Source organism: Thalassophryne amazonica, chromosome 13 (genome assembly GCF_902500255.1).
Source record: "Thalassophryne amazonica chromosome 13, fThaAma1.1, whole genome shotgun sequence".
Lineage (NCBI taxonomy): Eukaryota > Metazoa > Chordata > Actinopteri > Batrachoidiformes > Batrachoididae > Thalassophryne > Thalassophryne amazonica.
This window is the reverse complement of record NC_047115.1, coordinates 40875011-41451726: the sequence shown is the minus strand read 5'-3', so window position 1 is coordinate 41451726 and position 576716 is coordinate 40875011. Positions and strand designations below refer to the sequence as shown.

Below are 576716 nucleotides of genomic sequence, written 5' to 3'. Positions count from 1 at the left end.
CGTTCCGAAGCAGCCCCGCCTTCCCCACGCTCCAGAGCCAGAACGCTCCGTGTGACGACAGCTCCCCTTGCTGACGAAGCTATGGACACGAGCAGGACCAAAATAAGATCAGAAAACAGACAGAGGAGGCTGGCCCGCGGAGAGTGCTTTTTCTGCGGCTCTAATGAGCATTTGCAGAAACAATGCCCCAAGCGGTTAAACACCAACGCTCACCCTTAGAGATTGGGCTAAGGGTGAGCCATAACACACACACGGGTAATGCACGAAAATCCGCACGAATCCCAGTTGTGATCCTCTGTGGGGATTTAACCCTTCAAGCCCCAGCACTAATCGACACGGGGTCAGAAGGGAATCTGCTTGATAGCAGATGGGCTAAAGAAGTAGGGCTCCCTCTAGTGGCCCTTCCTTCACCAGTGAGGGTACGGGCACTAGATGGCACCCTCCTTCCACTAATAACACACCAGACACAGCCCTTAACACTGGTTGTGTCTGGAAACCACAGGGAGGAGATTTTGTTCTTCCTAACACCTTCTACCTCCAGAGTTATTTTGGGCTATCCATGGATTAGTAAGCACAATCCCCGGATCAATTGGCCATCTGGGGTTGTTGCTCAATGGAGTGAAACCTGCCACCGGGAGTGTTTAAGATCCTCGGTCCTACCCGGTGTGACTGCTAAAGAGGAGGTTCGAGTCCCTCCCGATCTCACGGTGGTGCCAGCTGAGTACCACGATCTTGCTGACGTTTTCAGCAAAGATCTGGCACTCACGCTTCCCCCGCATCGACCGTATGATTGTGCCATTGATTTGATTCCGGGCGCTGAGTTTCTGTCCAGCAAACTGTACAACCTCTCACGCCCCGAACGCGAATCGATGGAGACCTACATCCGGGACTCTTTAGCTGCCGGGTTGATCCGGAACTCTTCCTCCCCGTTAGGTGCTGGTTTCTTTTTTGTGGGCAAGAAGGACGGGAGACTCCGTCCATGCATTGATTTTAGAGGGCTGAACGAGATCACGGTTCGCAACCGATACCCGTTGCCCCTATTGGATTCAGTGTTCACACCCCTGCATGGAGCCAAAATTTTCACGAAATTGGATCTTAGGAATGCGTATCACCTGGTTCGGATCCGGAAGGGAGACGAATGGAAGATGGCATTTATCACTCCGTTAGGTCACTTTGAGTACCTGGTCATGCAGTTCGGCCTCACTAATGACCCCGCGACGTTCCAAGCATTGGTAAATGATGTCTTGCGGGATTTCCTGCATCAGTTCGTCTTCGTATACCTAGACGATATCCTGAGACTCATGTGCAGCATGTACGTCAGGTCCTGCAGCGGTTGTTGGAGAACCGGCTGTTTAAGGGCGAGAAGTGCGAGTTCCACCGTACTTCTTTGTCCTTCCTGGGGTTCATCATCTCCTCCAACTCCGTCGCCCCCGATCCGGCCAAGGTAGCGGCGGTGAGAGATTGGCCCCAACCGGCAAGCCGTAGGAAGCTGCAACAGTTCCTCGGCTTCGCTAATTTCTGTCGGAGGTTTATCAAGGGCTATAGTCAGGTTGTTGGTCCCCTTACAGCCCTGACCTCCACAAAAGTTTCCTTCACCTGGTCGGATTGGTGCGAAGCCGCGTTTAGGGAGTTGAAACGCCGGTTCTCTACTGCGCCAGTTTTGGTGCAGCCCGATCCTAGCCGCCAGTTTGTTGTGGAAGTAGATGCCTCTGACTCAGGGATAGGAGCCGTGCTGTCCCAGAGCGGGGAGTCCGATAAGGTCCTCCACCCCTGTGCCTATTTCTCCCGCAGGTTGTCCCCGGCAGAGTGGAATTATGACGTCGGCAATCGGGAGCTCCTGGCGGTGAAGGAGGCCCTGGAGGAGTGGAGACACTTGTTGGAGGGAGCTGTGGTTCCATTCATGGTTTTCACTGACCATTGGAACCTGGAGTATATTCGGACCGCTAAGCGTCTGAACCCCAGGCGAGCCCGTTGGTCTCTATTTTTTGGACGTTTTGACTTCAGGATCACCTATCGCCCTGGGACCAAAAACCAGCGGTCAGATGCACTGTCCCGGGTGCATGAAGAAGAAGTCAAGACGGAGCTGTCGGATCCACCAGAAAACATCATCCCGGAGTCCACTGTCATCGCCACACTGATGTGGGACGTGGAGAACATCGTCAGGGAGGCCCTGACGCGTCACCCGGACCCCGACGGTGGACCACCTAACCGTTTGTACGTCCCACCAGATGCTAGGACTGCAGTTTTGGACTTCTGTCATGGTTCTAAGCTCACCTGCCATCCAGGGGTGCGAAGGACCGTGGCAGTTGTCCGGCAGCGGTTCTGGTGGGCATCTTTGGAAGCCGACGTCCGGGAGTATGTCCGGGCCTGTACCACCTGTGCCAGGGGCAAGGCAGTCCACCAGCCGGAGAAAGGACTCCTCCAGCTGTTGCCAGTGCCTCATCGCCCCTGGTCCCACATCAGCCGGGTCTCCCTGTGTCCCAGGGTATGACAACCATCCTGACGATAGTGGACCGATTCTCCAAGGCGGCCCACTTCGTGGCCCTCCCGAAGCTCCCGACGGCCCAGGAAACTGCAGACCTCCTGGTCCACCACGTCATACGTCTGCATGGTATCCCTGCGAACATCGTCTCGGATCGTGGTCCCCAGTTCTCCTCGCAAGTCTGGAGGAGTTTCTGTAGGGAACTGGGGGCCACCGTGAGCCTTTCGTCCGGGTACCACCCACAGACCAACGGACAAGCAGAGCGGGCTAATCAAGAGCTGGAACAGGCCCTGCGGTGTATGACCTCCGCGCACCTGACGGCCTGGAGTCAACATCTGGCCTGGATCGAGTACGCTCATAACAGTCAAGTTTCATCTGCTACTGGCCTCTCCCCATTTGAAGCATGTTGGGGGGGCCCCCATTGTTTCCGGCTGCGGAGGGAGAGGTCGGGGTTCCCTCGGTCCAGGCCCACCTCAGGAGGTGCCATCGGGTGTGGTGGACAGCCCGCTCTGCCCTGCTGAAAGCCCGGACGAGGGCGAAGAGCCATGCAGACCGCCGACGCGCCCCGGCCTCAGAATATCAGCCCGGGCAGGAGGTCTGGCTGTCAACAAAGAACATTCCCCTCAACACGGAGTCACAAAAGCTGATGGACAGATATATTGGACCATTTAGGATCACCAAATTCATCAGTCCAGCCGCGGTGAAGCTGAAACTCCCAGCTTCACTGCGGATCCATCCTGTTTTTCATGTCTACAAAATTAAACCATACCACACCTCGGACCTTTGCACCCCGGACCTGCGCCTCCTCCTGCCCGCATCATCGACGGCGAGCCTGCGTGGACTGTCTGCAGGCTCCTGGATGTTCGCCGGAGGGGTCGGGGTCTCCAATATCTGGTGGACTGGGAGGGTTACGGACCTGAAGAACGCTCCTGGGTGAAGAAGAGCTTCATCTTGGACCCGGCCCGCCCATTGAGGGGGCAGTCCTGTTGTGTGGGCCGCCCGAAGAGGAGGTACTGCTGGCCAACTCAGAGGGCGCCCTGCCTGTTGTCGGGTTTCAGGCACCAGAGGGCGCAGTCACCACCCAGGAGCCAGGACTAACAGCTGTCAGAAATTATCTCATCACCATCCCATCCCATAAAAGACTGGAGGAGACACCACATTTCTGCCGAAATATCAGCTTACCTCTCAGGTAAACTCTCAGCCGTTTGACTGTGCCGTACGCACATGATCTCTTTTTCTGAGTGTTTGCAGGAGTTTCTGTAGCTGCTTTCAGCTGGGTGCTGAGTTTTGTGGTCCGTGTAGGAGTAACGTTCTTCACCCCTCACGCCAAAACGGATAAGTAGCTCTCAGGCTCTGCACAACTGTGTACTGTGTTTGAGGTGGAGGTGTTTTTTCCCACCTGGAGAAAAACTGCTTACTGGGTGTCCACACACCCACCCTTAACCTGTTTTTGTTCCTGCCGGCAGTACCGGATCTGACAGCTGGAAGCAGAGGCCACCTGGGGACTTGAGACTTGGCGGCTTCAGTATACTGCAGGTCTTCGTTGGCGGCGGAACCTGGTGGGCCCCGGCTCTTCTCTGGATAGGCGTCTCCTACCCTCGGGCCTGCCCACACGTCACTCATTGTATCTTGTGATTGACTGTCTAAAAACAGTATTTGACCTGTTGTGCACTTTTGCTGCAATAAATTGTATTTATTGGATTATCTATTGACCGTTCATTTGCGACCCCTGTTGTGGGTCCGTGCATTACACTTTCCCCAACACTTAGCTTCATAGTGGAGTAGAGCAGAGAAGGATTTTCTTTCATCAAAACAGATCAAATCCAGGCTTGGATCTCAGATGTACCTTCTGGCAATTTGTAGCTAAACTTTCAGGTCTTCTTTTTAAGAAAATCCTCCTCTATACCACTTCATCATGAAGCTGGATAACTGGTGATACAAAATGCAAAGCTTGCACTGTGCACAATTTCTCCAATCACAGCCACGTAAGACTATAACTTCTGCTGGATTGCCTGGGTGTCTTGGTGGCTTTCCTCACTCTTCTCCTTCTTGCACATTCACTCAGTTTTTGAGAACTGTCTACTCCATGCAGATGTACCATAGAGTGCCATATTGTTCGTATTTCTTTGTAATTGATGTAAATAAGGTCCAAAACATATTCAGTGGCAGCTTCACCACCAGAGAGCCTCGTCCACAAACCACCACAAAAGACTCCAAGCTGTCACTGATGTTAGTTGGGGATCACAGCCCAGAGACTGTCTGTAACACTGGGATCACTGTGACCTTTACCTTCCATATCTTCTTTAGGTCTTCCTTCAGCGCCTGCTATCTGATGACGGGTTGGCTTGAGTCCTTTTACTTATGTATTTATTCTGTTTTATAACCTCTGCCATTTCATCTGTTGGGACTCTGGGAGTCGGGTCCAGGAATTGACTGTGCCCAATCGTGGCAGTTCGGTGAGCTCAGTGAAGTCAGATATCAGGGTGGGTAGCTTAAATTAACTTATATGAGATGCCCTCTATTCCTCTGTCTCTGGACTGTGGAGAGCTTCATGTCCAAACCCTTGATATGTCCAACCAAGCGGTACCACTTCACTTACATGACACACACACACACACACACAGTCTCCCACCTGCCAACTGACAAACTGTCTGCTGCATTTCATCCCTAACACAACCTCCCTCGCTCTCTCGTGCACACAGGTGATGTTGGCAGGATGCTAGAAGCCTATAAGGAAAACTCTCCCCGCAATTATTCTGAGGGTACTGAGATACAGTGTGTGTGTGAGGGACCATGTGTGCTTGCATGGACGACGTTCTGCTTCTCACTCGGCCATCATTAGAGATCCACTCAGCTGAAATACTTCCCCATGGAGCAAAAAAACAAAACACAACAAATGCAGCTGATATAGAATGAGATTTTGCTGTGATAAAAGGCAAAATGCGTTTGTTTCCGTGGCAGACGGTAAACCAGCTGATAACTCTTGGCTTGTTGTGATCCACTCATCTATCGCTCTCCACAGACAGTTTTACCAGCTTCATGTGGATAAACCTCAAGCATTTTATGGCATCTGGATCTGCAGGCAGTAATCTCAGTCTGCCACTGAGTGCAGCAGTGCACGAGTGCATCGTCCCGTCACATCACTGTGAGAAGAGGCCGATACGAGGAAAAACCACAGGAGACGCTTCAACATTAACAGTGCATCCGATCAGCAGCAAGTGTGGGATTTTTGTTGCATTTGTACAGTAGATTGTTGAGCAGGAGGCAAACACTTCCAAAATAAAATACTTTATATTTACAGTCGGAATCATAAGTGTTTGGAACCACTGCACCAGTGTTTGTGCTTTTGCCTCTGTACGCCACCACAATGGAGCTGAAAGAAAATACTAAAGATGTTCTTGTAGTCAAGTGTTTCTTAAACTTTTTCAGACCAGGAACCACTTAACCAAACAATAAATAAATAAATCTTGATAGATATTTGTAACTACCCAAATATCCCAAAACACTGATTATATACAAGCTGAGTTAATCATGAAAATAACACATTCGCTACTATCCATTAGACTTTGGAGTCATTTTAAAACAGAATATGGAACACTTTTCAGTTCAAATATGATATCGATTTAAAATGTAATATTTTAAGTTTTTTGTCAATTTTACTACGGGTCACTATGGGTCATTCACAGACCACCAGTGGTCCACAGACCACTCTTTGAGAAGGCTGTTGCAGCGTAAACTTTCATCTTTATTTCAAGGGGGTTTAACAGAATTATTGCATTAATGTTTAAGAATTACAGCCGTTTTAATGAGAAGTCCCTCCATCTTCAGAGGCTATAAGTAACTGGACAAACTAAATATCATGATTATTCTGAATAAAAATCATCTCTCACAGCCTGTTTCTTTAGAGAAGTCAACGGATGGACACATGAACAATTTTAAATAAATGAATACACCTGCTTTTAATTTGCATCAGTCATGAAGAAATATAAACAGTACAGCATGTTGTGCTATAATATATCTAAAAATGTGAAAACCACATGATGAAACTGGATAACTTGTGAAAACAAGCAAAAGTTGCACTACACAATTTCACCAATTAAAGGCAACGGAGCTGATAAGATCTTCAGGGTTGTTTGTCATTCTGGTGGCTTTCCTTATTAGTCTTATTCTTGCACAGTCATCTAGTTTTTGGGAACTGCCACCTCCTGACAGATTCACCATACTTTTAGTACTTCTAACTAGAGCCCGACCGATATATCGGCCAGCCGATATTATTGGCTGATATAAGCCCCTTTTCAAAGTACTCACTATTGGCCGAAATTTTGCGATTAGAACGCCGATAATTTCTCATAAACAGAACAGTTACTGAAATGATGTTTGTGTCGGCAATGTAAAATGTCCTTGCACCGTTTGTCCCATAGATGGAGCTCTGACTCCATTCAGCTGAGAGCTGCTTACACCCCTGCTTAAATGTGTTCATCACCGGCCCTCATAGTTCGCCATCACACTGCACTGATCAGCTGACAAAAGCATACAAGTAAGTTTATAAGGGTGTTGTTCGTACTAACTTTGCGATTACATTCACCCCACATTTCTCCCGTTTCAGTTCATTCATTGCGTCGGTCACACTTTTTATTAAGCCCACGTTGTGTAGACCTTATTTCTAGTATGAAAAACTCTTGTTTACTGCTAAGAGGTTGGAACATTCAGATTCAGTGGTCATCCGGAAGGGTTCTGAGAATTATTGCCGTTTGCCATTAAACCTCTGGGGTCAATGCCATCATATACGACGGCTGGGACCAAGGCTTTATTAAATTATAAATAACTTTTTAATGATATGAGATAGAAACTTACGTTTGTTTTTTTTTGTTTTTTTGCTGAAAAGTTAACTCCGCGGACTTTTTGATCCACTGTCGGCCATCTTGGTACTCCTCATAGAAGATGTGTGATGACGTGCGCAATGTGAGTATCCAATCGGAATTGGTTTCTCCGTCACATGGTTTTCCAAAATCCAATCGTATGGCAGATTTACCTCACGTGATATGGCAAAGATCATTTTCAGGAGTGATATCTTACTAGTTGGCCCGTTTGAATAGAACCCCTAACTGCTCCAATTCTATTTTGCATTTTTGAACTTGAAAATTCTTCTCTGTTATAAAGTTAATCAATATGAGGACAAAGCTTCAGCTTTTAGCTCATACCTTTTTGTTAAGGGTCCAAAAAAGAACATTTTATTCATTTAAAAAAAAAATCGGCTGATTTATTGGAAAATCAGCCGATTTATTGATTATCTGCATTTTTTTTCATACAAATATCGTTATCGGCATCGGCCTCAAAACATCCATATTGGTCTGGCTCTACTTCTAACCGAAGTAAATGAAGTCCAAGACATAATCAGTGTCTTGGAAATGTTCATGTGTCCATCCCCTGACATCTCTGAAGAAGACTTAATGTAAACATAATGGTTATATGTGTCATACTAAAAGGTGGATTTATTTATTCATGCAATCATTCTGGTTTTTAGATTTTTATTTCTTTGTATTCATGATATAGCGATTGCTTTTTCAGTGTGTTAACGAGCCTAATTTTAGAAATTTTAATTTAAAAAGCCTGATTTTTTTTTTTTTTTATGTCATAAAATTCAAACATGTAAAACCAAGTGTGCACAAACGTCTTCACATCACTGTAATATGTATATTCATTCATTTTCTGTCTCTCATCTGGGTTCAGGTCACTTATTGTATGGCCTTGCCTTACAGTATAAGGCGCCTTGGGGCAACTGTTTGTTGTGATTTGGCGCCATATAAATAAAATTGATTTGATTTGTGGCAAAACAGCTCACCGACACTTCCCTATCCTTGACCAAGTTCACACCAAAGTCGCTTTACTTATCTTTTGCCCTGAACAATAACCTTATTATCTGATTACCTTGTGTCTGTGAACACTGTTTGCCTTATAAATAAATAACGCACAGATAATTTCATTTTTCTTCTGAGTAAAAAGATGACCCCCTACAACATTTAGAAATGGAGCCTAGATGTAATTAAATATACTTGTCCTCCTTTTAATATAACAAAAACCTTTGCACATTACTCTACTTATAATGATATTCAGTCACAATGCTCAGGAGTAGCAGATTTTGTGCATTTTTTGCCGTCTTTAAATCTGACTTCTAACAGTGATATCTTACTGACGTCTGTCTTAAGGTGCACAAATGTAAAATGTCCTATGAATGTCTTGACGTGGGCTTGTGTAACGTGTATTTATGAGCTCGTGTGGGAGGTAAATGGCTCTGTACGTGCTGAAAATAACCAGCCTGATGGGTTGTACATCTGGTACCAAACATGTGTGCTGCTGAGAGGCGTGGGGTAAACGTACGCCAATGAAAGCCTTCTTGCTTTTGCTTTTTGACCCGTTCTGTGCAGCCTCGGCATACCTATGGAGCCACCAGTATGGAAGGTAACGTAATGACTACCACTCTTGTGACAGAGCTGCCTAATATCCTACTGTACACTTATAATGTTCCTCTGTATTCCAGTGCGCAACGATACACAAGGGAAAGCCGGTGATTGCAAAAACACACACAGTACATGAACGCCTTTTTGTCTTTCTTTCCCATTGTATCTCATTTGTAGCTTTGTGCATGCCGGGACGAGTCTTTCTAAGGTTGATTTGCAATTATTAAGGTTTATTTGCCTTCTTCAGTGACATGAGTGACCTAAGTCAGACCCAGTCCAGCGGGAAACCTGTTTTGCTATAATGAGGAACCTGGGCCTGGCTCATTTTCAACCACATTAGCTGCAGCTCAGGCTCATATTGTGCTTGAGGGGAAAAGGTTCTTTAACGCAAGTGGTGAGCATAGTTAACCATATGGCGACAGTGTTTGGAATGACGGGCGCAGCGTTCAGACATCACAACGCTGACTACTTGGAAAAAATTATATTGGTGTCTTCGCTTCACCTTGAAAGCTTGTTTACTGTCCGAGTGTTTTTTTGCAGAAGACGCCATTAGAGCAGCTATTAATTAGTGTCACTCTGAATTAACGTAGGATGGTTATTCACACGTCCTTGGCTCATTGCCCAAAAGAACAACACATGCAACAACTGGTACACTGTAAGATTTAAAGGGTAGATTATTAAACAGATTAACTAGAATAACCAGATTAAAATGTTTTTATTCATGCAGACATTTTTGTAAAGCTTTTTCTTCCACTTGCTGTAAAAAAATGGATTGTCTTACACGCTATCCAGCTTTACTCTGGCGCCTCTTGTTCTGGTTGCCTGCCAAATCCAAAAAGACAGGAAGCGCATTAAGAGATTTGCCTGGAAGGATGCTGATGATGATCTTTTCTTTGAGAAAAAGCTAAATCAGTCCCTGTTTAAAATCATTCCATATTTTTCCACACAAGAATCATTCAGTAATTAAAAGTGAAATATTTATAGATGCAGGAAAAATATAAATACCACGTGGTGACTTTGTTTAAAACAAACAAACAAAAAAGCCCTTATTTACTTGAGGATAAACAGAACTAGACACTGATCACCGACAGTTCTGTTCAGTCAAGCCATCAGTTAACTCTTCATACCCTATGAGCATTGATGTGCAATTTCTGTTCTGCATTTCATATCAAAAATTGAAGCCTTATTCAGTCTGAACATGATAAGGATCTATTTGCTTTGTACCAAATTGGGCGTAGTCTCGTTTGAGGGTGGGCGATAAAGGGGTTAAATGAAAGAGCATATTATGCAAAAATTGTACTTCCAGGGACAGCCCCATATCATTATTCACATTAAATCTCACTAAAACTTAGCGACACAACCTCTCCATTTATCTCGTCTTCCCTTTGCCACTGGGTCTGAAAAAAATTGCACTGCTTCAGAGATTGCAAGCCGAAAACAAAACCGTACACCATCTTTCCGTGTGAAGTGCTGCTGTGTTTGTGTTGCGCCACTGAGAAGCTGTCCCCAGAAGGGATCAAACCCATGATATCACGCAAGAGTTCAAACGAGACTGCACTGCACCATTGACTTGAATACATCTTAAAATTTCAGGAAATGAGTTGATACCAAGTTTAGACAGTCCTTCGTCAACAGTAATTTTTATTTGTTACTTATTTATTGGTTATTTATTTATGGATTTTGGATGCCCCCTGTTATTTGGGGTCACCACGGTGCATCAGGTACAGCTCTGCCTTGGGATTTGCATTTTTACACCGGATGACTGTCCTGATACAAATCCAGCTCCACTTGAAGAAAACTGCTCAGCGCTTCCTGGTGTTTTCATGCTGTCTCCTTGGCAACTTCAACTCAGGACCTACTCTGCTCCTCTCCTGACACCTAACTCAGATCAGGTGTACTGAGAGTGGTATGGCTGGGTTCCTGCAATGATCCTGAGAACACATAAATATTTTGGCAAACCAAAACATTCTATTCAAGTTATACATTTTCCATAATGTTTATTTCAGGAAACACAAGCCAGCTCCTTGAGATTCACTTTTGTGATGGTGGTAAATATGTAAACTGCATATGCAGAAGGTTTTGGAATTGTTCAAAAAGTGCAATATAACGAAAAAACCAAAACAAAAAACAAAATATGGATGGGAAATAATTGCTTGTTGCCATGGCTATACACAAGCCTGTAAACAGACATGACCGTTGTTAGTCTAGAATTATGGAAAAGGATTTCAGAATTTAACACCCCTACCAGAAGGGGACAATCACCAAGAAGCTAATAAATGTATTAGTATAATAAAAAAACAAGTTATGTTTGTGCTTGAAGCTATGCATAAAATATCATGTTTGGGCTTGTTTTGTGCTGCAAAAGGACAAGCTTTCCCTAGATAACACTATAAAAGATCATAAATGGTACCCCCAAGGTGCTAGGGCCACCCGGGCCCCCCCTGTTTTATGGGTTAAATAGAATGGTTTCAGCAGTGGATTTGAATCTTGTTCATACTATCCGATGTGTCCTTGGACAAGACACTTCAACTGCATTGTCTCAGTCCACTCAGCTGTTAAAAAGAGTACTAACCTTGGCTGAAGAAGTAATGTGAGGCATCATGGTAAAGCACTTTGAGTACACTGCTAGATGGAACAGCACTACAAAAATCTCTTCTTTTCACCCAGTAGTACAGTGTGCAAAGTTTAAAATTAATTCCAGAACAGTTAAAGAAAGGCCCTGGCGATCAAAAACAAAACAAACTATAGTCAGAGCAGTTATTTCCAAACTGACATCTCCACAAAGTGTACAGCTACAACTCGCCCAGAAAATCAACAGTCAAGGACAACATCCAAGGAAATCCAGATACTCTGTGAAAAATGTCATTGTTCATGATGTCACTGTCAGACATGAGGGCGGGGGATGACATCAGTGGGAGAATGACGAGGAGAATACCCTTGCTCACTCAAAAGAACATTAACGGTCATCTGATGTGTGTATGTGATTATAGACTACATCAAATATGCACCACCTTATGCCCATAATATCCCTGAGAACCTCTTGGGGGTTTGTTCAGTATGAGAAATCCTATAATATTACACTTTAAACCAAAGCAGTGGAAAGAAATAGATTTTTGAGCTGCTCTGTTGGGCTATATAAGTTTTTAAATGTATCTAGTGGTAAACAATACAAAACATGTATATGAAATATAATCAAATGTTAGTCATTGCAATAAATGCAGACCCTAGATAACTATAATTCAGCATTTAGCTTCCAGTAATGACTTGTAAATTACTGAATGCTGCTTCTCTCCTGATAGCTTATCTGTGAGCCACTCGGGAGCCGAACTTCCTTCCCTCTGGGGCTGTGATTATAACGAGTGAATGCCAGTAGTAACCTTGGAAAAATAATTGGGTTATTTTCATTGTATGCCAAAGAAAGTGAATTGTAATGATGCTCCTCAACTCACATTTACTTCCATTATTTTCACTTACTTCACATATTAATCAAAATAATACACACACGTGCACACAGAGAAAAGTGTTATAGAAGGAGAGAATAAAGGACTTCCACAGACAGTTTTTCAGACTTGAGCACTTGAGATCTTTATTCATCGAAAATATTTTATAAATCTGTCCATTCAGTACTGAGGAAATAAATGAGACTAGTAGTTGTCCGGTGTTTAACATGTGCTATATATAATTCCACTCCTGAGTTGGTTAAATGGACACATATAAACCACAAGAGCACTCAGTAGTGTGCATACCTTCCCTAAAGCCCCTTAAACTTAAGATCCAAACCATATGAGAGTTCATCTTCCACTCAAGTGGACAATCCTCTCTCAAATATATTTTTGTCTGCCAGATTTGGATCATTATGTGGATCTGGACTAAATTACACATACAGTATGGCTTGACAATCATGAGATCCTGAATACTCAACACTGATGTTGATTAATAAACTTTGATCCAGAAGGATGAACTTTTATCTTTCATTAGTGGACTTTAAGTCTGATTACTAATTTTTTCAACCTGCTCCTGAACATTGATAATCGCAGCTCACCTTTGATCCGTGATCACATATATTTGATTGGATCTTGAATCATGAACTTCAATCTGATCACTAAACTTTGATCCATATTTTGATCCATGTAGAAGAACCTTAATTGGGTTCACTGAACTTTAATATGCTGTTTGAGTCTGAATGCTTCTGAATTTTGATCCTACTTGGCCTTTGATAGCAGTTGGTCACCTTTGATCCATAATCACATTTCTTTGAGCCTGATCACTGGACTTTGGACCATGACATGTGAGTGTTATTTTTGGATTATAATTCTGTTCCTGTCCTTTGATAGCAATTGCTCATACACACAAACAGATAGCTTTGATACTAATCACTGAACTTTGATCCTGATGTTTGCATCTGAGTGCTGAATAGACTTATGAGTGTAATGCTCATCGTTGATCTGGTCACTGACTTTGATCCTGATCATTAAACTTGATTCTGATTACAGTAGATCCTGTAATCAGGATGACAGAGCTGGATCTTTCCCTTGATGAGGGCGCATCACAAATTTAATTGGCTCTTACTTGACCCGTGCCCTCTCCTTCACCCAGTTTTATTAAATTGGATTTTTTTTTTTGTTTAAAGTTTTGTGTTTATTTGTTTTAATCTGCTCACAATCAATCAGACCAACAGAGCTGGTGATCACATAACGTCCTTCCCTATATCACTTCTCCATCTTCAGTTATTCTGTGCAGGGTGGAGCTGCTACCTGTGAGTAAAGGGTGAGCCCCCACTATATGCACCAGTGGATAGAGAACAGTGCGTGAAGGGCTTATCCAATGTTGGCAAATGATTACCACCCACCTCTCTACAAAACATCACACCGTAGAAATTGTGATGAAGAAGGAGCCACAATTTTCCCATTTTGACAATGTATCAGCGCGTCACTATTCTCTTATTTCAACATTTTCCTCTTGGTCACACAATTCAGACCTTTTATGGCAGCTCGGCCCCGTCCATTAAACTGACGGGTAAAGCACCACAGGGGGCTGAGACGCTTTAATGTATAGCAGGATAAACACTGCCAATTCAAAAATCCATATCTGAGACAGCTCGTCAGAGACATTTTGTCATGTGTAGCTGGAATACAGAGACGTGCTTGAATGCGGTTCACACAAGGCAGCGTGTGACCAGAACATGAATACACATGGGTGAAACAGGAAGCAGCTTCATATGCACAGACAGACGATGCATTCTCCCAGCCCCCCCCCCCCCCCCCCCCCGTGGCACCAGTGGTGACACTTTGATGCGGTGAATTATGTACAATACGTGTTGAATGTCCACTACAACACCAAAATTTGCGAAACATTGGTTTAGCTGTTTGTTGCTGTACTCATTCTGGGTCCTTTGGCTGAGTTTGACCAAACTTGATATATAGATGATGATTAACCCCAGAATTCTCCTGAATGGGTTTGGACTAGTGCTATGATATTTCAATGCATAACCAGCGTGGAGAATGATGTGTATTCTCTTTAGCCACAATTACTTCAAGGGGACAATGTGCTTAGGGGAGGTGATGGTCTAGTGGTTAAGGTGTTGGGCTTGAGTCCAGAAGATCATGGGTTCAAATCCCCGCCTGACTGGAAAATCACTAAGGGCCCTTGGGCAAGGCCTTTAATCCCCTATTGCTCCCGGTGTGTAGTGAGCGCCTTGTATGGCAGCACTCTGACATCGGGTGAATGTGAGGCATAATTGTAAAGCGCTTTGAGTGTCTGATGCAGATGGAAAAGCGCTATATAAATGCAGTCCATTTACTTCAGCCGCACAGTTTCCATAAATGATACAAACATCATTACCAGCCAAATTCACATACGCAATGATTCATTAACAATATCTGACTAGATGATTTTCACAATAATTGCACCTGGTGTGTACATTTGTACAAACTATGACCATGAAAATGGTTCTTAGCCACTTTTAGCTACACAGTGTTTCTCTGAGGATTTGGCTACATGGTTAATGGGTAGCACAAAAGTAGGATTTGTTTTGCTCATTAGGGCCAAATGACAATTTCAAATTGCTACTCAAAGTCCATGAAATATTGCACAAACATGTAAGTGGGTTCTGGAATTGCTCAGGTGACATCATTCCTGGGTCATGTCTGCTTCTAGATTCGCTGGTCTTCTCCTCCAGGTCTTTTTGCTATTTTTTACCAAACCTGGTATGTCAGTAAAAGTTAACCCAGAATTTGACTTAAATAATTAATTTTTGTGCTTGCATGGTCAGTCAGAGGTCACTTATTTGGGTGAAGGTCAAGATCAGTGGAGTCAAATGTGAGTTTTCTCTATCCCTTGCTGTTTTCATGCTTACAGGTTCCATTAACAAAGCTTTATAAAATGTCTCATACACACTCGCTCTCAGGTTTCAAGATTCAGTATCTACTCAGGGATCAAACCACCAACCTTCTGCTGTACCTAAGCTGCAGCCACCTTGTAACCATATAATCTATATCCTGAGTACTGTTGTGAAAGTGTAGTGACACGGACCCACAACAGGGGGCGGTAATGAACGGACAATGGATTAAGCCAAAAAGTAACAATTGTAAAAGGTATATTAAGACTGATTTTGCACAATACAATATGGGCCCCTTTAAGTAACACAGTGATAAAGCATGTTTCAGTGACTTTAAAAACATGGCTCATAGACCTACTGGTGATAATAACTTCCACAGCGCATATCAACACCTAGAAGCATCTCTTCTAATTTATATGAGCATTATTCATTCAGGATATGATTTAAGAGCAACCATTCAGGGCGACACTGAGACTATTTTCCTCATGTCGTTGTTGGATTATTTTGTCTCTCTTTCATATTCACAAATAGAAAACCATATACACTCGGAAGTGTTAGAGCTTAGAAAACTTTGAAGTGTCCTGTCCCGTTTCCTTTCAGATGGAAATGAGGGGTGAATGTGGCACTTGTTAAAATTTGGAGTACAAAATGGGTCATCACATGCACAGTAACACAGACCAAAGAATACACGGTACATTACAAAATGTATGTCTTTGTAGGTGTACCGTCTGTCTGCTACATGACAAGACAAAAGCAGTTGCTGCTGATCCCTCAGCAATAACATGACCCTAATATCCTGATTAAATACAACCTGACTTACTTATGAATTTTAGGAGACCACCAAGATATAAGTACAGTTGTGCTCAAAAGTTTACATACCCTGGCAGAATTTTTGCTTTTTTGGCTATTTTTAAGAGAATATGAATGACAACACAAAACGTTTTTTTTTTCATTCATGGTTAGTAGTTGGGTGAAGCCATTTATTGTCAAACAACTGTGTTTCCTCTTTTTAAATCAAAGTGACAAGAGAACTACCTAAATGACCCTGATCCAAAGTTTACATCCCCCTGTTCTTAAAACTGTGTATTGCCCCTTTAACATCAATGACAGCTTGGAGTCTTTTGTCGTAGTTGTGGACGAGGGTCTCTGATGGTAAAGCTGCCACTGAATATGTCTTGGACTTTATTTACAAAGAAATACAAACAGTATGGCACTCTAGGGTAAATCTGCATGGAGTAGACAGTTATGGGCTTAGAACTTATGGGCTTATGTGGCTGTGACTGGAGAAATTGTGCACAGTGCAAGCTTTGCATTTTGCATCACTACTCTTAGTATTGTGTGGGCCGCCCGAAGAGGAGGTACTGCTGGCCAACGCCAGAGGGCGCCCTGCCTGTTGTCAGGTTTCAGGCACCAGAGGGCGCAGTCACCACCCAGGAGCCAGGACTAACAGCTGTCAGAAATCATCTCAGCACCATCCCATCCCATAAAAGACTAGAGTAGACACCACATCTCTGCCGAGATATCAGCTTACCTCTCAGGTAAACTCTCAGCCGTTTGACTGTGCCGTACGCACATGATCTCTTTTTCTGAGTGTTTGCAGGAGTTTCTGTAGCTGCTTTCAGCTGGGTGCTGAGTTTTGTGGTCCGTGTAGGTGACGTTCTTCACCCCCTCACGCCAAAATGGATAAGTAGCTCTCAGGCTCTGCACAACTGTGTACTGTGTTTGAGGTGGAGGTGTTTTTTCCCACCTGGAGAAAAACTGCTTACTGGGTGTCCACACCCGTTCAACGGACCCCCCCATCCCTTGAAGCATACATAAGTCCCCCGGAGCCATACGGAGGTTGTGTAGAGACGTGCGCGGACTTCTTAATGCAGTGCTCGCTCGTCTTCGCTCAGCGTCCAGTAATGTACGCGTCAGACTCCAGCAGGGTGGCTTATGTTGTCAATTTGCTTCAAGGTAAGGCACGCGCCTGGGCTACGGCGCTTTGGGAGCAGAATTCACGGCTCCTAACGACATACACTGGGTTCGTGCAGGAATTCAGACAAGTGTTTGATCACCCTAATTGAGGCAAATCTGCTTCCACTCTGCTGCTGTCCATTCGACAGGGGTGTTGGAGCGCTGTAGAGTATGCAGTTGGCCGCGAGAGCCGGCTGGAATACGGTAGCGCTCCGCGCCGCCTTCATAAATGGACTGTCTTCGGTCCTGAAGGAGCACCTGGTGGGTAGAGACGAGCCGCAGGATTTAGACGGGCTTATTGATTTAGTCATACGTTTAGACAATCGATTGGAAGAACGTCGACGGGAGTGAGATGAAGGACGTGGCCGGGCATGCGCCGCCCCTCTCCCTTCCCGTTCCGAAGCAGCCCCGCCTTCCCCACGTCCAGAGCCAGAACGCTCCGTGTGACGACAGCTCCCCTTGCTGACGAAGCTATGGACACGAGCAGGACCAAAATAAGATCAGAAAACAGACAGAGGAGGCTGGCCCGCGGAGAGTGCTTTTTCTGCGGCTCTAATGAGCATTTGCAGAAACAATGCCCCAAGCGGTTAAACACCAACGCTCACCCTTAGAGATTGGGCTAAGGGTGAGCCATAACACACACACGGGTAATGCACGAAAATCCGCACGAATCCCAGTTGTGATCCTCTGTGGGGATTTAACCCTTCAAGCCCCAGCACTAATCGACACGGGGTCAGAAGGGAATCTGCTTGATAGCAGATGGGCTAAAGAAGTAGGGCTCCCTCTAGTGGCCCTTCCTTCACCAGTGAGGGTACGGGCACTAGATGGCACCCTCCTTCCACTAATAACACACCGACACAGCCTTAACACTGGTTGTGTCTGGAAACCACAGGGAGGAGATTTTGTTCTTCCTAACACCTTCTACCTCCAGAGTTATTTTGGGCTATCCATGGATTAGTAAGCACAATCCCCGGATCAATTGGCCATCTGGGGTTGTTGCTCAATGGAGTGAAACCTGCCACCGGGAGTGTTTAAGATCCTCGGTCCTACCGGTGTGACTGCTAAAGAGGAGGTTCGAGTCCCTCCCGATCTCACGGTGGTGCCAGCTGAGTACCACGATCTTGCTGACGTTTTCAGCAAAGATCTGGCACTCACGCTTCCCCCGCATCGACCGTATGATTGTGCCATTGATTTGATTCCGGGCGCTGAGTTTCTGTCCAGCAAACTGTACAACCTCTCACGCCCCGAACGAATCGATGGAGACCTACATCCGGGACTCTTTAGCTGCCGGGTTGATCCGGAACTCTTCCTCCCCGTTAGGTGCTGGTTTCTTTTTTGTGGGCAAGAAGGACGGAGACTCCGTCCATGCATTGATTTTAGAGGGCTGAACGAGATCACGGTTCGCAACCGATACCCGTTGCCCCTATTGGATTCAGTGTTCACACCCCTGCATGGAGCCAAAATTTTCACGAAATTGGATCTTAGGAATGCGTATCACCTGGTTCGGATCCGGAAGACGAATGGAAGATGGCATTTATCACTCCGTTAGGTCACTTTGAGTACCTGGTCATGCAGTTCGGCCTCACTAATGACCCCGCGACGTTCCAAGCATGGTAAATGACGTCTTGCGGGATTTCCTGCATCAGTTTCGTCTTCGTATACCTAGACGATATCCTGAGACTCATGTGGCAGCATGTACGTCAGGTCCTGCAGCGGTGTTGGAGAACCGGCTGTTTAAGGGCGAGAAGTGCGAGTTCCACCGATACTTCTTTGTCCTTCCTGGGGTTCATCATCTCCTCCAACTCCGTCGCCCCCGATCCGGCCAAGGTAGCGGCGGTGAGAGATTGGCCCCAACCGGACAAGCCGTAGGAAGCTGCAACAGTTCCTCGGCTTCGCTAATTTCTGTCGGAGGTTTATCAGGGCATAGTCAGGTTGTTGGTCCCCTTACAGCCCTGACCTCCACAAAAGTTTCCTTCACCTGGTCGGATTGGTGCGAAGCCGCGTTTAGGGAGTTGAAACGCCCGGTTCTCTACCTGCGCCAGTTTTGGTGCAGCCCGATCCTAGCCGCCAGTTTGTTGTGGAAGTAGATGCCTCTGACTCAGGGATAGGAGCCGTGCTGTCCCAGAGCGGGATGATTCCGATAAGGTCCTCCACCCCTGTGCCTATTTCTCCCGCAGGTTTGTCCCCGGCAGAGTGGAATTATGACGTCGGCAATCGGGAGCTCCTGGCGTGAAGGAGGCCCTGGAGGAGTGGAGACACTTGTTGGAGGGAGCTGTGGTTCCATTCATGGTTTTCACTGACCATTGGAACCTGGAGTATATTCGGACCGCTAAGCGTCTGAACCCCAGGCGAGCCCGTTGGTCTCTATTTTTGGACGTTTGACTTCAGGATCACCTATCGCCCTGGGACCAAAAACCAGCGGTCAGATGCACTGTCCCGGGTGCATGAAGAAGAAGTCAAGACGGAGCTGTCGGATCCACCAGAAAACATCATCCCGGAGTCCACTGTCATCGCCACACTGATGTGGGACGTGGAGAACATCGTCAGGGAGGCCCTGACGCGTCACCCGGACCCCGACGGTGGACCACCTAACCGTTTGTACGTCCCACCAGATGCTAGGACTGCAGTTTTGGACTTCTGTCATGGTTCTAAGCTCACCTGCCATCCAGGGGTGCGAAGGACCGTGGCAGTTGTCCGGCAGCGGTTCTGGTGGGCATCTTTGGAAGCCGACGTCCGGGAGTATGTCCGGGCCTGTACACCTGTGCCAGGGCAAGGCAGTCCACCAGCCGGAGAAAGGACTCCTCCAGCTGTTGCCAGTGCCTCATCGCCCCTGGTCCCACATCAGCCGGGTCTCCCTGTGTCCCAGGGTATGACAACCATCCTGACGATAGTGGACCGATTCTCCAAGGCGGCCCACTTCGTGGCCCTCCCGAAGCTCCCGACGGCCCAGGAAACTGCAGACCTCCTGGTCCACCACGTCATACGTCTGCATGGTATCCCTGCGAACATCGTCTCGGATCGTGGTCCCCAGTTCTCCTCGCAAGTCTGGAGGAGTTTCTGTAGGGAACTGGGGGCCACCGTGAGCCTTTCGTCCGGGTACCACCCACAGACCAACGGACAAGCAGAGCGGGCTAATCAAGAGCTGGAACAGGCCCTGCGGTGTATGACCTCCGCGCACCTGACGGCCTGGAGTCAACATCTGGCCTGGATCGAGTACGCTCATAACAGTCAAGTTCATCTGCTACTGGCCTCTCCCCATTTGAAGCATGTTGGGGGGGCCCCCATTGTTTCCGGCTGCGGAGGGAGAGGTCGGGGTTCCCTCGGTCCAGCCCACCTCAGGAGGTGCCATCGGGTGTGGTGGACAGCCCGCTCTGCCCTGCTGAAAGCCCGGACGAGGGCGAAGAGCCATGCAGACCGCCGACGCGCCCCGGCCTCAGAATATCAGCCCGGGCAGGAGGTCTGGCTGTCAACAAAGAACATTCCCCTCAACACGGAGTCACAAAAGCTGATGGACAGATATATTGGACCATTAGGATCACCAAATTCATCAGTCCAGCCGCGGTGAAGCTGAAACTCCCAGCTTCACTGCGGATCCATCCTGTTTTTCATGTCTACAAAATTAAACCATACCACACCTCGGACCTTTGCACCCCGGACCTGCGCCTCCTCCTGCCCGCATCATCGACGGCGAGCCTGCGTGGACTGTCTGCAGGCTCCTGGATGTTCGCCGGAGGGGTCGGGGTCTCCAATATCTGGTGGACTGGGAGGGTTACGGACCTGAAGAACGCTCCTGGGTGAAGAAGAGCTTCATCTTGGACCCGGCCCGCCCATTGAGGGGGCAGTCCTGTTGTGTGGGCCGCCCGAAGAGGAGGTACTGCTGGCCAACTCAGAGGGCGCCCTGCCTGTTGTCGGGTTTCAGGCACCAGAGGGCGCAGTCACCACCCAGGAGCCAGGACTAACAGCTGTCAGAAATTATCTCATCACCATCCCATCCCATAAAAGACTGGAGGAGACACCACATTTGCTGCCGAAATATCAGCTTACCTCTCAGGTAAACTCTCAGCCGTTTGACTGTGCCGTACGCACATGATCTCTTTTTCTGAGTGTTTGCAGGAGTTTCTGTAGCTGCTTTCAGCTGGGTGCTGAGTTTTGTGGTCCGTGTAGGAGTAACGTTCTTCACCCCTCACGCCAAAACGGATAAGTAGCTCTCAGGCTCTGCACAACTGTGTACTGTGTTTGAGGTGGAGGTGTTTTTTCCCACCTGGAGAAAACTGCTTACTGGTGTCCACACACCCACCCTTAACCTGTTTTTGTTCCTGCCGGCAGTACCGGATCTGACAGCTGGAAGCAGAGGCCACCTGGGGACTTGAGACTTGGCGGCTTCAGTATACTGCAGGTCTTCGTTGGCGGCGGAACCTGGTGGGCCCCGGCTCTTCTCTGGATAGGCGTCTCCTACCCTCGGGCCTGCCCACACGTCACTCATTGTATCTTGTGATTGACTGTCTAAAAACAGTATTTGACCTGTTGTGCACTTTTGCTGCAATAAATTGTATTTATTGGATTATCTATTGACCGTTCATTTGCGACCCCTGTTGTGGGTCCGTGCATTACACTTTCCCCAACACTTAGCTTCATAGTGGAGTAGAGCAGAGAAGGATTTTCTTTCATCAAAACAGATCAAATCCAGGCTTGGATCTCAGATGTACCTTCTGGCAATTTGTAGCTAAACTTTCAGGTCTTCTTTTTAAGAAAATCCTCCTCTATACCACTTCATCATGAAGCTGGATAACTGGTGATACAAAATGCAAAGCTTGCACTGTGCACAATTTCTCCAATCACAGCCACGTAAGACTATAACTTCTGCTGGATTGCCTGGGTGTCTTGGTGGCTTTCCTCACTCTTCTCCTTCTTGCACATTCACTCAGTTTTGAGAACTGTCTACTCCATGCAGATGTACCATAGAGTGCCATATTGTTCGTATTTCTTTGTAATTGATGTAAATAAGGTCCAAAACATATTCAGTGGCAGCTTCACCACCAGAGAGCCTCGTCCACAAACCACCACAAAAGACTCCAAGCTGTCACTGATGTTAGTTGGGGATCACAGCCCAGAGACTGTCTGTAACACTGGGATCACTGTGACCTTTACCTTCCATATCTTCTTTAGGTCTTCCTTCAGCGCCTGCTATCTGATGACGGGTTGGCTTGAGTCCTTTTACTTATGTATTTATTCTGTTTTATAACCTCTGCCATTTCATCTGTTGGGACTCTGGGAGTCGGGTCCAGGAATTGACTGTGCCCAATCGTGGCAGTTCGGTGAGCTCAGTGAAGTCAGATATCAGGGTGGGTAGCTTAAATTAACTTATATGAGATGCCCTCTATTCCTCTGTCTCTGGACTGTGGAGAGCTTCATGTCCAAACCCTTGATATGTCCAACCAAGCGGTACCACTTCACTTACATGACACACACACACACACACACACAGTCTCCCACCTGCCAACTGACAAACTGTCTGCTGCATTTCATCCCTAACACAACCTCCCTCGCTCTCTCGTGCACACAGGTGATGTTGGCAGGATGCTAGAAGCCTATAAGGAAAACTCTCCCCGCAATTATTCTGAGGGTACTGAGATACAGTGTGTGTGTGAGGGACCATGTGTGCTTGCATGGACGACGTTCTGCTTCTCACTCGGCCATCATTAGAGATCCACTCAGCTGAAATACTTCCCCATGGAGCAAAAAAAACAAAACACAACAAATGCAGCTGATATAGAATGAGATTTTGCTGTGATAAAAGGCAAAATGCGTTTGTTTCCGTGGCAGACGGTAAACCAGCTGATAACTCTTGGCTTGTTGTGATCCACTCATCTATCGCTCTCCACAGACAGTTTTACCAGCTTCATGTGGATAAACCTCAAGCATTTTATGGCATCTGGATCTGCAGGCAGTAATCTCAGTCTGCCACTGAGTGCAGCAGTGCACGAGTGCATCGTCCCGTCACATCACTGTGAGAAGAGGCCGATACGAGGAAAAACCACAGGAGACGCTTCAACATTAACAGTGCATCCGATCAGCAGCAAGTGTGGGATTTTTGTTGCATTTGTACAGTAGATTGTTGAGCAGGAGGCAAACACTTCCAAAATAAAATACTTTATATTTACAGTCGGAATCATAAGTGTTTGGAACCACTGCACCAGTGTTTGTGCTTTTGCCTCTGTACGCCACCACAATGGAGCTGAAAGAAAATACTAAAGATGTTCTTGTAGTCAAGTGTTTCTTAAACTTTTTCAGACCAGGAACCACTTAACCAAACAATAAATAAATAAAATCTTGATAGATATTTGTAACTACCCAAATATCCCAAAACACTGATTTATATACAAGCTGAGTTAATCATGAAAATAACACATTCGCTACTATCCATTAGACTTTGGAGTCATTTTAAAACAGAATATGGAACACTTTTCAGTTCAAATATGATATCGATTTAAAATGTAATATTTTAAGTTTTTTGTCAATTTTACTACGGGTCACTATGGGTCATTCACAGACCACCAGTGGTCCACAGACCACTCTTTGAGAAAGGCTGTTGCAGCGTAAACTTTCATCTTTATTTCAAGGGGGGTTTAACAGAATTATTGCATTAATGTTTAAGAATTACAGCCGTTTTAATGAGAAGTCCCTCCATCTTCAGAGGCTATAAGTAACTGGACAAACTAAATATCATGATTATTCTGAATAAAAATCATCTCTCACAGCCTGTTTCTTTAGAGAAGTCAACGGATGGACACATGAACAATTTTAAATAAATGAATACACCTGCTTTTAATTTGCATCAGTCATGAAGAAATATAAACAGTACAGCATGTTGTGCTATAATATATCTAAAAATGTGAAAACCACATGATGAAACTGGATAACTTGTGAAAACAAGCAAAAGTTGCACTACACAATTTCACCAATTAAAGGCAACGGAGCTGATAAGATCTTCAGGGTTGTTTGTCATTCTGGTGGCTTTCCTTATTAGTCTTATTCTTGCACAGTCATCTAGTTTTTGGGAACTGCCACCTCCTGACAGATTCACCATACTTTTAGTACTTCTAACTAGAGCCCGACCGATATATCGGCCAGCCGATATTATTGGCTGATATAAGCCCCTTTTCAAAGTACTCACTATTGGCCGAAATTTTGCCGATAGAACGCCGATAATTTCTCATAAACAGAACAGTTACTGAAATGATGTTTGTGTCGGCAATGTAAAATGTCCTTGCACCGTTTGTCCCATAGATGGAGCTCTGACTCCATTCAGCTGAGAGCTGCTTACACCCCTGCTTAAATGTGTTCATCACCGGCCCTCATAGTTCGCCATCACACTGCACTGATCAGCTGACAAAAGCATACAAGTAAGTTTATAAGGGTGTTGTTCGTAATAACTTTGCGATTACATTCACCCCACATTTCTCCCGTTTCAGTTCATTCATTGCGTCGGTCACACTTTTTATTAAGCCCACGTTGTGTAGACCTTATTTCTAGTATGAAAAACTCTTGTTTACTGCTAAGAGGTTGGAACATTCAGATTCAGTGGTCATCCGGAAGGGTTCTGAGAATTATTGCCGTTTGCCATTAAACCTCTGGGGTCAATGCCATCATATACGACGGCTGGGACCAAGCTTTATTAAATTATAAATAACTTTTTAATGATATGAGATAGAAACTTACGTTTGTTTTTTTTGTTTTTTTTGCTGAAAAGTTAACTCCGCGGACTTTTGATCCACTGTCGGCCATCTTGGTACTCCTCATAGAAGATGTGTGATGACGTGCGCAATGTGAGTATCCAATCGGAATTGGTTCTCCGTCACATGGTTTTCCAAAATCCAATCGTATGGCAGATTTACCTCACGTGATATGGCAAAGATCATTTTCAGGAGTGATATCTTACTAGTTGGCCCGTTTGAATAGAACCCCTAACTGCTCCAATTCTATTTTTGCATTTTTTGAACTTGAAAATTCTTCTCTGTTATAAAGTTAATCAATATGAGGACAAAGCTTCAGCTTTTAGCTCATACCTTTTTGTTAAGGGTCCAAAAAAGAACATTTTATTCATTTAAAAAAAAAATCGGCTGATTTATTGGAAAATCAGCCGATTTATTGATTATCTGCATTTTTTTTCATCCAAATATCGTTATCGGCATCGGCCTCAAAAAATCCATATTGGTCTGGCTCTACTTCTAACCGAAGTAAATGAAGTCCAAGACATAATCAGTGTCTTGGAAATGTTCATGTGTCCATCCCCTGACATCTCTGAAGAAGACTTAATGTAAACATAATGGTTTATATGTGTCATACTAAAAGGTGGATTTATTTATTCATGCAATCATTCTGGTTTTTAGATTTTTATTTCTTTGTATTCATGATATAGCGATTGCTTTTCAGTGTGTTTAACGAGCCTAATTTTAGAAATTTTAATTTAAAAAGCCTGATTTTTTTTTTTTTATGTCATAAAAATTCAAACATGTAAAACCAAGTGTGCACAAACGTCTTCACATCACTGTAATATGTATATTCATTCATTTTCTGTCTCTCATCTGGGTTCAGGTCACTTATTGTATGGCCTTGCCTTACAGTATAAGGCGCCTTGGGGCAACTGTTTGTTGTGATTTGGCGCCATATAAATAAAATTGATTTGATTTGTGGCAAAACAGCTCACCGACACTTCCCTATCCTTGACCAAGTTCACACCAAAGTCGCTTTACTTATCTTTTGCCCTGAACAATAACCTTAATTATCTGATTACCTTGTGTCTGTGAACACTGTTTGCCTTATAAATAAATAACGCACAGATAATTTCATTTTTCTTCTGAGTAAAAAGATGACCCCCTACAACATTTAGAAATGGAGCCTAGATGTAATTAAATATACTTGTCCTCCTTTTAATATAACAAAAACCTTTGCACATTACTCTACTTATAATGATATTCAGTCACAATGCTCAGGAGTAGCAGATTTTGTGCATTTTTTGCCGTCTTTAAATCTGACTTCTAACAGTGATATCTTACTGACGTCTGTCTTAAGGTGCACAAATGTAAAATGTCCTATGAATGTCTTGACGTGGGCTTGTGTAACGTGTATTTATGAGCTCGTGTGGGAGGTAAATGGCTCTGTAAGTGCTGAAAATAACCAGCCTGATGGGTTTGTACATCTGGTACCAAACATGTGTGCTGCTGAGAGGCGTGGGGTAAACGTACGCCAATGAAAGCCTTCTTGCTTTTGCTTTTTGACCCGTTCTGTGCAGCCTCGGCATACCTATGGAGCCACAGTATGGAAGGTAACGTAATGACTACCACTCTTGTGACAGAGCTGCCTAATATCCTACTGTACACTTATAATGTTCCTCTGTATTCCAGTGCGCAACGATACACAAGGGAAAGCCGTGATTGCAAAAACACACACAGTACATGAACGCCTTTTTGTCTTTCTTTCCCATTGTATCTCATTTGTAGCTTTGTGCATGCCGGGACGAGTCTTTCTAAGGTTGATTTTGCAATTATTAAGGTTTATTTGCCTTCTTTCAGTGACATGAGTGACCTAAGTCAGACCCAGTCCAGCGGGAAACCTGTTTTGCTATAATGAGGAACCTGGGCCTGGCTCATTTTCACCACATTAGCTGCAGCTCAGGCTCATATTGTGCTTGAGGGGAAAAGGTTCTTTAACGCAAGTGGTGAGCATAGTTAACCATATGGCGACAGTGTTTGGAATGACGGGCGCAGCGTTCAGACATCACAACGCTGACTACTTGGAAAAAATTATATTGGTGTCTTCGCTTCACCTTGAAAGCTTGTTTACTGTCCCGAGTGTTTTTTTGCAGAAGACGCCATTAGAGCAGCTATTAATTAGTGTCACTCTGAATTAACGTAGGATGTTATTCACACGTCCTTGGCTCATTGCCCAAAAGAACAACACATGCAACAACTGGTACACTGTAAGATTTAAAGGGTAGATTATTAAACAGATTAACTAGAATAACCAGATTAAAATGTTTTTATTCATGCAGACATTTTGTAAAGCTTTTTCTTCCACTTGCTGTAAAAAAATGGATTGTCTTACACGCTATCCAGCTTTACTCTGGCGCCTCTTGTTTCTGGTTGCCTGCCAAATCCAAAAAGACAGGAAGCGCATTAAGAGATTTGCCTGGAAGGATGCTGATGATGATCTTTTCTTTGAGAAAAAGCTAAAATCAGTCCCTGTTAAAATCATTCCATATTTTTCCACACAAGAATCATTCAGTAATTAAAAGTGAAATATTTATAGATGCAGGAAAAATATAAATACCACGTGGTGACTTTGTTTAAAACAAACAAACAAAAAAGCCCTTTATTTACTTGAGGATAAACAGAACTAGACACTGATCACCGACAGTTCTGTTCAGTCAAGCCATCAGTTAACTCTTCATACCCTATGAGCATTGATGTGCAATTTCTGTCTGAATTTCATATCAAAAATTGAAGCCTTATTCAGTCTGAACAGATAAGGATCTATTTGCTTTGTACCAATTGGGCGTAGTCTCGTTTGAGGGTGGGCGATAAAGGGGTTAAATGAAAGAGCATATTATGCAAAAATTGTACTTCCAGGGACAGCCCCATTATCATTATTCACATTAAATCTCACTAAAACTTAGCGACACAACCTCTCCCATTTATCTCGTCTTCCCTTTGCCACTGGGTCTGAAAAAAATTGCACTGCTTCAGAGATTGCAGCCGAAAACAAAACCGTACACCATCTTTCCGTGTGAAGTGATGCTGTGTTTGTGTTGCGCACTGAGAAGCTGTCCCCAGAAGGGATCAAATCCCATGATATCACGCAAGAGTTCAAACGAGACTGCACTGCACCATTGACTTGAATACATCTTAAAATTTCAGGAAAATGAGTTGATACCAAGTTTAGACAGTCCTTCGTTCAACAGTAATTTTTATTTGTACTTATTTTATTGTTTATTTATTTATGGATTTTGGATGCCCCCTGTTATTTGGGGTCACCACGGTGCATCAGGTACAGCTCTGCCTTGGGATTTGGCATTTTTACACCGGATGACTGTCCTGCTACAAATCCAGCTCCACTTGAAGAAAACTGCTCAGCGCTCCTGGTGTTTTCATGCTGTCTCCTTGGCAACTTCAACTCAGGACCTACTCTGCTCCTCTCCTGACACCTAACTCAGATCAGGTGTACTGAGAGTGGTATGGCTGGGTTCCTGCAATGATCCTGAGAACACATAAATATTTTGGCAAACAAAACATTCTATTTCAAGTTATACATTTTCCATAATGTTTATTTCAGGAACACAAGCCAGCTCCTTGGATTCACTTTTGTGATGGTGGTAAATATGTAAACTGCATATGCAGAAGGTTTTGGAATTGTTCAAAAAGTGCAATATAACGAAAAAAACAAAAACAAAAAACAAAATATGGATGGGAAATAATTGCTTGTTGCCATGGCTATACAAAAGCCTGTCAAACAGACATGACCGTTGTTAGTCTAGAATTATGGAAAAGGATTTCAGAATTTAACACCCTACCAGAAGGGACATCACCAAGAAGCTAATAAATGTATTAGTATAATAAAAAAACAAGTTATGTTTGTGCTTGAAAGCTATGCATAAAATATCATGTTTGGGCTTGTTTTGTGCTGCAAAAGGACAGCTTTCCCTAGATAACACTATAAAAGATCATAAATGGTACCCCCAAGGTGCTAGGGCCACCCTGGGCCACCCCTGTTTTATGGGTTAAATAGAATGGTTTCAGCAGTGGATTTGAATCTTGTTCATACTATCCGATTGTGTCCTTGGACAAGACACTTCAACTGCATTGTCTCAGTCCACTCAGCTGTTAAAAAGAGTACTAACCTTGGCTGAAGAAGTAAATGTGAGGCATCATTGTAAAGCACTTTGAGTACCTGCTAGATGGAACAGCACTACAAAAATCTCTTCTTTTTCACCCAGTAGTACAGTGTGCAAAGTTTAAAATTAATTCCAGAACAGTTAAAGAAAGGCCCTGGCGATCAAAAAACAAAACAAACTATAGTCAGAGCAGTTATTTCCAAACTGACATCTCCACAAAGTGTACAGCTACAACTCGCCCAGAAAATCAACAGTCAAGGACAACATCCAAGGAAATCCAGATACTCTGTGAAAAATGTCATTGTTCATGATGTCACTGTCAGACATGAGGGCGGGGGATGACATCAGTGGGAGAATGACGAGGAGAATACCCTTGCTCACTCAAAAGAACATTAACGGTCATCTGATGTGTGTATGTGATTATAGACTACATCAAATATGCACCACCTTATGCCCATAATATCCCTGAGAACCTCTTGGGGGTTTGTTCAGTATGAGAAATCCTATAATATTACACTTTAAACCAAAGCAGTGGAAAGAAATAGATTTTTGAGCTGCTCTGTTGGGCTATATAAGTTTTTAAATGTATCTAGTGGTAAACAATACAAAACATGTATATGAAATATAATCAAATGTTAGTCATTGCAATAAATGCAGACCCTAGATAACTATAATTCAGCATTTAGCTTCCAGTAATGACTTGTAAATTACTGAACTGCTGCTTCTCCTCCTGATAGCTTATCTGTGAGCCACTCGGGAGCCGAACTTCCTTCACTCTGGGGCTGTGATTATAACGAGTGAATGCCAGTAGTAACCTTGGAAAATAATTGGGTTATTTTTCATTGTATGCCAAAGAAAGTGAATTGTAATGATGCTCCTCAACTCACAATTTACTTCCATTATTTTCACTTACTTCACATATTAATCAAAACATAATACACACACGTGCACACAGAGAAAAGTGTTATAGCAAGGAGAGAAATAAAGGACTTCCACAGACAGTTTTTCAGACTTGAGCACTTGAGATCTTTATTCATCGAAAATATTTTATAAATCTGTCCATTCAGTACTGAGGAAATAAATGAGACTAGTAGTTGTCCGGTGTTTTAACATGTGCTATATATAATTCCACTCCTGAGTTGGTTAAATGGAACATATAAACCTACAAGAGCACTCAGTAGTGTGCATACCTTCCCTAAAGCCCCTTAAACTTAAGATCCAAACCATATGAGAGTTCATCTTCCACTCAAGTGGACCAATCCTCTCTCAAAATATATTTTTGTCTGCCAGATTTGGATCATTATGTGGATCTGGACTAAATTACACATACAGTATGGCTTGACAATCATGAGATCCTGAATACTCAACACTGATGTTGATTAATAAACTTTGATCCAGAAGGATGAACTTTTATCTTTCATTAGTGGACTTTAAGTCTGATTACTAATTTTTTCAACCTGCTCCTGAACATTGATAATCGCAGCTCACCTTTGATCCGTGATCACATATATTTGATTGGATCTTGAATCATGATACTTCAATCTGATCACTAAACTTTGATCCATATTTTTGATCCATGTAGAAGAACCTTAATTGGGTTCACTGAACTTTAATATTGCTGTTTGAGTCTGAATGCTTCTGAATTTTGATCCTACTACTGGCCTTTGATAGCAGTTGGTCACCTTTGATCCATAATCACATTTCTTTGAGCCTGATCACTGGACTTTGACCATGACATGTGAGTGTTATTTTTGGATTATAATTCTGTTCCTGTCCTTTGATAGCAATTGCTCATACACACAAACAGATAGCTTTGATACTAATCACTGAACTTTGATCCTGATGTTTGCATCTGAGTGCTGAATATTGACTTATGAGTGTAATTGCTCATCGTTGATCTGGTCACTGAACTTTGATCCTGATCATTAAACTTTGATTCTGATTACAGTAGATCCTGTAATCAGGATGACAGAGCTGGATCTTTCCCTTGATTGAGAGGCGCATCAAAATTTAATTGGCTCTTACTTGACCCGTGCCCCTCTCCTTCACCCAGTTTTATTAAATTGGATTTTTTTTTTTGTTTAAAGTTTTGTGTTTATTTGTTTAATCCTGCTCACAATCAATCAGACCAACAGAAGCTGGTGATCACATAACGTCCCTTCCCTATATCACTTCTCCATCTTCAGTTATTCTGTGCATGGGTGGAGCTGCTACCTGTGAGTAAAGGGTGAGCTCCTCCCACTATATGCACCAGTGGATAGAGAACAGTGCGTGAAGGGCTTATCCAATGTTGGCAAATGATTACACACCCACCTCTCTACAAAACATCACACCGTAGAAATTGTGATGAATGAAGGAGCCACAATTTTCCCATTTTGACAATGTATCAGCGCGTCACTATTTCTCTTATTTCAACATTTCTCCTCTTGGTCACACAATTCAGACCTTTTATGGCAGCTCGGCCCCGTCCATTAAACTGACGGGTAAAGCACCACAGGGGGCTGAGACAGCTTTATATGTATAGCAGGGATAAACACTGCCAATTTCAGGAAACATCCATATCTGAGACAGCTCGTCAGAGACATTTTGTCATGTGTAGCTGGAATACAGAGACGTGCTTGAATGCGGTTCACACAAGGCAGCGTGTGACCAGAACATGAATACACATGGGTGAAACAGGAAGCAGCTTCATATGCACAGACAGACGATGCATTCTAAGCCCCCCCCCCCCCCCCCCCCCCCCGTGGCACCAGTGGTGACACTTTGATGCGGTGAATTATGTACAATACGTGTTGAATGTCCACTACAACACCAAAATTTGCGAAACATTGGTTTAGCTGTTTGTTGCTGTACTCATTCTGGGTCCTTTGGCTGAGTTTGACCAAACTTGATATATAGATGATGATTAACCCCAGAATTCTCCTGAATGGGTTTGGACTAGTGCTATGATATTTCAATGCATAACCAGCGTGGAGAAATGATGTGTATTCTCTTTAGCCACAATTACTTCAAGGGGACAATGTGCTTAGGGGAGGTGATGGTCTAGTGGTTAAGGTGTTGGGCTTGAGTCCAGAAGATCATGGGTTCAAATCCCCGCCTGACTGGAAAATCACTAAGGGCCCTTGGGCAAGGCCTTTAATCCCCTATTGCTCCCGGTGTGTAGTGAGCGCCTTGTATGGCAGCACTCTGACATCGGGGTGAATGTGAGGCATAATTGTAAAGCGCTTTGAGTGTCTGATGCAGATGGAAAAGCGCTATATAAATGCAGTCCATTTACTTCAGCCGCACAGTTTCCATAAATGATACAAACATCATTACCAGCCAAATTCACATACGCAATGATTCATTAACAATATCTGACTAGATGATTTTCACAATAATTGCACCTGGTGTGTACATTTGTACAAACTATGACCATGAAAATGGTTCTTAGCCACTTTTAGCTACACAGTGTTTCTCTGAGGATTTGGCTACATGGTTAATGGGTAGCACAAAAGTAGGATTTGTTTTGCTCATTAGGGCCAAATGACAATTTCAAATTGCTACTCAAAGTCCATGAAATATTGCACAAACATGTAAGTGGGTTCTGGAATTGCTCAGGTGACATCATTCCTGGGTCATGTCTGCTTCTAGATTCGCTGGTCTTCTCCTCCAGGTCTTTTTGCTATTTTTTACCAAACCTGGTATGTCAGTAAAAGTTAACCCAGAATTTGACTTAAATAATTAATTTTTGTGCTTGCATGGTCAGTCAGAGGTCACTTATTTGGGTGAAGGTCAAGATCAGTGGAGTCAAATGTGAGTTTTCTCTATCCCTTGCTGTTTTCATGCTTACAGGTTCCATTAACAAAGCTTTATAAAAATGTCTCATACACACTCGCTCTCAGGTTTCAAGATTCAGTATCTACTCAGGGATCAAACCACCAACCTTCTGCTGTACCTAAGCTGCAGCCACCTTGTAACCATATAATCTATATCCTGAGTACTGTTGTGAAAGTGTAGTGACACGGACCCACAACAGGGGGCGGTAATGAACGGACAATGGATTAAGCCAAAAAGTAACAATTTAATGTTGTGAATTGCACAACGGAATACAGACAATTGCAGTTGAGGAGTACAGTCAATCATACACAAGGTGACGTGTGGGCAGGCTCGACGATAGAAGACGTCTGTCCAGAGAAGAGCCGGATCCCACACGGCTTCCACCGCCAACGGATCTGAAGAACACTGGAGCCGCCAAGTCCTGGGTCCCAGGTGGCCACCGTCTCCAGCTGTCAGACCTGGTACTGCTGGCAGAAACAGAAACAGTTAATGGTGGGTGTGTGGATACACACCCAGTAATCTCTCCATACTCAGTTCCTCCGGGAGGGAGAACCTCCACCTCCAGAAACAGAAACACCCGTGCAGCTCCTGTCAGTCACTTCCCCGGAAGGAGTGGGAGGCGAAGACGTCGCCACTCCCACTATTCGCCAATCCAGCTACAGACTGTATCCACAGGATGAACGGCTGCACACAGAACAATATTTAGTCTTGGAAATTTACAGCAGAGAAGGTTACCTGAGTGGTAGCTGATTTCTCGGCGGGGAGGTGGAGTTGCAGTCCGGCTTTTGATAGTAGAATGAGTGACAGCTGGTGCTGTTGATGAGTGACAGCTGTCTCTGTTGCTCCGACGCCCTCTCGTGCTTGAAGCCCGCACTTCAAGCAGGGCGCCCTCTGGTGGTGGTGGGCCAGCAGTACCTCCTCTTCAGCGGCCCACACAACAAGTACTGCATCACTTACATATCGCATGTTCAGTATGTGATGTGCAGTATTCCCCAGCTCGCTCTCTAATATTCATTAATTCACTCCATTATTAAATTGCCTGGGATAATTATGAAAGTAATTTGATGTAATTAGATCCCTGTAAATGTCTCATGCATTCCTCCACTATAAACACTATTGGGAATAAACTGTGATGTTGTAGGTTGACTCACAGAAAACTGACAGAATAGAAGGACAAACACACAGCCACAAACACACTTAGATCTCCAGTGCAGAGTGGTGCCGTGTGCACTGTGTTAACAATCTTGATGAAGCAATAAATATCCATCAACCTGATGGTGGAAAAAAATGCTACACGACTCCACAAGTTGCTTTTGTTTCCTGGAAGAACATCAAACAATACAGGTTTGAAAGAAATGGTAAATGGAATGCATCCATATAGCGCTTTTCCATCTGCATCAGGCCCTCAATGCACTTTACAATGATGCCTCACATTCACACAAACACACTCACCCCTAAAGACCACCTGAAAGTGCAGTGTTTGTGTATGACAAACAGAACAACATATTCCTGTTCTCCATCAAATACTTTTGTGTTACACAGAGACGTAAAATCATAGCACAAAAACAACCAGCCAACCCCCCCCCCCCCCCCCCCCCCAAAGAAAAAAAACAACAAAACAAAACAAATGAGGTTATGGTCTAATAATATTTTATCAACACCTGCACTGATTACGTAAAAACTTGTCTCATGTACTAGTGAAATACTGCAGTTTATTCATGTAACTAAAATATTGATTTTCCCTGATATCTGTTTTTTGTAATTCTTTTTCAGACAATGTACTTCTTTTAGTGAAATGATGAAGGAAAGATATCTACAAGTGACTTTGTAAATTTATAAAAACTCATATTTAGTCAATCCTATATTTTAAGTAATTTATTTACTGCAGTCTACAGTCTATTGTGTTCCATATGTGATCAGCACCATGGACAGCTCACCTAAACAAGCTATGCAAGTGGTGTTTGTGTGTGTTTTCTTTTTCCCCTTCTGAACAGCACCACTTGCATGTTTTTGGATGTGGGAGGAAGTCAGAGCACCCAGAGGGAGCCCACTCAAACACGGGGAGAACATGCAAACTCCACACAGAAAGGACCAGATGGGCTCTAACAGTGCTACACATATATTAATAAACTAGAAGCACTCGGAGAACGCAAACCTCCGCCAAGGCCATAGGGTCACTGACGTCAAATGGATTACCATTTGGCAAAGAGACTCATTCCACGTCGTTTCACGCATCTGCCATCATGTTTCGGATTCAGTGCTTAACCCTCTGGGGTCCAAGGGCATTTTTTGGACAGTTCACTCGCCTGGAATAAATGTTTTATTATTGCTGTTAACAGCTCTCCCTGCATCCCACAATCAAGTTTTATGTGTCTTTTTTCAGGACAACCTGTACTTTCAAAATATATATGCTATAGTTGTGTTTTTCTTAATAACATTTACATTTACTCTGATGGACTACCCAGCAGTAGGGAATAAGTTTCATTACACTAGAAGTCTTTCAGAAAGCGCTGTAACTAGGTTTAAGGATATGATTCCTTCTTTATGTTCTCTAATGCCATATAACAACACAGTGCAGAGTAGCTACCTAAACTCTGTAAGGGAGATAGAGTATCTCGTCAATAGTTTTACATCCTCATTGAAGACAACTTTGGATGCTGTAGCTCCTCTGAAAAAGAGAGCTTTAAATCAGAAGTGTCTGACTCCGTGGTATAACTCTCAAACTTGTAGCTTAAAGCAGATAACCCGTAAGTTGGAGAGGAAATGGCGTCTCACTAATTTAGAAGATCTTCACTTAGCCTGGAAAAAGAGTCTGTTGCTCTATAAAAAAGCCCTCCGTAAAGCTAGGACATCTTTCTACTCATCACTAATTGAAGAAAATAAGAACAACCCCAGGTTTCTTTTCAGCACTGTAGCCAGGCTGACAAAGAGTCAGAGCTCTATTGAGCTGAGTATTCCATTAACTTTAACTAGTAATGACTTCATGACTTTCTTTGCTAACAAAATTTTAACTATTAGAGAAAAAATTACTCATAACCATCCCAAAGACGTATCGTTATCTTTGGCTGCTTTCAGTGATGCCGGTATTTGGTTAGACTCTTTCTCTCCGATTGTTCTGTCTGAGTTATTTTCATTAGTTACTTTATCCAAACCATCAACATGTTTATTAGACCCCATTCCTACCAGGCTGCTCAAGGAAGCCCTACCATTATTTAATGCTTCGATCTTAAATATGATCAATCTATCTTTGTTAGTTGGCTATGTACCACAGGCTTTTAAGGTGGCAGTAATTAAACCATTACTTAAAAAGCCATCACTTGACCCAGCTATCTTAGCTAATTATAGGCCAATCTCCAACCTTCCTTTTCTCTCAAAAATTCTTGAAAGGGTAGTTGTAAAACAGCTAACTGATCATCTGCAGAGGAATGGTCTATTTGAAGAGTTTCAGTCAGGTTTTAGAATTCATCATAGTACAGAAACAGCATTAGTGAAGGTTACAAATGATCTTCTTATGGCCTCGGACAGTGGACTCATCTCTGTGCTTGTTCTGTTAGACCTCAGTGCTGCTTTTGATACTGTTGACCATAAAATTTTATTACAGAGATTAGAGCATGCCATAGGTATTAAAGGCACTGCGCTGCGGTGGTTTGAATCATATTTGTCTAATAGATTACAATTTGTTCATGTAAATGGGGAATCTTCTTCACAGACTAAAGTTAATTATGGAGTTCCACAAGGTTCTGTGCTAGGACCAATTTTATTCACTTTATATATGCTTCCCTTAGGCAGTATTATTAGACGGTATTGCTTAAATTTTCATTGTTACGCAGATGATACCCAGCTTTATCTATCCATGAAGCCAGAGGACACACACCAATTAGCTAAACTGCAGGATTGTCTTACAGACATAAAGACATGGATGACCTCTAATTTCCTGCTTTTAAACTCAGATAAAACTGAAGTTATTGTACTTGGCCCCACAAATCTTAGAAACATGGTGTCTAACCAGATCCTTACTCTGGATGGCATTACCCTGACCTCTAGTAATACTGTGAGAAATCTTGTAGTCATTTTTGATCAGGATATGTCATTCAAAGCGCATATTAAACAAATTTGTAGGACTGCTTTTTTGCATTTACGCAATATCTCTAAAATCAGAAAGGTCTTGTCTCAGAGTGATGCTGAAAAACTAATTCATGCATTTATTTCCTCTAGGCTGGACTATTGTAATTCATTATTATCAGGTTGTCCTAAAAGTTCCCTAAAAAGCCTTCAGTTAATTCAAAATGCTGCAGCTAGAGTACTGACGGGGACTAGAAGGAGAGAGCATATTTCACCCATATTGGCCTCACTTCATTGGCTTCCTGTTAATTCTAGAATAGAATTTAAAATTCTTCTTCTTACTTATAAGGTTTTGAATAATCAGGTCCCATCTTATCTTAGGGACCTCGTAGTACCATATCACCCCAATAGAGCGCTTCGCTCTCAGACTGCAGGCTTACTTGTAGTTCCTAGGGTTTGTAAGAGTAGAATGGGAGGCAGAGCCTTCAGCTTTCAGGCTCCTCTCCTGTGGAACCAGCTCCCAATTCAGATCAGGGAGGCAGACACCCTCTCTACTTTTAAGATTAGGCTTAAAACTTTCCTTTTTGCTAAAGCTTATAGTTAGGGCTGGATCAGGTGACCCTGAACCATCCCTTAGTTATGCTGCTATAGACGTAGACTGCTGGGGGGTTCCCATGATGCACTGTTTCTTTCTCTTTTTGCTCTGTATGCACCACTCTGCATTTAATCATTAGTGATCGATCTCTGCTCCCCTCCACAGCATGTCTTTTTCCTGGTTCTCTCCCTCAGCCCCAACCAGTCCCAGCAGAAGACTGCCCCTCCCTGAGCCTGGTTCTGCTGGAGGTTTCTTCCTGTTAAAAGGGAGTTTTTCCTTCCCACTGTAGCCAAGTGCTTGCTCACAGGGGGTCGTTTTGACCGTTGGGGTTTTACATCATTATTGTATGGCCTTGCCTTACAATATAAAGTGCCTTGGGGCAACTGTTTGTTGTGATTTGGCGCTATATAAAAAAAAAATTGATTGAATTGAATTGATTTTATAAGTGTAATAAAGGTTTACAATCAGAAATAAGAAAGGAAAAAGTAAAGCGGAAATAACTTTCCACACACATTTATTCAAAACACACAGCAAACTATAATAAACTAGTAACATATCACTCCTAAAAACAATCGTTGGTGTGTCACGTGAGGTGAATTTGCCCTACGATTGGATTTTGGAAAACCATGTTATGGTGAACCAATTCCGATTGGACACTCACATTACTCACGTCATCACACAGCTTCTGTGAGGAGTACAAAGATGGTGGACGGAGGCTCGAAAGTCCGCGGCATTAACTTTTCAGCAAAATAAGTAAGTTTCCATCTCATATCATTAAAAAGTTATTTATAATTTAGTAAAGCTTGGTCTCAGCCGTCGTATACAACGGCGTCGGCCCCAGAGGGTTAAACCCTTAGATCTTCAGAAAATGTATTTATAAAGAAAACTGCATGAACTACACAAGTTTTTTTATTTTCTAATAACAAGTTTATTCAATGAGGAGAAACAAATGCTACATTATTGTTGTGTTGTAACTTCATTTTTGTTCAGCCTTTGTGACCCGTCTTCATGAAGTTAGATGCAAAAATGTTGAAATTGGCCCTATCCTGCAATGATAAAGAATCCTTAAAAAAAATTACTGGCTCCGGATCGTGTTCCGGATCATTACCAAAATTGAATGACTTCTAAGTTAGGCCAAGATACACCCCTGGTAAAAATTTAATTGAAATCTGTTGAGGATTTTTTGAGTAATCCTGCTAACAAGCCAACCAACAAACAAACAAACAAACAAACAAACGGACGTGACCGAAAACATAACCTCCATGGTGGAAGTAATAATTTAATTCATGTATTTATATAGCACTTTCAGGCAAGCATAAATAAATAAAAATTGTAATTTCTGTACACAAAAAACAAACATCAAGATAAAGCAAATTAATTCTGGAAGAAAAAGTGAAAAATTAGCACCTGTTCCAAACCTCTTATGAAACCAAACATAGGAAATCCCTTCGGCTGCTTCCTTGCTTTCACTTGCAAATCCGAGGTGGATCTGCATGTTGATTTGACACAGGTTTTACACCGGATGCCCTTCCTGATAAGACTCCACATGACATGGAGAAATGTGACAGAGGTGGGATTTGAACCGGGAAGAAAATAATGTGCAACCACAAACTACAATAATTATAAGCAATACAAAATAAATGTTTTTAAAGTGTGCCTTTAAATATGAATTTTAGAATTGCTTGCGCAAAAAAAAAAAAAAGTCATGAAAAATGGCCATTTCAAAAACCTTTTGAAAATGTTTTCTTATCCACACGAAGAACTTCATTTAAATATGTCAACTCATTTCCCTTTTCCCATGACCTCTGTACAGATTTGGTCCCTTCTCAAGAACATTTTCTGGATGAAGATATTACAAACTATTTCTCAGTAATTTTTTTTTTTTTTTTAAACACAGCTGTTTGGAAACATCTTACTACCTCCTCTAAGGAGGTAATGTTTTCAGTGCTATTTTTCTGTTGGCACGATTATTAAAAAAACCTGCCAAACCAATGTCAGGGCATTGGTCAAGAAACCATTAACTTTTGGAGTGGATCTGATTTGGGGGGAGAACCCAAGACATTTTTTTTTCTCTCCACTTTCTTTAACATTGCAGGATCAGAGAAGCTGGTTTTCTCACTTATACTGGTTGACCATATTGCACAAAAAACCATACAAGTTTGATCATTTTATCGTGTTCACTCCATCATAAATCAATATTATGTCTGCATCCTCACAGAATACGTGGTCTGTCCATAAATTAACGGTCCTTTTTATTTTTTTTAAAAACTATATGGATTTCATTCATATGTTTTTACGTCAGACATGCTTGAACCCTCGTGCGCATGCGTGAGTTTTTCCACGCCTGTCGGTGACGTCATTCGCCTGTGAGCACGCCTTGTGGAAGGAGTGGTCCCGTCCCCTCATCGGATTTTCATTGTCTGGAAATGGCGGAATGAGAAGGACTTTTTTTCCATCAGAATTTTTTCAGAAGCTGTTAGAGACTGGCACCTAGAAACCATTCGAAAAATTTATCTGGCTTTCAGTGAAAATTTTACGGGCTTCACAGAGAATAAGGACTTTAACTACAGCTTTAAGGACCCCTTTAAGGACAGTCGGTGCGCCGCGCTGCGAGCTGCGACGATGCGGCACAAACCACTGGATCATTTCTAAGCTGATGGCTCTGTGGATACGAGACCGTCGTGTGCTCTTTCTCTGGTTATCACAAGACCAGGACATCAGCCATTTTCCGGCAGATTTCACTTTTAACAAGAGATTTTGTCATGGAAAGCCGCGCGGAGGCTTCGCGCGTCACGACCGATTCGCTGATGAAGCAAGACAAAGGAACACCTCCGTTTCAGAGTGTTAGAGGACAGGTTGGGACATGTCTATCTCGGCTTTCAGTGCTTACCAGTCGAGTGAGTATAAAAGAACTGGTGGAGAGTTGGACATGTCCCAACTTGTCCTCTAACACTCCGAAACGGAGGTGTTCCTTTGTCTTGCTTCATCAGCGAATCGGTCGTGACGCGCGAAGCCTCCGCGCGGCTTTCCATGACAAAATCTCTTGTTAAAAGTGAAATCTGCCGGAAAATGGCTGATGTCCAGGTCTTGTGATAACCAGAGAAAGAGCACACGACGGTCTCGTATCCACAGAGCCATCAGCTTAGAAATGATCCAGTGGTTTGTGCCGCATCGTCGCAGCTCGCAGCGCGGCGCACCGACTGTCCTTAAAGGGGTCCTTAAAGCTGTAGTTAAAGTCCTTATTCTCTGTGAAGCCCGTAAAATTTTCACTGAAAGCCAGATAAATTTTTCGAATGGTTTCTAGGTGCCAGTCTCTAACAGCTTCTGAAAAAATTCTGATGGAAAAAAAGTCCTTTTCATTCTGCCATTTCCAGACAATGAAAATCCGACGAGGGGGCGGGACCACTCCTTCCACAAGGCGTGCTCACAGGCGAATGACGTCACCGACAGGCGTGGAAAAACTCACGCATGCACATGAGGGTTCAAGCATGTCTGACGTAAAAACATATGAATGAAATCCATATATTTTTTGAAAAAATAAAAAGGTACGATTCTTTATGGACAGACCTCGTATGTAATAAATAAATAAATAAATAGGTTTCTAGCCCAATTTACACTGACTCAGTATTAAGTGCAGAAGTCAGCTTCTGTGCCCTTCTCGAGACACTATCTCTTAGTATTAAATGAAGCTTAAAACAAGAGCGACAAGATTTCTGATGTCCACCAATCCGGATTTGGATCACCTCCAAAATTTTATGGGTTCTCCCATGGCCTAATTTGTATCTTTGGTGAAAATTTCATCAAAATCCGTGCAGTAGTTTTGATGTAATCCTGCAAACAGACAAGTAAATGGTAAATGCTGATGATTTTATTACGTCCTTTTACCCACCCCCCAGATTTGTCTTTACGAACCCTGCAGCGAAAACATGTACTTAAGTCTTTGGCAAAGGTATGATCTCTCAGAACACTTCTACTTTTCTTTTGGGAAGCTATTGCATGTAATATTGCAATAATTACCACTGCCAGTTTGTCTTCAAGATGACCCAATATTCAGCCGCACTCAAGAAATGATAACTTTTGTTGTAAAATCATTAGTTTAATTGGCTCGATTGATGTAATTATTCAAAAGCCTGTTCCTTGTTTTATCATAATTACTGATTTATCTGTGATTTATTCACCAAATGACAGTGTTTTAATGTCACAGTCCAGGACTGTTTTGTACTTGCTGAATATCTTCTGGGGTAAAGTATGGCTTGAGAGCTTTGAGAATTGCTTTTATTGGAGCTTTTAAAAATTGTGACTGAAATGCACATTGCTTCTCAAAATTGTTCTTAAATTGGTCAATTAGGGCCACCTTTGAGCGTCATATGGTTTTGTGAATGATGTCCCCACTCATGACTATTTCATGTGCTCTTATTTGGTTTCATGAATAATACAAACAATGTCATAAGTCTGTGAGGTTGGCACCCAGAGAGAGAATGAGAGAGAATTTAGTTTGTTCACCAGGAATGAGAGCAACACAGTTAGGGCAAACAAGGGGACACACTTCATTTCTGCAGCTATGGCAACAATTTATTGATAGCAAACATTACAAAGGATGCAGATATTTAAATGTACTGTAGCGTAACATGAGATCTCGATCAAATTATACGGTGTTGGACGGAATTATGGACTCTTAACTATTGAGGGGGAAAGAATCACTGCAGGAATTCGATAGAACATTTGCACAAAGAGGAGTGGGGAACAAACCGTTCTGGCCTGGCTCTAATCTCTAGAAGGGTCTCATTTAAAACAGTTTTTATGAAAAAGCCTCCAGCTGAACCCAGACCTGCCACACACACACACACACACACACACACACACACACACACACACACACACACACACACACACACACACACACACACACACACACACACACACACACACACACATATATATATATACACACACACACACATCTGGAATGTACTCACAGTGCTTCATTTTTTCCACATTTTGTTATGCTACAGCCTTATTCCAAAATTGAGTAAATTAATCTCCCCCCCCCCCAAAAAAAAATTGTACTCACAACACCACATAATGACAACTTTAATTTTTTTTATTTTTGCAAATATATTAAAAAAACTAAAGAAATCCACACCCTTCATACCCTAAATTAATTATATTCTTTGAAATTAAGTTACTAAATTTAACACAAGTGTTATTCTGATTTAATGACTTAATTTCAAAGGAATTTAATTCATTCAGGTGTTACCAATTGACACAGTTCAGTTAAGTTGGTTCAAGTATTTTCTTTTTTCAGTGTAACTCCCAGTCAGTCCAAAAAGGTGTAGAAGGGTGGAGCTTAGGCAAGACTGGCTTTATCTGGGTGGGACAAATAACACTGGAACATACCAACTTGTCTGTAAGTTTCCAAGCTCGCTAATGCTAACAAGCATTAAGATGGGTTTAGGTAATTCATTTATGTGTTTTTCTGTGCCTTGGTGGTGGCTTTAATAACAATGGATTTATAAGCTTTTAGTAGAGCCAGCATCCTCTTTTACACCGTGGTGTGCTGGGGGGACAGCACATCCAAGAAGAACACATCCAGGCTGAGAGACAACTGAGAGCCTACACAGAAACATCCAGGCTGGACAAATTGATCAGGCAGGCTGACTCTGTATTTGGCATAAAGCTGGACTCTCTGGTGACAGTGGCAGAGAAGAGGACACTGGACAAAGTGCTGGACATTATGGGCGATGCCAGTCATCAGCAACCAGAGGAGCCTTTTCAGCCACAGACTGCTCCTTCCCAAGTAGAGGACCAACAGACTGAAAAACTCCTTTGTCCCTCAGGCCATCATACTGTACAACTCCTCACTCAGGGGGAGGAGGAGTAACAGGAAGACAGAGGACAGGAAGGAGAGGAACAGTAGTAGCCAGTAAACCAGTATTGATCAGTATGTCTGGTATTTATATTTGCAAGCTTTTTTTTTTTTTTTTTTTTTTTACTTTCACTTTTGAGACTGTGTGCTTAGTACCCTGTGTGTTGCTATACAATGCTAACACCGCTCGTTTGGCACTATTCGGTGGGACCAAGGCTTTAGAAAATGCATGGCCATTCACACTCTCATCACGAAAACAGTCACCAGACAATCACTGTCGTTCTGGATGTAAAATATATCTATTCTTTATTCTGATCACATGGGGGCCGGACAGTGGGGTCTGAGCGCATACAGCACGGGGAGGTGCAGCACATCACACAGAGACACGTTGGTCTGGGCACTGAATGGACAGGGTGGCGTGTCTAAGAGCAGACACGCCACCCTGTACTTGCTGTTGTGATCTGTGCTCATGGACATCCCAACTGGAGAACACCTACTGTGTTTAGAAAGACATGAACTTACAACATTACTCCGTGAGGCGCATGTCTCTGCCTGCCATCCTCACATGGAAATACATAAAAACATATAACTCCTTTGCAATGGGCTGGAGAGCACACACAGTGCACACATTGACAGGCTGTTCCAGCTGGAATGGACCATCAGTACATGTGGACATGCAGCAGGCAATCTGAATGTCACGTCTGTCTGACTGGATACACATGTCCTGTGAGCGGCGTGCTGCAGGACCATATGACAAGCCAACAGTGTGACAAATACGCCATTTTCAGTCACGTATTAGCAGAAATACACTGTAACAAACGCCGTTTGGTCAGTTATCACAGTGCTTTTTTCTCTTTTTTAAAAAAAAATTACATTTATGTGCTTGTTTTTAGCCATTTCACGCTCTTGTTATAAGACAGTAATTGTAGCGCAGTAGTAAAGGTTCCGTCTGGTAATCAGAGCTTACAGGTTCGAATCCTGTGAGCGGCATTTATGTTTTTATTTAACCAGGGTTATTTACCTGTGGGATTCTGCATTGCATCCCCTTTTATGTATTATTTATATCAACCCAGTGATATTCACTAATTATACAGCTGGTTTTATTTTATTTTTCTCCACATCAGCGGTGCAATGTGGTGAACCACATCTCAACTGCTTGCGCTGTGTTCCTGCTTACACGACACTGTCGCACCGGGATTGTGCACGCCTTCCCGTCAACTCGATGTTTTTGTGGTTCGCTCATACGAGCTGTTCCGCCGTGATTTGCCCTGATTTGTACTTATTCGTACTATGTGTGAAGGGGCCCTAAGATTTGACCAAAAATGAGTTTTTTGGTACACTGTCCTTCAACCACTGTGTTCAAATTTAGGTACCTTTGTTGGCAAGAATAGGCTTACTGACCTTGACTTCACAGACGATAAGTGATCTTGGGAAATCACTACTGACCCTAATTGCTGCACTTGAATATCACAATGTCTAGGTTTGTGATTGTCTTGAATCAAGACTAAGATCCAGGCTTTCAGTGACTTCCTGGAATCTGTATGCAGTGAAAGTGTTGAAACTGTAGAGACTTTTCCTTGTCTCCACAGTTCATTTGCCTCAGTTTTTTTGCCTCTGAGATCAAAAGACTCACGAGAAGGACTCAAAAAAATTCTAATGTCCCTGGAGGTGGTTGGCAATGCCTATGTCTTTGTAGGAGAATCAATGTCCAAGTCTTTGAGTGGTGGTCCTGTCTTTCTGTCTAATTTTGACACTTTGATACTAACCAGTGAACTAAGTCAATGCCTGGATGTCTGAGGTCTCTTCGGAATAATGATGGAAAGACTGCATTAACTGAACAGTTACTTAGGGGGACTAAAATGAGGAGTATCAAGTGCAGGGTGAGGGAACATTGGCTATGATATTTTGGAGATGTTATGATCCAGCACACAGGTGTCTCAGTGTTGTAGGACCCTAGCAGCTGAAGAAGAGCCAGAATTCACCTGGCCAGACAGATTTTTATTTTTGAGAGGTGGCGGTGGACTGATCGTCTGGGTGGTTTCCATCCAGGATCCAAGTGGTTCATTTGTGTTTGTGACACAGCAATGTATCAGGGCATGCTCCCTGACCTGTCCTCAAATTTTACCTTAACCTCACAGAAAGCAGATGAATACAAAATCTTTTGCATGTAGCTGATTTTACTAATCATCCTCAACAGTACATATAGCCAGTACTATTCTCTAGCTGTAACCACGTCAGCCCAGTTCCTAGTTTATTTAATTTTTCTTTCTCACTTTAGGCAATTTATTTTAAACTTCCGCGTCGAGCAGCACCCTGAAGGTCATCAGACAACAACAGCTTCAGCATGAAGTCGTGCTTTCCTGGTTTCCATGAAAACCACCTCGGATAGTTTTTGTAATGTTTGAAAGCTTAGTTGTTGAAACCCATCTATTCATGTCTCTGACAGTTAAGATGCGCAAGAATTGTGGGAGGAAAGACTGAGGTGTTCGATCCCTTTCCCTGAATATCGACTTGTTTATGCCTTGTGTGTATGCCTGAGTTGAATCCTATGTGACAACATCTTGAATACCCACTTTTGCTCAGGGCAACAAAGCAGATTATGTCATGCACATTCATTAGCGGTCTCACCAGAGCAGCTGCTTTTTGCACTGTGTTGCATTGACTGTTCTCAGCAGATCCAAGATAACTGCCTGCCCGTCTGTATCCATTTCCTCTATTCCTTTGTGTCTATTATTGCAGCACAGTACATCCTGAACTCTACATTTTGTTTACTGCTGTTATTAAGTGTATTTGTGTGTTTTGGAGAAAATGTATAATTTGAATTAAATATTTAAATGTTCCTTTATGGGTTTCAAAAGGTCCAAAAAGCCAAAGGTGCTATTATGTTTCTGCAAAATTAGTGGTCACTTAAATATTAACATCTTCAAGATTTAAGAACATTATGCGCCTGAAAAGATTAAATTGTGAAAAGAAATGAGTGGAAAAATTTCTGAATATTTTTGTCTTTGCCTGTTTGGGTTGTTCCACTTTAGAAAAAAAAGTTTACACTGGATTAAAAAAATGGAACAGAACAAAGACAAAAACTGGCCTCATCAAGTTTTATTGTGATAGATATATATATATATATATATATATATATATATATATATATATATATAAAAAATATAAATGCACAACCTATTACATGCACAACTGTGCAATACTTTTTCCATATCTGTACATACTTATACTCACTATATTCTATTTTTCATGTAATCTGTTCACAACAGTACTCATGCACCTACCAGCAAACATCGCAGTATACTTTTGTCACCATTCTTTAATGTAAATATTTTTCTTTTTCTTTACTACTGTATGACTCTTGCTGCTGCAACAAGTGATTCCTGCTGTGGGATCAATAAATTTTATCTTGGATATAAATAAAAGTCAACAAATCTGAGGTGGATTTGCATGTTGAATTGGCACAGGTTTTACACCAAATGCAACTCCACAGTATATGGAGGATGGGATTTGAACTGGGAACCTTCTGCACTGGAAACCAGCACATTAGCTACTAGGCCATGGATGGATGAACGGCAGCATTGCACCTCTTTGTTTCAGTGTCTGATGTAGGTTGTTTTTTTTCCATTTGAATCTGTAGCTTCATCCAGAAATCTTGTGTGTCGTATGGCAACACACAGTAGTGCAACATGCTAGCGACCCATTATTTTACAGAGCAGACAGATGGAGATTTAGTTTATTTAGGTGCAAGTTCACAGCCACGTGCACTCACATAAACACACTTTGGATGTCTTGGATTCATGAGTTTGTATTGATTCAGTTGTGGATGTGATCATATCTCACAATAGGAGTTATTCAATTATTTTTTCCCCATTGTGCACTTATTTTCTCACTGAGATGCTGCTTTACTGTAATGGTGGCACTGTGGACCATTTGACCTCTGACACTGAGCTCAGACTGTAGGGTTGTAATTGGTGGTTTAATTGGATTGTTCAGTACCTTTTTATATTTGATTGCGTCTTTGTTTTCTCACAATAACAGACCTGAATAATAGTTAAAGTAAGCATAACTTTTTCCACGCCAGCACATTTCCTGCTGTTATATCTGCTATCTAAGAGGATAAATCCCATAGTTTTGTTGCTGGCAGTTAAACCCCTGTCTGGTGCTTGTTGTTCTGCATGCATTTACCTGTAACAGTCCCCCAAAGCAAGAGCAGCTCTGTGCTGAGAGAGAGGATTTGTGTAAAAGGGGGGACAATCAGTCAGGGTTCTCAGTCTGGAAGGAAGGAAGACAAATGATACAGACACAGCACCATACTGAAGATGTTTAATTTGGAATAATTTTCACTGAGATGGCCTCCTTCAAGCTTACTAAAGGACAAGGTTTTTATTTATTTATTTATTTATTTTTTGCAGCAAATTGTTGAAAAGAAAATGAGTATCAAACGAACTCTAGATTACTACAAATCCCATTTCCCCAAGCTTTATAGCTGCATATTGTTATTAATGTATATCTACATTTGGCAAAACCTACAAAAAAAAAAAAAAAAGACATGACAAAAAAGTATATACAACAAAGAAGGATAAAATGACTAACTAAAATCTGTAGTAAGAAGGACAGGTGGATTCAGTGTGGAGGTGAGGTTACATCACAACCCGGTCTCACATTTTTTTTTTTGTACCCCCTCACAAAAAACAGTTTTTAATTTTGCTATTTATAATCTTCCCCTTCTCCTAACTCCAACCATAGCACAAGTGTTTACCCTCCCCAAATGTTAACCATGACCCCCAGACCCCTCCCCTTTCACCCCACATTTTGTGCCCCCGTTACAAAATGAATTTGTGCGCCTGTTACGAAAAATGGCCCATTTTTGTCATGAATCCATAGATTAATGTACTTTTCGTAAGCCAGTCCCACCAACTGCCGTGAGACTGGGTTGTACATCAAGAATTGGATCTGAGCTGTTTCTTGTTTGCAGTGTTGATGGCCAAATCAAACAGGAGTCTTCATGGAGGATGATATTTGCAGATGACATGATCTGTCGTGACAGTTGAAAGCAGATTTGAATGAGCCTGGAGAGGTGGAGGTATGCACTGGAAAGGAGGGGAATGAAAATGTACATGTGTGTGAATGTGAAGGATGACATTGGAATGGTGAAGTTGCAAGGATGCAAGGTGATGGAGAATACTTGTGGTTAACTGTCCAAAGTAATGGAAAGCGTGGTGAAGATGTGAAGAAGAGAGTGCAGGCAGGGTGGAGTAGGCGGATAAAGGTGGCAGGAGTGATTTGGAGTAGAAGGGGAGGTCTCCTGGTCATGGGCTTTGGTGGCTGGGGTGGGATCCGGGCTGGGGGGTAAGTTGGGGGGGGTTTGGGGGGCACTGTTGGCTGCGCTGAGGAGCCTGGCTGTCTGGGGGCCTTGTGCTCTTCCTGGCCCCAGGGTCGGGCCTCGCCTCTTGTCTGGGAGATGGGCCCCGCCCTCGTGTGGCTCGGTGGCCCCTACCTTGTGCTTTGGATTTGGTTGCGGTGGCTCCTTTGCTTCCTGTCCTTGCCGCTGCTCGCTCCCGCCCTCGGGGGTCGTGACTCGCGTGGTGTGGTTCTGGGGCTCCCCTTGTTGGTGGGCCCATGCTAGCACCCTGTGTGCTTCCCTCGGGTTTGCTCCCTGTGCTGTTGGGCCGCTCCCCTGTTGGTTTGCTGTGCTGCCCGGTGGCATGGGGGCTGCCTTTCCTGGCCCCCGTGCCCTTCCTCTGCCCCTTTTCTCCTGGTTCCCCCAGGGCCCTGTGTCCTGGACCCACTTCTGTTGTCGCTCGCGGCTGGCCGCGTGGCTTCTGACGTGCCAGAGTGTCCATGTCATATGGTAAGGTTCTGTATTCTTGTCTTGGCCCAACACACCAGCCACAGTAGTGATCGGATATTTAGCTGTGATCTGGGTCTCTGTGTGTGGATGGTTGTGTGTTTGTGGCCGTCACCACAGTTCAGTTTTTGGGTGCTCTTAAGAGGATTAACACTACGGTGTTCTGGATTAGGGTATGGATGCTCACTAATTAGACAACAGACTGTTGCTGTCATTGTTTGTTCATGTGTGGTTGTTTGTCATGGTATGTCGTATGGTTGGGGCCCCGTCTCCTCGGTGTCTCACGTCACAGTTATTGTCTTCACCACTTGTGTCTCGTTCTTGTCTGTCTTTGTGTTGTTTTGGTGGTCGGCCCTTCGTGATAGAATCTGTCGGTTGGCTCTGAGTAGGATGTTGTAGGCTGATCGGGAAGGGCGGATGGGGGTCGGACACACCACATTCACTCATGCACTACATACCTTCTGTCTTGCAAGAATAAATTGCATATATGCGTATTAATGTTCATAAATGGTTCTGCCAGTGTGGCATTTACCATTACTATATATGTAGACAGGGGAAAAGAAAAAAAAAGAATAGAAGGGTATCTGGAAGAGTGAAAGGGAAAATTTACAAGACAGTCATGAGACCAGCTGTGCTTTATGGCTTTTGAAAAAGTGATGTGACAAAGGAAGATGTAGAGGACAGTATAAGATTGAGATAGATGATCTGTTGCGGTAACCTTTAACCACAGCAGCCAAAACGAGAGCTGGTTACCTAAATATTTTAGCGTTTTGTTTTTTTTAATCTGAGAATGCTTAAATGTAATGCCATCTTATTTATTTAGTTTTTTATTTAAACCATTTACTGACACTCCTTATTGATGTGATAAGCTTTTACGTTTGGGTATGCCATTCTGGTGGATAGTCCTCAAAAATGCCCATTGGTCATAACCAGTTAATAAACAGGGTTTCAGAGTGTGTATGCCAAACACCAATGTCTACAAAACGTCTGTTAACATGTTGTAGATGGTAAAACACAGACTCAATTTTATTATTTTTTCAGATTTTTATTCCATAAAAATGGTAAGAGTAAACACAGTGTCATTCATTTTCTGTACCCCTTTATTCTAATTAAGGCACCAATCCCTGTAGTCACTGGGTACACCCTGTCACCATGCTGCCCAGATTCTTACATTTAATATGCAAGTGTCCACACTGTTTTATTCCATTTTCCGTAATGATTATTTACTTTGAGAAGACACGGGATGATGCTAGTCCCACCCGCTGGTGAGGCAGGGGGTACGAAAAAAAAAAAAAAAACTGGTTTAACGAGTAGCACAACAAGGTAATACTATACATTGTATTCCAAAGCAGATGGCCACCCCACTAAATCTGGTCTGCTTCAGGTTGCTTCCTATATTTAAAAAAAAACACGTGAGGTAGTTTTTCCTTATCACTGTCACCAATGTACTTGCTCATGGGGTGTGAAAGGTGTAAGCCTTGCTCTTGTGCAGTGCCTCAGGGTGGTTTAAACTGTGATATGGTTGTTGTTTGTCTTCCAGCTGCTCCCATTTGTTCAGGGTTGCCACAGCAGAGCCAGCACAGGTCCGCATTGGGATTTGGCACAAGTTTTACTCCAGATTTACCTGGAGAAACACACACACACAGCTCCCTAGTCTTTTGAAGAGGTCCTCCATTCAAATACTAACCAAAAACCACTTGTGAGATCAGACAGGCAGAGGCTCACACAGAACAGACTGGCTGTGATATGGTGATGTACAAATAAACTGAATTGACAAATAATGTAAAAATACACAAAATGCATCATAAATATGAAAATCATAACTTGCACTGTCCCAGTCAAAAATAGTAGTATGATAGAGTTTCAGTAGTGTGTAAATACACATTCACATGACCAATTTAAGAAGCGAGGCTTTACTTTTCCTTTCACCAGAAAATAAAGCAACAGGTTTTTGAAAATAGATGCTGCAGAGGCCGAGTACGGGACCTTGTGTTCCCTCAGCGGGTGGCTGTGGACTTTGTGTATTTCATGCCTAATTACCCTTCTGACATGAACGGACAGGTGCTCTTAGAATGATGTCCACTAAAGCAAACATTGCTACACACTTCATAAATATGAAAACTAAACACGCACGCTTTGATCTGGACATGTGAGGTGCAGTGACATCTGTCTCTTATGGCTTTCTGCCACAGAGAGCGTCATCTGCACTGGACCAAATGTGTCCATTTACCATGTTACAGTACAGCTTATTTGATTAGATTTCCTTTGAAGTTACAGAACATATGCATGTGTTCATTTACACCAAAATTAATTTTGTTTGACTGTAGAAGCATTTTAAAGTTGAATTAAAAATATAAAAATCCCAATTAAAGAAATGCATGTGCTGTAATTTGTAGTTGGTATTTTTTTATTTTTTTGCTGTAGGGAAGCTTTCTTTTCTGTGTTCTGCTTCATGGGTGCACACTGCCATCTGTGAAGCTGGTAGGTTCAGTGCCTTGCTCAAGGGTGCTTCAGCTTGGCAGATGCTTGCTAACATATGAGTGGCACTTGAGACTTTTGAAGGCCTGCAGCCTGGCCTGTGTTTATTATGGACACATGCTGTCCACTGTCTCTGTGGGGTTTGTTCAGTGCAGATGGGCATTAGAGTAATACTCCTAAAGTGCCTCTGTTCAGAAATAAAAACATTCAATCACATAAATGACATGAATTGTTAGCCAAAAAAACAAAACAAAAAACAAAATCTGAGGGATAACAGATGAACTACAGCTTCTGTTTACTGTGTTTATTCCATATGCATGATGAAGTCTCCAGTCAGACCTTTTTAATGATCATATCAGGAGTCGTGCATTTCATTTCATCTACTATTTACCATTATATGGGGAGTAAAGTTTAAATTTGATGAACACACCTTTTGTGATTTATATGCCAGATCCACATAAAAATTAATACTTAAAAATAACACTCTGCTCTATTGCCACTAAGTTGTTTTTTTTTAAGGACAACTGGTCAAAGATCAAGTAAAATCTGATCCCAAAAGCTGATTCAGTCATCTGTTCAATCAACACAACAGTATGGCTGAAACAGCTGTGCAGTTAACAGGGCGATTATGTATAAACTTGAAAAACCCTCATTTACATAATGAGCATTTTTTGTTTTTATTCAAATGGTGGTCACAACATTTTTCTTCATGTTTTCGCTTCTTTGACGATGGGGATTCATGCTTCATTCCCTTTTGTTTTGATTCTTCACTTCACATAAAGGAGGGTTCAGTCATTACCATTTTTATCAGAGAAATTATTTTTTATTTTCTTTGCAACATGTTGTATTTGGCAGTTTGGCTCTGTTCTGGGTCCTTACTGGCTTTTCATTTGCATATGTAGAAAGGAAGAGCAGCAAAACAAACCAGAGGATAGAGTTGACAACAAACGTGACAATGTCAGACTCAGCATTCAGGGAGGGAACTTTTTCAAAATGCAAAAGATGGCATAAGTATGTCTTTTAGGCTACTGTATCAACATGGCGGCCTCCATGACGGAGGGCCACTCCTATGTAGATCTCAATCTAAACTTATGAAAATTCATTAGACATCAGGGTTATATTAATTTTATATATTTTGTTTGCTTTTAAACACTGACTTACGTTGTAAATGTGGTACACAAACATGCTAAATGGACTGCATTTATATAATGCTTTACAGTGATGCCTCATATTCACCCAGTCACACACACACCAATGTGAGGGTGTTGCCATGCGAGGTGCTCACTACACACCAGAAGCAATTTGGGGATTAAGGAGTTTGCCCAAAAGCTCTGAGCGATTCAAACCAAAGAACATCTGGTCACAAGCCCAACGCTTGAACTGCTTGACCATCACCTCCCCACATTGATCATGGTACAAAAGTATTTGTATTTGAAAATATTTAAATACATTTTTCTGAGTATTTGTATTTGTATTTTCTGATTTTGAATTCAAAGTATTTGTATTTCAAATACATCGCCGATCCCCAGTATTTCCAAATACTTTTACAAATACTTTTTCAAATACTTTTCAAACTTGGGAATCTCTGTGACACCGTGTTGAATATAGATTATGATAGTTTGATTATTGCCTGTGATATTATAATAGTGAATTTGTGATAAAACATTCAATCCTTTACTTATCAATAGTATTTGGTCATGCTATTTTCACAATAAATTGTCACCGGTTTATCAGTTTTTGTGTTGATTTGTTGTTTATAGTTCATAGAAAGTATTTGTATTTGAAATACTCAAAATATAAAGTATTTGTATTTGGAATTTGAAAATCTAAAGTATTTGTATTTAAATACAATGCAAAGTATTTGACCCCATGTCTGCACTGCACCATGCCACATTAAGACATTCTTATGGGGTTACAAACAAAAATATTTTAAAGGAAACCTGCTAACAGAAATATCAATTCTGTAATAGTCTGTCACAATTTTTTTTTTTTTTTTTTTTTTTTTTTTTATATTTGAGTGTAAATGCTAAACATGCTGAGTAGCTGTTAGGATTCAGTTCAAAATATAAGCCTTAAATCTACATCTACTCAGAGAGGATTGGAGCCCCACATGCAAAAATACTTCAAGAACCAAACAGGAAGAGACATGTTGGTGCCAGATAAGAAAAAGTACCCTCTCTCAGCAAAGTGCTATGTTGCTATGACTACACACCTACAGCTCTTTATTTATGAAAGTAATTTCATTTGCAAATGAAACCGCCGCCACTGACGATAATCTTGAGAGGGTCAGAAACAGCTCTTGCAGTATGCTTTTGGTTAATGTTGTGTATATTTTATACATGTGAAGATGACATTCTATCTGATGGTGCATGCTCTAGTTGGATTCATGTCTGCGAGTGCATGGGCGGACCTGCATGTGGGAGAGAGAGAGAGACAGAGAGAGAGAGAGATCAGTCTGTAGGTGGAGGTTAAATTCTGTGTTTAAATGCAACAGTCGGAAAGAGAGCGATACAGACAGAAATGGAAACGACGAGGCCAAATCCTCTTCATGTTCTCATGATGAGCGTTTGGCCAATTAACAGTCTGTAATCCCACATAACCCCACATGGACGTACATTTTTATTTCCTCTGAGGAAAAACTGGATATAATAAATATGCCACTGCAGCAGATGTTATTTCAGCATAAAATAGAAGAATAGCAATTAGGGACATATTTTTGCAAGAAGTTGGCTCAAGAGATACAAAACCAAAAGAACAGATTAGGGAAGCAGATGGAGGAAAGCACCACTGAGGAAAGATGTGGATGAAGAGCGGAAAAAAATGGATGAAGAGCAGATCAAAGAACAAGGTGCTCCGAGGGGAGTGGGTGTAGGAGGAGGTGTAAATCCGGCTGAATGGGTAGAAAGAGGTGCTGTAGGTGGCTGGAACACACATCTACCCTACTTCAGGTGTGATAGCTGTGTGGGAGGTGTGTTTTATGAAATAACACATCTAGTCTTGAGAGATGTGCGATGAAAGAGTGAATAAGCACTTTTTACCAGATGGCCATCAGGTATTGCAAAGACTTTCCGTCTGTCTGTCTGTCCGTCTGCCCGTGCCCAGTGTAGAGAGCTCCAGTTGCCAAAGAATAAGTGATTTTGTGAATTCAGTGTATAGTTTGGGGTTATTCCACTTGATAACAAAACCAACCAGAATCACATCGCAAAGTGCAACGGTAATCGACAATATATTTACAAATAGAACAGATGAAATTATCAGGAATGGGATCTTGATGACAGATGTTAGTGATCATTTACCAGTCTTTTCAATATTTAAATATAAAAATAGGTACAAGAAAAAAACTGTTATAAACTTTAAAAGAGACAAGTCAGTAAAAGCCTTAGAGGCATTAAAATATGATCTTAAAAATCAAAATTGGGAAGAAGTTTATGTCAGTGATGTTAATGTAGCATATAACTCATTTATGAAAATATTGATGAAATCATATAATAAAAACTGTAAATTAATAGAAATTAGTAAGAAAAGAGTAAATAAACCATGGCTGACAAAGGGAATAAAAAATGCTTGTGCAAAGAAAAACTATTTATACAGGTGCTTTTTAAAAATGCAAACAAAGGAAACAGAAAACAGATACAAAAAATATAAAAATAAACTATTGACAATAATTAGGAAACAAAAAAAAAGATTATTATAGTGAACAATTAAATAAGAACAAAGATAATATGAGGGCAACATGGGGAATTATAAAAAGTGTGATTGAAAGTGATGGAGCGAAAGCAACTTTTCCAAATTACTTTGTCAAAGAAAATAAAGAGATATATGACATAAAAGAAGTGGCAAATGGGTTTAATGATTATTTTTCAAATGTAGGATCAAGTCTGGTGGGAAATAAACCAATAGTAGAAGATAAATTACATACACTTGTAAATACGGTCAATAGTATTTTCCTGGACAATGTGGAAAAAGATGAAATAAGAAATATTGTAAAAAACTGTGTAAGCAAAAGATCAACTGACCATGAAGATTTAGACATGATGACTGTAAAAAGTATAATAGAAACTGTTATTGAACCATTTACTTATATTTGCAATCTGTCTCTGTCAACAGGGATTTTTCCAGATGAAATGAAAATTGCCAAGGTAGTCCCATTATATAAAAATGGAGACAAACATAAATTCTCTAATTACAGGCCAGTATCATTGCTTCCACAGTTTTCTAAAATTATGGAAAAAGTTTTTGTGACAAGGTTGGATAAATTCACTGAGAAACATCATATTTTAAATAATGCTCAGTATGGATTCAGAACAAAACATTCGACAGCTATGGCAATTATGGAATTAATAGAGAAAATATCAACAACAATAGAAAATAAGGATTATTTTGTAAGTATTTTATTGACTTGAAAAAAGCTTTTGATGTTATTGACCACTCAAGATTGCTTCACAAGTTACAACAATATGGAATAAGAGGTATTGCACATCAGTGGGTAAAAAGCTACTTAGAAAACAGAAAACAGTTTGTTCAGATAAATAATATCAAATCAGAATTGTGTAATATTGCTTATGGAGTACCACAAGGATCAGTACTTGGACCCAAACTGTTTATTTTGTATATCAATGATTTTGTGAATGTATCTAATGTGCTTGGTAGTGTTGTATGGCTGGGGGGCCTGGCTGCCTTTTTGTTTCTGTCTTTTGTTTTTCCTTCCAGGTGGCTTGCATTTGGGACTGAGTGGCTGTGTTGCTGAGGTTATCAGGACCTCACCATGATCACCTGCGGCTCGTCAGGACTCACAGCTGAGGTGCATCTATATGGATTGGAACATGGTGGCATTTAAGACTGGAGTATACAGTGTGTATTTGCCAGAGACTCGACCTTGTGACCAGACGGGTGAGATCGTCGTCTCGGGAGCCATCTCATCATCAGTGGATGCAGAGAACGTCCAGGGTTTGATGCACGGTCTGTGAAAGAGGAGGGGGTGAGGTCTCACGCTCGTCAGCACACTTCCTGAGGTACGTTAGATTTTGTGACTAACATTTATACAGTCAGTAAATGTGGTGTCCCTCACACCTTTATTATATTGAGCTGTATGTTAGTCATGTATCGGCTTCCACTGCAGTGGAGTTTTGTGAACTGGATGTTCCATGCCTGCAGGTTGGGAAGCTGATTAGTAATCAAGCCAGGAAGTGTTTGCTGTTTGTACACCTTTAAGTGTTCTCTCTGTGTGTAGAGTGTGGACTCACATAATGGTTCCTTCTTTCACAGACTCGGTTTGTTGCGGCCACCTGGGGGGTGTCGGCGGGGTCCTTGGGTCCGAACAGCTTCTGGCTCCGGACCGTTAGCGCTGCTGGGAGCGCACCACGCCAGACCGCACTTTCTTTTGTTATTTTTTGTATCACTGTTATGTATTAAATTCAGTTAGCCTTTGTACCGTGCTCTGCTTATTTCATACTGGGTCCTTCAAACGCTGGTCGGTTCTCCGAGCTGCGTCCGACACATAACAGGTAGCATTGTATTTGCTGATGATACAACGCTGTTTTACTCTGGATCAGATATACAGGAAGTAGCACAAGTGATAAAAACAGAATTGGAAAAGGTTAAGCATTGGTTTGATATAAACAGACTGTCACTAAATATTAATAAGACAAATTTCATATTGTTTAATGACAGAGCAAAAAAAAAAATAACGTGTCATTACAAATAGATGGAATGGATATACAAAGGGTAAAAGAAATGAAATTTTAGGAGTCATAATTGATGAAGATCTTACATGGAAGTCACACATAAATTACATAAAAGGAAAAATAGCGAAAGCCATTGCTGTTTTGCATAAAGTAAAATATTCATTAATAGTTATGGTTTATTAACATTGTACAATTCATTGATTTTCCCATATTTAACTTATTGTGTAGAAATCTGGGGATCAACATATACAACTTATATACAACCTTTGTTTATTCTGCAGAAAAGGGCTTTAAGGGTGATTAGCAACATTGGTTTTAGAGATCCATCTAATCCATTGTTCATTAAGTACAGGGTACTTAAATTTCGTGATTTGGTCGATTTGAAAATATTACAAACAATGTACCAAGCAATAAAAATACTTTACCAACAAACATTCAAAATATGTTTGAGAAAAGAGTAAGTAGTTATAAACTGAAAGGAATAGAAGTCTTTAGAAAACCAAGATACAGAACCAGAGTAAAAGAACGGAGTATTGCAGTAAATGGTGTAAAATTATGGAACAATCTCAACAAAGAAATTAAAGAATTAAGCTTGCTTAAATTATTTAAAAAACGTATTCAACTAGATGTATTAAGTAAGTATGAAACTATAAAATAAGTTAGTGGGCTGTAAGGAAGTTAAAAAAAATGTAATTTGTTAATAATGTATAAAATGTTTTAAGTTTAAAAATGTAACCTGTCAGAGATGTAATCTATTTAATAATGGTCATAATTATGAAATAAGTCAGTGGTATGTGACAAGTTAAAGAAATACAATCTGTTAAATAATGTTGAAAAATGACACTGGATATTGAAAGATTGTATTGTAAAAAGGGGCAGAAAATATAAGACTTGTTCTTCTCTCTGCTCCTTTTCATTCTGGTAATGGAGATGCTTTATTTCTGCTTTTCTGTTTTTTGTTTTTTTCTTTTAAATGGGAAAAAAAAAAAAAAAAAAAAAAAAAAAGTCCAATCCTGTTACTGCCAGAGTCTTCACAGGGAACATTCTTGGGTTACAGAGCTTGGACAAGTTCAAAGATGGCTAACCTTGACCTATTTTAAGAGGTAAAAATGTCACATTCTGTTTCATTCTGTTCCTTTTTTTGAGGGGCAGGGTTGACAGCCACTCAGAATAGAGTGGCACCATGATGTCAGTGGCTTGTCTAGCTAGTTGCAAACTCCATGTTGTTTGTGTGTAAATATAACCTCTTTGTCATATATAATGTAAAAGCTAGTGAGAAACAAATGCATCTAAAACTGAAAATGCTGTTTTTGTAATCTCATAACATCTCTGGAGTGATTTACAATAGGGAGGGGTGTTATTTCAAAAAAAATTGGAAATCTATAAATGTTTGCATGGAATATGGAAATATACACGGAATAAACCACAGCAGGATAAATTTTGGGTCATTTGGTTCCAAAAACCCATATGGACGGAGCATTTGAAAATTTTAAGTAAGTCATGTGTCGTATATGTGCTGTTGACATAGAAAACCACTCTGTTGCTTATAATTAGTTCATTGTGGCCATGTCATCCTTTACATGTGATGATTATAATCAACTGATGTTCCTGAAATAAAAAATACATAGATTTTGTTTTACAATTGATCGGAACATATGTATTGACATTAGTTTTTTTTGTCAATTACTCTTAAAAAACAAAAAAAAAACAACAACAAAAAAAACACCAGATAGGCTTATTGTTACTGTAGAAGTTGAATATAAACTTGGGATCAAGAAACATTTGGAGCCAAATTTCAAGTCTCTATGTGCAGTGGTTCTCAAAATATGACATTTTTGTCGATATTTTTGAACCCAATATCTTCACTGGCTCCGTCCATATGGGTTTTTGGAACCAAATGACCCAAAACTATCCTGCTATGGTTTATTCCGTGTATATTTCCATATTCCATGCAAACATTTATAGATTTCCAAATTTTTTTGAAATAACACCCCACCCTATTTACAAGACATTTCGTGGCTTTCAGCGTGCATGCTATCTTCCGTTCTTGTCAAAAGCTCACGTATGCGCACACGCACGCCTTCCACATACAGATACACTTCTGATGGTTGAGTCCAGGAAGTCATTAAAAGCTTGAATCCAGGACAGTCTCAAACCTAGACAGTCTGATTCCCCACTCAGCTTCTTGAGAGCTACAATTAGAATATCCGCAAAGATCACAGCATTGTTCACAAAGTCAAAGTCCGAAACCTTTTCCTGGCCAACAAAAGCACCAAAGTCATTGGTTTCCACAACCCTACTCAGCATCCAGTCCACGCAAGCATGGAACAGTGTAGAAAGTGAGAACACACCCCTGACGAACACCAGTTTTCCCTGAGAAAATCTGAGGCTCAGCACTCACAGTATCTGTGTATAGGGTGGCTATGATGTCCAGTAACTTCTTGGGGTTCCCAGAAATTCTCAGGATGTCCCAGAGAGCAGACCAATCAACTGAAACAAACTGAGAAAATCAACATATGCTTCAAAGAACTACCGATATTAATTAAACATCTGCACATTAAAGAATCTTTTGCACACATAAACACAAAGGCTTTGTGATATTGCAATCTTGGTTTAGGAAGTTAGAACATGAGTTTACAGTTTGATTTTACTTGTATGATTGTATATTTTTGGACCAGGGTATTGCATGAAAATTCAATAAGGTATATCTTCTGTTATGTATTATACATTCCAAATCTAAGGTGGAACTCTACTAGTGTATACTAAGGTACTCCTAAATATTAAAAAAAAGATGAAGAAAGAAGAAGGGACAGAGCCATGATACTTGATATGATACTTTGTATGTCCATGCCCCATCTATTTTTGATGTCTTCCTTTGATACACAATCCCAATTCCAATGAAGTTGTGACGTTGTGTGAAATGTAAATAAAAACAGAATACAATGATTTGCAAATCCTCTTCAACTTATATTCAATTGAATACACCACAAAGACAAGATATTTAATGTTAAGTTACTGGATGCAGGTGCAAGGTACTTCTTTATCCACATCTAATATACATGGAAGTATATTTTATTGATTTATTGTTGTTGTTGTTGTCCATTCGGCTGCTCCCATTTTTTTTTTGGGGGGGGGTCGCCACACTGGTATTTGGCACAAGTTTTTTGCCGGATGCCTTTCCTGATGCAGCTCCAGTGTTACCTAGAGAAATACATGGTAAAAGTAAAACAATGCACACAGCAGAACAGACATGCAGCGTGCACAGATGCATGTATAGATGTAGATAGACCTTTTGTTTAATTACATGGAAGATTGAGATAATAATTCCTCATGTTGTGGAAGATGCATAGGGCTGGATTTGGCTCCAGGGCCTACTTTTTGTATTACACATTTGATTATTTTTAAAGGTTATATCATTACTAGACTTCCAAATATGTTCCGACGTGCCCTCGGGTTCAAATTGGAAACTGTGGCTGCATCATCAGGGTACCACTGACATTGTTATGCACATTTCACAAACAAGTCAATCATTTGTGCAGCTTCTTGACATCATCAGAAACGAACAGAGCAAACCCTCCTCGTCCAGTGCAACTACATCCGCTTCAGAATGTAGAGGGTCAGCAGTTCTGTCTCCACCACTTCTGGTCGCTTAGTATGCATACTTCCTGCCTCCTGTATTTTTTGCAGCTAACGAACACACAGCACATCCAAGAAGGGGAAGTGTGTTGTTGACAAACTATGATGTGCAAGAGCATTGCAGCAGCACATCTCGTCACCAGACTCAGTCGGCTTCTTGATGAGCTCAAATGTCATTGGATGATGGATCCCCTGGTTCCTCCAGAGGTCATGCTATAAGTCAGTTGCTCTTGTAAGAAATACAAATGCAACACCAGGGGTCTGTTCTTGCAAACACAAAGATGTTTCTCGCACAGAACTGTCTGGATGCTTTGACTGAGAACTCTGCGCACACAGAATTAGAACAGACCATCCTTTATGATGTGGGCAGTGAGCTGTCACACTCAGAAGAAGGTCACAAGGCCAAAATAGTTGCCACTAATTTTTCTCCTACAGTTATGAAGGCCGATTGAGAAGTTTTGAGCCTGTAGGGCGTGGTTCTTAGCTTTTGCATTCTGAGAAATCAACATTTCTCAAGAATGTGTGAAGTTTTGACTCACTGGGTGAGAAATGTTGAGAAATGTTGGTTTTTCAGAATGCAAAAGATGGAGAATCACATCCTACTTTTTCTGTGCCAGGCTCAAAACTTCAATCACCCCTTGTATAGCTATCAGAAAACATCATGTACTAATAACTTAAAATTTAGCGGTGAAAATATCAAATGATTTACTTGGAAAACACCTAGAATATTTTTACACCAGTCTGAGTTGTGCCCTTGGTGTCAACCAGCATCTGCATATCAAATGTTTCCCCCTCACATGTTTTCTTTTTCTTTGCCCAGATTTAGCTGGTGTAATTTTTATTTAACCAGGTTAGTCCCACTGAGATCAAGATCTCTTTTGCAAGAGAGACCTGGCAATTCTAAAGTTTCCAATTCACCTAACTTGCATGTCTTTTAAATGTGGGAGGAAAGCGGAGCACCCAGCGGGAACCAACATCAGCATGGTGAGAACATACAAACTCCATACAGAAAGGCCACAGGTGGGAATTGATCCCATGATCTTCTTGTTGTGTGGCAACAGTGCTAACCACTAAGCCACGGTGCTGCCAAAAATTTTCTCCTGATTTATCAATAACCCATAACCCTTGACTGGAGTAAGGGGGTATAGAAAAGGGATGGATTTATCATTAAGAAGTAGCCTTCCTTCAGTGAGTGAATGTGGTTTCATCTCCTCTACAGAAAGAAACCTTTCATTGAACCATGTCTTCTCTTAGTGATATCAGTGACAGTGCCCTCATTAATCCCAGAAATTATTGATGATCATAAATGTTCAAAAACAAATGGTATTTTTTTTGCAGTATGGTCAAACAAACAAACACATTTCAGACTAAAAATTGCTACAAACTGCTGATGGAAAAACTCAGTCCATGTACACTTCAGTTAACGGGCAAAGAAAGTCATGTGTGTCACAAAGTGAACATTTCAAAAGAACTTGCTCTTCTTTGTATATAAAATGTGTGATCAAGAATCAATTTAAGCAGATTGTTAAAAAGAAGTAGTTGTAAGAAGCTGGAAACTAAATGTGAGCTCTGAAGGAAAATCTGAAAAGGCTGCGCAAATAAATTGTCAGCATCATACAATGCTGGAGGGACCTTGGAGCACAGAGGACTAAAAAAATGAGTTATCCACTTCGTAAATTTTCTTTTTACCTGCTGGGAGTTTTATATATTTTACATTCCAGCCTCAAAACCGACCAGATTTACTGAAATCATGACTGAAATCTGCCATCAGCACTCTCTGTGGAGGCTGCGATGTTTAGTTTGTTGGGGTGATCACATTTTTTTTCTTCATTGGGTGGTAAAAGCAGTACATCATTTATTAAGCTGATAGTGCAATGCATTTTTGGGGTGATTTCCGCTTGGCCCTTTTATTATTTTAATTCCATTTTGTAAATAAATTGCAGGAATTTACAAAGCCCAACAGGCAGATTTGAATTAAACATCTGTAAAAATAAGTAATTGGTTTTTAATTGTCAGATGTGTGCCATGAAAACTGCTTTCTGAGGAAGATAATCAGGGACATGTCCACGCTTGTATATGGTGTTGAAATTTGATGAGCTACAAGAATTATTTATTGTATTTGAGTTACGGTCTGCAAAAGCTGGCTGGGATTCATTCACTCACTCACTCACTTATTCATATTTTTGCTGTTGAAGGCTTTTGGAATTGAAGAGACTAAACAGCAGTATGAAAAACGTTTGGCTTTTTGACTTTTTTTTCACGATGTCACCTCTTTTTTTATTGAAGAATTTAGGCTTTTCTATATTAACAATTTTAAAATTATGTGCTTTAAACTCATAACAAAAACAAATCTCTAGGACATAATATAAATAAACAATACCAAATCCAACATAATGGAATGCATAATTACAATAAGGTACATAACTATTTGAGCAGTAACACACACAGATTTTGTAATTTTGCCTCTGTCTACACAATAGAGTTGAAATGAAACAATCAAGATAAGTTGTAGTGTAGACTTTGATTTAATTGAAGGGGTTAAACAATATTATATTAACCATTTTAGGAAATACAGCAATTTTTGTACATGGTTTCCCCGGTTAATTGAACCATAGTACAATCAGTTTTCTTTTTTTTTTTTTTTTTGGACTGACAGAATCAAGTTGTTGTAGTGTAAACGTTCAGTTCTAAACCAAGGGTTTAATAAAATATAGAGCGAAGACAAAATTCCCCAGCTCTCCCCCTGTGAAGGCCAGGACTGCTGCATCAAAATTGCTGCCAGCTGTCAGCCCCGCCTCCATCCCAGCATCCACCTGTGGGCTCTGACTGTGGAAATAATTTGTATATCTCATCATCACTCCTCAGTATCACATGTAATAATCTGCAGGGAGTGATGAGGTCGGAGTCGAGACGCCAAACTCAAACTGTGTGCTGCTGCAATAAAGATAATAAAATGTGAATTGTCTGACTGAAATCACATTAACCACATAGGAATCACAGCAATTTGCATACAGAGAGCCCATAAGTAATTGGACAAGATAAATATAAGGCTTATTGTTAATAGTAAGGATCACTTTTATAGCTCGTTTCCTTGATACATTGGAGGACAGATACATGATCTTCCTTCTTTTAAATAATTTCTTTCTGTATTTAAAAGCTTGATACTAAAAGATGGTATATTTATTGGTTGTCTATGCTATTCTTCACCCTTCCTCCCTGCTGAAAAATTGTCTAAGGAAAAAGAAAACATAAAACACTACAAAAGACAATGTGACCCATTTCAAATCTTGATTTAGACGCATTTTTCATAAATCTTCATGGATATTTCATGAAGCAAACAGTTCAAAGAGGTGCTCTCTCTCTCTCTCTGAGTGTGTGTGTGTGTGTGTGTGTGTGTGTGTGTGGTGGAAGTGGGAATGCAGTGCATGCATGAGTTATGAACTAGAACAGACATTTTTCCCCAAAGATCCCAAAAGTGTCAAAATGGAAAACTTGCTCAAACAAAACAAAAACCACTTTATGATACTAGGTTTTATAAGCATTTGTATATAGACTTGAATTCATGCATATGTACACAGAACACATACATCTTCTAACAGATACAGATGTGGGCATAAGATGACATACGATTTCAGTTAAAATTTGTGAATCAGTTTTCTCCCTCTACATGCATTTGATTTTACCAAACAATATGTGTTAAGTCCCTCCGACCTGATCCCAGATCAGCAGTTGTGTGTGTGTGTGTGTGTAAGTCTGCCAGAATGTCTACTCTATTCCTATATAAAATAATTTAAAAATAACAGTAATATTTGTTCACTGTCACATTTTTCAACAGTTTACCTACAGTACATTAAGATGACTGTTCCATTAAATAGTAATGCCTAAAGGCCCCTTCACACATAGTACGATGTTTGGACGACGTTTGGACAAATACGGTGAAACAGTGCGAAACAGTTCAAATTTGCACATAATTAAAAAAAGAAAAGATAAACACATACCACCCACTGGATGCAAACCCATACCTTCCAAAAGCTCTGATTACCAGTCAGCAACTTTACCACTGAGCCACGGACTGTTCTTTGAAAACTGTGGGAATCTGCCTCATATCAGGAAGGACATGCAAGTATTACAAATAAATAAATAAATAAATAAAAAATAAATAAATCGCATACCATAGGGTCATTCTGTGTGAAATCAGATTTTCCAAAATCTTCCTGGGTCACTGACTCTGATTCTCATGCTTTTTTTTTTTTTTTTTTTACAAGTACTCACATATGTCTGATGAACACATGCAAAATATTTCTACTTAATTCCAAGTAGTTTTTTTTTTTATATAATTTTTTAAATCAATATGTAGGTACTTACAAAAAAAAAAAAAAATCATGAGAATCCGAGTTGGTGATCTGGGAAGCACCTGATGATTTCACACGTAATGAGCCCATATAAAAACACCGCATTAATCAAGTGAGCAATACAAATATGATCTGTCTGTTCCTCTATAGATGGCCCATAGTGTGCCTCATGTCAGAAAGGACATGGAAGTATTACAAAAAAAAAAAAAAAATTAATCGCACACCATAGGGTCATTCTGTGTGAAATCATGAGATTTTCCAAAATCTTCCAGGGTCACCGACTCAGATTCTCATGTTTTTTTTTTTTTTTATACAACCCCTGGCAAAAATTATGGAATCACCGGCCTCGGAGGATGTTCATTCAGTTTAATTTTGTAGAAACAAAGCAGATCACAGACATGACACAACTAAAGTCATTTCAAATGGCAACTTTCTGGCTTTAAGAAACACTATAAGAAATCAGGAAAAAGAATTGTGGCAATCAGTAATGGTTACTTTTTTAGAATCACTCAATTCTGAGGAAAAAATTATGGAATCATGAAAAACAAAAGAACGCTCCAACACATCACTAGTATTTTGTTGCACCACCTCTGGCTTTTATAACAGCTTGCAGTCTCTGAGGCATGGACTTAATGAGTGACAAATAGTACTCTTCATCAATCTGGCTCCAACTTTCTCTGATTGTTGTTGCCAGATCAGCTTTGCAGGTTGGAGCCTTGTCATGGACCATTTTCTTCAACTTCCACCAAAGATTTTCAATTGGATTAAGATCCGGACTATTTGCAGGCCATGACATTGACCCTATGTGTCTTTTTGCAAGGAATGTTTTCACAGTTTTTGCTCTATGGCAAGATGCATTATCATCTTGAAAAATAATTTCATCATCCCCAAACCTCCTTTCAATTGATGGGATAAGAAAAGTGTCCAAAATATCAACATAAACTTGTGCAATTATTGATGATGTAATGACAGCCATCTCCCCAGTGCCTTTACCTGACATGCAGCCCCATATCATCAATGACTGTGGAAATTTACATGTTCTCTTCAGGCAGTCATCTTTATAAATCTCATTGGAACGGCACCAAACAAAAGTTCCAGCATCATCACCTTGCCCAATGCAGATTCGAGATTCATCACTGAATATGACTTTCATCCAGTCATCCACAGTCCACGATTGCTTTTCCTTAGCCCATTGTAACCTTGTTTTTTTCTGTTTAGGTGTTAATGATGGCTTTCGTTTAGCTTTTCTGTATGTAAATCCCATTTCCTTTAGGCGGTTTCTTACAGTTTGGTCAGAGACGTTGACTCCAGTTTCCTCCCATTCGTTCATTTGTTTTGTTGTGCATTTTCGATTTTTGAGACATATTGCTTTAAGTTTTCTGTCTTGACGCTTTGATGTCTTCCTTGGTCTACCAGTATGTTTGCCTTTAACAACGTTCCCATGTTTGTATTTGGTCCAGAGTTTAGACACAGCTGACTGTGAACAACCAACATCTTTTGCAACATTGCGTGATGATTTACCCTCTTTTAAGAGTTTGATAATCCTCTCCTTTGTTTCAATTGACATCTCTCATGTTCGAGCCATGATTTATGTCTGTCCACTTGGTGCAACAGCTCTCCAAGGTGTGATCACTCCTTTTTTAGATGCAGACTAACGAGCAGATCTAATTTGATGCAGGTGTTAGTTTTGGGGATGAAAATTTACAGGGTGATTCTATAATTTATTCCTCAGAATTGAGTGAGTCCATATTTTTTTTCCCTCTGCTTGGTCTAAAAAAGTAACTGTTACTGACTGCCACAATTTTTTTTTTCTTGATTTCTTATGGTGTTTCTTAAAGCCAGAAAGTTGCCATTTGAAATGACTTTAGTTTTGTGTCATGTCTGTGATCTGCTTTTTTTCTACAAAATTAAACAACTGAATGAACATCCTCCGAGGCCGGTGATTCCATAATTTTTGCCAGGGGTTGTACAAGTACCCACATATGTCTGAACACATAGAAAATATTTCTGCTTAATTCCAAGTAGTATTTTTTTACAGTATGGTCAAACAAACAAATAAATTTCAGACTAAACTGCTATAACCTGCTGATGGAAAAACTCAGTCCATGTACACTTCAGTTAACAGGTAAAGAAAGTCGTGTGTCACAAAGTGAACATTTCAAAAAGAACTTGCTCTTCTTTGTATATAAAATGTGTGATCAAGAATTTATTTAAGCAGATTGTTAAAAAGAAGTAGTTGTAAGAAGCTGGAAACTAAATGTGAGCTCTGAAAGAAAATCTGAAAAGGCTGCGCAAATAAATTGTCAACATCTTACAATGCTGGAGGAACCTTGGAGCACAGAGAACTAAAAAAGTGAGTTATCCACTTCCTAAATTTTCTTTTTACCTGCAAGGAGTTTTACATATTTTACATTCCAGCCTCAAAACCAACCAGATTTACTGGAATCATGACTGAAATCTGCCATCAGCACTGCAGTGTTCTCGGGGTGATCACGTTTTTTTTTTCTTCATTCATTGGGTGGTAAAGGCAATACATCATTTATTAAGCTGATAGTGCAATGCATTTTGGGGTGATTTCTGCTTGGCCCTTTTATTATTTTAATTGCATTTACTAAATAAATCACAGGAAATTACAAAGCCCAACAGGCAGATTTGAATTAAAAATAAGTCACTGGTTTTTAATTGTCAGATGTTTGCCACAGAAACGGCTTTCTGAACAAGATAATCAGGGACATGTCCACCACGCCTGTATATGGTGTTGAAATTTGGTGAGCTACAAGAATTATTTATTGTATTTGAGTTACGGTCTACAAAAGCTGGCTGGGATTCACTCTCTGTCTAGCTCTCCACAATTTCTCTGACACTTACTGGACTGGTAAGCATTGAAAGCCAAGTTAGGCATGTCCAAACTTGTCCTCTGACACGCCGAAACGGAGGCGTTCTTTGTCTCGCTCATCAAGCGAATCGGTCGTGATGTGCGAAGCCTCCGCGCGGCGTTCCACGACAAAATCTCTGGGTAAAAGTGAAATCTGCCAGAAAATGGCTGATGTCCAGCTCTTGTGATTACCTGAGAAAGAGCACACGACGTCTCGTATCCACAGAGCTATCCGTTTAGAAATGATACGGTGTTTTGTGCCGCGTTGTCGCGTATATGGGATATTACATGGGCAAAGCAAAGTTGCGTTATCAATTCATCTGGCGCATAAAAATTCACAAGATCCAAAAGGTCTTGTCCTTGTTATGTAATGTTATTTTAATTTGGTTGACTTACAATATGATGACATTTATTATTTTTGAGTTACTGTTGAGACAACGTGGTTGTGATGAACTGACTCACTCACCCACTCAGCATTTTTGTTGACCAACACCTAAGTCATTACCAGTGGAGGGTATTTATGTAGTACACAAAAAAGCAGACAACTAATAATAATATACAACAGCAATAATATAATTTCACAAATGTATGAAAATAAGGTTTTGTAGGTGATGTAACCCCTGTGACTGTGGATTGATTTTACTGCAGCTTTTCATATCTAATGTAATATAACTGGTGTTTCCTGCAGACTTAAGTGTGAGAATAGGAGCCTAACTGCCACAGCAAATATAGAGGAGCATCAATTTTTCAGCATTCTTCATGCAAATTGAATGAAGCTTGACAAAGAATAAAAGTACATACTGCTATTGCTTCCTTTCTTTCTTTTTGATGGCTTTTACATTGCAGGGATGTGGTTTACTTGAGGCCAAAACAAGAGACCCACCACTCTGTTGGCATTTTCTCACCATGTCCTTGCTGTTTTGATTTAGTCCCAGGTTGTTTTGTCTCCAGTCATTTCACCAGGACTTTTGTTCTATTTAATTTTCTAACTGTAAGGCTGCAACATGTAAACACAATATAACATGTAAAATATTGCATTAAATACAAATCCGGTCAGCTCACTTAAGTGCAGGTGCAGGGAACTGCTGCCGAAGTGTCAGCAACAATGAAAGTTATAAAAGATACAAACAATAAATGAAATCTCCTCTGATTTGGACTCTGGAAGCGCATGAAAGTTTAAAATAGATGCTGTTTGTTATGGAACAGGAGCACCCCCCCCCAAAAAAGAGCATAAAATTGTCTTTTTTTTTTTTATTTTCAAGTGCAAAGTGTATTCAACTCCAGAGTCTGATGTATGCATTCCATTTGAAGGAAAAACATCTTTTTCCTCTTCTGCTCTGCTTGTGTAATCTTACATGAATCTGAGCTGCAAAGAGGCATTTTGTCAAACACAGATTCTTCTTTGCCTTGTCCTCTGGCAGTGACGTTGATCCTCTTATCAACAAACGCTCGAGCTTTTTCCTCTCATGCATCCTACTATCTGTTACATCTCACTATTTGTACATAAGCCATGCAGCCGCAGTCATTGTTTGAATGCAAATGAGTGTTGAGGAGCACAGTCTGTATCTTGAAGGTGGATCAGGTCTGTCAAATTCTTCCAGTGTACAAAGACACAATAGATGAGATGCTGAATTCAGCAATATAAACAAATAAAATTTGGAACATTTCATCATGTTCTTTTTTTCTGTCAACACAATAACTCAAGATCATACATGTTACTGACTCAGTTTTAACACACGTTGCAACTAAACGTAGATGACGTGATTAGTTTTGAGGGAAATTCTGCACATAGATGTGCTTACTATTGAGGAAAATAATCTTTCAAGGACCACTATATGTCAGTAGTAGTGAACAGTCCAGGGTGTACTCCACTTCTCAATCACTGACTGCTGGGATAGGCTCCAACCCCCCCCATGACCCTTAACTGGGTTCAGAAAATGAAAGGATGGATGTATATTCTTGCCACTGCTAATCAATGGAAACTTCATTTTGATATATTGGGTACCTCGTGGAGAAAATGTATTGATGTCAGTATACCTTTTATGTGCATCTTAATGGGGTAAGGAAATACTGGTAATAGTCCTGAGGCCTCTTGGTGCTGATGTTTATGATGCATTCCATTTGTACTCAGGCTGTAATTTCATAGTACTGCCCCCCAAGAAGGCCCCCGATGTTGCAGTTGTAATTGCACATCTTGAACTGTTATGATTTCAAAGGTGTTGAACCTCAAAATGCAGACAGTGACCAGCAGAAGTATAAAGTAAGGAGTTTATTTTACCGTGAAGAAGATGAAAATATGAGTCCAACACTGGGGAACAATCCAGATGAGCAGGAACAAAGGAGGAATAGGCAGCAGCACCAGGACAAGGGAAGATGATCAAACATAGAACTAACTACTACCAACAGGGCCAGACGAACCGGAATAACCCAGCAAAGTGACAGCAGAACAGTGAGAAAATTAAAATAGTGACATGTGACAAGCAGACGTGTGACAGGTGAGGGGATTGTGATGACAGGACCATGCCTACAAACACACACAGGGACTGACAGAGAGGCAGAGTGAAACATCAAACTACAAAGAACCCTGGCGTGAATAGCACTTAACCCTCTGGGCTCTGAGGGCATTTTTTTTGGACAGTTCACTCGCCTGGCTTAAATGTTTTATTATTGCTGTTAAAACAAATCATAAATAATTCCCAAACTTAAGGGGAAGAAAAACTGAGAACAAAATCAAGGAACAATGGCTGAAAACTAAAGTGGAACTCAAGAAATGCTAAAGTATGAAATAAAGGAAAAGACAACTAATCAACAGGACATAAGACATGGACAGGGGACAGACCACAACACAGACAAACTCTGTATGTGTACTCTGACTTCACAATCCAACATGGCTGCTCCCAGCAGCAACATTAAAGCTGTACTTTTTTAAAAGCGCTTCTGTCTTTTTTGTGTGCACATAGTACTGCTCTACCACTGTCTGTAATTTAATTAATTTCATTTATATATCTCCAAATCACAACAAAGCTGCCTCAAGGAGGTGCTTCACACAAGTAAGGTTTAACCTTACCAACCCTTAGAGCAAGTACACAGGTGACAGTGGCAAGGAAAACCTCCCTCTGATGATTTGAGGAAGAAACCTCAAGCAGACCAGACTCAAAGGGGTGACCCTCTGCTTGGGCCATGCTACCAACACACTTGACAATACAAATATACAGGGAATATTTGTAGATATGGTGATGTGGTATGCTTATGAAATAATGCGTAATGTGTTGTTTATCAAGTCGTGTCGCTAATAAAATAATGCGAGTACACGTCACTTTCTGTGAAGTGGTGAATCCACCCGATGGCCACCTGATGAAAACACGCTCGGGCTATATTGCTTGTCTATTGAAATCAGCTGGTTTTGCTTTTGTCTGTAGCTTGCTTCTAATAGCCAGCTAACATCTGTCATTACTGGAAACTTTTAGATTTATACACCAAGCTGACCTGAACTGAACCATTTTACATTAAATTCACATTATTGGCAAACTGATAGCTACCAGAGGGCGCTGGGGTAAAGTCTGCAGCAACCCATATTGGCTAACTCGTTAGCTGTCATAAAAAACGACTGTACACTGTGCTACAAACTGAGCAGGAAATGAAAACAGTAATGTAACTTCTACTTCATGTGCTCTCTTCTATAAGATCTCTTTGGTGGACCATTATTTTTGGAGCACTGTATACTCCAAAATGTTGGAGGCGTCTAACTTATTTTCCGACTTGTGGTGTTGTGTGGAAAATGGAATGCATTTAAGTTTGGTGTGATGTAATTCCCAGTTATGATGTAAATGGAACACAGCATTACCTCAAGGGGTGCCACACTAATAATTTAGGCCACAAGTAGGTGTACAAACTGATGACGATGTGATTGTGATGTAGGTCAGGGCCAGTTGTGTGACATCAGCATCACTCATCTGGTGTGGGTGGGCCCGAGTGGCCATGAGCAACTTTGAAGTGTTGAGAAAATTTGTCACATTTACACCACTGAGACAAATCATGTACATCTCTTTGCAACTTGAAGTGAGAGTGTAACCGGTTACAGTAGTAGAGACTTGTACTCTACTGTTGCTGGAAGCTGCATGATAGCTAGCAGTGACCTTGAGGATGCCACATCATCAACAACAGTGATGGAGGAGTTGTCACAAAATGGCCTAAAGTGGTATAATGACATGACTGGTTTGCACTCTTTCTGCAACATCTGGAAATACCTGATGTGGAGAAATTACCACTATGTGTCAGGGTTTTTGGCTTTTGCCATCTGCCCCCACAATGACAATTAGTGATGAATTTGAATTTCTGCTGCAATGATATTTGCTCTTTGTTAGATTTCTGCACGAAATAATGAAACATATTTTTTTTCTTTTACAGTAGTTCTGACTATATCTTATCTGTGCTTAACCCTCAGAAGTTCACGCTCACATCTTGTGGAGTAGATGGTGCTTTATATTTTATACCTAACAGCCTGGATGTGTTGATTACAAGTATATTGGTACAGCGACCTTACTACCCTCAACGCTCTAATAAGGTCTTGGGCCACACCCCTGAAATTGGGCAAGTCACTACCACCTAGGGTGGAAAAAGGTACCACCATAATTTACTTGGTATATAGCCCAAGTTAATATTTATATACAGTATGATAGGTAGGCCAGGGTGGTAACTATAGCCAGGTAGAGGTCAATGAAGGATTACACAAAGCATCAAAATTAGAAAATACTCCCATCATATTTAGAAGTATACCCCATAGGTAATAAGTCTCTAATTTTGGTTTAAAAAAAAGTGGTTGTAAATTGTTGGTTGAGTTAACAGTGTTCTAAAAAGTAACAGCTTGCACCATCTGTCAATCTTAGTTATGTTACTGGGTAGCATGTCTGTCATATGGTCCACAATCCAGTGCACATTGACCATGTTTGATCATTACTTTGGAGATCAAACATTCAACACAGTCAAAACTATTCCATTTATTAATCCTATGAGGTCAACCAAAAATACGCATCACTTTATACCAAAACTGGACCAGTTTTAACGTTGGGCAAAATGAAACTGAAATTTGTCATCATTTTTGCAGACTATACTTTTTTGGAATCTCTATAATCAGACTGAGTGTGAAGCGGCTGGGATGAGGATCAGCACCTCTAAATCTGAGGCCGTGGTTCTCAGCAGGAAACCGATGGATTGCCTACTAAGGAATGTGGTCTTGCCCCAAGTGAAGAAGGAGTTCAAGTACCTCGGGGTCTTGTTCACGAGTGAGGGGGCAATGGCTGGAGAATCGGCGCAGCAGGGACGGTGTTTCATTCGCTCTACCATACTGTTGTGATGAAAAGTGAGGTGAGCCAAAAGTCAAAGCTCTCGATCTACTGGTCAGTCTTTGTTCCTACTCTCACTTATGGTCATGAGGGCTGGGTCATGACTGAAAGAACTAGATGGCGAGTACAAGTGGCTGAAATGGGCTTCCTTAAGAGGATGGCTGGTGTCTCCCTTAGAGATAGGGTGAGAAGCTCGGTCATTCATGGGGAGCTTGGAGTAGAGCAGCTGCTCCTTCACGTGGAAAGGAGCCAGCTGAGGTGGTTCAGGCATCTGGTAAGGATGCCCCCTGGGCACCTCATAGGGAGGTGTTCCAGGTACATCCATCTAGGAAGAGACCCCGGGGAAGACCCAGGAGTAGGTGGAGAGATTATATCTCTAAACTGGCCTGGAATGCCATGGGATCCCCAGTCAGAGGTAGTGAATATGGCCCGGAAAGGGAAGTCTGGGGTCCCCTGCTGGGGGTCCCCTGCTGCCCCCAAATTATCACTGATTGTGGATGTTGTGCCTCTCCACTCTTCCTCCAGACTCTCAGATCTTGATTTACAAATGAGATTTAAAATTTTACTTTCATCCGGACACATCTGTGCATGGTGGCTTTTGATGCCTAGACTTCATCCTCAGTCTACTGCTTGTGAAGCTCCCCCAAGTTCTTCTATCACCTTAACAATCCTCTCAAGGTTGTAGTCATCCCTCTTGTTTGTTCATCTTTACCTACCACACTTTTCCTTTCCAGTCATCTTTCCATGAATATGCTTTGATGCAGCACTTTGTGAACAGCAGCACTTTCAGTAATGACCTTCTGTGGCTCACCTTACTTGTGGAGGGTGTCAGTGACTGTCTTCTAGCCAACTCTCACATCTTCCCCTTGATTGCAATTGTGTGTATGGAACCAAATTGAGAGATTCACAGTATCTGTACGGCATAAACAGTGACTTGAATTGACATATTCAAATATTTTAAGGCAAGTTGGTGCATTTTTCATATTTTGAACCCTGTGTAATCCTTAATTGATCTCTACCTTGCTACAGCTACCACCGTGGGATTGATATCATACTTTTCCCAAGTTCTTATAGATAGATAAATGACCAAAATTCCCTATCAATGTTGTGCTACCCTGGGTGGTAGTGACCAACCTACCTGGCCCACAAATGAAATAAGCTCAATCTGTCCTATATAGCAAACATTTCATTATTGAAATGAGATACATGCAGCCATCAGCATCCTGACAGGATGTTATGTTATTGTTGAATTTTCCATCATTAGTATTTAAAAATACCACATAGAGGTGCAAGCATTACAAAGCAGGATGAGAAATGACAGTACAAGGGAGAAAAGGAGGAAATGATGAGTGAGAGAGGGAAATGACAAGGAAAACTGAAACATGCCATGAGGAACCAATGCCAGTCTCAGAGGTAGCTGGCTAATTAATCTCTCCGCTGGAGCCAAATGTCAAAATACTGAAGCATCGGAAAGGAAGGAGAGTGGCAGAGTGGAAGGCAGATGAGGGCAACACATCAATAGGGACAGCTGAATCTCCAGACATAATGAGGAAGACATCACTTAGAAATATCAATCAATGGAGATCACAGCATTTGTGCTCACATGACAAGATAAAGGATAAAGGTAAAACTGCTGTTATTTCTACTGTGGAGGGTTGTAGACTGTTTGTGATGAGCAAAGGAAGAGTGAAGAATTTAGCCTTGCATGTGCACAAACCAGGTTTTTGCTTTAACCTGACCATATGACCTATTTGACGATTTTGTTTAAAAAGTTTGCCAAATTGTTTTAGTAATATGATACGGCTGTTGAAAAATAAGATTAGCCTATAGACACCTGAACTTCACTGCTTATGCCACCATGTTGCTCCACCACACAATGGAACCACCTTGAGTTCACAATTGGAGCAACCCAGGAAGACAAATGGTTCAAGATTCCTTTGTCATTTGCATGTTTCACATGAAAACAGAATTTGTCCTCGGGACCAGTGGCGTGTCCTCAGCGGCTCAAAACCTCTCAATAACCCCTGGTACCAATAGCTTTAGGTCACTGGTTACCATCCAACCATACAGTAAGACAGGAAGCACCAGGATCGTAAACACTTGGACCTTAGTCCTCATACAGAGGTATCAGCATCACCAAGCACTTCTGACTTTGAGACAGAAAGACACATGGCGTCATGTGTATCAGGTGGGATGGTCAGGAATGGTAGGACACAAATGCACAGCTCAAACAAACAGCTGATTTTTCAAAGGCTTTACTGAAGTGGACAGCAGTGGTCAGTACACGAGTAGGCAGTCCAACAAAAACAGCAGTACAAAAATCATCAGGCAATATTGCGTGGTCAAGGCAACAGGCAGGAGGTCAGGTACACACTATGAGGCAGGCAGGAATACGAACGCAGGTACAGAGCTGGAATGAAGGCACAAGGCACGACAAACTGGCAAGGGACAAAACCACCCAGTGAGCTTATATAACCCCAGGTGGTAATCAATAAATCAGGAACAGGTGTGCATGGAAAGCACCAGATGTAGGGCATGGCCAGAGAAAGAGAGAGAAACACCCATCACCAAGAACCAAGAGTGAGAGACGAGAGAAACAGAGACAGACAGACCCAAGCAGAAAAATCCCAACATGAGCATAAACAAACCAAAACCCCGATAATACAAAACTAACAAAACTCAAACCCTGACAATGTGATTGTTGGACAAAGGACTTGGAGACAGGAATGTGACTGCTGAGATATGTGAATCTCTCTGTGTCTTTGTCACCTTTAATGGCATACAGATACACATCTGTCAGAGCCCAGGAAGTCACTGAATGCTTGGATCCAAAAGCCAGTCCATCTTGATCAAAGACAATCATAAACTCAGACACTCTGACTGTAATTATATTTCATGAGCCCAAATCCAATTTTGACTTATTCTGTTCCACTTTAGGGGACTAAACAAAACTTACACTGTAGTTGTTTCTCCTCTGTGAGATCAGTAAAGTCTATCTATCTCTATCTCTATATACCTACCTCTATCTATCTTATAGTCGGTCATAGATAATCCAAACTATACCTTTTTGGAATCCTTATGATCAGAAAAACCCCCAAAAACAAACATGTAATATATTTTCAATATGATTTGAGCATTTTTAAAATGTTAACCCCTATGTAATCCTTCAGTGGTTGTTAGCTCCCACCCTTGGACATTGACTGGATGTGTTGTTTAGTACCACTAAGTGGTACCAAAAATCTGCTTGCCTTATGGACTATTAACAGAAATATGTATTTCTGTTAATTCCAAAATGGAGCATTGAGAATCATAAACATAACAATATTAGGATTTATTGCATGTCTGTTGTGTTGAATTGCAATAGATTTTTACAGGTGCTCATGCTGTTTGCCATAAACTGTAATATCCAGAAAGGCAGAGCAGAGAGACTATAAATAGAATCATACGACAGCAGAAGAGAAAATGTAAAAGTCTCAGCTCTTGTCTTGTCCTGTGAAGCGTTCGAATGTCTTCAGCTCTCTTTCTACCAAACGTCTCACCCTCTCCACATCCTTTCCTCTCGATGGGCACGTTGTCTCTTTTGCTGTCTCTCTGAGAAACACATTTGTGGCGATCAGAGTGCACGGAGTCATCCATCTCTAGGGAGAGGGTGTAAAGGCAGGTAAACAACAGAGAATACAAAATCGATTTATTTCGAGGCCTGTAGCGTACACACAGTTGTGCCATAACAAACAGAACTAATCTTGCTGCTGTGGCTGGGAGGAAGTAACACTCGAGTGGAACTTTGATTGGGTCACTGACTGGTCCACAGTTGGTCTCTTGACAGTGTGCTAAGGAAATTGTTGATATTCTTGCAGAGAACCTGAAAGAAAACAGCCAGTCGGTGTGTGCGAATGCTGTGTATTATATGCAAAGACCATTTGTGCTTTGATCGCGTTTGGAAAAAGCGCTGACAAATTGCATTTCGTCTGCAAATAGCACAAAGACATTTTTTCTAATTACTCAAGGCTATCACTGTAGATTGTGCTACATGCATAATGCACACCTACACACAAAGAGAAGAAAACAGCCAGAGCTGGGAGCAGGCTATCACTCCGTTCCATCAGCTGTAATGGCTTTTCACAAACACCATCACATGCTGAGCGTGTCCGCGCGAACACCGTCACACCTGAAAGGGTTCATTCTGATGCTGCTGTTTTTTTTGGCTGTGAATGAGTTCCATCTTTCAGAACTTGAATTATTCAAAACAAAATCCAAAAACCTTCAGATCAAAAGAGGGCACGGGAGAATGTCATCCGCTGATGCTCATACATGGAGTGCCGCCGGAGCCAGAGCTGTCCACATGACAAACGAGACTGGAAAAGATGTGCAGCCAGACTACAGAGAGGGAAGCCCCACACTTGCCATCCTGCCACCACACACTCCTCACGCCTCTGTGCTTGTGTACTTCCTGTGGTGTTTAAGAGTTGAGAAAACACTTCTGCACCACAGGTGAGCCCCACCTGTTACAGCTCAGCCAGAACCATGCTTGCCAGACTTTTAAATGAGAAATAAGTCACCATTGATCCTGATGTGTGATCCTGGTTACCTTTAATCTGGATCACTGTGCTGTGACCCCAAAGACTGATTATTCACTACAATGATGTAACAGGTTATGTGCTCAAAGGTACAATTAGGACCAAAGGAATCTGGAATACAAATCAAAGCCAACCAACCTACCGCTCCACCCATCCATCTATCCATTTTCTGAACCCACGTATTCCAGTGGCCACATACTATAGTAGATGGGTCAGTAATAATCTCTGCACCTACAGTGCATCCAGAGAGTATTCACAGCGCTTCACTGTTTCCACATTTTATGTTACAACCTTATTTCAAAATGGAGTAAATTAATTTTTCCATCGAAATTCTGCTCACAACACCCCTTTTAATAAAGAGTGGCTTCAGTCTGGTCACTCTACCATACAGGCCAGATTGGTGGATTGCTGCAGAGATGGTTGTCCTTCTGGAAGGTTCTCCTGTCTCCACAGAGGAATGCTGAAGCTCTGACAGAGTGACCATCAGGTTCTTAGTCACGTCCCTGACTAAGGTCCTTCTCCACCAATCACTCAGTTTAGACAGGCAGTCAGTTCCAGGAAGAGTCCTGGTAGATCTGAACTTCCATTTATGGATGATGGAGGCCACTGTGCTCATTGGGACCTTCAAAGCAGCAGAAATGTTTCTGTGTGCCTTGACACAATCGGAGGTCTACAGACAATTTCTTTGACTTCATGCATGGTTTTTACATCTGTTGGTAGCATTTTGAGAGCAGCAGCAGTGGTTACACTGACTCGAGTGACATGCTGTATCTTATGGAACCTCTAATCTGGTGTTGAACCTAGACCAGGAGAAATAGGACATCACAACACACTGAAAGCAGCAATGATCAGAAATGGTGTCTGAGTGGCATGTTGTGCTGTGAAATTCCATGCTGCCACTGTCCATATGCGAGTAAATTGGAATAATTTTCACAGAGAAAATGACCAGTATAGAAGTGGAATGAAAGGATGTGTTTGACAATAAAATAATAGATGTCTTTTATCTACTACAGGCAAGCAACAAATTGAACTAAATTGAAATGACATCAAATTGCATATTCGTGTTTTAACTCTGTGCTGGACCTTCTTCTTTGCTCTGCCTTCCCTTTGTCATTTCCACAAATGTGTTTTTTGTAAAATGCACCTTTGATTGTTCTTCTGGGACTCCGGATCTACAAGATCCTTTGCACAATTATGTCACTCTGTTCATCTAATTAAGACAAACACCTCTGTCTAAACCAACATGGGTGTTGTTGGTTTTTATGTTATATGAACCTAAATCTAACATGTAGCTTCTACGATATAAAATCAAGTTTTATGGGTGAACACATGCAAATCATGTTGTTTTAACATAACATGCAAACTTAAAATCGAACTTTCTCAGTGAACATAATAAAATTATGGAAAGTATTTCCACCCAAGTAAAATGCATGAACGTAGCCGGAAACAATTTTGATGAGTGTCCTAAATAGAAATTTGTTGGGTCAACATGATGAATTTGCGTTACTGTTACTTAATTACTATGGTTCCAACCAACTAGATTTGGAAGGGTAAATGTAACAAAATAAAACTGTAAGTCCCTTTAGCTAGTGGCTTGTTTGCACTTGGGGTCACTACAGCAAATCCAAGGTGGATCTGCATAAATTGTGCTGATCCAACACAGCAAAGTTAAGTTGACATGTAACTGTTCCATTTTGAAAGTAGTTGTAACTACCCTAATAAATTAAGTAATTCATAATCATATCAAACAAGTTTGAATGGCCAAAGGAAATTACAACAGTGTGTTACATTTACCTTTACAGGGCAGGGGTGGTGGCCAAGTGGTTAGTGCACTTGTTTTCAGTACAGAAGGTTTCCAGTTTAACCCCCTCCCCTGCCACACCACTCCAAGTAATGTTGAGTTGTCAGGAAGGCCATCTGGCATAAAACCTGTGCTAATTAAAGATGCAGATACACTTCAGATTTGCTGCGAGCCTGCAACCCCGAGCCCCGAAGGGACCTACTTTTTAATTTTGTTACATTTAGCCTTACAAATCTAGTTGGCCTGAACCATGGTAATTGAGTAAGAGTAACACAAATTCATCAAGTTGGCCCAACAAATTTAGATTTAGGTCACTCAGCAAAATAATTTTTGGCTACATTAATGCATTTTACTTGGGTGGAAATATGTTTACATAAGCTTATTGTGTTCACTGAGCAAGTTTTTTTTGTGTAAAATGACCTTTTATCTTCATGGAAAGCTGTTAAATTGCTACATCAGAATATGCTGATGTGAAACAATGAACCACATGTGTCCTTCAACATAGGTGGTTCTAGCGTCAGGTTTGTGGGGGCTGTAACCTCCCCTCCCCAGTGATTTTTGGCAGCCCCACCATACAGTGCATTATGTCACCAACATTCACATTTTCACCACACCATTCACATTGCACACCGTATTTATTTATTTCCATTCCTCTGTTTGCAGCAGTACAGTGGCTTAGTGGTTTGCACAGTGGTTCACATGAACTTCCTGCATGGTTACTACAAATTCAGCCAACCTGCCACTAAATGTTCATGACTGCAACCGACCCAAATCCTCCCAGTACACCCACACGCACCTTCTGGAGCTGTCAGTGGTGGCAGATCAATGTTCAAATAAATAGAACAAATTAAATTTAGCTCTTACATGGAAGCCATGCAATAATAGGTTTCTGATGATGAACATTATGACAGATCATCTACTCCTGTAACATGACTATCACGTTAATAATATCTCATTAAATTTCACTGTCTCGGGTACTTTTGCAGCTGACGCCAGTGGCACAGCACTGAGGCTTTGTCAAGAAAGGCAACATGTGGAGTCACTTCACTGGTTATGTAAGCTAACGATAGCTTCCATGGAGTGAGTAATTTAAGTTGGTGGATCAACACATGTGGTGTTCTTGCACTTTAAACCCTGTGCTCTAAGACGAAGGACTCTGCAACATTTATATTCATAAATGTATGTTTAGGCCCCCCCCCCCCCCCCCCCCCAAAAAGATAGATGGATAGAAAATTTATATCAAAATGTAATGAGTTGGGAATAACAATGTGTTGCAAAAAACACATGTCAAAAATACTTCTCCTTTGTCCCGCAAGATCAAATTTATTAGTTTTTTAAATTATAATAATTTTTTAAATTATAATATATTTGTTGTGGGCTGGGGTGTTTGGCTGGCTTGGTTTTTGTTTTCTGTTTCTCCCACCAGGTGGTATGCATTCAGGACTGAGTGGCTGAGCATTAGGACCTCACCCTGAACACCTGAGGCTTGTTTTTCACATGCAGGTCATCAGGACTCACAGCTGTGGTGTATTTTGTCTTGATTAGAGATTGCTGCATTTAAACCTTGAATGCACAGTGCGTGATTGCCAGAGACTCGACCTTGTGAGCAGACGTGTGAGATCGACGTCAGGAGAACAATCTCACCATCACGGACGCAGAGACCGCTCCAGGTTTGACGCCACAGTCTGTGAAGGAGGATTGGGTGAGGTCTCACGCTCTTCAGCACACTTCCTGAGGTAATTCAGTTTTTGGTGACTTTTATGAAGTAATGACAGTGGATTTGGTGTCTCTCACACCTTGTGTTAGTGAGCTGTCATGTTATGCTAATTGTCTAATCAGCTTCTGCTGCAGTGGAGATTTGAACTGAGTTGTTCCGTGCCTGCAGGGTAAGAAGCTGATGTATAGATTTAAGCCAGGAAGTGTTTGCTGATTGCGTGCACCTTTGAGTTGTGTCTCTCTGTGTGGAGTTGGACTCACCTCATGTTTTCTTTCTTCACAGACTTGGTTTGTCGCGGCCACCTGGGGGGTGTCGGCGGGGTCCCTGGGTCCGAACTGCTGTGGCTCCGGACCGTTTGCGCTGTTGAGAGCGCGCCGTGTTTCCACCTCACCAGACCGCGGACTTTTTAGTTGTTTAGCAATACACACTGTTATGTTTATTAAATTCTGTTATCTTTTGAACCGTGCTCTGCTTATTTTATGCTGGGTCCTTTCAAACGCTGGGTCGGTGCTCCGACCGCGTCCGAAACATAACAATATTGGGATCAGGTTCTGGTAACATACCCTGGTGCCACACGTCACAGCATCCATCACGCCATCGAGCCACTTTGAGTTCTGGATGGCAACCACCAAGGCAGATTATTTATCTCCACCTCTCAAACGTAACCATCTATCTGCCACAGCCAGGTGAAATGTGGCCGTCTTGTTGCCCTTCTCCAGCTGCTGTGGTCCTCAAAACTGATGAACCCGCATGCTGGGTCATGCTCAGAGAAACTTATCAGATGAGCTAATATTTTTTCACAGTGCAAGTGATACTCCTCATCTGAGTCTCCCTAAGGCAGTGTTCATTTTAAGGCATTCCATTGATACCCAAGGAGACCCAGCAGAAAAGACATTTAGTCTTCACCTTAGGTCACTGGTTGGGGTCCACATTTCACAACCAGTAAGACAAGAAGCACCAGGAACCTAAAGATTTGAACCTTTGTTGTCCTGCAAAGGGAACCAGCATCACCAAACCCCTCTGTTCAGTGACCTCATGCCCTCCCCATGAGTCTCTCAATGTCAAAGGAGCCAGAGACATGAATATCATTGCCACAATAAGTGGCTCTTTTAAGGCCCCTTCACACACAGTGCGAATACGTACAACTCAGGGTGAATCACAGCTGGAAGAGCTCGCATGAGCGAACCACAAAACATCGTGTCAACGGGCACAATGCCAGTGCGATGGTTCCTGCACGCAACAGTGTCTTTCGAGCAGCTGCTCGCACTGTGTTCCATGGGAAGAGGTGCACCAGATCGCGTCGCTGAGGAAAATAAAAGCAGCTGTATAATCAGTGAATATCACTGGGTTGATATAAATAATACATAAAAGGGGTTGCAATACAGAAGCCCGCGGTTAAATAACCCTGGTTTAAAAAAAAAAACTCATGGGATTTGAACCAGCACACTCTGATTACCAAATGGAAATTTTACCACTGTACTACAATCACTGTCTTATAACAGGAGTGTGAAATGGCTAAAATCAACAAGTAGATAAACATATTTTCTAAAAAAAAAATGCTGTGATAACTGATCAAATGGTGTTTGGTACGGTGTATTTCTCCTGATATGTGACTGAAAGTGGCGTATTTGTCACACTGCTGGTTTCTCGTGGTCCTGCAGCGTGCTGCTCACGGCCCTCACTGCCCGACACGCGTATCCTGTCAGACGTAACATTCAGATCGCCTACTGCGTGTCCAAACGGACTGATGGTTTTTATGTATTTCCATACAAGCACACACACACGTGTGTTTCCATCAAAACACGGGTCGTGTGCTGCAGCTGTGATCTCCAGGACCGGAGCTGTCTCAACAGTTGTGGGCAGCCAGCCACACCCCCTGTCCTGTCAGCACACAGACCAAGATGTCACTCTGGGATCAGATGAGTGATGCCTTGCCTGCTGGGGGGGGGGGGGGGTACGCGAACCACATGTACACGTGTTGGGGGGAGAGTGCATGAAACACACACGTGTTGTGGGGGAAGCCGACACTCTGGCACGCCACATGTGCAACTTCACAGTTGTAGGGGCACTTCCACAAATTTCACTGCCAGCTCGACAATGATTGTTTGCTGGCTGTTGACCAGTTGTCCACAGCTGCTAATGAAGTAACTGTATAAAATAACTAAAATGTAATTGTAAAAAGTCAATAATAAAGTAACTTTTCAAAGTTACTGTCGCAACACTGACGGGGGCATAACCGTATGTGCATGTTCTGAGTTTCATGACTACTGGAAGTAAATGCAAATTTTTCAACCACTCATGACCACATGTTACATATATGGATAAGTACAGTGCGGGTAAAATATAAGTGATATGATCACGTTCCATTTGGAATCGAGCTAATCCCATTAGTGCACAGTGTGATAAGTGTAGCTAAACCCCAGCATGATTGCTGCGATTTCAGCTTCAGCAACAATAATTAAAGACGATTACTGTGTAGTCACACAGGCAAGATCCTCTCATCCTTTATATCAAGACAAGAGTCCAAGGTTTGCTTCCCTTATTGAATCCTCTCGATAACACAGTAAGACAAAGCAACAGTGAGATTACTTTCATGTTCAGTTCTCTCTATGTCTTTCATGGAAAATGTTTCTTTTGTTGTTGTCTGTTTGTGCAAGCTTGGACAAAAACATTCTGTGTTCCATCCTTTTCTCTGTCATTTGTACAGCTTTTCTTGGCTCCCATCCTGCCTGTGTTGGCTCCATTCTTTTATTGCCTTATACCATATTTATTTTTCTCTAGTTTTTCTGAAGCCAGTGTCAGAAGGTACACAGAATCCCATCTGCCTTCTTGTTTTCCTTTTAATTTCAGTTCGGAGATGACAAATTTGAAAGGCGCTATATGACATCTTCCAGTTTATTCTGTATATTTTTTTCTCCAGCTAAAGGTAAGACAAAGAGTAGAGGTCACAATCCAACAGCTGACAGCTGCAACAAACAACATAATAGATCACATATAGATGACTTAAAAGTGGATTAAAGAGAGAAGAATGAAATTAATTATCACAGTTTAGGTTCACGTCCAGTGGCTGTACAGCGCTGTAAAAACAAACAAACTGGTAGCTGTGGTTGCCAGAATAATTCTTTGGTAATACACAAATTCTAAATATTTTTTACAGAAAATACTGTAAATTTTACAATATAAAGTCGTTGTAATTTGCAAGGGATAAAAAGGTGAATGGCATTTAGGAAGCCATGAATCAGGGATATTCTTTTTGGTAAGTACATTAACTGCTTGTGCCACCATTCAGTCAGAAAGCTGTCTGAACATGTCATGAACTGCACAATCTGTTGTATCCTATTGTGTGTGTGTATGTATGTATGTATATATATATATATATATATATATATATATATATATATATAGCCTGTTAAATTCTAAATCCACATCATCTCACAGTGACAATATGTTAATATGGCAATGATATACAATCCATTATATTTTCAGAATAGCTTATGTTGTGTTCAAGACTGCCCAAAACCCATTCACTGCATGAACATGTGGAACCCATTTCAAACCTTCTGTGGTGACCCTGATCAAAATAGTACTTGTAGTAAAATGGCAAAATGCCATTGAATAGGATTCCATATATAATAAGTAACAACTGCAATAATCTAATGTTAATTTGGAAAAACAAACAAACAAAAAAGCTCTGGATTTATTGGTTTAAAATGTAGTCTTTATTTTTTCTTTTTTTGTAAATTGCAACAGCTTTGTATCGTAAAAATTACATGTTCTTCTGTAAAGGTATTTATGTATTTTTATTGTTTTTGTTTTTCTTTCTTTCTTGCTTTCTTTTTTTTTTTTACAGAATTATCCGGGCAAAAGCAGCTGCCCATTTTTTATATATTTTTTTTCTGCTCATGACTCTTATGCTCCAAAACTTGCATATTCCATTGCAAACAACAGCAAGATGAACCTCATTCACACAGATACTTTGTAAGGTAATGTGTCCACTGCAACTTCACTTCGTATGTAGTCTTCAACACTTATCCAGTTTGTTCACTCACAATAGTGCAAACATAAAATACCACAGGAATAACACAATTAACAGGTTTCCCATAAATCTTAACCCTCTAATCCCAGGGCACTTCCTCTGGGGCTTCATGTACAAAGACTTGCATGGATTTCCTACTTAAACATGGTGTACGCTAAAACCCAGAAACTGGCATAAGCACAAAAACATCCAGCTGTATCTGTATAAAGTGTGCGTACGCATGGATCCAAGCATGTTATGTTTGTACATCCCACTTAACGTTGAACTGAGTGCACAAGATGTACAAAGCTCCTCCCTTGCCACACACCTATTTAAATATGCAAATCTATGAAAATAGGCCCTGGGAGCTGGGATTTCCCCCTCTGTGAGATCAGTCAACAATTATACAGTGTGAGAGCTATAGATGACTGGAAAAGACATAGTTACATGCAGGGATAGTTTATTTGGTACTCTGTCAAACGGAACAAACATGAAATTGGAAAAATGTTAGTGGGAGCATGTGTATGAAGCCGTAAACGCAGTGAGGTCAATGCAGACACACATACTGAAGTTAAAAAAGTGAGGTGTGGCATGGCTGACAGTGTGACATTCACAACTTTACACACATGTTTATTGACAAATACTGAACACAGGGAGACAATCAGGGACCTGTTAAAAATCTGCAGCTTTAGTTTCACCATCAAGTAAAAGAAAATTTAATTAATAATAATAATAACTAAAACATATTTGAATGCCCAAATTTGCCCCTGCTGGTTTCATTCAGAACAACTCACTGAATAAACTATTTCCACACTAAGAAGCCACCCATCGCGCACCGTGCCAGTCCCTAACCTGTTCCCAACCCAGTACATTTGCGTATCACATGATTTGAACTTTGATGGAATAAAAATGCTTCCTATTAACACAAACAAATTTATCATGTGATGACGCCTTTATAGCAATATGTGTGGAGTTAATTGCTCCAGTTACATTAGGGAAACCGGCTCTAAGTGCAAACTGCACTTTAATGTTGAAATGTGATGTACCTGGATGACATTCGGATGACTGCATGGCACGGCTCAAGGTTGACTGGCACACTCCTGACAGATCAGCCAGCTCCCGCTGGCATGCCCCTGTTGCCAGGAAGTTCAGCATGGTCAGCACCTGTGTGGGCACACACGACCCCTGGCTCCTCACTGTATTGTGCTCTGGGCTGGCCGCAGTTCTACGCACAACACCGGTAACATTGGCCTTGGTACACAAAATTAGCTTATGAGCCAATTATTGTCATTTGCAACTAAATCCTCACATTCCCTGAAAATATGCTCACCTTGGATTGCACCATTTGCAAGGTCCTCTGATAACGCTAATGCAACCATTGTTAATGCCATTTTCTTCATCGCTTTGCGCATGCTTTTATATCCACCCATGTAATTGCAAACACGTGAGTGTGTTAATTGTTCATAAGTGTGTCTCTGGTGTGCACATCGCTCTGATGACTTCTTGTTTTCACACTATTAATGGTTCCAGCATCACCTCCACATATCGGCAATGGAACAATAGCTGTGGAAATGTGTGAACACCAACCATGATTTTTGTTTGGTGCACTGCACATTTCCACGGTCATTTCACTTTTGAAACATCTGAATGTTAGCGTTAAGATGGACGTACCACATGTTTTTTTTTTTTTAGGCATATGCAGCCTTTGTACATGAGGCCTCTGATCTCTACATAGTTCCCATCTGAGGCGCCAGTCATTCTCAGCGACCCCATCACCCAGCACATAGACACTTCATCATGTTTCATGGTCATCCCCACACGTCATCATCCCTAAATGTCATCACAGTTAGGGTTAGAATGATCAGAATTCAAATTACACCCAACCCACAAATAGATTTTTAAAAAATTTTCAAAGAGGGTTAAAGTCTCCCTTAAAATGAAGAGGCCATGGCAGGCATACTCATTCGAACAATGAACAATCATATTTGTCCATGGGTGCAAAGTGCACTAATGTTTGCTGACACTCACAGCTGGTTTTAAGTGCTGCATTGGCAACTGTGGACACTTTTTGTACCTCCATCAACCATCCCCGCATGTAATTTGGCCTTTATGGTTGTTTGCACATTAGATTGTTCACTTTTTGCTAAATGCCAGGATTAGCTCTCTCACCATGGTCCTCAAGGCTATAAAAAGTTCTGCCAAATTGAAACACATAACCATTTGCTCCTTAAATGGAATCTCAGATTGAAATACAATGATCAAAAGTGAGAATGAAGTGGCATCCATATCCCACAAAACTTGGAAAAACAATGCTGTGGTTTTTTGATGAATTTTAATAAATGGATCCCCTTTTGCCAGGAAATAAAGGCCAGAGAAAGTCGGTGTGGGTGTATGTTATCGAAAGGCCAGTGAGCACATTTAGTGTGGAAATGCCATGTGTAAATGACGTTCCCACGTGATTCTATACCTCTGCCAGGTCATTTTCACTCTGAGAGAAAGGACAGGAAATTAGCCCTCAACTCCCATCATTGCAGTGGGAGCTGGCAGAATGGTCACATGAATACGTGGCTTGACAGCTTGGTGGATTGTCCCCACGAGCTGCCAGACAGCCCAGAGGTATTGGATTTAATAGGATAATTGCATGAACAGGTGCAAATGTTTCCTTTAGATGTGCTTGCTTAAACCAGAACAAGTAAAATTGTTATTCTGTCATTTGAAAGCAGTGTTTTAATGGAGATTTATAGATGAAACCTTTAATGTCTGAGTGTTCAGTTGCATTATGATAAATTTGGTTTTCTAGACTATGCGAAAGATGTTAAATTAAATAGGTACTCGTCCATTATTGTTTAGGGGCAACTTCAGTTCACGCAGGAGTGTAAGTTCTCTGTTATTAACCAAAGAGTTGGTGGGCCTTAACTGTGCTTGCCCCCATTAAAGTGTCCTTGGCCAAGACACTGAATTCCAATTTACTCATAGTTTGACATGGTACCCCTAAGGTTAGAGATATGTGCTTGGAACCAGAAGGTTGATCTGGTGACCTAATAGAAATGTACAAAATTTTACATGGTTTTGAGGCAGTCGACCCCAGTACTTTACTAGACAAAGGTACAATGGCCTTAGAGGTCATGAACTCACTGTTGAGGTGAAAAGATCACATCTTAATATTAGGAAGTTTAGTTTTAGTAATAGATTTGTATGTTTGCCTCCCTGAGCACATAGTACTCTCACCCGATGTAAATTCCTTCAAAAACAATTATGACAGATATTATACGACCTCAATCTAAATGTTATTTGAATGTTATTTCAATTCTAAGATTATTTGAGGCTCGATGTGTGCTTCTATTTAATTTCTTAATCATAACAATGTCATTGATGTGATTTTAAATCTAATGTTCTTACAAGTGTTAAATTTTGTATCACTTTAATGTACTGATGTGTGCTTTTATTATACTTTGTATATGCCTATTTATACACATAATAAAATGAATTATGAATTCTGAGTTGTAGGTTGGATGTATGTTCACAGTTGACCACAAAAACATGAAATATCTTGGGTTTGTACTGTGTGCAATGAAATAAACATAAAAATGAATGTCTATCTATCTATCTATCTATCTATCTATCTATCTATCTATCTATCTATCTATCTATCTATCTATCTATCTATCTATCTATCTATCTATCTGTCTATCTGTCTATCTGTCTGTCTGTCTGTCTATCTATCTATCTACTCAACAAAAATATAAACGCAACAGTTTTGGTTTTGCTCCCATTTTGTATGAGATGAACTCAAAGATCTAAAACTTTTTCCACATACACAATATCACCATTTCCCTCAAATATTGTTCACAAACCAGTCTAAATCTGTGATAGTGAGCACTTCTCCTTTGCTGAGATAATCCATCCCACCTCACAGGTGTGCCATACCAAGATGCTGATTAGACACCATGATTAGTGCACAGGTGTGCCTTAGACTACCCACAATAAAAGGCCACTCTGAAAGGTGCAGTTTTATCACACAGCAGATTTGAGGGAGCGTGCAATTGGCATGCTGACAGCAGGAATGTCAACCAGAGCTGTTGCTCGTGTATTGAAAGTTCATTTCTCTACCATAAGCCGTCTCCAAAGGCGTTTCAGAGAATTTGGCAGTACATCCAACCAGCCTCACAACCGCAGACCACGTGTAACCACACCAGCCCAGGACCTCCACATCCAGCATGTTCACCTCCAAGATCGTCTGAGACCAGCCACTCGGACAGCTGCTGGAACAATCGGTTTGCATAACCAAAGAATTTCTGCACAAACTGTCAGAAATCGTCTCAAGGAAGCTCATCTGCATGCTCGTCGTCCTCATCAGGGTCTCGACCTGACTCCAGTTCGTCGTCGTAACCGACTTGAGTGGGCAAATGCTCACATTCGCTGGCGTTTGGCACGTTGGAGAGGTGTTCTCTTCACGGATGATGCGAAGGAGATGTGTTGCACTGCATGAGGCAAATGGTGGTCACACCAGATACTGACTGGTACCCCCCCCCCCCCCCAATAAAACAAAACTGCACCTTTCAGAGTGGCCTTTTATTGTGGGTAGTCTGAGTTGGTGTTGTATTTGGAAATTAATAATCACTTAAGTGCATCTATGAATGAGCACTGCAGCACTAAGGCTACACTGATTGGAAATGGAGGTGGTCTGTGCAGCCAATCTCTTTTCTTTTTGTCTTTTTTTTTTTGCTGTTATGATGAGCTCCATATGCGAGTCAAAAAACCCTGTTAAATAATTTCCTTATAGGTGTAACCTTCTATAAAGTCACTTGCACATTAAGACATGACACTCAAGGAAATGGAGAGATTTGTGGCCAAAGAACATCTACAAGAGTGAAGGGGAAAGTTTACAAGACCATAGTGAGACCAGTTATGTTGTACGGCTTAGAGATGGTGGCACTAACAAAGAGACAGGAGGCAGAGCTGGAGGTGGCAGAGCTGAAGAAGTTGCGATTTTCTTTGGGAGTGATGAGGATGGACAGGATTAGGAATGAATGCATAAGAGGGACAGCTCAGATGGGATGGTTTGGAGACAAAGTTAGAGAGGTGAGGTTGAGATGGTTTGGACATGTGCAGAGGAGGGACACAGGGTATATAGAGAGAAGGATGCTGAGGATGGAGCCACCAAGCAGAAGGAGAAGAGAGATGCCAAAGAGGAGGTTTACAGATCAGGTGAGGGGGACATGCAGGTGGTTGGTGTGACAGAGGAAGATACAGAGGACAGGATGAGATGGAAACGATTGATCTGCTGTGGCGACCCCAAACAGGAGCAGCCGAAAAAAGAAGACTCAAGGAAACTGTTGAGCTGTGATTCTGTTGTGTGAACCAGCTGACTTTTGCTCTTGCATATGTTTGTTTTGACTGTTAAACACAGTTAAAAAAAAAAGTAAAACATTTAAAATCTTTGATTTGGGAAGTTTTTCATTCAGCATTTAATTTTGACGCAGCAGATTTGAAAAATGATAACAGTCCAGGTTAAACACGTGCACAAATAAGTTAATAACTAACAGTGCAAAACCAGTAATTGTCATATAATGCTGTCACAGTGCAAAAAGTGCAGAATACCATGATATATTAATTTTAGATCACATCACCCACCTCTAGCTCATGGCTATTACTTATGATCATGTAGATGGTACTTGAATTGTTTTGACAGTAAAGTCATGTAATGTACCAGGAAGAGGAATGAGTCGCAGTGCATTGTTCCCGTTGCGGGTATTACGCTGACATAAACAGTCTGAACAGTGGTGCATGCTGGGTATGGAAGACTTAAAAAAAAAAAAATGAAATCCCTTGGAAGATTAGAGACTTTTTTCTCTTCTTCTGTAGAAATCTGAGCTCCGTTTAACCAAATCGTCCTAAAGCTGTGATCGTCATGCTGTTGTAAGTCTAACATTATTGTAACCTTAAGATGCCTTTTGGCCTGTGCCAATGCTGAAGCAGGAGCCTCAACAGACTGCAGATTTGTCTCTTTCTGTATTTCACAGACCAGTGACCAACCACCACTTTCATCTATGAAAGCAGCTGCTCTGCTCCCTTTTTCCATTCCACTGTTCCTCACAGAAAACATCCTCTCCATGCAAATTAACCCTCTACCATAGAGCTTGTTGCATCCCTGCAGAGCTTTTCTGAAGAGGATGGGAAGCCGCCACGCTGCTGGAGGTAAAGGGAGTGGAGAGGGAAGAGAGAAAATGTAAAGTATATATGTAATGTATATATTGTGTGTATATTTCAGCATCTTTTTTTTTTTTCAAAAGAGAGTTCAGTACTGAAGAGACGCCCTCGGCAGCAGAAGAATAATCCGTGTAAATGGATGCCAAGCTTGTGTTGAAAAGAGATACAAGGCACATTTTTTTTTCTCCTCCCACTGTGCTTTTAAAGCTTGTCTTGCATGAAATATACAAGTCACCTCTGCCTCTCTTGTGTTCTCTCCTTTTTCATTTGTCTGCCTATGACCCTGGAACCTCATGTTTTGCTTCTTTGTGTGTCCTTACACAATCTTTTCGGCTCCTGCCTTCCAATTTCTGTTTCTGCCCTCCTGTTCCCTATCACAATTCTCTTTCCTTTGCTCATTCTTATTCTCCTCTGCCTCTTTGCTGTCAGTGTCAGACGTAGGGTCAGTGCCCACGGGAGTGCTGTCCGGCTTAAGATAAAACTAACTCAATTAGGAGGTCTTGCCTCCCTGTATTTGTATTGTGCCTTTTTTTGGGGGGGGGGGGTCTCTTGTTTGGGTTGTATTGTTATACAGGGAATGAGGTTATTACCTATAAATTCATCGAGGACTTGAATTTTAATAGTAATGAAGAATTTAAAATCTTGCAGGGGGATGAATGGGGCAAAAGTGCAAAACCTTGAAATGGAAAAGGGTTTAATTTAACACTTATAATTCCAGAAGTAGCTGGTGTTGTTAAGAATCACTTACATCTTGATGAAAGACATGCTTTAATCTTCTGAACATACTTGTCACCTCTTATTTTTTCCCAGTTATTTGACTATTCACTGAAATATTCTCACAGCACACCCAGACGAGTGGCTTAATTTCCATTGTTAGCAAGGATCTTGATTTCATGGACAATGCTGTGATCTTTGTGGAATCAAGGGATCTTTGCGGAATCAATATTGACGCAACAGGGATACTCAACTTGTCACAGATTGACGTTTTGCTTCAAAATGTGATGACTTGGCACCCTCAAGACTGCATTGATTTGCCCAAACAAAGAAGCAGTAAAGGTCATCATCATAGACAACCAACAGTTCTGGAAGTACCCTAGACTCCAATGTCTTTCACCTCAGATCATTACTGGTGATCTTCCAGAGGCACCATGTATTGTACCAAAGATATGCAATCATTGCCCGAGCTAATTTTCTTGTGCCTTTATTCACCTGCAAAGCTAGTGACAGCATGAAGCCAATACCATCAATGTCATGACTCCCTATGGCTTGTCTTAGAGCCATCTCTTGTCTGCAGCATCTTAAAAATAATGTATTGGCAGCATACCTTATTTTATTTAAAATTTGCATTTAAATTTGCCACTACTGAACATGGCCCCATCTTGAATTTCCATTTTCTCAGATTTAATTGTTCTGCATTTTTTTTTGTTTTGTCTTAACAAGGAAATGAAGCTCATGTTCTTGAGGACATTATTGTAGTTTTTTCATCTTAAGGTCTATCCTTGATGTTTTTGTATCTTTGCAACCTACGCATACCTTTTAAAGAATATCTTTCAGTCACGGCCATGGCTCTACTCCATTTCTGCATACTGTTTGAGTTTGACTTTAAGCTTCACGTCAAGCAGGGAAGGAGCTGTGTACTTCCATCAGACACAGCCAGGGAATTAATCTACAAACCTTCGTGCCGGATTTCAGGGTAGATTAGAGAATTTCATCCTTTGATCTGCTTATTTGCCATTTCTCTGCAGACTACGTACCCTCTACAGAGGTAGAGGGTATGTAGTATTTCAGTAACATTAACAGTAGAAGTTCAGTCTTTGTAGTGCATTAGACCGATCCTATGTTGATTACTATAAACCTCCACAGTATGTGTCATCCTGACAGTAGCCACCTCATACACATTCTTTCAGTCACCTCAGACCACCAGGTAAATTCATGTTTTAGTGTGACAGATAACAAAATATTCCCAGTGAATCTTTAAAATGGTGGTACAAACACCAAATTTGACAGAAGTATTCTTTTGAAAAATACTCATAACAGTCAAATTTTCAAAACAGCAACCATTTTCCAAGATGAGGGAATTCTAACTAGAGTAATAAATATGCACAGAGTTGCCCAATATTGATAATCCTAACATTAAGTTATATGTTTTAACTATGTAGAAACCAAATTTCAAATTCCACAAGGCAGTTCTTCACTCAGCCACTATTACTTCAGCATGCCAAGCATGCTGCCTACCAGTATGTAGACCTGGATTTGATTCTCAGTCAGAGTACCTGTCCATGTCCTCAGACAAGGTACTGCAGTCCAACCAGCTGTAAATGCACACCAGCTTTTGCTGGAGAAGTAATCTTTGATGGACTGGCTTGCTATTCATGAGGAGTTCTAAACTCTCATAGGTTTCTTGCTATGATATATGTGCTTAAACACTAGACCGATGGCCTCATGTCTTGTATAAGACTTACTACTTCATTGTCAAAAACCTACTTTTGGACAAAAAGACTATCCACACTGGTCCACACGGTGGGATTCTGTGCAATTCAATTACCAGAATGGCAGCCATTTTTTTTCATCTTTTGTTTCATTTTGAAAATTTAAGTGGCCCATGGTCTTTTTAAAAGGAATAGTATTAGAATTATATATAGAATATAATTGTAAGGTATATCTTTTAAAACAAATGTGGTGCTTGTACTGCCATTTAAAAAAAAAAGCTTAGATACCTGCTGCACTACTGGGAGAGCTACTTTGGTATGTGTGGGCTTTGGTATGACTGCTGCCCAACAATACACCTCAGATCTTTGAAGTGACTATTTAGTGAAATCCAGTATAATTATTGATATGCATCTACATTTGGCTACAGTTGCAACAATTACAATGATGAGAAGCTCATATGTTTGGTTTAACTTCAAATTACACAGCTAACTCGCAATTAAGTTTAAATATCTTGATTGAGGGAACTATTTAATGCATTTTTTGATCATTTAATTGATCTTATGTTAAAGTCTGACATCCTTTGTTTTTTGTCTTGTTTTTATGTATGTATGTGTGTTTTATATATATATATATATATATATATATAAAATACATTCAGTTTGATCCCTGCGATCGACTGGCATCCTGCTCGGTGTGTATCCTGCCTCATGCCTCTATGACTGCTGGGGTAGGCTCCAGCCCACTGTGACCCTTAATTGCAGTAAGATAGTGTAGAAAATGGGTGCATGAGTTATACCTGGGTGGACTGATGAGATGTAAATAAAGTGTCTTGTCCAAGGACACATTCAGGTAGTCTGAAGCAGTCATCGGTATTCAATCACCCATCTACAGTACATATTGGTAGTCCATCTCATATCCCATGCAGTCACCTGCTTTGACACATATGTCTAATGTTTATTAGATGTGTGAATTCCTGTGTATGAATGTCTGCCTGAACTTGATCCACATGTTGGACAGGTTCACAGGCACATTCAGTGTGTAAACATACTGTATGTTTTGTGTACACATCAATGGACATTTAAGGATTTTATATCTAAATACCTGTTAGATATTCTGTGTGTCTGAGCAAATCTCAAATCCCCAGAAAATAACTCTGTGCAGGTCTGATTTACTTATGGAGTAGATTCATCTTTTGGATGGTGCATTTGTTCCTCTGCCAAGGGCGCGGTGCACGCTCTTGGCATTGTCCCATGCAAATGTAATGACTGTGCATGTGTAAAATGTCAATGTGTTCCCTGACTGTAATTGCGTGGATATCAGGATACAGCCGCTCAGCCTGGCTTGTCTCGAGTTTGAACCCGACTCGTCGATAGACACTAAAAATAGAAACGGCAAGTCGTATTCCAGCGACTACCGCACTTAAATCAAGGCGTTAAACCCTCGGGAGTTTTCTATAAGTATTCACAATGACTCCTGAGTTGTTGGATATTTCAAAAGGCTTTTAAACATTTACCTTCCATAATAATGCTTGCATGTGTGTGTTTGTGCGCGTGTGCGTGTTATTTTGCAGCAGTCATTTGTTTGCGTAGGGGTTTTTTTCTGACATGTTTCTTATGCTGTCAAAGCATATTGTGGCTGAGTGATAACTTGTCATCCCAAGCGTTGAGCTTTGCTCGCTCCCTCCTCACGCCACTGCTGTTGGCATTCTGTCGCTCCTCCAGTCTTTTTTTCTTTCTCAGCCACTCTTTCTATTTTCTTGCTTGAAGGGTGACATTGGGGTTTGTTCATTATTCGTTTTATTTTCCCTCAAGGTATTCAGCCGGAGATGGTCCTGCTTCTGTTTTTTGAGCAGGTAATAGGAAGGGTCAAGAGGTTGTGCTAATGATGACAGCTTCCTCCACATGGACAACACATATTAGGGACTGAAAAAACTACCTGATGTTTTTCTTAGTTTGGTGCATCATGGATATTGCGCACAGTGTGGATTGATAGCAATTGTACTAGTATTATATTATAGCAGTATACTGTCATCTTCTTGACGTTAGGTTATCTCAGCAGTGATATTTTCATGTTTCTGGGTTCTCAGCCTTCGAGATCAGTAGACGCCTGGATACAGCTTATGCAGGCACGAGGTGGCTGGACAGAGGTGTTTGGGGAGGCCCATATCTTTGCTGGAAAATGACGGTCCAAGTCTTGAGGTTCCTGGTGCTTCCTGTCTTACTCTATGGTTTGTTGAGACGTGAATGCTAACCAGTGACCTCAAGCATGATGAGATGTCTTTGGTTCTATGTCTCTGGGCATGGTTCAGCACACGGGGGCCTGAGTGCTGAGGATTCAGTGGCTGGAGAAGACCAAGAGCATGCCCGCACCTCATCTGGCTGCTGAGGCAGACAGGTGGTTACTTTCAAGAGGTGGAATTAGAGCTGCCAACCATTTCACATTCAGCAGGATTTACCCCCATGTCCCACATGAGTGTGTGTGTGATGCCCATTAGTCCTGCAGTTGTGTGGGTCTGGGCATGCCCCTAGACCGCCCCCGTTACACTCTGCGCTGTTGCCACTCGCGGCCGCGCGTGGGTGTCCCGCATTGGTAACGTCAAATTTTGGCAGATATGTGGAGATGGGTTTGTTTTCTGTCTGGGTGATCCAGGACCCAGGGTAGATCCATGACATTCTCCCAGACTTGTCGTTTGATTCCTGTCCAATCATTTGTTTGCTTGATTGTTTGATTCATGTTTTTAGGCATTTTTTTTTATTCAAGTGGATTAGTATTCCTGTAGCTCCTAAATTACCACTGGTTGTGCCTGCTTAATGTAAAATGAAAAGAGCACTAGTTTTATTTGTACCATCAGACATGCAGTAATAACCTGCACCTGAGGCATCAATGTGGTAATTGTGGCTTTCAGCCCTCAACTCACCAAGTGGTCTTGTACAAATCCCTCCCTCATGGCTGTTTTGGCTAAAAATACATTGGAATCACATTACTTGCTGTATGTGGGAGAGTTTGCCTGAAATTAATTAAAGGAATATTGACTTAACACAGCCAACAGCAAAAACAGAATACCACTGTCGTGGAGTCGTGAGTTGGACGACACCATCTGTGCCAGCTGCCTGCCAGGTCAACGTCACACCAGGTGACGAGAGAGGCGTCTGCAGTGATCTCCTTCCTGACTGATGGTGCCTCTGATGCCGTGTGACATCTTTGTATGTCTGCTCGGGGGAACTGTCAGTATCTGTGTTTGAACAGCTCCATTCAGAGATTTGCTTAAGGTTGAACTTAGGCAGCACTGTGCTAATGATTTGAACAAACTGATGCTTGGAGAAATAAAGAGCACGTAAATTATGCTGTAGCAGTCAAACCACTGAATCTGTGCAGCACCTGTAGCTGTCATGTCCTTTGTTATATTGTATTTTCCCGATTAGACACTAGACTTTGCATGGAATATTCATTGCTGGTGCTGGAGCACACCTGGTGCACAGCTCAGCTCCTGTATGAATCTGTCTGCACTGACACTCTCAGGAACAGGAGAAAATAATGCCAATTGCCATCATTTTCTGAAACAGACTCCATTATTTTCTTGTTTTATTGCTGTGTTCCAGATTAAGTGGGAAGTCAGTTTTTCTCAGTTGAAAATTTCAGTAGGTAAAAGTTTTTAAATGCCTGAAAAGCATTTAAATCTATACTGACATAGTGCTGACCACTTTTGTGATGTGCAATGAGAGTAGGGAGGTCGAGGCAAGTCCAGAGAGGTGGAGATGCTCTCTGGAGAGAAAGGGAATGAAATTCAGTACAGCATGTGTGCAAGTGAGAGGGATGGTGCTCGAATGACATGGCTGCAATGAGTGTAAGTGGCTAAGGTGAATGACTTTAAATATGAGGCATCCAATGTTCAAAGTAATGAAGAGTATGGTAGAGAGGTGGAGCAGCAGGTGCAGGCAGAAGTGCGTTGGTTTTTGCAACCCCACACTTGTGGGGACACTTAGAAAATGTATGGCCATTTGTGCTGTAGCATAAAAACAATCAGCAGATGATCAGTTTCAACCTGGATTTGAAATTTATCTAAGTGCCAAGCGAGCGGTGTTAGATGTTTGTGTGTATCACCTGGAATTTGGCCGACACCTGCTGCGAGAAGGTTCGATGGCCTCTCACAGTGCACACTCTGTCTTTCAGCCGCTGGTGTGTGCAAATACTGTAGCAAGAGGTGTACAAGGCATTGGATGCAGCGCCGATTTTACACGGCTTGCATACGATTCCTGCTTCATGCGCAAATGGACCACATTTGTACAAGGTGTGAAGGGCCCTCAAGAATGTGTGAAGTTTTGACTGACTGGGTACAATGTTGAGGAATGTTGCTTTCTCAAAATGCAAAAGATAGAGAACCATGTCCTACTTTTTCTGGGTCAGGCTTAAAACATCTCATTTGCCCCTCATATCTTCTCAAATTATTACCTCCACCAATGATGTTGGGCGGAGGTTATGTTTTTATCTCTGTTTGTTTGTCTGTTGGTGAACAGCCTGGAACTCACACCTTTTAATATATCATTATGAAATTTCATATTCTGATGGGCAAGAATTGATTCAATTTTCAAGGTCTCAGGTCAAATGTCAAAGTCAGGAAAAATCTTGGAAAATTGGAAAAAATCCCTGTCCTTTAACATTGAACAAATTTTCAAATATTCATAACTCTGTAAAAAAAAAAAAAAAAAGAAAGATTGAATTTCTTTCATATTATGTAGGATGGTATCCTTTATGGACTAACAAAGTTGGATACAGATCGGATCCAGATTACAGATTTTTTTGTGGCCATTTCAGTTTAACATTGAAAACTCCATTTAATCTATATTTTACATTATATCTTAATCAAACATGTCCCAATCACTTTCATATTTGAAAGTGAGATGCAGACTGGCACTCACTATTGCCTGACTAAGTTTCATCTGGGTCTGATCTGGACTGTGGATGTTGTGGGCATTTGAATTAAATATTGATAAACCCATTTGCTGTACATTTTGCATTATATCTCAATCAAAAGTGCCTCAATCACTCATTTTTCTTTTATGGATTTAACTACACTAACAAAACTAGATGGCGATTCCAATTTTATGCCTGTTTGTCTACCTTCCAGTTATCAGTTGGAAACGAAGTGCCTAAAAGCAATGGCAAATTGAGCACAGCAAAGATAACCAATGTTCTGTGAAAATGATCTGAAAAAGAACTCGCAAACTAAAAAACAAACAAAAAACAACAAAACAAAAACCTGACAACACCACAAAAAAAATAAATAAAACTTTGATTCAAGGGCATGAACTAAATACATACTCCTGACATTTTGTCACATCTAATTTAGCTTATTAAAAGCCACTTTGACCAGGACTTTGATCTTTTAAGTTTTTTCCAAGGTAAAAATTTGTGGAAGTGGAAACTCCTGTTGGCGGTGGTTTGCGCTCTACAAACCAAGTCTTGAAATTTGTTCAGTACTTTGAGTTATCCTGTCAAACAGACAAATTCTGGTGAAAAAAATTACCTTTTTGACAGAGCTAATAATGCCAATGAAAAATAATGCTGATAAAATAATAAATAAATAAATAAACAAATAACTGCACGAGTCAAATATCTGTAAATCAGTGTTCTTGCAGAAGTTTATTTTTTCATGAAGACATCACTGTTTAAGCATCTACACCCACTAATTAAACCCAGCCACATATTGTTTAAACATACAAAGCTGTAAAAAAACAAACAAAAACTTTCATTCATGATGTTTTTCATTCAGTGTTTAACTTTCAAAGGAGGAAAAATTTTAAATGAGTCATAATCAAATAAGATCATTCTTAAAGGGGTCATATTAAACAGGAAAGAAAGAACTTCCCTCTTGCGTTGCTTCTCCTCCCAATGGGACGGTTGAGTGGAATACTGATGGGATTCTGTATAAAGTTAAACAAAGCAGGTACCAGGAAATGAAAATGAAATTATTGCAGGCAAAGAAAGATCAGACAGCTTATCAACTGTACTTTTAATATCTTATGTGTGTTCTTTACATGACATGCATAACAAACATACATTCATGTAGACACAGTAAGTGTGCTTCCTGACATTTCAGGAAAGATGGTAACCTTGAGACTGAAGTGTGTTTGCATTCACACATTGGATGAGGAAGCTATTTTCATTCCCTTGTGCTGATCAGGGACACATTTTGCATAAATTAAGTGCTGTGATGACACTACTTACTAATGATATCGACCGTGCAGCCTGAATGCCAGTCTTAAATAGAACTGAGTGCAGATACAAAAGCTTTAGAGATGGAAGGCACAAAAATTACATAACTATTTGGTCTTTGACTCAACTGACAACAGGAAAATTTGCATGTTGACTATTTACAAAAGCAGGGATAATTTTGCCTTGCTCAGACATTTGAATAAAGGGAATAAAGTGCAAGAAAGACTGAAGGACTGGTGGCAGGTTATTGGCCACCAGTCGTTTTTGGACTGCATGTAACTCATACATGCTTTAATTATAGTTAAACCCATAGACATTATATATGTAGATGCCTCATGACTTGCTGCAAAGTAATCCAGTGTCGCCACCATATTGGATGGGTCCATTCACAGTAGACTCCCACCAGAGTCAACCGGAGTAAATGAAGAGTGGGCAAATATACCGGCCGCTCTGATACGCCAGCTCCAACAGGCAGCGGCAGTCCATGTGGTGTCTATGTATATAATGTTTATAATGGTTAAACCTCCAGATATCTATCAAATGATAATTCTTTGCTAGAGTCTTCTAAATTAACAAAGTTTTGCTCGATATTGAAATATTGCACAAATAGTTATAGCAACAGGTTTCCGAGGCATTGGAGGCAGCTACGATTTTACACGTATTGCATACGATTCCTGCTTCATGCGTAATTCGGCCACAGTAGAGAAGCTTGGATCTTCGACTGGACTGGGTTGCTTAACGAGAGGACGTTTCGCTTCAAATCGCAGAAGCTTCCTCAGCTAAAATTCTTGCTCTGGAAGTCTGACTTCTGTCTGACTCTTGTAGAGACGAATGAACAGAAGCTAACAAAAGCTGGAGTTTTAAACCTAACCAGACCCTTCCTACTGAGAGGCAGACTGCTATAGGCTAGTGACTAAACAATAGCTCTAATTAGCAACTATTGTGCTCTAGTTAGCACTCTCCTAATGACAGGGCAGCTGTCCCTCTAATGATGGGATGGATGCCTTTCTTGATGGCTCCCTTGATGACTCTCCTGATGATGTGAATGACTCATTACCATGAACAAAAGACAAAACTCCTTTGACCTGAGTACCCCATTGTAAACAGGGGATAAAGCGTGTCTCAGACCCCCTCCCCGGTTAAGGCTGGGTTTCAAACGTTTCACAAAGAATGCCTCCTTGACCCCTCTCTCAAACCATTTCTTCTCTCTGGCTAATATTTTAACTTCCTTGTCCTCAAACGTGTGGTTAGTGTCTTTAAGGTGGAGATGAACCTATGTAGCGTTCGTTACAGTTTTCCTGACATCTGATAGAATACACTACATTGCTCTGTTTGTAACTAGGGATCATGTCCTTAGGGTGAACTAATTTCTGTCTCAAGGTGTTAATCGGTTTAAAGTAAACTGGGATTTTGTGCTGTCTGGAGATCCTCTAGTTTTTCCCCTACTCCTGCTAAATAAGGGAGAGACACTCCTCTTCTTCTTGTCTCCGTCTCCTGTCTATCTGGTCTCTTTGTTCTCTGGGACTTCTGCACTTTGTCCAGGGACCATTGTGGGTACCCACATACTGTGAGGGCTTTCCGGACACGTTGTTGTTCTTTAGCCCTTCCCTCTGCAGTTGTGGGCACCTGTAGGGCTCTGTGTTGAAGCGTCCTGATTGTTTAGTCACTAGCCTATAGCAGTCTGCCTCTCACTAGGAGGGGTCTGGTTTGGTTTAAAACTCCAGCTTTTGTTGGCTTCTGTTCATTAGTCTCTACAAGAGTCAGACAGAAGTCAGACTTCCAGAGCAAGAATTTTAGCTGAGGAAGCTTCTGCGATTTGAAGCGAAACGTCCTCGCGTCAAGCAACCCAGTCCAGTCGAAGATTCAAGCTTCTCTACTATGGAAACCACCTGGACAGCTGAGAGCCTACACAGAAATAATTCGGCATCCTTCATACTATGTGTGAAGGGGCCCTTATGAAACTTTAGATACACAGAGGTTATGGCTGTGAGTATGTAAACCAAGATCCCTGGGACATACATGCACAAACAATGTGCTATTAAACTGAAGCATGCATTCACCTTTGCAGGTGAGGAACTGATCCAGCTCTGACTAGACTGAACGAAACACCAACCTGACCTTGATCTCTCTGTTCAGCTAAGAGTACAATAGGCAAGTGAAAATTTTTTTTCAATGATGTCTTAGTGTGGTTGTGGGACTTGAATGTTATCTTTTGACCAAAGGCAATGAATGGATATTTTTGATTCTATGTCCCTTTAGTGTAACTGTTGGTACTGCTCGAATAACTTTGTGTCAAATGAAAGGTACTTAGGGAAACTCAGAAACTGAGAAGTATTGTATCACTTGCATGATGAGTTAATATCAGCTATAACATTTGGACCATATGGTGCGTTCCTCAGGACACATGCTTGTGGAACAGAGAGAGACTGATGGACACTATTGAAAGAGTGGAAATCAGGCTTTAAGCAAAGCAGAGACCATGTGTGCAAAATTATGTGGTGACTTAGGTTTAATCAGTCCAATACTGATCAGTCCAAAAAATGCCGTAATCTGGCATCTCTGCTCAAGGAGTTTTGTCTCTGTTAGCCGTCTACACTGCTGCATCACTGCAGCTGCATCACTTCCTGATGTCCCAATTCATCATGCGAAAGAGGTTCGCAGAATGTGCCTGCGATATTCCCTCAAATTAGTGGCGTTTAAAGGAATTTGCGTTAATGCATTATCGCGTTAACTTTGGTGACCCTAGTGTCTATGCAGACTTGAAGATTATTTCCAATGATCTGATGAGTGCACCCATAAAAAAGGAAAACCTTCTGCCCAAAAGTTCAAAGCGGTAAACAGATTTCCTTCAGTATAAAGTACAATGTAATTTAAATTTTCTGAAAATGAAGACAACCACACCATGAGAACAGTCACGTGTTTATCTCTGTTTCTTTCCAGGTTTTGTTTTTTTTTTTGTTTTTTTAAGGTTCCATTCTTGGTGGTGGTTCCATTAAATGTTGCATTGACCTCTGTTTGACCTCTTTATCTGTTACTTGCTTTTCCACCCTGGAAGCCGTGTGTGTGTGTGTGTGTGTGTGTATGTGTTCAATTCTAAGGTAGAACTTCACTAGTGTAGAAGAGTAGAATAAAGTAAAGTAGAGCCACTTAAGTACCTGGTCTTGAGAACCAGGGCTGGTAGGTTGAAAAGCTTTTTTATCCCATGGGAACTCTCCCTACCCACCCAAGTGGCTCAAGAAATTGGACATCATGTATATAAGTGATATTTACACAATAAGGGTAATAAACAACATATACAAGAAATATAATTACTGCATAATATTATAGGAGTTAGCTTCTAAAACCTAAATATTCATACAGGAGAAGATTGTAGCATACGTATACCTAGTCTGTAGACTAGTAGTAAAATTAAATTATAGCTAGTAGACTAAGCTATAAATATGGTTATTTTATTATAGAAACAGAAGCTATGATGTAATATGTTTTAGGCATCTATCTAAAGTTCACCCTGCTAGCTTACTATAGGAAGGCAAAATACATATTCTATATGCTATCTAATGGAAACCCCAAACTTAGATACTGTATGTTGAGATCTATTAAAGAACCCATAAACTGAAGAATCATTACAAATCTACACCATGTAAAACAAATAAAGTAAATCACGAAAATAAGCTAGATGAGCTATCATTAAATTAGCCGTTAAGTCAACCGTACCTTGCTAGCCAACAAGCCACTTGCTAGCCACTGAAGACTTGTGGACATGTACACGTGCACAAGTTTTCAGTGCTTATCTGCTCCAACATATCTACTCTGAGCAGCAGCATGCATGTTTTTTGCTTTTCCAAGACCCCTTTGCTCCGGTGATCAAGTTAATTTTTGAGCCACTTTTGTACAAAGTTAATAAAAAAGACACCAATGCTGATGACTTTAACTATTCAGCATCACTGTGTAGCTTTCTTGGCCTGTCGAGAGGGAAAACATCTGCCTAGATTAACGGTAAGAGTGCTTTCTGGCAACAATGTGAGTCAAACAGTGGCTAATCCTTGCGCCATAGCCGTTAGCTAGATGGCCATTTATGGTTGGTTTGGCTCGTGTGCCCTGCTGCCGTCTCCTTCTTAATCTGCAGGCACGAGACGAGACGATTCATCATCCCTCACAATAAACACAAATAAGCCACCCGAGCTGAACCCGAACGCCTTAAAAATGCCTTTGTGTTTTTCTTTGCTGTGCCTCTGCCTATGTTTGGAAATGTGCAATATGTGTGCATGTGAGCACGCATACACAAAATGGTAATATTCCCCAGCGTGATATGCAGAATGGAAATTAAAGTCTGGTGTGATGCCTTCCACAATAAGCAAACCCTTCATTTTGACAGATTATGAACTAGACATTATCTCCCATTAAGCACCTCCGCATTACTTATTCAACAGCCTCAGGGGGCATATTCTACATATACAACTGCAAAAAGAGGAAACAAACCTCCTAGCGCAACACCATATCTGTTTGATACACCATTTAGATTTGACATTTATGGGAACAAGCTCTGAAAGATGATAAAGGTCTTTGTGCAGCTTGGTGTGGCTACACTTTCAGCTAATGTAGTGTAGATTTTTTTGTAACTACCGTTCACTTCATTCCTTCCTGTGACGCTATCACAGCACACTGATCGCTCAGCCGCTTTATCCATGGTCAGGGTAATTAGATTGATGGTAGGCTTTACGAGAGAGAAAGAGACAGAGCAGCAGACCGATTTGTGAAGAGCATCCTGATTTAAAAAAAAAAAAAGACTCTTAAAAGCATCATGAGAGAGAGTGAGCGAGAGACAGAGAGGGGTTATCATTGCTTCCCTCTTTACCAGACCCGTGTCAGTGGCACGACTCTTGCTACAGAATGAAAGTGATCATCCTATGATATTGACGCGACCGCTCATTTTAGCCTACAGGCTGGGACGGTTACAGCCCAGCAGACTCTGTCCATCTGTCTGCACGGTGCATCAGCACTTTTCCTATTTGCTCTCTCCATCATACTCTGCATCCACCCGCCAGCCTCTGTTTTCCATCTGTCTCCTTTAGTAGATTTTTTTCCCCGACTCCAGCGCATAAACCTGTCTGCTTACCTCGACTAAGCCGACCCAGGAGATCAATCAAAGGGTGATTTTATGGGCCTTTCACCTTCTGATGGCTATTTAGCTGTCCTGGACCAAGCTGAGACTATTTGTTATTGTAAGTGTTTGTCCAACACATTTAGACCGTTTGATTTGATGGTACGCTGATGAAAAACAATGTCTGTTTATGGAAGGTTATGACAATTCATTGCACCCTGCAGATCAATGATGTATCATGGAAATGGGAGGGGAAATACGACTGTTGTGAGAAGATTCTGACAGAGATGAAAGATGTGATGAGATGTTTAAAAAGGGGGATTCATCAATATGTCTCAAATAGAAAATCCAGAGAAAAAGGTTTAAAGATGATAGACATAACACCTTCCCTCACCTCATCCTTTGGCTATATTTTACTTTCATAGGAGCATCAACAACTTTAAACAGATTGCGCTTTGTTTCTGCCAACACTTTGAAGAGGGTGAAAGTGTGCTTCTTTTTTTCTTATAGAACAGGAAAAACAACAGGAAAACAGTGGTTGGAGACCTCAGCAACCCAAATTAGCACACCCATGCACAATCATCTTGCTATCTGATGGAACCATGAATACCTGAAATGAGCAAATCAAAGATGGCGACCAGGTCTGTGGCCACTCGCAGTCAGTTGCCCAGTCAGATGGTGATAAAACAGCCATAAGATGGAGTCGCCTGCCTGCTGTGGACGGCAAGCAGTGCCGGGCATAGCTAACCAAAAAGTTAGCTTTGATAACCACTAATCAGCTAACTGAAAAGTTAGCATTTATGACACTAAACCGATAAACCACAAAAAAATTTAGCAGAGGCTACTGCTAACCGCTAACTTCCAGTAGATGGGTCAAAATGCATAGAACGCTACTGGATGGCAGTGTGAATGATGCCCGGTTATCTCGAAACGCATTTCCAGGTGGTCACCACAAGTCTTTGCAAAAACGCATTTCCAAAACTTAACAGAATTTTCAGTTTTGGAAATGCGTTTTTTTTAACAAATGGAAAAAAATGACATATTTTATAAATACACATTTACTTGTAAAAACCAACACACGTCAACTTGTGTGTTGGTTTTAACATATAACAAATCAACCAATCAGTGATTGGAGGCTCAGTTTACCCATAATGCATTTTGGCATCTGTGTGTGTTCATGTTCAAAACTTCAGAATTAGTGCATTATTTTAAAATTAAAAGATATGTGTTATATTTTCACTTTGTACAAATGACAGACTTGATATTAATGTAGATAAACTATCTCTTCTCTCTCTCTGCTGTTCCTCCTCTGGATCGCAGCTCGGAAAGGGGTCACAGGTGTCTGGTCCTGGCTGGGCTTTTCATCACGCTACATCATTGTTTTCCCTTTTCCTTTTTCTTATTTTAACAATAAATATTGGTTATTGTTTTTATAAACCCTGGTGCTCTCGTGTGTGCCTCAGTAGTTTTGTTGCGGCTTGTGAGCTGAGTCGTAACACTATGTAAAAAAAAAAAAAAAATGTTATCGGACTAAATTAGCGGAACTAAATTTAGCGGAAGCTAATCAGTCCACTGATGGTTTTTGAAGTTAGCTGAAAAGCTAATCTGCTAACAAAAAAGTTAGCTTTGCCAATTAGCAGCTAGCGGATTAGCGAAATTGTGCCCAACACTGGAGGCAAGCTGGCAATTACATGCAATCTGTCTACAATCATATGGCAAATGACTGTGATGAATTGCGGAGCAGTGTAAATCTGTTGTCTGTGGCAAATCTGTTACATTCTTCATGTAACCATTGAACCATTGGCTTGAGGGTATTTATTCTGGATCTCAATGCCAGCCCCCACCTCACATGATGGCTCTCCAGAAGGAAGAGAAGAATGTGGGTTGGGTGGGCCAAGTAATAAAAACAAAAATAATAATAATAAAGCATTCTGAGTAACTTTAGGTAGGTCATGGGTGGAAGAAATAAATATAATAAAATATCTTATGCGCGTGATCAGACATGTACTGCATCCAGTTCATTATTGCAATCACATTGCACCCTATGAATGTCCACATTCTCACGACATCTGTTCTGTCCTTATCGATACATGCTGCTGAAGATTTCATGTGTCCGCATACAGGTTGAACAATAAACTAGTCAGAAAAACAGCTCTTCAGCCAAAGGTGCTGATCTATATTTCAACACCCTCAAAATATGTTCCGTGTATGTATGCTGGAGTGCATGCACATATACATGTTCTTTATTTGGGAGCCAACACTATTTTCAGTGACCAGCAAATTTGATTTGCAAACTGTCTGTCTGTCTGTGTCACTGTCTGGCAGCTTCAGTTAATCAGCCACTGAGGATTACAATAATTGTAAGGATGATTAGGTGGGTGGATGACTTGTATAGTAGTGGGTTTGGGTGACGTTAAATCTGATCCATGTATAACTCATACATGTATGGTTTGCAATGGGTCATAGGCTGTCTCCAATCAATTGCAACATGAGAGTGTCCGAGTTTATACACTGAGTATACACTCAGCTGAGTCAGATCGCTGTCGTTTGGGGACATTGCACCTTCTACCAGATAACTTGTGCAATCACCTTACTGCATGTTCAACATCAGTGTGACCAGGTGGTCACCACAAGTCTTTGCAATTTCTCATTGGCAGCGACGTGATTTACTTCATTCAGCAGGTGACCACAAATTTTCCAAGCCATAAAGACACTGCTGTCACATTTTTACTCTAGTGTGAATGAGCACTAGAGAAGTGAGGATGGACTGGTTGTCTGCCTGAATGGATGCCATTTGGAACCTGGGTTGGTTCTGTGATGTGGTAGATGTGGTACCAGTATGCTCCCAGAGGTGACTTGACATTCTTCAGATCTTCTTCTACATTGTTGTTCAGGTTGATCTACCTCATGGTAGCATATCACCCACGGAGACATTGACACTCATTATTTGGACATTAAACATGCCAGTTCTTGTTATCTCCTTAAAACCGTAACAGCCCATAGACAAGCCCAACACACTGGCAGTAATGTCCATGATGTTTTATCACTGACATTTCTCAACAAAATAGAAATATATGAATATCCGCAGGTCTATTCTTAAGAACCACATTCCACAATCCACTTAACCTGGCAGTGATATTCATGGCTCATATTCTGCCTTTGAAATCAAGAGACACCTGGGAATGTCATGCTCCTGCCCATGATGAGCTCCTGTCTTTAGTTGTGGGCTCTCATTGGCCTAGGTTCTGAATCTTCAGTATTTTTATTCATGTCATAGTCCTGCTTTGGTTTTGATTAGTTTTGTTTTATTCATTCTCTGTGTATCTTTTACTTGCCACATATATAGTTTTGCTTTATTGTTTATTGTTTGCTTTCACTCTTGGTCCCTTATGTTGCTTTAGTCTTAGTTTAATTCTGTTTATCACATTAATTGTATTATGCCTTAGTCACAGGTTTTGGTTATTATTTATCTTCAAGTGTTTCTTATTTGATTATTTTCCGTTTGTTATCCATTGCATTCTCTGTTTTTCTGTTAGTTTGTTTTATTCATTACATTATTCTGTAGTTTCTGATTTTGTCGTTCTGTTCATTTACGTATTTTCGATGTAGTCTTAGTTTATGTTGTCAACTTATCAGTTATTGCATTTACTTTTATACTTTTATCAGTATCAGTTCTGTTCTAGTTTTGATTATCATCATTAACCTTCTTGTTTTCCGCTTTTAGATTAGTCTTGCCCCTTTTAGTTTTGTTCACGTTAATTATGGTTTGTCTTGAGCATGTCATGTTTTGCACAGTTAGTTTTTCCTGTCACTTATTTATCTTGCCCCAGTTCACTTTGCTTTTCTCACTGCACGCTCTTGCACGTACCTTTGTTTTTGCCGGCCAATCGTAGGGCAGATTCACCTCACTTGACACACCAAAGATTGTTTTTAGGAGTGATGTGTTACTAGTTTATTATAGTTTGCTGTGTGTTTTGAATAAATGTGTGGAAAATTATTTTCACTTTACTTTTTCCTTTCTTATTTCTGATTGTAAACCTTTATTACACTTATAAAACACAACTATAGCATATATATTTTGAAAGTACAGGTTGTCCTGAAAAAAAAAAGAGACAGAAAACTTGATTGTGGGATGCAGGGAGAGCTGTTAACAGCAATAATAAAACATTTATGCCAGGTGAGTGAAGTGTCCAAAAATGCCCGCAGACCCCAGAGGGTAAACCACTGAATCTGAAACATGACGGTAGATGTGTGAAACAACGTGGAATAAGTCTCTTTGCCAAAGGGTATTCCATGTGATGTCAGCGACCCTATGGCCTTGGCGGGGCGCTCTCTTAGTGCTTCTAGTTGACTATGCCTCAGCCTCTCGTCTGCTACCACTGCCACGTTGCTGGACAACACGTGTTCTGACCCCCCACTTGTTGTGCTCATTAAACCTCTTTTTGAATTCCATCAGTCATGTGAGTTTGCAGTTGTGTCCATACAGTTTGTGCCATGCCTGATAGGGAAGAGCTTATGGAGTCAAGAGGTTGCTGGACAGAGGTGTGTGGTGAAGGTCCAAGTCTTTCAGGTCCTGGTGCTTGGTGTCTGAATGTGTGGTTGTGAGGCTTGGACACAAACAGTCTTAAGGCAATGAGTGGATTTATTTGGTACTAGTTCTCTTTGGATGATCTTTGGGTAGCACTGGAATGACTTTGTGTCAAATAAGGAGACTCAGATAAGGAGAATGTCTTGCATTGTGAGAGAACATGCGTTGCAACATTTTGGCCATGTGGTGCAATTCTCTGGGCATGATCCAGCACATGATTCAGTGTTGAGGAACACAGTGGCTGGAGAAGGCCAAGGAGATGCACACATTTCACCTGGCTATGGTAGGTAAATGTTTCTTAGGGAAGTGGGGATGGACTAATTACCTCTTCTGGTGGTTGTCTTGGACACCAGTCTGTACTTTCTGACTTGACTTTATTTTCTTGGTCTTACGTTTTGACCAATATTATGTTGATGAAAAGATGCAACATATGGCCCTTTTGAATGTGCAGGAGGAGCTGCACAGACTTGCACCCTTATGATGGGAAGAATAGGGGATGTGGCGTTACCACTCATCCTACGACCATTAAATGCTGATGGAAAAATTGCTTTGAAAATCAATGTTTATGCTCCCTGCAAGCATTGAAAAGTGATTATCAAATGAGTTCTCCAAGTGTGTACATTGGGCTTGAATTTCACTTGTGTTCTCATCTGGGATGACTGAATTGAGAACAATACAATCAGGTACTCAGTGAGCAAATCAATTTGAGGTTGGCGGTTTGTCGGCTAAATAAGAGCCTGTTGCTTCATTACACACTGCTTTTATTACTGCAGAGTATGTGAGGCACGTGTATGGATGAGTGGCTCCATAAGCACACACAGTGATTTGAGAGGGGTGTGCATGCACAATGACATTATCATAACTCATAAATATTCAGTTTTATCGTTGCAGAGGAATGCCACTAGACATAAAGAGCCTATTGCATGATGGTGATGACTTGCATTCGAAAAAGAAAAATAGCAAATGGTTGATTTGTGTAAACACCTTTTTTTTATTCTTTTTTCATTAACAATCACAGAGGGCACCTCCAGTTTATACACTTGCATTTGATTTTGTGTGTGTGTGTGTTTGAGACTTGTCTACCTTTTGAGTGGGATGACTCCGCTGTCTGGATGGAGAGAGGAGAGGGCACGCCTGGGACAATTACTGCAAAGAACTGTGACAAGAATGAAATAAAGCTCGCAAAATGGGAATAAACAAACACAATAACAACTAAAACAATAAAGAAAGATATGAAAACAAAGGAAAATATGAAAATGGAGAATGAAATAAGTAAGCTGGAGATTTATGCGCACACTCATGACTAATTCATGCAGGTTTTTATTCTGCCTGGTTTTATATCCCGAGGGCCATTAAACAGAAACAGAGGTACCCCTGATGGCCACCAGACCTAGTCTAGGAAAATTAAAGAAACTTAAAAAAAAAACAAAAAAAACAGCACATTTTAAGCCACCTGAAGCTGCATATAATGTATGTTAAGATAAAACAAGTACTTGTTCTTAAATTGCATCATGCAACTTGATAAAATTATGAGAATGATAAGATTATTCCCTAAAACAAGTCCAAACATGTCCAAGAGGCAGACAGGTATATGGTATATTACATTAACAAAGTTGCTTTTTCTGTTGATCTGGAGTGTTAAGTTCTTTCATCACGATGAGATCTCCAAAAAGAATTGGACAGGAAATGGACATCAAAGTTTAGATGTTGTATTGTCAAGATTTGTTTCACCGATACGGAGTTATCTCAGCGCTGGGATCTTGAACCGGTCGCATGCAAACACCTGGAACAAAGAACCCAGATTTCCTTTCTACACTACCTTTTGTTGCGTCAGCCTAAGCCACACCCATATGGGCGGTCCTTAACCTGGCTTGCATCAGTGTCTATGTGGGGTGGCTGCAACGTGAGGTGAAAATAGGCGGGCGTCTGTCCGTGTTGCGTTCATGGTTGTTATGTAAAAATCTTAGTGTGTTTATGTCTGTAATGTAGTGTCACACAATAAACAGAGTGTTCCATCATGCTGATTGGTTTTATCAGTTAAACATCTCTAAAAAGATCAGATGGTTTTATCAATTAGACAGTTGTAAAAAGATCAGATAATTTTACCAAATACAAGGACATTTTTGCATCAGCCATTTTGAAAAGCAGTAAGGTTAAGATCAGATAGTTACAAGGACATTTTGGATGTGCGGCAACCATTTTGTGTTATGCATCATGGAACACTCTTACAGGAGCATCAAAATTAACTAGATTTTTCTAATGGTGACAGCACAAATTGAAACCCATATACAGAGAATGACATGGAAGCAGGAAGTTGGGTAAAAACAACTTCACAGTATCAAAAAGGGCAAGAAGGCAAACTCCAGAAGACCAAACATGAAGGGGTCTTAATACAGCGATACACAGTTCTACCAAGGCAGAACTGTCTGACTTCTAACTGAAATGTATGCTGGGTATAAATGGCTAATCCGGTTGTTAAGCTCTGACGTAACGCATCACATGATAAATCTGTTTCCGGGTCCAAAGACCTGCAAGTTTACAATTAGTTACATCTGTTTGATCCTTTTAAGGATCTACATTTTAAGTTTAGTTTGTGTTTACAGTGTACGCAAACTTCCGTCCCTCCGTTCTCCGCCTCCAACGCCGTTAACCGCATTCGCCTGTTTCTAAAGTAAGAACACGTGATAAAACTTTTTTCATTGACTTTATATATTTTATTATGCACAGGTAAAATATACATGTCTGTTTGTTAATAAAAAAATTTATTTATTACAATAAACAGGACGTTAAAGTGCAAACTTCACTTCCCCCCGAATGACATGAACAGGAAGCGATTGCAGCTCACAGCAACTCCCATTGAAAATAATGGAGAAACAACCTGAGCTTCTGGCATTTTTACATAAAACAAATGCAATAACAACATCTACTGTATAAACCCAGTTAATATATCCAGGAGAGTTTTAGGCACAATATATAGAGTTTTATGTTGCGATGTTAATGCTGTTGTCCGTGTGCAGCGGTTTAAGTGCCGCCTGATCAGAGCGTCTCAGAGCAGTTCTCAGTGTTAATGACAGTGCGCCTTTTTTTGTTTGGACCCGGATGTTGAAAATCACATGATGCGTATTTAACACTTAACAACCGGATAGTTCCTGACTACTTATCGAAGGTTTTATTGTTATCATCATTAGTTAAGTTGACTGTACACCACAGGATGATGCAGTATGAATGTGTTACTTCAAGATCATAAAGAAATGTACATGTATGAAACTTCAATTTTAATTCATTTATTTTCATTTATATAGCGCCAAATCACAACAAGGTTGCCTCAAGGCGCTTCACACAAGTAAGGTCTAACCTTACCAACACCCAGAGCAACAGTGGTAAGGAAAAACTCCCTCTGAGGAAGAAACCTCAAGCAGACCAGACTCAAAGGGGTGACCCTCTGCTTGGGCCATACTACAGACATAAATTACAAAACAATTCACAAAACGAACATACTACTGCATGAGGAATATCAGTTTGTGAGATGAAACCGCATTGCTCCAGTTCAAGTATGTTCAAATCTTCAGCAGTGAGAGTAGTGCTGTATTTCCTGTATTACACCATAATATGTATTGCGTGGTATACTAAGAGACAATTGCGTGTGTGTGCCTCTCCTGGCACACATATACGTTGACATATGGGGAGTGACATAGGAGTACTTTAGTAGAAGTAGTCAAGGGGAAAGACACTTTTGTGCTGCAAAACTGAGCCAAACTTGACACATATCTACAGGGAGTGACAAGATGTTGAACACTTTAGTAGTAGTTAAAGTAGACCTGCACTGAAATAAATGCAGTCAGATCTTTGGACCAAAAAATGACTTATATTTACACATAAGATCCTTCTGAATGTAGTAAAGTAAATCTGCAAGCCCAGATCTGCAGATCTGTCATTCAACAGAGAAATCTTAGTTTAAAAATGACAAATTTACAGCCAAAATTTAGCCCTCCGCAAAACTGTCAGCACATCCGGGACGCTGCCAAGACGTCAGAGAGAAGACACTATCCCAGCATGCATTGTGTGCACCAACTGTAGTTTGTGGATTTACATCAGTTTGCATCTCTTACAAAAGCACCTTTTTATTGTCTTATAGAGGGTTTTCATGTGACGTATTGGTCACGTCATTTTGTGTCCAGTGGCCATTTTGGATTGCAATGTGGTGGCCGCTGTGATTACACTTCGTGCATTTGGCGAACAACTGCAGAAGTTTCAACGTCGGTGTGAAGAAGCCTCACGGCACCGTGGCGCTGTGAGAGATCCGCCACTAACAGAAATCCACTGCTCTCAGAATTTTATTTTATTTTATTCTGCAATAAAATTATATAACAATACATAAAAATACCGCAGAGGATAACACAAGAACGCTTCCAATACGGATGCTTATTTACATTGTGGTCCTCGAGCACCGAGCTGCTGCTCTTCCAGCGCCTGGTGAGAGAAATCGCTCAGGAGTTCAAGATCGACCTCCGCTGTCTTGTGGTACGTTTGGTGAGTATACATTTCTTTTATTGCTTGAAAATGATTTTTGGGGACTTTTTCCATACGCCCATTTGATTGAGTGGTGTTGCATTGAAAATGTACTGTCTTTAGCCTCCGGTGTTACCGTCGCGGGGTACGGATGTGGGACCTGCAAAGAATTAAAGTCATTAAAAAGATATAAACCTCTGTCAGTGGCCACGGAGCTCTCGATTACCGAGACCGTGCTGCGCTGCAGATTTTGCCGCAAGAAGTCTGTCCTTGCGGGCAACAGGTGTTACTGGCCGCTCCGCATCAAAACAGAGAAGAACGGAGAAGAACGTCGCCCGCTGTTGTGTCGCCGCTGATCTGAGCATGCAGAGCTGTATCTCGCATTCATTGTAGCTTACTTTTTGGATGTTGAAATCAGGATGTGTATAACAGTAACATTACTAACAGATAAAATCAATTTCAATGCGGGATCGGACTGAAGGCTTTTTTTTTTTTTGATTGGACTGAAGGCGTAAGTGCGTCGTCTTCTCCCTGACGTCATGGAAATGACCCGGATGTACAAACTGTTTTCACGGAGGCTAAATTTTAGCTGCAATTTTGTCATTTTAAAACAAAGATTTCTCCGCTGAATTACAAATTTGGGCTTACAGATTTACTTTACTGCATTCATAAGGGTCTTATAAATACATATCAGCTATTTCGTTCTGAGATCTGACCACATTTATTTCAATGCAGGTCTACTTTAAGGAGAAAGACACTTTTGTGCTGCATCGTCACTGGCAAGTGTGTTAAAAGGTTGATGTCATACTTTTCTATTCTCTTCTTTTTCCTTTGAACTTTGTGCCTCTTCATTTTTGCTAATAGTAGTAGCAGCAGCTGTCTCTTCTTGAGGCAGCTTTAGTTGATCCTTACAGTTCTCTGGAATCTGTGATAAGTGGGAGGTGAGAGTTTTACTGGTGAAGTTGAAGTTTTCATTTCAGTCTGTGAATCATACCCATCCTGGGGCAGGTATTTGGCTAGTTACATATTAAAACACACACACACACACACACACACACACACACACACACACACACACACACACACACACACACACACACACACACACACACACACACACACACACTTGACCCGAGCATACAAGAAAAGAAAGAAAGTGTTGTGTCTGCTTCTGACTGCCTGTTTGTGCCTTTTGTTTGTTTTGTGTTCTGTCCTGTTTGTTTCCTTTGGTTTTCACTGTGTGTATGTGTGTCTGCTACCTGGTCTTTCATACTTATGGGTCCCTTTGGTGTTGTCCTCTGTTTATTGTCTTTGTGGTTCGTCCTCATCTTCTGTCCTCTGTTTATTGTCTTTGTGGGTTCTGTCTTCGTGTCTCTGGGTATGCTGTGGGTTATCAAGTGTTGTTCCTCTGTTTAACATTGTGTTCACTTTGTAGTTTCATGTTAGTTTTCTGCTTTTATTTCCTGAGGTAGTTTTGGTTATTAGTCCACCAAGGACGTAATAAAATCATCAGCATTTATTTTTTTTTTTTTTTGTCTGTCTGTGTAGCAGGATTACATCAAAACTACTGCACAGATTTTCACCACAGATAGATTTTGGGCCATGGAAGGCTCTATTAAATTTGGAGGTGATCCAGATCTGGATTTTGGATCAAGATTTCAATTACTATAGGCTTTGAAGGATTACATCAAAACTACTTCATGGATTCTCACCAAATTTGCACCACAGGTAGATATTAGACCATGGAAGACTCTGCTGTATTTTGGAGCTGATCCAGATTGGCAGCCATCAGAAATCTTGGATTGCTCTTGTTTGTTTTTTGTTTTAGTCATATATCGTTGCCTCTTTATTTATGCTCAGTATGTCATTTTTTTTTTCACTGTTGCATCTTGTTCAGTTTTGTTCTACTTCACTTTAGATGTCTAAGTTTTGATCACCTTTTGTTGTCAGTAGTCAGTCACTTGACCTTTGACCCTGCCATACCTGTCCTCCATTTTGGTCATCAGTTTGAGTTGGTATTTAAGTAGCACCTGGTTCTCTATTCATTTGCTGGTTCCTTGCATTTGTCTCTCTGCTCACGTTGTTCATGCTGCTCCTGGTTTGTGTAAGTACCTTGACCCTGGTTGTACCCTTCTTTTGTGGCTGAAGTTAGTTGCTCCTGTTTGGAGCCGGTTTTCCACGTTACCTGTTTGGACTGATTATCACTTTGGGAACATTAAAACACTTTGTTTTTGCAACTACCCCCTTTGTGTATTTGCTGCTTGCAAACTGGGTTTATTTTTCAGTCTGCTAAAACCATAACAGAAAGAAAAAACTTAATGACACACTCACTGATGGCCAAGAATTTGTGTGAAATAAAGATGCATACTCATATTTTGGTTGTTGAAACGCCAAAGGAGAGTAGCTGGAATTTAAAGCTTCATGCCTTGTTTGGCATTTTCAACTGGAGGTTGGATTTGGAGGGCTCTCTGTTGGGACTGTTTACACAGAGACTGCTACCTGCTGCTTTGGACTTGAACTAACAGTCTTTTTCAAGACTTTTTTACTTTTTTTACTTTTTAATTTTTTTTACTTTTACTGTGCTCCAACGCCTAAGGAAGACCTCTAACGGTCGAAACATCGCGACGGAGCACTTTTATCAGCTAACTTTCATTAGCGTTGGCAGGCTAACTAGCTTGCTAACGCTTTCGTTTTAATTTATTTTTATTTTTATTTTATTTTAGCACCGTTGTCGTGTGTTGCCTGTGCTGCTTCATGGCCTGTTTGGTGCCTTGATTGGGGCACTCCTTCTGCTGAATCACCTCTGGATTATTTGCACATTATTCACTTTGTGTGTTTTTGGGAATCCGCTAGCTTAGCGTAGCTACTAGCTCTTAGCTGATTTAGCATGGCGGCTTCTCCTGTCTCTCCCGCACTTTTCTGCTCTGGGTGTGAAATGTTTAGTTATTCCTCGGCCTCCTTTAGCAGTAACGGTACTTGTAATAAGTGCAGCTTATTCGTAGCTTTGGAGGCCAGGCTGGGCGAAGTGGAGGCTCGGCTCCGCACCGTGGAAAATTCTACAGCTAGCCAGGCCCCTGTAGTCGGTGCGGACCAAGGTAGCTTAGCCGCCGTTAGTTCCCCCCTGGCAGATCCCGAGCAGTCGGGAAAGCAGGCTGACTGGGTGACTGTGAGGAGGAAGCGTAGCCCTAAACAGAAGCCCCGTGTACACCGTCAACCCGTTCACATCTCTAACCGTTTTTCCCCACTCGACGACACACCTGCCGAGGATCAAACTCTGGTTATTGGCGACTCTGTTTTGAGAAATGTGAAGTTAGCGACACCAGCAACCATTGTCAATTGTCTTCCGGGGGCCAGAGCAGGCGACATCGAAGGACATTTGAAATTGCTGGCTAAGGCTAAGCGTAAATTTGGTAAGATTGTAATTCACGTCGGCAGTAATGACACTCGGTTACGCCAATCGGAGGTCACTAAAATTAACATTAAATCGGTGTGTAACTTTGCAAAAACAATGTCGGACTCTGTTGTTTTCTCTGGGCCCCTCCCCAATCAGACCGGGAGTGACATGTTTAGCCGCATGTTCTCCTTGAATTGCTGGCTGTCTGAGTGGTGTCCAAAAAATGAGGTGGGCTTCATTGATAATTGGCAAAGCTTCTGGGGAAAACCTGGTCTTGTTAGGAGAGACGGCATCCATCCCACTTTAGAGGGAGCAGCTCTCATTTCTAGAAATCTGGCCAATTTTTTTGGATCCTCCAAACTGTGACTGTCTAGCGTTGGGACCAGGAGGCAGAGCTGTGGTCTTATACACCTCTCTGCAGCTTCTCTCCCCCTGCCATCCCCTTATTACCCCATCCCCGTAGAGACGGTGCCTGCTCCCAGACCACCAATAACTAGCAAAAATCTATTTAAGCATAAAAATTCAAAAAGAAAAAATAATATAGCACCTTCAATTGCACCACAGACTAAAACAGTTAAATGTGGTCTATTAAACATTAGGTCTCTTTCTTCTAAGTCCCTGTTGGTAAATGATATAATAATTGATCAACGTATTGATTTATTCTGCCTAACAGAAACTTGGTTACAGCAGGATGAATATGTTAGTTTAAATGAGTCAACACCCCCGAGTCACACTAACTGTCAGAATGCTCGTAGCACGGGCTGGGGCGGAGGATTAGCAGCAATCTTCCATTCCAGCTTATTAATTAATCAAAAACCTAGACAGAGCTTTAATTCATTTGAAAGCTTGTCTCTTAGTCTTGTCCATCCAAATTGGAAGTCCCAAAAACCAGTTTTATTTGTTATTATCTATCGTCCACCTGGTCGTTACTGTGAGTTTCTCTGTGAATTTTCAGACCTTTTGTCTGACTTAGTGCTTAGCTCAGATAAGATAATTATAGTGGGCGATTTTAACATCCACACAGATGCTGAGAATGACAGCCTCAACACTGCATTTAATCTATTATTAGACTCTATCGGCTTTGCTCAAAAAGTAAATGAGTCCACCCACCACTTTAATCATATTTTGGATCTTGTTCTGACTTATGGTATGGAAATAGAGGACTTAACAGTATTCCCTGAAAACTCCCTTCTGTCTGATCATTTTTTAATAACATTTACCCTGATGGACTACCCTGCAGTGGGGAATAAGTTTCATTACACTAGAAGTCTTTCAGAAAGCGCTGTAACTAGGTTTAAGGATATGATTCCTTCTTTATGTTCTCTAATGTCATATACCAACACAGAGCAGAGTAGCTACCTAAACTCTGTAAGGGAGCTAGAGTATCTCGTCAATAGTTTTACATCCTCATTGAAGACACCTTTGGATGCTGTAGCTCCTCTGAAAAAGAGAGCTTTAAATCAGAAGTGTCTGACTCCGTGGTATAACTCACAAACTCGTAGCTTAAAGCAGATAACCCGTAAGTTGGAGAGGAAATGGCGTCTCACTAATTTAGAAGATCTTCACTTAGCCTGGAAAAAGAGTTTGTTGCTCTATAAGAAAGCCCTCCGTGAAGCTAGGACATCTTTCTACTCATCACTAATTGAAGAAAATAAGAACAACCCCAGGTTTCTTTTCAGCACTGTAGCCAGGCTGACAAAGAGTCAGAGCTCTATTGAGCTGAGTATTCCATTAACTTTAACTAGTGATGACTTCATGACTTTCTTTGCTAACAAAATTTTGACTATTAGAGAAAAAATTACTCATAACCATCCCAAAGATGTATCGTTATCTTTGGCTGCTTTCAGTGATGCCGGTATTTGGTTAGACTCTTTTGTTCTGTCTGAGTTATTTTCATTAGTTACTTCATCCAAACCATCAACATGCTTATTAGACCCCATTCCTGCCAGGCTGCTCAAGGAAGTCCTACCATTATTTTATGCGTCAATCTTAAATATGATCAATCTATCTTTGTTAGTTGGTTATGTACCACAGGCCTTTAAGGTGGCAGTAATTAAACCATTACTTAAAAAGCCATCACTTGACCCAGCTATCTTAGCTAATTATAGGCCAATCTCCAACCTTCCTTTTCTCTCAAAGATTCTTGAGAGGGTAGTTGTAAAACAGCTAACTGATCACCTGCAGAGGAATGGTCTATTTGAAGAGTTTCAGTCAGGTTTTAGAATTCATCATAGTACAGAAACAGCATTAGTGAAGGTTACAAATGATCTTCTTATGGCTTCGGACAGTGGACTTATCTCTGTGCTTGTTCTGTTGGACCTCAGTGCTGCTTTTGATACTGTTGACCATAAAATTTTATTACAGAGATTAGAGCATGTCATAGGTATTAAAGGCACTGCGCTGCGGTGGTTTGAATCATATTTGTCTAATAGATTACAGTTTGTTCATGTAAATGGGGAATCTTCTTCACAGACTAAAGTTAATTATGGAGTTCCACAAGGTTCTGTGCTAGGACCAATTTTATTCACTTTATACATGCTTCCCTTAGGCAGTATTATTAGACGGTATTGCTTAAATTTTCATTGTTACGCAGATGATACCCAGCTTTATCTATCCACGAAGCCAGAGGATACACACCAATTAGCTAAACTGCAGGATTGTCTTACAGACATAAAGACATGGATGACCTCTAATTTCCTGCTTTTAAACTCAGATAAAACTGAAGTTATTGTACTTGGCCCCACAAATCTTAGAAGCATGGTGTCTAACCAGATCGTTACTCTGGATGGCATTTCCCTGATCTCTAGTAATACTGTGAGAAATCTTGGAGTTATTTTTGATCAGGATATGTCATTCAAAGCGCATATTAAACAAATATGTAGGACTGCCTTTTTGCATTTACGCAATATCTCTAAAATCAGAAAGGTCTTGTCTCAGAGTGATGCTGAAAAACTAATTCATGCATTTATTTCCTCTAGGCTGGACTATTGTAATTCATTATTATCAGGTTGTCCTAAAAGTTCCCTAAAAAGCCTTCAGTTGGTTCAGAATGCTGCAGCTAGAGTACTGACGGGGACTAGCAGGAGAGAGCATATCTCACCCGTGTTGGCCTCTCTTCATTGGCTTCCTGTTAATTCTAGAATAGAATTTAAAATTCTTCTTCTTACTTATAAGGTTTTGAATAATCAGGTCCCATCCTATCTTAGGGACCTCGTAGTACCATATTACCCCATTAGAGCGCTTCGCTCTCAGACTGCGGGCTTACTTGTAGTTCCTAGGGTTTGTAAGAGTAGAATGGGAGGCAGAGCCTTCAGCTTTCAGGCTCCTCTCCTGTGGAACCAGCTCCCAATTCAGATCAGGGAGACAGATACCCTCTCTACTTTTAAGATTAGGCTTAAAACTTTCCTTTTCGCTAAGGCTTATAGTTAGGGCTGGATCGGGTGACCCTGGACCATCCCTTGGTTATGTTGCTTTAGACGTAGACTGTGGGGGGGTTCCCATGATGCACTGTTTCTTTCTTTTTTTGCTCCGTATGCATCACTCTGCATTTAATCATTAGTGATCGATCTCTGCCCCCCTTCTCGGCATGTCTTTTTCCTGGTTCTTTCCCTCAGCCCCAACCAGTCTCAGCAGAAGACTGCCCCTCCCTGAGCCTGGTTCTGCTGGAGGTTTCTTCCTGTTAAAAGGGAGTTTTTCCTTCCCACTGTGGCCAAGTGCTTGCTCATAGGGGGTCGTTTTGACCGTTGGGGTTTTTCATGGTTATTGTATGGCCTTGCCTTGCAATATGGAGCGCCTTGGGGCAACTGTTTGTTGTGATTTGGCGCTATATAAGAAAAAAGTTGATTGATTGATGCCTTGAAAGGTGCTACACACCTGCAGAGCCTTGGAGTGGCCATGGGAAAGAATAAATAGGTAAAACCATATAGCACTCTTATACATGAAACTGCATAAGCACATGTGCACATGTGATAATTAAATATTATTGGCTGCACAAAAAGCCAAGTCACTGGAACAGGTGAGGTTCAGGCTGACATGCACGTTTCTTTCTGACTGAGCAAAATCTGTTGAGTTCAAATATATTTTTTATCCATGTAAACATTCCATAATGTCTCTTACACAGGTTGTTCATTCATTTTCAATACCCATTTTTCAACTAAGAGTCACAGGGGAGCTGAGGCCTATCCAACGGTCATTGGGCAAGAGGCGGGGTACACTCTGTACAGGCCACCACTCTATCACAAGGTCACACATAGACAATCACATTCAGGCCTACACTCACACCTCCAGTCAATTTGAAGTTAACAGTTCATCTAATCCTGCACATCTCTGGATGTGCGAGGGAGCCAGCGCACACAGACAGAACCTACGCAAACATGTGGAAAGCATGCAAAATCCACACAGAAAGGACCAGGTGGGAAGCAACCCCAGGACTTTCTCCCTGTGAGGCAACAGTGCTAACCAGTAAGCCACCATGGTGCCCAGGTTGTTGTTTTCTATCTCAGATCTCTGTGCACAGTCAACTTGGTACGTCATGGACAGAATCAAATCAGAAAAGCCTTTATTCACCAGTGTGAGAAATAGTTGCATCTTATGCACACACTGCAGCATTTTGAGTGCTCACAATAGATGTCCTCATTCCATATTTATTTCTCTGTCACTCAAGCCCTGCATGGACCACAGATGGGACAACTTGTCCATTGTGGCACAGCTCCTCCTTCTCCTTCAGTGCACGGGTAAAGGGTTACTGTGTTCTTGTACAAAACACTTCTGCATTACAACAGTGTTGCATTGTGTTATCGTACAGTGTATGGCCCGCTTTGGTTAAGTTGGTAAAACATAAATTATGGCAGAAGCTTACCAAAGAAGGTCACCTTAGAGTGAGATTAATACATACATATTGATCAACAGAACTCATGGGTCAGAGGAGTGTGGGTTTTCTTTTTTAAAACCAGGTTCAAGGTAAGGCTGCAACAGTAGTATCTTATCGTCTCGGTCACACTCTTGCTACACATGAGAAATCGGTCAAGGATGGCAAAGTTATTAACACTGCGTTAGTCGAGGCTGCAGTGATGCACTCTTTGGTGACTGAGAATATAACATACATCACGGATGTTCAATTATCCTGAAATACCATTAGACTGTGATGCTTGGGAACTGCAGAGTATGTGCAGGAGACAGTAAAGGACATTGACACGGGAGTGGTTTTTCTCTGCAGTTTGAGTCCACTGATATATGACACAATTAACTGTTTCATCAAGATATCTTTTAGAGATGTAAGCACGAATGAAAAGCTACTCAACAGTTTGCTGTTAAAAAAAACTGCTCACACTTTATATCAAGGTCCTGGTAATAAACATTTGTAAACTGTAATAAGGACTTTATTACTAATTAACTAATGCTTATTACAAGAACCTTAATGCCAAACTGGAGGCAAAACTATTGTCCATGCTTTCATTGAATTTGTTGCCTAGTGCTAATTGTCCTTGTTGAACTCACAATTGATGGTTGTCAGCTGATGGCCCGCTGCTCTCATGGGTTCATTGCACTGTGCACACCAAATGACTTTTTCCCGAACTTTCCTTATTATTTTTGTATGATTTACCACAAAGCATTGTGTGGGAACATTGTAAACATGAAAAAGGAGATGGATGTCACAATGAAGATTGTGTGTTCTCTTTCAGACAGGAGTCTACACAGGTTATTCCTCACCTGGAGGCCTGCTGTTACACAGAAATTAAATGTAGAATATTAAGCAGAGGTACATTTTTGCAAGGATTTACTGAATTGTTACCTGAAATCGAAGCTTTTCTGAAGCTTTCAAATCATGCATAATATACACAGCTGGGGGACTCAAAGATGCTTTTTGGATAAAGCATTGCTGACGGATCTAACTGACCTGCTCAGTGAATTCAATATGAAGCCACAGGATAAGGATAAATATGTAATGACATGATCAACTCTGTCAACATATTCAAAAACGAGATAAAATTGTAAAAGCAGCAATGCTATGACCTGCAGAACTTTCCTTGCAGGCAGGCAGAACCTTAATGTCAGGGTGATAACACTGACACACATTATAAAGAACAAGTTCAGAGAATCTTCTCAGAATCTGAAGAGTGTTTTACTGACTTTACGACCATTTAGCCTGTTTTTAATTTGGCTCAACTATTGATGTAGATTGCATGACTTCAAAAGTAGTATCAACATTAAACCTGGCTAATTCTGCTCTTAAGAATGAGATTCTTTCTGCAAAATGACATTGGGATCTAATCCATGGGAACAACAGCATGATTGGATAGTTCTGAAACTTGTATTGTTGGAAGAAAAGTATCCCCCCTCAGGAGATGTCTTTAACTTGACAGCACATTTTGGATTTTTTTTTTCCTCTCAGATGAAAGTCATCAAGTCAAACTACAGATGTAATGTACACAGTCAAAGCACAATACAGCAACCGAAGGAGTTTTGCTTTGCTCTCATCAATTCAACTACTGACAACATCCTAGGTCTACCATTAAGACTCGGGGAAACAAGAAACAGTCAAAGACTTAATCCATAGTGATACTGTACAGAATGTCAGAACAGTCTTTGTGGGAGGTCGCACTCATGATGGTGAAGGTCCCACTCATTGATCTTGAATCCTGCCATTGGAAGAAGGCAAGGGTGGAGCCTACCCCAGTTGTCAGACATGGACCAGCTGATGTGTGTGTGTGCGTATATATATATATATATATATATATATATATATATATATATATATATATATATATATACACTCAACAAAAATATAAACGCAACACTTTTGGTTTTGCTCCCATTTTGTATGAGATGAACTCAAAGATCTAAAACTTTTTCCACATACACAATATCACCATTTCCCTCAAATATTGTTCACAAACCAGTCTAAATCTGTGATAGTGAGCACTTCTCCTTTGCTGAGATAATCCATCCCACCTCGCAGGTGTGCCATATCAAGATGCTGATTAGACACCATGATTAGTGCACAGGTGTGCCTTAGACTGTCCACAATAAAAGGCCACTCTGAAAGGTGCAGTTTTGTTTTATTGGGGGGGATACCAGTCAGTATCTGGTGTGACCACCATTTGCCTCATGCAGTGCAACACATCTCCTTCGCATAGAGTTGATCAGGTTGTCAATTGTGGCCTGTGGAATGTTGGTCCACTCCTCTTCAATGGCTGTGCAAAGTTGCTGGATATTGGCAGGAACTGGTACACGCTGTCGTATACGCCCGTCCAGAGCATCCCAAACATGCTCAATGAGTGACATGTCCGGTGAGTATGCCGGCCATGCAAGAACTGGGACATTTTCAGCTTCCAAGAATTGTGTACAGATCCTTGCAACATGGGGCCGTGCATTATCCTGCTGCAACATGAGGTGATGTACTTGGATGTATGGCACAACAATGGGCCTCAGGATCTCGTCACGGTATCTCTGTGCATTCAAAATGCCATCAATAAAATGCACCTGTGTTCTTCGTCCATAACAGACGCCTGTCCATAACATAAACCCACCACCACCATGGGCCACTCAATCCACAACATTGACATCAGAAAACCTCTCACCCACACGACGCCACACACGCTGTCTGCCATCTGCCCTGAACAGTGTGAACCGGGATTCATCCGTGAAGAGAACACCTCTCCAACGTGCAAAACGCCAGCGAATGTGAGCATTTGCCCACTCAAGTTGGTTATGACGATGAACTGGAGTCAGGTCGAGACCCCGATGAGGACGACGAGCATGGTAGAGAAATGAACATTCAATACACGAGCAACAGCGCTGGTTGACATTCCTGCTGTCAGCATGCCAATTGCACGCTCCCTCAAATCTTGCAACATCTGTGGCATTGTGCTGTGTGATAAAACTGCACCTTTCGGAGAGGCCTTTTATTGTGGGCAGTCTAAGGCACACCTGTGCACTAATCATGGTGTCTAATCAGCATCTTGGTATGGCACACCTGTGAGGTGGGATGGATTATCTCAGCAAAGGAGAAGTGCTCACTATCACAGATTTAGACTAGTTTGTGAACAATATTTGAGGGAAATGGTGATATTGTGTATGTGGAAAACGTTTTAGATCTTTGAGTTCATCTCATACAAAATGAGAGCAAAACCAAAAGTGTTGCGTTTATATTTTTGTTGAGTGTATATATATATATATATATATATATATATATATATATATATATATATATATATATATATATATATATATATGTATGTATATATGTATATATATATATGTATGTATATATGTATATATATATATGTATGTATATATGTATCAGAGGTGGTTTCTCTAAGACTGCAAGGGAAGCTCGGCTTGCCCTAAAATGTCAAAAAATTAAATGTTCAAATATGTACAGTTATCATTTCATTGACTACAAATGCGTTACAATACATTCATCTTGAAGACAGGTTCGTTCAGAATCAGCTACTTATCACAAATGGATTGACACTATTTTGTTAACTTCTCATAAATCTGTCTCTCATACGGTCTGGTCAGTGCATTTTCCTGTAGAAGCCAAGTATCTTTTCACTTAAATGGAACTGCCTGGAAAGGTTTTTTTCATTGCATTTCGTGGCAACGGTCATTGGAAAAAGCCACGATTTTGTCCCGCCCCTGGACACTCCCGTATGCTGAATGTCTCTGGGGGCGAATAGAGCTGTGGGCGGGCCTGGACGCTGGAGTTCTGCACAATGATTAGATGATCAGTTGAAAGGCTGAATGCTGTTTTGATTGACAGCTAGGAATGTGAGAATTAGTTTGCAAATCTTTGCATATTTATGCATTTTTAAATTTATGCCAAAGTGTTTTGGGTGCGCTATAAATCAGTATGTTTTAAAGGCACACAGAGAAGCACACTGGATTAGACGTTATGCGCGAAGATCTTGGTTAGTTCTTCAGTAAGTGTTTAAACCTTTAACATCATCACATTTTTCAGTAGAATGCAGTAGATATCAATATGCTCTACCAAACCGTTGGGTTGACTGTTAAAGGGTTAAAAGTCATTGCATGTTAACATCCCAGTTTGCAACACAACATCAAAGTATTCATGATTATAAGTCTATCCGGGCATATGTGGTAATAGTTAGTGGTTTCTGATGTATTTTATTCATGAAAATTAGTGACGGAGACACCAAAGAGTTTTGAACCACAGAATCAATATGAAGCAATGGATCAGTGTTTTGAAGCTTTGATACAATTATATATGGTGACATCTGCTTGCCAATCTTTAAAATTACATTTGCATGGAACAATGTCAGGAAACAGGCTCTGTTATGTACAGTAGTGCTCAGAATAATAGTAGTGCTATGTGACTAAAAAGATTAATCCAGGTTTTGAGTATATTTCTTATTGTTACATGGGAAACAAGGTACCAGTAGATTCTCACAAATCCAACAAGACCAAGCATTCATGATATGCACACTCTTAAGGCTATGAAATTGGGCTATTAGTAAAAAAAAGTAGAAAAGGGGATGTTCACAATAATAGTAGTGTGGCATTCAGTCAGTGAGTTTGTCAATTTTGTGGAACAAACAGGTGTGAATTAGGTGTCCCCTATTTAAGGATGAAGCCAGCACCTGTTGAACATGCTGTGTAGTTTGATTAAAAAGTTGATTGGAGAGGGGAAAACTTATACACAGGTGCAAAAAATTATAGGCTGTTCATCTATAATGTTCTCCAATGCTTTAAAATGGACAAAAAAAAAACAGAGATGCGTGGAAGAAAACGGAAAACAACCATCAAAACGGATAGAAGAATAACCAGAATGGCAAAGGCTCACCCATTGATCAGCTCCAGGATGATCAAAGACAATGTGGAGTTACCTGTAAGTGCTGTGACAGTTAGAAGGCGCTTGTGTGAAGCTAATTTATTTGCAAGAATCCACCGCAAAGTCCCTCTGTTAAATAAAAGACGTGCAGAAGAGGTTACAATTTGCCAAAGAACACATCAACTGGCCTAAAGAGAAATAGAGGAATATTTTGTGGACTGATGAGAGTAAAATTGTTGTTTTTGGGTCCAAGGGCCGCAGACAGTTTGTGAGACGACCCCCAAACTCTGAAGTCAAGCCACAGTTCACAGTGAAGACAGTGAAGCATGGTGGTGCAAGCATCATGATATGGGCATGTTTCTCCGCATGTTTCTCCGCATTCTGAGGGACTCCTCCTATCCTGCACACAGTTTGTTTCAGCCCCTCCCCTCAGGCAGGCGGCTCATTCAGAGCAGAACTACCAGGCTCAGAAAGGGCTTCTTCCCTGAGGCTGTCAGACTGTTGAACTCAAGCCGTGCTCCATAGAACTTACATCACATATGTCTTGCACTAAAAACGTGCAATAATTTCCTGTGTGCAATATACGTGCAATGCTGGTTTTTACTAAATTCCCAGTGCAATATTATAGTCTACTTGCTGTTCACACTTATACTTGGTATTAAACATAGCTAATTTCAGCTTTTGTTTCATTTTAATAGTTTATATTTTTATCTATAGTCTTTAGAAGGCTTTTTAAAAATAACCGGGACCTGAGTACTAATTTCGTACCATTAACATAAAGTTCCTTGAATTTTACATATTTGAAATTACATATAAATAAACTGACTATATATATATATATATATATATATATATATATAAATAGATGGAGTGACATTCAGTTTTCTGGGTCCTCAGCCCAGGAGATGGCAAGATGCCTGTGAAGACATGTTTGGCTATGCCAGTACCTTTGCAGAAAAATGAAGGGCCAGTCCTTGTGCTTCCTGTCTTACTGTATGGTTGTCAGACATAGACACGAACCAGTGATCCAAGTTAATGATTGGATGTCTTTGGTACCAGGTCTCTTTGGAGGATCATTATGTTTTGCTGGGATTACTTTATACAAAATTAAAAGTTACTTAGGGAGACTCAAGTGAGTTGTACCACTTGTGTTGTGAGGAAACCTCAGCTACGTCATTTTGCCCATGTGGAGCATTTTGCTTGGTGTAATCCAGCAAAAAGGTGTCCCAGGACCCCAGAAAGTGCAAAAGGCCAAAGAGGTCAATGTTTCACCTGGTTGCAACAGATAGATGTCAATTTTAAGAGGTGGGAATGGACCGGTTCTCTGCTTGGGCGGTTGACATCTACGTGGCACCAGAACATGCTGTCAAACCTGTCCAGAGCTCAAAGCACCAATCCATAATGATGGATGCCACTTGCACCCTGCCTAAGGCTTGCAACCTGCTCCTATTGTCCTGACTATGAGAAAATATCTGCTTCCTCTCAATGCCTGCAGTCCCACTAAATCAGAAAAATACATTTGTTTCCACTTCTGCAGCTTTAACTACCTTGTGTTGTGTCTGGATGAGTTTCATTTTAATAAAATATTCTTGCTCAAGAATGTCTTAATGCGACGATGTCTGTTTTTAGAAACTTTATAGACTTTTTGTGAGTGTTGACACATCTTGCATTTAAGAAAGCCTGAGCAGTTCTGCAAAGTGAATTCAGGAAGTGCTAATATAGCATGAGCAGCAAAATGTTAAAGAAAAAAAAAAAATTCAAATTCCATACAGCTGCAAGATACACATGCATTAATGATTCCAGTTTCAGGGCAGGAGCAATAAATTCATCATGTTTATTTATGTTTCAGTTGGGTTTTTTCCATGCCGGGTTTGTTCAGTATATACTGCACATACAGTGCATCCGGAAAGTATTCACAGCACTTCATGTTTTCCACATTTTGTTGTGTTTCAGCCTCATTGCAAAATTATGTGAATTCATTTTTCCTTAAATTCTACTCACAGTACTCATAATGACATGATTTTTTTAAACATTTTTGTAAATTTAATAAAAATAAAAACTAAGATATCACATGTACATAAGTATTCACACCCTTTGTTCAATACTTCGTTGATGCACCTTTTGGCATCAGTTACAGCCTCAAGGCTACTTGAATATGATGCCACAAGCTTGGTGCACCTGTCTTTGGGCAGTTTTGCCCATTCCTCACATTCACAGAGTTGTCCAGAAGCCACTTATTTAATATCTTGGCTGTGTGCTTCTATTCATTGCCCTGCTGAAAGATGAACGTCACCCCAATCTGAGGTCAAGAGCACTCTGGAGCAGGTTTTCATCCAGGATGTCTCTGTCTATTGCTGCATTCACCTTTCCCTCAATCCTGACTAGTCTCCCAGTTCCTGCCACTGAAAAACATCCCCACAGCATGATGCTGCCACCACCATGCTTCACTGTAGGGATGGTGCCTGGTTTCCTCCAAACATGACACCTGGCAGTCACACCAAAGAGTCCAATCTTTGTCTCAAAAGACCAGACAATTTTGTTTCTCATGGTCTGAGAGTCCTTCAGGTGCCTTTTGGTGAACTCCACGTGGGCTGCCATGTGCCTTTTACTAAGGAATGGCTTCTGTCTGGCCATTCTACCATACAGGCCTGATTGGTGTAGTGCTGCAGAGATGGCTGTCCTTCTGTAAGGTCAACCAGGAAACATTTCACAGACCTGTGGAAACAGGCTGTGAATACTTATGTACGTGTGATTTCTTATTATTTTTTTAATTATTATTTTTAATAAATTTGCAAAAAAAAAATTCACATTGTCATTATGGGGTATTGTGTATAGAATTTAGAGGAAAAATGATTTTAGTCCATTTTGGAATAAGGCTGTAACATAAAAAATGTGGGAAAAGTGAAGTGCTGTAAATACTTTTGGGATGTACTGTACGGGCTGTGCTGCCATCTCATGCTTTTGGCCATAAGGACGGATGTGTCTGGAAAAATAAAGATTCGGAGACAAAAGAGAAACAGTGCATGATGGTGATGGGGAGACAGAGCACACGGACAGTTTGGGATTGGGTCGCATCGTGGTTGATGGGAACAAAAAGAACTGATAATAGCAGTTGGGATGAAATGGGATTAAGTAGCTAAGAGAAAAAGAGATGAAGAAGAGATATATTTCCTTAAACGTTCAAAGATTAGTGGCGTTCAGTGGACAGAACGAAGCTGTTATTAGAACTGTATATAACAGTCACAAAATGCATTTTAAGACTATAAGAGCGCATAATGTAATTAAAAGGATAAGTGAACACGACAATAACTAGTAACTTGGAATTAAAATACTTTTTAGAAAAGTTCTATATTTGGGCGTAAAACTAGTGTTTTGTTACCAAACAAAGAAATTTCCTATATATTTTTCCCATCATTGTGTGACCAAGGTGCTCTCAGCAGCTTTGTGCTGTCTGTTGCCAGTTTGGATGAATTATGTAATGAAATGTCATTGCGATATTTCAATTGATTTTTTTTTAATGCTGCTTCACAAGATTTTTTCCCCCCTCCAGGGCTTCTAAAATATCATCAATGACGACTTTTTCAAAGTTAATGTTTCTAACTTAATCTTCTCTGCTGAAAGAATCTGTCCTGAGCTCTTTAACCCTGAGTGTCTCAGTTCTACACAGTTTATTTGTTACAGTGTCAAGGAAAAAAAAAAAAAAATCAGTTCCAAGAAAGAGCACACATCCCCGCTGACTTTTACACAATTTATAGTTTCATAGCATAAATGAATGAATTAAAAATTACATCTTTGTATATTTTTATTATTCTATAGTCTATAAATGTTATGCAAATTGAGACCAAACCAAAGAAATAAAAGGTTGTGCTGGAAAGCATTTGAAATCATTTACAAACCACATATTGATGTCCCACTTTGAATTTCTTTCTCTCAGTTTGCAGTTAATATCTTCAGAACATCATCTCTATTTTCCGAGCAGTTTGGTTACTACGTTTAACTCTAATTTTCAAATTTGTTTTTCTGAAGTGGGAAAGTAAGTTTATCTAATCAAAAATATTAGTTGGCAAGACGTTCTAAAATGTAGAATTGTTACTTAATATGAGAGTTTTTTTCTAAAGACAAAAAGTAAGTTGTAGTAGTAATAATAATAATAATGAAATGGGTTGGCAGGATTGTTACAAAATACAAAAAATCAGAGTTGGGGTAAAAAAAACAAAACAAAACCTTTTGCATTAAGTTGGCGTGAAATTTTGAGTTTTACAAAAATTTCAGTTTAGCAGCCGTGCTGCTTCTGATCCCTTCAGATAACAGAAGTGAACTACGGTCAGTCCTGATTCATACTTGGCTGGGAAAGCGCTTGGAAAGACCAAGTAGATGCTTGTGGTTTCCATGTAGAACTGGAGTTGCGTCAAGAAGGGTATCCGACGTAAAACTTGTGCCAAATCCCAATGCAGATCTGTACTGGGTCTGTTGTGGCGACCCTGAGAAAATGGGAAGAGTTGAAAGACAACAACCAACTTTTTTTTTTTTTTTTTTTTTTTGGCAGTGTCGTATGGAGCATCAGCATTTGTTATTGCATCACTGACAGTTTGGGAGTGAAAGAAAGTGACAGATTCCACATCAGTCATTGCCGTGGTGATGGCTTGTAGAAGAGAAATGTTCAAACAAGGTCATCATTTGCTGATGATGATTGATTCAGCTTCTGTCGAACAGTCTTCACACATGCAACACAAATAGTTGTCCAAATTTATTATATGAGACACGTCACACTACCAGGAAGCTGGCACACACGCAAATAATAAGTACAAGTAGTTGTTTTTTTAAATTCAGTATTGACCCAATAGTGGCTTTGTACCAGACATAATGGAGGCTTTGTTGGTGGACAGTTCCTTCTTCACGTTGTTTTTTGGAGATCAGTTCTTCCTGTGTGTTGCTGTCACCATCTCATTTCTTGACACTTTCTGGCTTCAACCTGCTGTTAAAAGCTGTTCTTTACTGTAATCACCTCTTTTTGGGTAGAATCCTTCTGCTCCACCAGCTCACTCATTAAGTCCGCTTGAGTTTTTCTTTCTTCTTTGAAGCTGTCCTTCCGGCAGGCAGCTCTTCCAGGATCTCCTCGGTGAGAGCGTTGGCCTTGTTACAGCTTTCACTGAGAGCTTCTTTGTGAGCAGGGACAAAATGTCCAGGTATGCCTCCATTTTTGCGCTGGGACATGCACATCCTCTTATTCAGATGCAGAGACTGAGGAATGCATTTACTCTCCTTCTGTATCTGGCCGAATCTTGACTTTTTTGTGTCCTCTCATGCTGGTGGAGAGGGCAGCACGGTGTCTGTTGCCTCACAGCAAGAAAATCATAAGATCACTTCCCACCTGGTGCATGTGCTTGTCTTTCTATATGTGGCCCTGTGACAAACTGGCATGCTGTTAAGAGTGTACCCCACTTCATGCCCCAAGGTCTTCTGGGATAGGCTCCAGCCCACCCCTGACCCTGCCATGACCCGTGACACTGCCATGAAGACTGCAGTCTAGTAAATGGCAGTCTTCATGGCAGTGTGAGCAGCCACACATTCGCTAAAAGTGTTGAAGGACTTAACAAACAGAATTTTCAGTTTTCAAATTGCCTTTTTTTTTTACAAATAAAAAAAATGACACATTTACAAATAGATTTATTTGTAAAACCCACCACACGTTTCAGTAACTGTGTTATACCGACCAGCCAACCACTGACGTCAGGAAACTAATGTACCCATAATGCAATGCGGCATGTGTGTATAAATGCTAACACCTTAAAAATGAATGCATTACTTTAAAACTAAAACATATAGCTGGTACTTTCACATTGTAAAATGACAGACATGATGTTAATTTCAATAACTTGTGCCCAAAAAGGCAGGATTCACTCAGAGGCAGACGTTGGTACACAGAAAGGCAGGACAAAATTAGCAGCAGTATCCAAATCATAAGACAAACCCGAGGTAAAAAAACAAACAAACAAACAAACAAAAAAAAAACAGGCAAAAGGTTAAAAAAAACATGGCATGGCAATAACAACAGGCAAGGACAATGAGAAGGCTGGTAGCGATGACACAAAGGTACAACGAACTGGCAAAGACAATGGGAAAAGCAGAGGGCTTAAATAACAGGTGGTGATGAGGGAAAAATGAGACACAGGTGTGTGAGAACACTCAGTAAAAGAGGCATGTCAAATGGAAGGAAAAACACCCCCAGACCCAAACCCCAGACACAAGACAAGAGGATATGGTGCACCTTTTTAGATGTGTTCCTGGTCCAAAACACTTGAATCAAATGGCTGAATTACATCCACAGTATGCAGTCAAGTTCTCCAGAGTGCTGCTAATGACCTCATTAATCGACTCATTAATTTGACAAAAGGCAAAACAAAGAAAAAAAGTAAAGGGCACTTTGTTTTGCTTTTTAGAATAAACAAACAGTAATCATCTGTAGTACTCAAATGACATTACAAAGGATTTCTACTGTCACAGAATAAAGCCAGTTATAATCTGTTCCACTCAAATTACATCACAAAGTCAAAGTTGCAGTCAGTTTCTCATTGAGCTTTTCCATCGGCAATGTGAACAAAGAAACATCAGAAAAACTTAATTTAGAAACTTTTGCGAACTGTTAGCAACAATGAGCTTGGAGGCCAAGATGCAACAGTCTAATTGGGCCGTGAAGAATCGATCCAGCCCTGCAGCTGTATCTTCAGAAGGCTGCAAGATCATTGCAACACGGGTATCAGGCACAGTCGAGTGGTTCAATTTTAAGGAAGGATATGGTTTTATTAAGAGGAGCGACACACAAGAGGACATTTTTTTCATTATACTGCCGCCTGAAGAAAAAAATCCCCGCAAATACCTCAGCAGTGTGGGAGACAGAGTAACGGTGGAATTTGATATTGTGAATGGAAGGAAAGGACCACAGACAACTAATGTCCCCGTCCAGGACAGTAAGTACAACCCCTTTACTGAGTGCACACGGGTTAAATGTCCTTTCTTGTAATAATATGGACCTTGTATTTGTGTTTTTAGATCTGAAAACAGCAGAAGTTGTCTCTAAAACTCATGAGGATGAGTTAATCGACCTGAGAGAGGAGGAAGCATGTCTGAGGAAGGAACCGGAGGCCGTGAAGAATCACTTCTACAAAGAACTGTCGGATCTGAAGAAGCATTACAGCAAAGACCTGAAAGACAAAGAAGAATACCAGAAGAAACTGGATGTCCAGATGGCCACCAGCAGAAGACGGCAGGAAGAGCAAGAAGGCAAATTCATTAAGGAGCTGGAAGAACAGAAGGTCACCTTTGAAAAAGAGAAAAGGTCCAGGAGACAGAATCATTGGTTTTATGTTTTCAGTGGACTTTGTGTGGCTATTGGGTTCTTTTCAGTGAAGTGTCTAACAAAGTAACAGAGACTTGATTGAGGGACGGCTGGAATATTGAAAAAAAAAATATTTTTTTTTTAAGTGATGGACTGATGGACTACCCAGCAGTGGGGAATAAGTTTCATTACACTAGAAGTCTTTCAGAAAGCGCTGTAACTAGGTTTAAGGATATGATTCCTTCTTTATTTTCTCTAATGCCATATACCAACACAGTGCAGAGTAGCTACCTAAACTCGGTAAGTGAGATAGAGTATCTCGTCGATAGTTTTACATCCTCATTGAAGACAACTTTGGATGCTGTAGCTCCTCTGAAAAAGAGAGCTTTAAATCAGAAGTGCCTGACTCTGTGGTATAACTCACAAACTCGCAGCTTAAAGCAGATAACCCGTAAGTTGGAGAGGAAATGGCATCTCACTAATTTAGAAGATCTTCACTTAGCCTGGAAAAAGAGTCTGTTGCTCTATAAAAAAAAGCCCTCCGTAAAGCTAGGACATCTTACTACTCATCACTAATTGAAGAAAATAAGAACAACCCCAGGTTTCTTTTCAGCACTGTAGCCAGGCTGACAAAGAGTCAGAGCTCTATTGAGCCGAGTATTCCTTTAACTTTAACTAGTAATGACTTCATGACTTTCTTTGCTAATAAAATTTTAACTATTAGAGAAAAAATTACTCATAACCATCCCAAAGACGTATCGTTATCTTTGGCTGCTTTCGGTGATGCCGGTATTTGGTTAGACTCTTTCTCTCAGATTGTTCTGTCTGAGTTATTTTCATTAGTTTCTTCATCCAAACCATCAACATGTCTATTAGACCCCATTCCTACCAGGCTGCTCAAGGAAGCCCTACCATTATTTAATGCTTCGATCTTAAATATGATCAATCTATCTTTATTAGTTGGCTATGTATCACAGGCTTTTAAGGTGGCAGTAATTAAACCATTACTTAAAAAGCCATCACTTGACCCAGCTATCTTAGCTAATTATAGGCCACTCTCCAACCTTCCTTTTCTCTCAAAAATTCTTGAAAGGGTAGTTGTAAAACAGCTAACTGATCATCTGCAGAGGAATGGTCTATTTGAAGAGTTTCAGTCAGGTTTTAGAATTCATCATAGTACAGAAACAGCATTAGTGAAGGTTACAAATGATCTTCTTATGGCCTCAGACAGTGGACTCATCTCTGTGCTTGTTCTGTTAGACCTCAGTGCTGCTTTTGATACTGTTGACCATAAAATTTTATTACAGAGATTAGAGCATGCCATAGGTATTAAAGGCACTGCGCTGCGGTGGTTTGAATCATATTTATCTAATAGATTACAATTTGTTCATGTAAATGGGGAATCTTCTTCACAGACTAAGGTTAATTATGGAGTTCCACAAGGTTCTGTGCTAGGACCAATTTTATTCACTTTATACATGCTTCCCTTAGGCAGTATTATTAGACGGCATTGCTTAAATTTTCATTGTTACGCAGATGATACCCAGCTTTATCTATCCATGAAGCCAGAGGGGACACACCAATTAGCTAAACTGCAGGATTGTCTTACAGACATAAAGACATGGATGACCTCTAATTTCCTGCTTTTAAACTCAGATAAAACTGAAGTTATTGTACTTGGCCCCACAAATCTTAGAAACATGGTGTCTAACCAGATCCTTACTCTGGATGGCATTGCCCTGACCTCTAGTAATACTGTGAGAAATCTTGGAGTCATTTTTGATCAGGATATGTCATTCAAAGCGCATATTAAACAAATATGTAGGACTGCTTTTTTGCATTTACGCAATATCTCTAAAATTAGAAAGGTCTTGTCTCAGAGTGATGCTGAAAAACTAATTCATGCATTTATTTCCTCTAGGCTGGACTATTGTAATTCATTATTATCAGGTTGTCCTAAAAGTTCCCTGAAAAGCCTTCAGTTAATTCAAAATGCTGCAGCTAGAGTACTAACGGGGACTAGAAGGAGAGAGCATATCTCACCCATATTGGCCTCTCTTCATTGGCTTCCTGTTAATTCTAGAATAGAATTTAAAATTCTTCTTCTTACTTATAAGGTTTTGAATAATCAGGTCCCATCTTATCTTAGGGACCTCATAGTACCATATCACCCCAATAGAGCGCTTCGCTCTCAGACTGCAGGCTTACTTGTAGTTCCTAGGGTTTGTAAGAGTAGAATGGGAGGCAGAGCCTTCAGCTTTCAGGCTCCTGTCCTGTGGAACCAGCTCCCAATTCAGATCAGGGAGACAGACACCCTCTCTACTTTTAAGATTAGGCTTAAAACTTTCCTTTTTGCTAAAGCTTATATAGTTAGGGCTGGATCAGGTGACCCTGAACCATCCCTTAGTTATGCTGCTATAGACTTAGACTGCTGGGGGGTTCCCATGATGCACTGAGTGTTTCTTTCTCTTTTTGCTCTGTATGCACCACTCTGCATTTAATCATTAGTGATTGATCTCTGCTCCCCTCCACAGCATGTCTTTTTCCTGGTTCTCTCCCTCAGCCCCAACCAGTCCCAGCAGAAGACTGCCCCTCCCTGAGCCTGGTTCTGCTAGAGGTTTCTTCCTGTTAAAAGGGAGTTTTTCCTTCCCACTGTCGCCAAGTGCTTGCTCACAGGGGGTCGTTTTGACCGTTGGGGTTTTTACGTAATTATTGTATGGCCTTGCCTTACAATATAAAGCGCCTTGGGGCAACTGTTTGTTGTGATATGGCGCTATATAAATAAAATTGATTGATTGATTGATTGAAGACTTTTCACTGAAATATTTATAAATAAATATAAACGTGTACAACATGCTCCTGTTCATCTTTACAGATATGTGTGTGGGAAAAGGATTATTTTGTCTTTTGAAATTAAAGTTCCCATTGACCCATGATGAAGAAAATTATACTATCATATATAAATTCTTGACTGTATGAAACATGTTTCAGTACTGCAAACACACGTCAAAGAAGTAACAAACTGTGATCAAATGATAACTCAGTCTGTACTGATGAAGTTGCTGGATAGTCAAACATGGATCCATAAATATTTGATTATTGGCGGTTACATCCATTTCCGGTGAAGAGTTTAGAATTACATTTTTGAGGCTCTGTATTTGACACTACAGCTAGCAGCTCTCCTGCCATGATTAGAGGACACACACTCGCATATTGACACAGTAATGTGTGCACACCTTAGTTTAGGGATCCCAGAGCTTTGTGCTATTAATATTCATTTGGAGTTTTCCTCGTGAGCTTTGCCAAGGACAGATTGCAGTGGAAGCCAGAGGATATATGTCAAAAGTTGGAGTCTTTCTTTTCCTCTCCTCCTCTCCTCCTCTCCTGCTTTCTATCAATTACTGTACTTTCAAACAGCTCCTATAATCCAAGGGCATAGCCTTCATGTCAGAGTGTCTGATTTTTTTGAGTAGGTGTGAATAATCCTGTTAAAAATGCTGCTAAGAGTGCGATTGACAGCGAATTCAAACTTAATTTGCATTTTATAACTTATGCTCCTCGAGAGCTTGGTTTTAACACTGAATTTCAAGCTTATTGACTCGCATGCAATTATGCAGTATGAGTCTATGTAATGAATGAACCGTCTGTCATCGTTGTTATGCGCGTGGACCTTACGCCAACATTTTTTCCAGGCACTACAGTTTCATTAAGTGTGGACGTAGAGATTCTATATGCAGCAGCATCTTTTGTCTAGATGATTACTAGATGATGCAGTATTATCCTATACCCATGTGTATTTTGGGGGTAAAAACCTGATTTTGACAAAAAACCTTGACATTGCTGATAACTTTAATATTTTTATGTAATACAGTTGACATACAGAAGCATTTCTGTTGCTTTGAAGGTCCCATTGAGCACAGTGGCCTCCATCATCCATAAATGGAAGAAGTTCAGATCCACCAAGACTTCCTAGAGCTGGCCGCCTATCTGAACTGAGTGATCGGAGGAGAAGGGCCTCAGTCACAGGGAGGTGACCAAGAACCCACTGGTCTTAGTAAAAGGCACATGGCAGCTCCCTTGGAGTTTGTCAGAAGGCACCTGAAGGACTCTCAAACCATGAGAAACAAAATTCTCTGGTCTGATGAGAAAAAGATTGAACTCTCTGGTGTGGATGCCAGACGTCATGTTTGGAGGAAACCAGGCACCATCCCTACAGTGAAGCATGGTGGTGGCAGTATCATTCTGTGGGGATGTTTTTTGTTGGCAGGAACTGGGAGACTACTCAGGATTGAAGGAAATATGAATACAGCAGTGTACAGAGCCATCCTGGATGAAAACCTGCTCCATAGCTCTCTTGACCTCAGACTGGGGCAACAGTTCATCTTTCAGCAGAACAATGACCCTAAAGCCTGGTTCACACGACAGGATTTTAAAATTATGTTTAGGTTTCCAAACCCTGAGAGACCACACACGTGAAGCTCATAGAGCTAACAGGTTTGGTTATCCAGTGTGTGGTGTGAAGCCACACGGTAAGGACAACACCACCACACAGAAACAGATTTCACACACGAACATTCCCAAGTCATACAGGAAATCTCGCAAAATCTCTCGACATTAAACGTGACTTCAGAGTAAACAAACGGAGATACTTTGTGGACTATTTAAAACAGAGGGGAAAAAACAATACAAAAAAGAAAAGGCATTCTTTAAAGGAGTGGAGACAGGGCGACCACCGGAATTTCTGGTAAGTCAGAACAGCTGTTTTGATTTTATTTTCCGCTCCGTCCGTCCGTCACATTGCTTTCTGATTGGCTGCGCGTAACATTCAGCAGGCTGCGTGTTCATGTGTGGTCGGAGGACGCAACACACACTGCGATATCGGGCCAAGACAATCCAACATGTTGAATATCCCCGATTAGCGCTCCTGACGTCCTTCTGAGCAGATCAGAGCGCTCTTAACACACCACACATGGCAGGAATATCTGATAAGATTATCATCATGATTGTCGGGGCGTCCTTAAGATTGTCGGAAGGGAAAGATCGGGTCTGATATCGGCCTAATTATCCTGACGTGTGAACTAGGCCTAAGCACACAGCCAAGCTATCAAAAGAGTGGCTTCAGGACAACTCCAGCCAGAACCCAGACCTGAATCTGATTGAACATTTCTGTAGAGATCTGAAAATGAATAAATAATGAAATAAATAAGTGAAATAAATATGAATTGTAATTTTTTAAGGCAGTGCTTGCCTTCCTGCTGGCACTATGTTTTGTTCTGCAGTATAATAAAGTTGTCTATGGGTCACTGCACAGAAATGATGCAGAAATATGTAGAAATTTTGACCTCGCTGCTCACCTCACGCTCACACACAGCCTCGCCATCAATGACTTGCCGATTCTCTTTACCTATAACTCACTAAATCCCTTCTAACGTGGCGTGACTCGATCCCTGGACCGTCCCCATCTTTCATTTTAGCACGCTCCTCCTTGCTTTCATTTAGAATGCACCTCTCCCCAGTCTTCTTTCATTTACCACACACAGAAATCAAATCACTGTCCAATCGTCCATATCTGTGAAATATTTTGTTGGTATTAGATTACAGAGAAAGCAGCCTTGTGGTTATTGTTGGCCTCCCACTGTTTACTGACTACATGCGGTGTTCGAATGAGGCCAAGCACAAGGAGCAGTCAACGCTTAATGACATCAGCTCACCTCATTTTGTTTTTTCTATTTGTTTGTTTTTGTTGTTTTTTTTTTTTTTAGCCTACCGGTTTATGTGCTCACAGGTGTCATTGGATCCACACACTGACTCTTGTTTCATCCAACTTGCAAAGCCAAAAATAGCAAAAAAGAACAGTGTGTCACTCTGTAATGAAACTGTCACCATTAAGCGTATTAATTCTTCATGGCATAGATTCAAGAAAGTGCTGGAAATATTCCATGAAGACTCTAGTTCAATTCAGTTTATTTCAATTTTAATTGTAAGTGATCAGGAGTGAGGTGAACAGAATGAGAAGAAAGGGAACAAAACTGGTACTAACAAGGACTATTAGCAGAACTTCTCTCTCTCTTACTCTCTCTTTCTCACACACACACACACACACACACACACACACACACACACACACACACACACACACACACACACACACACACACACACACATATATATACACTCAACAAAAATATAAACGCAACACTTTTGGTTTTGCTCCCATTTTGTATGAGATGAACTCAAAGATCTAAAACTTTTTCCACATACACAATATCACCATTTCTCTCAAACATTGTTCACAAACCAGTCTAAATCTGTGATAGTGAGCACTTCTCCTTTGCTGAGATAATCCATCCCACCTCACAGGTGTGCCATACCAAGATGCTGATTAGACACCATGATTAGTGCACAGGTGTGCCTTAGACTGCCCACAATAAAAGGCCACTCTGAAAGGTGCAGTTTTATCACACAGCACAATGCCACAGATGTCGCAAGATTTGAGGGAGCGTGCAATTGGCATGCTGACAGCAGGAATGTCAACCAGAGCTGTTGCTCGTGTATTGAATGTTCATGTCTCTACCATAAGCCGTCTCCAAAGTCGTTTCAGAGAATTTGGCAGTACATCCAACCAGCCTCACAACCGCAGACCACATGTAACCACACCAGCCCAGGACCTCCACATCCAGCATGTTCACCTCCAAGATCGTCTGAGACCAGCCACTCGGACAGCTGCTGGAACAATCGGTTTGCATAACCAAAGAATTTCTGCACAAACTGTCAGAAACCATCTCAGGGAAGCTCATCTGCATGCTCGTCGTCCTCATCGGGGTCTTGACCTGACTCCAGTTCGTCGTCGTAACCGACATGAGTGGGCAAATGCTCACATTCGCTGGCGTTTGGCATGTTGGAGAGGTGTTCTCTTCACGGATGATGCGAAGGAGATGTGTTGCACTGCATGAGGCAAATGGTGGTCACACCAGATACTGACTGGTATCCCCCCCCCAATAAAACAAAACTGCACCTTTCAGAGTGGCCTTTTATTGTGGGCAGTCTAAGGCACACCTGTGCACTAATCATGGTGTCTAATCAGCATCTTGATATGGCACACCTGTGAGGTGGGATGGATTATCTCAGCAAAGGAGAAGTGCTCACTATCACAGATTTAGACTGGTTTGTGAACAATATTTGAGGGAAATGGTGATATTGTGTATGTGGAAAAAGTTTTAGATCTTTGAGTTCATCTCATACAAAATGGGAGCAAAACCAAAAGCGTTGCGTTTATATTTTTGTTGAGTGTATATATATACTCAACAAAAATATAAACGCAACACTTTTGGTTTTGCTCCCATTTTGTATGAGATGAACTCAAAGATCTAAAACTTTTTCCACATACACAATATCACCATTTCCCGCAAATATTGTTCACAAACCAGTCTAAATCTGTGATAGTGAGCACTTCTCCTTTGCTGAGATAATCCATCCCACCTCACAGGTGTGCCATATCAAGATGCTGATTAGACACCATGATTAGTGCACAGGTGTGCCTTAGACTGCCCACAATAAAAGGCCACTCTGAAAGGTGCAGTTTTGTTTTATTGGGGGGGGGATACCAGTCAGTATCTGGTGTGACCACCATTTGCCTCATGCAGTGCAACACATCTCCTTCGCATAGAGTTGATCAGGTTGTCAATTGTGGCCTGTGGAATGTTGGTCCACTCCTCTTCAATGGCTGTGCGAAGTTGCTGGATATTGGCAGGAACTGGTACACGCTGTCATATACGCCGGTCCAGAGCATCCCAAACATGTTCAATGGGTGACATGTCCGGTGAGTATGCCGGCCATGCAAGAACTGGGACATTTTCAGCTTCCAAGAACTGTGTACAGATCCTTGCAACATGGGCCGTGCATTATCCTGGTGCAACATGAGGTGATGTTCTTGGATGTATGGCACAACAGTGGGCCTCAGGATCTCGTCACGGTATCTCTGTGCATTCAAAATGCCATCAATAAAATGCACCTGTGTTCTTCGTCCATAACAGACGCCTGCCCATACCATAACCCCACCGCCACCATGGGCCACTCGATCCACAACATTGACATCAGAAAACAGCTCACCCACACGACGCCACACACGCTGTCTGCCATCTGCCCTGAACAGTGTGAACCGGGATTCATCCGTGAAGAGAACACCTCTCCAACGTGCCAAACGCCAGCGAATGTGAGCATTTGCCCACTCAAGTCGGTTACGACGACGAACTGGAGTCAGGTCGAGACCCCGATGAGGAAGACGAGCATGCAGATGAGCTTCCCTGAGACGGTTTCTGACAGTTTGTGCAGAAATGTTTTGGTTATGCAAACCGATTGTTTCAGCAGCTGTCCGAGTGGCTGGTCTCAGACGATCTTGGAGGTGAACATGCTGGATGTGGAGGTCCTGGGCTGGTGTGGTTACACGTGGTCTGCGGTTGTGAGGCTGGTTGGATGTACTGCCAAATTCTCTGAAACGCCTTTGGAGACAGCTTATGGTAGAGAAATGAACATTCAATACACGAGCAACAGCTCTGGTTGACATTCCTGCTGTCAGCATGCCAATTGCACGCTCCCTCAAATCTTGTGACATCTGTGGCATTGTGCTGTGTGATAAAACTGCACCTTTCAGAGTGGCCTTTTATTGTGGGCAGTCTAAGGCACACCTGTGCACTAATCATGGTGTCTAATCAGCATCTTGATATGGCACACCTGTGAGGTGGGATGGATTATCTCAGCAAACGAGAAGTGCTCACTATCACAGATTTAGACTGGTTTGTGAACAATATTTATGGGAAATGGTGATATTGTGTATGTGGAAAAAGTTTTAGATCTTTGAGTTCATCTCATACAAAATGAGAGCAAAACCAAAAGTGTTGCGTTTATATTTTTGTTGAGTATATATATATATATATATATATATATATATATATATATATATATATATATATAATATAAAAGATTCAAGAATTTTTATTTACCATTTGTGCATAAACCAAACAATTGAGGCACATAGAAATTCTTGTGCGGGGCTCTCTTGGAGTCAGTTTTAAAAAAGAAACACAAGGGAAGGCTCTTAATTCACTACACACAAAAAAAGAAGAACTATTAAAGTAGAAATAGCTAAAGAGATAATAAGAACAACAATAATAGTGCCGAAGGGAAAAGTTATCTGGGGATATTGTAGATGTCAGAGAGGTATATCGGGCGTTTCACGCTGCACGCTTTGTCTAGTTTGATGTGATATGGGGGGTGGAGGGGGGATTTCTATGTTGCTATCTGGCTTTTCGAGGCCCAACAACTCTACCATTTGCCATCATGGATTTGCTACAGGAAAACAGTTTTAGCGCTTGTTTTGCTGAGAAGAAACGCTAAAACGTTCTCCTGCAGTGAGTGCAGGTTGAGGGAACAGCTCAGAGACTTTAGACTTGTGAAGGAGCACTGGTTTCATGACGACCACTTCCAGGTCGTCTGAGCAGGGAGCAGTTTGACCAGCTGCTGGGAAGGGTTGGGCCTCAGATCTCCAGGATCCAGACAAATTTCAGATCAGATCAATTACTCCAGCAGAATATCTGGGAGTTTGTCTGAGGTGGTTATGAAATTTTAAAAGGTTTTTAGCATAATGGCAAACGCTTGTGTTTCTGTTTGGGCTAACATTAGCATGCAAGCTACACACGCTACCTTGAGCCAAGTTGTGCTCCAAATATTTTGTGTTTGTCTTTAATTCTGGGACTCCTTTGTTTGCACCATTTGTTTAGATTTGTAAATATTTAATAGGCTGTAACCTATTTGAAAATAGCACAGCTGTTGGCTTGATTGGAGATTTTGCATTAGTAGTTTCTTTTAAAGAACAAAACTGGCCAAAATGGGCCACTTTTTTTTGTGAAAGCAATGTTACAATGAAGTTTAAAAAATAAAACTAGGTTATAGTAAATAATTCTCTGCAGACTAAACACTAACCAAATACTGAAACTATATGTCTGAAAATACTGGTGGAAAAAACTTAAAGATAAGTCTTTGTAGGAACAATACATTCTTGTGGGTAGTTTCATTCCAATTCAGTAAACCATGATTTATAAAATATGCCGTAGGGCCCTTTCACACATAAGACGAAAGACGCAGAAACCGGAAGAAAATCCTCAAACCAAAAATGAAATGGGGAACCACAAAACATTCCACCTGCTGTTGGGAGGAATGCACAGTTGAACAGGCATGCATGATACCGTGGTGACGGTTTTGTGCATGCTTGTGTTCGCACACATGAACAGTGCAAGCACGTGCAAAGTCGCGCACACAACAGTGGAGGGAAAAATTAATAAAATACCACCATTTATAATACTTAGTTCCTGTTATAAAGAGTAGATTTATCCTCTGCCTAGATGTACACCACGAAGTAATGAAATGACATGGATCACTGTTCTCTCTTTCATGTTTTACATGAACTACCAGATGTCCTTAAGTGGCCCAGCCAGAGCCCAGACCTGAACCTGATTGAACATCTCTGGAGAGATCGGAAAATGGCTGTACACTGATGCTCCTCATCCAATATGATGGAGCAAAAGAAATGGTCAAAACTGCCCAAAGATAGGTGCACCAAGCTTGTGGCATCATATTAAGGAAGACTTAACTCTGTAATTGCTGCCAAAGGTGCATCAACAAAGTACTGACTAAAGGGTGTGAATACTTACGTACATGTGATTGCTTATTTTTATTCTGAATAAATTTGCAAAAATTTCAAAAAATGTTTCTCATGTTGTCACTATGGGGTGTTGTGAGTGGAATTTTGAGGGGTAAAAAGGAAGCGCTGTGAATACAACTATATATACATACACACACACATACATGTCATTTGGACTAAACTTCCTTCCATGGACTAAATATACACGCAGCACTGTCAGAAGAGAGCAGAGGGAGTCATCAGACTCACTGCACCCAGCTTACTCTGCTCAGACACAAACACTGCACATATACAACCTCAGACACAGCAAAACAGACAGTATCATTAACCACAAACCCGATTTCTCAACAGTTTTTCCCCCTTCCTCTATAAGACTGATGGCTAAACAAAAATGCTGAACATGTGCAATAACTCCACACTACCTCAATTTACTTTTCATGTGCAACAGGTTGTGAATATCTGTATAAGTCACCTGTGTAATTTTTCTGTGTAAACGTTGTGCTGCCTTAAGGGCCCTTCACACTGCACACGTTGAGGGCATTAAACACGTCACGCATCGATCTAAAACCCATTATTTTCAATGAGAAGCGACGTGAGCTAGTGCGATGCCCCACCAGGAGCGCGCATTGCCACTTGTTGTTAGGCCGCCATGGTCAAAGTTCAACCCAATCCAACTTTCACCGCTATGCGTCATGACATAGCTTCGTGCTGTCCAATACAAACGAGGCATCAGGCCAAAACAATGAAGAGGACAGAGTGCAGAAATGTATCACAGAACTGTTAATTTATACACAGCAGTTTTTTTTAACCTCAAGATTAATTTCTGATTACTGTACATTTTTAAGTTTAAAAAAAAGCTTTCTTATGTGACAAAAAAAGAGATTCTTTAGAAATCTTTATTCATCTGTAAATTAAAACTATAACTTACCTGTTTCAGATGAAATGATTTCTTGAACCTTGGACATTTATTTTTATACAAATAAAATGGCATGAAAAGTCATAAACATTTTTAAGTCTGGTAGATTATTTCATTCATATCTGCATTTCAACCAGGAAAAAAGACAACATAAATAATATAAATATTTATTATATACACAACAGGAGATGATGTAACTGACTGCAGTGCTTCTGTTAATTAGGATTTCTAAATGTGACATAAACCTCATGATGAAATCATTTTTTTAATTTAGTCATTTCAACATTTAATTACATCCTCAATGATTATGTGATTACTTTTAATGTAATCAGGACAGAGTAATTATTAAAATATGAATTTGATTATTCTAGTGATTGTGAATGCTTTGAAATTATGCACAACAGGACCGGGGCATCTTCTACCCGTGCAAATGTCTTTTTGACTGAAATTTGGCTTCATCGACATGTTTAATGATGAATTCATTTAATGTCAAAATATAAAAGGAAACAGCTGTTTCAAATAATAAAATAGTTGCTCTTTAAAGAGCCTTTGTTTGATTTAGAAGCGCAGTTGGTTTTCAGAGGCTCATTCAGGAAAGGTGATGTAACACAGTGGTAAACATACCACTGTCCCAGCTCTTTTTAAATGTGTTGCAGGCATCCATTTCAAAATGAGCAAATATTTGCACAAAAACAATAAAGTTTATCAGTTTGAACATTAAATATCTTATCGTTGTGGTCATCCTGAAGCCACTCCTGTGTGTACTTATGATCATTGTCCTGCTGAAAGATGAACCATCACCCCAGTCTGAGGTCAAGAGCGCTCTGGGGCAGGTTTCATCCAGGATGTCTCTGTACATTACTGCATTCATCTTTCCCTCAATCCTGACTAGTCTCTGAGTTCCTGCCACTGAAAAACATCCCCACAGCATGATGCTGCCCCCACCATGCTTCACTGTAGGGATGGTGCCTGGTTTCCTCCAAACATGATGGGTGGCATTCATGCCAAAGAGTTCAATCTTTGTCTCATCAGACCAGAGAATTTTTCTCATGGTCTGCCAGTCCTTCAGTTGCCTTTTGGCAAACGCCAAGCTGGCTGCCATGTGCCTTTTACTAAGGAGTAGCTTCCGTCTGGCCACTCTACCATACATAGTCCAGTCAGGTTATTCAATTTAAGGCTTCAACCTTGCAAAAAAAACAAAACAACAACAACAAAAAAAAACAACAACAAAAAAAGTAGGATTCTCCTCTGATATATCCCAGGAAGCATATGGTAAAATAGGTGTTCTTTTCAATAATGGTGATATTGAATTAGCTTAATTATGATTACACAATTAGCTGATATTCAAAAAAGCACCAATTTCAGCTTCTAGTATTTCTAACACGACAGGTGAATTTGGATAGCATTTCGGTTCGTCTTTTGATGACCGATACAGGATTTCCAGTTGTTTGACTGGTTCCTGAGATGTTCATACCTAATTAACATAAATTAACATTTTGGGCCCTTCTACTCTTTGTGTTATTCTCTATTTTTAGCATGGTTCCTGGAGTATATCAGAGGAGAACCCCACATATTTTTTTCTTTTGCAAATGACTGGATTAATAGGCCTGATTGGTAGATTGCTGCAAAGATGAATGCCCTTTTGGAAGGTTTTCCTCTCTCTAGAGAGGAATACTGGTGCTCTGACAGAGTGACCACTGGGTTTTGGGTCACCTCCCTGACTAATGCCCTTCTCCCCAATCCCTCAGTTTAGAAACGCAGCCAGCTCTAGGAAGACCCCTGGTGGATCCGATCTTGTTCCCTTCATGGATGATGGAGGCCACTGTGCTCATTGGGACCTTCAAAGCAGCAGAAATGTTTCTGTACTCTTCCCCAGGTTTGTACCTCAAGACAGTTCTGTCTGGAGGTCTACAGACAATTCGTTTGACTTAATGCTTGGTTTGTGCCCTGACAAGTGCTGTCAACTGTAGGACCTTGTATGTAGACAGGTGTGTGCCTCTCCAAATCATGTCCAGTCAACTGAATTTATCCCAGGTGGACTCCAGTGAAGCTGTAGAAACATCTCAAGAATGATCAGTGGAGACAGGATCCTCCTGAGCTTCATTTTAAGCTTCATGGCAAAGGCTGTGAATACTTATGTACATGCAATTTCTTAGTTTTTCTATTTTTGCTAAATTTGCAAAAATCTAAAAAAAAAAAAAAAAAAGAAAAAAAAAAAAAAAGAAAATCCACATTGTCATTATGGGGTATTGTCTATAATTTTGAGAAAGAAAATGAATTTCATCCATTTTGGAATCAGGCTGTAACATAACAAAATGTGGAAAAAGTGAAGCTCTGTGAATACTTTCCAGATACACTGTCTGTTATGTCTATGTATGTATGTATGTACAGTCGTATAAAGGTTTGGGCACCCCTGATGATTTCCACGAGTTTCCTTTATAAATCATTGGTTGTTTGGATCAGAAATTTCAGTTAAATATACCATATAGCAGACAAACAGTGATATTTGATAAGTGAAATGAAGTTTATAGGATTTACAGAGAGTGTGTAATAATTCTTTAAACAAAATTAGGCAGGTGCATAAATTTGGGCACCCCAACAGAAAAAATACATCAATATTTAGTAGATCCTCCTTTTGCAGAAATAACAGCCTCTAAATGCTTCCTATAGCTGCCAGTGAGAGTCTGGATTCTGGTTGAAGGTATTTTGGACCATTCTTCTTCACAAAACATCTCCAGTTCAGTCAGGTTTGCTGGTTTCTGAGCATGGACAGCCCGCTTAAAATCACACTACAGATTTTCAATAATATTCAGGTCTGGGGATTGACATGGCCATTCCAGAATATAGTACTTGTTCCTCTGCATGAATGCCTGTAGAGTTTGAGCAGTGTTTAGGGTCGTTGTCTTGTTGAAAGATCCAGCCTCTACGCAACTTCAACTTTGTCACTGATTCATGAACGTTGTTCTCAAGAATCTGCTGATATTGACTGGAATCCATGTGACCCTCAACTTTAACAAGATTCCCAGTACCTGCACTGGCCACACAACTCCACAGCATGATGGAACCACCTCCAAATTTTACTGTAGGTAGCAAGCGTTTTTCTTGGAATGCCGTGTTCTCTTTCTGCCATGCATACCACCCCTTGTTATGTCCAAACAACTCAATTTTAGTTTCATCAGTCCATAGCACCTTCTTCCAAAATGAATCTTTAGCATACCTCAAGTAACTCTGTTTGTGGTGTGTATGCAGAAAAGGTTTCCTAGAGGAAGCCTTTATTGCAGATATCCTAGAGGAAGCCTGTACTGCAGAGCTGCAATACAGCATCATACAAATTCTCTTTGTGCAAGTGCGCTGTCGCGTTGAATGATGCACAGAGACACTATCTGGAGCAAGATCATGTTGGATGTCTTTGGCGCAGGTCTGTGGGTTGACTATGACTGTTCTCACCATCCTTCACTTCAGCTTATCTGAGATTTTTCTTGGCCTGCCACTTTGAGCCTTAACTAGTACTGTGCCTATGGTCTTCCATTTCCTCACTATGTTCCTCACAGTGGAAACTGACAGCTGAATTCTCTGAGATAGCTCTTTGTATCCTTCCCCTAAACCATGATGTTGAACAATCTTTTTCAGGTCATTTGAGAGTTGTTTAGAGGCTCCCATGTTGCCACTCATTAGAAGAGATGCAAAGAGGGGAAACATTTGCAAATGGCCACCTTAAATACCCTTTCTCATGATTGGATTCACCTGTGTAAGGAGGTCAAGGGTCAGTGAGCTTACCAATTCGATGTTCCAATAATTAGTGCTAAATGTATTCACATCAATAAAATGACAAGGGTGCACAAATTTATGCACCTGTCTAATTTTGTTTAAATAATTATTGCACACTTTCTGGAAATACTAGAAACTTAATTTCACTTGTCAAATATCAGTGTGTACACCTGCTATATGATATATTTAACTGAAATTTCTGATCCAGACAACCAATGATTTATAAAAGAAAATCATGAAAATGATCAGGGGTGCCCAAACGCATACAACTGTATATATATATATATATATATATATATATATATATATATACACGGGGGGTGATAGTCTAGTGTTTTGGGCTTGAGACAAGAGGATCCTCGGTTCACATCCCAGCCTGACTGGAAAATCACTAAGGGCCCTTGGGCAAGGTCCTTAATCCCAGAGTTGCTCCCGATGTGTAGTGAGTGCCTTGTATGGCAACATCCTCACATCGGGGTGAATGTGAGGCATTATTGTAAAGTGCATTGTGTCTGATGCAGATGGACAAGCGCTATATAAATGCAGTCCATTTACCATTTATATGTGTGTACGTATGTATGTATGATCTGACTAAAGCCTGGTTCACACGACAGGATTTTAAAATGATCTTTAGGTTTCCAAAACCTGAGAGACCACACACGTGAAGATAAAAAATCATGGATCTAACAGGTTTGGTTGTACAATGTGTGGTGTTCAGCCACACAGTAAGGACAACAACACACAGATTTCACACACGGACACTCACAGTTCAGACAGGAAATCTCGCAAAATCTCTTGATTAAACGTGACCTCAGAGTAAACAAACGGAGGTACTTTGTGGACTATTTAAAACAGAGGGGAAAAAACGATACACAAAGAAAAAGAAAAGGTGTTCTTTAAAGGAGTGGAGACAGCACGACCACCGGACTTTCTGGTAAGTCAGAACAGCCGTTTTGATTTTATTTTCTGCTCCGTGTGTTCGTCACCTCGCTTTCTGATTGGCTGAACGTCATTCAGCAGGCTGCGTACTTGTTTTGGTTGGAGGACACAACACACACTGCAATATCGGGCCAAGAAAATCTAACATGTTGAATATCCCCGATTTGCGATCGCAGTGCTCCTGACATCCTTTCGAGCAGATCAGAGTGCTCTTAACACACCACACACGGCAGGAATATCTGATAAGATTATCTTTAACGTAATCATGATTGTCGGGGTGTCCTTATATTATCGGAAGGGGAAGATCGGTTCCGATATCGGCCTAATTATCCTGCTGTGTGAACCCGGCCTAACTCAGGTTGGCAAAGCATTTAGTTAAGTGATTTAGTGCGCTTGATTTGCCTTGTTCTGTACGAGTTTAACTAATTTGATCCAACTTCATTATAAAGTTTTTCTGTTATTAGATTGCCAAATGATTTCATTTAAGTTATTTTAACTTCATTTCACACCCACTGCAATCAGAAATGTGCAAATTTTCTTATGCTTCTAACTGAGAAAAATATTTCAACATGATAGAGGGGCATAAGAAAATTATGTTATTTGGTCATGTTGTGATCATGTGCAACCAATTTACATTTTTAAATGTCAATCCAACAAATGTTTCCATTCACCTTCTTTTCCAGTGTAATTATTTGAGATGTAGAACCTCTCTGTGCTATTGTTACTCTGACTGACGTGAATATTAAAGAAGAATCTCTCGTTCGCTCTCTCTCTCTCTCTCTCTCTCTCTCTCTCTCCTGAAATTTCTTTGCCTGCGCGCGTCGCGCAGCCACTTCGCAGCAGGAGCGCGTTTGGTTCACTGAGCTGCTGTGCGCGCACAGAAACACACAGAAGCAAATGTGGCTCTTTTCTGTCCGTTCCAAACCAAGTATGACTCGTTAACGGTGAAGTTCGATCCATCCTCCGCCAGGCGAGTCATTCTTTTCACGCGCACCAAGACATAAGCTGGTTCCTGCCACAGTTGCACATTCCTGCGCGCACACGGGCGGTAAAATGAAGACGAAAAACCGCGACCAAAGCTTGTCGGACTCCAGAGAACTGGACGGATCCTACGACCAGCTGACGGGTGAGTAGTGGTCGCGCGTGGATGTGTCTGTGGAAAAGCTGTGAGAGCGCGCGGAGTTCCGAACTTCAGGTGGCTTCTGTTGGCACAACGTGTGCGTCATCCATCGAACCCCCTGAAGAAAAAGAACTAAAATACCCTCACGGGGACATCAGTCGGATTTGGATTGTAATTTTAAAGTAAGGTCATCTTTTCTGCTTTAGTTTTTGAGCTTTTTAAAAAAATCGTGTGGGACATTTAGAGCTTTTTCATGAGGGGGTGATGAGTTAAAATCATTTTATTAAAGTTATATTGTGTTTCATGTTTTAATGGCAATACTTATATGTATGTATGTGTTGTTGTGTAAGGTTGTTGTGTGATGCAGAGCTAAATTGTTATTTTGCTGAGCCTGGATCAGTTATGGGAGACCACTGATGCAGCTGCTTTGATCCTTTTATTGAGGGCTCTTCTTATCTGATGTCCAGTCATCATGCTGTCAGTATTTTCATATATTTTTCAGTTTGCATCAAATCATCACGCATTTTAAAGTGTATTAACAACAAATACAATGATTTGTTAAATTAGTCTGAAGTTCAGTTTGAATGTGTCTGCAGGACTGCTGCTGTTATTGTCTTTCTCATAGGATCTGCTGCTTAATTCTGAGTAATCAAATCATTATCAAGTCTACATCATCCTCAATGTCCGGGACAAAATATTAACTTGCTGCCTGAGATATCACACCCACAGGCACGTGTCACTCTAACAAGATAATCAACTTACTCGCTTTAACTTTCAGTAGTCGCAATGTAATGGTTGATCAGTGTATCACTCGTGTTTAACGCTTGTGTGGGGTCATGTTTTTATGACTCAGCCAGTGTTCACAGGTCAGATAAATCAGCATATAACAATTTATCAGAATCACAATCAGAAACAGCTTTAGAGGGCAAGTATGCCAACACATACAATGAATTTGACTGTGGTTGCACATCATAAACTGCATAAGGATGTGGTCCAGAATAGTTCTAAATAAAATGACTGCAGTTTGGACCATTCAGTATGATGGTGTGGTAATAGTGTGTAGCTGTAGATACCATGTACAGAATGCATTTTACAAAGTGTAAAAGATGTGTAAACAGAATAAAGTGCAATTAATTATAACATACAGCTTCAACCGCTTTTTCTGGATCAGGCCGTGGAGGCAACAGCTCCAGCAGGGGACTTCTATTTCCCACATTGACCACCTCTGACTGGGGGATCCCAAGGTATTTCCAGGCCAGTGTGGAGATATAATCTTTCCGCCTCGTCCTGGTTCTTCCCCAGGGTTTTCTCCCAGATGGACGTGCATGGAACACCTTCCTAGGGAGACGCGGACATCATTAACAGATACCGAATCACCTCAGCTTGATCCTCTTGATGCAAAGGAGCAGTGGCTCTACTCTGAGCTCCTCATGAATGACTGAGCTTCTCACCCCATCTCTAAGGGAGACACCAGCCACCCTCCTAAGGAAGCCCATTTTGGCCGTTTGTACCTGCAATTTAGTTCTTTCACTCATGACCCAACCCACATCACCATAGGTGAGAGTTGGAACAAAAGACTAGTCGATTGAGAACTTTGCCTTTTGGCTCAGCTCCCTTTTTGTAACAACAGTACAGCAGAGCGAATATAATACCATCCCTGCTGCACCAGTTCTGATGATGGTAGATCACAGAAACCTGAAACACACACAGTTTAGGGTAGGTGATGGTATAGTGGTTAAAGAGTTGGGCTTGAGACGAGAGGAACCTAGGTAGGTGATGGTATAGTGGTTAAAGAGTTGGGCTTGAGACGAGAGGAACCTCGGGTCAAATCCCAGCCTGACCGGAAAATCACTTTGCAAGGTCCTTAATCCCCTAGTTGTGTGTGTAGTGGGCGCCTTGCATGACAGCAGCCTGACATCGGGGTAAATGTGAGGCGTTGATGTGTAAAGTGCTTTGAGCGTCTGGAAAAGTGCTATATAAATGCAGCCCATTTACCATTTACAGCTATTTAGAATGGTTAAGGACTGTCATCGCCACAGTCCTGAATGTGTTCAGCTCCAGATTGTTCTGACCAAACCAGACTTGTATGCAGACTTGTCCACATCTCGGGTGAGGCCGATTATTGTAGGATCATGTGTAAACTTCAGGAGTATAATAGAGGGGTCTCTCGAATGATGCTGAATGTCCAAGTTCTGGATGTAAATTTTCTGAGCCTCACCTCCTGTCCATCAGGAAGTTAGTGACCTACTGACAGATGGGGACTGGGTTAGTTTGGAGTAGAGGATTTCAGGGATAGTGGTGTTGAATGCAGAGCTGAAGTCCACAAACAAGATCCTAACGTATGTCCCTGCAGAGTCGAGGTGTTCCAGGATGTGATGCAACGCTATGATGACTGCATCCTCGACTGACCTGTTTGCCCTATGGGTGAATCTAGCAGGGGTCCTGTGAGGACCTTGAGGCGGCTCAGGACCAGTCTTTAAAATGATTTCATGACCATGGATGTCAGAGCAACAGACCTGTAGTCATTTCATCCTGAGATGGAGGATTTCTTTGTGCAAAAATACTCCATCTACAATATAGACAACATATTCGGTTAATATTTACTATTTATCTCTGGTAGATCCCATTTATGAATAAAAATTGGTAATTGTTTTTGTGATAAAATGTAATTAAAAAAAACTAAATTAGAATCAAGATTATGGGTGGGGGACAAAACAAATTCAAATCAAACAAGATTTTTCATAATTATTGATGTTTATTTCTTTGTATGCTGAAATTAAAACTTTTGTTGGGAAGGTGTCGTGACACGGACCCACAACAGGGGGCGTTAATGAACGGACAATGGATAAGCCAAAAAGTAACAATTTAATGTTGTGAAGCGCACAACGAATTACAGACAATAACAATAGTGCGGAATGTCAATCATACACAAGGTGGCGTGTGGCAGGCTCGAAGATAGAAGACGTCTGGTGATAGAAGAGCCGGAACCCACACAGCTTCCACCACCAACGGATCTGAAGAACACCGGAGCCGCCAAGCCCTGCGCCCCAGGTGGCCACTGTCTTCAGCAGTCAGACCCAGTACTGCTGGCAGAGAACAGAAACAGTTTGATGAGTGTGAGTACGCACACTCAGTAATCCCACAGTCTGTGTTCAGTTAGGAGGGAGCACCTCCACCTCCAATCACACACTCGTACAGCTCCTGTGAAACCACTTATCTGGTTTGGGGTGTGAGGCGAAGCCGTCACAGTCCACACCAAACGCCAATACCGCAGATAAGGACACCGTCACAGGAAAACGGCTGCAAATGAGATCAGACTATTACACAGGGTCTTTAGATTCAGCAGAGAAGTTACCTGTATGGTAGATGATTTCTCGGCGGGGAGGTGGAGTTGCAGTCCGGCTTTTATGGTGGTTGACGTAGATGAGTGACAGCTGGTGGTGATGATTTATTGTGGGCAGTCTAAGGCACACCTGTGCACTAATCATGGTGTCTAATCAGCATCTTGGTATGGCACACCTGTGAGGTGGGATGGATTATCTCAGCAAAGGAGAAGTGCTCACTATCACAGATTTAGACTGGTTTGTGAACAATATTTGAGAGAAATGGTGATATTGTGTATGTGGAAAAAGATTTAGATCTTTGAGTTCATCTCATACAAAATGGGAGCAAAACCAAAAGTGTTGCGTTTATATTTTTGTTGAGTATATATACTAGCTGGAGTACCCAGTGCTGCTCGGGTTAACCTGGTTTAGACATAAGACAAATGCCAATCATTTTAATCAAAACAACTGCCCAACATTTGTTTTTGTAATGCTGATGGCATTTTTACAGAGTTTTGAAAATGAAAGTTTGATGTCACGAACTTGGAAAGAAATCCAACAAACTGACTGAAACATGTAAACTTGTCTTTTTTCGGTTGTCATGTTTTTAAAGTGCATATAAACCTGTTCCAGCTGTCAAATTATTGTGGTCATCTAAATGTAGTCACTGATGCATGGAAAAGTTCTCTTCCACTATCTGTGTGCAGCAGGGATTCTGTGGATTCCCCTTTGGATCTCAAAACTCCAGCAAGGATAAGAACCCCACAGTAGGTACTTCTGAAAAATGGGTTTGGTCGATTTGATTCCACTTCTGCCCAAAAGCACGCCTTCCTTCCTAATTGGTGCAATCCAGAATGATTTTCAAGATGGCATCTGAAATTAAACGGTCAAAAGAGGACTCGATGTCCTGCACATGAGTAACTGCCATTTGTGTTGGCACTAATGCCCAGTCTTTGAGCAAGAAAACCATTTAATTTACCCATTTTGTGACATGCATATGTGCCCGCTTGCTGGAGGCTGATGGCTTGGTCCTGCAGCAGATCCTGGAGCAGGTCCTGCAGCAGGTCCTCCAGCAGGCCCTGTGGCTGGCTGCTGACTGCCTTTTTTCTTTTTTTTAAACTGGCTGATAAGCAGTATAATCCCTTTTTCAGTCAATGATGGCCTGAATCGACAGAAATGTGAAAATATTTCCACTTCATCTTCCAGAACTTTTCTCTCTTCTAAAAACATTTTAGGCCCTCTGATCGATTGTGACAAGGAGCCGCACAGGCAAAACTGCATTTTTTCTTGTATCCTGCTCTCCTAATGTGCAGGTGGGGTAGTTGTGTAAAAAATACAGAATGGTTGCATCAAGGCAGAGGGTGAAATGTGCCAGAATGTGGGTGCAGAAAAGTATAGGTGTTTAAAATGTAACAGAAAATGACTAAAGGTCAATGAGTGTGAGATTGAAAAAAAGAATTACATCATTTTTCTTTCAATAAAAATTGAAAACGGGTCCCACAGATTTTAACACAACACATGGGTTAAAGTGGAATTCAGGAATTTTTCAACCTGTTCTCTATGTATCGATGTTTTTGGGTTCATCTTTTGATTCACGATGCTAAACGAGTACCCAAAGTAATTAGAGCTGCAGATATCGATTATTTTAGTAATAGAGTATTCTATGGATTATTCTGGCAAATAATCAAGTAATCGGATAAAAAATACTTTTGCATTTTTAAACAACATCAGTAGTCCAGGGCTCTCCCTAAGCAATGGCACAATGTCACTACACCAAAGTGTTGACATTTTGCTGAAATGGTGATGGGATGTGGTTTCGGTTTTGTTTTGTTTTTTCCCCCAACTTGTAAAATTTAACCATTTTTGAGGTCTTTGTTTTTTTGTTTGTTTTGTTTTGTTTTTTTTAAAGGTTGGTGGACTGGGTCCCTGCATTTTTTTTTTTATCCCTGTTTCTCTGCAATTCAGCAGATGCATTTCAGCTGGATGTTGAACAAGCAAGCCTTGCAGTCAGTTTTATTATTTTATTGAAGTTACAGTGTTTGTGAACCGTTGTGTATTGTGCAAAAAAGCGAAAATTAAAAAGTGAAACACTCAATGCGAGTCTGAGCAAAACACAGAAGAAAGAGTGGACTTTTGCTGAGAGGATCTTTCAGAAACTGTTTGTCAGTGTGGCCGGGGACGGAGCTGTGAGAGTCCAGAGAGCCCCTCACACCGGGTAGAGAGTGACTCGCCCGGCAGCTCCCCATGTAGAGCGGACCGTGTGTTTTTTTAAAAATAGACAAACACCCTGCTTCACTTTAAATGCACAGTCTATTTCAGATGATCAGTGGACCCTCTTTCTCTTAAAAGGCTTATTTTCTGGGGATGTTACAGCCCCACACAGGCCTGGCATATGTACTACAACGTTAAACGAAGCTTTGAGGCACAGAATTTGCCTCGAGCATTTTTTGTAATCTAATTATTCAAGTTACTCGACTAATCGTTTCAGCCCTAAAAGTAATGGTATGGGGCAACCGAAAAACACTCACAGTAAACCACTTTTTGCCACCACTGAATAGGTGAAAATGTCATTAGAAGACTCTAACAACTTGGAGAGGATCCCTATGTTTACCTCATTAGATATAAAGAAATGTGTTAAAATGACCCGTTATACACTTAGCCTCCTTCTTTAGCTTCCTGGCTGTTCCACGGTGCTGGACTCCACTGGGTCATTCCAAATCATTTGTCGACTTGTTGATGGTCTTGGTCTTTTTTCTTACAACAGGAATGAGCTTATCAACTGTAACATAATTGTAATGACTTTGTGCACAGTGGTGTTGCCAAACAGGCAGGAGGTTAAGGTAAGGGGCTAACTGTAGTCAGTCAGTTTAAAAAAAACTTGTTTGCATTTAAACATGCAAATGTTTACCTCTGTAGGGATTATCTCCATGTTACCAGATACGTCTAATGACATTTTTGTCTATTTATTAGTGACAAAAAGTGGTTTCCTGCAAGGAATAGCTTGCATCATACAATTACATACTGTAGATATTTAGCCTGTGACACTGCTTGTGTTCTCTGTCAACACCGGACCAATTAAAATAATCCTTTTCTGACTGAAAGAGAAAACCAAAAATATCTAAAAAAAATAGAGTCTAGGATGGAAAACAGTGGACTTCCCCTTGCACACAAAAAAATGTATAAAATTGAGCAGGTATTCAATCAATAAATCAATCAACTTTTTTTTTAGATAGCGCCAAATCACAACAAACAGTTGCCCCAAGGCAACTTCATAATTAAAAAGCTGAAAGCAGTTAAAGTACTTTGCATTTATCTTCAGTGATTCATTATGGAAGTAGTTGATTGCTTTTTGCAGATTGGCTCAGTAGACTAATTGCCTAATCATCTCAGCTAACATCTAGTCTGCTGTCTTATAAATGCAGTTGAATACTGCTGTCACTAAGGTAGTACCACTCATAAAACGATCATCTTGTACACTCGGTTTTACTCCCTCTGTGGTTGTGTGTTCTGTGTGAAAACCAGGTGACCATGCAAATAACCAAAGTGGAAAACGTATCTCTTTTGCACAGTTGGGGCTTTTTTTTGCATGTTGTGGAACCATCTAATACAACATAAGATATTGTTTTGTGAGTCAAAATGTTTTGTAGAAGGTATGCTGCTCCACTAGTGACCTGGAGTTGCTTGTTGATACCAACATGGGTTCAAGTTAGACTTCCACACAGACTCAAAATGAAAAGGCACTCAGAGCGCATACCTCCATGGCCAAGTATTGCTTAAAACCTGGATACAAAATATGCTCTGGATTAAATTCAAAATAAAATCACCAATTTTATCAGACATAATCCACCTGCTCAATACATTTCCTCAACATGCTTTCACAACTTTTTGATTTCAGTTTAGATACTCAGTGATCCACGTTTTAAGCTATCACGTATCCGCTACTATGTGCCTCTCTGTACCTCAGATGTACCATGTATCAGCCTCTAGTGTCATTTGAGACCTGTCCAGCCTCATATGATCCACGTTAAGCCATATATGATCCACGTGGCGCCATGTAACGCAACGTTGGTGCACGTTTAGGCATGGGTTTGGTCCAACCCTCCAGTCCTCCCACACTTGGTTCCTTTTAAAGTGTGGGTTTTCAGTTCACAGCATCCATTCAAGATGTCGTCACATTTTTTAAACGCAGTCCAAAAAAAGACACTCCTGTCCTGTTCGGCTGGTGTGCGCATCCGTGCGCCATCTGGCTGCTGTTCACCTGTGCTCCAGAGTCATTAAATACAGCAGTTCACCCAGCTCTCTGTTATCAAAAAAAAAAAAAAAAAGACACCACAGTGAGGTGGCCGCTTTAATTAATAATTAATTACACCTGCAACTGTGTGGATTGATCACTCACCCCCCCCTGCCCCCACAAAAAAAAACACAACACAAAACATCCATAATCAGACCAACTAGAACTGAACCACCCTCTTGCTTTCTTTACTTCTTCCGTGGCTTACAGTCATTTTTTCACTGTGATCCAACTTTTAACTCTGTGTTCATCTGTTAATGTCTGCAAATTTGCTCTTTTGCACACTCACGTTCTCCGTAAATGCTCGTCTTGAGTGCGAGTCATTGCGTCAGCATGCACAGAGTGCACGTCATCTGATCCATTATAATGAGATGTTAAATCTATCATGAATATACTTTTACTTTTGCATATAAATAAGGAATGAACATGCAACTGTTTTACCAAGTTATTAAAACATACAAATAATTACCTTGTTGGCTGTTCCAAATATGTTCTCCACCTCAGCAAATGAGACAGAGAGAGAGAGGAAAAAAGTTGCAAATGAAATGTCCTCTGATTCCAGAAGCGATTAGAGGTGTTTTCAACATCTAAGCACTGACAGAAAATGATTAATTAACTACAGAATAATTATTTTATATACAGCGTCCGGCGCACAAAGCAGGAGGGATTGTCACAATGAAGTGCGCGAGAGGGTGAAGCCAAATAGCCTGTCCTGTCCTCATGGCCTCCAGGTGCTCAAATAATGGGCTTCTAACAGCCTCGTCCTCACCATACATGCCGCTAACATCCTTGTTTGTCCTCGTAGTACCTCGTACGCAAACTACCCCACGCTGTTGTTAAATTTTGAACTTCTTGAAATTAGTGCCATGCTCAGAGATGGGTTTTGTTAGCTGAATATTCTGCCTCTCAGAGCCACTATTCTCCCACAATTGTTGAATAATTGGACTCGTACCAAAAAAAAACAAACATGCTACGTGGCTCATCATTCATCCTTCATTATTTGGTGGGACCAGGGCTTTACTCACTTCCCTCACTAAACTTGTTCTTGCAGAGTCACTATTCATGTGTTCATCCACTGGCTGGTCTAAAGAAAACTGTCTGTAAAAGTGCTGATTTGTATTAACAACAACCATTTGTCCAATTATTTATGATCACTAAAAATGGAAGGGTCGTGTATAAAAGTGAGTGCCATTTATAAATGGTTAACTTGACATTGTTGTTAAACTCCTTGAATTGAAGTTGTCGGGAACATCCCGTGCCATGCTCCATATCATGTGTAGTTGAGTCAGGAAAGGCATTCAATATAAAACGTGTCAAATCAAATGCAGACCCCTCTCAGATCTGCTGAGGCGAACCCAAGCGGAAAAAAGGGAGAAGCCAAAGAGACTTGGAACAGCAGGGGAATTTTTTTTATGAATTGTGTACGGTATGGTATGGCATGACCAATCCATGGAATTGTATGTTATGTTATGACATGCTGTTGTATGGAATGGCATAGCATGTTGAGGTGTGGATTGGTATGGCATCAGATGGTATAGTACGGTAGCAGTAGTATGTAGTGGACTTGTATGAAGTGGTGACATGTGGTATGTATGGTATGACCTGGAATGGCAGTGTGTGCGTGATATTATATGGTACAGAATTATTGGTACTCTGAGTTGATATTTTGGCTTTTAAGTACAGTATCTAGTACTGGGAGAAGAAGTTGAGCAACTTAAATCCCACTTTAGGACAGAGGCAGATACTAGTCTTGTTGGGGTGCTTTCAGTCACCTCATACTTTACCTGCAGCTTGTTTTAAAGACCTATTTTGAAAAAAGGAAATGTGGCTGGGACACATTCTGGTCCAAATAGGAAACTAGTCTTGATTGAACCCTCTGTGATATCGCGGGATTTGACCACTTACGGGGACCTCCATTTAATATATATACACAACATAACTTCACACAGATAAATGGTGTACGGTTTTGTTTTCGACTGTAATCACTGAAGCATCATCACTTTTTCTTTGCATTTTCACTTTCTTTGTGTGTAATTTGCCCAAAACTCCATTGAAAATGTCATGGTTTGTACCCCGGAAGTAGAGAAATTCCATCATATTTTACTCCTTTAGTGCCCGCCCCCAAACGAGGCTGCGCTGCCCTATAACATATCATGTTTACTTTGACATGCATGCGAGGCCTGCAGAGGGGTATTGTGTCTATCAATGTAGGTGTTGACCTTGAGTGCTATACACACGGTCTTTAGACCTTGCATTTTTTTGCAAATTCAATTCACCCGAAATGTAACAAATTCAGTTAAAAACAATGGGGATGATGTATGTGGGCATGTGCTCACGGGTTTAAGCGTGACTGTTTTTTGTGTTGCACGCGTCGGCACGTGGGAGAAAAAGAAGCAGCATCACGATTACTCATTAATTTCAACAACTTCCACTGTAGAAAGTTGAAATGATAAACACAAGAACATGTTTATCTGAGTGTAAAATCATTGATCAGGCTTTCTAACTCAACATGTAGTTGGTAATATTAAAGTCAAACACTCCTCCTCATCACATCCTCTCTTCCTGCTGCAAAATCTGTTTTTTTTTTCTTTGGGTTGCCTCTGTAATCTTGATTATCGGACATTTTATGGCTCATTAGTAAATCTGACATCAAGGGCAACAAAGTTAATGTTCTGTACATAAACCTTTTCAGATGAATCAGTGTTTTCCTCCGCTTGCTCTTTCATCTCACCCCTTCTGTTCAGCCCAGCTTGCTCCCCATGTGCCTGACTGTCCAAAAGAAGTCGTATTGCTTTTTTAATCGCTGAGCGAGTGGAGAGACCAAATCATTCAGTGTGGAGGAGCAGTTTACTCCTGGCATAGTTTTTAATGACTTTTTTCAAAGCCGTGACATGCATAGCTAATTCATCTTTGTGAGACGCTGTCATCTCTGAAACATACTTATCCCTGATAGTTTGCATGGTTATCGAGTCTGGTTCTGGCCAATAAGATAAGTGCAATGAAAATGGAACGCTGTTAAAACCACTGCAAAATATGGGATTTAGAAGTGGTTCCGCTCTCTTGTTTGGTATTTTTATTTATTGCATGTGTTGGAAAGTGGTTATATGTGTGTTCATGAGACTGAGAGACCTGGCTAACAGGTGATTTTCTTAACAGCCGCTATTAAAATGGAAAATCTGCAGTTTGATATTTGTGCATAACTTGTGAGAAAGGATTATTGTGTGGGTTTGTGTGTGCAGGAAGGACGGCTACAGGTGACTCATTCTTCTTACTTGCAACCAACTTGTGACAAAGATGGAAGCGAGGGAGAGAGGATGGCTGCGTGCATGCAGCAAATCTGACCCGTGTTGGATAAAAGACGGTGTGGGTGGTCACCGATCACAGTTTGAGTAAAACGCATTCCCCAATTGTTATAACTGGTCCACTGTGCGTGTGTGTGTGCGTGTGTGGTAGCCTGGCATTCCCCCATTGTGTTTGAGAGTGCTGCCTGAGAGATGAGAGGTAATTATAGAAGCGTAGCGCAGTAATCTCCTCTTCCACTTCACAAGCCATGCTCAGGAGGAATTATATCACCTACACAGTGAACACACACATACTGTACAGTAGCTTATCCACATATTTAAATCCAATAGGTTCACCACATGATCTAAAAGATTACTGGGTGACAACAATCAACCTGGTGCTCTGTCATCTTTAAATGTGGTGGCAGATGATATAAAGGGAAAAGAATGGTGTGAATGAATTATTTTTCCTAAGATTGGGAAAAGCCTAGTTACATACCATCTAAAATGCGTTCAGTAGGTAGATAGATAGATGAGTCCATTCCCTCCAGTTTATTAGCACAATATTTCACAATCAGTAATTGCGCTCGACTTGTATCTCACCAAATGCAAGTTTCATATCATGAGGACAAACCATTTCACATCTGGTGTACTTGGAAGTATCAGTCTGTCCAAAAAGCAATGTTATTTGCTTTCCTGTTGTTTTTGTATCCCATAGATACATCTGCCGTCAGCTGGATAGCTAGTGGATGCTGGATTGATGATGGATTAGGAGCAGGTGTGGTTGTGAGAAAAACAATGTTTTGACACAGAAATGTGCTAAATCAGAGAAATTAACCCTTTGTTTTCCCATTGTTAAAGAGTGGAGCAGTATAGCATAAAAAGTGGATTTTGTGAAGAAAGCGCCAAATTTAGCACAGATGCAGCCAAAGCTATTTAAAATAAAACTAGTGCGTTGCTCGTGAGGATCCACAGGCTCTACATTGGATAGTGTTTATAAAATGGGTAGCTGAGATTTTTTTCAAGGGGTGTAATAAATTATGCAAAGTCTCTATAATGAGTTGGAATGACATGTGAGTCCAGAATGTTTTTAGAACCTTAAGCCCCGTTTACACATAGACGGTAAGAGCTCCCGGAAGCGTCCTGGAAGAGTTTTTGGCCATCTTAAGGATCAAACGCCGTTGTTAACGGCGGCACTAGGGGGCGTGGCTTAGTTCTGGCTTTACCGGGAAATCGTCGAAAAAATTATTCAACATGTCGAATAATTTCGGGAGCGCTCCCGGAGAATTCGCGTGACGACGGAGACAGCGCGAACAACGGCGTTTGATACTTTTTAATCGCCGTTTCATCCTGCCCCTTTCTGTAGTGCCGCAGTTTACACCGCCATAATTGGCGGCTGGCGTTGTATCCCTAACCAACGGCGTGTAAAACGGTGATAGAGCCCACATTGGCATCCTCAACAGCGTTTTAACCGGCGACAGAGGCAGACAAAACGGCGGCGCTAGCGGACAGTATGCTGTTCCAAATGCCACCTCCCGGTTAAAACAGCATTTCAAATGGCCGATAGGCGGCGGTCACTATAAAAATGCTAGCGTGCTGCATGCACTCGCGGCCAGTTCCAGATATTTTTGCAGAGAAGCTCCAGTATGCCTCCTAAAAGAAAATTGGCAGCGGCAAGGACTTACCAAGAGGTCTGGTTCAGAAGCAGAGGGGAGGCCTGTGGTGGAGACGGAGCAACACATTGAGGAGGGGGAAAGGAAGGAGAAGAAAAGGCCAAGGATGATCCCCCTCCCCTGCAGTGACAAAGGCATGTATTCCTGCTGCTTGAGCCTATTATACTCTGGGGGCGGTGCCTATATACAAAAGATCCTGGAGTAACGCAGGATTTACCTGGATAAAAACCTGGGTATTAACCAGCGGTACACAGGGCATTATCGGCGGCAGCAGAACACCACCATTCTCACGCGCATCTTAACCTGCGATTGTAAAGGATAGAACTGGGTATTAAACCCCCGTTGCCTGACGTGTGCCGGATGCTACGGCGTCAAAACGCCGCTTTATTCGGCAGATTTAGCTGTGTTTTATCCGCGTATTTGCGGATAGTACGACGGCCAGAACGCCGGTGAAATGCGCCGCCCCTTTCCACCGCGAAAACAGCCGGAACTACCACGAACTTCGGTCTACGTACTACCCGCCAACAAAACCGTCTATGTTTAAACGGGGCTTTAGACCTCAACAGTTGTTCGAAAAAGAACTGAACTACTTTTTTTCCTGTTAATGACATAATTGTTGAAATGTATTTATAAATTGTTTAGGTTCTTGTTATCACACACACTATTATTATTATTATTATTATTATTATTTATTTATTTATTTTATGTTCTGTTTTGTCATTTGATTTTTAAATGGACCACAATGGAAATAAGTGTTTTCATTTTCTTGCGTCATCCATGTATTTTTAACATATTTCTAATTATATTCTGTACTTACATTGAACTTATGAAATAAAATCACACAGTCACGCTTTTAATATATCACCCTTGCTGGATTGGCATGTGAGTCCAGAATGCAAATATCAGTGTCCATCGCTCAGTGTTGTTAGCTAATATATATAGCTTCTCTAAAAATATTAGTCCTATCAACATTCAGTTTTGGTGCCGTTCGTCCTTGACCCAAATGGAAAATGTCAGCGCTCCCCAGTTTTGTGTGGTTAAAATTGCACGCAAGCACAGCTGTTTGTCATTTCTGCATTCTGCTGTACGCAGGTGCTTTTAATTTGGCAAACAGAGACAGTGGTGGAAGATATTAAAGACTACACATTTCACTCATGGTGCCAACATGATACCTAACTCACTCATGGTGACAGCAACATAACACTTATCTAAACTAACTAAACCAACTGATCTACAAAAACACAATAAACAACACTATTAAACTAACATGAACCACAATAACATTTAAAACCCCCAAACCCCAAACTCCCATGGTGCATTGCAGCACAACATCCATTGTTTACAGGTTAGTTAAAATCACTAACTTTTCAAAAAATATTTGTCCTATCAACTTTCTGTATTTCCAGAGTTCATCCTTGACCCAAAATACATAAGCATACCAAATGGCAAATGTCAGCTCTCCCCAGTTTTTCTGTGATTGAAGCTGCAAGCACGCACACGCAGACATGCATGCACACAGAGGCCACTTGGCTATTATAAAATAGATTGGATGGATATTGGGCCATCATGAATTTTCATTATGTCACCCATGGCAGCCATTTTACAAAATGGAAATTGAAAAATGCTCCAATTATATTGAAAAATATACCACATTATTTGTCTGTTCATAAAGATTCCAAAATGTATAGTCTGGGCTGTCTATAACTGAATGTTATGGGGTAAAAACAGCAAAAACTGTGACAGAGGTCAATTACAATTCAATTCAATTCAATTTTATTTATATAGTGCCAAATCACAACAAACAGTTGCCCCAAGGCGCTTTATATTGTAAGGCAAGGCCATACAATAATTACGTAAAAACCCCAAAGGTCAAAACGACCCTCTGTGAGCAAGCACTTGGCGACACTGGGAAGGAAAAACTCCCTTTTAACAGGAAGAAACCTCCAGCAGAACCAGGCTCAGGGAGGGGCAGTCTTCTGCTGGGACTGGTTGGGGCTGAGGGAGAGAACCAGGAAAAAGACATGTTGTGGAGGGGAGCAGAGATCAATCACTAATGATTAAATGCAGAGTGGTGCATACAGAGCAAAAAGAGAAAGAAACACTCAGTGCATTATGGGAACCCCCCAGCAGTCTAAGTCTATAGCAGCATAACTAAGGGATGGCTCAGGGTCACCTGATCCAGCCCTAACTATAAGCTTTAGCAAAAAGGAAAGTTTTAAGCCTAATCTTAAAAGTAGAGAGGGTGTCTGTCTCCCTGATCCGAATTGGGAGCTGGTTCCACAGGAGAGGAGCCTGAAAGCTGAAGGCTCTGCCTCCCATTCTACTCTTACAAACCCTAGGAACTACAAGTAAGCCTGCAGTCTGAGAGCAAAGCGCTCTATTGGGGTGATATGGTACTATGAGGTCCCTAAGATAAGAAGGGACCTGATTATTCATGTCCCAGTTTGTACAGGGGTCAAAAGTTAAAGGTGCTTCAGTTGTGGTAAAAAAAAGTGATGCAATTAAGTTATTGGTTGAGTTAATAGGATTAATAAATGTAATAGTTTTGACTGTGTTGAATGCTTGGTCTCCAAAGTAAAGGTCACTGGATTCTATGACATATGGTGCCCCATAACATAACTAAGTATGACACATGGTGCAAACTATTCCTTTTTGAAACCTTATTAACTTAACCAATAATTTGCATCACTTTTTACCAATATTGGAGCGACTACCCAGCTAACAAAATAAAGGTCCCAAAATGTTATAAGAACATTTGTCAAATGTTATCAGAATGTTTGTATTTGAAAGTATTTTCTCAATTTAGACGTTTTTGTTGCAACTACTTGTTGCATTGATGCAGGTGTTTTTAACATTTGTGTTTTGTCTGTTTGCTAGTGTTGTCTTAAGTTGGAAGTGTTCTGGCCTTTCTCAGCCCCTGTAAAAATGTAATTTTCTCCAAAATCCACTACAGAAAAACAAATGGAAATTCATATGTCACTATACAAAGGAAAAACAAACAAACAAACAAACATATCCTATTTTTAGGATATGTTTGTTTGTTTTCCCATATCATGGGAAAACATGCCTGTTGTCATGCCTAAACAAAAGGGCCATTGACCTGTCAAGCAAATTCTCTGTTTGGGTAAATGGCATTTCTATATAGCTTTCCATGTGCTGTAGATACTCAAATCACTCTACAATGATTCCTGACATTCACACTTTCACACACCGATTTCAGCATGTTGCCATGCAAGGCTCTTAACTGCACATCAGGACCAACTTGGGCATTAAGGACCCTTTGTAAAGGACCATAGTGATTTTCCTCTGGCCACTGGCTGCTGCTTCAACCTCTAGACCAGGGGTATTCAACTCATTCCAGAAAGGGGCGAGAGGGTGCAGGTTTTCTTTGCAACCACCAACTCCACCAGGTGATTTCACTGAGTAGCATCATTTTTGGCAGATGGAATCAGTTAATCAGTGAAATCACCTGGTGGAGTTGGTGGTTGCCAAGAAAACCTGCACCCTCTCGCCCCTTTCTGGAATGAGTTGAATACCCTTGCTCTAGACCATCACCTCCCCAGTGTACTGACAAACTACAGTGAAAGACTTTAAAATGAACAATACTCTCAGAAGTGATGTCATTGAGAAGTAAAGAAGTTGAGTTTAGAACATTTCTTGTGCTTTTCTTGCATTTTATTCAACACTGCGGCATCATAAAATGCTATGCTTGAGTAATTTTCTTGTAGTCAAGAACACTATACTTACATGAAGTTGGGACTGCCTGTGGGCCATACAGATTTTAAATGGTGTAAAACAATTTGTGTCCTGATTACAGTACAAAATCCCTTCAAATGTCACCAAATGTCACTTGGCGTTGAGCTGAAGGGGATCTTCTTTGCCTTTGACAGATCTGAGTAATTTATCTCTCATGCACCTCTTAAAAGGACTGACTTTGTGGGCAAAGTCAGGCTTACAGACAGGCTGGAGGGGATGGGGTGATGATTATTTGTTGGCTCATACTATACTCAACAAACCACGTGATGTCACCTGCACAAGGTTTGAAGCTCAAATGCGACGGCTCTAGATGTCACCATCTTGTGCGAGCCTGACTCTACCTAACTCCCTATGTAGGCCCTGAGGCATGTTGGTGCTTATCCGTATTCCGTGGCACCAATCATGTGAGAGTCTACGACTCCCTGTGGATGGGACGCCAGTCCAAAGCAGGTTACGTCCCCAGCTGAGGTTGGTATCTATTAACAGCTGGGTGGACTGAGACCATGTAGATTAAGTGTCTTGCCCAAGACCTCAGAGAGGCAGCATCAGCAGGATTCGAACCCAGGGCCCCTCCCATCGTGTTGTTACGCAGCAAGCTAAAGATAACAGGCTATCCTAGGTTTGGGTTAACATATATTTTTACTGACTAGGTGGTGGTTTTTCATTACAGGTGGCTTATTAAAAACTACAACATATTGCCTAGTAGAGAAGCTTGAATCTTCGACTGGACTGGGTTGCTTGACGTGAGGACGTTTAGCTTCAAATCGCAGAAGCTTCCTCAGCTAAAATTCTTGCTCTGGTAGTCTGACTTCTGTCTTGACTCTTGTAGAGAAGAATAAAACAGAAGCCAACAAAAGCTGGAGTTTTTAACCTAACCAGACCTCCTCCCTCCTACCGAGAGGCTGACTGATACAGGCTAGTGACTAAACAATAGCTCTAATTAGCACCTATTGTGCTCTAGTTAGCACCCTCCTAATGACAGGGCAGCTGTCCCTCCTAATGATGGGACAGAAGCCTCTCCTGATGGCTCCCTTGACGACTCTCCTGATGACGTGAATGACTCATTACCATGAAGAAACGACTGAAACTGCTTTGACCTGAGTACCCCATTGTAAACAGGGGACAAAACATGTCTGAGACCCCCTCCCCGGTTAAGGCTGGGTTTCAACTGTTTTACGTCTCCTGTCTATCTGGTCTCTTTGTTCTCTGGGACTTCTGCACTTTGTTCAGGGACCATCGTGGGTACCCACATACTGTGAGGGCTTTCCGGACACGTTGTTGTTCTTTAGCTCTTCCCTCTGCAGTTGTGGGCACCTGTAGGGCTCTGTGTTGAAGCGTCCTGATTGTTTAGTCACTAGCCTATAGCAGTCTGCCTCTCACTAGGAGGGGTCTGGTTAGGTTTAAAACTCCAGCTTTTGTTGGCTTCTGTTTTATTCTTCTCTACAAGAGTCAAGACAGAAGTCAGACTACCAGAGCAAGAATTTTAGCTAAGGAAGCTTCTGCGATTTGAAGCGAAACGTCCTCACGTCAAGCAACCCAGTCCAGTCGAAGATTCAAGCTTCTCTACTATGGAAACCACCTGGACAACTGAGAGCCTACACAGAAACATATTGCCTAAGTAACTGCAGCACAATCACAGGTCACCAACCTATTCACACCTGCTAATTAGTGCTAACACTGTTAACATACAAACTAACAATACTAAAATTTCACACAACGGAAATAAAGGGACACTGACTTCTTAGATGTTCCATTAGTACAATAACTGCAGCAAACTATATTGTCCCAGATATTTGTCATAGAATGTTCAGAAAGGACAAACGCAGCCTAGGCCACAGCAACTAGCAATCAGCTGCCTTAACCCAGCACACTAGCTGTCGCTCAAAGGGTCCACTTCACCAATTATTCATAATTTTGTGGTGTGAAATAGCTTCATATGATGAGTTATATAAACATTAACTACCATTATAGCTGTCCTGAACAAGGAAACTAGCCATAGAGACTAGATGAGCTTTTGGACCACATTGTAAACATGTTTTGGCACTTCTACACTGGCTTCATTTTTCATCACCAGCGATTGCGGATATATTTTTTCTTTTTTTGCTGATGTAAAATGCCTGGATTGTTCGAGGAATAAGTGTTGAATTACAACACTGAGGGAAGCAAAGAGAACAAAGGAAGTTTGCTGTGAAAAAGAAATTAATAGCACAGGAAAGCCAAGAGCAATGGAAATGTGAAAAAAGTGGGATTACATTGCAGACAGTATTGCATTCGTTCCGTACATCCTATAGTAGTGCACTTTGGTAGACTGTAGGCGTAGGTTGCCATTTTACAGAATCTCTTTCTGCCAATGATATTCTGCGAATACCTGGCTGTGGTCCAGCAGGACGGTTCTGTAATGATATGGAAACTGTTAGCATGAACCCTAAAGACACTGACATGAGGTTTAAGTAATTGGTCATCCATTCGCTACTTTCTGTCTCCATGTCGAAATAATCTGACTGAGAATCCCCACTTAAATTCTTCTCCTCTGCTTCACTGTCACACTGATCACTGATCCACGTCCTCCTGCTCACTCTTGCAAATCAAATTATAACAATATCGTATATATATATATATATATATATATATATATATATTTCTATCTCTAAGCAGCATCTCCTTCCTTGCTTGTTTTTTCCTTGTCTGGATCTGCTCCCACACCTCTGAGCTCATCCATGTTTTCCATCCTTGACCTCAAACACTCTTTCTTTCCTCCCACCTCTCTAACTCTGTCATTCCACAGTGGAACCGTAGCTTCATGGGGCAGGAAGCCAGAATCGATCCTAACAAGTTTTAATCTTGACTGAATCTACGGCGGGCCTGGCTGTCGTTAATTAGAATAAGCCCTGCTCACCTCTGTTCTGGTGTCCCCCCTCTTCCCTTCTCTGTAAACACATTCCTAGAGAGATGATGAGGTGAGGAGGAGAGTTTGGAGATCAAAGCAAGGACAAATGGGGACAAAATGATGTAACATATAAGATAAGACTTTATTGATCTCACAGTGGAGAAATTCACGTTACTTCAGCTGCAAGGGGGAAGGGTAATTGAAGGGTTTAGTAGGCAGCCACCTTGATTGTACTTTTTTTTTTTTTACAATTTTTTTTTCTTTCTTTCTTTATTGACAAATGAAGACAAACTTGTTAGCCTCCTTAAGAACTGGTCTTTTTGTTGAACCATAGCACAAACCAGTGTAGTGCAATGATGTGCTTCAACTTTGTAATGCTCAAAGATTGAAAAAGCAAGTTAAAACTGAGGGTTATCTTCCAATGTACACACAGTATAAAAACTTCAGGAAGGGTTTGAGCTGTCACTTGAGAAAGCATCATGCCAAAAACAAAAGAAATCACTGCGCCTGGCGAAAGCAGAGTCCGTGGCAGGTATGGGAGGCAGTTGGGGCGTTGTTGAGCGGCTCATCAGTTGGCTAGTAGGGGACAGTCAGGTCGCCAGGCACCTGGGGTCCAGTCGGGGTGTCCGATGACTCATCCAGAGGCTATCTGGGGACAGTCTGGGCCTCAGGTGTTTCATCCAGAGGACATCTGGGGACAGTCTGGGCATCAGGTGTTTCATCCAGAGGACATCTTGGGACAGTCAGGACATCAGGTGTTTCATCCAGAGGCCATTTGGGGACAGTCTGGGCCTCAAGTGTTTCATCCAGAGCCCGTCTGGGGACAGTTGGGGAATCAGACGTTTCTTCTATAGTAGGGGTCTTCAACTCCAGTCCTCGAGGGCCGTTGTCCTTCAACTTTTAGATGTGTCACTGCTTCAACACACCTGAGTCATTTAATAAGGTCATTAGCAGCACTGTAGAGAACTTGACAGCATACCGAGGAGGTAATTCAGCCATTTGATTCAGGTGTGTTGTACCACGGACACATCAGGGGACCCCTGAAGAGCACAGATGTCATTGTGGTGGCAGATTGGCAGGTGGCGGGCGGCCCCTCATGTGTGCAGATGTTGTTGTGATCGTCACTGGGCGAGCCCTCTGGAGCTGGAACTGCACAAAGTGAAGTGCACCGATCCTTGACCATCTCAGAACTTGGAACCAATGACACAGTCATGTCCGCTGCAGCCTCCTCCAGTGTGGACACGAAGGCTGCAGCTTCCACTGGTGAGAGAAGGTCAGGTGCTGCTGGCAAGTTAGGGCAGGTTTCTTGACTGGGTGTTTTACATTTTCTTCCGGACCTGTTGAACCATGCCTTGCACTCGGCTTGTTCAGAAGCTGGAGGAATGTCTATGAATGATGAACCTGGGACTGTTACAGTGGATGACTCTGGGATTGATGCCAGAGACAGGCACACAGAAGGTAGGAGTAACTGGTGGGAGTCCATTACCAGGACTTGGACAAAATGGGAGGCATAGCTGGTAAAGACAAAGTTGAGTGGGTCATCAATATAGGTGGGAAGTGTCTTGCATAAAAAGTGTTCTTTAAGCTGGGAAAACACTGGGAAAATTGTCACACTCAGGGTGTTGTTTGGCTATTTCTTCAACTGTTTTACAAAGGTCTTTTTGTTCTGTAGCATTTGGTCTTATATTGTCTGCTGCTCGACTGATGTGCTTGGTCCTTTGTCTCCCTATGTACATGACTCTGTTGGAATCTTGGGGGTCATTTTTGACAGTTCCTTTAAAATGGACAAGCAAATTAATTCTGTGGTTAAGGCCAGTTTTTACCAACTCAGAAACTTAAGTAAAGACCTACCTTCCAGCTTGTGTTTTTGAGAGTTATTCATTTGTTCATAACATCTTGTTTAGATTACTGTAACTCGCTCTACTGTGGGCTGGACCAGTCCTCTCTAAAGTGTCTGCATCAATTCCAGAATGTTGCTGCACGACTGCTCACAGGGACGAAGAAGCGGGAGCATATTACCCCTGTGCTTGCCTCGCTCCATTGGCTCCGGGTTGCATTTAGGAATGATTTTAAGATTCTGTTTTTTTTTTAAGTATTTAAATGGGTTGGCTCCTGAATACCTCTCTGAGCTTTTGACTCCGTATGTACCAGTCAGATCAGTGAGGTCTGAAAACCAGCTTTTATTAAATGTGCCCAGATCTTGATTAAAGACTCGAGGTGATCAGGCCTTTTCAGTGGCTGCACCCAAACAGTGGAGCAGTTTGCCTTTAAACATCAGAGCTGCTCCAACTCTAGAGTCTTTTAAATCTGCTCTTAAACCCTCTGGGGCTGACGCTGTTGTATACGACGGCTAAGACCAAGCTTTACTAAATTATAAATAACTTTTTAATGATATGAGATAGAAACTTACTTTTTGTTTGCTGAAAAGTTAACTCCGCGGACTTTTGAGCCAGCCATCGGCCATCTTTGTACTCCTCATAGAAGCTGTGTGATGACGTGCGCAATGTGAGTGTCCAGTCGAAATTGGGTCACCATCACATGGTTTTCCAAAATCCAATCGTAGGGCAGATTTACCTCACGTGAAAAGCCAAAGATCATTTTCAGGAGTGATATGTTACTAGTTGGGCCGTTTGAATAGCCCCCTGGGTGCTCCAATGAGTACTCCATTAGTTTGCATGTGAATGTTACTGGATAACTCTGCTGCTTTCTCAGCGTAAAGCACTGTTTACCATATCAATGGTGTGAGGGGGAGGGCCGCTCCTCAGACTGTAAGGAGATTCAAACAACTTTATTGATCCCTAAATGGGCTTTCATTGTGCTATTTGACTAAATTTGCATATAAGGAGTGTGCAATGTCTCAAATTGAAGCCATAGGAGAGCAATGTGCATGTGCGTGCATGTGTAGAGTAGACATTTGTGTGGAAGATGCCTGAAGGGCATGTGTGACTGCCATAAACTGTGATTATTAATGATTCTCAAAGTCCTGCTACCTTTTATCTGTGAATGTCAAAACCACCTTATTATCAGTCAGTTTGACTTAAATTACTTGTTTTAGATTTCTGTTCTCTTGTTTTGTAACTGGGACATGCCTGCTGGAACCTGTCTGCCCGATGTTTGACATGCTCCAGTGTGGCTAGTTAATGGCCCATTGGTCAGGTTTAGTATGATACAAGGGGTGATTGAAAAGGTTTGAGCCTCAACCAGAAAAAGTAGGGAGTGGTTCTCCATCTTTTGCATTCTGAGAAACCAACAATTCTTTTGAGAATGTGTGAAAATTTGACTCACTGGGTGCAGTGCTGCAGACACAATATTTCAGTGAAGTGAGTAGGGGCGTGCCTGATTGGCAAAATGGACAAAGCTGGTGGGCTTGCTGTGATTCAGTATTTTATGAAAAACAGAATATTTCCAAGGGAGCTCCATGAGGTCATGGCAATAACTTTAGGGAAGGATGCCCCGTCTTGTGCTACAGTTAAACATTGGTTAGCCAAATTCAAGAGGTGCAGAACAAGTGTCGAACAAGTGTCGATCAAGATCAGGAAGACCCAGAACTGCCACCTCGACTGATCCAGAAGATCCATGATTATGGTTCTCGCTGACAGAAGAGTAAGTGAGCTTCACATAGCCAGAACTATAGGCTTTTCCCAGGAGAGCGTTCATTCAGTTCTGACAGAAGTACCGGGAATGATGAAACTGTCAGCACGACGGGTAACAAAGCTTCTTACAACTGATCAGAACGCACAAGGTTCCAGATGTCCAGGGATAATCTTTTTGAGTCAGATCTGGATAACATCATGCGACGATGTGTGACCATGGAGTAGACCTGGGTCCATAAATTCGAACTGGAGTCCAAACAACATTTGAAGCAATGAAAAGTGAGTTCTCCACCGCCAGAGAAAGCCAAAGACGTCTCATCTGCTGGACAAGTCATGGCTTCTGCCTTCTGGGATGCTGAGGGCATCATAATGGTGGACTATATTCAGAAGGAGACAGGCCATCAATGTGGCCTATTATGCTTCCCTTTTGCAACAACTGTGGGAGAAAATTAAGCAGAAGCGATGTTCATTGCTTTGATGAGGTGTTCTGCTTCACCAGGACAATGCGCCAGTCTACACATCGATCATCGCAATGGCTGCCATTCATGAATTTGACTTTGAAGTTGTTTTGCACCCACCTTATTTCCCTAGAGGATCCTTTGGACTTCCATGTCTTTCAAAATACGAAAAGGTGTCTTGCTGGAACTCATTATAAAACTGATAATGATGTCATATGGGGAGGTGATGGTCTAGTGGTTAAGTGTTGGGTTTCAGACCAGAGGATCCTCGGTTCAAACCCCAGCCAGACTGGAAAATCCCTATGGGCCCTTTGGCAAGGTTCTTATTCCCCTAGTTGCTCCTGGTGTGTAGTGAGCACCTTGCATGGCAGCACCCTGGCATCGGTGTGTGAGTGTATCTGTGTGAATGAGTGAATGTGAAGCATAATTGTAAAGCGCTTTGAGCTTCTGATGCAGATGGAAAAGCGCTATATAAATTCAGTCCATTTACCATATTTGCAGTGGATAGCTTCCTTGAGTTCCAGGATAAGACCTTCTATGAGAACAGTATTGCAGTATCGCCAGAAAGTGTGTGTGGACTTTCATGGGGATTGCGTTGAAAAATAAAGCACTACATTAATTTAGTTGTGGTTTCTTCTTGGTCAGGCACAAAACTTTTCAATCACCCCTCGCGTCTGTGTAAGTCTAAATTCTTGGGAGATGCTCCGACTGTCCAACCCCTGTCCTCTCTTGTTTACATTGTCATGGCTTGGTAAAACAGTTGTGTGTTCTTTCCTTCTTGTGTGCAGCTGTTAAAGTGTGTTTTTGATAGATTTAACATTTTGTTATAATCGTTCAGACAAGCTGCATTTCGATGCGATCTGCTGACATCACCACTCACTCTGTTCACTTCTTTACTCCACTTGATGAGCCGCACATTGTGTTGGCGATTAGATCGCACCACGTAGCATGACATTTATGCGTGAATGATTTTTTTTGAACATTTCAAACATTTCAATACCACGCACTGGCGCCCCTGTCATGTTCAGTCTGCACCCGTTAAAGACAAGTTTACTCTCCAGCATGACACAGGTCGTGCTAGTGCGTGAATCAAAGTCATGCTCGTGTCAGGAGGCCTTAACTGTATACGTTACTTTGTGTACAACTGCAGTTGTATCCCAATGCAGATTTCTACCAGATCCACTGTGGCAACCCCAAGTAGCCATGCGCAGTTGACCACAAACTAAATTACTAAATATGAAATTAAAAATTTAAGCAATGTAGTATTATTGTGAAGCATCACCTCTGTGGGCTGTATCTGGAAACAAACAACTGTTTAAGACATCTGGTATATAAACTGGTCCCTTTAACTATAATTAAAGTTAAAATAGTTCTGTTAAGTTTACTTCTGTAAAGCAGCTGGTGGTTCTTTCAGCTTGTACATATGTGAGGGTTTGTGCAGTATTTGGCATGCATAAGTGTAAGATTATATTCCCTTAATGCCTCCTCTGCGTGCTTCTCATTATGCATGAGAGAGGCGCACAGTAAGTGACTGTAATTTATTTGAGAGCATACCTGCTGAGGACATCCACTCTGTTCACTGAAGGTTCTTCATTAACAATGTCTGTGTGATTGGCAGCATGATATACAGTGGTAAGGAGGGCGATGCAGCCATTTAGAGAAACGGTAGGGTTGTGTCAAAAGAAAGAATGGTTCAAGCCTGAGATGATAAACTGGTCTTGCAAACAATCAGTCAGGATTTTGGACAAGATCCAGTCAATAGTATGCATGTATGCACATTGACAAATGCAGATATGCAAACGCGAACACATGCAAACTGTACATGCATGGATGGCTGTCAAGCAGAAGAAAACACATCCAGGTCAATATCTGTCAGTTATCCTAAAATTCAGCATCAAGTCATCATCTCTCACAGAGAGGCCCAATCAAGACAAGTACAATGGAGAATATTGTGCCGTGTTTACGGACTGCTGTGGTGATGAGATGTGATACCTCTTCTGTGCCATGTGTACTGGGTTATTATGATGCTGTCCGGTATCATTATCTCCCTGGCAGGCCAAGCTGCCCTTGTTCCGTGGCCCAAAATGGGTTTACCACAAGCCGTCAGTCAGCCTGGGGCCAGCCTGTCAGGGGACACCTCCTGACAGTTTGGACTTTATCTCTCCCTGGAGAGATGCTGAGTCAGCCAAATCTCCAATATGCATAGTGTAGCAATGTCAGAGAGAGGCGACCCGACTGCATTTTGTAGGGTACGATATGATTCAAAATATTCCAATTGTATGAGGGAGAACTATTAAAAAATATTGAAATGCTGAGTTTGGTGTTTTATTAGCTTCGCACAAGTTTTGTCACTTTGTGTCTGACACTGCTTAGCCAGCGGCTGCAAGGGTGAATTACACACTGGGATATTCTAAAGACAGGGATTTTAGAGGCCCTATAACGTATTTGCATATTTGCAAATCCTTTGGTTTTTATCATCTTCTTTCCACGGTACTTGCTTTGGGTGTTTGCTTGTTGGTTGTGGGACTTAAAAATCCTATTTTCCCAGGCTATCTTCCTCTGGCTTTGGTGAACTGATTACTCACACAGCATTCTGAAAGAACTGCTCCCCAGACACCATAGCCTGGCATCAGAATTTCATACGCATTAATATGGTCGCCCAGTCAACACGTGTACACACACACACACACACACACACAAGGCAATTTCATTTTTGGTGGAGTCAGTCACGACAAGAATGGAATCATTGGAGCGGTGCAACAGCCGGTGTAGGTACAAAAAGGGGCCCACATCAAACATATATAATGTATAAAGGTGTGAGACAGAAGAAAGGACAGGAAGGTGATGAAGATTTAAGAGAAGTGGGTACAGGAGTGAAACATGGAAAATGTCCATTTCCAAAAATAAATACCCCCTCAGATTGTTTCACCGGACCTAATAACAGATATCTCCGCTATCCGCTCATCCAACAGCTCTTTCTGGGGAATCCCAAAGCACAAGATACAATATACAATTCCTTCAAAGTTTTCTGGGTCTGCCCCAGGGTGTCCTCCCAGTTGGATATGTCTAAAGATCATTCAAAGGAAGCATCCTAATAAGATCCCAGAATAATCTCAGTTGACTTCTTTTAGTGCAAAATAAAGTACTAGTTCAACCCTGATCTCTTTACAGATGTTGGAGATCCTCAACGGGAAACATTCGTAGTGTTCAGGAATGCAAATAACGCAAATCGATTGGTGAATAGACAGTTTGGCCTTCTGACAGCGCTCCCTCTTTATCGCAATGCTTGTATTAATGCTGACACTGTTCCAATCTGCCTGACCATGTCACATTCAATTTTTCCACTTTACCCCTGGATAAGATCCTTGCATACTTAAACAACTTCACTGCCAACTAACAGGGACCAATGTATTGTTTTCTGTCAGAGTACCACGGGTGCAGATTTGAAGGAGCTGACTCTCATCCCAGCTACTTCAGAGCTGACCACAAGTGTTTTTAATGAGCACTAAAGTTCATGTTCTGAAGAAGCCTTCAGTATGATGTTATCTACAACCCCACACCACCACCACAAAAAAAAACAAAAAAAAAACATGTAACTGTGAAGAGAATTGCTGTGCAATGAGATTCTGTCCAGTAAATTCACAAACATGTTTGAGTTTGCAAATGAAGTAGGTACAGCTTTCACGGCAGCCATTCAAGAATGTGATATGGCCTCTTATCATATACCTATAAATGATACGCCAATATGATTGGATAAAACACTAAAGAATAAATAACAATACACCCTTTTCGCAGACGGGTAATATTTTTCATACCACCCGAGTAATCAGCCAATCCGGACAGCGGAGCGGCGCCACAACGAAGAGGCGTGGTCAGAGGAACTGTGAAATACTGGTGAGTCACTATTAATAATTTCCAATGTCCAACCTCGTAGGTTGATCGTTAAAATTTAATTCGTTAGTTCTAAAAGCCATCATAATTATTTATAGGAAAACGTTCAATTTTTTTTTCTATTAAGGTTTGAACTTTGAGTGTTTACACTGGAGAGAAAAGTGAGAAAATGTTAATGCCTGCTTGAGAAACGTATATAAAGTGTGTTGTGAGGGGTTTTACAGCCTTAAAACATCTATAATAATTGTAAAAAATAACGCTGACTACTTCGCGGCTTTCGCCTATCGCGGGTTATTTTTAGAACGTAGCTCCCTTTTGCGGCCTCGCAGTTTTGCGGATTTTGAATGCTTCTTTTTTTTTTTTTTTACAGCGCATTGTGTTCTGCGTCCTTATCAGGCGGGCCGGTGTCCCGTTGAGATCACCGTGATTGCTCTCACTGCCTCCGATGCGCTTACTGAGTCTGCGGGCTTGGTAAGCGCCACAGCGGGCGACTCACACTGCCCCCTGTCTGCTGTGCCGAGCTGCATCCAACTCCAGCACCAGATCCAGAGACTACGCTCGCTGTTTTGATGCACAGCACCCGCTGCATGGTCTCGGTAACCGCAGCCACAGAGCTCTGTGGCCATGACTTGGATTCTTTGTGGGTCCCGCAACCGTACCCCCGGAGGCAGTGAGCGAAGGGAGAGCACGCGCATTGTGTTCTGCATGCATTTATCATTTATAGATACGAGGGCTGTCCGTAAAGTATAGGTCCTTTTTATTTTTTTCAAAAACTATATGGATTTCATTCATATGTTTTTACGTCAGACATGCTTGCACCCTCGTGCGCATGCGTGAGTTTTTCCATGCCTGTCGGTGACGTTATTCGCCTGTGAGCACTCCTTGTGGGAGGAGTCGTCCAGCCCCTCGTCGGAATTCCTTTGTCTGAGAAGTTGCTGAGAGACTGTCGCTTTGTTTGATCAAAATTTTTTCTAAACCTGTGAGACACATCGAAGTGGACATGGTTCGAAAAATTAAGCTGGTTTTCAGTGAAAATTTTAACAGCTGATGAGAGATTTTGAGGTGATTCTGTCGCTTTAAGGACTTTTCACGGTGCGAGACGTCAGGTAGTACCATATCACCCCAATAGAGCGCTTCGCTCTCAGACTGCAGGCTTACTTGTAGTTCCTAGGGTTTGTAAGAGTAGAATGGGAGGCAGAGCCTTCAGCTTTCAGGCTCCTCTCCTGTGGCACCAGCTCCCAATTCAGATCAGGGAGACAGACACCCTCTCTACTTTTAAGATTAGGCTTAAAACTTTCCTTTTTGCTAAAGCTTATAGTTAGGGCTGGATCAGGTGACCCTGAACCATCCCTTAGTTATGCTGCTATAGACGTAGACTGCTGGGGGGTTCCCATGATGCATTGTTTCTTTCTCTTTTTGCTCTGTATGCACCACTCTGCATTTAATCATTAGTGATCAATCTCTGCTCCCCTCCACAGCATGTCTTTTTCCTGGTTCTCTCCCTCAGCCCCAACCAGTCCCAGCAGAAGACTGCCCCTCCCTGAGCCTGGTTCTGCTGGAGGTTTCTTCCTGTTAAAAGGGAGTTTTTCCTTCCCACTGTAGCCAAGTGCTTGCTCACAGGGGGTCGTTTTGACCGTTGGGGTTTTACATAATTATTGTATGGCCTTGCCTTACAATATAAAGCGCCTTGGGGCAACTGTTTGTTGTGATTTGGCGCTATATAAAAAAATTGATTGATTGATTGATTGATTCTCACCAAATTTCCACTTTAGATACATATTAGGGCATGGAAGAGTCCACAGAACTTTGGAGGTGATCTGGATCCGGATTCTGGATCAATATTTCACTTTATATAGTCTTTGAAGGATTACATCACAATTACAGGGATTCTCACCAAATTTCCACTATAGATACATATTAGGGCATGGAAGACTCCACAGAACTTTGGAGGTGATCTGGAAGGATTACATCAAAATTACACAGATTCTCACCACATTTCCACTATATTTACATATTAGGGCATGGAAGACTCCACAGAACTTTGGAGGTGACCTGGATCCGAATTCTGGATCAAGATTTCACTTTATATAGGCTTTGAAGGATTACATCAAAATTACACGGATTCTCACCAAGTTTCCACTATAGATACATATTAGGGCATGGAAGACTCCACAGAACTTTGGAGGTGATCTGGAAGGATTACATCAAAATTACACGGATTCTCACCAAGTTTCCACTATAGATACATATTATGGCATGGAAGACTCCACACTATTTTAGAGGTGATCCAGAGTGGCAGATGTCAGAAATCTCTTTACTGCTCTTGTTTATGGTAAGCCAACATGTTTAATCATTAAATTTACACCATTATTTGGATTTGCAAGCTGAATCTTTCATGGCATGCTCATACAAGCCCATTGTACTACAACAGGTATGAGAATTCTGAGCGAAGTTTCCAAAAGCATTCTTCCAAGATGGCCTTTCTTTGCAGTTTTACATGTGTTCTCTGAACTGTAGTTGATATAAATGAATGCTTTGATTTTGTGTTTTTGATGTACGTATTTATGAAATAAAGTTGTTGAGGATGTCAAAGTGTGGTGAATTTGCAAGTTATTTAGCAGCACCTCTTAAGTTAAATTGTACACAAATATAAAAGCTATAATTAATTAATTAATTTTCTAATCCTGCTTATGTGACTGGGCCAGCAGGAGTCGCTGTGCAGTTGAAATCAGCAAACTTCACTCCTCAACACCAAAAGATGCTCCAGCGACAGATGCCCCATAGGTTTTAGCCTTGTGGTTAGAGTACCTGCCTTCAGTCCAGGAGATCTTGAGTTCACATCTCAAGGGAGAAACGCATCGCAAAGGTTAAACTTATTCCAATTCAGACTTTTGCCAGAGATCATTGGGTGACACCCTGGATAGGGCACCAGTGTATTGCAGGACTGACAATAATAGCTGTTAAAAAAAATGTTTACAACTGCAAAATTCTTCTTTGTAATGAATGTGGATTAAGTTGACACGTTCTGATGCACAGACTGAGGAAGTCATTAAGAGAATAATGATTTTTAATAAATAAACCAAGTTTGAAATTCATACTCTGTAATACTGGATAGTTTTTCACTGCTGATTTTTTTTTTAATCACAGCGATAGACTCACATGGGTTTTGGCATTAAAGAGGCCATTATTTAAGACAGACGTGACTCATATTACACCAGAGAAGCACAGTTTGAGGATTATACCAGTTAAAGTTTCATTTGCATTGAACAGACCTGTGTTTATAATAGATCAGTGTATAATGTGGCCAACATGCCAGACAGATTCTCATTTAATGAGCCTGTATGTACAAGAAAAGCTGCCATATGCAATGTGCCGTGTGAATGTATGTACACGGATTCTATGATTCTCAAGCAGTCTTCCCCAGAAATAATGACATTATAATCTTACTTTAATATTCTGTCATGACACAGGATATTGAGTGCTGGAGGTATTAAACTGGTCCTATGAATGCCAAATGTGTGCGTAACCTAAACCCTAGCTCTATGTATGTTCAGTGTGAGTTATTTGGCTATTTGTCACTTGTATATATGACATAGACAGACTTAAGGGAGAAAATAGGTAAACCCGACCTGTTTCCACACCAATTACAACATTTGGTTGGTGTTGCGCCCAGCAGGTATCGATCTCGTGAGGTGAAACCTGTTGATAGGTTTTCTGTCAACTTGGTTGAATTACTGTAGACAGCCTGTGCTGCTGGAAGGATATACACTCATTTTTCCCCTAAGTAACACATACATTTCAGACGTCTGTGTCTGTGCCATGCAGTCTCCATTACTATCACATCTCCTGTCAGACTGTACTGTCTATTATATATCATAGGACATAAGTTTGTTGCATCATTGACATGATGACAAAGTGTCTCACATAAGCCGATGTTGAGCAACGCTGCTTTTTCCCTTGTGCGTCGTGTGGATGAGTTGGTACTCAGCGCTGCCCGGGTTAACCTGTTTTAGACATAAAGCCAAATGCCAAACATTTTAATCAAAACAATTGCCCAGCATTTGTTTTTGTAATGCTGATGTCTTAATATAATAGTTAATGGGCTAAAGTTTGTCCAGCAGAACTATAAGAGGTGGACTCCCCAAACTAAGTGGAAATACTTGGTTAAAACACATTTGAAGTCCTTCATGCAGACTTTCTTTTGCAATCAAATTTATAACAAAATTACACACAAAAGGGAGGTAACAGTAAATGTAAATATCAATGAATCAAAATTGAGGTAGTGGTGTATTTTGCTGTTTTTACATTGCAATTTTACAAACATAAAATTAATGTATTCAGACAGGAACGCAAACAGGGTTGTACAGGACAGTCAGGTGCTTAACAATTGAGAATATAAAGTAGCTGAAGGAAGGGATTAAATAAACAGAGATGGCCAACACATATACAGGACTGGAAATTTGATTCTGCCTGGTCATACCCACAGCCTCAGCCTAAGTATGTTGTTGTTTTGCTGAGTGTGCTGTGGCTGTGCTGTGCTGAATGTGTTGTAGAAAGGGATTAAATAAACAGAGATGGCCAACACATATACAGTGGGGTAAAAAAGTATTTAGTCAGTCCCTGATTGTGCAAGTTCTCCTACTTAGAAAGATGAGAGAGGTCTGTAATTTTCATCATAGGTACACTTCAACTATGAGAGACAAAATGAGAAAAAAAATTCCAGGAAATCACATTGTAGTATTTTTAAAGAATTTATTTGTAAATTATGGTGGAAAGTTAGTATTTGGTCACCCACAAACAAGCAAGATTTCTGGCTTTCACAGAACTGTAACTATTTCTTTGAGAAGCTCTTCTGTCCTCCACCTGTTACCTGTATTAATGGCATCTGTTGGAACTCATTATCTGTATAAAAGACACCTATCCACAGCCTCAAACAGTCAGACTCCAACCTCAACCATGGCCAAGACCATAGAGCTGTCAAAGGACACCAAGAAGAAAATTGTAGATGTGCACCAGGCTGGGAAGAGTGAATCCACAATAGTCAAGCAGGTTGGTGTGAATAAATCAACTGTGGGAGCAATTGTAAGAAAATGGAAGACATACAAGACCATTGATATTGTCCCTCGATCTGGGGCTCCACGCAAAATGTCATCCCGTGGGGTCAAAATGATCATGAGAATAGTGAACAAAAATCCCAGAACTACACGGAGGGGCCTGATGAATGACCTGCAGAGAGCTGGGACCAAAGTAAGAAAGGCTACACACTACACAGAGAGGGACTCAAATCCTGCAGTGCCAGGCGTGTCCCCCTGCTTAAGCCAGTATGTGTCCAGGTCTGTCTGAAGTTTGCCAGAGAGCATATGGATGATCCAGAAGAAGATTGGGAGAATATCATGTGGTCAGATGAAACCAAAATAGAACATTTTGGTAAAAACTCAACTCGTCGTGTTTGGAGGAAGAAGAATTCTGAGTTGCATCCCAAGAACACCATATCTACTGTGAAGCATGGGGATGGAAACATCATGCTTTGGGGCTGTTTTTCTGCAAAGGGGACAGGACGACTGATAGGTGTTAAAGGAAGAATGAATGTGGCCATGTATTGTGAGGTTTTAAGCCAAAACCTCCTTCCATCAGTGAGACCAATGAAAATGCAACATGGCTGGGTCTTCCAGCATGACTATGATCCCAAACACACAGCTCTGGCAACGAAAGAGTGGCTCCATAAAAAGCATTTATGGCCTAACCAGTCTCCAGACCTCAACCCCATAGAAAATTTGTGGAGGGAGTTTAAAGTCCATGTTGCCCAGTGACAGCCCCAAAACATCACTGCTCGAGAGGAGATCTGCATGGAGGAATGGGCCAAAATACTAGCTACAGTGTGTGCAAACCTGGTGAAGACTTACAGGAGACATTTGACATCTGTCATTGCCAACATAGATTATGTTACTGTTGTGTGGGCCGCCAGAAGAGGAGGTACTGCTGGCCCACCACCAGAGGGCGCCCTGCCTGAAGTGCAGGCTTCAGGCACGAGAGGACGCTGCCGCCACGGACACAGCCGGGGGTGACAGCTGTCACTCATCATCTCTTGACAGCTGTCACCCATCTACACTACATCATCTCACTCCATAAAGACCGGACGTCATCTCCACCTTGTTGCCGAGATATCATCTACCTGTGAAGGTAATATTCTCTGCTGTATCTAAAACTGTCATAGTCTGAACTCTTTTTGCAGCCGTTTTCCTGTGGTGTTCCTTATCTGCTGGATTGGTGTTTGGTGTGAACAGCGACGGCTTCGCTTCACACCCAAACCAGATAAGTGGTGTAACAGGAGCTGCACGAGTGTGTGATTAGAGGTGGAGGTGACTTTCCACCTTCTGACTGTTTTTGTTACTGGGTGTGCACACACCCACATCTCACTGTTTGTGCTCCTCGCCAGCAGTACTAGATCCGACAGTCGGGGACGGTGATTACCTGGGAATTCGGGACTTGGCGGCTCCAGTATTCACCAGGTTCTGTGGCGGTGAAAATCTCAGGACAGACGTCTTCTATCCTTGAGCCTGCCCACACGTCACCTTAGTGTATTGACTGCTATCAGATTCTGTGATTGTCTGTATCATCGTTGTGCACATTCACAACATTAAATTGTTACCTTTTGGCTCATCTATTGACTGTTCATTTGCGCCCCCTGTTGTGGGTCCGTGTCACTACACTTTCTCCAACAGTTACAAAGTATTGAGCTGAACTTTTGTTATTGGCCAAATACTTATTTTCCACCATAATTTACAAATAAATTTGTTTAAAATCATACAATGTGATTTCCTGGAATTTTTTTTTTCTCATTTTGTCTCTCATAGTTGAAGTGTACCTATGCTGAAAATTACAAACCTCTCTCATCTTTCTAAGTAGGAGAACTTCCACAATCAGGGACTGACTAAATAGTTTTTTACCCCACTGTATAGGGCTAGAACTTTGAATCTGCCTGGATATACCCACAGCTGGTTATTTTGGGGGTAATTTGCAGTTCAACTTTTTAAAAAAATGGTACCAGTTTGTTCTCCATGTCATGAGGATTCAGAATATATATAGCTTTTAGGGCTGCATATTATAGTTTGGGAGTTTATCCCAGGGCAGCACTGTAGCTTAGTGGTTAGCACTGTTGCCTCACAGCTAGAAGGTCATGGGTTCAGTTCCCGCCTGTGGCCTTTCTGTGTGGAGTTTGCATGTTCTCCCCATGTTTGCGTGGGTTTCCTCCGGGTGGTCCAGTTTCCTCCCACATCCAAAGACATGCAGATTAGGTGGATTGGAATCTTTGTCTGTAAGTGTGTCTGTGGGTTTGTATGTGTTTGTCTGTTTGTGGCCCTTGACAGACTGGTGTCCTGTCCTGGGTGTACCCTGCCTCACGCTCTATAACTGCTGGGATAGGCTCCAGCCCCCCGCAACCCTTAACTGGACTAAGCGGTTGAAGATGAGTGTGTGAGTGTGAGTTTATACTGGACAGACAGAAAGACAGACAGAAGTGGCAGCATGAAAAGCACGTGGTACAACACTGTATGGTCTTACATAAATGGCTATTCTGGGGGTAATTTTCAGTTCAACTTTTAAAAAATGGTACCAGTTTGTTCCCCATGTCATGATTCAGAATATATATATATATATATATATATATATATATATATATATATATATATATATATATATATATATATATATATATATATATATATATATATATATATATAGTAGGGCTGGGCAACGTTAACGCGCTAACGTTGCGTTAATTATTGAGGTCATTATCGCCGACAATTTTGTTCCTCCCCTTAACGCTGCAGGTTTTGTTTTTTTTTAGCCTTTTATGACTGTTCTTCGTTGCCTTTTATTTTGAAAGCGTCAGTCGGGAGCAAGCTTATGCTGCTGCTTCCTGCTGATAGCTGAGTTCACACAGAAAACGACACAAGGATCGAGAAAAGTACAGGCTATGCATTGCAAAACAAAACAAAATGCAGAAAGACGCCGAACTTTTGAATGGACATTTTCAGTACAAAGTTCTACAGGATGAGCCCCGGATCCAGACCGGTTTAATTTTTTTTTACGCATCGTTCGTCATCGGTAAAAAAATCTTGAATAATCCCGAATAGTGCCGAACGTGTCCCCGCGGTGAACACAGCTTTTTGGTGGTTTTCATGTCAACCTATAGTCCGTAAATTATACGGATTTTTCCGAGTTTCAGAGTCATACGACGTGCAAATAAAGTCGGATATTCAGGGTTTGGTCTATAATCAACCGTTTCTGCAGCGCGGCTCCACTTTGAAACCATGAACCATTGAAGCAATGCTTCGATCCAGTAGCTCGTTGGTTCTTTGATTCACTGCTCTTCAATGGCAAGTCCGCTTCTTAACCCCTCGCAAAGCCATTAAAATATCGTCAGTCACTTTTTTGTGGATTAAAGTCACTAACTGGGACTCTTGTCTTGTTGCTCTCAAGAAACGAGAATCGTCCTCCGTTCCGTTCACACAGCTCGAAATGCTGCGCAGCCGAGACAGAGTCCGGTTGGAATTAATAACTTCAAAATGAATCACCGCTTTAAATAAAATGACACCTCTTTCCAAACGTTGTAATACAGACAAGAAACTACAATCGACTAAAACGTTTTTTTCTCCCAAAATGAATGTATTTTCTTTTCAAATTACATTCTGAAGTGAAGCACAGCAGCTGTAAGCTCAGCTCAGATATATAGAAACACATGCGAATAATGTCTGAAAGGAAATGCTTTTGACAAAAACTACAGATTTTGTTTATTCCTATTTATGTCCAGAGAGCAAGGATTCACTATGTAGAGTTTATTATGTCCAAAGTTTAAGGATCCAGTGACCAATTTCATATTTATTTACTTTAAGACTCAATAAAATGTTCAATTTCAGTTCAATTTAATCTGCTTATAAAGTGCCAAATCACAACAAAATCTAAATATACTAAAAAAAAATACATCACGACTGTACACATATCACAGTTGTGGTATGTGTATAATTGTGATGTATTTGTTTTAGTATGTTTAGTCATGGACATGATGAATATTGTTACCTCCTGGACTGTTTCTAATTTTCGTAATAATCAGGTCTTCTGTGAACTGTCTGTATCTCAATATATTATTAAGAATATATGCAGTCAAATTTTTATTGATTTTATCAATTGAAAAAAAAAATCATATATAGATTCAGGTATAATTGAAAGATTTGGGCAATAAATTTGATCCTGTTTAATCAATTTTTGTTATAGTGTTGTTTTTTTAGGATATCATATTTATACAAATAAGAAGTGTTCACTATGGTCCATGAAGTATAATAAATATATTAAAAGAAGTGTGACAGTGTATGTTGCACACGAATAAAAGAATGAGGATTATTGAATAACAAGATTATTGATTTTTATTTTATCACTGGGCAAAAATGCATCTGTCAGATTTTCACTCTGGATCCAGCCCTGAGGATGGCGCATTGGAGAAAAGCAAAGTTATCTGTAATCATTGCAACGCAGAATTTGCATTTCAATCAATCAATCAATCAATTTTTTTTTATATAGCGCCAAATCACAACAAATAGTTGCCCCAAGGCGCTTTATATTGTAAGGCAAGGCCATACAATAATTATGTAAAACCCCAACGGTCAAAACGACCCCCTGTGAGCAAGCACTTGGCTACAGTGGGAAGGAAAAACTCCCTTTTAACAGGAAGAAACCTCCAGCAGAACCAGGCTCAGGGAGGGGCAGTCTTCTGCTGGGACTGGTTGGGGCTGAGGGAGAGAACCAGGAAAAAGACATGCTGTGGAGGGGAGCAGAGATCGATCACTAATGATTAAATGCAGAGTGGTGCATACAGAGCAAAAAGAGAAAGAAACAGTGCATCATGGGAACCCCCCAGCAGTATACGTCTATAGCAGCATAACTAAGGGATGGTTCAGGGTCACCTGATCCAGCCCTAACTATAAGCTTTAGCAAAAAGGAAAGTTTTAAGCCTAATCTTAAAAGTAGAGAGGGTGTCTGTCTCCCTGATCTGAATTGGGAGCTGGTTCCACAGGAGAGGAGCTTGAAAGCTGAAGGCTCTGCCTCCCATTCTACTCTTACAAACCCTAGGAACTACAAGTAAGCCTGCAGTCTGAGAGCGAAGCGCTCTATTGGGGTGATATGGTACTACGAGGTCCCTAAGATAAGATGGGACCTGATTATTCAAAACCTTATAAGTAAGAAGAAGAATTTTAAATTCTATTCTAGAATTAACAGGAAGCCAATGAAGAGAGGCCAATATGGGTGAGAAGCTATACAAGTCTCAGGTTCCATCTCAATGGTTAGTGTTTTTTTTATTTATTTATTTTTACAGATTCTCATTTTGATATGAAACAGGATAACAAATGACCTGCCAGTGGTTTTATATTTGATTTCATTAGTGTGTTTCAGTTGAAATTTACATTTTCAAATATATGCAACGTTCATTTACATTTTCAAATAAAACTGTGCTTTTAAGCGGCTTTTGAATTCATTTTTGGGTTTCACATATACCATGCGATTAAACATGATTAATCACAGAAAGTCATTGAGTTAATGCGATTAAGATTTTTTATGTTTGCCCACCCCTAATATATAGTTTTTAGGGCTACATATTATAGTTTGGGAGTTTATCACACATGGTACAACACTGTATGGTCTTACATAAACGGCTATTTTGGGGGTAATTTTCAGTTCAACTTAAAAAAAAATGGTACCAGTTTGTTCCTCATGTCATGAGGATTCAGGATATATATAGTTTTTAGGGCTACATTTTACAGTTTGTGAGTTTATCCCGGACAGACAGACAGACGTAGTTCTTTATGTATATAGATTTCTGGTTTTGTGGGTGTTTGAGAGCTGGTTTATTTGAGCAAAACAAATGATGGGTACTGGATGTTCTTATTCAATCCTGTTTTTGTGTGTTTAGAAAGGCTTTGAACCACAGTGGGCCTGAAAATGACCGAGTTGAAATACAGTCTTTATGTACTATTGTTATGAAAGAATGAAAGACTGACTGTACGGTCACTTTGGCATGTGGAAAATCTGTCGGAGAGCCCACCACATTTGTATGTAGTAAAACCCAGGCAACACATAGAGTAACTAAATACACCCATTATAGTTAGTCTTTTGGCATCCACTGACTGTAAGGAAGTGTTACTGTATCAACAGTCTAACTTCATTTCGGCGATCGTGCACCTCATTAAACTCAAACTTCCATCTGGCAGTAACACCAATTACACAACAGTTTAGGCATTATCGTGTTATTGAACTTCAGTGTACTGATAACTGCATTATATTCCTCAGTGAAGAAGGGTTTCACTCGCATCTAACAACCTAAAACCACCTGGAGTTACATTACAAGGCCATGTACTCAAAAGCCTTGTTTCCACCGAGCGGTTTAGGCCGGTTTGATGCGGTATGGAACACTATTTTGTGCATTTCCACTTCCAGATTTAGGGACGGGTACCAAAATAACCAAGCTGTACAGTATTGCTTTTGACAGCCTTTGCTTGGGGTACCATCATCAGATGGAGTTTTGCCTTACCACTGTCGCCTGTGTGCTTACTCTAAGGGTTGGTAAGGTTAAACCTTACTTGTGTGAAGCGCCTTGAGGCAGCTTAGTTGTGATTTGGTGCTATATAAATGAAATAAAATGAAATGCCAAAATAATGGAATGGTAGCAAAAGGGAAGCGCTAACCCACTGCCATCCATTGATTGGCTCATAGCAACATAGGAGCATGTCATCAATCTGTGACAGCTTATGCTTTATACAGAATTCTGTCCAGAATATACAGTGCATTTTAAATATCCACAGAATGTAGAATGTCACAGAAAGCAGCCAAGCTTGTTCAAACAGTTGAGTTGGATTAAAAACTACTTACAAAGCTGAAAGCAGTTTGTTAAACTCGGGGAATACTGTTCTTCATGTCTGGACATCATTTGTGGGCTACCACAGGGTTCTGTGTTGGGCCCAAAATTATTTATTTTATACATTAATCATTTATGTAAAGTCTCAGATCTGGTTAAAACTGTGCTATTTGCAGATGACATAAACCTGTTTTGCTCAGGGGAAAATCTGCAACAATTATTATCTGATTTAGGAACAGAAATGATAAAGTTAAAGAGATGGTTTGATATTAACAAATTATCATTAAATTTGTTTAAAACTAAATTAATGTTATTTGGAAATTACAAAAAGATATACAAATTCAGTTAAATATACATGGGGTAAACATAGAGCGTGTCAAAGAGAATAAGTTTTTAGGTGTCATTATTGATGAAAAAATTAATTGGAAAGCTCATATTCAGCATATTCAAATGAAGGTATCAAAAAGTATTGCAGTATTAAATAAAGTAAAGCATGTTCTTGATTGCAGAGCACTATATACTCTCTATTGTTCTTTGGTTGCACCCTATTTGACTTATTGTGCTGACGTTTGGGGCAACAATTACAAAACTACATTGCAACCATTATTCATTCTTCAAAAAAGAGCATTAAGGACAATTCATGATGCAGGTTATTGAGACCACACCAACCCACTGTTCATTAAATCTCAAATATTAAAACTTAATGATATGATTTTATTCAAGACTGTTCAATTAATGTACAAAGTGAAAAATAAACAAGTGCCATTTAGAATTCAAGAATATTTTACTGAGAAAGAAGGAAAATATAATTTATGGGGCTTGTATCATTTTAAAATTGCTGGCGCTTGGACAACCAGGAAAGGTTTCTGTGTCTCCATGTGTGGCCCTAGATTATGGAATAACCTGACGGATGAACTCAAACGATGTCCAAATATCAATCAGTTTAAAGATCAATATAAAAAAATGATGTTGTCAAGATATGTATCTAATGAAGTACGATAAGTTTAGTTTAGTTTGAGTTTATGTGTGTGTGTGTGTGTGTGTGTGTGTGTGTGTGTGTGTGTGTGTGTATGAAGACACGGGATTCGCTAGATGTTATGATAATGGGATTTGAATTTGTGTTGTTAAATGTGTTTGTAGCATGGCCCAAGCAGAGGGTCACCCCTTAGAGTCTGGTCTGCTTGAGGTTTCTTCCTCAGTACATCAGAGGGAGTTTTTCCTTACCACTGTCGCCTGTGTGCTTGCTCTGGGGGTAGGTAATGTGTATATATTTATGTATGTATATATGGGGTGGGCGTTTATAAGCTTTGCTTCTGCTTACCCCCTTTTTGGTCACACATGTCACTGTGGAATTGTCTTGTGTATCAGTTTTTTTATTGTCGAGTTGGTGTGCCAAAATAAATCAGTTCAATTCAAACAAGGAGGTGCAGACTTTACTTGTAACGGAGGAACAACGCTACAACCTCACGCTGCCTGTTTCAGTGACGTGCATGTCGACATCTACCATGCTCCATCTAAGCAAAAGCTACTGCTGGCAGTGGAAATGCAACCGTAACTATACCGTGCCATACCGACTCAGACCGTTAGGTGGAAACAGTGCTAAAAACCTTACTAGATCATCTTCTACTGTTGACGCGGACTCCGAGATAAATCATTGTTTAAAATGTACAGCAGCTACTTTTGGACATCTAAAAGAAGTCTTTCAAAACTTGGACATGAACAAGGCTGTCTTGCCCCCACTTTTATACACTTTGAAAGTCCGGGGCAAGTACACAAGACACCTGAACCACCTGCAAGTCTTCAACGCTGTTGTTCTAATTTATTTAAATATAGTTCGGAGGTCTACAGAACCAATTTATGTGCTGCTATTAGGCAGCTTTCCATTACTCTTCAAATTGTTTAATATGAAGTATGAAAGTGAAAATATGCTTAATGTAAATGCATGTTAAAAAACTCATATCACAAAAATGTTTTTACACTTGTGATGTAAAAAAGCAGTGCAGCTGGTCTGCTCTGTGTAAGCCTGATCCCATCAGATCTCAGAAGCTAAGCAGTGCAGGACCTGGTTAATATTTGGATGGGAGACCTCTTTGGAACACCAGCAGCTGTGTGTGTTTCTCCAGGTAAAACTCAGGTTGCGTCAGGAACGGCATCCGGCGCAAAACGTGCCAAGTACAAAACGGGAGCAGCTGAATAGACAACAACATGTAAAAACGCAGTGCTGCTAGCTGTCCGACAGAGATCACGAACACAACCATCCTCTGTAGATGCCATCCTGATGCCACTTACTACTCAAGCCTTCATAGTCACACTGACAAAATCGGATAAACTCGCGCGGCTTTCTCATCACATTATTGGATGTTGATGACACAATGCATTCTAGGTCGATTTTGCCAGTATGCGATAAGGAGAACTGAGCAGTCCTTCTTGTCTTCACTGCAGTAAGTTTAGACCTGTTATTAATGTCCACCTTGGTTTTAAGGTGGACAGTGATTTTAAATTGGACAGCCAAATTAAAGCTGTGGTTAAGTCCGTTTTTTATCATTTACGGTGGTTAGCAACTATGAAAATTTTTGTCTGGACAGCACTTTGAAACAGTGATCCATGCTTTTATTTCATCTCAGCTGGATTATTGTAATGCACTTTATGTGGGAGTCAGTCAGTTGTTACAGTCGCGTCTGCAGTTGGTTCAAAATGCTGCTGCATGACTTTTGACAGGAACTCGAAAGTGAGATCATATATGTGTTGGCCTCACTTCATTGGCTGCGTGTATGTTTTAGGGTACATTTTAAAATTCTTATTTTCATTTTTAAATCTCTTCACCGTAGGGGTGGGCGATATGGCCTAAAATTCATATCACGGTATAAATTGAATCCCTTCACGGTAACGGTATAGTATATTGCGATATAAACCTAAGTGTAAAAATCATATGTGTTTCTGAATGGCTCCCTTAGGGTAAACTGATTGAAATAAATGAATAAAAACAACAACAAAAAACAAAAACAGATATAATGTAATTTTGAAAACATTTATTGTGCAGATTTCAAAACTACAGGTACAATTTGCCAGAAGGTACATCTAAGATGTGAGCCAAGATTTGATGATTTGGTGAAAGAATTAAATAACATTAATTTACTGTTGGTTCAGAGGCTAAAGTTTCATCTCTTGAACACTAGATGGCACTCCGCTAGACCGCTCTGAATACATGAAGCACTTTCAGGACGGTCACTGGTGCTTTTCCTTATTTACAAAACTCAACACAAAACCACAAAAAAAAAATAAAATAATAATAATAATAAACATACTTAATTTACTCATATTTTAAGTCAGTTTGGATAAATCATCTCATGGCTGATTTAGTCTTTTGCTCCAGTTAAAAAAAATCCTTATTATTAAATGTGGTGCTTTCTCAAATGTTTGATTCAGGTCGTGACGGAGCGTCCATCTACCCCCACACGTTGACTGAAATAAATAAACGCCTTTGCAAATACCAGCGACAGAACAGTCATCTCCCCAGCGAGACTTCGTTTTTAAACTGTACTTCTTATTTATTTATTTAGATGTGTTTTAATAGATATTTTAGTGTACAGCGCTTTGTGTCAGCAGTGGCTGTGTTAAAGTGCTTTATAAATAAAGTTGGTACAGTAAGATGTGTGCGTCAAAGAAAGGATGCATGTCATATTTGAGCACATCAACATAACCGTGTGATGGCGACGGAAGAGAATACGTTGTACAATCATTTTTAACATTTGGGACCAACAGGTATAAAATAAACGAAATAAGATGACCAAAGAAAACATGGTGTCGTTGAGTTTCTTTGAATCCTCTGAAGGAGTGTTTGTGGGAGTGTGTGTGAATATATTACATCTCATTGATATTCTTGAGTAGATCTTTCATTAGGGAGTCAGAGTTTGACAGTAGAGACACAGAGGTTTATTGCAGACTCTCTTCACCTCTCCTTTTGCCCTCAGTGTGCCCTTGACTTCATCTCTTCATTTTTTGTACTAATACGTGCCAAACGTTTATGAATAGCTGTCAGCATCAGTAACGTTTTTCTCCTCGTCTGACCGTGCTCACTTTGGGTTCTGTTCCTTTGCTCTCCCTGGAGGTTGAAAAGATGATTAAAGTGGATGTTAAGTTAATAGTTTCAGCTCCCTAACCCTAACCCTAACCACAACTCGTGTGAGGCGTACTGGGCACAGTGATGGAAAGTGTTGGGAACAGCTATTGCTGTATTGCATCAAACATACTTGAAGTAATGTGCACACAGACAAGAGAGTACCAATGTTCTAGTTAAAGGGAAATGTCATAAAAGTCATTGTGTCCTTATTTACCGTCCAGATTTTAAACAATTTAAACACAAATTTGAGTCAATAATGAAGCTCCAACATTCTAAGATTTGCAAAATTCAGCTCCTTCAAATTGTCCTCCGCCAGCAAAACAAACTCCGGCATGTTTATGGAACCAAATTTACATGGTAAATGGAATGCAACACAAATAAGAGGAATAATCCATGTCACGTGACATACAAAGCACCAATCAAATGGCAAGGATCCACTCGACCATTAAATAATATAGAATATGGTAACTTCACTTATTTTTTACACTGAATAAAATAGAAAGTATTCTGTTTGGCTTGGTAAACACAGTGTTAATGACTTCTGACTTGCCACATTTCAGTTTTAAATCAATGAATATAAGCACATTTAGCCAACAGTTATTCTCCATTATGTAAGTTTGTTTCATTTGAAATGCATGAAGTTGTTCATATATTCACTTTTTTCATTTGATACTTGTGTGTGCTGTGTTTGTGACAGGTTAGCAGCACAAAAGCCAGCTCCCTCAGTCATCCCTCGCTGTGATAGCCATTGTCATAAACGACTTACGGTCTCTTCGCCCGGCTGCAGATCATTTTTCTCTCTGAACGTCTCAGATACTTTATCAAAGACTTATGGAGGAAGAGAAAACATCTAACATGGAACTAAGTGGCATTAAGGCACACAGCTCAGACATACACAGCCCCATAAACCACACACAAATGAGCAACAGAAAATTAATAAGCTCCAGTATGACTCAGTGGGTCGATTGTTTGGATAAATATTCTCATTCTCCTGTCCATGCCTCTCTCTCTCTCTCTCTCTCTCTCTCTGTATATATGTATGTATGTATATATATATATATATATATATATATATATATATATATATATATATATATATATATATATATATATGTGTGTGTGTGCGCACTGGAAGTGATTCAAAATTGACTTTGTGGACTAATACTGTATTCACGTTAGTAGAGCTTCCAGCTGTCTGACGGTTGAGACACTGACAGACACATGCAGGGCAAACACAGATGGAAGGTGAGACTAATACCTGCTGATCTGTTGATCCAGACCCATAATGCCACAGCTGCGCTCTGTCAGCACCTTCAACCCGTGAAAGGAAAACCTCTGTCACCATTCGCTTCTTAGTCTGGCTTTATGTCAGCATAAGGCTTATGGGAAATAAATTTAGCATCTGTCTCTTTTCGGTCTCAGATAAAGTGCAGAATTACTAACACGAGTATGGATTTCAGAGAATTGTACAGGTGCTTAGCAACTCCATGTGCATTGGGTTGTTTTGGAATTCTAAAATGTAAGCTGTTGGCAGAAGCACCGAGCACAAACAAGTAAAATTTCTCAAGCTGCTTATTATGTTGAAAACACTACATCTTGCAAATATGTTTGTTGTGCATGCAATGGTATAGTACGGAGCCCTGGAAGTGTCGTCGCAAAATGTTTTGCATGTGGAGAGAATATGCACGTTTTATTATATTGTGCACTCATTTTATTACACTCAACAAAAATATAAACGCAACACTTTTGGTTTTGCTCCCATTTTGTATGAAATGAACTCAAAGATCTAAAAGTTTTTCCACATACACAATATCACCATTTCCTTCAAATATTCTTCACAAACCAGTCTAAATCTGTGATAGTGAGCACTTCTCCTTTGCTGAGATAATCCATCCCACCTCACAGGTGTGCCATATCAAGATGTGCCTTAGACTGCCCACAATAAAAGGCCACTCTGAAAGGTGCAGTTTTGTTTTATTGGGGGGGGGGGGATACCAGTCAGTATCTGGTGTGACCACCATTTGCCTCATGCAGTGCAACACATCTCCTTCGCATAGAGTTGATCAGGTTGTCAACTGTGGCCTGTGCAATGTTGGTCCACTCCTCTTCAATGGCTGTGTGAAGTTGCTGGATATTGGCAGGAACTGGTACACGCTGTCGTATACGCCGGTCCAGAGCATCCCAAACATGCTCAATGGGTGACATGTCCGGTGAGTATGACGGCCATGCAAGAAGTGGGACATTTTCAGCTTCCAAGAATTGTGTACAGATCCTTGCAACATCGGGCCATGCATTATCCTGCTGCAACATGAGGTGATGTTCTTGGATGTATGGCACAACAATGGGCCTCAGGATCTCGTCACGGTATCTCTGTGCATTCAAAATACCATCAATAAAATGCACCTGTGTTCTTCGTCGATAACAGACGCCTGCCCATACCATAACCCCACCGCCACCATGGGCCACTCGATCCACAACATTGACATCAGAAAACCACTCACCCACATGACGCCACACACGCTGTCTGCCATCTGCCCTGGACAGTGTGAACCGGGATTCATCTGTGAAGAGAACACCTCTCCAATGTGTCACACACCAGCGAATGTGAGCATTTGCAAACTCAAGTAGGTTACGACGACGAACTGGAGTCAGGTCGAGACCCCGATGAGGACGACGAGCATGCAGATGAGCTTCCCTGAGACGGTTTTCTGACAGTTTGTGCAGAAATTCTTTGGTTATGCAAACCAATTGTTTCAGCAGCTGTCCGAGTGGCTGGTCTCAGACAATCTTGGAGGTGAACATGCTCGATGTGGAGGTCCTGGGCTGGTGTGGTTACACGTGGTCTGCGGTTGTGAGGCTGGTTGGATGTACTGCCAAATTCTCTGAAACGCCTTTGGAGACGGCTTATGGTAGAGAAATGAACATTCAATACACGAGCAACAGCTCTGGTTGACATTCCTGCTGTCAGCATGCCAATTGCACGCTCCCTCAAATCTTGCGACATCTGTGGCATTGTGCTGTGTGATAAAACTGCACCTTTCAGAGTGGCCTTTTATTGTGGACAGTCTAAGGCACACCTGTGCACTAATCATGGTGTCTAATCAGCATCTTGATATGGCACACCTGTGAGGTGGGATGGATTATCTCAGAAAAGGAGAAGTGCTCACTATCACAGATTTAGTCTGGTTTGTGAACAATATTTGAGGGAAATGGTGATATTGTGTATGTGGAAAAAGTTTTAGATCTTTGAGTTCATCTCATACAAAATGGGAGCAAAACCAAAAGTGTTGCTTTATATTTTTGTTGAGTGTATATTGTGTGCATGTTTTATTATATTGTGCACATGTTTTATTATATTGTGTGCATGTTTTATTATATTGTGCGCACATTTTATTATATTGTGCGCTATATTGTGCGCTTGTTTTATGATATTGTGCGTACATTTTAAGCATTGTTTGAGTAAAACAAGGGCACGATCTACTTAAACGTGGCCACAATTTGTAAAACGTACACTCAGTATTGTCTTGACACATAAATGTTGGCTATTAGCCAACAAACCAGGAGACGGTGTAATGCATTTCTCCATTAGAAATGGATCTGGTCAGAGTGTATCATCATGGTTTGGGTGCAGAAGGACATATAGAGAACTCCAGCTATGCAGCATGGCATCATCTGGAGTTTAAGCACATTAAAAAGGATGCTGAGGGCGAAGCGTCTCCCCGTCGTGAGGATTACAGTTAGGTCATATTATGAAGTTCATTTTGAATGAAAGGAAAATGTGTGCACGTTTTATTATAATTTGAGGGCTCAATTAAAGGAAAACGTGCGCACGTTTTATTAATTCGAGGGCTCAATTAAAGGAAAATGTGCGCACAAATTACCACGGCCATTAAAATGTGTGCACGAATTATCACGGTCAGGAAAACTTGCACACGCTTTATTAATTTGAGAGCACGTTTTATTAAGTCGAGGGCTCAATTAAAGGAAAATGTGCGCACAAATTACCACGGCCATTAAAACGTGTGCACGAATGATCACGGCCAGGCAAACTTGCGCACGCTTTATTAATTTGAGAGCAAGTTTAATTGGAGGGCTCAATTAAAGGAAAATGTGCACACAAGTTATCATGGCCAGAAAAAAAATATCACTTTAAGTGACCTCTCCCGGGTTCCGTAGTATAAGGTTTGGACATTTAAAAAAAAATGTATATGAGTGGGTGAGTGAGTTGTCCATCCATGACTAGACTATCGTATCTGTGAATTGGAATGCCCACTGCGCTCTGCATGAAATTCCCTCAGGAACAGTGTCCATCTTCTGAAAGGCCCCTAAAATGAGTCATACAACACTTTTTACACCTTGTGGGCATCACAGTAGGTGTGGTTTAGGCTCATATTTCTAATGTTATTTGCTCTCACCAGCAGGGGGAGACCTCCCTGTTTCTGAAACTTGCACATATAATCGAAGTGAAACTTAACTCTCAGAAACTTCCAAACAAATAACACAGACAAACACTTGATAACTAACAGAGAATAAGGAATTAGCACAGATATTATCAAACAGCAGTATTTTAAAAATACACTGCTTCACTTTAAATACACAATAAGACTGTTAAGATCATCAACAGTGCGCTTCTGCCTCGCTGTATGATAGCACAGAGTCTATGGGAACAGCCAGCGAACCCTCTTTCTCTGACTCTGTCTAAAAGCAGAGGCATTACTACACTTTGCAATAAACACAAATTTACTTCCAACTGCCATACACATTTTACACACAATTGAACATAACTTGTGTAAAATACTTAATAATAGATAAGAATTACACCATCCTCATGGTAGCATGGTTAGCCACTGTCGCTTAGAGGAATGATTGCATCCGTTGCGTTTTGTGTGTTAGTGTGTCCTCTGTTCTGTTATTCACCTTATTCAGCCCCGCCCACTTTTACAACAGAGGCATTTCCATTTTGTCTTAGGACTTCCGGTGAGCGATGTTTTCAATTTAGAACAACGGAAGATATTACATGGGTAGAAACAAAAACCTTTTTGAAAAGCTCAAAGGGATAGACTCTGACTCACCCACGGCTCATAACAGAGTGGGAACATGACATGAAAAAGTGGCCCTTGATTATTTTTAACTACTTTGTGTTGTCACTCGGCATGGACGGTTTGGCTATGAGGAACGACGAGCTTCGCACTGCACAGCGCCGCTGAAGCTCGTATAAAAGCACAATCAAGTTCAAATGCTACGCGCCAAGTAGTATCACCGTAATGCCAAGATTATGTGACGTTAATATATGTATGGTGTTATTTCATGCAGTGTTTGGTTGTACAGACGGTTGCCCAATTCTGGATTACCTTTTTTAAAGTCCCAGTATACGGAGCCGTAATGCAACTGAATGTCCTTTATTGTGCATTGTTGTATTGGGTATTTGGATGTTATTTAGCTGAAAAAGTCTGGGTGGAGTAGTGCTTCTACTTAAAGTGTGAAGCCACATTATATGTGGTGCAAATATTTGCCGGAAATGGATCACTTTGCCGGTTCTGGATCATGACACTCTGTGACACAAAATGATAGAAATTATACTTATTAAATGAGTATTTACTTAGTTTTGAAAGGCGCCGTTATACGTTTTTACGAGCAAAAAATGAAGTGTGGAAGTGAGATTTCTCCCGAATTAAAAAGTACGAGGTCTGTCCAAAAAGTATCGGACCTTTTTATTTTTTTAAAAAACCATATGGATTTGAATCACGTGTGATTGCATGAGCCAAGCTTGAACCTTCGTGCGCATGCATGAGTTTTTTCACGCCTGTTGGTTGCGTCAGTCGCCTGTGAGCAGGCTTTGGGTGAGCAGTGGTCCTCCCCTCTCGTCGGATTTTTATTGCGAATAAATGTCTGAATGATTTGGAGCTTTGCTGCATCAATTTTTCCAGAAACTGTGAGAGACCTCCAGGTGATAACCATTCGGAAAATTAATATGGCTTTCAGGGACGATTTTATGGGGATTACACAGATTAAGGAGTGCTCCAGCCGGTTTAAAGACCGCCCACAGCTACTGAGAGCGCGCCGCGCGGCGTCAACTTCTTAGAGGGACAAGTGGCGTTCAGCCACACGAGATTGAGCAATAACAGGTCTGTGATGCCCTTAGATGTCTGGGGCTGCACGCGCGCCACACTGATCGGATCAGCGTGTGCCTACCCTTCGCCGAGAGGCACGGGTAACCCGATGAACCCCACTCGTGATGGGGATTGGGGATTGCAATTATTTCCCATGAACGAGGAATTCCCAGTAAGCGCGGGTCATAAGCTCGCATTGATTAAGTCCCTGCCCTTTGTACACACCGCCCGTCGCTACTACCGACTGGATGGTTTAGTGAGGTCCTCGGATCGGCCCCGCCAGGGTCGGAACACGGCCCTGGCGGAGCGCCGAGAAGATGATCAAACTTGACTATCTAGAGGAAGTAAAAGTCGTAACAAGGTTTCCGTAGGTGAGCCTGCGGAAGGATCATTAACGGTCTTCGGAACGAGACGGTGGCGGAGGCCCGCCCGCCCACCGGACTGAGGAAGTCTCCCCGGCTGTCCGCCCACAGCCGCGCTCTCAGCAGCTGTGGGCGGTCTTTAAACCGGCTGGAGCACTCCTTAAGCTGTGTAATCCCCATAAAATCGTCCCTGAAAGCCATCTGAATTTTCTGAACGGTGTCCACCTGGAGGTCTCTCACAGTTTCTGGAAAAAATTGATGCAGCAAAGCTCCAAATCGTTCAGACATTTATTCGCAATAAAAATCCGACAAGGGGGGTGGACCACTGCTCACACAAAGCCTGCTCACAGACGAATGACGCAACCGACAGTCGTGAAAAAACTCACACATGCGCACGAAGGTTCAAGCTTGGCTGATGCAATCACACGTGATTCAAATCCATATCGTTTTTTGAAAAAATAAAAAATAAAAAGGTCCGTTACTTTTTGGACAGACCTTGTAAAAGCCCCACATTCATGCCCATTCGTGATTTTGAGATGACCTCCAAAGTCCACATGACTCACAAGTACTGACACGAGGCTGCTGCTTCAGTGATCCACAACTGGCAAATTTTCACGTCGGAGATAAATGTGTGCAGCAGTTAAACAGCAAGACATAACACACTGACATTTTCTACCCAAGTAAGTATTTTCCCACTCTAAAACCAAAAACACCGAATGGCTAACTCACCTTTGCTACGTCTTAGAGATCATTACTTTCAAACTAGCAGGAATGAGTGAGTCAGAAAATGTGTGCACACCACTGAGACCGGGATGTTTTGATTCCTCTGCTGATCATAAGGACGGCTGGATCCGGTCGAGCTTGTGGTCGTTTGTAGACAAAACATCAGTCTTTCCATTGGTACCACGTATTAGCTTATTCGTGCTGATTATGAGAAATGGTGCAAAAACTACAGCAGTGATCCGGAACTGGCAATGATCCGGAACTGGGCAAGTGACTGTATCAAACGCCAGAAAATGAATAAATAATCTAACAGCTAATGCTACAAACACAGCTTACCTGTTTATCTCACTAGCATCCGCCGTGGCTTCTTCAACAGAGCGTTACAGTCCAATCATTTCTCTCGGTAAAGATCCAGTGGTGTGGATTTTTTCTCCATAAAATTAAAAGAACAGACATTGGGACGTTTGGGTGGATTTTTCAAATTCAGCACCTTTAGCCAACACCGGAGATCCTCATCTTTCGATGGAGGAGGGAATAAGTTAAATGCTGGTCCACAGCACTCAGATCTCTGCTTTCCATGTTCAAAACATCATTCTGAAAGCGAGTTTCCTCTTCTTCCAGTTGTTGTGGCACCCACGAACTGAACAATTAATGCTGCTCATGTTTGGACACTTCTTCTAATTATCAGTCGCAGTGACAAACCGGAAGGTGTTTGACAAAATGGAGCCGCCCACCCTGACTTCCTGAATAAGGTGAATAATAAGAGGGAGATGCTGCACTGTCCTCCTCCACAGTTTTCCATCTCCTGCTTTATCTTTTTAAGGAGAAAGTGACAGAGAGACCAAAGAAAGCTGGTGACAGATTGTGTGTATGTACACACACATAGGAACAGAGACGGGTGTGTTTTTGTCTCTCCTGAGTTTACATCTCCTATGGAGCTGCGCTTTTGCTTCAGCAGAGGTGAAGTGAAAGTTGGTTTATCTCTGCCTCCATCCATGACACTTCCTGACACAATCCTCTTCACTTTGCTTTTAGTTATACATGTGGACTTAGAATCTAACAATTAGGAGCGACCGCGTTTGCTTGACAACACAATGATTTTTAGTCTAAATTTCAATTAATAAACAAATCAATTCAGGGGAACACCGGGAATTTTCAACTTGGCTCCTCTTATTAGGTGTTTTGGGATGAAGGTTTGTGTTGGGACAAAACAGATGATAATCAGCCCAGTTTAGAGCTCAACAGTGATGGTTCACTTTTTTTAAGAGCTCCAGTTTCCAAAGTAAAAGTCTCCTTCTGTAAAACGTTTTAAGTCTTGAACGAGGCCAGTCAGCTATGAGATTAATCATGGCAAGAAAAATATTTGATTTGAATCTCAAAAAAAGGGGAAAAGAAAAAAAAGGCAAAGGTACAAGTTGGTGTACATAATTAGTTTTCATCATGAAGAAATTACTCATCCCATAATTCCTTGCAAATTTTAAGTTAAAGGATGTTTTTTATTAATGAACTTTTAAAAATTACATGATGCCACTTATTTGTAATTTTTTTTTTTCTAGTTTATATGTAGTAGGACCAGCCTAGTCTCACGTTTTTTTTTTTGTTTGTTTGTTTGTTTGTTTTTTGTGCTCCCGTGACGAAATGAGTCAAATTTTTGTGACAGGGTTATTTTTTACTCACTATTACTAACCCTACTCCTACCTCCAACCCTAACCTTAACCATAACCTAATCCTACTCCCCCCGCTTAACTTTTAATTTCGTGCAGACATCACGGAATGAATTAGAATGTATTCGTGCTGCCGTGACGAAACTGAGGCGCTTTTCATCACAATATCACAAACCAATAGATTAATGTATATTTCGTGCTGCTGAATCACAACTTGCCGTGAGACTGGGTTGAGTAGGACACACTGGACTTGTGCAGTCTCAGTAATACTGACTTATGTGACTCAAAGGACTTGTTACATACAGATAAATTCAGTCAGAAGGATTCAGATCTGTAAAATGAATCAAATTTTACTAAACTGCTTATCCTGCGTTTATTTCTTATTATATTTTAAATTCTGTACTTAGGCTGTTTTGGCCTGCATGATGGATCAGCAACCAGATTTGGAGCTACAAGGAAAAATATGTTCCATACACACATTATGAAAGTATCTATAAAAGTTCTGACAGCTGCTCCAGTCCAAGAGAACGAAATGCCCGAAATAAACAATTTCAACTCCGCTGCACTGTGTGGCAGAAAGATTAAGTTATGATGATGACGGTGTTCCAGCCACCATTTATTAGTCAAAGTGTTAGCCTGGTAGAATATCCTCTGCTCTCTCTTTTCTTTTCTCAACACCCCCTTTTTCATCGGCTCAATTTGTGGCCTTCTTCACTGCAGTGATGCAGGAAAGCTCTCGGCAATAATCCCCTCTCCTCTGTTCCTCTTCTCCTCCTTTATCAAGGCCTCTCATGCAATTCTGTTTTCTGTCACATAGAAACAGCTGCTGTGTCATAATGTCAAAGTTCCTTCTCACCCAGATGGGATTACTTTATACATCATGGTAAAAATGAAGTGACACACTTACTGGAAGTGGAGTCAATGATACTGTTATTTTCAGTTGCTCACAGGTTAACATAAATTTCCACCTTAATGAGAGCCCCAAAGGTAAAGGCTTATTATTACTCTTTAACATATGACGAAGTCAATTAACTGTTCACTGACTGAGGGAAAACCTTTAAAAATTTCAGCACAAAGATTTGGCATCACGGTTTAATATTCTAAGGTATAACAATCATGATGATAAAGAAGACATTTTATTTCAATTTGTATGTTTTTCAAAATGGCTTTTTTAAGAAGACAAATCCAGTTCTTTGAAATCCAACAGTGTCACATGAAAACAAGTTCGACGCAGCAACCAATCAGAAGAAATCGCATACTAAGGTACCATCTTACTGGCTGCATTTGGAGATGCAAATTTGCGACAAAACGCACAAATCAATTCTTAGTTGGTATCTCACTGAATTGGTACTAACATATTCACGGCCAAATGTCAGCCAAATATCGCACAGACACATGGTGAAAATGTCCATATGCAAATTGTGTGAGTGCCACTCAAATAAGGATGCGCTGATCCACATTTTTTCTCTTCCAATCTGATCCCGATACCTGAATTTAGATATCTGCTGATACCAGTACTATTCCAATACCAGAGCTGTGTTTGCTTTAACATTATTATTATCATTACTGTTGATTTTATATGAGGATATTTTGTATCCCCAGTTTATACAGCTTCATGATGAAGTGGTATAAAGAAGGCTTTTCTTAAAAAGAAGACCTGAAAGTCCAGTTACAATTTTCCAGAAGGTATATCTAAGATGCAAGCCTAGATTTAATGATTTGGTGAAAGAATTAAGTACTAGTTTTATTGTTGGGTCAGTGGCTGAAGTTTCATCTCTTGAACACCAGATGGCACCCCCACTCCAAGTACATGAACCATTTTGAAGACGGAGCGGATTTCCTCATTTCCAAAATCAAGAACAACACATGCAACAACTGATACACTGTAAGATTTAAAGGGTAGATTATTAAACAGATTAACTAGAATAACCAGATTAAAATGTTTTTATTCATGCAGACATTTTTGTAAAGCTTTTTCTTCCACTTGCTGTAAAAAAATGGATTGTCTTACACGCTATCCAGCTTTACTCTGGCGCCTCTTGTTTCTGGTTGCCTGCCAAATCCAAAAAGACAGGAAGCGCATTAAGAGATTTGCCTGGAAGGATGCTGATGATGATCTTTTCTTTGAGAAAAAGCTAAAATCAGTCCCTGTTAAAATCATTCCATATTTTTCCACACAAGAATCATTCAGTAATTAAAAGTGAAATATTTATAGATGCAGGAAAAATATAAATACCACGTGGTGACTTTGTTTAAAACAAACAAACAAAAAAGCCCTTTATTTACTTGAGGAAAAACAGAACTAGACACTGATCACCGACAGTTCTGTTCAGTCAAGCCATCAGTTAACTCTTCATACCCTATGAGCGTTGATGTGCAATTTCTGTCTGAATTTCATATCAAAAATTGAAGCCTTATTCAGTCTGAACAGATGATAAGGATCTATTTGCTTTGTACCAATTGGGCGTAGTCTCGTTTGAGGTGGGCGATAAAGGGGTTAAATGAAAGAGCATATTATGCAAAAATTGTACTTCCAGGGACAGCCCCATTATCATTATTCACATTAAATCTCACTAAAACTTAGCGACACAACCTCTCCCATTTATCTCGTCTTCCCTTTGCCACTGGGTCTGAAAAAAATTGCACTGCTTCAGAGATTGCAGCCGAAAACAAAACCGTACACCATCTTTCCGTGTGAAGTGATGCTGTGTTTGTGTTGCGCACTGAGAAGCTGTCCCCAGAAGGGATCAAATCCCATGATATCACGCAAGAGTTCAAACGAGACTGCACTGCACCATTGACTTGAATACATCTTAAAATTTCAGGAAAATGAGTTGATACCAAGTTTAGACAGTCCTTCGTTCAACAGTAATTTTTATTTGTACTTATTTTATTGTTTATTTATTTATGGATTTTGGATGCCCCCTGTTAAGCCACCAAAAAATAAATAAAGGTACTTTATTTACTCATATTTGGGTAGGGGTGGTGGCCAAGTGGTTAATGCACTTGGTTTCAGTGCGTAAGGTTCCCGGGTCAAATCCACCCCTACCACATTTCTCCATGCAATGTGGAGTTGCATCAGGAAGGGCATTCGGCGTAAAATTTGTGCCAATTCAACATGCAGATCCACCTTGGATTTGCTGTGGCGACCCCGAGTACAAAACAAGGGAGCAGCCGAAGGGACTTACTATTTACTCATATTTGGAGTTAGTCTGGGTAAATCATCATACTAAATCATCATTTAGTCTTTCTGCTCCCAGTTAATAATCCTTGCATTATTTAATGTGGCGCTTTTTCAAATGTTTGATTCAGGTCGCGACAGAGCGTCCGCCTCTTGGTACAATGACTTTGCAAACATTGCACGTTGCTATCTTGCTTTGCAGTGTCTTCATCTCAGTAAGAGACATGCCTCAGTTCAGAAACCCTCCTCCCGTCCCCTCACTCTGCACCGAGCAGAGAAGCAAAGCAGCACTTGTGGAGACATTTTCCTGGATTGGAAAACTCCGCAGGTTGTATCGTAAATTTCTGATCCGTGAATTACGTTGGTCTCAGAAGCGATACTGATATTGGATCGGCCACATCTCTGTACTCAAATGCCATGTGAGCAGGGGCGTAGGCAGAAATCATAAAACGAGTGGGCCCAGAAAAAATCAGACGGGCCCAACCTTTGGGGTTGTAGGTAAGTTGTAGGTATTATAATACACCGTTTGAAAAAGTGTGCCTTGTTTGGACATCGCAAGCAACGTTATCACTTAGCCTACAGCACTGGCAAAGTCAGCACACAGACGTGACACGTCAGACACAAGTACTCTTCATGGATAATGCAAGCTGCAGTGCAGCGCCACACACACACACACACACACACATTCAGTGCAAGTCTGGTAGCCTACTTGGCTCGGCCTAAACCCAAAATGTCAATAAGTATTTAAATAAGGCATTGTTTCAAAAATGAATTCCAAGTTTAATGATGAACACATCTCAGCCAACTGCACAGACGCTGTGTGCACAGTTATACAGACACAAAGTGTCAGACACAAGCACCCCATGGACAATGCAAGCAGCAACGCAACGCTTAGTCATGTAAAGTCCTTTAAAATAAAATTCTAAATATATCCGCAACATGAAAACAGATTGGCTCGGCGGCCAAATTATGAAATTGATAAACAATGGAAACCATGGCTCGGCGGCCAAATTAAAACCATCAGAACGGACACCAACATGATTCATGGCAGTTGCAATATAATAATAACAATTAGGCCTATTTAGAAGAAAAAGTAATTAATGGTCTCACACTTACATTTGATGAATCCTTTTAATGCTACAGCAGGAGACGACAGGGTTTTTTGTTGAACTCTCTTATCATGTCATCATAGTCCAACGATTCACTCAGTTCTCTTTCAAGGGGAAGCACGAAGAGTGCATCCAGTCTGTGAGTCAACATGGATGTTCTGGTGGACGTTTTTATCCGATTAACAGTAGAAAACAGCCGTTCGACGGTGCATGTTGTTATTGGCATTGTGATGGAGGCCCGCAGAAGACTATTTATTTGAGGAAAAATGTGGTCCCTCGTTTATCGCGGCAGTTACATTCAAAAATAACCCACGATAAGCGAAATCCGCGAAGTAGTCAGCGCTATTTTTACAATTATTATAGATGTTTTAAGGCTGTAAAACCCCTCACTGCACACTTTATACACTTTTCTCAAACAGGCATTAACATTTTCTCACTTTTCTCTCCTGTGTAAACACTCTCTTTTTCTTCTGTGCGAGAAGATTATAAACAGACACACGCAGAACACAATGTGCGTGCTCTTCCTTCGCTCACTGCCTCTGGAGGTACGGATGCGGGACCCGCAAAGAATCCAAGTCCTCTCTCGGTGGTCACGGAGCTCTACGGCTGCGATCAACATCCGGATCAAAACAGCGAGCGTATCTCTGGACCTATTGCCAGATTTGGCGCAATTCCGCACAGCAGACAGTAGGGCGGCGGTGTGATTGGCCCGCTGCAGCGTTTACTGAGCCCGCAGAAAGCGCATCAGAGGCAGTGAGAGCAATCGCGGTGATGCCGACCGGTGCCGCGAACGGACCGCCTGATAAGGACGCAGAACACAATGCACCGTTAAAAAAAAACTATGCAAAATTGCTCTAAAATAATCCGCGAAACTGCAAGGCCGCGAAAGGTGAACCGCGTTATAGCTAGGGACCACTGTACTCTGAAAATGAATTAATAAAAATCACAGAAGATGAACCAGGGTTTTTTGACAAAATGTATTAATTGTCACTCAGTGCTAATGCAATACCACATCATAGGAATACAATGAGGCAACAACAGGTGACTGTCAAGTGTTGACTCAGCCTTCTCATTGGATGGGGCGGGCCTGCCTGACAAGTGGGCGGGCCCAGGCCCATCCAGGCCCACCCTTGGCTACGCGTAAGCATGCGGGTACTCTCGCAAATGTCGAATGTGGCCTTTGCAGGTGCAAGGATCTCGCTGATTTGTGCTCAAATGCCGACCGTCCTATGAATTCTTGCAATTTCCCTCGCAAATGGCGTTTGTAAGCTGCCGCAACCCAGTGCGGCAGTACCGTAATCAGAGGAAATGTCACTCTAACTGTTCCTTATTGAAAGTTTATAATTAGAATCTTCTCACACTCTGGTGATGACACACTGCGTGAAACTTAAAATTACAGCTACTTTTTGTTTTGCATTTTCATTCAGTTCTGCAGATTTATGCTTTGAAACTCTTCAAAATAAACTGTGCACATACATCTTTAATAGCCACTGGCATGGAAAAATCGTGAGAATGAACCAAGCGTGGAAAGCTCAGTCAGATGGCCACATGAACTTCAAATGAACTGGAGACATTGTAATTTCTCCTTAACGTGTGCAGTCAAAGCTGTTTTTCTTGGCTGCTCGTAATAAAATAGGTCAGTTCCCATTATCATCTCATTCTCAATGTGTGATTCTTGCCTCAATTGTTAGACTTGCAAATAAATAGGGGAGGGGCTTATTCACCTTTTAGTAAGCTTCCTTTTCTGTTTTCATCCTTGTATCTTTCAGGCCCTTCTGACAAAAGCACCTTTGACAGTTACAGAGATGGGATGGAGTAAATGCTTCAGCTATAATGGAAGCGTGATTCCAAATGCACACCATCAGAGTACATTTCCAAGCCACAAAAAAAAAAAAAAACCCTGTGACATTTCCTTCCTGCACACCTCCCATTTTCCTCATCTGCTCTCCTCTCATCTTCTCCATTTCTGCTCCCATTCAGCTGCGCCTTGATGGGGGAGCCTGTTCCTCTTATCGGCATCTGCCAGCTGCGGTTCAGATCGGGGATCGTGGGGACTCGCCTTCCCTTGACTCCACTCACCAAAAAAGCGTGGATGGGGGTGGGGTTGCATTAATTGGCATACTTCAAAAGCACACATCAGTGCGGTTATGGCCGCACAATGGCACACAAACATCAAGGAAACACACCTTCGTGGATCTCATCCAGATTTCATGGTTTGTGCAGCTTTCGGAGCTGAAATGATAACACTGAAAAGGATATACTGTCCCATTCCTCTCAGCTGGCCTTTTCCCTTTGCACACCTCTGCTGCTGTCGTTTGGCGCGAGTCGCTCTGTAGTGCCACCTGCTTGTGGCTTCTGATATCTGCAGCCGCTGTCTTGTTCCCTCCTTGTCTACTTCCTTACACTCCTTAATGAACCACCTGTATGTGACTATGAGTGCACTTAGACATCTTTATCAGTGCACGTGTGAAGTGTCTAAACTGCCACAGAATTTCTGCTCATACGAGCCAATTAACTTTACTTACTTCTCTCCTAATGACTGCTACATATGAGCACAGAGGAGGTAAGAGTCGAGTTGACTGAGACAGCGAGGCCGGAGCTGTGAGCCAATGATTGGAGATGACTAAACCTAACAAAAGGCGCCTCCAGTTTGTTTACTGTAATTATGTGGCTTACCCCACTGTATATTTAGAAATAATGTTAGATTAGATAGATTAGGTAGAACTTTATTAATACATTGGGAAGACTCCCTCAGGGAAATTGAGGTTCCAGCAGCATTGTATAGCAGCACACAGGGTATCAAAAGTGAAAGTAAAAAACAATTTGCAAATGTAAATTCACAAATATAAATACCAGAAATACTGCTCACTACTGGTTTACTGGCTACTACAGTTCATCTCATTCCCGACCTTTGTCTTCCTGTTACTCCTCCTCCCCTGAGTGAGGAGTTGTACAGTCTGATTGCCTGAGGGACAAAGGAGTTTTTCAGTCTGTTGGTCCTGCACTTGGGAAGGAGCAGTCTATGGTTGAAGAGGCTCCTCTGGTTGCTGATGATGGTGTGCAGAGGGTGACTGGTATCGTCCATAATGTCCAACAGTCTGTCCAGTGTTCTCTTCTCTGCTGTCATCACCAGAGAGTCCAGCGAGTCAGTGTTGGTTTATGCATCATTTAAATTTTGTTTATTGCTCTTTTATTTTAAGAGCATATGGGTGATTCTTTAACTATGGGCACTATTGGCCTTGTAAATGTAATTTCCACCACACCATTGCCTTACAATATAAAGCACCTTGGGGCAACTGTTTGTTGTGATTTGGCGCTATATACATGTGCTCTGATGTTACTGTTTATCTCCATAGAAACTACCCACACAATCTTTCATACAAACTTTTTAAAGGGACATTATTGTTGTGGTGGAAATTACGGCAATAGTGTGGGACAGCTACACTTTGTTAAAAAAAAATCACAACAGTTGTATGACATTGAATACCCCAATTATGTTTTGATTATTTTACTGATATTTTATTCAGAGATATGTTGTGTGGGCCGCTGAAGAGGAGGTACTGCTGGCCCACCACCACCAGATGGCGACCTGCTTGAAGTGCGGGCTTCAAGCATGAGAGGGCGTCATAGCAACCGGGAGTGACAGCTGTCACTCGTTATCAGCACCAGCTGTCACTCATCCACATCACATCACTACCATCATAAAGGCCGGACTGCAACTCCACCTCCCCGCCGAGAATCAGCTATCAGAAGAGGTAATTTCTCTGCTGAACGTGAAACTGCATTATAGTCTGGACTCTTTTTGCAGCCGTATTCCTGTGGTGTTCCTTATCCGTTGGGTTGGCGTTAGGTGTGATCAGCGACGGCTTCGCTCCACACTCCATCCAGATAAGTGGTAGACAGGAGCTGCACGAGTGTGTGATTGGAGGTGGAGGTGCTCCCTCCCAAAAGAATACAGACTGTGGGATTACTGAGTGTGCGAACTCACACTCATCAATACTGTTTTTCTGTTCTCTGCCCGCAGTACCAGGTCTGACAGCTGGAGACGGTGACCACCTGGGGACCCAGGACTTGGCGGCTCTGGTGTTCTTCAGATCCGTTGGCAGTGAAGGCCGTGTGGGATCCGGCTCAGCTCAGGACGGATGTCTCCTATCCTCAAGCCTGCCCACACGTCACTCAAATCTGTAATTCGGTGGTACCTAAACTGTGATTGTCTGTATTTCGTTGTGCACTACAACATTAAATTGTTACTGTTTGGCTTATCCATTGCCCGTTCATTTAACGCCCCTGTTGTGGGTCCGTGTTCCTACACCTTCACAACAAGATATTTTAAAACATTAGAAAAAACGTTTGTTTACTATTCATTTTTATCATTGAAGATCATAAGTCTGGGTGTGGGACAAGCACAAAACGGCAATATTTGCATATAATGATGCTGAAAAAAGGTGAAAAAGTCATCATATACTACTAGGACAAATTTCTTAAAACACTTTCATTGTAAAGATAACTATAAAAGAGCTTTAATTCATTTGAAAGCTTGACTCTTAGTCTTGTCCATCCAAACTGGAAGTCCCAAAAACCAGTTTTATTTGTTGTTATCTATCGTCCTCCTGGTCGTTACTGTGAGTTTCTCTGTGAATTTTCAGACCTTTTGTCTGACTTAGTGCTTAGCTCAGATAAGATAATTATAGTGGGCAATTTTAACATCCACACAGATGCTGAGAATGACAGCCTCAACACTGCATTTAAACTATTATTAGACTCAATTGGCTTTGCTCAAAATGTAAATGAGTCCACCCACCACTTTAATCATATCTTAGATCTTGTTCTGACTTATGGTATGGAAATTGAAGACTTAACAGTATTCCCTGAAAACTCCCTTCTGTCTGATCATTTCTTAATAACATTTACATTTACTCTGATGGACTACCCAGCAGTGGGGAATAAGTTTCATTACACTAGAAGTCTTTCAGAAAGCGCTGTAACTAGGTTTAAGGATATGATTCCTTCTTTATGTTCTCTAATGCCATATACCAACACAGTGCAGATTAGCTACCTAAACTCTGTAAGTGAGATAGAGTATCTCGTCAATAGTTTTACATCCTCATTGAAGACAACTTTAGATGCTGTAGCTCCTCTGAAAAAGAGAGCTTTAAATCAGAAGTGCCTGACTCCGTGGTATAACTCACAAACTCGCAGCTTAAAGCAGATAACCCGTAAGTTGGAGAGGAAATGGCGTCTCACTAATTTAGAAGATCTTCACTTAGCCTGGAAAAAGAGTCTGTTGCTCTATAAAAAAGCCCTCCGTAAAGCTAGGACATCTTACTACTCATCACTAATTGAAGAAAATAAGAACAACCCCAGGTTTCTTTTCAGCACTGTAGCCAGGCTGACAAGAGTCAGAGCTCTATTGAGCCGAGTATTCCTTTAACTTTAACTAGTAATGACTTCATGACTTTCTTTGCTAATAAAGTTTTAACTTTTAGAGAAAAAATTACTCATAACCATCCCAAAGACGTATCGTTATCTTTGGCTGCTTTCAGTGATGCCGGTATTTGGTTAGACTCTTTCTCTCCGATTGTTCTGTCTGAGTTATTTTCATTAGTTACTTCATCCAAACCATCAACATGTCTATTAGACCCCATTCCTACCAGGCTGCTCAAGGAAGCCCTACCATTATTTAATGCTTCGATCTTAACTATGATCAATCTATCTTTATTAGTTGGCTATGTACCACAGGCTTTTAAGGTGGCAGTAATTAAACCATTACTTAAAAAGCCATCACTTGACCCAGCTATCTTAGCTAATTATAGGCCAATCTCCAACCTTCCTTTTCTCTCAAAAATTCTTGAAAGGGTAGTTGTAAAACAGCTAACTGATCATCTGCAGAGGAATGGTCTATTTGAAGAGTTTCAGTCAGGTTTTTAGAATTCATCATAGTACAGAAACAGCATTAGTGAAGGTTACAAATGATCTTCTTATGGCCTCAGACAGTGGACTCATCTCTGTGTTTGTTCTGTTAGACCTCAGTGCTGCTTTTGATACTGTTGACCATAAAATTTTATTACAGAGATTAGAGCATGCCATAGGTATTAAAGGCACTGCGCCGCGGTGGTTTGAATCATATTTATCTAATAGATTACAATTTGTTCATGTAAATGGGGAATCTTCTTCACAGACTAAGGTTAATTATGGAGTTCCACAAGGTTCTGTGCTAGGACCAATTTTATTCACTTTATACATGCTTCCCTTAGGCAGTATTATTAGACGGCATTGCTTAAAGTTTCATTGTTACGCAGATGATACCCAGCTTTATCTATCCATGAAGCCAGAGGACACACACCAATTAGCTAAACTGCAGGATTGTCTTACAGACATAAAGACATGGATGACCTCTAATTTCCTGCTTTAAACTCAGATAAAACTGAAGTTTATTGTACTTGGCCCCACAAATCTTAGCAACATGTGTCTAACCAGATCCTTACTCTGGATGGCATTACCCTGACCTCTAGTAATACTGTGAGAAATCTTGGAGTCATTTTTGATCAGGATATGTCATTCAAAGCGCATATTAAACAAATATGTAGGACTGCTTTTTTGCATTTACGCAATATCTCTAAAATTAGAAAGGTCTTGTCTCAGAGTGATGCTGAAAAACTAATTCATGCATTTATTTCCTCTAGGCTGGACTATTGTAATTCATTATTATCAGGTTGTCCTAAAAGTTCCCTGAAAAGCCTTCAGTTAATTCAAAATGCTGCAGCTAGAGTACTAATGGGGACTAGAAGGAGAGAGCATATCTCACCCATATTGGCCTCGCTTCATTGGCTTCCTGTTAATTCTAGAATAGAATTTAAAATTCTTCTTCTTACTTATAAGGTTTTGAATAATCAGGTCCCATCTTATCTTAGGGACCTCATAGTACCATATCACCCCAATAGAGCGCTTCGCTCTCAGACTGCAGGCTTACTTGTAGTTCCTAGGGTTTGTAAGAGTAGAATGGGAGGCAGAGCCTTCAGCTTTCAGGCTCCTCTCCTGTGGAACCAGCTCCCAATTCGGAGCAGGGAGACAGACACCCTCTCTACTTTTAAGATTAGGCTTAAAACTTTCCTTTTTGCTAAAGCTTATAGTTAGGGCTGGATCAGGTGACCCTGAACCATCCCTTAGTTATGCTGCTATAGACTTAGACTGCTGGGGGGTTCCCATGATGAGTGTTTCTTTCTCTTTTTGCTCTGTATGCACCACTCTGCATTTAATCATTAGTGATTGATCTCTGCTCCCCTCCACAGCATGTCTTTTTCTTGGTTCTCTCCCTCAGCCCCAACCAGTCCCAGCAGAAGACTGCCCCTCCCTGAGCCTGGTTCTGCTGGAGGTTTCTTCCTGTTAAAAGGGAGTTCTTCCTTCCCACTGTCGCCAAGTGCTTGCTCACAGGGGGTCGTTTTGACCGTTAGGGTTTTTACGTAATTATTGTATGGCCTTGCCTTACAATATAAAGCGCCTTGGGGCAGCTGTTTGTTGTGATTTGGCGCTATATAAATAAAACTGATGATGATGATGATAAAAGTGTGAAATTTCCCCTTTCTTTTTTTCATCAAATATGATCAAGGGACATAAAAGTGCCTGTAGTCTAAGAATCACCCATATATGCATGATTTTATCACTAGAGGTGGGCGGATCGAGCCTAATATTGTTAATATCGATACCAACACTGGTATTGATATTGAACGATCCTCGTGTAAAAAGATCGATACTCAAGCTTTTTTTCTCTCCTGCACGGACTGACTGCTGCACATGCGATTCATCAAAGTCTACTGTCTGTCTGTAAGAGCAGTGCTGCACTGTGTCACTCAACACAGAGAAGCGCACCCTCACCCCTCTGGTCTTTTGTTGTTGCGCCGTCACATGGCTCAGCGGCGCCAGCCGACAGCCATGTAGGTAGGCTCAGCCTGGCCCGCCCACTCAGCGCTCTCCTTGAGTCAGCCCTCTATCTCAGGAGATTGTGTTTTATGTTATGTTGAGTGATATTTTTTTAAACAAAAATGTTGATTGTGATAAAGTATTTTGTTGTCACGTACAATGTTTGGCAAAATTCTATCCTAGGTCTTTTGGATCCTTTGGATCTATGAAGCTTAAATATGAAAAGATATATGTATCGGTATCGATATCAGCGATACTGGGCCTGTATTTACTTGGTATTGAATCAATACCAAAATTCCCGGTATCGCCCACCTCTAGTTATCACAACCTAGGTTTTTACTTGGAGGCCATTTTTTTTGGTTTTGCTTTTTAAAAGCACTGATTATCACCATGGGTATGGGTATTTCAATCATTTGTATCATTTTGATGAGTTACTTTCAATCATCAAGGCTTAAGTCATGAAGCGATAATGAAGAGATACTACAATGTAAAATTCTCTGTTGTGGGTGACTATCCAAATGCTGCACTGTAAATTTTAGCCATGGAGATGAAAAACGATTAGAGTAAACGTCAAGTTTGTTCCCACAATATTTATATCTGCCCTCTTGTATAAGTAATTGCCTTGGCATTTTTGCAAGAACATTGATTACTGTAAATGGAGTCCAGTATCCCTCTCTCTCTCTAAAGAACTACATATTGGGTACATTATTTCAATAACTGTGTTCCTGTTCACTGAAGCTGAATATTTATCTCTATAATGACTTCAAAATTTTATTTGGCTCTGTTATCACCCACGCAATGGCTGTGGTGTCGCTATGATTCTGAATCTGAAGCATTTAGTAGTTAACCAGTAAACTGTATAACTGGCTGTTCTCCTGCCCAAACCTTTGCAGTGTAAGCAGTAAAATGTTTGTATCTCAATATGCTTTCAATCTGATTACATTTATACCTGCTATTAATGCTATGATATGATTCAGAAACCTCACTTTTTTGTTATGGAAATATTCAGTTTGGTGTGGTACAATCCAATACAGTGTGATTCGTTGTTTCATGTTGACATCAGTTTTCCATGATAAATGAGAATAAGCCAAAATTGACATTGCTTGTATTTAAATATATACTTCATAAAAGATCTTGGACCTTGTCCTGGTTTTTACTACTGTGCTGCAGCATGTTGGTGCTGCCTCTTATCACATTTTATTTATCACTCAGGACAGCACCACATACGTACAGTGTCATAAAGCTCATTGTACATGTAGATTAGTACAGGGGTTTGTGTGTCAATATTGCTGTATTATTTACATTAAAACCAATTTCCGATTTGTATCTGTAAGTTGTTACACCCTGTTTCACACTCAGGTTCTTACTTTGCAGAAGAGATGAACTCTTGCACACATCCATACAGTTGGTACTGCCCACACCATGTCATTGTTCTTTGTGGATTAGCAACACATTTTTATACGTTTACTCTGGTTTTACGATATGGTCACAATACCCTGTTTACCACCTCCGGTAATGGTGTGCATAGTTTCAGTGCATCGAGAGCTAATGTGGCCCTTTATTTTTTTAAACTTTCAGCCATCAAATTAAGTTAATAATTAAACTGCCTCTCAAGGTTTTTTTTTTCCAAGCCATTCTTACTGAAATCTACTTAATTAAGCCCACACACGTTTGACAGTGTTTCTTCACTTTTTGAGTAGCACTGAGCCCATAACAGGTGGATTTGTTTCAGACAATGATGTCTTTGTTTATGCCGCTCTTTGTTTCTCTTTTAAACGACATGAACAACAGAGGCAGAGGTTTCAGTCCGCTGCTGCTGCCTCAGCTTAATAAACAGAATGCATTCTCCTGTTTCGCCTGCTGTGATCGGTGTTGGGTTGGTTAACTTGCACAGTGCTGCTGCTGTGGGATCAGATAGCTGACACATTAGGCCTGAGATGACACTATGCTATGGTCACCATTAGTTACAGTGACGGTGACAAAAAGTTGGCTTTGTCCCTTGATGGGCGTTCCTGGTCTGTGCACGCTACAACGCTGTAAGATATCTTGTAAATCACTGCAGAGGTGTTATCTGGTTACAGAAACAGCATTTTTAGATTTAGAAGTGTCCATTTCTCACTAACGTTTACAAAATATATGAGAAACATATTAGATTTATACAGAAATAAGCTGTTTCAGAGGGTTTTTCCACCATCTTAGATTATTTTGTTAAAGCGAGCAACCAGCTGTTTGCTTTTTGCTACCACTATCCCCCCAGGAGACTGCACTGCATGCTTGGTAATTAAATAATTAAAAACACTTTTCGCAGTGGATATCATCTGTGCCCGGAGGAGGACTTACTTTTTTTTTTGTCCTGAACACGCTGTGATTGGTTGAGTGTGATGATGTCATCATGTCACTTTGATTGGTTCCAAGCCCGATGATGTGGTCAAGATGGTTCGAGTGCGATGATGTGGTCAAGATGGTCGAGCACGATGATGTGGTCATTTGGCCAAGCGCGATGATGTCACATGATGACCCATGTGACCCAGGTTAGCGAGCGGGACATTGCAAACAATGTGGCAAGCAGCGATGTTGCGTTACGTGTCTGCAATACCTTTGCATTATATCACCGTGAAGTCAAATCAGTTTATTTATATAGCGCCAAATCACAACAAACAGTCGCAAAAGCCATACAATAATTAAAGAAAAACACCAGCAGTCAAAATGACCCCCCTATGAGCAAGCACTTGGCGACAGTGGGAAGGAACAACTCCCTTTTAACAGGAAGAAAACCTCCAAGCAGAACCAGGCTCAGGGAGGGGCAGTCTGGTTGGGGCTGAGGGGAGAGAGGAAATGGAGGCAGATGCAGTTATTTTTGATCATGGCAGCTTGATTCAAGCTGGGCATTCTGGACATATACCTCCACAGGAACAGGTACATTTATTGAAGAGAAAAAAAATGCAGGTTCAGGACAAATAGCCAAAGTAAGTCCTCTTCTGGGCATGGATGAATATCCACTGCCAACACATTTTGAATTAAAGTACTGCCTGCTGATGCATTTTTCACAACTTCAGACATGGCTGCACAAACAATGGCAAAAACTGTTTGCACTGGAGTTGGGAAATGTCTATATAATTGGTATGTCACAATTCATGTAATGGCGCCTCAGGCAGAAAAACTCTTCTTGCTATCCATAGATTCATTTTTTTTTTCATGCTTTGTCTGAAAATTAGACATTATGCTGCACACTGCCGCTGTGAGCTGGGCTGTCCACTGCAGGACAGTCGGCTGCAGGGAGTACCTGACGTCCTACCGCCTTGGACCAGCCCACATTTGGCTCACGATTGTCTGGTGTATCTTTACTTATAAACACATATAAAGACTTGATCACCCTTAATTTTTGCAATCTCTGGCTGCACATAGTACAACCCCAATTCCCATGAAGTTGGGATGTTGTGTTAAAATGTAAATAAAAACAAAATAAAATTTGAAAAATCCTGTTCACCCTATATTCAACTGAATACACCTGTTGTGTGGGCCGCTGAAGAGGAGGTACTGCTGGCCCACCACCACCAGAGGGCGCCCTGCCCTGGAGTTGCGGGCTCCAGGCACCAGAGGGCGCTGCCGCATCATGGGAGGAATCTGGGTGACAGCTGTCACCCATCACCAAACACAGCTGTTTCCACTCAGCACCGAGGTATATCAGGAGGACGGCGTCTCCACTCGAGTGCCGAGATATCACCTAAGACCAAGGTAGTATTCTCTGCAGGTATACTTTGCATTATTAACTAAGACTGTCAAAACCGTTTTTCAGGACTGGTGACTACTAAGAACCTTATTCCTTGGATAAGTACTCACCTTCCTGCTGAACTTTGTCAAGAGGTGGAGGCGGCTTCTACCCTCTCTGTAACTGGGTGCGTTCATCCACTCCTGTGTGTTGTTGCTCTCTCCTGCCAGCAGTACCGGATCGACGAGCGGAGGCAGTGGCCACCTGGGAAGTCGGGACTTGGGCGGTTCCAGTATTTCCAGTGGTTCGGTGGCAGAGGAGATCTGGGTGGTTCCGGTTCGACTGAGACGGACGTCTCCTACCTTCGAGCCTGCCCACACGACACCAGCGGATTCGACCCTAAATTGTGTTTGTTGTATTACTCTTGCTTGTTCAGTAGTAAATCTTGTTATTTACTTTCTCCATTGTCCGTTCATTGCGCCCCCTGTTGTGGTCCGTGTTCCAACACTTTCACAACAGGATATCTCGGCCAGCGTCATGGACCCCGAGGGGCGTCAACACGGCTGTTGAACGGCCAATGGAAGACCAAGACGCGGCGGAGGCTTCGGGAGGGGTATCGGCGAGTTGCAGCGGATCCTCACCGGCTTTCACCTCTCGGATCGATTCAATGACCGAGCAATACGTTCTCCTAAACCGCAGGGTGGAGGCTCTCGCCGCACAAGTGGAGGCGCGCCCTTCGGGCGCCGCTGCGGCTCTCCCTCCCGAGGACCCTGCGCGTGAAAGTGACGTTCCACTGGTCGTTCAACGGTCCCTTCCTCCACTCCCCAGAAGCATACATAGCCCTCCAGAACCGTACGGAGGCTGTGTGGAGACGTGCGCGGATTTTCTGATGGCAGTGTTCGCTCGTCTTCGCACAGCGCTCCGTAATGTACGCGACTGTGCTAGCAAAGTAGCTTATTAATAAATCTGCTTCGCGGGGAGGCACGCGCTTGGGCTACAGCGCTGGGAGCAGAACTCACGGCTCCTTCATACGTACGTTGGGTTTGTACGGGAGCTCAGAACGGTGTTCGACCATCCCAACAGAGGAGAGTCCGCTTCAACCGCGCTACTGTCAATGAGACAGGGGCGTCGGAGCGCAGCTGCCTATGCAGTCGCCTTCCGCATCGCGGCGGCGAGATCCGGCTGGAATAGCACTGCCCTCCGCGCCGCCTTTGTAAACGGACTGTCACTGGTCCTAAAAGAGCATCTGGTGGCGAAGGACGAAACCGCGGGACTTAGACGGGCTCATCGATCTAGTCATACGACTCGACAACCGGTTAGAAGAACGCCGTCGGGAACGAGGCGAAGGGCGTGGCCAGGCACGCGTCGTCCCTCTCCCTTCCGGTTCCGATCGAGCACCGCCTTCCCCACGCTCCACAGCCCCTGCGCTCCGTGGGGTCACAGCTCCCCCTACTGACGAAGCTAGGGACACGAGTAGGGCAACATTTAGGGCACCAGATGCACAGAGGAGATGGACCCACGGAGCGTGTCTTGTTTGTGGTTCAATAGAGCACCATGTGAGAGACTGCCCCGAGCGGTCAAACGCCAAATGCCCGCCCTAGAGACTGGGCCAGGGGTGGGTCAAAACATTCACGTGGGACACACCCACATTGCTACACGACTCCCAGTCACGATCCTGTTTGAGGATTCAACCCTGAAGGCCCCAGCACTGGTGGACACGGGCTCTGAGGGGAATCTGCTTGACAGTAGATGGGCCAGGGAGATAGGGCTCCCTCTGGTGGCTCTTACCTCGCCTGTGCAGGTTCGGGCACTAGATGGCTCCCTACTCCCACCAATTACGCACAAGACACCTCCAGTAACTCTGGTGGTGTCAGGTAACCACCGGGAGGTGATCGAGTTCTTCGTGACTAAGGCCACCTCCGTGTGGTTTTAGGGTTTCCATGGATGCTTAAACACAATCCCCGGATTGATTGGCCGTCCGGGGTAGTGGTTCAGTGGAGCGAAACCTGCCATCGGGAGTGTCTCGGTTCCTCGGTTCCTCCCGGCTCCCAAGCTAAAGAGGAGGTCCGAGTCCCGCCCAATCTGAAGGCGGTGCCAGCGGAGTACCATGACCTCGCTGACGTGTTCAGCAAGGATCTGGCTCTCACGCTTCCTCCCCACCGCCCGTATGATTGTGCCATCGATTTGGTTCCAGGCAGTGAGTTCCCGTCCAGTAGGCTGTACAACCTCTCACGGCCGGAACGCGAATCAATGGAGACCTACATCCGGGACTCATTAGCTGCCGGATTGATCCGGAATTCCACCTCACCGATGGGCGCAGGTTTCTTTTTGTGGGTAAAAAGATGGCGGGCTTCGTCCATGCATTGATTACAGGGGGTTGAACGAGATCACGGTTCGCAACCGATACCCGTTGCCTTGTTGGATTCAGTGTTCACTCCCTTGCATGGAGCCAAAATGTTCACCAAGCTGGATCTTAGGAATGCGTATCATTTGGTTCGGATTCGGAAGGGAGACGAATGGAAGACGGCATTTAACACCCCCTTAGGTCATTTTGAGTACCTGGTCATGCCGTTCGGTCTCACTAACGCTCCCGCGACTTTCCAAGCGTTGGTAAACGATGTCTTGCGGGACTTCCTGCACCGGTTCGTCTTCGTATATCTGGACGATATACTCATCTTTTCCCCGGATCCTGAGACTCATGTCCGGCATGTCCGTCAGGTTCTGCAGCGGTTGTTGGAGAACCGGCTGTTTGTGAAGGGCGAGAAGTGTGAGTTCCACCGCACTTCTTTGTCCTTCCTGGGGTTTATCATCTCCTCTAACTCCGTCGCCCCGGAACGGCCAAGGTTGCGGCGGTGAGAGATTGGCCCCAACCTACAAGCCGTAGGAAGCTGCAACAGTTCCTCGGCTTTGCAAATTTCTACAGGAGGTTCATTAAGGGCTACAGTCAGGTAGTTAGCCCCCTGACAGCCCTGACCTCTCCAAAAGTTCCCTTCACCTGGTCGGACCGGTGCGAGGCCGCGTTCAAGGAGTTGAAACGGCGCTTCTCGTCTGCACCAGTTCTGGTGCAGCCCGATCCTAGCCGCCAGTTGGTGGTTGAAGTGGATGCCTCGGACTCAGGGATAGGAGCGGTGCTCCCAGAGCGGGAAGACCGATAAGGTCCTTCACCGTGTGCCTATTTTTCTCGCAGGTTGACCCCCGCTGAGCGGAATTATGACGTCGGCAATCGGGAACTCCTTGCTGTGAAAGAGGCCCTCGAAGAGTGGAGACATCTGTTGGAGGGAACAGCCGTGCCATTCACGGTTTTCACTGACCATCGGAACCTGGAGTACATCAGAACCGCCAAGCATCTGAACCCCAGGCAAGCCCGCTGGTCACTGTTCTTTGGCCGTTTTGACTTCCGGATTACCTACCGCCCCGGGACCAAGAATCAGAGATCGGATGCATTGTCCCGGGTGCACGAAGATGAGGTCAAAACGGAACCGTCGGATCCCCCGGATCCCATCATCCGGAGTCCGCTATCGTGGCCGCCCTCACCTGGGACGTGGAGAAGACCGTCCGGGAGGCCCTGACCCGTGTCCCGGACCCCGGAAACGGACCAAAAAACAGACTATACGTCCCACCAGAAGCTAGGGCTGCAGTCCTGGACTTCTGTCACGGTTCTAAGCTCCTGTCACCCAGGGGTGCGAAGGACCGTGGCAGTCGTCCGGCAACGCTTCTGGTGGGCATCCCTGGAGACCGACGTCCGGGACTACATCCAGGCCTGTACCACCTGTGCCAGGGGCAATGCAGATCATAGAAAAACCTCAGGGCAACTACAGCCATTGCCCGTGCCTCATCGCCCCTGGTCCCACATCGGCCTGGACTTCGTCACGGGTCTCCCGCCGTCCCAGGGAAACACTGTCATCTTCACGATAGTGGACCGTTTCTCCAAGGCAGCCCACTTCGTGGCCCTCCCGAAGCTCCCTACGGCCCAGGAGACAGCGGACCTCCTGGTCCACCACGTCGTCCGTCTGCATGGCATACCATCAGACAGTCTCCGATCGCGGTCCCCAGTTCACCTCACATGTCTGGAGGAGTTTCTGCCGGGAACTGGGGGCCACGGTCAGCCTCTCGTCTGGGTACCACCCCCAGACCAACGGCAGGCAGAGCGGGCGAATCAAGAACTGGAGCAGACACTTCGCTGTGTGACAGCCGCGCACCCGACGGCCTGGAGTACCCATCTGGCCTGGATCAAGTACGCCCACAACAGCCAAGTGTCATCAGCCACCGGCCTCTCCCCGTTTGAGGCGTGCTTGGGGTATCAGCCCCCCTTGTTTCCGGTGGTTGAGGGAGAGGTCGGTGTGCCCTCGGTCCAGGCCCACCTACGGAAGTGCCGTCGGGTGTGGCGGGCCGCCCGCTCTGCTTTGTTGCAGGCCCAGACGAGGGCGAAGAAACATGCAGACCGGCGACGGGCCCCGGCTCCCAAGTATCGTCCTGGGCAGGAGGTCTGGTTATCCACCAAGGACATCCCCTACAGGTTACCTCTCCTAAACTGCAAGAACGATACATCGGACCATAAAATCCTCAAAGTCATCAACCCCGCCGCAGTGAGGCTCCAGCTTCCGGCCTCACTGCGGATCCATCCAGTTTTCCATGTTTCCCGGATCAAGCCTCTTCGCACCTCACCCTCTGCATTCGGGTCCGGCACCGCCTCCTGCCCGGATCATCGACGGAGCACCGGCTTGGACTGTCCGCCGGCTCCTTGACGTCCGTCGGATGGGCCGGGGTTTTCAGTATCTGGTGGACTGGGAGGGGTACGGCCCGAGGAGCGCTCCTGGGTGAAGAAGGGCTTCATCCTGGACCCGGCCCTCCTGGCCGACTTCTACCGTCGCCATCCGGATAAGCCCGGTTGTGCGCCAGGAGGCGCCCGTTGAGGGGGGGGTCCTGTTGTGTGGGCCGCTGAAGAGGAGGTACTGCTGGCCCACCACCACCAGAGGGCGCCCTGCCTGGAGTGCGGGCTCCAGGCACCAGAGGGCGCTGCCGCATCATGGGAGTAATCTGGGTGACAGCTGTCACCCATCACCAAACACAGCTGTTTCCACTCAGCACCGAGGTATATCAGGAGGACGGCGTCTCCACCTGAGTGCCGAGATATCACCTAAGACCAAGGTAGTATTCTCTGCAGGTATACTTTGCATTATTAACTAAGACTGTCAAAACCGTTTTTCAGGACTGGTGACTACTAAGAACCTTATTCCTTGGATAAGTACTCACCTTCCTGCTGAACTTGTCAAGAGGTGGAGGCGGCTTCTCCCTCTCTGTAACTGGGTGCGTTCATCCACTCCTGTGTGTTGTGCTCTCTCCTGCCAGCAGTACCGGATCCGACGAGCGGAGGCAGTGGCCACCTGGGAAGTCGGGACTTGGCGGTTCCAGTATTTCCAGGGTTCGGTGGCAGAGGAGATCTGGGTGGTTCCGGTTCGACTGAGACGGACGTCTCTACCTTCGAGCCTGCCCACACGACACCAGCGGATTCGACCCTAAATTGTGTTTGTTGTATTACTCTTGCTTGTTCAGTAGTAAATCTTGTTATTTACTTTCTCCATTGTCCGTTCATTGCGCCCCCTGTTGTGGGTCCGTGTTCCAACACTTTCACAACAACACCACAAAGAACACCGTTGTTAGAAGGAAAAATGATGTAACACAGTGGTAAACATACCACTGTCCCAGCAATTTTGAAACAGGCATCCATTTCAAAATGACCAAATTTGCACGAAAACAATAAAGTTTATCAGTTTGAACATTATATCTTGTCTTTGTGATTTATTCAGTTGAATAAAGGTTGAAGAGGATTTGCAGATCATTGTATTCTGTTTTTATTTACATTTTACTCAACATCCCAACTTCACTGGAATTGTGGTTGTGTGTGTGTATGTACAAGGTCTGTTAGAAAAGTATCGGACCTTTTTATTTTTTGCAAAAACCTGATGGATTTGAATCATGTGTGCTTGCATGAGCAAACCTTGAACCTTCGTGCGCATGCGTGAACTTTTTCACGCCTGCCGATTGCATCATTTTCTGGTAAGCAGCCTTTGTGTGCGGACATGTGTTGTGCGCTCGGCGGATTTTCATTTCAAGTAAAAAAAAAAGCGGGAACGACTGGAGCAGCGCCACATCAAATTTTGCCAGAAACTTGGCGACAGCCAGGTGGAAACCATTCGGAAGATTCAGACGGCTTTCGGTGACGATCCTATGGGCATCACACAGATTAAGGAGCGGTACAACCGGTTTAAAGATGTCCGCACAACGGTGGAGAGCGAGCCACGCTCCGGTTGGCCATCAACATCCTGAAATGACCACATCATTTCCAAAGTGAACGCTGTGGTGATGCAGGACCGTCGTGTGACTGTGTGAGAAATTGCGGAAGAGGTAGACATCAGCACTTTTTCGGCACATTCCACTGTGTCAGAAGATTTGGCCATAAAAAGAGTGACGGTGAAATTCATGCTGCTGCTGACGGCGCAGCAAAAGCACCTCCGTGTTGAAGTCTCACAGGACATGCTGTGACATGCCCACCTCTTCCACAATTTCTCGGATAGTCACACAACCGAAAAGTCACCAAAAAGCCGTAGCAATCATCCGAATGGTTTCCACCTAGCTATCGCCCAGTTTCTGGCAAAATTTGATGCAGCGCTGCTCCAGTCGTTCCGTCTTTTTCCTTGAAATGAAAATCCGCCGAGTGCACAATGCATGTCCCCACACAAAGGCTGCTTACCAGAAAATGATGCAATCGACAGGCGTGAAAAAGTTCATGCATGTGCATGAAGGTTCAAGGTTTGCTCATGCAAGCACACGTGATTCAAATCCATCAGGTTTTTGCAAAAAATAAAAAGGTCCGATACTTTTCTAACAGACCTTGTATATATATATATATATATATATATATATATATAGTCTGTTTTTCAATGGATGTGACGTGAGGTAATATTATAATGTCTACAAGACATTCCACGATCTGCTGAATGAAAGTAGTACTGCATTATTCCATCTCATCTACAAGCAACTGAATTTGTATTATTCTGATTTATGTTATTCTGACCAATTCTGAATAAATAACATATCTTGAGTATTGACTTTTCCCCCACCGCATGAAATAGTTTGCCTTTTAGGCTGTATATGTTAAACAGAACTTTAGAACTTTTATTTGACAAGCAGTCCTGAAGGTTTGACAATTGCACACTGTATTAATGCATTATTGCATTTAGTTGGTTAGTGTATGCTTATGACACAAGAGCCATCTAAAAAACATTCACAATCCCATAAAAATATTGATTTATTTATTGGACTGGCTCAATTCCATATCTCGGATTACTTCATGGCTCCATAACACAGTAGGAGATTAGGAGTGTGTCAGTTCTCTGAACAAACACATATCTTATTCACAATATGGATGCTGTTGCCAGGCATGCAATGTCTCTGAGGTATTTGTTTGGATAAAGGTCATCTCAACAATTAACCTTGTGTAACAAGTGAGACAACAGTATAAACAACAAGCAGACGGTACGGGTGGACACCAGCACAGGCACATATGCCGATACGCTAGGCTCATAGTCACAGGGGCTTTGAGTTCAGCTTTTCAGTGGCTTCCAAGGTTGGAGTGTGTGACCCTGTCCATTGTCTTAAATGCACATCTAAAGAGGCTGAACAGGTGGCGGGATGCTACTAAATACTATAATATACTACTAAATTTCAGTTTTGTGCACATGCATGATATCTGCAACTATGTAGGAGATTAAATGTACAAATAACTGCAGTTTCTGTATCTGTGATGATGACCTTATGACATCAGAACAAGCAGGCAGTGGCCTTGGTGGCCAATAGTCTCGGCTTTGTAAATGGAAGAAAGTGACAAACAAGCTCATTTCAAGCTATTTGTACCTACTCCTAATTTCTATCATGCATATAATAAGATTTTTTCCCTGTACCAAGTTCAGCAAGGGGCAGAGAGGTATATAGTATATTACTTAAGCAAAACAAAGTCACACTTTGGATTAATCTGGTGCATCAGTGTTCACTAAATTTGAATCAGTTCACTCTTATTACATGCCCTTTTACTTTTGAGTGAACAAGTTGATACCCTTATTGCATTTAAGTTATTGTGTTAATCTGTACTTTCACTCACTGCATTTAAAGGGTATATGCCTAGGCTTTTCCAAAGCAGAGGAACTATGTAGTTCAGCTGTAACTTCAGTGGCTTCCACAAAGTGTGCTTGATTGGCATAGCTTTCACTGCCTTTGTATTTGCTTAAAATGATACTTTGTATTTTAATTATGCATCAAAGTCTGTTTACTTACTCTAAATCTAAGTCCATCTGTGGCCAGCTCAAACCCAAGCCTAATGAATGAACCCTCATGAACGCTTACAGCACTGTCAAAACACTAACACACATCTCTTGATATTTATAATCGAACCATAACGTGAAAGCATCATGCTCATCATTACAAATCACTAATGGGGAAATACAATAAAAAAAAACTGAGAGGAATATGACTTTTGTAATTATCTTGCACAACAAGCAACAAAAACAGTCCGATGTGGGCAACATACTGCAGATGCATTAGGAGATCAGCCACATGTGAAATAGGGTGCCAAGTTAACTTCTGTGCCATACATATAACTTTTGTGTGTGTGTGTGTGTGTGTGTGTGTGTGTGTGTGTGTGTGTGTGTGTGTGTGTGTGTGTGTGTGTGTGTGTGTGTGTGTGTGTGTGTGTGTGAGAGAGAGACTGATTATTCAGTCATCAGTCTGCTCATCTCTTTTTTGCCTCTCACAACAACAAAAAGTGAGCGATGAGTGTAGGTTTAATTGATTCAATATCATGTTTAATATTTAATGTCAGTAGGCAGTTGATTTCACACCATAAGTTCTGTAAGCAAATACTCTATATGCTGCTGACATGAGAGTCAAGGGCCAAATATAACAATATGAAGCGGGTTACTGTTTTAGAATTCATAACGGATGACAGCAATAGTACAAATGAAATAAAGCTTAAAGACGTTAAACTTCCAGTAACACTGAATTCATAGTGAGTGTATGCACTGTGTGTTTTGACACTGTGTGTATCTCATTCCTTTTTTATTTTTTTACTATTAAAGACGTATTTTGTACAATCGTTCTGGCTTATGTAGCGGATATAGGTTAAAACAATGTTTAATTAAATATGAACTTTAATTAAATACCTCGAAAGGGGCACCACCTGCATGCCACAGGAACTTGATCATGTTATGGTCGATTAGTCTTTAATCTGAAAGTCATAAGTTCTGGATACAACTGATTAAACATCTGTCCTCAAATGACAAACCACTGGCATAATATTTACAAATTTATTTTCATATGTACAGGTACAAACAAATGTGACTAAGATTTTGACAATATGGGTAATGATTAATAGTTTTACTATTGAGACGATATGTTGATGAAGACGTAAAAAAAAAAAAACAGGAAAAAGACAAGAACAAGGCACTAAATATAAATTTAATAAGAATAAACCTGTTTGGAATTTAGCATTGAATTTTGGGTTCAGAAATTATTGTTATTATTATTATTAAGAAATTAACCAAAGAAAGCCACATTGCATCACTGACAGCAAAGCCCATCGGAACACTTGATGGTTCACTTATCTGGGCCTTTTGGATCAGGTGGTTTGAAGGGGTCCAGTCCTGATTGGCATTTGCTGGGCATCTTTAATTGACCTGCATTGAGGTAAACCCACTGGGTCTCCCAGATGACTACAGGCGTGGATCCAGCTCTTTTTCCCAGCAGGACTGAATGTGATAGCTTGGCGGTTCATAGAAGTTTGGCTCACCAACCGACCCAGCATGAAGCTTTGGTGTTTGCTATCAAAAATGTTCTGACAGCTTCCAAAACCTGTGGAAGACCAATTTAAAGTCTTCGTAAAAAAAATTGAAGCGGAAAATGAATTTGGAGACTTGCAAATTTGCTCTTAATTTGAAAATCTCAGCTCAGAAGTTGTCTTCAAAATGCAGAGGACTTGATTCATGCCTTAAAAGTTATTAAAAACTGGTGCATCAAACAACAAAAGTTACGGAACAAAAAGAAATGAAGCAAAAGAAACAATGAAACAAGAGCAATCCAAGGTTTGTGATGTCCGCCAATCTGGACCCATCACCTCCAAAATTCAGTGAAGTCTTCCATGCCCTAATCTATCTGTGGTACAAATTTGATGAGAATCCATGCAGTAGTTTTGACATAATTCTGCTAGTAGACAGACAGACAAATAAACGCCAAAGTTTTTATTACGTTCTTGGTGGACATAACAAAAGCCACAAGCTAAGACTAAGGACAGAGAAAGCTGAAGAGAGTCCAAGAGAGAGGAGATTGGAAACGCATGAACAAAAGCAAGTTTCTTTGTTCCATGGTTATTTTAAAAAGGCTACGCAAATGGCCATAAGCTCTGCCCACTTGGTATTCAACAAATAACATTTAAACATGCACCAAGAGTTATGAAAGGAATACTCATAACATCACATGAAAGAAACATGCAACAGATTAATTTTCTTTGGTTAACTATAACAACAGGAACAGAAATTACAATTTCTCAATTTTGTTAAATGAAAGTATATTCTCATATTGAAGGGTCCATGTTCTTCCCAACAGGGGCACTGTGGTTCCATCTCGGTGTTGCTCATTTTTATGACCTTTGACCGTACGTAATCTGGCTGGTTGGGATTCTAGGTTTATTGAGCTGTTATCTGTAGGGAGAATCCTGTTGGTGTCTGGACGTCTTCTGAATTTGGACAGGTTTCAGTAAACTGTCTAATAAATTCAGAGTGAACTGGAGTTGCCCAGGAACATTTAAACAAGTATCTTTGATCCATAAGGACTGTTTATTGAAGCTTTCCAGAAGCATCGTAAATTTGTTCAAGGAATATTTGGATGACTGGTCACTTTGTGAAAAGGTGGGGGCTTTCGGGTGGATTGACGAGGTCAGTTGATATAGCATATTGTTTCAGCTTAAGACATTCTGGCCTTAGAAATGTCTGGAGAGTCAGTTCTTTGGTAAAGTAGAAAATCAAGATAACTTTTGATTCTGTAAAGCTATGTCTGTGGCCGAATTCACTACACTTCGAAAAAGAACAGTTCAAAGCTATAACTAGAAGCTCAGTACTGCTATAATAACTTTTACTTGCATGATCAGGTCAGGTGTGGGAGTATGCACTAGTGCCGTGTGTCACAGCATCCAGCACACTATGGAACCACGTTGAGACCTGGATGGCAACCACCCATGCAGACAGCTAGCCTGTCCCCACCTCTTAAAAGCAACCATCTATCTGTCACAGCCAAGTGACTCATGGATGACTTAGCTTTCTCCAGCTGCCAGCCAGGATTTAAATGCAGAAAACATGCACTTTAAGAAAGTGAACATTTTTAATGAAGTAAGTTTCGAATTTGAATATTGTGAGGCTGATTATTATATGAGAAACCATTTCACACATTCCAAATACCAACATGTTCAGTACGAAAAAAAAGCTGGCTCTCCACGCATGCAGCGGCAAAGCCACAGCTGGTGAGTTTTATCAGACGCTCCATTCCCTGTTGGCCTTCCATTGCTTCTTACACATCAGTGTGCTTTGCTCTACGGCCAGCGTGCAGGAAGCAGCTCCATGGGGAGTTCTTCTCCAAAGTCTGAGAAACTGTCCCGGATACACACTTGAATAGGTGGCAGGATGGCCTTTGTGCACAAATGCCACAGTTCTTCTTTCTTTCTCACCTTTTCAGTTGTAATCTTTGTGACACCCAAATATGACCCTACAGAACGACGTATTTACAGAGGGTTTGTGATGCTACATCTGTATTTTTGGGAATTTGAATCATGCACAACCCTTTATATGCACATATCATTACTTTTTTTTGTAGTGTGAGGCAGTGATGTATGTACTGATCTATCAGAACAAAACCACTGTCATTGGCTGGTTGTGTTTTCTTGTGATATGGAAGAAAATCAGTGCATGTAAGTGGACATTATTTTTTACAATCAGCAGTGCAGCCTGTCAGAGACATGACAATTCCCTCCGTACTGCTTCTCTCTCCTTGCCTCCTCGTGCCCATCTATCCCTCGCTCTGAGGGTTTCTGCTGTCATTTCTCTTCATACGCCCACTCAGTTTAATGTTGGATGGTATATTGCTGTGCACATTGCTGTGTATGTGCGTGTGTGCATTTGTGAAAGGTTTGACAGCGCTGTTTCAGGTGCATGCTTATTTGTACAGAACTAATCTCTCCTCCGACATGACAGGACGTTTATTCACCAGTTTTGAACCATGCACAAACACACAAAATCACTGTACGGTCCAGCTTTTTTAGCTTGATGACATCTGTTTGCTTTAATCTATTCTTCAACACTGCTTAAAGCTGCTTATCTGTCAGCAGGCTACCTGCCAGGTGCAAAGATTGCTGTAGACACATAGAGTTTGTTGTACAAATTAAACCCTCCTGATGCCAATTAAGCACATTTTGATAAGCATAGTAGGAATTATCAGCCTTTAAAGTCACAGAAGATGGAGTATTATACAAAACTTACACTCATCATGGTCTTGAATGTTGTGGTCATGGGACCTATTGGTTCCATTGCTTATTCTTGGATTCTGAAGCAATAGTGGATCCCAAACAGGATGCCAGTCTGAGGCAAGTTACTTCCTCAGACAAACCTCAGTACATATTAACAGCTGAGACATTGCAAATTAAATTCCTTGTTCAAGGACACGTATACGTACATAGTAAAAACAAATGAATACAAACATTTAATAGAAAGAGGAAAACAATGAAAGAATTTATTATTTACAATAAATAACAAGAGCAATCAGAGATTTCTGATGTCCACCAATCTTCCATGCCCTAATATCTATATGTGGTGCAAATTTGGTGAGAATCCGTTAAGTAGTTCTGAAGTAATCAGTCAAAGCCTATATAAAGGGAAATCTTGATCCAGAATCCGGATCACCTCCAAAATATAGTCTTCCATGGCTTAATATGTATCCATGGTGAAAATTTGGTGAGAATCCATGAAGTAGTTTTGATGTAATCCTTGAAAGTCTATATAAAGTGAAAATTGATCCAGAATCTGGATCTGGATCACCTCCAAAATGTAACAGGTTTTTTTCATGGCCTAATATGTATCCATGATGAAACTTTGGTGAGAATCCATGAAGTAGTTTTGATGTAATCCTTCAAAGCCTATATAATGTGACATTTGAACCAGAATCTGGATCCGAATCACCACCAAAATTTAATGGGTTCTTCCATGGCCTAATAAGTATCTGTGTTGAAAATGTTGTCAAAATTTGTGCAGTAGTTTTGACATAAGCCTGCTAACAGACAGACAGACAAATAAATAAATAAAAGCTAATGATTTTATTACATCTTGGTGGATGTAATAAAAGGAGAGAGTTAAAAAAGAACCCACCCATCCTGGCTCGTAAGATTGAAAGTGCATATACAGTAGTGTTCAGAATAATAGTAGTGCTATGCAGGGCTTAATTTGAGGGGGAGCAAGCCGGAGCGCGCTCCGGAACCTCGGACGCGCGCTCCGGAACTCCTGACATTGGCTCCGCCACCTTTTTATACTGGATCCGGTGATCCGCCACCTCTCTTGACTAACAAATATATATAAAAAAAAAAATCACCGCGATTGCCCTCACTGCCACTCATACCGCCCTCCTGTCTGCTGTGCGGAATTGTGCCAAATCTGGCAACAGGTCCAGAGGCTACGCTCGCTGTTTTGATCCGGATGTTGACCATAACCGCAGAGCTCCGTGGCCACCGAGAGAGGACTTGGATTCTTTGCGGATCCCGCATCCTTACCCCCGGAGGCAGTGAGCGAAGGGAAAGCACGCGCATTGTGTTCTGTGTGTGTCTGTTTATAATCTTCTTGCACAGAAGAAAAAAGAGAGTGTTTACACAAGAGAGAAAAGTGAGAAAATGTGATGGATTTCGTTTATTGTGGGTTATTTTTAGAATGTAACTCCCGCGATAAACAAGGGACCACTGTACATCATTAAACAGGAATTTGTACTCTATCCGGATTTGGTGTGACTAGAGTTATTAGGCCTACAATACATGCCCAGTTATTTTCGGTATGGTGCACAACGTTGTTCGCAAGCCCCCCCCCCCCCCGCTCTTTTTTTTTTTTCTCCACCGGAGCCACCCATCCTCTGCGCTCCGGGACCTCCCACTTTACAAATTAAGCACTGGTGCTATGTGACTAAAAAGATTAATCCAGGTTTTGAGTATATTTCTTATTGTTACATGGGAAACAAGGTACCAGTAGATTCTCACAAATCCAACAAGACCAAGCATTCATGATATGCACACTCTTAAGGCTATGAAATTGGGCTATTAGTAAAAAAAAAGTAGAAAATGGGGTGTTCACAGTAATAGTAGTGTGGCATTCAGTCAGTGAGTTCGTCAATTTTGTGGAAAAACAGGTGTGAATCAGGTGTCCCCTATTTAAGGATGAAGCCAGCACCTGTTGAACATGCTTTTCTCTTTGAAAGCCTGAGGAAAATGGGATATTCAAGACATTGTTCAGAAGAACAGCGTAGTTTGATTAAAAAGTTGATTGGAGAGGGGAAAACTTATATGCAGGTGCCAAAAATTATAGACTGTTCATCTACAATGATCTCCAATGCTTTAAAATGGACACAAAAAAAAACAGATGCGTGGAAGAAAACGGAAAACAACCATCAAAATGGATAGAAGAATAACCAGAATGGCAAAGGCTCACCCATTGATCAGCTCCAGGATGATCAGAGAGTCTGGAGTTACCTGTAAGTGCTGTGACAGTTAGAAGACGCCTGTGTGAAGCTAATTTATTTGCAAGAATCCCCCGCAAAGTCCCTCTGTTAAATAAAGATGTGCAGAAGAGGTTACAATTTGCCAAAGAACACATCAACTGGCCTAAAGAGAAATGGAGGAATATTTTGTGGACTGATGAGAGTAAAATTGTTGTTTTTGGGTCCAAGGGCCGCAGACAGTTTGTGGACGACCCCCAAACTCTGAATTCAAGCCACAGTTCACAGTGAAGACAGTGAAGCATGGTGGTGCAAGCATCATGATATGGGCATGTTTCTGCTGCTATGGTGTTGGCCCTATATATCATAACAGGTATCATGGATCAGTTTGGATATGTCAAAATACTTGAAGAGGTCATGTTGCCTTATGCTGAAGAGGACATGCCCTTGAAATGGATGTTTCAACAAGACAATGACCCCAAGCACACTAGTAAACAAGCAAAATCTTGATTCCAAACCAACAAAATTAATGCCTTGCAGATGTGAAGAAATCATGAAAAATTGTGGTTATACAACTAAATACTAGTTTAGTGAGTCACAGGATTGCTCAAAAAGCAGTTTGAACATAATAGGTTTGAGTTTGTAGCAAACAGCAGATGCTACTATTATTGTGAACACCACCTTTTCTACTTTTTTTTTACTAATAGCCCAATTTCATAGCCTTAAGAGTGTGCATCTCATGAATGCTTGGTCTTGTTGGATTTGTGAGAATCTACTGAATCTACTGGTACCTTGTTTCCCATGTAACAATAAGAAATATACTCAAAACCTTGATTTAGTCACATAGCACTAATATTATTCTGAACACTACTGTACATAGCACTGTCTTGTAGCGGTCAATCAATCTGTGTGTATAAATACTCAAGTTACTCTGACTGGCAAGGTGTGTAAGGTGGCCAGGTAGGTCAAAAATGTTTCCCATATGTAAAAAACTTGTGCGTGAACCATTTCTATAGATTTATTTTTCTCCAGCTACAATGTCCCTGAGCCACAGTGAAATAGTTGGTGGCTGAGGAGATTTCCATAGCAAAAGCAAATGACGTGTGGCTTGTAATGAGGTAAATTGGATAATCTCCAACTGCACTTTTAAACTCCATTTAAACACCAACTGACTTTAAATGTGTGGTCTCATTTGGAGCACCAAAGATTGCTATCAATGGACAAGGATGTAAGGAAATGGCCAATATCCCAGATAATATGGTGAAGTAACTAGACCAAAATGTGTCATTTTGGACAAGAAAAAAAAAAAAAGTATGGCTCAAATTACACTGACACAACTTTATATTTCAAATAAAAACAAGATATTTATGTGGGTTTCATATCAATATTGACTTGATTCTGCTATTTCAAAACTGATGTGAGAGGTGACTGTAGCTCACTTAGTGGAGGGGATTGTCCCTGACATGAAGTTTAGTTAAGCTTGATGTCCAATTTCCGCTGAATGTCAGTGTCCTTGTGTAAGACGGTGAACCTCAGAATTGCTCAATGGGACACACTGACTCCATATAAATGTATGACGAGAAAGAAGGAAGCTTGTGTGACTTGTCAAGCTGAAGAACCATCCTGTTTTGGAAGTGCATCCTGCTGGTTTTCAGTTATAGAGCATGACTGATTGCAAGATACATCCTTTGGTGCACTTGGACACATCATCAGTGAAGTACCTAGGAACATAGGTGGCTTCGGGGTCTTTCAACTTGAGACCCCCTCACCCAGGTGACCCAACTGGAAATGATCAATTCTGGTCTGTGTCCAAGCCACATTTACCCACTTCGTGTTCCCCATCTTCAAGGAATCAAGGAAATTTTATTGTCATATGCACAGAACAGAAGAGCTTTCCTGCACAATGAAATGTGGCTACTGCATTTAACCCATCCTATTTGCCAGTAGGAGCAGAGGTCGCCATTAGGCGCCCAGGGACCAGCTCCAGATGTACATCCCTGCCTTGGTCAACAGCAGGGCTGAGCAAACCAAACCAACACCGACCCATAACAAACAACACACACAACACACAACACATAGGCCGGCCCGGTACATAAAACATATATATGAAAGCAAAACACGAGGGAAAAGGAGAAGAAAAAAAACCCCCTCATAGCTGCTGCATTACACAGCGGCAATGAGGAAAAAAAAATCCCATCATCACAAAAAACAATAATCACAGAGACAAAACAAGGACACAGGACGACAACCGAGATTTGAAAGGGCCAGTTTATCAGAACACTCCGGAAGGCAGCCAGTTCGGCGCCGTCAACGGCCTTGTCCGACAGTCTGGAGGGGGAAGGGAACAGCCCTGTGCAGTCTGAGAAAGTCCTGGACAGTTCTAACACAGTTCACGTCAGAGCTGGAGAAGCTGAGGGGAGGGGGGAAGACCAGGGAGCGAGGCTTAAGTGTTGATCTTCTGAGGAGGTTCTTATCACAGCGACCTTGAAGTGCAGCTGTATTTGGGGAAGCCAAATGAATAGCCAGATTAACAGACGCCTGAAAGATTCCACAGTTCTGAGAACAGAGTGGCTCTCAATGCATCTGAAATGTAGAATTTGGTCTTCACAGACGGTCATAGCGGGTTTCCAGGGCTGCGATCTTCCTCGAGATGTCTTCCAACGCGCGGTTAACCGACTGCGCAGCCACTGCCTTCCCAATCGAATCAATCATATAGGGCAGCTTGGAACGACCAATCAAAGCTGCTTCCACTTTCTTGATTTTCCGGTAAACCAGCAAAGTGCCCGCTCCACACATCAGAAAGCTGGTCACCACCAAGCCGAATATGTACACATCTTCGACGTCCTCCACAGAAAGCATGTAAAGGCACATGACCTGCCATCTCCTCCACGAGTCCATCACCTAACCCATCACATGTGTCCCGGCAGGACAGGTCGGGTCCTCCGCCCCCGAATGTCTTGTAGAAAAAATAGTGTCAATTGCGTTCAGAGACCACTTTAACAGATCCATTTAGTCATTTTCCAGAAGAGCAAAGCTGCAGCCTCACAGACAACACGCCACAGAAGCAGGAGAGATAAGGAGGGAGGGAGAAGAGAAAAGTGCGTCCGTCTCGGTCGAGTGCAAGCTGGCACTTTTCTGCAGCTTCTGAGGCCTTGCTTCCCTTTGCGTGCTCCAGTGATGCTCAGGAGGTTGTAGGCCTTGCATAGTGATCTTCCCACAAAACCCGCTCCCCACTTCTATGGGCATACACTGTGCAAGCCACCCCCAACTGGGCAATCCTCCACCAAATCTGCATATTTCTCAATCTTCCCTCCACTGTTGCTTCCCTGTTGTTGAGTTGCTTCCCAAGGTCCATCCTCATCTGCCAGTCACGAGCTGTTCCCAGGAGACCTGCTTGGGCTTTTGCTTGGGACTTGGGTGATTCTCCTGCTCAGATAAATGCTGCTCATTGTCTTGCTGGTTGGAGGTGTTTACTCTAGTAGATACCGCTGCAGATGGTTTCAGCAGTCGCCTTCAGCACCTGGTTATGGCGCCAACGGTAGCAGCCTTCTCCAAGTGCTTTGGGTCAGCCACTGAGTATATGTTCCAGGGTTCATCTTCCTTGGCACAAGGTGCACACTGGTGTCTCTCTCTTGCCCCAACATAAGTGATTATATGGGCTAGCCTAGGCAGCATGTCGTATATGGACTGGATGAGAAACCTGATGTGGCAAGGCTTTGATTTCAGCTTTTCAATGGCTTATCAATAACATATACAGGGGGAAAATAAGTATTTGACCCCCTGTCAGTTTTGCAGGTTTTCCCACCTACAAAGAATGGAGAGGTCTGTAATTTTTATTGTCGGTACACTTCAACTGTAAGAGACAGAATCTAAAAAAAAAAAAAAGAAGAAAAAAAATCCAGTAAATCACATTGTATGATTTTTAAATAATTAATTTGCATTTTATTGCATAAAATAAGTATTTAACCCCTTAGAAAAACAGAGCTTAACAATTGGTACAGAAAACTCAGCCACATGGGGTGTGCAGCCAGTACATTCTGAGTGCCGGTCCCAAGCCCAGATAAATGAGGAGGGTTGCGTCAGGAAGGGCATCCGGCGTAAAACAAGCCAACCCAACTATGCAGACTCAGAATCGAATTCCCATACCGGATCGGTTGCGGCCCGGGTTAACAACGTCCGCCACCGGTGCTATTGCCCAACAGGGTGCCGGTGGAAATTGGGCTACTGCTGGGCGAAGACGACGAAGAAGAGGAGGAAACCGTTGCCACGAACAGCGGGAGAAGAAGAAAACTAGAAGGGTGGAAATGAGAGTGGGGACTTTGAATGTTGGTAGTATGACTGGAAAGGGAGAGAGCTGGCTGATATGATGGAGAGGAGAAAGGTAGACATATTGTGTGTGCAAGAGACCAAGTGGAAGGGAAGTAAGAGCAGGAGCATCGGCGGTGGGTACAAGTTGTTGTACCATGGTGAGGACAGGAAGAGAAATGGTGTTGGGGTCATTTTAAAGGAAGAGTATGTTAAAAGTGTGTTGGAGGTTAAGCGAGTGTCTGAAAGGGTGATGAGTGTGAAGTTGGAAATTGAAGGGGTGATGATGAATATCATCAGTGCATATGCCCCACAGGTAGGTTGTGAGATGAAGGAGAAAGAAGATTTCTGGAGTGTGTTAGATGAGGTGGTGGAGAGTGTGCCCAAGCATGAAAGAGTGGTGATAGGAGCAGACTTCAATGGGCATGTTGGTGAAGGGAACAGAGGTGATGAAGAAGTAATGGGTAGATATGGTATCAAGGATAGGAATGGGGAAGGACAGATGGTAGTTGATTTTGCAAAAAGGATGGAAATGGCTGTGATGAATACGTACTTTAAGAAAAGGGAGGAGCACAGGGTAACATATAAGAGTGGAGGAAGGTGCACACAGGTGGACTACATTCTTTATAGGAGATGCAAACTAAAAGAAATCACAGACTGTAAGGTGGTAGCAGGAGAGAGTGTCACTAGACAGCATAGGATGGTTGTTTGTAGGATGACTTTAGAGTTAAAGAAGAAGAGAGTGAGAGCTCAACAAAGGATCAGATGGTGGAAGCTGAAGGAGGAAGACTGTTGTGTGAAATTTAGCGAGCAGGTGAGAGAAGCACTAGTTGGAGGGGAAGCAGTTTTGGACAACTGGAAAGTACTGCAGATGTGGTGAGGGAGACAGCTAGGACAATACTGGGTATGACATCTGGACAGTGGAAGGTATATATATATAATTATATATATATATATATATATTATATATATATATTTAGTGTGTGTGTGCGCACTGGAAGTGATTCAAAATTGACTTTGTGGACTAATACTGTATTCACGTTAGTAGAGCTTCCAGCTGTCTGACGGTTGAGACACTGACAGACACATGCAGGGCAAACACAGATGGAAGGTGAGACTAATACCTGCTGATCTGTTGATCCAGACCCATAATGCCACAGCTGCGCTCTGTCAGCACCTTCAACCCGTGAAAGGAAAACCTCTGTCACCATTCGCTTCTTAGTCTGGCTTTATGTCAGCATAAGGCTTATGGGAAAAATTTAGCATCTGTCTCTTTTCGGTCTCAGATAAAGTGCAGAATTACTAACACGAGTATGGATTTCAGAGAATTGTACAGGTGCTTAGCAACTCCATGTGCATTGGGTTGTTTGGAATTCTAAAATGTAAGCTGTTGGCAGAAGCACCGAGCACAAACAAGTAAAATTTCTCAAGCTGCTTATTATGTTGAAAACACTACATCTTGCAAATATGTTTGTTGTGCATGCAATGGTATAGTACGGAGCCCTGGAAGTGTCGTCGCAAAATGTTTTGCATGTGGAGAGAATATGCACGTTTTATTATATTGTGCACTCATTTTATTACACTCAACAAAAATATAAACGCAACACTTTTGGTTTTGCTCCCATTTTGTATGAAATGAACTCAAAGATCTAAAAGTTTTTCCACATACACAATATCACCATTTCCTTCAAATATTGTTCACAAACCAGTCTAAATCTGTGATAGTGAGCACTTCTCCTTTGCTGAGATAATCCATCCCACCTCACAGGTGTGCCATATCAAGATGTGCCTTAGACTGCCCACAATAAAAGGCCACTCTGAAAGGTGCAGTTTTGTTTTATTGGGGGGGGGGATACCAGTCAGTATCTGGTGTGACCACCATTTGCCTCATGCAGTGCAACACATCTCCTTCGCATAGAGTTGATCAGGTTGTCAACTGTGGCCTGTGCAATGTTGGTCCACTCCTCTTCAATGGCTGTGTGAAGTTGCTGGATATTGGCAGGAACTGGTACACGCTGTCGTATACGCCGGTCCAGAGCATCCCAAACATGCTCAATGGGTGACATGTCCGGTGAGTATGACGGCCATGCAAGAAGTGGGACATTTTCAGCTTCCAAGAATTGTGTACAGATCCTTGCAACATCGGGCCATGCATTATCCTGCTGCAACATGAGGTGATGTTCTTGGATGTATGGCACAACAATGGGCCTCAGGATCTCGTCACGGTATCTCTGTGCATTCAAAATACCATCAATAAAATGCACCTGTGTTCTTCGTCGATAACAGACGCCTGCCCATACCATAACCCCACCGCCACCATGGGCCACTCGATCCACAACATTGACATCAGAAAACCACTCACCCACACGACGCCACACACGCTGTCTGCCATCTGCCCTGGACAGTGTGAACCGGGATTCATCTGTGAAGAGAACACCTCTCCAATGTGTCACACACCAGCGAATGTGAGCATTTGCAAACTCAAGTAGGTTACGACGACGAACTGGAGTCAGGTCGAGACCCCGATGAGGACGACGAGCATGCAGATGAGCTTCCCTGAGACGGTTTCTGACAGTTTGTGCAGAAATTCTTTGGTTATGCAAACCAATTGTTTCAGCAGCTGTCCGAGTGGCTGGTCTCAGACAATCTTGGAGGTGAACATGCTCGATGTGGAGGTCCTGGGCTGGTGTGGTTACACGTGGTCTGCGGTTGTGAGGCTGGTTGGATGTACTGCCAAATTCTCTGAAACGCCTTTGGAGACGGCTTATGGTAGAGAAATGAACATTCAATACACGAGCAACAGCTCTGGTTGACATTCCTGCTGTCAGCATGCCAATTGCACGCTCCCTCAAATCTTGCGACATCTGTGGCATTGTGCTGTGTGATAAAACTGCACCTTTCAGAGTGGCCTTTTATTGTGGACAGTCTAAGGCACACCTGTGCACTAATCATGGTGTCTAATCAGCATCTTGATATGGCACACCTGTGAGGTGGGATGGATTATCTCAGAAAAGGAGAAGTGCTCACTATCACAGATTTAGTCTGGTTTGTGAACAATATTTGAGGGAAATGGTGATATTGTGTATGTGGAAAAAGTTTTAGATCTTTGAGTTCATCTCATACAAAATGGGAGCAAAACCAAAAGTGTTGCTTTATATTTTTGTTGAGTGTATATTGTGTGCATGTTTTATTATATTGTGCACATGTTTTATTATATTGTGTGCATGTTTTATTATATTGTGCGCACATTTTATTATATTGTGCGCTATATTGTGCGCTTGTTTTATGATATTGTGCGTACATTTTAAGCATTGTTTGAGTAAAACAAGGGCACGATCTACTTAAACGTGGCCACAATTTGTAAAACGTACACTCAGTATTGTCTTGACACATAAATGTTGGCTATTAGCCAACAAACCAGGAGACGGTGTAATGCATTTCTCCATTAGAAATGGATCTGGTCAGAGTGTATCATCATGGTTTGGGTGCAGAAGGACATATAGAGAACTCCAGCTATGCAGCATGGCATCATCTGGAGTTTAAGCACATTAAAAAGGATGCTGAGGGCGAAGCGTCTCCCCGTCGTGAGGATTACAGTTAGGTCATATTATGAAGTTCATTTTGAATGAAAGGAAAATGTGTGCACGTTTATTATAATTTGAGGGCTCAATTAAAGGAAAACGTGCGCACGTTTTATTAATTCGAGGGCTCAATTAAAGGAAAATGTGCGCACAAATTACCACGGCCATTAAAATGTGTGCACGAATTATCACGGTCAGGAAAACTTGCACATGCTTTATTAATTTGAGAGCATTTAAGTCGAGGGCTCAATTAAAGGAAAATGTGCGCACAAATTACCACGGCCATTAAAACGTGTGCACGAATGATCACGGCCAGGCAAACTTGCGCACGCTTTATTAATTTGAGAGCAGTTTAATTGGAGGGCTCATTAAAGGAAAATGTGCACACAAGTTATCATGGCCAGAAAAAAAATATCACTTTAAGTGACCTCTCCCGGGTTCCGTAGTATAAGGTTTGGACATTTAAAAAAAAATGTATATGAGTGGGTGAGTGAGTTGTCCATCCATGACTAGACTATCGTATCTGTGAATTGGAATGCCCACTGCGCTCTGCATGAAATTCCCTCAGGAACAGTGTCCATCTTCTGAAAGGCCCCTAAAATGAGTCATACAACACTTTTTACACCTTGTGGGCATCACAGTAGGTGTGGTTTAGGCTCATATTTCTAATGTTATTAGCTCTCACCAGCAGGGGGAGACCTCCCTGTTTCTGAAACTTGCACATATAATCGAAGTGAAACATAACTCTCAGAAACTTCCAAACAAATAACACAGACAAACACTTGATAACTAACAGAGAATAAGGAATTAGCACAGATATTATCAAACAGCAGTATTTTAAAAATACACTGCTTCACTTTAAATACACAATAAGACTGTTAAGATCATCAACAGTGCGCTTCTGCCTCGCTGTATGATAGCACAGAGTCTATGGGAACAGCCAGCGAACCCTCTTTCTCTGACTCTGTCTAAAAGCAGAGGCATTACTACACTTTGCAATAAACACAAATTTACTTCCAACTGCCATACACATTTTACACACAATTGAACATAACTTGTGTAAAATACTTAATAATAGATAAGAATTACACCATCCTCATGGTAGCATGGTTAGCCACTGTCGCTTAGAGGAATGATTGCATCCGTTGCGTTTTGTGTGTTGTGTGTCCTCTGTTCTGTTATTCACCTTATTCAGCCCCGCCCACTTTTACAACAGAGGCATTTCCATTTTGTCTTAGGACTTCCGGTGAGCGATGTTTTCAATTTAGAACAACGGAAGATATTACATGGGTAGAAACAAAAACCTTTTGAAAAGCTCAAAGGGATAACTCTGACTCACCCACGGCTCATAAACAGAGTGGGAACATGACATGAAAAAGTGGCCCTTGATTATTTTAACTACTTTGTGTTGTCACTCGGCATGGACGTTTGGCTATGAGGAACGACCGAGCTTCGCACTGCACAGCGCCGCTGAAGCTCGTATAAAAGCACAATCAAGTCAAATGCTACGCGCCAAGTAGTATCACCGTAATGCCAAGATTATGTGACGTTAATATAGTATGGTGTTATTCATGCAGTGTTTGGTTGTACAGACGGTTGCCCCAATTCTGATTAACCTTTTTTAAAGTCCCAGTATACGGAGCCGTAATGCAACTGAATGTCCTTTATGTGCATTGTTGTATTGGGTAATTTTGGATGTTATTTAGCTGAAAGTCTGGTGGGAGTAGTGCTTTCTACTTAAGTGTGAAGCCACATTATATGTGGTGCAAATATTTGCCGGAAATGGCATCACTTTGCCGGTTCTGGATCATGCACTCATTGTGACACAAAATGATAGAAATTATACTTATTAAATGAGTATTTACTTAGTTTTGAAAGGCGCCGTTATACGTTTTTACGAGCAAAAAATGAAGTGTGGAAGTGAGATTTCTCCCGAATTAAAAAGTACGAGGTCTGTCCAAAAAGTATCGGACCTTTTATTTTTTTAAAAACCATATGGATTTGAATCACGTGGATTGCATGAGCCAAGCTTGAACCTTCGTGCGCATGCATGAGTTTTTTTCACGCCTGTTGTTGCGTCAGCTCGCCTGTGAGCAGGGCTTTGGGTGAGCAGTTGGCCTCCCCTCTCGTCGGATTTTTATTGCGAATAAATGTCTGAATGATTTGGAGCTTTGCTGCATCAATTTTTCCAGAAACTGTGAGAGACCTCCAGGTGATAACCATTCGGAAAATTATATGGCTTTCAGGGACGATTTTATGGGGATTACACAGATTAAGGAGTGCTCCAGCCGGTTTAAAGACCGCCCACAGCTACTGAGAGCGCGCCGCGCGGCGTCAACTTCTTAGAGGGACAAGTGGCGTTCAGCCACACGAGATTGAGCAATAACAGGTCTGTGATGCCCTTAGATGTCTGGGGCTGCACGCGCGCCACACTGATCGGATCAGCGTGTGCCTACCCTTCGCCGAGAGGCACGGGTAACCCGATGAACCCCACTCGTGATGGGGATTGGGGATTGCAATTATTTCCCATGAACGAGGAATTCCCAGTAAGCGCGGGTCATAAGCTCGCATTGATTAAGTCCCTGCCCTTTGTACACACCGCCCGTCGCTACTACCGACTGGATGGTTTAGTGAGGTCCTCGGATCGGCCCCGCCAGGGTCGGAACACGGCGGAGCGCCGAGAAGATGATCAAACTTGACTATCTAGAGGAAGTAAAAGTCGTAACAAGGTTTCCGTAGGTGAGCCTGCGGAAGGATCATTAACGGTCTTCGGAACGAGACGGTGGCGGAGGCCCGCCCGCCCACCGGACTGAGGAAGTCTCCCCCCGGCTGTCCGCCCACAGCCGCGCTCTCAGCAGCTGTGGGCGGTCTTTAAACCGGCTGGAGCACTCCTAAGCTGTGTAATCCCCTAAAATCGTCCCTGAAAGCCATCTGATTTTCTGAACGGTGTCCACCTGGAGGTCTCTCACAGTTTCTGGAAAAAATTGATGCAGCAAGCTCCAAATCGTTAGACATTTATTCGCAATAAAAATCCGGACAAGGGGGGTGGGACCACTGCTCACACAAAGCCTGCTCACAGCACGAATGACGCAACCGACAGTCGTGAAAAAAACTCACACATGCGCACGAAGGTTCAAGCTTGGCTGATGCAATCACACGTGATTCAAATCCATATCGTTTTTTGAAAAATAAAAATAAAAAGGTCCGTTACTTTTGGACAGACCTTGTAAAAGCCCCACATTAATGCCCATTCGTGATTTTGAGATGACCTCCAAAGTCCACATGACTCACAAGTACTGACACGAGGCTGCTGCTTCAGTGATCCACAACTGGCAAATTTTCACGTCGGAGATAAATGTGTGCAGCAGTTAAACAGCAAGACATAACACACTGACATTTTCTACCCAAGTAAGTATTTTCCCACTCTAAAACCAAAACACCGAATGGCTAACTACCTTGCTACGTCTTAGGACATTACTTTCAAACTAGCAGGAATGAGTGAGTCAGAAATGTGTGCACACCACTGAGACCGGGATGTTTTGATTCTCTGCTGATCATAAGGAAGGCTGGATCCGGTCGAGCTTGGGTCGTTTGTAGACAAAACATCAGTCTTTCCATTGGTACCACGTATTAGCTTATTAGTGCTGATTATGAGAAATGTGCAAAAACTACAGCAGTGATCCGGAACTGGCAAGATCCGGACTGGGCAAGGACTGTATCAACGCCAGAAAAATGAATAAATAATCTAACCAGCTAATGCTACAAAACACAGCTTACCTGCTTTATCTCACTAGCATCCGCCGTGGCTTCTTCAACAGAGCGTTACAGTCCAATCATTTCTCTCGGTAAAGATCCAGTGGTGTGGATTTTTTCTCCATAAATTAAAAGAACAGACATTGGGACGTTTGGGTGGATTTTCAAATTCAGCACCTTTATGCCAACACCGGAGATCCTCATCTTTCGATGGAGGAGGGAATAAGTTAAATGCTGGTCCACAGCACTCAGATCTCTGCTTTCCATGTTCAAAACATCATTCTGAAAGCGAGTTTCCTCTGCTTCCAGTTGTTGTGGCACCCACGAACTGAACAATTAATGCTGCTCAGTTTGGACACTTCTTCTAATTATCAGTCGCAGTGACAAACCGGAAGGTGTTTGACAAAATGGAGCCGCCCACCCTGACTTCCTGAATAAGGTGAATAATAAGAGGGAGATGCTGCACTGTCCTCCTCCACAGTTTTCCATCTCCTGCTTTATCTTTTAAGGAGAAAGTGACAGAGAGACCAAAGAAAGCTGGTGACAGATTGTGTGTATGTACACACACATAGGAACAGAGACGGGTTGTGTTTTGTCCTCTCTGAGTTTACATCTCCTATGGAGCTGCGCTTTTGCTTCAGCAGAGGTGAAGTGAAAGTTGGTTTATCTCTGCCTCCATCCATGACACTTCCTGACACAATCCTCTTCACTTTGCTTTTAGTTATACAGTGGACTTAGAATCTAACCAATTAGGAGCGACCGGCGTTTGCTTGACAACACAATGATTTTTAGTCTAAATTTCAATTAATAAACAAATCAATTCAGGGGAACACCGGGAATTTTCAACTTGGCTCCTCTTATTAGGTGTTTTGGGATGAAGGTTTGTGTTGGGACAAAACAGATGATAATCAGCCCAGTTTAGAGCTCAACAGTGATGGTTCACTTTTTTTAAGAGCTCCAGTTTCCAAAGTAAAAGTCTCCTTCTGTAAACGTTTTAAGTCTTGAACGAGGCCCAGTCAGCTATGAGATTAATCATGGCAAGAAAAATATTTGATTTGAATCTCAAAAAAAGGGGAAAAGAAAAAAAAGGCAAAGGTACAAGTTGGTGTACATAATTAGTTTTCATCATGAAGAAATTACTCATCCCATAATTCCTTGCAAATTTAAGTTAAAGGATGTTTTTTATTAATGAACTTTTAAAATTACATGATGCCACTTATTTGTAATTTTTTTTTTCTAGTTTATATGTAGTAGGACCAGCCTAGTCTCACGTTTTTTTTTTTTGTTTGTTTGTTTGTTTGTTTTTTGTGCTCCCGTGACGAAATGAGTCAAATTTTTGTGACAGGGTTATTTTTTACTCACTATTACTAACCCTACTCCTACCTCCAACCCTAACCTTAACCATAACCTAATCCTACTCCCCCCGCTTAACTTTTAATTCGTGCAGACATCACGGAATGAATTAGAATGTATTCGTGCTGCCGTGACGAAACTGAGGCGCTTTTCATCACAATATCACAAACCAATAGATTAATGTATATTTCGTGCTGCTGAATCACAACTTGCCGTGAGACTGGGTTGAGTAGGACACACTGGACTTGTGCAGTCTCAGTAATACTGACTTATGTGACTCAAAGGACTTGTTACATACAGATAAATTCAGTCAGAAGGATTCAGATCTGTAAATGAATCAAATTTTACTAAACTGCTTATCCTGCGTTTATTTCTTATTATATTTTAAATTCTGTACTTAGGCTGTTTTGGCCTGCATGATGGATCAGCAACCAGATTTGGAGCTACAAGGAAAATATGTTCCATACACACATTATGAAAGTATCTATAAAAGTTCTGACAGCTGCTCCAGTCCAAGAGAACGAAATGCCCGAAATAAACAATTTCAACTCCGCTGCACTGTGTGGCAGAAAGATTAAGTTATGATGATGACGGTGTTCCAGCCACCATTTATTAGTCAAAGTGTTAGCCTGGTAGAATATCCTCTGCTCTCTCTTTTCTTTTCTCAACACCCCCTTTTTCATCGGCTCAATTTGTGGCCTTCTTCACTGCAGTGATGCAGGAAAGCTCTCGGCAATAATCCCCTCTCCTCTGTTCCTCTTCTCCTCCTTTATCAAGGCCTCTCATGCAATTCTGTTTTCTGTCACATAGAAACAGCTGCTGTGTCATAATGTCAAAGTTCCTTCTCACCCAGATGGATTACTTTATACATCATGGTAAAATGAAGTGACACACTTACTGGAAGTGGAGTCAATGATACTGTTATTTTCAGTTGCTCACAGGTTAACATAAATTTCCACCTTAATGAGAGCCCCAAAGGTAAAGGCTTATTATTACTCTTTAACATATGACGAAGTCAATTAACTGTTCACTGACTGAGGGAAAACCTTTAAAAATTTCAGCACAAAGATTTGGCATCACGGTTTAATATTCTAAGGTATAACAATCATGATGATAAAGAAGACATTTTATTTCAATTTGTATGTTTTTCAAAATGGCTTTTTTAAGAAGACAAATCCAGTTCTTTGAAATCCAACAGTGTCACATGAAAACAAGTTCGACGCAGCAACTAATCAGAAGAAATCGCATACTAAGGTACCATCTTACTGGCTGCATTTGGAGATGCAAATTTGCGACAAAACGCACAAATCAATTCTTAGTTGGTATCTCACTGAATTGGTACTAACATATTCACGGCCAAATGTCAGCCAAATATCGCACAGACACTGGTGAAAATGTCCATATGCAAATTGTGTGAGTGCCACTCAAATAAGGATGCGCTGATCCACATTTTTTCTCTTCCAATCTGATCCCGATACCTGAATTTAGATATCTGCTGATACCAGTACTATTCCAATACCAGAGCTGTGTTTGCTTAACATTATTATTATCATTACTGTTGATTTTATATGAGGATATTTTGTATCCCCAGTTTATACAGCTTCATGATGAAGTGGTATAAAGAAGGCTTTTCTTAAAAAGAAGACCTGAAAGTCCAGTTACAATTTTCCAGAAGGTATATCTAAGATGCAAGCCTAGATTTAATGATTTGGTGAAAGAATTAAGTACTAGTTTTATTGTTGGGTCAGTGGCTGAAGTTTTCATCTCTTGAACACCAGATGGCACCCCCACTCCAAGTACATGAACCATTTTGAAGACGGAGCGGATTTCCTCATTTCCAAAATCAAGAACAACACATGCAACAACTGATACACTGTAAGATTTAAAGGGTAGATTATTAAACAGATTAACTAGAATAACCAGATTAAATGTTTTTATTCATGCAGACATTTTTGTAAAGCTTTTTCTTCCACTTGCTGTAAAAAAATGGATTGTCTTACACGCTATCCAGCTTTACTCTGGCGCCTCTTGTTTCTGGTTGCCTGCCAAATCCAAAAAGACAGGAAGCGCATTAAGAGATTTGCCTGGAAGGATGCTGATGATGATCTTTTCTTTGAGAAAAAGCTAAAATCAGTCCCTGTTAAAATCATTCCATATTTTTCCACACAAGAATCATTCAGTAATTAAAAGTGAAATATTTATAGATGCAGGAAAAATATAAATACCACGTGGTGACTTTGTTTAAAACAAACAAACAAAAAAGCCCTTTATTTACTTGAGGAAAAACAGAACTAGACACTGATCACCGACAGTTCTGTTCAGTCAAGCCATCAGTTAACTCTTCATACCCTATGAGCGTTGATGTGCAATTTCTGTCTGAATTTCATATCAAAAATTGAAGCCTTATTCAGTCTGAACAGATGATAAGGATCTATTTGCTTTGTACCAATTGGGCGTAGTCTCGTTTGAGGGTGGGCGATAAAGGGGTTAAATGAAAGAGCATATTATGCAAAAATTGTACTTCCAGGGTCAGCCCCATTATCATTATTCACATTAAATCTCACTAAAACTTAGCGACACAACCTCTCCCATTTATCTCGTCTTCCCTTTGCCACTGGGTCTGAAAAAAATTGCACTGCTTCAGAGATTGCAGCCGAAAACAAAACCGTACACCATCTTTCCGTGTGAAGTGATGCTGTGTTTGTGTTGCGCACTGAGAAGCTGTCCCCAGAAGGGATCAAATCCCATGATATCACGCAAGAGTTCAAACGAGACTGCACTGCACCATTGACTTGAATACATCTTAAAATTTCAGGAAAATGAGTTGATACCAAGTTTAGACAGTCCTTCGTTCAACAGTAATTTTTATTTGTACTTATTTTATTGTTTATTTATTTATGGATTTTGGATGCCCCCTGTTAAGCCACCAAAAAATAAATAAAGGTACTTTATTTACTCATATTTGGGTAGGGGTGGTGGCCAAGTGGTTAATGCACTTGGTTTCAGTGCGTAAGGTTCCCGGGTCAAATCCACCCCTACCACATTTCTCCATGCAATGTGGAGTTGCATCAGGAAGGGCATTCGGCGTAAAATTTGTGCCAATTCAACATGCAGATCCACCTTGGATTTGCTGTGGCGACCCCGAGTACAAAACAAGGGAGCAGCCGAAGGGACTTACTATTTACTCATATTTGGAGTTAGTCTGGGTAAATCATCATACTAAATCATCATTTAGTCTTTCTGCTCCCAGTTAATAATCCTTGCATTATTTAATGTGGCGCTTTTCAAATGTTTGATTCAGGTCGCGACAGAGCGTCCGCCTCTTGGTACAATGACTTTGCAAACATTGCACGTTGCTATCTTGCTTTGCAGTGTCTTCATCTCAGTAAGAGACATGCCTCAGTTCAGAAACCCTCCTCCCGTCCCCTCACTCTGCACCGAGCAGAGAAGCAAAGCAGCACTTGTGGAGACATTTTCCTGGATTGGAAAACTCCGCAGGTTGTATCGTAAATTTCTGATCCGTGAATTACGTTGGTCTCAGAAGCGATACTGATATTGGATCGGCCACATCTCTGTACTCAAATGCCATGTGAGCAGGGGCGTAGGCAGAAATCATAAAACGAGTGGGCCCAGAAAAAATCAGACGGGCCCAACCTTTGGGGTTGTAGGTAAGTTGTAGGTATTATAATACACCGTTTGAAAAAGTGTGCCTTGTTTGGACATCGCAAGCAACGTTATCACTTAGCCTACAGCACTGGCAAAGTCAGCACACAGACGTGACACGTCAGACACAAGTACTCTTCATGGATAATGCAAGCTGCAGTGCAGCGCCACACACACACACACACACACATTCAGTGCAAGTCTGGTAGCCTACTTGGCTCGGCCTAAACCCAAAATGTCAATAAGTATTTAAATAAGGCATTGTTTCAAAAATGAATTCCAAGTTTAATGATGAACACATCTCAGCCAACTGCACAGACGCTGTGTGCACAGTTATACAGACACAAAGTGTCAGACACAAGCACCCCATGGACAATGCAAGCAGCAACGCAACGCTTAGTCATGTAAAGTCCTTTAAAATAAAAATTCTAAATATATCCGCAACATGAAAACAGATTGGCTCGGCGGCCAAATTATGAAATTGATAAACAATGGAAACCATGGCTCGGCGGCCAAATTAAAAACCATCAGAACGGACACCAACATGATTCATGGCAGTTGCAATATAATAATAACAATTAGGCCTATTTAGAAGAAAAAGTAATTAATGGTCTCACACTTACATTTGATGAATCCTTTTAATGCTACAGCAGGAGACGACAGGGTTTTTTGTTGAACTCTCTTATCATGTCATCATAGTCCAACGATTCACTCAGTTCTCTTTCAAGGGGAAGCACGAAGAGTGCATCCAGTCTGTGAGTCAACATGGATGTTCTGGTGGACGTTTTTATCCGATTAACAGTAGAAAACAGCCGTTCGACGGTGCATGTTGTTATTGGCATTGTGATGGAGGCCCGCAGAAGACTATTTATTTGAGGAAAAATGTGGTCCCTCGTTTATCGCGGCAGTTACATTCAAAAATAACCCACGATAAGCGAAATCCGCGAAGTAGTCAGCGCTATTTTTTACAATTATTATAGATGTTTTAAGGCTGTAAAACCCCTCACTGCACACTTTATACACTTTTCTCAAACAGGCATTAACATTTTCTCACTTTTCTCTCCTGTGTAAACACTCTCTTTTTTCTTCTGTGCGAGAAGATTATAAACAGACACACGCAGAACACAATGTGCGTGCTCTTCCTTCGCTCACTGCCTCTGGAGGTACGGATGCGGGACCCGCAAAGAATCCAAGTCCTCTCTCGGTGGTCACGGAGCTCTACGGCTGCGATCAACATCCGGATCAAAACAGCGAGCGTATCTCTGGACCTATTGCCAGATTTGGCGCAATTCCGCACAGCAGACAGTAGGGCGGCGGTGTGATTGGCCCGCTGCAGCGTTTACTGAGCCCGCAGAAAGCGCATCAGAGGCAGTGAGAGCAATCGCGGTGATGCCGACCGGTGCCGCGAACGGACCGCCTGATAAGGACGCAGAACACAATGCACCGTTAAAAAAAAAACTATGCAAAATTGCTCTAAAATAATCCGCGAAACTGCAAGGCCGCGAAAGGTGAACCGCGTTATAGCTAGGGACCACTGTACTCTGAAAATGAATTAATAAAAATCACAGAAGATGAACCAGGGTTTTTTGACAAAATGTATTAATTGTCACTCAGTGCTAATGCAATACCACATCATAGGAATACAATGAGGCAACAACAGGTGACTGTCAAGTGTTGACTCAGCCTTCTCATTGGATGGGCGGGCCTGCCTGACAAGTGGGTGGGCCCAGGCCCATCCAGGCCCACCCTTGGCTACGCGTAAGCATGCGGGTACTCTCGCAAATGTCGAATGTGGCCTTTGCAGGTGCAAGGATCTCGCTGATTTGTGCTCAAATGCCGACCGTCCTATGAATTCTTGCAATTTCCCTCGCAAATGGCGTTTGTAAGCTGCCGCAACCCAGTGCGGCAGTACCGTAATCAGAGGAAATGTCACTCTAACTGTTCCTTATTGAAGTTTATAATTAGAATCTTCTCACACTCTGGTGATGACACACTGCGTGAAACTTAAAATTACAGCTACTTTTTGTTTTGCATTTTCATTCAGTTCTGCAGATTTATGCTTTGAAACTCTTCAAAATAAACTGTGCACATACATCTTTAATAGCCACTGGCATGGAAAAATCGTGAGAATGAACCAAGCGTGGAAAGCTCAGTCAGATGGCCACATGAACTTCAAATGAACTGGAGACATTGTAATTTCTCCTTAACGTGTGCAGTCAAAGCTGTTTTTCTTTGGCTGCTCGTAATAAAATAGGTCAGTTCCCATTATCATCTCATTCTCAATGTGTGATTCTTGCCTCAATTGTTAGACTTGCAAATAAATAGGGGAGGGGCTTATTCACCTTTTAGTAAGCTTCCTTTTCTGTTTTCATCCTTGTATCTTTCAGGCCCTTCTGACAAAGCACCTTTGACAGTTACAGAGATGGGATGGAGTAAATGCTTCAGCTATAATGGAAGCGTGATTCCAAATGCACACCATCAGAGTACATTTCCAAGCCACAAAAAAAAAAAAAAACCCTGTGACATTTCCTTCCTGCACACCTCCCATTTTCCTCATCTGCTCTCCTCTCATCTTCTCCATTTCTGCTCCCATTCAGCTGCGCCTTGATGGGGGAGCCTGTTCCTCTTATCGGCATCTGCCAGCTGCGGTTCAGATCGGGGATCGTGGGGACTCGCCTTCCCTTGACTCCACTCACCAAAAAAGCGTGGATGGGGGTGGGGTTGCATTAATTTGGCATACTTCAAAAGCACACATCAGTGCGGTTATGGCCGCACAATGGCACACAAACATCAAGGAAACACACCTTCGTGGATCTCATCCAGATTTCATGGTTTGTGCAGCTTTCGGAGCTGAAATGATAACACTGAAAAGGATATACTGTCCCATTCCTCTCAGCTGGCCTTTTCCCTTTGCACACCTCTGCTGCTGTCGTTTGGCGCGAGTCGCTCTGTAGTGCCACCTGCTTGTGGCTTCTGATATCTGCAGCCGCTGTCTTGTTCCCTCCTTGTCTACTTCCTTACACTCCTTAATGAACCACCTGTATGTGACTATGAGTGCACTTAGACATCTTTATCAGTGCACGTGTGAAGTGTCTAAACTGCCACAGAATTTCTGCTCATACGAGCCAATTAACTTTACTTACTTCTCTCCTAATGACTGCTACATATTGAGCACAGAGGAGGTAAGAGTCGAGTTGACTGAGACAGCGAGGCCGGAGCTGTGAGCCAATGATTGGAGATGACTAAACCTAACAAAAGGCGCCTCCAGTTTGTTTACTGTAATTATGTGGCTTACCCCACTGTATATTTAGAAATAATGTTAGATTAGATTAGATTAGGTAGAACTTTATTAATACATTGGGAAGACTCCCTCAGGGAAATTGAGGTTCCAGCAGCATTGTATAGCAGCACACAGGGTATCAAAAGTGAAAGTAAAAAACAATTTGCAAATGTAAATTCACAAATATAAATACCAGAAATACTGCTCACTACTGGTTTACTGGCTACTACAGTTCATCTCATTCCCGACCTTTGTCTTCCTGTTACTCCTCCTCCCCTGAGTGAGGAGTTGTACAGTCTGATTGCCTGAGGGACAAAGGAGTTTTTCAGTCTGTTGGTCCTGCACTTGGGAAGGAGCAGTCTATGGTTGAAGAGGCTCCTCTGGTTGCTGATGATGGTGTGCAGAGGGTGACTGGTATCGTCCATAATGTCCAACAGTCTGTCCAGTGTTCTCTTCTCTGCTGTCATCACCAGAGAGTCCAGCGAGTCAGTGTTGGTTTATGCATCATTTAAATTTTGTTTATTGCTCTTTTATTTAAGAGCATATGGGTGATTCTTTAACTATGGGCACTATTGGCCTTGTAAATGTAATTTCCACCACACCATTGCCTTACAATATAAAGCACCTTGGGGCAACTGTTTGTTGTGATTTGGCGCTATATACATGTGCTCTGATGTTACTGTTTATCTCCATAGAAACTACCCACACAATCTTTCATACAAACTTTTTAAAGGGACATTATTGTTGTGGTGGAAATTACGGCAATAGTGTGGGACAGCTACACTTTGTTAAAAAAAAATCACAACAGTTGTATGACATTGAATACCCCAATTATGTTTTGATTATTTTACTGATATTTTATTCAGAGATATGTTGTGTGGGCCGCTGAAGAGGAGGTACTGCTGGCCCACCACCACCAGATGGCGACCTGCTTGAAGTGCGGGCTTCAAGCATGAGAGGGCGTCATAGCAACCGGGAGTGACAGCTGTCACTCGTTATCAGCACCAGCTGTCACTCATCCACATCACATCACTACCATCATAAAGGCCGGACTGCAACTCCACCTCCCCGCCGAGAAATCAGCTATCAGAAGAGGTAATTTCTCTGCTGAACGTGAAACTGCATTATAGTCTGGACTCTTTTTGCAGCCGTATTCCTGTGGTGTTCCTTATCCGTTGGGTTGGCGTTAGGTGTGATCAGCGACGGCTTCGCTCCACACTCCATCCAGATAAGTGGTTAGACAGGAGCTGCACGAGTGTGTGATTGGAGGTGGAGGTGCTCCCTCCCAAAAGAATACAGACTGTGGGATTACTGAGTGTGCGAACTCACACTCATCAATACTGTTTTTCTGTTCTCTGCCCGCAGTACCAGGTCTGACAGCTGGAGACGGTGACCACCTGGGGACCCAGGACTTGGCGGCTCTGGTGTTCTTCAGATCCGTTGGCAGTGAAGGCCGTGTGGGATCCGGCTCAGCTCAGGACGGATGTCTCCTATCCTCAAGCCTGCCCACACGTCACTCAAATCTGTAATTCGGTGGTACCTAAACTGTGATTGTCTGTATTTCGTTGTGCACTACAACATTAAATTGTTACTGTTTGGCTTATCCATTGCCCGTTCATTTAACGCCCCCTGTTGTGGGTCCGTGTTCCTACACCTTCACAACAAGATATTTTAAAACATTAGAAAAAACGTTTGTTTACTATTCATTTTTATCATTGAAGATCATAAGTCTGGGTGTGGGACAAGCACAAAACGGCAATATTTGCATATAATGATGCTGAAAAAAGGTGAAAAAGTCATCATATACTACTAGGACAAATTCTTAAAACACTTTCATTGTAAAGATAACTATAAAAGAGCTTTAATTCTTTGAAAGCTTGACTCTTAGTCTTGTCCATCCAACTGGAAGTCCCAAAAACCAGTTTTATTTTGTTGTTATCTATCTCCGGCTCTGGGCGTTACTGGTGAGTTTCTCTGTGAATTTTCAGACCTTTTTGTCTGACTTAGTGCTTAGCTCAGATAAGATAATTATAGTGGGCAATTTTAACATCCACACAGATGCTGAGAAGGACAGCCTCAACACTGCATTTAAACTATTAGTAGACTCAATTGGCTTTGCTCAAAATGTAAATGAGTCCACCCACCACTTTAATCAGATCTTAGATCTGTTCTGACTTATGGTATGGAAATTGAAGACTTAACAGTATTCCCTAAACTCCCTTCTGTCTGATCATTTCTTATAACATTTACATTTACTCTGATGGACTACCCAGCAGTGGGGAATAAGTTCATTACACGAGAAGTCTTTCAGAAGCGCTGTAACTAGGTTTAAGGATATGATTCCTTCTTTATGTTCTCTAATGCCATAGCCAACACAGTGCGATTAGGCTACCAAACTCTGTAAGTGAGATAGAGTATCTCGTCATAGTTTACATCCTCATTGAAGACAACTTTAGATGCTGTAGCTCCTCTGAAAAAGAGAGCTTTAAATCAGAAGTGCCTGACTCCGTGGTATAACTCACAAACTCGCAGCTTAAAGCAGATAACCCGTAAGTTGGAGAGGAAATGGCGTCTCACTAATTTAGAAGATCTTCACTTAGCCTGGAAAAAGAGTCTGTTGCTCTATAAAAAAGCCCTCCGTAAAGCTAGACAGTCTTACTACTCATCACTATTGAAGAAAATAAGAACAACCCCAGGTTTTCTTTTCAGCACTGTAGCCAGCTGACAAGAGTCAGAGCTCTATTGCCGGTAGTATTCCTTTAACTTACTAGTAATGACTTCATGACTTTCTTTGCTAAAAAGTTTTAACTTTTAGAGAAAAAATTACTCATACCACTCCAGAAGACGTATCGTTATCTTTGGCTGCTTTCAGTGATGCCGGTATTTGGTTAGACTCTTGTCTCTATCCGATTGTTCTGTCTGAGTTATTTTCATTAGTTACTTCATCCAAACCATCAACATGTCTATTAGACCCCATTCTACCAGGCTGCTCAAGGAAGCCTACCATGATTTAATGCTTCGATCTTAAATATGATCAATCTATCTTATTAGTTGGCTATGTACCACAGGCTTTTAAGGTGGCAGTAAGTAAAACCATTACTTAAAAAGCACTCACTTGACCCAGACTTCTTAGCTAATTATAGGCCAATCTCCAACCTTCCTTTTCTCTCAAAAATTCTTGAAAGGGTAGTTGTAAAACAGCTAACTGATCATCTGCAGAGGAATGGTCTATTTGAAGAGTTTCAGTCAGGTTTTTAGAATTCATCATAGTACAGAAACAGCATTAGTGAAGGTTACAAATGATCTTCTTATGGCCTCAGACAGTGGACTCATCTCTGTGTTTGTTCTGTTAGACCTCAGTGCTGCTTTTGATACTGTTGACCATAAAATTTATTACAGAGATTAGAGCATGCCATAGGTATTAAAGGCACTGCCGCCGCGGTGGTTTGAATCATATTATATCTAATAGATTACAATTTGTTCATGTAAATGGGGAATCTTCTTCACAGACTAAGGTTAATTATGGAGTTCCACAAGGTTCTGTGCTAGGACCAATTTTATTCACTTTATACATGCTTCCCTTAGGCAGTATTATTAGACGGCATTGCTTAAAGTTTCATTGTTACGCAGATGATACCCAGCTTTATCTATCCATGAAGCCAGAGGACACACACCAATTAGCTAAACTGCAGGATTGTCTTACAGACATAAAGACATGGATGACCTCTAATTTCCTGCTTTTAAACTCAGATAAAACTGAAGTTATTGTACTTGGCCCCACAAATCTTAGCAACATGGTGTCTAACCAGATCCTTACTCTGGATGGCATTACCCTGACCTCTAGTAATACTGTGAGAAATCTTGGAGTCATTTTTGATCAGGATATGTCATTCAAAGCGCATATTAAACAAATATGTAGGACTTGCTTTTTTGTATTTACGCAATATCTCTAAAATAGAAAGGTCTTGTCTCAGAGTGATGCTGAAAAACTAATTCATGCATTTATTTCCTCTAGGCTGGACTATTGTAATTCATTATTATCAGGTTGTCCTAAAAGTTCCCTGAAAAGCCTTCAGTTAATTTCAAAATGCTGCAGCTAGAGTACTAATGGGGACTAGAAGGAGAGAGCATATCTCACCCATATTGGCCTCGCTTCATTGGCTTCCTGTTAAGTCTAGAATAGAATTTAAAATTCTTCTTCTTACTTATAAGGTTTTGAATAATCAGGTCCCATCTTATCTTAGGGACCTCATAGTACCATATCACCCCAATAGAGCGCTTCGCTCTCAGCTGCAGGCTTACTTGTAGTTCCTAGGGTTTGTAAGAGTAGAATGGGAGGCAGAGCCTTCAGCTTTCAGGCTCCTCTCCTGTGGAACCAGCTCCCAATTCGGAGCAGGGAGACAGACACCCCTCTCTACTTTTAAGATTAGGCTTAAAACTTTCCTTTTTGCTAAAGCTTATAGTTAGGGCTGGATCAGGTGACCCTGAACCATCCCTTAGTTATGCTGCTATAGACTTAGACTGCTGGGGGGTTCCCATGATGAGTGTTTCTTTCTCTTTTTGCTCTGTATGCACCACTCTGCATTTAATCATTAGTGATTGATCTCTGCTCCCCTCCACAGCATGTCTTTTTCTTGGTTCTCTCCCTCAGCCCCAACCAGTCCCAGCAGAAGACTGCCCCTCCCTGAGCCTGGTTCTGCTGGAGGTTTCTTCCTGTTAAAAGGGAGTTCTTCCTTCCCACTGTCGCCAAGTGCTTGCTCACAGGGGGTCGTTTTGACCGTTAGGGTTTTACGTAATTATTGTATGGCCTTGCCTTACAATATAAAGCGCCTTGGGCAGCTGTTTGTTGTGATTTGGCGCTATATAAATAAAACTGATGATGATGATGATAAAAGTGTGAAATTTCCCCTTTCTTTTTTTCATCAAATATGATCAAGGGACATAAAAGTGCCTGTAGTCTAAGAATCACCCATATATGCATGATTTTATCACTAGAGGTGGGCGGATCGAGCCTAATATTGTTAATATCGATACCAACACTGGTATTGATATTGAACGATCCTCGTGTAAAAAGATCGATACTCAAGCTTTTTTTCTCTCCTGCACGGACTGACTGCTGCACATGCGATTCATCAAAGTCTACTGTCTGTCTGTAAGAGCAGTGCTGCACTGTGTCACTCAACACAGAGAAGCGCACCCTCACCCCTCTGGTCTTTTGTTGTTGCGCCGTCACATGGCTCAGCGGCGCCAGCCGACAGCCATGTAGGTAGGCTCAGCCTGGCCCGCCCACTCAGCGCTCTCCTTGAGTCAGCCCTCTATCTCAGGAGATTGTGTTTTATGTTATGTTGAGTGATATTTTTTTAAACAAAATGTTGATTGTGATAAAGTATTTTGTTGTCACGTACAATGTTTGGCAAAATTCTATCCTAGGTCTTTTGGATCCTTTGGATCTATGAAGCTTAAATATGAAAAGATATCAGTATCGGTATCGATATCAGCGATACTGGGCCTGTATTTACTTGGTATTGAATCAATACCAAAATTCCCGGTATCGCCCACCTCTAGTTATCACAACCTAGGTTTTTACTTGGAGGCCATTTTTTTTGGTTTTGCTTTTTAAAAGCACTGATTATCACCATGGGTATGGGTATTTCAATCATTTGTATCATTTTGATGAGTTACTTTCAATCATCAAGGCTTAGTCATGAAGCGATAATGAAGAGATACTACAATGTAAAATTCTCTGTGGGGTGACTATCCAAATGCTGCACTGTAAATTTTAGCCATGGAGATGAAAAACGATTAGAGTAAACGTCAAGTTTGTTCCCACAATATTTATATCTGCCCTCTTGTATAAGTAATTGCCTTGGCATTTTTGCAAGAACATTGATTACTGTAAATGGAGTCCAGTATCCCTCTCTCTCTCTAAAGAACTACATATTGGGTACATTATTGCAATAACTGTGTTCCTGTTCACTGAAGCTGAATATTATCTCTATAATGACTTCAAAATTTTATTTGGCTCTGTTATCACCCACGCAATGGCTGTGGTGTCGCTATGATTCTGAATCTGAAGCATTTAGTAGTTAACCAGTAAACTGTATAACTGGCTGTTTCTCCTGCCCAAACCTTTGCAGTGTAAGCAGTAAAATGTTTGTATCTCAATATGCTTTCAATCTGATTACATTTATACCTGCTATTAATGCTATGATATGATTCAGAAACCTCACTTTTTTGTTATGGAAATATTCAGTTTGGTGTGGTACAATCCAATACAGTGTGATTCTTTGTTTCATGTTGACATCAGTTTCCATGATAAATGAGAATAAGCCAAAATTGACATTGCTTGTATTTAAATATATACTTCATAAAAGATCTTGGACCTTGTCCTGGTTTTACTACTGTGCTGCAGCATGTTGGTGCTGCCTCTTATCACATTTTATTTATCACTCAGGACAGCACCACATGCGTACAGTGTCATAAAGCTCATTGTACATGTAGATTAGTACAGGGGTTTGTGTGTCATATTGCTGTATTATTTACATTAAAACCAATTTCCGATTTGTATCTGTAAGTTGTTACACCCTGTTTCACACTCAGGTTCTTACTTTGCAGAAGAGATGAACTCTTGCACACATCCATACAGTTGTACTGCCCACACCATGTCATTGTTCTTTGTGGATTAGCAACACATTTTTATACGTTTACTCTGGTTTTACGATATGGTCACAATACCCTGTTTACCACCTCCGGTAATGGTGTGCATAGTTTCAGTGCATCCGAGAGCTAATGTGGCCCTTTATTTTTTAAACTTTCAGCCATCAAATTAAGTTATAATTAACTGCCTCTCAAGGTTTTTTTTTTCCAAGCCATTCTTACTGAAATCTACTTAATTAAGCCCACACACGTTTGACAGTGTTTCTTCACTTTTTGAGTAGCACTGAGCCCATAACAGGTGGATTTGTTTCAGACAATGATGTCTTTGTTTATGCCGCTCTTTGTTTCTCTTTTAAACGACATGAACAACAGAGGCAGAGGTTTCAGTCCGCTGCTGCTGCCTCAGCTTAATAAACAGAATGCATTCTCCCTGTTTCGCCATGCTGTGATCGGTGTGGGTTTGGTTAACTTGCACAGTGCTGCTGATGTGGTGATCAGATAGCTGACACATTAAGGCCTGAGATGATACACTTATGCTATGGTCACATTAGTTACAAGTGACGGTGACAAAAAGTTGGCTTTGTCCCTTGATGGGCGTTCCTGGTCTGTGCACGCTACAACGCTGTAAGATATCTTGTAAATCACTGCAGAGGTGTTATCTGGTTACAGAAACAGCATTTTTAGATTTAGAAGTGTCCATTTCTCACTAACGTTTACAAAATATATGAGAAACATATTAGATTTATACAGAAATAAGCTGTTTCAGAGGGTTTTCCACCATCTTAGATTATTTTGTTAAAGCGAGCAACCAGCTGTTTGCTTTTTGCTACCACTATCCCCCCAGGAGAACTGCACTGCATGCTTGGTAATTAAATAATTAAAACACTTTTCGCAGTGGATATTCATCTGTGCCCGGAGGAGGACTTACTTTTTTTTTGTCCTGAACACGCTGTGATTGGTTGAGTGTGATGATGTCATCATGTCACTTTGATTGGTCAAGCCCGATGATGTGGTCAAGATGGTCGAGTGCGATGATGTGGTCAAGATGGTCGAGCACGATGATGTGGTCATGTTGGCCAAGCGCGATGATGTCACATGATGACCCATGTGACCCAGGTTAGCGAGCGGGACATTTGCAAACAATGTGGCAAGCAGCGATGTTGCGTTACGTGTCTGCAATACCTTTGCATTATATCACAGTGAAGTCAAATCAGTTTTATTTATATAGCGCCAAATCACAACAAACAGTCGCAAAAGCCATACAATAATTACAGAAAAACCCCAGCAGTCAAAATGACCCCCTATGAGCAAGCACTTGGCGACAGTGGGAAGGAAAACTCCCTTTTAACAGGAAGAAACCTCCAGCAGAACCAGGCTCAGGGAGGGGCAGTCTGGTTGGGGCTGAGGGGAGAGAGGAAATGGAGGCAGATGCAGTTATTTTTGATCATGGCAGCTTGATTCAAGCTGGGCATTCTGGACATATACCTCCACAGGAACAGGTACATTTATTGAAGAGAAAAAAAATGCAGGTTCAGGACAAATAGCCAAAGTAAGTCCTCTTCTGGGCATGGATGAATATCCACTGCCAACACATTTTGAATTAAAGTACTGCCTGCTGATGCATTTTTCACAACTTCAGACATGGCTGCACAAACAATGGCAAAAACTGTTTGCACTGGAGTTGGGAAATGTCTATATAATTGGTATGTCACAATTCATGTAATGGCGCCTCAGGCAGAAAAACTCTTCTTGCTATCATAGATTCATTTTTTTTTTCATGCTTTGTCTGAAAATTAGACATTATGCTGCACACTGCCGCTGTGAGCTGGGCTGTCCACTGCAGGACAGTCGGCTGCAGGGAGTACCTGACGTCCTACCGCCTTGGACCAGCCCACATTTGGCTCACGATTGTCTGGTGTATCTTACTTATAAACACATATAAAGACTTGATCACCCTTAATTTTTGCAATCTCTGGCTGCCACATAGTACAACCCCAATTCCCATGAAGTTGGGATGTTGTGTAAAATGTAAATAAAAACAAAATAAAATTTGAAAATCCTGTTCACCCTATATTCAACTGAATACACCTGTTGTGTGGGCCGCTGAAGAGGAGGTACTGCTGGCCCACCACCACCAGAGGGCGCCCTGCCTGGAGTGCGGGCTCCAGGCACCAGAGGGCGCTGCCGCATCATGGGAGTAATCTGGGTGACAGCTGTCACCCATCACCAAACACAGCTGTTTCCACTCAGCACCGAGGTATATCAGGAGGACGGCGTCTCCACCTGAGTGCCGAGATATCACCTAAGACCAAGGTAGTATTCTCTGCAGGTATACTTTGCATTATTAACTAAGACTGTCAAAACCGTTTTTCAGGACTGGTGACTACTAAGAACCTTATTCCTTGGATAAGTACTCACCTTCCTGCTGAACTTTGTCAAGAGGTGGAGGCGGCTTCTCCCCTCTCTGTAACTGGGTGCGTTCATCCACTCCTGTGTGTTGTTGCTCTCTCCTGCCAGCAGTACCGGATCCGACGAGCGGAGGCAGTGGCCACCTGGGAAGTCGGGACTTGGCGGTTCCAGTATTTCCAGGGTTCGGTGGCAGAGGAGATCTGGGTGGTTCCGGTTCGACTGAGACGGACGTCTCCTACCTTCGAGCCTGCCCACACGACACCAGCGGATTCGACCCTAAATTGTGTTTGTTGTATTACTCTTGCTTGTTCAGTAGTAAATCTTGTTATTTACTTTCTCCATTGTCCGTTCATTGCGCCCCCTGTTGTGGGTCCAGTGTTCCAACACTTCACAACAGGATATCTCGGCCAGCGTCATGGACCCCGAGGGGCGTCAACCGGCTGTTGAACGGCCAATGGAAGACCAAGACGCGGCGGAGGCTTCGGGAGGGGTAATCGGCGAGTTGCAGCGGATCCTCACCGCTTTCACCTCTCGGATCGATTCAATGACCGAGCAATACGTTCTCCTAAACCGCAGGGTGGAGGCTCTCGCCGCACAAGTGGAGGCGCGCCCTTCGGGCGCCGCTGCGGCTCTCCCTCCCGAGGACCCTGCGCGTGAAAGTGACGTTCCACTGGTCGTTCAACGGTCCCTTCCTCCGTCCCCAGAAGCATACATAAGCCCTCCAGAACCGTACGGAGGCTGTGTGGAGACGTGCGCGGATTTTCTGATGCAGTGTTCGCTCGTCTTCGCACAGCGTCCCGTAATGTACGCGACTGATGCTAGCAAAGTAGCTTATGTAATAAATCTGCTTCGCGGGGAGGCACGCGCTTGGGCTCAGCGCTCTGGGAGCAGAACTCACGGCTCCTTCATACGTACGTTGGGTTTGTACGGGAGCTCAGAACGGTGTTCGACCATCCCAACAGAGGAGAGTCCGCTTCAACCGCGCTACTGTCAATGAGACAGGGGCGTCGGAGCGCAGCTGCCTATGCAGTCGCCTTCCGCATCGCGGCGGCGAGATCCGGCTGGAATAGCACTGCCCTCCGCGCCGCCTTTGTAAACGGACTGTCACTGGTCCTAAAAGAGCATCTGGTGGCGAAGGACGAACCGCGGGACTTAGACGGGCTCATCGATCTAGTCATACGACTCGACAACCGGTTAGAAGAACGCCGTCGGGAACGAGGCGAAGGGCGTGGCCAGGCACGCGTCGTCCCTCTCCCTTCCGGTTCCGATCGAGCACCGCCTTCCCCCACGCTCCACAGCCCCTGCGCTCCGTGGGGTCACAGCTCCCCCTACTGACGAAGCTAGGGACACGAGTAGGGCAACATTTAGGGCACCAGATGCACAGAGGAGATGGACCCACGGAGCGTGTCTTGTTTGTGGTTCAATAGAGCACCATGTGAGAGACTGCCCCGAGCGGTCAAACGCCAAATGCCCGCCCCTAGAGACTGGGCCAGGGGTGGGTCAAAACATTCACGTGGGACACACCCACATTGCTACACGACTCCCAGTCACGATCCTGTTTGAGGATTCAACCCTGAAGGCCCCAGCACTGGTGGACACGGGCTCTGAGGGGAATCTGCTTGACAGTAGATGGGCCAGGGAGATAGGGCTCCCTCTGGTGGCTCTTACCTCGCCTGTGCAGGTTCGGGCACTAGATGGCTCCCTACTCCCACCAATTACGCACAAGACACCTCCAGTAACTCTGGTGGTGTCAGGTAACCACCGGGAGGTGATCGAGTTCTTCGTGACTAAGGCCACCTCCGTGTGGTTTTAGGGTTTCCATGGATGCTTAAACACAATCCCCGGATTGATTGGCCGTCCGGGGTAGTGGTTCAGTGGAGCGAAACCTGCCATCGGGAGTGTCTCGGTTCCTCGGTTCCTCCCGGCTCCCAAGCTAAAGAGGAGGTCCGAGTCCCGCCCAATCTGAAGGCGGTGCCAGCGCAGTACCATGACCCTCGCTGACGTGTTCAGCAAGGATCTGGCTCTCACGCTTCCTCCCCACCGCCCGTATGATTGTGCCATCGATTTGGTTCCAGGCAGTGAGTTCCCGTCCAGTAGGCTGTACAACCTCTCACGGCCGGAACGCGAATCAATGGAGACCTACATCCGGGACTCATTAGCTGCCGGATTGATCCGGAATTCCACCTCACCGATGGGCGCAGGTTTTCTTTTTTGTGGGTAAAAAAGATGGCGGGCTTCGTCCATGCATTGATTACAGGGGGTTGAACGAGATCACGGTTCGCAACCGATACCCGTTGCCCTTGTTGGATTCAGTGTTCACTCCCTTGCATGGAGCCAAAATGTTCACCAAGCTGGATCTTAGGAATGCGTATCATTTGGTTCGGATTCGGAAGGGAGACGAATGGAAGACGGCATTTAACACCCCCTTAGGTCATTTTGAGTACCTGTCATGCCGTTCGGTCTCACTAACGCTCCCCGCGACTTTCCAAGCGTTGGTAAACGATGTCTTGCGGGACTTCCTGCACCGGTTCGTCTTCGTATATCTGGACGATATACTCATCTTTCCCCGGATCCTGAGACTCATGTCCGGCATGTCCGTCAGGGTTCTGCAGCGGTTGTTGGAGGAACCGGCTGTTTGTGAAGGGCGAGAAGTGTGAGTTCCACCGCACTTCTTTGTCCTTCCTGGGGTTTATCATCTCCTCTAACTCCGTCGCCCCGGACCCGGCCAAGGTTGCGGCGGTGAGAGATTGGCCCCAACCTACAAGCCGTAGGAAGCTGCAACAGTTCCTCGGCTTTGCAAATTTCTACAGGAGGTTCATTAAGGGCTACAGTCAGGTAGTTAGCCCCCTGACAGCCCTGACCTCTCCAAAAGTTCCCTTCACCTGGTCGGACCGGTGCGAGGCCCGCGTTCAAGGAGTTGAAACGGCGCTTCTCGTCTGCACCAGTTCTGGTGCAGCCCGATCCTAGCCGCCAGTTGGTGGTTGAAGTGGATGCCTCGGACTCAGGGATAGGAGCGGTGCTCTCCAAGCGGGAAGACCGATAAGGTCCTTCACCCGTGTGCCTATTTTTCTCGCAGGTTGACCCCCGCTGAGCGGAATTATGACGTCGGCAATCGGGAACTCCTTGCTGTGAAAGAGGCCCTCGAAGAGTGGAGACATCTGTTGGAGGGAACAGCCGTGCCATTCACGGTTTTCACTGACCATCGGAACCTGGAGTACATCAGAACCGCCAAGCTCTGAACCCAGGCAAGCCCGCTGGTCACTGTTCTTTGGCCGTTTTGACTTCCGGATTACCTACCGCCCCGGGACCAAGAATCAGAGATCGGATGCATTGTCCCGGGTGCACGAAGATGAGGTCAAAACGGAACCGTCGGATCCCCCGGATCCCATCATCCCGGAGTCCGCTATCGTGGCCGCCCTCACCTGGGACGTGGAGAAGACCGTCCGGGAGGCCCTGACCCGTGTCCCGGACCCCGGAAACGGACCAAAAAACAGACTATACGTCCCACCAGAAGCTAGGGCTGCAGTCCTGGACGTCTGTCACGGTTCTAAGCTCTCCTGTCACCCAGGGGTGCGAAGGACCGTGGCAGTCGTCCGGCAACGCTTCTGGTGGGCATCCCTGGAGACCGACGTCCGGGACTACATCCAGGCCTGTACCACCTGTGCCAGGGGCAATGCAGATCATAGAAAAACCTCAGGGCAACTACAGCCATTGCCCGTGCCTCATCGCCCCTGGTCCCACATCGGCCTGGACTTCGTCACGGGTCTCCCGCCGTCCCAGGGAAACACTGTCATCTTCACGATAGGTGGACCGTTTCTCCAAGGCGGCCCACTTCGTGGCCCTCCCGAAGCTCCCTACGGCCCAGGAGACAGCGGACCTCCTGGTCCACCACGTCGTCCGTCTGCATGGCATACCATCAGACATTGTCTCCGATCGCGGTCCCCAGTTCACCTCACATGTCTGGAGGAGTTTCTGCCGGGAACTGGGGGCCACGGTCAGCCTCTCGTCTGGGTACCACCCCCAGACCAACGGGCAGGCAGAGCGGGCGAATCAAGAACTGGAGCAGACACTTCGCTGTGTGACAGCCGCGCACCCGACGGCCTGGAGTACCCATCTGGCCTGGATCGAGTACGCCCACAACAGCCAAGTGTCATCAGCCACCGGCCTCTCCCCGTTTGAGGCGTGCTTGGGGTATCAGCCCCCCTTGTTTCCGGTGGTTGAGGGAGAGGTCGGTGTGCCCTCGGTCCAGGCCCACCTACGGAAGTGCCGTCGGGTGTGGCGGGCCGCCCGCTCTGCTTTGTTGCAGGCCCAGACGAGGGGCGAAGAAACATGCAGACCGGCGACGGGCCCCGGCTCCCAAGTATCGTCCTGGGCAGGAGGTCTGGTTATCCACCAAGGACATTCCCCTACAGGTTACCTCTCCTAAACTGCAAGAACGATACATCGGACCATATAAAATCCTCAAAGTCATCAACCCCGCCGCAGTGAGGCTCCAGCTTCCGGCCTCACTGCGGATCCATCCAGTTTTCCATGTTTCCCGGATCAAGCCTCTTCGCACCTCACCCCTCTGCATCCCGGGTCCGGCACCGCCTCCTGCCCGGATCATCGACGGAGCACCGGCTTGGACTGTCCGCCGGCTCCTTGACGTCCGTCGGATGGGCCGGGGTTTTCAGTATCTGGTGGACTGGGAGGGGTACGGCCCCGAGGAGCGCTCCTGGGTGAAGAAGGGCTTCATCCTGGACCCGGCCCTCCTGGCCGCTTCTACCGTCGCCATCCGGATAAGCCCGGTTGTGCGCCAGGAGGCGCCCGTTGAGGGGGGGGTCCTGTTGTGTGGGCCGCTGAAGAGGAGGTACTGCTGGCCCACCACCACCAGAGGGCGCCCTGCCTGGAGTGCGGGCTCCAGGCACCAGAGGGCGCTGCCGCATCATGGGAGTAATCTGGGTGACAGCTGTCACCCATCACCAAACACAGCTGTTTCCACTCAGCACCGAGGTATATCAGGAGGACGGCGTCTCCACCTGAGTGCCGAGATATCACCTAAGACCAAGGTAGTATTCTCTGCAGGTATACTTTGCATTATTAACTAAGACTGTCAAAACCGTTTTTCAGGACTGGTGACTACTAAGAACCTTATTCCTTGGATAAGTACTCACCTTCCTGCTGAACTTTGTCAAGAGGTGGAGGCGGCTTCTCCCCTCTCTGTAACTGGGTGCGTTCATCCACTCCTGTGTGTTGTTGCTCTCTCCTGCCAGCAGTACCGGATCCGACGAGCGGAGGCAGTGGCCACCTGGGAAGTCGGGACTTGGCGGTTCCAGTATTTCCAGGGTTCGGTGGCAGAGGAGATCTGGGTGGTTCCGGTTCGACTGAGACGGACGTCTCCTACCTTCGAGCCTGCCCACACGACACCAGCGGATTCGACCCTAAATTGTGTTTGTTGTATTACTCTTGCTTGTTCAGTAGTAAATCTTGTTATTTACTTTCTCCATTGTCCGTTCATTGCGCCCCCTGTTGTGGGTCCGTGTTCCAACACTTTCACAACAACACCACAAAGAACACCCGTTGTTAGAAGGAAAAATGATGTAACACAGTGGTAAACATACCACTGTCCCAGCAATTTTGAAACAGGCATCCATTTCAAAATGACCAAATATTTGCACGAAAACAATAAAGTTTATCAGTTTGAACATTATATATCTTGTCTTTGTGATTTATTCAGTTGAATAAAGGTTGAAGAGGATTTGCAGATCATTGTATTCTGTTTTTATTTACATTTTACTCAACATCCCAACTTCACTGGAATTGTGGTTGTGTGTGTGTATGTACAAGGTCTGTTAGAAAAGTATCGGACCTTTTTATTTTTTGCAAAAACCTGATGGATTTGAATCATGTGTGCTTGCATGAGCAAACCTTGAACCTTCGTGCGCATGCGTGAACTTTTTCACGCCTGCCGATTGCATCATTTTCTGGTAAGCAGCCTTTGTGTGCGGACATGTGTTGTGCGCTCGGCGGATTTTCATTTCAAGTAAAAAAAAAAGCGGGAACGACTGGAGCAGCGCCACATCAAATTTTGCCAGAAACTTGGCGACAGCCAGGTGGAAACCATTCGGAAGATTCAGACGGCTTTCGGTGACGATCCTATGGGCATCACACAGATTAAGGAGCGTTACAACCGGTTTAAAGATGTCCGCACAACGGTGGAGAGCGAGCCACGCTCCGGTTGGCCATCAACATCCTGAAATGACCACATCATTTACAAAGTGAACGCTGTGGTGATGCAGGACCGTCGTGTGACTGTGTGAGAAATTGCGGAAGAGGTAGACATCAGCACTTTTTTCGGCACATTCCACTGTGTCAGAAGATTGGCCATAAAAAGAGTGACGGTGAAATTCATGCTGCTGCTGACGGCGCAGCAAAAGCACCTCCGTGTTGAAGTCTCACAGGACATGCTGTGACATGCCCACCTCTTCCACAATTTCTCGGATAGTCACACAACCGAAAAGTCACCAAAAAGCCGTAGCAATCATCCGAATGGTTTCCACCTAGCTATCGCCCAGTTTCTGGCAAAATTTGATGCAGCGCTGCTCCAGTCGTTCCGTCTTTTTCCTTGAAATGAAAATCCGCCGAGTGCACAATGCATGTCCCCACACAAAGGCTGCTTACCAGAAAATGATGCAATCGACAGGCGTGAAAAAGTTCATGCATGTGCATGAAGGTTCAAGGTTTGCTCATGCAAGCACACGTGATTCAAATCCATCAGGTTTTTGCAAAAAATAAAAAGGTCCGATACTTTTCTAACAGACCTTGTATATATATATATATATATATATATATATATATATATATAGTCTGTTTTTCAATGGATGTGACGTGAGGTAATATTATAATGTCTACAAGACATTCCACGATCTGCTGAATGAAAGTAGTACTGCATTATTCCATCTCATCTACAAGCAACTGAATTTGTATTATTCTGATTTATGTTATTCTGACCAATTCTGAATAAATAACATATCTTGAGTATTGACTTTTCCCCCACCGCATGAAATAGTTTGCCTTTTAGGCTGTATATGTTAAACAGAACTTTAGAACTTTTATTTGACAAGCAGTCCTGAAGGTTTGACAATTGCACACTGTATTAATGCATTATTGCATTTAGTTGGTTAGTGTATGCTTATGACACAAGAGCCATCTAAAAAACATTCACAATCCCATAAAAATATTGATTTATTTATTGGACTGGCTCAATTCCATATCTCGGATTACTTCATGGCTCCATAACACAGTAGGAGATTAGGAGTGTGTCAGTTCTCTGAACAAACACATATCTTATTCACAATATGGATGCTGTTGCCAGGCATGCAATGTCTCTGAGGTATTTGTTTGGATAAAGGTCATCTCAACAATTAACCTTGTGTAACAAGTGAGACAACAGTATAAACAACAAGCAGACGGTACGGGTGGACACCAGCACAGGCACATATGCCGATACGCTAGGCTCATAGTCACAGGGGCTTTGAGTTCAGCTTTTCAGTGGCTTCCAAGGTTGGAGTGTGTGACCCTGTCCATTGTCTTAAATGCACATCTAAAGAGGCTGAACAGGTGGCGGGATGCTACTAAATACTATAATATACTACTAAATTTCAGTTTTGTGCACATGCATGATATCTGCAACTATGTAGGAGATTAAATGTACAAATAACTGCAGTTTCTGTATCTGTGATGATGACCTTATGACATCAGAACAAGCAGGCAGTGGCCTTGGTGGCCAATAGTCTCGGCTTTGTAAATGGAAGAAAGTGACAAACAAGCTCATTTCAAGCTATTTGTACCTACTCCTAATTTCTATCATGCATATAATAAGATTTTTTCCCTGTACCAAGTTCAGCAAGGGGCAGAGAGGTATATAGTATATTACTTAAGCAAAACAAAGTCACACTTTGGATTAATCTGGTGCATCAGTGTTCACTAAATTTGAATCAGTTCACTCTTATTACATGCCCTTTTACTTTTGAGTGAACAAGTTGATACCCTTATTGCATTTAAGTTATTGTGTTAATCTGTACTTTCACTCACTGCATTTAAAGGGTATATGCCTAGGCTTTTCCAAAGCAGAGGAACTATGTAGTTCAGCTGTAACTTCAGTGGCTTCCACAAAGTGTGCTTGATTGGCATAGCTTTCACTGCCTTTGTATTTGCTTAAAATGATACTTTGTATTTTAATTATGCATCAAAGTCTGTTTACTTACTCTAAATCTAAGTCCATCTGTGGCCAGCTCAAACCCAAGCCTAATGAATGAACCCTCATGAACGCTTACAGCACTGTCAAAACACTAACACACATCTCTTGATATTTATAATCGAACCATAACGTGAAAGCATCATGCTCATCATTACAAATCACTAATGGGGAAATACAATAAAAAAAAACTGAGAGGAATATGACTTTTGTAATTATCTTGCACAACAAGCAACAAAAACAGTCCGATGTGGGCAACATACTGCAGATGCATTAGGAGATCAGCCACATGTGAAATAGGGTGCCAAGTTAACTTCTGTGCCATACATTATATAACTTTTGTGTGTGTGTGTGTGTGTTGTGTGTGTGTGTGTGTGTGTGTGTGTGTGTGTGTGTGTGTGTGTGTGTGTGTGTGTGTGTGTGTGTGTGTGTGTGTGAGAGAGAGACTGATTATTCAGTCATCAGTCTGCTCATCTCTTTTTTGCCTCTCACAACAACAAAAAGTGAGCGATGAGTGTAGGTTTAATTGATTCAATATCATGTTTAATATTTAATGTCAGTAGGCAGTTGATTTCACACCATAAGTTCTGTAAGCAAATACTCTATATGCTGCTGACATGAGAGTCAAGGGCCAAATATAACAATATGAAGCGGGTTACTGTTTTAGAATTCATAACGGATGACAGCAATAGTACAAATGAAATAAAGCTTAAAGACGTTAAACTTCCAGTAACACTGAATTCATAGTGAGTGTATGCACTGTGTGTTTTGACACTGTGTGTATCTCATTCCTTTTTTATTTTTTACTATTAAAGACGTATTTTGTACAATCGTTCTGGCTTATGTAGCGGATATAGGTTAAAACAATGTTTAATTAAATATGAACTTTAATTAAATACCTCGAAAGGGGCACCACCTGCATGCCACAGGAACTTGATCATGTTATGGTCGATATTAGTCTTTAATCTGAAAGTCATAAGTTCTGGATACAACTGATTAAACATCTGTCCTCAAATGACAAACCACTGGCATAATATTTACAAATTTATTTTCATATGTACAGGTACAAACAAATGTGACTAAGATTTTGACAATATGGGTAATGATTAATAGTTTTACTATTGAGACGATATGTTGATGATAAGACGTAAAAAAAAAAAAACAGGGAAAAAGACAAGAACAAGGCACTAAATATAAATTTAATAAGAATAAACCTGTTTGGAATTTAGCATTGAATTTTGGGTTCAGAAATTATTGTTATTATTATTATTAAGAAATTAACCAAAGAAAGCCACATTGCATCACTGACAGCAAAGCCCATCGGAACACTTGATGGTTCACTTATCTGGGCCTTTTGGATCAGGTGGTTTGAAGGGGTCCAGTCCTGATTGGCATTTGCTGGGCATCTTTAATTGACCTGCATTGAGGTAAACCCACTGGGTCTCCCAGATGACTACAGGCGTGGATCCAGCTCTTTTTCCCAGCAGGACTGAATGTGATAGCTTGGCGGTTCATAGAAGTTTGGCTCACCAACCGACCCAGCATGAAGCTTTGGTGTTTGCTATCAAAAATGTTCTGACAGCTTCCAAAACCTGTGGAAGACCAATTTAAAGTCTTCGTAAAAAAAATTGAAGCGGAAAATGAATTTGGAGACTTGCAAATTTGCTCTTAATTTGAAAATCTTAGCTCAGAAGTTGTCTTCAAAATGCAGAGGACTTGATTCATGCCTTAAAAGTTATTAAAAACTGGTGCATCAAACAACAAAAGTTACGGAACAAAAAGAAATGAAGCAAAAGAAACAATGAAACAAGAGCAATCCAAGGTTTGTGATGTCCGCCAATCTGGACCCATCACCTCCAAAATTCAGTGAAGTCTTCCATGCCCTAATCTATCTGTGGTACAAATTTGATGAGAATCCATGCAGTAGTTTTGACATAATTCTGCTAGTAGACAGACAGACAAATAAACGCCAAAGTTTTTATTACGTTCTTGGTGGACATAACAAAAGCCACAAGCTAAGACTAAGGACAGAGAAAGCTGAAGAGAGTCCAAGAGAGAGGAGATTGGAAACGCATGAACAAAAGCAAGTTTCTTTGTTCCATGGTTATTTTAAAAAGGCTACGCAAATGGCCATAAGCTCTGCCCACTTGGTATTCAACAAATAACATTTAAACATGCACCAAGAGTTATGAAAGGAATACTCATAACATCACATGAAAGAAACATGCAACAGATTAATTTTCTTTGGTTAACTATAACAACAGGAACAGAAATTACAATTTCTCAATTTTGTTAAATGAAAGTATATTCTCATATTGAAGGGTCCATGTTCTTCCCAACAGGGGCACTGTGGTTCCATCTCGGTGTTGCTCATTTTTATGACCTTTGACCGTACGTAATCTGGCTGGTTGGGATTCTAGGTTTATTGAGCTGTTATCTGTAGGGAGAATCCTGTTGGTGTCTGGACGTCTTCTGAATTTGGACAGGTTTCAGTAAACTGTCTAATAAATTCAGAGTGAACTGGAGTTGCCCAGGAACATTTAAACAAGTATCTTTGATCCATAAGGACTGTTTATTGAAGCTTTCCAGAAGCATCGTAAATTTGTTCAAGGAATATTTGGATGACTGGTCACTTTGTGAAAAGGTGGGGGCTTTCGGGTGGATTGACGAGGTCAGTTGATATAGCATATTGTTTCAGCTTAAGACATTCTGGCCTTAGAAATGTCTGGAGAGTCAGTTCTTTGGTAAAGTAGAAAATCAAGATAACTTTGATTCTGTAAAGCTATGTCTGTGGCCGAATTCACTACACTTCGAAAAAGAACAGTTCAAAGCTATAACTAGAAGCTCAGTACTGCTATAATAACTTTTACTTGCATGATCAGGTCAGGTGTGGGAGTATGCACTAGTGCCGTGTGTCACAGCATCCAGCACACTATGGAACCACGTTGAGACCTGGATGGCAACCACCCATGCAGACAGCTAGCCTGTCCCCACCTCTTAAAAGCAACCATCTATCTGTCACAGCCAAGTGACTCATGGATGACTTAGCTTTCTCCAGCTGCCAGCCAGGATTTAAATGCAGAAAACATGCACTTTAAGAAAGTGAACATTTTTAATGAAGTAAGTTTCGAATTTGAATATTGTGAGGCTGATTATTATATGAGAAACCATTTCACACATTCCAAATACCAACATGTTCAGTACGAAAAAAAAGCTGGCTCTCCACGCATGCAGCGGCAAAGCCACAGCTGGTGAGTTTTATCAGACGCTCCATTCCCTGTTGGCCTTCCATTGCTTCTTACACATCAGTGTGCTTTGCTCTACGGCCAGCGTGCAGGAAGCAGCTCCATGGGGAGTTCTTCTCCAAAGTCTGAGAAACTGTCCCGGATACACACTTGAATAGGTGGCAGGATGGCCTTTGTGCACAAATGCCACAGTTCTTCTTTCTTTCTCACCTTTTCAGTTGTAATCTTTGTGACACCCAAATATGACCCTACAGAACGACGTATTTACAGAGGGTTTGTGATGCTACATCTGTATTTTTGGGAATTTGAATCATGCACAACCCTTTATATGCACATATCATTACTTTTTTTTGTAGTGTGAGGCAGTGATGTATGTACTGATCTATCAGAACAAAACCACTGTCATTGGCTGGTTGTGTTTTCTTGTGATATGGAAGAAAATCAGTGCATGTAAGTGGACATTATTTTTTACAATCAGCAGTGCAGCCTGTCAGAGACATGACAATTCCCTCCGTACTGCTTCTCTCTCCTTGCCTCCTCGTGCCCATCTATCCCTCGCTCTGAGGGTTTCTGCTGTCATTTCTCTTCATACGCCCACTCAGTTTAATGTTGGATGGTATATTGCTGTGCACATTGCTGTGTATGTGCGTGTGTGCATTTGTGAAAGGTTTGACAGCGCTGTTTCAGGTGCATGCTTATTTGTACAGAACTAATCTCTCCTCCGACATGACAGGACGTTTATTCACCAGTTTTGAACCATGCACAAACACACAAAATCACTGTACGGTCCAGCTTTTTTAGCTTGATGACATCTGTTTGCTTTAATCTATTCTTCAACACTGCTTAAAGCTGCTTATCTGTCAGCAGGCTACCTGCCAGGTGCAAAGATTGCTGTAGACACATAGAGTTTGTTGTACAAATTAAACCCTCCTGATGCCAATTAAGCACATTTTGATAAGCATAGTAGGAATTATCAGCCTTTAAAGTCACAGAAGATGGAGTATTATACAAAACTTACACTCATCATGGTCTTGAATGTTGTGGTCATGGGACCTATTGGTTCCATTGCTTATTCTTGGATTCTGAAGCAATAGTGGATCCCAAACAGGATGCCAGTCTGAGGCAAGTTACTTCCTCAGACAAACCTCAGTACATATTAACAGCTGAGACATTGCAAATTAAATTCCTTGTTCAAGGACACGTATACGTACATAGTAAAAACAAATGAATACAAACATTTAATAGAAAGAGGAAAACAATGAAAGAATTTATTATTTACAATAAATAACAAGAGCAATCAGAGATTTCTGATGTCCACCAATCTTCCATGCCCTAATATCTATATGTGGTGCAAATTTGGTGAGAATCCGTTAAGTAGTTCTGAAGTAATCAGTCAAAGCCTATATAAAGGGAAATCTTGATCCAGAATCCGGATCACCTCCAAAATATAGTCTTCCATGGCTTAATATGTATCCATGGTGAAAATTTGGTGAGAATCCATGAAGTAGTTTTGATGTAATCCTTGAAAGTCTATATAAAGTGAAAATTGATCCAGAATCTGGATCTGGATCACCTCCAAAATGTAACAGGTTTTTTTCATGGCCTAATATGTATCCATGATGAAACTTTGGTGAGAATCCATGAAGTAGTTTTGATGTAATCCTTCAAAGCCTATATAATGTGACATTTGAACCAGAATCTGGATCCGAATCACCACCAAAATGTAATGGGTTCTTCCATGGCCTAATAAGTATCTGTGTTGAAAATGTTGTCAAAATTTGTGCAGTAGTTTTGACATAAGCCTGCTAACAGACAGACAGACAAATAAATAAATAAAAGCTAATGATTTTATTACATCCTTGGTGGATGTAATAAAAGGAGAGAGTTAAAAAAGAACCCACCCATCCTGGCTCGTAAGATTGAAAGTGCATATACAGTAGTGTTCAGAATAATAGTAGTGCTATGCAGGGCTTAATTTGAGGGGGAGCAAGCCGGAGCGCGCTCCGGAACCTCGGACGCGCGCTCCGGAACTCCTGACATTGGCTCCGCCACCTTTTTATACTGGATCCGGTGATCCGCCACCTCTCTTGACTAACAAAATATATATAAAAAAAAAAATCACCGCGATTGCCCTCACTGCCACTCATACCGCCCTCCTGTCTGCTGTGCGGAATTGTGCCAAATCTGGCAACAGGTCCAGAGGCTACGCTCGCTGTTTTGATCCGGATGTTGACCATAACCGCAGAGCTCCGTGGCCACCGAGAGAGGACTTGGATTCTTTGCGGATCCCGCATCCTTACCCCCGGAGGCAGTGAGCGAAGGGAAAGCACGCGCATTGTGTTCTGTGTGTGTCTGTTTATAATCTTCTTGCACAGAAGAAAAAAGAGAGTGTTTACACAAGAGAGAAAAGTGAGAAAATGTGATGGATTTCGTTTATTGTGGGTTATTTTTAGAATGTAACTCCCGCGATAAACAAGGGACCACTGTACATCATTAAACAGGAATTTGTACTCTATCCGGATTTGGTGTGACTAGAGTTATTAGGCCTACAATACATGCCCAGTTTATTTTCGGTATGGTGCACAACGTTGTTCGCAAGCCCCCCCCCCCCCCCGCTCTTCTTTTTTTTTTCTCCACCGGAGCCACCCATCCTCTGCGCTCCGGGACCTCCCACTTTACAAATTAAGCACTGGTGCTATGTGACTAAAAAGATTAATCCAGGTTTTGAGTATATTTCTTATTGTTACATGGGAAACAAGGTACCAGTAGATTCTCACAAATCAAACAAGACCAAGCATTCATGATATGCACACTCTTAAGGCTATGAAATTGGGCTATTAGTAAAAAAAAAGTAGAAAATGGGGTGTTCACAGTAATAGTAGTGTGGCATTCAGTCAGTGAGTTCGTCAATTTTGTGGAAAAACAGGTGTGAATCAGGTGTCCCCTATTTAAGGATGAAGCCAGCACCTGTTGAACATGCTTTTCTCTTTGAAAGCCTGAGGAAAATGGGATATTCAAGACATTGTTCAGAAGAACAGCGTAGTTTGAGTAAAAAGTTGATTGCAGAGGGGAAAACTTATATGCAGGTGTCAAAAATTATAGACTGTTCATCTACAATGATCTCCAATGCTTTAAAATGGACACAAAAAAAAACAGATGCGTGGAAGAAAACGGAAAACAACCATCAAAATGGATAGAAGAATAACCAGAATGGCAAAGGCTCACCCATTGATCAGCTCCAGGATGATCAGAGAGTCTGGAGTTACCTGTAAGTGCTGTGACAGTTAGAAGACGCCTGTGTGAAGCTAATTTATTTGCAAGAATCCCCCGCAAAGTCCCTCTGTTAAATAAAAGATGTGCAGAAGAGGTTACAATTTGCCAAAGAACACATCAACTGGCCTAAAGAGAAATGGAGGAATATTTTGTGGACTGATGAGAGTAAAATTGTTGTTTTTGGGTCCAAGGGCCGCAGACAGTTTGTGAGACGACCCCCAAACTCTGAATTCAAGCCACAGTTCACAGTGAAGACAGTGAAGCATGGTGGTGCAAGCATCATGATATGGGCATGTTTCTGCTGCTATGGTGTTGGCCCTATATATCACATAACAGGTATCATGGATCAGTTTGGATATGTCAAAATACTTGAAGAGGTCATGTTGCCTTATGCTGAAGAGGACATGCCCTTGAAATGGATGTTTCAACAAGACAATGACCCCAAGCACACTAGTAAACAAGCAAAATCTTGATTCCAAACCAACAAAATTAATGCCTTGCAGATGTGAAGAAATCATGAAAAATTGTGGTTATACAACTAAATACTAGTTTAGTGAGTCACAGGATTGCTCAAAAAGCAGTTTGAACATAATAGTTTTGAGTTTGTAGCATCAACAGCAGATGCTACTATTATTGTGAACACCACCTTTTCTACTTTTTTTTTACTAATAGCCCAATTTCATAGCCTTAAGAGTGTGCATCTCATGAATGCTTGGTCTTGTTGGATTTGTGAGAATCTACTGAATCTACTGGTACCTTGTTTCCCATGTAACAATAAGAAATATACTCAAAACCTTGATTTAGTCACATAGCACTAATATTATTCTGAACACTACTGTACATAGCACTGTCTTGTAGCGGTCAATCAATCTGTGTGTATAAATACTCAAGTTACTCTGACTGGCAAGGTGTGTAAGGTGGCCAGGTAGGTCAAAAATGTTTCCCATATGTGAATAAAACTTGTGCGTGAACCATTTCTATAGATTTATTTTTCTCCAGCTACAATGTCCCTGAGCCACAGTGAAATAGTTGGTGGCTGAGGAGATTTCCATAGCAAAAGCAAATGACGTGTGGCTTGTAATGAGGTAAATTGGATAATCTCCAACTGCACTTTTAAACTCCATTTAAACACCAACTGACTTTAAATGTGTGGTCTCATTTGGAGCACCAAAGATTGCTATCAATGGACAAGGATGTAAGGAAATGGCCAATATCCCAGATAATATGGTGAAGTAACTAGACCAAAATGTGTCATTTTGGACAAGAAAAAAAAAAAAAAGTATGGCTCAAATTACACTGACACAACTTTATATTTCAAATAAAAACAAGATATTTATGTGGGTTTCATATCAATATTGACTTGATTCTGCTATTTCAAAACTGATGTGAGAGGTGACTGTAGCTCACTTAGTGGAGGGGATTGTCCCTGACATGAAGTTTAGTTAAGCTTGATGTCCAATTTCCGCTGAATGTCAGTGTCCTTGTGTAAGACGGTGAACCTCAGAATTGCTCAATGGGACACACTGACTCCATATAAATGTATGACGAGAAAGAAGGAAGCTTGTGTGACTTGTCAAGCTGAAGAACCATCCTGTTTTGGAAGTGCATCCTGCTGGTTTTCAGTTATAGAGCATGACTGATTGCAAGATACATCCTTTGGTGCACTTGGACACATCATCAGTGAAGTACCTAGGAACATAGGTGGCTTCGGGGTCTTTCAACTTGAGACCCCCTCACCCAGGTGACCCAACTGGAAATGATCAATTCTGGTCTGTGTCCAAGCCACATTTACCCACTTCGTGTTCCCCATCTTCAAGGAATCAAGGAAATTTTATTGTCATATGCACAGAACAGAAGAGCTTTCCTGCACAATGAAATGTGGCTACTGCATTTAACCCATCCTATTTGCCAGTAGGAGCAGAGGTCGCCATTAGGCGCCCAGGGACCAGCTCCAGATGTACATCCCTGCCTTGGTCAACAGCAGGGCTGAGCAAACCAAACCAACACCGACCCATAACAAACAACACACACAACACACAACACATAGGCCGGCCCGGTACATAAAACATATATATGAAAGCAAAACACGAGGGAAAAGGAGAAGAAAAAAAACCCCCTCATAGCTGCTGCATTACACAGCGGCAATGAGGAAAAAAAAATCCCATCAGCACAAAAAACAATAATCACAGAGACAAAACAAGGACACAGGACGACAACCGAGATTTGAAAGGGCCAGTTTATCAGAACACTCCGGAAGGCAGCCAGTTCGGCGCCGTCAACGGCCTTGTCCGACAGTCTGGAGGGGGAAGGGAACAGCCCTGTGCAGTCTGAGAAAGTCCTGGACAGTTCTAACACAGTTCACGTCAGAGCTGGAGAAGCTGAGGGGAGGGGGGAAGACCAGGGAGCGAGGCTTAAGTGTTGATCTTCTGAGGAGGTTCTTATCACAGCGACCTTGAAGTGCAGCTGTATTTGGGGAAGCCAAATGAATAGCCAGATTAACAGACGCCTGAAAGATTCCACAGTTCTGAGAACAGAGTGGCTCTCAATGCATCTGAAATGTAGAATTTGGTCTTCACAGACGGTCATAGCGGGTTTCCAGGGCTGCGATCTTCCTCGAGATGTCTTCCAACGCGCGGTTAACCGACTGCGCAGCCACTGCCTTCCCAATCGAATCAATCATATAGGGCAGCTTGGAACGACCAATCAAAGCTGCTTCCACTTTCTTGATTTTCCGGTAAACCAGCAAAGTGCCCGCTCCACACATCAGAAAGCTGGTCACCACCAAGCCGAATATGTACACATCTTCGACGTCCTCCACAGAAAGCATGTAAAGGCACATGACCTGCCATCTCCTCCACGAGTCCATCACCTAACCCATCACATGTGTCCCGGCAGGACAGGTCGGGTCCTCCGCCCCCGAATGTCTTGTAGAAAAAATAGTGTCAATTGCGTTCAGAGACCACTTTAACAGATCCATTTTGTCATTTTCCAGAAGAGCAAAGCTGCAGCCTCACAGACAACACGCCACAGAAGCAGGAGAGATAAGGAGGGAGGGAGAAGAGAAAAGTGCGTCCGTCTCGGTCGAGTGCAAGCTGGCACTTTTCTGCAGCTTCTGAGGCCTTGCTTCCCTTTGCGTGCTCCAGTGATGCTCAGGAGGTTGTAGGCCTTGCATAGTGATCTTCCCACAAAACTCCCGCTCCCCACTTCTATGGGCATACACTGTGCAAGCCACCCCCAACTGGGCAATCCTCCACCAAATCTGCATATTTCTCAATCTTCCCTCCACTGTTGCTTCCCTGTTGTTGAGTTGCTTCCCAAGGTCCATCCTCATCTGCCAGTCACGAGCTGTTCCCAGGAGACCTGCTTGGGCTTTTGCTTGGGACTTGGGTGATTCTCCTGCTCAGATAAATGCTGCTCATTGTCTTGCTGGTTGGAGGTGTTTACTCTAGTAGATACCGCTGCAGATGGTTTCAGCAGTCGCCTTCAGCACCTGGTTATGGCGCCAACGGTAGCAGCCTTCTCCAAGTGCTTTGGGTCAGCCACTGAGTATATGTTCCAGGGTTCATCTTCCTTGGCACAAGGTGCACACTGGTGTCTCTCTCTTGCCCCAACATAAGATGTTATATGGGCTAGCCTAGGCAGCATGTCGTATATGGACTGGATGAGAAACCTGATGTGGCAAGGCTTTGATTTCAGCTTTTCAATGGCTTATCAATATACATATACAGGGGGAAAATAAGTATTTGACCCCCTGTCAGTTTTGCAGGTTTTCCCACCTACAAAGAATGGAGAGGTCTGTAATTTTTATTGTCGGTACACTTCAACTGTAAGAGACAGAATCTAAAAAAAAAAAAAGAAGAAAAAAAATCCAGTAAATCACATTGTATGATTTTTAAATAATTAATTTGCATTTTATTGCATAAAATAAGTATTTAACCCCTTAGAAAAACAGAGCTTAACAATTGGTACAGAAAACTCAGCCACATGGGGTGTGCAGCCAGTACATTCTGAGTGCCGGTCCCAAGCCCAGATAAATGAGGAGGGTTGCGTCAGGAAGGGCATCCGGCGTAAAACAAGCCAACCCAACTATGCAGACTCAGAATCGAATTCCCATACCGGATCGGTTGCGGCCCGGGTTAACAACGTCCGCCACCGGTGCTATTGCCCAACAGGGTGCCGGTGGAAATTGGGCTACTGCTGGGCGAAGACGACGAAGAAGAGGAGGAAACCGTTGCCACGAACAGCGGGAGAAGAAGAAAAAAAACTAGAAGGGTGGAAATGAGAGTGGGGACTTTGAATGTTGGTAGTATGACTGGAAAGGGAGAGAGCTGGCTGATATGATGGAGAGGAGAAAGGTAGACATATTGTGTGTGCAAGAGACCAAGTGGAAGGGAAGTAAGAGCAGGAGCATCGGCGGTGGGTACAAGTTGTTGTACCATGGTGAGGACAGGAAGAGAAATGGTGTTGGGGTCATTTTAAAGGAAGAGTATGTTAAAAGTGTGTTGGAGGTTAAGCGAGTGTCTGAAAGGGTGATGAGTGTGAAGTTGGAAATTGAAGGGGTGATGATGAATATCATCAGTGCATATGCCCCACAGGTAGGTTGTGAGATGAAGGAGAAAGAAGATTTCTGGAGTGTGTTAGATGAGGTGGTGGAGAGTGTGCCCAAGCATGAAAGAGTGGTGATAGGAGCAGACTTCAATGGGCATGTTGGTGAAGGGAACAGAGGTGATGAAGAAGTAATGGGTAGATATGGTATCAAGGATAGGAATGGGGAAGGACAGATGGTAGTTGATTTTGCAAAAAGGATGGAAATGGCTGTGATGAATACGTACTTTAAGAAAAGGGAGGAGCACAGGGTAACATATAAGAGTGGAGGAAGGTGCACACAGGTGGACTACATTCTTTATAGGAGATGCAAACTAAAAGAAATCACAGACTGTAAGGTGGTAGCAGGAGAGAGTGTCACTAGACAGCATAGGATGGTTGTTTGTAGGATGACTTTAGAGTTAAAGAAGAAGAGAGTGAGAGCTCAACAAAGGATCAGATGGTGGAAGCTGAAGGAGGAAGACTGTTGTGTGAAATTTAGCGAGCAGGTGAGAGAAGCACTAGTTGGAGGGGAAGCAGTTTTGGACAACTGGAAAAGTACTGCAGATGTGGTGAGGGAGACAGCTAGGACAATACTGGGTATGACATCTGGACAGTGGAAGGAAGACAAGGAGACTTGGTGGTGGAATGAAGAGGTCCAGGAAAGCATAAGGAGAAAGAGGTTGGCAAAAACGTTTTGGGATAGTCGGAGAGATGAAGAAAGTAGACAGGAGTACAAGGAGATGCGGCGTAAGGCGAGAAGTGGCAAAAGCAAAGGAAACGGCATATTGCGAGCTGTACAAGAAGGTGAATAGTAAGGAAGGAGAAAAGGACTTGTACCGATTGGCCAGACAAAGGGACAGAGCTGGAAAGGATGTGCACCAGGTTAGGGTGGTAAAAGATGCACATGGTAATGTGCTGACAAGTGATTAGTGTGTGCTGAGAAGGTGGAGGGAATATTTTGAAGAGTTGATGAATAAAGAAAATGAGCGAGAGAAAAGGCTGGATGATGTGGTGAGAGTAAATCAGGAAGTAAAAGAGATTAGCAAGGAAGAAGTGAGGGCTGCTATGAAGAGGATGAAGAGTGGAAAGGCAGTTGGTCCAGATGACATTCCAATGGAGGCATGGAAATGTCTAGGAGAGATGGCAGTAGAGTTTCTAACCAGATTGTTTAATAAAATCTTGGAAAGTGAGAGGATGCCTGAGGAGTGGAGACGAAGTGTGCTGGTTCCTATTTTCAAGAACAAGGGTGATGTGCAGAGCTGCAGTAACTACAGAGGCATAAAGCTGATCAGCCACAGCATGGAGTTATGGGAAAGAGTAGTAGAAGCTAGGCTTAGAAAACAGGTGAAGATCTGTGAGCAGCAATATGGTTTCATGCCGAGAAATAGCACTACAGATGCAATGTTTGCTCTGAGAATACTGTTGGAAAAGTACAGAGAAGGACAGAAAGAGTTACATTGTGTGTTTGTGGACTTAGAAAAAGCTTATGATAGGGTGCCAAGAGAAGAGTTGTGGCATTGTATGAGGAAGTCTGGAGTGGCAGAGAAGTATGTTAGGGTAGTGCAGGACATGTACAAGAATAGTGTGACAGCGGTGAGATGCGCAGTCGGAATGACAGACTCATTCAAGGTGGAGGTGAGATTACACCAAGGATCAGCTCTGAGTCCTGTCTTGTTTGCAGTGGTGATGGACAGGTTGACAGATGAGATCAGACAGGAGTCCCCATGGACTATGATGTTTGCAGATGACATTGTGATCTGTAGTGAGAGTAGAGAGCAAGTTCAGTCTAGTCTGGAGAAGTGGAGATATGCTTTGGAGAGAAGGGGAATGAAAGTCAGTAGAAGCAAGACTGAGTACATGTGTGTGAATGAGAGGGAGCCCAGTGGAATAGTGCAGTTACAAGGAGTAGAAGTGGTGAAAGTAGATGAGTTTAAATATTTGGGGGAACTGTTCAAAGTAATGGAGAGTGTGGTAGAGAGGTGAAGAAGAGAGTGCAGGCAGGGTGGAGTGGGTGGAGAAAGGTAGCAGGAGTGATTTGTGACCGAAGATGTGTTGAGATTCTCTTTGGGAGTGACAAGAATGGACAAGATTAGGAATGAACATATCAGAGGGACAGCTCAGGTGGGACGGTTTGGAGACAAAGTCAGAGAGGCGAGATTGAGATGGTTTGGACATGTGCAGAGGAGGGACCCAGGGTATATAGGGAGAAGGATGCTGAGGATGGAGCCACCAGGCAGGAGGAGAAGAGGGAGACCAAAGAGGAGGTTCATGGATGTGCTGAGAGAGGACATGCAGGTGGTTGGTGTGACAGAGGAAGATACAGAGGACAGGGTGAGATGGAAACGATTGATCTGCTGTGGCGACCCCTAACGGGAACAGCTGAAAGACAAAGAAGAAGAACAATTGGTACAGAAACATTTGTCTGCCATTACAGAGCTCAGACGTTTCCTGTAGTTCTTGACCAAGTTTCACACACTGCAGCAGGGATTTTGGTGCACTCCTCCATACAGATCTTCTCCAAATCTTTCAGGTTTGGAGTTTCAGCTCCCTCCAAAGATTTTCTATTGAGTTCAGATCTGGAGACTGGCCAGGCCACTCCAGCACCTTGAAATGTTTCTTACGGAGCTCCTCCTTAGTTGTCCTGGCTGTGTGTTTGGGGTCATTGTCATGCTGGAAGACCCAGCCATGACCCATCTTCAATGCTCTTACTGAGGGAAGGAGGTTGTTTGACAAAATCTCGCAATACATGACCCCATCCATCCTCCCTTCAATACGGTGCAGTCATCCTGTCCCCTTTGCAGAAGAACACCCCCAGAGTATGATGTTTCCACCCCCATGCTTCACGGTTGGGATGTTTTTTGGGGGGTTGTTCTCATCCTCTAAACACGGTAAGTGAAGTTGATTCCAAAAAGCTCTATTTTGGTCTCTTTTACCACATGATCTTCTCCCATGCCTCCTCTGGATCATCCAGATGGTCACTGGTGAACTTCAAATGGACCTGGACATGTGCTGGTTTGAGCAGGGGGACTAGGGATGGGTATCGAGAACCGGTTCCTTTCGGGTATCGTTAAGAAATGATTCGATCCACCGACATCAATAAGCTTTGTGCTTAACGATTCTGTTATCGGTTCTTCAGAGTGGCCGTTGTTTTGCGGGTGTTTGTCAGGAAAATGCTCATTTCTCTACATTGATTACAGACCCTGCAGCGGGTCCATAATCAACTTTTCTGCAGCGCGGTTTTGCTTTGAACCTTGAACCAATCGAAGCAGTGGTTCGCAGATTGAAGCAATGCTTCGATCTATCTTTCTATCTTCTATCTATTATCTTTCTTTCACTTAATTTTCCCCCGTTAAAACCCTAAAGAGCATACGTCTGTGAGTATTATTTACCTTTTCTATGTTAAACCGACCTGTTATGGTCTTCTGAAATAGTTGATAGATGTATTTTATAACAAAAATGGGAGCGATGCTAACGCGTTAGCATGTGTATGGCATTTTCAATGTTAAAAGTTAGCATTAAGCAATTGCAGCTGTCATAACGTTTGGGTGCATTTGTTTTCAAATTGTAATATTTCTTAAATTTATTTTTGTTTATATATTAATAATCTAATGATTATTATATACAATATATACTTATTATATACAATTTTAGAGAAAGAGACAAAAAGAACCTGAATAGAAACACAACAGAAAATATAAAAGCAACTAACAATGAACATACTTAAATAAACATACATGCATACATACAGAAATAAGTATTTCCTGTGAACACCTTGTGACTCTTACACCTCCATTTCATTCCCTGTCTTATTTAAGTTTAATGACAGTTTGTTTCGGTCAAACCATATTTTCAATGTGTTAATTTCTTCAGTGATTTCCTCCAGAACTATCTGCCAAACTAGAAAACTGCTGCATCCTAGTAAGAGCAGAATACTACTGGAATGAATTTGAATAAGGAAAGTTGTTTTTTTTTTTTTTTTTTTTCTCACTTAGGCCATCCCAGCCTTGTGCAGGTCTACAATTTTGTCCCTGGTGTCCTTAGACAGCTCTTTGGTCTTGGCTATGGTGGACAGGTTGGAGTGTGATTGATTGAGGGTGTGAACAGGTGTCTTTTATACAGATAAGTTCAAACAGGTGCAATTAATACAGGTAAAAAGTGCAGAATAAGAGGGCTTCTTAAAGAAAAATTAACAGGTCTGTGTGAGCCAGAATTCTTGCTGGTTAGTAGGGGGTCAAATACTTATTTTATGCAATAAAATGCAAATTAATTATTTAAAAACCATACAATGTGATTTTCTGGATTATTATTTTTTTTTTTAGATTCTGTCTCTCACAGTTGAAGTGTACCTACGATAAAAATTACAGACCTCTCCATTCTTTGTAGGTGGGAAAACCTGCAAAACTGACAGGGGGTCAAATACTTATTTTCCCCACTGTATGTGTGTGTGTATACTATAACATGAAAGTTTGATATTATACTAAAATATGTGACATGATACAATCATCATGTTACAACATGACAACAATTATTAGGCCGAGTTTCACATTTACATGTCCTTCACACCTTCATGTCCTTGTCATACATTTGGGAGAAGGGATTAGCTCATCATTCAAGTTAAAACTGAATGGAATAAATGATGTAGACACTACACTATGAGCACGGAGGAGCTCATCATCGAAGAGCAGTGTCCGACATTCTCTTTACAAAGGTTCCTTTCTGCTGTCTGTGGAACCCTGCAATGTCCGTCTACGAGAATATAATTTGACACATTTTGGCAGCTCGTCCATTTGTGTCCAGAGTTCCGCACATTCCACATTCCACATGCTTAAAGCACTTGTCCTTGGTGATAGTTATGGATAGGCGCTCTTTAATTAAGTTGTGCTTTAGCTTGAGGCAGATGCAGTGAATTTTATGCTTTGTGGAGAAAGTCCGTTACTGCAGTCAAGTGTAATTTCAACAACAAATGAGTAAGAAGACACGCATAAAGATTCAAACTGCAGCTGACTGGACCAAAGTAAGACCCGTCTCTGCATATACGTGTATATCAGCTTCTATTAATCACATGAATCAAAGCGTGGGAGAGAATTAAACAAAATGTGGGTACAACTTCTATCCCTGTAACCATTAATTAATCAAAATGTAGGAAAAAAAATAATCAAAGCATAAAAATGTGGCCTTGATTTATAATGTATTTTTCTCTATGGCCACTCCAAGGCTCAGCAGCCATCAGCCCAAAACCACTTAACATATAAGCACTTTGACTGGTACCATCAATGATATATGAGTATACGAGGGCTGTCAATAAAGTATAGGTCCTTTTTATTTTTTTCAAAAACTATATGGATTTCATTCATATGTTTTTACGTCAGACATGCTTGAACCCTCGTGTGCATGCGTGAGTTTTTCCACGCCTGTCGGTGACGTCATTCGCCTGTGAGCACTCCTTGTGGGAGGAGTCGTCCAGCCCCTCGTCGGAATTCCTTTGTCTGAGAAGTTGCTGAGAGATTGGCGCTTTGTTTGATCAAAATGTTTTCTAAACCTGTGAGACACATCGAAGTGGACACGGTTCGAAAAATTAAGCTGGTTTTCAGTGAAAATTTTAACGGCTGATGAGAGATTTTGAAGTGATACTGTCGCTTTAAGGATTTCCAACGGAGCGGGACGTCTGTTTGGAGTTTGCATGTTCTCCCCGTGTTTGCGTGGGTTTCCTCCGGGTGCTCCGGTTTCCTCCCACATCCAAAGACATGCAGGTTAGGTGGATTGGAATCTTTAAAATTGTCCGTAGGTGTGTGTGTGGGTGTGTCTGTGTTTGTTTGTCTATTTGTGGCCCTGGGACAGACTAGCGTCCTGTCCTGGGTGTACCCCGCCTTGCGCTCTGTGACTGCTGGGATAGGCTCCAGCCCCCCGCGACCCTTAATTGGACTAAGCGGTAGAAGATGGATGGATGGATGGATGGATGTATGTATGTATGTATGTGTGTGTATATATACAGTGAGGAAAATAAGTATTTGAACACCCTGCAAGTTCTCCCACTTAGAAATCATGGAGGGGTCTGAAATTTTCATCTTAGGTGCATGTTCACTGTGAGAGACATAATCTAAAAAAACACCGTCCCTACTGTGAAGAATGGTGGTGGAGGCATCATGCTTTGGGGGTGTTTTTCTGCACATGGGACAGGACAACTGCACTGTATCAAGGAGAGGATGACCGGGGCCATGTATTGTGAGATTTTGGGGAACAACCTCCTTCCCTCAGTTAGAGCACTGAAGATGGGTCGTGGATGGGTCTTCCAACATGACAATGACCCGAAGCACACAGCCAGGATAACCAAGGAGTGGCTCCGTAAGAAGCATATCAAGGTGGCCTAGCCAGTCTCCAGACCTAAACTCAATAGAAAATCTTTGGAGGGAGCTCAAACTCCGTGTTTGTCAGCGACAGCCCAGTAACCTGGCTGATCTAGAGAAGATCTGTGTGGAGGAATGGGCCAAAATCCCTGCTGCAGTGTGTGCAAACCTGGTGAGAAACTACAGGAAACATTTGACCTCTGTAATTGCAAACAAAGGCTACTGTACCAAATATTAACATTGATTTTCACAGGTGTTGAAATACTTATTTGCAGCAGCAACATACAAATCAATTATTAAAAAAATCATACATTGTGATTTCCGGATTGTTTTTTTAGAATGTCTCTCACAGTGGACATGTACCTAAGATGAAAATTTCATACCCCTCCATGATTTCTAAGTGGGAGAACTTGCAAAATTGCAAGGTGTTCAAATACTTATTTTCTTCACTGTATATATATTCTGTCTTTTTGCTTGCTCTTGCTTGCCTCTACTGGTGGTTGGCTCTCACTGCGGTATTGTATCACTTCCTGTTCCGGAGCACAGCGGTGTTTTGCTGTATCTGTTAGCTGTTTAATCTGCGCAGTTAGATTGATCTAGTTATCTAGATAACGATTTGTTTCCCAGTGTAATCTTCACGTGCCTTAACTAAAGCACTCCTTCTGCTGAATCACCTCTAAATTCTTTACACATTCACTTTGCGTGTTTTTAGGAATCCGCTAGCATAGCGCAGCTACTAGCTCTTAGCCGATTTAGCATGGCGGCTTCTCCTGTCTCTCCCGCACTTTTCTGCTCTGGGTGTGAAATGTTTAGTTATTCCTCGGCCTCCTTTAGCAGTAACGGTACTTGTAATAAGTGTAGCTTATTCATAGCTTTGGAGGCCAGGCTGGGCGAATTGGAGACTCGGCTCCGCACCGTGGAAAATTCTACAGCTAGCCAGGCCCCTGTAGTCGGTGCGGACCAACGTAGCTTAGCCGCTGTTAGTTCCCCTCTGGCAGATCCCGAGCAGCCGGGAAAGCAGGCCGACTGGGTGACTGTGAGGAGGAAGCGTAGCCCTAAACAGAAGCCCCGTGTACACCGCCAACCTGTTCACATTTCTAACCGTTTTTCCACACTCGACGACACACCCGCCGAGGATCAAACTCTGGTTATTGGCGACTCTGTTTTGAGAAATGTGAAGTTAGCGACACCAGCAACCATAGTCAATTGTCTTCCGGGGGCCAGAGCAGGCGACATTGAAGGAAATTTGAAACTGCTGGCTAAGGCTAAGCGTAAATTTGGTAAGATTGTAATTCACGTCGGCAGTAATGACACCCGGTTACGCCAATCGGAGGTCACTAAAATTAACATTGAATCGGTGTGTAACAGTGCAAAAACAATGTCGGACTCTGTAGTTTTCTCTGGGCCCCTCCCCAATCGGACCGGGAGTGACATGTTTAGCCGCACGTTATCCTTGAATTGCTGGCTGTCTGAGTGGTGTCCAAAAAATGAGGTGGGCTTCATAGATAATTGGCAAAGCTTCTGGGGAAAACCTGGTCTTGTTAGGAGAGACGGCATCCATCCCACTTTGGATGGAGCAGCTCTCATTTCTAGAAATCTGGCCAATTTTCTTAAATCCTCCAAACCGTGACTATCCAGGGTTGGGACCAGGAAGCAGAGTTGTAGTCTTACACACCTCTCTGCAGCTTCTGTCCCCCTGCCATCCCCTCATTACCCCATCCCCGTAGAGACGGTGTCTGCTCCCAGGCCACCAATAACCAGCAAAAATCTATTTAAGCATAAAAATTAAAAAAGAAAAAATAATATGGCACCTTCAACTGCACCACAGACTAAAACAGTTAAATGTGGTCTATTAAACATTAGGTCTCTCTCTTCTAAGTCCCTGTTGGTAAATGATATAATAATTGATCAACATATTGATTTATTCTGCCTTACAGAAACCTGGTTACAGCAGGATGAATATGTTAGTTTAAATGAGTCAACACCCCCGAGTCACACTAACTGTCAGAATGCTCGTAGCACGGGCCGAGGCGGAGGATTAGCAGCAATCTTCCATTCCAGCTTATTAATTAATCAAAAACCCAGACAGAGCTTTAATTAATTTGAAAGCTTGACTCTTAGTCTTGTCCATCCAAATTGGAAGTCCCAAAAACCAGTTTTATTTGTTATTATCTATCGTCCACCTGGTCGTTACTGTGAGTTTCTCTGTGAATTTTCAGACCTTTTGTCTGACTTAGTGCTTAGCTCAGATAAGATAATTATAGTGGGCGATTTTAACATCCACACAGATGCTGAGAATGACAGCCTCAACACTGCATTTAATCTATTATTAGACTCTATTGGCTTTGCTCAAAATGTAAATGAGTCCACCCACCACTTTAATCATATCTTAGATCTTGTTCTGACTTATGGTATGGAAATAGAAGACTTAACAGTATTCCCTGAAAACTCCCTTCTGTCTGATCATTTCTTAATAACATTTACATTTACTCTGATGGACTACCCAGCAGTGGGGAATAAGTTTCATTACACTAGAAGTCTTTCAGAAAGCGCTGTTACTAGGTTTAAGGATATGATTCCTTCTTTATGTTCTCTAATGCCATATACCAACACAGTGCAGAGTAGCTACCTAAACTCTGTAAGTGAGATAGAGTATCTCGTCAATAGTTTTACATCCTCATTGAAGACAACTTTGGATGATGTAGCTCCTCTGAAAAAGAGAGCTTTAAATCAGAAGTGCCTGACTCCGTGGTATAACTCACAAACTCGTAGCTTAAAGCAGATAACCCGTAAGTTGGAGAAGAAATGGCGTCTCACTAATTTAGAAGATCTTCACTTAGCCTGGAAAAAGAGTCTGTTGCTCTATAAAAAAGCCCTCCGTAAAGCTAAGACATCTTTCTACTCATCACTAATTGAAGAAAATAAGAACAACCCCAGGTTTCTTTTCAGCACTGTAGCCAGGCTGACAAAGAGTCAGAGCTCTATTGAGCTGAGTATTCCATTAACTTTAACTAGTAATGACTTCATGACTTTCTTTGCTAACAAAATTTTAACTATTAGAGAAAAAATTACTCATAACCATCCCAAAGACGTATCGTTATCTTTGGCTGCTTTCAGTGATGCCGGTATTTGGTTAGACTCTTTCTCTCCGATTGTTCTGTCTGAGTTATTTTCATTAGTTACTTCATCCAAACCATCAACATGTCTATTAGACCCCATTCCTACCAGGCTGCTCAAGGAAGCCCTACCATTATTTAATGCTTCGATCTTAAATATGATCAATCTATCTTTGTTAGTTGGCTATGTACCACAGGCTTTTAAGGTGGCAGTAATTAAACCATTACTTAAAAAGCCATCACTTGACCCAGCTATCTTAGCTAATTATAGGCCAATCTCCAACCTTCCTTTTCTCTCAAAAATTCTTGAAAGGGTAGTTGTAAAACAGCTAACTGATCATCTGCAGAGGAATGGTCTATTTGAAGAGTTTCAGTCAGGTTTTAGAATTCATCATAGTACAGAAACAGCATTAGTGAAGGTTACAAATGATCTTCTTATTGCCTCGGACAGTGGACTCATCTCTGTGCTTGTTCTGTTAGACCTCAGTGCTGCTTTTGATACTGTTGACCATAAAATTTTATTACAGAGATTAGAGCATGCCATAGGTATTAAAGACACTGCGCTGCGGTGGTTTGAATCATATTTGTCTAATAGATTACAATTTGTTCATGTAAATGGGGAATCTTCTTCACAGACTAAAGTTAATTATGGAGTTCCACAAGGTTCTGTGCTAGGACCAATTTTATTCACTTTATACATGCTTCCCTTAGGCAGTATTATTAGACGGTATTGCTTAAATTTTCATTGTTACGCAGATGATACCCAGCTTTATCTATCCATGAAGCCAGAGGACACACACCAATTAGCTAAACTGCAGGATTGTCTTACAAACATAAAGACATGGATGACCTCTAATTTCCTGCTTTTAAACTCAGATAAAACTGAAGTTATTGTACTTGGCCCCACAAATCTTAGAAACATGGTGTCTAACCAGATCCTTACTCTGGATGGCATTACCCTGACCTCTAGTAATACTGTGAGAAATCTTGGAGTCATTTTTGATCAGGATATGTCATTCAAAGCGCATATTAAACAAATATGTAGGACTGCTTTTTTGCATTTACGCAATATCTCTAAAATTAGAAAGGTCTTGTCTCAGAGTGATGCTGAAAAACTAATTCATGCATTTATTTCCTCTAGGCTGGACTATTGTAATTCATTATTATCAGGTTGTCCTAAAAGTTCCCTAAAAAGCCTTCAGTTAATTCAAAATGCTGCTTCATTGGCTTCCTGTTAATTCTAGAATAGAATTTAAAATTCTTCTTCTTACTTATAAGGTTTTGAATAATCAGGTCCCATCTTATCTTAGGGACCTCGTAGTACCATATCACCCCAATAGAGCGCTTCGCTCTCAGACTGCAGGCTTACTTGTAGTTCCTAGGGTTTGTAAGAGTAGAATGGGAGGCAGAGCCTTCAGCTTTCAGGCTCCTCTCCTGTGGAACCAGCTCCCAATTCAGATCAGGGAGACAGACACCCTCTCTACTTTTAAGATTAGGCTTAAAACTTTCCTTTTTGCTAAAGCTTATAGTTAGGGCTGGATCAGGTGACCCTGAACCATCCCTTAGTTATGCTGCTATAGACGTAGACTGCTGGAGGGTTCCCATGATGCACTGTTTCTTTCTCTTTTTGCTCTGTATGCACCACTTTGCATTTAATCATTAGTGATCGATCTCTGCTCCCCTCCACAGCATGTCTTTTTCCTGGTTCTCTCCCTCAGCCCCAACCAGTCCCAGCAGAAGACTGCCCCTCCCTGAGCCTGGTTCTGCTGGAGGTTTCTTCCTGTTAAAAGGGAGTTTTTCCTTCTCACTGTAGCCAAGTGCTTGCTCACAGGGGTCGTTTTGACCGTTGGGGTTTTACATAATTATTGTATGGCCTTGCCTTACAATATAAAGCGCCTTGGGGCAACTGTTTGTTGTGATTTGGCGCTATATAAAAAAAAAATTGATTGAATTGAATTTATATATATATATATATATATATATATATATATATATATATATATATATATATATATATATATATATATGTATGTGTGTGTGTGTGTGTGTGTGTGTGTGTGTGTGTGTGCGTGTGTGCGCATGTGTGTACTATAACGTGAAAGTTTCATATTATAATGAAATATTTTTACATGATACAAACATCATGTTACAACTTGACAACAGTTATTATCAGGCCGAGTTTCTCTGCCACATTTATGTGTGTGCAGTTGTGCATAATGTGACATTACAGGGTTCCAGAAGAAAACACTGAAACTGCCTCTGAGTCTTTATTAGTATTAACACAGCACTCGTGTGCAGAAAAAGCTGTCAGAAGTCTCTTGAGCTGTTAAAGGTCACTGATCTAGCTGTTATCTGCCACAGTTGTCACTAGAAAAACCTCCGTCCCCACCTGACAGCAACCTATACATTATACAATATCATATGAACATGAAAATCTATCTCGTAATTGTTGGGGAAAGTGAGGAACACGGACCCACAACAGGGGGCGCAAATGAGCGGACAATGAAGAAAGTCAGATAACAAAGCTTTACTGTCGTGAACACGCACAACAAACACAACAAATTACAATTTCGGTCACAAGTCAAATTCCAACGGTGTCGTGTGGGCAGGCTCGACGATAGGAGACGTCTGTCCAAGTCGAACCGGAACCACCCGATTTCCTCTGCCACCGAACCCCGGGAATACTGGAGCCGCCAAGTCCCGAACTCCCAGGTGGTCACTGCCTCCGCTCGTCGGATCTGGTACTGCTGGCGAGGAACAGAAACAGTCAGATGCGGGTGCGGCTGCACCCAACAACACGTGGGGTGGAAAACACCACCTCCACCTCTAATCAGACACAACACTGTAATGTAGGAATAAGAGTACTTATCCAAATACGTCCTTCTCAGTCTTCAGTTGTTTTACACACAAGCAACAAGGTATTAATCCGTATGGCTGGCTGAGTTCGTTACCTCCGTGGTAGAGCAATATCTCGGCAATGAGGTGGAGATGCCGTCCAGCTGATATACCCCTCCGCTGATGGATGTCAGCTGTCTCAGTTGATAGGTGACGGCTGTCACCTTGGCTGCTCCTGTGAGGCGGCAGCGCCCTCTGGTGCCTGGAGCCCGCACTCCAGGCAGGGCGCCCTCTGGTGGTGGTGGGCCAGCAGTACCTGCTCTTCAGCGGCCCACACAACAGTAATAATGTGAAAACATCTTGTCATAATGTCAGGCTTTTCACAGTACTACAATATTACAATGATACATATTTATTCATTCATTTCTATACCCGCTTACTCCAGTTAAAGATCACGGGGGCTGGAGCCTATTCCAACAGTCATAGTGTGCAAGGCAGGGATCACCCTGGACAGGACACCAGTCTATCCCCGGACTATGACACTTAACAATTTAGTAGTTGTAGTCATCTCACCCACCACTGTGAGTTGTATGCTAATGCTGGCATGCCTTCTTTGAATGTAAGGTGATATATACACTGGATGACTCTAGTTTACAAGGCCATTAGTGGGTTGGTCCCGACTTATCTAATTTTCTTCTGAGATCTGAAAGCTGTTATGTTTACACTTAAATGACATGTTGTTCTTTCGTGTACCTGGTGTTGGGACTGAAAGGGGAAAGAAGGCTTTTAGTTTGTCTGCTCCTTCTGTTTGGAATGTCCTCCAAACTGAATTCAAACTATCAGTGTTGATTGCTCTGAACACTGTCCGATCTATTTTAAGAAATCAAGAATGGAAATCTTTTCAACAGTACCTGTGTTTTAAAATTTTAAACTTGTATATTGATACAGAAACAGAAATGATTGTTTTATTTGTTAATTGCTTGTTATATATGCATGTATATGTGTCATTACCTAATGTTTATTTTATTTGGTCTACTATGATGTATGTTGCTGTCTTTCTTGGCCAGGGTGCCCTTGTAAAAGAGGTTTTGAGCTCAGTGAGTTTTTTTTTTTTAAATCTGGTTAAATAAAGGTTTAACAAAAAAAATTAAAAAAATAATTTATTTATTTTTTGCTGGTGGGGCAGCATTCCCTTTCTGTACTTATGGCTTGTGAAAATGGAGGCAATATGTGTAAAAATGGTTGTAATTCTTGCTTCGCTATTGGAATATTTTTGTTAAACTCCATGAATTGTTGAAAGTCTTCACTTCAATCACATCATGACTGCTTCATTTTAACACCGCTGTGGTGGTGTCAACACAGCCAAAACTAAAAGAAAATTGTCACTGTCCGAATAGTTATGCACCTGACTGTAAATGTGTCCTCCTTGACCAAATGTGATGACTGCTGTCAGCATTCATAAATCATCATCCCTATCAGTGCCATCCATCTGATGATCACCAGATCCAATGAATGGCTGGGTGACCCCCCCCCCCCCCCAACCCCCTCCTCTCTTGATGGTGGACTGAATGCCTACATAGACTCTCGTCAATTGTTGTTGTGTTCTGTATTGTAAACTTTTTTGGTAGAATGGCCTAAGCAGTGGGTCACCCCTTTGAGTCTGGTCTGCTTGAGGTTTCTTCTTTAAATCATCAGAGGGAGTTTTTCCTTACCACTGTTGCCTGTGTGCTTGCTCTAGGGGTTGGTAAGGTTAGACCTTACTTGGGTGAAGCGCCTTGAGGCAGCTTTGTTGTGATTTGGCGCTATATAAATTAAATAAATAGAAATTAAATTGATTATATAGTTTTCGCAAAGCGTGATCCAGTGATGTACATACGAGGGCTGTCAATAAAGTAATGGTCCTTTTTATTTTTTTCAAAAACTATATGGATTTCATTCATATGTTTTTACGTCAGACATGCTTGAACCCTCGTGCGCATGCGTGAGTTTTTCCACGCCTGTCGGTGACGTCATTCGCCTGTGAGCACTCCTTGTGGGAGGAGTCGTCCAGCCCCTCGACGGAATTCCTTTGTCTGAGAAGTCGCTGAGAGACTGGCGCGTTGTTTGATCAAAATTTTTTCTAAACCTGTGAGACACATCGACGTGGACACGGTTCAAAAAATTAAGCTGGTTTTCAGTGAAAATTTTAACGGCTGATGAGAGATTTTGAGGTGATTCTGTCGCTTTAAGGACTTCCCACGGTGCGAGACGTCGCTCAGCGCTCTCAGCCGCCTTCGTCAGCCTGTTCAAGCTGAAAACCTCCACATTTCAGGCTCTATTGATCCAGGACGTCGTGAGAGAACAGAGAAGTTTCAGAAGAAGTCGGTTTCAGCATTTTATCCGGATATTCCACTATTAAAGGAGATTTTTTTAATGAAAGACGTGCGGACGGGTCCGCACGTCGGGACGCAGCCGACGCGGTGCGGCGGCACAGGAAAAACACCTCCGTGTTGATAACCATTTGTAAAATCCAGGCGGCTTTTGATGGCTTTCAGTGGAGTGAGTATATGAGAAATTGTTTAACAGCAGTACATGTTCCAACTTGTTCTTAAGGCTTTCAACAGAGGTGTTTTTCCTGTGGCGGAGCGACGCGCGGACCCGTCCGCACGTCTTTCATTAAAAAAATCTCCTTTAACAGTGGAATATCCGGATAAAATGCTGAAACCGACTTCTTCTGAAACTTCTCTGTTCTCTCACGACGTCCTGGATCAATAGAGTCTGAAATGTGGAGGTTTTCAGCTTGAACAGGCTGACGACGGCGGCTGAGAGTGCTGAGCGACGTCTCGCACCGTGGGAAGTCCTTAAAGCGACAGAATCACCTCAAAATCTCTCATCAGCCGTTAAAATTTTCACTGAAAACCAGCTTAATTTTTCGAACCGTGTCCACTTCGATGTGTCTCACAGGTTTAGAAAAAATTTTGATCAAACAACGCGCCAGTCTCTCAGCAACTTCTCAGACAAAGGAATTCCGATGAGGGGCTGGACGACTCCTCCCACAAGGAGTGCTCACAGGCGAATGACGTCACCGACAGGCGTGGAAAAACTCACGCATGCGCACGAGGGTTCAAGCATGTCTGACGTAAAAACATATGAATGAAATCCATATAGTTTTTGAAAAAAATAAAAAGGACCGTTGCTTTATTGACAGACCTCGTACACTGATGTGTCCTACAGCCCTTAATAAACCTGTCGCCCAAGCAGTTTAGAAATAGGAATATTTCTGGTAGATGTAGTGCTCTCCTTATCCATCCTTGTTTAGACACTGTCAGAATGTTTTGTTTTTTCCTTGAGGCAATCTGCCAGTTAAAACACACACACACACACACAGGAATACTAACAGTTCGCCATCTATGATAATATGGAGTTTGGTCAAATCAGTCATGATATAAGCCACGCCAGCATTGTCTGAGTGTGTTTGTGTGTGCATGCATGAGTGGGTAAACCCAAACCCTTTGCCTTGCTGTCTTCTGCAAGTCATTCTTTTGTGCATGAATCAAAGAGGAGAAATGGTCTTGGTGCATGGAGACTGTACGTCATTGTGGCTACCTGTTCTGCTGAGGTGCGGAATAAAGACGGAGACGATGGCTTCTGTACACGTCATCAGTCATATTTCTTTGTTTCTGCCACTGCTGCCTTTTTCTTTCCTCCCGTTCTTTTCTGTCACTCCAAACTGTGTATCAAGTATTAACAGCTAAGAAAAAAAACTGTAAATGGGAAAGAAAAGACTAAGTCAGAGACAGTAGGTGTAATAGCGCTTGGCAGAAATGGGTCGATAAGAGTAGAACAGATAAATTAACACAGGAGACAAAACCCCCCCAAAGCATCCTGATAGTGCTGTGGGGAGGTACTTTGCTTTTTCACTGGGGAAAAGTGGATTTTAGAAAGATTTTGAATTGAAATGTTCTGCAGGGAAGTGTTTTGTATTGAAGCCAGGAGCCTGAGTGAACTGTGAACAAAGCTGTAGTTAAAGCTGTATGTAGGCTGAAAAGTTCTAAGGCTGAGTATGATGCAGTTGTCGAATTGAACAAATTCAGGGTTATTTTTCTACATAGTCTCCCTGTAACTCCACACACTTCTTCCAGTGGTGCTTGAGTGCTTCGATTCTCTTGGCATAGAAGCTTTCATCTTGAGAGTCAAAATAGTCCTCAACGGCAGCTGTCACCTCATCATTGCTCCGATAGTGCTTCCCAGCCAAGGTTTTTTACAGGTTTGGGAACAGATGAAAGTCCAAGGGTGCCAAGTCAGGGGAGTATGGTGGGTGATCTACCAGTTCGAATCCACACTCGTGGATAGTGGCCATGGCCACTGTTGACTTGTGAGCTGGGGCATTGTCTTGATGGAACAGCACCCCTTTCTTCAGCTTTCCTGGTCGCTTCTTTTTGATAGCCTCGCATAACTGTCTCAGTAGGTTAGAATAGTACTGTCCATTTATGGTTTGTCCCTTTTCAAGATAGTCCACAAACACAATGCCCTTGGCATCCCAGAAAACTGAAACCATGACCTTCCCCGCAGACGAAACAACCTTGGCCTTCTTTGGAGGTGCTGACCTTGGGTGTTTCCACTGCATTGATTGTTTTTTTTGTCTCTGGTTCAAAGTGGTGAACCCAACACTCATCCTGGGTAAGAAAATGTTCCATGTAATTGGCTGGATCCTCTTCAAATTGTGCAAAGTTTGCCTTCGACATGACTAGCCTGGTGCATTTCTGATCAGGCGTCAGAAGACGTGGCACCCACCGAGCTGACACCTTTGACATTCCAAGTTCTTCATGCAGAATGTGTTAAATTCTCTCACGGGATATTCCCACAGCATCTGCTAGCTGCTTAATCGTCGATTGTCTGTCGTCCATCACCATTTCATGAACAAGGTCAATGTTTTTCTGGGTTGTGGCTGTTGCAGGCTGCCCAGACCTTGGGTCATCTTCAAGGCTCTCTCTGCCCCTCTTAAATTCAGCTGCCCACTTCTGCACTGTAGATATGGAGGGAGCTTCATCCCCTAATGTAGCAACCATATCCGCATGAATGTCCTTGGGCTTTAACCCCTTCTTATGCAGGTACTTAATCACACTGCTATGCCAAATTGTCCATTTTTGCCATTTCCCTATACCACAAACTTTCAAACTTGGCTATGAACCACAAACTACCTCACAACCTGGAAGAAAATAACATAGTTAGTCATCAGAAGAGTTGAACTTAATGCATGCCAAGTTTTATTGAAATGGCATTTCTCCTTCTTGGTGAGCCTTAGAAATTTTCAGCCTACCGTCGTATTTAATGTCAATCATTGCTGCATATTACAGATACAGAAATGCCATGATTCCTATATTATGCTGTCCACTATACTTGTTGTCTTCTGTCATCTCTGTGAGAGGTGCGAACAGCAGGAGAAAAACAGAGAAGGAATATAGCAAAAAGCAGAAATGTGTCAGTGGTGGAAAAAAATAGGGAAAACACATGAATGAGAAAATAAATACACAGGAAAATATGTTATAACAAAACTGACCCAAATGATTGACCTTTGGCAAACATGACCTTCATGTGTCTCACAGTGAAAAACCTACATTTTGATCATTGACCCCAGTGATTGGTGAATTTGACCTTACTGGGTATTTCCAGAACCCACCTCCATATGTGTGCCACGTTTGGAGGACATAATCAGCGAAGTATAAAAAAATTCCATGTTTCCATGTAGCACCTACCCCCCTATTCCACAGGGCGGCGTTCAATACTTCAATTTTCCATGATCGAAAAAAGTGCAAAAACTAGTTAAAACAGCTTTATCCTGCTTACCTCCTAACAAGTTGTTTTATAAAGTGCAGAATTGGCAACCTACCAGAAAACAAAAGCAAGGAGCTGGGCCCTCGGCCAGAACTGCAACAAACGCTGTTTCAGCTTCAAATTTTTACCCCGATTGGGCACCATCAAACAAGTTTCAAGCCATACTCACTATGAACAACCCATTTAAAGAGGTTCAATCGTGATTGAAGGTGTTAAGCCTAAACACCCGGAAGTTATCACGCACTAGCGATGGTTTTGTGAATCAGGATCAAATTATTGGACCCCAATTTCAAAACTGGTGCCGATGATGGCTGTAACTCCTACGTATACCAAAATTGTTCAAGATTGACAAAGATGGATCAAGAAGTTACTATGATGCTTCAAAACATGTTATTCAGGGTTAAACGGGAAGGAACAGTGCTCTGTGGAATCGCCTCATTAAGGGCCCCTTCACACATAGTGCGAATTTGGTTGATTTGCGCATAAAGTGCACATGAAGAAGGAATCGTGTGCAAAACGTGTAAAATCATAGCTGCCTCTTACACATGTTGCTACAACGGCCAAATTTCAGGTGACACACACAAACATCTAACACCCCTCGTTTGGCACTTAGAAAATATGTGGCCATTCACACTATTAACACAACAGTCAGCAGACAATCAATTTCGAGCTGGCAGTGAAATTTGTCTAAGCGCCCGACGACTGTGAAGTTTCCAAGTGCACGTGGCGTGCCAGAGTGTTGGCTCCTCCCACAAGTGTGTATGTGTTTCATGCTCCCCCGCTCCCCCAAACACGTGTACGTGATATGGTTCTCCAAAATGTTTTTTCTGTAAGTTTGCATTCAAGATTACATTTCTAGGTTTATCTGACTTTTTCACTTGTTGATGTACTTCACTTTGATGAGTTGACATAGTTCACTTTGAGTTGATGTAGTTTCAGTTTCAATTTAATTTCAATTTATTTCATGTATATAGCAGCAAATCACAACAAAGTTGCTTCAAGGCGCTTCACACAAGTAAGGTCTAACCTTACCAACCCCCAGAACAAGCACACAGGCAACAGTGGTAAGGAAAAACTCCCTCTGAGGAAGAAACCTCAAGCAGACCAGACTCAAAGGGGTGACCCTCTGCTGGGGCCATGCTACCGACACAACTGACAAAACAATTTACAAAAACAATATACAGGAAATTTTGCTGGTGCACAGGATGGGACGGTTGCAGAAGAAGACACCACTCCCATCTATGGATGGAGTCACATCTCAAACAGAGAGAAAAGACAGAATCAGGCATCAGAAAGACAACAAATACAGTATAATTTGTCAGCATTAAGCAACAAGAAAAACAGAAGAAATACTGATCGCCGGCCACTAGCCCAAAGATTCACTAAAAAACCCAGACTTTAGATAAAGTTGAGGCCACGGCCCGCTCCGTTTCCTAATAAAATGAAATTAAAAGGGTACAAAAGCTTTTTATTCACTTTAGGGACACAAAGTAGTCCTGCACCCTGAGAATGCAGAGCCCAGGCCGGTACGTAGGGTTTAATTAGGTTAGCTAAGTAGGAAGATGCCAGTCCGTGAACAATTTTGTATGTTTGTAGCAGCACCTTACAATGTGATCTCACAGGGACAGGAATCCAGTGAAGAGATGCCAAAATGTGTGTAATGTGGTCAAACTTTCTGCTTCCTGTCAAATGTCTGGCAGCAGCATATTGAACCAATTGGAGACCCCTAATGCTGGACTGTGGTAAACCAGAAAATAGAACATTGCAGTAATCCAATCTCGAAGAGGCAAACACATGAATCAGGGTCTCGGCATCAGCTATAGACAGGATGGGACACATCTTCGCTATATTTCACAGGTGGAAGAAAGCAGCCCTCGTAATATCTCTAATGTGGAGGTCAAAGGATCACACATCATCATTTTGCTCTGGTCCAGTAATTTTTTTCAGATTAAAAATTACCCCAAGGTTCCTCACTTTGTCAGTGTGATGTATGACACATGAGCCTAGGCTAACTGATGCCGATGTCTCACTGGACCAAGAACCATCATTTCAAAGTAGGAAATTGCTCAACATCGAGCTTTTCACTGATGCAAAGCAATTTTTTAAGGCTTTTATGTGGATGAGATTATCAGCAGTTATCGGCAGGTGTAACGAAGTATCATTAGCATAGCAGTGAAAGCCAATCCCAAAACTGCAATATGTGCCCAAGGGAAGCTATATAAAGGGAGAAAAGCAGACCCTGTGGAACCCCAAATTTCATGTCACTAAGGTTAGAGGTAGTGTTATTGTACAAAACACAGTGAGAACGACTGGTCAGGTATGATGTCAACCATGCAAGGGCACTCCCAGTAACCCCAAAACGATTTTCCAGCCTATCCAGTAGAATATGATGATCCATGGTATCAAATGCAGCACTGAGCTCTAACAGCACCAGAAGAACTGTAGTGGTGTCTGAATCCATTGCAAGCAGAAGATCATTCACCGCTTTAGTGAGAGCTGTCTCTGTAGAATGATATTTTCTAAAAGCAGACTGCAGTGGCTCAAAAAGCTTATTTCTCAGTAAGGTGGTCCACGAGCTGCCGTGAAACCACCATGTAGTTCACTTTGATGAGTTGACGTCTGGCTCTCTGCTGGTGCGGTGAGCGAGGAAAAACAAAAAAGCCTGAGAAAGACTTTCACACTGTTTCATTCCCAGCATCGCTGTTGTGGATAATATTGGTGCTTTACAATTATTTTACAGGCTTTTCTTCTTAGCCTGTGAAAATGCACATGCTGAAGCTCAGCAACAGAAGCAACACCTACCTAAGAATCTTGGCAAGAGCAGGAAAGTGAGCCGGGAAAATTGAGTTCAGAGCCCGTCCTGCTGGAGAACCAGACAGAGAGGGCTCCTTAAGAAAGCTGTCTGATGTGAAGTGCACAGATACATTACATTAGCCGGCGTGTAGTGATTATAGTTGTGTAGTGTAAGTGGTGCACTTGTCGCAATCAGCGCTGTTAATGCTCTTATAGTGAGGATCAAACCCGACTCTTGAAACATGAGGAGGGTAAATGTAGAACTTTTCCAGTCATTTCTCAACTCAGACTCCTGAATGAGACCAGAATGTTCAGAAATGTGACATTTTGCTCTTTAGGTGGAGACTCGGTACATGTGGCTTCTCCTACGCTTGTATAACCTTTGCAATGACATTTTTCTCTGTATTAATTCCTCGGGGTGCCGGGCGCTCATACTTTCCCATCAGTAATACCCCACTCTTCCAGGCCTTTCACCCCACCTTATTTCTGACCAGATTCCGTGGCAGCCTCCACCTTTCCACAAACAAGTCTCCACCCCAAATCATCAAATTCAAAGAAAACTTCCCACCTGTATCGTATTGTAGTAAATGGGAAACATGAACATTTTTTTGTTTTTCTGCAGTTCATTTTTGGTCAAAAAGTATGTCTCGGGCCTTTTTCTCAAATCATTTTGTGTGCACACGTGTGTGTGTCTGAGAGAGAGATTTTTGCAGAATCAATGGAAACCCTTATTGCAGCACTTTAGAAGCTGACTGGGGAATTGCATTGTCTAGGCAGTGTCCAGGCTTTCAGTGAACTTGACATCAGAAGTGTATCTGTGTGCAGTGAGCTTGGAGAGACATTCATTTATCGCACCACTGACATTCAAGTCTTGGAGATTGAGAGACACCTGGAAAGAGTCATGAGGTCTCTGGACAGAGGTGCTGTTTGTAGGCGACGAACATTTTTAGTTTTCTGGTGCTTTCTGTCTTGCTGTATGGTTGATTGAATGGGAACATGTGACTAAATTTGTGACTGGTACTACTATACCAGTAGAAACTAGGAATTAAGCCCTTTGGATTTGGCACTTGTCATACTTGGTGAGTGTCACACTGACAAAAATATGTTTGCTTTGAGCTTTAATATCTGAAACAGTTCATCTGATATCAATCTGTTTCACTTTCTGTAGGAGACACAATACAAAAAATATCAAAACTGTGATTTCTGTGAGTCTTCAGATCTACTACTAGAGTTTGTGCAATACGATCTGTAAAGATAAACTACATTCCTGATGGACATATTTAGCCTCAAAGCTTTGACAGTACTTTCCAAGATATTGTAGTTTTTAAAAAGCCCTTTGACCGATATTTGGCCTAAAGATGGATCAATTAAGCAATCAATCAATTATTATTATCTATATAATAATAGCCAAGAGGCCTCTGTGTGCATGCGTGCGTGCGTCCGTGCATGTGTGTGTATGGCTTCGATCACAGAGAAACCGGGGAGAGCTGACATTTGTCATTTGGCATGCTTATGTATTTTGAGTCAGTAATGAATGTTGCAAAAGTGGAAACTAAATAGGACTAATATTTTAGGAGAAACTAGCAATTTTAGCTAACTAGTACACAATTGACATTGTGCTGCAATGCACCATGGGAGTTTGAGATTTTGAGGTTTTAAATTTTATTGTGGTTCATGTTAGTTTAACAGTGCTGTTAGTGTTACTGATTCATTGTGTTTTGTAGTTCAATTGGTTTAGTCAGTTTAGTCAAGTGTCATGTTGTCATTACCATGAGTGAAAAGAGTATTGATTTTGATGTCTTCCGCCACCGTCTCTTGTTTCTGCATGAAAAATCAAAGCATCTGCTTGCAACAGAATGCAGAAAAAAACAAGAAATCTTTGTGTGTGTGTGCGCGCGCGACTGGGACAGCTGAATTTGCCATTTGGTCTGCTTAGTATTTTGGCTCAAGGATGAATGGTGCCAAAATGGAACATTGATAGGATTGGAGTAATACAGGAGTAGGACTAATATTTTTGGAGAAACTGTGAATATTAGGGAATGTTGTTAATTACATTCTGGACAAATACGCCATTCCAGCAGGGGGTGGAATATTGTCTTTATGTTAAAAGTGTGCATGTGTGTGGGCGAGATTTTATTTAGCAAGTTCAATGTAAGTACATAATATAATTGTAAATACAATAAAAATATATGGATGACACAAGTGCACTTATTTCCATTGTGGTCCATTTAAAAATCAAATGACAAAATAAAGTAATAATAATAATAAAATAATAATACGGATAATAATAATGATATGATAATAATAGTCTGTATATGATAACAAGAACCTAAAAAAATTTAAAAATACATTAAGAAAGTAAATTAACATTACAAAATAACATAATTAACAGGAAATAAAATAGCTGAGTTCCTCTTCTAAAGATTGAAGTCTAAGGTTCTAAAAACCTTCTGGACTCCCATGGCATCCCAACTCATTATACAAGGTCTATTAGAAAAGTATCCGACCTTATTATTTAAAAAAAAAAAACATGGATTTGAATCACGTGTGATTACATCAGCCAAGCTTGAACCCTCGTGGGCATGCAAGAGTTTTTTCACGCCTGTCGGTGACGTCATTCGCCTGTGAGCACGCCTTGTGGGAGGAGTGGTCCAGCCCCCTCGTCAGAATTCCTTTGTCTGAGAAGTTGCTGAGAGACTGGCGCTGTGCTTCATCAAAATTTTTTCAAAAACTGTGAGGCACATCCGAGTGGACACCATTCGACAAATTAAGCGTGTTTTCGGTGAAAATTTTAATGGCTGATGAGAGGTTTTGGATTGTTTCTATTGCTGTAAGGACTTCCCATGGAGCGGGACGTCACGCAGCGCTCCGAGGTGACGTCGTCATCCTGTGTCAAGCTGAAAACCTCCAAATTTAAGCCTCTGTTGACCCAGGACGTTGTGAGAGAACAGAGAACTTTCAGAAGAGGTCAGAATCAGCAGTTTATCCAGACATTCCACTGTTAAAGGAGAATTTTTTAATGAAAGACGTGCGGACGGATTGGCGTGTCGGCTCGCAGCCGGCGCGCCCGCCACAGGAAAAACACCTCCGTTGGAAGTCTTAAGGACAAGTTGGAACATGCCCTGCTGTTAAACAATTTCTCAGATACTCACTCAACTGAAAGCCACCAAAAGCTGCCTGGATTTTACAAATGGTTATCAACACGGAGGTGTTTTTCCTGTGGCGGGCGCGCCGCGCCGGCTGCGAGCCGACGCGCCAATCTGTCCGCACGTCTTTCATTAAAAAAATTCCTTTAACAGTGGAATGTCCGGATAAACTGCTGATTCCGACCTCTTCTGAAAGTACTCTGTTCTCTCACGATGTCCTGGGTCTACAGAGGCTTAAATTTGGAGGTTTTCAGCTTGAAACAGGATGACGACGTCGCCTCGGAGCGCTGCGCGATGTCCCGCTCTGTGGGAAGTCCTTACAGCGATAGAAACAATCCAAAATCTCTCATCAGCCGTTAAAATTTTCACCGTAAACCAGCTTAATTTCTCGAATAGTATCCACTCGGATGTGCCTCACAGTTTCTGAAAAAATTTTGATGAAGCACAGCACCAGTCTCTCAGCAACTTCTCAGACAATGAAAATCCGACGAGGGGGCTGGACCACTCCTCCCACAAGGTGTGCTCACAGGCGAATGACGTCACCGACAGGCGTGGAAAAACTCACGCATGCGCACGAAGGTTCAAGCTTGGCTGACGTAAAAACATATGAATCAAACCCATATAGTTTTTTTAAAAAATAAAACGGATGGTTTCTTTTCTAATAGACCTTGTACAAGCTTTATTAATAATTTATTGTCACCCTTGAAAATTGTCATCCACCTATTTTAGAAAAACTACCCAATCTTGAGCCTGTGGATCCCCACAGGCAACAGGCTAGTTGTTGTTGTTGTTGTTGTTGTTGTAGAGACCTGTAATTTTGTACTTTTCTTACTACAAAGTACATCTTATCCCTCAGTGACTGGATGGATGACATATTTGACAAACTGTCATGCAATGATCTTGCATGTTCAAAGAGACAAGTGACAGTCTTGGTCCTCTACACCAAGATGACGGCACTACAAATGATATGCGTACAATAAGAAAAAACTGTACATAAATCAATGCAGATCCTCAGATAGACCTAAATCACAGTGAAGGTCACCTGTTGTCCTCTGGTGGTTGACAGCGATGGGACTAATCGGCCCCTGTTCTATTAGGACTGATTATATCATTTGGATACAGATGGATAATTTAGCCCAGCAGCTGTCCTCATCAGATCCACCAAACTGAGCCCCCAAGTTAATGGCTGATGGGAAGCCACGGGAAGCAGAGGCTGCACGGAAGACAGAAATGAAATGGGGATGGCAAGTGGGCTGGAAAATCTCCATTTTTCCCCCTGTCGAAAAGTGAGAATATAAAAGATCTGTTTGAAGTGATACATATCCCTTGTAGTTCAGTTAAATCAATCATTAATAAATGGAAACAAATCTACTGAGAACAGGTCATCCTCAGAAACTGAGAGACAGAGAATGAAAAGACCAGCGGCGGAAACCACCAAAAAACACACAACTCTGAAGGAATTTCAAGTTGCAGTGATTGGAGACTGTGTGTACATGAGGTCTTTGGCTTAACTGCATTTTTAAACCTGACATTTCTCCATGCAGGGGTTCCTTGTCATCTCAATTAAGGAAGATATGTTTTTACTACTGTATTTTTTGGGGTTTAATTTATTTATTTTTGACCGCAAGTTACCTCAAACTGCCATGTGGTGCACTTCCTTGTACATCATGGTGTGTGCAAGTCCTCAGTACAAAACAACTGGACAAGGCCAAGGGGACGCCCACAGACGGTATCACCTGAATTCAACTAATAGATGGCAACTATAAGAAGGTGCAGCCCAGATACCTTAATGGGATAAGGAGTAGGGCTACCAATATGAAGTCCTGGGTTCAGTTCCCTTTCACGCTATCTGCCTGTGTCCTTGGACAAGAAAACTTCTTCAGTTCATCCAGCTGTAAATGGATACCATCCTTGGCTTGGGAAGTAACCTGTGTCAGACTGGTGTCACGTACATCTGCTTTGGTTATGGAATTCAGCAATATGCACCAGCATCAATGGGCCTTAGTATACGGGTGTGCAGTATATACAGTATATATTCTACGATAATATCATGATTGTTGTTTTAACAATGTGCAATCTCATGATTTGAATATTTGAGCCTGTGGTTGCTGTAAAACAATATTGTCGGGTGGTTTGGAGTTTTATTTTGTGATTTTTGCACACAGCCTTTCGACTGGAAATCAGTAACTGTATCTGGCAACAGATACAGATTCACAATTACATGATCTGAATTACATGATGCAGTTTCACTGCAACACAGGTGAGCTCTTAACATGACTGAAGTAAAGAAAAAACAAGGGAAAAGGAGAAAACATGCAGACATCTCAGCCTTAGAACCTAGCTCAGAAGATTCAATTGTTAAAATGTGGATCAACCACATGAGTAGAGGTGGTTTGGATTGAAAAGGAAAAATGTCACTCAAAATTTGTTGGAAATCTGTTGCTGTTAAATTGGCTTGACAGTGAACGTGTTTCACCACATGTGAACTAACCACAGCAAGGAATATGAATAATGTGAAAAGATTCTAGACTCACCTGCCCAAGAAATGATTTATTCGGAGAAGGTGCCAGCACAACACACTCAGCAAACTTTATTTTATCAAAGTAATATTTACATTTGTGATTAATGTTTTTTGCTTGTTTTACTTTAATGGATAAGTTTTAAGGAAATAAATAAGAGCTGGTTCTTAAACATTGTGTCCATTAATGTCATTAGAAAGCAACGATTAATGCAACTTTTACTCAGACTTTCTACAAGCACAATTTGGAGAATATCATTGCATTATCATTATCGTCATAGAGACGGTGGCAATAACAAAAAGAGAGGAGGCAGAGCTGGAGGTGGCAGAGCTGAAGATGTTGTGATTCTCTTTGGTAGTGACGAGAATGGACAAGATTAGGAATGAATGCATAAGAGGGACAGCTCAGGTGGGATGGTTTGGTGACAAACTCAGAGAGGAGAGATTGAGATGGTTTGGACATGTGCAGATGAGGGACCCAGGGTATATGGGGAGAAGGATGCTGAGGATGGAGCCACCAGGCAAGAGGAGAAGAGGGAGGCCAAAGAGGAGGTTTATAGATGCGCTGAGGGAGGACATGCAGGTGGTTGGAAGAGAGGAAGATACAGAGGACAGGGTGAGATGGAAACGATTGATCTGCTGTGGTGACCCCAAACATGAGCAGCTGAAAGAAAGGAGAAGACGCACTCCTCCTCAGTGCCTATATTGCTTTTTTTTCCGGGATCAGCTCTGCCAGAATGGTTGCCATGACCAAGGGCGGTTCTTTGGTGTCATGGATGCACAAACGTGCAGCACCAACACTTGCTCCTAGACCTGAATTGACCTAAATCTCTCTCTGGTCCTCTCATCCTCGCCATCAGTCCATGCACGTGTGAGCCCACACTCCCCTTAACTCAGCAGTAAGGCTGCTCCTTACGGATGAGCTCCTCACTCAGCCTGGAGGCCTTGTGCATGAATGTACACAACACGCTGATATTGAACTGCTGTGACTGTGGTCCGGGGGCGGGATAAGCGCTCCCCCTCCTGTTGCAAGAGGAGACTTTGAATATAGAGGCAGAGAATCTTCTCCAAAGCCTCCTATGGAGGCAGCCCAACTGAGGGTCCATCTCTCTGATCTCCAAGTCATAAAACACCTGCTGACTGACTCTGACAGACACAGAGAGGCCCAAGAACAGCAGCAGAGAAGTCAACTGTGACTGACAGAGAAGGAGACAGAGGCGTGCCAAACAACAGTGCCTGGGTTCCTTAATAACATGTAAAACACGAATGCACACAAGCACTTAAGAAAGATCACAGGCTTATAGCACTCGCAGAATGTCTGATGGCTTAGAGGTGCATGTAGTGCTCTTCTTTTCAAGATTACAGTTTTAATGTTGGATGTCACTGCTGCTTGCACATAGAATCTCTCCTGGGAGTTATTTGTCAGCCTCACAGCACAGAGATCCATCTCCTTGACCATCACTCACTCTGATTTTGACAGTCCTGTCTCCTTTGTTTCCACTCTTCTTAATCTCACCACAGGCTTTATCCAGAGAGAAAGGAAGCCACAGGGTTTGGACATGCCAAAAAACAGGAATATAAAACATGTCACTGGAGATAAGTTGAAGTTTCAGTCTATATAAGATTTTGATACAGGTTAGATTGGAAGATGTGCTTACAGGAGAATAAATTAAAGTGCAAATAATAAAAAAAATTCACTTGCAGGGCAATTGCAGAAATAATAATAATGAAAAATGCCTGCACATGTTGCACAATATTATGAAAATAATGCAAATTCATTCATTCATTTTCTGCCACTTATCGGGTCCGGGTCGCAGTGGCAATAGACCAAGCAGCTCTACCTACACATCACCTACTGAGGCAAAGTTCTCTAACGCTTCCTTGATGGATCTCTAGAGCCTCGTTTTCACCAAGCGGTTCCGATTCAGTACGGACACGGCATGGGATGGTGCGGTTCGGAACAGTTAAGTCTGGCTTGGCTTGCGTTTCCATCACCACCAGTACCCTTTTGATTGGTAGGCGGAGCACGATAGACTTTGACATACATGTCATCGAGAGTGAGTATGCTGTGGCGCAGCCTCATCCCCTCTACATGGAGTAACCACACTGTAATTTCACATTTTTTTATTTAATTTTATTTTTGTCTTTATAGCAAATTAATGGGATTTATTTTCATTGTGAGCATAATGCTGAAGAGACTATGCATGGTTGAACATTGGCATGAATAAGTGGAGCGCTGTGGCTTTCAACTTTTAAAATAAGTTATTTTTCTTGTTGTTTGTTGGGCAAAGTGCTGGAGTTCGTGGCTCAAGCTGAGAAATGCACCTGGAGCAGGCAAACACAGAGGGACTTCTTTAAAAATGCTGTGTTTATTCTACCATAATAAGGGACTAAAGTATTTCCAGACATCATTTTCCAAAATAAGGGTACATTATGCAGATAACAGTTTTCGTCAGGCTGTGATGATGCATCCAACTAAAATGACATAACGGGTAAGATTAAGACTTTAATATGTACTCAGTGTGTGAATGGTTTTCAAATAGTATTGGAACTGCATGAATGGTTGCATGGTTGCAGTAAGTTAGCGCCTCCTTTTTGTAACCTGTCCATTATTTTGGTAACTCAGGTGAAGGGTGCTGAAAAAGTGGTACAGTGTGGATTGGGTTTTTTTTGGTACCTGTCCATAACTCTGGATGTGGAAATGTATAAAATTGCATTCTGTACTGTGCTGTACTGACCCAGACTGCTTGGTGGAAATGGAGCTTGGGTGTTTCTCACCCTGTACTGGAATGCAAGGTAAGCCCAGATACCTGACGGAGGAATCTAATTTCTGCCATTTGTATCCACGACCTTGTTCTTTCAGTCTTTACCCAAAGTCCATGAACATAGGTAAGGATAGGAGTGTTAATCTACTAGTAAATCGAGAGTCTCACCTTGTGGCTCAGCTCTTTCTTCACCACGAGAGTCCAGTACAGCATCCAAATTAAAATGAATTCATTAATAGTGCAAATTAAAAATAGAAATTTGTGATCTAAAAGTAGCAGTTAAAAGATACAGAAAAAAAAGATTTGAAATACTTAAATTTTAGGATGTTCCTGTCCATAAAGTGGGAGAATGTCCATATTATATCTATGGATGTTATGAGAATAGTCCAGGAAACACTGGTTGTATGGTGTTATTATTGTTTTAAATAATTTCCAAGGCGCATTTCTACAGGCACTAATACAATATTTGACACTCATTCAAAATGCAAAGGGTGCTCCTTATATGAGCTGACACAAAGCAACTTCTCCTTTGACAAAATCATTCTAGCTGTACCTGAAGGTTCTCTGAAGAGACCTAATATCAAAGACATCCAGTGTCCACCTCAGGACAATGGTTTGCATAGAAGACTCTCAACCATACAATAAGACAGGAAGCACCAAGACCCTAAAGATTTGGAGCTTTGTTCTCCTGCAGAGGTATGGACATTACCAAACAACTTAGTGCAGCAATCTGATGACCCCATAAGCTCTTCCCAGGTGTCTTTTGAGCTCAAAGGCCGAGGACCCAGAGACATGAATGTCATTGCTGAGATATTGAATGAATGTGTGAGATTTAAGGTAGATGTGGGGGAAAAAAAATTGAGATTCAATGGAATAAAATGTGTTTTTTCATAGTGTGTTCATTCATTAACTGTATTAAAAAAAATCAGGCTGAAAAAAGGTGGCACAGTAGATTCTCAACCGACACTTCAACAAATCTCTAAGGATATGAGTTATTTTTGTTATCATATTGCACTTAGTGTTTTGAGCCTTATTTAGATGACAATGAGGGAGAAGAAACCTTGGAGGAAAACCTTCAGTCTGACAACAGTGACGAGATTGGCAGAGTTCAGAACACAGAATTGCGATTATAAATAAACCAATAAATACTGCAGCCGATTTCAGCATCCGGGTGATACTTTTTTTGCCAGCTCTTTTGTCTAATCAACTGATTTAAAAAAAAGAAAATTGTTTTACTATCTGTGACATCAAAAAAAAAAAAAAGTGATGGTTTGGATTTTTTATTTGATTTTTTTTTTCTGAGAAACCGGTACTTTCAAATCTGAAAAATGTCACAAGGGACTGAAAATATCAGCTATTTTTCAAACAAATATTGCTTCCTTCTTGAATACAGTATGTTAGTAGTGTAACATGTTATTATCAAATATTAAAACCATTCACACAGGAGAAAATAATATAGTCTTACTTGTCCGTTTCATCTTTAGTGTGATGAAAACATCAGAAAATAATTGAATTTGTTGTCCTGGCTGAAGAAAAGTCCATAATGGTCCAAGTCTGTTCTGATCCCCAACCGGCACGGCCAACTACAGGTGTAATCTGTTCATTGGGTCTGCGGCTGATGGTTCAAGTCTCTCCTGTTTGCACTGTAAGTTAAAAGACCGTGGAGAAGCCACCGATACTGTGCAAGCACACTCATCAATAAAAGTGCTCCACCTGCCAATCAAAACGATTCTGTCAGGGAAAATTAACCGTTCTGAAAGGTATGAAAATGTGCATCATTGACCCAAACCACTCAGTGGAAATGGGGCTGTCAGTAGCCTGTAAAAATCCATAAATTAATGGGGCTATTAAGATAATGGTTCTGGCACTGATGACATTTCCTGCTTCTTCTCCAATATCAGGATTTGCCAGGAAGTTCCTGGATTTTAGTGGAGCACAGTTCAAAGTCCGAATATTTATCTGTTCAGTAATTTCGCACCAAGAAAGGATACATTTCAAACTGTTGTTTAATTTTAGTCTTAAATACTAAAAACAAAAACAAAAAAAAAATACATATCGTGTCACGTACACTTTAAAAACAGCCCAGATATTTTTTCTTTTTAAAAGCAGATTATGCTGTGAATTTAGATTTTTGTTTTTAATTTAGTTAATTAGTTTATTTAATTTAGGTTGATTGGCTTGTAAGTTGCAAATGTTTTCAGCCAAAAAGTCTGTCTAAGCAATTGTTTTTGGTTGGGTTTATAAAGAATTGAAGTTGTAGATTTTTTAAAAAAAATGTAATTTTACTGATATTTTACCAAATTGTTTTGTAATATATGATTTATGGATGTATAACGTATATGATTGTTGCACACTGTCCAGACTGTATTGTGGATTTATTTCCCTTCCTTTTTCAATGTATAAACCAGTACAAATTGTATTCATTCATTCAAATGCCATAAAACTTATCAACTACTCAGGTTTCTTGAACACCTGAAGTTTATATTATTCAGAAACACCAACTTCATTTCCATTAAATGATCTTTTCAGTGATTGTTCGATTTGGTTGTTCTTTTTTATACATCAAACTGTCTCTACTGTATTTTACTGGTCTTTTTCTGCCCCCTTCTGGTATTTACTGCTAGATACACACAGTTATATTCAAAAACCACAAACACCAAAGCAAGGTATTATTTGAAGAGCCATAGCCAAACATTTAGGTTTTTCTCTCTATCATCAGTTTCCACTCTTACTTGAAATGGTCATTTTACAGACATTACAAGCAGAAATGTTGTTGTCTTTGTCAAATGAAACCAGGCTTTGGGCTGCTTCTTCCTCTCTGCCATAACTTTTTTCCAGCACTGTAGGTGTACAGTTTGACATCACAATGTATGTTTTTTTTGTTTTGTTTTTTTGCCAACACTGACAAAAGGAATCCATAATTTCAGACACATACAATTCTGATGGAACGTGGAACCAGTTCTCACCTGATTCCCTACCTTGCACCAGTCTGAAAGTGACATTATCATCACCAAACAAAGCATTTTGGACCTAAAATTGGTAACCAACAGAAAAGCTGCTCTTTGCCTTTTGCTCTTCATTATCATAAATTAAATTATAATAAGTCTCAAGCTCTTCTGGAGGCCACCATGACTTCTCATGCAGACACTTTGTTCTCTGGATGTTGCACAAATGCATGGGCAGATCCAGGAGGACCCCCGCTCCCCCTTTCATGGACCAAAAATCCCACTGAATGCTATTTCTCAATGCTCTATTCAGCAACAAGTGACTCAGCTTGATAAATTTGTACGAGACCGTGATTCAGCAAGGCATAGCAAGATTGTTCACCTTTTTAGCCGAAGACAGTTCAAATGTTTTCTGTTATTTGTCGTCATAACTTCATAGCATCACATTCAAGATTGTACAATACAAGTTCAAAGTGATAAAAAGTAGGTTATAAAGTATCTTTTCTCTGCAATTGCATTTTGTTGTAAAACATGCACCAAATCGCAGGAAACGGCACCAAAAAATTCTAAATTTTTGGGGGGAGCATACCCCCAGACCGCTCTACGGAAGTGTGACTGAGACATGCTTTAGGGGAGGTGATGGTCTAGCGGTTAAGAGTTGGGCTTGAGACCAGAGGATCCTCGCTTCAAATCCCAGCCTGACTGGAAAATCACTAAGGGCCCTTGGAAAAGATCCTTAATCCCCTAGTTGCTCCCGGTGTGTAGTGAGCGCTTTGCATGGCAGCAGGCTGACATGGGGGGGGATGTGAGACAATGTGTAAAGTGCTTTGAGCGTCTGATGCAGATGGAAAAGCGCTATATAAATGCAGTCATTTACCATTTATGACATATTCACAAATCCACACTGCCCACCCCCCTTTACAAAATCCTGCATTTGCCCCTCTGCAAATGTGACGTAGTCCTGGCTGACTATCAATAGTTACTGTTTGTGTAGCAAAGGGCAAAATCCTGCCTATTGATTCTCATTTGAAAAATACTGTAATGTATTGTATACGGATTAGTGTTTGGAATCTGAGCTGTCTTTCTCACTGGAGCACTCCACAGTTTATTCCAGTTTGTTATCCATCAGACCTCAGCAATTACTGTTAGTCTGGAAATAACATCAGTTGCCAGGTGTTACCTCATATTGTGGTGGACGCGATACCCAACACCAATAACTAATACAACCCCTGGCAAAAATTATGGAATCACCGGCCTCGGAGGATGTTCATTCAGTTGTTTAATTTTGTAGAAAAAAAGCAGATCACAGACATGACACAAAACTAAAGTCATTTCAAATGGCAACTTTCTGGCTTTAAGAAACACTATAAGAAATCAAGGAAAAAAGATTGTGGCAGTCAGTAACGGTTACTTTTTTAGACCAAGCAGAGGAAAAAAATATGGAATCACTCAATTCTGAGGAAAAAATTATGGAATCACCCTGTAAATTTTCATCCCCAAAACTAACACCTGCATCATATCAGATCTGCTCGTTAGTCTGCATCTAAAAAGGAGTGAACACACCTTGGAGAGCTGTTGCACCAAGTGGACTGACATGAATCATGGCTCCAACACGAGAGATGTCAATTGAAACAAAGGAGAGGATTATCAAACTCTTAAAAGAGGGTAAATCATCACGCAATGTTGCAAAAGATGTTGGTTGTTCACAGTCAGCTGTGTCTAAACTCTGGACCAAATACAAACAACATGGGAAGGTTGTTAAAGGCAAACATACTGGTAGACCAAGGAAGACATCAAAGCGTCAAGACAGAAAACTTAAAGCAATATGTCTCAAAAATCGAAAAATGTACAACAAAACAAATGAGGAACGAATGGGAGGAAACGTCTGTGACCGAACTGTAAGAAACCGCCTAAAGGAAATGTGTTGTGAAAGTGTCGTGACACGGACCCACAACAGGGGGCGTTAATGAACGGACAATGGATAAGCCAAAAGTAACAATTTAATGTTGTGAATCGCACAACAACGTACAGACACTAACAATATGGTGGACTGTCAATCATACACCAGGTGACGTGTGGGCAGGCTCGACGATAGAAGACGCCTGGCGAGAGAAGAGCCGGATCCCCACACAGCTTCCACCACCAACGGAGCTGAAGAACACCGGAGCCGCCAAGCCCTGCGCCCCAGGTGGCCGCTGTCTTCAGCAGTCAGACCCGGTACTGCTGGCAGAGAACAGAAACAGTCCTGATGAGTGTGAGTTTGCACACTCAGTAATCCCACAGTCAGTGTTTAGTTAGGAGGGAGCACCTCCACCTCCAATCACACACTCGTGCAGCTCCTGTTTCACCACTTATCTGGTTTGGGGTGTGAGGCGAAGCCGTCGCTGATCACACCAAACGCCAATCCCACAGATAAGGACACACCAGGAAAACGGCTGCAAAGAAATTCAGATTAATACTTAATGTTTTGAGTCAGCAGAGAAAATTACCTGAATGGTAGCTGATTTCTCGGCGGGGAGGTGCAGTTGCAGTCCGGCCTTTATGGTGGTGGTGATGAGTAGTGGATGAGTGACAGCTGGTACGGATGATGTGTGACAGCTGTCACTCCTGGTCGCTCCGACGCCCTCTCGTGCTTGAAGCCCGCACTTCAAGCAGGGCGCCATCTTGTGGTGGTGGGCCAGCAGTACTTCCTCTTCATCGGCCCACACAACAAAATGGGATTTACATACAGAAAAGCTAAACGAAAGGCATCATTAACACCTAAACAGAAAAAAACAAGGTTACAATGGGCTAAGGAAAAGCAATTGTGGACTGTGGATGACTGGATGAAAGTCATATTCAGTGATGAATCTCGAATCTGCATTGGGCAAGGTGATGATGCTGGAACTTTTGTTTGGTGCCTTTCCAATGAGATTTATAAAGATGACTGCCTGAAGAGAACATGTAAATTTCTACAGTCATTGATGATATGGGGCTGCATGTCAGGTAAAGGCACTGGGGAGATGGCTGTCATTACATCATCAATAAATGCACAAGTTTATGTTGATATTTTGGACAATTGAAAGGATGTTTGGGGATGATGAAATCATTTTTCAAGATGATAATGCATCTTGCCATAGAGCAAAAACTGCAAAAACATTCCTTGCAAAAAGACACATAGGGTCAATGTCAATGAGCAGATCTGATTTGATGCAGGTGTTAATTTGGGGGATGAAAATTTACAGGGTGATTCCATAATTTTTTCCTCAGAATTGAGTGATTCCATATTTTTTTCCTCTGCTTGGTCTAAAAAAGTAACCGTTACTGACTGCCACAATCTTTTTTCCTTGATTTCTTATAGTGTTTCTTAAAGCCAGAAAGTTGCCATTTGAAATGACTTTAGTTTTGTGTCATGTCTGTGATCTGCTTTTTTTCTACAAAATTAAACAACTGAATGAACATCATCCGAGGCCGGTGATTCCATAATTTTTGCCAGGGGTTGTATAATCATATAATTGGTCACAACTTCACTCCAGGTCCTGTTTCCAGACCTGGAGTGAAGTGAGAGGTGAGTTTTTCTTTAATTTTTAATTTATTTATTTTAGGTCAACACACCCATCAGGCACCAGTCGCATGTTGGGCTGCCTGCGTTTTTAGCTATGTACGTTTATGTTTTATTTCATACATCTTTGACTATTTCTTATGTGAGTGTTTCTTCTGTGAGTGCATTTAATTTGTTTTTTTTTTGTAATTTGGTAAAAGTTCACCTTTTTTTTTTTTTTGCCGGTATGATGTCACATTTCTGTTGATCATTTCTCATTTGGCTGTGCACCGTGAATGAGCCCACAGTCACATATAATGTTGTCAGATGCAGCTGTTTTCCAGCCAAAATGCTTCCAAAAATCACCACAATAATACAAAACCACCCAAAATATTACATCTCTTCTTGGTTGGAAAGAGAGATTTTTCATATACGACACACTTGTCAAAGATAAGTCGAGCATTTTGAGGCTTAAATGTGAACAATGCTTTAGTATGGTGAGGAATGTATTAAAAAAGGGAAAGAATTCATCATTGAGTCTGTACTGTGTCTTGTGGCAACTTCCCATTTAAGACTGTTGCATAAACACCATCATCACCACTTTGGCAGTGGTAACCCCAAATTATTGTCCTTCTTCCTGTTTGTATTCTGAGATATTTTCTGGCGTCTGAGTCCAGATGTTTGGTCTCGGGACAGATTTGTGTTCTGCAGGTTCTTGCCTGCAGGTGGTAGCAACATCATAGAGTTTGTGTTCTGGTGTCAGTGCTGCTGCCAGTTGCTACAGTTCTGACATATTTTATGTGAATGCTCACTATGTCATTTATAACCTTAAGACATTCATCTGAAGTAGATCAGGGAAGTCAGAGTACAGCAAAGCATGTGGTGCATAAGTGTTGTTCTGTGTCTGTCCTGTACATCACACTTGAAAATGTAGTGACAAACACATTCACACACACACACACACATATGGACAATTTGGAGTCACCACCTAACGTACATGACTTTGGATGTGGGGGAAACTCGGAGTATCTGGAAATCCACACAAACACAGGGAGAACATTCAAACTCCACACAGAAAGGACCAGGTGGGACATGAACCCACAACCTTATTGCTGTGAGGCAACCGTGCTAACCACTAATCCATTGTCCCGCCACAATCCAGTCACATTCTTTGCATATTTTGACACCCATGTTTTATTTCTACATGTTTCTATGAGAAAGCTGTGCAAGTTTGTCTGATTTTAGGCAGGTTAGCAACCTCAACAGGACATAGGAACCTGAAGCAGTTAGCACTGTTAGCTGTTAGCAATGTCTTTCTTGTCCGGCTCACTGGCTATGACTTAGACAAATGAAAGAATCAGGAACAGAAATGTGATGATGGCAAAGGGATGTTTAATGGCATCATGTCAAACTTGCTGAACTTTGAAATATCAAAGCATGCAAAGCCCTGTGAAGCCAGAAACGCATCAGACATCCGGACGTAGCTGCTGTGTTCCACTTTAGGACAAGTACATTCAATGTGATGCGGCTGTGCTGGAGTTATCATTTATTACTTAGTTTGTCCAGTCTGGTTTCAACTAGTTTGATGTATTTTTAATGTTGGCTGTGTCAGTTACAGCACAACTGAAAGTACAGATAAAAGTAAATCCCTTCAAAATCCGGCAAATAATAGTCGGTCCCCTACGGCGGCTCATTATACAAATAATGAATGTTTATGAGTTCAATGGTATGAATATTTCAAGGTGGAATATTTCAAGCCTCGTTGAATGGTATGTTCCAGCTTTCACTGAATTAAATATTTGTTCCATTGAAAGAATGGAAAAACATTCATTATTACCTCCGCCAAGGAGTTTGTTTTCGTTCGCGTTTGTTTGTTTGTCTGTCTGTCTGTTTGTCAGCAGGATAACTCAAAAGGTTTTGAACGGATTTTGATTAAATTTTGTGGAGTGGTTGGAAATGACAAGAGGAACAAGTGATTAAATTTTAGTGGTGATCCGGATCACGATCCGGATCCAGGAATTTTTAGTATTAGTATAGAATTTAGTAACATAATATTGACTTACTTTTCACCTAGAGGGCATGGAGATGCCACCGCTGTTCACAAAGCTTCCTACACTGGGATGACACAGTTGAAGGATAACGGTTTCATAGCAGAGCGACTGCTTTTACCACTCGATCGAAGTACTCACTCATTACAGATCATAAATACACATATGAAATCAGTAACATTCTAAAAAACAAACTATGCGACATGCTGCAGCCAGAAGAAGACCAGTGACATTCTTGAAGATCTAATTGTGTCTATCTCAGTGTTTGAGGCTATTTTTCAGTGCACGTTTTGAAACTTCATAGTAACTTCTTGATCCATCTTTGTTAATCTTGAACAAACTTGGTATACATAGTAGTTACAGCCATCATTGGCAGCAGATTTGAAATTGGGATCAATTTTTGAACTGTTCAAAAATTTCATATCGATTCTCAAAATAGTTGATAGTACGTGGTAACTTCTGGGTATTCGTAGTCTGAACAGCTTCGATCATGATCATGTTCCAACATCTTTAAATGAGGCTTTCCTAGTGAATACAGCTTGAAACTTGTTTGATCGTGCCCCATTGTGGTAAAAATGTGAAGCCGATGCAGCGTTTGTTGTGGATTTTGCCGAGTGCACAGCTTCTTTTCTTTCTTTTTCAGGTGGGTTGCCAGGTCTGCACTTCATAAGCCAGCCAGTTGCCAGGTCTGCACTTTATAAGCCATCTTAAAAGGCAAGACAGATTAAGCCATTCTGTCCCGTTTTTGCACTTTTTTGGATTGTGGGCGATCGTAGTAGAACAGTGCCCTGTGGAATAGCAGCTTTCAGAGCAGCACAGGCGTGAGCAAAGAAGCCTCCTGTGCCCACAGCAGCATAACAAAATGGAGAGCAGCAGCACTTTCCACAACAATATAACTTTTTTCTTTCATACTGTCTTGCACAATTCACCTGGAAAGTTTTTACAACTTTCCATATGATCAAATTTGCAGGGATTTTCTCCACGCTGCAGCAGTTTTGGCTCATGAGTAAACTAAGAAGCTAATGAGGCTATTGTGAAGGCATTAATTTTTACTGTAGCAACTGTTTGTATAGAACCAGTCTTGTTGTTGTCATGGGGCTGTGACATCATCATCACTATGGCGCGCTATAGCATGCGGCATTGGACACGTCCAAAATGAACTTGTGCTCTTAGCTTCAGATGGTGCATCACAGATTGTCAAGAGGGCCGTTAGTGGGGGTTTTTAAGGGTCACACTGCACATCTTGAAAGACAAGTGTTTCCACCTGTGCCTTTCTTTGTTTTTTCCTCTTTCTTGTCATTTTCTCTTCTGCCTTCCCTCCAGTCACATGTTCTCAGTGAATAGGGTGTTGAGTGGGTTTCACCAGCTGGTGTCTTTGCCTGCCACATAAATAGTGTTAAAATAGTGTGTGTGTTTGTGTGTGTGTTTCAAATGCATGAGAGGCGCGTCGGAGCATCACATCTGCCCTCCAACATCCCTGTGTCTTTGTGTTCTTATGGCAGGCTGCACCCATTACTGATCTGTGGAAAAGCTTTACGCTGTCCCTCTAAAAGTCATACACACACACACACACACACACCATTTTGTTCCTTTCTTCTCTGTTCTACCAATCTGAATAAACTAATCAAAAGCAGCCAGACATTCAGGTGGAATCGCCCTCCTGATGACCTGCATATAAAGCCCCAGATTTTTCCGTTACTTGTGTTTTGTCTGACACATGCATGCTGGTCAGGTCAGGTCTTTCCATCTTACAGTAACAATAGATCCGATCAGGGAGGCAGCCTGCATATCTGGATCGATACAGACAGGTCAGCAAGTCTACCTGTCTCTGAACTCATCTTTAATCTCTTTCAAGTTCTCTGCCTGTCTGTCAGTTTTTACATCTTTTGATCCCTGCAGCCACATTTCTTTTTTTTCTTAGCTTGTTGAATACTGGTATCACAATCTTAAGCAGCTTGCGAACAGATGGGCTACCATGTGGGTAAGAATCATTAATGGGCTGTGGCCTGGTTTTGGCTCTGGTACATGCACACCTTGGACATTTTGGTGGTGGTGGTGACTCAGATTTGGGGACAGAAGCACCTGAAGAAACCTGTACGTCAGCACAGAGACACATACATATATAATGAGAAGAGGCAGCTGAGTCTTGGCCTGAATCCTGGACATGTGTCACAGTGTGCAAGAACAACAACACATGCAGATCACTCACTCTGTCACAGCACCATCCAGGCCTCCTCCTCCTCCCACATCACCACAGCCTAAAAAGACATTTCCTGCCTATTGCACCAAACAGTGTTTCATCACTGCTTCTTACTGCACTGAAAAAAATGTGGAGTGATAGTTACTTGAAAAAACCTAGGAAAGTTTTTTCACTTAGAAATTTTACGAGGGTAATTCTTAAGTAAATTTTACTTACATGAATTTGTTTTCAAATAGAATACCTCAAGTAACATTTACTGGCAATAATCAATTTAACATTGTCATTGAATTTTACTCTATTAGTAAAAAAGCAAAACCATTTGGCTGTTCTCTTGTTTTCACTTGGGGTTGCCACAGCAGACCCAAGACCTGCCAGAGGGACTTACTTACTCAGTGTAGGGGTGGTGGCCAAGTGGTTAGTACACTTAGTTTCAGTGCGGAAGATTCCCGGTTCAAACCCCACTCCCGCCACATTTCTCCATGTAATGTGTAATTGCATCAAGAAGTGTAAGATTTGTGCCAAATCAACATGCAGATCCAACTTGGGTCTGCTGTGCTGACCCTGAGTGAAAGCAAGGGAGCAGCTGAAGGGTTTTACTTTTTTTTTAATAAAAAGTAAAATTCAAAGAAAATATTGAATTGATAATTGCTAGTAAATTGTACTTGAGCTATTTTTTTTTTTTTAGAAAAACTAATATATGCAAGTCAGATTTAGTTAAGAATTCCCCTTGTAACATTTGCTTGCAATTTTTGAGTGAAAAAACTTTCCTACGTTTGTTCAAGTAAATATCACTCTGAATTTTTTTCAGTGTACCAATCTGTCTGGTCAGCTGAAGCGATGGTGTGTGTTGTGCTGTGTCTCGGCTCAACTTTATATCATCAATAATGTTGTTCAGTATGAGTTCCATCTCTCCTGTAGTGCCACTGCTGGAGATGAAAGAGTACAGTGACGTGCTGCGTAACACTTTCCTGGAAGGAAGAGTGCCCCTTTGTGGCAGCTGATAAAGATAAAAGAATGGTCTTATTACACCAAGTCCAAGTGATGTTCAAAGTCCAGAACATAAGAGAGATGTGTGTACATGTGGAACTTTCATGTCAAGTCTGGGGATTTGTAGCGAAGAAATTTGCAGCAAAGACAGTTTTAACCTTTAATGGTTGGAAAGGTGTATTTCAGCTGGTAGGAATATACGTACACCAACTGGCCACTTCATTAGGTAGAGATGTGGACTCACCTTTGCCTTCAGAGGTACTTTAACTGCCTTAGTCCTTTGTAGCATAGATTCAGGAATGTGCTAGAACATTCTTCACAGATTTTAGTCTGTATTTATACCTATACCAAGAGCTACTCAGCTCTGGTACAGTCCACGGTTATGGATACTACTGCAGTGGCCTTCTAGTGGGACTCTTGGTATGTGCCATGAAACCCTTATGGTCCAGACCTCTGCAGTGAAGATTGGCTACCAGCAGCCAAGTTGAATTCAAGTCACTAATGTTTTCCTGCAAAGTGACTAATGGGTCTTCACAAAGCTATTTGTACTTACCATATAGGATATACCCCATCTCTTCATAGGAACACTGTCTAGCATTGTCATCCCTACACACAAGGTGGCCTCAGTCCAGACTATTCTCACTCATGACTCCATGATGGTGGAACAACCTACCAGTTGTTGTCTTCAAGCACCTGTGGAAGATACATCTCTTTTGAGAGCATTTCTTCTCCAAACCTGATATCACGCTAATATACCTAATGCCTGGTTCACACAGCAAGATAATTAGCCGATATCGGACGCGATATTCCCCTTCCGACAACCTTAAGGACGCCCCGATTGTCGTGATGACACTAAAGATAATCTTATAAGATTTTCCTGCTGTGTGTGATGTGTTAAGAGCGCTCTGAACTGCTCGGAAGGATGTCAGGAACGCTCTGATCGCAAATCTGGGATATTCAACATGTTGGATTGTCTTGGTGCAACGTGTGTGGTGTCCCCCGACCACAAACGAACACGCAGCCTGCTGAATGCGCCGTGTGGCGCATGGAGCGAAATCTAAAATCAAAACAGCTGTTTTGACTTATCACAAAGTCCGGTGGTCACGCTGTCTCCACTCCTTTGAAGAACGCCTTTTCTTTTTGTATCTTTTTTGTTGTTGTTGTTGTAAATAGTCCACAAACTATCTCCATCTGTTTACTCTGAAGCCACGTTTAATCTCAAGAGATTTTGCAAGATTTCCTGTCTGGCCTGAGAATGTTCGTGTGTGAAATCTGTCCGTGTGTAGTGTTGTTGTCCTTACCGTGTGGCTGAACACCACACACTGTATGACCAAACCTGTCAGATTTATGATTTTTTTTTTTTTATCTCCATGTGTGTGGTCTCTCAGGTTTTGGAAACCTACAGAAAATTTTAAAATCTTGCCATGTGAACTAGGCTTAACTCACTTATCTCACTATCCACTTTATTGTACTTCTACATTTAACCACATTTTTGATGAGATGCAGTACTTATTGTGGTATTTAGCAATTAACTTTACTTGAGTTTGGTTGTGTGCCCTGCATTTGGGTAATTAAAAAAATGCTAATTTTATTTTTCTCTTCATATTTTAGCATTGACTTACACAATAAGAAGCTATTTTTTTCATACAGTGTCCAATAATGAGATCCAGGGTTTTTTTTTTTTTTTTCTTAATCACAATGCTTTAAAAAGTTATATGAAAAGTATTGACTGTGCAACAAGTAGAAGAGTGAGGAAAGCCACCAAGACACCCAGACAACCCAAAAGAATGATGAAGTGGGACAGATGAGGGTTTTCTTAAAAAGAAGACCTGAAAGTTCATCTACAATTTGCCAGAAGGTACATCTGAGATGCAAGCCTAGATTTGATGTTTTAGTGAAAGAAAATCCTCCTCTTTACCACTTCATCATGAAGTTGTATAACTGGGGATACAAAATGCAAAAAAATGCACTATGCACAATTTCTCCAATCACAGCCACAGAAGCCCATAACGTCTTCTGGATTGTCTGGGTGTTTTGGTGGCTTTCCTCACTCAGTTTTTGATAACCGTGTACTCCACACAGATTTGCCATAGCGTGCCATACTGTTTGTATTTATTCATAACTGATGTAAATAAAGTTGAAGACATATTCGGTGACTTGGAAATGTTCATGTATCCATCCCCTGATTTGTCTGAAGAAAACCGGTAGTAAAACTGATTATTTAAAGGTATTATATCAAAGCGTTCCATTACTTCTGCAACCCATTATCTTGGCGTTTATATTTTTAATTAATTCCTATCGAGTTGTAGAGGTTTGCTTTCAGTTTGAGTTTAAGGAAGATCATTTTAGAAATATTTGTTTTTTGAAATGGCATAAATAAATTAAAACGTGTGAATTAGTAAGTGTTCCAATACATTTGGACCACAAAGCATGCATTATGGTTTTGCTACCCAAATTAGCAGCTGCCCTGGGTTAGGCACCCATCCTTTAAAGAATTTAGAACTGTCCGTTTGGCATATTCTCACCTTTGATCCCTCACTGCTGATTTGAAATGAGAATACAAGCAGAAAGAACACTGTGGCATCAGCCTGCTGTCTGATTGATTGTCTGTGTGACCTGAAGAAGAGACAGGTGCTTATGTGTAAATGTATTAGCCTGACACACGGCCTAACCGAAAAATCCATGGAGTCTTGTGTTGCTGTGGCAACAGTAATCACTTTTAATTCAGCATTTGACAGAGGGAGACAAACAAAGCGACTCTGGGAGAGATAAGATAGGGCTGCAGCAGTGTAGTGTGGCCATGTGTGAGCTGCAGGTGATGAATCGAGAATAAACGTGTCAACACGGTGAGAGTTTCCTTTTTTAGTGACTGTACATTTGCATGGAGAGAAAGACAGAGAAACGAAGACGGGCCGCAATGATACAAGGACAGAAAGGTTTTCTTTCTCAGTCCAGCAGGATTTCTTTGTAATCCTCCTATGAAGGGCTGATAATAATGAATTCATTGACTGCTTTTGAGAAGTGTTTGTGCAGCAGTTTTTTTTTCTTCTTCCTACATTCTGACAAGTTCAGTATAAATAGACAGTATTTTCAATGTGCAAATCCTGTCTATTACACACTACTGTCTATTGTCACTGAGGACCTCAGGGTCTGGAGAAGGCCAAGGGGACATCCACATTTCACCTGTCTGCGGCGGAAAGATGGCTATTTTAGAGATGTGGGAATGGACTAGTTGTCTGCCTGGGTGGTTGCCACCCAGGACCCCGAGTGTGATTACGTGGTGTTGTGGATGCGGCAAAGCACAGCACCAGCATATGCTGTCACACTTGACTTAGTATTGTAATGCATGCAACCACATATTTATGTGTCTATTACAAACTATTTGCCTGAGTTGAATGGTACAAAAATATTCTTTCTATTGCAGTAATGGAAAACTTTATTTGTATTATATGACACTTAAATAGAGGAGTTTCATTTGATATTTTACGTAAGAACAGACGGGTGTTTTTTCTTCAACTTTTCAGTGGGATTCAAGTCAACACTGTGCAGGACAGTCAGTAACGTTCACTTTGGTCTTCTGGAGGTAGTTCTTCACCAAGAGCAACATATGTTTTGGATTGCTTTCACATTGAATACTTTAGATCAATCCATCAACGTGTCCCAATCCGTCGACGCATGACGTCAGATGCGTAGCTTCGGAAGCGGCAAGGGGGCGGAGATCGCCACGTCACACTCTGCCCGTTTCGACAACCTGAAAAAAGTTCAGCGATTGCCATCTTGAATTTGCATCGCCTGAACCACAAAAAAGCTTTAAAAAACAGCAGTAGAACGATTCTCCCATCACCCTGCTGGGAGAAGCTTTTTTCAGCTACTTTTCGGAGTGACGCCGACCGAGGGAGGACTGACGACTTGGTGGGATATCGATCGAACCGCAACAGCGGGCCGACCCGCACGGAGAAGCCGACCTTCAGGCATCATCACTGGGCAGAGCGAGGCAGGCAGCCGGGGTGATGGAGCAAACCCACTCAGTCCAAAATCTCCCACTTTTTGGATATATGCGAAGTCCCAGTTTGCCCTAACGGAGTTTAGTTCTGCAGCTTTATTGAGGTGAGAATAATGTAAAAATAAAACATGACGTTTACTGAACTGCTGTGAAGGTTTAATGATCGTTTAAAGTTAGCTTAGCCTTTTAGCACAGTTGATCTGAGTGAACGCTTTCATTTCTAAATGGTTCAGTCTTTTTTATTTTTACCAAATAAAGCTACAGCTTTTTTCAGACACCACAAAAGCTCAACTTTAAATAACTTATTTTTTCTGGCGTTTTTTTCCCGTTTTTTTTTTTTTTTCCTTTTTTATATATAAATATACTGTTTATAGTGTTTCTTTATATTTAAAGAAATATTTTTATTTGTCCCAATCAGGAACATTTGCTGTGCAGACAACCAAACTTCCATTGATGAGCTGAACACCACGAAGTCCAGTCGAAAGAAAATATCTCTGCTCTTCAAAATAGGACAAAAGTGTCTTCAGCAACACCACCAGAGTTCAAAGCTGCAGAAGAGACCTTCATCTGGTCCCAAGAATCCAGCAGAACATCACCTGCTTCTAAATAAAAGGCTCTTTCAATAGCAACTATTTTATTATTTTTTAAAAAGCTGTTTCATTTTATATTTTAACAATAAATGAACGGATCATTAAAAATGTCCACAAATCAAAGTCAAAAGACATTTGCACAAGTAGAAGCTCTCCACTTACTGTGCTCAAATTCATATTTTAGAAATGACTCTGTCCTGATAACAATATTAAAGGCAATTACATATTTCGGCGAAATTACAAGTTTAAATGACTATATATATAAAAAAAATCATCATGAGGTTTATGTCACAGAAATCCTACTTTACAATCACACTGCAGTCATTGTTAAATTATTTCCTGTTGCATTTATAATAAACATTTGTATTTATTTACAGTGTCTTTCTGGTTGAAATGAGATATAAATAATCTACCAGACTTAAAAAACTGTACAAATTTCCATGTTATTTTGTCTAAAAATAAATGTCCTTATGTTAAACAAGTAATTGTCTAATCTGAATAACAGGTGGTTTTAATTTACAGATGAAAGGTTTCTAAAGAACCATTGATTGATTTATTTAGCTATTTTAATTACAAGTGTTCTAAACTTTTTCTAACAGTAATCAGAAATTCTGAGGTAACAAACAACAAAAAACATTTCGAAGGCTTTTTCTTCAGAAAACCACTCCATAAATGAGCAGTCCTGTGACATGTATGTTTTGCACAGATCAGTGGTTTCTACACCGATCCGTTTTGTAGAGATCAGTGATTTCTACACTGATCCATTTTGTAGAGATCAGTGGTTTCTGTACTAATCCGTTTTGTAGAGATAAGTGGTTTCTGCACCGATCCATTTTGTAAAGATCATTGGTTTCTGCCACTAGTCTTCCATGTTTTGGCCCGACACGTCGTTCCTATTGGACAACGCAAAGGTACGTCACAGCTCAGAGCATTGAAAGTTGGATTGGATTGAACTTTGACCGCATCAGCCTGCCGACAAGCGGCAATGCGGCAAAGTGTCGGTTTAGCTCGGCTTTTGACGCAGCTAAAAAGCAACGCGTCTCATTGAAAATAATGCTTTTTAGACCGATTTTTGATGCATCTGACGTATTCAATGTGAAAGGCCCATTAGGCTGGAAGACCAAGCAATGACCCAGACCCATTTTTGCTGCTGCTACTTGAGATTTTCTTTCAGAATCCTCACATGTCCTTCTTTCTTCATGATTCTTTCCACCTTGAGGAGGTTCTCAGTTCCAGAAGCTCTGGAACATAATACGCCCAACACCATGTTTCACTGAGAGGATAGTGTACACCTGTCTCTTTCTCCAAACATTAGCAACCTCTCTGGCCAAAGACCTCTAGTTCCATGTCATCTGACTAAAGGATATACTTCTAGTATCGCTCATCTTTCTCCAGGTTGTCCTTAGCATGCTTCAGTCTGAGTTGAAGATGTATCTACTACACAAATTGAGTTTTTCTTGATCTGCAACCTTGCAGTGCATTCCTTTCCAGGGCTCTCCTGATTGTCTTCTTTGAGACTACAATTCCAAACTTAGCTAAGTCATTCACCATGTCTTGGCAGCTGTTCTGGGGTCTTTAGACTCTCACTAGTTTTTCTTTCCAGAGACATTGAAATATTTCACTTCCTACCTCTACCAGGCTTGTTCTGTACTGTGTGTCTCTTTGAATTTCTTGATGATGCTTCTCACTCCAGTTCTTGACACTTAGAAATGCTGTGATAACTCTTCAAGTTTAAACTGATTTCTTTTCTTTTTGGCATGGTGCTTTCTCAGTTGACAGCTCATTGCTGGACTTCATATGGTCTCTTTCTTGAGGTGTAACAGTTACTGAAACTGTGGTGTCCATGGAACCTCACAGAGCAGGGTGAGGTGTGGGTGTGGCAGGTTGATGATTTACCCTCCAAGCAGGGTTCTCCTCCTTCTCCTGCTCCTTCTGGAAGTATCACACGATAATTATAGAGATGGCAAAACACATTAGATCACTTTTCACTTGTACTCAAAGCGTTAAGTATTTCAGTTTGCAGCAGCTCAACTTCTTAACATGAGCTTGCTTTATCTGTGTCATGCTGTACAGTTTACAAAGCTCTGGTTCTCCAAATTTGGTGAACCCTGAAGTTTCTGCCAAAGATTAAAAAAAAAACAAAAAAAAAACTGAATCGTCAAGAGAAATGAATGGGTTTAGCCTCATCAGTTAAACAAACACAGAAGAAAGTTTTCTGCTAAATTCCAGATTCATAGACGTGTTGTATTGTGCTGTGCTGGAGTGTGTATTCTGTATTGCCACTTAGACCAGAAACTGTCATGGCAACATGGTGTATTTAACTGCTGATGGGTTTTATTAAAGAAAATGCAAAGATTGTCATGCCGCTAGTTAGCACATAGTTAACTATAGTTAAGCTTTAGCTGTAGTTAACGATGGTTGACACCCACTGTTCAGGATATGGGAGGTATTTTTTGTTGTGGGCTGGGGTGTTTGGCTGGCTTGGTTTTTGTTTTCTGTTTCTCCCACCAGGTGGTATGCATTCAGGACTGAGTGGCTGAGCATTAGGACCTCACCCTGAACACCTGAGGCATGTTTTCACATGCAGGTCATCAGGACTCACAGCTGTGGTGTATTTTGTCTTAATCAGAGATTGCTGCATTTAAACCTTGAATGCACAGAGTGTGATTGCCAGAGACTCGACCTTGTGAGCAGACGTGTGAGATCGACATCAGGAGAACAATCTCACCATCACGGACGCAGAGACCGCTCCAGGTTTGACGCCACAGTCTGTGAAGGAGGATTGGGTGAGGTCTCACGCTCTTCAGCACACTTCCTGAGGTAATTTGGTTTTGGTGACTTTTATGAAGTAATGACAGTGGATTTGGTGTCCCTCACACCTTGTGTTAGTGAGCTGTCACGTTATGCTAATTGTCTAATCAGCTTCTGCTGCAGTGGAGATTTGAACTGAGTTGTTCCGTGCCTGCAGGGTGAGAAGCTGATGTATAGATTTAAGCCAGGAAGTGTTTGCTGATTGCGTGCACCTTTGAGTTGTGTCTCTCTGTGTGGAGTTGGACTCACCTCCATGTTTTCTTTCTTCACAGACTTGGTTTGTCACGGCCACCTGGGGGGTGTCGGCGGGGTCCCTGGGTCCGAACTGCTGTGGCTCCGGACCATTTGCGCTGTTGAGAGCGCGCCGTGTTTCCACCTCACCAGACCGCGGACTTTTTAGTTGTTTAGCACGTCACCACTGTTATGTTTATTAAATTCTGTTATCTTTTGAACCGTGCTCTGCTTATTTCGTGCTGGGTCCTTTCAAACGCTGGGTTGGTGCTCCGACCGCATCCGAAACATAACATTTTTTCTGCAATCTGTGATCACTGAATACGAGAAAAAAATTTGGAGTGGTGCTCAAGTCAATTTGAACCATTTTTAGGAGAAAGACAATGGAGGAGCCTTGATCAGACCTTCAAACAAAACACTAATTTTGAACTGTTGGAGACATCAACCACTAACCATTAGCATTAACCACAACTGCATATGCTAATTGTAATCACATATGAGTCAAGCAATTAGCATTTTCTTTAATCAGGTTTGTCAGCAGTCAAAATTTCCATGTCAACCCTAACAGTGTCCGGTAAAAGTACTGATACACTCCACACTGTAATAAATTCCCATTTTAATTTATAGTACCCCACTGGCAGCTAGAGGTGCCACTAAGGTTATTGTACAAGTGTGCCTACTGTAACATACTGTAACAGTTTATTATTGTAAAAACACTACACTGCTGTTCAACTGTTAAATTACAGTTTCCAGACTTCCAGCCTATTTCTACAAATTAATAAATGACTAAATAATCCAGTAAAGCAGTTCAATGAGATTTCATTGGGCCTTTCCATTTTGCTTGGGGTGACCACAGGAGTGTCAGTTTGGGACCCACATATTGGTTTGACTTTTCTCATACAAGTCCAACTGAACAAGTAGAATGGGGCATAGCCAGCCTTGAGCCAGGGATATTCTGTTTGTGAGGCAAGTGCACTAATTGTATGGCCCACCGCACACTGCAATGCACTAATATATTGGTCAACCAAATCTGTTTTAGACTGATATAGCCAACTCTGTTCTGAACAGACCCAATCTTTTCTTAACTCTTTATGTTCATATGAAGAATTAAAAAAAAAATCATGTCTGGTTAGAACTGAGTCGGCTATATCAGTAGGCTAATACAGATGAGTTAAGTTGACCACTATACTTCACCGGACTGTGAATTCTTCAAACTATATTGGATTAACCATGGAATTGAGGAGCTGGTCTCTGAACACTATTGACACCATTTTTTCAACAAAGAAATCAGGGCTGGGGGCTCTGCATGCAGATGGAACCTACCCTGCTGGCTATGTTCTCGACACCTGGGAGAAATGGCGTGGTGCGTGCCTGGTACCACTGTCTGTGGAGGATGTCAAAGATTTGTTTTATTTGTTTTTATCATAGGAGGGCTGGTACTTATTGGTTAATGTGCTGCCCTGACCTACCAGAGAATAAGCAAAGTGCGCAATGCATCTGCACATTCGTGGGTCAAACAGGTCAAAAATTCCAGCTACCATTGAATTTTGTATACGGTAGCGTTAACGGACTGTGAAAGTTGAGGCTTACAGGGATTGTTTGAAAGGCTTTAAGCCTTAAGCGACGCATACAATAATGACAGGTGTGCATTGTGCTGTTTTCAAATGCTCGAATGGAATTTATAAGCGTGAAAGGTGGCTGAAAACACACGATTGCAAGGCTCCGCTGAGTCCCCCCACAGACGGAAAAAAGAAGAAATGTGGTTGTAAACCTACTTTCATTCTGCACAATTTCCCCACAGAAAAGAAATATGCAGACGGACGTAAAAGATGGACTAAAATTGTAAGTTTCTTGCACACATTTATTTTGTCAATATCCTGAAACTGTGCCAAATTATAATGTGGTTGGTGGCGCCATTTTCGTGCATCGACTTATAAGTGTAATGTGGCGCCATGAATAACATGGTGCGTAATATTGTAATATTGACATGTTCTATAAACAAACTGCATGCATGCACATATCATTGTATGTCTGTCAACTTATCAAAACAAACGTGGCACCAAAGAGGTTATATGTGAGACCCACCTTCCTTGTAGTCATTAGGAAGCCTGTGGAGTAGCCATTTCTTATCCCTGCTTAGCAAATATTCTGCAATATTCACAGTTTCAGACTCTGGACTTCTTCTAACCATCCATCAGTTGCCTTAAAGGGGTCAGAAATTTGTTTGTCTCCAACTATCAACAAGGACTGGTAGTCATTTTTGACAGCAGCTCTCTCTTCCTCCTTTGTCAGCACCAACGGTAGTTTCTGTACCGATGCAGCACATGCAAGGGCAGCCAGCACTTCTTTCTGTTTCTGTCTACTGCCGTCTGCAGTCCTGGTTGTAACAGGCAATCCGCGGAGCTTACAAAAATGCTTTAAATAGTCAGCTTTCCAGTGGTTGAAATGGTCCAAATCATAGCACTCATCGCTGCTTTCTGCCATCTTGAATGTGGATTGGTAGCCAAAAAATTTAGCGTGTCCATAATGCACCGCATGGCCCGAGATGTGCACTTCACTTATTGGCAAGACGACTGCTATCAGAACCACAACCCCTCATCTGTCAGTCATGATTAATGAGTTAGGCAACCCTTGAACTCAGATGTAAGTTGGATAACATCTTGGATCAAATGTACGCCCTGCAAAGGAAGATGTCTGAGACTAGGGAATATTAATAAATTGGATTTGGTTGGTTAGAGGAGCTGCAAATGTGCTTTGTCTGCTCAACTCTAAACATGGCAGGCTTCTCAGCCTCCGAAGGGCAAAATGTCCTTTTTCTTCCAGAAGAATTTCTACGGCCTTGGTGAGCCATTCGGCTGCCCTCTTATCTTCTGTCCTCCCAGACATTCAGTCTGTTGTTGTCAAGGCAACTCCAGACATTATGCACACACTGACAGGAACTGATACAAACTCATCTGACTGGTACAACCCCTGGCAAAAATTATGGAATCACCGGCCTCGGAGGATGTTCATTCAGTTGTTTAATTTTGTAGAAAAAAAGCAGATCACAGACATGACACAAAACTAAAGTCATTTCAAATGGCAACTTTCTGGCTTTAAGAAACACTATAAGAAATCAAGAAAAAAGATTGTGGCAGTCAGTAACGCTTACTTTTTTAGACCAAGCAGAGGAAAAAAATATGGAATCACTCAATTCTGAGGAAAAAATTATGGAATCACCCTGTAAATTTTCATCCCCAAAACTAACACCTGCATCATATCAGATCTGCTCGTTAGTCTGCATCTAAAAAGGAGTGAACACACCTTGGAGAGCTGTTGCACCAAGTGGACTGACATGAATCAGGAGAGGATTATCAAACTCTTAAAAGAGAGTAAATCATCACGCAATGTTGCAAAAGATGTTGGTTGTTCACAGTCAGGTGTGTCTAAACTCTGGACTAAATACAAACAACATGGGAAGGTTGTTAAAGGCAAACATACTGGTAGACCAAGGAAGACATCAAAGCGTCAAGACAGAAAACTTAAAGCAATATGTCTCAAAAATTGAAAAATGTACAACAAAACAAATGAGGAATGAATGGGAGGAAACTGGAGTCAACGTCTGTGACCGAACTGTAAGAAACCGCCTAAAGGAAATGGGATTTACATACAGAAAAGCTAAACGAAAGGCATCATTAACACCTAAACAGAAAAAAAAACAAGGTTACAATGGGCTAAGGAAAAGCAATTGTGGACTGTGGATGACTGGTGAAAGTCATATTCAGTGATGAATCTCGAATCTGCATTGGGCAAGGTGATGATGCTGGAACTTTTGTTTGGTGCCTTTCCAATGAGATTTATAAAGATGACTGCCTAAAGAGAACATGTAAATTTCCACAGTCATTGATGATATTGGGCTGCATGTCAGGTAAAGGCACTGGGGATATGGCTGTCATTACATCATCAATAAATGCACAAGTTTATGTTGATATTTTGGACAATTGAAAGGATGTTTGGGGATGATGAAATCATTTTTCAAGATGATAATGCATCTTGCCATAGAGCCAAAACTGCAAAAACATTCCTTGCAAAAAGACACATAGGGTCAATGTCATGGCATAGGGTCAATGTCAATGAGCAGATCTGATTTGATGCAGGTGTTAATTTGGGGGATGAAAATTTACAGGGTGATTCCATAATTATTTCCTCAGAATTGAGTGATTCCATATTTTTTTCCTCTGCTTGGTCTAAAAAAGTAACCCTTACTGACTGCCACAATCTTTTTTTCTTGATTTCTTATAGTGTTTCGTAAAGCCAGAAAGTTGCCATTTGAAATGACTTTAGTTTTGTGTCATGTCTGTGATCTGCTTTTTTTCTACAAAATTAAACAACTAAATGAACATCCTCTGAGGCCGGGGATTCCATAATTTTTGCCAGGGGTTGTACAAACTCATCTCATCTGCACTCATAACACACACTCCATCTGCCCCCCACACACCTCTGCCACTCTCCCCTTGCCGCTGCCCTGCTGCTCCCCCCGAGCTTGCGGCCACGCGGGACACTACTGCCCCCCCACCACCACCACCACATTCACATTGCCTCAGTTCGGATGATGGACTGTCTTAAAGTTTAGCGTACATAAACAATCAAATGTATATGTATGGGCATTCTAATTCTGATGTGTGCCATTATCACGTTCAACTTGTAATAATTGTGGATTACTTGTATTTTTGTCTGAGGTGACTGTGTGGGAAGAATGTCGTTGTAATGACAATCTATCTATCTATCTATCTATCTATCTATCTATCTATCTATCTATCTATCTATCTATCTATCTATCTATCTGTCTGTCTGTCTGTCTGTCTGTCTGTCTGTCTGTCTGTCTGTCTGTCTGTCTATCTATCTATCTATCTATCTATCTATCTATCTATCTATCTATCTATCTATCTATCTATCTATCTATGAGTACATTGCACAGCGCACAGTGGCACACACAGTATCTTGCTCTTGCCGACTGGCACACTGTACAATACTGGTAGCCTACTGGAAACTCTAGCTGCCAGTAGGGTGACTGTAAATTAAAGCAGTAAATTGTTACAGTGCACATCAGGAAATAGTTGCAGCAAAGAACATATCCAACTGTCTTCTTACCCTTGCCATGCTTTGACATGTTCTGGGTCACTGTAGCATTTCAGGCTCTCTGTGATCTGGTTTCCAATCATCAGTATGCAGCTGTACATGTTCTTGAGCACATTCTGCTTCAAGATTTTTTTACTAGCCTTAAGTGCTCCTCACACAACAAATAAACCAATGATTCTTATCAGTCTACAGTGCTTTAAGAATACACATCAGTAGAGAAGAAAATTGAGGATTGTTCTCAGTTAAGAATAGAGTCCAAACGTATTTTTCTGGCAGTTCCACTTACAAAAACTCATATTTGACATCACACCTTATGTCTTGCTGCTAAAGTCTTGTTTCTTTGTTGACATCTGTCATCAATGAAAACAGCTGCAGTGATCCTGAAAACCTCTGTATGCCCACATTTTTCCACACAAAAAAAATCAGTCATGCGTCGATAAGGGAATCGATAAAGAAGTGGATCGATAAGCAGAATCTGTAATGTCTTTGATATGAATAAAATCTTATCAGTTCCGATTGCTCCGCATCAGATGAAAAAGCATAATAATATACAGTGCATTTACCATTACTATTATTTATTTATTTATTGATAATCAATGCAACAGGGGAAACTGACAATACTGAAGGTCTCCTGGCTGAGTTCCACATCATTCATTCTTTTAGTGGGAGCAGGTTCAGATCCAGCAGTGATGTCAACCAGGCTCTGGATTTTCTTCCAGTTGTCCTTCAGTCTGAGAGATGGAGAAGACAAAGCATAAATAACACACATTCTCAAGTCACACTTTTACTGACAAGATGGGATTAAACTGCAATAATGTGTGTGAAATAGATTTAATGGTTGAAGCACAGATACACTTTATTTTCTGGGTTTGCCACTGTCTTATTTTTAGGAGTTTTGTATTTTTCTTTGTTAATTTTGAACCACTTTTATTAAGGAAAATATTGTATCTCCATTGTAGTTATATTTGGCAGTATGGCTTTGTTCTGGGACCTCCTTGCAGTTCCAGCTGCATACTTGGATATGGTAATTAAGACCCTCTGAGCATACAATCTAATCATTATCAAGGAGGATCCTGAGGAAAAAAAAATCAAACACATTGATAATTTTGACCTTTTCAGGAAGAAATTACAGTAAAAATAAACATCAATGAAAGGCATCAGTGAGCTAATGCTCTGCACACCGGGATATATCCATGTCAAATTCTTCATGTTAGAAATACATGCAAGTTTTTTGTGTGTTCACAGTTTTGATAACAAAAACACGTGGTGATAATTTGTTTCTTAGAATCCTCCAATTTCCAGATGAAACATAATGCAACTTCTATTTATTATTACATATCTCACGCCCAAACCTATTTATAAGCAGGGAACATGGTAACCTCAAAGAGAATGACATATATGAGGAGTGTGTTTTTTAAACAAATATGACTTCCTTTTTGTCATGGTTTGAGGAGGCTTGGCACAGAAGGGAGTAGGAAGCAAATGTGGACTCACAGACATGAAAGTTGGAGTGAATAAAAAGGCTTCATCTGGGATCCTGACAATAGGTTCGGTACACAGGATTACAGTCAGCGTGGCGGAGGTATCAGGCAGGTAACAAACTGAGGCGCGATCCAAAAAAACGACCAGAATTCAAACACACGGCATAGAGGAGTTCACAAAGCTGAGACAGACAGAGTCAAAAAACGAGCGAAGTGCAGGGATACAGCAAGGCTGAGATCAGAAAACACAAGCTTCTTCTTCTTTGTCTTTCGGCTGGTCCCGTTAGGGGTCGCCACAGCAGATCAATCGTTTCCATCTCACCCTGTCCTCTGTATCTTCCTCTGTCACACCAACCACCTGCATGTCCTCCTTCAACACATCCATAAACCTCCTCTTTGGCCTCCCTCTTCTCCTCCTGCCTGGTGGCTCCATCCTCAGCATCCTTCTCCCTATATACCCTGGGTCCCTCCTCTGCACATGTCCAAACTATCTCAATCATGCCTCTCTGACTTTGTCTCCAAACCATCCCACCTGAGCTGTCCCTCTGATATGTTCAATCCTAATCTTGTCCATTCTTGTTACTCCCAAAGAGAATCTCAACATCTTCAGCTCTGCCACCTCCAGCTCTGCCTCCTGTCTTTTTGTTAGTGCCACCGTCTCTAAACCATACAACATAGCTGGTCTCACTACTGTCTTGTAAACTTTCCCCTTCACTCTTGCTGATATTCTTCGGTCGCAAATCACTCCTGCCACCTTTCTCCACCCACTCCACCCTGCCTGCACTCTCTTCTTCACCTCTTTACCACACTCTCCATTACTTTGAACAGTTGACCCCAAATAGTTAAACTCATCTACTTTCACCACTTCTACTCCTTGTAACTGCACTGTTCCACTGGGTTCCCTCCCATTCACACCCCTGTACTCAGTCTTGCTTCTACTGACTTTCATTCCCCTTCTCTCCAAAGCATATCTCCACCTCTCCAGACTAGACTCTTGGCATGAAACCATATTGCTGCTCACAGATCTTCACCTGTTTTCTAAGCCTAGCTTCTACTACTCTTTCCCATAACTTCATTCTGTGGCTGATCAGCTTTATGCCTCTGTAGTTACTGCAGCTCTGCACATCACCCTTGTTCTTGAAAATAGGAACCAGCACACTTCGTCTCCACTCCTCAGGCATCCTCTCACTTTCCAAGATTTTATTAAACAATCTGGTTAGAAACTCTACTGCCATCTTTCCTAGACATTTCCATGCCTCCACTGGAATGTCATCTGGACCAACTGCCTTTCCACTCTTCATCCTCTTCATAGCAGCCCTCACTTCTTCCTTACTAATCTCTTGTACTTCCTGATTTACTCTCACCACATCATCCAGCCTTTTCTCTCGCTCATTTTCTTTATTCATCAGCTCTTCAAAATATTCCTTCCACCTTCTCAGCACACACTCCTCACTTGTCAGCACATTACCATGTGCATCTTTTACCACCCTAACCTGCTGCACATCCTTTCCAGCTCTGTCCCTTTGTCTGGCCAATTGGTACAAGTCCTTTTCTCCTTCCTTACTATTCAACTTCTTGTACAGATCGCAATATGCCTTTTCCTTCGCTTTTGCCACTTCTCTTTTCGCCTTACACCGCATCTCCTTGTACTCCCGTCTACTTTCTTCATCTCTCCGACTATCCCAAAACTTTTTTGCCAACCTTTTTCTCCTTATGCTTTCCTGGACCTCTTCATTCCACCACCAAGTCTCCTTGTCTTCCTTCCACTGTCCAGATGTCATACCCAGTATTGTCCTAGCTGTCTCCCTCACCACATCTGCAGTACTTTTCCAGTTGTCCAAAATTGCTTCCCCTCCAACTAGTGCTTCTCTCACCTGCTTGCTAAATTTCACACAACAGTCTTCCTCCTTCGGCTTCCACCATCTGATCCTTTGTTGAGCTTTCACTCTCTTCTTCTTCTTTACCTCTAAATTCATCCTACAAACAACCATCCTATGCTGTCTAACGATACTCTCTCCTGCCACCACCTTACAGTCTCTGATTTCTTTTAGCTTGCATCTCCTATAAAGAATGTAGTCCACCTGTGTGCACCTTCCTCTACTCTTATATGTTACCCTGTGCTCCTCCCTGACAAAATGACAATGATGACATGAGAATGACAAAAAACTCCTGTAACAGTGGAATGTGCCGTTCATTTCCAAAGTAAACGTTTTGTTGATCCGGGACGTCGTCTGACTACCACAGAGATGGCAGAAGAGTTTGACATCAGCACTTTTTCAGCATGAAAAGACGTGCGGAGAAATTCGCGTGTCGGGATGGAGGTGCAGGGCACAGAACAAAAAGCAATGCCGTGATGAAGCCTCACTGGACATGTTGTGGCATGTCCAGCTCGTCCACAATTTCTCGGATAGTCACACGACTGAAAAGCCACCGAATGCCATCTGAATCTTTCGAATGGTGCAAGAGCTGGGCATGTTAGGGCTTGTCCTGTGAGAACCAACATGGAGGTGCTTTCGTCCCGCGCCATGAGCGGCTCCGTGGCGAATTTCTCCGCTCCTCTTTCCATTACAAAAACTCCTGTAACAGTGGAATGTGCCGAAAAAGTGCTATGTCCAGCTGTCTTGCCATTTCTCTGGTAGTCAGACGACGTCCCGGATCAACAAAGCGTTCACTTTGGAAATGATCTGGTCGTTTGAGCCTGTCGATCGCCGCTCGGTGCGCGGCATGCCATCCGCCGCTGTGGGCTGTCTTTAATCCAGTTGTAATTGTCCTTAATCTGTGTGATCCCCATAAGATCTTCACTGAAAGCCATCTGAATTTTCCAAATGGTTTCCACTTGGCTGTCTCTCACACTTTCTGAAAAAATTTTGATGAAGCAAAGCGGCAGTTGATCAGCCAATTTCCTGGCAATGAAAATCCGACGAGGGGGCTGGACCACTCCTCCCACAAGGCATGCTCACAGGCAAATGACGCAACCAACAGGTGTGAAAAAACTCATGCATGAGCACGAAGGTTCAAGCTTGGCTGATGCAATCACACATGATTCAAATCCATATAGTTTTTGCAAAAAATAAAAAGGTCCGTTACTTTTCTAACAGACCTCGTACGTATTCACCACAGCCATTTCCATCCTTTTTGTAAAATCAACTACCATCTGTCCTTCCCCATTCCTATCCTTGATATCATATCTACCCATTACTTCTTCATCACCTCTGTTCCCTTCACCAACATGGCCATTGAAGTCCACTCCTATCACCACTCTTTCATGCTTGGGCACACTCTCCACCACCTCATCTAACACACTCCAGAAATCTTCTTTTTCCTTCATCTCACAACCTACCTGTGGGGCATATGCACTGATGATATTCATCATCACCCCTTCAATTTCCAACTTCACACTCATCACCCTGTCAGATACTCGCTTAACCTCCAACACACTTTTAACATACTCTTCCTTTAAAATGACCCCAACACCATTTCTCTTCCTGTCCTCACCATGGTACAACAACTTGTACCCACCGCCGATGCTCCTGCTCTTACTTCCCTTCCACTTGGTCTCTTGCACACACAATATGTCTACCTTTCTCCTCCCCATCATATCAGCCAGCTCTCTCCCTTTACCAGTCATACTACCAACATTCAAAGTCCCTACTCTCATTTCCACCCTTCTAGTTTTCTTCTTCTCCCGCTGTTTGTGGAAATGTTCTCCTCCTCTTCTTCGTCGTCTTCGCCCAGCAGTAGCCCAATTTCCACCGGCACCCTGTTGGGCAACAGCACCGGTGGCAGACGTTGTTAACTTGGGCCGCGACCGATCCGGTATGGAAATTCGATTCTTAGTCTGCATAGTTGGGTTGGCTTGTTTTACGCCGGATGCCCTTCCTGACGCAACCCTCCTCATTTATCTGGGCTTGGGACCAGCACTCAGAATGTACTGGCTGCACACCCCATGTGGCTGAGTTATCAGAAAACACAAGCAAGGTCAAAAATATTACAAGGCAGAACAGGACTATGGCTTGAGGCTGGAATGTGAAATAAATTTGACAAACTGGCAAATGACTAAGACAGTGAGGGCTTAAATAATGGGCATGGTAATCAGGGTGTGAATGTGGAACAGGTGTGAGGAAGGTTCTGGAAAGGGAGAGTGACCGAGAAACACAAATGCACGTGCAAGAGTGTGAAGTGAGACAAAAAGCAAAGCAGATCAAAGCAAGAGAAATGTGACAAAAACCAACGTTGAAAAACATGACGTGCCCAAAGACCAACAATTATTAATGTGAACAAAACAAAGGTGGTAAACTAGGAAATAAAGTGACATGCCTAAAAAGAGAACAACAAGAAAATTAAAGACGACAACCAAACTACAATGGAACTGATGATGGCTAAAGTAGAAATGTAATACAAATTACAACGTAAAATACAATAAATGATAATAAAATGGCAACACAAACTATTGACTAAATAGAAAATAAATGATGAACATAAAATAAAACCAGGGGCTACAGAATACAGATAATGCAATGAATGACTACACAACAAAGAATAAATGATAGAGAATGCAATCAAAAACTAAAGGAACATAACCAGATTACAAAACACAGAAGGTCAGAGAATGAATAAGAGACAAAAAAAAAAAAAACATAACAAGAGCCTAGAATGGGCAGGATCATGACACTTTTATGTTTTCCATGTGACTTCATCATGACACCACTTATACACATCCATCACAAATATTTTGCTGATCAATATAAGCTGCATTATTATATGGCTATAACGCTATGCACACTCTGAATGGCCGATTTCTGGTCTGATATTTTCCCATATTAGACCGTTACCATGGCAATCAGTACAGATCACGTATCAGAGTCGTTACAAACCAGAAATCTAAAAACACAATTCAAAAAAACTAAGTCAGACATGAACATACTCCATAAATATCTAAACAGCATCCTAAAAACACACACAGATTGAAAGCTTACAAGCTAACGACTGGACCATCTGTTAGCAAGTCCTTCACAGAGGTGAAGAAAGTGAACAGGTGTGACTATGAGCCCAACACCGTCAGTAACTTCCATATTCGGGTGATAGTATAAGTTCGGGTATAGCCATATAATAAACAAATTTTTAATCTCGCTTGCTCGATTAATAATCCTTTATTATCTCTCTGACACTATTTGTTGTTTAGATATTGGAGAAAATATGTTTTTCGCACTATGTTTTTTCTAGACCTTGATCTTGACCTTTGTCCAATCTGCTCCCAACGTTAATCAGCCTGAGATACATATGTGTCCAAGTAATATTCCCACCAAGAACTGTGAAAATCCATCAAGTCATTTTTTAGTTATCTTGTTCACCTACACAAACACACAACCGATTACAATGCTCTATTTCGCTGGCGGGCAGGGAAATGATAAACTGCGCTATTAATTTTCTGATAAAGTTAACACACCAGATTATAGTTAGCACAGGTCAGATAAGAAAGAAAAACATAACTAACTAATGCAAAGGTTTATTTTGAAAGTATTTCTAATTCAATGAAAGAACAGCCTTTTTTTGATCCAAATACAGGAATGTAATGGAAGTATAAGTACAATAACTACTTCAGTTGTGCTTTGTATAGACAGTTTTAGTAAAGCCGAATGTTTCAGATTCAATTTCATGAGACCTGCCTCATCAGTCGTCTTCAATTCAGCATCAGTCTTGATTAAGTCTTGAAGGTGTGCTCATAAATGTCAAGGAGACAATGAATGTTTTCCTGCTGTTATTTGAATTTTACTGGATTACTCTGTGGCTCTGTCCCTCTGGCGTAAAGCACTGTTTACCATATCAATGAGGTGAGGGAGAGGGGCCACTCCTTAGACTGTAAGGAACCAAAGTGTGAAATGAAAGCTGCTTGCAGAGTCAGACAGAAGACTCCAAAACACATTAGAAATAGAAATTTGTGATGTGACCTTTGTGTAATAGCAGACAGAAATTGCTTTGAGATGAGACAAACAAAATGCACATTGTTCAAAATGTGCATTTGTGTTTATTGCTTGAACTTTTTTGTTGTACAGTCTTTCACACAAGACCTCAAATTACCTTTATAAAGTGTCAAAACAGTTGTTTATTATAGTTTGCTGTGTGTTTTGAATAAATGTGTGGAAAATCATTTTCCGCTTTACTTTTTCCTTTATTTCTGATTGTAAGCCTTTATTACACTATAAAACACAACAAAAGCATACATATTATGAAAGAACAGGTTGACTGAAAAAAGAGACATAAAACTTGATTATGGGATGCAGGGAGAGCTGTTAAGAGCAATAATAAAACATTTATGCCAGGCGAGTAAACTGTCCAAAAAATGCCCTCGGACCCCAGAGGGTTAATAAAGGTGGCACAATCATGTTGAGTGTAGTTTTGAGCACTGAGTTTAAACTATCCACAAGACCGTCTACTGATTGGACATTTTCCAAACAAGAAGCTAAGATATCAGGCAGTCTAGATTCGAGTTCAGTCGTAGTTGAGGAGTTGATGCGTCAACGCAATGATAAATAAGGTTGTTGTTCCACTAAACACAGCATCGAAACTGTAAACTTAATAAGTGAGTGATCAGAGACCACCGAATCCACTCAGACGTTATAATTATTATCCACTAATAAAAGATACGATGCAAAGTCAAGTTCCACTGAAAGTAACTTCTGCTTCCTTGCCAAAGTAATGTAGCTACTGCATGTCTAGCCCCTCCCCTGGATGTGCCACGTGGATGATCACCTCAGTGTCTATATGCCATCTTGCCTGCAAACATCAGTGTGTTTTAAGACACTTTCCGACTTATATAATATAACCCCTTTAATAAATTCCCCTTTTGCCTCATCTTCCATCTTTAGCTCTGCATATATCTTCATTGTGTACTTCCTTTCATTTTCCCTCCATCCTCCTTTCTCTATTTTATTAACGAACATCTGGGCAAGGTGCATGAATGATGAAAAGAACTATAACACTCAATATTGGGTTTGCTTTGTCTCCTCTGCCATTTTACTCAACCTCCGTGCACGTTCAAACACACATTATTGAGGCACTGTGTGTAGAGTTTAACGAAAATGTTTTACACAAATCCAATATATGAGCAGTACGCAGCTACAGAAAAATCACCATCTGCCACTCAAGCTAGCCTCCTTATAGTATGCTTTTCACACTCACGCATGCAATCTCACAAGCGCGCCGCTCTGTAATCTTCCTCCATGCTGCGCTCGCAGCCAATGAGATGCTGGAACAGGGCTTTTCACAACGTGAGAGGGAGGCGGCAGAGTGCTGCTGGCTGATTGACAGGCAGCGCCCTACAGGTGGAGAGAATAACGATTCAGAGAGAGAGGGAGAGAGAGAGAGAAATAGGGGAGGATGACGGAGACAGCAGGAGTGAGAAGAAGAGAGCAGCACACCTACGTGTACTCTGGTCCTCTCCTCCGAACACCAGCATCTTCATCCTCACCTACACCTTCTCTAATAACTACACCAAGATGAGCCAGTGCAGGAAAAGGTGCAAGAGGCAGCTCACCAAGGTGGCTCGCTATTTCTACCGTTTCCTCATGGGGACACTCACCCAAGGTAGGCACCCAAAGCTCATCAACGAAAAGGTTTGTAAGAGAAGCAACTGCTGCCCTAACATCACTGGTGGTTCTTCTGAGGTCCACTTTGCAGGACACTCCTGTAGGATCATTTTGTCTGATTTGACCATGGCTCAGTTTCTTTTGTGTCTGAAGGACAACGGTGTAGATGCATTCTGTAGATTCCAAAAATTCTAACAGTGTGAGAGAACTTGGAACTGATTAGGTCATTCAGGTGCGCTGAGCCAATCAAGAGCTATCAAACACCTGCATGAGCCAATCAGTTTTTGGCAATGCAGGGATAGATGAATAATGTACAGATCAGAGATCATGACAAGAATTAAAATTTCTTGCTCAAAACATGCTTTTTATGTAGTGTGTAACACAATCAGATGGGCTGTTTCGACATGTATAGCTGCTGCTGTTGCCCTATGCAACTTAATTTTGACAATACAATGAACTCACCTATTGTGGTCAACCTGATTGCAAATGTTCTATTTTTGTTGCTCTAACTGTAAGACTTTTGAACAAGAGGAGAGCAGCAGAATGACACTGTCTCATTCTGCATGCTGTACCTCCACCCCTTCATCCACACTGTAATGTGGACCAGACTCATTGATGAGAATCAGCACACGAACTGGTGGGTGATCAAAATAGCCATCAGAATAATTACTTTAAACTCTCCAGCAAAGTTTGCTCTCTTCCCTCATCCCTGCAATGATTTTTTAAAGCTAAATTCCTTGGAGTCTACTGACGAGCTTCTGTGATTGTTTGAATGTCGCTAATCATACAACACTACACAAGTAATGAGCACGTGCAGGAAGTTACACCTGTAGAGGGCAATCTGAGTGTTTGCATGGCAAATAGGCGGTAATACTTTCCTCTGATTATTAGAAGATTGCACCACCTTGTTATTCTGACGTTTTGATCAGATTCACCTATCATTTCTGTTCAAATGGTCAGTCACTCTGCGTTCAATGTAAACGTGTCATTCATTAGGGCCCCTTCACACATAGTGTGAAGTTTGGATGAAGTGCACACTTAGTGCGCATGACGCAAGAATCGTGTGCAAACCGTGTAATGTCCCTGTCGCCAATGCCTCGTACACCTGTTGCTATAACTGTTTGCGCACACAAGCGCTTGAAAGACAAAGTGTGCACTGTGAGAACCCATCGCCCCCCTCTCGTGACAGGTGCCGACCAAATTCCAGGTGGCATGCACGAACATCTAACACCGCTCGCATGGCACTTCGAAAAAGTGTGTACAGTGGCACTCTTGGCACAGTAACAAACTGCAGACAACCACTGTCATAATGCTGTGAAATTTAAGTTCCCCACGAGTGTGACTTTGCAAACACACACTGACACATGGGTGTGTGCGCTCCACTCACGGGAGGCGTGGCTTCTGACAGAAGCAGCTGTGGTGATCTGTCATTCTGGACATTCCAGTTGGACAACACCAACTGTGTTTGGACAGTCATGGACTAACAACTATCCACACTGACAGCCCCCAAGTTGAAATGGGCTGTCAGATCAGACCAAGCAGCGGGCGATCTGACCGTCACATCACCCACATGAGCTCTGTTTCACATGACGCGGTGTCTGTGCTGTGGCACACTGTCCACAAGACATGCATGTTGGACAGAACATGCATGCGGCCGACTAGATGTACCTGACCAGTAGATGTAGACATCAGAGCACACTGCTTCTCATTCGTGTCATTTCATGACTGTATGTCTGTGACCATGGATCATCACCAGAGGAACAGGCGGATCATATTTCTATTACTTGCTTGATAAATGCAGTGTTTTTATATGGTGTGGGATTAATTTTTTTTTTTTTTTGTAATGCTTCCATGTCCTTCCTGATATGAGGCAGCTTCCCACAGCTTTCAAAGAACAGCTCTGTAGCTCAGTGGTAAAGTCTCTGACTGGGCATTAGAGGTTTTGAAAGGTGTGTGTTTACGTCCCAGGTGGTGTGGGTTTTTTTCCCCTTTTCTTTTTTTATTATTCTACATAAGCGGCGCAATGTGGTGCACCTGGTACTGTTCCTGCTCAACGGACAGCAGTGCGTGCATGAACTCCCACATCTGGTTCGTGCACACCTGGCCATTGGCACAATGTTTCTTGGACTAATTTCGACCTGTTTCGACCTGTTTCGCCATTTTCGTCCAAACTTCACACTATGTGTGAAGGGGCCATTAGGGACGCTACACAGTTTAGTCCTTGTGTGGACTTGGTGTTGGGTAGGGTTGCTGAAACTAGCAGCTTTGGTGCATTTGTTCATGGACATCGCTGTGATCTTTCTGGAATCATTGGATTCCCTGATTGCAGCACTTGTAGCTGAGTGAGGAGTTGGAGCATCTGGGTATCAAGATTCACTTATCACTTATCTTAGCAGTTCCATTCATGTCTCTGGGCTATCGCCCTTTGGCATTGTGAGATGCTTCAGAAGAACGTCAGGACCAAATACCTTTGCAGGAGAATAAATGTTCAGGGTCTTCTTTCTGTCCTAATATATGGTTGTGAGTCTTAGATGCTAACCAGTAAGAGTGGAACAATACATTATCTCCACCATATGACATCATGATAAACTTATCAAGATTCAGTACATATCACAATACATAATTACATCAGGGTTCACAATAATTATGTAGAAAGTAATCTGTGGCGAATGTTTCAAGAAACAAATTCTGAAATATCAATTGTGAACCTTGATGTTATCGGTTTCCTATTTGTGTACTTTATAATTTATTTATTTATATGTATATGTTGCAGACATGAACAGGTGAAGCTCTTCATCATCTCACCATGTCATTTAGGTCCTTTTTTTCAGGTCTTCTTTTTCAGAAAATCCTCCTCTACGCTACTCCATCAGGAAGCTGCATTTTATATTTTTAATTAAATGTATATCAAGTTGTAGATATTTGCTATCAGTTAGAGTTTAAGAAAGATAATTTTACTTTTTTTTTTTTTTAAATAGCATCAACAAATTAAAATGTGTGAAATACCAAGTGTTCCAAGACTTTTGAGTGCAATTGAGAACACAGCATCATATATCTCAAATAAGCAAACAGGGCATGAATCAGCTGCTGCCTGCTCATTTTATTCATCTAAATTCACAGGAGAAATGTGTATATATAAGGCAAGCCAATTTAAAAGAGAAATGCCACTTTTAACAACCTGGAACTCATTTCTCGCATAAAATACGGCCGTTAATTCACAGATATAACTTTGGTGTCATTAGAAGTCCGTGGTTCAGGCAATGTGTTCAGTTTCAAATCTGGCTCAAGCATTTTTCTTCTTCTACTCCACTGGATTATAACTTTTTCTAGAACACAGCACCAACTATTCTATAGGAGGGACCTAGCAGTCAATATGTGTCACCGATTTCAAAATGGCTATTTTCAACCAGACGTGTGGTGGCGTGGCATGGCAATCACCTAGGGTGGCACCTGGGGGTGTCCAGTCAGATTTCAGGGGAGTCCAGTGCAACCCAGCTACACCCATGTCAGGAAGTGTTCAACATTTGACATTTCCTGTTTCACTGTGTGCTCAAAATTTGAACTTGCCACTGGATTCCCACGAGATTCCACACGAGCTCACCTACTGTCAAACTGGAAGTGTCGACCCAGGAAGTGTTCCAACATTTTACTTTTTTTTTAATTAATTAGACAAACAAAAGGTTACAAGAAACCTTACAGAGGATTAAATACAACAACAAACACAACATACCAAAGAACAGGTTAATAAAAATAAAAAAAAAAAACAGATCAAAACTAGGGTGGAATTATTACAAAAAACTATACAAGTTAAACACATTTGACATTTCCTGTTTCACTGTGGACTCAAAATTTGGCACTTCCTGTTTCAGTCTAAACTTGCCACTGAATTCCCACGAGATCCAATGAGATCCCCTGTTTTGTCAATCCAGGAACTGTTCAACATTTGACATTTCCTACTTCACTGTGTGCTCAAAATTTGAACTTGCCACTGGATTCCCACGAGATTCCACACAAGCTCACCTACTGTCAAACCAGGAAGTGTCGACCCAGGAAGTGTTCCAACATTAGACTTTTTTTTATTTATTTAATGAGACAAACAAAAAGTTACACAGAAACCTTACAGAGGATTAAATACAAAAAAACAAAAACAAACAAAAAACAAAAACAACATACCAAAGAACAGGTTAATAAAAAAAACAACAAATCCAAACTAGGGGGGAATTATTACAAAATAAACTACAAGTTAAAAACATTTGACATTTCCTGTTTCACTGTGGACTCAAAATTTGGCACTTCCTGTTTCAGTCTCAATTTGCCACTGAATTCCCACGAGATCCCATGAGATCCCGTTTTGTCAATCCAGGAAGTGTTCAACATTTGACATTTCCTGTATCACTGTGGGCTCAAAATTTGACATTTCCTTTCACTGTGAACTTGCAGCTGAATTCCCTGCGGGATTCCATGAGATCTCGTCTACTGTCAATCCAGGAAGTGTCGATCCAGGAAGTGTTCAACATTTGACATTTCCTGTTTCACTGTGGACTCAAAATTTAGCACTTCTTGTTTGGGACTCAGTCTACCATGAGCGAGCTTTGTGCCATGTACGCGGTACTTCGTTCGTATGAGTCTTCTGCAACAGATGATTAGTGCTCATTCCATGCAGTAGCTGCCTTTTCTGGTATCATGATGTACATAAATATCAAATTTATATTCAAAAATGATATGATTCAGTACAGGCCCCAAGATACAATTTGTGGTGAGGAAGCTTGTCTCTTGGTAGATTCTGGGATATCAACATCCAAGATCGACCGAGACACGCCTGTGCATGGGCTTGTTTAATGTGCCATCCAGAACCCACGGAGGTTCCATCATGTGGTGGATGTGATGATGCGTGGCACTAGCTCATACTCCCAGGCCAGACTTGTGCATATTAATCTATTAGTCTGATGCCTTTTCAGTCTCTCTGACCTCCTTTCTCTCTCCTTCCTCTCTTCCCAGCCTTTTTGTCGCCTCCTCTCCTGAACAGTTTAACAGATTGCCCTCTGGAAGTACGTGACATTCCACCTCTACTGAGTAACTCTCAGTGGGAGAAAACGATACACACAGCCTTTTATCCAGCTCTCAGTATGACATCAACTCACCCGTCACCTTCTACTCTCAACTCCTTTCTCTCCACATAAGTTCACTTAAACATGGTCAAATTCATTTCACAACACACTGAAGGTTTTATCTCTTCCGTGCATGTGGGTTGAGTGAATAAAGTTACTTTCATATACTTTCGAACATTGGCAGCTGACAGCTTGAGCTCTGCACCTGCTTTCTTGGTTGTCTTGTGAGTGAAAACGAGCAGCAGCTCACGTTGCCTTTGGGGAACACATCTCAGAGTAGCTGATTCTATTGAAACCAGTCAGGTTTTGTTACCAGGTGAAGATAAAGTGATGTTTAGATGACCTTGAATATGGAGCAGGGCTTGAATGCTAATTTGACATCCACACAGCTCATCGCCTCTTTGGCTTTTCTTCTTATCTCATCACACACTGACATCCGCAGCTCTGAGTGTTCGTGCTCTGAACACAGCAGTTGTGTGCATGTGTAGACATGCATATAAATGTGCTTACCCACGTGTATCCAACATATGAGGATTATAGGATAATCCCATTTTTATAAAGCATAAGCTTTGTGCCAATTTTCTTATGACACACGAAGTTCTAATTGATGGTGGCTTTGTACCATAGGTGTAGTTGAACTGGCGGATTTAAGGTATAATTATGGCAGGATTAAGGAGTTTGGAGACAATGAACATGTGTATTTACACATTTCAGGCCTGCAATACATTCTAAAAAAAAGTTGGGACGCTAAAGCATTTGCCACTTTTTGTAATGTTGTCATTCTTTCTCACAACATTTGAGAAGCTTTGGCATTGAGGATCTTTTTCGTTTCCTTTCAGCTGCCCCAATTAGGGGTTGCCACAGCAGATCAATCATTTCCATCTCACCCTGTCCTCTGTATCTTCCTCTGTCACACCAACCATCTGCATGTCCTCCCTCACCACATCCATAAACCTCCTCTTTGGCCTCCATCTTCTCTTCCTCTTGCCCGATGGCTCCATCCTCAGCATCCTTCTCCCTATATACCCTGTGTCCCTCCTCTGCACATGTCCAAACCATCTCAATCTCACCTCTCTAACTTTGTCTCCAAACCGTCCCACCTGAGCTGCCCCTCTGATATGTTCATTGCTAATCCAGTCTATCCTCATCACTCCCAAAGAGAATTGCAACATCTTCAGCTCTGTCACCTCCAGCTCGGCCTCCTGTCTTTTGTTATTGCCAAAGCCGTACAGCATAACTGGTCTCACTACTGTCTTGTTGTTATGGTTGATCCAGGAACTGAGAAATGAGAGCCAAAATGCAGACACAACCTAGAGACGGAGAATAGTTTTTAGAGTTTATTTTCGTGATATGTAGGCAAGCTTGGCTTGGAGTGTTCTGACAGCGGAGGACAGGAACAGCTGAGCAGAGCAGGCAGAGGAGTCGAATATGAGTGAGTCAAAAAGGTGGCTGAAGACTGAAGCAAGGCAGATGACAACTAGGATTTTGGTAGATCTGAGGCATGGATGATCTGAGGCACAGAGAAAACAGGTAAACAGGCGTCCAGGAAAATAACACCAAAAATACAAACCATGAAAAATCTTCTCAGAGATAAGGATAAAGACTGAAAGATCTGGCAACATCTGGATGGCTGAGCCACGGTTAAATACTGCAGTGGCTTGACTGGAGATAGGCTGCAGGTGAGCAGACTCAGCAGATGCAGAGGATCAGATGGGCACACTGGAGGCGGAAACCCAGAGTCCACGCCCAGCAACACAGAGACAGACTGAGACAAACATGATACACCAGGGGAGGGAAAACCACAAGGAAATGGAAAGGCAAAGCCTAAACCCTAACACTTGTAGACTTTCCCCTTCAGTTTTGCTGATATTCTTCAGTCACAACTCACTCCTGCCACCTTTCTCCATCCACTCCACCCTGCCAGCACTCTTTCTTCATCTGGTCATCTCTGCTCCTCAATGAATCCGCCTTTAATGAATACTGTCTACCAGATCATGATTGCAGTCACCTCTTGAAATAATATTATTATTGTTGTTGTTATTCTACTTTTTTTAACCTCCTTAACTAAATTGCCCCCATCTCAACTTTTTGTTTAATGTGTTGCAGTCCTGAAATGCAGGAATGATGTAATATTAAACAAAATGAGGTTGACTGTGCAAAACAGGAAATATCTGTTTCAGAGGCCCAACAAAGACTTTTCTTTTTGAGTAAGATGAAATTATTCGGCGTGTGCAGGACTTTGTTTTACCAGTGTTTTATTGAATCTGTCTTGACATTTTGTATTGTGGTGTGGTATGAAATGGAAAAAAAAACATTCATTATTTGTTTTATATAAAGGCTAAAATAGATCCTTGTCATTTGATATTTTATTAATTTTTAAACAACAGAAAAGGGACTTACATTTTGGTGTGCATCACTGGCGCTTTGAAGTCAACAGTCCAACACGAACTTTAAACAGGAGTCCAAAATTTTTCTCGGTCAACTTGGAAAAACAGTTCGATAGTTCGAAAATAATTCTGACAATGTAGCCCGTGCACAAACTTCATATTCATAAAAACAAGGAAAAAAAAAGACTTTACGTACTTACTCACTCCAGCAAAAAAAATCGCATCAGAAAGTTGTCTGGGTTTTCATCCTAACTTCATCCTCTTCATCCTAACAGCTCCTAATGCCTCCAGGCAGTTTATGGCATAGTGGATTTGTTTTGAGGGGGTTTTTTTTGTGTGCGTTAGAAGAATTAGCACCGTCAATTAGCTCGTTCAAATCATTGACCAACAGCAAAACAAACTCTGCCATGTTTAGCTAAACGCTGCACCCACTAGTGTGTACATGGGCGAGGTTCACAGTGTGCAATGGTACAAAACATATGGAACCAAATTTGCACAGTAAATGGAACCAAATTTGCACAGTAAATGGAACCAAATTTGCATGCTAAATGCAACGCAACACAAATGGCACAAATTATCTATGTCACATGACATACAAAGCACCAATCAAATGACAAGGATCCACTTAACTGTTATATAAATCAAAATAATCAATGAAAAGCAGTTTCGGAGGCTATGCCCCACCTCATGCACATGCACAAAAAACACATTATCTAATTTGACTGCACTCAGAGAGCACATACCTCTGCAGAGGCCGAAATTAAAGGAAACAATTATACAAAGCTATTAATTAAAATGATCCATGGGTCAAAATCTAATCCACTCTTCTTTCCATAATTATTGTTTGGCTTTGCCTTACAATATAAAGCTCCTTGGGGCAACTGTTTGTTGTGATTTGGTGCTATATAAATAAAATTGATTTGATTTGATTTGATTTGATCTTCTTTGGCCAAGGTGCCTGTGTACCAAATTGCATAAAAATCCATTCACATATTTCTGAGACATCCTGCTGAAACACGCATCGACAGACAGACAGGCAGGCAGACACACAGGGGCAAAAACATGACTTTATTAGTGAAGGTAGTGATGTCAGACAAGCTGCATGTTGTGGAATGATGGTGTTTGACACAGGGCTCCAAAGCAAACACTTGGCTGTACAGACAGTCTCAAAGCCTGTTCACCAGCTCCCATCCATGAAGTATTTATTAAAAAACATTGCATGTGTGTATTTGTCTATGCACACCCACACCCACACACACATCTTTAAGTTTACCCAGAATGGGGTTACCATGACTACTGGCTCCTGCGTGTCTGTTGCAATGGGAGCAGGAGGGAAGGAGAGCGAGCGAGGTTGCGTGTGATGTGATGGCAGTCAATGAACTCTATAATGGCAGATCCTGTACAGGGATTTCATCAAGGCCATTCACACTTTTAATACTGTGGCATTTTTGGCTTCAACATGGTTCCATAGGCTGTTCTGCTCAAGTCAAACAGGGGTTCAGTTACTTATTTGGCAGTCTGTATCATAATTGTTTAAGTCCCAAATCTGTGTCTGTTATATGTTTATTACTCTGTCTGGTGAAAAACTCAAAAACCACAGTTAGTTATTTTTTTCAGACAACATGCAGATTAAAAATTTTCACTTGTGTTTTTTAGTACATTATAAATCCATTTCTTACAGTGGAGGTAGCGCATGGTAATATTAGTCCATTATGCTAGTGAGTTTTCATCCCACTCTCACGAGTGCCACTAGCTTAGCTTATGGCAAGCTAAAAGTGGAAGCACTCGTTTTGGCCGAACGTCTAGCCAGTTTCTGGTTATTCTGTGTTAATACGCACCCACGGCCGACATGCTTGATGAATTCCTGCGCAAAAAGTAGTTCCCAGATAATTGTGATATTTGGCACAAAAACCTGTGTAGCTCGTGTGTTTTAATGCCTAAATGATTGTAAGTCAGTACTCATATTCATCCAGCAGCATCTTCTCATGTCAGCAAATTCAGCACCATTTTGCAAACAACCGGAAACTGGGTCAGGCGAAAGTAGTCTGGCGAGCTCAGTCTATGGGCTAGCTATCCCACAATGCCAAAATAGCAGAGACGATGCTCCATTGAGAGCAGCACGCTGAGCAGTCAGTTTTTAAAGTTAACGTTAGCATATATGCATTTATGTTAGCATGTACTGACACCTTTACGGTGTCAAATCTCACGTGGGGAGGCCGAGATTTCGTTGTCAGTGGAATGGACAAGCAACAAGCAACTTGTTTGCAACATTGCGTCATTATGGAGGTGAGTTCAACCAAAATACGTATTTAGGTGTTTAACAAAGATAATCGTGAGTCTTTAATGTGAGTTTTAAAAAAAAAATGCATGTTGCTATTAGGGTCATGAATTGGTTCGTTTCGGGTATCCTTAAGAAATGATTCAATTCATCGACATCAATAGCCTTTTAGCTTAACGATTCCCTTATCAGTCCTTCAGAGTGGCCGTTGTTTTTGGGGTGTTTGTCAGGAAAATGATCATTTGTCTGCACTGATTACAGACCCTGCAGCAGGTCTGTATAATCAACCATTTCTGCAGCGCAGCTTTGTTTTGAATCTTGACCCAATGAAGCAGTACTTCGATCTTCGATCTGCTGCTTCATTGGTTCTTTGTTTTATTTCGCTTTGTTTTATTAGCATGTCTATGGCATTTTCAATGTTAAAGTTAGCATTAAGCTGAGCCATTATCAAGCCTCCCTCCCCAGCATGCAAAGGATTCTGGGATACTCTAAAACTGTCAATATATGTTTTTAAGCACATTAAAAATCCCATTGCTCACAATGGAAGCTCTCAGGTCATGCTAAGATTAGCACCAGCATTGTACCTAAGGCCAAGCTAGCGCCAAGCCAGTTGTACTATATATATATATATATATATATATATATATATATATATATATATATATATATATATATATATATATATATATATATATATATATATATATATATATATATATATATATAAATGAAGAGTGTAAGTTTAAGATAAATAAGGAGAAAGTGCTGCAACACAGTGACAGCATTTAGCAATTATGAACTGCAACTGGATTAAATATATATAATTTAGAAGGACTTTGGAACACATTTCTCAGTATTTTCCCAATAATTACTCTAAAGAAATACGAATGATTTTAAAGATTATAGCCAAATTTACTGGCTGTGATCCTAATAAAGTATTATTTATCAACTCATATTTTCTAAATACTATAATTAAATAAACCTACTAAAATAGTTGTTGTTTGAAAGATTTTATATACTTCATGCCTTTAATACATTTACTAAAATATATAGGGAATTTAAGTTATTTGGGGTGAATTTCTGTTAGATTTGAATGGATTTATTCAGAGGGATTAAGCCAGTTTCACATATATTCTACTAATTTTGTTCTCCTGGTGATTTGTGGCAAGGCTCGAAACCACACTGTGTTTGTGGAGAGCCTGGTGTGTCTATAAATAGTTGTGTCGGTTAAACTATAATCACAGTCCCTGGTCTCCTCCAAAGGCTTACGTAGTGTTTAGGAGTGTGTGTGGTGATGGCTGGTGTGTGTTTGCATGTGTTATGTGTAAGGGAATGCGCATTTCCGATGACAATCATTTGTCCTTCTTGCCCACTAATTAGTCAGTTTCATTAGCCTCTGTTGGACAAACAAGGCCACACTGTTTGTCCTCTTTTCCGCTATGTCCTCAAGCTGTGCTTGTGTTGGTTTACAATAATAATAATAACTGCTAGCTCTGTTTAGGTCAATTAATATGTAAGTACTGTTTGTCCATCTACCACCCCAAGCTCCCCAGCCCTTCCCACTTACACACATACACCAAGCCCCTAATATTGTGTAGGTCCCCATTTTACTACCAGAACAGCCCTAACCAATTGTTAAACTTGGTTCTTTTGGATCTTTTGGATCACAGACTCTGTTATTTCAAATGTTAGAGTTTATTATTCATGGGAATTTGATCAGATCTGGTTCCCTGACACACAAAGCTTGTGCTGGAGCTCCATCCGAGAAGGACCCTGAACACGGATTACAGAAATATTTCATAGACACTCGGAGACCATGGGTGGACCCAGGTTTTCTATTGGCTAGTGGCCACTGAGAGGTGTGTGCGTGATTAAAACAATTGTCATGTTTAAGCCATTTGCTAACTAGGTCAAAACTGGACAGATGTAAAGACAAGGCCTTGGGTTGGTGACTGAGTAGTGAACCACTGCCTGCCGATACATGTTTTCACATGATAACAAGATAATGAAAGACGCTAGCTTTTACAAGATGTACTTTTGGTGTAGATAAATATCTTAACAAGAACACAGCGAGTCACTGTGCAGACATCCGGAACATACTGACCCAGTGCAAATATCATTCCTAACCTCATGCAACCTTTAGCAGGAATGTAACAAAGTATTTAACATGTTGGAATCAATCAGAGGTGGGCACAGCTAACCAAAAAGTTAGCATCGATAACAGCTAATCAGCTAACTGAAAAGCTATCTTTTATAAAGCTAAACCGATAAACCACCTAAAAATTTATCTTAAGCTACAGCTAACCGATAACCTTCAAAATTGAGTTTTAACACCATGCTCACAAACCCAAACAGTGAATCACCACTTCTGTCTTTGTGTGCTGTGCTACCTGCTGGAAGCTACTGTTTACTACATATTTTACTCTACCGCAGCAAAAGGAGCCATACCACCAGGTTGTCACAAATAAATAAATAAATAAAAGTCATTATTCCTTAGCCGCATACAGCAATTCCACCGTGAGGCAGAGGTCTTGGAAAATAAAGCAGTTTTGACTTATGGTTTTGATTTAGAAATCAAATTATTCTGGATAGAATAACTACATTAATAACAGTTCTGTCATTTGTGCAAAGTTAAAATATAACACATATCTTTTAATTTAAATAATGCACTAATTCTGAAGTTTTGTGACAAACGCATACAGATTACGATTATGATTACGATACACTTTATTATCCCCTTAGGGAAATTTGTCTTGGACTCATGCTAAGTGCCTTTACAAAAGGAAAACAAACAAATACAAGTAGAAACATAGCCACATCCATAACAAATTAACATGACAGGAAGTCAATTGAAACACCATAAGTGTTGCACAATTCCGGTTTTAGACATTATTGTTTAGCAATTTGATAGATATGGGGATGAATGAGTTTTTGAGTCTATTCAGTCTGCTCCGAGGGACTCTATACCTTCTCCCAGAGGGAAGCTGAGTGTACTCTGTGTGGAGGACATGAGCAGTATCCGTCAGTATCCTCTGAGCTGCTTTCAGGACAGACTCTTCATAGAGTGAACTGAGGGACTGATATTGTTTCTTTCCAATTATCTTCATTGCATTGTCAATTTGTCTGTTAAGTTTTGTTTTAAGTTGTACAGAGAGTTTGCCATACCAGGCAGTCATGCCATATCTGACTAGGCTCTCTAGAACTGCCTGGTAAAACAACAACATTATTTTTTGATTGACTCCATACAAACGAAGTCTGCGGAGGAAGTAGAGTCTCTGATGGAGTCGAGAACACAGACTGTCCACATGTACAGTCCAGCTGAGAGTGTTGTCTATGTGCAGCCCCAAGTACTTGTATGAGCTGACCTGGTCAATAGGAGTACCATATATGACCACAGGAGTATGGTCCCCAACAGGCCTTAGATCCAGAACCATTTCCTTGGTTTTGTTAGCATTTAAAACCAAGTGGTTGTCATCACACCACTGCACAATGTGTCTCACTTCAGAGAAATACTTTGTTGGACTTGAATCTTTGTGCAGTAGGCTCAAAATGGCTGTGTCATCAGAAAATTTAAAAACAAAATTATTACAGTAGTTACGTTATTGGTATAGAGAGTGAAGAGGACAGGAGAACTAACACAGCCTTGTGGTGCACCTGTGCTTGATGGTTTGAGTACCGAAAGAGCTCGGTTAACTCTGACTTGTTGTAGTCTATTAGTTAAAAAAGAATGGTAACATCTAATTAAAAATGGGTTGACATTCATTTCTTTTAGCTTAGACAGCAACAGGTATGGTTGTAATGTATTAAAGGCTGAACTGAAATCAACCAATAAAATCCGTGCATATGCAGTAGGATCTTCCAAGTGCTTAAGTGAAAGGTGGGTTAAGCTGTTGATGGCATCATCAGTGCCTTTACCCTGCCTATAAGCAAATTGGAATGGGTCGAGTACAGGATTGACGTCCGTCTTGAGGAAAGATAGCATAATCTTTTCGAAGCACTTGCTTACAACAGATGTTAAAGCTATTGGCCTATAGTTGTTGTTTTCAGATGAACATGATTTTTTGGCAATTGGAACAATAATGTTGCCAAAGGTGCCAAAGGGATTATGAGTAAAATGAGCCTAACACTGATTGGTTGACTCATTCATTCTATGTAAAAGCAAACACGTTAATGTGACGTGTGTGTTGGTTTACATATAAATGTGCTTTTGTAAAATATGACATTTTTTTCATATGTAAAAAAAAAAACAGCCATTTGCAAAAGCCAAAAGTCAAGTTGTGATTAGCCAACTGTCTGATATAACCGGGGTCAAAATAAATAGAACACTGCCATCTACTGACGACCAGACGCTCAGACCTGAACCCATAATCCTTTGCGCGCCAGAGAGTTGCTGCAGTTTAAACAGCACAGAGTGAAAACACATGACGACAATTGTAAATGAACATTATACAACCAAAATGTAAATTTTTATTTCTTTTCATCAGCTGCAGCAACTCTGGCACGCAAAGGATTATGGAATATCTCAATACTTAGGGTGAATACTGCCATGAACACTACTGGCCAGTAGATGGCAGTAGAGACCATGAAAACTTGGCAAAACAAATATTCCAAATAAATAATCCTACTACATTTAATCTGTGTCGAATTTAATAAACACAAACCGAATTTCAGACATCTTATATTATATTACTCTGGAACAAAGACAACAAACAATGTTGTAAAGGACAATAACCAGGACATTATAGAGCAAACAGGAAGTGATTGCAGCTCACAGTGATTCCAAATGAAAATAATGGAGAAGCAACCTGAGCTTCTTCTGGCATTTTTACATAAAAACAAAACAAAACAACAATAACAGCATCTATAAACCCAGGGAATATATTCATGAGAGTTTTAGGCACAATATACAAAGGGTTTAATGCTGTTGTCCATGTGGAGCCTGATCAGACCATCTTAAATGCATTTCTCCTGTAGTGAACTTTTACCCATAATGCACTGTACACACACCATGTCCACACTACAACCTTTAAAATTAATGCAATATTTTAAAACTAAAACATATAGCTGATATTTTCACTTTCTAAAACTTCAGACATGATGTTAATTTAAATAACTTGTCTGAAATGAGTTTGGTTAAAATTTTAACCATAGGTTAAAACTGTATGCCTCTGGATGACTTGGGTGATATTGCTGGGTAGTTAGTAGGCTGTTTTTTTTTTTAGCTTTTGGTTCTCTTCTGTGACCAGCTGTCCTCTGATTGCAGAGCATAGAGTGGTTTCTCCTGAAGCCAGCTCTCCTCTGTCTGTAGTTGATAGCACGGTACTTTTTCTATAAAACTATAGGTAGGCTCTATAATCTTTGATATCAGACTTTAAAAATGTTTATTAACTGTTAAAGCGTTATTCACTAAGCTTGCAATAATATGTTAGTGGTAAATTTATCGGAAGATAATTGATTCGATGATGGTTTTCGAAGTTATTTGAAAAGCTAATCTGATAATGAAAACATTAGCTTCGATAATTAGCGGATTAGTGGAGCTGTGCCCACCACTGGAATCAGTAATGTATAACATAAGTGTTTCTACGGTATATACGTATTAACACCATCCAGTCATGGACTCCAATAGACTTCTGAAGGTATGCTCTGGTGTCTAGCACCAAGATGTTAGCAGCGGATCCTTCTGTTCAACCGGACCACGCAGGCCAGCCTTCACTCCCCGTGGGCATCATTGTCGATGGTTAACCGGTTTTCTTTCCTTATAGCACTTTTGGTAGGTATTGATCACTACAGATTGGGAGCATCCTACAAGAGCTGCAGTTTTGATGGTGCTCTGACCCCGTTGCCTAACATCACAATTTGGCCTCTGTCAGAGACACTAAAATTTTATGCTTCTCCATTTTTCCTGCTTCCAACACATCACCTTCAAGGACAAAATGTTAGATTGCTGCCTAATATATCCCATCCAGTTACAGGTGCCATTGTAACAACATAATCAGTGTTATTCACTTCACCTGTCAGTGGTCTCAGTGTTATGGCTGAATGGTGTACAGTAACAGTAGTGTGCTGTATGCATTTCCTGACGTCAGTGCAGTTGATTGGCGATGATATTATTAACATACAGTCATCAGTTCTAGAGCCTTTGCTCATCGGACTCCAATTTTATGGAAAAGCTTCCTAGCTATCAAGACTGGTAAATTCAGGGGAAGTTTTTAAAATCTTTTTCTTTTTTTCTCTTTTTTGTGTGTTTATAATTGATGAATTGGTTGTTACTTATTTTTTGCTCTTCCTGTAATTTGTTTTGTGTGTGACAGTTCTTTAAAAAATGATCTAAAGTCTCTTTCAACTGTGAAGACCTTTTTTTCCTCTCTCTGCAAGAGCTGTAGAAATAAATTTGATTTGATATGTCATATTTCTCAAAGTGTTATTCCATAAATTAACTGTCACACAACCAAAGTACAACAGAAACCTACAATAGGAAATGATCAGCCTTCAAGTGCAGCTGTATGATTTGTTATATACAGTTTGAACTCTGAAATAAGAGCAACTGATGGAGTTGAGGTAATGATGTGGTGGATAATGTTTACAGGGTTCAGTAATGGGTACAAAGAAGAAAGTAAAGCACCGCCAGGAAAAGTTCTGTGTGAAAGACTGCAGTAATGTGACTGCACATGCACATTCTGCTGTCTGAAAGTGAGCTGTCCATAGTGCTGATGAGACACTGATGTATTTATATTTAATCCAGTCATTCATATTTCATTTTCTTTTACTCATGGTGTATACTTGCCTATGTCAAAAAAGTTAGATTTTCTTTGTCTGTCTGTCTGTCTCTCTGCTAGCAGGATATCTCCAAAGGATTTGCATGCATTTCAATATTTGTTGGGCAGACAGAGTCTGGATCTGATTCCTTTTGTGCTGATTAGAGGAATCATTAAACGCATTCAGCAATCAGGATGTAGGTTCAGCAATCAGGATAAAAGATCAATGGTCAGGTTCACAGGTCTTTGATCAAGATCAAGGTCAAGGTTCAGTAATTAGGATCAAAGATGAAAATCATGAACAGGATCACCAATCCAAAACAAAGTTGACAAATCAGGATCAAAGAGAAGGTCTGGATCAGAAGTTAGTGTTCAGGATCCTGTGATTAATTACATCAGTAAGTGTTAAAGGAAAAGAAAACCCACTGATAATTTAGGATTGGGTTGGTAGATTATGATATTGAGAGCCCATGTGAAACGTTGTAGGCATGTGTGATCATTTATGTTAAAGTTGCCGGCTGCTATAACAGTGATGTGCGACGTGACATGGGGCAGTGTTGCTCGTCATTGTAGAATGGGCAAAGCACGTAAGCGGCAGTCAACATCCCGGATTGGTATCGGGTTCCGATACCGTCGTATTTCACGGATCGGTATTTCCTGATCCAGCCTGTGGGATTTCCTGATACTGGAGAGAAACCACATCTGTGAGAGGAGGGGGAGTGGGAAGTTTCTGCGGTGAAGGTGAGCTGTTTCTTCCACACATGGCACCAGAGACGAGTTTTAATCCACCGGTAGTGGCGAATTTCCACGCGGCTCTTGGGTTCCAGTGGTCTGTGACGCAGAGCATGGACTTTCTGAAAAATTAACTGAATTGTTACTAAAAATCAGCTGTTTTAATGTCCCAAGGCTGTGAAACGCACAGCTGAACAGAGATTCACTTTCTCTCCGCTCAATGGGAAAACCACCAAAATCCTTCAGTGTTTATCGAGAGCCGTGAGCGCCGCTGATGATACATTTAGAAATTTAGTTTATTTTACAGTTGAAAGGCTCTGTGTTTGCTCAGCAGGAAAACCGTGAGTGAGGGAGGGAGAGAGAGCGAGAGAGAGAGATGGAGAGATTGAGAGAGGGGAGAGAGAGAGAGGGAGAGAGGACTTTTACATCAGCGCATGTTCACCATTTGTAGCTTTCTGTGCCCATGCTACGTCACAGCAGTGCTGCAAGCCATCCGAGGGGGTGGTTTCTGATTGGTTAAAACTGTCAGTGGTGGCATTCATGAAATCGTCAAATTCTGCTTAAATGCCGACTTTCAAGGTGGATATTTCTGTTGTAAGCGCTCCTTCTTCATTGATATGCATCAATCGTTAGTTTATAGCACCGTCTGTCCTCCCAGGTGTATTTTATCAGTCGGTTTTCTTTTTCTTTAATAAGTGTGTGCGTCTCTCTTATAAGATGATCTGATATCTAGACACCTCCAATATGATATAATTCAGGAAGTACACATTTTATTATTGAAAGATTTGATTTGGTGCAATATGATGCGCATTAATTAATTGTTACATTCAAAATAGGTTTGCTGTTTTTCTAGATAATGATCCAAATCTGATGGACAAACGTGTATTATTAGACCTAGGTGGTTCACTCATGTCACTGAAGAATTGTAATTAGGTTTGGGGCTTAATTAAAATTAAAGGGATTGTGTGGGTAACAGCATAGGTATGCACTCTCTGACTGCCCTTCTATTTAAAGGGGCTATGTTAATCTACATTCTAAATGTGGTTTTATTTGATCAAATTAATGCACAGCACCATCTACCCACAAAGATTTGATTTCTGTTGGTGTAGACAAATATGTTGTTTTAGCTTGCAAATGACTCCGGATGCAAAAACAACTTTAAATCAATATTTCATGTGAAATGATGAATGTGTTTTGTAAGTAGCTGTGTAATGAGCAGCCTGTGATGCAGAATAATTCTCTCCAGGTGATAAAGAGCAGGTGATTTACTTTGGATTTTATGCTCTCTCTACTTTTTTTCTTTTAACTTTATCAAATATTTGCCTTACACCTTACAGTGCATCATGCAAATTTCAGGAAGTCATTGCATTCATCTCCTTTTTGAGTTGGTCTCTCTTGTAAGGAACTTCAATCAATTTTTTCTTAACGAAACTGGCTGTTCTTTGAAAGGTCTTTTGAACGGGATTTTGTACTTTCTAATTAATAATGTCTGATTACCTCTGTGGTTCTGACACCTTTCAGCTACAAGGTCATGCACATTAGTGAGCGTGCACAGATAGGGGTGTGCATCTACTGTCTATGATGCAATTCACTGACAATACTTCTTTGTACAGTTCGATTTGGCATGATACGATGCAATCTGATACAATTCTTTTATTTTTTTTTATGTGGACAGTCATTTTCAATGATAAATTAGAATGAACCAAACATGGTATTGCTTACCTTGCAACACATGCTGTATATCATGAAAAACCAAGGACCTTCTTTAGGTTTTTACTACTATGCTGTAGCCTCTACTCGCCTTTTTTGGTGGGGGTAAACACTGACAGTAGCATTACTTACAGTAGTCAGTGCCAGATAGAAGAATCTATCTGTGGTGAGCCTATTAACATCGTATGAAAAGCAGAACATAATTATCCAATTTTGAACCAGTATGACAGGATTCACAAATTGTGAAACGAAAATGAAGTTTGAATGGATACATTTATCCATTATATTACCTACTATTATCAGGCATGTTAATTTTGATTTTGCCTCAAAAAGTCAACATTCCTGCAACCAGTCTTGCAAAAGCCTTGCGTTGGCCTTTGAAGAGTATTGTAATTTGCCAACTTTAATCATGATATATTAGTGTTTTCCAGGAAAGCATGGCCAACAGACCTAGAATAGCAAGATTTACAGCTGTACAAGCATTGTGACAGCTGTGATTGTCACAAAGCATGACTGATGAGTTCACTGAGATTTGTGTTAAACTATTGGCATATTTGCTAATCACCGGTTCATCGATATTTCATGCATTAATTATCCTACCATATAAGTCGCTAAAATAGCTTGGTCTATTGAGGATTAAAGACAGTTGGCGCTCTGGTTATGCGCAAAACACACCTATGATGAATTAAGAATTTAAATGCAATCATTTTGTGCTTTGTGTAAATAGAAAATTTGACTTGGACACAGCCCCAAATATACTCTTGCCTTGTGCTTCAGATCGTGTGTTGTAGATTGTAAAGATAGGGCCCTCAGGATGTGAAGCTCTTCCAAAACAAGATGCTTGTTCCAAATGTACCACTTTACTGCGGTATTTCAATGGGGTGCAATACTATCACTTTCTTTCACATGTTCTTTTTTTCTCCCCACTTAATCACTGTTGAGTTGTGTACTGCGTCGACAAAAGGAATAAACAGAGTGTAACTTTTCTGTATCAGTGACAATCATCTTCTATTCCAGCATTCTACCCGAACAAGAGGATACAGCTTTGAGTTCTCGTGGAAAAGAGGCTCATGAAAGGCAGTGACTGTTACACTGCAACTTTAGTTTCTGATGAAACACAGAGTAATGATACTCCGTGTTACTCAGGTTTAGAGCGTGCATGTGTATGATTCCTCTGAACTCACCTCCTTCTGGCACCTGGAGGTTGTTTTTTTTATTCATTTAACATCACATTTGCGTTGTTCCTCTGATCCGTGACAGATGTCAGGATGAACCCGTCTGTTCACGTCCTCATCATGAAATGTCACTTTCTGGATTCCTTAAAGAAACATGTTGCCTGTTATGACAACTTTAGAGGAGGAGTCTAGAGCGCTTATAGGGATGAGTCTGTGTGCTTGTGCTGTTGCATTTGTATGCACGGAGGGTTTAAAGCCCTATCACAGTGTGAGGTAACAGCAATCACAGCGGGAAGGGAATCGTGCATTACCATACGGATAACTTACTCCAAGCTATAGACCCCTGCTTGTGTGTTTTTACTGTGGGGCGAACAAGACATACTCCACCAGGCTGAGCTGGATCTGGTAGATAATAGGCAATATGCAAACCCAGCGGGAAGCTGAACTATTGTGCACATGTGACTTCCCTGCCAGAAACAGAGAAATGTGTTTGTGAGGTTACACTATGTGCAGCCGCTGCTGCTATTTTTAATCACTTGATGTGATGTTGAAAGCACGCGAATACCAAAGTGAGAAAACCGCCGCTTCTTAGCTCTCATGTTGCCACACATGAAGAGTCTCGCCTAAATTTCCCAGCAGATGCTGATTATTTGCTTCGGGCTCCCTTGTTTTGCACCACCTGACTCACACGCTCGCAGCCGAGAGGAAAAGGTGATGTAAAAAGTAAACTGTTAATGGATCCTCAAGGTCAGCATCTGTGCATGAAAAGTTCATCTTTGAAAGTTTATATTTAAACACTTCTTGTATGTTCGGCGTGATCTATTTGCAAATCCAGCAGCAGTCCGGTTGAAGCTATTAAAGGCAAAGTGACAGTTGGTTTGTAGTTATTTCTACACTCTGTGCATCTGTTGATTCTTATATTGTACTTAGTTTGCTCGAGCAATCTCTTTCCTACTGTTTTATCTTTAATCTGCTCCATGCTGTTCACGTTTCACTCTGTCCCAAGTTTATAGAGCCGCCGCTCCCTCCACCTGTCAGCTTCTTTGCTGATCAGTTTTCAGTTTCTACTTCTATCCTCTTTATCTCAGCAGTGGCATTCATATCTCTTGGCCCTCTGCCTTTAAGATCAAGAGACACTTGGGCAGAGCTTATGGAGTCATGAGATTGCTGGATGGCGGTGCGAGGCAATGCCAATATCTTCGCAGGAGAACAAAGTCTTTAGGGTCCTGGTGCTACTTGCCTTGTTGGATGCTAACCAGTGACCTAATGTGTGGGATCTCTTTTGTCTTAGGTCTCCTTGGATGGTTCTTGAGTACCACTGGAATGAGTTTGTGTCAAACAGAAGGTTATTTAAAGAGATGCAGATTATATGCTAGCTGATAGTACTTCCAAATTAAGATAACACCAGTGAGGGGAGGGTCCCCAACTGAATTTAAAGTTCCCAAATAAATGTAATACTTTCAAATGGCTAACAAACCAGTATCAATTTTGTTCAATTTACAAAAATAAAACATGTGATTCTGTTAACATGCACCATTAATCACCTTTAATTGCATTGTTGTCTATAAATCTGATGAACTGAAAATCAACAAATAATGGTAGTTCACCATAATTAAATGTTTTTTTTAATTGTCACACTTTTGTGACGCTGTGGCTGGACAGCAAACTAGACTGGACAACCCACATCAACCACCTCTACAGGAAGGGACAGAGTAGGCTGTACTTCCTGAGGAGGATGCGGTTGTTTAACATCTGCAGTAAACTCCTGTATGTTCTACCACTCCATGGTAGCCAGCATCCTCTTTTACACCGTGGGGTACTGGGAGGGCAGCACATCCAAGAAGGACACATCCAGGCTGGACAACCTGATCAAACGGGCTGGCTTCATGGTTGGCATGAAGCTAAATTAAATTTAATTAATTTATTTATATAGCACCAATTCACGACGGAGTCACCTCAAGGCACTCCACACAAGCTGGACTCTGGTGACGATGGCAGAGAAGAGAACACTGGACAAACTGCTGGACATTATGGATGATGCCAGTCACCCTCTGCACACCGTCATCAGCAACCAGAGGAGCCCTTCAGTCACAGATAGATAGATAGATAGATAGATAGATAGATAGATAGATAGATAGATAGATAGATAGATAGATAGATAGATAGATAGATAGATAGATAGATAGATAGATAGATAGATAGATAGATAGATAGATAGCTTTTATTATCATTGTCATTACAACAACGAGGTTTCCGCACTCACATTCCACAGACAAACAGCAATTAATCCACAATTATTACTTGTTTACTGTAATAATGGCACACATCAGAATTAGGACAACACATATACATTTGACATTGTTTATGTGCACTAAACTTGAAACAGTCTGTTTTCTAAATTGAGGCGATGTGAGTGTGTTGGTAGCCGCTGCAACTAGAGTCGCGCCGCCTGCCAGCTTGGGAAGAACGGGGGCCTGCCACAGGGGGGGAGGGCAGGAAGGGAGGTAAAAGGAGAAGCTGGAGCATGCTTTAGTCCATGTGTAAGTCAGTTATTGTCTTTGTGGGTTGAGATAAGAATGGAGCCGAATAATCTCACCAAGGCCTGAATAAATTCCTCTGGAGGTAAACAGTGGGCAATTGACCTTGAGGCTAGATAAGCCTGGAGTGTAGTAGCTGAGCAGTGAAAACACTTTTTAACAGTTCCACTTGAACAACCAAATCCCAATTATGAATTAAGAATATTCCCAATTATGAATTAAGAATATTCACCGGCCTCCGAAACCTTCAGCTTCAACTGCAAGGCACGCATCAGCTCCTAGGTGTCATCCAATTTGCGTCTGAGTTCAAGAGTCAATGCAGTCTGAGAATGCACTGCCTTGCCAACCTCGTTAATCACGGCGGACAAGCGAGGGCCCGTGGTTCTTGATGCCACCATCTTGCCAATTTTCCGGTAGATCAGGGCAGCACAAGCCAAAAAGTACCAGCCCCGCTGCCATGAGACCAAAAATGAATAAATCCTCGACATCCTCAACGGAGAAAGGCGCCAAGCATGCAACACGCCAAGACCCCCAGGAGTCGAGGACATAGCCCGCAGGATACATTCCATCTGGGCAGGTAGGATCCCTGACCTTCTTGTCGAAAAAATGGTGTCAATAGCGTTCAGAAACCAGCTGATCAATTCCATGGTTAATCCAATAGTAGTCCAATAGATCCAGAATCCAATATACACTCAACAAAAATATAAACGCAACACTTTTGGTTTTGCTCCCATTTTGTATGAGATGAACTCAAAGATCTAAAACTTTTTCCACATACACAATATCACCATTTCCCTCAAATATTGTTCACAAACCAGTCTAAATCTGTGATAGTGAGCACTTCTCCTTTGCTGAGATAATCCATCCCACCTCACAGGTGTGCCATATCAAGATGCTGATTAGACACCATGATTAGTGCACAGGTGTGCCTTAGACTCCCCACAATAAGTGGCCACTCTGAAAGGTGCAGTTTTATCACACAGCACAATGCCACAGATGTCGCAAGATTTGAGGGAGCGTGCAATTGGCATGCTGACAGCAGGAATGTCAACCAGAGCTGTTGCTCGTGTATTGAATGTTCATTTCTCTACCATAAGCCGTCTCCAAAGGCGTTTCAGAGAATTTGGCAGTACATCCAACCAGCCTCACAACCGCAGACCACGTGTAACCACACCAGCCCAGGACCTCCACATCCAGGATGTTCACCTCCAAGATCGTCTGAGACCAGCCACTCGGACAGCTGCTGAAACAATCGGTTTGCATAACCAAAGAATTTCTGCACAAACTGTCAGAAACGTCTCAGGAAAGCTCATCTGCATGCTCGTCGACCTGACTCCAGTTCGTCGTCGTAACCGACTTGAGTGGACAAATGCTCACATTCGCTGGCGTTTGGCACGTTGGAGAGGTGTTCTCTTCACGGATGAATCCCGGTTCACACTGTGGCGTCGTGTGGGTGAGCGGTTTTCTGATGTCAATGTTGTGGATTGAGTGGCCCATGGTGGCGGTGGGGTTATGGTATGGGCAGGCGTCTGTTATGGACGAAGAACACAGGTGCATTTTATTGATGGCATTTTGAATGCACAGAGATACCGTGACGAGATCCTGAGGCCCATTGTTGTGCCGTACATCCAAGAACATCACCTCATGTTGCAGCAGGATAATGCACGGCCCCATGTTGCAAGGATGTGTACACAATTCTTGGAAGCTGAAAATGTCCCAGTTCTTGCATGGCCGGCATACTCACCGGACATGTCACCCATTGAGCATGTTTGGGATGCTCTGGACCGGCGTATACGACAGCGTGTACCAGTTCCTGCCAATATCCAGCAGCTTCGCACAGCCATTGAAGAGGAGTGGACCAACATTCCACAGGCCACAATTGACAACCTGATCAACTCTATGCGAAGGAGATGTGTTGCACTGCATGAGGCAAATGGTGGTCACACCAGATACTGACTGGTATCCCCCCCAATAAAACAAAACTGCACCTTTCAGAGTGGCCTTTTATTGTGGACAGTCTAAGGCACACCTGTGCACTAATCATGGTGTCTAATCAGCATCTTGATATGGCACACCTGTGAGGTGGGATGGATTATCTCAGCAAAGGAGAAGTGCTCACTATCACAGATTTAGACTGGTTTGTGAACAATATTTGAGGGAAATGGTGATATTGTGTATGTGGAAAAAGTTTTAGATCTTTGAGTTCATCTCATATAAAATGGGAGCAAAACCAAAAGTGTTGCGTTTATATTTTTGTTGAGTGTAGTTTTGAGGAATTCACAGTCTGGTGAAGTAGGGACTTGAAGGTTAAAGTCAGAGAGATAAGGGAGAGTGGAGGAGATGTGACCCCCCTCGTCGGAGTCCCAGGCTGTTCCTGCTCCTTCCTAATACAGACTGCTCCATCCCAAATGCAGGACCAACAGACTGAAAAAACTCCTTTGTCCCTCAGGCTTCAGACTATACAACTCCTCACTCGGGGGGAGGAAGACTAACAGGAAGACAGAGGACGGGAATGAGAGGAACAGATCAGTATGTCTGGAATTTATATTTACAAATTGTTTTTTTGGTTTTTTTCTTTTTTACTTTCACTTTTTGATACTCTGTGTGCTTCTTACCCTGTGTGCTGCTATGCAATGCTGCTAGAACCTCACTTTCTCTGAGAGTCTTCCCAAGGCATTAATAAAGTTCTATCTAATCTAATATCTATCTTAACCTACATCAGTGCAACATATAGCCTACCATAGATGTAAATAGCCTACCATAAATGCAAAAACAACTTCAACATGCTCTCCTTAATACTATGGCTAGTGGGCCCTAGGACTAGTGGGAAGTTCCCCACCAGCAAAAGCAGAAAACACTTAAAAATGCAAATAAATAAATAAAAACCTGCATCGTTTCCACAATAAGTAGATGCATCAAAAATTCGTGCAAATTAAAAAAAAATCACAATCACAGTGAACACAAACAAATATATACCACATGCACAATTTTATTGTTTATTTGTTGTATTCACAACACAAATGGTTCTGCCTGGAGGACTTAAACATGCTGTGCTCCACTCTAGCTGGTTGGTAGAGCAAACTAAGTTTATTTATTGACTGTATTCATGATTTTTGGTCACGGGAAGCTGTAGCCTATGCCAGCAGTCATTGAGCGAGAGGTGGGGTACACCCTGGACAGGCCGCCACTCTGTTGCAAGCTGACATATTGACAAATAAACTCACTCACACTTTCACATTTTTCCACTGAAGAGTAGAAGTCCTCTGGACAGAAACTTCTATTTGTGTTGTTCATATATTTCTTTTCCATTGTGGCGCTTTGCAAATCTGCTGTAGGTTATGTTTGTATTGTCCAAGTTTACAAGTTGTTGTTGTTGTTATGTAGTTACCTCTGGCAGCCTCAGAAGGCATTACAGTACACGTGCAACGAATGCAGCAGCGATTGTCACTCGTGCATTGGACTGATAAGTCATTCGCGCAGGTGCAGATAGACACAAAAGACAAAAATTTCCTGTATATTTTGTATTGTCAATTGTGTTGGCAGCATGGCCCAAGCAGAGGGTCACCCCTTTGAATCTGGTCTGCTTGAGGTTTCTTCCTCAAATCATCAGAGGGAGTTTTTCCTTACCACTGTCGCCTGTGTGCTTGCTCTAGGGGTTGGTAAGGTTAGACCTTGTATGAAGCGCCTTGAGGCAACTTTGTTGTGATTTGGTGCTATAGAAATGAAATAAATTGAAATTGAATGGGAAGGTGTAAAAAACAAAACAAAACAAAACTGGGTGCTACACCATCATCTCCCACAGACGGACAGATGCCAGGAGGACCTGTTGTTGAATTTAGCTTTTTTATGTATTTGCAAATGCATTCTGCATATACTAGTGTTGTCTTAATTTGGAAGTGTTGTGGTCCATATCAGCCACTGTAAGATGATGAGTATCATTTGCAGTGTGAGGGATCATGAGCTATGATGTTCTGGCCATGAGGTGTATTTCTCAGGTGCCCTCAACACTGAGGCACCAGTGTTATGATTAAAGATTAACATCAATGATTAACATCACTTTGAGCAGGTGGGATGAGTTCATCAGTGAAATCACCTGCTGGAGTCACTGACTACATTTACATGCCGTTAATATTCGGGTTAAGGTCAATATTCCGGTTTCTGAATCATTAGGAATAACCCGTTTACATGCTTAAGCAGACAGAGTTACTCCTGTATACATGGTCATTGGTATCATTTGGAATATCCCCATCTAAGTGACGCACGTCTTCCACCGGTCCTTGATTTGGTCTGGCATTTGTGCAAATCCTGCTTTGTGTAAAACCCCTCACTACACACTTTTCTCAAACAGGCATTAACATTTTTCTCACTTTTCTCTCCTGCGGGCTGCCTCCGCATCAAAACAGCGAGCGTAGTCTCTGGACCTGTTGCCAGATTTGGTGCAGCTCCGCACAGCAGAGAGGGGGGCGGTGTGAGTCGCGTTTACCGAGCCCACAGACATGGTAAGCGCATCGGGGGCAGTGACAGCAATCGTGGTGATATGCCGACCGGTGCCATGACCGGCCCGCCTGATAAGGACGCAGAACACAATGCACTGTTTATCTCTGCTTCTGTGGTATATGTGGCTGCGCGCGCCGCATACAAGTAGTTGCCGTACTCAAAAGACCAAGATTCCTTGCGGATAGGACATGTGCAGAACACAAAATAATGTTCCTTTCTATGGGGATATTCCGATGTGCATTTATATGACCTGATATTCGGGTTAGAAAAAGAGTAACCCAGGGGTCTTATTCGGGTTTTTAAAAACCGGAATATGAGCATATTCGGGGTTTTGCGGGTGTTTACATGGCCATGCGCAACCGGGTTATTGCTAATATTCCAGTTATGAAAGGGTTATGAAAGGGTTATTGGCTCCATGTAAACATAGTCAGTGGCTGCAAAGAAAACCTGCACCTTTCTGGAATAGTTTGGCCACCACTGTCCTAGGCCTCACCTGTCCTGCTACCTTGGACATGAATTACAGTCAGTTATAGTAACTGTGTTCTTTTTTCCACAGTGGTTCGATGACATTTTCTAAAGACAAGAAGCCAGAAAACATGAGCTTATCTTTCAGTTTTCACCTGAAGCGAAAGGCTGCTTCAGCTGCATGTTAATTGAGCGGTTGCAATACATCAGTTCATTCCAGTCACCCGCCGCCCTCCCTGCAGCCACTTGGAGGACAGTTGTCAGTGCCAACTGAAATTTCAAGTGCACACCTTGTCTCGCTCCCTGTCTCGCGTCATCCTGACGCCCTTCTCGAGTAGTAACAGCTGTCCCCTAATACGTCCTTCCTCTCAAGCCTGCTTCCTTTCTGCCTTCATCTTTCCCTCCCATCTCTTCCTCCTTCGACCCTCTCCCCTTCACTGGAAAGGTGTGAAACATCACTTTCATCAATCTTGTGTATATCTGTGTGCGCGCACACACACACAGAGACATACACATCTCGTCAACGCTAAAAATAAATCTCTATTAGTAGCGCTCTGGGTGTGGGGTGGAGGAGGGAGAAGGAGGTGCGGTCGGTGGGGTGGGTTGCTGGTGAGAGGGAGTTATTAAAATGAGGGGACGTTTACTGCAGCGTGCAGAGAAAAGTTTAAATGGGTGGATTTTTTGCTGTTCTCTTTGCTGCAACTCTTTTTAACATTTTATGAGAAATATTTAAACAAATGTGCCAAAATTCTTTACATGGGATGCATCTGGTTTGTGTTGGTGCAGCTTGCAATGTATTTTTCCACCTCTTGCTTCTAGCCCTCACCACTGGCTGGCACTGCTGTGGTAGCAGTGTGAAAAGGAGAGCCGAGTGTGTATATCTTTCTTTGCCAGTACGTAGTCTCTCCAGCGGGAAACCCCAAAGTCAGCTGAGTGTTTCACAACCTCAGGCTAAACTACAGTGGGACTCTCAGAAGGTTTGGCCATCAGACATTCACCAGTGTATGGAAATGCCAGAGTGCACATGAACCAAACCCCCAGCTATGGATAAATAGCCCCACTCCCTTGTGGGGCAATTTTGGGAAAGACAAAGGCTGGGGAAGTAAACCACAACAAAACATCAGGAGTAGGGTCCCTTTGAGTAAGGCAAATAAACATCATGTTACCTTCTGACTAATCCTGCAGTGATACTGGACCAAACATATTGGATTCTTCTTTTCTTTGAAATATACCAGCAACACCATTAACCCAGGACCTCCATAAACCTCACCCAAACCCTCCAACCCCAGTGCCAACACCCCATTGTCTCACGAGACGGGCGGATGCCGACTGGATACTAGTTATAAAAGTCCAAGTGTTTCCTAATGTGTGATGCAATCCTCATTAATTTTTTTTTTCTTTAAGACTGAATTTGAGTTTGATCCCTGGTTGTCTCTGAGTATCAGAGTGTTTTTATATAAGACATCAAACCACAAACTGCTCAGCCTTGGTTACACCAAAGACACTCAGATGAATCACATCAAAAAAGTAGAAGATCCATATGAATGGCCAAACTGACAGTAAGTTGGGTACAGAACAAAATAAAAAGAGCTAAATTTGCTAATTTTAACTCTGCCGCTTATTCTACATTAAGGCGGAACTCAGGGAATTTTCAGCTGGAGTCTCTTTATTTATTTATCCCCCCCATTTTTTAAAGGATGTTTTTGAGTTCCACTTTTCACTCGAGACAAAAACTATGAGTTTTTGAGAAGTGTTTTACATTTTAAGCCCCGGTCACATGGCACTAATGAAGGACAGTGAAGCCCAAATGAAACAAGAAATCTGGACTTTCGCTGACTTTCAGAGGCATTGTTTAACCGTCATGCAGCTTCGTTCCTGTGGCTGGCACTTCGTTAGAATTTTTAAACTGTTGAAAAATTTAAAAGAATACCACTGACCACTTCAGTTCGTCTATATTTTGTTGTGCTTTCATTCTTAACAGTTTCTTATCGTTTGCTTAGCTTTCATAACGTTAGCTTTTGGGTTTACTTTTGTCCAACTTCGTTCGACCTCCCAAGTCTGACACATTGAACGAAGGTTGACTATATGTGAATGAATAAATAACTAAGCATCGACGAGCTGAACGAAACATTCTTGTATGAATCACTAATGAATCGTCCACATTTGGGACGAAAAAGCAACATTTTCAAACAGAAACATTAGTGTTTAAGAACATTTTATCAACTACTTTAACTATTTACACACGTTGTCAAGATGAACAAAATCTCACACCTGCAAGTACTGCAGAAATGAGGACAAGGCTGGCTGTGCTCGATTTTATACCCACTTTTGGTCACGTCATCGTGAATGTTTCATTTTGATTTAGTTTAAAGCGTCGAGGTCAACGTTCACTTAGGGCTCCTTCACACATAGTGCAAAGTTTGGAAGTGCACACTTAGTGTGCATGATGCAGGAATCGTGTGCAAACCGTGTAATGTCATCCCTGCCGCCAACGCCTCGTACACCTGTTGCTACAACTATTTGAGCACACAGGCGCCTGAAAGAAGAAGTGTGCGCTGTGGGAACCCATCACACCCTCTTGCGGCAGGTGCCAGACAAATTACAGATGACACGCATGAACATCTAACACCGCTCGCATGGCACTTAGAAAATGTGTGGACAGTCACACTGTCGTACGATAACAGACTGAAGATAATCACTATTGTACTGCTGTGAAATTTGTCTATGTACCCCACGTGTGTGACTTTGCAAACACACTGACACGTGGGTGTGTGTGCTCCACTCACGGGAGGCGTGGCTTCTGACAGAAGCAGCTGTCGTGATCTGTCATTTTGGACATTCCAGCTGGACAACACCGGCTGTGTTTGGACAGTCATGGACTAACAACTGTCCACTGTGAGACGCGTGTCTGATTGCTGTATTTACGTGGACATAAATAAAAACATATATATCACTGTGGTGGTGACAAGCTGCAGCAAGCGAGCGTGCACACGGAGCAGACACTGACAGCCCACCAGGTTGAAACGGACCATCAGATCAGAATGTGCAGCGGGCGATCTGAGGGTCATGTCACCCGCCTGAGCTCTGTTCCACACGACGCAGTGTCTGTGCTGTGGCACACGGTCCACAAGACACGTGTGTTGGGCAGAACACGTGCCCGGCTGACTGGACACACCTGACCAGTAGATGTGGACATGATTAGCGCACACTGCTTCTCATTCATGTCATTTCATGACTGTATGTCTGTGACCATGGCTCATCACCAGAGGAACAGACAGATCATATTTGTATTGCTCACTTGATAAATGTTTTTATATGGTGTGTGATTTTAATTTGTTTTGTAGTATTTCCATGTCCTTCCTGATATGAGGCAGCTTCCCGCAGCTTTCAAAGAACAGCTCTGTAGCTCAGTGGTAAAGTCTCTGACTGGTAATCAGAGGTTTTGAAAGGTGCGAGTTTGCATCCTGGGTGGTGTGTTTTGTTTTTGTTTTTTTTAATTATTCCACATAAGCGGCGCGATGGGGTCCCACAGGTACTGGCTGGTTTTTATTTTTTGATTTATTCCACATAAGCCACGTGATCTAGTTCCACACGTACCAGCTGGTTTTTATTTCTTCCACATAAGCGACGCCATGTGGTGCACCTCGCACTGTTCCTGCTCGACGGACACCGGCGTGTGCACGGACCTTCGCTGTCCAAACTTCGCACTGTGTGAAGGGGCCATTAGTTTTTCTTTTTGTTTTAAGTTCTGTTTGAGTTTGTTTGATTCGCAGGCTTTTTGGTGATGGAAAAAGTACAGGATCTTTTGTCCACCTTTTCTCAGCTATTTTTGACTTTTTATCCTTCGTCCAGCTTTGCCGTGTGCGGTGTGACCGGGGCATTACTTTTATAGTATTCCACTGAAAAGTTCAAGCCTTTTTGCAGTTAGAACAATGACACAATTAAAATCTAAAACGTGTATTTGTGATACTTATGAAGTTGATTTTACTTCATGGAAATATTCCCTTTAAAAGGATTCAGTGTTCTCAGCTAGTCAGTGATTTATTTTTACATTATTTTTCCATTGGCTCGCTGTAACTGAGACACTTCATTGAGATGAATAAATATTAAAGGAACAGATGTGTTTCAAGAAAGAGATGAAGATCTGTGGGTAAGATGATACCGACTGCTGTGAGGATTCACTGTCGGTGGTGTGAACGCAGCTTGGCCATGTATCGATCCTTCATCATGCACACGTGTACGTTTGTGATGAGAAATTAACTGAGTGCTGTCAGACGTCTCTCCATTCACATGCAATTCACAGTATTCAATTCACACCTTCATGACGTTTTCATCTTTTTTTTTTAATTTTCAGAGGAAATGTTTAGCAATATTTTGATAAATAATTAATTTTCTAATCAGCTCTTTCCAGCCAGGCCCTCCATTATTAAAGGGTCGCAAAGTGTTTTTTCCAGTTCCCTCGTTGACACGTTCTCCTGGCAGGTGGATAAATTTACTGCTAACTATAGCCATCAGAGTAGTGAATAAGTGTAAGCTAACTATAGCCATTAAACGCCTCGGGCATCTCTCATTCAATGTGTGCAACAGGAGCCAGTGTTAAAAAGTGAATTACTGGATGCAAACATGTTTGTGAAAAAACTCCCATCACAATTTTGTACAGGAGGATAAATTTATTGATTTAAATTTTGAATACCCTTTCATTCCCCATGGAAACTTTTGCTTCTGCCCACACCCTTTCGGTCACACAGGTTCACTGTTAAATTGTCTTGTTAAATTGTTTTTGTTATTGTTGAGTCTGTGTGCCAAATAAATTCATTAATTCATTCATTGCACCAGTTTTTTTTTTTTTTATCTTAATAATGCTAAAGTGACACATTTCACAATTTTCTTCGATAATAATCATCATCATCATTATCACGGGGGCTGAAGCGTATCCCAGTCTTGTGGGAAGAGGCAGGGTCCCCCCTGGACAGGACTCCAGCCCCCCGTCATCCTTGAATGGAGTAAGCGAGTGTAGAAAATGTATGAATGATAATCAATATGAAATATAACACAGGTTTGATTTGTATTTCTACTTTTTAAAATGTGGAAAAACACCAATTTGTAACCGCTCACCTTATCCATGTGATAGCAGTACAGTATCACCACTCATTGGTCTGTAAATGGTAAAATGGTAAATGGACTGCATTTATGTAGCACTTTTCCATCTGCATCAGACGCTCAAAGCGATTTACAATAATGTCTCACATTCATCCCAATATCAGGGTGCTGCTATATAAGGCACTCACTACACACCAGGAGCAACTAGGGGATTAAGGACCTTGCACAAGGGCCCTTAGTGATTTTCCAGTCAGACTGGGATTTGAACCAAAGATCCTCTGGTTTCAAGCCCAGCGCTTTAACCACTAGACCATCACCTCCCCTGTGCATTTATGATTATGCTTGCTTCTTTGAATTTTTCCGGGAAGTTGTTCTTCTTCTGTTACTCGGCTCCAGCTTTATCATGGGATAGCATAGAGGAGTCTGTTTGTGCACTATGGAGATAGTGGGTCATCCAGGTTCTTTTTGTATATTACTAAATGCATACTGATTATTTTTACACCCCACGGATCATGATGTACTGATTTCTGCCAACTACATAGTACGCTAACATGAGTATTTGTCATTGTCATCATCTTTTACTTCTTAACAGCATTATTATTATTATTATTATTATTATTATTACATTCTAAAAAGGACGTAATAATAATCATCAGCATTTATTTATTTATTTGTCTGTCTGTTAGCAGGATTATGTCAAAACTACAGCACGGATTTTGATGAAGTTTTCACCACAGATAGATATTAGGGCATAGAAGACTCCACTGAATTTTGATTCTGATTCTGGATCAAGATTTCCCTTTATATTGGCTTTGAAGGATTACGTCAAAACTACTTCACAGATTCTCACCAAATTTGCACCACAGATAGATATTAGGGCATGGAAGACTGAATTTTGGAGGTGATCCATATCCGGATAGGAAGACGTCAGAAATCTCTGCTTGTTCTTATTGTCATTATTATTGATGTTTATGCATATGTAATAAGAAATTGTCCAAAATACCAAAATGTTGACAAAGGTTTTAAAAAATGATCCTGGATTGTGGTTTGCACCAAATCTTTTTGTTGTTCTTTGGCTGATGACCAACATATTTCACCAAAGCCTGTCCATCGTGTTTTGAATACACTGTAAAATATAATAAGTTGACTTTACTTAAAAAAATATGCAAAGTTATTGCCTTAAAAAAGTAATTTATGTTAACTTAGATACATTAGATTTGATCAACTATTTTTTTGTTAGTTCTCTGTACTCAAATGAACTTAAATAAATTATATTATAGTAACTTATTCATTTTGAGTTTGCAGTACTCAAATAAACTTAAAAACCTAGATTATAGTAACTTGTTTATTTTGAGTTTACAGTAGTCAAATAAATTAGATTACAGTAACTTATTTGCTGTGAGCATCCAGTACACAAATGACAGCGTAATTCTCTTTAGTTTTGTTCATCCTTCATATTCAGGTCAATTTAATTTTCTTGAAGCTACAGCTAACCGCTAACTTTTAGTATTGACTCTGGTACACTGTCAGCTACACAAGCCATTTTTGCGTTTAAGCACCGCTGACACTTCTGAGGAAAAACAAAGGCGATCACAAATCCAACACAAACAACGAGTCAGAGCTTCTGTCTTTGAGCGCTCTGCCCACTGCTGTAAGGACAAGTCCTTTACTTTCAACATGGAACAGTACTGGCGTGTCACATAGGACATTAAAAGCAAAGCAGTTTTGACTTATGGTTTTGATTTATAAACCAAACTAATTCCAGACAGTTTATCATCAGTGAGTGAAAAACAGGTTGGAGAGAGCACTGGTGGTCCAAACACGGGCTCACCGTGGACGTGTGTGGGTGGGAATGCGCAAAGTAAGTGAGGGAGATCTGCACATCTGAAAGAATGCTCCAAAGGACACTGGATATGAAAAATTATTTTTTCTTATTTGTCTTAAATGGGAAACATCAAGTAAAGCAGGTCTTCCAGTCTCAAAGTATTACTTACTTATTTAAAATGAGTGTTCATAACAGGTTGATGAAAACTGAGTTTGGTTCACCTATCATACTTAATTCATTTGTATGTTAGCATTTACAGTGGTCAACAAACAAACAAACAAATAAACAAAACATTAACTGGTTCTGCTGCTGGACCCAGATCCATCCCAAATTGTACCTCGTTCTTTTTTTTGAACCCATATCCCAAATGATCAGTGGGATTTTATGAAGATCCTAGTGACAGACAGACACACGCACACATACAGGTTTTAATATCGTGTTCTTGGTGGAGGTAATAAAGCATCAACTTCAGGAAAGAAAAAAAAATCATATATGCAGTATGGTTGAAGGATTAAATGTAATCTGGAATTAAACAGTTTGAAGAGCATGCTGTGCCTCTGCGGATGAATGCACTCTGCGGAGTGACGCTCTAGTTTTCTGGTTGTCTCTTTGTTGTACACTTTGACTGAAGGACAGCAGCAGCATGGACTTAGATGGAAACAAAGTAGAATGTACAACATCTCTATCCACCGGGGAGGCTGACAGAGGTGGTCAGAGGCACTAAAAGTCTGACGGTCCCCAAATGGGACAGACCTGTCTGTTCTACTCAGCCACTCACACAGGATGAGACCAGAGCTTGGACAGGGACGACCTTGACGGTCCCACTGACCTCCGGTCAGCATCACAACAGGAGGAAGCTGAGGAAGACAATGGATGGCGAGGAGGAGGAGAGATTTTAACCACTTGAAAAGGGAGAAAGACTAAGAAACGCTGAGCAAGCGGAAGTCCAGACAGTGTGTCAAAAGGTGACAAAAAAGAAATGTGGAAGGGTGAAATGTGCCAAGTGGTTCTCTAAATAGCATTACTTTATCTTAAGGGTAATTTTTTAATACCTTTTTTCCCTCCAGCCTTTTTTTTCTTCATTCTGAGCACTAATCCTCAAGTGAAAAGAGAGCTTTTTGTGGCATCAAAACATAAGAAACTGAAAATCTTTTTTCATTCTGCCTTAGACTGAGTTTATAACCTTTGGCGAAGAAGGTTATATTTTCTTTGCTCTTTGTTTCATTGTGTCTGTGTTTCATTTCCAGCAGGATATTTCAAAAGAATCTGAACAGATTCAGGTAAGGTTTGGTGGGAGGAAAGCCTTAGAGCAAGACAGAGCCGATACCATTCTTGTGTGGATTTTAATTCCGATTCATTTGATCCTGATCATGACTTTGATTTCTAGTCTTGATTCCTTTTATTTTGAGTTTCTTTCTAATCCTTATTCTTTTGATTCTGGTAACCACACAGCAGCAAAAATGGAATCTCCTTAGTTGATGTTCAAAGGTCAGTGATCAGGATTAAAAATCAGCAGTTAATGATGGATGATCAGGATCAAAGGTTAGCAATCAGGATCAGAGATCAGGATCGCTGGGCTGCAATGAAAAATGCATGGTCAGGATCAAAGGTTGACAGTCACAATCAACACTTAGGATCAAGATCAGTGATCCAGATTAAAGATACTTTGTCAGTATTAAGGATCAAAAGTCAGCAACCAGAATTGAAGCCCGGTGATTGGGATCAAAGCTCTTGATCAAAGATCATGGCTAATCGATAGAACATTGGCAATCGGAATCAAAGCTTGGTGATCATGATCAAAGGCCAGTGATTAAAAAGTCATCAAGAACAAAGATCAGAACAGTGTGATCACTGAGATCACAACAGTTACTCAGCAGAGCTTTAAACACACACTCTAAAGTATTATGGTACAAATAAATGTGAACTCCACACAAAGTTAACTATGTGTCTGAACCATAAGAAAGCTTCTGCCACCAGACGGCTTGATTGACAGCAGCGCTCAAGTCCTCTTACTAGAACTGTGCCACTTGTTTGTCAGTGTTTTTCTGTGGTGGCATGTGTCTGTCATGTTTTCACTCTGAATCAGATTGAAGCCTGTCAGTCAGTGCGTGGTGTCTTTCTGTGTGTCACCGCTGTGACTGATCGTGTCTAGTAGTTTGGAGAGTTCGCGCCAAGATGCATTTAAAGACAACTTAGACAACTGATGGCACAAATGAAGCTCGGGTAGTTTCATGCTGATTTAATACCTGAAAAACTGTGTCCAGAACCTGTAGTTTGTCTTGACTGGATCATTTTAAACTCACCCTGATTCTGGAGCGTGCAGGTTCGAGCTGGCAACGTAAAACAGAAATGACACAATTACTACAGCAAATAGTTCACTGCTTCAAAAAGGAAGGAGGAGCCAATTGTTTCAACTATTGTTTGGGAAATTAATTCACAGTGTGACCATTTGAATGAAAGACTCAGATGAAATGAGGCTGCAGTCTGTTCAGCATCTGTCACTTGTTTACTGTCAGCTTTTCCTGAACAAAGTGAACCTTGTGTGACTGCAAAGGTTGTTTGTGGACTAGGATGGCAACTGTGTTCTTCTTCTAAACACAGCAAAAAGACAGAGCATGTAGCATCTGGTCTTAGAAACCCTCAAAAATGGGGCAGAGCGCAGCTTCTGTTTGCAGACCTCATCGCTGACCGAGTAGGAACCCCTCAGCTTACCAATTTACACTCGACTGGAACACACACAGGTGGTGAAATCGAGGTTAAGGCGGTCTTGTAACCAAAGGATCCTTAGTTCAGTTCTTGATGACAGGCAACTCACTGGGTTGCCCTTGATCAAGGTTTTTAATCCCTGAGTTGTTCACGGTGTGCAGTTGTGCGCCCCACATTGTGTGTTTACATCTGAATATGAGGTCATTGTAAACCACTTTCAGTGTTTTTGTCCATGAGCCAGTCATCAATTTTGACCTAATTGGTACCACTTAAGGTGATGAAACAGCACTTAGAATCCAGCCTCAGTGTACCATGGCCTACACAAAAATGTAATACAGCAATCCCAGGGTGGTAGCTGTCAGTGAAGGTTTACACAGAGGTCAAAATTAAAAAAATGCTCCAATCATGTTGAAAGCTATACCACATTATTTGTCTGATCATAACAATTCCAAAAAGGTATAGTTTGGAGTTATGGGGTAAAAACAGGAAAAAATTGTGACAAAGGTCAGTTTCAGTTTGTACAGGGGTCAAAAGTTGAAGTTACTCAAATTATTGGTTGAAATAAAAGGATGAATAAATGGAATAGTTTTGACTGTGTTGGATTTTTGGTCTCCAAAGTAAAGGTCAAACAAGGTTGACATCTATTGGATTATATGACTTGTGACATATGTTACCCCTTAACATGATAACTTAGCATGACAGATGGTGCAAACTGTTCCTTTTTAGAACCCTATTAACCCAAAAAATAATTTGCATCACTTCTTACCAAAATTGGAGCAACTTTAACTTTTGACCCTTGTACAAACTGAAACTGACCTTTGTCACAATTTTTCCTGTTTTTATTCAATAACTCCAGAACATTCAGCTGCCACCCTGGAATTGCTGTATTACATTTTTGTGTAGGCCATGATACACTGAGGCTGGATTCTAAGTGTTGTTTCTTCACCTTAAGTGGTACCGAAAACCTGCTTGGCCCATGGACTATTTGCATTAAATGGGAAAAGTGCTGTAGAAATGCAGTCTATTCACTGTTATTAATTCGTTAGAACATCTTCACAAGAGCAGCTTTTGAGGTTTGAAAATTGCACTTTTTAAAAAGAATATTTATTTGCTTTTCAGAGAAAATATTTTATTATTTATCTAAGTTCAACAGATAATGTTTGGCGTCAGTGCTCTGTCCTTGTCACTCCCACAGCAAGTTGCACAAAGTAAGTCCACCGTCATACCTCATTTTTCCTCGACTTTAGAAAAGCTTATGAATGTGCCCTCTGAAATCCAGTATATAAACGGTTACATAAATAAGTATCTCTTCCACTTTTTTAACATAACCAAAAAACAATCATCTTGTAACTCACCAAATTAAAACAAGCTGATAATTAAGACTGACCCTCGTATATCTGGTGACCTCACATGCACTGGATGCTGGACAGATAATAGATTTGGAGCATGTGTGGTTGTGAGACAGACAGACCTTTTCCAGACAGATATAATAGAATCACAGGCCTAAGAGTTTAGGGCCCCGTCACACATAGTATGAATAAGTACAACTCAGGGTGAATACAGCTCATATGAGTGAAGCACAAAAACATCGAGCCAACGGGCAGCCGTAAACAATGCCGCTGCGACAGTTTCATGCACGTGGGAACACAGTGCAAGCAGCTGCGCGATGTGCTGCTGTCAAAAAAATAAACACTTGCCACCCAAGGGATTCGAACCTACAATTTCCAATACCTCTGATTGCCAGCCAGAAATTTTAACACTGAGCTACCATCACTCTCCTGTAAAAGGTGTTGGAAAATGCCTGATATCCCTCTTATCAAGCAGACAATACAAGTATGATCCATCTGTTCCTCTGTAGATGACCCATGGTCACAGACGTACAGTCATGAATTGACATGAATGAGAAACAGGGCGCTCATGTCCACATCTGCTGGCAGCGTGTCCAGCTGGCCCAGCGCACATGTCCTGCCCAACACTCGTGTTTTGTGGACGGCGTGCCGCAGGACAGACACCGTGTCATGTGGAACAGAGCTCACATGGGTGACGTGACATTCAGATCACCCGCTGCGTGTTATGATCTGACGTCCATTTCACCTGGGGTAGCCTGTCAATATGTGCGGTGTGTGCTCGCTTGCTGCCGCCCATTGCAACAGTGATATTTGTGTTTGTCTGTCCACGTGAGGACAGCAAGCAGACACACATGCATCACAGTGGACAGTTGTTAGTTCGTGTCTGTCCAAACATGGTACATGTTCCCCAGCTATGATGTCCAGAACTACAGATCTCTGCAGCTGCTCCTGTCGGCAGACTCACCCCCTGTGAGTTCAGTGCACACACCAGTGTGTCACTGTGTCTGTTCACAAAGCCACACTTGTGGGGCACTTAGACAAATTTCACATCCGACTTGTCAGTGATCAACTGCTGACTGTTGTGCTAATAGCATGAATGCCACACATTTTTAAGTGCCAAGTGAGTGGTGTTAGATGTTTGTGTTTGTCAGCTGGGATTTGGCCGACACCTGCTGCGAGAGGGTTGGATGGGCTCTCACAGGGCACACTTTGTCTTTCAGCCACTGATGTGCACAAATAGTTATAGCAACAGGTGTACGAGGCATTGGAGGCTGCTACAATTTTACTCATATTGCATATGATTCCTGCTTCATGCGCACTTCATGCGCAGTTCGACCACATTCGTACTATAGGTGCACTGAGACTTGCACACATTGATGCATGCACTTGCACGACCTGTGTCGTGCAGGAGAGTAAACTCGTCTTTAACGGGTGTAGACTGAACGTGAGAGGGGCGCCGGCAAGTGCAATTGCACAAAGAGAATTTTGAAATGTTCAAAAAATCTTTTACGCATAAATGTTGTGTAACGTGGCACAATCTGTTCGCCAACACTACGTGCAGCTCATCAAGTGCAGTAAAAAAGAAGTGAACAGAGCGAGTGGTTGCGTCAACGCACCGCATCAGAGCGCAGCTCGTCTGAACGATTATAGCGAGATGTTAAATCCATCATAAACATACTTTGACAGTTGCACACAAGAAGGAAAGAACATGCAACTGTTTTACCAAGCCATGACAATGTAAACGTGACAAATAATTACCTTTTTACACGGCTCCAAATGCTTTCTCCAGCTCATTCAGTGCGCACGTGAACGGCTGCTGTTGTAGCGGTCCTCTGTGTTTCCAGCAGCCAACTTGCAGAGAAAATGATTATCTGCTATTAAATAATTATTTTATATATGCAGCATCCAGCATAGAGCATGTGGCAGCTGGTGAAACAAAGTGCGGCATCCAGCTGGGAACACAGCGGGTGGGATCTTCACAACGACATGCATGCAAGTGTGTGCATCAAGTGTTAGCACACCTTATGTGTGAAGGGGCCCTTACCTTCTTATTGTTTCATGGTGGTTGAGTGGTAGTTGTCATAAACCTCATAACACGGTCGTAAGTCCACACAGCCCTACAGGAAGGATTTTTTATGTGTGCCAAGGAAGTAATAAAATCATGTGTTTATTTATTTATTTGTCTGTCTTTTTGCAGGATTATGTCAAAACTACTGCACGGATTTTGACGAAATTTTCACCACAGATATTAGGGCATGGAAGACTCCATTAAATTTTGGAGGTGATCCAGATCTGGATTCTGGCTCAAGATTTCACTTTATTTAGGCTTTGAAGGATTACGTCAAAACTACTTCATGGATTCTCACCAAATTTGCACCACAGACAGATTAGAGGTGGTTTCTCTATGACTGCAAGGGAAGCTCAGCTTCCCCTAAAATTTCAAAAATTAAATGGTTAAATATGTACATTTTATTATTTCATTGACTACAAATGTGTTAGAAGATATTCATCTTGAAGACGAGTTCATTCAGAATCAGCTACTTATCACAAAATGATTGAATCTGAATGAATGAATGAATGAATGAATGAATGAAAATGAATGAATGAATGAATGAATGAATGAATGAATGAATGAATGAATGAATGAAAACTGTTTATTTCGAACATTTGATACAACAACAATTACAAGATAGATCAGTAAAGACAACAACAAAAAAGTTCCTACTGTGTACCCAACATGTCCGAAAAGGGGTAGGGTGAAGCATCAGCTTATTTATCCCTACCCCTTCTTCCCCACAACCAGTAATACCCTTTGCCACATATACACATAAATTCCTACACACCTAAACCGATATCAATATATATATATATATACATATATATACACATACACATACATATACACATCAACATACATACACATATACATATATACACATATATATACACAAACATAAATATACACCTACACATACCTACTTACATACAAAATACTATATATTTACAAGCCGAAGCAAAAAACAAAAACACCCTAACCCTCATTACCCTTCCTCCTCCCTATACCCAGAAAAAACCATATTTTTGTACCGCTGTTTGAACTGGTTCATGCTTGGACATTGCTTGAGCCCCACTCCCAATCTGTTCCACATCCTCACCCCACAGACAGAAATACAGAAACCTTTTAATGTTGTTCGTGCCCACTGATGCTTTAAATTAAATTTCCCCCTCAGACTGTAATCCCCTGATCTGTTAAAAAACATATTTTTAATATTTGCTGGAAGTAAATTGTTATTGCTTTATACACAATTTGTACTGTTTGAAAATGAACCAAGTCTGTGAATTTTAAGAATTTGGATTGTAAAAATAGTGGATTTGTATGATCTCTATAGCCAGTATTATGAATAATTCTTATAGCTCTTTTCTGCATTACTGATAGTGATTGTGTTGTACCTTTATAAGTATTACCCCATACCTCTGCACAGTACTGTAAATATGGTAAAACCAGTGAGCAGTAAAGAATGCGGAGTGAGTTGTGGTCCAGAATATGTTTCGCTTTGTTTAGAACTGAAATGCTTCTTGACAGTTTACTTTGTATATGTTTTATATGAGTCTTCCAGTTTATCTTATCATCTATTATCACCCCCAGAAACTTATTTTCATGTACCCTTTCAATATCGACCCCCTCGACTTGTAACTGAACCTGTATGTCTGTATTACAATAGCCAAATAACATGTATTTTGTTTTACTTAAGTTTAATGATAATTTATTTCTGTCAAACCATATTTTCAATTTTCCCATTTCTATACTGATCCTCCTCAGTAACTCCTGCAAATCCCCCCCTGAACAAAAATGCTTGTGTCATCTGCAAATAATACTAATTTTAATATTTTGGAAACATTGACAATATCATTTATATAAATTAGAAACAGTTTTGGACCCAATACTGACCCCTGTGGGACGCCACAAGCATTGTCCAAGCATGATGATGTATATTCCCCCAACTTCACAAACTGTTTTCTGTTACTTAAGTAGCTTCTCACCCAGTGCAACACCAACCCCCTAATCCCATACTGTTCAAGTTTATTGATTAATATGTCATGATTAATTGTATCAAAAGCCTTTTTAAGGTCTATAAATATTCCAACTGAATGTAATTTGTGGTCTATGGCGTTTGTAATCTCCTCAACTGATTCTATTAATGCAAGTGATGTTGAACTATGTGCTCTGAATCCATATTGACTATCAGTAAGTAATTTATGTTTATTTATGAATTTGTCTAATCTATTATTGAATAACTTTTCTAATAATTTGGAAAATTGTGGAAGCAAAGAAACAGGTCTATAATTTGTGAAGTGGTGTCTATCCCCAGTCTTATACAGCGGCACAACCTTAGCTATTTTCATTTGATTGGGAAATTTACCGGTTTGAAATGATAAGTTACAGATGTATGTTAATGGTTCTACAATCCATTCAATGACCTGTTTTACCACCACCATATCAATTTCATTTAAATCGGTAGATGTTTTATATTTACAATTATTCACAATGTCTATAATTTCATTTCCATCCACTGCTGTGAGGAACATTGAACAGGGATTTCTTTCTATGAGATTATTATCCCAATCCTCAGGTTGGGAATCGGGAATTTTTTCTGCCAAGCTTGGTCCAATATTTACAAAAAAATTATTAAAACCGTTGACTACCTCATCCTTATTTTCCTTCTTGACATTATTATCAATGAAATACTGAGGGTAACTCTGTTTTTTATTACCATTTTTGATAATGCTATTTAATATATCCCATATTCCTTTAATATTGTTTTTGTTATTATATAATATGTTACTATAATATTCCTTCCTACATACCCGTATAATATTAGTTAATCTATTTTTGTATTTCTTATATCTATTTTCTGCCTCTTTAGTCTTTAGTTTTATGAATTCTCTATACAGTGTATTTTTCTTATTACATGCATTTCGTAACCCTTTCGTCATCCATGGTCGAGCTTGGATTTTTTGTTTCTGTAGTCTTGTTTAATTGGACAGTTTTTATCATATAATGATGTAAATATTTGTAAAAAAGTTTCATATGCACTATCAACATCACTTTCACTGTATACCTTTTCCCAGTTTTGCTCCTGTAAATCCTTCTTTAGTGTGTTCATGTTTTCCTCTGTCCGCACTCGCCTGTATTTTATTTTCTCCTCTGGCTGATTCCGCCGATGGTTTCTATTATAAACGATGAAAACTGGTAGATGATCACTAATGTCATTGATTAATAATCCACTCACAGTGTTATTCTCAATATCATTGCTGAATATATTATCAATTAAGGTAGCACTATGGGATGTAATTCTGCTTGGCCTGGTGATTTTTGGATATAAACTCATACTGTACATTATACTGATAAATTCATCTGTTATTTTATGCTTATTTGGATTGAGCAGATCAATATTTAAGTCACCACAAATGAACACAGTTTTTTGATTAGTTTTTGAGAACATTTTTCCCATACAGTCAGTGAATGTTTCAATACTAGATCCTGGTGCTCTATATATACAGCTGACTAATACATTTTTGCTTTTTTCTTCACATATTTCAATAGTTATACATTCTAATAAGTTATCAATCACAGTTGTCATATTGTCTACTATTTTATAATCCATGTTCTTATCCACATCCTGTAGAAGCTGAGCGTCCATTCACTTCAGTGGGACTTTTTTCATTGCCATGACATGCGACAGTCATTGGATCAAGCCACGATTTTGTCCCGCCCCGGACGCTGAGCGTCTCTGGGCGTGAATGGAGCTGAGGACAGGCCTGGACACTGGAGTTCTGCACAATGATTGGATGATCAGTTGAAAGGCTAAATCCTGTCTTTATTGACAGCTATAGGAATGTGAGAACTAGTTCATACATTTTTGCATATTTATGCATTTTTAAATTTATACCAAAGTGTTTTGCGTGCACTATAAATCAGTCTGAGAGAAGCACACTGGATTAGACGTTATGTAAGAGGATGCGGGTGAGTTACTCTCTGCTTCGTTCTTCAGTAAGTGTTTAAAAGTTGTCGCACGTTAATTAACGTCCCGGTTCGCAACACAACATCAAAGTATTCATGATTGTAAGTCTGTCCTGGCACATGTGGTAATAATTAGTGGTTGCTGATGTATTTTATTTATGAAAATTAGTGACAGAGAAACTGAAGTATTTTGAACCACTGAATCAATATTAAGCAATGGTTCAGCATTTCAAAGCTTTTGACACAATTAGATATGGTGTGCTGGCCAATCTTTAACATAACATTTGCCTGGAACAATAAAGCACAAGATGTCATCAAACAGTCAGGCTCTGTTTAATAATAAGGTTCTATGTGCTCCTTGAAATTTTTGGCGGTATTTTTGTTTAAAAACATTAATAATATACTTGTGTTATAATCCCTGAAGGAGTCTTCCCAAGGGATTAATAAAGTTCTAAATAAGGTTCTATCTAAACCAATCTAATGTGATTGTGCCATCATAAAATACTGTATGTAGTGGAGCTATAAATTGTGAAATGCTTGTGCAGTTAGGGACTGTTATGACCATTTTACATATTTGAATTTACATATAAATAAACTGATAGATTTTATGATGTAAATCGACAATGAACTTCCCCTCTTTGACAGACCAGCAGCTGCCACTGAGATAGATATTAGGGCATGGAAAACGCCACTGAATTTTGGATGTGACCCGGATCTGGATTGGCAGATGTCAGAAATATCTGATTGCTCTTGTTTTATAAATGTACGAGGGTAGGCTGAAAAGTTCTAAGGCTCCCCATGAAGGAGTAATGCATTAACTGCATTATAGTGAGCCTTAGAACTTTTCAGCCTACCTTCATAGAAATGCTGCCAAATTAGTGGGGTTTTAATATGAAATATTATGAAAAGCCTTTGCATTTACCCTGTAAAAATGAGTGAGTGAGTGAGTGAGTGAGTGAGTGAGTGAGTGAGTGAGTGAGTGAGTGAGTGAGTGAGTGAGTGAGTGAGTGAGTGAGTGAGTGAGTGAGTGAGTGAGTGAGTGAATGAATGAATGATACCACCTACTCCAGGTTGTTAGAGGGATAACTCAAAAACAATTAATGCGATCAACTTGTAACTCACAAAATTACAATGTTGGTTAACTTAAATGCACCAGATCATATTTTGTGTATGTAAAATACAACCCTGTTGGGAATAATCTTATCACATGCATGATGAAAGTTAGGAGCATGTGCGCATGTCACTTGCAGTGTCAGTTTCTTTCATTTCTAAAGCCTAGGTCTGGTGGCCATCAAGGCTGATGGTGTGCTATTGGATTGTATAAAGCAATCAAGGGTGATTAGAGGGCAAAACAGAGCAATGGGTAATTTTGAAACATGATGGATAACTTCTACATTAGTTCTTTTACCAAACTCACTAAGATTTTAGAGAATTCATAACTTCTTTTGCTGGGGCTTTCTGTCGTTCAGATGTTGTTATAATCACACATTCATTTCCTTCATTAGGAGAACAACCTAATGTACACTACATAATGGTTCCTATTATGCTACAGAAGTGTCCGAAAGTTTGTGATCCCTATATATACAGTAGTGTTCAGAATAATAGTAGTGCTATGTGACTAAAAAGATTAATCCAGGTTTTGAGTATATTTCTTATTGTTACATGGGAAACAAGGTACCAGTAGATTCAGTAGATTCTCACAAATCCAATAAGACCAAGCATTCATGATATGCACACTCTTAAGCCTATGAAACTGGGCTATTGTGGGTGTTCACAATAATGGTAGCATCTGCTGTTGACGCAACAAACTCAAAACTATGTTCAAACTGCTTTTTTTAGCAATCCTGTGAATCATTAAACTAGTATTTAGTTGTATAACCACAGTTTTTCATGATTTCTTCACATCTGCGAGGCATGGAGTCAACCAACTTGTGGCACCTTTCAGCTGTTATTCCACTCCAAGATTCTTTAACAACATTCCACAATTCATTCACATTTCTTGGTTTTGCTTCAGAAACAGCTTTTTTGATGTCACCCCACAAGTTCTCAATTGGATTTAGGTCTGGGGATTGGGCAGGCCACTCCAAAACATTCATTTTGTTGGTTTGGAACCAAGATTTTGCTCGTTTACTAGTGTGCTTGTGGTCATTATCTTGTTGAAACACCCATTTCAAGGGCATGTCCTCTTCAGCATAAGGCAACATGACCTCTTCAAGTATTTTTGACAGATCCAAACTGATCCATGGTATGCAATATATAGGCCCAACACCATAGTAGGAGAAACATGCCCATATCATGATGCTTGCACCACCATGCTTCACTGTCTTCACTGTGAACTGTGGCTTGAATTCAGAGTTTGGGGGTTGTCTCGAAAACTGTCTGCGGCCCTTGGACCCAAAAAGAACAATTTTACTCTCATCAGTCCACAAAATATTCCTCCATTTCTCTTTAGGCCAGTTGATGTGTTCTTTGGCAAATTGTAACCTCTTCTGCACATGTCTTTTATTTAACAGAGGGACCTTGCAGGGGATTCTTGCAAATAAATTAGCTTCACACAGGCGTCTTGTAACTGCCACAGCACTTACAGGTAACTCCATACTGTCTTTGATCATCCTGGAGCTTATCAATGGGTGAGCCTTTCCCATTCTGGCTATTCTTCTATCCATTTTGATGGTTGTTTTCCATTTTCTTGCATGCGTCTCTTGATTTTTTTGTCCATTTTAAAGCATTGGAGATCATTGTAGATGAACAATCTATAATTTTTTGCACCTGCGTATAAGTTTTCCCCTCTCCAATCAACTTTTTAATCAAACTACGCTGTTCTTCTGAACAATGTCTTGAACATCCCATTTTCCTCAGGCTTTCAAAGAGAAAAGCATGTTCAACAGGTGCTGGTTTCATCCTTAAATAGGGAACACCTGATTCACACCTGTTTGTTTCACAAAATTGATGAACTCATTGACTGAATGCCACACTACTATTATTGTGAACACCCCCTTTTCTACTTTTTTTTACTAATAGCCCAATTTCATAGGCTTAAGAGTGTGCATATCATGAATGCTTGGTCTTGTTGGATTTGTGAGAATCTACTGAATCTACTGGTACCTTGTTTCCCATGTAACAATAAGAAATATACTTAAAACCTGGATTCATCTTTTTAGTCACATAGCACTACTATTATTCTGAACACTACTATATGGTGCACAGTGAAAATTTTGCATTTTGCATCATTGCATCACCAGTAACACATCATCATGGTGGAGCAGAGAAGGATTTTCTGAAAAACAAGGCTTGACAGTTCAGCTGAAGTTTGCCTAAAGTTTGCCAGAAGGCACATAAAAGAAAGTCCTTCTCTGGTCCACTCCACTATGAAGCTGTGAGTGGTGATGCAAAATGCTAAACTTGCACTATGCACTATTTCTCCAGTCACAGGAATGAAGCCTGCAACTTCTTCAGTGCTGTCTGTGTGTCTGGTGACTTTGCTCACTTGTCTCCTTGCACGGTCACTCAGTTTTTTGAGAACTGCCTCCTCCAGACAGATTTACCTTACACTACCATACTGTTTGTAAGTAAGTAAGATGCCTTCAGCTTCTCCCTTTTGTCAGTTGGACACCACAGTGGATCCGATTTGGAGCTGTATGCAGATTTGGCACACGTTTTAAGTACTATAGTGTTTGTATTTCTTATTATTGAAGGAAATTAAGTCCAAGACATATTCAGTGACTGTCTCCCAACTTGTCTGAGGAAAACTGACTGTAGAAGTGATGATCAGGTTGTGTTACACTAAATGATGCCGTTTCTTACGCAACCCATCATTTCGGCTTTTATATTTTATTTAGTTTGTCAAGTTGTAGAGATTACTTTGCACTGTTTAAAGGGCAGAATTTTCAAATAAAAAATTGTGTAGAAGCCTAAATTTATTTTGTTTTTATATATTTTTTTATTTGATGTCATTCCAACATTCAGACGTGTAATAGCTCAAGGGTACATAAACATTCAGGCACCACTGAAAGTGTGTTAGTCTTGTTTGAGCTCCTTCAAAGGCTCAGAGCACATATGATTAGTTTGATCTTAAACTGTCATGACCACCTTTGCTTCATTTTATCATATTCAAATATAACTAATAATTCCTGCACATCCGTCTCCATGTCGTCATCTTTGTCGTGGTATTTTTCCATCAGATGTTTGCATCCGTGTCACTTTACACCTGCCTTTCAGCCGTACTGTGTCGGCGTATGTTCAGCCTGTTCCTGCTGTTCTGTCTGCGAGTCTGCATGAAGTCAGTCTGGCTCCAACACCTCAGATCCAAGCCGCGTGCGCGTCTGTGTGCCTGCACACACACATTGGCACGTGTGATCTCATCAGTTCTCACCTCCGGTTCTCCAAATCAGATTCTTTTCTGGGATATTTATAGCAGCGGCCCACTCGACTCGGCGTAACATACAGTGACCTGTAATTTCTGCCTGCCTTTGTAAGAAAGAAGCACAGATTTAGCCTTATCAGGAGTGTCTGTCTCTGTGTAAATCCAACACAATGCACCAACTCCAGCAGACCTCAAGGGATCAAACATGTTTTCACGTGCATACACGCAAACACACATATGTACCTTAATTGCAAGCGGAACTTAAAACTGGAGATGCCCACATGCTGCGTACTTGACAGCATCGGGGGGAGATTAAACAGAGACACAAAAGTGAGTGTAATCCTGATGTGAAAGACACCAGGCCAATTAAACAGCAGCCCTACTGTGTAAATGCTGTTAAAAAGATTACAACAAATTTCTTGCAAGTTGACTGTCTCAGTCTACAGCAAATTTGAAATAATAATTTAAAAAAATTAACACCCTCAGTGTTAAACTCAACACTTCGCCAGAGTATGTGGACCCATGTATATACACTAAACATTTTATTAAATGTCAAAAACTTAGCTAAATGTTTAGTGTGTGAATGGGGGAGGGGGGGTTAGGAGGTGAAGAGGGTGCTGGCAGGGTGGAGTGGGCGGAGAAAGGTGGCAGGAGTGATTGGTGATAGAAGGATAAGGGTGGTATCTCGCTGGGTTGTGACAGTGCGAACGGCATTCTCAAGGCAAGTCACGAAAATTTGCGAAACATGAGTTGGGGGGGGGGGGTTGCATTCTCTTTGCGTGAGTCGCAGAACGTCTTTCTCGTCTGTCAAATGTTGAGCGTCAAAACAAACTGCGCACTGCATTTTCTGTCTAAATAGCCAGAGTCTTCGCAAGTGTCTCAAATCCTTCTGAATTTAGTTTCCTTGAGTCAGAAAGTGTGCAACATGTGAGACATGTTGGCGACACACTCTTCCTTTTACATGATGGGAGAGGAACAGCGCTTCTTTAAGCGGTGCAATCATGGCTGAGAGAGTCCAGCATCCAGGCAACCGGCTCTGCTGCTGGCACAGCTGCAACCAGCGTGCAGGCAAGAGGAATCCTGTCCAGGAGCGGAGGACGACAAAGCGTGCGATCCAAGATTACTCTTTTTGTTTTATTTTTTGGAGGACCAAAATGGGAATAACTTCAATGCTTTATTGTGTTATCTTCTAGAATTTTATATACTGTATCCTATTAACTCTTGTCATCATTCTGCAACTCAGTGAGTCACCACACAAAACATTCACTCTTCTCTTCTTTATCTTACAGCATCTCCTTCGCTAGGCTCTTTTGAGTTATTTATTTATTATTTATTTCCAAGGCTTTGCACAGCCTCTTTTCACATAACAGGATCATAGCAGCCCACATCGTCATTCCATTGTGATTCCAAGTATCAATTGTCACTGATTTGTGTTTTGTCATAAATTTGTGTCTCCAACTACAACTCCAATTCCAGTGACGTTGGGACGTTGTGTGAAATGTAAATAAAAACAGAATGCAATGATTTGCAAATCCTCTTCAACCTATATTCAACTGAATACACCACAAAGACAAGATATTTTTCAAACTGATAAACTTTATTGTTTTTGTGCAAATATTTACTCATTTTGAAATGGATGCCTGCAACACGTTTCAAAAAAGCTGCGACAGTGGTATGTTTACCACTGTGTTACATCACCTTTCCCTTCTAATGTAGTGAGAACAGCTCTTGTATGGCTTAGAATCAGTGACAAAAAGACAGGAAGCAGAGCTAGAGATGCTGAGATTTTCTTTAGGAGTGACGAGGATGGACAGGATTAGGAATGAACATGTTAGAGGGAGAGCTCAAGCATTACAGATTGGAGGCAAGGTCAGAGAGGTGAGATTGAGATGGTGTGGATATGTACAGAGCAGGGACCCAGGGTATATAGGGAGAAGGATGCTGAGGATGGAGCCACCAGGCAGGAGGAGAAGAGGGAGACCAAAGAGGAGGTTTATGGATGTGATGAGAGAGGACATGCAAGTGGCTGATGTGACAGAAGAAGATACAGAGGACAGGGTGAAATGGATATGACCTACTCTGGTGACCCCTAACGGGAGCAGCAAAAGAAGTTTTCTGATTACATTTTTTAAAAATATCAAGTATTCTTTAGGTAATTTTTAATTTTTATTTATTTATTTATTTATTTGAATTACCTTGCTTGGCTAAAGCTGCAGTACCATCACGTCCCACCAGGGAACAATTAGCTACCTACAAAAAAAAAAATTTAAGAAGTAAAACAGTAACTTTTCTGACATGAAATGTTACATTTTCCAACTTACCTGTCATGAAAAGTAGCTAAAAACATTTTTTTTTCTTATCACTGCACATTTAAATGCTTTATGTTTTATGTTTTTTCCCATTCATATCGTCCTTGTGTGACTTTGCAGGGTTGTGAACTTAGTTTTGTGTGGATGTCAGCATGTGTGGATGGTGCTTTTGTACTTTGTGTGGATGTACTTATCTAGTTGTCCTTTCATCAGCTTCATTCTGTGCCTTTTGATTAGCTGCTGATTCAGCATGGCATCAGCTCCACGGGCTACTGTCGTTGTCCTGTTGTCCACTGAGACATTCATTAAGAAAGCACTGGGCGAGCTCCGGGCCAAGCTCAATCCATTTATTCTGCCACTACTATATCTGTTCCTCCCTAATGAGTCTGTAAAAATGATGAATGTTGGATTCAGTCGATGGGTGAAGGCCACATATAGCAAAGATAATGCACACAGTTGTAGTTGTTGTCTCCATCTGTGCATACACTGTGACACTTGTTCAGACATGGTTACTGGCGGTGTCAATCAAACCCATGACTTCTCACCCTCTGCTCAGATGTACTACAAGCTCTCTTGCACAAGACAGACTAGTGTCCATCCATACCATCAACATCTCTATATAAATACTTTAATCTACGCTGACCTCTAGTGGAGGCTGATTGAAGTTGCTCCAGTTTTCATACTCGTGCACGTGTGCAGAAGAGAGCAGACTTTAGTGGTGCATTTTTCTTCTACAGTTGCTTTCCCTGCAGCCCAAATAACATTTCTGTTTCTGTCTCACTTTCACTTCCTCCAATCAGTGCGGTATTATTTATCAAAATTCTCTTTCCTCTCTCAGTCTTATGAGCCTTTCGTTCTTTCTTCACAACTAGTGATCCTCTCACATTCATCTTTCTTCTCTCTCCAAGTAGGCTCTCCGCAATTCCAGCACCTGGTTGCTTGCACTGTGAATTTCAAAGATTCACTCTTGCTTTCGCCTCAACTTCATGCATAAATAATACATTGTTTGTACCCATCACGCACAGCGCGCAACCCCCATGTTTGGTGGTTTGGCAAAAATCTTCCTACATTTCTCACCCCTGCAGCACTTAACAGCGTGCATATATTTCCATGTCTCCACTACTATATCTGCACGTGTTTGTGTGCCTGTTGGCCCACCCCATGAGCCTCTTCTGCACCCTATTGTGGGGAAATAATAGGTACTAATACACTGCTAGTTTGTACGGTGCAGGAGCTAAACAGTCACATAAAGGGCCTCGTTTCGGTCCTCTGAACTGATAGCGGGCGTCTTTTTGTAAACCTTTTACAATAGCCGCCAGATCATGAGGGATAAACAAGTCTTATCAACACAGATGGTGCATGCGTGTGCATTGTAAAACCAAATAGGTTAAAATGACTCAAAATGTTTGTCATGACTAGTTGTTGTTCAGCTTTTGGCTACTTGCAGTTTCTCTAGGTCACCACAATAGATCCAGGATAGATCTGCATTATGATGTGGTATGTTTTTTTTTTTGTTTTGTTTTGTTTTGTTTTTTATTGCTGGATGCCCTTTCTTGAGCAACTCCAGTTGTAGGGGAAGCCGGGGCACAGTGGATCAGAAATGTTGTTTTGAGGCAGCATAAACACATTATGCATAGGTTTAGGTCATTCTGTTGTGTATTTAATACAACAAGTTATTGTTTATAAGGCTGTGTTAGTTATGTCTCCCCAAGTGTAATTTACAGGTGTTCAAAATCAAAAGAAATTTTGATTCACTGTGCCCCGGGGCACAGTGAATCAACTTAGAATATAATGGAAAAACACATGATTATAAAGATTTCTTCAAAATTATTAAATACATGCTGATGCACATACAAACTATAATCCAGCAAACCAGCTATGTAATGTGTGAGTGTCTTATATAGTGATATAAGTCCTTTAGAAACTATTATACATGCAACTGTCACCATTTCTGTCACAAATTATAGAAATAATTCATGGAAAAATAAATGTATAAGCTTCAACAAGTAATATTTGTCATCCACTTGATACTGGGGCTTAGTAAATCACTTTCTACACTAATTCACTGTCCCCCAGGTGCATGTGACACACATGAGTCATGTTATCAAATAGCTGATAGTCTGGAGAAGACATAACACATGCTCATCAGTTGGACGGGGTAGTCTTCTAACTAACAACATTTTGGACCACCTTTCCTCTGTTGTGAGAAATAAATACAAAGACACTGACATCCACAAAATTTACTTTTGATAGGAAAAAACTGTCTTCACTTGCCACTTAGCTTTACCCTTAATGTATCCAAAACTAATTTATAAGGGGGGTGTCTTTATGCAGAAAAATATGGCAAAACTGCTGCATATATATATATATATATATATATATATATATATATATATATATATATATATATATATATATATATATATATGTAGTTTTGCAGATATAGCTACTGATTCACTGTGCCCTGTGATTTACCGTGCCCCGGTTTCCCTTACCTCCAGTAACACACACAGCCACTAGTTTTCCCAAGAAGTCTCTCAGACATATACTAATCAGGACTGGCTATACTAAAAGATGAAATGGACAAAATGAAGTGAAATTGACTGAAATGGGGACTGATAATTATGAAATGGGGGCAAATTGACCCCAACTGACCCAGACTGGCTCCAAATATGAGTAAATTAAGTACTTTTATTTTTTGTTGGGGTTTTTTGTGGTATTTTGGAAACGTGGAAATGTGCTCCTTACTCAAAACGGTACATATACTCGGGCCGGGTGTTCCATCTAGTGTTCAAAGAGATGAAACTTCAGCCACTGACCCAACAATAAAACAAAGTTAATTTTGTCATAATTGAGTCCATGTAACAAAATGTACCAAAATTTTAGGCCCCATTTTTCTCCATTTCATTACATTTGACCCCATTTCATAATAATCAGTCCCCATTTTGCTCCATTTCATTACATTTTACCTCCATTTCTTAATCATTAGTCCCCATTCCACTCCATTTTGCTCCATTTCGTTACATTTTACCCCCATTTCTTAATCATTAGTCCCCATTTCACTCTGTTTTGTTCATTTCACATTTTAGTATGGTCCATCAAGACCTGGACGCTGCTTCACTTCTGGAGAGCCATGTCAGGATTTTGGAATTTGCTTTGTATTTGCTCTGTTGTATTTTTATTGTTTGCTTTTGCCATTTGTTTGTTCTCTTCCTGGTCTTTTTCTGCTTGGGTTTTCTCTGTCACTATCTCTCTTGTCTTGCTCTTGGTGCTTGGTGGTGGGCGTTTCCTTCTGTCTAGCCACACCCTGGTTCTGGAAGCTTCAACGCACACCTGTCCCTAATTTGCAGCTCAACTTCTGGGTGTATTTAAGGTTCACAGTGTGCTCTAATTCCTCACCAGATTGATGTGCCTTGTGCCTTCTTTCCAGCTCTCTTTGTATTTTTGCCTTGCCTAGATTGCCTTATCATGTTTTTTGACCACCTGCTAGTTTTTCTCAACCACGCCTTGACTCTGATGTTTTTTATACTGTTGCTCATTCTTGACTGCCTTACCGCGTACCATCTGCAGCAAATGTCCTCAGGAAACAATTTAATCCTGCAGAGCTGTGTGTTCGTGTCCAGCCTGCTTTGACAAACAAGCCTGATAATCTGACTGGATCAGGTGTACAAAGATTGGCTGTATATTTGTTGTTTATATATTTAAGCAGCAGCAATAATTTTATTGAGTAAAAATGCATATATTTTCGCTTAAATTGACAGAATCTTTTTGGACAGTGAACTTGATTGATTTGAATTCAGTCAACTTAAATGAGCATAACTTCTGAAAAAGTTTCAACATGCTGCACTCAGACAGAAAGAAGCAGTCAGGTCATGTATAACAGTATATGTATTGGAATTAATCAACAAAAACATAATAGGCACTGCTTTTGAGAAATGGTACAGATCATACAGCTTTTTGTTCTGAAACTGGAAACTTGGTAGATCAAAAGTGCTCTTGAAAAGGGGAACAAGTCGCAATGTGTTCAGGTGCTAACTCCATTGTAGAACTGTGTTGCTTGTGTCTTGTTTGAAATGTATTTATTTATTTATTTATTTTACTTTAAATTGTTAGTTTAGTTTCTATTAACTAGGCAGAGAAGGTAGTTCAGTGGGATATGAGTTGGACAGCCAATATATAGATGTGAGTTTAATTCAGACTCAGTTCAATATCAAATAGAAAATTTACATTTTTCCATGACCCTCCCAAACATGTTGGGCATTCTGTACATATTGAATACCTTGAAATATCTATAGCTGCTGCAGTTTAGAAAATACAGTTATATGAAGTAACACTCAGGACAAAAAAGGACGTGGTCATTTTTTGGCTGTTCATCCCCGATAGAGATTTTGGCACATATCCAAGTTGTTCATTGGGTCATATTAGTCCAGAACAGTTGAGTTATCCTCTCCTAAATGATGGGCATACATGTCTCAGCTAGGTCACCGACTATTCACAGTGTGTGGGTGAGTGCGTGTGCAGGTGACACAGGTCTCCTTGTACATACGCCCACAGAGGGAGGGCAAACCCACTTGTCCTGACTTAATATAGCTGTGTCACAGCACGTCTGTGAGCGTTATCACTCACCTGTGTTGGGGATGTGTGCTCTTGAGGCCGTGCACGCCCTGAGCAGCTCTCTGGAGGACTTTGGAGTTTTAAAGGCTCTTATCATCTTGCTGTGTTTCCATTGTCTTACTGGCTGGTTTTGAAGAAAGGTGAGTTGCACTTTCTCAAAAGACGTTTGAGAGCTTTTGTAAATAGGGTCTCATTGCTTGAATTGAAATCATGCGTCTCACACACGTAGTGTTAACTGATTACTGGAGTGAAAGACCTCTGATGTTTGTGCCCACTAGAGGGCCTAGCTGATCCAGGAGTGAATCACTCCCACCTTACCTCAAGTCAAACCCCATCTATTTCATGTTCTATCTGTAATTAATCATCTCACACAGTGTAACAGTGAAAACTCAAGAAGGCCCATTTTGGACAGATATCCATTTATCGATTTCAGGTGTTCACCTGAGCGCTCGCATGATGTCATATTATCAGGTGTACTGCTGGAGACTGAGCTTGATCATGAAGAATTCTTGTTCGAACATGTGTGTAATAGCCACTTTAGTCCCTAAGGTTATTGAGAAACTCATCTCTCTTTCATCTTTCGTTCGTTTAGCTGGCATACATCCAGGTTTCACAACTGACCAGGCCTTCACTGGTCAGGACTGGACGAGGGCAGGACACAAATGCAGGCTCGACAAAAGGAAAATATACTTAAAAGGGTGGTTTATTCAGGCTTGGGATCGTTAACAGCAAGGCAGTCCCACGGAGCAAAAATACTTGACAAGGATTAAGCTGAAGACCGTGGTCCAAAGAACAAGCAAGGTCAAACAGGAGCAAAACAGGTATGTCAGAGCGAGGCAAAAAACAGGATCCAGAACACAAAACAGAGTCCAAAAACAAGGCTTGGCAAAACAAGAGCGAAACAAGAGGCTGGTACGTGAGGGAATCAACGAACGAGCGGGGAAGAAGTGAACAGACGCAGGTTAAATAGGGACAGGTGTTAATCAGGAAATGAGGTGCACATGGAGGAGGAAAGGGCCTGGAAAGGGGGGCGTGGACAGGTGAACAGCTAAGAGGCCAATGATGCAGAAGGGTGGTGAAAAATGGGCAAGAGAATGACAGATGAAGGGGCGTGGCTGACTGAGAGGACAAAGTGCAGGTGCGGAACAGAGTGCAGTGATCCGGAAAAGACTGTGGAAACAATGAGAGACTGACAAGCAGGAGCAAGAGAAAGGTGATTAGATACAAACATGACAATAAGAGATAGTACAAAGAAACCACCCTAACTTGAACAAAACTGAAAAGCATACAGGAACGTGATAAGTGAATCATGGGAATTAATACAATAAACCTACTAAGAACAGACAGAAGAACTACAAGAAAACAAAACTGAAAACCAAAACCAGAAATACCCAAATACTTAACAGGAAGAGAGAACAGTAACATAAGCAAACAAACACTAAATGCTGAAACATAAAAACAGACTGTGGATAAACTAGAATGGAACTAAAACATAGCTGTAAAGTAACCAAAGAAAGAAAGTGACAAAGCAATATGAGAACACTGAATAACGTGAAGAAAGAGGCAATAACAAAACAAGACTAAAACATAACTGAGGTGAAAAGTAACAAAGGAAAAAGTGACAAAGCAAAATCAGACATGGAAAAAAAACCCCACATGAAGAAAAAGGTAATTAACAAAACGAGGCTGATGCCAAAGGAACAGAACTAAATGAAGAAGGGCCATACGGGCTGAAGCCTGGAAACGGCCGGGATATGACATTCACTCCAGTTAATCATGGCAATTGTCGTCTTATATGTTCTGATTTTTCACAATGTTCACCTCAAACATGTTGTATCGTAATCTGAAATGAAAATCGTTTGGGTTTTACAGCAATTCTTCTTATCTTAAGGCCCAAAATGCAACACACACATTCTTATATGATGATGACAATTTTCTGTGTATGTGAGAGAGAGATTCTTATATGAATTTATATTTTTGATCCTTGCAACACCGCATTTTGTGCTGGTGGCTTGGGTCACTATGGGCAGATTTTAAATATGTTTTGGTTGCACATTTAACAGAATATTCACATTTTTCCTTCTATTCACTGTTTAATCCATATCCATGGCATGACTAGAAATAGCTTACTTACTTTCTGAGGAAAAAATTATGGAATCATGAAAAACAAAAGAACGCTCCAACACAACACTAGTATTTTGTTGCACCACCTCTGGCTTTTATAACAGCTTGCAGTCTCTGAGGCATGGACTTAATGAGTGACAAACAGTACTCTTCATCAATCTGGCTCCAACTTTCTCTGATTGCTGTTGCCAGATCAGCTTTGCAGGTTGGAGCCTTGCCATGGACCATTTTCTTCAACTTCCACAAAAGATTTTCAATTGGATTAAGATCCGACTATTTGCAGGCCATGACATTGACCCTATGTGTCTTTTTGCAAGGAATGTTTTCACAGTTTTTGCTCTATGGCAAGATGCATTATCATCTTGAAAAATGATTTCATCATCCCCAAACATCCTTTCAATTGATGGGATAAGAAAAGTGTCCAAAATATCAACGTAAACTTGTGCATTTATTGATGATGTAATGACAGCCATCTCCCCAGTGCCTTTACCTGACATGCAGCCCCATATCATCAATGACTGTGGAAATTTACATGTTGTCTTCAGGCAGTCATCTTTATAAATCTCATTGGAACGGCACCAAGCAAAAGTTCCAGCATCATCACCTTGCCCAATGCAGATTCGAGATTCATCACTGAATATGACTTTCATCCAGTCATCCACAGTCCACGATTGCTTTTCCTTAGCCCATTGTAACCTTGTTCTTTTCTGTTTAGGTGTTAATGATGGCTTTTGTTTAGCTTTTCTGTATGTAAATCCCATTTCGTTTAGGCGGTTTCTTACAGTTCGGTCACAGACGTTGACTCCAGTTTCCTCCCATTCGTTCCTCATTTGTTTTGTTGTGCATTTTCGATTTTTGAGACATATTGCTTTAAGTTTTCTGTCTTGACGCTTTGATGTCTTCCTTGGTCTACCAGTATGTTTGCCTTTAACAACCTTCCCATGTTGTTTGTATTTGGTCCAGAGTTTAGACACAGCTGACTGTGAACAACCAACATCTTTTGCAACATTGGGTGATGATTTACCCTCTTTTAAGAGCTTGATAATCCTCTCCTTTGTTTCAATTGACATCTCTTGTGTTGGAGCCATGATTCATGTCAGTCCACTTGGTGCAACAGCTCTCCAAGGTGTGATCACTCCTTTTTAGATGCAGACTAATGAGCAGATCTGATTTGATGCAGGTGTTACTTTTGGGGATGAAAATTTACAGGGTGATTCCATAATTTATTCCTCAGAATTGAGTGAGTCCTTATTTTTATCCCTTTGCTTGGTCTAAAAAAGTAACCGTTACTGACTGCCACAATTTTTTTTTCCTGATTTCTTATAGTGTTTCTTAAAGCCAGAAAGTTGCCATTTGAAATGACTTTAGTTTTGTGTCATATCTGTGATCTGCTCTTTTTTTTTACAAAATTAAACAACTGAATGAACATCCTCCGAGGCCGGTGATTCCATAATTTTTGCCAGGGGTTGTATGTAATGTTGTACCAAGGCGTTTATGTCCAAGATACGCTGCTAGTGTCCTTTTACAAGATCCCATGTGACACCAGTCTCCAAGAGGTTGGTGATCCTAAACTGTGGAACATTCTTCCACTGGACTTCAAATCAGTGTGAATACCTTAACAAAAGAACCTTAAGACTCACTTTTTTCAGGCTTGGTTTTTTGTTTTGATTATGAGACAGCTGTTCTTGAAAGATGCTCTGTCAATAAATTTTATTTAATTATGTACTTACTTGTGTACTTGCTATCATGACCACAGCCTGGGCTGTGTATTGTTAATGTATCATTTGACCAGGATTAAGTTAGTTTTATTGTATTTTCTTCCTGAAATCCACATGGAATCAACCCTTCTCCTGGGATCAGAGTAATATATCTTTTTTGGATCAAATGTATCTCGATCCTACCTAAATACTTTGAACACAAACCAAGACAAAGACGAGATTATGTGATCTATTGCAGTGGGCTTGAGACCAGAGGATCCTCAGTTCAAACCCCCGTCTGGCTGGAAAATCATTAAGGGCAAGTTTGGCAAGTTCCTTAATCCCCAAATTGCTCCCAATGTGTAGTGAGCGCCTTGCATTGCAACACCCTGACATTGATATGTGTGTGTGTGAATGTGATGCATCATTATAAAGTGCTTTGAGCTTCTGGTAGAGATGGAAAAGCACTACATAAATGCAGTCCATTTAGTCTGATTACAGAATGTCTTTGTTCTTATGAATGGCCCAGTCAGATCACTTTTATCTAGATTACATTTTTTGAAGAACTGGCTCCTGGTCCAGTTAGTGGTGTTATCACGACAGATCATCATCATACTTGGAGAAAACGCACCCCATAGCCATAGTGTTATGAGTAATGCTCCTCCATGATGCATGTCATCAGCCTCACCCAGATCTCCTTAAGCAATCAATCAATCAATCAACTTTTTTCTTGTATAGCGCCAAATCACAACAAACAGTTGCCCCAAGGCGCTCCACATTGCAAGGCAAGGCCATACAATAATTATGAAACACAGTCTACGTCTAAAGCAACATAACCAAGGGATGGTCCAGGGTCACCCGATCCAGCCCTAACTATAAGCCTTAGCGAAAAGGAAAGTTTTAAGCCTAATCTTAAAAGTAGAGAGGGTATCTGTCTCCCTGATCTGAATTGGGAGCTGGTTCCACAGGAGAGGAGCCTGAAAGCTGAAGGCTCTGCCTCCCATTCTACTCTTACAAACCCTAGGAACTACAAGTAAGCCCGCAGTCTGAGAGCGAAGCGCTCTAATGGGGTAATATGGTACTATGAGGTCCCTAAGATAAGATGGGACCTGATTATTCAAAACCTTATAAGTAAGAAGAAGAATTTTAAATTCTATTCTAGCATTAACAGGAAGCCAATGAAGGGAGGCCAACACGGGTGAGATATGCTCTCTCCTGCTAGTCCCCGTCAGTACTCTAGCTGCAGCATTCTGAACCAACTGAAGGCTTTTTAGGGAACTTTTAGGACAACCTGATAATAATGAATTACAATAGTCCAGCCTAGAGGAAACAAATGCATGAATTAGTTTTTCAGCATCACTCTGAGACAAGACCTTTCTGATTTTAGAGATATTGCGTAAATGCAAAAAGGCAGTCCTACATATTTGTTTAATATGCGCTTTGAATGACATATCCTGATCAAAAATAACTCCAAGATTTCTCACAGTATTACTAGAGATCAGGGAAATGCCATCCAGAGTAACGATCTGGTTAGACACCATGCTTCTAAGATTTGTGGGGCCAAGTACAATAACTTCAGTTTTATCTGAGTTTAAAAGCAGGAAATTAGAGGTCATCCATGTCTTTATGTCTGTAAGACAATCCTGCAGTTTAGCTAATTGGTGCGTATCCTCTGGCTTCATGGATAGATAAAGCTGGGTATCATCTGCGTAACAATGAAAATTTAAGCAATACCGTCTAATAATACTGCCCAAGGGAAGCATGTATAAAGTGAATAAAATTGGTCCTAGCACAGAACCTTGTGGAACTCCATAATTAACTTTAGTCTGTGAAGAAGATTCCCCATTTACATGAACAAACTGTAATCTATTAGACAAATATGATTCAAACCACCGCAGCGCAATGCCTTTAATACCTATGACATGCTCTAATCTCTGTAATAAAATTTTATGGTCAACAGTATCAAAAGCAGCACTGAGGTCCAACAGAACAAGCACAGAGATAAGTCCACTGTCCGAAGCCATAAGAAGATCATTTGTAACCTTCACTAATGCTGTTTCTGTACTATGATGAATTCTAAAACCTGACTGAAACTCTTCAAATAGACCATTCCTCTGCAGGTGATCAGTTAGCTGTTTTACAACTACCCTCTCAAGAATCTTTGAGAGAAAAGGAAGGTTGGAGATTGGCCTATAATTAGCTAAGATAGCTGGGTCAAGTGATGGCTTTTTAAGTAATGGTTTAATTACTGCCACCTTAAAGGCCTGTGGTACATAACCAACTAACAAAGATAGATTGATCATATTTAAGATTGAAGCATTAAATAATGGTAGGACTTCCTTGAGCAGCCTGGCAGGAATGGGGTCTAATAAGCATGTTGATGGTTTGGATGAAGTAACTAATGAAAATAACTCAGACAGAACAATCGGAGAGAAAGAGTCTAACCAATACCGGCATCACTGAAAGCAGCCAAAGATAACGATACATCTTTGGGATGGTTATGAGTAATTTTTTCTCTAATAGTCAAAATTTTGTTAGCAAAGAAAGTCATGAAGTCATTACTAGTTAAAGTTAATGGAATACTCAGCTCAATAGAGCTCTGACTCTTTGTCAGCCTGGCTACAGTGCTGAAAAGAAACCTGGGGTTGTTCTTATTTTCTTCAATTAGTGATGAGTAGAAAGATGTCCTAGCTTCACGAAGGGCTTTCTTATAGAGCAACAAACTCTTTTTCCAGGCTAAGTGAAGATCTTCTAAATTAGTGAGACGCCATTTCCTCTCCAACTTACGGGTTATCTGCTTTAAGCTACGAGTTTGTGAGTTATACCACGGAGTCAGACACTTCTGATTTAAAGCTCTCTTTTTCAGAGGAGCTACAGCATCCAAAGTTGTCTTCAATGAGGATGTAAAACTATTGACAAGATACTCTAACTCCCTTACAGAGTTTAGGTAGCTACTCTGCTCTGTGTTGGTATATGACATTAGAGAACATAAAGAAGGAATCATATCCTTAAACCTAGTTACAGCGCTTTCTGAAAGACTTCTAGTGTAATGAAACTTATTCCCCACTGCAGGGTAGTCCATCAGGGTAAATGTAAATGTTATTAAAAAATGATCAGACAAAAGGGAGTTTTCAGGGAATACTGTTAAGTCTTCTATTTCCATACCATAAGTCAGAACAAGATCTAAAATATGATTAAAGTGGTGGGTGGACTCATTTACTTTTTGAGCAAAGCCGATAGAGTCTAATAATAGATTAAATGCAGTGTTGAGGCTGTCATTCTCAGCATCTGTGTGGATGTTAAAATCGCCCACTATAATTATCTTATCTGAGCTAAGCACTAAGTCAGACAAAAGGTCTGAAAATTCACAGAGAAACTCACAGTAACGACCAGGTGGACGATAGATAATAACAAATAAAACTGGTTTTTGGGACTTCCAATTTGGATGGACAAGACTAAGAGACAAGCTTTCAAATGAATTAAAGCTCTGTCTAGGTTTTTGATTAATTAATAAGCTGGAATGGAAGATTGCTGCTAATCCTCCGCCCCGGCCCGTGCTACGAGCATTCTGACAGTTAGTGTGACTCGGGGGTGTTGACTCATTTAAACTAACATATTCATCCTGCTGTAACCAAGTTTCTGTTAGGCAGAATAAATCAATACGTTGATCAATTATTATATCATTTACCAACAGGGACTTAGAAGAAAGAGACCTAATGTTTAATAGACCACATTTAACTGTTTTAGTCTGTGGTGCAATTGAAGGTGCTATATTATTTTTTCTTTTTGAATTTTTATGCTTAAATAGATTTTTGCTAGTTATTGGTGGTCTGGGAGCAGGCACCGTCTCTACGGGGATGGGGTAATAAGGGGATGGCAGGGGGAGAGAAGCTGCAGAGAGGTGTATAAGACCACAGCTCTGCCTCCTGGTCCCAACGCTAGACAGTCACAGTTTGGCAAGTCGTCATATAACACAAAACCTTTCCAGTTGTATACAAGGATTCTCCAGAAAGACCTGCTACCAAAACATTGTGTTGCTCTCGTAGGTGAGAACTATACAGTAAAACTGAAAGAGCTGCAGGACTCTGAATAATTCAGTGACTGCAGTGACCCTAAATCAGTGTTGTTGGTGAGCAGCTTGTCACCTTGTTCAGTTTGTGTAGGATAGGCTCCCATCCGCCACAACCCTCATTGTGATTAGAGGTCGTTGATGATTAAGTTTATTTATGATGTTTCACACTTTCGAGCATACAGTCGAGCTTTCTAGTCATAGAGATCAGCAGTCATGTTTTCCAGTTAGCACCTCGTGTGGATTAAAGAAGGTAACCTGCAAAAATCAATAGTCAGTTTAATTATTATGTTCTCACAGAACTTTTTGTGTTCACTGGCAGTTTTACAGGGATTTTTTTTTTTCAGAGGGGCAACAAGACTTACAGCAAATATGTATTTAAAGAAAACTTCAAGTGCCTACTACACGTTACTTCACGCATAACAGAACAAAACTCAGAAAAATAAAAATCATAACCTTAAAAATTATAACTTTCTGACAGAACGCAAATGCAAATTTAGAAAAGACAGGGTCTGCTTCCCTTTATCTAGGGCTGTTCTTTTTTTTTTTTTTTTCAGAATGCCGCATTGCTGTCTTTCTGTTTCTCATGTTTACCAGGTTCTGCATGTTTGGTTTGGCAAAATATGTACCGGATGCCCTTCCTAAAGCAACCCTACTCATTTAGGCTTTGGACCGACATCCCAAGTGCACTGGCTTGTGCACACGATGCAGCCCTGCAGCTTTCCTTCACCTCTAAGTTCTCTTAAGATTGTCGCATGTTAAATAAAGTCCATTAATTCCTGGAAATGTATTCTGACTTTTTCCAATGTAACAAATCCATCTGTGTGTCCAGGCAGAGCTTCTCCCCCCTGCACGCAAGGATCCCCCCGTGTGCAACCTATGCAGCCATTCCTGCGTACTAGATACGCAGCACAGTGCAACTCCACGCAGAACTGGTGTGAAAGGGGCTTCAGTTGATTATTTGTTCCATGTATAAACAATATCCCATAGCACACTCTAAGCAATGAAACACAGGGGTTTTAAATGTAATTAATACTATTATTTTCAATATACTTGCTATTGTTAATTTTAGGGATGTAAGTAATAATTTCAACTACAATATTGTTTTGCACTTAATTGACAATGTTATGTGGAAAAAGCTACCTTAAATTTATCAATTAAATTCAACGTTTTAGTTCTTACAGTGCACCATGGAAAGTTGGCTGGTGTAGGACCAGATCTGTTGTAGAATAGTGGCAGTGGTGGGAAACAAAGGCTTAAAAACAGGATTTTTAACATCCTAGTGAAGTTATAGTGAAACAATTTTTTGCAGGGGGGCTCCAGCCCTATCAAGTCAGACCTTAGAGCTGCCTGTGTACGATATGCAGTACAAATCTATCTGTGTTAAATCAGTCTTTATTTTACCTCATTTGGTCCCTTAAATGTCACACCAGTGATTCATAAGAATTTCTCGAGGCCCACAGTCTCACAAACAGTGCATAAATATGAAAATAAAAAGACACGATAAGAGCATTCTCCTTAGTTTATCATAAAAACCTATGAGCACATCAGCACAAATGTGAACACCATTAGGCCCCCTGATTTCTTTTAGTACTCACATCTCCGGCCAGCTCTTACAGTATATTTAGCAGCAGCAGAAATTTGGAAAAATCAATACGAGCACGAGGAGAAAGAGAGACAAAATAGAATGATTTGTGATTTGTTTCGAACTGACTGACTCAGATTGTGTTCTTGTTCACTGTGGCACAAGTCATATCACACGTGTATGATATCGCGGTTTGTGTGTAGTTTCTTGTTCCTCTTTAGGGCATCGTTAATGTCAGATACTAACGCGACCGTGTGAATGATTCACGAGCGCTACCTCAAGGCTTTCTTCATCCATTCTCTACTTTTAATGTCACATGAGTCTGCACAAAGCTGTGCACTTTTTGTATGTTCATGTTTCGTGTATCCACAGTCTCCACCTTTAACTAAGACTTGGGGAACCCCCTCCCGAAAAAAGAGAGGTAGAGACCTTAATTTATCTTTCTTAGCTATAATTGTAAATATTACAGTTACCAATAAAGTTCTATACCATTTCTTAAGCTTAGCCTAACCACACGTAAACAGGTATTTTTGAAAATTTGGATTATCTGCCTTTGTTTTTCAAAAAAAAAAAAAAAAAAAATCCCATCCACACAAGCAATGTTTTCAAGAAAATATCTCCATCCACATGAAAAAGTTAAACACATTGTTAACTGCTGTCTAGCTCATACCTACCTAGAAGAGACTAGCTTGTTTTCAAAGTTCTCCCACCAGCCAGAGTTCTGACTAGGTCTGGTCCAAAACCGGTGATGACATTGATGGTGATGAGTCGTGCGCCAATGTCCGGACCTCACTCTGAAGCCTGTTTCTCTGCATAGATTGCCAGTAATTGTGTGTAGATGTTGGCAAGTAAACAAGCTGGATAGCAACATGAAAAGTAACTATTTTAGCTACTTCTACCATTTCATAAAATCACCTCATCCAAACAATAGACAACCTCACACAGCTTGATATCATACAAAGGAGATAAAGGTGTACACTCTAATGTTACAAGACCAAAACTTTGCAAAACTTCCATTTTCAGTGACCTAAAATGCAGTTTGCGTATTGACAAAATCCATGTTTTTCAAAATATCTAAGTCTGGGCAGGACCTAAAATGAACCTCTTCACTGTCTCCCTCACTCCCATCACCACCAATGGTTCAAGCCAGCTTGTATGTATAATGGAGACCAGCAGGAGTCGCTGTGCATAAGTAGTCAGTAAATCTCACTTCCCACAGCTAAAAGGATTCTGGGTTTTGGCCTTCTGATTACAGAGTCCACCTCCCATGCCAAGAAATGTGAGTTCAGTGAATGGGAGGAGTCAAAGAACACAATGCAGATTACAGCCGCTACAATGGTGCCGTGACCCGGATTAGTGTGAATTTTATGGGGTGAATATAAAGAGGCCAAAAGGAGTCGCTGTTCATAAGTAGTAAGTAAACCTCACTCCCTGACAGCTAAAAAGATTCTCTGGCCACAAGGCCAGAGCCCTGGGTTTTGGCCTTCTGGTTAGTGTTATATGGCTGGGGGGGCCTGGCTGCCGGTTTGTTTGTCTTTTGGTTTCCTCCCAGGTGGCTTGCGTTTGGGACTGAGTGGCTGTGTTGCTGAGGCTGTCAGGACCTCACCCTGATCACCTGCGACTCGTCAGGACTCACAGCTGTGGTGCATCTGGATGGATTGGAACATGTTGGCATTTAAGACTGGAGTGCACAGTGTGTATTTGCCAGAGACTCGACCTTGTGACCAGACGGGTGAGATCGTCGTCTCGGGAGCCATCTCATCAACAGCGGATGCTGAGAACATCCAGGTTTGATGCACAGTCTGTGAAAGAGGAGGGGGTGAGGTCTCACGCTCGTCAGCACACTTCCTGAGGTACGTTAGATTTTGTGACTAACAGTTATACAGTCAGTAAATGTGGTGTCCCTCACACCTTATTGTATTGAGCTGTTTGTTAGTCATGTATCAGCTTCCACTGCGGTGGAGTTTTGTGAACTGGATGTTCCATGCCTGCAGGTTGGGAAGCTGATCAGTAATCAAGCCAGGAAGTGTTTGCTGTTTGTACACCTTTAAGTGTTCTGTGTGTAGAGTGTGGACTCACATAATGGTTCCTTCTTTCACAGACTCGGTTGTTGCGGCCACCTGGGGGGTGTCGGCGGGGTCCTTGGGTCCGAAACAGCTTCTGGCTCCGGACCGTTAGCGCTGCTGGGAGCGCACCACGCCAGGCCGCACCTTTTTGTTATATTATCACTGTTATGTATTAAATTCAGTTAGCCTTTGTACCGTGCTCTGCTTATTTCATACTGGGTCCTTCAAACGCTGGTCGGTTCTCCGAGCTGCGTCCGACACATAACAGTTAGAGAGTCCACCTCTCATGCCAAGGAACATGAGTTTGCACCCTGAGAGGTGTGAATGGGAGGAGTGAAAGAACACAACACAGTGCAGATTACAGCCGCTACATATGACACAAGCCAAAGGAGTAGGTTCACATAAGTAGCTGTGCGTCTTTTTTAAATACGTATAGACTGTCAGGAGTCTTCAGATTAATGCTAATTTTAGCTAGTTTCTAACTTATGCCTTAAGTAACATTTTAGCTCTCCAATTCTAGTTAGCTAGCAAAAGCTAATGTTTGCCTTGATGCATGTTCTCTAAAACACACCCTGACATGTAGGCAACCCGGTGTTACAGACTGAACGGTCCGCCCTTAAAAAATTGTCCACTTGCCACCACTGTGTATGCATCATTTCGGAGCTCAGCAACTTGTCTGAGACAGCGTCTCTTCACGCAATGCGATCAAATGGATTGATATGATTATTGACCATTAACAAGGTAAAACCTCTTAAATCACTTTAAATTCAGTTTTAAGCAGAAACTAGACAGTTTTAAGCAGAAACGAGGCGCTACTTGGTGAGGCTTTGAAATGACCAATGTGCAGTGAACGCATCAGCTAGCAGCTTGTGTCGCCACAGCACTTTCATCTCTTCCTCTGTCTTTTATGATGAAATAATGCTGAATTTATGTGGAAATGACTGTTATACAAAAGCTTCAGATATCTGTCGCTGAGATAGATGATGTCTGGAGTGCAGTTTTAAGCAGAAACGATGTGATAATCGGTAAATTGCGGCTAATGACGCATGCGCAGTGAAGGCAGGGTGGACTGATTTTTAGGGGGACCGTTTGGTCGACGACACTGGTGTTCTTTGTATAATTTACACTCTGCTGTGTTATGACACAGCAAAGCAGTGATAACAATGTACTTCTTGTGTATTAAGGTTTTCCTTTCAGTTGTTAGCATAGACTGGTGCAAACAGTAAATAGACAGATCCAGTTCAGATTATGCTGTTTCACTTGTGAAATTCCACATTCCAAAGACAATCATGCTGCCTTGACCCTGAAAGTATAAATATGTCATCTTTGTGCAAAAGAAATTGAAGCAAAAGTGGCGGAAGATGATGTACAAGGGTTAGTATGAGCAGTGGCCATATCCACAGGACCAATTTTCTATCCTGACAAGCAGAATTAGGTGGGAAAAATCCTCTGGGAAGAAAATATGGTCAAGGGTAATAAAGAAAGATTCCCTAGTTGTTTGGCAAATCCAAAACACTGGGGAATCTGACCTCAGTTACTCAGACACTTCACTTCGTCCTTCTCTTGTCCCTTCACTGTCTGTTTTTGTCATTTCTTATTCCTCAGCAGGTGCATCAGGAGAAAAAAAAAATCTTAACGGGGTGGGCAAAGGGCAGCCAGGTTGTTTCTATTTTTCATTTCTGTGAGCAGTTAATAAATAATGTCTGTCAGAAAACAACTCTAAAAAAATGAAATGTGATCACTTGACAGCTTCTGTCTATACTCACATGGTTGCATATGTGTATTTAAAAAAAATAGGGCTGCGTATCACAAGATGGAACAAAATATGTACAAGAGGGCAATAGTTTGTGATGATTTGTGTATTTAAAAATCAGTCAAAAGTTTAGAATGGTGGATTTTATTTTCATCATTGCAAGTTTTTTTCACATTTTAAACTACACAATAAAATTGAGTTGCGTAGTGTCACAACTAATCAAAATGAAATTGATAAAATATACCCTACACACGCATAAAATACTGAACTGTAAGTATGTCATAGTCATTTCAAGGAGGAGACGCAGAGAGACCAATAAGCCAGACATTATTATTGTAGCTCTACTAGTTGCAGGTATCCAGGATGTCATCAAATACCACATAATGGTAAACAATTTGCTGGTCAAATAAGGTTTGATGACTTACATCACCCTGTTAGTTGTGGAGATATCCTGGAAAAGTTTTCAGATTCTATTTTAATCAGTTGGATATTGATTTTTGATCAGTCTTGCTTCTCCAAAATTAAAGACACATTCCCAAGGAATATTTCTACCTAGTTTGGGTAAAAAATAGGTGATCACCCAGTTCTGATTTATATTGTACACAGTCACGCAACACACAACAATGACAATACACTATTATACTGTTTATTTATATATATAGCCACTTAGGTGCCTGGTCTTGAGAACCAGGATGGTAGGTTGAAAAGCTTTTTATTCCCATGGGAACGCTCCCTACCCACCCAAGCGTCTCAAGAAAAAAGTATATATAATAATAAAATATAAGACATAAGAAGATAAGACATCATATATATAACTATATTTAATATTAAGGGTAATAACAGCATATACAATAAATATGGTACTATATAATATAAAGGAGTAGGTATTAAAACCTAAATATTAATACAGGAGACAATTTGGTCATGGTCATGGGTATTTATTATAGAAACAGAAGCTATGATGTATGTGTATTGTTATCTATCTAAAGTAACTCTGCTAGCATACAATAGGAAATAAAAGCATAATTATATGCTATCAAAATGGAAACCTAAGAACTAAGGTGCTATGTGTTGATATCTTTAAAAGAACACATAAACTGATGAATTATTAAAAATCTACACCATGTAAAATAAATTGTAAATAACGAAAATAAGCTAGTTCTAGTTAGAAGAGGCCGTTAATAAGCCAACCGTACCTAGCAAGCTAACAAGATAGACAAAACGGTAATTAGTGTATAAAGTATAATAGTGTAGTTAAACCTACAATAATGGTATTAACAAATACATATAAAATAATGTGGACAAAAGTATGATTATTGTGGGCTATCAAACAGAAAAGAACCAATTATTTTGCAAGCTACGATAAACGGTGCTACAGCCGGCTAGATAAGCTAACGTTAGCTGGTGTACTATGTACTATGTTCGCTCTAAGCCTGCTGGGATAGACTCCAGGACCCCAACCCGTGACTCTTGATTGAAGTAAGCGAGTTGATTGTTAGCAGTATTACTTGAAAACTAAAAAAAAAAAAAAAAAAAAAAAAAATCCTGACACTTGGTATAAGTATCCATTAAATTTTGAAGTTGAGCTTTTACACTTTCTGCCTTTTACTAGGATTACTCAGGAACCAGCTGAAGCCATTTGGTGCATGGTTTTTTCACTTATTTATGGATTCAGTCTTGCCTATGCTGTTTTATCTTCTTCTTAAATAATGAGTCCTGTCTTCCACCGGCTCAGTGCAAATGTCATTGCTAGTTTCAGCACTTATATGATGTTGGTCAACCTGGTTTAAAGTTAAACACAGTTTTTCTGCTATTTAATCAACACAAAGTTTAGATAACTTCTTCCATCAGTGGGTTTATAATGCATGGACTCTCTACTTGTACACACAGGGATGCACATTAGTTTTCATTGTCACTCGTAAAATAACAATAAAACTCGATTGAAAGCAAAGTTTTAAAATGAAATAAAAGTCAAATCCTGTGAAAAATACAAAACTTTAGTAACTGTTTTCCATCAAATATTCTTAGGGTACAACCACGACATTTGGCAGAATTGCTCCTTAAAATGCCCATGAGCCACTCTTTTCACAATTCTTCTTTCGATGATAAATATGCACAGATGTGCCCAATATCAATGATCCTGCCATTGATTCATATATTTTTAACCATGCAGAATCCAAATTTGGAACACCAGAAGCTATTCCCCAACTCAAGCAGCATTATTTTAGCATAGGGGAGGTGATGGTCTAGTGGTTAAAGCGTTGGGCTTGAGACCAGAAGATCCTTGGTTCAAATCCCAGCCTGACTGGACAATCACTAAGGGCCCTTGGCAAGGCTTTAATTCCCTATTGCTCCCGGTGTGTAGTGAGTGCCTTGGATGGCAGCACCCCTGACATCGGGGTGAATGTGAGGCATAATTGTGAAGCGCTTTGAGTATCTGATGCAGATGGAAAAGTGCTATATAATGCAGTCCATTACCATTTATGACAAGCATACTGCCTTGAAAATAAGCTATATAAGGGAGACAGTTGACAGTCAAGCAAGTGAGTCTGTAGGATATGAGTTGAATTACCAAAATGTAGACCTGGAATCGATTCCCAGTCATGTTACCTGTCTGTAACTTGGATAAGACCATTCCATCTGGATCATTGCACTCCAACAAGCTGTAAATAGGTTGGGAAGTAACCTGTGATGGACTGGTGTCCCATTCAGGGGGTGCTGTAGATGCTCATCCTTTTCAAGTCATAATATCAGGGGATAAGCGTTAGCTTGATGGGCCTCAGGCCCTGTATAAGTCTTACTTCTGGTAGTCACAAAGCCTACTTTTGGACACCAAGACCATCCAGATTGCTCAATGTGGTGGGATTGTGGGAATTCAATATGGCAGAATACCATCCATTTTTCAAGGTACAGTAAAACATATAATGGATTCAGGTGGACCAGCAAATTTTGTCCACTAAAATCGAAATCAGTTATATGTATAAAACTAGTAAATCTACTAGATTTATAAAATGGAGAAAATCAGTTATGTATGTAAACAGATTAGTTACAGTCAGGAGGTGCTGAACAATCTACATGGAATCCCCAGCACCAATTAGGCTTACGTATTTCCTTGATTAAACGCCTGACCTTGAAGAGTGGCCTGTCCTCATTTAATGGGCAGGTCAACAGTAATCTGAAAAAATAAACACCTGCCTTAAATAAGCGCTGGGTGTTTTGTGCATTAAAAAGGATTGCATTTGGTTGAGTAACTCTTTTTTTCTGTCTGCTGCGGAGTGGTACCTTAAAATTCTAAAACCTGATTTATACTTCTATAACTCCATAACTCCGTGGCCATGCAGTGACACTGACATGCGTGTTGTGTTGGTGGGTGTCTTAATTCAATTCACCACAGGAACAGTGGCTTTTTCTGGATCAGTTTGTCCCTCAATGAGCTCCACTTCTTTATACAATCATCAACCTCCAAACTAATATTACGGTACATGCAATTTCTCTCCATGAATTGCAGGTCATTTAAGCGTCTTTGTAGTTTTAAGACTTTGTGTTGTAAAGTTGGTCATATTTGCGGACTTTTCTGCCAAACATTCCTCTATTTGATCCATGATCGAAATGCCATTGGCATGCAGACTGCAAAAACTTTTAAAATATGATGGGAGAGGAAGGAGTGAAAGCAGAAAAATGACCAGTCACAGCCCTTGCGCTCTCCTCCATTTCACCCGGGCTATGGTGGGGGTTCGCAGCCATGCAGAGGGCTCTGTTTGAAAGTGGTTGTCTTTGGTTTGTCACACCCAGGAATATGTGTGAAACTTAACATCATATTACAGCGCTGGCAGCACTGTAATATGACTGCATTTTGTTAATAATCACCGGCATTGAATAAAGGCCTGCCTCGTTTAGGTGCCAGGTCTGAGCACAGTTTGAAAAATATTAACACCCAAGCTTTTAATTAAGGCAAATACAGTCCCACTTTCCTCGAATCGGTGAGTGTCAGGGCTGAACTTCATTTCATACCTCTGTTGCAACTGGGCACGTCCTGAGTGCTCTGTCCGGAACATGTGAGGGGTTTTTAATTGAAATGCATTGCGATGGGATGGCACGTTTTCTCCAATGTGAACAAAAATCTGTTACTTAAAATCTGGTATATACAGTGTTTATTAAATGGAAAACCATACAAAAACATGGGGACTTTTGGTTTTGTCTGGTGCATGTGAATATCCGATTTATACAATGACCGTTTAGGCGAGTTTTACTGTAGTTGGCATCTTGAATATTTTAAGTGAGTATTTTAAGTGTTTTCAAAAGAGTAATGTGTAAAGAGTATTTTTTTTAAACACACTTGATTTAAAAGGCATTATTTCCCATGCACTGCCCTTTCTGGTTGCATTGATAATGATTTTCCATGAAAAGACTGCTCTTCTTATAAATGACTCCATTTATTTGGGTTTGGACAAGCAGCTCACAATGTCCATGCATAAAACTTTACACGTCACCCACCCTGCAGAGCTTCTTGACTTTGCCGAGCCATTTCTCTCCCAGTGACAACTCTTCAACAAATAAGTGAGTAGAGTTCAGCCAACAAGTCGGTCGTATTTTTTCCTCTCCCTCTGTGTTATGCTTGCACGGTTCAACATTTCATTGTTTACCATTTCCATGCATGGAATCGGAGCTTAGGCTCAATGCAGCTTGTATATATTACTGTCAAAAATACTCCTGCATACTATTTGTTTGTTTTCACTTTATACGAGAAGAGTGATGCCAACTTAGATTAGGTGTCATCACATCTGTGTGTGTGCGTATACACTAAGGTGACCCACGCAGTCCTCGCCATTGTTGTTTATGTGACACAAATCCCTGTAATGAGCCGCACTGTTGTCCGATTTCAAATGTAGCAACAGAAATGTCAACAAAAAGAAACAACAGCAGAGCGGTAGGCAGACGCTGCACAATTGTCAAACCCCCATTGTCTTTCCTCAGCACAGTGGGACAGCAAGACAAAGATGGAATGTACCTTTTTCAGATTCTGTTATTTTTGTAGCATAAGGCAAAGTGATACCCACTTTGGGAGTCATGCTGGGAGGCGCAGGGCATCGAATGGTGGCTTACAGCGGCAGGCTGCATTGCGTCTTGTTGATGCCTGACCTGACGAGAGAGAAGAAGTGTCACGATGTTTACAGGGAGCGAGCAAAGTGCTCACAGCCTGTGAGGATGTGCAGGCGAATCAGCAGTTTATTTTACGTGGTGAACTGTCTGTCGTCTGGAAGCCAGAGATCTACTGACTCACAACAACTTGTTCACAAGTGAAAGTAAAGAAGTCCTATATAAGTCCTCAGGCCCGTCAGTGCTGGTGTTTACCTTTGGATTCTGTAGCGTGAAGTAGAGGACAGTCTGTGACTCCCCCAGATGTGACACCAGTCTATCACAGGTTAATTCAGCACCGAAGGCCAATACCCATTTAACAGCGGGGTGGACTGAGACGATGTCTGTGTCCAAGGGCACAGACGGATAGCATGAACAACAAGCTGACACTTGGTTGAGAAATAGAAACAGGGATGTCTGATTCACGGTCTCAATTTGTACATTTTTGCCCCGGTCACACGGCACACGGCGTTAGCTGAACAAAGGGAAAAAGTCACAAAGCCACAAATCTTTGAGGAAAAAGTGGACAAATGAGCCAGCATGTCTCCCATCACCAGACCGAAAAGAAACCAAAACTAACAAAAGAAAAATGAAGCGAACTGCGGCCTTGACGCTGTGATCATTTCTGCAGCAAGTCTGTGCTCTCCAGAGCCACCTGCAATTGTGTTGCCTTGACAACAGGTTTGAATGTGTGCTCGCACATGCACGTTACAGCCAGAGACGGCATGCAAACATGCGTAAATAGTTAAAGTACTTGATCAAACGTTGTTGCCACTATTGTTTCTGTATGACAACATTGCTTTTCATCCCGCACATGGACGAGTCACGTTCAGCTCATCAGATTATTGATCCGTTCAGATATCGCCAATGTTTGTGCAAGACATCAGACTTGGGAGGTGGACGAAGTTGGACGACAACTGATGGTACGGGAACTACGTAATCGATTGAGGAACCGTCAAGACAGAAAGCAAAACGGATTACGGATGCATTGAGGTTGTCATCAGGATTCGTTCACATTTTTCAACGTTTGAAAATTCTGACAAAGTGCCAGCTACAGAAACACAGCTGGACGATGGTTAAGCAGTGTTTCCAAAAGATGACGTAAGTCCAGATTTCTTGTTTCGCTTTGGCTTCTGTGTCCTTCGTTAGTGCCGTGTGACCAGAGCTTTACATACTACTAGGACTAGGGATACCCTGGTCAAAGTCCACCCTGCCCTAATCCTGATCTGGATAGTTTTATATGGAGTATCTGCTGATACTATGTCCTAATCCTATTTCTATTGTCCCAGATAATACATCTACATGGCGCTACTGCAAGTACATTAAAGTCAGTCTGTCATATGCTTCACAACTGAGTTTTTAGCAAACTTTAAGCATGAGTCCCAAATTGGCTCTTATCAGTTCCATATATTGCAGCATTGTAGTAGTAGTTCACTTCAAACACAGAGGGATGTGATGATGATCAGATGTTTTCTAAACCGGGAAATAGGGGCACCACGCCACCTTGTTTTGGCTGCACACCCCCTTGCCGAAATACAGATTTTTAAATTTATTTTATTTTAAGCATATTCCTCGTGTACAGCCTTCCCCTCGGCGATTGATTCTAATGTAAATACATAAAATTTATGCCAGGAAGTGGCAAGCCTGTTTGTAATAATAACATTTTTTTTTTTACCAAAATATGTGGCAAAATGACAGGAAGAATGCATATACATGTCCTATTTCACACAGCTTCCATGCTCTGTTGTTGTTGCCCCATTTTGACCTCAAATTTGCACGAAAACAAACCCTTGATGATGGTGCTTTGCTTCTGACCACGAGGGGTTAGTAATGTTTGTTACATTTTTGGTAAGATGAAAGAGAAGTTAGCAGTTCTCAGTGTGCAGTTAGTGGCGGTAATGTGCCAACAGGTTCCCAAAGCAATAGAGAACACTAAAGACTAAAGTGCAGAAATTAAAAGGAGTGAAGCAAATTGTGAAAATGACATGATAATGGACAGTTTGAAGCCAAGGCCAACCTGAAGCTAACTCGAAACATCGACAGCAGCTGGTGCACCTTAAAGCACCAATTTAGACTATATGTAGAGGCCGTGAGACCGGACTCAAAGTCACACACGTCTTTCATCATGTCACTTCTGAATTGGATTGCAAATGGACAGGGTAAGACTCATGATTAACAAAGCCAAGGCCAACTGATTTAAAAAAAAAAAATGCCTTGATTGGACCAGATACTGATTTTTGATATCAGACTGGCCCATCCCTATTTACTATAAATTCTGTTGCCCCACCTCCATCCAAATAATAACGCCCCATCCCTCATTTTGGTCTCAACAGTTAAGTTTTTCTTACAAACCAAGAATTGTCTTGACATAATCCAAAAGTTTGTTACCTCGGAGTTCAATGGGCATACAGGCAGAAAAACAGATGTAGTGATCTTGGCACAATAAAAATATACATGCACATAAAAAAAAAAAAAAAAATTCCATTCAGTAAATCTGTCTTTAAGTGCAGCCTTCCAGTTACCCAGGAAACCACATTAGGCAAATCAATGAAGGTAATGTCACGGAAGAGGAGGACATACCTCAGCTTTCCCAAAGAGTCTTTCTTTCATCGTGCGTGTGTGTGTGTATGTGTGTGTGTCTCATGCTCTTTTGGTTTGTCTTGCTCTCTCACTTTCTATGCCATCTCCCACTGATCCTCTCCCCTTCTGTATCTACCGCCTCTCCCTCACTCTCTCTCTCCTGTTCCCCCTCAAACACTTTGCTTCCTGACAACTGCTGCCAAAGGACTGGCAGCCACAGCTCATCCCCAGATTCCATCACTCGACAGGTCCTGGAATAAAAGACAAGAGGGCAGTTCTTTGAAATAACTTTAGCCAGATCTTGTAGGAGTCGGAACGCCTCTGTTGGAGAGTTTGGCTCCGGCAGCATGGCCTCCACCAGAGGATGAAGCAGAGCTGACTGAGGCTGGGAATCTTGGAAAGGGGTTCACGGCGGTAAAGCAAAGTTCAACAATCAGCTGCTTGCACAGTGCTGAATTCTACATCGGGTCAAATTGGATAAAACTGTAACTGAATCTGCGTGCAGATGGACCAGTTTTGAATTGCTCACTGAACTCAACTTGGCTTGAGCCCCACCTGGTCTGGTGGTGCAGCATTGGGCAATGACAAGAGAAACTGCTCTCTCAAGATGTTGACTCTGGACGGCTTGGAGATGATCGCTGTGCTGGTGGTCATGGGTCTCTTCATCAAAGTCCTGGAGCAGTTTGGAATGTTTGAGCCAGTTGGTGGGGAAGGTAAAGGATTTGTGGTTTAATAATTATGTGACAGTGAAAACTGTGGTCATAAAATGATATTTTAAAGGTACCGCGGGCTGATCATCTGCATAGCCCCTTCCATCTTGTCCTGAGCGGGCTGCAGTCCTCACTCAGGGTTTGGGTTACCAGTGCAACTGCTGGCCTTGCAGCACTTTCCCCTCTCTCTCTCTTTGAATCACCCACAGTAACTTTAGCTGTGTCTGAAGCTCCCCCCACCGCGCCCATCCTGCCCCTGGGGTGTGTGCGCTTTTACCTTTTAATCGATAACTCTATGGGCAGAGTGAGTCTGAGTGCTGTGTGGAGGCGCTTGTCTCACTAAGGGAATGTCAGCTGTGCTCATTAGTTGGCAGTATTTGTATAGAGCTGCTATATATCAGGGGAGGAACTTAGCTATATTGTTCACTTTCTTCTGCTGGCCAAACTTAATGCACATTAAAGTTGTTTTGATAAAATAAATTGAAAATAGATACAATCTGTTAGTCCTGGCCCAAGGCCAACATCAACTGGGCGCTACTGTTATGGGGAAGGATGGGTGAAAATGAGGGATGTCATGGTAGGGGAAGGCGGGGCATCCTACTCAGACCCTTTATCACAGATAATGACTTATGGTCAATGTTAGTAAATATACAAATACAGTCCTCACCACAGACCTAACTTGCTTTTTAAACCCATTCGGGTAAAATTCCAGCATCTAGCGTAATAACTTAAGGAAACACGGCAGATGCGTACAAAATAAAACCGCATCATCACAAGGGTTAACGTTGTTATATTATCATTGAATTGAAGTGCTGCATAAATTCACTTTTCCAAGTGAATTTTATCTAACAACCATCCTTCAGAGTAGTATGCTTCACAGGTCTCAGTCAGCAAGTAATTCCAACTAACAGGTCAGTCAACAAGTAATTCCAACTAACAGGTTAGTCAACAAGTAATTCCAACTAATCACCAACACGGTCTTCAGATGTTTGATTGTACTGCTGTCAAGTACAACCACCTTCTTTATACATGAATAACTTCTAATGTACGTTGTGTGGCATGTGTCAGCTTTTAGATTAGCTTGCTGACTCATCCCCCCAGTAAACAGAGAGGATCGTTCAGACACCAAGAACCTCAAACGTTGCTTGGAATGACCTGTCATAAAACCAATTTGCTTGATAAACTGCATAATATGGTCAGATGTTTACATACACTCATCATGGGCATGAATGTCATGGTAATTTGTTTTTTAATGAACTCCTGACTGTTCCTTACCAGGGTGGATGATTGTACAGCATACATCATTAATGACTTTATAAATAAGAACTGGGTCGACAAATTTGAATTTATTTGGGAGCTTTTCTATTCTAGACAGGGTAAAAATTATACATATAGGCTCAAATATACTGGGCGATTTTAACATCCACACAGATGCTGAGAATGACAGCCTCAACACTGCATTTAATCTATTATTAGACTCTATTGGCTTTGCTCAAAAAGTAAATGAGTCCACCCACCACTTTAATCATATTTTAGATCTTGTTCTGACTTATGGTATGGAAATAGAAGACTTAACAGTATTCCCTGAAAACTCCCTTCTGTCTGATCATTTTTTAATAACATTTACATTTACCCTGATGGACTACCCTGTAGTGGGGAATAAGTTTCATTACACTAGAAGTCTTTCAGAAAGCGCTGTAACTAGGTTTAAGGATATGATTCCTTCTTTATGTTCTCTAATGTCATATACCAACACAGAGCAGAGTAGCTACCTAAACTCTGTAAGGGAGTTAGAGTATCTCGTCAATAGTTTTACATCCTCATTGAAGACAACTTTGGATGCTGTAGCTCCTCTGAAAAAGAGAGCTTTAAATCAGAAGTGTCTGACTCCGTGGTATAACTCACAAACTCGTAGCTTAAAGCAGATAACCCGTAAGTTGGAGAGGAAATGGCGTCTCACTAATTTAGAAGATCTTCACTTAGCCTGGAAAAAGAGTTTGTTGCTCTATAAAAAAAGCCCTCCGTAAAGCTAGGACATCTTTCTACTCATCACTAATTGAAGAAAATAAGAACAACCCCAGGTTTCTTTTCAGCACTGTAGCCAGGCTGACAAAGAGTCAGAGCTCTATTGAGCTGAGTATTCCATTAACTTTAACTAGTAATGACTTCATGACTTTCTTTGCTAACAAAATTTTGACTATTAGAGAAAAAATTACTCATAACCATCCCAAAGATGTATCGTTATCTTTGGCTGCTTTCAGTCATGCCGGTATTTGGTTAGACTCTTTCTCTCCGATTGTTCTGTCTGAGTTTTTTCATTAGTTACTTCATCCAAACCATCAACATGTATTAACCCCATTCCTGCCAGGCTGCTCAAGGAAGTCCTACCATTATTTAATGCTTCAATTAAATATGATCAATCTATCTTTGTTAGTTGGCTATGTACCACAGGCTTTTAAGGTGGCAGTAATTAAACCATTACTTAAAAAGCCATCACTTGACCCAGCTATCTTAGCTAATTATAGGCCAATCTCCAACCTTCCTTTTCTCTCAAAGATTCTTGAGAGGGTAGTTGTAAACAGAACTGATCACCTGCAGAGGAATGGTCTATTTGAAGAGTTTCAGTCAGGTTTTAGAATTCAATCATAGTACAGAAACAGCATTAGTGAAGGTTACAAATGATCTCTTATGGCTTCGGACAGTGGACTTATCTCTGTGCTTGTTCTGTGGACCTCAGTGCTGCTTTTGTACTGTTGACCATAAAAATTTATTACAGAGATTAGAGCATGTCATAGGTATTAAAGGCACTGCGCTGCGGTGGTTTGAATCATATTTGTCTAATAGATTACAGTTTGTTCATGTAAATGGGGAATCTTCTTCACAGACTAAAGTTAATTATGGAGTTCCACAAGGTTCTGTGCTAGGACCAATTTTATTCACTTTATACATGCTTCCCTAGGCAGTATTATTAGACGGTATTGCTTAAATTTTCATTGTTACGCAGATGATACCCAGCTTTATCTATCCATGAAGCCAGAGGATACACACCAAATAGCTAAACTGCAGGATTGTCTTACAGACATAAAGAATGGATGACCTCTAATTTCCTGCTTTTAAACTCAGATAAAACTGAAGTTATTGTACTTGGCCCCACAAATCTTAGAAGCATGGTGTCTAACCAGATCTTTACTCTGGATGGCATTTCCCTGACCTCTAGTACTACTGTGAGAATCTTGGAGTCATTTTGATCAGGATATGTCATTCAAAGCGCATATTAAACAAATATGTAGGACTGCCTTTTTGCATTTACGCAATCTCTAAACAGAAAGGTCTTGTCTCAGAGTGCTGCGAAAACTAATTCATGCATTTTATTTCCTCTAGGCTGGACTATTGTAATTCATTATTATCAGGTTGTCCTAAAAGTTCCCTAAAAAGCCTTCAGTTGATTAAAATGCTGCAGCTAGAGTACTGACGGGGACTAGCAGGAGAGAGCATATCTCACCCGTGTTGGCCTCTCTTCATTGGCTTCCTTTAATTCTAGAATAGATTTAAAATTCTTCTTCTTACTTATAAGGTTTGAATAATCAGGTCCCATCTATCTTAGGGACCTCGTAGTACCATATTACCCCATTAGAGCGCTTCGCTCTCAGACTGCAGGCTTACTTGTAGTTCCTAGGGTTTGTAAGAGTAGAATGGGAGGCAGAGCCTTCAGCTTTCAGGCTCCTCTCCTGTGGAACCAGCTCCCAATTCAGATCAGGGAGACAGATACCCTCTCTACTTTTAAGATTAGGCTTAAAACTTCCTTTTCGCTAAGGCTTATAGTTAGGGCTGGATCAGGTGACCCTGGACATCCCTTGGTTATGCTGCTTTAGACGTAGACTGTGGGGGGTTCCCATGATGCACTGTTTCTTTCTCTTTTGCTCGTGTATGCACACTCCATTTAATCATTAGTGATCGATCTCTGCCCCCCTCCACAGCATGTCTTTTCCTGGTTCTTTCCCTCAGCCCCAACCAGTCTCAGCAGAAGACGCCCCTCCCTGAGCCTGGTTCTGCTGGAGGTTTCTTCCTGTTAAAAGGGATTTTTCCTTCCTTCCACTGTAGCCAAGTGCTTGCTCATAGGGGGTCGTTTTGACCGTTGGGGTTTTTCATAATTATTGTATGGCCTTGCCTTACATATAAGAGCGCCTTGGGGCAACTGTTTGTTGTGATTTGGCGCTATATAAAAAAAAAGTTGATTGATTGATTGAAATATATACATACCTCCATGAATATTTGTTGTACCTAGACCTGACATTTTGGTAGCCATCAATAAGCTTATAGCATAATTCTGTATGTCTCTCTCTTGGCAGAATGGTAGAGTTCATTTAAACTGGTTGGGTTCCTGGCACAGACCTGTCTTTTTAAGCATACGCCACAAATTTTCTATAAAATTGGGGTCAGGCCTTTGGAAGGCCATTCCAGATTCCTGCTTTGTCTAACTCAGAACCAGTTTTGATGTGTGTTTGGGATCATTGTCCTGTTGGAACAACAGTTGTGGCTATGTTTCAACCATCTAGCTGTTGTTGAGATGATGTTGAAAAATGTGGAGGTAGTCAACTTCTTCATTATTCCATCCACTTTGTGAACCAGTACCACTCACAGAAAAGCCCCCGAACATGAAACTATCACCACCATGCTTGCAGTTGTTACAGTCAGTGTTCTTCGGCTTGAAAGCCTCACCTTACTCCTCCAACTACCTGTTGTCAATGTGGGCAAATAGCTCAATCTTGTCTTGTCTGATCATAAAACCTTGCCCATGTGGGCAGCTGCAAATTTCAGTCTAACCTGACTGTGTCGATTTTGGAGCAGGTATTTCTTTCTTGGTCTGCACCTTCTCAGTCCATGGCGATGTAAAACTTGCTTTGCTTTGGACAGTGACACTGGTGTTCCAGTAGTTTCTCGTGCAGGCCTGAGCCTTAGTGGTTGTGAAAATCCTAACCAATTTCCCTCGTCTGAGGATTACACTTTGGGTCTCTTCCAGACCTTGGCAAAGTGGCAACACATTTGACTAACTTGTACTTATGTACAATTGTTTGACCTGTGATCGCTCTTGGTGCTTGGTGGTGGGCGTTTCCTTCTGTCTAGCCACACCCTGGTTCTGGAAGCTTCAAACGCACACCTGTCCCTAATTTGCAGCTCAACTTCTGGGTGTATTTAAGGTTCACAGTGTGCTCTAATTCCTCACCAGATTGATGTGCCTTGTGCCTTCTTTCCAGCTCTCTTTGTATTTTTGCCTTGCCTAGATTGCCTTATCATGTTTTTTGACCACCTGCTAGTTTTTCTCAACCACGCCTTGACTCTGATGTTTTTTATACTGTTGCTCATTCTTGACTGCCTTACCGCGTACCATCTGCAGCAAATGTCCTCAGTAAACAATTTAATCCTGCAGAGCTGTGTGTTCGTGTCCAGCCTGCTTTGACAAACAAGCCTGATAATCTGACTGGATCAGGTGTACAAAGATTGGCTGTATATTTGTTGTTTATATATTTAAGCAGCAGCAATAATTTTATTGAGTAAAAATGCATATATTTTCGCTTAAATTGACAGAATCTTTTTGGACAGTGAACTTGATTGATTTGAATTCAGTCAACTTAAATGAGCATAACTTCTGAAAAAGTTTCAACATGCTGCACTCAGACAGAAAGAAGCAGTCAGGTCATGTATAACAGTATATGTATTGGAATTAATCAACAAAAACATAATAGGCACTGCTTTTGAGAAATGGTACAGATCATACAGCTTTTTGTTCTGAAACTGGAAACTTGGTAGATCAAAAGTGCTCTTGAAAAGGGGAACAAGTCGCAATGTGTTCAGGTGCTAACTCCATTGTAGAACTGTGTTGCTTGTGTCTTGTTTGAAATGTATTTATTTATTTATTTATTTTACTTTAAATTGTTAGTTTAGTTCTATTAACTAGGCAGAGAAGGTAGTTCAGTGGGATATGAGTTGGACAGCCAATATATAGATGTGAGTTTAATTCAGACTCAGTTCAATATCAAAATAGAAAATTTACATTTTTCCATGACCCTCCCAAACATGTTGGGCATTCTGTACATATTGAATACCTTGAAATATCTATAGCTGCTGCAGTTTAGAAAATACAGTTATATATGAAGTAACACTCAGGACAAAAAAGGACGTGGTCATTTTTTGGCTGTTCATCCCCGATAGAGATTTTGGCACATATCCAAAGTTGTTCATTGGGGTCATATTAGTCCAGAACAGTTGAGTTATCCTCTCCTAAATGATGGGCATACATGTCTCAGCTAGGTCACCGACTATTCACAGTGTGTGGGTGAGTGCGTGTGCAGGTGACACAGGTCTCCTTGTACATACGCCCACAGAGGGAGGGCAAACCCACTTGTCCTGACTTAATATAGCTGTGTCACAGCACGTCTGTGAGCGTTATCACTCACCTGTGTTGGGGATGTGTGCTCTTGAGGCCGTGCACGCCCTGAGCAGCTCTCTGGAGGACTTTGGAGTTTTAAAGGCTCTTATCATCTTTGCTGTGTTTCCATTGTCTTACTGGCTGGTTTTGAAGAAAGGTGAGTTGCACTTTCTCAAAGACGTTTGAGAGCTTTTGTAAATAGGGTCTCATTGCTGAATTGAAATCATGCGTCTCAACACACGTAGTGTTAACTGATTACTGGAGTGAAAGACCTCTGATGTTTGTGCCCACTAGAGGGCCTAGCTGATCCAGGAGTGAATCACTCCCACCTTACCTCAAGTCAAACCCCATCTATTTCATGTTCTATCTGTAATTAATCATCTCACACAGTGTAACAGTGAAACTCAAGAAGGCCCATTTTGGACAGATATCCATTTATCGATTTCAGGTGTTCACCTGAGCGCTCGCATGATGTCATATTATCAGGTGTAACTGCTGGAGACTGAGCTTGATCATGAAGAATTCTTGTTCGAACATGTGTGTAATAGCCACTTTAGTCCCTAAGGTTATTGAGAAACTCATCTCTCTTTCATCTTTCGTTCGTTTAGCTGGCATACATCCAGGTGTCACAACTGACCAGGCCTTCACTGTCAGGACTGGACGAGGGCAGGACACAAATGCAGGCTCGACAAAAGGAAATATACTTAAAGGGTGGTTTATTCAGGCTTGGGATCGTTAACAGCAAGGCAGTCCACGGAGCAAAATACTTGACAAGGATTAAGCTGAAGACGTGGTCCAAAGAACAAGCAAGGTCAAAACAGGAGCAAACAGGTATGTCAGAGCAGAGGCAAAAAACAGGATCCAGAACACAAAACAGAGTCCAAAAACAAGGCTTGGCAAAACAAGAGCGAAACAAGAGGCTGGTACGTGAGGGAATCAACGAACGAGCGGGGAAGAAGTGAACAGACGCAGGTTAAATAGGGACAGGTGTTAATCAGGAAATGAGGTGCACGTGGAGGAGGAAAGGCCTGGAAAGGGGGGCGTGGACAGGTGACAGCTAAGAGGCCAATGATGCAGAAGGGTGGTGAAAAATGGGCAAGAGAATGACAGATGAAGGGGCGTGGCTGACTGAGAGGACAAAGTGCAGGTGCGGAACAGAGTGCAGTGATCCGGAAAAGACTGTGGAAACAATGAGAGACTGACAAGCAGGAGCAAGAGAAAGGTGATTAGATACAAACATGACAATAAGAGATAGTACAAAGAAAACCACCCTAACTTGAACAAAACTGAAAAGCATACAGGAACGTGATAAGTGAATCATGGGAATTAATACAATAAACCTACTAAGAACAGACAGAAGAACTACAAGAAAACAAAACTGAAAACCAAAACCAGAAATACCCAAATACTTAACAGAAGAGAGAACAGTAACATAAGCAAACAAACACTAAATGCTGAAACATAAAAACAGACTGTGGATAAACTAGAATGGAACTAAAACATAGCTGTAAAGTAACAAAGAAAGAAAGTGACAAAGCAATATGAGAACACTGAATAAACGTGAAGAAAGAGGCAATAACAAAACAAGACTAAAACATAACTGAGGTGAAAAGTAACAAAGGAAAAAGTGACAAAGCAAAAATCAGAACATGGAAAAAAACCCCACATGAAGAAAAAGGTAATTAACAAAACGAGGCTGATGCCAAAGGAACAGAACTAAATGAAGAAGGGCCATACGGGCTGAAGCCTGGAAACGGCCGGGATATGACATTCACTCCAGTTAATCATGGCAATTGTCGTCTTATATGTTCTGATTTTTCACAATGTTCACCTCAAACATGTTGTATCGTAATCTGAAATGAAAATCGTTTGGGTTTTACAGCAATTCTTTATCTTAAGCCCAAAATGCAACACACACATTCTTATATGATGATGACAATTTTCTGTGTATGTGAGAGAGAGATTCTTATATGAATTTATATTTTTGATCCTTGCAACACCGCATTTTGTGCTGGTGGCTTGGGTCACTATGGGCAGATTTTAAATATGTTTGGTTGCACATTTAACAGAATATTCACATTTTTCCTTCTATTCACTGTTTAATCCATATCCATGGCATGACTAGAAATAGCTTACTTACTTTCTGAGGAAAAAATTATGGAATCATGAAAAACAAAAGAACGCTCCAACACAACACTAGTATTTTGTTGCACCACCTCTGGCTTTTATAACAGCTTGCAGTCTCTGAGGCATGGACTTAATGAGTGACAAACAGTACTCTTCATCAATCTGGCTCCAACTTTCTCTGATTGCTGTTGCCAGATCAGCTTTGCAGGTTGGAGCCTTGCCATGGACCATTTTCTTCAACTTCCACAAAAGATTTTCAATTGGATTAAGATCCGACTATTTGCAGGCCATGACATTGACCCTATGTGTCTTTTTGCAAGGAATGTTTTCACAGTTTTTGCTCTATGGCAAGATGCATTATCATCTTGAAAAATGATTTCATCATCCCCAAACATCCTTTCAATTGATGGGATAAGAAAAGTGTCCAAAATATCAACGTAAACTTGTGCATTTATTGATGATGTAATGACAGCCATCTCCCAGTGCCTTTACCTGACATGCAGCCCCATATCATCAATGACTGTGGAAATTTACATGTTGTCTTCAGGCAGTCATCTTTATAAATCTCATTGGAACGGCACCAAGCAAAAGTTCCAGCATCATCACCTTGCCCAATGCAGATTCGAGATTCATCACTGAATATGACTTTCATCCAGTCATCCACAGTCCACGATTGCTTTTCCTTAGCCCATTGTAACCTTGTTCTTTTCTGTTTAGGTGTTAATGATGGCTTTTGTTTAGCTTTTCTGTATGTAAATCCCATTTCGTTTAGGCGGTTTCTTACAGTTCGGTCACAGACGTTGACTCCAGTTTCCTCCCATTCGTTCCTCATTTGTTTTGTTGTGCATTTTCGATTTTTGAGACATATTGCTTTAAGTTTTCTGTCTTGACGCTTTGATGTCTTCCTTGGTCTACCAGTATGTTTGCCTTTAACAACCTTCCCATGTTGTTTGTATTTGGTCCAGAGTTTAGACACAGCTGACTGTGAACAACCAACATCTTTTGCAACATTGGGTGATGATTTACCCTCTTTTAAGAGCTTGATAATCCTCTCCTTTGTTTCAATTGACATCTCTTGTGTGGAGCCATGATTCATGTCAGTCCACTTGGTGCAACAGCTCTCCAAGGTGTGATCACTCCTTTTTAGATGCAGACTAATGAGCAGATCTGATTTGATGCAGGTGTTACTTTTGGGGATGAAAATTTACAGGGTGATTCCATAATTTATTCCTCAGAATTGAGTGAGTCCTTATTTTTATCCCTTTGCTTGGTCTAAAAAAGTAACCGTTACTGACTGCCACAATTTTTTTTTCCTGATTTCTTATAGTGTTTCTTAAAGCCAGAAAGTTGCCATTTGAAATGACTTTAGTTTTGTGTCATATCTGTGATCTGTTTTTTTTTTTTTACAAAATTAAACAACTGAATGAACATCCTCCGAGGCCGGTGATTCCATAATTTTTGCCAGGGGTTGTATGTAATGTTGTACCAAGGCGTTTATGTCCAAGATACGCTGCTAGTGTCCTTTTACAAGATCCCATGTGACACCAGTCTCCAAGAGGTTGGTGATCCTAAACTGTGGAACATTCTTCCACGGACTTAAATCAGTGTGAATACCTTAACAAAAGAACCTTAAGACTCACTTTTTCAGGCTTGGTTTTTTGTTTTGATTATGAGACAGCTGTTCTTGAAAGATGCTCTGTCAATAAATTTTATTTAATTATGTACTTACTTGTGTACTTGCTATCATGACCACAGCCTGGGCTGTGTATTGTTAATGTATCATTTGACCAGGATTAAGTTAGTTTTATTGTATTTTCTTCCTGAAATCCACATGGAATCAACCCTTCTCCTGGGATCAGAGTAATATATCTTTTTGGATCAAATGTATCTCGATCCTACCTAAATACTTTGAACACAAACCAAGACAAAGACGAGATTATGTGATCTATTGCAGTGGGCTTGAGACCAGAGGATCCTCAGTTCAAACCCCCGTCTGGCTGGAAAATCATTAAGGGCAAGTTTGGCAAGTTCCTTAATCCCCAAATTGCTCCCAATGTGTAGTGAGCGCCTTGCATTGCAACACCCTGACATTGATATGTGTGTGTGAATGTGATGCATCATTATAAAGTGCTTTGAGCTTCTGGTAGAGATGGAAAAGCACTACATAAATGCAGTCCATTTAGTCTGATTACAGAATGTCTTTGTTCTTATGAATGGCCCAGTCAGATCACTTTTATCTAGATTACATTTTTTGAAGAACTGGCTCCTGGTCCAGTTAGTGGTGTTATCACAACAGATCATCATCATACTTGGAGAAAACGCACCCCATAGCCATAGTGTTATGAGTAATGCTCCTCCATGATGCATGTCATCAGCCTCACCCAGATCTCCTTAAGCAATCAATCAATCAATCAACTTTTTTCTTGTATAGCGCCAAATCACAACAAACAGTTGCCCCAAGGCGCTCCACATTGCAAGGCAAGGCCATACAATAATTATGAAACACAGTCTACGTCTAAAGCAACATAACCAAGGGATGGTCCAGGGTCACCCGATCCAGCCCTAACTATAAGCCTTAGCGAAAAGGAAAGTTTTAAGCCTAATCTTAAAAGTAGAGAGGGTATCTGTCTCCCTGATCTGAATTGGGAGCTGGTTCCACAGGAGAGGAGCCTGAAAGCTGAAGGCTCTGCCTCCCATTCTACTCTTACAAACCCTAGGAACTACAAGTAAGCCCGCAGTCTGAGAGCGAAGCGCTCTAATGGGGTAATATGGTACTATGAGGTCCCTAAGATAAGATGGGACCTGATTATTCAAAACCTTAGTAAGAAGAAGAATTTTAAATTCTATTCTAGCATTAACAGGAAGCCAATGAAGGGAGGCCAACACGGGTGAGATATGCTCTCTCCTGCTAGTCCCCGTCAGTACTCTAGCTGCAGCATTCTGAACCAACTGAAGGCTTTTTAGGGAACTTTTAGGACAACCTGATAATAATGAATTACAATAGTCCAGCCTAGAGGAAACAAATGCATGAATTAGTTTTTCAGCATCACTCTGAGACAAGACCTTTCTGATTTTAGAGATATTGCGTAAATGCAAAAAGGCAGTCCTACATATTTGTTTAATATGCGCTTTGAATGACATATCCTGATCAAAAATAACTCCAAGATTTCTCACAGTATTACTAGAGATCAGGGAAATGCCATCCAGAGTAACGATCTGGTTTAGACACCATGCTTCTAAGATTTGTGGGGCCAAGTACAATAACTTCAGTTTTATCTGAGTTTAAAAGCAGGAAATTAGAGGTCATCCATGTCTTTATGTCTGTAAGACAATCCTGCAGTTTAGCTAATTGGTGCGTATCTCTGGCTTCATGGATAGATAAAGCTGGGTATCATCTGCGTAACAATTGAAAATTTTAAGCACTACCGTCTAATAATACTGCCCAAGGGAAGCATGTATAAAGTGAATAAAATTGGTCCTAGCACAGAACCTTGTGGAACTCCATAATTAACTTTAGTCTGTGAAGAAGATTCCCCATTTACATGAACAAACTGTAATCTATTAGACAAATATGATTCAAACCACCGCAGCGCAATGCCTTTAATACCTATGACATGCTCTAATCTCTGTAATCAAATTTATGGGTCAACAGTATCAACAAGCAGCACTGAGGTCCAACAGAACAAGCACAGAGATAAGTCCAACTGTACGAAGCCATAAGAAGATCATTTGTAACCTTCACTAATGCTGTTTCTGTACTATGATGAATTCTAAAACCTGACTGAAACTCTTCAAATAGACCATTCCTCTGCAGGTGATCAGTTAGCTGTTTTACAACTACCCTCTCAAGAATCTTTGAGAGAAAAGGAAGGTTGGAGATTGGCCTATAATTAGCTAAGATAGCTGGGTCAAGTGATGGATTTTTAAGTAATGGTGTTAATTACTGCCACCTTAAAGGCCTGTGGTACATAACCACCTAACAAAGATAGATTGATCATATTTAAGATTGAAGCATTAATAATGGTAGGACTTCCTTGAGCAGCCTGGCAGGAATGGGGTCTAATAAGCATGTTGATGGTTTGGATGAAGTAACTAATGAAAATAACTCAGACAGAACAATCGGAGAGAAAGAGTCTAACCAAATACCGGCATCACGGAAAGCAGCCAAAGATAACGATACATCTTTGGGATGGTTATGAGTATTTTTTCTCTAATAGTCAAAATTTTGTTAGCAAAGAAAGTCATGAAGTCATTACTAGTTAAAGTTAATGGAATACTCAGCTCAATAGAGCTCTGACTCTTTGTCAGCCTGGCTACAGTGCTGAAAGAAACCTGGGGTTGTTCGTATTTTCTTCAATTAGTGATGAGTAGAAAGATGTCCTAGCTTCACGAAGGGCTTTCTTATAGAGCAACCAAACTCTTTTTCCAGGCTAAGTGAAGATCTTCTAAATTAGTGAGACGCCATTTCCCTCTCCAACTTACGGGTTATCTGCTTTAAGCTACGAGTTTGTGAGTTATACCACGGAGTCAGACACTTCTGATTTAAAGCTCTCTTTTTCAGAGGAGCTACCGCATCCAAAGTTGTCTTCAATGAGGATGTAAAACTATTGACAAGATACTCTAACTCCCTTACAGAGTTTAGGTAGCTACTCTGCTCTGTGTTGGTATATGACATTAGAGAACATAAGAAGGAATCATATCCTTAAACCTAGTTACAGCGCTTTCTGAAAGACTTCTAGTGTAATGAACTTATTCCCCACTGCAGGTAGTCCATCAGGGTAATGTAAATGTTATTAAAAATGATCAGACAAAAGGGAGTTTTCAGGGAATACTGTTAAGTCTTCTATTTCCTACCATAGTCAGAACAAGATCTAAAATATGATTAAAGTGGTGGGTGGACTCAATTTACTTTTGAGCAAGCCGATAGAGTCTAATATAGATTAAATGCAGTGTTGAGGCTGTCATTCTCAGCATCTGTGTGGATGTTAAAATCGCCCACTATAATTATCTTATCTGAGCTAAGCACTAAGTCAGACAAAAGGTCTGAAAATTCACAGAGAAACTTCACAGTAACGAACAGGTGGACGATAGATAATAACAAATAAAACTGGTTTTTGGGACTTCCAATTTGGATGGACAAGACTAAGAGACAAGCTTTCAAATGAATAAAGCTCTGTCTAGGTTTTTGATAATTAATAAGCTGGAATGGAAGATTGCTGCTAATCCTCCGCCCCGGCCCGTGCTACGAGCATTCTGACAGTTAGTTGTGACTCGGGGGTGTTGACTCATTTAAACTAACATATTCATCCTGCTGTAACCAAGTTTCTGTTAGGCAGAATAAATCAATACGTTGATCAATTATTATATCATTTAACCAACAGGGACTTAGAAGAAAGAGACCTAATGTTTAATAGACCACATTTAACTGTTTTAGTCTGTGGTGCAATTGAAGGTGCTATATTATTTTTTCTTTTTGAATTTTTATGCTTAATAGATTTTTGCTAGTTATTGGTGGTCTTGGGAGCAGGCACCGTCTCTACGGGGATGGGGTAATAAGGGGATGGCAGGGGGAGAGAAGCTGCAGAGAGGTGTAATAGACCACAGCTCTGCCTCCTGGTCCCAACGCTAGACAGTCACAGTTTGGCAAGTCGTCATATAACACAAACACTTTCCAGTTGTATACAAGGATTCTCCAGAAAGACCTGCTACCAAAACATTGTGTTGCTCTCGTAGGTGAGAACTATACAGTAAAACTGAAAGAGCTGCAGGACTCTGAATAATTCAGTGACTGCAGTGACCCTAAATCAGTGTTGTTGGTGAGCAGCTTGTCACCTTGTTCAGTTTGTGTAGGATAGGCTCCCATCCGCACAAACCCCATTGTGATTAGAGGTCGTTGATGATTAAGTTATTTATGATGTTTCACACTTCGAGCATACAGTCGAGCTTTCTAGTCATAGAGATCAGCAGTCATGTTTTCCAGTTAGCACCTCGTGTGGATTACAGAAGGTAACCTGCAAAAATCAATAGTCAGTTTAATTATTATGTTCTCACAGAACTTTTGTGTTCACTGGCAGTTTTACAGGGATTTTTTTTTTTCAGAGGGGCAACAAGACTTACAGCAAATATGTATTAAAGAAAACTTCAAGTGCCTACTACACGTTACTTCACGCATAACAGAACAAAACTCAGAAAAATAAAAATCATAACCTTAAAATTATACTTTCTGACAGAACGCAAATGCAAATTTAGAAAAGACAGGGTCTGCTTCCCTTTATCTAGGGCTGTTCTTTTTTTTTTTTTTTTCAGAATGCCGCATTGCTGTCTTTCTGTTTTCTCATGTTTACCAGGTTCTGCATGTTTGGTTTGGCAAAATATGTACCGGATGCCCTTCCTAAAGCAAAACCCTACTCATTTAGGCTTTGGACCGACATCCCAAGTGCACTGGCTTGTGCACACGATGCAGCCCTGCAGCTTTCCTTCACCTCTAAGTTCTCTTAAGATTGTCGCATGTTAAATAAAGTCCATTAATTCCTGGAAATGTATTCTGACTTTTTCCAATGTAACAAAATCCTCTGTGTGTCCAGGCAGAGCTTCTCCCCCCTGCACGCAAGGATCCCCCCGTGTGCAACCTATGCAGCCATTCCTGCGTACTAGATACGCAGCACAGTGCAACTCCACGCAGAACTGTGTGAAAGGGGCTTCAGTTGATATTTGTTCCATGTATAAACAATATCCCATAGCACACTCTAAGCAATGAAACACAGGGGTTTTAAATGTAATTAATACTATTATTTTCATATACTTGCTATTGTTAATTTTAGGGATGTAAGTAATAATTTCAACTACAATATTGTTTTGCACTTAATTGACAATGTTATGTGGAAAAAGCTACCTTAAATTTATCAATTAAATTCACGTTTTAGTTCTTACAGTGCACCATGGAAAGTTGGCTGGTGTAGGACCAGATCTGTTGTAGAATAGTGGCAGTGGTGGGAAACAAAGGCTTAAAAACAGGATTTTTAACATCCTAGTGAAGTTATAGTGAAACAATTTTTTGCAGGGGGGCTCCAGCCCTATCAAGTCAGACCTTAGAGCTGCCTGTGTACGATATGCAGTACAAATCTATCTGTGTTAATCAGTCTTTATTTTACCTCATTTGGTCCCTTAAATGTCACACCAGTGATTCATAAGAATTTCTCGAGGCCCACAGTCTCACAAACAGTGCATAAATATGAAAATAAAAGACACGATAAGAGCATTCTCCTTAGTTTATCATAAAAACCTATGAGCACATCAGCACAAATGTGAACACCATTAGGCCCCCTGATTTCTTTTAGTACTCACATCTCCGGCCAGCTCTTACAGTATATTTAGCAGCAGCAGAAATTTGGAAAAATCAATACGAGCACGAGGAGAAAGAGAGACAAAATAGAATGATTTGTGATTTGTTTCGAACTGACTGACTCAGATTGTGTTCTTGTTCACTGTGGCACAAGTCATATCACACGTGTATGATATCGCGGTTTGTGTGTAGTTTCTTGTTCCTCTTTAGGGCATCGTTAATGTCAGATACTAACGCGACCGTGTGAATGATTCACGAGCGCTACCTCAAGGCTTTCTTCATCCATTCTCTACTTTTAATGTCACATAGTCTGCACAAAGCTGTGCACTTTTTGTATGTTCATGTTTCGTTATCCACAGTCTCCACCTTTAACTAAGACTTGGGGAACCCCCCCCCGAAAAAGAGAGGTAGAGACCTTAATTTATCTTTCTTACCTATAATTGTAAATATTACAGTTACCATAAAGTTCTATACCATTTCTTAAGCTTAGCCTAACCACACGTAAACAGGTATTTTTGAAAATTTGGATTATCTGCCTTTGTTTTTCAAAAAAAAAAAAAAAAAAAAAATCCCATCCACACAAGCAATGTTTTCAAGAAAATATCTCCATCCACATGAAAAAGTTAAACACATTGTTAACTGCTGTCTAGCTCATACCTACCTAGAAGAGACTAGCTTGTTTTTCAAGTTCTCCCACCAGCCAGAGTTCTGACTAGGTCTGGTCCAAAACCGGTGATGACATTGATGGTGATGAGTCGTGCGCCAATGTCCGGACCTCACTCTGAAGCCTGTTTCTCTGCATAGATTGCCAGTAATGTGTGTAGATGTTGGCAAGTAAACAAGCTGGATAGCAACATGAAAAGTAACTATTTTAGCTACTTCTACCATTTCATAAAATCACCTCATCCAAACAATAGACAACCTCACACAGCTTGATATCATACAAAGGAGATAAAGGTGTACACTCTAATGTTACAAGACCAAAACTTTGCAAACTTCCATTTTCAGTGACCTAAAATGCAGTTTGCGTATTGACAAAATCCATGTTTTTCAAAATATCTAAGTCTGGGCAGGACCTAAAATGAACCTCTTCACTGTCTCCCTCACTCCCATCACCACCAATGGTTCAAGCCAGCTTGTATGTATAATGGAGACCAGCAGGAGTCGCTGTGCATAAGTAGTCAGTAAATCTCACTTCCCACAGCTAAAAGGATTCTGGGTTTTGGCCTTCTGATTACAGAGTCCACCTCCCATGCCAAGAAATGTGAGTTCAGTGAATGGGAGGAGTCAAAGAACACAATGCAGATTACAGCCGCTACAATGGTGCCGTGACCCGGATTAGTGTGAATTTTATGGGGTGAATATAAAGAGGCCAAAAGGAGTCGCTGTTCATAAGTAGTAAGTAAACCTCACTCCCTGACAGCTAAAAAGATTCTCTGGCCACAAGGCCAGAGCCCTGGGTTTTGGCCTTCTGGTTAGTGTTATATGGCTGGGGGGGCCTGGCTGCCGGTTTGTTTGTCTTTTGGTTTCCTCCCAGGTGGCTTGCGTTTGGGACTGAGTGGCTGTGTTGCTGAGGCTGTCAGGACCTCACCCTGATCACCTGCGACTCGTCAGGACTCACAGCTGTGGTGCATCTGGATGGATTGGAACATGTTGGCATTTAAGACTGGAGTGCACAGTGTGTATTTGCCAGAGACTCGACCTTGTGACCAGACGGGTGAGATCGTCGTCTCGGAGCCATCTCATCAACAGCGGATGCTGAGAACATCCAGGTTTGATGCACAGTCTGTGAAAGAGGAGGGGGGTGAGGTCTCACGCTCGTCAGCACACTTCCTGAGGTACGTTAGATTTTGTGACTAACAGTTATACAGTCAGTAAATGTGGTGTCCCTCACACCTTATTGTATTGAGCTGTTTGTTAGTCATGTATCAGCTTCCACTGCGGTGGAGTTTTGTGAACTGGATGTTCCATGCCTGCAGGTTGGGAAGCTGATCAGTAATCAAGCCAGGAAGTGTTTGCTGTTTGTACACCTTTAAGTGTTCTGTGTGTAGAGTGTGGACTCACATAATGGTTCCTTCTTTCACAGACTCGGTTGTTGCGGCCACCTGGGGGGTGTCGGCGGGGTCCTTGGGTCCGAAACAGCTTTCTGGCTCCGGACCGTTAGCGCTGCTGGGAGCGCACCACGCCAGGCCGCACCTTTTTGTTATATTATCACTGTTATGTATAAATTCAGTTAGCCTTTGTACCGTGCTCTGCTTATTTCATACTGGGTCCTTCAAACGCTGGTCGGTTCTCCGAGCTGCGTCCGACACATAACAGTTAGAGAGTCCACCTCTCATGCCAAGGAACATGATTTGCACCCTGAGAGGTGTGAATGGGAGGAGTGAAAGAACACAACACAGTGCAGATTACAGCCGCTACATATGACACAAGCCAAAGGAGTAGGTTCACATAAGTAGCTGTGCGTCTTTTTTAAATACGTATAGACTGTCAGGAGTCTTCAGATTAATGCTAATTTTAGCTAGTTTCTAACTTATGCCTTAAGTAACATTTTAGCTCTCCAATTCTAGGTTAGCTAGCAAAAGCTAATGTTTGCCTTGATGCATGTTCTCTAAAACACACCCTGACATGTAGGCAACCCGGTGTTACAGACTGAACGGTCCGCCCTTAAAAAATTGTCCACTTGCCACCACTGTGTATGCATCATTTCGGAGCTCAGCAACTTGTCTGAGACAGCGTCTCTTCACGCAATGCGATCAAATGGATTGATATGATTATTGACCATTAACAAGGTAAAACCTCTTAAATCACTTTAAATTCAGTTTTAAGCAGAAACTAGACAGTTTTAAGCAGAAACGAGGCGCTACTTGGTGAGGCTTTGAAATGACCAATGTGCAGTGAACGCATCAGCTAGCAGCTTGTGTCGCCACAGCACTTTCATCTCTTCCTCTGTCTATATGATGAAATAATGCTGAATTTATGTGGAAATGACTGTTATACAAAGCTTCAGATATCTGTCGCTGAGATAGATGATGTCTGGAGTGCAGTTTTAAGCAGAAACGATGTGATAATCGGTAAATTGCGGCTAATGACGCATGCGCAGTGAAGGCAGGGTGGACTGATTTTTAGGGGGACCGTTTGGTCGACGACACTGGTGTTCTTTGTATAATTTACACTCTGCTGTGTTATGACACAGCAAAGCAGTGATAACAATTGTACTTCTTGTGTATTAAGGTTTTCCTTTCAGTTGTTAGCATAGACTGGTGCAAACAGTAAATAGACAGATCCAGTTCAGATTTATGCTGTTTCACTTGTGAAATTCACATTCCAAAGACAATCATGCTGGCCTTGACCCTGAAAGTATAAATATGTCATCTTTGTGCAAAAGAATTGAAGCAAAAGTGGCGGAAGATGATGTACAAGGGTTAGTATGAGCAGTGGCCATATCCACAGGACCAATTTTCTATCCTGACAAGCAGAATGAGGTGGAAAAATCCTCTGGGAAGAAAATATGGTCAAGGGTAATAAAGATTCCCTAGTTGTTTGGCAAATCCAAAACACTGGGGAATCTGACCTCAGTTACTCAGACACTTCACTTCGTCCTTCTCTTGTCCCTTCACTGTCTGTTTTTGTCATTTCTTATTCCTCAGCAGGTGCATCAGGAGAAAAAAGAAATCTTAACGGGGTGGGCAAAGGGCAGCCAGGTTGTTTCTATTTTTCATTTCTGTGAGCAGTTAATAAATAATGTCTGTCAGAAAACAACTCTAAACAAATGAAATGTGATCACTTGACAGCTTCTGTCTATACTCACATGGTTGCATTTGTGTATTTAAAAAAAATAGGGCTGCGTATCACAAGATGGAACAAAATATGTACAAGAGGGCAATAGTTTGTGATGATTTGTGTATTTAAAAATCAGTCAAAAGTTTAGAATGGTGATTTTATTTTCATCATTGCAAGTTTTTTTCACATTTTAAACTACACAATAAAATTGAGTTGCGTAGTGTCACAACTAATCAAAATGAAATTGATAAAATATACCCTACACACGCATAAAATACTGAACTGTAAGTATGTCATAGTCATTTCAAGGAGGAGACGCAGAGAGACCAATAAGCCAGACATTATTATTGTAGCTCTACTAGTTGCAGGTATCCAGGATGTCATCAAATACCACATAATGGTAAACAATTTGCTGGTCAAATAAGGTTTGGATGACTTACATCACCCTGTTAGTTGTGGAGATATCCTGGAAAAGTTTTCAGATTCTATTTTTAATCAGTTGGATATTGATTTTTGATCAGTCTGCTCCAAAATTAAAGACACATTCCCAAGGAATATTTCTACCTAGTTTGGTAAAAAATATGGATCACCCAGTTCTGATTTATATTGTACACAGTCACGCACACACAAACAATGACAATACACTATTTATACTGTTTATTTATATATATAGCCACTTAGGTGCCTGGTCTTGAGAACCAGGGATGGTAGGTTGAAAAGCTTTTTTATCCCATGGGAACGCTCCCTACCCACCCAAGCGGCTCAAGAAAAAAGTATATATAATAATAAATAATAAGACATAAGAAAGATAAGACATCATATATATAACTATATTTAAATATTAAGGGTAATAAACAGCATATACAATAAATATGGTACTATATAATATACAGGAGTAGGTATTAAAACCTAAATATTAATACAGGAGACAATTTGGTCATGGTCATGGTATTTTATTATAGAAACAGAAGCTATGATGTAATGTGTATTGTTATCTATCTAAAGTAACTCTGCTAGCATACAATAGGAAAATAAAAAGCATAATCTATATGCTATCAAATGGAAACCTAAGAACTAAGGTGCTATGTGTTGATATCTTTAAAAAGAACACATAAACTGATGAATTATTAAAAATCTACACCATGTAAAATAAAATTGTAAATAACGAAAATAAGCTAGTTCTAGTTAGAAGAGCCGTTAATAAGCCAACCGTACCTAGCAAGCTAACAAGATAGACAAAAACGGTAATTAGTGTATAAAGTATAATAGTGTAGTTAAACCTACAATAATGGTATTAACAAATACATATAAAATAATGTGGACAAAAGTATGAATTATTGTGGGCTATCAAACAGAAAAGAACCAATTATTTTGCAAGCTACGATAAACGGTGCTACAGCCAGCTAGATAAGCTAACGTTAGCTGGTGTACTATGTACTATGTTCGCTCTAAGCCTGCTGGGATAGACTCCAGGACCCCAACCCGTGACTCTTGATTGAAGTAAGCGAGTTGATTGTTAGCAGTATTACTTGAAAACTAAAAAAAAAAAAAAAAAAAAAAAAAATCCTGACACTTGGTATAAGTATCCATTAAATTTTGAAGTTGAGCTTTTACACTTTCTGCCTTTTACTAGGATTACTCAGGAACCAGCTGAAGCCATTTGGTGCATGGTTTTTCACTTATTTATGGATTCAGTCTTGCCTATGCTGTTTTATCTTCTTCTTAAATAATGAGTCCTGTCTTCCACCGGCTCAGTGCAAATGTCATTGCTAGTTTCAGCACTTATATGATGTTGGTCAACCTGGTTTAAAGTTAAACACAGTTTTTCTGCTATTTAATCAACACAAAGTTTAGATAACTTCTTCCATCAGTGGTTTATAATGCATGGACTCTCTACTTGTACACACAGGGATGCACATTAGTTTTCATTGTCACTCGTAAAATAACAATAAAACTCGATTGAAAGCAAAGTTTTAAAATGAAATAAAAGTCAAATCCTGTGAAAAATACAAAACTTTAGTAACTGTTTTCCATCAAATATTCTTAGGGTACAACCACGACATTTGGCAGAATTGCTCCTTAAAATGCCCATGAGCCACTCTTTTCACAATTCTTCTTTCGATGATAAATATGCACAGATGTGCCCAATATCAATGATCCTGCCATTGATTCATATATTTTTAACCATGCAGAATCCAAATTTGGAACACCAGAAGCTATTCCCCAACTCAAGCAGCATTATTTTAGCATAGGGGAGGTGATGGTCTAGTGGTTAAAGCGTTGGGCTTGAGACCAGAAGATCCTTGGTTCAAATCCCAGCCTGACTGGACAATCACTAAGGGCCCTTGGCAAGGCCTTTAATTCCCTATTGCTCCCGGTGTGTAGTGAGTGCCTTGGATGGCAGCACCCTGACATCGGGGTGAATGTGAGGCATAATTGTGAAGCGCTTTGAGTATCTGATGCAGATGGAAAAGTGCTATATAAATGCAGTCCATTTACCATTTATGACAAGCATACTGCCTTGAAAATAAGCTATATAAGGAGACAGTTGACAGTCAAGCAAGTGAGTCTGTAGGATATGAGTTGAATTACCAAAATGTAGACCTGGAATCGATTCCCAGTCATGTTACCTGTCTGTAACTTGGATAAGACATTCCATCTGGATCATTGCACTCCAACAAGCTGTAAATAGGTTGGGGAAGTAACCTGTGATGGACTGGTGTCCCATTCAGGGGGTGCTGTAGATGCTCATCCTTTTCAAGTCATAATATCAGGGGATAAGCGTTAGCTTGATGGGCCTCAGGCCCTGTATAAGTCTTACTTCTTGGTAGTCAAAGCCTACTTTTGGACACCAAGACCATCCAGATTGCTCAATGTGGTGGGATTGTGGGAATTCAATATGGCAGAATAACATCCATTTTTCAAGGTACAGTAAAACATATAATGGATTCAGGTGGACCAGCAAATTTTGTCCACTAAAATCGAAATCAGTTATATGTATAAAACTAGTAAAATCTACTAGATTTATAAAATGGAGAAAATCAGTTATGTATGTAACAGATTAGTTACAGTCAGGAGGTGCTGAACAATCTACATGGAATCCCCAGCACCAATTAGGCTTACGTATTTCCTTGATTAAACGCCTGACCTTGAAGAGTGGCCTGTCTCATTTAATGGGCAGGTCAAAACTTAATCTGAAAAAATAAACACCTGCCTTAAATAAGCGCTGGGTGTTTTGTGCATTAAAAAGGATTGCATTTGGTTGAGTAACTCTTTTTTTCTGTCTGCTGCGGAGTGGTACCTTAAAATTCTAAAACCTGATTTATACTTCTATAACTCCATAACTCCGTGGCCATGCAGTGACACTGACATGCGTGTTGTGTTGGTGGGTGTCTTAATTCAATTCACCACAGGAACAGTGGCTTTTTCTGGATCAGTTTGTCCCTCAATGAGCTCCACTTCTTTATACAATCATCAACCTCCAAACTAATATTACGGTACATGCAATTTCTCTCCATGAATTGCAGGTCATTTAAGCGTCTTTGTAGTTTTAAGACTTTGTGTTGTAAAGTTGGTCATATTTGCGGACTTTTCTGCCAAACATTCCTCTATTTGATCCATGATCGAAATGCCATTGGCATGCAGACTGCAAAAAACTTTTAAAATATGATGGGAGAGGAAGGAGTGAAAGCAGAAAAATGACCAGTCACAGCCCTTGCGCTCTCCTCCATTTCACCCGGGCTATGGTGGGGGTTCGCAGCCATGCAGAGGGCTCTGTTTGAAAGTGGTTGTCTTTGGTTTGTCACACCCAGGAATATGTGTGAAACTTAACATCATATTACAGCGCTGGCAGCACTGTAATATGACTGCATTTTGTTAATAATCACCGGCATTGAATAAAGGCCTGCCTCGTTTAGGTGCCAGGTCTGAGCACAGTTTGAAAAATATTAACACCCAAGCTTTTAATTAAGGCAAATACAGTCCCACTTTCCTCGAATCGGTGAGTGTCAGGGCTGAACTTCATTTCATACCTCTGTTGCAACTGGGCACGTCCTGAGTGCTCTGTCCGGAACATGTGAGGGGTTTTTAATTGAAATGCATTGCGATGGGATGGCACGTTTTCTCCAATGTGAACAAAAATCTGTTACTTAAAATCTGGTATATACAGTGTTTATTAAATGGAAAACCATACAAAAACATGGGGACTTTTGGTTTTGTCTGGTGCATGTGAATATCCGATTATACAATGACCGTTTAGGCGAGTTTACTGTAGTTGGCATCTTGAATATTTTAAGTGAGTATTTTAAGTGTTTTCAAAAGAGTAATGTGTAAAGAGTATTTTTTTTTAAACACACTTGATTTAAAAGGCATTATTTCCCATGCACTGCCCTTTCTGGTTGCATTGATAATGATTTTCCATGAAAAGACTGCTCTTCTTATAAATGACTCCATTTATTTGGGTTTGGACAAGCAGCTCACAATGTCCATGCATAAACTTTACACGTCACCCACCCTGCAGAGCTTCTTGACTTTGCCGAGCCATTTCTCTCCCAGTGACAACTCTTCAACAAATAAGTGAGTAGAGTTCAGCCAACAAGTCGGTCGTATTTTTTCCTCTCCCTCTGTGTTATGCTTGCACGGTTCAACATTTCATTGTTTACCATTTCCATGCATGGAATCGGAGCTTAGGCTCAATGCAGCTTGTATATATTACTGTCAAAAATACTCCTGCATACTATTTGTTTGTTTTCACTTTATACGAGAAGAGTGATGCCAACTTAGATTAGGTGTCATCACATCTGTGTGTGTGCGTATACACTAAGGTGACCCACGCAGTCCTCGCCATTGTTGTTTATGTGACACAAATCCCTGTAATGAGCCGCACTGTTGTCCGATTTCAAATGTAGCAACAGAAATGTCAACAAAAAGAAACAACAGCAGAGCGGTAGGCAGACGCTGCACAATTGTCAAACCCCCATTGTCTTTCCTCAGCACAGTGGGACAGCAAGACAAAGATGGAATGTACCTTTTTCAGATTCTGTTATTTTTGTAGCATAAGGCAAAGTGATACCCACTTTGGGAGTCATGCTGGGAGGCGCAGGGCATCGAATGGTGGCTTACAGCGGCAGGCTGCATTGCGTCTTGTTGATGCCTGACCTGACGAGAGAGAAGAAGTGTCACGATGTTTACAGGGAGCGAGCAAAGTGCTCACAGCCTGTGAGGATGTGCAGGCGAATCAGCAGTTTTATTTTACGTGGTGAACTGTCTGTCGTCTGGAAGCCAGAGATCTACTGACTCACAACAACTTGTTCACAAGTGAAAGTAAAGAAGTCCTATATAAGTCCTCAGGCCCGTCAGTGCTGGTGTTTACCTTTGGATTCTGTAGCGTGAAGTAGAGGACAGTCTGTGACTCCCCCAGATGTGACACCAGTCTATCACAGGTTAATTCAGCACCGAAGGCCAATACCCATTTAACAGCGGGGTGGACTGAGACGATGTCTGTGTCCAAGGGCACAGACGGATAGCATGAACAACAAGCTGACACTTGGTTGAGAAATAGAAACAGGGATGTCTGATTCACGGTCTCAATTTGTACATTTTTGCCCCGGTCACACGGCACACGGCGTTAGCTGAACAAAGGGAAAAAGTCACAAAGCCACAAATCTTTGAGGAAAAAGTGGACAAATGAGCCAGCATGTCTCCCATCACCAGACCGAAAAGAAACCAAAACTAACAAAAGAAAAATGAAGCGAACTGCGGCCTTGACGCTGTGATCATTTCTGCAGCAAGTCTGTGCTCTCCAGAGCCACCTGCAATTGTGTTGCCTTGACAACAGGTTTGAATGTGTGCTCGCACATGCACGTTACAGCCAGAGACGGCATGCAAACATGCGTAAATAGTTAAAGTACTTGATCAAACGTTGTTGCCACTATTGTTTCTGTATGACAACATTGCTTTTCATCCCGCACATGGACGAGTCACGTTCAGCTCATCAGATTATTGATCCGTTCAGATATCGCCAATGTTTGTGCAAGACATCAGACTTGGGAGGTTGGACGAAGTTGGACGACAACTGATGGTACGGGAACTACGTAATCGATGAGGAACCGTCAAGACAGAAAGCAAAACGGATTACGGATGCATTGAGGTTGTCATCAGGATTCGTTCACATTTTTCAACAGTTTGAAAATTCTGACAAAGTGCCAGCTACAGAAACACAGCTGGACGATGGTTAAGCAGTGTTTCCAAAAGATGACGTAAGTCCAGATTTCTTGTTTCGCTTTGGCTTCTGTGTCCTTCGTTAGTGCCGTGTGACCAGAGCTTTACATACTACTAGGACTAGGGATACCCTGGTCAAAGTCCACCCTGCCCTAATCCTGATCTGGATAGTTTTATATGGAGTATCTGCTGATACTATGTCCTAATCCTATTTCTATTGTCCCAGATAATACATCTACATGGCGCTACTGCAAGTACATTAAAGTCAGTCTGTCATATGCTTCACAACTGAGTTTTTAGCAAACTTTAAGCATGAGTCCCAAATTGGCTCTTATCAGTTCCATATATTGCAGCATTGTAGTAGTAGTTCACTTCAAACACAGAGGGATGTGATGATGATCAGATGTTTTCTAAACCGGGAAATAGGGGCACCACGCCACCTTGTTTTGGCTGCACACCCCCTTGCCGAAATACAGATTTTTAAAATTTATTTTATTTTAAGCATTATTCCTCGTGTACAGCCTTCCCCTCGGCGATTGATTCTAATGTAAATACATAAAATTTATGCCAGGAAGTGGCAAGCCTGTTTGTAATAATAACATTTTTTTTTTACCAAAATATGTGGCAAAATGACAGGAAGAATGCATATACATGTCCTATTTCACACAGCTTCCATGCTCTGTTGTTGTTGCCCCATTTTGACCTCAAATTTGCACGAAAACAAACCCTTGATGATGGTGCTTTGCTTCTGACCACGAGGGGTTAGTAATGTTTGTTACATTTTTGGTAAGATGAAAGAGAAGTTAGCAGTTCTCAGTGTGCAGTTAGTGGCGGTAATGTGCCAACAGGTTCCCAAAGCAATAGAGAACACTAAAGACTAAAGTGCAGAAATTAAAAGGAGTGAAGCAAATTGTGAAAATGACATGATAATGGACAGTTTGAAGCCAAGGCCAACCTGAAGCTAACTCGAAACATCGACAGCAGCTGGTGCACCTTAAAGCACCAATTTAGACTATATGTAGAGGCCGTGAGACCGGACTCAAAGTCACACACGTCTTTCATCATGTCACTTCTGAATTGGATTGCAAATGGACAGGGTAAGACTCATGATTAACAAAGCCAAGGCCAACTGATTTAAAAAAAAAAAAATGCCTTGATTGGACCAGATACTGATTTTTGATATCAGACTGGCCCATCCCTATTTACTATAAATTCTGTTGCCCCACCTCCATCCAAATAATAACGCCCCATCCCTCATTTTGGTCTCAACAGTTAAGTTTTTCTTACAAACCAAGAATTGTCTTGACATAATCCAAAAGTTTGTTACCTCGGAGTTCAATGGGCATACAGGCAGAAAAACAGATGTAGTGATCTTGGCACAATAAAAATATACATGCACATAAAAAAAAAAAAAAAAATTCCATTCAGTAAATCTGTCTTTAAGTGCAGCCTTCCAGTTACCCAGGAAACCACATTAGGCAAATCAATGAAGGTAATGTCACGGAAGAAGGAGGACATACCTCAGCTTTCCCAAAGAGTCTTTCTTTCATCGTGCGTGTGTGTGTGTATGTGTGTGTGTCTCATGCTCTTTTGGTTTGTCTTGCTCTCTCACTTTCTATGCCATCTCCCACTGATCCTCTCCCCTTCTGTATCTACCGCCTCTCCCTCACTCTCTCTCTCCTGTTCCCCCTCAAAACACTTTGCTTCCTGACAACTGCTGCCAAAGGACTGGCAGCCACAGCTCATCCCCAGATTCCATCACTCGACAGGTCCTGGAATAAAAAGACAAGAGGGCAGTTCTTTGAAATAACTTTAGCCAGATCTTGTAGGAGTCGGAACGCCTCTGTTGGAGAGTTTGGCTCCGGCAGCATGGCCTCCACCAGAGGATGAAGCAGAGCTGACTGAGGCTGGGAAATCTTGGAAAGGGGTTCACGGCGGTAAAGCAAAGTTCAACAATCAGCTGCTTGCACAGTGCTGAATTCTACATCGGGTCAAATTGGATAAAACTGTAACTGAATCTGCGTGCAGATGGACCAGTTTTGAATTGCTCACTGAACTCAACTTGGCTTGAGCCCCACCTGGTCTGGTGGTGCAGCATTGGGCAATGACAAGAGAAACTGCTCTCTCAAGATGTTGACTCTGGACGGCTTGGAGATGATCGCTGTGCTGGTGGTCATGGGTCTCTTCATCAAAGTCCTGGAGCAGTTTGGAATGTTTGAGCCAGTTGGTGGGGAAGGTAAAGGATTTTGTGGTTTAATAATTATGTGACAGTGAAAACTGTGGTCATAAAATGATATTTTAAAGGTACCGCGGGCTGATCATCTGCATAGCCCCTTCCATCTTGTCCTGAGCGGGCTGCAGTCCTCACTCAGGGTTTGGGTTACCAGTGCAACTGCTGGCCTTGCAGCACTTTCCCCTCTCTCTCTCTTTGAATCACCCACAGTAACTTTAGCTGTGTCTGAAGCTCCCCCCACCGCGCCCATCCTGCCCCTGGGGTGTGTGCGCTTTTACCTTTTAATCGATAACTCTATGGGCAGAGTGAGTCTGAGTGCTGTGTGGAGGCGCTTGTCTCACTAAGGGAATGTCAGCTGTGCTCATTAGTTGGCAGTATTTGTATAGAGCTGCTATATATCAGGGGAGGAACTTAGCTATATTGTTCACTTTCTTCTGCTGGCCAAACTTAATGCACATTAAAGTTGTTTTGATAAAATAAATTGAAAATAGATACAATCTGTTTAGTCCTGGCCCAAGGCCAACATCAACTGGGCGCTACTGTTATGGGGAAGGATGGGTGAAAATGAGGGATGTCATGGTAGGGGAAGGCGGGGCATCCTACTCAGACCCTTTATCACAGATAATGACTTATGGTCAATGTTAGTAAATATACAAATACAGTCCTCACCACAGACCTAACTTGCTTTTTTAAACCCATTCGGGTAAAATTCCAGCATCTAGCGTAATAACTTAAGGAAACACGGCAGATGCGTACAAAATAAAACCGCATCATCACAAGGGTTAACGTTGTTATATTATCATTGAATTGAAGTGCTGCATAAATTCACTTTTCCAAGTGAATTTTATCTAACAAACCATCCTTCAGAGTAGTATGCTTCACAGGTCTCAGTCAGCAAGTAATTCCAACTAACAGGTCAGTCAACAAGTAATTCCAACTAACAGGTCAGTCAACAAGTAATTCCAACTAATCACCAACACGGTCTTCAGATGTTTGATTGTACTGCTGTCAAGTACAACCACCTTCTTTATACAATGAATAACTTCTAATGTACGTTGTGTGGCATGTGTTCAGCTTTTAGATTAGCTTGCTGACTCATCCCCCCAGTAAACAGAGAGGATCGTTCAGACACCAAGAACCTCAAACGTTGCTTGGAATGACCTGTCATAAAACCAATTTGCTTGATAAACTGCATAAATATGGTCAGATGTTTACATACACTCATCATGGGCATGAATGTCATGGTAATTTTGTTTTTTAATGAACTCCTTGAACTGTTCCTTTACCAGGGTGGATGATTGTACAGCATACATCATTAATGACTTTATAAAATAAGAACTGGGTCGACAAATTTGAATTTATTTGGGAGCTTTTCTATTCTAGACAGGGTAAAAATTATACATATAGGCTCAAATATACTGGGCGATTTTAACATCCACACAGATGCTGAGAATGACAGCCTCAACACTGCATTTAATCTATTATTAGACTCTATTGGCTTTGCTCAAAAAGTAAATGAGTCCACCCACCACTTTAATCATATTTTAGATCTTGTTCTGACTTATGGTATGGAAATAGAAGACTTAACAGTATTCCCTGAAAACTCCCTTCTGTCTGATCATTTTTTAATAACATTTACATTTACCCTGATGGACTACCCTGTAGTGGGGAATAAGTTTCATTACACTAGAAGTCTTTCAGAAAGCGCTGTAACTAGGTTTAAGGATATGATTCCTTCTTTATGTTCTCTAATGTCATATACCAACACAGAGCAGAGTAGCTACCTAAACTCTGTAAGGGAGTTAGAGTATCTCGTCAATAGTTTTACATCCTCATTGAAGACAACTTTGGATGCTGTAGCTCCTCTGAAAAAGAGAGCTTTAAATCAGAAGTGTCTGACTCCGTGGTATAACTCACAAACTCGTAGCTTAAAGCAGATAACCCGTAAGTTGGAGAGGAAATGGCGTCTCACTAATTTAGAAGATCTTCACTTAGCCTGGAAAAAGAGTTTGTTGCTCTATAAAAAAGCCCTCCGTAAAGCTAGGACATCTTTCTACTCATCACTAATTGAAGAAAATAAGAACAACCCCAGGTTTCTTTTCAGCACTGTAGCCAGGCTGACAAAGAGTCAGAGCTCTATTGAGCTGAGTATTCCATTAACTTTAACTAGTAATGACTTCATGACTTTCTTTGCTAACAAAATTTTGACTATTAGAGAAAAAATTACTCATAACCATCCCAAAGATGTATCGTTATCTTTGGCTGCTTTCAGTCATGCCGGTATTTGGTTAGACTCTTTCTCTCCGATTGTTCTGTCTGAGTTATTTTCATTAGTTACTTCATCCAAACCATCAACATGTTTATTAGACCCCATTCCTGCCAGGCTGCTCAAGGAAGTCCTACCATTATTTAATGCTTCAATCTTAAATATGATCAATCTATCTTTATTAGTTGGCTATGTACCACAGGCTTTTAAGGTGGCAGTAATTAAACCATTACTTAAAAAGCCATCACTTGACCCAGCTATCTTAGCTAATTATAGGCCAATCTCCAACCTTCCTTTTCTCTCAAAGATTCTTGAGAGGGTAGTTGTAAAACAGCTAACTGATCACCTGCAGAGGAATGGTCTATTTGAAGAGTTTCAGTCAGGTTTTAGAATTCATCATAGTACAGAAACAGCATTAGTGAAGGTTACAAATGATCTTCTTATGGCTTCGGACAGTGGACTTATCTCTGTGCTTGTTCTGTTGGACCTCAGTGCTGCTTTTGATACTGTTGACCATAAAATTTTATTACAGAGATTAGAGCATGTCATAGGTATTAAAGGCACTGCGCTGCGGTGGTTTGAATCATATTTGTCTAATAGATTACAGTTTGTTCATGTAAATGGGGAATCTTCTTCACAGACTAAAGTTAATTATGGAGTTCCACAAGGTTCTGTGCTAGGACCAATTTTATTCACTTTATACATGCTTCCCTTAGGCAGTATTATTAGACGGTATTGCTTAAATTTTCATTGTTACGCAGATGATACCCAGCTTTATCTATCCATGAAGCCAGAGGATACACACCAATTAGCTAAACTGCAGGATTGTCTTACAGACATAAAGACATGGATGACCTCTAATTTCCTGCTTTTAAACTCAGATAAAACTGAAGTTATTGTACTTGGCCCCACAAATCTTAGAAGCATGGTGTCTAACCAGATCTTTACTCTGGATGGCATTTCCCTGACCTCTAGTAATACTGTGAGAAATCTTGGAGTCATTTTTGATCAGGATATGTCATTCAAAGCGCATATTAAACAAATATGTAGGACTGCCTTTTTGCATTTACGCAATATCTCTAAAATCAGAAAGGTCTTGTCTCAGAGTGATGCTGAAAAACTAATTCATGCATTTATTTCCTCTAGGCTGGACTATTGTAATTCATTATTATCAGGTTGTCCTAAAAGTTCCCTAAAAAGCCTTCAGTTGATTCAAAATGCTGCAGCTAGAGTACTGACGGGGACTAGCAGGAGAGAGCATATCTCACCCGTGTTGGCCTCTCTTCATTGGCTTCCTGTTAATTCTAGAATAGAATTTAAAATTCTTCTTCTTACTTATAAGGTTTTGAATAATCAGGTCCCATCTTATCTTAGGGACCTCGTAGTACCATATTACCCCATTAGAGCGCTTCGCTCTCAGACTGCAGGCTTACTTGTAGTTCCTAGGGTTTGTAAGAGTAGAATGGGAGGCAGAGCCTTCAGCTTTCAGGCTCCTCTCCTGTGGAACCAGCTCCCAATTCAGATCAGGGAGACAGATACCCTCTCTACTTTTAAGATTAGGCTTAAAACTTTCCTTTTCGCTAAGGCTTATAGTTAGGGCTGGATCAGGTGACCCTGGACCATCCCTTGGTTATGCTGCTTTAGACGTAGACTGTGGGGGGGTTCCCATGATGCACTGTTTCTTTCTCTTTTTGCTCTGTATGCATCACTCTGCATTTAATCATTAGTGATCGATCTCTGCCCCCCTCCACAGCATGTCTTTTTCCTGGTTCTTTCCCTCAGCCCCAACCAGTCTCAGCAGAAGACTGCCCCTCCCTGAGCCTGGTTCTGCTGGAGGTTTCTTCCTGTTAAAAGGGAGTTTTTCCTTCCCACTGTAGCCAAGTGCTTGCTCATAGGGGGTCGTTTTGACCGTTGGGGTTTTTCATAATTATTGTATGGCCTTGCCTTACAATATAGAGCGCCTTGGGGCAACTGTTTGTTGTGATTTGGCGCTATATAAAAAAAAAGTTGATTGATTGATTGAAATATATACATACACCTCCATGAATATTTGTTGTACCTAGACCTGACATTTTTGGTAGCCATCAATAAGCTTATAGCATAATTCTGTATGTCTCTTCTTGGCAGAATTGGTAGAGTTCATTTAAACTGGTTGGGTTCCTGGCACAGACCTGTCTTTTAAGCATACGCCACAAATTTTCTATAAAATTGGGGTCAGGCCTTTGGGAAGGCCATTCCAGATTCCTGCTTTGTCTAACTCAGAACCAGTTTTGATGTGTGTTTGGGATCATTGTCCTGTTGGAACAACAGTTGTGGCTATGTTTCAACCATCTAGCTGTTGATTTGAGATGATGTTGAAAAATGTGGAGGTAGTCAACTTTCTTCATTATTCCATCCACTTTGTGAACCAGTACCACTCACAGAAAACAGCCCCAGAACATGAAACTATCACCACCATGCTTGACAGTTGTTACAGTCAGTGTTCTTCGGCTTGAAAGCCTCACCTTTACTCCTCCAAACTTACCTGTTGTCAATGTGGGCAAATAGCTCAATCTTTGTCTTGTCTGATCATAAAACCTTGCCCATGTGGGCAGCTGCAAATTTCAGTCTAACCTGACTGTGTCGATTTTGGAGCAGGTATTTCTTTCTTGGTCTGCACCTTCTCAGTCCATGGCGATGTAAAACTTGCTTTGCTTTGGACAGTGACACTGGTGTTCCAGTAGTTTCTCGTGCAGGCCTGAGCCTTAGTGGTTTGTGAACATCCTAACCAATTTCCTCTCGTCTGAGGATTACACTTTGGGTCTTCTTCCAGACCTTGGCAAAGTGGCAACACATTTGACTAACTTGTACTTATGTACAATTGTTTGACCTGATGATCTTTAAATCTGCAGTTGTTTATAAATGCCTCCAAGAGACCTTCCCAACTTGTTTAAATCTACAGTTCTCCTTCTTAGTCCTCCCTGAGTTCCTTGGACTTTCCCATTGTTCTGAGTATTGGTCAGTCAGTATTGGTCAGAGTGCTGTCAAACATTTCCTTTTTATGTTAACAAAAAGAAGCTACCAATTGATTACGAATGAGGAGTTATTAGGCCTTGACTTTGTCATATTAAAACACACCGTAGAACTTTCAGCACCACTTATTACAAGATTAAAGTAAACTCTTTTTGTTCTTTTGGCTCCTTTAGGGGTCACCACAGCAGATCAATCATTTCCATCTCACCCTGTGCTCTCTCTGTATCTTCCTCTGTCACACCAACCACCTGCTTGTCCTCCCTCACCATATCCATAAACCTCTTTGGCCTCTCTCTTCTCCCCCTGCCTGGTGGCTCCATCCTCAGGATCCTTCTCCCTATATACCCTGGGTCCCTCCTCTGCACATGTCCAAACAATTTCAATCTCACCTCTTTGACTTTCTGTCCAAACTGACCCACCTGATCTGTCCCTCTAATATGTTCATTAGCAATCCTGTCCACCCTCATCACTTCCAAAGAGAATTGCAGTATCATCAGCTCTGCCACCTCCAGCTTTGCCTCCTGTCTTTTGTTACTGCCTCTGTCTCTAAGCCATACAACATAGCTGGTCTCATCACTGTCTTGTAGCTTCTCCCCTTCACAATCTTCCATTCCAGCTTATTAATTAATCAAAAACCTAGACAGAGCTTTAATTCATTTGAAAGCTTGTCTCTTAGTCTTGTCCATCCAAATTGGAAGTCCCAAAAAACAGTTTTATTTGTTATTATCTATCGTCCACCTGGTCGTTACTGTGAGTTTCTCTGTGAATTTTCAGACCTTTTGTCTGACTTAGTGCTTAGCTCAGATAAGATCATTATAGTGGGCGATTTTAACATCCACACAGATGCTGAGAATGACAGCCTCAACACTGCATTTAATCTATTATTAGACTCTATCGGCTTTGCTCAAAAAGTAAATGAGTCCACCCACCACTTTAATCATATTTTAGATCTTGTTCTGACTTATGGTATGGAAATAGAAGACTTAACAGTATTCCCTGAAAACTCCCTTTTGTCTGATCATTTTTTAATAACATTTACATTTACCCTGATGGACTACCCTGCAGTGGGGAATAAGTTTCATTACACTAGAAGTCTTTCAGAAAGCGCTGTAACTAGGTTTAAGGATATGATTCCTTCTTTATGTTCTCTAATGTCATATACCAACACAGAGCAGAGTAGCTACCTAAACTCTGTAAGGGAGTTAGAGTATCTTGTCAATAGTTTTACATCCTCATTGAAGACAACTTTGGATGCTGTAGCTCCTCTGAAAAAGAGAGCTTTAAATCAGAAGTGTCTGACTCCGTGGTATAACTCACAAACTCGTAGCTTAAAGCAGATAACCCGTAAGTTGGAGAGGAAATGGCGTCTCACTAATTTAGAAGATCTTCACTTAGCCTGGAAAAAGAGTTTGTTGCTCTATAAGAAAGCCCTTCGTGAAGCTAGGACATCTTTCTACTCATCACTAATTAAAGAAAATAAGAACAACCCCAGGTTTCTTTTCAGCACTGTAGCCAGGCTGACAAAGAGTCAGAGCTCTATTGAGCTGAGTATTCCATTAACTTTAACTAGTAATGACTTCATGACTTTCTTTGCTAACAAAATTTTGACTATTAGAGAAAAAATTACTCATAACCATCCCAAAGATGTATCGTTATCTTTGGCTGCTTTCAGTGATGCCGGTATTTGGTTAGACTCTTTCTCTCCGATTGTTCTGTCTGAGTTATTTTCATTAGTTACTTCATCCAAACCATCAACATGCTTATTAGACCCCATTCCTGCCAGGCTGCTCAAGGAAGTCCTACCATTATTTAATGCTTCAATCTTAAATATGATCAATCTATCTTTGTTAGTTGGTTATGTACCACAGGCCTTTAAGGTGGCAGTAATTAAACCATTACTTAAAAAGCCATCACTTGACCCAGCTATCTTAGCTAATTATAGGCCAATCTCCAACCTTCCTTTTCTCTCAAAGATTCTTGAGAGGGTAGTTGTAAAACAGCTAACTGATCACCTGCAGAGGAATGGTCTATTTGAAGAGTTTCAGTCAGGTTTTAGAATTCATCATAGTACAGAAACAGCATTAGTGAAGGTTACAAATGATCTTCTTATGGCTTCGGACAGTGGACTTATCTCTGTGCTTGTTCTGTTGGACCTCAGTGCTGCTTTTGATACTGTTGACCATAAAATTTTATTACAGAGATTAGAGCATGTCATAGGTATTAAAGGCATTGTGCTGCGGTGGTTTGAATCATATTTGTCTAATAGATTACAGTTTGTTCATGTAAATGGGGAATCTTCTTCACAGACTAAAGTTAATTATGGAGTTCCACAAGGTTCTGTGCTAGGACCAATTTTATTCACTTTATACATGCTTCCCTTGGGCAGTATTATTAGACGGTATTGCTTAAATTTTCATTGTTACGCAGATGATACCCAGCTTTATCTATCCATGAAGCCAGAGGATACGCACCAATTAGCTAAACTGCAGGATTGTCTTACAGACATAAAGACATGGATGACCTCTAATTTCCTGCTTTTAAACTCAGATAAAACTGAAGTTATTGTACTTGGCCCCACAAATCTTAGAAGCATGGTGTCTAATCAGATCGTTACTCTGGATGGCATTTCCCTGATCTCTAGTAATACTGTGAGAAATCTTGGAGTTATTTTTGATCAGGATATGTCATTCAAAGCGCATATTAAACAAATATGTAGGACTGCCTTTTTGCATTTACGCAATATCTCTAAAATCAGAAAGGTCTTGTCTCAGAGTGATGCTGAAAAACTAATTCATGCATTTGTTTCCTCTAGGCTGGACTATTGTAATTCATTATTATCAGGTTGTCCTAAAAGTTCCCTAAAAAGCCTTCAGTTGGTTCAGAATGCTGCAGCTAGAGTACTGACGGGGACTAGCAGGAGAGAGCATATCTCACCCGTGTTGGCCTCCCTTCATTGGCTTCCTGTTAATGCTCGAATAGAATTTAAAATTCTTCTTCTTACTTATAAGGTTTTGAATAATCAGGTCCCATCTTATCTTAGGGACCTCGTAGTACCATATTACCCCATTAGAGCGCTTCGCTCTCAGACTGCGGGCTTACTTGTAGTTCCTAGGGTTTGTAAGAGTAGAATGGGAGGCAGAGCCTTCAGCTTTCAGGCTCCTCTCCTGTAGAACCAGCTCCCAATTCAGATCAGGGAGACAGATACCCTCTCTACTTTTAAGATTAGGCTTAAAACTTTCCTTTTCGCTAAGGCTTATAGTTAGGGCTGGATCGGGTGACCCTGGACCATCCCTTGGTTATGTTGCTTTAGACGTAGACTGTGTTTCATAATTATTGTATGGCCTTGCCTTGCAATGTGGAGCGCCTTGGGGCAACTGTTTGTTGTGATTTGGCGCTATACAAGAAAAAAGTTGATTGATTGAAGTTGACTATTGCAAATATTCTGCGGTCACAAATTATTCCTGCCACTTTTCTCCACCCACTCCACCCTGCCTGCACTCTCTTCTTCACCTCTCTACCACAGTCTCCATTGCTTTGGACAGTTGACCCCAAGTATTGAAACTCCTTTCACCACTTCTACTCCTTGTAATCGCACTATTACACTGGGTTCCCTTTCATTGACACACATGTACTCAGTCTTGCTCCTAATGACTTTCATCCCCCTGCTCTCTACTCTCACTACAGATCACAGTGTCATCTGCAAACAGCATAGTCCATGTAGACTTCTGTCTGATCTCATCCATTCTGTTTGATCTCATCCATTCTGTCTGACTTCTGTCTGATCTCATCCATCAACCTGTCCCTCACCACTGAAAACAAGAAGCCTATATGTATAATTATGACCCTGTTTGGATGCCAGAAGATCCAAAATGAATTCAAACTTCTACACCCAATTCTTGTCTTTTAAAGTCATTCAGGACATATGCTATACAATCATTCTACTCTGACAAAAGAACACTTCAAGAGCATCATTAGCAGCCCAAAAATACCATGACATTCATGCCCATGATGGGTGTATGTAAATGTCTGACCACAAATAAATAAATAAATACTTATCTATCTATCTATCTATCTATCTATCTATCTATCTATCTATCTATCTATCTATCTATCTATCTATCTATCTATCTATCTATCTATCTATCTATCTATCTATCTATCTATCTATCTATCTATCTATCTATCTATCTATCTATCTATCTATCTATCTATCTATCGACAGTCATCTAAAGAAGATCCAGCCATTACCATATTAGTTTAATAGTTTATTTGGAGGGGAATTTTCAAGATGATTTTCAAAGTCTTTGTTTGCATTATTTGGAAGCATGTTGTGGGGCTGGTGGTTGACATGCTCTTTGGCATGCCTGGTAGTGTTGGGACTCTAAACAAGTCATGGGATAAACAAAGTTGCTCTGTTCCAATGAAGCCAGTGTAACATAGACGTCGTTATGGATGTCTTGGTGACTTCCCTCACTTACCGTCTTTGTTTTTCAGGAAGGCCTGCTCCAGGCAGATTTATCAAACAGTAATATATATATATATATATATATATATATATATATATATATATATATATATGAGATATACTTTATTGATCTCACAGTGGAGAAGTTATGTTTACACTCCAGTTACCTCAGACAGAAATTAGTCCACAATTATTACTTGTTTACCATGGCACACATCAGAATTAAAGACAGCACATACACATTTGACATTGTTTATGTGCACTAAGTTTGAAGAAGTCCGTTATCCGAATTGAGGAAAGTGGGTGAAGGCCACACAGCAACCCTGAGATGCGCTGCTGTCGGCTTGGGGGAGTAATGGGGGCTGCAGCTAAAACTGCACTGCCCCCGCAGAAGGGGAAAGGAGTGACGTGAGCAGACGCCGGAGTGGGGAGTGTTGATGGGGGATAGGAGGGGAGATGGGGGGAGGGAATGGAGCATGCTTCAGTCCTGTGAATTGAGATAAGAAACAGCCAAATGATCCCCAGGCCGAAGAAATTCCATGACAAAAACTCCTGTAACAGTGGAATGTGCCGAAAAAGTGCTGATGTCCACGTCTTCTTCCTAGTTCTGTGGTAGTCAGACGACGTCCCGGATCAACAAAGCCTTCACTTTGGAAATGATGTGGTTGTTTCAGCTGGGTTTCAGCCTGTCGATCGGCGCTCGGAGTGCGCCACGCTCTCAGCAGCTGTGGGCGGTCTTTAAACCGGCTGGAGCACTCCTTAATCTGTGTAATCCCCATAAAATCGTCCCTGAAAGCCATCTGAATTTTCCGAATGGTGTCCACCTGGAGGTCTCTCACAGTTTCTGGAAAAAATTTGATGCAGCAAAGCTCCAAATCGTTCAGACATTTTATTCGCAATAAAAATCCGACGAGAGGGGTGGACCACTGCTCACACAAAGCCTGCTCACAGGCGAATGACGCAACCGACAGGCGTGAAAAAACTCACGCATGCGCACGAAGGTTCAAGCTTGGCTGATGCAATCACATGTGATTCAAATCCATATAGTTTTTGAAAAAAATAAAAAGGTCCGTTACTTTTTGGACAGACCTCGTATCAGAGAACAGAGATAAGGGAGAGTGGAGGACATGCGACCACCCTCGTCGGAGTCCCAAGCTGTGACTATATATATATATATATATAATGTTCTTGCTCACCACAAATGGTGACACATATCACAAAGGCCTTGTTGGCTCTGCTTATCTGGAAGTTTGTCTCCTCCACATCCAATCTGCCTTTCCTTGTTCACAATCACATATCTTTTTTTTTTCTTTGTGACAGTAGGAAAGATGGGATTCTTATCTCAGTTCCAGTATTCCACTCACTGCAGATACCACACATGCCCATTCTGGGCATCTCTGACAGAGTCTTAAATTTCCATCTGATGGTGAGAATCCCCACATAAAGGACAGAAATGTGTTTTATACAGTCCGAAGATAATAACCTTGTATAGATTAAGAAAAGTGTCTCTTATTGCCTTCTGGAAACTATTATAATCTTTATTGATGATGCAGCTGTTAGACTGCCACCAGCACTCAATGTAAGCCAGCAGCTCTGTCATCCCAAAAAGTTTTCAACTTTTGCTGCTGTGCTCTCCATACACGTGTACACACATACACACTGGAAGCTTCATCTATTCCCCCATTGTGCACAGAATATTACACTATGGCATATTTCAACCATTCTTTATGGGAAAAAATGCCAACCTTAATATATATGTGTGTGTGTGTGTGTGTGTGTGTGTGTGTGTGTGTGTGTGTGTGTGTGTGTGTGTGTGTGTGTGTGTGTGTGTGCCAGCTCCTCTGTGAGTACTTAAGTTAATGACTTTTTTCTCTAATGGAGGCACTAGATGGGGGAAGGACTATACTATTCAGGCAATCTGCAGAATATTGCTCATTGTAGGCCATGAATCCAATGAATACTTAAGCATGTATGCACATGTGCATGATTGAATAAGGGACCAGTGTTGGTGGCATTAGGCACATGATGCATAAAAGTGTGGCACAAGTTCTTTTTGCTTGTGAGAATGTGTGAACTGAGTGCATAGATGGGAGCTGGGCCAAATGTGGTTGGATTTATCCTTAGTATTAGTCATGGCAGTGTTCGGGGCATGACATAAAATCAACCATATTATCATCTATCACTCCTTTTAAGAACTGGGATGCACTGGAACCTGGTGCATTGCTATTTAGTTAACAGATGCAGAAGTCAGGGGTTTGCTGGTAGAGAGATAAATTTGTACATACAATGTATGTACACATGTGGAATCAATAAGCAATAGATATTTATCACTAGAAGTGTAGTGACTGATTTGACAGATTAACAGCTGTAGCTTTTACTGCTACATTTGAAGATTGTTCATTAACCAAGCTGCAGATGTTCAGCCTTTGAGAGGGACCTCACATGTAAACCCTTAATGAATGGAAATACATATGGTTCATCATTAAGCCCTGGTACGTGCATCACTTTTTAAGGTATACTGCAAACTGTTAACTCTGTCGCGAACTGCAAATTTGCTGTCCTGTGCACTGTCATGCTCTCGTGCAGTTCGAATGAGTGAGCAATTCTCAAAAAGCTCAAGACAGGTCCAGCCGCAGGGAAAAAGAAAAGGAGAAAAATATATGGTCGAAACCTGACACAGTCGCTCAAAGTTGCTGGATCAACATGACAATATAGCAGAGACATCTGTCAAGAATGAATGGTCTTCCTCAATGACTGAGGTGGGACGAGGTATAGGTTTGAGGAACAAACAGGACTACTTTTTTACATCTGCAAAATATAGCAAGGATCCGCCCCATCCTGTCTATGGCTGATGCTGAGATCCCGATTCATGCTTTTGTTTCTTCTAGATTGGGTTATTGTAATGTCCTATTTTCAGGGTTACCGCAGTCCAGCATTATGGCTCTTCAGCTGGTTCAGGACGCTGCTGCCAAAGCAGAAGGTTTGAACATATTACAATCATTCTGGCATCTTTACACTGGCTTCCTGTCTCTGTAAGAACAAATTTTAAGGTCTTGTTATTAACCTATAAAGTTGTTCATAGACTGGCGCCTTCTTATCTGGCCGATTTAGTGAAACCCTACGTGCCGGCCCGGGTTTTGTGGTCACAAGATGTGGGACTATTGTGTGTTCCCAGGGTGAAGAAGAGATCAGTGGGTCAAAGAGTTTTTTTCTTATCTTGCTCCCGCTCTGTGGAACAGTCTCCTGCAACCATGAGGCAGTCAGCGTCCATGGACATTTTTAAGTCAAGACATATTTAAACATAAACATAAACATATTTTTATTCTCTTTCTTATGAATAGCTTTTATTTTTTGTTTTATTCTTTTACTTGTGTTTTTAATTCTGTATTTGCATTTTATTTATTTACTCACTTATTTTAAATTTTATTTTGAACTGTTCTGTGTAAGGCACCTTGAGACGACTTGTTGTGATTTGGCATGTTATAAGCTGATTAAATTGAAATTGAATTAAATTAAAGTGCTTTGATTCCTCCGTAAGCAGGCCGAGGGTCAATGTCCAGATTCCTGAAACAAAGACCTTGACCACGCTCAGGGGCATCATAGCCCAATTTCTCAACAGAGAATTCCATTAAGTTGTGTACTATGACTCTTTTGCATGTGATTTTGAGTGCCTTCAGATATGAAACACCTCCTATGGACACTGGTAACTCAGAAAGAATCCTCAGCAACTTTCAAGGCGAGCTTGCAGAAGAATTCCTGGAGTCCATTCAGATCACCAGTTGTGTGCATGTGTGCAAGTCCTTCAACCCAATCATGCGCAAATTCATGAGAAATCTTCAGGGGAGCCACAATAAGTGTGTGGTCAGAACTGATAAACTGGGCACACCTATAGGTCCTATAGTTAGGCTGAATTCTCCAAGCTTTTTCCTATGAGAACATGATCAGTCTCCTTTGCAACACTGTTGGCATTAGAATACCGTGTCGAGCAGTGCCCCACTGGAAACTGAAACCAAGAGTCAGCAACTCATAGCTCCCACCTTTTTGAAAAGTCAAGGAGCATTGTGCCATTTTCAGCATTGTTACCAGATCCAGTGCAGACCAACAGAGCCCTATATTAGATAAATATGATTCAAACCACCGCAGCGCAGTGCCTTTAATACCTATGGCATGCTCTAATCTCTGTAATAAAATATTATGGTCAACAGTATCAAAAGCAGCACTGAGGTCTAACAGGACAAGCACAGAGATGAGTCCACTGTCTGAGGCCATAAGAAGATCATTTGTAACCTTCATTAATACTGTTTCTGTACTATGATGAATTCTAAACCCTGACTAAAACTCTTCAAATAGACCATTCCTCTGCAGATGATCAGTTAGCTGTTTTACAACTACCCTTTCAAGAATTTTTGAGAGAAAAGGAAGGTTGGAGATTGGCCTATAATTAGCTAAGATAGCTGGGTCAAGTGATGGCTTTTTAAGTAATGGTTTAATTACTGCCACCTTAAAAGCCTGTGGTACATAGCCAACTAATAAAGATATAAATAGATATAAATAATCAATAAGGGACACGAACATGTAAGATATAGGAACATCAGAACTCACGAACATACTCACGGAGGAACCACACGAGAGAGAGAGAGAGAGGAACGCCCCCACACGATGGAGGCACAGAGCCAGCACACACCCACACACATAAGACACTAAGAGAGCACCCGCACGAAAACCAATGGAGGGCACACCCACACACACTGACAGCGGAGGCACGAGGACAACATACACCCACATGCACACAGGAGGCAATGAGAACCAAATATAATGTAACAAAACAAAAACATAAAAGACTGAAAACGCAAGCCATAACCCAGCGGACACCCATACAACAGTACAACATACAGCAGCACGTGGATTAGTGGTTAGCACTGTTGCCTCGCAGCAAGAAGGTCATGGGATTGATTCCCACCTTTGGCCTTTCTGTGTGGCATTTGCGTGTTTTCCCCATGTTCGCGTGGGTTTCCTCCGGGTGCTACGGTTTCCTCCCACATTTAAAGACATGCAGGTTAGGTGAATTGGAAACTTTATCATTGTCCAGGTCTCCCTTGCAAAAGAGATCTCGATCTCAATGGGACTAACCAGGTTAAATAAAAATTAAATTAAATTAAATTCTTCTTATCCTGAGCTGATGCTCCAAATGGTTTTCCCCATCCCCTTCATAGGATGGCACCCTCTGATGGAAGGCAGGTGCAGAGTTACTCCCACAGGGAGCCAAAACAGGAATCTTACTTTTTCAGATTTTTTTGGTGGCTGAAGTGCTTATACTGCCACCAGCCCCCCCCAAAAAAAGATTCCCTGTGAACTGAAGGACCACCTACAGTTCCTGGTTGCAGAGACCATGCTCAGACATAGACATAAAACATAAAAAATGGTAACATTTTAAAAAATAAGATTCATAAACCATAAAATAACAAGATTATTAAATACTTTTGAAAATAATCATCTGCTCGTTATACAACCCCTAGCAAAAATTATGGAATCACCGACCTCGGAGGATGTTCATTCAGTTGTTTAATTTTGTGGAAAAAAAGCAGATCACAGACATGACACAAAACTAAAGTAATTTCAAATGGCAACTTTCTGGCTTTAAGAAACACTATAAGAAATCAAGAAAAAAAGATTGTGACAGTCAGTAACGGTTACTTTTTTAGACCAAGCAGAGGAAAAAAATATGGAATCACTCAATTCTGAGGAATAAATTATGGAATCACCCTGTAAATTTCCATCCCCCAAACTAAAACTTGCATCAAATCAGATCTGCTCCTTGACATTGACCCTATGCCATGACATTGATCCTATGTGTCTTTTTGCAAGGAACGTTTTCACAGTTTTTGCTCTATGGCAAGATGCATTATCATCTTGAAAAATGATTTCATGAAAAATGATTGATAAGAAAAGTGTCCAAAATATCAACGTAAACTTGTGCATTTATTGATGATGTAATGACAGCCATCTCCCCAGTGCCTTTACCTGACATGCAGCCCCATATCATCAATGACTGTGGAAATTTAGATGTTCTCTTCAGGCAATCATCTTTATAAATCTCATTGGAACGGCACCAAACAAAAGTTCCAGCATCATCACCTTGCCCAATGCAGATTTAAGATTCATCACTGAATATCACTTTCATCCAGTCATCCACAGTCCACAATTGCTTTTCCTTAGCCCATTGTAACCTTGTTTATTCTGTTTAGGTGTTAATGATGGCTTTTGTTTAGCTTTTCTGTATGTAAATCCCATTTCCTTTAGGCAGTTTCTTACAGTTCAGTCATAGACGTTGACTCCAGTTTCCTCCCATTTGTTCCTCATTTGTTTTGTTGTGCATTTTTGGATTTTTGAGACATATTGCTTTAAGTTTTCTGTCTTGACGCTTTGATGTCTTCCTTGGTCTACCAGTATGTTTGCCTTAACAACCTTCCCATGTTGTTTGTATTTGGTCCAGAGTTTAGACACAGCTGACTGTGAACAACCAACATCTTTTGCAACATTGCGTGATGATTTACTCTCTTTTAAGAGTTTGATAATCCTCTCCTTTGTTTCAACTGACATCTCTTGTGTTGGAGCCATGATTCATGTCAGTCCACTTGGTGCAACAGCTCTCCAAGGTGTGATCACTCCTTTTTAGATGCAGACTAATGAGCAGATCTGATATGATGCAGGTGTTAGTTTTGGGAATGAAAATTTACAGGGTGATTCCATAATTTTTTCCTCAGAATTGAGTGATTCCATATTTTTTTCCTCTGCTTGGTCTAAAAAAGTAACCGTTACTGACTGCCACAATCTTTTTTCTTGATTTCTTATAGTGTTTCTTAAAGCCAGAAAGTTGCCATTTGAAATGACTTTAGTTTTGTGTCATGTCTGTGATCTGCTTTTTTTCTACAAAATTAAACAACTGAATGAACATCCTCCGAGGCCAGTGATTCCATAATTTTTGCCAGGGGTTGTAGCTTTGTGTCTTTCATTTAGTTTTATCTGTCAGAATTTCCATTTAATTATGTGAGTGTACTGCTGTGAAGTTCTGTGCTGAGCACTATTTCAATCTTCTCTTTAAAAGATCAAACTATAAGAACCTGCTGGCTCATTTCAAGCAAGTCTCTGTTTTGCAAGTTGACGTTCCATCAATGAAAGAGGGAAGAAACCCATAAAATAAGAATCGTTTTTTAAAAACCTCACTCTTCTCTGTCATGTCAGACTCATCCATACGCAGTCATTTTCTGGTGAAACAGAATGAGACACTTAAAAATAAAAATGACTGGCTTTTTAAAGAGCTGTGGTGCTGACCCTCCCTGATTAAACACACATATAATCCACACAGTAGAGGAGACAATGGACATTTTTAAGACAATGCGCTCACTTCTCAAAGTTATGGCTATAGATCTAACGCTAATGGATAATGACTGGATTGCATTCTTCAGAACTCTAAAGAGATGGAAACTGAAGTGTTACAAGATAGAATATTTTGGCCTAAGGTGGATGGCAGCATGCCTGAGAAGATCTTCTCCAAAATGTGGTCTTTCCAAGTCAATTAGACTTGGCTTTATGTTTGTGACAATACAAATACCAGTGCAGTTTGCCAATAAGAGCATTGTTTTATTTTCTCATCCCCCATCTCATTATGAAAAATGGCTTTCACACTGGCTGTCAAAGGCTCTATCTGATTAATCAGCAGATAGAAGCTACAAGCCTTTGTGCTGCAGTGTGACGTTTTACTCTCAGTAACTTACTTTTAGTCCTACAGCCTTAGATTTTAAAATAAATTGATCCAGAGCTGGGCTTGATGAGGTCTTGGATGTCAGGGATATGTTCTCCTGCTGCTTTATCATTTCTGAAAGGCCTTGTCACCCCCCCCCCCCCCCCAATCCCAACCTTTATATCTGATTTAGAAGTGACATTTCAGCCACGTTACAGCAAACCACTGAATCTCATCCTTTAAATTTTAAATTTAGAGATGTGATGTGATCATATACGTTTATGCCACACCTTTAGGAAAAAGTCTCAGGGTGCCTATTATGGGCCTTTCACATTGCATCCTTTGGACACTTTAGGTAACGCCTCCCAATGCATCAACTCCTCAACGCGTGACATCAGACGTGTCGCGTCAGAAACAGCAAGGGGGCGGAGACTGCTATGTCACACCCTGGCTGTTTCCTCAACCCGAAAAAAAGCTGAGCAATCACCATGTTGGATTTGCATATGTAGAACCATGAAAAAGCTTTAAAAAAAACAGCAGTAGAATGAGTCTCCCATCATCCTGCTGGGAGAAGCTTTTTTCAGCTACTTTTCGGAGTGACGCCGAGCGGAGAGAGGACTTGGTGGGATGTCAATCGACCGCGACAATGGGCTGACCCACACGAAGCAGCCGGGATTCAGGCCTCATCCCTGGGCAGAGCGATACAGGCAGCCGGGGTGATGGAGCAGACCCACTCAATCTGAAATTTCCCACTTTTTGGATATATACAAACACCCAGTTTGACCAACGGAACATAGTTCTGCAGCTTTCTCAGATGAAGAAAGGTTTCTAAAGAATCTTTTTTCGCAACTTATTTACAGTAATCAGAAATTAATTTTGGGGTAAAAAAAAAACATTTGCAAGGATTTTCTTCAGAACACTGCTCTGTATAAATTAGCAGTCCTGTGACATGTTTCTGCCACTCATCTGTATATAAGTGTACAGATCAGTGGTTTCTGCCACTAGTCGTTCGTGTTTTGGCCTGATGCCTTGTTTCTATTGGACATCGCGAAGCTACATCACAGCTCAGAGTGGCGAAAGTTGGATTGGGTTGAACTCTGTCTGCGGCAGCCTGTCGACAAGCGACAATGCGCGCTCCTGTCAGAAGCATCGCTTTAGCTCAGCTTTTGACGCAACGCTTCTGATGCATCTAAAAAGTGATGTGAGTCCACCCACCACTTTAATCATATTTTAGATCTTGTTCTGACTTATGGTATGGAAATAGAAGACTTAACAGTATTCCCTGAAAACTCCCTTTTGTCTGATCATTTTTTAATAACATTTACATTTACCCTGATGGACTACCCTGCAGTGGGGAATAAGTTTCATTACACTAGAAGTCTTTCAGAAAGCGCTGTAACTAGGTTTAAGGATATGATTCCTTCTTTATGTTCTCTAATGTCATATACCAACACAGAGCAGAGTAGCTACCTAAACTCTGTAAGGGAGTTAGAGTATCTTGTCAATAGTTTTACATCCTCATTGAAGACAACTTTGGATGCTGTAGCTCCTCTGAAAAAGAGAGCTTTAAATCAGAAGTGTCTGACTCCGTGGTATAACTCACAAACTCGTAGCTTAAAGCAGATAACCCGTAAGTTGGAGAGGAAATGGCGTCTCACTAATTAGAAGATCTTCACTTAGCCTGGAAAAAGAGTTTGTTGCTCTATAAGAAAGCCCTTCGTGAAGCTAGGACATCTTTCTACTCATCACTAATTGAAGAAAATAAGAACAACCCCAGGTTTCTTTTCAGCACTGTAGCCAGGCTGACAAAGAGTCAGAGCTCTATTGAGCTGAGTATTCCATTAACTTTAACTAGTAATGACTTCATGACTTTCTTTGCTAACAAAATTTTGACTATTAGAGAAAAAAATACTCATAACCATCCCAAAGATGTATCGTTATCTTTGGCTGCTTTCAGTGATGCCGGTATTTGGTTAGACTCTTTCTCTCCGATTGTTCTGTCTGAGTTATTTTCATTAGTTACTTCATCCAAACCATCAACATGCTTATTAGACCCCATTCCTGCCAGGCTGCTCAAGGAAGTCCTACCATTATTTAATGCTTCAATCTTAAATATGATCAATCTATCTTTGTTAGTTGGTTATGTACCACAGGCCTTTAAGGTGGCAGTAATTAAACCATTACTTAAAAAGCCATCACTTGACCCAGCTATCTTAGCTAATTATAGGCCAATCTCCAACCTTCCTTTTCTCTCAAAGATTCTTGAGAGGGTAGTTGTAAAACAGCTAACTGATCACCTGCAGAGGAATGGTCTATTTGAAGAGTTTCAGTCAGGTTTTAGAATTCATCATAGTACAGAAACAGCATTAGTGAAGGTTACAAATGATCTTCTTATGGCTTCGGACAGTGGACTTATCTCTGTGCTTGTTCTGTTGGACCTCAGTGCTGCTTTTGATACTGTTGACCATAAAATTTTATTACAGAGATTAGAGCATGTCATAGGTATTAAAGGCATTGCGCTGCGGTGGTTTGAATCATATTTGTCTAATAGATTACAGTTTGTTCATGTAAATGGGGAATCTTCTTCACAGACTAAAGTTAATTATGGAGTTCCACAAGGTTCTGTGCTAGGACCAATTTTATTCACTTTATACATGCTTCCCTTGGGCAGTATTATTAGACGGTATTGCTTAAATTTTCATTGTTACGCAGATGATACCCAGCTTTATCTATCCATGAAGCCAGAGGATACGCACCAATTAGCTAAACTGCAGGATTGTCTTACAGACATAAAGACATGGATGACCTCTAATTTCCTGCTTTTAAACTCAGATAAAACTGAAGTTATTGTACTTGGCCCCACAAATCTTAGAAGCATGGTGTCTAACCAGATCGTTACTCTGGATGGCATTTCCCTGATCTCTAGTAATACTGTGAGAAATCTTGGAGTTATTTTTGATCAGGATATGTCATTCAAAGCGCATATTAAACAAATATGTAGGACTGCCTTTTTGCATTTACGCAATATCTCTAAAATCAGAAAGGTCTTGTCTCAGAGTGATGCTGAAAAACTAATTCATGCATTTGTTTCCTCTAGGCTGGACTATTGTAATTCATTATTATCAGGTTGTCCTAAAAGTTCCCTAAAAAGCCTTCAGTTGGTTCAGAATGCTGCAGCTAGAGTACTGACGGGGACTAGCAGGAGAGAGCATATCTCACCCGTGTTGGCCTCCCTTCATTGGCTTCCTGTTAATGCTAGAATAGAATTTAAAATTCTTCTTCTTACTTATAAGGTTTTGAATAATCAGGTCCCATCTTATCTTAGGGACCTCATAGTACCATATTACCCCATTAGAGCGCTTCGCTCTCAGACTGCGGGCTTACTTGTAGTTCCTAGGGTTTGTAAGAGTAGAATGGGAGGCAGAGCCTTCAGCTTTCAGGCTCCTCTCCTGTGGAACCAGCTCCCAATTCAGATCAGGGAGACAGATACCCTCTCTACTTTTAAGATTAGGCTTAAAACTTTCCTTTTCGCTAAGGCTTATAGTTAGGGCTGGATCGGGTGACCCTGGACCATCCCTTGGTTATGTTGCTTTAGACGTAGACTGTGTTTCATAATTATTGTATGGCCTTGCCTTGCAATGTGGAGCGCCTTGGGGCAACTGTTTGTTGTGATTTGGCGCTATACAAGAAAAAAAGTTGATTGAAGTTGATTGATTGATGTGTCTCATTGAAAATAATGTTTTTTAGACAGATTCGTGACACCTCCAATGCAGCTGACACCTCCGTTGTGAAAGGCCCATCAGTCTGACTAACCATGTTTCCACTGCAGGAACTCAACCAAGCTCCCAGATGTTGTGAACATTGAGAGGGATATCCCTGTAATTGGCCTTCGGAGCCATTGTGTCTCCACCACAGTGAGGATTCACGGTGCTCATGCCGTTTGTTTGCCAATAAATTCCTAAGTGATGAAGCAGTAAGTTCTTTCAGATTCTCCTTTTATGCTTAGGGTTGCCAAAGCAGATCCAACATGGATAAGCGTATTGATTTGGCAGACATTTTACACAAGATACCTTTCCTGACACAACTCAACATTATATGGACAGGTGTGGTTTTGAACCAGGAACCTTCTAGTTTAGAAACAAGTGCACTAATCACTTGGCTACCACCCTGCTTATAGAGCTAAGTAATGCATTCTCTGGCTGAGTGGTTGCTAATCGGTAACCAGTGTGATTCCATAGTGTGGTGGAAGCCATGATGCTTGGTAGCCATCTACAGTGCATCTGGAAAGTATTCACAGCACGTCATTTTTTCCACATTTTGTTATGTTACAGCCTTATTCTAAAATGGATTAAATTCATTTTAGTTTCCTCAAAATTCTACACACTGTCAGCGCGGGCAGGTGGCAGGCACCTGAATTGTCAGGACCCAAAATGCAAACTCTCTGACTCAGCTTGGATGTTGAAGAAATCATGGTCTTTAATACAGGCTCTGGTTCGGTACACAGGTGATCAGTCGGCGAAACAGAAGTACAAACAGGGTCAGGCAAAAATGCAGTTATGGGCAAGCAGGGTTCACAGGCACGAGCAGACACAGACATCATGGGCGAGGCAAAAGGCAAAGTTGAAAAATACAAAGCAGGATCAGGATACACGGCGAATCAAAAACAAGACTGGAAACAGAGCTGGTAAGTGCACAAAGACAACAAACGAGCAAGGGTGTGGTGGCAGGGTGGAGACTAAATAGGACAGGAGTTAACTAGGTGCACGTGAGGACCAATCAAGAAGGAGGCGTGGCTAGTGAACAAAGATACTTCATAGTGCAAGACAGTGAGGGAGGACAACTTAAGGTGGAGTGAAGAAAAGACAAAGATATGTGAACAGGTGCACAGAGCGTGAGTGAAAGAAGACAAAGCAGACAGAGTTAAAGTGAGAGAAAAACATGACAGGTGCAGGATGTGAAGTGAACATAAATAACTGGGCGTGAGACAAGGACATGAAAGCAGGTGCAGGATGTGAAATAGGAACAAGAGGCAAAAACAAAACTGAGCTACAACTGAATAGGAGTCAAACATGAACATGAGGACTAGACTAAACAAGAACTGGCAACATGGACTAGAATACAAGACGGAGCAAAATACTAAAATGACATTAAACAAAAACTGACTAAAGAAAACTAGGCAGTAATACCAATCATAAGAAGAAGCAGTGAACAAACAATAACCAAAACAAATCCTGACATAACAGTACAACAGATATTATAATCAAAAGGAACAAGTGATAACTAAATAAACAATGACTGACAACTAGAACAGAATGAAAGGCCAAAGTAAAAAGTAACAGAAAACAAAGTGACAAAACAGAGAATAACCATATGATGAAAATTAAATAAGTAGTGAATCATAAGAATAAAGTAGCAAGAAAAACATGACAGAAAAACACATGATGAAAATAATAACTAATAATTCAAAGCCACAGCAGACATTTCTGCTGCTTTGAAGGTCCCAATGAGCACATAGGCCTCCATCATCCATAAATAGAAGAAGTTCAGATCCACCAGGACTGAGCCTAGAGCTGGCCACCCGTCTAAACTGAGTGATCAAGGGAGAAGGGACTTAGTCAGGACAGTGACCAAGAACCCGATGGTCACTCTGTCAGAGCTCCAGCATTCCTCTGTGAACAGACGAGAACCTTCCAGAAGGACAACCATCTCTGCAGGAATCCAACAATCAGTCCTGTATAGTTCAGTGGCCAGACAGAAGCCACTCCTTAGTAAAAGACACATGGCAGCCTGTCTGGAGTTTGCAAAAAGGCACCTGAAGGATTAGAATCTAAATCCTCTAGTCTGATGAGACAAAGATCGAACTCTTTGGCGTGAATGCCAGACATCATGTTTGGAAGAAACTAGTCACTGCTCATCATCTAGCATCCATTTTCTATAGCCACTTACTCCAATTAAGGGTCACAGGGGGGCTGGAGCCTATCACAGCAGTCATAGGGTGTGAGGCAGGGTGCAGCCTGGCAAGGATGCCAGTCTGCCATAGGGCCATATATAGACAAACACATTCGTACCTGCATGCACACCTATGGTCAATTTAAAGTTTCCAAATCACTTAACCTGCATGTCTTTGGATGTGGGAGGAAGGTTGAGCACAAAGTGGAAACCCATGCAAACACGGGGAGAACGTGCAAACTCCACACAGAAAGGCTAGGGTGGGAAGTGATCCCCAGACCTTCTTGCTATGAGGCAACGGTGCTAACCACTAAGCCACTGTGCTGCCTCTTCAAATGCCACCCAAAAGATATTCAGTTTTCTGCCAGAGTGGCGTAAAGAAACTAGTCAAATAAGCCAGAAAATATTCACATTTAAAAAGCTAAAAAAGTCATTACTAATAGTCATTACTAATAAATTGATCTTTGCAAAAGCTGACACCTCACAGGTGTCAATACAGATGCACCAATGGATACCTACATGGCTTCGTAATTTCACAATTGACAGTAGGTGGACAACTTTGGATGAGACCAGGCTGGAACTGAATGAAAGAAGCCTGAATGAACATTAATTTTTGTACATTAGAGAAATGTTTGCCAAATTGTAAATGTTCCTCCAGTGCCATTTTCCACCATAAAGGCATCAGACAGTGGAAAGAATCACTTGAACACATACAGTACAGTAATATAGTCAAGCCAGTTTAATCCCATTACGTAAGTGATTTTTTTTTTTTTTTTGGTCTCTCTCTCTCTTACCATCATGGAACGACGTCCCTTTCCTGTGTACAATGATGCTCAGCGAATCATTTTTCTTACTTAAGAGGACATACAGTATGATTACCGCAGAAGACTGTGTGTTGTGTTTGTGAAAGTGGGTGAGATAGTAAAAGGGAGACGGGTAAGTGGAGCTAAATTGCACAGCAGCCAGGAGAGGACCAATTTTTGTCCAAGAACACACAGAAGGTACAGAGAAGCGCCCATCTAGCCTCTTTGTAATTGACCTTCGATAGATGGACAAGTTAATGGAGAATCCAATGTGTTGTCCATTTACAATGAACTGCAGTAAATGTCTTCTATTAGGGTCTGACAGCATTGTAGCTGTTAAATTGCCTCAGGTTTGACGTTTTCCTGAAGACGAATTTTTCAAACTGCCATGCAGAGATTATGATTTGGATAAACAGAAATTGAGTTTCCAGTCATATTATATTAAAGGAAAAGTAGGCTCAGTCTTTGGCTGTTGTTATTGGACACCGTAGTCTCGTTTGAACCCCTGCATGATATTGACTTAGGCCACTTCCGGGGACAGCCTGCACAAACAAAACATCACTTCTAATGGAAAAATGGTGTACTATTTTGTTTTCAGCTGCAATCACCAAAGCAGTTGCAAAAAGTGCAGTTTTGTTTTTCTTGGAATGCTGTGTTCTTTTTCAGCCATGCATACTGCCCCTTGTTATGTCCAAATAACTCAATTTTAGTTTCATCAGTCCACAGTACCTTATTCCAAAATGAAGCTGGCTTGTTCAAATGTGCTTTAGCATACCTCAAGTGACTTTGTTTGTGGCATGTATGCAGAAACGGCTTCCTCTGCATTATAGCATATGCAGAGTGTGCTGTATAGTTGAACAATGCACAGAGACACTATATGCAGCAAGATCATGTTGTAGGTTTTTGGAGCAGGTCTGTGGGTTGAATATGACAGTTCTCACCATCCTTCGCTTCAGCTTATCTGAGATTTTTCTTGGCCTGCCACTTCAGGCCTTAACTAATACTGTGCCTGCAGTCTTCCATTTCCTCACTATGTTCCTCACAGTGGAAACTGACAGCTGAAATCTTTGAGATAGCTTTTTGTATCCTTCCCCTAAACCATGATATTGAACAGTCTTTGTTTTCAGGTCATTTGAGAGTTGTTTAGAGGCTCCCATGTTGCCACAAATTAGAAGAGATGCAAAGAGGGGAAACATTTGCAAATGGCCACCTTAAATACCCTTTCTCATGATTGGATTCACCTGTGTAAGGAGGTCAAGGGTCAATGAGCTTACCAAACCAATTTTGTGTTTCAATAATTAGTGCTAAATGTATTAAAATCAATAAAATGACAAGGGTAACCAAATTTATGCACCTGCCCAATTTTGTTTAAACAATTATTGCATACTTTCGATAAATACTAGAAACTTCATTTCACTTCTCAAATATCAGTGTGTTCATCTGCTATATGATATATTTCACTGAAATTTCTGATCCAGACAACCAATGATTTATAAAGGAAAATTATGAAAATTATCAGGGGTGCCCAAACTTTTGCATACAACTTTACAACACGAGCAGTCACCACATATAAATGTCATATGCAACATTTTTCAACCAATCACATAGCAGCCTGTCCATCTGGGTGCGAGGTCGAGAACAGGTGGAAGACATAGGTAGAGTGTTGTGTGAGAGCAGCTTGCAAGCTGTTGTAGCAACTCTCTATTCAGTGAAGGCATCATCTTTAATATGACATATGAATTTGAAGTCTGTTTCCTGTCAATCTTTGAGTGTTCTGAGTTCACACCCCACATTAAACTACCGGGAGGTGGGAAAACCACCAACAAATGACATTGTGAAAATGCTTGCATTGAGCGACCATGCCTTGAGCCTGCCTCTGTTCCTGAGGAAGGCGTCTCGGGCTGTAGGGCAACAGCAGCCTGCCGTCCTTCTTTTGTGAAAGGCTCAGGAAAGGAGGAAGTGTTGTAAGTGAGCCGAGGGAGGGGACACATGAGGATCAGCACATTTACGTGAGGACAACCCCACCAATGCTTGCTGGGTTGCTTGAAGCCACTGAGATTAGTTTTTCTCGTGGTAGTTAAGATGCCGTGGACTCGGCTGATTCTTCCTTGTTGGTGATGATGTCTCATGTGCCGGGTTGTGCCTTGTGATCACAGGGCCGACTTGTTGTGTGTTCCTAAAATAAAGGAAACGACAGCGGGTGACAGATCTTTCTTGCATCATGCAACTTTTTGCAACAGTTTGACAGTTGAAGTGAAGCAGTTCACTTCTGCTGAAATGTTTTAGGCCAGACTCTAGATTTATCTTCTTGCTGTGGCATATAATCTCTGGGGATTGTGATTTCTGCTTCTGGTGTCCCCATTTACAGTTTTGTGATTTTAATTCTTTTTGCATTTTTATTAAAAATGGGCCTTTCTATGCCTTGCATTGTTTTATGATTTTAAAATTTTGTGGTTTGTGAATTGCAAATCACTTTTCCTTTGTCTGGAAATGTTTAAAATTAAAGTTATTATTATTCTTCATTTTACAACCTTAATCATGCTGAATTGGAATTAATGAAGATTGCTGTACTCAACTTTGACAATTGTTTTGTTTGCAAGAAATCTTTTTTCACAAAATTAGTTTACGGATGAATTAATGGGAATGATTTGGTCAGTCGTCAAAGGAGTTTCTGAAATCTACTGTCTGCTCAAAATAGCACAAAAACAGCATCAGCAGCCTATCTACTTCGTAATAGTTGGTATTATACCGAAAAAATATGGCCAGCGAGGTGTATTTTTGTCCTATACAGATTTATATCAATCTTGCTTCATGCTCAGAACTTTGCTTCATTCATTTTCTTACAGCTGATGTTCCAGATCTTTAGCGAAGCTTGCGTGTGATAACAAAACAAAAAGCGTCTGTGTGTCTGTCTGTGTGTCTGTGGCTCACTTATCTGTCAGAATGTTTGTGTAGTATTTATTTCTTTATTTTTTCTGTCTGTCCCCATGAACATGTTAGAGATAGGCATCTGTTTAAGGCAGAGAGTGACTCATCTTTGTGGACGAGCTTGCGAGGCAGGCAGGTGAGAATGTTGTCTTGTGGCAATAATGATGATGACTTCAAAATAAAGGTTTTGAAAATTAATCCCTAAAAATTTTCATAATAAAGGATACACATCATCATGCCATGTTCAAGCCATATCCGAAAGCTGAGGCTGATCTGACAGTCAGAGAGATATGCAAGCCACATACACACACAGAAGTAAGTCATATATCGGCCCTGATGTGTGTCTCCATATACTGTAAGATGAAGTGGATGAGAGTCTGTGACTCTCTGGACAGGCACCTCTTTATCTGTATCTAATATGCATGGAAGACAGCTCAGGACTCGAATATCCATCCATCCATCCATCCATCCATTTTCTTCCGCTTTATCCGGAGTCAGGTCGCGGGGGCAGCAGCTCAAGCAAAGCCGCCCAGACCTCCCGATCCACACACACCTCCCCCAGCTCCTCTGGGGGAACCCCAAGGCGTTCCCAAGCCAGCCGAGAGATGTAATCCTTCCAGCGTGTGCTGGGTCTTCCCTGGGGCCTCCTCCCAATGGGACGTGCCCGGAACACCTCTCCAGCGAGGCGCCCAGGGGGCATCCGGAAAAGATGCCCGAGCCACCTCAACTGACTCATTTCGATGTGGAGGAGCAGCGGCTCGACTCCGAGCTCCTCCCAAGTGACCGAGCTCCTCACCCTATCTCTAAGGGAGCGCCCAGCCACCCTGCGGAGGAAACTCATCTTGGCCGCTTGTACCCGCGATCTCGTTCTTTCGGTCATGAGCCAAATCTCATGACCATAGGTGAGGATCGGAACGTAGATCGATCTGTAAATCGAGAGCTTTGCCCCCCTACTCAGCTCTCTCTTCACCACGACAGTCCGATACAGCGACCGCATCACTGCAGACGCTGCACCGATCCGTCTATCGATCTCACGCTCCATCCATCCCTCACTCGTAAATAAGACCCCGAGATACTTAAACTCCTCCACTTGAGGTAAGGACACTCCACCGACCTGAAGAGGGCAAAGCACCTTTTTCCGGTCGAGAACCATGGCCTCGGATTTGGAGGTGCTGATCTTCATCCCGGACGCCTCACACTCGGCTGCAAATCGCCCCAGTGCACGCTGAAGGTCCTGATTTGACGAAGCCAACAGAATCGTCCGCAAACATCGTCCGCAAACAGCAGAGACGAGATTCTGTGGTTCCCAAACCAGACCCCCTCTACACCCTGGCTGCGCTTAGAAATTCTGTCCATAAAAATAATGAACAGAACCGGTGACAAAGGGCAGCCCTGGCGGAGGCTAACGTGCACTGGAAACAGGTTTGACTTACTACCGGCAATGCGAACCAAGCTCCTGCTGCGGTCGTACAGGGACTGGATAGCCCTTAGCAAAGGACCCCGGACACCGTACTCCCGGAGCACTCCCCACAGGGTGCCCCGAGGGACACGGTCGAATGCCTTCTCCAGATCCACAAAACACATGTGGACTGGTTTCCCATGAACCCTCGAGCACCCGATGGAGCGTGTAGAGCTGGTCCAGTGTGCCGCGACCAGGACGAAAACCACACTGCTCCTCCTGAATCCGAGGTTCGACCATCGGTCGATTCTCCTCTCCAGTACTCTGGAATAGACCTTACCGGGGAGGCTGAGGAGTGTGATCCCCCTATAGTTGGAACACACCCTCCTGTCCCCCTTCTTAAACAGAGGGACCACCACCCCGATCTGCCAATCCAGAGGCAGTGTCCCCGATCGCCACGCGATGTTGCAGAGGCGTGTCAGCCAAGACAGTCCCACAACATCCAGAGACTTAAGGTACTCAGGACGGATATCCTCCACCCCAGGAGCCTTGCCACCGAGGAGCTTTCCAACCACCTCGGTGACTTCTGCCTGGGTAATGGATGAGTCTGCCTCTGGGTCCCCAGTCTCTGCCTCCTCTTCGGAAGACGTGACGATGGGATTGAGGAGAGCTGGGGACCAATAAGCAATGCAACCCCAGCTCTCCGCCTCTCCCTGTGGGCAACGCCAGAAAAATGAAGCGTTCAGCCCCTCTCCAGGAGTTGGGTACCAGAGCCCATGCTGTGCGTGGAGGTGAGCCCGACCATCTCTAGTCGGTATCTCTCAACCTCCCGCACAAGCTCAGGCTCCTTGCCCCCCAGCGAGGTGACATTCCACGTCCCAACAGCCAGGGGCTGTGAGCATGGACTGGGCCGCCGGGCCACCCGCCCTCGACCGCCACCCAATCCTCTCTGCACCCGACCCCCATGGCCCCCTCTGCAGGTGGTGAACCCACAGGAGGGCGGGCCCACGTTGCTCCTTCGGGCTGAGCCCGGCCGGGCCCCATGGGCTAAGGCCTGACCACCAGGCGCTCGTGCACGAGCCCCAACCCCAGGCCTGGCTCCAGGGTGGGACCCCGGCTCCGCTATACCGGGCAACATCTCGGTCCTTGATCTTTCACTGGTCATGGAGGTTCTGAGCTGCCCTTAGTCTGACCCGTCACCTAGGACCTGTTTGCCTTGGGAGACCCTACAGGGAGCACAAAGCCCCCGACAACATAGCTCCTAGGATCATCCGGGTACGCAAACTCCGCCACCACGATAAGGTGGCAGCCAGAGGGGGAGATGATTTATCTAATGCGATCTATATTTTATTTACTGTCATCATTTTTCCACTGTTTATTTAAGCTACTGTATTTTTAGAAATGATGGCACTGTTTCTACATCCTCTCCACTCTCATTCTAAACAAAAAATTTTCTCAAATGCAGATGTGACCTTCTTTGAAATAACTTCTTGCTGTGACCCTTTCTGTTGTCTTCTGATAATTGTTGGTCGGGAGTCCATTCATTTCCAGGTACTATATTTGCTTTGCGTTTCGTTATACACAACCCATACCACATAACTGTGTTCACACACTGGCAATAAAAATTGTGTGTGTGTGTGTGTGTGTGTGTGTGTGTGTGTGTGTGTGTGTGTGTGTGTGTGTGTGTGTGTGTGTGTGTGTGTGTTGGGGGGAGACAGTTTCCTATTTCAGAGATTTATACTTATTCTGATATCTGCAGTATTTAAGCAAAGTGGTGAATAATTATGCTGCATTCTGCTGGCACAATGCACAGCTGTGTGCGTGCGTGCGTGCCTCCGTGCGTGCGTGTGTGCATGCGTGAGTGCATGCATGCGTGATGAAATGACTGTAATTATCACAAGTTGCTCTAAAATCTCTGATCCACCTGACAGTTATTCTTGAAGAAGCAAACACTACTTAAACCATTAAACTCTTTAACTAAGCCCAGTGTTTACAATAATCTTTTTTAAAAATTCTGTGGACGAGGAGGCAGTAGTGTCTGTCCTACTGGAGCAGCAGTCTGTCAAGAGCAAACAGTTAATGGCAAGTTTTTAAATTGCAAACTACAGACCCAATCAACTCAGCTCAACCTTTATTTAGAAAGCACATTTAAAATGACAGCAGTTGGCCAAAGTGCTGTATATGATAAAAAAAATTGGCATCAAGTTACCCTGATTCGTAAATAAATTAATTAAAAATAACAATAAAATTATGACAGGCAATAATACAGATAAAAGACAAAGCAAAATAAAGAGTAAAAAGTAGTAGGAAATAATTTAATTTTAATTACACAGCGCCAAATCACAACAACACTGCTTCAGGTGCAACGCATAATTAGGTCTAACCTGGCAACAGTGGTAAAGAAACACTTCCTCTGAAGATACTGAGGAAGAAACCTTAAGCAGACCAGACTCAAGGGGTGAACTTCTGCTTGGGCCATGCTACTGAAAGACTACAAATAAGGTAAATTTGTCAGCATTAAGCAATAGGAAAAACTAGAAGAAATACTAGGTGAAACACGTAATTGCTCATTTAGGAAACGCCAGAGAAAAGAAATAGGGTTTTAAAGAGGATTTAAAAGTCTCTAGGGACAGGGATGATCTAATATTAAAGGGGAGACTATTCCAGAGCCTGGGGGCAGCCGCTGCGAAGGCTCTGTCACCTCTCCTCAGCACCTACTAACCTCCCAAAATTCTGTGCACTTGGTTGGACAAACCCCAAAATGCATATTCATAAAGGCAACAAACTAAATGGACAATAGGAGCTATTTTGCACATATGACAGATTCAATTCATCTTATTTTATTTGTATAGCCCCACATCACACCATTGCTGCTTCAAGGCGCATCACAAGAGTAAGGTCTAACCTTACCAACCCCCTGAGCAAGCACACAGGTGGCAAATGTCATTCCTGATTGCACACTCTTGGTAAATCAGCATGCAGATGTATTTGTGGGTGCAATGGTGTTTGTACACGTACACACGCAAACTTTTGGTAAATCAGGCCTTAATCGTTTTGTCTATGGTCAGAGACAGGCAGTAGGGTAGGATTTGAACCCAGGTCTACTTGTTGGCATGTCAACTCCTTATCCATTAACAGAGAAGAGCAAACAGAATTAAACTAAAATCAGGTCATATAAATAATACAAATATAACACAAGTATTTATGGTGCACTTGGCAAGGGAGAAGCTGACACTTCATTATTAGCTAAACTAGCTAACATAAAGCATTTATCCCAAACTTTATCAAACAATGAACAACACACGCTGTGGATATCCGTGGCTTCAGCTAAATGTTTCAGTGGTTTCTCAGTTACTGTAATCACAGTTCACTTTTAGTCTGGGGCAGACGCCATCGTATACGACGGCTAAGACAAAGCTTTACTAAATTATAAATAACTTTTTAATGATATGAGATACAAACTTACTTTTTTTGCTGAAAAGTTAACTCCGCTGACTTTCGAGCCAGCCATCGGCCATCTTTGTACTCCTCATAGAAGCTGTGTGATGACGTGTGCAATGTGAGTGTCCAATCGGAATTGGTTCACCGTCACATAGTTTTCCAAAATCCAATAGTAGGGCAGATTTACTTCACGTGAAAAGCCAAAGATCGTTTTCAGGAGTGATATGGTACTAGTTGACCCGTTTGAATAGCCCCCTGGGTGCTTCAATGAGACATACTATTCCAATGCGCCCTGCGCCATTACGCACAGCGATCAGTGAAAGTGAGCAGATGGAGAGCCTCTAATGCCAATCTCATGTGCTCAAACAAAGAGTGTGTAGCTATCGTGATTGCTCGACAAGTTTGCATGTGAATGTTATTGGATAACTCTGTTGCTTTCTCTGCGTAAAGCACTGTTTACCATATCAATGGACAACAAAATGTATAGAGCATTTTGTATATATTGTTCAAAATGTGCATTTGTGTTTATTGTTTGAACCTTTTTGTTGTACAGTCTTTCACACAAGACCGGGACTTTAATGTTTCCCATAATCCCCTGCTCTTCCCAGAATGCACCGCGGTGCCAGCAGAGTTCAAGCGTTTCAAAGCCATGTAGACAGTGGCTAGTGAGGATGTGGATGGCATTGATTCAGCGAGTTGATGAGCGATTATGATGATGACACGTTCTCCCAAGTTGAGATGGTTATCTAGAGGAGGTGGAGCACCTGTGATGAACGTCTGCTGTGCCCCGATGTTGTCTTGTTGTCCATACTTCACGCGGTGTGTTTACATTGTGCACTGAACTGCAAATCTGCTAAAACTGACCTCTCACGTAAGTCACGGGCCGCGAGACAGTGCGAGATTCACAACTGCGAAACAGCGAATATACATATTGGACTCAGGAGTATCCAGGTTTTCTATTGCAATATCAAACTTCAGACGTTAGGGAAAGGTTTGCCTGCAGTGAGCTTGGAGAACACTGTCCTCATTGTCCTTGTCTGAGTCACTTTCACTCTTTTCCCGTGTCATAACGAGCCAGCTTGAAGATAAGAGTCTCAAGCGCAATAAGGGGATCAGTCAGAGGATATTTAATTCATAACCGTCCTCCCTCACTGCTTCTCTCCCTTGTTCTTTCATCTAATTCTCTATTTGTATCTCAGTCTGCCCCCTTCCCACCCCCATTCTGTTGCTCTTTGACTGACACGTTTGCAAAGAGGCACCACCTTTGAGGGTAGACTGATGAATTCACACAAACTAAAAGTTATATTCACCCCCATTTGACTTTGTTTCTGAGGAACCTTGTTCACATCCAGGGAACCTGTCATCATTATGCATGTTTTACAGACAAAAATATTACTTCTTCAGGTTTTAGGATCAGAGGCAGGAACATCACCTATCACCTGAATTGTTTGGAATATGGCTGCTTTTTGAATAATGGTGTAAACATGTAGGCCTGGAAAATCGTGTCACAGTTATGCATACGGATTTTAATTTGTTATGCATGAGCTGCATATATTGTATAATTGGATGAAACTAAGCCTTTTTTTGCAAAATAATTAGACCCAGTGGAACAATTTGTGTAGCTCTTTTTTAACCTTAAGCTGGTAATGACTAATTTCTCCTTCTAAAGTCAAACCTTGTAACAGCAGTGAATGACGTAACGACTCACCCTGCAGTTTGGTGAAAACAGGAGAAAAGTGCAGCTTCATTTTTTTTTTTTTTTTTTTTTTTTTTTTTGCTTGTTGACTAGCCAAGGATTCAAGACAAGATACTAAAATATTTATGTTGAGTAGACAGTCATCATTATTCACAGTGTTTTACATCAGTAAAGGAAAGCTACAGGCTGCTGCCAATCTGCCACTGAGAAAGGCATGCCTACAGAAACAGTGCAGTAATGACGACGGGCTGTCTCCCATTACCAGTTTCTATGGCTCCAGTTTCCATCCCGATCTCAAAATTGAAGAAATCTGGCCTGATTTTTTAAAAAGTAAACAAAATTCATATTTCCTACCATTTTATATAAACTTACATACGAGTGCACCTAATTATTGCAGAATATACCCAAATACGTACAATTCCCATTGCAATTCTCATTGCACGAAAAGCTAAAATGACTGTTAATCTCTCAAAACTGTCTTCTGTTGAAGAGTGCAGCATGCTTTTGATGGGTTTCAGGTTGCGTGGGAGGATCAGAAGGAGGCTTCTGCTCCTTCTGAATACTAGGTCCTGATTACTTCATATTAGATCTAATTGTCCACTTTCACCTACTTTCACATATTCCCCCAGTCTCTATGATTTTAATTTTTTTTTTTTAGCTCACAATTCATCCCAACATCATGAATTTTTAAAACGTTAAAAACTTTCCCAATTGCTCACAATGCTCTACAACATTAAGTTTATCACTGATTAGGCCTGATTTCCATCCCCAAATGGATAGCTGTTTTTTTTTTTTCGTCACCAAAACTTGGACAATCAGATATGAAAAATCAACAATGGGAGGTCACCCTAACACCATTGGCTTGTCAAACTGCTCAACCCGAATATAAATGTTAAATAAAAGTTTCTCTACTGATTCCATGTCTTCAACCTCACATAAAGTTTCAAAAGTTGGCACAAGGCTCTTGTGAGACCACAGGAATGATTATCTTTGCGAGGTTAAAAGCAAAATCAACATGTCCAGTCGAGTGATGTAATATAAGAAATCATAAACCTTTTTTTAATTTGTTAATACTATCATAACAGTTCAGAACAGGAAAAGTTATGCTATTTTATTTATGCTACGTTAACAACAGCTGGCGTCTTCCATGCTGTGCTTTCTGCTGTGTGGTGCTGCCCCCCAATGTTGAACAAAAGGCGAGCAGAGGAAAGAGCATTGGACTGCAGCATAGTAGTAAAAACATGAAGAAGGTCCCCGGTCTTTTATAAAATATTTATTTGAAGGTAAAAATGTCACTTTGGCTTATTCTAATTTATCTTGGTAAATGAATGTCTACATTAAACAAAGAATTCTATCAGATTGCATTATACTGAACTGATTAGAATCACATTGTATCATTATAATAGTACGTATTGTGTGTATTGGATCGTTTTTTTGGAGGGGGGGGGGTTGAGGGAGAGATCCATACCCCTACTATTTGATCTTCATTTGGGCTCAATCCCATTCGTAATTGCTCTTTAGCTTCCTGAAAATTCTTTCAGTTACTGTGCTGCTTTTTCTGATAATTATGCTGGTTTGTTGTGTTTTGTAACTGCGACAGAATTTCCCCCAAAGATGTGTTGGAGTAGCCTTTAAGAAAGAAATATTTGACAGGCTGAACCCAAAGCTGAGGAGAGCTGAGATTCAAGCCCTGTTAGCTGCTAGGCTTTAAGTATTTCTGTTCTATCGACCCGGTCAGGATGTTTACCTGATTTAGCCTCTGGCAGGAACAGCAGAGCAGTGTTATGATCAGATCCAAATGGGAATAAGTTTGGAAGCAGACCCAATTTCAACTGACTGTTTCACACCAAACACAGGCGCCATTTCCAAATACACAGCTGAGCGGCAGAAACAAATGTCCAAAGTATAACTGCTTTCATGTTATTTGCTGTTGTACAGCAGCGAGCACGAGTGGCTGTTCACTCTTGTGTGTGACCATGTTGAAAACTGTTACTGCAGTCTGGTCTTTCATTACTCTCCTACTGTTAGACTCATCTCGAGAGTTGAATTTAAATGAAGGGCCAATAAACTATGAGAGAGACAATCTGGAGGAGAACAGTACAGTGAGTGCAGGGTTTCTAATCCTTTTGCCTTGCACTGCCCTCTTCAGGCGGATAGGTGAACTGAAATAACCCTTTTTTCATCCACCTACAGGCAAACAGGAAACACAATCACATAGAATCATATAAACAAAGATGCATTTTTTTTCCCAGCATAGATCCTGAGAGTTTGCATGGAAAAATAGTGCAGCAGATAAATGAACAATACTTCACATGGTGATACAAGCATCAGATTTTGCATGAATGTTCTTCATAAATCAGTGTTTGAGGAAAACAAAGTGCTGGCCATGGAAACAGAGACCTGGAATGGACGTCACATGACTAGCGGCGTGCCACACGGCGGCCATTACTAATGGTGGAGAGCGCGCCTTGAGCCAGTTAAGGCATCTGTTAAACAGAAGCGAAATGAGAGGAAAAAGGCAGCCAGTGCTTCACCATCAACTGCACCAACTACAAAAACAAATTCTCCAATACTAAAATGAACTGTACAAGAGCCTTAATGTATTTATGTAAAACAAATGTCTATTTTAAAGTCGTTATGTCGCAATTTAATATCAATATACTGAGACTATTATAACTCAACACCATAAGTTTAAGCTGCATTCACATGCATACAAATACAGAAACAAAAATGTTTAAATATATTTATGTATATACTTGCAGTGTTGTTTAATATGATATGTACATGATGGTCACAGGCGGCATTTAAATTTTAACAGTGTGGTTGGAGGGGATGGAGGAGGTACTTTTTACCCTGACTGAGGGTCAAAAGTCATAAATTCTGAATGGCTTTATATCTACTTGTAATAAAATGTTAGTAAAAATCATGTATATGTTGTTGTCATTAAAAGACTAGCAATAATATTACAATGGAAAAAGCATTCGCATGAAAAGTTCGGGGAGGCTATGGAGGAGGACTATCGGTCAGCCTCGAAGAGATTCTGGTAAACCGTCCGACGCCTCAGGAGGCGGAAGCAGCTCTCCACCCGCACCGTAAACAGTGCGGGTGGAGAGCTGTTGACCCTGACTGGGGATGTTGTCGGGCGGTGGAAGGAGTACTTTGAGGATCTCCTCAGTCCCATTGTTACGTCTTCCGAAGAGGAAGCAGAGACTGGGGACTCAGAGGTGGACTCATCCATTACTCAGGCCGAAGTCACCGAGCTGGTTAGAAAGCTCCTCGGTGGCAAGACTCCTGGGGTGGATGAAATCCGTCCTGAGTACCTAAAGTCTCTGGATGTTGTGGGGCTGTCTTGGCTGACACGCCTCTGCAACATCGCGTGGCGATCGGGGACAGTGCCTCTGGATTGGCAGACCGGGTGGTGGTCCCTCTGTTTAAGAAGGGGGACCAGAGGGTGTGTTCCAACTACAGGGGGATCACACTCCTCAGCCTCCCCGGTAAGGTCTATTCCAGAGAACTGGAGAGGAGAATTCGACCGATGGTCGAACCTCGGATTCAGGAGGAGCAGTGTGATTTTCGTCCTGGTCGCGGCACACTGGACCAGCTCTACACGCTCCATCGGGTGCTCGAGGGTTCATGGGAGTTTGCCCAACCAGTCCACATGTGTTTTGTGGATCTGGAGAAGGCGTTCGACCGTGTCCCTCGGGGCACCCTGTGGGGAGTGCTCCGGGAGTACGGGGTCCGGGGTCCTTTGCTAAGGGCTATCCGGTCCCTGTACGACCGCAGCAGGAGCTTGGTTCGCATTGCCGGTAGTAAGTCAAACCTGTTTCCAGTGCACGTTGGCCTCCGCCAGGGCTGCCCTTTGTCACCGGTTCTGTTCATTATTTTTATGGACAGAATTTCTAGGCGCAGCCAGGGTGTAGAGGGGGTCTGATTTGGGAACCACAGAATCTCGTCTCTGCTGTTTGCGGACGATGTGGTTCTGTTGGCTTCATCAAATCAGGACCTTCAGCGTGCACTGGGGCGGTTTGCAGCCGAGTGTGAAGCGTCCGGGATGAAAATCAGCACCTCCAAATCCGAGGCCATGGTTCTCGACCGGAAAAAGGTGCTTTGCCCTCTTCAGATCGGTGGAGTGTCCTTGCCTCAAGTGGAGGAGTTTAAGTATCTCGGGGTCTTGTTCACGAGTGAGGGACGGATGGAGCGTGAGGTCGATAGACGGATCGGTGCAGCATCTGCAGTGATGCGGTCACTGTATCGGACTGTCGTGGTGAAGAGAGAGAGGAGTAGGGGGGCAAAGCTCTCGATTTAGTTCCTAGGGTTTGTAAGAGTAGAATGGGAGGCAGAGCCTTCAGCTTTCAGGCTCCTCTCCTGTGGAACCAGCTCCCAATTCAGATCAGGGAGACAGACACCCTCTCTACTTTTAAGATTAGGCTTAAAACTTTCCTTTTTGCTAAAGCTTATAGTTAGGGCTGGATCAGGTGACCCTGAACCATCCCTTAGTTATGCTGCTATAGACGTAGACTGCTGGGGGGTTCCCATGATGCACTGTTTCTTTCTCTTTTTGCTCTGTATGCACCACTCTGCATTTAATCATTAGTGATCGATCTCTGCTCCCCTCCACAGCATGTCTTTTTCCTGGTTCTCTCCCTCAGCCCCAACCAGTCCCAGCAGAAGACTGCCCCTCCCTGAGCCTGGTTCTGCTGGAGGTTTCTTCCTGTTAAAAGGGAGTTTTTCCTTCCCACTGTAGCCAAGTGCTTGCTCACAGGGGGTCGTTTTGACCGTTGGGGTTTTACATAATTATTGTATGGCCTTGCCTTACAATATAAAGCGCCTTGGGGCAACTGTTTGTTGTGATTTGGGCTATATAAAAAAATTGATTGATTGATTGATTGATTTACCGATCGATCTACTTCCGATCCTCACCTATGGTCATGAGATTTGGCTCAGACCGAAAGAACGAGATCGCGAGTACAAGCGGCCGAGATGAGTTTGAGGGTGGCTGGGCGCTCCCTTAGAGATAGGGTGAGGAGCTCGGTCACTCGGGAGGAGCCGGAGTCGAGCCGCTGCTCCTCCACGTTGAAAGGAGTCAGTTGAGGTGGCTCGGGCATCTTTTCTGGATGCCCCCTGGACGCCTCGCTGGAGAGGTGTTCCGGCACGTCCCCTGGGAGAGGCCCCGGGGACCCAGGACACGCTGGAGGGACTACATCTCTCGGCTGGCTTGGGAACGCCTTGGGGTTCCCCCGGAGGAGCTGGGGGAGGTGTGTGGATCGGGAGGTCTGGGCGGCTTTGCTTGAGCTGCTGCCCCCACGACCCGACTCTGGATAAAGCGAAAGAAAATGGATGGATGGAAAAAGCAGCAAGGTAAATGAGCACAATGGCAAGGCATACTTCAGATTTATATTTTAATACATAAGGATTGTTTATCCAGCTTGAAATACAACTTACAAGGCCTCATTTATAAAAATCCATTGAGGTTTATGATGACAGAAAAAAAACATCACAGTAAATGAACAGAATGACATATTTTCCCCCAAATTTCCACAGTTTACATAAAACATTTTTTTTTTTCTACCCAGGCATGTATGTGTTCATTAGAAAGATCAATTAAAGGGCTTTTAAACAAGCCTACTTTAATTAAAATCTGTTAACAAATAGCGACAATAGAGAGAGGAAAAGCAGCACAGTTTGTCGTAATTTCCCTAAATTTCTGCATTTTACATAAAAGTGTTTTTCTACCCACACATGCATAGGTTCATTGGAAAGCGCTTTCAAAGGGCTTTAAAACGAGCCTACATTATTAAAATCCGTTAAGAAATAGCGATGCCAGTGCGAAAAAAGCTGTCAGTTTATTATTGATGATCTGCACATCTCCACCCTTAGTAATGGCGCCTTCCTGTCCTGAGTGATGCTAATAGATTGAGGAGCGCACGTCCATTCCAGTCTATATTTCCATGGTGCTGGCCACTTAAAAATCCAATATGGCAGCCAGATAGGGGTCAATGAAAAATTGCAAAGGGGTCAAAATTTAAAGATGCTCCAATCATATTGAAAGCTATACCACATTATCTGTCTGATCACAAAGATTCCTAAAAAGGTATAGTTTGGACTATGTATGACTGAATGTTATGGAGTTATGGGGTTAAAAAAAAAGAAACAGGAAAAATTGTGACAAAGGTCAATTTCAGTTTCTGCAGGGTCAAAAGTTAAAGTTGCTCCAATTTGGTAAAAAGTGGTGAAAATTATTGGTTGAACTAATAGGATTAATAAATGGAATAGTGCTTGGTTTGCAAAGTAAATGTCAAACAATACTGACTGACGTACTTTGGATTCTATAGCATGTGACATATGTTACCCTTTAACGTGACAACTGAACATGCCCCATGCTGCATGGTTTTTAGAGGGAGTTTTTCCTCACCACTGTCACCTGTGTGCTTGCTCTAGGGGTTGGTAAGGTTAGACCTTACTTGTGTGAAGCACCTTGAGGCAAGTTTGTTATTTGGCACTGTATGAATGAAATAAATTAAATTAATGCTTGTATCACCATGTGAACAATTCTGGTCAAAAGTCATACTTATCTGCTCCACTAATAAGCATTTATCTGAGTTGTTCTCGCTCCACGGGACAGCCTTAAAGTTAATAATCAATGCAAACAAATCTTTTCGTTCATTTGGTGGAAGTGGAAACACACAAGCCATTTTTGAGCACCATTTGTCAATGACCGCCTCCGTCTCTCCTCTGCACACATGCACAGACTACTCTCTCCTCACAACCACCACCAGACACTTTAATCAGTTTGCAGAGGACTAATTGCACAGGTAGACATCTAAATATGGAGGGATTTCAATTACTCGGTGTGGTCTGGCTTCAGGCGAAATACAGCTCTTAGAGACTAATCAGTGAAGATTGATTAAGGCAACGTTTAATTGTGTGTGTGTGTGTGTGTGTGTGTGTGTGTGTGTGTGTGCGCATGTGCGTGCAGCGAGGGGTGTCTCCTCTAAGCATTTAAGGTATCTTAATGTCCTTTAAAATATTCTGATCGGAGTATCTCTTGCGGCAAATTTAGATGTCAGTTTTCCGTGAACACCATAAAGCTGTATGGCCTTTCAATTTCACAAAACTGACCAAATATAGTTTCTCCCAAAATCCAGCTTTATAATGTCAGTTTTATTTTTGTCACGTGTTGCAAAATTGCAATTCTAACATATGTAGCTGGCAGTAATTCCATTGCAATTATTCTCTTTTCCTTTAACAGTGTCTACAGAAGGAGAGCATGTGTGCATGCGTGAGGTTTTTGATTACCTGTGACCTAACGCACTTGCATGATGCGCGTTCGCAGGGCATGCATGCTAACATCCGTAAGATGTCTTGTAATTGCTTCAGAGATGTTATCTGGTTACAAACAGGATTTTTATTTAGAGTCTTTATTTCTTGCTAACTTTGACAAAATAGTAGTAAGTCCCTGCGGCTGCTCCCTTGTTTTGCACTTAGGTTCACCACAGCAAATCGGAGGTGGATTTGCCTGTTAAATTGGCACAATTTTTACACTGGATTTGTCTTTGCTGCCTGTCTTTGCTCTGATTGGTTGTCAGCATGTGTTTTCCAGCATCCCTTGCGCAAGGCAGGGAAACACCCACATGATCTGATGTCCGGACAACATGTAGTTCATTGAGTCTGATTGCTGGAATTTCTCCCCTTCAGGGGAAGAAATTTAAACAATTTTGTAGACCGTGCAAATTTTGATCATATTGACAATATCTTTTTATGAATCCCTTATTTAAAGGCTAAGGAACAACAATGTAGTGATCCCAAAGAAAATTCATTTTATGACTTAAATCTTTTTAAAAAAAAGCCAGAGGCGGTGCACCTTTAATGAAAAGGTTACGCTAAAATAAGGCAAGTTGTATGTGTGTGTATATATATATATAATACAACCCCTGGCAAAAATTATGGAATCACCGGCCTCGGAGGATGTTCATTCAGTTGTTTAATTTTGTAGAAAAAAGCAGATCACAGACATGACACAAAACTAAAGTCATTTCAAATGGCAACTTTCTGGCTTTAAGAAACACTATAAGAAATCAGGAAAAAAAATTGTGGTAGTAACGGTTACTTTTTAGACCAAGCAGAGGGAAAAAAATATGGAATCACTCAATTCTGAGGAAAAAATTATGGAATCATGAAAAATAAAAGAACACTCCAACACATCACTAGTATTTTGTTGCACCACCTCTGGCTTTTATAACAGCTTGCAGTCTCTGAAGCATGGACTTAATGAGTGACAAACAGTACTCTTCATCAATCTGGCTCCAGCTTTCTCTGATTGCTGTTGCCAGATCAGCTTTGCAGGTTGGAGCCTTGTCATGGACCATTTTCTTCAACTTCCACCAAAGATTTTCAATTGGATTAAGATCCGGACTATTTGCAGGCCATGACATTGACCCTATGTGTCTTTTGCAAGGAATGTTTTCACAGTTTTTGCTCTATGGCAAGATGCATTATCATCTTGAAAAATGATTTCATCATCTCCAAACATCCTTTCAATTGATGGGATACGAAAAGTATCCAAAATATCAACGTAACTTGCATTTATTGATGATGTAATGACAGCCATCTCCCCAGTGCCTTTACCTGACATGCAGCCCCATATCATCAATGACTGTGGAAATGTACATGTTCTCTTCAGGCAGTCATCTTTATAAATCTCATTGGAACGGCACCAAACAAAAGTTCCAGCATCATCACCTTGCCCAATGCAGATTCGAGATTCATCACTAATATGACTTTCATCCAGTCATCCACAGTCCACGATGCTTTTCCTTAGTCCATTGTAACCTTGTTTTTTTCTGTTTAGGTGTTAATGATCGCTTTCGTTTAGCTTTTCTGTAAGAGTTTGATAATCCTCTCCTTTGTTTCAATTGACATGTCTCGTGTTGGAGCCATGATTCATGTCAGTCCACTTGGTGCAACAGCTCTCCAAGGTGTGTTCACTCCTTTTTAGATGCAGACTAACGAGCAGATCTGATTTGATGCAGGTGTTAGTTTTGGGGATGAAAATTTACAGGGTGATTCCATAATTTATTCCTCAGAATTGAGTGAGTCCATATTTTTTTCCCTCTGCTTGGTCTAAAAAAGTAACCGTTACTGACTGCCACAATCTTTTTTCCTGATTTCTTATAGTGTTTCTTAAAGCCAGAAAGTTGCCATTTGAAATTACTTTAGTTTTGTGTCATGTCTGTGATCTGCTTTTTTTCTACAAAATTAAACAACTGAATGAGCATCCTCCGAGGCCGGTGATTCCATAATTATTGCCGGGGGTTGTATGCACATACGTGTGTTTGTGTGTGTGTGTGTGTGTGTGTGTGTGTGTGTGTGTGTGTGTGTGTGTACTTGCACCACTGACCTGCTAATATGTCCCACATATTCAAATTCCAAATAAATAGAGCAACGCTTCTGCTCTGTTGGACACACAAACCACACACAGTTTGTATCTCCTGGGCACTGAAGTGACAGCTGTCAGAATTGGGGTTTCTCTCATTTTCACATTCTGTATGCAGCAAAGCACTGAAAGCTTTTCATACCAAGTTTAGAATCAGGCAAAATTCCATTAAGAAACACTTGTTACTGATAGAATAATGAGTAATTTCAACAGCAACACTGAAAAGTATGTTTTCAAATATATTCACTGATATGCTGTTGTCATGTTTGATTTATTTGTTTTCCTTTACAGTGGGTCAACAGAAAAGCAAATTTTGAAATTTCCAACCATTCCTGTCGGAACAAGAATTTTTTTCTACTTAAGTAAATCATCTAATGTGTTTTTGTAAACCTTGAATGCAAACCTTGTATTTGTTATTATTAATATTATTACTATTATTAATAATAATAAATAGCAAATGTTGTCTTTGTATAGGGTGCTTCAAAAAATGTACCCAGAGGTATTTTGACAGCACAGAAAAACCAGTCAATATTATCAGACATTTTCTGCATGACCTTGTGGTTGAAGCAGGTAATGTTTCTCCCCAGTGCACAGTTTTTGGTTCAGTCTTTGCTTTTGATGTTTTAATCCTTTATATTTTACACCACATGATCAATGTAACCTCCTCGTCTGAGGTTTCCTAAGAAACAAATCATCCGTCTCCAGTTTTCCAGAAAACCACAGAGCAAATTCAAGTCTCCTTGCTATTGGCTGGGGAGTTAGTTCCCTCTGAGACTGAATTTTGTATGGAAAGTGATGCAAGTCAGCCCTTAGGATGCACTGCACAGAACTTGACGATTTTTGTTCTCTGAATTAGGGTTAACTGTGGCATTTTTCCTGGACTTTAATGTCTTGCAGAACAAACTTTAGGGTTCCTGAAATGAGAAAAACACCATTATTTAAAACCATTTCCTGGTATTCATATTTCAGAGTAATTTTGGGTACATGTTTTTGTACTTTCTGGTAAATGGAAGATAGTTAATAATTAGAAAAGCCTGATTATAAATAATATGGTTTTTGTATGAACTGCATTCATTATAAAAAATTTATTACAAAAGAAAGTATGCATTTATTAAGGTTAAGGTTGTCAGACCTTTGAGTAATTTATGGCTATTCAGAAATATTAAATATTTAGCAACTTTAAAAGTAAGTCTTGAGGCACATTGAAATAATGGCAATGGATTTTATCTATATTTTATGTCATTTTATTGCAAAAAATAAAAGTCAGAGTCATAAACGACATTTCAATTTGCCTACAACTTTTGCAGATTAAATGTGTGTGAAAAGTTTGTGCTGTCCAGTGTGCAACACATGCGTCATTTCCAAACAAAGTTTGCAGTATCTTTAACTTTGACATTTGGATGTCTTTTGGCCTTTAAGTCCCCCAGTCAAAGCTTCCGGGGTGTAATAGTGAGGAAAGCCGAGTTTTTATGTCTGTATTATTAGAAACAATCACAGCAGCAGTCAAAGATCAGTGCCTTACAATATTGCTGGAATCACAGAGCCGTCATGTCTGAGCAAAGACTGGCAAAGGAATCAGGGGAAAAAAAGTGTATTTGTGATATATTGATCTTACATTTCCGTCTAGGTATATGACAGGCAACTTCTTACTTTATATAACAAGTAATGACAGATAGGACCACAGTGCTTTAATCTCTTGTACTTTCATCTGCAAGTTGACTCCCCAACTTCACACTATTTGAGATCTTGCTGGCCTGAAAATGTCACAGTATTTAAGAATTTTAGGCTACCTGTTCAATTGACAGTGTCCATGGATGCATGAAAACTGGGACGTTATAATACACAACCACAGTATTTATTTTGCAAATCTTTGTAGATGATCTCATAGCCCTGAACTGAGATGAACCTCATTTAATTTACAATACCATGAAGATAAAACTGGTCTCGGTTCACAAATGATCACCCAAATGGAATGTGGGAGATTTCCATGGCCTGAACCCAGAAATTTGCTGTCACCAATGTCCACAGAACATGTTTTCAGTGACCAAAGGCAGCAACTGTGTTGCACTTTTGAAAGGTGAGGATAGAAAATTGTCTGCATGGGTGTTAGGCATCCAGGACCCAAGACAGTTCTGGTGGGATGAATTTAGTGGCATGTTTCAAGACATGACCTGACCATAAACACAGTATGTTGCATAATAGACTATCAAATTACATGGAAGAAATTGTGCAGTTGCTGCTAAACTGACACATTTCACTGGAAACGTTGATGCCGCATTGAATTAATGAAGCCAGTGAAAGAGAAGATAGTATAAATCAGAAAAAACTAACAGAGGTCATCTAATTTCTGATGATTATAAATTTCAGTGGAAGCTAGATAATATCCTAATATCAAAGAAAGCTAATGAATGCTACTTAAAATCAGATAAAGCCAAGCAAAATAATGTTATTGTAAGTTCACGTAAACTGAAGATTATTTGTTAAAATCTGAACAAAAACTAAAGTTAGGTAGTTAAAGTCTGAAAATGCTAAAGTTAGCAAGGTAAAGTCAGAGAAAGCTAATAAAATCATCCTCTTACATAGCGATATGAAGCAATCTCAAGTCAAAGAAAGGTTACAAAATAGCTGAAGTCAAAGAAAGTTAATGAAAGTTAACTTAGGTCATCGATAGCCAATGAAAGTTAAGTAAAGTTTGAAAAAGCCAAACAGTATCCCTCTTCAGGTGGGATACATTTTCTATGGCAAGGTGGGATAAAGATACTCAGCCTGACAGCACGTCTCAGTCAGTTTTACTCAGTGCATGTTCACGTATCTGTAAAAATTCCAGCGCATTTACTTCTGTAAACTCCAATCAGGGCATGTCTCGGAGCATGCTCTGGTGGGTGCACACCTTATTTTCAGAAGGGCTGTTGGTCAGAAGGCCCGGTAATTAGAAAATCAGTTGAGTTTCAGTAGAAAAACCTCTGAACAATAACAGTGAAAAGTAGAACATGTCTCCAGCTTTATTTAAAATATAATTCAAAAATAAATGTACTTATCTCACCATTGCATGCTGAGGGAAAGACATTTTCTGACTACCGGGCATTCTGATGGAATGTCCCAAAAGACACATTTTTCGGACAAATGGGCCTTCTGACAACTGTGGCAGACCCCACATGTGGTGCTGTGCTTTGCCACAACCACAACACCACGGAACTGCCCTGGGTTCTGGATGCTAACCACCCAGGCAGACAGCCGGTCCTTCACACATCTCTAAAATAATCATCTATCTGCAGCAGACAGGTGAAATGTGAACATCCCCTTGGTCTACTGGGGTACTCAACACTCAGACACCTGTGTGCTGGATCATCCAGCGATAAACCGGCCACATGGCCAAAATGTCGTAGCTGACGCTCCCTCACAATGCAAGTGATACTCCTCATCCTGGTCTCTCTCAGTAACCACTTGTTTGATACAAAGTCATTCCAGTGGTACCCAAGGATCCTTCAAGGACACTTAGTACCAAAGACATCCGCTCGTCACCTGAGGTCACTAGTTCATACCCAAGTCTTACAACCTTACAGCAAGACAGGCAGCACCAGAACACTAAAGACTTGGACTTTCGTTCACTGCCTCTGGTTATATTAAACCTGTGCAAACAGAGACATCCGCCATTTATCTCAAGTATAGCAGCTTTCAAGATGCATTTTGAAGTCACTGCACCAGCAGCAAAAAGTTTTCTTTATGGAGTAAACCGTTATGTATTTGTTTTGTGCCTCTATATTAGGTGTTCAGACCACCTACTTTAGTGCAAAAAATGTGAATCTGACAGGTATCTCATCAGAAGCTATACGACAGATGAATCCATTCTATTCAGCCTAGTCATTTACTTTATTTATTAGTAGTGATGGCCTGGCGTCAGGCCTGTTTAATGAGTAGCTGTATCATTTTTACCAGGTTTTCTTAAATACTCCTAATATCACATAAAGGCAGAAACCAAAGTAAACTACTTTGTTGACACGAAAAAGCTGAAACAAGACATCAGAAAAACATGACATTTAACAGATAAAATACAAAAAGCATAAATGTCATCAAGAAGCTATTCAGAAGCTAAAACATCCATAATGTCCTGTTCTGTCTTGACTTGTCCAGTTTTTTAAAAAGTCTGCAGCTTTAGGTAGATATTGTTAAAGCAAAGCAAGTTCTTAAATTTGTGCTACAGACCTCAATGAAAAATTGGCTCCACTTCAAAGGTAGAATTATTATATTATATTATATTATTATTATATGGCTATGACACTACACGCGCTCTGATTGGCTGATTGCCGGTCGGGTATTTTCCCATATCAGACCGGTTTCCGTGACAATCAGTCTGAAATGCATATTTTCTGACAAACCAGAAGCTAAAAAGATGATTAGAAAAAGCAAGTCGGACATAATTATACTCCATAAATATCTAAACAGCATCTTGTAACAACACACAGATTAATGTTTACCAGCTAACGGCTAGACCATCTGTTAGCAAGTTCTTCATGTAGGTGAAGCGAACAAGTCGGACTACGAGCCGTCAGCAGCTTTCATATTTGGGCGATACTGTAAGTTTGCGTGTGTGTGTGTATATATATATATATATATATATATATATATATATATATATATATATATATATATATATACATATATATACGAGGTCTAGTAGAAAAGAAACCGACCTTTTTATTTTTTCAAAAACTATATGGATTTGAATCACGTGCGATTACATCAGAGAAGCTTGAACCCTTGTGCGCATGCGTGAGTTTTTTCACGCCTGTCGGTTGCGTCATTCGCCTGTGGGCAGGCTTTGAGTGAGCACTGGTCCACCCCTCCCGTCGGAATTCCTTTGTCTGAGAACTTCCTGAGAGACTGGTGCTTTGCTTGATCAAAATTTTTTCAGAAACTGTAAGGCACATCCAAGTGGACACCATTCAAGAAATTCAGACAGTTTTCGGTGAAAATTTTAACGGCTGATGAGAGATTAAGGAGTGTTACTATCGCTTTAAGGACAGCCCACGGCGCCGGACGGAGCGCCGCGCCCCGAGCCGCCGTCGTCAGCCTGTTTCGAGCTGAAAACTTCCAAATTTAAGCCGACCACTTCTGAAACTTCTCTGCTCTCTCACGACGTCCTGGGTCAACAGAGGCTTAAATTTGGAAGTTTTCAGCTCGAAACAGGCTGACGGCGGTGGCTGACGGCGGCGGCTCGGGGCGCGGCGCTCCATCCGGCGCTGTGGGCTGTCCTTAAAGCAACAATAATAAAGGATTATTAACCTCACTTGCTCGGTCTGTACAGGGAAATATCAGACCTACGCGTTGTCAGTATGGATCGAGCGAAAAACACGGAGGTCTAATATCCTCGTACAGACCGAGCAAGTGAGGTTATTAATCCTTTATTATTTACCTATTGGCTCTGAAAATGAAGGGACTGTATATATAAATGACTAATTCCAAAATAGTTAATGCAATATTTTTGTTAAACCCTTTAAGTTGAAAGTCTGCACTGCAAGGACATCTTGATAATTTCATTTCACCTCTGTTGTGATGGTGTGCAGAGGAAAAATCACAAAAATTATGTAAGTGTCCAAATACATTTGGACGTGATTGTAAACCTTTACTTTTGGGTATGTCTCAACAGCATCGATAGGTCACATGCACAATTGATTCACAAAACATATAAAACCCCCAAAACAGCAACTCTTCCATAACCAAAATCCATTGAGATGCTGTGTGCTGTGTTGGTTTTTTTGAATGAGTCTCAGCTCTATGGAGGATGTGGCTGCAGCTGAAGGTCAGGGTCCCAGCTGGAGCATCAGGAAGCTGTATCGTATCCCAGCTGACATAGTCCTCATTGCCCTGGAACGAGTACACAATACATGCTATTGTCACATTTCATCTTCAGGCTGTTTTTTGCGGCACGTGTATCGACTCAACACTCGAGGGACTTTGCCGCATCTGTGAGTTTGCCCACAGTAGCGCAGGGTCAGATGGTTCTACTCTCTGTTATTCCTTCCTCAGTTGTTCAAGCACGCCTCTGTCTAAATTTTGTACTTTATTGTCCTTTGTCCCCCTTCTACCTCAGTTTATTGCATTATTTGTTGCATTTCACCCTTGCGTCCTTTTTATTTCTTACTTTATTGATACTTCTGGCTCCCTGATTTCTCCCCCTTTATTCTTCTCACTTCTCCTGTGAATCCTCACCTTCATTCATCAACATAATATTCTCACCTTTCCCAAGACTCTCCCTTAACTCATTCCTATCACTGACCCAATTAAACAGAGGGAGGATCAGAGGAGGAGAGTGGCAGAGGTAAGAAGAGAAAGAGAGGGAGAACGGACACAGACTCTGCAAAGAGAGAGAGAGAGAACGAGAGAGAGAGTCAGGAAACAATTTCCATCAAGTTGCCAGGATGCACAGTGAATCGTCAGGACTTCACCTGCAGCCGAAACAACCTTTGACAACCTCAGAGGTGGCGGGGGCGGAGCAGCAAGTTGACAGTCCTACCCCCACGCACTTACTATTCTAGAAGAAGAAGAAGAAAGGAGGTGAATAACAATCTATCTCCAGTGAAGAACACGGCTGAGAAGCCGGATTTAGGATGGCCAAACACCGGCACATCGAGGGAGACTGAGGGAGCGGAAACCAGAGTGTTGCAGCTGAGGCGGGGGCTGCATTTGCCCTCAGGCGGGAGAACAATTTTTTGTTGACAGAAAGAGAGATTGGAGAGCTGGAAAAGATGTATCTGTTCTTCCAAGAAACGTGGGAGGTGGAGGGGCTGCAGACTGTCGGCATCCTCCTGGTGGTCGGCAGCTCCCTCAAACTGATGCACTTTCTGGGGCTTATCGACATTTCTGTCACAGGTAAGGGAACCGGCGAGAGAGGCACACAAACCAAAGGACTGAAGTAAATGCTCAGCTGGAAATGGAAACGTTTGTAGTACGTACGTAAGTGTTTTTGCAGTGTAGAGGTAGCAGACGTTTGCCCTAATTTCCCTAAAGAGATGTTACGTTTGTCACACCAAGTTATCGTACTGTGTGTATATGTATGCACACAAACACACACACACACACACACACAACTACGCACATGCGATGGCATGCAAATGTTTGAGAACCCTGAGGGTTTTACACATTTACATTTTTTTATGACAACAAATTTTAAAATAGACTAAGCCTGACATATCTAGGCTTGACTCTCACATGTGCTTACTTGAAAACTGTAACTCAGATTTCGCATTTTCTCATCCGATCCCCCTTGACGTTGTGTCAATGGTGATGAAACAGACAAAAGTTGCATTTTTAGTCCACAACTCCTTAAGAGTTTTCATGTATGTTGGTGGCTTCCCTCACAAGGCTTTTGACAATTTCTTAGTTTAGACAGCTGTAACATACAGTAATACGCAGTTTCTATTTCTTAATGATCCAAGACATATTCAGTGACTTTGAAATGTTCATGCATCCAACCTGTACCTTGTCAAAAGAAAATTAGCTAAAAAAAAGTTGTGTATCCAGATGTGTGTGAGTCCTCAGAAGAACACCGACTCTGCAACAGGGGCGGAATTAGCCCTTTAAAAGCCTGGGGTCCTCTAGTGGTTCCTCACTGTAGGACACCACAGTCCTCCCCTGTACATTATTACTGCACCTTTAAAAAAAAAAATGTGTTTTTTTTCCTTTTGCACTTGATGCAGTAATCCCTTTTTCTTTTTATAAGTTCAGTCTGTCCAGAGGCCTAATTGTTCTCTTAGGTCCCCCTTCAACCTGAGGTACAGGGTCTGGTTCCCTGATTTCCTGTGCAACCGGCAATGTCTCTTTCACTGCAGGTTCTGGTTTCAAAGGTTGCATTTCTTCAGAAAGTCCACAATCAAAAATATGAACATCATTACCTACATCATTTTCTGATTCTTTGTTCTTGTTTTCCACTCTCTAGTAACATGTTTCTTCACACACGACCCATTATTCAAAACCAGATATGTGACTGGACCCAGAACTTGGGTAATTCCGTCCTCATTGCCAAAACTACTGTTGTGTATCCAGAAGTGTGAGTCCTCAGAAGATTCAGACTACATTGTGGAAAGAACACAACTTTATTACAAATAAAAGTGGGCAAGTAACACCTGCTGCTCACTCACTCTGCTCACCAACACCGACTCCACGACAGGGGCGGATCTAGCCCTTTTAAAGCCTGGGGCACTCTAGTGGTTTCTCTCTGTATGACACCACAAAAGTGATGCTTTAGTTATTATACTTATACATTATTTTGGCTTTGTTTATATTCAGTTTGTATCCAGTTGGTTAGATATGTTGTACTGTGACTTTATAGGGCATAATATGGAATTTTGATATAGAAAAGCCTGTGTTAATTTTTGTATTTATTGTAATAAAAATTAAAAAAGAAGAAAAAATAAATCTATGGAAATAAATCTGTGAAAGCCCAAATGTTCCCAAACTATATGGACATAGTGTAATATCCCTTGTATTAACCCCAGATATTACAGGTGACTGTTACTATCAAGTAATAGAGCAGATCTATCAGGGCTCATGTTGGATTGACACAGGAAACAGGTGGAGACCAATGCAGACTCTCAGACATGGCTGGTTGTGATGAATAAAAGGCTTTATCTTGTAACTAGGCAGTAGATTCGGTACACAGGTAATCAGATAATGAGGCAGAGATATCAGACGGTACAGACTGGGACGTGGTCAAAAATACGAGCTGAGGTCATACCAACGGCATTGAGGAGTATCATAGGCAAAAACAGAGGCAGAGTCAAAATACAAGCTGAGTTCAAGATTAAGGCAAGTCGGAGGTCGGCACCATCAAGCAAGGTCAAAACACTAAGGATCAAACAAGACATGAACTGAAGGCGAGAGAGTGAACAGAGTCAACAATCGGGCAGTGGGCTGTGGAACTGTGAGGGTTTTAATAAGGAGCAAACTAATCAGGCTGATGTGAAGCAGGTGTGTGGAAGGTTCTGGAAAGAGGTGCGGTTTAGTGAACAAAGAAGAGGGAAGAAAGGCAAGAGAGTGTGGGAGGGCAAAACAAAGAGGTGCAAAGCAAGAGAAGTGAGTGACAGAAAAACTAACTGTGAGAAACATGACATGCTCAAATAATTACTGTGAGCAAAATAAAAGCGGCAAACCTAAGAGCTAACGTGACAAGTCAAAAAGGGGAAAACAAGAAAACTAATGATTAAAAGAAAAACTAGAATGGAACTGTTATTGACTGGTACAGATAAGTGAATACAAGAAAAATGGCAAAACAAACTATTGGTTAAACAGAGAATAAGTGTTGGCCAGAAAACAAAACCGGTGACTACTGAATAATGCAATAAACAACAAATGGGACATAATCTGATGAGCAAACTGAAAATTAAAAATAACAAATCCTGTGACTAAGCATTATACAACAAATGTGATAAATAGAACTAAACTACCCTTACCAAAAAATAGTACTGATAAGTATATAAAAAGTAAGCTGGAAGTATACTTGAAACATACTTGCATGTACTACTTTTTGGTAAGGGTAAGACTAAAGAGGGAACGAATACAAACTAAATTTTAAATGATAAGCAAAGAATGAGCCAGTGACGAAAGTGTAACACAAGGAAAAGCAACAAATAAATGAAAGACTCCAAATGATGAGGTCCTGAATGAAACCAGTGACTAAATAATAAACAAAGGAAAACAATAAACAGAACCAAACTGAGACTGACATGATGAAGTATGAACCAATGAAAAGTAAAATCAGAAAATCACAAAGGAAATATGCCAAGGGCTAAGACCTAAAACCCGAGCCGGGGCCGAGCATGACAAGATACCAGTTTCATAATTTCAACAGTGCTGGTTTCATTTGGAAAAAAAGGGTTGAAGGTCTTATGGGATATCACCAGGATATCATTTGACCTTTACAATAGCTTACTAACCCAAAAAACATGCATCTCCATCAGCCATATTCTGTATGTGCATACAGGTGGTTGCTTGTGAACCCTATAACTACAAATCCACTATGATCCTGCAACTGTTGTATTTTCACATCAGTTCAGAGATGATATGATTGCTGTTTTCCTTGAGAAAATCTCAGGTGTCTTATGAAACATGAAGTGCTGACAAGCGGTACAGAATGTTGCTAAAAACATGTTAACAACACGTTAAAAATAGGACTGTTTTTCTACAATCCTGGAGAGATGTGAAGACGAACCTTCAAGGGGGAAACAATTGAACTCTAATTGTGCGATCACTCCAGGTTGAGCTGGTTAAAAGTTTAAAAGTGTGATGGTGCCACACACCAGCTGTCTTTTTTTTTCTGTCTGAGAATAGACAGCTGTGACTTTCTGCTTTCTGTCACTCAACAAACCTATTTTAAGTTCAAAGTTAGAACAAATCATGTTACTTCAAAAGTAAAGGAGCACAGTGGCCTACTTGACTGCTTTCAACAAAAGACTGTTTTTAACAACAGCGTTCTGATAATACTACATACCACATCAGTTTTAATTAATTTTTTTCTCAAACAAGTTGACAACTTACATCAGATGTGAAAAGAAATAATGGCAACCTGTGTGAGAGTGCAAGTTGTGTGCATGAATTTTCTTTCTATGTGAGGCATAGTGACAATAAATGCAAGGGCCCTTAAAGAAATATGTGCATTCGTGTATGATAACCAGGATAACCTCACTGAGATCACATATAGTTGGGTCAGGTCTGTAAGTAATTGGGCAAATGAATTATGAGGATTATGAGGTTTTCCTTAGAGGAGTCAGGGGATGGACACATGAATATGATCAAATCACTGAATGTGTCTTGACTTCACTTATATGAAGCATTAAGAAATACAAACATATGACTGTGAGGCCATTCTGTCTGGAGTAGGCAGTTCTCCAAAAAGGTCACGACTGTGCAATAAGGGAATAAGTGAGGAAAGCCATCAAAACACCCATGACAACTCTGAAGGAGTTACAGGCTTCTGTAGTTGTGACGAGAGAACCTGTGACCATTATAACTTTAGTCTGTTGCATCACCACTTGGACAGCTTCATAATGGAGTGGCACAGAGAATGCTTTTCTTAAATAGAAGTGAGATTTCATCTATAGCTTTCCAGAAGGCACATGGGATGCACAAGCCTCAATTTGATCCGTTTTCTGGTCAGAAAATATTTTTCTGTTTTACTCCACCTTGAAGCTATGACTGCTGGTGCAACATTCAAAAGTTGCATGATGCACAGTTTCTCCAGTCATTGCCACAGAAGCCTGTATCTGCTTGAGTTTTCATGGGTGTGTTGGTGGCTTCCCTCACTGGTTTTCTTCTTGCATAGTCACCCAGTTTTTGAGAACTGCCTACTCCAGACAGATTTACTACACAGTACTATATAATGTTTGCACATTTTCTATTCAGAAAACAAGAAGCGTCTGTGTGAGTGTGAGTATATGGCTTGCATATCTTTCTGACTATTTGTCAGATCGGCCTCAGCTTTTGGATATGGCGTGTGCATAGCACTAGGATGTGCATCCTTTATTATAAAAATTTGGGGAATTAATTTTCAAAACCTTTATTTTGATTCACATTGTAACATTTGTACTTCCAAGATGACGTGGCTCACGGATGTTACTGGTAGCAAAGTTAAACAACATCAGATAGTTCATGTTGCTCGCACCATTTCACAATAAAACATTTAATGCCAGCATTGCAGCAAATACTTTTACTGTGAAACACATGCTGTCAGTGTTCCTTGCGACTCAGTTTAACTTGACAATACTGAGAAGACTTTAGCTAAAATCCATTTTTTGCTAACACCAACAAATTTCCCACTATTTCTACAGAGTTTCAGTAAGCACATAAGCTGAATAAAATCTTATATTTGCTGTGAGTTTAAATAAACTGTGTTCAGGAGGTGGGTGTAATTTCTCCTGGGTCTTTATGTAATTTACTGCCCCTTTCCAAGAACCAAACCATTGTATTCCTCATTTTGGATTTATTAAAGGTCACAATGAAAACCGGACCGGGACCCTCACAGACAGTGTCCATCTTGTGAAAGGCCCAGAAAATGGGTCATACAACACTTTTTATGCAATGTGGGCGTTTACAATGGGTGTAGTTTAGTCTCACATTTCTAATGTTACTGGCTCTCACCAACAGGGGGAGAGCTCCCTGTGTCTAAAACTTGGACATATGATGGAAATGAAACTTAACTCATGTTTAACCATTAAACCAAATCCCAGAGACTTCCAATCAAACAGCAAAAGCAAATACTTGATAACTAACATAAAATAAGGACTTAGCACAGATATTATCTAACATGGGGGTACTGAAGATTTGAAATATTGTAAATGTCCTGTTTAATTTTGTCTGAGTTTTGTCTTTTCCAATCACCTGTTTAATAGGAATCGTTTTTATTTATTTTCATATCATTGATAACAAAACAGAATTTTTAAATGACATAAGTACACCTCTTTGTACATCCCACCTTCAAACACAGCCTCATACGACCGTCCATGAGAAATCTACTTAGGCTCCCAATTTTCTATAGGAATACACATTTCCTACGGGCACTGCACTAGTATTGATTGATGTAAATAAAGTCCAAAACATGTACAGTGAGTTGGAAATGTTGATGTATCTGTTTCCTGACTTCTCTAAAGAAAGGTGGCTGTAAAAGTGATGATCTGTATAGCATCTATGCAGTTTGCCCAGTTACTTATGGGCTCTGAAAATGGATGCACAATGGATTCAAATGCCCAGAATTTGTGAATTGTTAACGTGATATTGCTGTTAAAGGTCTTAAATTAAAACTGAACATCTAAATTTGAAGCAAACCTTAATTGTTTCATATTAACTCCACTGTTGTGGTGTACAAAGGAAAAAAATGTTTTAAAAAGTCACTGCCCAATTACTTCTGGACTGAGTGTGTCTCTTATAAGAGAGACTTGGCTAAGGCAGCATATTTATTCAGACATCACAACAAGCAAGATATGTCAACATCAGCAAGTGGCAGGCTGCAAAATAATACCAAAAAAGAAACAGAGGAGACAGAGTGAGACAGAGGGAGGGCTTAGAGACAGGGAGATGGGAAAAAGTTTCTCTGTCCAAAAAACAAGTATGTCCACACAGTGACAGTTTCTAGTAGAGTGAACTTTTTCAGTCCTAACTATTGTTTGAAATGTTCCGTGTAGAGACAGTTGATATAACAGTCTTGATGTTTTTTGCTTTTGATTTTTGAAGCAAACTTCCTAGAGCAGAAATGCCAGATCAAGGCAGATTTTTTGTTATTGATCTGTATTGGATTAATTAAATCCGAGTCACTAAATAAGTGCACCCATGTTGTCTGCTTCACTATAAGCCCGGTGAAAAGCTTCTCAAAGAACTACACAATGATGGCTCAATTTCATGCCTGTACTCAGCCAGTCGATGCACTTCTTTTGCTTCTCAGTGACATTTTAACATACAAGCAGGAGTCAATGAACTACCTTTCAGTGAAATTATATCTGGCTACACCATCTGAGCCAAATCCAAGCAGTATATTTACTCTAAAAATATCTCATAGTTTAGTAGTAATATGGCATTTCTGTTTTTTCCAAAAAAGGTTTGTGTGTTATGTTTGTGAACTGTTTCTTGACCTCAGCTGACTTTGCTTCAGATGATAACAGCCAGTTGCCCATTAACTGAAGGGTTGGTTGTTTGATTCCAGTGTGAATTTCCAAATATCCTTGAGAAAGGAGTTTATCTTGTATGTGAGTTGGATTTTTTTTTTAACTCATCAATTTAAATTATTTTAACCCAAAAAGTTAAGAATAGTTGGGGGCATGGTCACTTTTTGTGACAACTGTGTGCCAGTGGGTTCAGTCAGCCACCTGCGAGCACTGGCACCTAAGAGTGGCTAGCTGCTGTGGGCTTGACTGTGTTTGCCTATTTTTTAGCATGTTATTACAAACTAGTCGAATACCCACCCCAAGGTAGGTTTGATTCAGAGACTGAAATGAAAACTTCATCTTCACCATCAACGCTATCGCCTCCCACTTATCCCGGATTCCAGAGAACTGCTGAGGCATGATTAAAGCTGCCTCAAGAAGAGACAGCTACTATTACTACTGTTGCGACTACTACAACCCCTGGCAAAAATTATGGAATCACCGGCCTCGGAGGATGTTCATTCAGTTGTTTAATTTTGTAGAAAAAAAGCAGATCACAGACATGACACAAAACTAAAGTCATTTCAAATGGCAACTTTCTGGCTTTAATAACACTATAAGAAATCAAGAAAAAAGATTGTGGCAGTCAGTAACGGTTACTTTTTAGACCAAGCAGAGGAAAAAAATATGGAATCACTCAATTCTGAGGAAAAATTATGGAATCACCCTGTAAATTTTCATCCCCAAACTACACCTGCATCATATCAGATCTGCTCGTTAGTCTGCATCTAAAAAGGAGTGATCACACCTTGGAGAGCTGTTGCACCAAGTGGACTGACATGAATCTCCAACACGAGAGATGTCATTGAAACAAAGGAGGGATTATCAAACTCTTAAAAGAGGGTAAATCATCATGCAATGTTGCAAAGATGTGGTTGTTCACAGTCAGCTGTGTGTAACTCTGGACCAAACAACAACATGGGAAGGTTGTTGGTTTTTTTTTTTTTTTTTTTTTTTTTTTTTTTTTTTTTTTTTTTACAGGCAACATACTGGTAGACCAAGGAAGACATCAAAGCGTCAAGACAGAAAACTTAAAGCAATATGTCTCAAAAATCTAAAAATGTACAACAAACAAATGAGGAACGAATGGGAGGAAACTGGAGTCAACGTCTGTGACCGAACTGTAAGAACCACCTAAAGGAAATGGGATTTACATACAGAAAAGCTAAACAAAGCATCATTAACACCTACAGAAAAAAAAACAAGGTTACAATGGGCTAAGGAAAGCAATTGTGACTGTGGATGACTGGATGAAAGTCATATTCAGTGATGATCTCGAATCTGCATTGGGCAAGGTGATGATGCTGGAACTTTTGTTTGGTGCCTTCCAATGAGATTTATAAAGATGACTGCCTGAAGAGAACATGTAAATTTCCACAGTCATTGATGATATGGGGCTGCATGTCAGGTAAAGGCACTGGGGATGGCTGTCATTACATCATCAATAAATGCACAAGTTTATGTTGATATTTTGGACAATTGAAAGGATGTTTGGGGATGATGAAATCATTTTTCAAGATGATAATGCATCTTGCCATAGAGCAAAAACTGCAAAAACATTCCTTGCAAAAAGACACATAGGGTCAATGTCATGGCACAGGGTCAATGTCAATGAGCAGATCTGATTTGATACAGGTGTTAATTTGGGGGATGAAAATTTACAGGGTGATTCCATAATTTTTTCCTCAGAATTGAGTGATTCCATATTTTTTTCCTCTGCTTGGTCTAAAAAGTAACCGTTACTGACTGCCACAATCTTTTTTCTTGATTTCTTATAGGGTTTCTTAAAGCCAGAAAGTTGCCATTTGAAATGACTTTAGTTTTGTGTCATGTCTGTGATCTGCTTTTTTTCTACAAAATTAAACAACTGAATGAACATCCTCCGAGGCCGGTGATTCCATAATTTTTGCCAGGGGTTGTACTACTATCATCCTACTGCTGCTACTTGCAAATATGAAGAGATAAAAAGTTCAAAGGAAAAATAAGAGAATAAAAAAGTATGACCCCAACCATTTAGCACACTTACCGATTATGAATGAGGACTAAAGTGTCTGTCCCCTTAACAACTACTACTACTACTACTACTACTACTTGCAAAAATGAAGATGTAAAAAGTTCAAAGGAAAAACAAGAGAATAGAAAAGTATGACACCAGCCTTTTAGCACACTTGCCTATGATGATGAGGCAGAGAAGTCTCTCCCCTAGTACTTCTACTACTACTACTAAAGTGCTCAGTGGGGCAGCACAGTCTCATTTGAACCCCTGCATGATATCGCAGGATTTGACCACCTCTGCAGACAGCCTGCACAAACACAGCATCACTTCACACGAAAAAAATTGTGTACTGTTTTGTTTTTGGCTGCAGTCACTAAAGCAGTCATGAAAAGTGCAGGTTTGTTTTTTTTGTTTTTTTTTTGGTTCCCAGTGCAGAAGGGAAGACAAGGTAAAAGGGAGAGGTTGTGTCAGTAAATTTTAGAGTATACACCTTGACAGAGTAGCTGCGGTCTCCGGGTCATAAACAAACTGCAACACTTGTCCACTTTCTGCTGCAATTTCACTTTTTCTTTGCATTTACACTTGTTTGCCGTATAACTTGCCAAAACCTCAGAGAAAGTGCCATGTTTCTGATGGGGGCAGACAAGGGTTGTCCCTGGATGTTGGATTATTGTGTCTTATGCATCCTATTTCAACCTTCTAGCACCCACCCTCAAACAAGACTACGGTGCTCAGTAGTCTATGTCACTCCCTATAAGTGTGCTAAGTTTCAGTTGAATTCAATTTAATTCATTTCATTTATAATCACAACAAAGCTGCCTCAAGGTGCTTCACACATGTAAGGTCTAACCTTACCAACCCCTAAAGCAAGCACACAGGTGACAGTGGTAAGGAAAAACTCCCTCTGATGATTGAGGAAGAAACCTAAAGCAGACCAGACTCAAGGGCCCTCTGCTTGGGCCATGTTACTGACACACTTGACAATACAAATATAGAGGAAATGATGTCCAGGACGGGTGGCTGCAGAAGAAGACACCCACTCCCAGTTCTGGATGGAGCCGCATCTCAAACAACCCTCTCCTGTCCAAACCTTGGGCAGGAGAGGGACATTTACACACATAGTCCTTCTCTAGTATATAGATACCTGATATCATATGGTTACTGTGTGGTTAAGTGTATGAATGGACCATATAGTAGTCTGTGCTCCAGTATTTCCACTGCATGAAAATTTTAGTATTATTCATTTATACATTAGCACAAATTAGCTAGTATCAAAAACTACTTTTACTGAGGCAGTAATTTATAATACCAACACCCAAGCAACACCACTGTGAAAAAGACTGCTGAGCCTGCAGAAATACACATTAATAAAACACCCAAACATAGATTACCCTGTTAGCCTAGCCTGTTTGTTAACGCTAAGATGGAGCATGTTCGGGTTTTATTGTCACATCCGGGTAATTTGTTACACCTAACTTATTAGTTTTTCTCTACATAATAAGTAAAAGTTTGAACCATATCTTAAATATATGGAACAAATTCTAGTATTTAAGTTTTCAGTGTAGATTTTTCAGGCATGTATAGAAAGATAAGCTGCAGCATTGAAATCTTGTAACAAGTTAAATAATCTTGCTTTGAAAGTATATTTAATCAAAAATATGAAGCAAAAGTACTGCGACATGAGCTAACACCCGGCAGATTGTAATATTTTTGTGTGTCTCTGGAAGGTTATTGGACGGTTATTTCATGGCCAGGTGACAATTCCATATGGAAAAAATAAATACACACACACACACACACACAAACACCAGGGTAGAGGGACAGACCTCTGCTAGCAGCTGGATTTATTAATCCACCAATGGGTGATGGGTTCCGCCTGATGCCACAGCCGCAGGTCAGGAAGACCAGACCTGTGAGTCTCAGGGAAAAGCGAGCAAAATACAGATCACTCGGGATACAACTCATGGCCTCCATCCTTCAGACTGCTGCCGTCCTGTTGAAAGGTGTGAGGTGACTGTTACTATGGAAACTAACGCACAAATCTAAGTGCATGGGTTCATGTGTACTGTATGTGTTTAGCTCCTGGAGCTGCATTTCTTGTGAGGTTAATGAGGATTACTATTGTGTAAATAAATCACGCACAGGGCTCTGCCGCTTGCAGATAATCCGTAGTCTGGCGGTAGATGCAGCTCTTTTCTGGCAAATTAAATTTTCCTCTACAGTTAAATTAAGCTGAATTTAGTCCATTGTGAATTTAAACTGTTGATGCATCACTGTGATCCTCTGGCTTTTATAATATCCCCTGCAGTGGGCTGACTGAGGCACTGTGATAGGAATTTCAACATTCCAAAGCAGAAATGCTTTAGTATCCCAACTTTTTTTCTGGATTATGTTGCAGGCCTGAAATGCAGGAATGGATGTATATTAACAAACAAAATTAAGTTGAGCAGACAAAACATGAAATATCTTCCATTCATACTGTCTGCAATGAAATAGAAGTCAAATTCAATCAAATTTTTTTCATATATTCCAACTCTTTCTGATTTGGGGTTGTATGAGATCCAGTTATGTTTCTAAAGACCATGCTGTGCCGCGGTTGTGTGCAGTGGCGGCTCCAGAGGATATGCAGAAAAAGTGAGTCCTACATCATCTTGAGGCCCATTGGTGCCATTGTCTAACTCTGGCTTCCATAACAGAAGCAGATGATCCTACAAAATCCCCCTGGATGGAATGACTATCTGACACAGGTCAAGTCCACTCCCAATTCATAGTTGAGTAGACTACAATGATGCAGATGTAGTGTCTTGCCCAAGAAACACAGACGGGAAGCATGGGCAGTTTCAAATGTAGTCTACATATCGGCAGACAAGATGATCCACTGAGCCACCTGCTGTACGTGGGAGCAGAGTTATTTATTAGTGGGGCAACTGAATTAACTGTAAATGCACAAATAAGCATATCAAACTAAGTCTAAGTTCCTACTACAAACACTTTTTCACACATACAATTCACAACTGAGAGAAGTAAGACCAGCAATTAATTTGAAAACTAAAACATTTATACTTAAGCATATCATTGACATTTTCCAAGAGCTTGGTAATATAAAGGGCCTTTACCAACTGAGCTGGTAAATAGAGAACTTACACCACAAGTCAGGCTTTAAGAACAGTTTATCTGCCATGTGTACTGTCCAACAGGCCCCCAGTCCCTGCCTGCTCTGAGATGGTCAGTGGCGGCGCCAGGGGGAGCTTGGGGGCTTAAGCCCACCCAATAATAAGCCAAGCCCCCCTCAGCCCCCCCAATAATTCTGCCAATAATGTGAATAGCGACTGACATATTTATGGATCTCAACTGCAGTTTTGCGCTGAGAATGTCTCAATATTGCGTAACTGAGCAAAGTGATGAATGTGTGTGTTCGTGATCCACCATGCTGAATCACCCTTCACAAACAGAATTTTCAGTTTTGCAAATAAACATTTATTTGTAAAAACCCACACACAAGTTACAAATCAGAAATTTGTGTTTGTGGATCACAAGCACGTCTACAAATCAAAGGATATTTGTAAATCACCCTCTGTGCATTTGCAAGTATTAATGAGACAAATTTAACGCCATACTCCAAAAATTTAGGTTTCCTAAATATTTATTACGGCCACTCTTAAAACTTCACTTATCTTTATTTATACTTACGAGGTCTGTCCGTAAAGTATCGGACCTTTTTATTTTTTTCAAAAACTATATGGATTTCATTCATATGTTTTTACGTCAGACAGGCTTGAACCCTCGTGCGCATGCGTGAGTTTTTCCACGCCTGTCGGTGACGTCATTCGCCTGTGAGCACGCCTTGTGGAAGGAGTGGTCCCGCCCCCTCGTCGATTTTCATTGTCTGGAAATGCGGAATGAAAAGGACTTTTTTTCCATCAGAATTTTTTCAGAAGCTGTTAGAGACTGGCACCTGGAAACCATTCAAAAAATTTATCTGGCTTTCAGTGAAAATTTTACGGGCTTCACAGAGAATAAGGACTTTAACTACAGGTTTAAGGACCCCTTAAAGGACGGTCGTGCGCCGCGCTGCGAGCTGCGACGACGCGGCACAACCACTGGATCAGTTCTGAGCTGATGGCTCTGTGGATACGAGACCGTCGTGTGCTCTTTCTCTGGTTATCACAAGACCTGGACATCAGCCATTTTCCGGCAGATTTCACTTTTAACAAGAGATTTGTCATGGAAAGCCGCGCGGAGGCTTCGCGCGTCATGACCGATTCGCTGATGAAGCGAGACAAAGGAACACCTCCGTTTCGGAGTGTTAGAGGACAGGTTGGGACATGTCCAACTCTCCACAAGTTCTTTTATACTCACTCGACTGGTAAGCACTGAAAGCCGAGATAGACATGTCCCAACCTGTCCTCTAACACTCCGAAACGGAGGTGTTCCTTTGTCTCGCTTCATCAGCGAATCGGTCAGACGCGCGAAGCCTCCGCGCGGCTTTCCATGACAAAATCTCTTGTTAAAAGTGAAATCTGCCGAAAATGGCTGATGGTCCAGGTCTTGTGATAACCAGAGAAAGAGCACACGACGGTCTCGTATCCACAGAGCCATCAGCTCAGAAATGATCCAGTGGTTTGTGCCGCGTCGTCGCAGCTCGCAGCGCGGCGCACCGACCGTCCTTTAAAGGGGTCCTTAAACCTGTAGTTAAAGTCCTTATTCTCTGTGAAGCCCGTAAAATTTTCACTGAAAGCCAGATAAATTTTTTAATGGTTTCCAGGTGCCAGTCTCTAACAGCTTCTGAAAAAATTCTGATGGAAAAAAAAAGTCCTTTTCATTCCGCCATTTCCAGACAATGAAAATCCGACGAGGGGGCGGGACCACTCCTTCCACAAGGCGTGCTCACAGGCGAATGACGTCACCGACAGTCGTGGAAAAACTCACGCATGCGCACGAGGGTTCAAGCATGTCTGACGTAAAAACATATGAATGAAATCCATATAGTTTTTGAAAAATAAAAAGGTACGATACTTTACGGACAGACCTCGTATGTGCAAGTTTACTGAACTTGCAATCATTCTAAGTGATGTGTGTGCATTGATACCACATTTTAGAGGAGCACGGGTGACTAAAACATATACCTTGATATTTATAAAGCAATTTACTATATTTTCAACGACATTTTGTGGAGCCCCTCCAACGTTTACCCCAGCCCCCCATCAGCCCCCCAACACAAATTTCCTGAGGCCGCCACAGTTCTTTCTGTAATACTGCCCCTTACAAAGTACAAACTTGAACTATTCCGCACTTTTAAATTTAATCAAAGTCATAGCAAAAATAATCAGGCCTGGGCTCTGCAAGAACTTCTCTTACAGACAAGCTCCGCTCTTACAGAACCGAGAACAATGAATACAAGCAGTTTTTATACAGGATTACATATGCATGACAGAGGCAGACCTTATTTCACAAAATTCTTCTCTTATTGTCCCTCCGTGGGCATTCAAGGGAGGTCCATTCCCCTGCCCGAGGCCTGCGCAATAACGGGAGACATATGATTTATAATTGTAACCTAACTCTCTTTATCCTAAGTGGTGCAAACTGGTTAAATCTGGTTCTACATGCACATACCAAGAGAGAACAAAGGAAAGTGACAATAAGAATGAAACTAAAAGAATAATCCTAAATAAAATAACTACTTTAATACCAAAACAAGTACAGAAAAAAATAAAGAAAACCATAATTGAACACAGAAATATTTCGAACATTACGCTCAAAGTATTTGGAGGGGGAGATGTTACTTTTTATAAGTGATGCTCTGATGCCCTGTACCTCTCAAACAAGTTGCATAGCCATGCGTGAAGAATCATGCATAGCTAACTGCGCAGCTCTTCCTCCCATTGATGAAAATGGTTGACGTATGCAGGAAATTGTTGCATCCAACCAGTAAGCCGTTCAGAATGAAGCCACCTGGAAGATGAAAAAAGTTACAGTTCCTAGACTGGCCCCTTGTGGCTGGCTCCAGAGAGGAGCACATTGTCATAGAAGCCCATGTTAAAATGTCTGACTTAACAGGAGAAATAAACATGTTTATTGCTTGGTACAAAAAAAAATGGTTTTGGTCTGTATAACTAGTTTAACCCTCCATGACAACTTTACAGTGTGTGTGTGTGTGGGGGGGTGGATTGAGCTAATGTGGGTGGGCAGCTCAGAGCTCTGTTCGTACAGAGACCACCAGTCATGGCTGCTAGCTATTGTGGAGGACCGTGTCTATCCTTTCTGAGCATTGTGTTACAATATCTGTAATAATGTGGCTTATTGTGTGGTTAATTGTCCTAACCGATCATGTAAGATGTCTGTACTTCAGTATTTCCATCGAGTAAAATTTTCATCTGTTTAATTTTGTATTCTAATGGCGTTAGCACTTTCAGCCAGTGTTGGTAGCTTGAAGGTCTTACGTGAAGTTAATCCACAATTAAGTGAGTCATCATTTTTATTGACCACACAATAGCAAACCACTTTGAAAACCACCGGCCATTGTGAAAAAAATATGATCTAATAAACACCAGAACCAAGCTGAGCATGTTTACTTAGGTTGTTCAATAACTCGAACATGGAGGCGTGTTCAGGCTTCATTTGTCCCGCCCAGGTCCTGCAGGGTCTCACCCACGCTCCACATCTTTACCCATTTATGGATTAACCGAGACATAGGCAGAGTAAGTCCTGCTAACAGAGCGACACCCAACGCAGGATTTTTTGTGGTTTAATATATACATATACATTTTACAGAATGGAAAAGGTGCGTTCAAAGCATAAATTAAAAAAAAATTATGAATATGTAATAGCAAAAAAGAGATTTATATATATATATATATATATATATATATATATATATATATAGATATATATATAGATATATAGATATATATATATATATATATATATATATATATATAGATAGATATATATACGAGGGCTGTCAATAAAGTACGGTCCTTTTTATTTTTTTCAAAAACTATATGGATTTCATTCATATGTTTTTACGTCAGACATGCTTGAACCCTCGTGCGCATGCGTGAGTTTTTCCACGCCTGTCGGTGACGTCATTCGCCTGTGAGCACTCCTTGCTATCTATCTATCTATCTATCTATCTATCTATCTATCTATCTATCTATCTATCTATCTATCTATCTATCTATCTATCTATCTGGTGACCTCCATGCAAAGTGCCTAATACGTCGTGCCTCACAAGCTGTGGTCAAACTCATTAAATGTGCAAATCTGGCTGCAGTGCAAGATGCTGTTGCTGTAAAAAGAAAAAAAAAAAGGTCTTCCTTGAACTCCTCTATACAAGTGCTATGCTGCTGGATGTGAAAATTGTGTTTACAACAGCTGTTGACGAGGATGTCAAGTATGTGCCAATATTGGAAACATCTTTCTTTATAAGGCAAAAGCAATGATGGAAGCTTCTATTGCATTGTGGATTTTACCGCACATTGTGTATGGATATATTTCTTCTGGTATATACAGGTATATATGGAGGAATAAATATTTTCTATTTTGTACCATTTGAAATGGTAGTCCAATATGTTTCACCTGCAAAATGGGGTACCAGTTTCAGAAAATTTGAACGCCATCATTTTCCCATAGTTTGACCCAAAATCATCTCAAAACTGCAAATAAATAAATAAATCCAAGATTTCAGTGACTTCCTGGGCTTGGCCATGAGAAGTGTATTTCTTTGAGATGCAAGGGTCCAACTTGTTGAATGTTTCACTTTACTAAGACCTCATTGACTGAGACCTGGATGCTAATCTGTGACCTAATGGCCCAGTCACACGACACACGACGATTCCTGAATGAAGGAAAAAAGTAAAAAAAAAAAAAAAGTCACAATTCATTGAGAAAAGGTGAAGGAAAGAGCTTTATCACCGAATAGCCTGTGAAGCAAGATGGCAAAAGGGACGAAAGAGGAACCAAACAAAACCGAAGCTAACGATCTCGACGCTTTAAACAAAACACGCCTGGAGCCACAGCTGGAGCAGTGTGTGTCTGCATCTCTTGAGTTCCAGGACTCGGCGCTAGGACGGCGCTCATAGAGCCTGAGTCCTGGAGAAACTGCAATCAGAAGCTGTGGAAATCTGTGCGCATGTCAGTGGGTCCACCTGCTTTGGTTCCTCATCCAGAACAAAAGAGGGATCATCTTCTCATCATCAGAATCCTCACTGTCTGACACGCTGCGCTGCGTCTTGCTCCAATTAAAAAAAAAAAACTCTGGTGTGCCGTGATCACTGCTGTATCACTGTATTATGTTACTAAGCTATATATATATATAGATAGATAGATAGATTTTTAACAGAAAACTGTCAAAACAGGGAATAAATATAAATGTAAAGATGATTGACTATATCAGAGCAGTAAATTGATCAGTCCGTGTGAACGCGCATTGACTTAGCTTATTTCACGAGCTGCAGCTGATCCACAATGTGAATTCTGCCTTCCAGAACAGCTCTTATATAATCATTTGAATTATCTACCTGTTGCCACATGTACATAAGGGCTGGATTGTCATTCCTACACTCATATTGTTATATTTAATAAAAGATAATAAGTGCACGCAGGAGCTGCTGCTCTCGCTACCACTGGGTTCAAGTACCGTTGGAAATTACACAACTTTTTTGTTGTTTCAAATTCAGAAGTTGCTTGTGGCAAAATAATTAATTGTATCCACACAAAAGATTTATTCTTCCCTATATAAGGTACCTGAGCCCATTGAAGCTGACACCCCCCCACCCCCACCCAGATAAAAGAATCCAAGCAAACAGGCTGAGTTTGCCCTGTAATTTCCGACGGTACATGAATGCAACGGCAGCGGCAATGCTCAAAAACCGGCTTCTGCACTGTATGAAAACATTCAGTTGGTCGAACGAATTCAAACTAAACAATAACATTACAAAAACTAAACAATTAAAAAACGTCAAGAACGACAGCAGTTTTCATTGCCCTTCGTTCAAATTTTTCAACAGTTTAAAAATCCTGATGAAGCGCCGCCAGCTGCAAGAACGAAGCTGCGCGAAGGTTAAATGATGCCAACGAAAGTCAACAAAAGTCCAGATTTCTTGTTTCATTAGGGCTTCATTGCCTTTCGTTAAGTTCCATGACTGGGCCATATAAACTGAACATTGGACATTTTGGGGACAAGGTCCTTGGGCTGTGGCATGTTGGCCATTTGGTATGCTTCCCTGAACATGACCCAATTTGCAAGTTGTCTCAGCACTGAGGGCCCCAGCAATGGCAAACCAGGCTGTTGCACATAGATGGCTACCTTCAGAAGGTGTAGATGAACTGGTAATCTGCCTGGGTAGATGCCATTGCCAACTAGACCAAAGGGCAGATCTGTAGTGTTGTAGTTGTGGTGATACGTGACATTAGCACATGCTCCCTGACCTGACCTGGTCTTCCATGATGTGCGTGGTGGGAACTTACTCAGCTGGTCCCACTGCAGTACATTAACAGTGTCTCATGGTTGTTGTGGAATCCGAGGGAACAGTAGGACTGCATCAGTCGTGTGAAACCGAGGCTGAACGTATATGATTTTGAATGGCAAATGTCAGTTTTCTGGTAGGGTCATGATGCAGCTGCTTAAATGAGTGTGTGTGTATGTATGCATGTTGTGGGTTGGGGGTGGGGGAGCTGCAGTTCCATCAACCCCCCCCCTTCCCAGACTCACCTACGGTTGTGCAATTATATCTGCTCAATGAGATGGTACTTGTGGTCTCCCATTGCTAAGCCAGGTCAGCAACCGATTACCAGTTTGGCTAAGTAACATGGGCGAGGCCGTTGGGCTGCATGGAGCTGCAGCCATGTGTGCATATGTGGGTGTGTGTAGATGCAGAAGTGGATTTCAGTGTGTGCATGTGTCTAACCTCTGTGCTGTGGTTGGTGATTGCAGGTAACCCTTCCACCAGCCAAAGCAAAAAAACCATAAAGCAGCGATTCCTCAAGCTGCTGCCGTGCTGCAAGCCCTCGACTGCCCCCTCAGTCAGTCAAAGCAAGTGCTTCTTCACTCTCCATGCATTTTCTTCTTCCATGTGTTCAGTGTCTTTGTAAAGGAAAATTCATATACTGCTGAGACTCAAGCAGGCGAGAAAGACTTCAGAATATATAATCCTACATAGAGTCAGAGAGAAACCCATGATAAGGTGCATCTGTAAGAACATTCAGCTTTTATTATGGATAGTGTGACAGATCTGGATGTTGTTCCAAAAGCTTTGTGCAATGTGTGATTCACTTTAAAGTTACAGTGTGTAGGATTTAGGGGTGTTTCCTAGCAGCAGTGGTGGGCACAGTTCAGCTAATCCAATAACAGATAATTATCAAAGCTATGTTTTTGGTAGCGGATTAGCTTTTCAGATAAGTTTTAAAACCATCATCGGACCAATTATCGTCTGATAAATTTAGTTCCGATAACTTTCAGTCTGATAACATTTTTTTTGCTGGTAAAGTGAGCAAAGTTTAATTGTCAAAAACATTTGTAAACCCTAAAATCAGACATTTTAGTCCATCTGTTGTGTGTTAGTAGCAGACTGGCTGCCTGTCACTTGCTGATGACATCATCATTAAGCGCAAAATGTGATTGGCCGGTCAACGCAGGGAGCATTATGGGTAGTGTAGTTCAGCTTCACTTTGGACGTTACAGTGAGTGAGTCTGCTTGACACAAAAACAAAATTGACTAATTTTAACATTTTATTTTATTTCTTTGTGGCTGTAATTTAATCACCAAGACTTGCTGGGGGAGAGGAGCTCTCACGGCACAGCTGTGTGTACAGAGGGACTTCTACGTTTAGACACTGTTTTGGATTTTTTTTTTTTAAATGGATGCTTTATGTGGATTATTTATTCAGATGAATCCCACTGAAACTAACAGGTAAGAATTTATATTTACTATGTGTATTTTACTCTGCCAGTCAATGCATTAATGGACATATTTCAGTTGTTTAAGCCACAGGGTTCAAAGTGTGTGAAAAAAAGCAGCAGCTTTTTATTTCGTAAATGACGGTGTACCGAGATAAACTGTGATTTCTAATACTGTGTTTTACTGCTTTTGAAAGATGATGACAGTGTTTGGGATTTTATTTTTTATTCATGAATTTTTCATGCGTGATGTGATCCTTGAATTTACCCAGCAGCAAAAAGTGAAAGTGAAACTGGTTTTTCAGAAGCTGACAGTGTAATCTGATGTGGCCGCGTCCAGATCAACACTAAAAGTTATCGGTTATCTGTAATAAAGGTTATTATTTTTTTTTTAACAGTTTATCAGTTTAGCATCATAAAAGACAGCTTTTCAGTTGTCAGATAATAGTTATCGAAGCTAACTTTTTGGTTAGCTGTGCCCACCACTGCCTAGCAGAGATAGTATCCAGCATTCATTAGTGTTTATATAACAACTGAAGAAATCCTTGTCATTTGATTGGTGGGTTGTATGTCACGTGACATGGATTATTCGTACTATTTGCCATTGTGTTCTACTTTCCGTGCAATAGTGCTGTTTAGCGTACAGATTTGGTACTATGCAGTTTGCGCTATTGCATGCTGTGATCACTGCGTGTGCTCACACTAGCAACAGCGTAATTTTTTCGCTGTTTAAAACAAACATGGTGGGAGCTACTCATTCTTCTAACACAAAAAAAAAACCCAAATCTGGAGGCATTCGCTGGGACATCTCTAGGTGAATCGGAACCATTGTTGGATGAAGGGCTCGACACATTTCTGTCGCAATTTTTCTCTGGACTGACAAAAGCAGACGGAAGTCTGTACACAATGCATGGCATCAGCTATGGACTACATCATCAGGATTGTTTCAAACTGTCTGACTGTTTTTGCAAGTTGACTGAGAACATTTTTTTGGATTGGACTCCTATTTAAAATTCGTATTGGACTGTTTGGAACCTGTTGACATCAAAGGACCAGTGACACACACCAAAATGTCAGTCCCTTTCTCTTGTTTATAAATTATTAAAATATCAAATGGCAAGGATCTATTTTAGCTGCAATATAAAAGAAATAATGAATGTTTTTCATTTGTTCAGTGGTAAGAATATTTCATTCAGTGAAAGATGGAATGTTTCATTCAGCTGAGCTTCACTTTGTTGAATGGAACATTCCATCTTTCACCTCATGAAATATTCTTACCATCGCACTCATAACACATTCATTATTTATATAATAATTTATCTGCAAAAATGAATCAATGTGCTTTCAGAGGCTTAAAATGAGTCTTTCATATCTGCACACATCACTATTAATTAAAGCTGTACGGCCTTTCAAATTTCACAAAACTACTGATATTTAATTTCTTCATTTTAATGAAAAGAACATATTTACCTGGGGGGAATTCCAGGATGAATATTTTCTATTTTCTGCTTTTTTTAACGCTGTCTACAGGAGGAAGTGCATGTGCACATTCATGAGGTTTTGAAATTACAGGAATTTACACCTTGCATAATGCCCATTCCCTTGGCGTGCATGCTAACATCAGTAAGATGTCTTGTAAATCACTTCAGAGGTGTTATCCGGTTTAAAAAAGAACAACAACAACAAAACAGTGCTTTTAGATTTAGAAGTGTTTATTTCTTGCTAACTTTTACAAAATATATGAGAAACAGATTTGATTTATAGAGAAATAAGATGGAGCATATTCCACCAACTTTATTTTGTTCAAGGGAACAGCCAGCTGACATCACCGTGCCTCTCTACTCTGATTGGCTGTTGCCATGTGCTTCCCAGCATTCCTTGCGCAAGTTGGGGGAAGCCCCCACGTGATCTATGACGTCGCTATCATAGACTGCATGGTTCGCTACCAAACATAGTGCAAGGCTGTCTGAACTATTTATTAATTTTTCCAGACATGAGTTTTGATTACATTGTCATATTATAAATCCCCTATTTAAAGGCCAATAAATAAAATTGTAGTGATGTCAAAAGAAAAAGATATTTTAATGACTTAAATCTTTAAAAACCTTTGATTCTTTGTAGAATCATATTTGTCTTTAAATGTACAAAAACCAGAAGGTTTTTGTCTTGCCTTCCTACACACGGTGGAATTTTAATTCTGTTTTCCAGTTTCATATTAAGCATCCTGACAGTGTCAAAGCTTTTATTTTGGTGTGTGTGAGAGCTATCCTGCGATCAACAAACATTTAGCCTGAAATGACTGGTTTTAGACCTGTATGTCACAGACATCCTTATCAAGGTTGGGTAGGATTACTTTGAAAGAATACATGTGGATTACATGTATGTATGTACATACATTTGGATTACTTGTAATCTGATTACTTTTGGATTACATTTCAAAGTAATCCTAACCTTGGTCCTTATGCAGACTTGCTCTGTGAGACGTGTCCACAGAGCGGATGATGGGTGACACTGTGCAGGTCCTTTGCATTTTAAAGTGTCAGACGAGGAAACAGGTGCTCTATAACAGACCTGAAAGTGATTTTTAAAATTTTTTTCAGCATGTGTCACTGCAGTGTCCATGCAGTAATTTTGACAAGAAACTTCAGTAGTTATTTTAAGATACTTTCTGACCTATATTAGCTTGCTTAAAAGGTAAATAATATGGCCTCTTTAAGACTTTTGCACTGCAGCCTATACCAGATAATGATGTGTGGAAATTTCCTGAGCATCCTAATCCAATATGCATTCTTATCTTATGGTTTAACATAATTGATGAGCCTTTTTATGCATCAGACATATTATATGCCTCACTTGCTATACTTGTCATGTTAAAATACAGTAATGAAAAAAAGCAATCGAAAAACAAAGTATTGTTTTTTTTTAATTACACATTAACAGGTTGCAGAGGCGGATTCTAACAGGGTAAACTAAGTTTTGTCCAAACATGTTTTTCTGCATATTTCTTACCATGTGATGAGCTGCACACCAGTTGGATGAATTCAGGAGAATGTGTGGCTGTTGGCAGGCTTCGAGGCTGCCTGTGGTAATGATCAGTGCAAACTCACCATAGTCTCTCCCTCACACAGACAGCGTGGAAGATGACTTTGAGTTGTCCACCGTGTGTCATCGCCCTGAAAGCATGGACAAGCTGCAGGAGCAGACCAAGTTCACCAAGAAAGAGCTGCAAGTCCTCTACAGGGGTTTCAAAAATGTAGGTCTGGCTGAAGAAGAGGGTGTATACACACACACACACACACACACACACACACACACACACATATATATATATATATATATATATATATATATATATATATATATATATATATATATATATATATATATGCGCACACACACAATATAAGACAGTGTCTTTTTCTTGGAAATATTGTATTGGGTTACCAAAATGGCAGAGCTCATTGAGTGGCCTCTACCCACACTAGGTAACCTTCATGGCTCTTACTGTCTCAGGAGAGCCAACACCATCCAGAGTAAACTTTACTCTGCTAAGATAACATTTAGTCTGAGTATATTTTACTCAGCAAAATTTACTGTGTACCCAACCGCTGTTAGAGCTATGAATACCACTGGAACGATATAGCCATATCACATACCACACTTGACATGAGTGCAATATTTGTTAATGTGCAATATCCACTGCCACTGAAATATCCAGTTTTGTACATAGTTTTCTCTTATATATATATATATATATACATATATATATATATATATATATATATATATACGAGGTCTGTTAGAAAAGTATCGGACCTTTTTATTTTTTTCAAAAACCTGATGGATTTGAATCCTGTGTGCTTGCATGAGCCAACCTTGAACCTTCGTGCGCATGCGTGAATTTTTTCACGCCTGTCGATTGCATCATTTGCTGGTAAGCAGCCTTTAGTAAGGATGGGTGTAGTCTCTCGTCATTTTTTCTTTGCAAGGAAATGGCGGAACGACTGGAGCAGCGCGACTGCATCAAATTTTGCCAGAAACTGGGTGACAGCCAGGTGGAAACCATTCGGATTATTCAGACGGCTTTTGGTGGTGATCCTATGGGCATCACACAGATTAAGGAGCGGTACTGTCATGTATTGTGTTTGCCCTCTATTGTAAATGTGGGGTTTTGGTTTTGGATTTTGTTGCTTTTCTGGCTGGGGGTGCTTTGCTTGGGTTTTTCTGGTCTGTATGTCTCTTGGCTGCCTTCTCTGAGCTTGGTGGGGGGCGGTTCTTTGTGATTGAGTCACGCCTTGTTCTGGGTCTTTCTGCACCTTCTGCTGGGGGTATTTAAACACCACTGGTTGCACCAGGTTTTTGCCTGATCATTGTGCCCTGTGCCATTGTTTCAAGCTCTGTACCTCGCTCTGTCTAAGTCCTGCTTCCACCTTGTGTTTGGACCGCCTGCCTGTATTTTTTGACCACGCCTTTGCCTGACGTTTTGGACTTGTTTGCTTTTCTTGGACTGCCTTCCTGGGTACCGTACCCAGCTAAGCCTCTCAGTAAACGCTTCCTTGCACTAGAGCTACTAAGTGAGTCCTGCTTTTGTCTCCTGCCTTCTTTGTCTGACACCCCTGAGAGAATGATCAGGCCAACAATGGAGACAGCGGACTCAGACCCGTTCCAGCTGGCTGTTCGTCACCATAGCCACCAGCTGGCAGAACAAGAGGACCGCTTCACCGTCCTAAGCACCGGTATCTCTGACCTGGCCAAGAGACAGGACGCCTTCATGTCCTCAGTAAGCGCACAGATTAACCAGCTCGTAACCTCCCTGACGCCTCAGGCTCCATCCACCTCGGCCTCTACCAACCAGCCGCTGACAGGACCGAGTGCGGGCCCACCGTTGCCTACAGCTGCCCCTGTCGTCTGCAACCAGCTGTCTCGACCTGAGCATTTCTCCGGGGAATCCGGAGACGTCAAGCCTTTCCTTACACAATGCGACCTGCACCTCGAGTTAATGTCAGCAATGTTTCCGTCCGACAGGGCGAAGATCGCCTTCATCATAACTCACCTCACCGGCCGGGCAGCAGCGTGGGCTTCGTAGAGTGGAGCAGGCAGTCTCCGGCGTGTGGAACGCTCCAGGCTTTCAAGACCGCACTCCGCCAGGTTTTCCAGCACACGTCACCGGGCTGTGAGGCAGCCCGTTCCCTGATGCGTCTCCGGCAGGGAAACAGACGTGTCGCCGACTACGCCATTGATTTCCACATTCTCGCGGCTAAGAGCGAGTGGAACCCGGCCGCCCTCCACGACGTGTTCTTCCAAGGCTTGTCCACACAGATCCAGGATCAGCTGATAGCCGTCGACCTCCCGGAACAACTGGATGAGCTAATCGCGTTAGCCATCCGCACTGATCGCCGGCTGGCGGATCTGCCCCGACGAGACGTGCGTGCCTTGTCCCAGCTCTCGGAATCTTCATCCGCTCATCACGTCGGGTCCTCGGCTTCCAGCTCCAGCTCGTCTCATGCAGCCTCAGAAGAACCGATGCAGTTGGGTTCGTACCCGGCTGACCACCGAGGAGCAGCAGCGTCGGAGAGACCAGGGATTGTGTTTCTATTGTGGTCAGGCGGGTCATGTGGTCACTGAGTGCCAAGCCAGGGGTGCCCCCATGCGGACACAATGGGTACGCCGGGTGAGTCAATATTCTATTACTTCTGTCACTCCTCAAAACGTGATCACGGCCAGGTTAATTTCCAATCATTCGTCATATTCAGTTCCGATATTTATTGATTCAGGTTCTGACGTGAATTTAGTGCAATCTTCTCTCGCCAGGTCTTTACACCTCAAACTTTACCGTCTCACACGGCCGCTGGTTATGCATGCCGTTGATGGTCATGTACTGGGTCACATCACCCACCGCACTCAGCAAAGTCACTGCCACCTCATCGTTTTTATGACTGTGCCATTGAGCTACTTCCGGGCACGAGTCCCCCACGGGGAAAACTATTTTCTCTGACCGGTCCTGAACGCATCGCCATGAACGAATACATCCGGGAATCCTCGGAGGCCGGTTTGATTCGTCCATCATCTTCTCCCGCAGGGGCGGGGTTTTTCTTTGTAGAAAAGAAAGATAAGTCACTCCGTCCCTGTATTGACTATCGTGGGCTTAACGACGTCACTGTGAAGAACCGTTATCCCCTGCCCCTAATAGCTTCCGCGTTTGAACTACTAGAAGGCGCCACAATCTTCACCAAGCTCGATCTCCGCAATGCCTATCATTTAGTGCGAATCAGACAGGGAGATGAATGGAAGACCGCTTTCAATACTCCCACTGGCCATTATGAATATTTAGTCATGCCCTTTGGTTTAACCAATGCACCTGCGGTATTTCAAAACCTGATTAATGACATGCTACGAGATTTTTTGGGTAAATTTGTGTTTGTGTATCTCGATGATATTCTGATTTTTTCCCCGGATGCTGAAACACACTCTCAACATGTGCGTACCGTGCTTGAGACCCTGTTACGTAATCAGTTATATGTAAAAGCAGAAAAATGCGAATTTCACAAGTCTACTGTATCATTTCTAGGATTTATAATTACACCAGGGTCCATCCGGATGGACCCAGCTAAGGTAGCCGCTGTGCGTGATTGGTCTACACCTAAGGATCGCAAGGAGGTCCAAAGGTTTCTTGGATTCACAAACTTTTCATTCGAAATTTCAGCGCGGTAGCTGCCCCTCTGCATAATGTCACCTCAGTACTCCGGCCCTTTTGCTGGACTCCGGAGTGTGAGGAAGCATTTCAGGTCCTAAAGAAACGCTTTACTACGGCCCTTGTGTTGCTCCTCCCTGACCCCGCCCTACAATTTGTGGTCGAAGTAGACACCTCCGACATAGGGATCAGTGCCGTCTTGTCTCAGGTCCATCCCATTCATCAGAAATTACATCCCTGTGCGTTTTTGTCCCGTAAACTGACTCCGGCTGAGCGTAATTATCATATTGGTGACCGCGAACTGTTGGCGGTTAAAGTGGCCTTGGAGGAGTGGCGCCACTGGTTGGAAGGGGCACAAGTGCCGTTTTTGGTGTGGACCGATCATAAGAATCTCGAATATCTGCACTCAGCAAAACGACTCAATGCCAGACAGGCTAGATGGTCCATTTTCTTTAGTCGTTTTAACTTCGTTTTATCATACCGGCCTGGAACAAAGAATGGTAAACCCGATGCTTTCTCTCGTCGGGAAGAACCATCGGATGAAATGGCTGAACCGGGGTCTGTCTTGCCCACATCCTGCTTCCTTTCGGTTCTTACCTGGGACATTGAGACCAAAGTCCGGTCCGCAACGCGCAGTATTCCTGTACCTCAGGACTGCCCTCCGGGGAGGCTGTACGTACCAGAGGGCCTCAGGGGGGAGGTGATTTGTTGGGCACATAGCAGCCGTTTCGCTTGCCATCCAGGAATAGGAAAGACAGCCACACTCATCCGGGAAAGATTTTGGTGGCCTCGTTTACTCTCTGACGTCACGGCATATGTTGGGGCATGTACTACTTGCGCTATGCACAAGCCGTCCAACCGATCACCAACCAGCAAGCTCCATCCGTTACCTGTCCCCACCCGACCATGGTCACACATCTCAGTGGACTTTGTTACCGGATTGCCTCCTTCCAAGGGACATACTGTAATTCTTACAGTGGTAGATCGTCTATCCAAGATGGCCCATTTCATACCGCTACCGAAGCTTCCCACAGCCAAAGAAACCGCAGAGACCTTGTTAAACCACATGTTCAAATTACACGGTTTCCCACAGGACATAGTGTCCGATCGAGGGCCCCAGTTTGTCTCACACTTTTGGGGGGAGTTTTGTCGTCTCCTGGGAGTCACCTCCAGCCTCACCTCTGGGTATCACCCTCAGGCTAATGGGCAGGCTGAGAGGGTCAATCAGGAGTTGGAAAAGGGACTTCGTATTCTCGCCTCACAGCACCCAGCTTCCTGGTCATCTCAATTAGTATGGATAGAGCTCACACACAACTGTTTGCCATCTGCTTCTACTGGCTACTCTCCTATCCACGTATCACATGGGTTTCACCCTTCTTTGTTCTCTTCTACAGACTTGACCTCCCGGGTGCCCTCGGCCCTCTCCTTGATCCGCCATTGTCGCCTAACCTGGGAGCGGGCCCAACGAACACTGCTATGATCTTCGGCGACCTACAAAGAGGCGGCCGACAGGAGGAGGACCCAGGAACCAAGATACTCCCCGGGACAACAGGTTTGGCTCGCCACCCGGCATCTGTCCCTCCAAGGTCTGCCGAGGAAATTTGCTCCCAGGTTCGTGGGGCCGTTCCCCATCTCAAGGGTGGTTAATCCGGTCTCGGTACGTCTGTGTCTGCCCCGGTCTATGAGAATTCATCCCACCTTCCACGTCAGCCAGGTCAAGCCTGCTCGGTCCAGTGTTCTGTGCCCTCCGGCCGTTCCCCCACCCTCCGCCCGGTTTGTGGCCGGGGGGCCGGTTTTTACTGTGAGGCGCCTCGTGGGGTCTCAGTGGCGTGGGAGGAGGGTGCAGTACTTGGTGGACTGGGAGGGCTACGGGCCTGAGGAACGCTCATGGATCCCCTCTCGTTTCGTTTTGGATCCTGGACTGATCACGGACTTTCACGCTCGGCATCCTGGGTCCCCCGGGCCATCAGGGGCCGGCCATTGAGGGGGGAGTCCTGTCATGTATTGTGTTTGCCCTCTATTGTAAATGTGGGGTTTTGGATTTTGTTGCTTTTCTGGCTGGGGGTGCTTTGCTTGGGTTTTTCTGGTCTGTATGTCTCTTGGCTGCCTTCTCTGAGCTTGGTGGGGGGCGGTTCTTTGTGATTGGGTCACGCCTTGTTCTGGGTCTTTCTGCACCTTCTGCTGGGGGTATTTAAACACCACTGGTTGCACCAGGTTTTTGCCTGATCGTTGTGCCCTGTGCCATTGTTTCAAGCTCTGTACCTCGCTCTGTCTAAGTCCTGCTTCCACCTTGTGTTTGGACTGCCTGCCTGTATTTTTTGACCACGCCTTTGCCTGACATTTTGGACTTGTTTGCTTTTCTTGGACTGCCTTCCTGTGTACCGTACCCAGCTAAGCCTCTCAGTAAACGCTTCCTTGCACTAGAGCTACTAAGTGAGTCCTGCATTTGTCTCCTGCCTTCTTTGTCTGACACCCGTGAGAGGTACAACCGGTTTAAAGATGGCCGTACAACGGTGGAGAGCGAGCCACGCTCCGGGCAGCCATCAACATGCTGAAATGACCAGATCATTTCCAAAGTGAATGCTGTGGTGATGCGGGACCATTGTGTGACTGTCCGAGAAATTGCGGAAGAGGTGGACATCAGCACTTTTTCAACACATTCCACTGTCACAGAAGATTTTACTATGAAAAGAGTGGCAGTGAAATTCGTGCCGAAGCTGCTAACGGCGGAGCAAAAGCACCTTCGTGTTGAAGTCTCACAGGACATGTTGTGACATGCGCACCTCTTCCACAGTTTCTCCGATAGTCACACGACTGAAAAGTCACTGAATCATCCGAATGGTTTCCACCTGGCTGTCGCCCAGTTTCTGGCAAAATTTGATGCGGCGCTGCTCCAGTCGTTCCGTCTTTTTCCTTGCAATGAAAATCTGCCGAGCGAACTATACACAACCTCACACAAAGGCTGCTTACCAGTAAATGATGCAATCGACAGGTGTGAAAAAATTCACGCATGCGCACGAAGGTTCAAGGTTGGCTGATGCAAACACACGTGATTCAAATCCATCAGGTTTTTGCAAAAAATAAAAAGGTCCGATACTTTTCTAACAGACCTCGTATTTGCACTGAAAGGCTTGCACCTTACCTTTGTTGTACTGGTTACAATGAAAATAAAGAATCTGAAATCTGAAAAATGTGGGATCCTCTTATATTCACAGACCAGATTTTTACATGTTATATACATCTGCTGCAGTAGGCGGAGCCAAACACCTGTGAAACAAGTGTGTCCTTCAGAATGTCTATTTGATTCCTCAAACTGCATTAGGAGAGATTTTATCTTTAAATCAATTTGAATGATTGTTCTACCACTAGATGACCACAATTCAGGTCGTTAAAAAAGCTTCCCTCCTCGGCCACTCTTCCTCAACCCTCTCTCACTTTTAATGAAGAGAACAGCAGAATCGCCCCACAACATACATCTTTTTAGTTCCGCCAGTTTTAAAACTTTAACTTTCTTTTTTAAAATCTCCATATTTGACTTCCTTGGCCCTACAAGGAAATCTCTGACGTCCTTGTGGGTGAAAATAATGAGCATACAGAGAAAATTTGGTCTTCAGAAAGTATTTTTCCAAAAAAGAAAAACTGTCTTTGAATAAAAAGGTCATCTTATGATCAGGGGTGTTTTGTATTTGGGCCAACACACACACACACACACACAAACGTGTGTGTGTGTGTGTATATATATAGTGTTCTTTGTACATAAGAACTAATAGTTTTCTCCATTGTGTGTCCAAGGAGTGTCCAAGTGGTGTTGTGAACGAGGAGAACTTTAAGAATATTTACTCCCAGTTTTTTCCTCAGGGGGGTGAGTAAACTTATCATCTCAACTGGTTTGCAATACATAAATTTGACGTATAAAAAAATGATGAGTGACTGCGTGGGGCATACGTGCAGTGTTTAAAAAAATGAACATACCTCATGAATTATTAATCTCCACGTGCACTCTGAGCCAGAGCAGTTTTTCATGTTCATATTTCGTTTAATAGAGTTTAACCACTTGCCTCCAGGTGTATTTGAAATTATTTTTATATCTAAGCTATATTTAGCTTGCTGCTAATCATAGCTGTTCAAAGGAGCACCTTCATGCTTTGAGGGCAGGCGGGTTATTGTGAGTTTTCTTACCTTTGCAGATTCAAGTATGTATGCACACTTCCTGTTTGAAGCCTTCGACACGAACAAGAACGGCTCGGTCAGTTTCGAGGTGAGCTCTATTCTTATACCGGCTCCCTTTCAGATATAAAAGCAAAACTGTTTCCACTGAAGTTTGCAGCCGTAGCTGTAAACATACAAATATTTATTCCCTCTTAGATTAGAGCGCTGTGCCGTGATGAGGATTTTACTGAATTTGTTGTGTGAAAAGTTCCAAAAATATCACAATCAACCTCCCCCCCGTCCCACAGGACTTTGTATTTGGCCTTTCTATTATCCTGAGAGGGACCATAAATGACCGGCTGAACTGGGCATTCAATCTTTATGACCTGAACAAAGACGGCTGCATCACCAAAGAGGTAAGACACATGCTAATGTTCACTAACTGCTACAAGTAGGTTAGTAAGACAATTTCTGCATCTCTAATAACATTTTCTCCCTGTTGTCTGACACTTTTCAGGAAATGTTGGATATCATGAAATCTATCTATGACATGATGGGGAAATACACATATCCCACGATGCAGGATGATGCTCCAAGAGAACATGTGGAGACTTTTTTCCAGGTCAAACTCATGATTCTTCACTGTGTAATAGCTGCATTTTATGATAATTTAAAATCCCTGAAGCAAGGCTAAAGAAAAGAAGAAGAAAATATAAAAAGTACTTATGAGTAGTCCTCAAGCTGCTGTCTTCTTCTTTCAGAAAATGGACCGGAATAAAGATGGGGTAGTCACCATAGAGGAGTTCATTGAATCGTGTAAAAAGGTAAGGTAGAAAAGTCGATGTTCAGGCAGGTTGTGGCTGAAAGGTGGCGTGGGAGGGGCTGTAACCCCTGCCCCAAGAATTTCAGTAGCCCCACCAGACAATTTATATTTATTCTTCTAAAGCCTACTTTCAGCCTGTGTTCCTCATCACCACCACCATTCTACTCAGTGGTTCCCAATCATGGTCCTCAAGCACCTGAGGGACATTCTGAGACATACAAGAGCTAACAGACACCTGAATGAGCTAAACAGCTTTTGGCAAACCAGGGATAGATGAAAACAATATGCATGTATGCATGAGAAACACTACTCCAACTGATCCAAACCCCACACAGCTACATGATTTTAAATTTAATTTAACCAGGTTAGTCCCATTGAGCTCAAGACCTCTTTTGTAAGGGAGACGTGGACAATTATAAAGTTTCCAGTTCACCTAACCTGCATGTTTTTAAATGTGGGAGGAAACCGGAGCACCTGGAGGAAACCCATGCTAACACGGGGAGAACATGCAAACTCCACACAGAAAGGCCACAGGTGGGAATCGAACCAATGACCTTCTTGCTGTGAGGCAACAGTGCTAACCACTAATCCACCGTACTGCCAAGCAGGAAGCTTCAGCGGCTTCAGATGAAGCCCCAGCGGAAGAAGAAAAACTTTCAGTTCCTTGACTGGCTGCTTGAGGCGGGCTCTAAAAGCAAGCAGGTTTCCATTCAACCCCATGTTATGATGTCCAACTTTAGAGCAGAAATAAATATATTTACAGCCTGGTACAAAAACTGTTTTGGTCTCTATAGATAGTTTCCCCCTCACTGACAACTGTATGAGGGTGACTTTTATTTATTTATTTATTTATTTGTAATTTCTTACTTTAGGCTATTTTAAGCTGTAACATTATGTATAATAGGGCAGCGCGGTCTCGTTTAGGGGCGGGTGCTAAAGGGGTCAAATATGATGCATATGACGTAATTTCTCATGTGTGTGGACATGTGTTGCAGTTTGTTTATGATCCGGAGCACAAACATGTCGAGGTGGTTTTGGAGGCGAGAGAACGGAGCTAATCTGGTTAGCAGTGTAAACTAACACTAACTGACATGACATCGCCTATGTCCTCGCCTTTTCTTCTCCAAAAATATACTTTTCGCGACTGCTTCGGTTATTGCAGTCAAAAACCATACACCATTTATCCGTGTGAAGTTATGTTGTGTATATATTAAATGGAGGTCCCCGTAAGTGGTCAAATCCCGCAATATCACGGAGGGTTCAGACAAGACTACGCTCTCCTATTGGGGGAGCAGTTGCTTTGACTCACAACTGCTGAGCGTCTCCAACTCTGTGTCGGGAACTCATTGTCCGCTTGATGCAGCAACTAGTTGTTGTGGAAGTTGTGTCTGTTTCATTTGGAGTATTTTATTACAAACACCTGGAATTATATGATTTGTCGTGGTCAAATGTCCTGATGGGTTATTCTATGAGACTGTAACGTCCATTTCCATTTTCAGTGGTCCTGCTGTAATCTAGCTGTCACAAAGAGTAATTATTCTCAATCGGGTTAATAAATAATGGTCAAGCCATAATTCCCTGGGACGGCTAGATCACAACAGGACCACTGAAAGTGGAAACGGACGTTACATCTCATGAAATTGCCTTAATGGATCATCTGGGATGTTCCTCTGTTGTCTTATTTAATGTTGTATGCTAACACCATTACCACTTTTAGCAGCTATCCGTATCCTGATCCATTAGGTGCCTCGAATGAAGGCTCGTAACTTCCACATGAAAGCAAATCCTTAAGAGAACCATTGCATATAAAAACATATTGGTGACGTCACACAGGCTTTGTCCAGAATATATACAGTATATGTACATGACTGTACATGTTGGTTGGCAAATTAAAAACTATAGTCCACTTGTTGAAAGTACAGCTCACACAATTGGACTGAAAAGCACAAGCAAAATTCTGCCCCGTGAATATGTTGAACACTTATGTTGATGATCTATAGTGCACAGTCTAAAATGCATAGTGCAGTTCCACTGTGCATAATCTGGCCTTTCAAACAGAGCGCGCAGCATGGTCATTTTGCTACTTCCGCATGCACAGAGTGCGTATAAGGGTGGAATCTGTTTCTGTGCCGGAGGTTCTTGCAGTCACCATGTTTGTGAAAAGTCATGTGTTCCAGGAAAAAGCGAAAATAAAAAGCAAAGCACTCAGTCTGCAAGTCATAGCCACAAGATTAAGGAGCACAAAGCAGAAGAATGTGTGACAGACATCACCCTGTTTAGAGGAGCTTTTTTAGCGACTTGTTCGGAGTGAGGCCAGGTGGAGCTGAAGAGGCCGGGCGAACCTGGTGGACCTGAAGAGGCCGGGTGGACCTGAAGAGGCCGGGCGAACCTGGTGGACCTGAAGAGGCCGGGCGGGTCTGAAGAGGCCGGCCCGGCAAGACCCAGTCAGAGAGAGAGAGATAGACAGCAGCCAGCGTGATAGAGCAGACACGTGCAATCCTAAATTCTTCACTTTTTTGGATATACGAGGTCTGTCCAAAAAGTATAGGACTTTTTTATTTTTTCAAAAACTATATGGATTTGAATCACGTGTGATTGCATCACCCAAGGCTGAACCTTCGTGCGCATGCGTGAGTTTTTTCATGCCTGTCGGTTGGATCATTCGCCTCTGAGCAGGCTTTGTGTGAGCCGCGACGCGTGGAATTCCTCCGCATGTCTGTCTCAATGTGCCGAAAAAGTGCTGATGTCCACGTCTTCTGCAATTCCTGAGCTAGTCAAACGACATACCGTATCAAGACAGCGTCCAGTTTAGAAATGAACGGCACATTCCACTGTTACAGGAGTTTTTGTCATGGAAAGAGGAGCGGAGGAATTCCGCGCGTCGCGGCGGAGCCGCATGGCGCAAAGCAAAGCCGTGATGAAGCCTCACAGGACATGTTGGGGCATGTCCAGCTCATGCACAATTTCTCGGATACTCACACGACTGAAAAGCAACCGGAAGCTGTCTGAAAGCCACCTGAAAGCCGTCCTGTGAGACCAACACGGAGGTGGGTTTGTCCCGCGGCATGAGCAGCACGGTGGTGCAATCCTCCACTTCTCTTTCCATGAAAAAAACTCCTGTAACAGTAGAATGTGCCGAAAAAGTGCTGATGTCCACGACTTCTGCCTTTTTTGTGAAAGTCAGACGATGTCCCAGATCAACAAAAAAGCCTTCACGTTGGAAATGATCTGGTTGTTTCAGCGGGGTTTGAGCCTGTCGATCGGCGCTCGGAGCGCGGCGCGCTCTCAGCAACTGTGGGCGGTCTTTAAACTGGCTGGAGCACTCCTTAATCTGTGTAATCCCCATAAAATCGTCACTGAAAGCCATCTGAATTTTACGAATGGCGTCCAGCTGGAGGTCTCTCATAGTTTCTGGAAAAATTTGATGCAGCAAAGCTGCAAATCGTTCAGACATTTATTCGCAATAAAAATCCGACGAGAGGGTTGGACCACTGCTCACACAAAGCCTGCTCACAGGCGAATGACGCAACCGACAGGCGTGAAAAAACTCACGCATGCGCACGAAGGTTCAAGCTTGGCTGATGCAATCACACGTGATTCAAATCCATATGGTTTTTGCAAAAAATAAAAAGGTCCGATACTTTTTGGACAGACCTCGTATACATACGTGCAGCTTGTGCAACAGAGCTTCTTCAAATTTGTCTGAGGTGAGTGAGTAATCTGAAAATAAAACATTACATTAGTGCACCAGCTATTTATCGGCTAACAATAGCTTAGCCCTTTGCTGCAGAATCAATCACTCAGTCAAGCTGAGTGAACGTTTTATATTTGTAAATTGCTTGATCTTTTTTTATTTTTACCAAATAAATCTACATAATAGTTTTTTTATTGTTATTGCTGTGACTACAAAAACAGGCTCAGCTTTATATACAACCCCAGTGAAGTTAGGACGTTGTGTAAAATGTAAATATCATTGTATTCTGTTTTTAATTACATTTTAGACAACATCCCAACTTCATTTTACTTATTTTTTTTTTTTAACTATCTAGTAATCACACCTTAAAGAAAACAGTACATCACTGGTTTGTGTTTCTTTATATTTTAAGAAATATATTTTTTCACTTGTCCCACATCAGGACCATTTCAACTTTTGCTTTGCAGAGACCCTTGCAAATACAGATGCACTTCAAAACTTGGAGCTGAAGTTCAGACAGAAGAAGCGAACATCTATGCTCTTCAAAATGTGAGGAAAGTGTCATCAAAAACTCCACCAAGAGGTTGAAGCTGCGGAACAGACCTTCATCTGGTTAAATGTCCTGAGAGTCCAGCTCACCTGTCATCTCTGAAAACCAAAACCTGCTGCTTCACATCTAAATAAAATTACTCTTTAAACAGTAGCTACTTCATTATTTGAAAAAGCTGTTTCCTTTTACATTATAACATTAAATGAATGACTCATTAAACATGTCCATGAAATCAAAGTTCAGTCAGTCAGACACTTGCACAGGTAGACAAAGCCCCACCCCTATTAGGCAAAATTTCAAAGCATTCACAATCACTTGAACAGTCAAATTCATATTTTAGTCATTTAATTATCATATTTAATTACTCTGTCCTGATTACAACATCAAAAGTAATCACATAGCCAACGAGGACATAATTAAATGTTGCAATTACTAAATTATAAAATGATTTCATCATGAGGTTTATGGTACTTTGAGAAATCCTGATTAAAAGATACACTGCAGTCATTATTATACCATGTCCTATTGTGTATAATATTTATATTTATTTACAGTGTATTTTTTCCTGGTTGAAATGCAGATATGAATGATTGAATGAATCTACCAGACTTCAAAATGTACACTTTACTTTTCATGCTATTTCATTTATCTAAAAATAAATATCCAAGGGTTTATTATGTTAAAAAAAATCATCTCAACTGAAACAACAGAAAAATTATGGTATTAATTTCTAGATGAACATCAAATATTTTATTTTTAATTAAAAATATTTTAATTACAAGGTTTCTAATGTAAGAAATCAGTAATCAGACAGTAATGAGACATTAATCTTGAAATAAAAAACAAAAAACATTTGTAAGGATTTTTTTTTTAGAAAACTGTGTATAAATTAGCAGTTCTGATGTTCCTCTGGCACACATTTCTGCACTCTATCATCTTCCCTGTTTTGGCCTGATGCCTCATTTGTATTAGATGTGTGAAGCTACATCACAGTGTGTGACGGTGAAAGTTGGATTAAGTTGAACTTTGATCGTGGTCAGCTTGACGTCAAGCGGCGGTGCACGATCCCAGCGGAGTGTCGCGCAAGCTCAGTTTTTGCATGTCACACTGCGACACGGTGTTTGAAAATAATGGGTTTTAGAGGCATGTGTGTTGTGTTTTGCGCTCTTGGTGTGAAAGGCCCTTAAGGTGTGGGGTCCCAAGAGATTGTGTTATGTCTCCTAATTAATCATGGTTGTGTTTTGGGCAAAACATGAATTACACCAATCACAACAGTGGCATTTCACACTTTTCTGTTTTCCTGCATTGTTTATTTCATAAAAGTTTTCATAGCAGCAAAAATAATTCAGGTACGTTTGTGAAATGCTCACAGCAGCCAATATTATCAGCCAACAGATATGCCCAGAAATGTAGGTCTTCTATAGATTCACCCAAGAATTGCCTTTAAGGGATTGGTTTTGTCAAAAGTCAAGGTTATTGGGATCAAAAGGTAAAATTCTGGGCAATCTGTCTGGTTGTTCCTATATTCCTTCAAGATCTTTTGGCCATTTTCCACCAAACTTGATATATGGATGACAGTCAATCCCAGAATTGCCCTTCAAGGGTTTATTTAGGAAAATATCAAGGTCGTTGGGGTAAAAAAAAAAAAATTCACTCCATTGTCCACAAAACTTTGCGCACATGTGGATGTGAGTTCTGGAATTGCACAGGTAAGAATTCACCAAAGGACAATCGTTAGGGTCAATGTCAGTGAGGTCAGATGTCAAAGCCCTTTCTGTCTTCCAGCCCACAGATATTGGCCTAGTTTTGAAATATTGACTAAGAATAGCCCCACCTAGAGGAGAGGAGCCTATATCCTGCTTGGATGGTTTATTAGCTGTCTTTTGTTTTGACATTCTTCTACATGTAAGTTCTCAAATGTTTTGAATTTGCATGTTTTCTGTCAAGAGCAGTTGTAAACTGCCTACATTATGTAGAGGCACTTGAAATTGACCTTGAAAAGCATGCTTACTACAAACTCACCTCCCGTGCCCTATAATTAAATAAAACAGATATTTAAGTCACATGAGTGGTGAGAGAGAAACCCTAATCCAAACTTTTGTTTCTTTCTAGGATGAGAACATCATGCAGTCCATGCAGCTGTTTGACAACGTCATCTGAAGGTCTGGACCACTGAGGACATGGGCACCATGGAGGGGAATGGGTGTGAGAGGTGACTGAACATTTATGAATGTGTATGTGGACATCCTTTCACATGCACGTTATTGGGCATCCCTGTTGAGAGGGCAGTAAGAGGCTAACCCCCTAGACTCCCAGTGGCCTTTTTTTCGGGGGGGGGGGGGGGGTTTCCCAAACAATGGAGTTTCCCCAACTCCCATCCTTACCATGCAGAACATTATTTTCCCCCAGAGACAGGGAGAAAGAAGACAAGAGGCTGACTTGCGGACTCTGGCACACTGAAGCACCCCCCCAACTGCTTTATTAATTACTGTTGATGATGAGAGAACAAATGGCACCCATCTTGGTCAAATGGGAGGAAGTTGCCCCCAAACTGCTATCTAAAAATCACTCAACACCTTTTCCTCACAATGGGTAAGACCACCCTGGACCTGCTGGACTGCTTAGTGCCCCAGAGATGAAATAAAAATGAACATATCACCATCTAGTGGACACATGAGTAACCGACACTTCTTGGAGGAATAATGTTGGGGAAGCCCAAGAAATGACATTTCGCAGATGGCCATTCGAAGAGTGGACGGATTTCAGTATCGCATGATGATGTCACTAATATCCAATTATGTATTTACAAAGATACTGCAAAGTCTGCTTGTCTGTCCTTGTCAATCACAGGTGCCTCACCCTTTTTGTGCGTGTGTGTTACAGAATGAAATGTCATCAATCTTATTCAGTATGTAAGCCTCTAGTGGGAATACAACCACCACCATTCATGGAATTCTGATTAGAAATATTCCTGGCCTTCTAAACTTTTAGTCCTAGTTGTAGGTGTCCGTTGCCTGTTTTCTAGTGTTCCCAGTGGCGTGACAATAGGCAATACGGGGTATTGCACTATAGCTGTTTTTGACAATCCCAGCTTTTCTCAACATTCTCACACTAGTCAATCAGTAACTAGGCAAAGGCAAGTCATTAGATAACAGGTCAGTGTGAATTTAAAGTAAACTTCATCAGTTTTAGGGCGGCAACTATTATTTTGTAATCAATTAATATATCCTTTTTTAAATTAATTTAATATTTTTTAAATAGTCTACTTATTGTTTTCCTGATTAGTTTATTATCCTTTTGATTAATTTACCAGTAAATCCTTTCATTTTCAATACCCACTTACTCCAGTTAAGGATCACGGGGGGCTGGAGCCTATCCTAGTAGTTACCAGTAAATCTTAACCATAAATCCTTCCAATAAATTTCCAACTTGAATTAAAATGTTTTGTCATATTTTACAAATTTAAAAATACTCCAACCTGTAAAGGGTATAAAGTGCCAAAAATTAAGAAGGGGGTCAAAGCTATAGAAAATCTTACACACCGCTTTTTCTCCTCCTGAAAAACAAAGCCCAAGCTGACGTCTTCAAATGTCCCAATTTGGTTCACAACCGAAAGATATTGTTTAATTTCAGAAAGGAGTAATAAACTACAACATATCACATTTAAGATGCTGAAATCAGAGAATTTGAACGTTTCTTTCCAAAGAAAGATTCAAAATGATTGGTGACCAAAATAGTGGCTATTAATAATAGTTTAAGAACAACATATTAATTGCTGCAGCTCTTGTCAATTTCAGTCATCTAGAGGCATAGTATGTATGTGTTACTCATGAGAAAAACGGCTGTTTTATTTTTTTGAATCCCGCCCACTTTATTCTCCTCCTCTCTGTAACACCAAAGAGAAAGGCACATATTTTAAAAAGGTATATAACCCGTCGTTAAGACATACACAGCAGCCCCACATGTGGGTGAAGAGAGAGGGAGAGACTGTATAGGGACGCTGGGCAAGGGATAATCAGAGACAACTCTCACAATATCCAAACCGCATTGTAATTTTTTTCACTAATCTGGTGAATGATCAAAGGAGAATTTGGGACCACTTCTTAAATCTAAGTATCAGAGGCATCAAGCTGCAGCGTCTGCTACAGAGGTTAAGATGGAACAGCAATAATATTCCCGACCACGTATCGTCACCTTACCTACTTACCCACTGAGAGCACAGTATAAAAGGGTATAAAAACCCCACATTGAAATACGCACTTCAGAAACTTTTCTTTTTTCAATTCAGCATTTTCAAAGTTTTATCATTTGTGGGAATAAGTCATCTTTCTCTGATTGTTCCTTGCCTCGCGCTTTTAACTCCCATTCCTATTCTCAAGTAAAGCCTGTCTGTACCCGCATGTACTGTGTCTAGTTATTCATCTACTAACCTGTTGTACTGACTGTCTACTTAGTGAGTCTCAACTGGTTACATTACTGAAAAATGTGTATATTTTGTACAGATACAATAAAAACTACAGTTACTATGCAAAAATTATGGGTGATTGATTTGATACTAGAAAGCATCAAAAAACATTGCTTCATAGGTTATCATCATTGTAACAACAGGACTTTACTTGTAAGTTGCATAACCATGCATGCAGAGTCCAAAACAACCATATCACAGTCATCAGACCAGATTTCATTAAAAGGTACAAACTTCCATTTAAAACAAGGAATTTTCGAATGTTTGTGGAAATCTAACCTTTAAGCACATCCTGAAAAAACAAAAACAAAACAGCATACACACGCACATACAAAGAAAACTGAAAACGCATTGTTGCTTGTTGTAATTAGCAGGAAACAAACACTGCATAATGTTATAATTTATTAAGTACAATGCTCTCATAGGGACCACAACACTTCCAAATGAAAACACTTGAAACTGCAGAGAAAGTTTAAAAATACAAAATACCTGCACATTTAAAGAGCAGAGTGCTGCAAAAAAGGCTTGCAAACTGGGAAAAAATGTTTGCAATCACAGAGAACAAAAACATAATCTACAGCACATGCAACAATTTAACTTGATAATGTGTTTGTTGCAAATTCAGATAACACATGCAAACACAGAAATGCTTTTTTAAAGCTCCACAACAGTTTTGCCTAGAATACCTTAACAGACTTCTACTCTTCAATGTACTCCACACAAAACAATAAAATGTGAAAATATAGTCAACCAGGTAAAGAATGGAACATCATGATGCACGGAGCGGTCCATCAGTTAAAGTTCTCTGGGCAACAGCTCCTTTTTGTGTTGTTATGACTTTCATTGTGTTGTGGAGCTTTGCAAAGGGTTTGTGTTTGTTGTGTACATTTGCAGCAAACACATTTTATTAAACTGGAACAAGTGCTGCATTCTCTCTTTACAAGACTCCTCCACCCCCAATTTGCAAGATATTTTTTGATGCAATTACCTGTTGTAGAATTGATGCAGGTGTGTTTTTGTTGTTGTTGGGTTTTTTTTTTTTGTTTTGTTTGTTTTTTGCATTCATAGTTTTCTGCATTTTTGGTCACGATAATTCAGTGCAACAAGCATCCATAGAGTTATTTCTTCACTAATAATTTTAACATGTTCAACATTTTTAAGCACAACATTCAAATGGCACTTTGGTGAAATATTTGCTTTCCACAGCATGTTGTTCACATGTGATGCTAAGCACCATGTGCTACGACAGATGCACATGCAGTTCAATATGAAAGAGGAAATAACATTTATTTTTAGTGCTTCCCTTTTTCTTTTGAACAACTCCTTCACAATGTCTCTTGGAAGCCCAACACAGGGCTAGCAGAATGTGTCCTTGAAAAGAAATAAATACACTTATTTGGGGACTTTGCGAAGCTCTGCCAGGACCCAAATGGCCAGTGAAAGAAGTGCCACAGAGCCAAACTGGTGGGTTGCTGCCACTGGAGTGGGAACATAAAGTAAGAGGGTACTGATACCAAGAGCGACCTGAAAAGTACAAAGATGTTCAGGTAAGTTAAACGAATCAAGTAGTCTTCGCATGTGTCTGGCTGTTAGCCCACCTGTCCATAAGCCACTGCTGCAAGTAGGCTGATTGCAATCTTCGCCCGGCTCGGCAGAATCATCCTTCTTGAGTATAGATACAGACCTGTGATTGCTGCCAACGAGGTAACCCCCTGATAAATTAAAACATCAACAGCTGTTAACTTTCTAACCGAAGAGGTGTGGAAAATATACAAGTACACACACGCACTGCATCCGGAAAGTATTCACAGGGGTGCACTTTTTACACATTTGTTATGTAACAGCCTTATTCCAAAAATGGATGAAATTCATTCTTGTCCCTCAAAATTATATACACAATACCCCATAATGACAATGTGAAAAGTTTTTTGAGATTAATTTTTTAATTAAAAATAAAAAACCTAAGAAATCACACATACCTAAGTATTCACAGCCTGTGCCATGAAACTCAGGTGCATGCTGTTCCCACTGATCATCGTTGAAATGTTTCTACAGCTTAACTTGAGTCCACGTAGGGTAAATTCAGTTGATTGGACATGATTTGGAAAGGCACACACCTGTCTACATATAAGGTCCCACAGTCAGAGCACAAACCAAGCATGAAGTCAAAGGAATTATCTGTAGACCTCTGAGACAGGATTGTCTCAAGGTACAACTCTGGGGAAGGGTACAGAAACATTTCTGCTGCTTTGAAGGTCCCAATGAGCACAGTGGCCTTCATCATCCAGAAATGGAAGAAGTTTGGATCCAGTGGGACTCTTCCTAGAGCTGGCTGCCCATCTAAACCGAGTGACTGGGGAAGAAGGGCCATAGTCAAGGAGGTGAACAAGAACCTGATGGCTACTCTGTCAGAGCTCCAGCATTCCTCTGTGGAAAGAAGAGAACCTTCCAGTAGGACAGCTATCTCTGCAGCAATCCACTAATTAGGCCTGTATAGTAGAGTGGTCAGACGGAAACCTATCCTTAGTAAAAGGCACATGGCAGCCCGCCTGGAGTTTGCCAAAAGGCACCTGAAGGACTCAGACCATGAGAAACAAAATTATCTGGTCAAATGAGACAAAGTTTGAACTCTCTGGTGTGAATACCAGGCGTCATGTTTGGAGGAAACCAAGCACCATCCCCACAGTGAAGCATGGTGGTGGCAGCATCATGCTGTGGGGATGTTTTTCAGGGGCAGGAACTGAGAGACTAATCAGGATTGAGGAAAAGCTGAATGCAGCAATGCACAGAAACATCCTGGATGAAAACCTGCTCCAGAGTGCTCCTGACCTCAGACTGGGGCAACTGTTTATCTTTCAGCAGGACAAGCAGGCAGCATTGCTAAATGTAGGACCTCTTTTGCCAAATCTGCCTTTTCTGTTGTCTCTAGTCAGTGGAATATCTTACCAAACAACATAATGAAATGTACAACTTTTCCAATGTTTGCACAGCTGACAAAGAAATGGCTTTTATCAAAGCAAGTTTGTACCCACCACTGATAAATGCATGCGTATGAGTGTGTGCACGTGAGAGCACAGAGTGCATACAGAGTGTATATATGATGTAAGCGTGAGAATATAGTGTGAAGATGTTTGAAAAGTGTGACTGTGTATGTGTGTGCACGTATGTGTATATGTGTATATATATATATGTATATATGATAAGTGTGAGTGTGAACAAAGTGGTATCTTTTGTATATGTCTTTGAATTGATAAAATGTTGAAAGTTTTTATGAATGGTATACTTGAGGGGTGAGGTATTATATGTTTACAGTATCAATAGCCTTTGTGCTAAATGGATTTTCTTTTCATTTACAAATGCTGTTATTTATAGTTAGACATCAACCTGTCCAGGGACTACAGGTGGAAATTAGTATTTTTTGCTATAACCTGGCACAATGCATCTTTCCTGTTTTTTTAGGTCAATGTATTATTGTGCACTGTCCCTGAGAAATAAAATCATACCATACCATACAGCCAAGATATCAAAGGAGTGGCTTCAGGACAACTCTGTGAATGTCACTGAGTGGCCCAACCAGAGCCCAGCACTGAATCCGATTAAACATCTCTGGAGAGATCTGAAAATGGCCCTGCAGCGATGCTCCCCATCCAACCTGATGGAGCTTGAGAGGTGCTGCAAAGAGGAATGGGCAAAACCGCCCAAAGATAGGTGCTCTAAGCTGGTGGCATCATATTCAAGAAGACTTGAGGCTGTAGTTGCTGCTAAATGTGTATCAAAGTATTGAGCAAAGGGTGTGAATACTTATGTACATGTGATTTCTTAGTTTATTATTAATAATAACAATAATAAACTTTTTTCATGCTACATGATTTTAATTCTATTTAAAACACAGTGCTATGTTCTTTTCAGCTCAAATGAACTGATTTAAATAATTCTCCAAATCAATGGCTGTAAAAATGAGAATCTGGTTGTAATATGAAAGGATAAATGCAAGCAAACAATCTACTAGTTTGTGTTTCAATGATTCTCTACAGATTTGTTTACACTTTGAGATTAAATTGCAAATTGAAATCTTTTGTTAAAAATAAGACTGAGATTTGATGTGATGTCATAAATGTCAACTTAACCAAACATTTCTATTCAAATAATGAAATGTCAGGAATGTAGATGTACTTCATTTGTAAAGACTATACCAAAATTCTGTGGTCAAACTGAACAGTTGTGGGGTTTTCAAACACGTTGATGACATTGGGTGAGAAAGCGAGAAGATCATCTGGAATCCATCGATCTCCCATTTTAGGGAACGTATTATAAACAAGCCCAGCATCCAAACCAGCAACAAAAGCACCTGCAGGAAGACAGTTATGGTTTCACAATTAACACAAAACCTATATTACAGTCAGGCACATAGAAGCAGTATTTGTAGAGTGACTATAGTAGTAATGCTGCATTTGTTTGCCACTGTCATAAAGTTAAACTGAAAAACGACGCACTTGTCATGCAGAATTTTAGCTTTAATTCACAGTGTTCAACAAAAACACTACATTAATCTTTTAAGAACTAGAGACATTCTAAATCAAATGTATTCATTTATATATTGCCAATTCGAGATGAGATCGCCTCAAGGCGCTTCACACAGCATAATAAAAACAGAAAACTGAATTAAAAAATAAAAACAATAAAAAAACAAAACCATACAAGAACACAAGAATAAAAACATCATAACACAATAAAACAAATGATAAAACACGGAAAACAAATGAGTCTTTAAACGTGATTTAAAAGTCTGCACAGTATCCGACTGTCGTATGTGTGCCGGGAGATCATTCCACAGAGCTGGAGCATGGCAAGAGAAATCTCTGTGACCGATAGACTTTTGATTCACCCTGGGAACACATAAAAGTCCTGCACCCTGCGAACGCAAGGCCCGAACTGGTATATAGGGCCTTACCAGGTCAGCCAGATAGGGAGGTGCAAGCCCATGAACAATTTTATAAGACAATAACAGTACCTTAAAATCTGATCTTGCAGCAACAGGAAGCCAGTAAAGGGACGCCAAAATGGTTGTAATGTGGTCAAACATTCTGGTAATGTTGTCAAACTTTCTGCTTTCTAATACACAGTCCCTTTATTTTCAAAGGCCATAAGTAACTGGACAAACTAAATCTAAGTTATGTTTTTCGGCTGCCCCTGGTTGTTCAATGTCGCAACAGCAGATCCAGTACAGATCCACACTGGGATATGGCACAAGTTTTACACTGGATGCGCTTCCTGACACAAATACAGTTCTACGTGAAGAAAGATACAAAGCCACTGGTCGTACTAAGCGGCCTACTAGCCAAGTACAAACCAGAACCTACTCTGCTTCACGTTTGAGATCTGACAGGATCAGGTGTCCTCAAAGTACAATGACTGCACAAAGAAAATATAAGTACTACTGTTATCAAGTACTACCTTTAGACTTCTCTGACTGTGGTTTTGCTATGTAATCATTAAACTCATTGAATTAAAGCCGACAGTCCATATTACAAGCAGATCTTGACTGCTACAATTCAATTGTGGTGGTGGAGAGGCAAAACAACAAAACTGTATCCTTGTCCATATATATTGTTTCAGCAATCTGTAGTTGCAGCTTATCCATAAAGTTCCAATTATTTGTTTTTAGAAATTTAGCATTCAATCTCAAGGTGTAGTCTGTCTTCCAGTTCTGTTTTGAAGATGTCAATTAATTAATGCCTGTGATGTCACTGAATATTTGCTCAAAGCTTGACTCATTACAAACACACACTTGTCTGAAGATGTAAAACATACACAAATAAAGGGGTAGCTGATGAATAGTTATGTGCATATAACTAGTAGCAATCTCAATTTATGATTAAGTTCAAATTGAATTTGATGATAGAACAAACCTGAAAGAGCAGTGAGGAAGACAAGTCCACCAACCCCCTTAGCAAACCTCCTGAGCTGGACGAGATGCTTGGTTTCTTCCAGCTGAGAGAGAGAGAGAGCAAGTCACCCATCATTCAACAAATCAACACAAGAAATTCAAAGCAGCACATGATAACGTAACCCCACCAAAAACATCATCAGGTCTGAGCACTTTTTAACAGGAGTTTTGTCTTGTTGTTAGATGGCTCAGTACCTTGCGTGCAGGGAGCAGCATGGTCAGTCCCGTCCACAGACTGGCGATGTAGAGCAGTAATGCTGATCCAAGGTGAGCACACAGACGATACTGACTGACACGGGGTATGTCATAACACTCTGGTTTCTCCTCAAGGCCACTTTTTACCATGTACCAACCCAGAAGACCCTGAGAGTTTACACAAGATTCAAACCCTAATTGTTAATAACTGAAAAGCAACATCTCTCCATCCAGCCAACAACACAAACAACATGACTCTACAAAATATGACAAGTAATCTTTCTGGTTGATGTGAATGCAACCTGATATGTATTATTGATTTACCATATTTTGCAGGCTGTCACTTTTTTTCGGGGGGGGGGGGGGGGGGGGGGCTGTATCTTAAATTTAGAAGACACTTGTATGTCAAAAAAATAGTATTATCACAGGAGCAACAAGCTGCTCCTGTGTACTGATCTGAATGAAACCCTGTGTGATCTACACTCTGAGCAGAATGTGGCTGGACTGCATCATTAAGCTGGATGCCAAAAGTAAAACAAGCAAAAGAAGCCCTGAGTGAGGACGACTGCTGTCTTAGAAAACAAGCACAATTAATAAATCATGCTCTTAAACTGAAAGACCACACTCTTGGAAAAAAAAGAAGGAATAACCATACACATGTGAATGCAGAATTACCTTCACACTACTCAGCACCAGACTTGTTTACACTTTGTGGGACAGACATAACCTCAATGAAGAGGACAGCTAGGCTGAGGTAATGCTAACTATAATGTTTTAAAAATGTGTTGGAGTTTTAAAATGTTTAATTACATTTAGTTAGGTAAATGTGTACACATTTTTTGTTCGGTGGCAAGCGGAAGCGGTTTTCTCTTGAGTTCTTTGTGCCTGGCACAATAATATTGATTAGCTCTTTAGCTTCTGCTCACTAATATGGTGTTTGATTAATAAATTAATAATGTACAGGTTAATTTTCCTTCTTGTTGCATGAAGCAACAGCACCATGTTTCAAAAATAAATGAGACTTATAGACTGATACATGTTTTTTTCTCTCTGTGACACATTTCTGGGCATATGGACCAACACTCAGATGTGACATATAGACCAGAAAATACAGTACTGCCACTTATTCCTTCTGATGTGTACTCAAATTCCTCCTCACTGGTTCATCTGTTTTTACTTTTACAATTTTTTTTTATACTTTACCTATTCTTGTTCTTTCCTTTTAGAAGCAGCTTGAGGGCAACCGAGTGAATAAAATCACTTTCAAAACAAAACCAAATCTCTTTTTGTTTCTCACCTGGAAGAAGACAAATCCACAAAGCCCCAGCACTCGTCCCTTCATCGAACGGGTGAAGTATCCTTTCCTCCAGAAGTAGACGGTGGGTAGAATGTACGCCAGTCCAACCAGCCTGCCCCACATACGATGAGCCCACTCCATGTAGAATATAAATTTAAACTCTGCCAGTGTCATGTCACGGTTCGATCTTGAAATACAAAGTCACAACATATAAATGAAGATGTTAACTGTGTTTCACAACTGATAACTACAGATAAACTAGTGATGGTTTATCACTCCAGGAAAATTTCAGTTTTTCAAATGTTTCCAATTTCTCCAAAAGAACTGACACCTCATTAAAAACATTATTAGTTTATCTATTTAAAGTTACAGTGTGTAGAATACAGTGTCAGCTAGTGGTGAAATTGTAGATAGGGTCACTGTTTTGTATCCTTTTATGTTTTCACTTCTTTGATGATGAGGATTCATACTCACTTGTCTTCTCATGTGATAAGCAATATGACCCTCCATTTCACAAAAATTGGGGTTTTCAAGCTTCTTAGCCTTTATTAGCAAATAGCAAACAATGTACAGTCAAGCAAGCACTGATTCCCACCCCCTCACTCTTCTGGCTGTGCTGCAAAATGCTAAAGGCTGAGTAAGTATATCCCTTGTGGGCAACTGTATCAAAATGGCAGCCTCCATGAAGGGCTTCTCCTTGGCTTATGAAAACACGATTCTTTGTTGCGGGTAATTATACACTCATGAACAGATGGTTATGAATGCTACATTCCATTTTAGCTAATAAACACCCTTAAATCCTACACACTGTAGCTACATATGGCCTGTGTTACAGCTGTGTCACTGGGTGCACCTTTAAGGTGAGTTTTATGTGTGTCTGAATGTAAACTAAATAACTAAAGGAGGTCTTACATTTTGAATTCAGGAAACTGCTGGTACTTGGAAAACTCAGCTTCCCACTCTGCTTGTGACTGCGGGGGCTTCATCTCCCTCACCAGATGCCAGTCAACCATGGAAAGCCCTGATTCTGTTAGTCTGTTGAATTAACAATAAATAAAACGAATGCACAACAATGTATCAACACCATTTTCACAGAAAGAAAGTAACAGAGCGGTACCACTTTTAAGTTAGTTCACCTTGTAACACCTCCCAAGACGATTGCTCCAACTACCAGCCCGCTGCAGCCAAGTAGCCAGCGACCTACAATCCGATTTGTAGCTGCGTTGGGAACAGTAACAGCTACTGAGTTGGAAGAGGGACCTGTCTGACCTCTGGCTGTGTTCTGGTGTCTCTTCATGAGCCACTGTCGCAACAGTGGACTCCGCTGATATGTAAGAAAGACACAAAAAACTTAATGGAGACCCAACAATATGACCTACAGTCTGCAGCACAACACAATGACATATTTAGCTGAAGAGTTAGATTTAGCTTGAGAAGGACAGATTTAGAAACCAGATGCATATGTTTTAGACAATTTGTTGATTAACATGTTATGTGCTTTTCATAATGACTGAATGATTAGATTTGTTTCAGTAGTATTTTTTCAGGTGTCAAATGCAAACAAATAACATTGTTAGATAATATCTGTGCTAATTCTTTATTTTATGTTAGCTATCAAGTATTTGTGTTATTTGTTTGGAAGTTCTGAGAGATATAAGTTAAGTTTTACTTCATCATATGTCCAAGTTACAGACACGGAGATCTCCCTGTTGGTGAGAGCCAGTAACATTAGAAATGAGAGACTAAGCCACACCCATTGTTAACACCCACATTGTATAAAAGTGTTGTACAAGCTACTTCGTGTGCCTTTCACAAGATGTACACTGTCTGTGAGGGTCCCAGGCCTGGTTTTTAAACTTGACCTTTAATAAACTCAAAATGAGGAATACAATGGTTTGTTTTTTGGTAAGGGGCAGAATCTTGCATAAGAACCGGGTAAAAATAACATAAAAACATGTTCAACTTACACAAATGTATTTTCAATGAGTCAGTACTAAAAATAAATACTTTGATTAGAGACACTTGGTCGTAGATCTTGGTCACCCACAGCAAGCTGCGGTAATGACTTATTTATGCTGTTGTTGTAGAGACAACAATAAAGCACGCATATCTCATTGATGGCATTCATGCTGTTTTCCAACTTAATCAAGTGAATGCACACTTTTCGGAACTCAAACGTTTCCAACTTTACTTTCAGTCATCGTGAAGCCAGGATAATTGAATTCTGAAGACTTGCTGACATCCGCTGAATGCATTTATCGCCTTGACAAATACGAAAGCTGAAGAGCATTTCCAAAATACTAAACAAGTTATAAACAATCGGATTGCAACCAACAATTATTTTAATAAAAGAGGGAAATCATCTCAAAATCGCTACACTTTCCTGTCACAGAATGTGGTGGGTCACAATATAACTAAACACCTGCTAGCAAATAGAGTGACTGTAACTAGTGTTCTGTAACTGTAGCAGTGTTGAAGTTTAAAAACTATCCACAACAAAAACAAAGCATATTGCTGCAGTTCAGACTTGATTTTTTTAGTGCTCATGTTAGCTAGCCATACTCACATTGCTATGTTTAAAGAGCTTTCCAGCATCTCGGCTGCCGCAAAAAATAGCCGTCCGTAATGAATACAGTAACATCTTTGTGTGTCCCTTTATCGCCAAAGAGCTGGTCCTGCAACACGGATAGAAATTAAAGATAAAAGCTGTTTTCAAGCAATCATGCTACTACCATAGCTGCTGCTACCGTGCATTATTCAACTTTGACCCATGACGTCAGAAAATTCAGACAATAAAATAATTGTGCTACGTTTAAAAAAAAACCCGTATAATTAAACAGCTGTAAAATAAGTAACGAACACGAAAGTTTTGTCTCAATTTCTTAAAAAAAATCATAAAAAAAACACGTAGGTGTGTATGTTGTGTTTCATCGCGTATCCCGGTAAAAGTCTTTTACCGTAAAACAGGTCTAGCACCACCCGCTCGCTTCATCCTGTAATACACATTCAACTAAACGGGAAACACGTAGATGTGCAGTGACAGCAACTTCCGTAACGTGTCTGCTTTATTTCTGTTTTCCAGTCGGCCAGTAAATACTAAATTTTACAGGTAGTTGTCAGGAAATTTAAAGTTGGAGCAATGTATAGTGGGTTAAAAAAGTAGAAGTTGAATATTAAGTCCTGACTGTAACTGTCCCAGTATGGCGGAAAGCTTCTTAATGGAGGTGTGCGTGGACTCTGTGGAGTCTGCAGTGAATGCGGAGAGAGGAGGTTCGTATGGACACTGGAGAACTTTTAATCTACTTGTAAAGAGTTTTTGAAAGAAAGATGAGCGTGGTTTTGCAGTCAGTGTGGGTGTGCGCACTGACCTTCACATTGTCCAAAATAGATCATGATGCATTCAAATCTTAAGACATTAAGATCTACATTCCTTCTCACAACACTTCAACAGAGGTTATGGCATTGAATATACCAAATCTGCAAATATTGTTCTGAAATACTGATGTACTTTTTCCTAATTAATTCTGCCATGACAGTATTAATGGCAGCACGGTGGCGTAGTGGTTAGCACGGTTGCTTCACAGCGAGAAGGTCATGGGTTCAATTCCCACCTGTGGCCTTTCTGTCTGGAGTTTGCATGTTCTCCTCTTGTTTGCGTGGGTTCCCTCCGGGTGCTCTTGTTTCTTCCCACATTTAAAAGACATGCAGGTTAGGTGAACTGGAAACTTCATAATTGTCCAGGTCTCCTTGGCAAAAGAGGTCTCGATCTCAATGGGACTAACCTGGTTAAATAAAGGTTTAATAAATACATAAAATGACATTGGAGCTGTACAGACCTGTAAATAAATTACCTTTGCCAAGTGCACCAACACAGCCCCATACAATGGCAGAACCTGGCTTTTGGACTTGTTGCTGATAACAGTTTGGATGGACCTTTTTATTTCTTTCATCCAGAGCACACATTGTGCATTTCTTCCACAAAAGATTTGGAACACTGATTTAAGAGACCACAACACACATTTCCACTGTGTGATGGTCCAACCCAGATGTCTACGAGTCCAGCGACATCAGCACCGCTTTTGGACAAGGTTAACATAAGGCTTCTTTGTTGCATAGTATCATGTAAATGGCAATTGTGAATGTAATTTTGTATTGTAGTACTTGAAAAAGGTTTTCAAAGTAATCCCTTGCCCATGTGGTTGCATCAGCTATTGATAAATGATGGTTCTTAATGCAGTACTGTCTGAGGGATTGGAGGTCAGATATGCACTGAAATTCCTCCAGATTCCTTAATTAAATTTAATGATGCTAAGCAGTATCGAGATATATGTAAATCCCTTACAATCTTTTTTTTGAGTAGCATTGTTTTTAAAGATATCTTTAGTACACATTTATTGACAAACCAGAGATCCTCTGACCATCTTTGCTACTCAAAGACTCTATATTTTGTGGATTCTGCTTTTGTACAAAATCATGATGACAATCACCGGTTTGAAATTTAATTTTTTTCCCCCACGTCATTATGAACCCCAAGTTGCCGCCATCCCAACTTTTGTTGGAATGTGCTGCAGGCTTAATTGCAGGAATGATGGATGATGGTTGGATGGATGGCTGGATGAGATTTATTGTCATTGTCATTACAAGTGCAATAACAACGAGATTACGTCCACACTCACATTGCCAAAGACAAGATACATCAATTAATCCACAATTATTACTTGTTTACCGTAATAATGGCGCACATCAGAATTAAGACAACACATATACATTTGACATTGTTTATGTGCACTAAACTTGAAACAGTCCGTTTTCCAAATTGAGGCGATGTGAGTGTGTGGTAACTGCAGCAACATGAGTTGCGCTGCCTCTAGCTTGGGGGGAACGGGGACCTGCCGCAGCTAAAACTGCGCAGCCCCCGAAGGGGAAAAGGGGTGGCGTGAGCAGTGGCTGGGATGGGGTGTGTGATGGGGGTAGGGGGGAGGTGGAGCATGCTTTCAGTCTCTGTCCATGTGTGAGTCAATTTCTGTCCTTGTGTACTGGAGTTAGAGAAGGAGGCAGCCGAATGTTCACCAAGGCTGTAGAGATTCTTCTGGAGGAAAACAACAGGGCATTTAGTCCTTTAGAGGCTGATAAGTCTGCCGTGTTTGTGGTTGAGCAGTGAAAAACACTTTTACAGTCTCACATGAACAATCCAGATCCCAATTTTGAATATTCCCCGGTCTCTGAAGTCTTCCACTGCAAGGTGCGCATTTGCTCCGAGATGTTATCCAATTTGCGTCTGAGTTCAATGGTTAACGCAGTTTGAGAATGCGTCGCCTTGGCCAACTCAATCATGACGGACAAGTGAGGGGTTGTGGTTTTGGCGGCAGCCGTCTTGCCAATTTTCTGGTAGGTCAGGGCAGCAATATAAGCCAATAAGTACCAGTCCTCCTATGAAACCAAATATAAATAAATCCTCAACGTCCTCCACCGAGAATGGCGCAAAGAATGCGACTCACCACGTCTCCCAGGCATCGAGAACATAGCCCGCAGGGTAGATTCCATCTGGGCACACAGGGTCCCCTGGCCCTGATCTTATTGTAGAAAAAATGGTGTCATTAGTGTTCAGAGACCAGCTGATCAATTCCGTGGTTAATCCAATATAGTTTGAAGAATTCACAGTCTGGTGAAGTAGGGATTTTGAAGGTTGGAGCAGAGATAGAGGAGAGGGGAGATGCGACCGCCCTCGCTGGAGTCCCAAGCATATAAGATGAATGATGTATGTTCACTCATCATCTCATCTTCAACCGCTTATCCGAGATCAGGTCGCAGGGCAACAGCTCTAGCAGGGGATCCCAGACTTCCCTCTCCCATGCCACATTGGCCACCTCTGACTGGGGGATCCTGAGGTGTTCCCAGGCCAGTGTGGTGATATAGTCTCTCCACCTAGTCCTGGGTCTTCCCAGGGGTCTCCTCCCAGGTATGACATGCCTGGAACACCTCCCTAGGAAGGCACCCAGGAGGCGTCCTTACCAGATGCCCGAGCCACCTCAACTGGCTCCTTTCAACGTGAAGGAGCACCCCACAGATGACCAAACTTCTCACCCTATCTCTAAGGGAGACACCAGCCACCCTCCTAAGGAAGCCCATTTCAGCCGCTTGTACCTGTGATCTAATTCTGTCAGTCATGACCCAACCCTCATGACCATAGGTGAAAGTAGGAACGAAGATTGACCAGTAGATCAAGAGCTTCGCCTTTTGGCTCAGCTCCCTTTTCGTCACAACAGTATGGTAGAGCGAATGCAACACCACCTCTGCTGTGCCAATTCTCCGGCCAATCTCACGCTCCATTGTCCCGTCACTTGTGAACAAGACCCCAAGGTACTTGAACTCCTTCACTTGGGGTATTCCCTACCCGGAGTAGGCAATCCATCAGTTTCCTGCTGAGAATGATGTATGTTAACAAATGAATTTAAGTTGACCACACACAACATGAATTATCTTGGGTTCACACTTTCTGTAAGTAAATAGAACTCAAAGTAAATGTAAGAATCACTGCACTTTTTGCTTGTTTATTTGTTGTGGTGTTTTTATTTTATTTTTTTATTTTGCATATCATTTCAACTTTTTCTTATTTGGGGTTGTACATATATAGGTGCAGTAATATGTCTTCTCACAGGTGCACGTCGACTTGAGCTGTGCTCTAGTCTTCTGGAAGGAGGGCTCACTCCCAGTGTAGGTGAGCACCACTTGGTTCTGAATTGAGCCCGTCAGTGAGCCGAGCTGTCCAATATCAGTAAAAACCTGTTGAGATCAGTCAAGCTCATAATCTACCCGATGAAGCATTTTCTGCTTTGATGCAGGTCTGCTGCTTATTGTCAAGCAGTCTGTCAAAATTCCAGTCTACGTGATGATTCGTCCTCGTGGGGGAGATTTCCTCTACTCGAACCAAGAAGTAGAAGTGATGAGAAAGGACATAGAACTCATGAAAATCCATGGAGCAGATGGAATAGTGCTGGGAGCCCTGACAGAGGACGGACGGGTGGATTCAGAGCTCTGCTTGGAGTTGTTGGGTAGTGTATGCCTGTACTTATGTGACAACTGACATGCATGTGTGTTAAACAGAATATTTGTTATTTAGGTCTTTTGTTTGAAATCCGTGCAATGACATTATTTTGCTGACTGTCACATTTTGCTCTTTAGCTGCTGCCCGTCCTTTACCTGTCACCTTTCACCGAGGTAATGATTTCCTTTAACTGGAATGACTGACGAGACTGAAATGATGGTTCTTGGTCCAGCGAGACATCGGCATCAGTTTGACCAGCTGGCGCTCAGCCTGGGGTCGTGTGTCATACATCATACGGACAAAATGAGGAACCTTCGGGTAATTTTTGATCCCACGTTGTCTTTTGACCTCCACATCAGGGATGTTACTAGAACTGCTTTTTTCCATCTGCGAAATATAGCGAGGATCCGCCCCATCCTGTCCATGGCTAATGCTGAGACCCTGGTTCCTGCTTTTGTTTCTTCTAGACTAGATTATTGTAATGTTCTATTTTCAGGGTTACCACAGTCCAGCATTAGGGGTCTTTAGCTGGTTCAGAACGCTGCCGCCAGACTTCTGACACGTAGCAGAAGGTCTGAACATATCACACCCATTTTGGCATCTTTGCACTGGCTCCCTGTCTCTGTGAGAGCAGATTTTAAGGTTTTGCTATTGACTTATAAGGTTGTTCATGGATTGGCGCCATCTTATCTGGCTGATCTGGTGGAACTCTACGTGCCGGCCTGGGCTTTGTGGTCGCAGGATGTGGGACGTCTCTGTGTTCCCAGGGTGAAGAAGAAGTCAGCAGGTCAAAGAGCCTTTTTGTATCGTGCACCCACCCTGTGGAACAGTCTTCCTGCGTCCGTGAGGCAGTCTGAGTCCATGGACATTTTTAAGTCAAGACTCAAAACCTATTTTTATTCTCTTTCTTATGGATAGTTTTTATTTTTATTTGTTTTATTCTTTTACTTCTATTTTTATTTATGTATTTTAATTTTTTATTCATTTTTAATTAATTATTCAATTTTATGTTGACTTGTTTTATGTAAGGCACCTTGAGACGGCTTTTGCTGTGATTTGGCGCATTATAAGCTAATTAAATTAAATTTAATTTAATTAAAATTTATCTCAGATGTAGACTTGAATTGGCACTAATATCCTGTAATAAATCTACAACCCCAATTCCAATGAAGTTGGGACGTTGTGTAAAATATAAATAAAAACAGAATACAGTGCTTTGCAAATCCTCTTCATCCTGTATACAATTGAATACACCACAAAGACAAGATATTTAATGTTCAAACTGATAAACTTTACTTTGTCCTTATGTAAGACACAACCATTACACACTTTGTTTTATACATACTGTCTCCACAGTGCTTGAAATACACAGTAACTGTAGGTATATCTTTAACCCCTTCCATGAGCTAGCCATTTTAAATATTCCCTATATACAGTGCTTTCACAAAGTATTGACAGCACTTCACTTTTTCCTCATTTTATGTTACAGCCTTATTCCAGAGTAGCGTAAATTCACTTTTCCCCTCAAAATCCTACTCAAAATATTACAACCCCTGGCAAAAATTATGGAATCACCGGCCTCAGAGGATGTTCATTCAGTTGTTTAATTTTGTAGAAAAAAGCAGATCACAGACATGACACAAAACTAAAGTCATTTCAAATGGCAACTTTCTGGCTTTAAGAAACACTATAAGAAATCAAGAAAAAAAGATTGTGGCAGTCAGTAACGGTTACTTTTTTAGACCAAGCAGAGGAAAAAAATATGGAATCACTTAATTCTGAGGAAAAAATTATGGAATCAACCTGTAAATTTTCATCTCCCAAATTAACACCTGCATCAAATCAGATCTGCTCATTGACATTGACCCTATGCCATGACATTGACCCTATGTGTCTTTTTGCAAGGAATGTTTTTGCAGTTTTTGCTCTATGGCAAGAGGCATTATCATCTTGAAAAATGATTTCATCATCCCCAAACATCCTTTCAATTGTCCAAAATATCAACATAAACTTGTGCATTCATTGATGATGTAATGACAGCCATCTCCCCAGTGCCTTTACCTGACATGCAGCCCCATATCATCAATGACTGTGGAAATTTACATGTTCTCTTCAGGCAGTCATCTTTATAAATATCATTGGAAAGGCACCAAACAAAAGTTCCAGCATCATCACCTTGCCCAATGCAGATTCGAGGTTCATCACTGAATATGACTTTCATCCAGTCATCCACAGTCCACAATTGCTTTTCCTTAGCCCATTGTAACCTTGTTTTTTTCTGTTTAGGTGTTAATGATGCCTTTCATTTAGCTTTTCTGTATGTAAATCCCATTTCCTTTAGGCGGTTTCTTACAGTTCAGTCACAGACGTTGACTCCAGTTTCCTCCCATTCGTTCCTCATTTGTTTTGTTGTACATTTTTCGATTTTTGAGACATATTGCTTTACGTTTTCTGTCTTGACGCTTTGATGTCTTCCTTGGTCTACCAGTATGTTTGCCTTTAACAACCTTCCCATGTTGTTTGTATTTGGTCCAGAGTTTAGACACAGCTGACTGTGAACAACCAACATCTTTTGCAACATTGCGTGATGATTTACTCTCTTTTAAGAGTTTGATAATCCTCTCCTTTGTTTCAATTGACATCTCTCGTGTTGGAGCCATGATTCATGTCAGTCCACTTAGTGCAACAGCTCTCCAAGGTGTGATCACTCCTTTTAGATGCAGACTAACGAGCAGATCTGATATGATGCAGGTGTTAGTTTTGGGGATGAAAATTTACAGGGGATTCCATAATTTTTTCCTCAGAATTGAGTGATTCCATATTTTTTTCCTCTGCTTGGTCTAAAAAAGTAACCGTTACTGACTGCCACAATCTTTTTTTCTTGATTTCTTATAGTGTTTCTTAAAGCCAGAAAGTTGCCATTTGAAATGACTTTAGTTTCGTGTCATGTCTGTGATCTGCTTTTTTTCTACAAAATTAAACAACTGAATGAACATCCTCCGAGGCCGGTGATTCCATAATTTTTGCCAGGGGTTGTAGTAATGTTATGATCAACACAGTATAGATCTTTCAAAGCAGAAGTGTCGCTGCAAGATGTTTCAATGGCTCACTTCACCCTACAAAAAAATCACGACTCCCCCAAATGAATTCATTATATCACACACATATCGGTGACGAGTCACACCGATTTGAATTCAGGGCAGGAGTTATCAAACTGTCATAGTGCTTATAAATGGACACAATCCCTCGGTACTTTGTGGGGGTTTTTACAGGAGTAGAGTTTTGGAGTGTGTTATTAGTATATTTTCATCAATTGACAACCATAGAGAGAGATTTAGGTCAGATTAGTATTAGATTAAATAGACCATCATACATTTATATACTCACATTGGCACATAGACATTCAGACACTGTACATACTGATTTACACACTTACATACACATCCAGAGAAAGATTAATAGGTTAGTTAGCACATAAGTATAAAGTGAATGTGAGAACATTAAAACGTGTTTGTGTGATAGTCTGTGTATGTTTGAGAGTGTGAGGACAGGAGTTTTCTCTGGGCCCCTCCCCAATCAGACCGGGAGTGACATGACATGTTTAGCCGCATGTTCTCCTTGAATTGCTGGCTGTCTGAGTGGTGTCCAAAAAATGAGGTGGGCTTCATAGATAATTGGCAAAGCTTCTGGGGAAAACCTGGTCTTGTTAGGAGAGACGGCATCCATCCCACTTTGGATGGAGCAGCTCTCATTTCTAGAAATCTGGCTAATTTTCTTAAATCCTCCAAACCGTGACTATCCAGGGTTGGGACCAGGAAGCAGAGTTGTAGTCTTACACACCTCTCTGCAGCTTCTCTCCCCCTGCCATCCCCTCATTACCCCATCCCCGTAGAGACGGTGCCTGCTCCCAGACTACCAATAACCAGCAAAAATCTATTTAAGCATAAAAATTCAAAAAGAAAAAATAATATAGCACCTTCAACTGCACCACAGACTAAAACAGTTAAATGTGGTCTATTAAACATTAGGTCTCTCTCTTCTAAGTCCCTGTTGGTAAATGATATAATAATTGATCAACATATTGATTTATTCTGCCTAACAGAAACCTGGTTACAGCAGGATGAATATGTTAGTTTAAATGAGTCAACACCCCTGAGTCACACTAACTGTCAGAATGCTCGTAGCACGGGCCGGGGCGGTGGATTAGCAGCAATCTTCCATTCCAGCTTATTAATTAATCAAAAACCCAGACAGAGCTTTAATTCATTTGAAAGCTTGTCTCTTAGTCTTGTCCATCCAAATTGGAAGTCCCAAAAACCAGTTTTATTTGTTATTATCTATCGTCCACCTGGTCGTTACTGTGAGTTTCTCTGTGAATTTTCAGACCTTTTGTCTGACTTAGTGCTTAGCTCAGATAAGATAATTATAGTGGGCGATTTTAACATCCACACAGATGCTGAGAATGACAGCCTCAACACTGCATTTAATCTATTATTAGACTCTATTGGCTTTGCTCAAAAAGTAAATGAGTCCACCCACCACTTTAATCATATCTTAGATCTTGTTCTGACTTATGGTATGGAAATAGAAGACTTAACAGTATTCCCTGAAAACTCCCTTCTGTCTGATCATTTTTTAATAACATTTACATTTACTCTGATGGACTACCCAGCAGTAGGGAATAAGTTTCATTACACTAGAAGTCTTTCAGAAAGCGCTGTAACTAGGTTTAAGGATATGATTCCTTCTTTATGTTCTCTAATGCCATATAACAACACAGTGCAGAGTAGCTACCTAAACTCTGTAAGGGAGATAGAGTATCTCGTCAATAGTTTTACATCCTCATTGAAGACAGCTTTGGATGCTGTAGCTCCTCTGAAAAAGAGAGCTTTAAATCAGAAGTGTCTGACTCCATGGTATAACTCTCAAACTCGTAGCTTAAAGCAGATAACCCGTAAGTTGGAGAGGAAATGGCGTCTCACTAATTTAGAAGATCTTCACTTAGCCTGGAAAAAGAGTCTGTTGCTCTATAAAAAAGCCCTCCGTAAAGCTAGGACATCTTTCTACTCATCACTAATTGAAGAAAATAAGAACAACCCCAGGTTTCTTTTCAGCACTGTAGCCAGGCTGACAAAGAGTCAGAGCTCTATTGAGCTGAGTATTCCATTAACTTTAACTAGTAATGAGTTCATGACTTTCTTTGCTAACAAAATTTTAACTATTAGAGAAAAAATTACTCATAACCATCCCAAAGACGTATCGTTATCTTTGGCTGCTTTCAGTGATGCCGGTATTTGGTTAGACTCTTTCTCTCCGATTGTTCTGTCTGAGTTATTTTCATTAGTTACTTCATCCAAACCATCAACATGTTTATTAGACCCCATTCCTACCAGGCTGCTCAAGGAAGCCCTACCATTATTTAATGCTTCGATCTTAAATATGATCAATCTATCTTTGTTAGTTGGCTATGTACCACAGGCTTTTAAGGTGGCAGTAATTAAACCATTACTTAAAAAGCCATCACTTGACCCAGCTATCTTAGCTAATTATAGGCCAATCTCCAACCTTCCTTTTCTCTCAAAAATTCTTGAAAGGGTAGTTGTAAAACAGCTAACTGATCATCTGCAGAGGAATGGTCTATTTGAAGAGTTTCAGTCAGGTTTTAGAATTCATCATAGTACAGAAACAGCATTAGTGAAGGTTACAAATGATCTTCTTATGGCCTCGGACAGTGGACTCATCTCTGTGCTTGTTCTGTTAGACCTCAGTGCTGCTTTTGATACTGTTGACCATAAAATTTTATTACAGAGATTAGAGCATGCCATAGGTATTAAAGGCACTGCGCTGCGGTGGTTTGAATCATATTTGTCTAATAGATTACAATTTGTTCATGTAAATGGGGAATCTTCTTCACAGACTAAAGTTAATTATGGAGTTCCACAAGGTTCTGTGCTAGGACCAATTTTATTCACTTTATATATGCTTCCCTTAGGCAGTATTATTAGACGGTATTGCTTAAATTTTCATTGTTACGCAGATGATACCCAGCTTTATCTATCCATGAAGCCAGACGACACACACCAATTAGCTAAACTGCAGGATTGTCTTACAGACATAAAGACATGGATGACCTCTAATTTCCTGCTTTTAAACTCAGATAAAACTGAAGTTATTGTACTTGGCCCCACAAATCTTAGAAACATGGTGTCTAACCAGATCCTTACTGTGGATGGCATTACCCTGACCTCTAGTAATACTGTGAGAAATCTTGGAGTCATTTTTGATCAGGATATGTCATTCAAAGCGCATATTAAACAAATATGTAGGACTGCTTTTTTGCATTTACGCAATATCTCTAAAATCAGAAAGGTCTTGTCTCAGAGTGATGCTGAAAAACTAATTCATGCATTTATTTCCTCTAGGCTGGACTATTGTAATTCATTATTATCAGGTTGTCCTAAAAGTTCCCTAAAAAGCCTTCAGGTAATTCAAAATGCTGCAGCTAGAGTGCTGACGGGGACTAGAAGGAGAGAGCATATCTCACCCATATTGGCCTCTCTTCATTGGCTTCCTGTTAATTCTAGAATAGAATTTAAAATTCTTCTTCTTACTTATAAGGTTTTGAATAATCAGGTCCCATCTTATCTTAGGGACCTCGTAGTACCATATCACCCCAATAGAGCGCTTCGCTCTCAGACTGCAGGCTTACTTGTAGTTCCTAGGGTTTGTAAGAGTAGAATGGGAGGCAGAGCCTTCAGCTTTCAGGCTCCTCTCCTGTGGAACCAGCTCCCAATTCAGATCAGGGAGACAGACACCCTCTCTACTTTTAAGATTAGGCTTAAAACTTTCCTTTTTGCTAAAGCTTATAGTTAGGGCTGGATCAGGTGACCCTGAACCATCCCTTAGTTATGCTGCTATAGACGTAGACTGCTGGGGGGTTCCCATGATGCACTGTTTCTTTCTCTTTTTGCTCTGTATGCACCACTCTGCATTTAATCATTAGTGATCGATCTCTGCTCCCCTCCACAGCATGTCTTTTTCCTGGTTCTCTCCCTCAGCCCCAACCAGTCCCAGCAGAAGACTGCCCCTCCCTGAGCCTGGTTCTGCTGGAGGTTTCTTCCTGTTAAAAGGGAGTTTTTCCTTCCCACTGTAGCCAAGTGCTTGCTCACAGGGGGTCGTTTTGACCGTTGGGGTTTTACATCATTATTGTATGGCCTTGCCTTACAATATAAAGCGCCTTGGGGCAACTGTTTGTTGTGATTTGGCGCTATATAAAAAAAAAATTTAATTGAATTGAATTGAGAGATAGGGAGGATGGAGGTAGCTGTTTATCCAACTCTTTTCAAGTGGAACAGAATCTGTCTTCATATGCCCGCAACATCTGTGCCGTGTGAGAGGGTCTTCTCCAAAACTAGAGAGGTAGTAACAAAGGGGAACAGATTCAAGCCGAACACCACTGAAATGATGTTGTTTTTAAATAAAAACCTTTGAAATCCCCTTCATTTTGTACAACTATGGTCATAACAGTCCCTAGTTGGACAAGCATTTCCCAATTTATATCTCCATTACATACAGTATTTTATGATGGCACAATCACATTATAACACAAGTACATTATTAATGCCTTTAAATGAAAATATAGTCAAAAATTTCAAGATGCACATAGAATCTTTATTATTAAACATACGTAACAGTGCCTTACTGTTTCATGACACATTACCCTTTATTGTTCCCTGCAAGTGCTATGTTGAAGATTGGCCAGTAGATCTCGCCATATTTAATTGTAACAAATGCTTCAAAAAACTGAACCATTTCATCACAATTGCTTCATATTGATTCAGTGGTTCAAAACGTTTTGGTTTTTCAGTCACTACACAATACCTCATAATGACTACATGAAAAAAAAGGTTTTGTTTTTTGCAAATTTATTAAAAATAAAAAGCTAAGTAATCACATGTACATAAGTATTCACACCCTTTGCTCGATACTTTGTTGATGAACCTTTGGCAGCAATTACAGCCTCAAGTCTTCTTGGTATGATGCCACAAGCACCTATCTTTGGGCAATTTTGTCCATTACTCCTTGCAGCACCTGTCAAGCTCCATCTGGTTGGATGGGGAGTGTCTGTGCACAGCCATTTTCAGATCTCTCCATAGATGTTCAGTCAGATTCAGGTCTGGGCTCTGCCTGGGTCACTCAAGGACATTCACTGAGTTGTCCTGAAGCCACTCCTTTTATATCTTGGCTGTGTGCTTAGGGTCATTGTCCTGCTGAAATATGAACCGTCGCCCCAGTCTGAGGTCAAGAGCGTTCTGGAGCAGGTTTTCATCCAGGATGTCTCTGTACATTGCTGCATTCATCTTTCCCTCAATCCTGACTAGTCTCCCAGTTCCTGCTGCTGAAAAACATCCCCACAGCATGATGCTGCCACCACCATGCTTCACTGTAGAGATGGTGCCTGGTTTCCTCCAAACATGACGCCTGGCATTCATGCCAAAGAGTTCAGTCTTTGTCTCATCAGACCACAGAATTTTGTTTCTCATGGTCTGAGAGTCCTTCAGCTGTCTTTTGGCAAACACCAGGTGGGCTGCAATGTGCCTTTTACAAACGAGTGGGTTCTGTCTGGCCACTCTACCATACAGGCCTCATTCGTATATTGCTACAGAGATGGTTGTCCTTCTGGAAGGTTCTCCTCTCTCCACAGAGGAATGTTGGAGCTCTGACAGAGTCACCATCGGGTTCTTGGTCACCTCCCTGACTAAGGCCCTTCTCCTCCAATTGCTTAGTTTAGATGGCAGCCAGCTCTAGGAATCTAAGGAGTCCTGGTGGATCCAAACTTCAATTTCAGTTTCAATTTAATTAGCTTATAATGTGCCAGATCACAGCAAAAGCTGTCTCAAGGCGCCTTACACGGAACAATTAAACATAAAATGTAAATAAATAATTAAAAATGAATTTAAAAAAATTCAAATACATAATTAAAAACAGAAGTAAAAGAATAAAACAGATTAAAAAAATATATAAACTATTCATAAGAAAGAGAATAAAAATGGGTTTTCAGTCTTGACTTAAAAATGTCCACGGACTCCGATTGTCTCACGGTCGCAGGAAGACTGTTCTACAGGGTGGGTGCATGATGAGAAAAGGCTCTTTGACCTGCTGACTTCTTCCTCACCCTGGGAACATAGAGAAGTCCCACATCCTGTGACCGCAAAACCCAGGTTTGGCACATAAACTTCCACCAGATCAGCCAGATAAGATGGCGCCAGGCCATGAACAACTTTATAAGTCAATAACAAAACCTTAAAATCTGCTCTCACACAGACACGGAGCCAGTGCAAAGATGCCAAAATGGATGTGATATGTTCAGACTTTCTGCTATGTGTCAAAAGGCTGGCGGCAGCGTTCTGAACCAGCTGAAGACCCCTAATGCTGGACTGCGGTAACCCTGAAAATAGAACATTACAATATTCTAGTCTAGAAGAAACAAAAGCATGAATCAGGGTCTCAGCATCAGCCATAGATGGGATGGGGCGGATCCTCGCTATATTTCGCAGATGGAAAAAAGCAGTCCTAGTAACATCCTTGATGTGGAGGTCAAAAGACAGCGTGGGATCAAAAATTACCCCAAGCTTCCTCATTTTGGCCATATGATGTATGACACACAGGCTGAGCGCCAGCTGGTCAAACTGATGCCGATGTCTTGCTGGACCAAGAACCGTCATTTCAGTCTTATCAAAGTTTAAAAGTAGGAAGTTACTAGACATCCAACTTTTCACTGATAGAAGACAGTCCTCCTGGGATTTTATGGGAGTGAGATTTCCCACAGTTATTGGCATGTACAACTGAGTATCATCAGTGTAACAATGAAAGGCAATCCCAAAACTCCGCAGTATACACCCAAGGGGTGCTACATACAGGGAGAAAAGCAAGGGGCCTAAAATGGATCTCTGTGGAACCCCAAATCTCATGTCACCAAGGTCAGAGGTAGTGCCATTATACAAAACACATTGAGAACGACTGGACAGATATGACATCAACCACGCAAGAGCACTTCCAGTAATCCCAAAAAGATTCTCCAACCTATCGAGCAAAATATGATGATCCACGGTATCAAACGCAGCACTGAGATCTAACAACACCAAAACCGTAGTGGTGTCTGAGTCCATTGCTCGCAGAAGATCATTCACTACTTTAGTGAGTGCTGTCTCTGTGGAGTGATTTCCTAAAAGCAGACTGCAGAGGCTCAAAAAGATCATTCTCAGTGAGGTGGTCTACGAGCTGCCGTGAAACCACCTTTTCTAATATTTTGGAACAGAATGATAGATTTGATATTGGCCTGTAATTTTTCAATACACTAGGGTCAAGATTACATTTCTTAAGTAATGGTTTAATCACTGCAGATTTAAAACATTTTGGAACAGTTCCAGAGATTAATGACAGATTGATAATATCCAGCACAGTCGGCCCAAGAGTGGGCCACAGGTCCTTAAACAGTTTTGTTGGCATGGGATCAAATAAACAGGTTGTGCTTTTTGTAGATGCCACGAGTTTTGTCAGCACGCCTAATGAAATACTATTAAATTCTGAAAATCTAGGTAACACCTCAGTGGTAGCACCCATCTCCATAGCCAGTTTTAATGGCTGGGCCGAAGCGTGCTGAGATATGCTCAGCCTAATATCTTCTATTTTCAGCTCGAAATAATCCAAGAACTCCTGCGCTGAAAAGGGAGAACGACTAACAGGTGGCTGCCTGTGAATAAGAAATGCTACCGTGTCAAACAAGAACTTTGAGTTATGTTTGTTTTTACTGATCAAATCAGAGTAATATGCCCGCTTTGTGGCTAGTAGTGCATGCCTATAATCTAAAATAGCATCCTGCCACACAAGGCAGGATGTTACTTCTTCCATTTACAGATGATGGAGGCCTCTGTGCTCATTGGGACCTTCAAAGCAGCAGAAATGTTTCTGTATCCATTTGTCCCTCGAGACAATCTTGTCTTGGAGGTTTACAAACAATTCCTTTGACTTCATGCTTGGTTTGTGCTCTGACATGCACTGTCAACTGTGGGACCTTATATGCTTTTCCAAGTCATGTCCAATCAAATGAATTTACCCCAGGTGGACTCCAATTAAGCTGTAGAAACATCTCAAGGATGATCAGTGAAAACAAGAAGCACCAGAGATCATTTTTGAGCTTCATGGTGAAGACTTAAGGCTGCAGTTGCTGGCAAAGGTGCATCAACAAAGTACTTGAGCAAAGGGTGTGAATATTTATGTACGTATGATTTCTTATTTTTTTATTTTTAATAAATTTGCAAAAATCTCAAAAACAATTTTTCACATTGTCATATGGGGTACTATGTGTAGAATTTTGAGGAATAAAAAGAATTTCATCCATGTTTTGAATAAGGCTGTAATATAACAACAGGTGGAAAAAGTGAAGCGCTCTGAATACTTTCCAAATACACTACCATTTTTAAACCCTGGGACAAAATTTAACATTGGCCTAATCACTCTTTCCTAAGGTGGCCCTCAAACTTTCCACAAAGTTTTGTCCAAATCAGCTTAAAAGTCTTTGAATTATACGGCTTTCTCTCTCTCTCAGTCACTCACACACACAAGACTAGTCTTTTTTTTATAGGATTTTTGTTACTTGCATGTGTTGCAGAATGTTGTACTCTGAGCCTGAAATGTTATTGATTCCACTGCAGCTTTTGACATGGTTCATGACCCAGTTATTGCCCTGGAAAGTCTGATATCATTAGGCTTCCAGCGTATATTGACAAGTGGCTGTGACAGCTCTGCTTTGGAGGGACTCCCTGTCATCAAACGGCTTGTTGATCAAGTATGTACATACTGCATGCACGTATACATGCATATGTTTCTGTATAAATGTACAAAAATATTTCTATTTAATGAATCAGTTCTTCATTTCTATTTCTATTTTTGACATACTCTCTGCCTTTTCTGCCACGCAGGCCAAAGACAGGATTACTGTCATGCCAGGTTAGTCCTTTAATCTTGAATAGCAAGAAAAGGTGAGGTGATGGTCTAGTGGTTAAAGCGTTGGGCTTGAGACCAGAGGATCCTCGGTTCAAATCCCAGCCTGACCGGATAATCACTAAGGGCCCTTGGGCTCTTAGTGATTAAGGACCTTAATCCCCTAGTTGCTCCCAGTATGTAGTGAGTACCTTGTATGGCAGCACCCTCACATCGGGGTGAATGTGAGGAATTATTTGTAAAGTGCTTTGAGCATCTGATGCAGATGGAAAAGCGCTATATAAATGCAGTCCATTTAACAAAGAACTTCCACACCCTTTCTAACTTGCAGTATAACAATTTATTTTAGTCCAAGAGCCAGGAGCCATTTATTTCCCGGAATTTACCAAATTGCTAATGGCATTTTTGGAAAGGGTCTAATCTGGGACATTCAAAAATGGGGTGCTTAAAAGTTGGGAATGGTGGGTCTGGATTTTATTAACTCTTTTTTGACCAGTAGCTGACTTTCTGCTTTTCTGCAAAATATTTGGGTAGGGTAGGGTAAATGGGAATATCTCCTGCCGTATTGGGTCTATAATAACAAAATACGAGGGCTGTCCGTAAAGTATAGGTCCTTTTTATTTTTTTCAAAAACTATATGGATTTCATTCATATGTTTTTACGTCAGACATGCTTGCACCCTCGTGCGCATGCGTGAGTTTTTCCATGCCTGTCGGTGACGTCATTCGCCTGTGAGCACTCCTTGTGGGAGGAGTCGTCCAGCCCATCGTCGGAATTCCTTTGTCTGAGAAGTTGCTGAGAGACTGGCGCTTTGTTTGATCAAACTTTTTTCTAAACCTGTGAGACACATCGAAGTGGACATGGTTCGAAAAATTAAGCTGGTTTTCAGTGAAAATTTTAACAGCTGATGAGAGATTTTGAGGTGATTCTGTCGCTTTAAGGACTTTTCACGGTGCGAGACGTCGCTCAGCGCTCTCAGGCAGCGTCATCAGCCTGTTTCAAGCTTAAAACCTCCACATTTCAGGCTCTATTAATCCAGAACGTTGTGAGAGAACAGAGAAGTTTCAGAAGAATTCGGTTTCAGCATTTTATCCGGATATTCCACTGTTAAAGGATATTTTTTTAATGAAAGACGTGCGGACGGGTCCGCGCGTCGGGACGCAGCCGACGCGGCGTGGCGGCACAGGAAAAACACCTCCGTGTTGATAACCATTTGTTAAAATCCAGTTGGCTTTTGATGGCTTTCAGTGGAGTGAGTATATGAGAAATTGTTTATCAGCTGGAGATGTTCCAACTTGTCCTCAAGGCTTCCAACAGAGGTGTTTTTCCTGTGGCGGAGCGTCGCGGCGGCTGCGAGCCGACGCTGCAATCCGCCCGCACGTCTTTCATTAAAAAAATCTCCTTTAACAGTGGAATATCCGGATAAAATGCTGAAACCGACTTCTTCTGAAACTTCTCTGTTCTCTCACGACGTCCTGGATCAACAGAGCCTGAAATGTGGAGGTTTTAAGCTTGAAACAGGCTGATGACGCCGCCTGAGAGCGCTGCACGACGTCTCGCACCGTGAAAAGTCCTTAAAGCGACAGAATCACCTCAAAATCTCTCATCAGCTGTTAAAATTTTCACTGAAGACCAGCTTAATTTTTCGAACCATGTCCACTTCGATGTGTCTCACAGGTTTAGAAAAAATTGTGATCAAACAAAGCGCCAGTCTCTCAGCAACTTCTCAGACAAAGGAATTCCGACGAGGGGCTGGATGACGTCACCGACAGGCGTGGAAAAACTCACGCATGCGCACGAGGGTTCAAGCATGTCTGACGTAAAAACATATGAATGAAATCCATATAGTTTTTGAAAAAAATAAAAAGGACCTATACTTTACGGACAGACCTCGTATATATCAAAATGATTGTATTGATTGGTAGATTTATTTGATATAAAACAAGTTTAACGCCAAAGGTGATGACTAGAGGTCAAAAGGTCAAGCACGTTGCCCAACATCAGCGGATTTGGGGTTGAGCAACGTTTCTGCTAATTCAGAAACCAACAATAACCAATGTTCTTCCAAATGCACATGAAATGTCTAGATTAGATCTCTTGGGAGTTTTTAAAACCAGTTTCATGCAACAATAACCAATGTTCTTCCAAATGCACATGAAATGTCTAGATTAGATCTCTTGGGAGTTTTTAAAACCAGTTTCATGTTCATATCACCCATACTTATGGTATAACTAAGACTTGTACACATGAGGTCCCCAAAAGGTTTAGCATGCAAGATCAGATGATGATCATGTCCCAAAATAATTTAACCAGCATATGAAGTTAAGCAGTAACTTCCCTTCAGGGTACAGTTTATTCATGGTACAGAAAGTATTAATGTAGTAAGAAATTTAGAAAAGGCAGGGGTGGTGGTCAAGTGGTTAGTGCACTTGGTTTCAGTGCAGAAGGTTCCCAGTTCAAGCCCCACCCCTGACACATTTTTCCATGTATGGTGGAGTTGTGTCAGGAAGGACATCCGGCGTAAAACGTTTGTTAATTCAACATGCAGATCCACCTCGGTTTTGCTGTGGTGACCCCGAGTGCAAACAAGGGAGCAGCTGAAGGGACTTAGAACAACTAAATAAGCTAATTCAAGTGTTTACTTTGGCCTGACCTCCTGCTTCTTGAGGTCATGCTTCCTGCTTTTGCGTGATGTATCAATTTTACTTACTGGATTAGTGTATAAGCTCCAACAAGAACAAACATATGATTTTAGAGTTTACAAACATTTTTTTGACTGTTAAACTTTTTTTTTTTTTTTTTAATGTTAGCTGACTTAAAGTTGGCAGAAGCTAATTTGACTGTCAGTGTTTTTTTTAAGTTAGCTAAAAAGCTAATCTGCTCACGAAAACGTTAGCTTTGCTAAATAGCTGAGCGCTGTTTAGCCGTACTGTGCTCACTCCTGTTTACTACGTATATGTAGAATATTTTTATCTCGTTTCTCGTATCTAGTGGACTGATAACCTCACCTCATTAAAGATGACTTTCTGCTCTGTCCAACCTCGGAACTTTGCAATTAAAATGTTGTTTGCATTTTAGATAGTGTGCGGGAGTTCTGTTTTACTGTTTTAGTGTTCTTACTTCATTCCTTCATGCCTATCTTAACTCAGTAGATGTGTAAAATTATTTCTTTGCTCTTAAATTTAAATATGCATCTTTTTTTTTTAATTAATAGCAAATTAATATTTTTTACACACAGGAGGGGGGATCACAGAGAGGAACCTGCAGAGAATTTTAGAAGGTTCCGGGGCTCAAGAGTTCCACTGCTCTGCTCGTTCCAGCAGGGATTCTGCAATGAAGTTTAGGTTTGTAGTTTTTCATCCAGCTCTTTGTAATATTGAAAGTAATTGTGTGGTTTTCTTTTTTTTTTTTTTTTTTTTTTTAACTTTCATGCATCAGTGCAATAATGTTTTTGTGTCTAGGAACCCTTGTGTGATGATGGGAGCCACTTTCTCAGCACCCGAGTACGGCCTGAAGGTGGCAGATCTGAGCAAAATCCGTAATCTCAATGCCATAGCCAGAAATGTTTTGTGAGTGAGCCCTTGACATTTTATAAAAGATACCTCAGACATAATCTTGAATGATTGTACTACTATTTCATAATCTATTTTCATTGAACCCCAGAAGAAATGGAATGTTCAGAATAGTTCTGCCCCCCCACCCCCACTCCTTTAAATTGCACTATTCAGATATAATAGTTCTTGTAAAATTAGAGCTCTGCAACAACCATGCAACTTTCTGGGATGTTTGCATATTGTTGTCTACCTGTGGCTAACAGAGCACCCAGTGGACTGCTGTTTTTCTGATGAGAGTTGCTGCTGTTGTCAGTAAAGTTGGATTTCCAAAGTCATATTTTATGGGTGATTCTTAGACTATGGGCACTTATTATGTCCTTTGATCATATTGTATGAAAAACAGAAAAAAGGGGAAATTTCACACTTTTATAGTTATCTTTACGATGAAAGTGTGTTAAGAAATTTGTTCTAGTAGTCTATGATGACTTTTTCACCTTTTTTCAGCATCATTATATGCAAATATTGCCGTTTTGTGCTTGTCCCACACCCAGACTTTTGATCTTCAATGATAAAAATGAATGGTAAAGAAACGTTTTTTTTCTAATGTTTTAAAATATCTCTGAATAAAATATCAGTAAAATAATCAAAACATAATTTTTTTAAACAAAATGTAGTTGTCCCACACTATTGCCGTAATTTCCACCACAACACTGTAATGTCCCTTTAAACAGTTTGTATGAAAGATTGTTTGGGTAGTTTCTATGGAGATAAACAGTGACATCAGAGCACATGTATATAGCGCCAAATCACAACAAACAGTTGCCCCAAGGCGCTTTATATTGTAAGGCAGTGGTGTGGTGGAAAAATGCAAATGCGTTTCTCTGTGTAGTTATGACTTCTTCACATCAAAATCTGTCTCAGAAATGTCAGATTGTGATGTCTGTCATCTTCTATTGAAATCTGTGACTGCTAACTTTGATGATGGACTGCAGGATATTCAGCTGGAGTATTACGCTGCTGTCAGTTGACCTCTGGTAGGATAAAAAAAAATGATGTTAACCTAATTATCAGTGTGTCAGATCACTTCCAAAAACAGTTATTTCACAGAAGATTGTGTTAGGGATAGATATACAGTGGCTTGCAAAAGTATTCAGCCCCTTGGTATTTCACGTATTTTAATTTGTTTATGGCATTTCAAATACAAAAAGTAAATCAGGCTTTTCAATATAAAAATTTCTAAAATTATACTGAAAGTAAATTTCTACAGCTTGAAATAAATTAACTAAAAATATAAAAGCCAAGATGATGGGTTGCATAAGTAATCAGCCCCTTTGGTATAAGACCTGTAAATGATTAGTTTTATTGCCAGTTTTCTTCAGACAAGTCAGGGGATGGATACATGAACATTTCCAAGTCACTGAATATGTCTTGAACTTTATTTATGTCAGTTATGATGAATAACTATAACTGGGGATAAAAAAAAAGCAAAACATGCACTATGCACAATTTCTCCAATCACAGCAACAGAAGCCTGTAAATTCTGGGTTGTCTGGGTATCTTTGTGGCTTTCCTCACTCTTCTCCTTCTTGCACAGTCACTCAGTTTTTGAGAACTGCCTCCTCTACACAGATTACAATAGAGTGCCATACTGTTTGTATTTCTTCATAATGGATGTAAATAAAGTTCAAGACATATTCAGTCACTTGGAAATGTTCATGTATCCATCCCCTGACTTGTCTGAAGAAAACTGGCAATTAAACAGATTATTTAGAGGTATTTATACCAAAGGGGCTGATTGCTTATGCAACCCATCATCTTGGCTTTTATATTTTTACTTAATTTATACAAACTTGTAGAGATTTACTTTCAGCTTGAGTCGAAGGAAGATAATTTTTGAATTTTTTATGTTGAGAAGCCTGATTTACTTTTTGTATGTGAAATGCCATAAACAAATTAATATGCGTAAAATACCAAGTGGCTGAATACTTTTGCAATCCACTGTTTTTAGACTACTCGAACATGATTGATATCCACATGAATTGTTTGGGATTACTTTAAAATAATAACAATAATAATAATGTTCTGGCCAGGTGGGGTTCTCGCTGGCCTGGTGGTTCACCAGGCCTGTAATACTGTTTGAGAAACACTGCATGGCTCAGAGGCAGTGGCACTGACAGAAAGGCTGGAGGCAAAGCAAGAAGTGTCACAGAGCTGAAAAGACTGTGCTTTTTCTTGGATGTGATGAGGATTGACAGCGTTCAGGATAGTGCAGGTAGGAGTTGTGGAGAAAGTGTGAGAGCTGTGAGATTGAGAGAGTTTTATGTCGTGGAGGTATTCAGCGTATATCAGGAGAGGGAGTCTTGATGATGGAGCTCTAAGGTGAGAGGAGAAGAGGGAGGCACAAAGGACATTCGTGAATTTGGTCAGAGAGGACATGGAAGTGGTGGTGACAGAAGAAGATGTTGAGGACGGTGAGATGGAGACGGATGATTTCATTATTGAATGATCACCTGCAATAGTGTTTTCATCACAGTTTGCATTACATCAAGAAAGATGTAGTGTCCTGTTGTTGCTGTTGTTTTTATTTTATTTGAAGATACGTTTTGTAACTTCAAAGTAGATTAATTTCTGTTATGTTTCTTTGTTTACCTTGATTTTTGTTGCAGTGGGAATGTTTGGACTTTTAAATCACAGTATACACACACACACACACACACACACACTGCTTTGTCAAATTCTCTGAGGCCTGAATCTTTTGCACAGTTGTGTTTGTGTGGATTTTTTTTCAGTTGACAATCAGAGGAAGCACCAGGACTGGTTTGAGAATGACCAGGTCCTCCAATGACTCATCAATCAAAAGTGAAATGCTTTCCTCAATCTCCAGAAAAATCCCACCTCCCAACTGAAATGACTCTGCAAAGTGAAACTCGCAAACTGAAAAGTCGGTGGTGGGTCAGTAAGGCTGCTGAAAGCCAAGCTCCCGCTGACAGAAATGACAGCAGAGGCTTTTTCAATGCCACCAATGCAATCTCGGCCCCTCTACCCATGGATAAGCACCTCTTCAAAGTAAGGATAACCTGAGCCTGCTCAAGACCAGAGATGACATCAGTTCTCAAACACTTTGAAGAAAACTTGAACACCAACCCAAAAGTGGAGGAGGAAGTGCTCAGCCATTTACCAAGACAAGACTTTGTTGAAAACTCAGCCAAACCCCAACTCTCGAAGAAACTTGAAGTTCTACTGACTCATTCAGCTTCAGTCCAAAATGTTCCCACAAGAGAACTGTGGAATTAGGCTTTGAAACCAAGTCCATACGTTTCAGAATTTTCTGACTTAAAAGCTTTCTGCAGTTGGCACAGCTGGCTGTTTATTGTGAGATGCTGTTCACTCTGTATGTAGCGCCTCACACACAGAGCGAGCTGAGCCCACAGTCCCTCCTCCTTTATACAGCAGGTTGTGAGCCAGACAAAAGAAGCAACACAACTGGCTGGAATGTTGGTGACAACAAACGGGCATGTAAAGTGTGATATATCAAGGCCAGCAAATGATTGCGTTCATCTTTATATATCGAACGTTAAGTCGATATATCAATTACTGGGACAGGCATAGTCCAGAGGAGGGCAGAAGAAATGCTACAAACAAAACAAACAAAACCTGAAGAGTTACACCATTGCTCGTGTATTGAATGTTCATGTCTCTACCATAAGCCGTCTCCAAAGTCGTTTCAGAGAATTTGGCAGTACATCCAACCAGCCTCACAGCCGCAGACCACGTGTAACCACACCAGCCCAGGACCTCCACATCCAGCATGTTCACCTCCAAGATCGTCTGAGACCAGCCACTCGGACAGCTGCTGAAACAATCGGTTTGCATAACCAAAGAATTTCTGCACAAACTGTCAGAAACCATCTCAGGGAAGCTCATCTGCATGCTCGTCGTCCTCATCGGGGTCTCGACCTGACTCCAGTTTGTCATCGTAACCGACTTGAGTAGGCAAATGCTCACATTCGCTGGCGTTTGGCATGTTGGAGAGGTGTTCTCTTCACGGATGATGCGAAGGAGATGTGTTG

General features: G+C 41.4%; 3 protein-coding genes and 4 long non-coding RNA genes across 13 annotated transcripts; 3 read left to right on the top strand and 4 right to left on the bottom strand.

Moving 5' to 3' along the window:
• The first annotated feature begins 11444 nt into the window (after positions 1 to 11444).
• LOC117524011 lies at positions 11445 to 14512 on the top strand. The gene is made up of 3 exons (XR_004564674.1): positions 11445 to 11530; positions 14079 to 14080; positions 14499 to 14512. It is a non-coding gene; the product is annotated as an uncharacterized LOC117524011 (long non-coding RNA).
• Positions 14513 to 62534: 48022 nt separating this feature from the next.
• On the bottom strand, positions 62535 to 67686 carry LOC117524010. The gene is made up of 3 exons (XR_004564673.1): positions 67636 to 67686; positions 67032 to 67033; positions 62535 to 62585 (listed from the first exon to the last, which is right to left on the bottom strand). It is a non-coding gene; the product is annotated as an uncharacterized LOC117524010 (long non-coding RNA).
• Positions 67687 to 152568: 84882 nt separating this feature from the next.
• On the top strand, positions 152569 to 540345 carry LOC117524015 (Kv channel-interacting protein 2). 5 transcript variants are annotated; one of them, XM_034185730.1, is made up of 9 exons: positions 152569 to 152812; positions 521271 to 521369; positions 525362 to 525486; positions 532717 to 532786; positions 533112 to 533182; positions 533382 to 533489; positions 533591 to 533695; positions 533835 to 533897; positions 540253 to 540345. In XM_034185730.1, exons 1-9 carry the CDS (start codon positions 152740 to 152742, stop codon positions 540298 to 540300), a joined length of 762 nt encoding a protein of 253 aa, XP_034041621.1. In that variant the 5' UTR covers positions 152569 to 152739; the 3' UTR covers positions 540301 to 540345. The 5 variants fall into 5 exon arrangements, with proteins under 5 accessions (XP_034041621.1, XP_034041624.1, XP_034041625.1 ...); XM_034185733.1 differs by lacking the exon at positions 521271 to 521369 and having other exon boundaries at positions 152572 to 152812; XM_034185734.1 differs by lacking the exons at positions 152569 to 152812; positions 521271 to 521369 and adding an exon at positions 346462 to 346734.
• LOC117524019 lies at positions 202223 to 208869 on the bottom strand. The gene is made up of 3 exons (XR_004564676.1): positions 208859 to 208869; positions 208267 to 208270; positions 202223 to 202307 (listed from the first exon to the last, which is right to left on the bottom strand). It is a non-coding gene; the product is annotated as an uncharacterized LOC117524019 (long non-coding RNA).
• On the bottom strand, positions 245932 to 252548 carry LOC117524018. Its single transcript, XR_004564675.1, has 3 exons — positions 252538 to 252548; positions 251948 to 251951; positions 245932 to 246016 (listed from the first exon to the last, which is right to left on the bottom strand). It is a non-coding gene; the product is annotated as an uncharacterized LOC117524018 (long non-coding RNA).
• A 3320-nt stretch (positions 540346 to 543665) lies between the features above and the next one.
• Positions 543666 to 552785, bottom strand: LOC117524014 (cytochrome c oxidase assembly protein COX15 homolog). Of its 2 annotated transcripts, none has more exons than XM_034185728.1 (9): positions 552611 to 552785; positions 551181 to 551368; positions 550957 to 551079; positions 550045 to 550231; positions 548748 to 548915; positions 548515 to 548596; positions 546799 to 546953; positions 544204 to 544317; positions 543666 to 544083 (listed from the first exon to the last, which is right to left on the bottom strand). In XM_034185728.1, exons 1-9 carry the CDS (start codon positions 552683 to 552685, stop codon positions 543931 to 543933), a joined length of 1245 nt encoding a protein of 414 aa, XP_034041619.1. In that variant the 5' UTR covers positions 552686 to 552785; the 3' UTR covers positions 543666 to 543930. The 2 variants fall into 2 exon arrangements, with proteins under 2 accessions (XP_034041619.1, XP_034041620.1); XM_034185729.1 differs by having other exon boundaries at positions 543666 to 544129; positions 552611 to 552781.
• Positions 552786 to 553106: 321 nt separating this feature from the next.
• Positions 553107 to 572800, top strand: cutc (cutC copper transporter homolog (E. coli)). 2 transcript variants are annotated; one of them, XM_034185736.1, is made up of 9 exons: positions 553107 to 553153; positions 553244 to 553314; positions 556703 to 556762; positions 556887 to 557096; positions 557227 to 557262; positions 568804 to 568937; positions 569071 to 569098; positions 572331 to 572436; positions 572554 to 572800. In XM_034185736.1, the coding sequence occupies exons 2-9, from the start codon at positions 553245 to 553247 to the stop codon at positions 572663 to 572665; spliced, it is 756 nt and encodes a 251-aa protein (XP_034041627.1). In that variant the 5' UTR covers positions 553107 to 553153; position 553244; the 3' UTR covers positions 572666 to 572800. The 2 variants fall into 2 exon arrangements, with proteins under 2 accessions (XP_034041627.1, XP_034041626.1); XM_034185735.1 differs by having other exon boundaries at positions 553108 to 553314.
• The last annotated feature ends 3916 nt before the right edge of the window (positions 572801 to 576716 follow it).

What these genes read in the sequence shown, in the direction of transcription:
- LOC117524014 (XM_034185728.1), bottom strand. Translation starts at nt 552,685, where the DNA reads ATGTTACTGTATTCATTACGGACGGCTATTTTTTGCGGCAGCCGAGAT. An exon ending in AGCTCTTTAAACATAGCAAT is followed by an intron (nt 551,369 to 552,610) that starts GTGAGTATGGCT and finishes CTTACATATCAG; the next exon opens with CGGAGTCCACTGTTGCGACA. An exon ending in CTTCCTCACTGCTCTTTCAG is followed by an intron (nt 546,954 to 548,514) that starts GTTTGTTCTATC and finishes GTCTTCCTGCAG; the next exon opens with GTGCTTTTGTTGCTGGTTTG.
- LOC117524015 (XM_034185730.1), top strand. Translation starts at nt 152,740, where the DNA reads ATGAAGACGAAAAACCGCGACCAAAGCTTGTCGGACTCCAGAGAACTG. An exon ending in TGCCCCCTCAGTCAGTCAAA is followed by an intron (nt 521,370 to 525,361) that starts GCAAGTGCTTCT and finishes TCCCTCACACAG; the next exon opens with ACAGCGTGGAAGATGACTTT. An exon ending in TCTACAGGGGTTTCAAAAAT is followed by an intron (nt 525,487 to 532,716) that starts GTAGGTCTGGCT and finishes TGTGTGTCCAAG; the next exon opens with GAGTGTCCAAGTGGTGTTGT.
- cutc (XM_034185736.1), top strand. Translation starts at nt 553,245, where the DNA reads ATGGCGGAAAGCTTCTTAATGGAGGTGTGCGTGGACTCTGTGGAGTCT. An exon ending in AGTGAATGCGGAGAGAGGAG is followed by an intron (nt 553,315 to 556,702) that starts GTTCGTATGGAC and finishes GTCTTCTCACAG; the next exon opens with GTGCACGTCGACTTGAGCTG. An exon ending in GCTCTGCTTGGAGTTGTTGG is followed by an intron (nt 557,097 to 557,226) that starts GTAGTGTATGCC and finishes TTTGCTCTTTAG; the next exon opens with CTGCTGCCCGTCCTTTACCT.